Genomic DNA, 428,138 nt, shown 5'->3' with positions numbered 1-428,138 from the left:
TTTTTGCGCGCGAAAATCGGTCAGCGCGAGTTGAGCGAAAACTTCAATCGATCATAAACCGGAACCGTTTGGTTCTCCAGCTTATTGGACACTCGTTGGATGCGGAAAAAGACGAACCATTTAAAAAACCGCACTCAAAAAAAAAGGAAATGTCGAAGTAGCATTAACCGCCATGTTGAAATGACATCACAGAAATTATGTTGATATAGGCTGCACTCCCCGTAACCCAACATGGTTTGACTTAATTCTACATTTGCCGTCATGTTGAATCAACATGACCGAGAATGCTTCTACCTGTCATGTTGAATCAACATGACGGTATATTCGAGTAACATTACGCATGTTAATTCAACCAAATTCATGTAAATTTAGCATTATGTCAGACTGAAACTGCATTGCACATGTTGTTTTACCATTCCTTTGGTTGAAAGAACATTAACATTTTGTTGAATTAGCATATGCAGTGTTATGTTACCATTTGCTTTCATATTGTTTCAGGAGTACCGTGGTGCTCTTGAAACATCATCTACGTACTGAAAAGGGGGATGGCGTGTTTCTCCTCCTCTCCCTCCTCCTCATCTCCCTCCTCCTCCTCATCCCCCTCCTCCTCCTCATCTCCCTCCCCCTCCCTCCCCCTCCCTCCATTCATGATTTCGTTTCATAAGCTAGACATCTAAGCCACCTGACTCGATAGTCTTGACACTTAGACAAGATTGTCTACTCACTGCGAGTAACGTTCAAATTAAAAAATAGCGTACTACTTTTTTATTCAGAGAACTGGTACTATTACTCTTTTCAAACCATTCGTTGGTACATTCTGAAAAAGTCTCTTAAGAAATACGTCCCAAAGTATTTACTTAAAAAAATTTCTGGATACCCAATTGATAAGGTAAAAACACAATTGAGACACTTTCGGAAACAAAATAAATCGACTCGAATAACGCTATTAACGCTCACCATGACAAATAAATGGTAATACGGTAATAATACTTACACATGAAACAAAAAGAATTAATTTTAAGTTGATGATAGTTTATAATTCTTCGTTCAAAAACATTTTCGCTCGTGTGGTTAAAGCTCTTAGAATCATACGTTTCTAATTATTTGATTATATTTTTTATTTTCAATGTTTGATTTATTTATATTATTAATTATTAATTATTATCATGATATAAAATAAGAATAAAAATGACGATCGTAAACACTGAAGAAAGTAAACATCGTTGTTGGAGGAGAGAAAAAAATAGTTCGTGATAAATTGTTAATTTTTATATGGTGCATAATGTAAATTCCTTTTCGTAAATAGTGAATGGAAAAAAAGAAAAACCTAACAATCTGATGCGGTATGCATTTCACACAACTTAGACGGCAAAAAAATGAAAAAGTAATTCAGTGGGATATGGAAACACTTAAAATTCGTCTTTTAGAACCGTAAGCCGGATGGCTCGGTTGGTAGAACACTCCGCTTGTAATAGGTAGGTCCCGCGTTCAAATCCGGAGAAGTCGGAAAAATTTGATAGGTCGGATGGGATGATTCTGGGTTGAGAGTAGTATTGGAAGTATAACTACATTAAAATACGATTCAATTTTCATAAAAATAACGTAATTTATTTTAATTTGTAGCATTTGACGTACTCGTATATCAACATGATTGTCATGTTAAATCAACATGATTGTCATGTTAAATCAACATGATTGTCATGTTAAATCAACACAACAGCATATTAAGTCAACGTGACGACAGTCATGTTGATTTAACATGACGGCTATCATGTTTCTTCAACATTTTTGATTATGTTCCCGTAACATGCTGTAAGCTTGTACCCGTTTTTAAGACGCCCGTCATGCTGAATCAAGCTTGCTCAAGCTTAAAGTAACATTTTTTTTTTTTGAGTGCGGTTTTGGTTCAAATATAAAATTGAGATCTTTGTAAATTTTTTGCTTAAAAGAAATTTTCTATACCTAAAAACTGGAAAAAAGCATATATGTTGACTTTAAATCTGACATCGGGATTTTGACCTATAGAATCTTAAAGTATGCAATTTTAGACGATTTTTCGTCCAAACCGGACCTCGATATCTTTCTTTGTTCGAGAGATACCGAGGTTCACGCAGGTTTTGACTTCCACCCCCCCCCCCTAACTCCTCCCCAAAATATTTTGGAGGTCTGAAAATTCGGGAAAAGAAGCACTCAAGTATGAGTAATCAATAGACAAAGTCTGACAAAATTCCAGAGGGGGGGCGAAAAAAGCCCGTTTTTGCATCAAGCTCTTTAACAGGGGAATTTGATTTTTTACGAGAGAACGTTTGTGCGGATTCCTTTAAAATTTTGAGGAATTTGCTTTGTATTTTGGAGAAAATTCATAGAATTTTGCACAAACATCCGCACAACCGTTTCGATGTAAAAAAATTAAATTGCTCAATTAAATTTGGCAATAGCTAATGTGGCTTGGTTCCTTTCTGTTTAACGCATTCCAATTGTCGGAGCGTCTCATTCTGAGGGTGGAGATTCTAAAATATTTCGTCACTTTCCAGCCAAAGTATCAGAAACTCCATGCGACATTTAAAAATTTCCACCTCCATTTTATTTTTTTACAGAGATATCGTTGGTTGAATCTGTTTGAAAATTTCACTGGATTTTAACAGCAGCAAAAGGGAAATTCGGTAAAATTCTCTGACAGCTTCTTTGAAAAAATTCTCTGTGAGATAATACAATGGCGGCGGAATTTGTTTAACGTCGCATGGCGCTTGTAATACTTTGGCTGGAAGGTGACGACTTCAGCCCACTCTGAAGATCTATTTTTTGAGGATATTTCGTTGAATTCACGTAGGTAAAGGCTCTTTCCAGTCATCTTTTTTCTACTGGTGTAAAAGACTCCCACAGCTCCCGCGATCAAAATGTAGGCAACACAGCGGGCTGATTCTTTAAATGGCCCACTAAAGAAGAATAAAAGCAAACGGAGCCATCCTATTGGTGCAAGTGGGAGGTTGCGATGAACAAACGACTCTAGACTTATTCCATATCATTTTTCCCCGTAGTCTATAAGAACAAGCCGTTTCAACAGCGAAAAAACACTCCGGCGTGGAAGCCGTACTTACGGGCTATATAGGCATACCGTCCGTGTTCCGGGCTAAGAGGCCGAAAGTTCCGAGCGTAGCACCCGGAGCAGTCGAAGTGCTCCGGGTGTTACGCCCGGAACTTTCGGCCTCTGAATCCGGAACACGGACGGTATCTATACTATAAGCTCCGAGACCTCCTATTTTTGCGAAACTGGTGACGCTTAGTTCCAGCGTTCTACCAAGCCGATTTTTATGATTTTTGCGGCTATCGACGGGCAATTGTCTTTAGATAAGCCAACTCTTTTCAGATTTTCAAAATATGGTCTAGGTTTTTTTATATTAAGTGGTAAAGTTGCGAATTCTCCCATTTAAACAATGTAAATTTATATTTTTTGTCATAGTTCGTTTGAGCGTTCTACCGGGCCGATTTCCAAGTTTTTTGCGGTAATCGACGGGTAATTGGCCCTATATGAGCCCGCTCTATTCAGATTTTGGAAATAGGACCCAGGTTTTTTTACAATCACGTTATAAAAATGAGTGAATTTTCAGAATGCTCCGAGACTGCCACCGCTATGCGCGGGAGGATGCGCAGTGGTCGAGGAGGTTGCGCAGTAGGTGTGTAGCCTGCGCATCAGCTCTATACTTATCTACACAAGATTCGCTCGGGTTTTCTCATGACGAGCGGTGGCCGAATCGTCAAAGACGTCGGAAGCGTCCACATAGATCATGGTGTGTGGGTTCGATCCCCGTCTCCCGATATTCTTAATTATTACCTGATTATCAATGTTCGTTGTTTTACTGCAATATTTCATCAAGCAGTCATTCCATAACGCGTCCTTTAGACTTCAAAATAAATTTTTTTGTTTCTTTATTCATCAAAATCAAAAATTATTTCTTTCTAAAAGTAAAGTATACCTCATATCGTAATTTTTTAGGGGAAAAATAAAACTAACACCGATAGGAGGGTAAAAATAGGGCCGCGAAGCGGCCCATTGATGGCGCGGAGCGCCTTCAGGGGTTTGGGCCGCGTAACGGCCAGGGGGCGTAGCCCCCTAGTGTCTATATAGCCCGTAAGTACGGCTTCCACGGCCGGAGTGTTTTTTTCAGTGAACTAATAGAATCGTTGCATTTCCCGTCGTCTTCTTTCCTATATCGCTTTGTCGATCAATTTCAAAAATATGCCCGCAGAGACTGATACAATTTCTTATATTAATGAGCAATGTCAGACCAATAGATGTTCAACTGGCTCCGATCTACAAGGAGAGCGTGCAGGCGCCAAGAAACAACTATTTCAACTCCCGCGTAATGTGGTGAAGTAGCACAGTATTTGAAGGCGTTTTAAATTGTATGTTTCTCGGGACGTCGTGCGTTGCAAATCGCAGACTGGCTCCGATCTGCGCAACATGCGTGCAGGCACTTATAAGAAAACTATGTTAACTCTTTAGTGATGAGGTAAAGTACCACAGTATTTGAACGCATTTTAGATCGTGAAACTCCTTTATCAAGTCGCAGATGTTTGAACTTGTAGTTTTCAGATGTAGCTGACTGATTGTGAGACCAATTTGCGCAAAACGTGTGCAGGCGCCAAGGAGACAACTATTTCAACTCACGCGCAATGTTGTGAAGTATCACAGTATTCGAAGGCGTTTTGAATCCTTTAATTCATCAATGGAGAATTTGCACGGAAGAAATTATTTCTGAATCTAAGCGTGTTTAATGAGCTGCACTCGCAATATTTGTTTTGATTTTTTCCTGATGCGAAATTTTCTTTTGCGAAAAAAAAAAAAAAAAAAGATTTAAAAGTGAGAAAATTCCAGATCAGTGACGGCACTGGGTGGCATTTTCCATTCAAACACATGTTTTTTAGTAGATTAGGTCATTTGGTCATACCTCCACTAATATAATTGTTCATTTTAGAAACTGAGAATATTCTCATGCTCAAGTTACTCAGTAGTTTCTTCTTGAACATGAATGTCACAAAATGTCAGACATCTGCAAATTCTACTTCCAGAAGTTCGGTTTCGTGATTTTCAAGCAAGAAGATCTCCAACTGGCTCCGATCTGCACGGATCTTTTAATTAGTCCATCATTTTCCCCTTTAGTCTGTGATCACCATCCGCTTTAACCGAAAGGATCACTATATGTTTCCGTCGTCTCCTTTATCGATAGCTATGCCTATAAATTTCAATAAAGTGCCCGTTGCACTGGAAAAAAAACACATTGGATCTAGAGTTCAGACTCTTGAAAACATTGACAAGAAAACATACTCTTGATTCAATCGGATTTTTGCTTGAATCAAAACGAAATCCGCTTAAATTAAGAGGCTTGGTTCTTGATTTAAGCTGCATTCTGATTGAATCAAGAGTACTTCTTCTTGTCGATGTTTTAAGAGTCTGGACCCTAGATCCAATGTCTTTTTTTTCCAGTGTGGGAGACGATGTAATATCACCGGTGCTCCTCTAAGCGCCTTTCTTTAATTTTGAGCTGCTTGTTAAATCGTCACTATCCTGGTGTTAGCGTATACTTTTATTTCCACACGAGACCCAGAGAGCATGGATTCATATGTAAAACAGGGGTCACGTAGAAATGGAGATACGCCTTCACGCCTAAGGGACGACAAATTTCGCGAGGGTCCTCCCCACCTTGTCCCGGGACCGGTCACAGTGTCTGAATGGAACTTGGCGAGACCGATAATTCCGCAGCGCCGCGGTCATGACTTCATGAGGCAACTTCGAGGAGAACTTTCCGACCGGAGGCCCAAGTTGGGCGCGGAAGTCGAATTCGGTCGTCGGAGCACGTGTTGCCGCCCACACGCGGTTCCACCGGAGAAAGTGCGAAATCCGAGTTGTCCGCGCCCGGTAATGAGTGGCCGCACCGTTGCCTAATCTTCGGAAAATTTTCAGATTTGGATTACATTTTGCAATAAGGAGCCACTATTTCTGCCTCTCCCATAAAAGCACATATCTGCATAGGGACATCGATGGCATGTATGTTTTTTCTAAAGTGGGCCAGAAATAGTAATTCCTTATTGCAAAATGAAATCCATTTGAGGAGTTTTCCAGAAGAAGGGCCCATATTGAAAATTGCGTCGTGAAGAAAACGCACTTGAAGTTTACATTATTATTCCCTAGTTACTGGTGTTGACTTACATGCACAAAGAGACAGTTCAACATTTTTTTCCCGGGAACGACCTCTTACCCCTGACTTACTCAAACAAAACTTCGTCTCTTGGCTCCAAAAGTAATTGAGCTGAAATCCGGGCACTTATATATTAGGATACGAATTATCCATTTCTGCACACTGGAAAAAAAAACACATTGGATCTAGAGTCCAGACTCTTAAAAACATCGACAAGAAAAAATACTCTTGATTCAATCAGATTTAAGCTTAACTGAAGAACCAAGCCTCTTAATTTGAGCGGATTTCCTTTTGATTTAGGCTTAAATCTGATTGAATCAAGAGTCCTTTTTCTTATCAATGTTTTCAAGAGTCTGGACTCTAGATCCAATGTGTTTTTTTTCCCAGTGCAATTTCCGGAAAAAAGGCTCATAGGCCCATGGGCTTGTTTTCCGGAATGCTCCTCATTTACACATCGCTGATTTCTCCTCATGCAATAATTGTGACCATCCACACGGAGTGAAAAATCATCGGTTACGATATGTGTGCTTACATGGAGCACTACAGTTATATCGACGGCAAAACCGGGTATTTTAATGTTCTTTGAACATCCCTGCACCGAAAATATCTCGTTTTGAGTCCATTGTCAGACAAAATTCCTGAGAAGAAAAGTTTTAGAACATATAATTTTACACCCGAATAGCATCGACTGATTATTCCGAACTAATTATGAACCGAGGAAAAAAGCCTCAAAATCCGACAAAAATTCACTGGAGCCGCTACTGCGCATGCGAAGATGTGCGCAACTGGGACACACGAACTCATCGATGCGGGTCGGTGCCGACACTCATCGGCATGCGAATTTTCCAAAATTGTCTCGCCTTCCTTATCACAGGATGCAAGGTCTACGTGATTTAATGTTTTTGTTGAACATGTAATCTTCATTCCCGTTTCTGACACTGTGAAGGCCTAAAATACGGGAATCAATCAGAAATGAATTCACGTTGTCTTTACTCTCAGTATAAAGGGACCTCAGTGTTCCGTTTGGCGCAACGCCGCACAAAATGTGACGAAATTCCTGAGAGTTACGGCTACCTCTTGTAAATTCGCGAGAGGGCAGTCGGTTGAGGAAGAGCAGGGGGTGGTGGCTGGGGGGGGGGGGCGGTCACACCTCGGTCGCGCCACGTCGCATCGCGGGGACGACGCTGCATCACGCACTCGACGTCGACGCCGCGCGCCGCGACGCGGAGCCCAGAAGGACGCCGCCGCCGCTTGTTCAATTACAAAGGGATGCCCCGTGCGCCCTGCTCCCTCGAAATACTAATTTCACGGGATTCGAGTTCGGTGGCAGCGGCTCCAGCTCAAGGCACTCGCCCTTTTTCGGTCGCGTCCCTCTCCCTAGTTCTGCCGTGCTAAGGAAGAACACCGTATGAACATTCAAGAGTTGCTAAATTGCCCTTTGAGAGCGATTATGCGTATTTTTCCTTGAAAATTTCTGAAATTTTAGACGAAATTGCTATTAAAATGGAGATGTTGCATGTGTGAGGAATTTGCGATTTGACTATTGATTCTTGTGTAAAAATTCGCGAGAAACACGATGGTGCTACTGGTTTTCCCTGAAATCAACTCCCAAGCTCAAAAAAGCTCTAAAGTTGAGGTCAAAATGGAGGGGATACCCCGCGCTATCCTGAAAGTCCACCTCTACATCAAGACGAACTCCATGCAAAGATAGGGAGCAAATACATTAGTAGTGATGCCGTGCTTTTTAGTTTTAGAGCCCTCACATGAGGCGGCAGCCCTGTCAATGTATTTGCTCCCTATCTATAAAATTAAATTTCCCCATTAAATTTGGCAGTATAGCTGATGTGGCTTAGTTCCTTTCTACTTGACGCGGTCCAAATTTCCCCTCGAAAATGGCATTATTACCGAAAAGATCATGGGCATTCTAATGTGAAAATGTCTCTGATTTTCCCTCTAGTCGCATGCAACAATCAGAGAAATTTTAGACGAAGAATGTCACGGGTGCATTTTGGTTAAAATACCGTATTTGAGTCAATTTTGCAATCTTTCAATGGAGTTACGTTCATACATCTGCGAAAGGACGATTTGACAAAAAGCCTGATTTCACTATTTTCCTGTGAAATATCCACTGAGTTCTCCTGGGTAAACCGGCCGGACTGCAGAAGTATGTTCTATGAGTCAAAGAAAGGCTTCTCTTTAACAGAGATTTTTTACCCAACAGAGCACCTTATCGGAACTACAGCTGCAGGAAAATCACCTTGTATCATTAATTCTGGAGACGCGACGGTTTTACTTCTAAAATTCATCAAAAATGACTGAGAATTCTGATTTTTAAATTCTGATATCAAACCTGTTCAGCTAAGCGATTGTTTCACGCATTTGCAGGCTGATTAATGCAATTGATAGACAAAGCTTTAAACAAAGGGGAAATGGAGCGAGCCTTTAGGTGGAAACGGATGATTGCAATGGACACGGGAGGTAAGTAATAGACTAAGTAGCAACAACCGACGAGTGACCGTATAGTTAACCCCATCATGATCCCTTTCGTGTATGACAACCACCGGTCTCAACCAATAGGATCGCTCTATTTTTCCGTTTATCCTCTTTTTCAATCGCTCTGTCTATCAATGTAAAAAACCAGACCGATGAACATACGATCTTGAGGTCAATTTGGAAAATCAAATAAGTACTTTGGATGACACTGAACACAGAAATTTCGATCTACATCACCAAATGATTCCGTGCAAACAAGGGTTTCTTTATTTTTTTCATAGAACCCTTTTATTTTCCGTTTATCTTCTTTTTCAATTGCTCTGCCTATCAATGGAAAAAACCAAACCGATCAAAATCCGATCTTGAGGATAAGGTCGATTTGGAAAACCAAATAAGTAATTTGGATGACACTGAACATAGTAATTTCGATCTGCATCACCAAATGATTCCGTGCAAACAAGGGTTTTTTTCTTCTTTTTTTTTCTTTTTTTAAATGGTGCCCTTTGTACAAAAAACCTTCCGTTTCCCTGATGATCTTTCGCAAAGTGTTGTCACAGAAGCCCTCACCTCGACTGAAGCAAACTTCCATTATTTCAGAAATTGGATTGTCTCGAGTTCCGTGCTCGGGGGCTGCGCCGAACGACTGAATCCGAGGAGACGAAGGGGATGAAAAAATGAAAATGCTCAGGGGTTGAGTCAATATTTGCGGAGCCGGTTGAAAGGAGATATTCGCCAACTACTCCGCTTCCGTGATGAATTGTAAATGTTGAGAGCTAATTGAGGGCGACGAGATATTAACACTTCCAGCTAATTTCATCCGTATCACGAGCAGGGTGTTCAGAGGGTCGGAAAAAGCGGCCTCTCGTTCCAGATTCGTCATCCGTGCACCGCGCTTTATCGTACGAGAGCTCTTCTCTCAGCGATTTTTCCGACTCTTCTTTCATTTGGAAACAATTTAGACGTACCCCAATCGATTCTACAAAGGGTATCCGTATCCCCGCTACAAATTCGTCGTTTCTCCGACAAAAGAACGTGGCTCCATTCCCAAGATTGCAAAACCGACTCAAACATTTTAATTTCTTACAAGAATATGTCGGTAAGGGATTGTTGTCAAAAACATTACTGATTTTAAGATGTAGCAAAAAGAAAAGTTAGTGAAATTTTAGGTTTTTTTTGTCTCAGAAAAAACATAGTTTTTCAAGTTTTTTATTTGCAATCAGATCCGATTTATCTAAAAATTTCAAGGAAAAATATCCACAACTCTCCTCAAAATTATGCATTTTATCGGAGGAAGTTTAGCAACATTCGGCTGTACTGGACTGTACATACGGCATTCCTAAGCCTAAGCACAGCTATACTGCTGCGCTAAGTGAGAACGCCGTATGAACCACCAGGCGTTGCCAAATTTCTTTCGACAAATCACGAATTTTCTTGAAAGTTCATAAAATGTATGTTCTTCGATTTATTTAGGGTTGAGAAATCCTAATTTGATCTAAAAAGTCTGAAAATTTCAAGGAAAAATATTCATAACTCTCTTCAGAAATACAAATTTTCCAAGAGGAACATTGGCAACAATCGAATGCTCATACGGCATTCTACCAGCAGTATGGGTGTGTGCGTGTGTGCAAGTAAAAATAAAAGTACTCCAATTTTGGCATACAACAACTCCATTCAAGCGCGGAAAAAAGGGGGGTTTCAAACGCAGCGTTAATTTTACAAAGAGTAAACTTTCCACTCCACGGAACTTACAACTGCGTTCAGGTGACGCGCGAGAAGTTATTACGTCCTTTGAGCCGTGCCCTAACGAGTGTGTAACTCGGTAACAGAATTGTTATCAAAGCACGGGTGTAGGAGTAAATGTTGGTACGCATCGGAGTGGCGTTGAAAAGTTCGACTTGTTTGCCGCCGCCGTTTCGCTTTTTCTTCCCGGAAAAGTTGTCAGATAGTGCTGAAAAATCAGCATTTTCCCTCAATTAAACCCATCTAAAATATCTACATTTAATTGCACGATTTGGTAACTTTGTCCGGGAACGAGCGATTTCACAGAAAAGGACTCGGGGAAAAAAGTAACTGGACTGGTATTAACGCCTCTCCGTACTTGCTTACAAGATTGTTTGCCCCAGTTTCCCGGTGAGTCACGCTTGGTGCACGCGCTTTTGTGAGGGCTCTCTTGAACTTGCACCGAGCGTGTGACTAACTCGGATGATAGGAGGGAGCATCCCTGCAGGTAACTGAACAACGAATTAAACTTTGGAGGTTAAGCAGGGAACCACGCACGGTTCGGGTCGTCGTTCCCAGACGAAGGAACGTAACTACATTCCAAGGTTGCAAAATTGAATCGAAAAGTTCAGTTTTTTGTTGGAATGTACCTGTGCAATTTTTGTCCAAAATTTGTCCGATTTTTGTGCTTGGGATCAGTTGAAAAATCATTGAAGTTTTTTAAACAGGAGCTTCGAAAATACTCCTGGGCAAAATTCGATTTGCGAGGGAAATTTTGGCAACATTGAAATGTAGTTACGTTCTTTCGTGGGGGAGATGACGAGATTTTTGCTTGATTTTTGCTTGGGATCAGTAGACAAATCGGTGAAGTTTTTAATCAGGAACTTCGAAGATTCTCCTGGGAAAAATGCGATTTGCGCGGGGAAAGTTGGCAATATTGAAATGTGGTTACGTTCTTTCGCGGGGTAGACGACGAGATGAGACTAGGGACAATTTTTGCTTGAGATCAGTACAAAAATCAGTAATCCAAGTTCGTTCCTGGTGGCTCGTGGGTGATTTTTTAGGGATTTTTAAAAAAAAATGCAACGTTACGTACGGAGATTATCCACCGATAATATATGTAAAACCATGCTCGTAAACACTGTGCATAATCATCATTCGCCCTAGGAGAAGTAAAAGGAACAGACCTTACATTGCTTTGTGAAGTGGAGTTATAAAAAGAACTATTCTTACCTGCAACAAAGGAAATAGAAAGGAAAGAAAATTAGTTAGTATGAAATTTGAAAATGGGTACACTAAGGAGGGAATAAATATACGTAAGTCACAAAAAAACGTCCAATCCATTAACTGAGTTCTACAGAGTACGGAAGGCTTAACGACGAGAAAATAAATCTGGGAACCAGGAATTCGTGTATTAACGTTTACAAGTTAGGAACCCTCCTTGCAAATACACTTTTTTTCAAGCTGGAAAACGAACTCCATTAATGAGATTCTAGAAAATTGTTTTTGGTTTGCGATATTCTCTGGAGATGTGGCACACAGAAATATTCTTTCTTGATGTGTAAGAATAATTTAAGGGGGAAGACCTTTGAATGATGTTACATTTCGGTGGTTTTTTCAAACATGGACCGATTCTTTTGCTGAAAGAAGAAGTCTGTTCGTTAAAAATGGTTGGCAGCATTCTACATGCATTATTTTCTAAAATGATTGGTTTCCTATTTCACATCGAACTATCATCAGGTTTATTTTCTTTTTCTTCAGAGCAACCGAATTAATTGAGTTTCATCAGAAAATAATTAATGAAGCAAAATATATGCGTTTTTAATCGGTTGCCGCCTGCTTATTCAAATCATTTCTTACAATTAGAAAGCAGATGATTTATTTGGTTCCACTGTGATGGCTTATACTGTTGAAACTTACTTAATAAAAATAAACTAAATTGATTTCTCTGAGCACATTCTCTCTTGTAGATAATTTTGCATATAACACATACCAAGAAGACCCTTTTTTAGCAAATATGCGAGATATTTTCTCAAGGCTACACAATGCCAATTTCTTTCCCAAAAATACGTAATCGAAACATTAACTTAAACTGAGGGAACAAACTCCCTCACACTGAAAAAAGATTCTCGGCGTTTTTACCACGGTCCGTCGGTACCTTTACCATCTCACTTTTTTTACCAATTACTGGTATTTTTACCAAGACAGACTGGTAAGCTCACCTAAAAACCGGTATTTTTACTGTTTTTTTCAGGTAAGAATACCACTTTTATTGGTAATCAATTCCCGGTAACTTTGCCAATTTATCTCGGTAATTCTACCACAGTCGATAAAAAATATTGGCGTTTCTACAAAGGTCCGGCAAAATTACCGAGAAAGTTCAATTATTTTACCGAGATTTTTCGGTAAAATTACCAATTCCATAAATGGTAATTTTACCAAGAAAAAACTGGGATCAAATAGAACCCTGAATTCTTGGTAATTTTACGCTTTTCTTAGTAAATACACAGAGATTTTTTTTCAGTGCACTGTCCAGATATCGTTGATTTCGAGCGAGCACCACATGCTCATTTAATAAAAAGCTTGAGGGCACGAAAAATGTCCCCTCCTCTTTGGAATAATGAAAATTAATATTCTCTGGCATCGTTTCAGATATGGCTCATTCGCCCTATTAAGAATGCTGGCTCGTTGGAGCAAGGAAAATCCTCGCTCTGCCCAAGGGTCTCTCTTCAAAGCGTTCGTATCGTCTCATTTAAGCAACTATCTCGTGCGCTTGAAAGTTTGCAGATGTGCTCGATAAAACTACACTGAATCTCTTCCGCGTAAAACTCGCGTAACTACGCACTGAAATCTTCACGCAGATGAGAGTTTATTACCCATCATCGCAGGATTGTCGGTCTTGTTCTATTTCAGCGGAGAGAAGGGCGTTGTCTTGTGATCAAAAGTTCTTGATTGTGGAGAAGAGGGCTTCGTATCAACTTATCTCATCATTCTTTCAAATATCCATTCACGACTCTTTTGACTAGCGAGGATGGGCGATTTTGTGGCCGGAAGTTGAACTTAATGAAAAAGACTCCAGCGTCTCTCTAACTATTGAAATAGCTGGAAATAACTGTTTGCAGAGCTGTAGACGTGCCCATGCAGCTACGCGAAGTTGATATCAACGCAAGGAGCATGCATACAACTATTCCTACTCGGTGGATGTCCGTATTGCATAGTAAAAAATTGAAGGCGCTAGCGACTTGACTTTAACTTGACTCGACTTTACGGCAGCGCAAGCAAACAGCTATACCTTTAATATTCGATATTTCCACTATCGCGTGTTCTGATAAAATGAGAGATCATCACAACGACAGAGTAAGATTTCCTTGTCAGTATCTCGTTGTGATGAAAGAAATTGGGTCAAGAAAGCTATGTGTTTTACAATGAGTTAAGTATAATACTTTCTTAAAGTATGGTATAAATCGCGATATTCTTCCTTAGATCGAACAGGTGAACCATAGATCTTTGGAGTAGTGAATTGATCGGAAAATACAATCACGTTTTTGTAAAAATCGCTTGAAACAGAGCTTATTAATCACCATCTTATTGAATGCCCTCGTAGAAAAAATATTAAAGAAAAAATCAAAGCATGCTTGAATTTTCCATTCGATTGATATGCTGGTCTCAATGACATCTTATTCCATTCGAAATGATCTCTCCAACAATATCACAAACTAAATGAACGTAGACAGGAGAGGCGTTTGAAGCTGTAAAAGCTTCATTCCACAAAGGCGGCTGAGAATTTGATCAAATTCATATCTTTGTCAATTATTAAAATTAAATTTTCGTCGAGATAGGAGCAATCGTGCTAAATTTTTCCACCTCACAAAGGAAAATAAGCCAAGCCTTGGTGTCAAAATAATTCAGAGAAAAGGACGTTAGCATCTTTTCACTTGGCCTCTAGAAAGCGTCGGTAAAAATGCAAAATAGAATCCGTTGAAAAGAGCTTCTGTCCTTCCGCTTTAAAGTTAACAAACGTAGATCTAATTAGTGCATCCAATTTCAATACTCCATTCTTTGTCTTTGATAATTCGCACTCTACAACGGCTGTTCCTTTTAATTTGAAATTAAGCCCACTCTACTGTCTTGAAATTTCGTTACGGCTGCCGGAAAGATTGGACAATTTTTACACAAAAGTTGAGGTTGAGGGGAAGGATCTTTCATACAGTGCATCTTACAAAGTGCAGGTATGTATTTACTGCAGCTCCGAGGAAGAGCATTGCATCATTGCCGGAATATTGCCAGATTCGTACCGATAAAAAATTTAACTTAAAAACAAATTATTAACATCCTCCTTCCAAAGAGGGGCTCTGTCAAGAGCAAGACCCGTCTTCACTCTACGGCCGAAATCGGTCTTAACCTGAATTGCGAACAAAATTATCTGAAAAATAGCGGGGAAAAATATTTATAAATGTTCTTTAAAATTCGTAATTTACCAAAGGAAATTTGGCAACGCCTGAGGGTACATACGGTGTTATTCCTAAGCACGGCAGGATAGGTCATCACATCCTCTTACTAAAATATGTTGTTAAGTAAGATATGTTTATGTTCAAATACGTCGTATACCTCATGAGATATTTCTTCACGTGGAGAAACATCCATTTTTACTTTTCATGCAATTCAACAGCCCTGATCCAAGAGCGCCACGATTGTCATCTCTTTCAAACTCCGATACAAAAGTTATAGCGGAGTAACCCACTGCGAAATTTTGAAACCCAACAAGACGTAGCGGACACGATGACATAAATCCATTGTATCCCTGGCTTCGAAAAGTTTCTTGAAATCTACCCTCGTTCTTCAGGCAGTTTGATTTGTTCGCCCGTTCCTCAAAAGGAGAGTTCTTAATCAACGAAGCCGGGGGGGTGGGGGGGGGGGGGTAAGGGGGGTGCAACAAGGTGACTTCCGAAAGACAGACTTTTTTGTTTGAGTTATTGTTTGCTGAATTTTGAGAGACTGATTTATCCTCGGGGCACTGTCGGTTCTCGAAAAAAAATGAAAGGGTGGTGTGTTCGGAATAGAAGGAGGGCGCTCGGATGAGTATCTGAAGAACAGTGGCGTGGCGTGAATTGCAATACATCGATTGATATGTAATTTAAACCTATGGTAAAGAATCGATTATTAAGGTGTTCGCTGCGAACACCCTGTTTATCGATCCTTTTCCATAGATTCAAATGGCAGATCATTCGATATATCGCAAAGCACGCCACGCCATTGCTGAAGAATAATTATCGCGGACGACAAAGGCGTGGTTAGGGGAAGGAGGGCTGCAAACGAATGAATTTGAGCTCTGAGGGAGTTTATGCATAATGTCGCTGAAATTCATCCGAATGGACCAAAGAATGAGAGTTTTAATTCTCTGCCCGGTTGTTTCAATGAGACTATTGTGAGCTTTCACTACACCAAAACGCGAATATTCGGGCGCATTTGTGCAAAATAAGTCCATTTAAATTGAAATATTTAAGAGTCAGATATCAGACACTGGATGTTCGATTTCTTCCTCTTCCAATAGGAGGTATCTTTAATTTTATCAGGAAAATTTGAAACACGGTGAAATTCTTCCAATTTTTAAAGCATGTCTACTTAAATTTAATTTTGGATTTTTCCGATTTTTTCTACTATTTCGGACAAGATTTCCTGAATTTTCACGCGAATGTTTTGACACTCGTTTGAGTAAAAAAATCAACATATTTGTTTATTTGAATCAATGTTTGGAAAATGCTCGAGGCACTCAGAATTTTTTGATCCATTATCGATCTTCCTAACATTTCCCTGATTTTTCCTGATACCATCAAATTTCTGATATTTTTCGGGTTTCCTAGTTTTAATGATGGTAGACACCCAGTTAAAGTAACCCGACATTACTTTAGTGCTCAGTTTTACTCGAGTAGACTACGGTTTTTCCAAAAGCAGGATATATGAATAAACGAAGGTATTGACCGTTATTTTCTGTCTTATGCATATCCGGAAATGTTCGATATGTTCATTCTTTTCTACATAAGATTTCAACGAGAAATCAAGTCGAGGTTCTAAATTTCGTGCCCTGCCTCGGTGGCCTGTTCTATTAAATTGAGAAATGTGGCGGATACTGCCGTGCTAAGGAAGAACGCCGTATGAACATTCGAGGGTTGCCAAATTTCCCGTAATAAAACATGCATTTTTGACGAAATTGATGTGTATTTTTCCTTAAAGTTTTCAGATATTTTAGATTAAATTACGAACAAAATGGTCTGTAAAATTGGATCAAAAATATTTACAATTTCCCCAATAAATTCGTATTATATCACAGAAAATTTGGCAACGCCTGAGGGTTCATACGGCGTTTCTCCTTAGCACGGCAGAACAGTGTACTCTCCTGTCTCCTCCACCTCTCAAGACCAGAAGTTTCCGCAAATGCACCAATGATTCAAAAAAAAAACAAAAAAAAAAAACCGGCGAGTCTGGAAGTCTGTTCCTAATCAGAGCGACGGGTTCCCTGGCTTGTTATCTAATCAGTGCGAAGTTTCGAGAGCTCTGCGCGGGTGCGGGGTGCGCGCGCCTTTTTTCTTTGATGAGTTCTAGTTCTCCGCCCGCAATTTCCCACGAGGGCCGTCCCGGCGTCCCTGCCCGACGACCGGTTAAAAACTTTGCGGGCTCACCCGACCGCGTGATACCGGATTCGGAACATATTGGATCGGCCCTTGATTTAATACACCGCCGCGGGTTATGATGTAACGCCGCCGAGGGGCCGTTGCCAGGTCGAACCGGGTTTCCGGGGTCCCCGGGTGGAACTTTTCCGGGATTAACATTGCTGTGCTCAGGAAAAACGCCGTACAAACCTTTGGGCGTTGCCGAATTTCCTCTGATAAAATATGAATTTATTGGTGAAGTTGTAAATATTTTCCTCCAAATTTTTCAGATAATTACGTTTGAAATTTTACCTAAAACTCCTGAAAATTTCAAGGAAAAATATGTCTAACCTTTCGCAAAAAGAAACATTTTATCGAGGGAAATTTGGCAACTCTCGAATGTTCATACGGCGTTCTTCCTTAGCACGGCAGAATGATTCTGATCGATCACAAAGCTTGGAAACCGGTTACAACTGAGTCAGGTTGGTTTAAGTTAGGTCACGCAACTAAACTAACCTAGCGGCAAAGCAAGAAGTATCACTCGAATTGAAGGCGCTTCAATGGACGATTTGGTTCACAGTTAAATTTAAAACATCTGAAAATTTCAAGAGAAAATATGTATAAATTTTGTCAAAAATACATGTTTTATTCTGAAAAATTTGGCAAGTATCGAATGTACATACGACGTTCTTCCTCAGGGCGGCAGTCTATTTCCAGCTTTCCAGGATGTGGATATTCTCGAATTCTTTCTTACCGGTTGGGTACCCTGAAAATTGCTTCCCATTTACTACTCACACTGCCTACAAGATATTATTCAAGGCAAAAAAAGAAAAAAAAAAAAAACGACAAACAAGAACGGATAAAAACCACCAAAAACCCTTAAAAATATTTTCCGAGTGAAAAATTCGGTCAAGAAAATGGATTAGATACAATTCAACCAGAGACTTTCCCTTAAAATTCTCCAAGAAGGTTGCTTAAACTAACAATAAGATAGGCAAACAAACTCTGTTGAATTCTCAGGATTCAGTTAGACTCCTACCAAGAATGTCAAAACTTACTCTAAAGTAAGAAAAAATGTAATAAAATCCCTTTACGAAAACAAAATACAGATACCAAAAAAGAAATTTCGGTGACTTTCAAGCTTGGAGTCTTCCGTATAGCTAACAAACTCAATCCATGTGTTCATTGTTTTCCGTACGCAGCTCAATTATTCATTGAGAATATTCCCAAGGTTGAATTAAAACGAAATCATGGAGAAAAATTGCATGATTTATTGATATGCTCACTGCTTTCTTTTTCTTGATTTGTAGAGCCCACTGGAAAAAAACACAGCATTAGATCTATAGTCCAGACTCTTGAAAACATGGACAAGAAAAAATACTCTCGATTCAATCGGATTTTTGCTCGAATCAAAACGAAATCCGCTTAAATTGAGAGGCTTGGTTCTTGATTTAAGCTAAATTCTGATTGAATCAAGAGTACTTTTTCTTGTCGATGTTTTTAAGAGTCTGGACTCTAGATCCAATTTGTTTTTTTCCCCTAGTGCCCTTGAATGAACTTGAGATCAAAAATTCAATCGAGATATAATAAAGAAGCCTCGCTTTGTTATCGAATCAAAATTCTCCTTAAATCATGAGTTCCGTAACAAGCGCAACTCGCAAAAAAAAAAAAAAAAAAAAAACGATGAACAATAGTGAATAATACAAACTTGGCAAGGTAGGAGGCGTTCATGAGCGAGTAAACGCGCTATTAATTATCGAGTTTGGATGGGAAGGAATCGTGTCGGAGCGTTGGAGGTGGAGCTCGTCTCGGCGGGAAATTAAAAATACAGAGTCGACTCCCAACGCGCAACGCTTGCCGAATGAATTAAAATTTTAAAAGAATCTCGCCTCCCGCACGAGCCTCCTTTCATCCAATCACACGATTTTTCTCCTGATTTCGCTCGCTGCGCCACTGGTCACTTTCAAATCGAATCGAATCAAAAGCAGAGACAAGAGACCCTCCACTCGCATCTCGGCTAGAGTGCTTTTCTAGGGAGAGTATGGACAACTCGATAAATTGGAGGTTAGGTTTGATCAGGTCATGTGGCTCTTGGAGCCCAAAAGGGTTACCAACCTTTGAACTTGAATTATCCAGTTGTACTAATTTAAACTGCGAGAGTAGGTACACTGATCAAAAATTATAAAAGCACGTATACAACTTTGATATCGCATGGATGTTCTCAGTTTCAAAGTCTTAATCCTTAAAAACGCTTGTTTTTTATGCGCTGTCGGCCCTATTGATTAATAATTAAAATGTATAGGTTGGCAGCGGCACTTTTCTAGTGATTTTCGTTTTTCACGTTGTCACCCTTTTGGGCCCTAAGAGCTACATCAATCGAGTTGTCCGATGTATCATAATAGCGGGTCATTTTAGGTCTCTTTTCAGGTCTCATACTAGCTTATACACATGGATCTGAAGGCCAATTTACGTGAAAGACGAAATTAACGCCGAAACATCCCATCTCAACCCCATGCACGTTTAGGCCAGTAAAAGACCTGAGGAAAGACCACAAATGACCAAATCATGATGCATTCCGCAAATTATAGTCCTCAAATGAGCACAAAAAAAAACAGGAGAAACCAAAAATGCCAAGTAAATTTCAGAAAAACTACCATAATTCAGGTATAAAATAGTAGGTTTGGAGACATTGACGATTTCTCTCGCAAAAATGTATCTCTTCCTAGGACAAAATTCAAATTTCGCCATTTCCACAGGGATTTTAAACAGCTTGTGAGTGATGAAGAGCGTTTTTAACTTCAAATTTCGCGGATTTCTTGATAACTAGTATACTCCATGAAACCGATTGAGACTAATTCACATTCCAGAAAATATGTCGAGCTTAAATAGACACATTTTCTCCTGCTATATAAAGAATCAAAGTCCAGCAAAAATATCTGGAATATGAGAAGAGGCGTTGAACTTTATCCCTAGCATGCAGTCTTATTCGCGAAGTAAAACTTCAAACCTATTATTCTCGGCTCAATCTTGATGCGAGTTGATTCCAGTGGCGTGGCGTGCTTTGCGACGTATCGATTGATCTGTCATTTGAACCTGTGGAAAAGAATCGATAATCAGGGTGTTCGCAGCAAACGCCTTAATAATCGATTCTTTACCATATGTTTAAATGACGGAACAATCGATACATCGCAAAGTACGCCACGCCACTGGTTGATTCTCACCTGTGAAAGTCTTTCTGAATCACTTTATCGAGAAAAAAAAATCACCAACAATTCTGCTCTATCGCATACATTTTCAACAGGTTTCTCGAAACACATTTTAATAATGAATTCATCGAAATTGTCACGAGAAGGAATGCTTATCCCGAATTTTAATCACTTAGTTTTGTGTGCGGATCCCACGGGTAGTTCTGATGAAAAATCGCGAGGAGCTGCGAGCTCCGTTGAGTGGGGCACAATTGTGGCATTTAAGTTACGACACGAAAATCTTTTAGATCAAAATTGTGAGTTCACTCGCTTTCATTCGGACGTATTTCTACCGAATGAAACTATGCGCATTGAGACATGAGCCCTGAAACCCATGAGAATATATGCAGAACAGGGCTCACGTCATAATGCACATAGTTCCGTTTGGCAGAAATACGTCCATTCTGCAGTCGTCTCACGAGGCCTGGAAAATCGTATCAGAGAGGTTTTTCAGGTCGCCTCCACGAACTTATTCATTTATTTTTTAGACTGGAAGACAGAGGCGTGGTTGCCAAATCGGCTTTGAAATTCGGATTTTTGTGGGGAATGTTGCGAGGATACAATGCCGATTTGGTGACAACTCGTAGAGGATGTCGTCTCAATGTCCCGGGCCAAACCCAGATCTGCGCTGCACTTCACCCAGGTGGAATAATAGGCCTGCCGCGGGTTTGAACAGTGGGCGAATATACAAATGTTTCGGCTAGAGATGGTGTGCTTAATCTTGAACCTGTTAAAAATTGCATGATGTTCTCTGTATTCTCTTTGTTCTGCATTATCCCGTCGGTCCGACATTACATCCTGATTTTCCTAGGCAAGTGAGTCTTTGTATGATGAGCCAGTGGACGTGGTAGGACGATCAGCGAAAAAAGCAGGAATACATACAGCATTCCATACTTACAGAGAGAGGAAAAAACGAAAACTTCGAAATTTACTTAAAAGTATGCGAATCAAAGGGGGGGGGGGGCGTGAATTGCGATACATCGAGTAGCAAGGCATTTAAACCCATGGGAAATGATCGATAAAAAGGATGTTCGCAGCGAACACCTTAATAATCGATTCTTCACCTTAGGTTTAAATGGCGTGACAATCGATGTATCGCAAACAAGCCACGCCACTGATGCGAATTGGAGAAATATACACATTAAATGTGAAGAAATGTCTGAACGTCCGAAAGGGCGCCAAATTTAAGAAAATGTATTTCACTGTGTACTCAGAGTTAAGGTTCGACAGGGTACAGGGGAGAATTTTATGAGCCGCCCTGCGCCGTCCGCAGCGCGCATGGCGCACGACCCGCCTTATTTCATTATTACACTTCATTTAGAGTTAAGAGTTCACTAGTTACTTCACACGACCAGTGTGTCATTTTAAAAGTCGAAAATTTTAAAAAGTATGTAATTACACAATACACTAGTTTCTCCGCCAGGGAGCTCACCTATTAAAAAATCGGTAACCACCCGCCCGCCGAGAGAGCCGCGCCGCGGCGTGCTGCCAGCGCAAGACGCGCATTGTCACCTACAAACCTAAGGGGATACTACAAGCATTGCGCAATGCTTGTAGTATCCCCTTAGGTTTGTAGGCGTTAGTGCGCGGCGTACTGCCAGTGCAAGACGCGCACTATGTCCCCCACAAACCTAATATAATAGGCTACTTCTCGCATTGCGCAATGCTTGTAGTATTCCCTTAGGTTTGTAGGCGTCAGTACGCGTTTCGAGCTGGCAGCGCGCCGCAGAGTGCCATTAACTTGTCCACAATTTATAGGTCAGGGTGTTCAAATGTGGGCTATTTGACATCAAATAGGAAATTAGCGACTTTAAAAAAAACTGTTACGAAACTTTTGTGATCTTTCAGTTATTATCCGACTTATTTCTTCCCATTTTCGAGTTTTGGACCATAGTGTGCTGCGGGCAGCGGCGCTCATGAAATTCTTTCCTGTGCTCAACCGGTTAAGGTTATCCAAATTTAGAAATTCAAATTTTGAGGATATCATCATTAATGCGGAATTCCATTCGATTTAAGCAAAATTACAGTTGCATCGGCATCTTAAAACGCACTAAAATTACCTAAATTTGCTCCTAAAAGGTGCACCACTTAAAAATAAAAACGGCAATCGATCGATGGGAGCCGATCCACACGAATTAGATCGATTCATAGGTTTGTGACCAATTCACGGGTATTGTCGATCGATTCGTAGATTTGTCGATCGATTCACGGACTTGTCGATCAATTCACGGATTTTTCGGTCGATTAATGGCCGTTTTATTTTATCATATCACGGTTGTCGATCGAATCGGTGTTGATTGAATCACGCCGATTTCTTGTTCACCGAATTGGCACCCTTTTTTTTAATAATTTGTCGATCGGTACCGGGTTTTTTTTTCAATAATTTGTCGATCAGTTTCCTTCAATCGAGTCACGTCCTTATTTTTTCTCATGTCAATCGTATCTATACCTTCCGAAAACATGTCAGTGCTGAATGGAGATGTTGTATGTGTCGGGAATTTGCAATTTGACTATTGATTCCTACGTAAAAGTTCGTGAGAAACATGATGGTGCCACTGGTTTTCTCTTAAATCAACTCCCAAGCTAAAAAAAGCTCTCAAGTTGAGGCCAAAATGGGGGGGATATCCACGCTATCCTGCTATCCTGAGAGTCCACCTCTACACCAAGACAAACTCTCCATGCAAAGATAGGGAGCATATACATTAGCAGTGATGCCGTGTTTTCAGTTTTAGAGTCCCAAATAAAGTGGCAGCCCTGTCAATGTATTTGGTCCCTATCTTTGCATGGACAGTTTGTCTTGATGTAGAGGTGGACTCTCAAGATAGCGTGGGATATCCCCTCCATTTTGGCCTTAACTTGAGAGCTTTTTTTGAGCTTGGGAGTTAATTTTCGAGAAAACCAGTGTAGTGGGACCATCGTGTTTCTCGCGAACTTTTAAATGAGAATCAATGGTCAAATCGCAAATTCCTCACACATGCAGCATCTCCATTAAATAAAAAAAAAAAAGAAAGAGAGGAGAAAAAGAAGGGAATACTTTTTGATATCTAATTTGTAATAAACGCAATAGATCTGGTGGCGTAGGGAGTGGTTTTTCCAGGACGCGAATGGAGACATGGGCGATGCAACGGGCGGCGGGAGCGGCCGAGGACGACCCTGTTTGAAGGCCTGACAAACCGAATAATTACAGGAGCTTGGTTATAACTGCTGTGATGTGTAAACTCCGAGTTCATTAGAATAATCAAATTCCACCCCACGCCCCTTTTCTTCGCTGCCCCGCAACCCCCTTGCCCTATTCCGTGTTGCCAGATTGGGACTTTTAAAGGAACTGCAGAAGTGTCCTCTTCTTCTTCTGCCATGGAACTGAAGTAGTATAGCCGGAAAATTTAGAAAGCGAGAGTGATTCGATGTCTGTGTTGTAGACAAATCCCGAAATCTGGGCAAATTGCGAATAGTCTAGACAAATCGCGATGTGTCTAGATATATCACGAAGTGTCTAGACTAATCGCGATGTGTCCAGACATTTAGCTATATGGACTGAATTTTGCAATTTGGAACTATAAATTCTGGCTCTTCTGGAAAAACACTTAAGTGTATGGGGAAACTAATGGCACATACGTTGTTTTTAAACCGGGTTAGAATTTATAGTTCCAAATTGCAAAATGTAGTCCATATGTCCGACGCCTATTCCGCCGTGCAACGCAAAAACGCATTGAACACCATTTTAAATTTTTGGAAACAATTTATCATAGCAAAAAAAAACTTGTGTACTTGGGGCCAATGTTTTTACAGAATTTTTTTTCGAATGCTATCAAGAACTTAACCTGAACATTTGAGGTGCGTAGGTAAAATAGTTTATATTTTATAAAGTGTTAAGTTTCAAAAACGTGGGAAAATCTTGATGGGTTTACAGCGTTCTTGCTTAGCACGGCAGTATTTGACAAATCCCAAAATTGAAAAAATTGAAATTTTAATGGACTCCACCAAGACTAGTCCTTAAATATGTTATGTGAAAAATTCACCACCAAAATCCAACTTTTAAGCGTCAAAATCTGAGCTCGAACTGTCTTTCCGCTGTAAAGCTCCATATAATTTTGAAACTTTGAGCACGTATTTCTTGAAATAGCAAAAACCGCACTTATTCCACTTGTCCATCAAGCCCATCATTTGAGGGGCTTGGAAGACAAGGCACATAAGGGCAGTTTTCGCTATTCCGAGAAAACGTGTTTAAAATTTCGGAATTACATGGATCCTTATGGCAAAAAGACAGTTCAAACTGACTTTTTGATGCTTACAAATTGGAATTTGAGAGCGAAATTTTCGCAAAATTTGCATTCCGACCGGTTTTACCTAAAATCATTGACGCCTTGATTGTTTCAAAAATTGCACTTATGCGTCTTGTCTTCCGAGCCCATCATTCATAAACTTCGAGGATTTTCTGCCCATTTGACAGAGGCGCCACCGACACTCCTCGCTTTACACTCCAGCCTCGCTCGCCAAACGTCATCATTGCGAGCCCTCCGTCGTTGTCTCAGCTTTCAACCCCTTCTCTCGGTTGCCAAATCGTTCGAAAAATAACACAGAGTCTCACAAAAAACACAGCAAAATCTGTTCGTCTCGGCATCCGCGGTGCGTATCTGTCTTTAACGCGCTAATAAGTCAGCGCTAACGGTGGCGAAGGATATTTAAACTCGCTTACCATCTTTTAGTGATGTCTTTTACAGTTTCTCTGCGACTCAGTACCTATTAATTAAATCTTACCCCTGCCGGCGCTCCTGCGGGCTCTCTAGTTTCAGTCAACCCTGTCTTTTAAGGGTAGTTTAGGGTTACGAATATAAAGGCAGAGCCCCAGATTTATCGTCCCAACCTCGAGATACTGTCTGTTAAGGACAGTATTTAAATTTTTCGGATTACCCTGAATTACAAATATTTAAAATATTGAATTGAAATGAAAATAATGAATCAAAATCAATAAAGGACAAATTGTAAAGGATTATATACACAATAGCAAGCAACAGAATGAGCTCGTCTCTAATGAACCACCAAAATGACTTGAAGCCTCTGGTGCATCGAGGAGTGGATTTTGATGATTTTGATAAGAACTTATTTAAAATAAGGAAATTATACTGGATAAAATACTGAAAAACGATGCATCGTATATGCATACAGATCTAACTGGTCATATATTTATGCTGAACAGAACCAAGTGCTTTGATTTACTTCGCTTGTGAGTTGTACTACATTTTGTGATCAGGAACTACTACTTCTGACTTATCCATGACAACACCTACTGGTATAGGAAAGCTTACAGCGTATACGTCGCTACAATGAGTCAAAAATAGGAGTTTCCATTGCAAAATAGAGTACGAATGAGAAGCTTGGAGGACAAGGCGCATAAGTGCAGTTTTTGAAAAAATTGGAATATTAATGATTTCAAGTAAAACTATTCCTGATGCATGTTCTGTGAAAAATTTCTCAAAATAGCAAATACTGCACTTATGCGCCTTGTCCTCTAAGCCCCTCAATTGGACTCCATTTTGCATTTTGGAACTATATCAATTCTGGCTCTTCTGAAAAAACACTTATGTGCTTAGGAAAACTAAAGGCAAATACGTTGTTTTAAAACCGGGCTAGAATTTATAGTTCCAAATTGCAAAATGCAGTCCAATTGTTCCTTGTAGCAAAATACGTCATATTGACATATGTTACTTGTCCCGATCTATGCACATGGGTCTTTTTTTCAAAATTACCAACGCTCGTATAATAGAGTTACTTAACGCTATATCCTTTTTGCCCCTTTTCTTCTTTTTTTTTCTGACGCTGAATACTTCCATGCGAAAACTACACGTAAACTTACTTGGAAATCACTCTCATATCATGAACGGGCCATAAAACGCCATAACTAGCCGAATACTTTCATCGTATCATAACTTGGGATAATAACAACCTCCTCCCCCTCCCCGGTATAATCACTGATAGACATGTGATGGTGAGAGGGGGGGGGGACCGCCTAAATCACCTTTGCACGCGGCATAACTTACCCGCCGGCCGGATCAACTAAAGCGGCGGGGTAAGCGGTGCGGTTAGGCGACTTAAATGAGACAAATCACCGTTATCAAAGCGTTTACTGTCCGCTTAAACGGCTGAAATTACCGTCGTAAGCGCTGAAATTGCGAACTTGGACGCCGGGAACACTCCTTCGGGCGCGTAACTGTCACTATATTTACTTCCATGTCGGCGAAGTTTCGAAAACACTAAATTTCGAATTATTAAAATTATTGTCCGGCGGCGTTGCCACGTCTCGCTCGATGTTAGTGTACATCTTGCGTTGAAGTTGTGTTACAGCCGATATTTCTCCGCAGAATTTTGGTATCCGACTCCTTTTTGTGCAATTTTTGCAATTTCGAGAATCACGTGCTTAAATTTTCCAAATTAGAAAGGAGCCTCTTGGCAGTAAGAAAATTCGGGGTATCAGTTTGATGCCTAAACGTTGGATTTTAAAAGTGAATTTGTCACAGAATATATAAGCTAGTTTCACGTAATCAATTGTTTCCTTGTTGCAAAAAACTTGCTTATTTAAGACATAAATGCGCATGCATGAATCCAGCATCACGTGTAAAACAAATTGCCAGAGGAAACTCCAGTGTCCCAACTAACACCCTCGTCAAAGTACGCAGAACACGATATGTTTTATCATATTGTCGCCCAGGCCCCGGAAAAACGCCCTATGAGCCTTCAGGCATTGCCAAATTTCCTTTGATAAAACACAAATTTCCTGGTAAACTCGTGAATATTTACCTTCCAATTTTTCAGATAATGATTTTTGCAATTTTACGTTAAGTTCCTGAACATTTCAAGGAAAAATTTTTTTAACCTTTCTCAAAAAGAAACATTTTATCGAGGGAAATTTGGCAACTCTCGAATGTTCGTACGACGTTTTTCCTTAGCACAGCATAATGATTCTGATCGATCACAAAGCTCGGAAACCGGTCACAACAGAGTGAGGTTGGTTTAAGTTAGGTCACGCAACTAAACTAGCCTAACGGCAAAGCAAGAAGTATCACTCGAATTGAAGGCGCCTTAATTTTTACCGCGTTAAGTGATTCATGTGAATCAAATCCACTCCCTTCAAAGCTGACGGATACGAGTATGTGAAAAAACAGAAACGATACAAAAGCACACGATCTATTTATTTTACTTCTATATCATTTGATGAAATATAAGTTTTCAGAAAAATCTGTGAATATTCTCCCTTTAATTTGTAAGGGAACTTGTTGAACGTCGCGTCGCATAGTGCTTGTGAAACTTTGGCCAAAAGGTGACGATATTCTCTCGGTCTCTCTGCATTGTAATTTATATTTATTTCTTTAGAAATTAATTTTACTGCATCTGCGATAGGTTATGAGTAATTCCTATAATTAGAATTTTATTTGGGCCTTTACGTGACTGGGAATAACCAATTATTTTTCGCTCTTATAGTGTAAAAAAAGCGGCTGAAAGAATAATAACCATAATTAATAAAAATAAAAATTAATTAAGGTAGAAATTACTAAATGTACAAATAATAAACCCCTTACTTAAGTTCTAAGCTTAAAGCATTGTACATGCTAATATAGTTGTATCATTTTATAAAAAATGTACCTCTCTAGATCCTTTCGTACCATGGTGCAGAATTATATAATCAAAGTTATGAACTGACCTGGCTCACGCCAGTCTGAACTCAGATCATGTAAGAATTACTTGGGCGAACAGACCAATTCTTATGAACTTTTCTTTATAAGCTATTCCAGGGTATCTACTAAAAGAGGCTGGCCAAAAATCAGCACTTTAACAGTAACTTTTCAGCACATTCCCAATATATTCGGTACCTCCTCAACAGAAAAATTCAGTACTTTTTCAGTGCCTCCATTTGACGAAATCCGAAAAATTTCAAAAATTTTAATTTCTCGCCCAAATTACGACAAAAATTAGACAAATTCCGGACCTTCTTGCGGAATTTCCGCACTTTTTCAGTATTTTTGGACCGCCCTTAAAAAATCAGCACTATTTTCGGACTTTCCGGAAATTCCGGACTTGTAGACACCCTGGTTATTCTTAATCCGACATCGACATCGTAATTTATCTAGTCAGAATCAGAATCACACTCGATCAGAACAGCTTTCTAACACTGGAACAAAAACACTTTGGATCTAGAGTCCAGACTCTTAAAAACATCGACAAGAAAAAATGCTCTTGATTCAATCAGATTTAAGCTTCAATCAAGAACCAAGCCTATTAATTTGAGCGGATTTCCTTTTGATTTAAGCTTAAATCTGATTGAATCAAAAGTATTCCTTCTTGTCAATGTTTTCAAGAGTCTGGACTCTAGATCCAATGTGTTTTTTTTTTTTTTTTTTTTTTTTTTTTTTTTTTTTTTTTTTTTTTTTTTTTTTTCCCCAGTGCATCAGAAACATTCACAATACACGGTCTCGTCAAGGTGCGTCGTTGACCTCGCAGTGTTGGATCGTGAATTCTCTTGTTGTGCTGTTTGCCTATTTTGAAATCTCTGTAAATGAAAACTAAAGGGGTTGATATGTGCGAGTTAATGACGCGCCTTATCAACACATTGTGTTGGAGTTCACTGCTTGTTTTTTTTTTTTTTTTTTTTTTTTTTTTTTCCAGTGAATCAGAATCAGTCTCTCCTTGTCGGAAGCCGTGGAGTTTATATTCCTAGTTTGGCGGCATCGGCCGGGTGATTCGCGGCGTCTCGTGATGAGGGGAAATAAATCGCTGGGAGCCTCCGCGGCCGCGGACGGGAGGATTGCGTCGGGCCGGTAACTTTGAAGTTAGGTCTGTAATGGGTTTGACATGAGTCCCCGTGTAAAGCGCTGCGTCGCACGAATCGAAGGCGCTTCGCAACGGATTCGACGGGTTTTACGATCAATCATTGCGGGCCCCGAATATTTATTGCTCCCTTTTATTGTCCGTTACTGCTCCCGTGGAGGGAGCCACTGAGCACCGGAGAGAACGTCACTTATCTCGTAAACATAGCTCCGTTTTTGAATAAGCCCTGGAAAGTCCGTTAATTGGGTAAATTTGAACGTAATTTCACTGAAATAAACTATAGTCCGTTGAACAATTAGATGGAAAGAAAAAATACTATGTGAATAGTATGAATCTTCAGGCTTTGCCGAATTTCCTTTGATATTAAGCACAAATTTCCTTGTAAACTCATGAATATTTTCCTTACAATGTTTCAGATAATTTTGTTCGCAATTTCACCCGAAGTTCCTGAAAATTTCTAGGAAAAATGTTCATAACGTTCCGCAAAAATAAACATTTTTATATAAAATATACAAAAAAACATAGCTCCGTTTTTGAATATGCCCTAGAAAGTATCAAGTCCGTTAATGGGGTTAATTTAAACGTAATTTCACTCAAATAAACTATACTCCGTTGAATAATTATTTGAAAAGAAAAAACACTTTGTGCATAGTATGAACCTTCGGGTTTTGCTGAATTTCCGGTGATAAAACACAAATTTTCTGGTGAACTCATGAATATTTTCCTTCCAATGTTTCAGATAATTTTGTTCGCAATTTCACCCGAAGTTCCTGAAAATTTCTAGGAAAAATGTTCATAACGTTCCGCAAAAATAAACATTTTTATATAACATATACAAATAAACATATTCAATACATAGCTCCGTTTTTGAATAACCCCTGGAAAGTACCAAGTCCGTTAATGGGGTTAATTTGAACATAATTTCACTGAAATAAACTATGCTTCGTTGAATAATTAGATGGAAAGAAAAAACACTTTGTGCATAGGATTCCCGAGCTTTGTACTGCCGTGCTAAGGAAAAACGCCGTATGAACCTTCAGGCGTTGCCAAACTGTACGTGTGTACATGTGTTTAATCAACACGGAGAGAAAAAATTCGTGCGTAGGACCCGAAGTTTAGGTCATATGGATCTCTGAAGTTTTCGGATTGAGCATCTGAACACTTTAGGTCTAGATGTCGAGGCTCGGATCACACATCTGAAACTTCAGTTCTTACATCTGAAGTACTTCAGTTGTGAGAACCGAAGTTTTACGGGTGTGAGAACCGAAGTTTTACGGATGTGAAAACCGAAGTACTTCAGATGTAAGAAATGAAGTTTCAGATGTGTGATCCAAAACCTCAGCAGCTGGACCTAAAGTGTTCAGGTGCTCAATCCGAAAACTTCAGAGATTCATATGACCTAAACTTCGGGTCCCACGCACGAATTTTTTTTCTCCGTGAGCCAAACTCAAATATTCATCGGTAGGGCCCACACGCTTTGCCTACAATGGGGGAGGGCATGCAGCGTTGTGAAGTAGTAATATTTATTTAGAAGATTTGCACAAAAGCGTGCGGAAATGTCTTCCTGCCTTATTTAGGGCATTTTTGAAAAATTAACTTTGTTTCATACAAAACAACCGTAAGGAGTATTATCCCACCTGAGAGCACGATCTAATGCCTATAATAAAACATCTTCCCAGGCGATTCCTCAAGCATGAATAATAGAACCATTCAATCCTCAGAACAAATCCACTCCTCTTCGAAAGGTAAACCCAGCTCGCGCAAATAAAACTGAAAACCGCCCAATTGAGGTTGACAACGTAAGTCACTATCAATTAGACCCCGCTTTCTTCGAAACGTCTGATCGCAATAAAATTTTCAAGTCGTGAAGATAGCGCTCGCTCGCTCATTCAAATCCTAACAATGAGCACTCGTCGCGAAATCGTCACCCCCTCGACAAAAGAACGCACCCCCACGCTCATTTGACCCCCGTTCACCGTATTGTTAAGTGAAGAACGGGGCTCATGAGAACGTGCGCTTACGCGCTTTTGTAACGGCGACGAGAGGTTGAAAGCGCTGACAGGCGCGGGCCCGGGCCCGAAACCGCTGTTTCAGCTAATGCATCGGGGCTGAATTAAACATTAGCGCGGTAACCCCCCGACAATGGGGCGATGCGGCGGTAAATTTTATTTTGTTTGCTCTCGCATTTCCTCATTACGGGCGACTCATAAACAATTTACCCGGGGCCTATCGCACCGGCGCGGGATTATTCCCCGCTAACAATACGACGGAGTGCTCGCTGCGAGTGTGTGTGTGGGGGAGCTCAAGTGCGTGGAGCAATTAAAACACGAAATAAGACAACGCAAACAATGAGGGGGAGGGGGCGGGGCGTGAATGATCTCTTCAGATGGAGGGTGCTCAGGCTCCCGCTTGGGCGGGATGCCAGGTCTCGTACGGTTTGATCAACTAATTGAACTCCGACCGGGGGAAGTCGAATACATTTTGAAATTACGAATTATTATTTGGACCGCGTTAAGCAGAAAGGAACCAACCCACATCAGCTATTGCCGAATTTAATTGGGCAATTTAATTTTCTATGTGAGAACGTTTGTGCGGATTCCTTTGAAAATTTTAAGGAATTTGCTTTGCGCCATGGAGAAAATTCACTGAAATTTGCACAATAATCCGCACAACCCTTTTCATGTATAAAATTAAATTGCCCAATTGAATTTGACAGTAGCTGATGTGGCTTGGTTCCTTTCTGTTAAACGCGGTCCATTTCTGGCTCGTCCGTTAAGCACCTATCTGAATGGAGAACCTACTGGCACACACGTTTATAAAATCCTCACCTTCCGGCTGAAGTATTATAAAAGCTATTCTGCTGTGCTAAGGAAAAACGTCGTATGAACCTGCAGGCGCTGCGAAATTTCCTTTGATAAAACACGAATTTGCTGGTAAACTTATGAATATTTTCTTCCCAATTTTTCAGATCCTTTTGCTCTCAATTTCACCAGAAGTTCCTGAAAATTTCAAGGACAAATATTCATAACGCTCCTCAAAAATGACCATTTTATCGGAGGAAATTTGGCGACTATCAAATGTTCGCCGTCATTTTATTTTTTTACAACAATTCCTCTGTAAAAAATAGAATAGGTACATTTTCTCACCTTTCAATATGTTTTCAACAATTCCCCACAGTAATTAAAATTATGAAAAATATCACGGATTTAGCTCATTTAATACTCTCAAATGGAACAATAAAACTTTTTCGTGCTAATCCTCCATTTTTCCCATCGAGAAATCACAAACGATGGCCACGCTTTTAAATTATTCGCCATCGGCGTTATCACTATCCACCCTGAAGCCAAATTGACGGCTAGTCTGAGATATTCCTTCGGGCCACTCGAAAAATTTAATTGCGCTCGCTCGCTCGGCCACTGGCACTGCGTTTCGCCGGGCAGTTAATTATTTCCGGTGGTTGATAAAACTCACCGCCTAGCGCCCACGGGACACCGTTCCACTTCCCTCTCACTCCCTCCCGAGGGTACAGGATGACCGTCGGTCCTTTTTTAATCCGCGCTTATCGCGAGGGAGGAGGAAGAGATGGAGTCTGGATAGGCCGAGTTTAACCGTGCGTGAATTGCACAGCCAATGATGCTGAATACCCCGAGTTTGGTTAACAGTGGTCGCTTGGTGTGGATTTAGGGGAAAATGGAGAGGAAGTTTGAGTGATTGTTCCCGAATTTGTTTCGATGCTCGGAGACATTTTTTTGTCCGGAATATCCGCACCCCGAAAAGCTTGAAAGCTCAAGTCAAATTCGTTGGTCTAGGGTGTCAAAATTCAATAAGGTTGTCGATAACTCGGATCTTGTGGTGCGTATATTGCCGAGGTATTGGCGTCCGTGTAAGATGCAGTAATTTCAACCGTAGATCACGAGGTGAAGTTGGGAAGGGAACAACATGATCCAAACATAATTTCTTAAAAGGAATAATTAAGTAACACCAGCCAGTATAGAACTTCATTCGACGAATTATATTTTTACGAGAGAATAATTGTACTGAGTCTTATGGAAATGTTATTGAATTTATTTTACACCACAGGTGAAATCCCTTGTCACTTGGTTCTCTTTTCAAGGAGCACCTCACATTTTGCCATTAAGCCTCAAGAGATCATCTTAAATAGCTCGAAATAGTGACGGTAGGATAAACGCCTTCATTTTAAAATGATACCACCTAACGTTACACTCATGCTCGAATAGTTGCTTCCAAGATCTTCAATTTTGACGTCGTAGACCTACAATGAGACGCATCATGTTTTGCGTCATTGACGAGGGTATTTCCATATTTTAAAATAAATTCTGCAAAAACAAGTGCCCACAATTCCGTTGTTTCGAATTTCCAATGCAGAATTGTCAATAAATAAATTGGTTACAAAAACCATTTTTGAAAGGTTTTCAACATATTATTCTCAGAACTTTTAAGTGTTAAAAAATACCCTAAAAAATAACCTAAATTTAAAAAAATATGAGTGGGTAAGTGAATTTGGGTAAAAATCAACCTAGAATAATTTGTTTACGCAATTTTATTCAGTTCCCGCGCTACATTTGAATTTCAAACTTGTCCCGATTTCGCTGCCAATTCTCTAGCCAATAGTAGAGGTGGTTGAAAAGTAGCTTCATTTTTTGCTTTTAGCGCTCCGTCTTTATGTCTTTGGCTCTGTACCGTATACACACCGACATGGATCCTGGCTCGGCGCTTGAACTTTGCTTCCGAATCCGATTTCCCGCCCACTGTGGCGGAGGAATCCGGCCGGAAAAAAGCGCCGGGTAATCCGCGTCCGGAATTTATCATCTTCGCCGGGAAAAAGCAAAAGCGCTTTGTTTGCACTCGACTCGCGTTTAGGCCGGGCACCGGGGATTTTTAGCGGCGGCGGTGGCGATAGCGGGCATTTCTAATGGCATTCATTACCCTGGCGGCCGCCTTATTAATCTCGCGCATCAAAGGGAGTTAAATGAATTACGGAAACGCGCACTCAATCACGGGCCGCCCGCATAAAACAGCAATATTCCGGAACCTGAATGGATTCGGCCATGCATCATCGCACCGTCCTTCGGTTTCCCCGTGTTTTATTGCCGCGCTAAGCGGGAACCGCGCAACTGCAATGCTAGTTCAATTGAAAAATGCGAATTATGCCGAATCGCGCCGTAATGTGGTCAATCGGGGGCGAGCTTTTGAAAGCAGTGGCGTGGCGTGAATTGCGATATATCGATTGTTATGCCATTTAAACCTATGGAAAAAGATCGATAAATAGGGTGTGCGCAGCGAGCACCTTAATAATCGATTCTTTACCATAGGTTTAAATGGCATAACAATCGATAAATCGCAATTCACGCCACGCCACTGTTTGAAAGACGAAAATGCACGCGGACCCCGGCCGTTTGAGATTCGATTTTGAAGAGTAAAAGATTAAAATTTTAATAAAGCACTCACTCACCGGGCGCAGTTTTAAATTGAAAGCTTTTCGGAGAGTATTCTCCATTATGTGGTGCGTTCTCCGAAACGCGTGCTGCATGTTTTTCACCCTCTTCGGACCACATTGTGCACGGAAATTATTTGATTGGATCGGCAAGAATCGTCGTGAAAATAAAGATTAATTCAGGCAACCGTGATTGTTCTCGAGAAGAGGAACGTTCGTAGATGGAGGAAATTTTTCAGGATACTGATTTTAGGTAATGAATTGAGGCATAAAATCGGTATTTTTGCAATGAAAAACGACTATTTAGCGAACCTCCGGTCAACGCATCACGATCGCACCAATCCCCATACTTCCGTTCTAAGGAAGAACGCCGTATAAACCTTCAGGCGTTGCCAAATTTCCTTCGATAAAACATGAATTTCCAGGGAAATCTGTGAATATTTTCCCTCCGATTTTCAGAGCATTTTATTCACCACCAGATCTAAATTATCTGAAAATTTTAAGAGGAAACTTTCATAACTTTCCTCAAAATTAAACATTTTTCCGTAGGAAATTTGGCAACTCTCGAATGCTCATACGCGCGTTCTTCCTTAGCACGGCAGCATACGAGCAAGACTTACGTAAAAGGGATTAGGATAATCGCAGCTGTTCCAAACACAACGCGGAGTTAAAATTTTGAATTCTGAGATCGTTCACGATGAAAACGCTCGAGTTTTCCAAGCACTGGTCAGCGCTGCCGTGCTAAGGAAGAACGCAGTATGAACATTCGAGAGTTGCCAAATTTCCCTTGATAAAACATGAATTTTTGACGAAATTCGTGCACATTTTTCCTTGAAATTTTCAGATATTTTAGATTAAAGTGCGTACAACATAGTCTGAAAGTTTTGGAAAAAAATATTTACGATTTTTCCAGTAAATTCGATTTTTAACGGAGGAAATTTGGCAACGCTTATAGGCTCATACGGCGTTTTTCCTTAGAACGGCAGAGCGGTCGCTAGCGCCAGGGATGGAGAGAAGGAGGGTCGAAGAAGTGATGTCGAGAGTGCGGACAATACGTCGCTTTTCTGACGTAACGACACACCTCCATTCCCACGTGAGCCCCATTCTACATATAAACTCATGCTTTTTGGGGCTCATACGGAAATCGAGATACGCCTTTTTCCAGAGGAGCGACGAATAGCCGCGGGCGCTGGGCGCGAGCCGGTCTGGAGATGACGCGGGCCGTGGCTTTAACGCTTGCCAATACTGCCAGGCTGAAGGAAAACCACCCTATAAACACTCGAAGGTTGCCAAATTTCCTCAGATAAAATGATTATTTCAGAGGACAATCGTTGATATTTTCTCTTGGAATTCTCAGATAATTTAGATCTGATTGCGAATACAATTCTCTATTGAATTGGAGGATAAATATTCGCAGGTTCCTCCGAAAATTTTTACTTTATCAGAAGAGATTTGGCAACGTCTGAAGGTTGTTATGGCGTTTTTTCTTAGCACGGTAGAATAGACCGGGTGTCTCCCGGCCCGACCACCTGTTCCCGTGCCGGTGCCCTCCGGCGCTCAGCTTTCGGCGCCCATTGTTCCCCGCCGCACAGTGGCTCGAGTCAATAGGAGAAGTCGGACAAAATTTGGAAACTTTGAACGCTTATGACTCCGTTTATACAAACTTTAGGGTTCTAAAGTTGATTTAATTGATTTTCTCGTGAAATTTACTCCAAGAAGCACCCCTTAAAGATTAAAATGTGGTGAAATAAACATAAAAATGTGCAGTTTAAGTCAAAAATTGCATGTTCGACCTCTCTAATTGACTCGATCCACAGTGCGCCAATGACACCCCTTTTCGCTCTTTGTTTCACGTTGCGTTGTCAAGTTTAAGCCTGAAAGTCGAGTATTCTGTACAAGAGTGCAATCTAATCATTAGAATTTATGGACAAAGCTATAGACAAAGAGGACTAACGGAAAATGGACCGACACTATGGGTTTATATGAATGGTTCTTACAGACTAAGGGAGAAAACTATGGATCACATGACGAACAGTTTAAATGTTAACTAGAAAATGTCTGCGTGGCAAATTTTGCTTGGTGTTACCATTTCTTTGATACTTTGACGTAGTTCTAAGTTGTATTATCAAGATGAGTGAATTATTCGGCGTCCGAGGTCAGGCCTTCTAGTTTGTGTAAATTTTATGCAGGCACGGCCTTAGTTAGGCTCGAAATTTTTGGGTATCTTTTTCTCGTTGAAGGTCACATTTTAACTTAATCCACGCATTATAGCAGACGAATGTCTAGTATTTATGGTGGTGAGACTACATGAAGTTTTACATTTTTAAAGTTTTTACAGTAACTTACATTATTTTATTTATTTATTTATTTTTTTTAAGTCAAGAGCTGGAGACCTCTCTACGTTGGGTTGGCCTTAGTCGCCAGAGAACAGCCACCGCACATGGCTAGTACACATCCATGCTACAGGATTTTCAAAATTCAGGGATTAAGGCTGAGTAAGATCTGTTTTTAGCAGTTCAACTCGTCATTTTTCGAGAAAATTTGACACCACTACCGGGATTCAAACCCGGGACCCTGTTGACCTATAGAGTCAGACGCGCTAACCACTGGGCAAACATGCCCAGCAACTAAAACTCATGATTTTCTTTTAGGAATACCACCAGTTTTTAAACAAAAACATAAAAAATCAGAAAAATTTATTTTAAGGTAGATTTGCTAGAAAATATGTGAATGCTGAATATGACACCGAGAGGTGTGGTATAATAACAACAAACAAAGTTTGAACTTACCGAACTTGTCTGTGTGGATGAAAGGCAGCTGGATTGTCTTGGCTCACAAATCGGGGTAGTGAACCCTGAAGTAGAGCAAGCCGAAACACCAATAGCACACTCAGCTGAAAACAGAGAAGACAAATACAGTTAGTTTATCTATCTCAATGCGGCATTGAGTTGGTATTACGACGAGAAAAAAAAAACTAAAAATGTGACCCGAATTGCAACGCCCGTTCTACAACAGCCGAACTGGAAATTTTCCTTCGTTTCATTTTTTTCAAGTAGAACCTAGGAAATCTTCTGCCTTAAAATCGTAAGAGTATGTTCTTTAAAATCTATAGAAAATTAACCGGCACTTTTAAGATGTTTGATAAAAACAATGAAATTAGGTACAAATTATATATATTTTTGCCAAACGGAACTATGTGCATAATGATGTGAGCTTTGTTAAGCATATATTCTTATGGGTCTCAAGGCTCATGTCTTTGTGCACATAGTTCCGTTTAACAGAAACACGTCCCATTATAACACAGTCAGCCTAACTACAAGGGGCATTATCATGTTTCCTTTCATACTATTTTTAGAACGAAAAACAAAATAACGGTCTGATTTGACATTTTCAGAGTTCATTCTTTATAATCTAGAAATTTAAAGAATATAACTGTGGTGTAGTTTTTTTTTCTCTTTTAGGGGTATTACATATTATAGCTAAGTTGGGAACTAGAAATGCAGTTAAACTAAAATCCGGTAAATCCGTAAAAATACAAGAGAGAAGTAGGAGTCATGGAATTCTTTTAGCTTGATTCTGGTATAAGCATGCGTGTACTCACGGAAAAAAAGCTGACGGAGGGTATGGATTTAATATAAGTGAACGTTTCGAAACGTGGAATGTAAATCGATCGACATGAATCGATTGGCGAACGCTTCAATCGATCGACAAATCCACAAATCTATCAAGAAAGCCGTGAATCTATCGAGAGACTCGACTGAGAAGAACAATTTAAAGAGTTTACTGATAAAAAATGATACATAAATAGTAATTCTGGAATGTTAGAACAAAGTTGACTAGTAATAAGTCTGATCGGCTATACAGCTCGGGAACCGATCGCAACAGTGTCAGTTTGTGATAAGTTAGGTCACGCAACTAAACTAACCTAACGGCAAAGCTAGAAGTATCACTCGAATTGAAGGCGCCTCAATTCTCACTTCGTAAAGCGATCCATGTGAATCAAATCCATTTCCGCCAAATCTGACAGGTGTGGGTACGTGAAAAAGCGGAAACGATACAAAAATACACCAACCTTATATTTTTCCTCTGCCGTACTAAGGATTAACGCCGTATGAGCCTTCATACGTTGCCCTATTTCATTTCCTAACATGAAAATTTTCGGAAAAATCCGAGAAAGTTTCCCTCTAATTTTTATGAGGATTGTATTCGCCTTCAAATCTAAATTTAACCGAGTTAAACGGAGATAAACCAAGCCACATCAGTGATTGCCTCATTTGATCGGGCAACTTATTATTTTCGTGAAAACTGTCTTGCGTAATTTTGTGAAAATTTCAGTGAAATATCTACATTATACGAATCAAATTCCTTAAAATTTCTAAAGGAATCCACAAAAACGTTCTCTTGTAAAAAAAATGAAACTGCCCAATTACATTTGGAAGTACCTGAATGACGTGGCTTAGTTCCTTTCTGCTTAAAGCGGTCCAATTTAGATTTGAATGCGAATCAAGTTCCCTTACAAATTAAAGGAAGAATATTCACAGATTTTTCTGAAAACTTGTATTTTATCAAATGACATAGCAGTAGAATAAATAGTTGGTGTGATTTTGTATTGTTTCCGCTTTTTCACGTACTCATATCCGTCAGCTTTGAAGGGAACGGATTTGATTAACTTGAATCACTTAAAACGCAGTGAAAAATTGAGGCGCCTTCAATTCGAGTGATACTTCTTGCTTTGTCGTTAGGTTAGTTTAGTTGCGTGACCTAACCTAAACCAACTTGACTCTGTTGCGACCGGTTTTCGAGCTTTGTGATCGATCAGAATCATTCTGCCGTGCTAAGGAAGAACGTCGTATGAACATTCGCAAGTTGCCAAATTTCTCTTGATAAAATGTTTCTTTTTGAGAAAGGTTAAAAATATTTTTCCTTGAAATTTTCAGGAACTTTAGGTGAAATTGCAAACATAATTATCTGAAAAATTGGAAGGAAGATATTCATAAGTTTACCAGGAAATTTGTGTTTTATTCAAAGGTAATTTGGCAACGTCTGAAGGTTCATACGGCGTTATTCCGTAGCACAGCGGCATAAAACTCGGGCCATAAACTCAATTACCGCTGAACAAGGTCCAATTATCTGAAACTTTTAGAGGGAAATGGATTGCATTTTGCAAAAAGGAACCACTAGCATTGCAATGTTGCTAAGATTGTGCAACTTCTTCTGTCTTGGAGGAAAAACCCGATTATCCCTCAATAGTTTCTATTTTACTCGCTAAAAACTGTAAATTTAAGACAAAAATGACCATCTAAATTTCATAGTTTTTCACAATTTCCGCAATTTTATATTGCAAAGGATAATGAAGTTGCACAATCTTAGCATCATTGCAATGCTGGTGGTTCCTTTTTGCAAAATGCAATCCAAATAATCACAATTCTCCTTTGAAATAAACATTTTTTAAGAAGAAATTTGGCAATTCTCAAGTTTCAATACAGCATTTTTCCACAACTTGGTAGTATTGGGTTCTTTTCTGAGAACATAGTACTCGAGGAAGGTGATCCTTTGTCCCCTGAGGACAACCAATTCAATTTTCTTTTCCGCGGATCAAAATTCGCAGTTTATGGCGGCGGTAAATCAGGGGACTGTTCCGCGTTGAAAAATTGGGAATTTTGCGGGCTGCGGTGCTTGAGCGAAGTGTCGCGAGGAAGATGAATGGTGCTCGGCGGGTGTCGGCGCTGGCTCGGGGAGGGAAACAATTCTCATGGAAATGCCGCTGGAGGTGCCTCGCTGCCCCCGGTGGTAAGACGATGTTCGGAATCTTGGTCGCACGGCTGTTGCCACCGTGCGTCAAATTGTTTGCTCGCGTGGAGCACGGAAAAAAATGGAGTGCTGATTCAAATTGTTAAAAAAGTATGTCCAACATGTTTCAAATGTACATTTTACAAAAGTGAAAAGGTAATTTCCATAGAACGGGAGTAGCCAAATTAACAATTTTTTATTGTATACTCTGCATTGAAACACGCCGGACCCTTTTTTAACTGCAAAATTGTTAAATCAGCAATACAATATCACCATGTACGCCGTTAGCTGGTTTTTATTTTAATTTCTTTTTTTTATATTTTTAATTCTATTTTAGCAGTTGATAATGGTGCCGTAAGGTACCGAAACGTCCTGCCTTTGTATTTTGTATTTTAGCCTTGTTTCCGCATTTTCCTGTGTTTTCAATTGGCTTCAATATACTGCCGTGCTAAAGAGAAACGTCGTATGAACATTTAAACATTGCCACATTTCCTCCCAGAAAATTTTTAATTTTAAAGGAAGCTGTGCATATTTCTCCTTGAAATTTTCCGATATTTTACATTATATTTTTTGCAAAATTCTTTTGTAAATCAGAGGAAAAATATGTAAAAATTGTTCAGAAAATTCGTATTTTGTCAAAGGGAATTTGGCAACATCTGAAGGCTTATACGGCGTTCTTCCTAAGCATGTCAGTGCAGCTCCTTCTAATCAAATACATCCGTCCATTTGTTGTGCGAAATTTCATAAAGTCGGCAACCTCGCGCACCACAACAAGAAAGAGGCAGGTGATGCAGGACTTATTCCATCCTCCGGATTCGTGAAATCAGAGTCGCGTTGCCTTGCCCCCCCCCCCCCCCCCCCCCGGAGAAAAAGTGACACGTTTAAGCGCGACTGTATGCACGATGAGTAATGCAAACTGCTCCGTTTGTTAACCTCAACGGCCTGCCGCCGAGACTGACAACCTGGCTCCCCGTTCATCCATCACGCGGAGAAAGTCACGTTGTCAAATCGTGCTTGGATACGTCGTGCGTAAATATTCGCGCGTATTTCAGGGGAAAGCCTCCTTTCGTTTATGTTGTGAGTACAGTAGGATTGCATTTTGCAGAAAGGAACCAGGAGCATTTCAATGTTGCTAAGATTGTGCAACACGGAAAAAAAGAGGTAGGGGTTAAGTCCTCACTCCTCACTGTTGGATGATATGGACATTCCCAATTGACTGTGGTAATACCCCGATTAATTGTGATAGTATCCCGATATATTAGGTTACTAACCCAAATGTTGCGTTACTACCACAAATTGATTTGCGGTGCTACCAACATTAATTGGAAATGTTCATATCATTCAACAAATTTGGGTAGTAGGAACAATTTTAAGGCCCAATACATTTTTTTCCGTAATACGTTTTTTTAGCCCTAATACATTTTTTTCCGAGAACTTTGTCCATTGCAATTTAACTATATCGAAATCCTGAAAAAATATGAAATTTACATCGTAACTTCCGTCTTAAATTTACAATTTTTAGCGAGTGAAATAGAAGCTCTTTTAGATAATCAGGTTTTCCTTCCAAGACAAAAATGAAGTTGCACAAATCTTAGCAACATTGCAATGCTGCTGCTTCCTTTTTGCAAAATGTAATCCGGTGGGTTTAAGAGACATATAATATGGAATCATATAGACTAGACATCTTCGAAGGATCATGAGTTTTTTCGCGACACGTAAGTTTCCGATTGATGTGTAGAAAAAAATAAGTACGACAGGAAGTTCGTAACATCGAAAATGGAGATACGTGGTTTCGCATTTTGGCCATCAGTATGCCTTAAGATGGGTTGAAATATTAAAATTTTTCCGTTTGCATTTCATCTTTTCCAACGGTGGCCAGTTATTGCAACCCGTGTGAAGAATTATTTTGAGTTCATGTTGGTAAATTTTTCTCGAGGTTCGCGAGACAATTTTCCTTTATTACGCCATGTTACTGGCTCCCTGGATCTCCATCAATCATATGCACAAAATAAATCAAACTATCCTTTCTGGGGGGAAAATCTGGCTATCATTGATAAACAAGTATGGAAACGACCCTATGACGATAAAACAGGGGTTTTGATGGAGATTGGCAACGGTGTAAGAACCTCCCTGTCGCGGCCACGAGCGAACACTTGACTAAATCTTTCCCCTTCCCTCCGTCCGCTTGGACCATTTGCCCTCTTGAGACGCTCCTTGGCGGTGCACGCCACGCTTGATATGCGCAGCTTTAGAAAATGAGCCCGGAAATAAAGTTGAAGAAGAAGAAGGAAGAGAAGAAGAAGAAGAGGGAGAAGAAGAAGAAGAGGGAGAAGAAGAAGAGGGAGAAGAAGGAGAAGAAGGATGAGGAGAAGAGGGAGGAGAAGAAGAAGAAGAAGATGGAGAAGAATAAGGAGTAGAAGGAGAAGAAGAAGGGGAAGAGGGAGTAGAAGGAGGAGAAGAAGCAGAAGAGGGAGAAGAAGAAGGAGAAGGAGGAGAAGAAGAAGGAGAAGAAGTAGGAGAAGAGGAAGAAGGAGAAGAAGTAGGAGAAGGAGAAGTAGGAGGAGAAGAAGAAGAAGCAGGAGAGGGAGGAGAAGAAGAAGAAGAAGAAGGAGAAGGAGAAGAAGAAGACGAAGACGGAAAAGACGTGCGGTTCAACAGATACTATTTTATTCTGACGATGGATTACTAGTTTTCATATTTGTGAAAGTTTTAAAAAATAGGGGCTTCAAGGACAAGGTGCTAAAGTGCAATTTTTTTGAAATATTGAGGTATTCATGATTTTTAACTAAAACTAGACTTGAACTTTATTCTAAGAAAAATTTCTTGACAGAAGTCGAATTTTTTAGGCATCAAAAAGTGAGTTTCAACTCTTCTAGTCTGTCTTTTAGTCGAAAGGCTCCGTGTAGTTTTGAGACTTTTCACACGTATTTCTCGAAATTACAAAAACTGCCCTCATTTCACTTGTCCTACAAGCCCCTCAATCATGGTGTCCAGAACTCTTAATTTTTGTCATTTTTCTGACAATTCTATGATTCCTGAAAGTGTATTTTCCGAGAGAAACTCGGCGTTTACTCAGATTTTGGAGATTCGATGAAAGCTCGTTTTCTTATTCTTCCGGAAGGTTATCCCGGCCGTAGACACCCATACATTAAAACCTTTTTTTTTGAATCACAATAACGTTTTGCCGATTATTTTCACACTCCTGAACCTGTCCCAAAAACTCTCTTCTCACTCGCAAGACTACACTGCCGTGCTAAAAAAAGAAGCCGTATGAACATTCAAGAGTCACCAAATTTGCCTTGATAAAATATGTATATTGACGACATCCATGCGCATTTTCCCTTCAAGTTTTCAGATATCTTAGATTCATTTGCGTACAAAATGGAGATGTTGCATGTGTGTGAAATTAGCATTTTGACTCTTGATTCTTACGTAAAAGTTCGCGAGAAACACGATGGTGCCACTGGTTTTCTCTGAAATCAACTTCCAAGCTCAAAAAAGCTCTCAAGTTGAGGCCAAAATGGAGGGGATATCCCACGCTATCCTGAGAGTCCACCTTTACATCGAGACAGACTCTCCATGCAAAGATAGGGAGCAAATACATTGACAGGGTTGCCGTGTTTTCAGTTTTTGAGTCTCCAAAGAAAGTGGCAGCCCCCTGTCAATGTATTTGCTCCCTATCTTTACAGGGAGAGTTTGTCTCGATGTAGAGGTGGACTCTCAGGATAGCGTGGGATATCCCCTCCATTTTGGCCTCAACTTGAGAGCTTTTTTTGAGCTTGGGAGATGATTTCAGAGAAAACCCAGTGGCACCATCGTGTTTCTCGCAAACTTTAACATAAGAATCAACGGTCAAATCGCAAATTCCTCACCCATGCAACATCTCCATAATCTGAAAATTTTGAAAAAAATATTAGCAAATTTCCGAGTAATTTCGGTTTTTATCGAGGGAAACTTGACAACCTCTGAAGGCTCATAGCGCGTTTTTCCTTAGGACGGCAGTACGGAAATTCTTGTCAGACGTGTAGGCGGCGGTCTTTCTCGCCAAGACCACCCGCAGATTCCTAGCTCGGCGGCCGTAGCAGACACTCGATTCCCGAAGAGTCCGCCTCGGGTCCGCAACTATTTCCCGCCGGGTCGACAGGAGCGTGGTTAGCGGTGACCCGGCGGTCTGGCGTCGCAGTTGGAGATTTCGCGAAAACTTGAGACCGCCGCGGCCGCTATGAATGGACGAATTAGAAACTTTCGGGAATGCGGATCCGCCGATCCAAGATGCTTTCCGGCGCCCGGCTAAGTTGCCCGGTCCAGGAAGTCCCGGCCGGGACAGCGTGTTTGTCCGCTTCCGGACTTGCGGCAAACCGCCGTTGGCACCGGCAGATAATTCTGCCCGCAATTCACGTTTCGGGGACGTTCCTCGAAATCATATCTCGGTCGGGACAAAAATATTTAGGCAGTATTAGGTAAAGTTTCGCGTGCAATTCATGAATTCATTTTTTCGTAATCGTGTCGATCACTGGAAAAAAAACACATTGGATCTAGAGTCCAGACTCTTGAAAACATTGACGAGAAAAAATAATCTTGATTCAATCGGATTTTTTGCTTGAATCAAAACGAAATCCGCTTAAATTAGGATGCGTGGTTCTTGATTTAGTCTAGATTCTGATTGAATCAAGAGTACTTTTTCTTGTCGATGTTTTTAAGAGTCTGGACTCTAGATCCAATGTGCTTTTTTTTTCTTTCAGTGAATCGTGTGGGTGTTGATCTAGCACCGGAAGGATGACGAAGAATCATTGTGATCGTTTTTAACCAATATTGGGCCAATCCTGGACCTTGTATTATTTAAACTTCCAAAATGCCTGTGTTTTCCTTGATCAATGGGGGAAAAAACCTCTCTACAACTCATTTGTCACATAGAAGTAACGCTTGCACTCTTTCGACGTTGGGATACCTTACGAATTTAAAAGGTTACCTCTGCCTTTGAATCTTGTCCAGCTTCACTGCCACACAAAAAAAGTGGCTTGATAATGTTCAGGAAGCTAAACTTTCCACTTTAAAAATAAAAAAATTCCAGAATTAACGTCGAATATCCTGTGGTGTTTCCAGTTTTTCCAGGTAGTAAAAATCCTGCGATGTCTGGATCAGAAAAAAAAAATGCAATCTTCAAAATCCCCAATCGTGATCGTTTGGCGAAACTTCTTATTCCCGTCTGTAATAATTAATACTGTCATAGAGACTTCGATTGATCTAATGTCGAGGCGGTTCGTGCGAGCTATCCTACATCAGACAATTTTTCCGCACAGTAAGGCGCCTCAGTCCGCCTTCAAATGCGTTGGTACGCAACACAGCATCCTCTACGTTCGAGTAGTTGCTGCTCATGGTTTTTCAAGTTTCATTTCAATTCATATGGTGTTGATGTTCATTGAAAAGAAACACCGTGTGAACTTTTCAACTTCGCCAAATTTCCTTGAACGCAATGTGAGTTTTCAGGAAAATATATGGACTTACTCCTTTTAGCGGCTCTGGTGCTTGCACTAGAGCTGCTATTCCGGACGGTCCCAGCTGGGGAGTATCATTGGACCATGTTACATTGGAGAGACCGCGCGTTGGTTAATGGGAATCGGCGCCATTTTCGGCTATGTTCCTTGTCATGACTTTATTTTATTGCATATTGTTTTATTGTTAGCCAATGCTATGTTGTGTAGTGTATTTTTGGAATCATGGTGATACAGTCAATAATTCAAAACTTGTCTGTGCTTTAATCTCGTGATGGAAAAAATGTACTTTACGTTCAAAATTTGAAAATTTGAATTTTAAAGTTTTCGCGGCTAAGGAAGCTCCAACCACTGGGTTGGAGCTTCCTAGTCATATTACTCGATATCAGCTGATAGCAAACAAAGGTTACCAAGGAACCGTAAACGTCTAATGCCGTCTGCCCACGTAGCAAATGGGAGGCGAAAATGGAAGTCATCAGTGCATCGTTGAGTGTTGACGCCCGATCCCATTTTCAGACATGTTCACACGTTTTGCTTGCAAAGAAAAAAGGCGGCAAATCAATTTTTATTATTGGACCAATGAGTGTTCTCCAATAGATCGTATTCGATACATCAAACGGCTGAGATTGTATCGATATCGATTGGTTCAAAATATAAACATAGCCTCAAAAGTAAATTCAGAAATCTGAGAGAACGGGTCTTTTGTAACAGATTTTTTATTCTTTTGCGTACCTAATGCCAATTTAAAGTGAAATTGTTAGGAATTTTCTCATTCTCAACTTTTCCAACTTAAATCCTTACAGTTTGGTTTGAGGTTATGTGCTATTGTTTTGAACCAAACGATACATCGAACCATTATCGAATACGGTCTATTTGAGTTTGTAAACATCGTGGTTTCTAGGTTAGGTTTTTGGCTGTGTGATAAATGATATTATGCCGTCTTTGATTTTGTTAAAATGACTCGATATATGTTATTTGATAAACGATTGGAGTTTTGATAAAGTAAGTTGATTTGAATTAAAAATTGTGTCCTTAAAAAATGGATGATGAGGTGATTTGGTTAACATGGGCATTTGTGGTACTTGCGGCGTATTGGGAGTTTGTATGGAAACGACGTGGAAGTAGTCCACACTTTTTACAAGAAACTATTTTGTACAAAGTTCTGTACAAATTTTACACTATTTATACAGTAATATAATACAAAAAAATTATGTACTTTATCACAACTCACATAGCTTCAAAACAAGATAGAAAATGATGGATGCTCAGCCCCGACACATCGATGATCGCGAAATTTGCGCGGCCCGCGCAATTTTCACGTTCAACACTCACCGATGCACTGATGACTTCCATTTTCGCCTCCCATTTAATACGTGGGCAGACGGCACACATAACTACCGTGGCCATCGGGGCGACTATTGAAATGACATCGACTCTATGTCGCCGCTTACGACAAGACATATAGCCCTATCTTAACCGTGTAATATATCGCAATTCGATATTCAAAACCATTACCTACAATTTCAGATATAAAAATGCAAATTTTTTGCAGCCTCGCTAAACGACTTATCAACCATGCATTCCAAAGTTTCTTATCACAGGGCTGTGAAAATATCCAATCTAATAAATACAAAATAACCAAATATCTAAAAAGACAAAATTTCAGTTACAGTCAGTTTCAGTCTTATTGTTGCACAAACTAGTTATTTGACAAAAAAAGAAGATGATCACTCAATTGAAAGAAATTGGCGCCCAATCACAACGACAAGTTAAAAAAAATACTGTGGGAGAAATTTTTTAGGATGCGGACCTCCAAAGAGCCTTCAAAATTAAAAGTATACAACAAGTGATAGTGCCATGCATTCTGCATACCAAGGGCCAATACACATTTATACACCGGCTACGTAAATCTGCTAAGTTACAAAACATGAATCGACAGTTGTCGGATTGTACATCAGTGACAAAATGTGTCTAGGCCCTCATTCTTGACTACAACTACTGTCGCCAGAGCCGCTCTCCGACGCGAATGCGTTGGAGCTTCCTGCTTGTTTAATTTTTGCAGACTTTGATTAACCATTCATTCCATCCTGTGTCTCGGAATTTAGAAGAAACATAGTATTACATTTTCTCAATGATTATGTATTCCGCCGAAAATTATTTAACAACCTCTAGAGTTCATGTGGTTTTTTTCCTCAGCGCGACGGACCGAGTGTCACCTTAATAATTTTATGATGTAAATAAAAATTTCATTTTGAATTTTGTATACGTTTACTTTCCTTTGAAGGAAACTTTAACTGTGATGGAAAGAAGTAGGTGCACAGCTCTACTGCTGTACTAAGGAAAAACGACGTACACTGGAAAAAAAGTTGCTTGAATCTAGAGTCCAGACTCTTGAAAACAATGACAAGAAATAATACTCTTGATTCGATCGGATTTTTGCTTGAATCAAAATGAAATCCACTTAAATTAAGAGGCTTGGTTCTTGATTTAAGCTAAAATCCGATTGAATCAAGAGTACTTTTTCTTGTCAATGTTTTTAAGAGTCTGGGCCCAAATCCAAGCTACTTTTTTTCCAGTGTATAATCCTCCGGACGTTGACAAATCTCCTGTGATACGAGAAACATTTTAAGAAAAAAGTTGGTCCACCAAATTTTCCCGAATTTCTTAGATTTTTTTTTTTTGGGGGGGGGGAGGGGGAGGGCGTAGAAAAATCTGAATATCTAAAAAACTTCAAGCGAGGATAATACATAATTCCTCTCAAAAATAAATCTTTTATCAGAAAAAATATTGCAACATCCGAGTATTCATACGGTGTTCTTCCTTACCACGGTAGTGTTATCATTTGTCTCGTTAGTGGCCATAAAAATTAGTAATACTGCCTATTTGAATTTATAAACCCTCTTGGAGTCCCATAAGCGCTGCAAATAAAATCTCTGAAAATCCTACACCGTCTTCTACGGGTAATGGATTTGAATGAGTCCTCTCGTGTTACAATCAAGGGATATGAGCGCTGACAGGACAAAATTCGAGAGAATGAACGCATTGACCCTTCAAAGTCTATTTTGCAGAGTTTATTTGTTTTCGAAACAATCGCCAATCGTGAAGTGGACCAAATATAGCCTTTCTGCATCGCATCAATTTTTCACTAATCCCTGCAAAAATACCGGCTGCCCGGAGTGTCCCGTCCAATTTATCAGTTCCCAGGCGACTCTCAAAAGCACACTATCCAACATGCCAGGTTTTGTCACGGCTAACGAAAACAAGAGACCCCACGATGTACGGGGTTGCCAAATCTCGGTATCCAACGGAAAATGTCCATAATTTAGCTACATTAGAACTCGAGTACCTATATAGGGAGAGTATGGACGACTCGAACATTTGGAGGTTAGGTTAGATCAGGTCATATAGCTCTTCGGGTCCAAAAAGGCAGCCAACCTATGAACTCTAATTATCTAGTGGTACTTATTTAAACTCCGAGAGTAGGCTGCAAGTTTCTTCAACCGACTGCGTTTCTGCAATAAAATGGAATGTTCATTTTTGCCAAGTTGGACAGTTTTCGGACAAAGACATTCCTTTCCTTCCAGCTGTGGCGAAACCTTACGAAAGCCTCTGGTCCTTCGGGTTCATTTCTGCCGTGATAGCGAGGACAGCCGTAAGTGCAAAATTTTCGAAATCGAGTTTTCTTCAAAATTCGTCTAAACTCTTTTGGATGAAATTACTGAGACAGCTAAAACAGCAAAATTCATCCTAATTTAATGAAAACGAAACGTATGAGAAAGCCGTGAGCGCACAAAAAATGACATAGTTTTTTTGAAGACAGTCGCAGGTATGCATGAGAGCCAATGAAAACAGTGCTTTCCAGTAAAGTGCCGCCCTCTTCTGCCAATTTCTAAGCTGAAAATGTGTTTGTCGTGCGTCCAAAACGCAACCGCGAAAGCATGCAGGAGATAGCACTTACGGCTGTCTTGCCTAACAATAACCTAGCATGAAAATGAAAAATACCCTTTTTATGTATCGGTCGATTTTCAATCATCCATACGATTTCTAGGAGTCTTCCGGACGATTAGTGGCAATTTGACAAAGAACGGAGGCTTCTTTTAATAAAATGTTCCGGTCAGAAGCTTCTGAACCCGTTTTCTCAGAACTTCACTTTTGCACTTACGGCTCTCTTCGCTATAACGGCAGATTTTAGGGCGAATTGAAAAATCGATTCAGAGAAGCGATTTTGCAACTGCGTATACGATTCAGTAACGTTAATCCGTCGCCGCACCGAAATACAATGGCTGTCGATGCGGTTGTTTATTTCCAAATTTTTAATCTCCTTACCGCGGGCGTAACTCCAACAGCGCTGCCCCCTCCCCCGCGTCCCCGACCAAACAACGTAACTCAAATAAAAATCAAATGAAGAGCTGCGATTTTTGCCTAACACGGCAGGGCGAGAGTCCTACCTCAATCCCTTCCGTACTAGTTGTAAATGGAGACCATGGTTGTAGTGGGCCATGCATGTCAAATTTAAGGGTAATTTCCGATTTTTACCTCTAGGTCGCAGGAAAATTCACTGAAAAAAAAAAAACACCTTGGATCTAGAGTCCAGACTCTTGAAAACATTGACAAGAAAACATACTCTTAATTCAATCGGCTTTTTGCATGAATCAAAACGAAATCCGCTTTTTAGAGGTTTGGTTCTTGATTTAAGCTAGAATCTGATTGAATCAAGAGTACTTTTTCTTGTCGATGTTTTTAAGAGTCTGGACTCTAGATCCAATGTGTTTTTTTTCCCCCAGTGTTGGGTAAAAAATAAATAATTGACATTTTTAAAGATATGTTTCCCTCAGTTAAAAGAGGATAGAAAGAACTATAATCGCCTTCGATTTTCAATGTCAATTCGAGAAAAGTTCCAGAATGTGAATTTTTGAAATATTAGTTACGAGCAGATGCGTCTCTTGACCGCTTCACGGTCCAACCCCTAAGAAGCGCTTCGCGCCTGAGGCGTTATGAACTGGCGAGACGTGCTTTGCGATACATCGATAGATCTGCCATTTAAATATATGGAAAAGGATCGATAAACGAGGTGTTCGCAACGAACACCTTAATGATCGATTCTTTACCGTAGCTTCAAATGGGGAAATATCGATAATCGATGATTTGAGGTATATCATAGGGTAACATAATGCCCCACGCGATGCCAATCGTAAGAGTTTGCTTTTTCCGAAGAAAAAATTTTGTTTTTCTGACTTTCCAATCATTTTGCTTCTCTTTTCTTTTCTCTATATAAGTTTTTTAGTTAAATCCTCAACAATTTGAATGAAATTCCTCGACTTTTGAGACAAAAAGGAATGATAAATAGTAATCCGGAAATTATTCGATCCAGCTAAGAGACAGGCCTCTATTAGCCCGATTACAGGCCTATTTTAGTAGCCTCAAAATGTTGCGCTCGTCAACGCAAGAGCACGGAAGGCACGTCAAGGCAAATCATTAGAGAAATAAGTCAATTACCAAACCTTTAAATTACAAAAGTCATACTTTTGGGGGAAAAATCATGATAAATGCATGTAATGCAATATAGGTATGTGCTTTTGTCGATTTTATTGGTTCTCTTAGACCAATTTCCCCTGAATTGTCTCTGTTCTCCGGGTTGCTCTGACTGTGACTACCCTGTAAGTAATCAAATTTTAAGTATGCTAATTTATCCCTGATTTTCGGGTCATTCACTTTGTCGACCTGAACTTTTCCCGATTTTCTCCGGCACATTTCTCCATGAATTATCACTGTTTTAGAGTTTTTTCCTCACAAGCGCCACCCAGGGTGGCAAAATTTCATGAAAATTCAAATCTTGAAATTTCACGTGAAATATTTCTTAATATTCCAGGAATTTGTGAAAGATATTGAAAGATACTGGTTCCTTTTCATGTTCGCAAAATGTAGAAATTGTGACTCTCTTCTAGTTTTATGTGCTTGAGTGCGGGTTTTACACTCTAGGCCCTGAAAAATATGAAACATTTCACAGCATCATGAAATTTCATGAAACATTTCACTGAACTTTCCAATCTTTCATTTCTTCCTTACATTTCATGCCACCCTTCAAGGGCTCAAATTTCAAAACCAAATCCGGCAACATCGCCTCGCCGGCCGACGCGATTATACCAACCACCCGTTTCAATTGTTCCGGCGACTCGGAATTTAAAAACGGCGCCCGGATCAGCGGCCAGCGTCCGCGACGGGCCGCGGCGACCGTCCGCGCGGTTGCCACATAGTGCGAAAAACCCCCGAAATCCCACCGTTGCAGCGCGCACGATCCCGGCACCGTCCGACACCGCCGCTATTTATTTATTCGGCGCTTGTGCGCTGCGCTTTTATGAAAACAAAAACATGGTGCGTTGGAGGCGCGCCAGCACATAGCACATAGCTCCGCGCGCCCCAACAATGGACGCGATAATTATGCGACACGTATAATATCGCCGTTATGAGTATGATTACTACCCATCCGCCCCGCGTTCTCTTTATCTCCCCCCCCCCCCCCGGGCCAGGGTCCCATTCTCCGTTGAAGAGGAATCAAGTGAATTTTCGTCACGCCCAAATTATAAATTACCGCCCGCTCGTGTTGGGCCGCGTTGCCTCTTTTTCTTTAGGGTGAAAATTTTGGTGGGGTGAATTTTATCAACTGTTGACTAAAAAACACAAAAGAGACGCATTCGGGCGATAGGAAATATTTAAAGTTCTTATACAGGGTGATCCGGGGTTAAACGGCTAAACAGCAGGAGCATATTCTATGGGTAAAAATGAGACTTTTTTACTGTATAAAGTTTTTTTCTTCCAAAAGTGCCTCCAGTCGGAGCTCCGATCCCCGGAAAATTCGAAAAGTAAATCGTTTTTCCTGAATTTTGGCAACGGTTGTGAACCAAATATCATGAATATTTGTACTTCCCTGAACTATTATGCCTTGAATTCATAAATTCTCCACAAAAAATGGAGACCTCGATTTAAAGAGGGGATTTGGGGGTGTTTCGGCTCCTGCGGTCTGGCTGTTTAAACTTGGATCACCCTGTATAGACATAGTCATTTGTGTGCCAGTTTTCAATTGGTCGCGAAAAAATGCTGATATGGTGCACTTACGGCTATGCAAGTAAACAAGCAAGATGGCAACTCCCCGGAGCCATTGAATCCCCTCCAGAGGAAATTAATAAAATATTCATAAAATATCTGATAAAAATTCAATTATGTACTAAAACATGACTCAAAACTAATTCTAAGTCATATTAACAAGATAATTCGAAGAATACTATGATGAGGTTTATCCAAAAAGTCTTGGTAAATTTTTTTTGTAGTGGTGCTTCAAGGGCTACGTGAGCAGTACAGCCGAAGATAGAAGAGACGATCTCTCTTTTAACTTTTCTCCTGAATCCGAGTGACATTTTTTAGCAGCCTAGAGCGGAGCGCTGTGAGTTCACGTCGCGCGCTTTCGCGCCTTCAATTTTGTAGACGCAACATGGACATCCATCAAGTACGAATAGTTGTATCTCTGCCCCGTCATGATCGCGCGTCCTTTCCCGAGCGTGCTCTAGTTCCCTGTTGTGTTTGGCTGTGCTTGTTTCCGCTTATCCTATATGTGTACCTTTCTCGTTTGACCGTGATTATTACAGATGCTATGAGGGACATTGGTTGACTTTTTCTAACAGGAATATGGAAAATTGTCGTTTCGAAGAAATCATGTTTCCTCACATTTTCTCGGAACATGACTATTGGCGGTTCGCGATCCTTTAATTCAATTCAGCTTCCTAATTCTTCGGAGTCAAGAAACACACATGATTTGCATGCTTCATAGTCAGTGGCGTGGTGTGCTCTGCGATGTATCGATTGATCTGCCATTTAAATCTATGGATGAGGATCGATTATCACGGTGTTCGCAGCGAACACCTCGATAATCGATTCTTTACTAAAGCTTCACATGGAGAAATATCGATAGTCGATCCTTCACGCCACGCCACTGTTCATAGTTCCATCTAGCATAAACAGGCACAAGTGGACTTTTGCAGTTCGTAACCATACAATTTCTATTGAGAACATGCTGGGCTGAATAGCCTTATATATTGAAAATATTAGGCTGAGAGCCAATACGCTGTGATAATACATAATTTATAAATTTAAAAAGTATGTATCATCACAGCGTATTAGCTCTCATCCTAATATTTTTGATACGATTTCTTGCTCATTTCATAAACAACACATGCGTCATAAGTTGCCCTACGGGTGTAGGTGATTTTATTGATGAAATTGTAATTATAGTTCCTGATTTCAGGATTCAGTCCAAATGGAGAGTATGTACTATTCCGCCGCGCTAAAAAAAGAACGCCGTATTAAAATTCAAGAGTTGCCATATTTCCATTGATAAAATGTTATTTTTTTTAGAGGAAAGTTACGAATATTTTTCTTTGCGATTTTCAGGAGCTTTAGATGAAACTGCAAACAAATTTATCTAAAAATCATGTTTTCAAGTTTACCAGGAAATTTGTGCTTTATCAAAGGAAAGTTAGCAACGCCTGAAGGTTCATGCGGCGTTTTTCCTTAGCACGGCAGTATTAGACGACGAGTTCCATCGTGTGAATTCTGCCGTGCTAAGGAAGAACGCCGTATGAACATTCGAGGGTTGCCAAATTTCCTTCGATAAAACATGTATTTTTGACGAAATTTATGCACATTTTTCTTTGAAATTTTCAGATATTTGAGAGTAAATTGCGTACAAAATTGTCTGAAAATGTTGGGGGGAAAAAATTCAAAATGTTCCCAGTAAATTCGGTTTTTATCGAATGAAACTTGGCAACGTCTGATGGCTCATACGGCGTTCTTCCTTAGCACGGCAGAATTGGGCTTCATTTCCACATCTCCGACGTATCATCTCACAGCGTGTCTTAATTCCCGCCCGGCGTAAAATTTACACGAGTCTAATCCGACTTATTCCCCGCTATGGGTGCGGTCTCGCGGAGAGAGGGACGCCGCAGCGAGACGAGATGAAACGAGATCGGACTGCCGAGAGCGGGGTCGCCGGGTGCGGCCCTGAAAACTCCTCGTAAAAATTCGAAGGGATCCGCCGGGAACGTCCGAGGATGTGGCAGCCCTGATGATGCGGTAGCGGCGGGGTTTTTTACATCTTTTGCCCGTCAGCACTGGCCATGCGTGAAACCAGACGAGTGGACCTTCGCGGAAGCGTGAATAAATCAACATTTGGAGCCTGCGTTGCTAGGTTTATCGGGTTTCTTCGTGATGATTTCTTCGCGTGGAGTTGAAGTACCTTTATAGGAGCTTATGAACACTTCGAAAATTTGGAGGTTTGGTTTGATCAGGTCACGTAGCTTTTGGGGCCCAAAAAGGCTGCCAACCTATGGACTCGAATTATCCAGTGGTACTAAGTTTCATAATTCTTACTAACCGTCGTTTCAAAACCGATCAACAATTATTGAAGCACGTATAAAACTTTGATTTCGCATGAATTTTCTCAGTTTCGAAGTCCTAATCCTTAAAAAGGCTTGTTTACAATGCGCTGTCGGCAGTATTGATTAATATTTCAAATGCATAGGTTGGCAGCGGCACTTTTCTAGTGATTTTTGTTTTACACGTTGTCACCCTTTTGCGCCCTAACAGCTACATAAATCGAGCTGTCCATACTCTCTCTGTAAAGGTACTCTACGCGGAATAGATAAGGATATCGTCACCCTCCGGCCACACTATCACAAGCGCCATATGACATTTCAAAATTCCGCAGCAATTTTTTTTTTTACAAAGACATTCTTGGTTGAATCGGTTTGAATATTTTACTGAATTTTATTGCAACACGAAGAAAATTCAGTGAAATTACCGGACAGCGTCGTTGAAAAATTTCTCTGGGAAAAAATCAGATGTCGGCGGAAATTTGTAAACGTCGTATGGCGCTTGTGATACTTTGGCCGGAAAGTGACGTTATTGTCGAGATCCCAGCCTTCACTGATGTTAGTCATTGAAAGCGTGTTACCAACAAGCTGATTATTAAAATTGATAGATGCAGCTATTGACAAAGAATACAAAGGAAAAATGGAGCGATCGTCGACTAACTATTTGGAGAATAAGGAGTCTGTGAGCTGATTAATGAAATTAATAGACAAAACTAGCAGCATAGAGCAGAGCATTGAGAGTTGACGCCTCACGCTATCTCGCCTTCAATTTTGCAGACGCAACATGGACATCCATCAAGTGCGAATAGTTGTATCTCTGCGCCGTCATTAACGCGCGACCTTTCCCGTGCTCTCGATGTTGTGTTGGTTCCATTTATCTTATTTATAGTTGTCCTTCAAAGGCTCCGTTACTCATGTAAAAATATCACTAATAAAAGTCATGACATTTATTTATTACACGGAAAAAATGATATTGCTGATTTAACAATTTCATAGTTAAAAAAAGTGTCCGACACGACATGGTTCAATGTGGATTTTACAATAAAAACATGAACATGTAACCTCGAGTTCAATTAGTTTTTCACTATTGTAAAATGTAAATTTGAAACATGACGGACATATATTTTAACACTTTAATTGTGAAACAAGCACGCCATTTTTTTCGCTGTGCAAAGAGTTGAACTCTTTCGTAATAAAGTATGAACCGTTTTCACCTATAATGGACCATTTGACAAGGTACGAATTTAAGCAATAATCTGACACATGTTTCCTGGTTAGAATTTCACGTAGAGCACGATTTGCAAAACGAAAATTACTTAAACCAACTCCTTACGAAGATATTAACGTTTTCATTTCACATTGGTTACGAGGAATTTGAACTGCCCGCTGACAAGAAACTCAAAGCTCTACGCGAGTCAAATCTCGCACTACAACGGTTTCAGCAAGCCTTTCAGCCAAGCAATGTTCATTTCCCACCATGTGTTGTTCAAACTATTAGCAATCTGCTATAGCTGAGCCAAAGCGTCAAGATTGAGGTTGCCAGATTTTTTTATCGCAGAGACGTTCATGACAACGTTTAGCGCGCGATGTGAATCACGTTGATCATAGAGTTTTCATAAGCTGGTGGTTTCAATTCACGCACCAAGAATCATGAAATAACTTCGGAAGGAGTTGATTTCGGTGATTTTCGTTATGCGTATCGTGTTTTAAGTAAATTTTGGGTGAAGAACCATGTATCAGAATGCTGAAATTCGTACCTTGTCTATTGGTCCATTCAGTTCGAGAGCTCGGTTCAAACGACCGCACTTCCTTTTCAGCGAGGGCAGCTCTCGATGTTGCAACCGAGTGAGCAACGCTCTCAGACGTATGCCAATTACGACAATTTATTCTCATTTGTTCTCCGTCATGCAACTCCCTCCGCATCCCTCCGCACCCCTCCATCCCTCCAACCCTTCTTCATCCCTCTACGGTGGTGATGAAGCTCAGTATGCACCGCAGATCCTCGCTTCATCCCTGTCATCACTACTTAGAGCGCGAAGGAAAGAAGAGAATGAAAAGGACGGCTACCCCGCATTTCCTCCCTCTTTTCCAAGAATGAGGGGGAGGAGAGAAGGACAGAGAAGACAGCGCACAGTGGACCGAGTCAATAAAAAAGGTCGGACATTGAATTTTTGACAAAAACTGCACATTTTGATGTTTTATTCCGTCACATTTTAAATTTTAAGAGGTGCTACTAGGAGAAAATTTTACGAGGAAAGCAATAGAACAAATGGACAATTTGCATGCATATGCTTTAATGCTTCATCTGAAAGTGCTTAAAGAGTTGACTTCACAGTATTTTTTTATAATTTTTTCTGATATGGGAAATAGTAGAAATATAGATTTAAAAGCGAGAAAATGCACCGCCTAGTGACTTCATCTGGCGGCATTCCCCCTTTAAACACAAGTATTTTAGCAAAATTAGATCATTTTGTCATATCTTCTCCAATAATTGTTCAATTCATGAACCAAGGGTGTCCTCGTGTTCAGTTCACACAGTAGTTTCCACTTGAACACGAAATCCGTCAAATTTCAGACACCTGCAAATTCTCTATCATAGAACCTCCACGTTTTGTATAAACGGAGTTATAAGCGTGTAAAGTTTCCAGATTTTGTCCGACCTCTCCTATTGACTTGATCCACTGTGAAGCGGGAAGAGGGGAAGGGGGTTGGGAGAAATGAGGAAAGGGGTAGAAATAGAGAAAGACGCATGACTCGGTGTTTTCTCCTTGTGCACGATGCAGGTGCGTATGTCGTCGCTCCTCAGACGTAAGGACGTATCTGGATTTCCACGTGAACCCTGTTCTCCGTATAACTCTATGTTTTTCGCGGCCCATCTGCAGATAGAGATACGTCGTTACGTTTAGGGTGCGTATGTATGAGTGAGAGTAAAAAGGTCGAGCGGCGACCACGGAGAGTCAGTTACTCTGCAGTTTCGCCTAAGAAGCTTCGTGGATGAAACAACCTCCCTCCCCCACCCTCACACCCAACCCCTTGAGTAACTTTTGACTTTGGCCTCTCGTTTTACATTGCTGCGTTATAACAGTTGAGCCCAGTGGAACAGAAAAAAATACCTCTAAAATATTTTAACGTTACATTCTAATATTTTAAACATATGTTGAAAGTTTTTTTGGATGGGATTTATAGGTAGAAAGTGCACAGTGGCCCACTTTCTCCTTATCTAATTCGCAATGTTTCAGGTTCTGCATGCATTTAAATCTGATGAAGAGTATCACATTACCATGTTTTTTTTTATAAAGTGTATTAAATCTCATGGAAATTGAGAATGAAAGAGCCTAAATTTTTCGAAAATGTTACACAAGATTATTTGTTTTTTCCACTCAAATAAAAATGGTAAACAGGAATCTAGAATATTCTGAGCATTGTTTATATTTTACTTACATTTTGAAAGTTTGCTGCAATGCAAAACTCAACTATAAGGCAGGAGAATGATAATAATGTAGTCGATATACCTTCATTTTTGATTATTACAACTTCATGCCACGAAGTACTTAAACTTGTAAAATTATGAAATTGTAATGAACAAAACTTAAGATACCTTGGCTGCAGTATTATCATTCTTCTGCTTCTAAATAATATAGATGTTGAATAAAGAGTGACTCAATTTTTCGAAAGCGTTACTTGAGCTTAACCTCCACTTCCGTGTACAAAACTGCGTATTCAAATTCAGTGGAGAGAAATAATCCAAAAGAGCAGCTACAAGTCTCTCCGCGAGCTCCATCCGTCATCTGCGCGGAGCGACGCAGAGGATAAACTTCATGCAAATAAATTTCAGCATATTTTTTATTTTATTTATTTCAGCTGGAGCTGTAGGTGTATCAAAGGGAAATTACAAACAGTGTGACATTGTCGCCTCGAGTTCAGAACGGAAGAGACAAAAACAGCGAGGACCGGTGAGAGAGGGGGGGAGGAGGAGATCGGGGGTGAAGGCGGGGGAGGGTGATATGGGGAGGGAGTGCCGTACCAGAGCTTCGGTGACAGTTGCTTATTCATTTTTAAAAATATCTTTGTCAGCGTTTTCATTACAAATTAGAGCTTGCGCTTCAAATGCCCTTTTTCATTACGGCTCCGGGTTTCAGTGCAGACGTGCGTCCGAGTGGGGTGGGGGTGGGGGGGGGGGGGATCGACTGCGTTTCGGAGGCTCGTTCTGGGAATTTTTCGCAATTCGGACGGAATGGGAATTTAGAGGTGTCTGGAATTTTGTGAATTTCACTTATAGAGGAACTTTAAGAGGAAACTACTGAGTGAACCGAGCGTGAGAGTATCCTCGCCTTCTAAAATGAACAGTAGTGTACGAATTGTACAGTATTGTACGAATTGTACAGTATTGTACGAGTTGCACAGTATTGTACAAGTTTGCGGACAAAATGTGTACAATTTTTTTGTTTCGCGGAAGCTCGGTTCGCAGGAATTTTTCGCAATTCGGAAACGGAATTGAGAATTTAGAGGTGTCTGGAATTTTGTGAGTTTCACTTATAGAGGAACTTTAAGCGGAAACTACTGAGTGAACCGAGCGTGAGAGTATCTTCGTCTTCTAAAATGAACAGAATTGTACGAATTGTACAGTATTGTACGAGTTGTACAGTATTGTACAAATTTGCGGACAAAATTTGTACAAATTTTTGTCCCGCAGAGACTCAGTACACGGGAATTTTTCGCAATTCGCCTTTACCTTCACGAATGCTGCGCAGATCGAAGCCAGTCTGCGATTCGCAACGCACGACGACCCCGAGACCAAACATCTGCGGTTGCAGAGTTGCACGATTAAAAACGCCTTCAAATACTGTGATACTTCACCACATTAGGCGGGATTTTAAATAGTTGTTTCTCGGCGCCTGCACGCTCACCTAGTAGATCGGAGCCAGTTGGGCATCTATTGGTGTCGCATTGCTCGTTTAATGAGGGTTTCTTTTTGTTTCTGCGGGCGTATTTTGGAAATGGATAAACAAAGCTACAGTAAAGAAGAGAGCGGGTATAATGGAGCGGTCCCGTTAGTTAAAACGGCTTGTTCTTATAGACTACGGGGAAAAATGATGGAATCAGTCTGGAATCCTTCGTGGGTTGCCGTCATTTAGTGTTTTGCAAGTCGAACATCTATTCTGCCGTGCTAAGGAAGAACGCCGTATGAAGATTAGAGTTACCTTCTACCACTAAAATGTAAAATTTTGAGGAAAGATATGAATAACTTCCCTTACAATTTTCAGATATTTTAGATTGAATTGCGAGCAAAAACATTCACCATTTTCAGAGCAAAATTTGTTATTGAAGTAGATATGGCAACATCTGGAGGCTCATACGGCGTTTTTCTTTGGCACGGCAGTATTGGTCCGGTGTTGCTCGTTAATATAAGAGACTCTATACCTCTTGCAAACTTTTAAAATTAGACTATCTGCCTGGCCATTTGATAAAATGTCTGGTTCGATGATTTGTCTGCTACTCACGTAGAGCTGTTCACCGTTGAATCATCCATAAGCGATGATTCGTCGAATGAGGTAGGCAGAAAATCAACCTAAAATACATAAAACAATATGTATCCTACCCATTAGAGGGACGAGAAAGTAAAAATCCCATGAAAGCTACTCACCGCCATTAGTAATTTGGCCGTCCGCTGCGAAAAATGCAGCGCTTCTTCGTTCCACTTCCGCTCGAGCAAGGCCCTGGAAAAAAGAGGAGAAAACCCGATCAGGATTTGGAAAAACGCAAAGCCCCGTGAATTATAATCCAACTTTTATGAGGTGGGGTCGCAGCAGAGCTAGTGGGCTCCCCCGAACACCTGCTACGGAACCGCAAAATAACGGTACCTAGCCACGCGTTGCCAAATCGCCCCTCAAAAATATCAACTTTGCTGTCCATGATGTCGAAAATTGCACAAACGCATTCAAAAGCGATGCGGTTACGTGGTTTTGAGCTTTGCGATATGAATCTTTGGTGGGGGGGGGGGGGGGGGGTGTCGCATCGACACAAGTTGATGACCACGCGATCAGAGCCAAGCTACGGGCCGAATATTCAAAATTTGTGTTTGTCGGTCGGACGTGGAATACATGGACTACATTTTGCAATTTGGAATTATAGATTCCGGCCTAGTTTAAAGACAACGTATGTGCCAGTAGTTTCCCTATGTACATAGATGTTTTTTCAGATGAGCCAGAATTTTTAGGTCCAAATTGCAAAATGCGTAGTCCAAATGGCGAAGCGTAATTGGTCAGCTATGTCTCATCGCTACGTTGATATACGTTATGATACTTATGTATACGTTATACTACGTTATGATAGTTACTACACTAAACGCCATACAGCTTAGTATTATTAGTACTGCTATTTTCATAAAATTAAATGAATATCTAAGTGGGAAAACAATCCATGTTACTAATGAGCAGACAATATTAAGTATTGGGGCTAATATATATATACTAAGATTTGAATTATAATTCATGTTTATCTCTTTAGAAATTAACTTCATTTCATCCGCCTTTGGCGGATGGAATTGACGACATACTGTCGGAAACTCAAGAGGTGCCTTTACCTTATTGTAAATTCCACCTGACAAAGGCAAGACAAAGCAGCGATAAGACACAGCCGACCAATCACGCTTCGCCATTTAAGCTATGTCCGCCCGACAAAAATTAAATTTCAATGATCGGCTCGCTGACCTCGTAGATGTCTCTCTGATTGAAATTAATTATATGTATAAAGTTGCGCCAAACATCACAACGCCAAGACAAATATCATGCTCTACACGAGATTTTTCCCTTTCAAGTGAGAAAACTCTGCGTAATGCAGAGTCATGACGTCACCGCGGATCTGATTTTATGGATTACATTGTGCAATTAAGAAAAATGTACAATAAATACAAATGTTCCACTGAAAAAAGAAAGAAAAAAAACACATTGCATCGAAAGTCCAGACTCTTGAAAACATCGACAAGAAAAGTTACTCTTGATTCAATCGGTTTTTGGCTTGAATCAAAACGAAATCCGCTTAAATTAAGAGGCTTGATTCTTGATTTAAGCTAGATTCTGATTGAATCAAGAGTACTTTTTCTTGTCGATGTTTTTAAGAGTCTGGACTCTATAGATCCGATGTTTTTTTTTCCCCCAGTGTTGGCTTGGTTTAATACGCGCTTGTGTACAATTATGTTCCCTATGCACACATGAATTCTTACGAATGAGCCAGAATGTATTTCTCAATCGAAAAATGTAGTCCAATTTCGGTTAAATCAGCCTAAATGCTTTCCTCAAGAGCAATTATTTGATCGAGGAAACTTTGGCAACATTTGAATGTTCAAACGGATGTTTCCCTCAACGCGGCGGAGAGAAGCAAGGTTCCTGGTAAATCTGGCAACGTCAGGGAAGGATATTGCGAGGAATCATTGAATATTTATGTGCGGGAGCTTTTGATAGAGTGCGAAATTTTCAGGAACCTCAAGTCTCGGAGCTATAAAACTCGCTATCTGCATTTTACAAAGTTAACGGAGGGCGATACAAATTTGCACCTATACTGACTGCTCCGCGTCTCGCCGAGTTTTATTCGAGACGGGTCGAGGAAGCGAACCTCGGGGTGCGATCACCGCTGGATGCCGGGTGGCAACTGAAATCCCCCTATTTCATGGATGACGTCACATGGAAGATCGGTTACACGCGTGTTTTATCGGCTGGATTTCTATTAGAGGTGAAATTTCAGGGACCCCGCACGTACTTTTTTCTCTAACGCGTAAGATTTAAACATAAATCGTTGGAAACAGAAATAACTGTGAATCGATCAACGTGAACCGACCGATGTGATTCGATTGACACCGATTTGATCAACGTGAACCCACCAAGGTGATTCGATTGACACCGATCCGATCAACGTGAACCGACAAATGTGATTCGATTGACACCAATTCGATCAACGTGAACCGATCAATGTGATTCGATTGACACCGATCTGATCAACGTGAACCGACCAATGTGATTCGATTGACACCGATCCGATCAACGTGAACCGACAAATGTGATTCGATCGACACCGATCCGATCAACGTGAACCGACCGATGTGATTCGATTGACACCGATCCGATCAACGTGAACCGACCAATGTGATTCGATCAACACCGATCCGATCAACGTGAACCGACCGATGTGATTCGATTGACACCTATCCGATCAACGTGAACCGACATATCGACGGTGAAACTACCAAACCACGTATCTCGGTTTGCGACGTCGCAGACTTCCTGTACGTCATACTTTATTTTTTAAATGAAAAACTACTCAACGTCCAGTCTTGAAAATTTCTGTGATTTTTCCTCTTCGTGCGGAGAAAATTCTGTAAAAATTTCAAGGAATGATATTGATTTGGTCTACTTCAAAAAAATAAAATGCGAGCGTAGATTTTTAAACACCGGAAACGAGATACGTGGTTTGGTAGTTTCACCGTCGATATGTGATTCGATTAACACCTATTCGATGAACGAAATTTGATTGATTCACGGCTTTGTCGATCAAATCACGGTTTTAGGGATCGATTCACGGTTTTGTCGATCCATTCACCAGTTTGTCCATGGACTCACGGGGTTTGTTGATAAACTCAAAGAGTTTCGTGATCGATTCACGGAAATTGCATCTGTATCACAGGTTGTTGATAGATTCATAATGACTTGTCGATCAAATCACGGGTTGTCACCTCCATACGGTTGTAGATCGAATTGCGTCAATCGGCTCACGTCGATTGGGTCATATTTTGATTTTTCAATCGACATGGGTTTTTAAATCATTTCTCGATCGGTTAACGTCGATCGATTCATGTCGATCAAATCCATACCCTCCAAGACCGAATAGAAGAGCGATCGGTTCAGCAATCCTGACCTAATTTGCAAAAACTCGCTTGTTGAAGTGCTTTGCCCGACATTCATCGGCCATCGTTTGGCGAATTGTATTGAATTTTTCTCTCAACAAGTTGTTAATCACTTATAATAAGGCGAGAAGTTGCAAGCATCGTTGACTCCGAATTCAACTAATGCCTCACCCATTGACATTACTTAGATTGTTGGTGCAGGGTCTCTAGAAAGTATTATCTTGAGTTACGCGCTTGCCTTCACTTCAAGCGCCTTCAATGATTCCTGTATGCAATCTGGACATCTCTCGAGCAGAAATAGTCGCATCTAAACGCCGTTGCATCGTGCTTATAGTCTTCCGAGTCTGAGCTCTCTTGAACCCTTCATTATTTGGCACATTTTTTCTCCGATAAGTTCCTTACCAATTATTACCAAGCAAAAATTAGCGTTAACCTATGAGGTTCATTTTACAAGTATCAATTATATATTCTCATTAAAGTTTTCTCACTATTCGATCGTCGGTGGTGGCAGACAAAGAAGCCATTTGCCTTTCCTATCGGTGACGTAAATTTGACCTTTTGTGAGCGTCATAAACGTGTTAAGATAATTCGACAGACTTTATCAAATAGTCTTTTATCAAAATTTTCCTTAGATCATGATGAGATTGACTTACAGATCAAACTCAAAAGCCAAAAAAACTCTTAAATCCTGTTCTTTTGTATTGTTTCTATTAAAGACTTCAAGATTGGAGCTCCTGCAAGTGCAAATGATTTTCGACCATCAATGTAAAATTTTATCAAAATACACCTTGATACTACCCCATTCGTTTTCTACAAAACCTTATATAAAAACTTTCAAGCTCATAAAAAGTTCTGAAAGTCGCCGACCAGGAATAAAGGGGCCGACTGAACGTTCCGGTGATAAGTATATTTTTTGTTTAAAGAAACACAACATCAAAAGAGTTTGAATCCATATTTTGTTTAATAATATAATCAGGATGACGTGTGCATGATATTCGTGCTTTTATCATCGCTAAAAGCTGGCAACGGAGGAACATATCTAGGATCATAAAAATTCCGTTGCTCATAAAATTAAGAAGACTTGCGGGTTTCACTACCGTTCGGAAGATGTAGAATCCGTTCTTAAGACCGCTGGGACTTCAAGAGCTCTTTGGCTTACCTTTGTGCTTTTATTCTGCTGTCTACGGGAAAAAACACATATTTACGACGGATTTATACTTGAAATCGCGTGATTCTTTTTTAGAGAGCCAACTCTTACAATTTGCCCGAGAATCTTGTAGACGGGGGAAAGATAAATGCAGAAAAAACGAGCATGAAAATGTCTTGTTTGGGAACCAAGAAGCAGAAGCCAGCCTCAATCCATTTCAAATTTCCCGAATCCACCTCTGAGGAGAGCAATGATTTAAAAAAAAAAAATTAAAGCCAAAGAATATGATGAACTGCAAGCATGAGAACTTTTTGGCACGCACATTTTCGATTTCCGCAAATTAGAGAAATAGAGGAAATAAAATTAAAAATTCATAGAAAAATGAGAAATGACAGTGAATCTAGGGTTCAAGTTGGTGAAGTATAGAACTATCTATGGTTTTAATAATTCCACGAAAATTTGAGGTAAGACTCGTGATTTCTACCGATGCATCCAACAGAAATCGGCATTTCTCTCAAGTAAATCAAAAAAACTAAATTTTTGAAGTACTACAATAATTGACCTCTGAATAAGGTATGAATTAGGGCAATTGGACGTATTTTTGTCAAACGGAACTAAGCGCCAAATCGGGTTCCTTTTGAGGATTTTAGAATCCCGGATAGCGCGTTCTGTCAAACGGAACTAAGCGCCATGGAAAAGCATTGCGAGTATAGGACGGAACGAGCGTTTAAACTGTTCGTCTCGCCTTTGATGTGTTGTTATTCTCTCTCATTAATAGTGAGGATTAAAAATCACACAACAAATCGGAAAGGGCTGGTAAAAAGATTAAAAAATCTAACAATGATCCGCGACCATGTCAAGGACACTGAAATTCCCGAACAAAATTCATTTCAATCGTTTATGACAAACTCTTAAGGCAGCTTAAACCAGTGAAACGTTTCAACTTATTACGACAAAATTTGGCAAAGACGAAGAAGCGCCGCGTCTCCCGCGCCAAGACGGTCGGTAATAAAATCCCCCGAGATAATTTTTCTTCTTCTTTTTTCATATCAAATCACCAGATGATCATCACTCCTTCGGTCGCATTAAACGGTTCATAAAAGCGCGCGGTACAACCTCTTTAGGGGCGCTTCAAATTTAAAGATCTTTTTAAACGGTCTGCGGGGTTTTATTACGTATTCAAATTCAGAGGGGAGTTTCGGCGGGTTATTCTGCGTTGGGCTCCGCTCTCATACCGCTTTTACATCGGTGCGTATTGATAATCTTGAGACTGCTTGAATAAACATTCGCGCGGTAACAATAAAATGTCTGATCTCCGATTCCAAGCATCTCGATCCAAAGTTCCAAAATCTCTGAGCGGAATTTTTCTTTCCTAAGGAAAAAGCAACACTGAAACAAAAAGGTGCTGTAGTAACATCTTGGATGTTAAATAAATGTGCGACAACTCTTGGATGTTGTCATTACCACTCTGGCTGTTTAAGTAACATCCTAGGATGTTACTTTTACATCCTATCATGCTACATTAACTGCCAGAGTGTTAATAGCAACACCCAAGAGTTGTCCCACATGTATTTAACAACCGTAACATCCGGGATGTTACGACAGCATCTTTTTTTTCGGTGAACATTATGTCAGGAACTTATTCCTTTACCGCATGCTCATCTTGCACAAATGCGCAGCATAACAAAACAATTTTTCTCTTCTATGAATTACAAACACGTTTTTGAATCATTGCAGAGGTGGTTGTTGTATGAGCAGGGATTTTTTATTTAACCATTCAATCCTGAATTGTAAACATTTGGAAGGAATTTGATTGTTTGGAGTTCTCTTGTTCTTCAAAACTCCTGTCTGAGGCAGAACAGTTCTTTAAGTTGAGACTTTAATAGAGGATAAAGCTTAAGCTTGAGTTAACCTCTGCTTATGACCGCTCACTGAGGGCAAATTTCTATTAGAGTAAATTCAGTAATTTGCGTGTTAAGTTTAATGTTCTAATGAAAAATTCACGAATAGCCTGAAGAATAAGTTGATAACGGTTCGATTTATTAGTGCCAATGGTGAGACTAAACTGGCGAAATAAAATGGTGAATTGAACTTTATCTAAATAATCGACTAATTTGACTCATTTCTGTGAATGAAGATCCCATCCCCTTAGTTAGAGGGTAAATGGTGATATCTTGACCATATAGTTTTTTCTCTGCCTTCTATTTTTTGCAAAATACTTAGAATCAAAGATGAAAGCCCATTAGTCAGTGACACATGCAACTGACTTAGAAGTGTTTCCAGTGAGAGCGAGTCCAGCACTTGAGGTCTGAGTATGAAAATAAAGTAAATGTGTGCGTTGATTTACCTTTTGAGCGGGTGCCAAGAGCGGTAAAGGTCCAAGAAAAGGTTGACGAACAGAACTGTGAGACCGGTCTCTTTGGCCAGCATAGCCATGCACGCTAAAATCGAGCTCCAGAGAACTCTTTTATTATCACTCGCTCCCGCACAAATCCGGCTGAAACAGAAAAATAACAGAAACGTTACGGATTTTTAAACGTAAAAAACAGGTACAGGTAATTGTACTTAACACTTGCGGGGTTTTCCTTTAACTTACAACCACAAAATTAAACCTATCATTGTAACATATACGGTATTACTTTATAGATTGACGTTGTTAGACACCACGGGACACGGTATGAATTTAAAATGTATCGAATTTTGTGTTTTCTCTTCAAAATTTTACGTACGGTAGACTCTGAATTATACGGCAGGTTTTTTTCACGGCTGAAACGTGGCATTACCGGACACTGATCGTTTAAATTCAGACCAGTGTCCGGAACTCACAGGCGCCAACACGCCTAAGAAATTGACCAATTTCCTGAATTTCTAAATTCTTGGCGCCTAAAAAATGAGGCTCCTCAGCAACGTGGCCCCTAAATTTTGCCCCCCCCCCCTCTCCCTCCTAAAAAAATCCTAAATTTCTGTTTGGTGATTTTTCGAAATTTCGACGCACGGCGCCAGATTCTAGCTATTCACTTAATGATTCTAACTTTTCACTTAGCTTCACACTAATCACTTTATTAAACTTGGCCCCTTAAACATCTTTAATGGCTCCTAAAAATTGAGCTTGGACCGCATGGCTCCTTACACTCAAAGGCATAGAGAAACAAAAGAAGGCGTTTGCATTTCGGGCATCTTGGAATTTTTTTGATGACGTAGGTCGGCACAGCGACTTTTATCATCAATTTTCTCGGAAATTGTGTAATTTATAGAAAAAAGTCATTGTATAAAAAGTGCTTGAAATTATATGATGAGTTGATTTAAGCAAAAAAATGGGACCTTATGGTCCGTTTTTCATACTTCAAATTCCGGATTTTGCTGGCCACGTTGTATCGACCTATGTCACAGGGTAAACAAACCTCAAGATGCACACACCTCCTTTTTTTCCCTATGACTCAATACTGGAAAAAAAAAAACACATTGGATCTATAGTCAAGACTCTTGAAAGCATTTACAAGAAAAAGGACTCTTGATTCAATCAGATTTAAGCTTAGATCAAAAGGAAATCCGCTCAAATTAAGAGGCTTGGTTCTTTATTTAACCTTAAATCTGATTAAATCAAGAGTATTTTTTCTTGTCGATGTTAAGAGTTTGGACTCTAGATCCAATGTGTGTGTGTGTTTTTTTTTTTTTTTTTTTTTTTTTTTTTCCCAGTGAAATTTGAGTTTTGAACACTGATTCAGACCCAGTCGATCGGTCCATTATCGAGCGATAAAAACTCTGAAAAGCCACGCGACAACGCCGGCGGCATAATTAGGTGCGACCGCGAAGTCGGGACTTCATCCGGGATAATGGATGAAGTTGGGTGAATACAATTTCCCGATTTCTTTTCACGGAGGAGCAGAGCCGGGGCCCGAGCTCGCGAATTAATGGCTCGGGGTCGCTACATTGGAGCGAGCCAGACAGACAATGGCTGAATTTTTTACGCCATTAGGTATTTTTAATTGGCAAAGTTATCGTGCGGGAGAAATAAGCGACGCGGGGCCGCCCAAGAAAGCGGATCGGGACACAATAAAATATCGCCCCGCGCGGACCAAACCGCGTAAGCTCCGCCGGGATGTGCGTGTGGATGCGGGGTTTTGCGCTGCGAGGTGGGATGGCGTATATCATTAACTTCGTCAACTTCCGGCCGCAGCGCCACCGCGACTCCCTACCGTTCCGAGTGAAATTAATTCCTGCCAATAGAACTTCATAACTGCGGGACCGCGGATACGTCGTTGCAGTTCTCGGGATAATTCCACGGACTAGCGTGGAAACAAAAAACAAGCAGTAAGCTCCAACGCATTCGCGTCGGAAAGCGGCTCTGGCGACGGTAGTTGTAGTCAAGAATGCGAAGAATATCGAATTGCGATATATTACACGGATAAGATAGGGCTATGTCCTGTCGTAAGCGGCGACATTGAGTCGATGTCATTTCAATAATCGCCCCGATGGCCACGATAGTTGTTAAACGTTTACGGTTTCCTTGCTAACCTTTGTTTGCTATCAGCTGCTATCGAGTAATATGCCTAGGAAGCTCCAACCACTGCATTCTTCCAAAAAACCGCGAAAACTTTAAAATTCAAAATTTCAAATTTTGAACGTAAAGTACATTTTTTCCATCACGAGATTAAAGCACAGACAAGTTTTGAATTATTGACTGTATCACCATGATTCCAAAAATACACTACACAACATAGCATTGGCTAACAATAAAACAATATGCAATAAAATAAAGTCATGACAAGGTACATAGTCGAAAATGGCGCCGATTCCCATCAACCAACGCGCGGTCTCTCCAATGTAACATGGTCCATTGATACTCCCCAGCTGGGACCGTCCGGAATAGCAGCTCTAGTGCAAGCGCACCAGAGCCGCTAAAACCCAGGATCGAACGGAATAGCGTAAGACTCCTCTCGTGTATCAGATAGAAACACAGTGGAAATTGGATGATAAAAAAGAAACAACCATCATCCCAATTGGACCGCGTTAAGCAGACTTGTAAACGGGAAATTTTGAAAATTCATTCGTGCAATACTGCCGTGCGAGGGTAAAACGCTGTATGAACTCGCGGACGTTGCCAAATTTTCTATGTTAAAATACGAATTTTCAAGGAAATCTTTGAATATTTTTTCTCCAATTTTACAGAGAATTTGATTCGCAATAGATCTAAATACAGATATTTCAAGAGAAAATATGCATGGCTCTTCTTAAAAATGAAAATTTTATTGGAGGAAGTTTGGCAACTTCCGAATGCTCACGTGGCGTTCTTCCTCAGCACAACAGAATAGCGCAGGACTCCACTCATGCATCAGATAGAAACACACTGGAAATTAGATGATAAAAAAGAAACAACCATCATCCCAATTGGACCGCGTAAGCAGAAAGGAACCAAGCCACATCAGCTAATGCCAAATTTAATTGGACAGTTTAATTTTCCACAAGAGAACATGTGTGCGGATTCCTTTGAAAATTTTAAGAAATTTGCTTCATACCGTGCAGCAAATTCACTAGAATTGATGTCTTTGTGTCTACATAGTCCGCAAGTACGGCCTCCACGGCCTGAGTTTATTTTAGCAAGAGAGCCCATGTACGACAGGCTTTTGTCTCTCAGACCCTTGTAAACGGGAAATTTTAAAAACTCATTTGTGCAATACTGCCGTGCAAGGGTAAAACGCTGTATGAACTCGCAGACGGTGCCAAATTTTCTATGTTAAAATACGATTTTTCAAGGAAATCTATGAATATCTGTATTCAGATCTATCGTGAATCAAATTCTCTGTAAAATTGGAGAGAAAACATTCATAGATTTCCATGAAAAATCGTATTTTAACATAGAAAATTTGGTACTGTAGCATCACCTCCGAGAGATTGGACTCCATGCTCACTTACTTCATAATTTTCTGCTCATCTGGTCCGAGGTATCGGACTCCATGCTCAGTTTGAAATGACGCATTTTGTTTCAGTATTTTGTTTGAGCATAGCATCCGAGGTATCGGACTCCATGCTCGGTTCAAAATATTTAGTTAATTAGAAGGATCACAGCATCCGAAACATCACTTATCATGCTCAAAGTACAATGAAATAGCAATCCATGCTCTCGGACTCCATGCTCACTCAATAAAATAGTATATTTAGGTTGAGCATGGAGTCCGATAGATAGAAGCATCATTTCTTATTGATTTTGTTGTACTATTCTTGCTCTCGGAGTCCATGCTCAAGAATATTTTTATTATACTTTTAATTTTTAAAATTATTTCTGTCTGAAAATAACCTCCAAGTTATCGGACTCCATGCTCACTCAAAAAAATTATAAATTAGGCCATGATCATGGAGTCCGATACCTCGGATGCGATGAGCAAGGAAACTTGATGCTGGTGAGCATGGAGTCCAATCTCTCGGAGGCGATGCTACATAATCGAAAATTTGGCAACGTCTGCGAGTTCATGCAGCGTTTTACCCTTGCACGGCAGTATTGCACAAATGAGTTTTCAAAATTTCCCGTTTACAAGGGTCTGAGAAACAAAAGCCTGTCGTTCATGGGCTCTCTCGCTATAAACTCCGGCCGTGGAGACCGTACTTGCGGACTACATAGACATCCGCGTTCCGGGTTCAGAGGCTGAAACTTCCGGGCATGGCACCCGGAGCAATGGAAGTCACGGCTCCTGCGCCTGGAATTTGCGGTCTCTGAGCCCGGACCGAACGGTATGTCTTTATAGCTCGTAACTTTTTTCAGTACGTTTAATCGTACCATTTGAAAGGCTTATCTACCAGCGGATTCAGATAGGTAGCCTCTTTTGCTCGCAAAGCTGCTAATAACGAGCAAAGGCGTTCAAATGAGAGGAAATAAGTCTGAGCTTCCGAAAGATCCCCGGGCAGGAGAAATCCGGAAAGTTTGGAATGCTACCAATTTGGCGGGGCGCGGGAAAACGGAGCGGCGATGGAATTTTCCGATGGCTCGGCACAGCGCGAAGGGCGCAGGACGCAGGGCTAGCTCTCGGCAAGTTTTATTATCTTAAAAGTTGCTTAATGCAGTCTTTTTCCCACCTTTTCCTTTCGCCAATAACACGGCCGCGCCCCAAAGTGAATTTTTTACGAGCCAACTTTCGGATTAAGTTGAGCGCCCAACTTTTGTGACTCCACCGCGCCCCTCGCGACGACTACCACTAGCGCCCTCTCCGGCGAGTTCCACTATCCCTGCTGCCGAATTTTATCGAATTTGATTTCGGACGAGGTGATGTATGTATGTATAAAGCCGCTTTTATAGCGCGCTCCGGCGCTCTGCGACCCCTAGCCGCCAAATTTTCCTATCCTCCCAAAGCCCCACTGGTAAAAAAAAAAACCTCTTGGACCAATGCCGCATTGCATTGACTTAAGAGTGTAGTTTCTTGTCGCCGGATTTAAGAGTCTTGAACTCTTGTTTCAAGCGGATTTTGCATTGAAACAAGAGTCCAGACTCTTAAATCCGGCGATAAGAAACTGCACTCTTGAACCAAGAGGTTTTTTTTACCAGTGCGCCCTCAGGGAGTTGGCAAAACCCCATTTCTTCTAAAACCCCCTGTCACCACCCTTTCACTGAACGTCCACTTCGTCTCCTCCCAGGAGGAACCTAATCAAGCAACTTCTTTGGGAGCCTTTCGTCCGTCATTCTATTGACATGACCATACCAGACAAGCTGTCTGGTCATAACGTCGAATATGATGTCATTTTCGACCCCCATGATTTGACGAGGTAATATATTTATGAAAAAGTCCGCATCCACGGTTACTTTTAGTTTCATTGAGTTTAATTTTTTTTCCAGTCAGATCAACCAGTGCCAGAAGGACTTGGTTGACCGACCAAATTTTTGGTCAAATCATCGCTCTCCTTAAGAGAGAATGTAAATATATTTCAATATTGCTGAATTTCACCTCACAAATTGCATTTTTCTACCGTTTTTCCCTCTGATCTCGAGCTAAGATCAAAAAAATTTGGACAAAGACTGCACGTGTACATTTTTGTGAAAAATGAAATTGTTTGAAATAATTTTCCAGCCTTGGAATGGTACTACGTTCCTTCGTTGGGGAGACGACGAAACCGTGGGTTACTCTGAGACATTTGGACGTATTTCTATCAAACGGAGCTGTGTGCATTATGACGTGAGCTTTATTATGCACATATTCTTATGGGTCTCAGGGCTCATGTCTTAATGCTTATAGTTCCGTTTGATAAAAATACGTCCATTTTGCGGTGAAGCAATGACCCTGCTTAACTAATTTCCCTATTCCTTGAGAATCTCGTTGGCTATCTTGCGCGACAGTCTCATCTTAACCCCGGTGTCTAAGATTCTTGACCATTCTCATTCCCTGATTCTTCCAAAATTTTCAAAAATCTTCGTATGAGACACCGACGTTTTCTCCCACTTTCTCAAAATTTTCTTCGGAAAAGCTATCAAGTTTTCTTAATCCTTCATCCGATCTTTTAGTACACATTCAAATTTTAATTACAAAAGTGTTTCCGATGTTCATGTTTTCTGGTCAGTAAAGTCTTCTCTGTTATTATGAAGATTTAAAGATTCAAATGTGTTTTTCGAGAGGTCATTACTGGTGGCTCAAATACATTGACATGGATCGCATTCAGCAAAAGGGAACCAATGCGATTACAGTGTTTTCAAAACGGCGCAACTTCTCCGTTTCTTTTAAAAATACTTAATATACGCACAGTATTAAAATTTACACAATTATTTTCCTTTAAAATTAGCAATTTTTGGTGGGAAGCCAAAAGTATTTGCTATTCTGGGCCAATTTTTAGGTAATTATGAAAAAGCAACATTTTCACAACACTGTAATCCCGCCGGTTCCTTTTTGCTAAATGAAATCCACATAAGCCACAGATCTTAATAATTTCCACAAATTTTGAAAAAATGAAATGGTATTTAGACCATTAGAGATAGTAGAAGTTTCTCGGTCTTCGGAACAGATTCCCGAATTGAATCAGTGAGTTCGAAAATACACCAACTCGGTAGCTCGAAATTGCTCAGTTTTCATAAAAGACGATCAATTTTTATAAAAGTCATAGAAGTTAGCGCATCTGTTCCAACTTGGACCTTTAAAATGCCCTTCAGTGCTTGTATTTCGGCATCAAAATTCTCTTTCTTCGACTAACTTCTTCATTTACTCTTCGATTTCGTGTGTGTCTTGATTCTTTTCATTTTTCCGAGCTAGTGTGTTTTCGTTCTCACTGATTCAATTTTCCCTGATTTTTCCTAAAATTTCCCCAGAAATCTCGTTGGCCTCCTTGAGCAACAGTCCCATCCAAACAAAAGAAGATCCTCCATGCGATATCTGCACGCTTTCCTCCGCCAGACCAGAGTCAGGACTCGCTTCATTTCCAACGGATTTCCCTCGGACGGGAGGACTGATCCGACTTGTTTCCGACAACCAGAGGCGGATCCAACAATTTGGCAACATCGGATTTCTTCCATTTAAACCTATGCTAAATAATCGATTCTTGTCGGAGCACCTGGCCCCTCCAAGAATCGATACATTTCCATAGGTTTAATTGGAGTAAATCCGGTGTTGCCAAATTGCTGGATCCGCCAATGCCGACAACCCCCCCTCCTTCGCGGGAAATTCCGCCTGGCAACGCTGTTATCTATGGTTTCTACTTTTCCTCAGACATGCGTGAGTGATTGCGTGCCCCGAACCGCAGCGTGGCCTCGGGGCCGACCGGGGCACCGCAGGGGTGGAGGGAGGTGGAGAAGGGGGGGGGGGGGCTGTATCGACTCAAGTTAACTGAAACCAAGTCGGGGAGAAACGCGAAAGCGTGAAAAGTTTCGCCCGCTGACACGAGCGAAATTATACTCGACCCGCGAGTACTCCATTGTCAAATTTCGCCTTGATTCCGTGTCAACCGGACCACGTTTTGGTATAGGTAACCAGTATTATAGGCTCATTTTAGGATCAACGGGAGAAGTAGGAAGAGGGAAAATCGGGAAACAAGGCTAAAATGCAACACTGAAAATCCGACACGTTTTCGATACTAAAGACGTACTTTAAGATCAACGTGAAAACTCTCGAAGTCCCTATTGATACAGGTGCTTATTCTTCTAATTATTATTCTTCTTCTGCATTACCTTTTCTACTCTTCTACCTCCTCCTCCTAGTTTTTGCTCTCCCTCCGCTTATATTTGCTAATTTTATCAAATTTAAGTCTCTCCTTTTTCTTTGTCATTTCCCCCCCTCTTTAATTCTCTTTATGTTCTCTCTTCTTCTCTCTTTTCTTCGTCCTCTCTTCGTCCTTTTCTTCTGTCTCTATTTTTCCTTCTCGGTCCTTCTTTCTCCTCTTTTTCTTCTTCTTTTCCTTACTTTTCCCCCTCTACATCATCTTTTCCATTCTCGTCTTCTTCCCATTCCTCTTTCTCTCACTCCCACTTTTATATGTCCTCCTCTTTTTCCGACTATGTTTTATATTTTTCCGCCAATTTTTCTTCCTCCTTTCCTTCTACATCCTCTCCTTCTTCTTGATCCTGCGTTTTTCTCCTCCTCAGCCACTTTAACTTCCTCCCATGCACGTAAATACTTTCATGGATGCTCCATAAATAGAGGCTCCTCGGGAGTAGAATACCTATATAGGGAGAGTATGGACATGTCGAAAATTTTGAGGTGAGGTGATAAAGCTCTTAGACCCCAAAAGGGTAAGCAATCTATGAATTCAATTTATCCAGAGTGATTTATAATCACGATTGTTGGGAACTTTCGTTGGTAAAGCACGTATTTGACTTGGTTTTTGCATAAACTTACTCATTTTTGCGGAGGAATGCTTACTTATGAATTTTCTAGTCCATTTTTGTTTGACATTGGAGTCTAAAGATTGACAGTGACAGTGACAAGGTTACCTACCCTTTTGCGCCCTAAGAGCTACATATTTCGAGTTGTCCATACTCTCCCTATATAAGTACTCTACTCGGGAGCTGTTCCTCTCTGCAAAATGCACTCCAACTAATACCCGACATAAATGGGTCTTTTTTATGAGATTCGGCAACGCTGGTATAGTTGGAGCGTACACGCTCGTCTCCACCCCCGACTTGGCGGTTCTTTCCCGCGCCCGAGCGCCGCGAAGTTGCTCCTCGCAGCTTTTCCTGCCGAAAAATCCCTCGCAAAATGCAGTTCTTGCACAATCAAAAGCGCAAATTTTCATTTCGTCGGTCGGGGCTCGGAGCGCGTTGAGTGCGGGAAGGAAGCCGGTATCCTGGGAATGCCTTTTCAGAGTGCACTCTCCGAGAAATTGGACGTATTCGAATCAAACGGAACCATGTCCATTGTGACCTGGGCTCTGAGGCTCATAAGAGCACAAGCAATTGAGGGTCCACGTCACGATGAAGATAGCTCGTTTTGATTTGAATACGTCTAATCGTTAACGACTGATGGCACTGTCGAAAATGTAGGAGTGAAATCTGGAGGGTACAGAATGTTCCAAAAGTCTCGCACCACGCCTAGGGTTTTTGACCGTGTTCGAGGTGGTTCCTTTTAAAAAGTTGGGGGTTCTCAAGAGTAGTTTCTATAATCTAGGAGCAGATAACAAATTTCAAGTGTGTGTATCAATTTCTTTAACAGTTAGGGGCTAATAAACCTCTCATCATTAGTCAATTACTCATTTAAAATTTAAAATTTAATTAGTCAATTAAAGTCCATATCTCATAAATATCGAACCCGAAAGCAAGTAAATCATACAACATTTTATTGACGTCATAGTGCGGGACTCAAGGATCATCTGGTATACCACTCTGGAGCTGGATATGTTTGTCACAAAATCTGAGCGATATGAAATTCGCCTTGTAACGCAAAAATTCACCTGAAGAAAAGGTATTATGCCCGAAAAAGGCGCAGATTCTGAGCCAAATTCATTTCAATCAAGTTGATTAACAAATACAAATGCACTCTAAAGAGTAATAAACTCCCGGCCCCATATTGAGATCTTAGACGAAAAGCCTACGTATCATTCGATGACAGTACCAAAAAACAAGCAGGAAGCTCCAACGCATTCGCGTCGGAAAGCGGCTCTGGCGACGGTAGTTGTTACGCGTTTACGGTTTCCTTGGTAACCTTTGTTTGCTATCAGCTGATGTCGAGTAGTATGACTAGGAAGCTCCAACCACGGCATTCTTCGAAAAAAGCGCGAAAACTTATAGGTTTGAATTTTCAAATTTTAAACGTAAAGTACATTTTTTCCAGTGCGAGATTAAAGCACAGACCCGTTTTGAATTATTGACAGTATCACCATGATTCCAAAAATACACTACACAACATAGCATTCGCTCACAGGAAAAAGATATCAATTAAAATAAAATCAGTCCCCCCTAAACAGCAGAAAATGGCGCCGATTCCCATCAACCAACGCGCGGTCTCTCCAATGTAACATGGTCCAATGATACTCCCCAGCTGGGACCGTCCGGAATAGCAGCTCTAGTGCAAGCACCAGAGCCGCTAAAATCGTCTTGGACGTAGATGGCTGATTAATCAAGCAATCTTAATTCATAATTTGAAAAAAAAAAAAAAAAAAAAAAAAAAAAAAAAAAAAAAAAAGTTAAAAACTGCGTATCTTTTATTGCAATTTTTCGAATCTCCGCTTACAATTCATATTAAGAAATGGAAATCACCAATCGATTGTCCTTGAAATGTTCCGGGAGTTTCCTACGCTCATTCAAAAATGGACCGAGTTCATCAGAAAGGAGCCAACCCACATTAAGTTGAAATAACTGAGAAAAAGAGTTTCAAAGTTTTATTCCTGCATAAGGCTCAATGTAAAAAATAAACTTTAATCCTTCTTTTCACAACAAAATTTTTGTTTTTAAGACTTTCAATTTTTGGCAAAAAAAATTTACGGTTAGTGAAACTGGAAAACATTCTTAGCTCAATTTTTTGGAAATGTGGGTTGGCTCCTTTCTGATAAACTCGATACAAATATTTTTCGAAAATTTCAAGAATATTTTCCGCACATATCCCTCAAAAAACAGAACAGGATCGGAGATTTTGAAACGTAGTAATGGAGGAACACATTTTCGAACTCACACGGAAAAAAATTATATGTTGATATTACATTTATATTGTTGAAAAAATGTCCGAAAAGTTTCAAATGCTGATTTTACATCTGGAGAAACGCTAACTTAACTACACCCGCTGTAAAACGAACAAATTCAAATGTTTTTATAGCATTTTTGTATTGTGAAATCGGCATTTGAAACTTGACGGGCTTTTTTTTAACAATTTAAATGCAGAATCAGCATTTAATTTTTTTTCGTGCAGTCATCAAAGCTCTATTACGGTTGTATTGCGTTCCACCAACTGCAAAGCTGGGGCTACTAAGAGACTAACAAAAAAAATTTAAGGACCTTTCATTGTTTTCGGCGTGAGCTTTTATACGCGTGCCGCGCGTTTCCATGGCAACACGCCGCTAGCATCAGCATTTCGGCAGCAGAGAGTTATCCTAGCTCGGGAGTTTAACCCATTCAAATGACAATTAAACACACTGCACTTAAGGAGGGCACTTCTGGCTCCACGCTTCCTTTAGCGCTTCCGCTAAGATGTGTGCTTCACGGGTGTCAAATAATACCGATAATTCACCCCTTTAAAGTTGAAATAACGGATATTAGCTTTTTTGGAAGCGATTGTACAACGATGAGGCGGGACGCCACCCGTGAAAAGTATTTTAGCGCAAGGAAGCAATTGCAGCTCCTTGTGTGAATTTCTCCGCGGTTCAGTGTTGCCATGTTGCGAGAATTTCTTTGATTTGTCTCATTCCTTCAGCAAACTTTCAGCTTACATTCTTCAGCTGATCCTTCACGGGCTGATTATCGAAATTGATAGACGAAATGATAGACAAAGAAGACGAGGGGAAAATGAAGCGGTTGAAATGAGTGGTTGTCGTAGACTAAGGGAAATACCATGGTCTAACTATAAGATCTCTCGTGGGTTGTCGCTACTTAGTCTAGTACTTAGGTACCTACTTTGTTCATTGCAAAAACTCGCTTTTACACCAATAGGATTGGCCCAAATTTGTTTTGTCTTCTTAGTCTATCGCTATGTCTATCAATTTTAATAATCAGCTGGCTGCACTTCGGAGAACGAATCAAGATTCGATGCATCGGTTGATATTTTTTGGAAAATTCGATATTCTTCCAGAATTTCTGGACATCACTTCACGCTGTCGCATTTCGGGTATTTGTACACCAAAGGCCGAGAAACGCATTGAAATAACTCTGAAAGTATGTACCGAGCAAATATCGCAATTTTTTTTGTCTTCCGATTTGTGATATTAACTCAGGCTGACTTTTAAAGCTATAAAAAAAATGTCTACTGGTTAAATTAGGTGTGCAACTACCTGCCGTTCTATAAAGTGATGAGATGTTCCGAAATGTTTAGGTACGTGCAATCCAGAGGTTATCTAATGATCGATCGGCTATCAAGTCATTCTCCGAAGTACTGAAGATTCATCTAAGTAAGGGAATATTCTAAACATATTAAAATCCTCATTTTTAATGCTAATATTTATTCCCATTTAAATATAATTCGTATTACTAAAAATATTTTTTTTTTCTTGCAATTTTTGCTCACTTATCTATGGAGGATTTTTACGCGCTTACTTATTTCATTAGCTTTTTGAATTTGCCGTATATTCCGTTTGAACATCCGTGCAGCACAAAAATAAAAACTTAGGCATTATGCTTAAATGACATTTGCGGTAGATGTACACAAATTGTACGGACCCAGTAGAATTCGGTACAGACTCCATCTTACAGTGGCTGAAAATAACATTTAGTATGGTGTTTAACTCATTGCGTAAATTAAATCGAGATACTTACTCATGGTAAACCAGAAGAGACAGAAAGAACAACGCGCACGCCAACACATCGGCACGACCCACGATTCCACTGACCTGAAAAAAAAGTAAGAAGAAACTGTAGACGTTTATTCATGAATATTGTTCTTTACAATGCCTCTATGGTGCTTACCAAATTATATCACAAGGTAAAATGCCCTCCCGCTTTCTTTAAAACTATCATTTAAAAATGACCATCCAAATGTATTCCTTAAAGTTCTTAAAAAATTCTGCCAGGAAGAAGCGTTCTACCACATAAATGAGTTTCTAGGTGATAGCTAAAAATAGAGATGTCAGATTGTTTCTGAGGAATTTCTGAATATAGCTGTTAAATACTCAGCAATTGAAAAGTAACAAATTGTTATTTAAATTTGTTTGGCATGTGTTGAAATTAAGTTTTTTGAGGTACAAACCACATTTAACACGTACTATAAGCTAAAACTTAGCTTTTGTATGTACTTAATTGGAAAATAAAATAAAAAATAAAATAAAATGGGTCGGTTACGCTGGTCACAGAATCGTGTTTTGATGCCTCATTCTCGTAGATTAGCTAAAAACAATAGCATCTGTTCAAACCGCAGCTTTCTACGTTCAATATTTACCAAGATATCTCTCTTCGAAAAGTTGGATTTTTGTCGTCATCCACCGCGATAGTGACATCCTTGGTTCCTTCCACCTCGGTTTTATCGGTCAGGGAGACACAAATTAGCACTAGTTACTCATCGTGAAACTATAATGAAAGCAAGGTGGAAGGAACCAAGGGTGTCACCATCGCGATGAATGACGTCAAAAACCCGACTTTTTAAAGAGCGATATCTCGGTTAAAATTGAACGCAGAAAATTGCGGTTTGGACAGATATTATTGTTTTTAACTAATCCACAAGAACCAAGCATCAAAACACGACTCTCTGACCAGCGCACCTAACCCACTGGATGAACATGTTGTAACATGTTGCGGGTCGGATGGTTTTACGATCATTAGAAATTATTTCGAAACATGTTTTTAGACCAGTGCATCCATTACTAATGAGATCAAATCTCGAGGGTAGTTCCCTCTTCTCAAATTATTCGTGCGAGAGGTGGATCCTGTATTCCCAGCCTCCTCGACACTATTATTCAGCGAGAGAGCTCTCTCACCAAATTTTGCGCTGTAAATGTAGAAAGCAACTGTAGTATGTAAGTTGCCTTTGGTATCACTGCTTACTTCGCAACTGTGTGTTGACAGCACTGAATTCAAAATTCAATCAGAATTCCATCAAACTGAGGCTAGTCCTGCTAGTCCTTCTAACTTTCTCGAAGTCGTCCAAATTTATGTAATAAACTTTGAAGTTTCCCATCTCGCATCTATGATAGGTTTGTGGCTTTCTAAACGAAGGAACTTAACTGCATTCGAAAGTTGCAGACTTCACGAGAAATAGTAATTTTTTTCAAGATAACTTAACAAAACCACGAAAATCCGTTGTTTTTTTTTTTTTTTTAAATTCTGTATCACTTTAAAACGACAATAATCCAAGCAAATAATAAAAAAACTTCAAAATCCAAAGTTGGTAATCGCTGACGCTACAAGTTTGAAGAATTGTGTCACAGCGTCGAAGACAGTGCGGCCTGCGCAGCGCAAAACGCCTAGTAGCGCCTTACAAGACTATAGGATACTTCATGCATCGCGCGGAAAACATAGTAGCGCCTTACAAGACTGCAGGATACTTCAAGCATTGCGCGTGCGGACACCACTTCCGAGCAGTGCAAACCGCGAGCTGGACATCAGCAAAGTTGGAACGTAGACACGGCTATTTGACTGGAAAATGATGACATCAATACAGTAAGCAGCACATAGAAAATGCGAATAATTCGAGTTTTCCTAAAAAAAATTGGTAACTAATACTTGAGTATGGAGTGCCACCAAATCGTGCTGCGATAGAAACTGTGCAAAATTAAGACGATACAAAACTGTAGAGTATGAGGAAAAGAATATTTTTTCTGAGTTTTCGTTCAAAGTTCTAAATTCCGGAATTTTTGACGGTCATGGAATAGGAGCACTGCTATATCAGGGTGTCTACTAAAACAGACTGGCCAAAAATCAGCACTTTCATTGTGCTTCTTCATTACATTCCCAAAAAATTCAGTACCTCTTCCATAGAAAAATTCAGTACTTTTTCAGTACCTAAAATTGACGAATTCATAAAATTTTCAAGAATTTGAATTTCTCGCTCAAATTGCGATACAAATAACGAAAAACGAAAAAAATACCGGATCTTCCTACGGAATTTCCTTACTTTTTCAGTCCTTCCGGACCGACCTTGAGGAATCAGTTCTATTTCCGGACTTTCCAGAAATTCCGGACTTGTAGAAGCCCTGAAGGTTCCAGGTTTTGCTGCAAGGAGCCACGCGCAACCCCTTTTCAACCACGGCACCGCGAGCTCATACGAACTCCGCAACCCCTTCCTCACACTCTCACGTCCTCGGTATTCTTTCGAAATTAGTTCGACATTCATGCTGCGGGTTCGCGACGCACTCGAGATAAGCTTCATTACGAGGGCGCGCCATATTAATATCCGGAGTAATTAATGACCCGCCTTAATCACTCGCGCAGATCGAAATTCGGGGCAACTTTCGGATCTTTGACGAGGGATGATTGATTCGCCCCCGGATCCGCGGGACAATGCGTCGCTCCTTTTACATAAAAACGTACCTCCATTTGTATTTGAACCCTAGCACACATAATGTTTTACGGAGAACGGGGCTCACGTGGAAATCGAGATATGTTGTTACGTCAGAGGAGCGACAATGGGAGCCGGCGACGCGTACCGGCGAGCGCACTTAATCATCGCGCCGTTTCTTCGCCGCACGGTGGATCGAGTCGATAGAAGGAGTCGGACAAAATTTGGAAACTTTAAATTCTTATAACTCCGTTCGTAATAAACTTGGAGGTTCCAAAAGTAATTCCATTGGTTTTTTCGTGAAATTTTCTTTTAGAAGCACCCCTTATAATTGAAAATGTGACGAAATAGACATCAACATTTGCAGTTTTGGCTAAAAGTTTCATGTTCGACCTCTCCCATTGACTCGATCCACTGTGCGCCGCCCGCGTATGCCCCCACGCTGAGGAAAAACGCCTTATAAGCCTTCAGGCGTTGCTATATTTCCTTCAATAATACATGAATTAACTCGAAAAATTTTGTATATTTTTCTTCAAATTTTCGGAAAATTTTCTTCCCAATTATACCTAAACTATCTGAAAATTTCAAGGAAAATAGGACATATTTTTTCTGGGGAATACAAGTTTTAACCAGGTGAATTTGGCAGCATTCGAATGTTCATAAGGTGTTTTTTTCTTAGCGCGGCAGTGTGGGATGAGGATCTTCGGGGGTTGCAAATTTCGGGGTTGATGAATGTGGAGACGTCGAAGGGGGTCTCGCATGTCGAATCAGGGTTTCTTACCGGGTTAAATGACGAGAGGTCGTGGATTATTGAAATTCGTGCTCGTAAAACACACACACCCTTCCCCTCCTTTCTTCACCTGGAATGTTGTGAATACATTTGCTGACGACGCGATATTACCGCAAACTAATGAAATAAGAGCGTCATATTAGGCAAATCTTAGAGAAAGGCAAGCGTTGTAGTGAGGAAGGGAAATTGGACTTCATTTTGTGCTTATATAGGAAGTACAATTTCTGGTTCATCCGTAAAAACATTCATGTGCGTGGGGAAACTAAAGGTCCATACGCTGTTTCTAAACGAAGCTACAGTGGAAATCGAATAATAAGACATCGCTTATAACGATAGATCGGTTATAACGACCTGCGATCTGGTCAGTCCCGTGGCTGAAATCCCATTTATTCAGTGTACTTGGGCAACAGCGTGATTGGTATAGCGACAATCGGATAAAACGACCAAATTTAGCCGGTCCCTAGAACGTCGTTGTATCCGATTTCCATTGTAGTGATTGTAGGTTCGAACTGCGAAATGCAATCCAATTTGCTTCGCAGGAGTGGAGGTAAAACTTTAAATAACTCTAAAAGTACTTACATACAAATGGATTACGTTTTGCCATAAGGAACTGATATTTCTAGGTCATCCATTAAAACACACATCGGTATAGAGAACAATTTTCAGACACTTCAGATTCAATTGAAAATAAAATTCTCTAACAATTTTGAAGTAAAATACTGGAAGATTTTCCCAAAAAATCATGTTTTCTCGAAGAAAAGGTGGCAACTTTCAAAGATTTATGAAAGGTTCTTCCTTAGCGCAGCAGTACTACTTCCTACTAGATGTTACCAGAAAGGTCTGCATCTGGAATGAGGACTCCCAACAGTTTTTTTTCTCCTTCCAGTTCAGCGGGCAATAAACGTTCAATTCCGTGTTTAATCGGTTCGAGACGCTCGAGGCACTGATTGAACAACTGAAAAATCCTCATCTCCTACTTACTCCACCGTTGTTTTCCACTTTTGTTTCGTGATTTCTTGGTTTAATTCAAGGGACACCAGGCGCAACTCAATTCCAATTTTAAAGGCCCTGAGAGCACAGGAAGGAATCAACCTTCTACCCCTCCCCCTTGCCGCGATAGGGGCAGGGGGGAGAGAGAAAGGGGAGAAGAAGGGGGCTTGTAAATAGGATTGGGAAAAAACTCGAAGAACAACACGAGAATGACGATTCGGAACGAAACGATGAGAGATGGCATGGGCATCGCTTTGACAGAACCCATGTTGGCAAGTCGGGCAAATTTTACAGCACTGTCGGGCGTGGCGTTTTGGTTTACTTTCGTGGATTTGGCAACAACGGGTGGAGGCGCAAAGGGAATTGACAGAAGTAGGCCCGACGCTGATTGCTGTGTTGCCATGGATCAAGTTCCTGCAAGAGCGGAGAATTTGCGAATCGACGAACTTCCTTTCGTTAAATCGTCGCCCCTCTAACGTAAAGCCACGTCTTTATTTCCACGTGAGCCTCGAAAAGCATAGAGTTTTACGGACCGTAGGGTTCAAAGGGATATCAAGATACCCCTTACGTTAGGGAAGGCACTACTGAACAGTAACGTGGCATCGTAAGAGATCGAAAGAGGTGAATCGGTTGAGCCATATCAATCTCTCGTCATAGACTCCATTCATTCTATCTCAACACACGTCCCCGCAGCGCTATAATAGTGATACAACTATTCGAACTCTCGAGTAGCCGTTTTGCCTATTCTGTCAGATGAAGGCGATCCGTAGCCGCATCTGCTACTTTCACGCATCGCCTCACCACGTCAAATCGACCGCCGGATTTTGACGGATCGGATTTTGATTAGCTTTGTCTCTCCCTCGAAATGATTTTTGGAACTTTCCGGTTTTTTTAGGGAAGTTTGCGTTTGAGAAACTATACCAAACAACAAGAAAAAACAACCATAATCCTCTGTTCATATGGGAGGTGAATCGCGAAGTAACGCTAGCTGCCGTTGATTTCCTTCTTTTTTGGTGTGTGTGAATTAGCATTTTCTGTGTAAACTGCCTAAACCTTTGGATTGAGGTGATCGAAACTTTGTGTTGAAAATCTCCATCCTCGTTAAAAATTAGTCGCCAGCCGCCAAGATGTACCCTGAATCACTTCGGTGATAATCCAATGCGCTGGTCATTCGCAAGTCGCGAACTCTGAGTATCGGAAGGAGAGTACATAAATTCGGTAGGACACTTTCTTCAAGATCCAATGTCTCAGAGCGACAGTTTTGGTCGATTTGACACATAAGTGTGTTGAGCAACGAAGTTCTTTGGGTCCCTGGTAAAAGTGAGTCGGTCTGACGTCAGGCTATGTTTCATAAACTACCCTGAGTCAGACTGATTCAGGCTGACATCAGCAAGAATCAGTCTGACTCAGGGTAGTATGTGAAACATAGTCTTACGTCAGGCTGACTCACTTGACCAGATCGATTAATTTATCTCACTGGAAAAAAAAGTATCACTATCCCAAATATATTTCTAGCTGATTTTGGCGCCAGATATTAGAATTGGTGCTCAAGCCAGACATATGGTTGAGTCAGCTGAAAAAGAGTGGTTGGATCAACCATACCTCTAGCTGGTGTCCTTACAGTCAGCATAAGTGTGGTTGGATTGACTATACCGCTGGCTGGTGCCTTTACACTTCTAGATAGTGCAACTTCTCTTATGGCTGGCGCCAAAATCAGCTAGGAGATGGCGTGATCTACTTGAGATTGTGTGATTTACTTGAGATTGTGATACTATTTTTTTAGTGTGGCACAGAACAGTAACACCAAGTAACATAGAGTAACACCAAACTTAGACATTTTAAACTGTGTTCAACCCCGAAATATTCCATTCCCCATTCCATTGATCGAAACACTTTCTTGTCATGACGAAATCGGTTCGGCAACATTGATGGAGCCACTGCCACGGATGTTTGTGTGCTTCGGGAGCGTTGGCGGGCCGTTCAAACGCGAAGACGGAGCCAGCCAAGGGTTTTCCCGAATAGTGCCTTTCCGCACGCGATCGTTATCGAAATGAAACTATAAAACGAACGCGGCGCATTCCTATTTCATTTTTTCTTCCTCCACCTATTTATTCTTTTTCTCTAAAATGCATTCTCGGTTCGTTTGAGAACGCGGCGATTCCCAATCCGAGCGACTCGCGGGTTGCGAGTCGACTTCACGTAGCGGCCCGCACTGCGGAGTTTACTCGGCTCAACGTCGCGACGTCAATTTTTGACGTTCTGACGACCAATCAGCGTTCGCAGATCCAACACTCACAGGGAAATAAAACACACCGGAACTAGAGTTTAGACTCTTAAAAACATCGACAAGAAAAAATACTCTTGATTCAATCGGATTTTTGTTTAAATCAAGAACCAAGCCTCTGAATTTGAGCAGATTTCCTTTTGATTTAAGCAAAAATCTGATTGAATCAAGAGTATTTTTTCTTGTCAATGTTTTCAAGAGTCTGGACTCTCGATCCAATGTGTTTTTTTTTTCCAGTGCGTGATTCGTGGTTGCCCGAACGAAGGAAAGTAACTCCATTCCAAAGCTGCAAAATTGAGTCGAACATTTCAAATTTTTTACAAAAATTCGCCTGCGCAATTTTGGTCCGAAATGAGTCCGATTTTTGGACTTCATTCGGATGAACGTAACAGATCATACAATCGCAGATTGTGAGGTAAGGAGTGCGTTTCAAACTTTGCCAATGCGCTCTTCGTGATTTTCGAGACAAATGCGGATAAAAACAACTCTTATTTTGGCTTTAGCAAAAGTTTGCAACAGGCCCATTTAATATGCGTCTATATCGACCATATTTCAGCAGTCCTAAACTGTTACAAGTATCTTTTTTTCCAAATTCCAGTGTAGATAGGGAGGGTATGGATTCGATCGACATGAATTGATCGAAAAATGAAAAAAAGTGAATTGATCGAAAAATGAAAAAAAGTGAATTGATCGAAAAATGAAAAAGTGAATCGATCGACATGAATTGATCGACACCGATTCGATCGACAGTTAATTTAAAAACACCCGCGTCGATTCGATCGACATGAATGCATCGAAAAGTGAAAATGTGAGTCGATCGACGTGAATGAATCGACACCGATTCCGTCGACAAAATTCGATCAATTTACGGGCTTGTCGGTCGATACACGGATTTGTCGATCGATTCGAGAGTTTTTCGATCCACTCACGGGTTTGTCGATCCATTCTCGGGCTTGCAGATCCATTCATGGCTTTGGTCGATGGAGTCACGCATTTGTCGATCGATTCACGCCTTTGGTCAATCCATCCACGGGTTTGTCGATCGAGTCATTTCGATCGAATCCATACCCTCCTGTAGATAGACTTACTCCACTTGACTGCGTCTTATGTTTGTTTCGTTTCATGCAAGTCTAAATCCAAACGAAGTGTGTTCGGATGTGACCTATTTTCCGAAAGTTCCTCAACAGAATTCCATTCCAAAGCGGAGCTTTTTTCCAATTCTGCTCTCCGAATTCCCGTGTAAACAAACACGAGCACAGGGGAGCGTGCTAAGGAAGAACGCCGTATGAGCATTCGAGAGTTGCCAAATTGCCCCGGATAAAACATGTATCCTTGACAACAATTATGCGTATTCTTTCTTGAAATTTTCAGACATTTTAGGCGAAATTGTGAAAAAAAATTGTTTGGAAAATTGAAGAAAAAAAAATCCACGATTTTCCAAATAAATTGAGGTTTTATTGAATGAGATTTGGCAGCGTCTGAAGGTTCTTACGGCGTTTTTCCTTAGTACGGGAGCGTTCGCGTGCAGTCGTTTTGATCCCGGCTGGCACGACCGCGGCCGCATTCAGGACTCGAAGAGCTCCAGCTCTTGTTCTGCTTCCGATAAGATTGAAAGGAGATAAAATTCTTCTCTTGCGCTCGCCGGGAAGAACAAAGAATAGTTTTCCATTTCTTTCCCGGGGAAAAAAAGATTAATGTTGGATCAAAGGAGGCTCGGCGAAGTGCCGGGGAAAAGCTGCTAGAAAACAAATATAGCTACGACATTTTCATGTAGCGCTTTTGCGGCCTGTGACTCCGGCCCGGCGCGGTGTTGCCGAATCGAACGAGGAAAGGATAACGTTCGAGAATGCTGCAGAGGAGTCTTCTGCCGTGCTAAAGAAGAACGCCGTATGAACCCTCAGACGTTGCCACATTACCTTCAATAAGACCTTACTTTACTGGGAAAATCTTGATTTTGTTTCTTCAATTTTTCCAGACAATTTTTTTCGCAAATTTGTCTTAAATGTCTGAAAATTTCGACAAAAATGCGCATAATCGTTCTCAAAAATACATGTTTTATCCGGAGAAATTTGGCAACTCTCGAATGTTTATACGGCGTTCTTCCTTGGCACGGCAGTCTTGCAGTGGCGTGGCGTGCTTTGCGATTATCGATATTTCCCCATTTGAAGCTGTAATAAATAATCGATTATTCAGGTGTTCGCAGTGAACACCCTATTTATCGATAGGTACTTTTCCATAGGTTTAAATGGCCGATCAATCGATACATCACAAAGCACGTCACGCCACTGCGATCTTGGAAGAAGAGCGACGAGATTTCGGTAAGCTGTATGAAGTAAGCATGTATCGTAATGATTTTTGCACCTTGTCTTATGATCAATTCAGTATGATCATTCTTATCACTAATTAATATGTGCTTCGACGGAATGAGTGATATGAATACTTAATGTTTTTAAAAAACACTGTAAGTCTATTCGCGCTAATAGGTGGAACAGCTGGTCAGACCAATTACATTAAGACGCGCTGACAAGCCGGTGCCGATCGTCGTGTGAGAGCAGAAAAAGCAAAAACGCCTTCGATTTCTCGCTATGCAACCCGCATATCCAAAGAGCACGAATAGTTGCATCAAGAAGATACATACAAACACTGTCCTTTTCAATGAACCACTACACAAGGTGCATTTAAGCATTCTTATACATGGTTCTTAAACAAATTTTAACGTAGAACATGATCTTTTCATCGGAAAAAACTGGGATCAACTCCTAACGAAGATATTTACGTTTTTATTGTACATTGGTTACGGGAAATTGGAATTGCCCGGTCGCAAGAAACGAAACACTCTAAGAGTAAAATTGCACCTTACAAAGGTTTTGACAGGCTTCTAAATCGAGCAGTGTTCCTTTCCCACCATTTACGATTCTAAGTATCAATAATTTGCTATAGTTGAACCAATGCGTCAAGATTGTGGTTGCCACATTTTCACATTGCAGACCGTGTCAGGGTAACGTTTAGGGTGCAATTTGACTCACGTAGACCCGTTGCTCTTCATGAACGAGAGATTTGAATTCACACGTTTAGAAACATTAAATGTCTTAATTAGGAGTTAATTCAAGTTAGTTTTTGTTGTGCGAATCGTGTTCTACGTGAAATTTTGATCGAGAAACATATTGCCGAATGCTTAACTTCTTACTTTGTCCAGTGGTCCATTGTGGCACACTATTAAAATTTGCACATTCTTTAGTGGTCTGTTGCAATCATAAAGCGCTTACAATCAGCCAGAGAAAGTAAAAACACCTTCAGCATCACGTTATACAATCCGAATATCCAAAGAGTACGAATTGTAACATCAAGGCGCTAAATTCTGACACTATCGCAATGTCGCATTGCATTGTGGCGCAATACTGTGATTCGCACATTGTTCAATGGTCGATTGTAATTATAAAGCGCTTACAATCAGCCAAAGAAAGTGAAAACGCCTTCAACATCACAGTATGCAACCCGGATATTCAAAGAGCATGAATAGTTGTATCAAGGCGCTTTATCCTAACATTCTTGCGTTCAATGGACATGTTGCATGTGTGAGGAATTTGCGGTTTGACTCTTGATTCTTATGTAAAAGTTCACAAGAAACACAATGGTGCCACTGGTTTTCTCTGAAATAAACTCCCAAGCTCAAAAAAAGCTCTCACGTTGAGGCCAAACTGGAGGGGATATCCCTCGCTATCCCACGAGTTCACGTCTACATCGAGACAAACTCTCCATGCAAAGATAGGGAGCAAATACATTGACAGGGCTGCCACTTTATTTGGAGACTTCGAAACTGAAAATACGACATCTCAACTTGAGAGTTTTTTTTAAGTTTGGGAGTTGATTTCAGAGGAAACCAGTGGCACCATCGTATTTTTCGCGAACTTTTACTTAAGAAGCAACAGTCAAATCGCAAATCCCTCACACATGCAACATCTCCGTTGTGGCACAATACATTGTGAGGCCAATTGTTCAGTGGACCGTTCTGCCGTACTACGGAAGAACGCTGTATACAAATTTGTGACGACTTTCTCCGAGTAAAATAAGTATTTTGAGGAAAGTTAATTGTATTTATCCTTGAAATTTTCAGATATATTAGATAAAATTGTGAATTAAACTGTTGGAACAATTTAACGAAAAACATTCAAAATTTTCACAGTAAATTCGGACTTTATCGAAGTAGATCCGGCAACATCTAAAAGCTCATACCGCGTTTTCCCTTAGCACAGCAGCATTGTAACCAAAAAGCGCTGACTATGAACCGCGCGCTAAAAATCGTCCAGTTGACAACGGCGCGACTGTCCAAACAGCTTTTTAAAACATTCACGGTGGCGGAGCGGAAAACGGTTATATTTCACGGGGCCGTGAGAGACAGTCTGGAAAGAGTGGCGAGCGATCGAAAGAGCATAAGAAATGAGGGGGCGCCGGGAGGGGGATCTGATAAGGAGCTCGAGCGGAGGTGTTAAATATTTTGACGGCGGAATCAAAGGGGTTGAATGGCGATGCAGATCCGGCGAGGGGTGAGGGGGGCGGGTAATTTAAGGGAAGAAAAAGATGGTCATTAATTCCGAGGCGGCCGGCGAGTAAATCAAGGTCTTACGACGCCGACGAAAGGGACCGCTCAATGAACGAGACGTATGGACGGGATCGCGAGGCCTCCCCGTCGCACGGAGGGCCGATTCGCGGTTGTTGTTGAACGGCCGAGACTAAGGGATGATAGGATTTAGAGTAATAGACCAGTACTGCTGTCCTGAAGAAGAATGCCCTATGAGCATTCAAGAGTTGTCAATTTTTTCTTGATCAGGGTGTGGAGTATTTTTTAATTTTGAAAAATCCTGATATTTTCCTGATTTTTCCTGATATTTTATAAAAAATTCCTGATTTTTACATTTTGAAAATTCTCGATATTTTCCTGATTTTTCGACGACTCCTAGCACGGTAAGCAAAAAGCAGAACGTCTGATTTGTCCGATTTTCCTGATTTTTCCTGATCGGTCAAGATTCCTGATATTTTCTGGTTTACCAGTTTTTCCTGATGCTGGACACCCTGTTGATTAAACATGTATTTTTGACGAAATTTATGCATATTTTTCCTTTAAATTTTCAGATATTTTAGATGAAATTGCATACACAATTGTCTGAAAAATTTGAAGGAGGAAATATTCATAATTTTCCCAATATTTTCGGTATTTATCGAAGGAAATTGGCAATATCTGAAGGGTCATACGACCTTTTTTTCTTAGCACGACTGAGTAGGCATAGTACAAACTTAAGCATTCAGATAAATTTTTTAGACCAAAATTTTACGTGGATTACGATTCGCGGAACAAAAATTACTGAGATCAACTCCTGATTGAAATATCAGCGTTTATTGTTTCCACAACGGTAACGTGAAATTCGGATTCCCCGTTCACAAGATAAAGGCCTAGATACACACGACGATTAATCGCCGCGAGTGAAAGACGAAAGTCAATAGAGAGCCTTGATTTTCATACATCGACGTTAATGGATCAAAATTTAGGCTTCCCATTGGCTATCGTCTTTCACTCGCGGCGATTAATCGCCGTGTATATCTATGCCTTTACATAGTCTCTTTAAATTTTTTTGGACAAAAAAAAAATTAATAAGTTGAATTCGAAACAACATATCTCATTTTTCTCCCAGATGTGGGACTTGATGCATTTTTGCGTCCATCTTCTACCGCTTTCGTATCGACCAGTGTACGGGACTCGAACTCCGTCAAGCGAGAAAAAAACCGCGGAAAAATGTCAATAGGATGAATGAGGTGAGGCTTATTATAATATCGGGGTGTCTAGGGGTGGGAGGGGGGGGCGAATGACGAGCTCCCGAAGAGCGGGCGGGATCCTAAAAGTCAGCGGTAAGCCCATTGTCGGCGAGCGGAAAAATCCCCGGAATTCCATTGACGAGCGCCCCCGACTCGGACGCCCCACGCCCCCCCCCCCCCCCCCGAGCCCACGACCTTGCGACAGCGCCTAAGCCCTTGATTTATGACGTTGACGTAACGTGACGTAATAGCTGGCCGAGCGACGCTGCCGCAATGCGGACCCACCAAGTGTCTCGTAAGTAAATCAGCGTCGTTAAGATTGTCCGGATATTCTTGTTAGTGATTTTTTTTTTTTTTTTTGGCGCGTATACGTAGTATACCGCCTTTGCGATCGTTTCGACCCCCCCCCCCCCTCGATACAATAACCGAGTCCCCTAGTTCCTTACCGAAAAGTGACTACCGCGAACTTCTGAGATTTTCCAAAGCGTGTAAAAAGTTTACTAATCCGTCAATAATAATGATTAAAATTTGTTTCTCATTCTGGGGCTCGCTAGTTTATGTGTAATGAATACCAAGAGTCTACGTTTCTTGGTTTTTTTTAAAAAAACCTTAGAATGGGGCGCGCTGATTTAAAATATGCATATATAAGCGGAAGCAAGCGAACTGATTCGAGGATGGCTGACCAGTTCGGCACTCCTTGAATGAGAATTTCACTCACTCCGTTTTGTTCACAACGTTGCTTTGACATATCTCCACAACACTGTTATCCTTTTCAAAAGTTGGTACTCCTTGCTCTGATAGCCGGGGCCACCAGGATAGTGGTAAGTGCAATCTGTGATGAGCCTCGAGACTCATTAGACCATTTGCTAAACGTGGCTCATACAGGAGTCCACTAAGCCCTCTCGTCCCCACGCTCCTGATCACTGCGTCGGCGTCACGAAGAACAATGGGCCTTGGGTCCCAACGCGGCCGATACCCGTACCCCAATTACTCACGCTTCATTAACCATTTCACCGTCACGCTAGGATTCATCCAATTTTCAAAAAAAATTGTTTCGCATGTATTTAGCAATTTTTTCCTTACTCTCCGTTAAAACACAAATAAAAAGAGACCTCATTCATAAAAATCGGCCGAATAGAAGAGAAGTTACAGTAATCGAAATCCGAAGAAATCAACAAAACCTCGACTCCTCGATACGAAAAATAAAATGAAGGGGAAAAAAAGAAAGTATAAATTACAATTAAATATAATTGACCTCAAAATTTGACAAACAATTCATTTATATACCTAACGCTGAAAAAACTGGGAGAAATTACAAAAAATTTGCCTCTTGCAAGGGGCTTCTTTGTAAGAATTTTGACCTGAAGACAACGGTCGAATAACAGCAGTACTCCATACAATACACGGTGTGCCTGAACGAGTTAAACATTTTTCATACGTCCAAATCGAAAAATCTTTATATTTTTAACTACAATGTTTCTTGAATCGTTTAAGCAAAAAAAAAAAAAAAAAAAAAATTCCGTCGAGATTCTGGAACGCAAAGGCGCTTTAAAAGTATTCTGGGGCTATAATAGCTAAATCACCGGTAGTAAATTCGTTATATTATTAAAAAGAAATTGACTCCATAGTTTAATTCCTTAGTTTCTTGAATACGATTATTTTAAGCACTTAAACATTTATACCACCAATTTTAGTCATGGGGTGATTTCCTGAGAGCCGATAATATCACGAATTTCTCATAGAACCCCTCAACAGTGGCTTGCTTTTTTGGCAGCCGATTCGGCCATCGAACCGGAGTTTAAATGGAAGCTGATAATAACCCAAAGCTCTGAGAAAAATTTTGAGATGAGTATAAGAACGGTTTGTTGTAAGTAGCGAGGAGAGGCGGGCAAAGCGGCTAAAATCCTATCTAATTTTTACAGTTTTTTCTGTTGAATTAATGTTGCCGCGGGCTTCTGACTGTCCACACATAGTTCTGTTCAGCATATCGATACATAAGTATTTACATTTTACATACGTAGAATCTAATTTTCACGTCGGGGAGTTGACATATTTTGATTTTTTCGATTTTATACGGAAAATTGATGGTTTTTCGGGATTGAAATTATTATTGTTTCATGAAAAATAAATGCACCCAAAATGACTATAGCATATTGATTCTTACACATTTGCACTCACAAAATTGGTTGGTAAATTCAACGAGTGGGTGCATCGACCTGGTATATCAAGTTTCTGCAATTTTTTACGGCAAATCAGTAGATTTTCGGGATGTAGATTGCTTACTTTCAATTCATGAATGAATAAAGCAACGACATGGTTGAACTTCTTTGCATGGAAAGACGTTTAAAATAACAAAATCAAGACGTATTTAATGCAATTGCATTTATATCGAGTCAATTTCTTTTCAATAATATAACGGGATTTTTACTACCGGTGATTTGGGTATTTTAGCCCCAAAATACCTTTAAATCGACTTTATCTTCTAGGAGTTCGACAGAATTTTTCCTTTCTTCGCTTAAATTATTCCGTAGCACTTTTCTTCAAGAATCTGATAAGATTTTGCTTGAGGCAGATCAAAAAACTTAAATTCGATCGAATAGCTTTCTACTTTCACAATACACGGTCTCGTCAAGGTGCGTCTTTGACCTCGCAGTGTTGGATCGTGAATTCTCTTTTTATGCTGTTTGCCTATTTTGAAATCTCTGTAAATGAAAACTAAAGGGGTTGATATGTGCGAGTTAATGACGCGCCTTATCAACACATTGTGTTGGAGTTCACTGCTTGTTTTTTTTTTTTTTTTTTAAATAAAAAATTCGAATTATCCTGACTTTTCAAGAGCTTCGAACATGGAATCCCCAAAGTTTTCCTCGAATTTTTTGGACATGATATCTCGTAAAAAGAATTCTCGTTCCATTCTCGTTAATCAGCAATGTCTAAATTGTCAGTATGCTCTTCGTGGAAAACATGTTTTTTTTTCTAATTTCAAATTTTTCTGACTTTTCAAGAATTTTGAACATGTAATTCTCTAAATTTTCCTCAAATTCAGTGGATTTTCTTTTGGCATGATTTCTCGTATAGAAGGTATTCTTGTTCAATTCTCGTAAATCAGCAATAGTTAGATTGTCAGGATGTTTTTGATGGGTGACACGTTTTTTTTCGAATTTCAAAATTTCCAGCAAATTCATAAAAGTTCTTCTTCTTTCATATTCGTAAATCGGTAATATTAAGACTTTTACCTTGACTGCAAAAAGCGCCGGACTCTTTTTGATGGCAACATATTGGGGTGACAAGTTTTTATGAAATTCAAAATTCAAAACTTTGCAAAAATCAAAACTGATTTTGGGCGCTTCTGGGTACCAGATGCGCCCTTTCCAGCCGTTCGACTCCCCCGATGTAACATGTACTATACTACATACCGTTTTGCCTTATGGGTAATGACGCCATTCTGGTGCACCCGGGAAAATTTTGATTTTTTTCTGCATCTGGTATTCGTAAAAGTTTTCGTGAAATGTTTTGCTTTTAAGCATAACAATCTCGCACGGACGTATTACCTGGTTAAACTATTTTGGGGCTTCGTTATGCTTAAATGCCTCATATTCGAGGTTGTAGTTTCAGATTGATTCGAAAAAATCACGAACAGTCACGTGATCTCTTCATTTTAGTGACGTATTACTGTGCTACTTTGTGATTGGTTCATTTTCTCGGCGCAGCATCGTCAAGCGTCAGCTGTTTGCGGCTCTGGGTTGAAGGTTTAAGGTTATGTCAGAGAGAATAGAAAGTTAGAGGCCCGACTCGATGCTAGGTAATTGAAACAGATGCGCTCGCAGCGCGCTCGCTGGCAACGTACGCAACTACTATTTTCTATTGTTTTCCAGAGACTAGCGGCGGGTATGTTGCTGCCGGACCACCTTCACGTAGGCAATTTGTTATACATCGTCCGTCCGCAATACTCTCGCTTGGCCGTATGAAACCGTTCCTCGCATGCGCAGTGTTAAAGAAGCGCCCTCCAACGCTTTGGCGTTGGAACTGCTTGTTTCCTTTATTTGGATTTTGTGGAATTGTCACTATTGTGGACCAATTTATTACACGCCAATAACTATCGTTGCACCGAACAATACGAATCCTCTTTCTGAAACTGGTAGACCTGTTGCTGATATTAATCTTAAATAGGCATGTCTCTCTTGAAAACTTAGCGATTCTGTCCAAAAGATTCTGCCTGCGGCTATGCGGAGTGCCCCAGACAGTTTTTGTTTGACTCGTGCCTCAAAATAATGAAATTAATTTCGCCTCGATGAATATAATATTCACTAATGATACGCGGAAGGAAAGGGTCTTTTTTGTTCCTACTTCTTCCGTCCCCGTCAAATTCAAAACCGTTGTCAAGTTGGACAAAAAATTCATGGACTCGATTGTAAATTGGACGTATTTATGCATGCTGTGAGGACCCATATTCTACGCAAATTGTATGCATTTGATTCATTTTAGCATAAGTACATCCAACTTTAAAAAAATCATTGAGAGGAGTGAATCTCCATACTATAAGGTTGCAAAATTAACACCAAAAATTTAACCCTCCGAGAGAATATGGTAGAAAAATATCTGTAAAAAATGTTGCTGATTCTAGAGTGTGCCGAGTAGAAAAATCAGTAAAAGCAAACCAAAGGTGTAGATTAAAATAAACTAAAAACCGATTGTAAATTAAAGAATATATAACCACAATAAGTAACCTAATTTACTGACTAAGTATATTGCTTTGAAAATTATTCAAATTGATAAAATTCAACTAAAATGATAAAAATCTAGTAAGGGAATCACCCAACAATCTAAATAATCATGACCTGCCCGAAATGATACAAGATGTCATTTTTAGAGTGCTGCAGTATATACATGCACTTATAGGTCTATAAATAAATCTATAACGTGTTCTTCCCTGGAACGGGAGCATTAACAGCAAATTGTACAGCGATTAATTGATCCTGCATTTTGCAACAAGGAACTGAAATTTCTGCCTCATACATAAAAACACTTATCTGCACGAGGAAACTAGTGGCGCGCATGCCTTTTCAAAATTTGACCAGATACTGTAGAACCTAATTGCCAAATGCAATATGCCGTTTCAAAATTGGACAAGAAATTGTAGTTCCTAATTGCAAAATGTAGCCAAATTGACAAATCTTGCATAATCGCAATTTTTTCTTCACCACGTGGCAACGCTGGTTTCGTCGCGAACTTTGCTGTCACCTGCAGACGTAATAACCCCAGCATTTGACTTGAGCCCCCGAAGCCGGGGCCATTTTCTATTCCTTTAGTCGTTCAATTCTTTTATGTTCTTCGCGATTACGGAGCCTCATAAATGCGGGAGCAGCGACTTTTAATTTAAATCGTAGGCACTCGGGAGTTATTAATAGAATCTTCCCTTATCAAATGAAATTACGTTCCCCCCATTCAAAAGGAGAATGCTCAATTGAATTTCAACCCCCACAGGCTTCCGAGAAATGGAGGGAAAATGACTTGATGAATCGGGAGACAGTGCTCAGCCATGCACTCGAGACTTTTATACACACTTGGGATTTGTCAAAAATCGTCACGTTGAAGAATTGGAAGAGGAAAAGTGAAGGACTCAAGAGGAGTCGTTTCATTGGTTTGGAAAGTGCGTGGTTTTTCAAAATTTGTTTTTTGAAAAAAGCAATTCAATCATTTAAGGAATATACGGTGCAATTGTTGTCTAAAATTGTCGCCTTTTTTCAAGAGAGCAGAGGAAATATTGGTGAGATTATCGGTTAAAAATGCACAAGATTCACATGGTAATAATGCGATTCCCAGGAGGTTTGGCGACACGCAAACGTATGTACGTTATTTTGTGTGGAAAATGACGATGTCATTGATAAATTTATGAAACCACTTAACGAAACCACAATTTATGCGTTGCAATTTTGTTTTTTCGTTCATACATTTTGCAAATAACGGCTGCAATGATACTTGCAAAGAGTTTTAAAATTATATTGTTCTGCTTTTATAAATTCAATTAAAACATCCATAATAAGCACATTTGGTTTTAAGAGAATAAAATAAAAGTTTAGAACAACACATTCAAGGTGTGAGTTTTTGTAGTTCAACTACGGATCCTAAATCGCTTGGTTTGAGTATTTAATTGTTTCGCCTATAGGTGTGAGAGTCGAGAAGAATGCATTGGACTGCATTTTTCAATGAAAAACTACAATTTCTCACTCATACAAAAAAACACCTATGTGCATAGGAAAACTAATGACAAGCGTGTTATTGCTATAATGAACCAGAAATTGTAGTTCCTACTTGCAAAATGTAGTTCAATTCAAGATTTTTACCCGTCACATTCGAACAAAACTTCGAACGTCACTTCATTTGAAATTCACGCATCCAAAGCCCTTCGATATTGTCGGAAACTAGAAGAATGCCACCAATCCTCAAATATAATTTTTAAACCCCGCACTGAGCTCCCAGATCGGGATTCAAAACGAGTTTATCTACGACGACAAGCCATTGATTTTGGAGCTTCAGGAAACGTCTCTCACTATGTCGGAACCCTCGTGTTTAAAAATCCAAAAGCAAAAAACGGGCCACAGAAATGCTCTCCCGACATTGTCTCTCTGCAACAGCTGGATCAATCGATGCTAAAAAGTAACAATTCCATTTTCGGCTGAGCTTTGCGCTCCAGAAGCATCCCTATATTCTAGGATGCACTAGATAATGAGTATAATTCGTTTAGATATCGACCGTTTGTACTGGACTGGCCCTGACTTTTTCATCGACCCTGCATTGGAGCTTGCGGTCACGGCGCACAGTGGGCACAGTCAATCAGCGAGGTCGGATACGAACTTCGTGACTAAAACTGCAAATTTTAATGTTTAATTCGTCACATTTTAAATTGTAAGGGGTGCTTCCAAGAAAACATTTCACGAGGAGACCAATGGAACCACTTTCAGAACCTCAAAGGTTTGTATAAACGAAGTTATGAGCTTTTAGAGTTTCCGCATTTTGTCCGACCGTTCCCATCGACTCAATCCACTGTGCAGCGCTGGACTTCGAACAATTTTTGATGTGAAAGGATAGCATTTGATCGCCGAGTTGAACTCATTCGAGTGCAATCACGCTTAAAATGGGTCAAACAAATCGGTGATTAATTTTTTCAAAACTTCCGGAGCGAATTTGAGGCTCGTAACTGCGGGCGAATAGTTGTGCGACGAACCACGCAGAAAACGCGCGCGTTGTGTCAGAACGAACCACGTGAAAATGAACAAAATCAAAAAGAGATATGTTTATAGTGTGCGCGTGCAACATGGGTCCTTTTGATTTTATTCATTTTGACATAGATCTATTTAGCATGAACACGTCCACAAAGAGGCACATTTTCCCACCAGACCTTCATTCCAGAAATAGCGAGATCACACGGATTCGATGGTCAATGGGTAAAAATAACGCGTGAGCTGGCAATATTTTAGTATAATATATACGATACTTTCAATAATATTGACATCCTTTCAATGTCAGGGCCGGATTTAGCTACTTGCCGCTCATGGGCCGCCTGTATTTTGCCGCCCCCCTTTTCATTCGTTTTGAAACATCAATAAAAACCGTGTCGGAGGGGGAGGGGTACATAAGACGCATTTATTCGTGTTGCGAAAGCTATATCAACACTACTAACAAAATTTATCGGAACTTTGCACGAAATTAAAGTTCCTTAAACCTATCTCTGTGTGGACAAAGGCTTCCATTTATGAGAAATTAACAAAAAAAAAATGATGAAATAACAAACATAAACGTAGTTTAATAATTTTAAATTTCGCCGTCGCGCGGAGCTGACCGCACTGCGTTTGGCGCAATGCGAGAAGAATTCATCCAGTCTTGTAGGCGCTATGCGTTTCACACACTGCGTTTGACGCAAAACGTAGAATCCTTGTGATACATAGTGTCTATGTTTACCCTCCTTTTTATTAGTGCATTTAACGTGACATCAATTAGAAGGTTTTATACGAGAGGTTCAATATGGCTTACCCACTTACATTTTCTGGTACTGAACCTCCCCCCCCCCCCCCCCCCCCGCCACAGTTACTTGCTATAATCAAAAATGTAATATTAGTTTCTCGAAAAAATATGATTTAATTTGGGGTTTGAACCCCACTCTTTATAACCGTGGGCAATGCCCTTGACCACTCGGCTACTGGGGAAGATTTGAGTAATTGAGGCTAATGTGTCATTTAGCCCCCTGGGTGAGGCCAGGCAATCAACATCAGCTGTAAGTTGGCGAAGCCACATTGAACCGATTGAATAAAACTTTCTAATTGATGCCGCGTCAAATACACCAATGAAAAGGAGGGTAAACAAAGTCTTATTGATGTATCAAACCTTCAGTGATTTCATATGAAATGAAAAAACTGATTTTCTTCCGTTTGGCGGGACTCATAAGCGAGCGTGAATTTTTCCTGTCGAGAAACTCTCTCCTGGGCGCGAGCTTTCTTCTTGTCTGCTCTCCTCACCTCTGCTGCAAGGATAGTATCCTTCACTGTGGATATTATGCATTCTCATTCAGATTTTCGCTGAAGAATTAAAAATGCTTTATCCTCTTCATTTTCCATGATACCTAGAGCATTACATAAAGCAATGTCGAATAACACGTCGATTTTTGCCGTAAAATCAGTCTCCAAATTCTCTTGAACCAGCGATCGACGACTAGCATTTTTTGATACGCGCCTCCACTCCTCATAAAAATGTAAACATTTTTAAAAACATGGACAATATGTATCACAGGGATTTTACATTTTTCATTCCATATTGGAATTACCAGATCAGAGGTTTTCCACGCACTGCCATTGACATTCATGTGCGAACACTTCACATGATAGAAAAACACTTTAAGCACTTCCCGAATTTGGGGCAATTTTCTTTCATCAAATTTTTCTTAAACTTTTCCAATTAAATTTACACTAATCGCTTTTGATCGCGTAAAGGGCTTACGATTCGACAACATCGCACCTATCTTTTTAATTAGTCCTTAATTAAACCTCTCATGCAAACCTCTCATCAATAGCAGCTTTTATTTCCCGGAGATTTTCAGGGCTGTAGTTACGGCAAATTTTCCCCACTTACACTCCTAACCGTACAAACTATATATGTATTTGTCACTCTTTTCATCACTTCCTTGTATGGCTCATATTTCCTCATCTATATTGAAAAAGTATAATGCATTTTCATTATGGATAGAAAATGTGGATGCTTTTCCACCGGATATCCCCCTCCCACCCCACCGTTCGTTCCTCTACGCCGGTGTAAAGCGGCGATGCGCAACCTTGCCGCGCGCGCACGCTCAGCGGCGGGCCGGCCGCGGCGCGCCCCGCCAGCCCATAGCCTCACGTCGTCATTGGGCCGTTTGTGACCTTACGCTTCAAGATACGGCAAAACGGACGAAATTTCTGCCCTAAAAGAACCGTAACTTGCCATTTTCCTTCAGAATTGATGTGTCGCTTGCCAAAATTTTTGAATTTTGGGTTTAGGCCCTTTAGGCCCTTTGAGGCACGGGTTAAAATTTTTTTAAAATTTTTTCCTTTTAGGGGGTTCATTTAGAGACTACATAGAAACTTTTTAGGGGTTGACCAACTTGATTTTCGCAAAACTCAAAAATAAGATACACCCTAAGCCACCCCCTAAATTCGGCCCTGCATGTAATTGCAAAAATGCGTTCCCTTAATTCAGTATAGTTCTAATTTACAGAAACAAGCACCAATGGATGTGCGATGTCAACATCTTTGTCTTTAATTTAAATTTTAACTACGGTATTTTTATAAAAACTTTGAAAACACGATGGGCCTCAACTACTCCCTATTTTCAGCTCCCCTCTCACCACCGGAGATGGCATTAGCCTGTTGCGGTGCTGCGATTGTTGCATCTTGATTCCATTCGGCTCATTCCGGCCATTTTCGCGTGTTCTCGGATATGTTCACGGTCAATCCGGCCATATTGACGACTGATCTGCCATGCTAAAGGAAAACGCAGTCTGATCATTGAAGCTTTGCCAAATTTTCTTCAACTAATCACAAAATTTCGGAAATATTAATGAATATTTCTCTCCTGCTTTTTCGGAAAATTTCGTTCGAAGTTTGATCTTAAAAGTCTGAAAATGTCACGGAAAAATATTCTTATCTTTCCTCAAGAATATACATTTTCTGATAGGAAATTTGGCGACATTTGAATGCTCATACGGTGTTTTTACTTAACACGGCAGTGATAACCTTCTTGTAGAACCCATTGATGACGTCATGGCTTACCCCTTCATGATATCATTAAACATCCTTTAAGGTCGTTATCGGGATGGGGGGGGGGGGGGGGGTATGCATTTTCCTTGCCATCAAAAGATAAAAAAAAACTTACGTTTCCATGTGGTATCTTTCACAAGAAATGTTGCGATCCTCGATGAACAATATAACAGGTTAGTAAAAGGTTTCCCTCTAATTCATTTATACTTTTTGCAATGAGAAACATGATTGAAATATTTGCGAAGTGTTGCCAAATCGTACCAAAAATAAAATTTTGCCGAGTGATTTGCGCGGAAATGTCAATCCAGGTTTTTGTGTGGAAATGTTAAGGTGATTCGATGGACGCCATATTTTGTGTCAGAACGGCATGCGATATATCGCATCAATTGGTTCCATTGTTTCAGCTACTCGTCATTTGTCTCCAATTTTGAGATCGCAATTCGGTTGTCAGGAGACTAAAGCACTCACTTACCAATTTTTACAAAGAAATTCAACGTAATAAAGGTGTGGTTTTTTTCAGAGAGAGACATCGCATTCGATACTGATATCGAAACTGCACTCGAATGCGATATTTTCTCTCTAAAAAAACCACGCCTTTATTACGGTGAATTTCTTTGTAAAAATTGGTAAGTGAGTGATTTAGTCTCCTGAAAACAGAATTGCGACCTCAAAATTGGAATGACGAGTAGCTGAAAATGGAGCCAATTGATGCGATATATCGCATGCCGTTCTGACGCAAAATATGGCGCCCATCGAATCACCTTAAGATTGGTTTTGTGCGGAAACGTCATCCTGCCATCAAGGCGCATAATTTCGGCTGCTTCCATACTTTCTCCGTCATTTTTCATTCTATTTAAAGTTTGAAATCGCACTTACCGCTTCGGTGTGAACGGGATGCGTGGCGAAGAGTAATCCAGCGAAAGTGGCGAAAATCGTCTGGAGCCCGGCGATGGCATAACAGACGCGCGTGAAGAGCAAACTCGCGGCCCCGTGGAGTAACACATTGCACACGTGGTACCAGAACGGCTGCAGGCCCACCACGCTGTGCGTCGCTCTGAAACACAATCATCCGGCAGATTAGTAATTCGGCATATGTTGCGCAAAATACATCTTCAAAAGTAAATTTTAGAATATTAAAGATTTTGGAGTAAAATTCATAATGATATGCAAGGTAAAGCTGAGCCGTTTCCGAATAAAAAAGGTAAACATGCATCATGACGTCGTGACGTCATGTCCAGGCAGTTATGCCGGTATGGACATGTGCAAAGAATGTCGGAGGAGAGGTTGCCCAAACAAGTTTTGGATTGGGTACCACCTGGAAGAGGCGACAGGGACGTCCCCCCCCCCCCCCCCAAGGGTTGGCGGCAGGGCGTTGACGAAGAGATGTTGCGGTGCTAGTTGCCCGATAACCTCCGGGAGGACAGGCGTATATGGCGTTTGGGGGTCGCAGAACGCCAGAGTGCGTTGTAGGAGCGACTTTATACGTATAAACATGCATTTTTTTCTCTTGGAAATCCAAGGAAAAATATCGATCGGAACTTTTGAAATTCGCGGGTTTTATCAAACTGGACCTATAATGCTACTTAATCCGTTGACTACCAGTGCTGTTGCTACTCAGCTTTATAGCTGAGAATAGTCCATCACACTGTAATAGCTACATTTTTTTTTTACAATTCTCTGAGAGGTGGACTGATTCTGATGTAAATGACAGTTTTCGACAGGAATACTGTATCAAGCGTGAAATTTTTATGAGGAAACCCGTCTCGATGGTTTCATTGTCTCTGTCTGCTTCACACAAGACATATTTTCCTAACACGACTTGATTTCCAGATCTCTAAGAATACAACTTGTAATGTACCCACTCCTACCGGCTATTCCAAAACACCTGGAGAGCTGTCACAATCGCAAACAGCGACTGTCAGTCTCATCACATACATAAATGAAGAGTGCTTCGTACAAATCTTACAACCGATGCCAAGAGTAAATCGTTTATTCATTCGGACGAGGATTTATTGCAACTCCCGGGCGGACGAACTCCCGTGATTCTTTTATGAGAGAACTCAGTTCGAGTGTAACCTTTAACTCAGATTTGACGCTTAAATTGTTGACCTCTCATGTTCACCGTGTAGAAAACTTGACTTGGAAGTAATGGAAGTTCGAAATCGAATTTGTACAAAAATAACTACAAACCTAACAGGGATACTTCACGCATTGCGCAACGCGTGAAGTATCCCGTCAGGTTTGTAGGCGCCAGTGCGCATGTCGCTTTGTGTTAGGCTCTAATGCTTAAACTCGCGGAGTCAGCGTTTTTCAACTAATGATTTTGAAATGTTTCCACACTCTGCACGGATTATTCTCATTTAAATTAATGAAAAAAAGAGAAAAAATATGTATTGAAGGAAATTATAACGTGTGTTTTGAAAATATTAAGGTAGTCCCGTGTCTAATTTAATGATTTCCAAAGCTTTTTAATTTGACTTTTATATTTTGTGCTTTTACTGTGCTGCAGCGTGGTGTATTCGCAACCAAACTCTCAAAATTGGACGTGTTTGACTGTAAAAGATCGATGTTAAAGTGAGTTAAAACCAAGGATTGCGTCCTCCTTGGTTTTTTCTCTCTTTTTCATTTTTGTATAGTTCCTTTCAATTAAAGTACGGCTCACTGAGATTGATATCGATGCCATCGCTTGGAAAAGATTTTGCAAATATTTGCCACGCTTTGAAAATATAATGTTTTTAAAATAAAGTAATATTATCATTTAAAAAAGGTATATTTATATACGGTATATTTTAAATCGACAATTTTATAGATAGAAATAAAACCAAATATTCACCAATGAAAATTTGAAAGATCAATCAAAAGAAGAAAGTAACATTTCATTTAAAAAATGAGTTACCATAACAAAACCTTCTTCTCTCTCGATTTTCTAATTATATATTGTCAATATAATTTTATATACGGACTGAAATATAATATTTGGACCAAGTCACTGTTTCTTATTTTACGCGTGGACGTAAATTACTAGACTAAAAAGGACGTTGACGGAATGTACTGAAACCGTAGAAGCAACCTAGATCACTAAAGGCATGAATGGAAGTTAACGGTAATAATGATCGCGTTAAGGGCAACAGTGGTTGAAGACATTAACGATGGTCGTTAAAGGTAACATTGGTCGTTCAGGGCAAAAATGGTCGTCATGGACCACAATTGTCCTTTAGGACAACAGTAGTCACTGACGGTAACAGTGACCGTTCAATGCAAAAAATAGTCGATAAGGGCAACAGTTGTGAAAATAGCCAACGAGAATGGTAGGTTTCTCCGGAGGCAAAATGGAGACCTATCACAAATATAGGGTGCGTCTCAGGGTGATTCTTATTTTGACCTGTAAAACTAACATTCAAAGTCATCTTATTTACCCGATGGATACCCTGTATACAGCCAACGGTGAAAACGCATACCTTTCTGGATTCAATATTATTTTAGGGGGTGGCAACATTTACGCGCAACCCTCTTGAGAGTCGTTGAGTTACTTGTTGAGTGATAACGCTGAAGTGCAACACAAAACGGCCGGCCTATCCTTCAAACGAATCCTTTTAAGCTTTGCTTAAGAATCGATAGTATCGATTATATTTGTCTTTGCGCCTGGTGCGAGTTTTTAATTTCGTAATAGTAGCCATAATATTTTCATAGAATCGCCGAGGCATTATTGAGCCTAGAGTCGCTTCACGGACGACCCCCTAAACTGCCGTGATAGCGAATAGAGCAGTAAGTGCGTGTTGGGATGAGCCTCGAGACACATAAAAGCATGTGCTAACCACGGCCCATACAGTAATGCCCTTACTGCTCTCTTCCAGTGGCGTGGCGTGAATCGCGATATATCGATTGTTATGCCGTTTGAAGCTATGGTAAAGAATCGATAATAAGGTGTTCGCTGCGAACACCCTATTTATCGATACTTTTCCATAGGTTTAAATGGCCGATCAATCGATATATCGCAAAGCACGCCACGCCAATGCTCTCTTCGCTATCACGGCAGTAAAGTGCACTCCATCGAGTAGGTTGCACCTAACACTACAGACAGCACTCAACTGAAATTGGTCTAAATAGAGAACAATCTGCATCTCGTTATCATCCCTCTTCCTCACACATACTCTATACCTATCACCCCCCACCCATTACTAAGCGCAGTTTTGCCAGATTGTTTTGAAAATTAACTGTTTCCCTGTTTCAACCGAATGGGAAATATACTACGGATCGGTGTCGTCAAAAGCCGGAGGACGCACTGTGGGATTGAAATTGGCTTCAACCTTGAATTTTATACGTCTAGTGTTTGTTTTTCTTTTTATTTGTTATCTAAATGACCTGAATGTAACAAAAATAATTAGTTTTATTATACCCGGTTATGGAATCTCTTAAGTGAGATATATCGCCGCAACCAAAGGTTTGTAAAAAAGAGTGCTAACATTGGGCATTTTTCATGGTATTTTTCGATTCGAACGTCAATTTTTGGCTGCAGAGCAAAGCTCGAATAAGCGATTTTTTATGGTTTTTTTCCGATTTAAATGCCGTTTTAGGACCACAACCCAAGGCTAAGATGTCCACTATCTCATGGTCTTTTTCGATTTGAATATTATTTTTTCACCACAGAACAAAGTGTAAAATGATTGTTTTTCAAGGTTTTTTCATGATTTGAATATCGTTTATTGACCACTGTACAAGCTTATATCAAGCAGCAATTTAAAATTCTTTTCTACTAGAGTAAAATAGGTCAAATATTACACAAAATCCTTTGTTTATCCTCTGCGCTTTGGTTAAAAAATGACATAAAACTCGAAAAACCCATGAAAAAAGGGTTTTTTTTTGGTTTTCAGACCCATATTGATGCCAACAACATACCTATTTGATGGATTTTGATGACTGTCTGAAACGATTTATTTTGGTAAAATGAGACCTATTCCAGTCAATAACGCTGAATTGCAAGTTACAGAACTCCAAGATAGGGTCATTCTTGGTCCTTACGACAGCTTTAGCCAGGGTTGCACGCGTGAAATGAAAAATATGAAAGATTGGAAACTTCCGTGAAATATTTCATGACATTTCACGAGCCTGTGAATTATTTCATATTTTTCAGGGGCTAGAGTATGCAACTCACACATAAACATACGAAAATATAAGAAAGTCACAATTTTTAAATATTGCGAAACATGATAAGGAACTAGTATTTTTCAATATCTTTCATAAATTTCTGAAATTTTATGAAATATTTCACGCGAAATTTCAAGATTTTATTTTTCATGAAAAATTGCAACCATTTGCAACGCCATTTACAACCATTTAGCCCGCATTTACAACGAAATCTGGCAATTTTGGGACACGACCTGGGGCAATGACAATTTACAAGGCGTAATGTGCACAATTACTCGAGTTGTGACGGCCTAATCGACTTAGCGCGACCCTCCGAACTACAATCGAATCGCGATGTATCGAAATTCGATATTTCGCATGCGTCCGATGGCGAGTATGTCGATCGGGTTATCGATGAACTGCGGGGTCGGATGGGTGTGGTTGCGGGGCCGAGAAGGGGCGTGGAGCGCATGACACTGAAAGTGAATTAAGCCCCTCTACAAGGATCGAATCAAGGAGCTGTTAATTGTAAAAATTTGCATTCAGTGCCGGTGCAGGCGATGATAGCGCGCTTGTCGGATAGGGCGCTTGCCAAGGTGACGTCAGCCGCAGTGACGTCAGCACAGCCGTAATGAGGGCAGTTTATCACTTTCGCACACTTTTGATTCTGTAATGTTAGTATTGATATATTTTAGTGCACTATGTTGCAACATTGCAGAACCTCTACTTTTCACGGTCAAATCATTCGAAAAATATTACGATTCTACACAAAATAAATGAGAGTGGAATACTGGAATTTTGAGGGTGAAATTTGTATACTTAAAGCCTTGATATGAGATGCTGTCTTTGCCGCGGTTATTTTTAACTATCGTAAAATTATTACTCATTTTAAAACACTTAAAACAACTTAGAAACTAGGAACACTTTCGGTTAAAATCCCAGTACTGAAAACCACTGTTAAAAATAATTGGACTAAAAACATACAGACGTCATCGAAGATGTTGCGGCAGAAGATTTTAAATCTGATCTGCGTTGGACGTTGCAAGATTGTGCACTGACAAAATTTGTGCGAAACCAAACCTGTGTGAAAATGCACCTGTGCGAAAGTGCACCTGTGCAAAACTGTAGCTCAGCCGTAATAAGAAAGAGAGCCGTGACTTTCAAATAATTTTCAATTACAGAATTCGTCGAATTTCGTCTAATGTTTTTCAAACGAAACCACTGTTGCAGCTAAAACAACAAAATTCGTCTTCTGCGTGTGTAAATGAGACATGATGCGAGAAAGCCGTGAGGGGACGAGAATTGACGTTATTCCAGACAAAACAGCAGTGAGTAGCATTATTTCGTCAGAGAGCCAACGAGAGCAATACTTTTAAACCAAATTACGACCGTCCCTGCCAATTTCTAACCTTTTACTTGCTGTGTGTACAAAACGCAACCATGGAACACCGTCTAAACGTAAAGTTTATTTTAGTTTAGAGCTTGTCTAGAAGCCTTTTTCGTATACCCTTTAAAAGCTTTTTTTGGACCTCGTCCTGAAAATACCATATTCCCTTACCTATCACAGAAGATCGTAAGTTTTCCATGGTGTGTACCGACTTATTAAAATTCGTGTCCTTCAGTTTGTCGATCCTTCTTTGTTCTTTTTTTTGGCCCGGTTGCCCAGAAATACCAATTTTTTGTCAAACTTGACGAAAAATATTCTCCTTACTTCATGGCCACGGCAAAAACTAATGAACCAGGCAACGTCTCACTAACGCTTAATATACGACAGCGCTTAAGCACAGGATTCCTGAGCTAAAAAAGACTCCAGCTATAAACATCGATCGGTTGTCGTGATGAAAACATAAAATACTCTAACAGTAAAGGGCTGTGTTCCCGTAAAAGACGACATTATACGACCAGGAGGTCGATTATTGATCTTGTTCGATAAATAACATTGCTAAGATAGGATATATCGATAAAGTCGTTCGATAACGTTCAACGATCGACTCTAGTCTCGTTACCGCTCATATCGTCACTACCCTAATTCATCGACAAACCTGCTCTAATAATGAGCCCTATGTTCTGTATACTTCCATGCTCACCGTGGCTTACGTGAAAATGCACATACATCTTTTCAAGGAAGACGACGTTACGAAACCGTCCGAGCGTAACCTGAACTAAGGAGTACTCTATCCTTAAATACCGATCCGTTTTCTTGACGAAAACATAAAATACTGTAATAGAGAATAAGCCCATAAAGACCGTCATTCACTCATCTCGAACCACCGTTTCCCATGTAGATACAAGAGCGTAACTAATTTTCAACGTTGCTAAATTTCAATTCGTGAATTGTACTATTAGTAGGAAACTGTTGGGCGTTTTTGACGGAGGTACCACTGAATTATCTTCGGATTACATGCAAAAGTCAGCAAAATTAATTGTAGATGGATGTTGCAAAATCCTCAAAGTTCCTTTTCTCGAGAGGTTCCGTGTGGTTTACACTGCAATTATTAAGAGAGGTTTGAGAAATTCTCAAAATAGCATTTATAAAAACGACGGTTTTTTCCAAGATGGAGTAAAATTTAGCAAGATGACTTCAGAAACGGATCCTTACAAGAGATGATGATTTGCAACTGAATAGAATGCAAAATACTGATATGAATTATTTACGACTTTCACAAACATTAAGTTCGTTGTGAACCCACTATTAAATTCACAAAACTCGTGATTTATTTTATTCCGTATTTTTGTAGTGATAAATCTTGTAAACTTTTTCAAATGACTATTGCTGAAAACTGGAGGTTTACAAAAATTGCCCTTTTAGCTATGTTGAGGATCTTCTTGAACCTTCCACATAGCAAACCGAATAGGCGGATTTCGTGACGAAAAGAAGGTGTTTGAACACACGTATATCAGCAATTTGGGTAATTTGGTCATGACTCCTCTAATATGTATTTATTTTAGTAACCAAGGCTATTCTCATGTTCTTATCACTAAGTAACTCTCTTCTCGAACACGAACTCCACAAAATTCCAGACACCTGGAAATTCGCCATTGAGTTGTTTGAGTCAATTTTGCAACTTGAACATGGAGTTGAATTCCTTCGTCTGGGAAACGTCGATGCGAGTAAATTAAGAGCAAGAGGGGTCTAGACGTCCGAATCGCCGATAAAAAATTAAAACGGACGGTAAAAAATAGGATAAAACGGTTAACGGTTTCCAAGCGGATCGCGCGGGTCACGTTCTACTTCGCTGCTTGGCTAACAAAAGGGCGTAACTACACTTACAGATGAGCCTCGGAAAGTATTGCATTATTCGGACGACAGGGTTCACCGCAAAGTGGCGATACGTCCTTATACAAGGAAGGCGACGAATTTACTATTGCCGGGTTTAAAATCCCCGGTATTTTACGAGAGCTCACGCTACCGAGGAAAAAACCGCGTATCTTGATGGGTTTTCCGTAAGGAGTTACGCTCTTTTCACTTACGATGTAGCGATACGTCATTCGGGTGATACGTCAGCGACGGCCGGGAAAAAGTTGCGAGCGACGAAAGTATATGCAGGAGCTTAAAATTCAATGCGCCGTTTAATATTTTATGAGCCGGGGCACTTCCGGACCAACCCCCGACAGATGGACATAGACGATGCCAAAATATCCCGAATTTCGATGGACAACGAAAGGGCAGGAATGAGAAACGAAAGAACCGAGACTATGTTTATGCAGCGATGCAAAACCGAGTTCGCCTTCAACTTGATGGATACAATTTGAGCGACTTAGGAGTTGATATATTTGTAGTTGTATCAGGCGTTTTATTTCGGAGTGTTGTTCGAACACACAGGATTATAACAAGATCGTTGTGATTTTCTCGATAGTGTAGTTTTTTGGCGTGAACTTGTCATTTTGTAACTCTTTCAACAATGCATTTAGTGTTTTGTCTTTGAATTGTACAGGTTCGACTGAAATCAGCCGAACGACACTAGACGTTGACTAATTTTCCCTTTTAATTTATTTTCCAAACAGAAAACCAGGTGACGCTGAAATTCAAAATTGTATGAGTGCATTCTCCATAATTTAGAATAGATGCGTAGACATTTGGAAGGCGTTGAGTAATTTGGTTCTCGGTTGAAAAAGATAAAACATGTGAAAAAAGTAGGCGATGTGAAATTCAGTTCGACAGAGTTCGGTCAAATTTTAGTCCAGCTGATATTATTGGCACATAAACTCTGATGATGGTTTACAATCTGAATGTACTTAGAAAGATAGTCACTGTAACTATGCATCGCTTTAGTTTTTAAATGTTCTATTTCTCTCATAAAATACATAGTGTTTGGCCTGGAACCTCAAAACAAGAAAACGGAGGCTTTGATTGGTATCGATGTGATCAGAAAGACATGCTGTGTCTTCATTAGCAGGATCTCTAGAGTATATTATCTCGACTTAATGACACTTATCAACGAGATTATTTGTAGATTTCGGTCAGGTATTATTCTTGCATTTCTGTCTGTGCAAACTTGTGCCAATTATGAAGAAAGTAGCAGAGGCGGATCCAGCGAATTGGCAACACCGGATTCCCTGAATTTAAACCTATGCTAAATAATCGATTCTTGTCGGAGCACCTGGCCCCTTCAAGAATCGATACACCTCCGTAGGTTTAAATGGTGAAAAGAAAATGTTGCCAATTTGCTGGGTCCATCGATGGAAAGTGTGCTCACAGACGTGACAGATTTGAAACCTCATGGTACCGGGAAAATTATGCGATAAGGAGTTGGTTTCTGACTTTTGAACGTGCTCATTGCAATGTTTGGGCAATTTACCCTCTGGAATATCAAATCATTTCAAATTCACTCATTTTCCTCTAACGTAAATGCGTGTTTCCATTTCCACTTGATCCATTTTCACGAAGAAAAATTAATTGTTGCTTTAGCATTTATAATGTTAAAAAAATGTGCGACAAGTATAAATGCTGATTTTACAATTTAAAAAATGCTACGTTAACTACGTCCACGGTTATATGAACAAATGTACTGTTGAGTTAGAATTTATTTAACTGTAAAATCAGCATTTGATACTTGTTGCACATTTTTTTAACAGTATAAATGCTAAATCTACTTTCAATTTTTTTCCGTGTTCTCCGCATAACTTTATATGCTTTCCAGAGCTCATGTAAAAACGGATATACGCTCTTACGTGAGAGAAGCGTATGTTTTATCTCTTGTGTGCAAGGGACACATTCAGTGTATAAAAATACTCCACAGAATTCAAAGGAAAAGCTTGAGGGCACGCATCCTCGAAGACTTTTAAAAGCATTTTCGAGTGAAGTGATACGGGTATCCTACGACTTGAGAAAATCTAGAAATTTCAAGATTTTGAGGGAGTTTAGAAAAAAGTATGGGGCACCTTGAAGACACTATAGTAAGACTAAGGGAAAAATGACAAACTTCGAAACTTCCTAAAAAGACCTCTCATTTAGACCGCGTTTAGCAGAAAGGAACCAAGCCACATCAGCTGTTGCCAAATTTAACTGAGTAATTTGATTTTTTACAAGAAAGCGTTTGTGCGGATTTTTTTTTGGAAAGAGGGACGCCAAGAATGGCACAATTTGGGCCAGCGGGGACTTTTCTGAAACCGGGCCCAAACGATACCTTACGATACCCTAAAGCTCTGGTAAAAATTTTAGCTTGAGTATAAGCACGGTTTTTGAGAAATGAGGGGGCAAAGTTGCCAAATCGCCATCATTCTGGACAGCATTTCTACAGCAAAAAGACGGGAAAATGGACGAAAAAGTTACACCTTTGATAGGTTTCGGCTGTAAATGTTCTCATTGGGCCCCCAAACATTTAACTGTGTTCAATTCCAAAAATTTTGGTCGCTTAGTGGTCCAAAATGGGGAGAAATCGTCGACAAATCAGGATTCTTTGTCAAATTTTTAGAAATGGAAGTAAAATTGTCGGTGTGCTGCAGTTTTCATGGCTAACAATGTTCTTTTCGGTCATCAATGCATGAAATTGTGTTCAGCTTCACAAATTTACATCGCACAGTGGTCAAAAATGGGGGAATTAGTGGACAAATTAAGGTCCTCTGTCAAACTTTTTAAAAATGAAGTGAAACTGTTGGTCCCCAGTAGACTTCAGATCCCGAAAAAATTCTTTAAATTCTTTTTTTGACTATTTAAATCTTTCTTTAATTTTTTCTCTCTATTTTTCCTTCTTTTTTTTTAAATTTCTGAAAATTTCGCATATTTTATTGAGATAATGCTACAAAGTCTATTTTATAACAACGTTCTATAAACAATACGGTCTGACATGTAGTAATAATTAAAAAAATTAAAAACATGAGTTTTTCCGGGATATGAAGTCTACTGGGGATCAACAGTTTGACAGAGGACCTTAATTTGTCCACTAATTCCCCCATTTTTGACCACTGTGCGATGTAAATTTGTGAAGCTGAACACAATTTCATGCATTGATGACCGAAAAGAACATTGTTAGCCATGAAAACTGCAGCACACCGACAATTTTACTTCCATTTCTAAAAATTTGACAAAGAATCCTGATTTGTCGACGATTTCTCCCCATTTTGGACCACTAAGCGACCAAAATTTTTGGAATTGAACACAGTTAAATGTTTGGGGGCCCAATGAGAACATTTACAGCCGAAACCTATCAAAGGTGTAACTTTTTCGTCCATTTTCCCGTCTTTTTGCTGTAGAAATGCTGTCCAGAATGATGGCGATTTGGCAACTTTGCCCCCTCATTTCTCAAAAACCGTGCTTATACTCAAGCTAAAATTTTTACCAGAGCTTTAGGGTATCGTAAGGTATCGTTTGGGCCCGGTTTCAGAAAAGTCCCCGCTGGCCCAAATTGTGCCAAAAAACGGTCGTTTTTGGCGTCGCTCTTTCAAGGAATTAGCCTCGTACAATGCAATAATTTGGCTGAAATTTGCAGGGGGGAAAATCGGCACATCCAAAATTGATCTGTCCTTTAATTTGGACCGCGTTTGGAAAAAAGGAACAAAGCCATATTGCCAAAACTTAACTGGGAAATTTTTTTTTTTGCAATTGAACGTTGGTTCGGATTTGTTTTTAAAGTTTTGGGAATTTGCTTCGTATTATGCAGACAACTCATCAAAAAGTGTAAAACAAATCCGCACAACATCCATTTCGATGAAAAAAGTCAAAATGCCCAATAAAATTTGGCAATAACTGATATGACTTGGTTCTTTTCTGCTTACTGCGGTCCAGTTGACAATACCTGATGTAGCTTGTTTCCTTTCTGCTTAACGTGCAGTGGCGTGGCGTGAATTGCGATGTATCAATTGTTATGCCATTTAAACCTATGGTAAAGAATCGATTATTAAGGCGTTCGCTGCGAACATCCTGTTTATCGATCCTTTTCCATTGGTTTAAATGGCAGATCATTCGATATATCGCAAAGCACGCCACGCCACTGCTAACGTGGTCCATTTATTCGTCTCGTTTATGTGCAACGACGGATCCGTTTAACAGGCAACGCCGGGCCGTGTGGTCGCGCGCGGAAGAAGGGTTTTAGCGCCGGGATGCACTAACACACCACCAGCCGGGGCGGGGGCGGGGGTAGATTTCAAGGGTGAGTCGGAAAAACCGCGTCTTTAGCACGCAACGATGAATTTCAAGCTAATAAATCAACATTCACCGGTTAGATCGTTTCCGTGCGGACTAACGCGACAATCGACCCTCGTTTTATGGCCCGCGGCCGGCCGACCGCTTATTAATGAGCTTACCCCCACTATCCCACGAAAAACCGCGTAAGTCCCATTGAGAGCTTACGCAGCTCCGTTGTTTCCGCTACGTACGACAGGGGACGTATCTTGCGATCAATCGCCTCAAATAAAACGTTTAGAACAACACATTTTATCGAATTACGATCGATTGATCGAATGATTGCGTGGTTCCGTCGACTTTTATTGGTTTTACGAGGGCCGAGGGTATGTTTAAACGCACCGGTTAACCAGACACGAATTTCGGGTCAATAAAGCGGGATTAGGGTTTGTTAAAGCAACCAAGTCTACAATTTAAGGAAATGAGTGTCAAAGGGCCGGATTTTCCTCGGAAAGAAAATAATGCTCGATGGAAAATTAATTGGATACTAAGGAATCCCCTTCGCTGTTTTGCGGTCTAGCTATCGAAGGGTGCTTTGCTTTGCAACACGGTATAGGAGACTTTGGTAATAATTTGAAAATGACGGGATACCGGGCTCATCAATAGATTATTACTTTCCGATGGCCGAAAAATATGGCACTCGGCTCGGTAGATCTCTGAATATAATAATTGGACTATAATTCGTAATAAGGCACTACCATGCCTGCCTTATCCACTAAAGCGCTTTAATGCACGATAAAACTGATGGCTCATGTGTTGTTTCTAAACTGAGCTAGAAATTCTATTTATTTCAACGCAATGCATGTCCAACCATGGAAGTAATACTAACTTGCAGAGCCAGATAACTTAAAATAAAGATTATTTGAACTGAATTACACAAAAAAGATGCTGTTACCAAATAGACGTGTTTCTATCAAACAGAACTATGTGCAGGTGAGACATATGAGGTGTGCTCTAGAAACCTGGATAAGAAACAATGTGATCCTTGTGATCCAGGAGTTGGATGCGAAAAAAGACGTACAATTTAAAAAATCTGGTTTTGGTTCAAATAAAAAATTGAGATCTTTGAGTATCTTTTGTTTAAAAGAAATTTTCTGGGCCCAAAAACTGAAAAAAAACAAACGTGTTAACTTAAAAGTGTGATTTCGGGATTTTGATCTAGATATCGAGGTTTACAGGTTTTGACTTTCAATCAAATTTTCTCCTTGGCACAACTACAAACTGCCAAAGAAACGTTCTATTTTTCTTAGTGAACCTAAGGAATATAGCGTGGAATAGGTGGAAATTTTCAAATAGAAAAGCGTGCGGTGGCAAAGTGTGAACCAAGACCGATATGATGCAAAAACCAAGGACACTTCGCGGCGCTGACACAAGATTACAATACTGTGTTATCTTTCCTCTTCAATGCTTATTCGAGAGGTCGTTTTTACAGATATTACTGTGACCTCCGCAATTGTTTCAACAACAAACAGGAAAAACTCAAAACTAGGCCTCCTAAAATGGATTCTTTATTTTTGTTCAATTTTACGATTTTCCTTGTATTTGACCTTGCTCAAAAATTAGCGAGAAACGGCTGCTCAGTCAATGATTTGTCGCTTTTCTGCCAAATTTGCCGTATTGTCTCACTTTGGAAAAGTGAAAAAAACCAAGGACGCTTCGCGGCGCTGACACAAGATTACAATACTGTGTTATCTTTCCTATTCAATGCTTATTCGAGAGGTCGTTTTTACAGATATTACTGTGACCTCCGCAATTGTTTCAACAACAAACAGGAAAAACTCAAAACTAGGCCTCCGATAACGGATTCTTCAAGTCTCTTCAATTTTACGATTTTCCTTGTATTTGAGCTTCCTTATAAATGAGCGAGAAACGGCTGCTTAGCCACTTATTTGTTGCTATTCTACCAAAGTTGCTGTATTGTTTCACTTTAGAATAGAGCAGTGTTGGTCCAATTTGCGAGTTGAAGCGATCTAGTTTAGCATCATGAAATTTAGTGCACTTTTCTTCCTGCTATCTATTGTAATCTTGAGCGTCTCTCGCGTGTGCCGATGTGCCGATGGATGTATAGCCTCGGGGGATCCCTGCGGAGATGACGGAGTATGCACAAATAAGAACGGAGAACTTTTTTGCGATGACGAAGAATAGACTACCCACTACCTACACTCAGTGTAACTTTATGACAGGTCAGAGTAATACATTTTAAATGCTACCGAGAAGAACTAGGTCAAAATCTTTTAAACCTTCCCAGAGTCATTACATCATGCGGCGGCATTCTGATCTATACGTACTTGACAGCATCCTCTTATTGTAACAGTTTGGTTCATTTTGACGTTTAAAGAAATTTAGTGTATTTTTTTTGTTTCAAGAAAAAATAAATAAATATCCAATAAAATATATTTCTTTTTTTAATGTGCGAGTCAACTCTATCCTCACGACTCCCTCCTTCAACGATTTAGATAATAATGAACGCCGTCTTAAGATGCATAATTATTGGCTGGTCGAATGATCAATTTTATAGATATACAAATCTAGAAAAAAAGATTTTTTCCTTGTTACGACAAAATGGACTCTGGTATTAGAATGGTGATCATTGATCGGTCGAATGGTCGAATTTTAAAATTTAAAACCTGGGGGTCCTGGGGGTATAAAAAATTGTTTTAAGGATATAACATTTTTATTATAATTCTTCTTTTTTATTTTATTTTGTTTAAAGAACAAATCACGGAATACCTAGAAGTACGTTGCCAGCTAAATTTTGAGATTTTTTTCTATGTTTTTTTAACGCACTGAAAGAAACACTCCGGCCGTGGAAGCCGTACATACGGGCTATATAGAGATACCGTCCGTGTTCCGGCCTCTGAGCCCGGAACACGGACGGTATCTCTATATAGCCCGTAAGTACGGCTTCCACGGCCGGAGTGTTTTTTTCAGTGCGATCTTTGTGCGGAAAAACTTGTTTATTATATTTTTACATTTTACATCTATTTTATATTGGCTATTGATAATGATGGAGCCTACATGCATGCCTCAAAAATACTTCTATTACATAAAGTTAATCAGTTTATGTTAACATATCGATGCATTTCGGCTGAGAGTCATATTCTGGGCGTAGTTGAACAATTATAAATTACAAGACAAAATAATACTGCCAGGAACACAAGAGTAAAAAATACACATGGCGTGGTTACAGAATTTAGACAAGTGACATTAGACTAGGAAGCAAACAAACTAATCAACACTGATGAAACTGATTGACTTTATGTAACAAAAGTACTTCTAAATAATCTAGGCTCAATCATTATTAATAGCCAAAAAAGAATACTTTAATTACAGAGTTATTTGGGTGAGTTTAGGTGGGAGAGCTGCGCTGTAAGTAATGAAACTGTGCTATTCATGAGAAACAAGTTTGTCTACGAAAGTAGCTATTTATTTCAGGAATAAACTAATAGACAGGATTATAGAGATTTTCGGCTGAATTTTGAAGCAACAAGTTAAAGAGACAAGGCTCGGTTTTATTGTTTGGAGTTGTATTATCTCTCCGGCGTAGATACAGGTCACTTGCGGTTCATGCAGCATTCAAAAGTATAAGCGCATCCGCAGGACTGTTTGAATAAAATCTTGAAAATCACGGTATGCTCATCATTATTAAGTAACATCTTGCATTTATTTCATGATGATGTCTTGAATATTAACCGCACTTGATAAAGAAAATATGAGAAACATATTCAAAGTCGCTGAATGTGACGCTACTAATTAATAGGCTGTCTATATACTTAATCTCGAGAAATTTAGCGAAGTACAAAAACATGAAAGCTATTCCGCCATAAATATTTACACGCAATACACACACTTGTGGAATCTTGTTATTTCAAGTATGCGTGATCCAGTGGCGTGGCGTGAATTGCGATACGTCGATTGTTATGCCATTTAAACCTATGGAAAAGGATCGATAAACAGGGTGTTCGCAGCGAACAACTTAATAATCGATTCTTTACCATAGGTTTAAATGGCATAACAATCGATACATCGCAACTCACGCCACGCCACTGGCGTGATCCATCTCCTTCGATTCAAGATACAGATGCAAGAGCGCAATTTTTACGAATACTAAGGTTGAAGAGCGTTGTGCCAAATAAATATGCATGAGACTTGAAACAATACGTTCGGACGAAATCGAAGGCTCGATTAGTACGCTTCCCATTTGACCGAAGAGATAGTGCTTAGTTTAGTCAGTGACTAGTTACTTCAATTCGCTAAGTGCATTGGAGCTCCCTGCTCCCTCTTGGTAAGGTAACGCACCGCTAGATGGAAAGGAAGTCTGGTAGTAACAATTGGATTGCATTTGGAAAAAGGAACCGGGAGCATTTCGATGTTGCTAAGATTGTGCAACTTCTTTTGCCTCAGGGGAAATTATTGATTATCTGTAAACAATTTATATTTTACTCGCTGAAAACTATAAATTCAAGACAAAAATTACCATGTAAACATATTTCTCCTGGATTTAAATAGTTATATTTCATTAGATTGGATTTGCACAGTCTCAGTAACATTGCGATGATCTTGGTTCCTTCTTGCAGAATGCAATCAAATTGTGCCAAGTTTAGTAAGGGCAGCTAATTTCATTTTTATCATGCGGAAAACGTTCGATGAGGCACCAACACTTTGGTTGGTCAAGAAAGTATCAAATGTCAAATCAAGTGTACGTTCAAGCGCATTCTTAAAACAGGTGTATCTGCTCCAAAATTGCGTAAAATCGAATACAACACCACTAGGAGAAACCACCCGACCAGAACCACGCCGATGAGATCGTTCTTCGGCCGTTGATCACTGCGTAGAAGAAAATACTTGTTGCGTCATAGCAGCGAGATTAGATTGTTAACGAAAACTAAAATACGAAAATGCAATAAAATATACACTTCGAGTGGCCAATTTCATGACAAGTATGACCCCGATTTCCTGCTTCAAAGGAGGTAGGATTTTCAGCGACTTTGAAAGTTCATTTTAATCGCTAACATTTTAGTTTATTAGCTAAAATGTTATTGAATACTTTAATTTTATTCAGGAGAAATAACCCTGTGCTAAGAGGTACATTTCCTTTACCAGGAGAACAGTTTCTGTTAGGGTGGGTTGAAAGGTCGGATTTTGAAAAATTGACGGAAATATCTTCTTAAAAAATAAAATTTGCGATAAATTAAGCCGTTGTAGTGTGGATACAAGGCGCAGGATTGCACGCATCAAAAGATCTGGTAGTTTCGGAACACAAGTATGGTAGGTTAGAATTCAAATTCATTTTGAGACTATGAACTACAGTATCTAGCTCATTCTAGAAACAACACCTAAGCCATGATTTTCCCTATGCAGCAAGGTGATTCTGTGGATGAATTAGAAGTTGTAGTACGTTATTGCAAAATGATGTCCAATTTGAGGTAAGTTTTTCTTAAAACTGCATTTTTTTAAAATACAAAAATGCATAAAATCCGTAACGACCAAGTTTTAACCCATGGACATTTTTCGCCTCAAACTCTTAGAAAATGAATATGCTATCCTCTTGTATTGCTAGAATCCGCGCAATTTCAGTTTGCACACTTTTAGACTGCACTGGAAAAAAAACCACATTGGATCTAGAGTCTAGACTCTTGAAATCATTGACAAGAAAAAATACTGTTGATTCAATCAGATTTAAGCTTAAATCAAAAAGTAAATCCGCTCAAATTAAGAGGCTTGGTCTTGATTTAAGCTTAAATCTGATTGAATCAAGAGTATTTTTTCTTGTCGATGTTTTTGAGAGTCTGGACTCTAGATCCAATGTGTGTTTTTTATCCAGTGTGAGACAATAACCGCCGTCTTGCTTCTGGCATTTTCTTTAAATGCAAAAATGACGTCTTCCGTCGCAGTTTAGAAGTATGTGTTAGCTTAATCGGCGTGTATTCTACCTCAATTTTAAATTTTTCCTAGACCACGGTCTCTTGTCACGAATGCGGGCATAAATTTAAACGGAAAAACACTCATCCACTCTAATTTTTCACAACGTTTCAAAAACGAGCGAGAACAAAAGTTCAACAACGGCCTCGCTCAGACACATCGCAGTCGTCGCCCTTTCAGCTCGGCGGCGAAACGCGCGCCCGGCGCGCGGAAGTCCCAGTGTCAGACGGCTAAACACGGCCGGAGAAAGGATTAAAAGTAAATGAAATAAAAGCTGAAATAAAAAGCCGAGCGCACGGCCTTTTCGAAAACATCCGAACGGCTCCGACCCGGGCGCTGAATAAAAATACACGGCTCTCATGGAAATACACGACTCACATTAATTAAAACTTTGACGTTAATTCATCAACACGGCACGGTGCGAGAGCGGTCGGGGGCTCCCCGCCTCGCCCCCCACCCCTGGGGGATTTGCATAGCCAAGAAACCGAACCCTCCCCGGGGGTGAGAACTTGCAAGATGATAGCACTGATTAGAGGGTTTTTTCAGCGTTCCGGTCTAAGTGCCGGAGCCTCTATCAATCTGTCATGTGATATTGATTGCGCAGGGGCCGAGAGGGAGCTTCCGCCCCCCTCCCTTCCGCTGCCCGGCCCTGTAAATTACTTCCATTTAATTATTGTGCGATTGTTTTCCCGTCTGGCTCAGGAGGTTCCCGCTTGTAAATCCCGCCAGGTGAGAGGTTGCCTTCGGGAGCGCGATTCGCCGTTCCCCTTTCGCCGCACGGTGGGTCTTGGTGGTTTACTTTCAGTTTATTGAGCGTTCACCACGTTAGTGGTGGACGCTCTTTCTCGTCATTTTCCATCGGATATGTTACTAATGTATCCATAGACCGTATTCGATAGTGGTTCGATATATCGTTTGGTTCAAAACAATAGAACATAACCTCAAACAAAACCATTAGGATTTAAGTTAAACAAGCTGAAAATGAGAAAATCCCTCGCAATTTCACTTTACATTGGCATTTGGTACTCAAAAAAAATAAAAATTATATTTCAAGAGACCCGTTCCCTTAGATTTCGGAATTGACTTTTGAGGCTATGTTTATGTTTTGAACCAATCGATATCGATACAATCTCACCCGGTTGATGTATCGAATACGATCTATTGGTAAAGGCCCGCACTGCTCCATGGGAATCGGCGCCATTTTGCGTGGCGGGAAGCAATACCTATTGTCATGGGAACGGAGTTCCCCATGATATTAGAATCGTTCCGTTGCTTTCGCTATGGGATTCCCTATACCTCTGCGACCTTGAGCGTTTCGCCCAGTCTCCGATTTTTGGTTGATTTTCCGATGTATCAAAAACCGTTGTATTTTTTAGCCAATCATATCTCTACGTCAAGTTGTGTTTATTGCTAAAATTCGCTTTCAGCGAGTTTTTTTCCAACTTGAGATGTCGTGTCTGACTGGTAAATCTGCGCAGATCCACGAAGTTCCGTTTTTAGGCAAATTCTTTTTTTTGGGAGGTTCTGATTGGTTATTTTTCGCCATCAGTTTTCTGTTCGTTGGTGCAAAAGATCGCCTACCTCGGTGTTCTTGAGAAGCCGCCATTATCCCACCTCAAATTTGAAAAATAGAAGTAAAGAAATAATAACCATCGTACAAGGTGGAAAATTGTTCTGGAGGACTCGTTACGGATAAAGAAGTCAAAATCAGAGCTCGATTGATTGATTTAATTCATGGATACGCAAATATTGCCTTAGCTCAACTGCCGCGATCGGAATGCGTGCTGGCATGAACCTCGAGACGCATTAAAACAGTGCGAACCATGGCTCCTACAGCAAAACAGCAATGCGCTTCATATCATCCCAAAAGCAGTCAAGGTCTCTTGTGATAAGTCCCGCCCATTGCCCGAGTCTTTTGTATGCTATTTTTACTCTCACCCACGTGGATCCATTATAGCCTAGTTGACTAAACCGCCTCGTGATTTTGATTCGGTGCGGGCACCCGGCGATCGGGAGTTCGATACCCGACGATGGGAACTACTTTTTAATGGTTGTATTGAATGTTTTAGACTAATCATCAAAAAATAATTAATAGTAGATGATAAATGTACGAACATTTTCTCGTGAGTTAATATATTAAACAAAAATACTGGAATATACCTCCTTCATATAATCAGCCACATGTTCCCCCAAATTAATGACGTTATTTTCTTTTTTCAATAAAGTTAATTTGCATTCAACGTTCGTAAGTTAAGCAAAAAGTACCTATTGATACAAATAGAAAGACATGAAAATAGTATGTTTAACATTTCAGTTGTTTTTTTTTTTTATTATTTATTTTTTGTTTTTTTGTTTTTTCAATAAAACAAATTGACTGGGACTAGAATCATCGTATCTCTGAAGACAAAAGCTAAGTTTTTTGATACAGAAATACTAATATATTCATCCTTTATATAATCAGGGAGATGTTGACCCAAATATTGATGTATATTATCTCTGTTCGCCCAAATTAATGATGGTATTTTCTTTTTTCAATAAAATTAATTTACATTCCACGTTCTTAAAGCAATATTTTCTCCAAAATTCAGCAAAAAATAACAATTTATACCTACGCAAAAAGTAAATAAATAAATAAAGCAATGACATGAAAGTAGTATAGGTAGTACACATCTAACATTTCGGTTACATTTATTTGAATGAAAAAAATGGCAACTTTGGAAGCACATAGGTCACTTATCGACGGTGAAACTACCAAACCACGTATCTCGGTTTGCGACGTCGCAGACTTCCTGTCATACTTTATTTTTTAAATGAAAAGCTACTTAACGTCCAGTCTTGAAAATTTCCGTGATTTTTCCTCTTCGTGCGGAGAAAATTCTGTGAAAATTTCAAGGAATGATATTGATTTGGTCTACTTCAAAAAAACAAAATGTGAGCGGAGATTTTTAAACACCGCAAACGAGATACGTGGTTTGGTAGTTTCACCGTCGTTATGATGCGTATTCGGGCATATGCGTAGAGTAAAAATATCATACTTTACGCCGAAAAAACGAAACTGAAAGTTAAATGCGTTAACTTCCAAAAACCATACATAATCCAACGAAAATAAATAATTGGTAAATAACAGCTTTCTTGTATGCAAAGAAAAAAAATTAAAAATGTTAAAAAAGAGATGTCGACACAAAATTACATAGCCCCTTCAATTCTGAAGATACTACAAACGAAATGTACCTTAAAATTTTCATATCCCAGAAGCAAAAGTTCCCATGACGAATATTGCTATCGCTAGCGATTGCAAAAACCAACTTGTTTTCTCCATTTTTTTAGTTACCATTTCTAAACCTTTCTTCTCCTATTTTGTCCACTTTATGTAATGTCTGTAGGCTTATCTTTGAGAAATTAATATTCGTAACGCCTTACAACTCTGCAACGTACTTTTATTCAATGACAGTTTCAAGGATCATTTAAATTTTATGTCGTCGGAGTTCTAAAAAAATCTTTGGGTTCAAAGTACCCATTCACTAATGACCCCTATATTTTACTCTATGATGACATGCATATCTGTATGTTTCGTAGGTTACGCTCAACGTCTAGTTCAATAGCGTCTTGCAGCGCTCTCTTCCGTCCGCGCAAAACAACTTTTACATAATGACGAGGCGCTACGGTGAACGCTCTCCAACGTCTTAACGTTGGAACCGTCGTCTTGTTTTTATTTACAGATATTCTTCTTTGTCATGGTAATCTTTCGCGGGTGATTAAAACGATACAACAATACATTTATCAAGTTTAATGTGGTAAAATTTATATTTTTACAGCTTACTGATCTTCATTTTTATTTCATAAAAATTTCAAGTTATGCGAAAGTAATAATTTTCAAAGTCATACTTAAAACCAATTAAAATGACTGAATGGTTTACTGAAAGACTGCGATACAGACGTTGTCCTTTTAAACGCTTTTATTTAAGATTGTTAGTAGAGTTTTATATAATGTTTCATCATTTGAAACGACAATAATTCCAACAACCTTTAAAAAACTTCAAAATTATAAGTTGAAAACCGCTGACGCCGCAAGTTTGAATAATCGCATCGAACACAGTGCGGGCGACGCGGGGCTGGCGCGCACAGCGCAATACGCATAGTAGCGCCTTACAATACTGCAGGATACTTCATGCATTGCGCGTGCAGCATGGTGCGCGCATCGCATAGTATAGCCTATACATAGTATAGGCTAAATAAAAAAGACAAAAGAAGAAAAGAAGACCAACAAAGAAAAAAAAACAGCTCGAGTAAGTCAAACCTATCATATTTGTCTGAAAAAGCAAGCAGAAAAATACTTTCCAACATTTGGATTTTTCTAAAATGTTCTATTTAATATTTCCTCTCGCAGAGAAATTAATATTTTACATATGCTAATCTATAAGTCGCAGGCCATTGATCAAATCAAGCATTAGGTAAATCAAATGCCCAGAGAGATAATCAGATTTTGACAGTTTATGAATTTTTGTAAATTAATGAAAAGTTTGGGCAATTGCTTGACATATAACTAGGGACTACGCCCCCTGGCCGCTACTCCCGCTTTTTGAGCCCCCGTGAGTTGATAAATAAATAGAGCGGACTCATCTAGGAAATATCTTCCATCGATAGCCGCAAAAATCATGAAAATCGGCCCGGCCAAACGAGCTGTGACAAAAACATGGAAACTTCCAGGATTCCAACGGGAAAGCATTCACAATTTTATCACATAAAATACATCAAAATCTGGGTCATATTTCAAAAATCAGAATAGAGCAGGCTCATCTAAGCCTGTCAGCAAAATTAATGGAAATCGGCCCTGTAGAATGGTAGAACAAACTGTGACAAAATTAAAATGTAGACGGTCAGAGATCCTACGGTAAAAGTGAGTTCTGAATAGTATGTGGACGCAGGCCCGCCACATTCCATCTCGGGCCCTGGTACCAATTTTCTGGTCCGGGCCCCTAGCACAGGGGGGGGGGAGGGTCTGGGCCCCCCCCCCCCCCCCCGGGATATTTTTGAAATTTTAAATCTATTTGGACGCATTATGAAGCTCTTATGATGGAGATTTTCCATCAATTTCTGTAGAACAATTACGACTTTTTGTTTACTTTCAGCACCAAAAACTTTAAAATTGTTGCATTCAAAACATCTATAAATTTTTTTTTGAGGGGGCAGATGATAATTTTCAATTCTATGGGGAGCCGGGCCCCCCTGGACTCCCCTTTCGTTAGTCTATGGCAAGGGAGTTAAGCCATTGAAGTCGAGGATGCCCAGAAAGGAGCCTCTTAGCATCCGACAACGGAAGAAAATGAAACACAGTCACTAAAAATATCATTCTACATATACTCAAAATCTTGAAAATCTCTAAAAAAGTAAGAAAAAATTTATAGTCCCCTAGCGTGTTTTTGAAACTTTATTCACCTTTTGCGGAATTTTTAGGGTAATTTTTTCACTTTTCCCTACGAGACAAGGGTTACACATGAATTCGTAGTGGTTTGTCACCTGCGTCACGGGCCCCGGTACCAAGAACCCAGTATCCTCCCCCCCCTTGTGGCGGGCCTGTGTGGATGTAAGAGTCACCGTGCTAGGCGCATACGTGATGATAAAGGTCACTGTGCTGTGCGTGTATGGTAACCCAAAGGAAAATAATCCGAGTCACAAAATTACCCAGAAAAAGGAGATTTAGACGGTGTTTTTATTAGAAAAAAGTTTTACTTCGCAAAATCGTGTCGAAATTATCGAAACGAGGAAAAGTTGATCTCTGAATAAAAAATTTCATCATGCGGTATTTCAGTTTTTTTTCTAGACATTCGAATTTGCAATATCAGCCCTAGGCTGTTGGTTTTTTCTCGTTTTTTTTTTGTTTTTTTTTTGTTTTATCTTTTCTCTCTTGCTCTGTTGAAAATGAGATAATAACACTTCGAACACCCCGGTTTTCCGAAATTATTTTTTGCATCCTTTTCCCCGAAATTAAGTTTAATCTCATACACTACCACGGCGATGCACCTTCTGGTCACGGATACACAACTCTGAGCCACTGTCGGTCGGGAAAGGTTCTGAACCTTGTAAGTTGGTTATTCTGTGCTCTTCTCTTCCTAGAAATCGAGTCTCTGACTAGAAAGCGTTGCAAGGGAGCTTTACGTAAGGCAGCTTATTTAGAAGGGTTCATCATAGCTTGAGCAGTGTTCCAAGAACTGACAAAAAGAACGCTGACTTTGTTGGCTTCTTACATTCAACCTCTCAGCGAAAGTTATTCTTTAGTTGTGAGATCTTAGTGAGTAGTTAAGAGGAAATTTCAAACTTCCTGGGAGGGTGAAATTAAAATAATAAAATTTAAACAATTCAATGGATTGTGGAATTATTTTCTTTTTCTTATATTTTCTTATTACATTGCACTAGTTTTAACCTGGTTCTTTCAATTTCATCGGGTTACAAACAGCTCTTTGAGAACTCGTTTTGTGTATACATTTTATTCCAGCACAGTATCAGGTGAATAAAAATGTCGAATTTTGGCGGGAAATAAAAGTTCTCACCAACATGGCATGTCCGAACTACAAAATGAAGAAACCAATAGAACAATCATTCCTTCCATCTCTCTTTTCCCGCTTTCTCTCGTGCTTCACTGTGGGGTGGGTTTCAGACTCCGATGGATTGTGGTATAAAGGGACTCATTTTTGACACTAGTAAGGGTGAGACACCCCCTCCCCCCTCAAAAAAAAAAAAAATGAAACAGAGGCTTCATTTAAAATTAAGAGTCATTACTAGTTACGACGATACATCGTTACTGGTTTTGAAATAGTTGTTACCGTAGAAAGTGCATCATAAGTACAGCCCTGGATAGACGATCAAATTCCCGAACCAATTTCGATCAAAGTAGCATCAAAGTGTCGGGAGTCATCAGTCTTAAACTCATTAATTTGCTTAATTTTAAAATGAAAACTTGGCAAAAATGTTTCCTGTGGCAGGAAATGATGAATGGTGGCACTCCATTTTGATCTTACTTTGAACAAAATAGTGCGGCCCGTCAAAATTTGATGGTAGATGGTAACCATCAGTCATCAACATGTCTACTTTGATCGGAATTGGTTCGGAATATGATCGTCTATCCAGGGCTTACGACTAGGGGAGTAAGTTGGGCCTGGTATCCATTGTGAGTATTGAGAGAACAACGATTATTGTCATGGGAACGGAGTTCCCCATGATATTACAATCGTTCCGTTGCTTTCGCTATGGGATTCCCTATACCTCTGCGACCTTGAGCGTTTCGCCCAGTCTCCGATTTTTGGTTGATTTTCCGATGTATCAAAAACCGTTGTATTTTTTAGCCAATCATGCCTCTACGTCAAGTTGTGTTGATTGCTAAAATTCGCTTTCAGCGAGTTTTTTTCCACCTCGAGATGTCGTGTCTGACTGGTAAATCTGCGCAGAACCACGAAGTTCCGTTTTTAGGCAAATTCTTTTTTTTGGGAGATTCTGATTGGTTATTTTTCGCCATCAGTTTTCTGTTCGTTGGTGCAAAAGATCGCCTACCTCGGTGTTCTTGAGAAGCCGCCATTATCCCACCTCAAATTTGAAAAATAGAAGTAAAGAAATAATAACCATCGTACAAGGTGGAAAATTGTTCTGGAGGACTCGTTACGGATAAAGAAGTCAAAATCAGAGCTCGATTGATTGATTTAATTCATGGATACGCAAATATTGCCTTAGCTCAACTGCCGCGATCGGAATGCGTGCTGGCATGAACCTCGAGACGCATTAAAACAGTGCGAACCATGGCTCCTACAGCAAAACAGCAATGCGCTTCATATCATCCCAAAAGCAGTCAAGGTCTCTTGTGATAAGTCCCGCCCATTGCCCGAGTCTTTTGTATGCTATTTTTACTCTCACCCACGTGGATCCATTATAGCCTAGTTGACTAAACCGCCTCGTGATTTTGATTCGGTGCGGGCACCCGGCGATCGGGAGTTCGATACCCGACGATGGGAACTACTTTTTAATGGTTGTATTGAATGTTTTAGACTAATCATCAAAAAATAATTAATAGTAGATGATAAATGTACGAACATTTTCTCGTGAGTTAATATATTAAACAAAAATACTGGAATATACCTCCTTCATATAATCAGCCACATGTTCCCCCAAATTAATGACGTTATTTTCTTTTTTCAATAAAGTTAATTTGCATTCAACGTTCGTAAGTTAAGCAAAAAGTACCTATTGATACAAATAGAAAGACATGAAAATAGTATGTTTAACATTTCAGTTGTTTTTTTTTTTATTATTTATTTTTTGTTTTTTTGTTTTTTCAATAAAACAAATTGACTGGGACTAGAATCATCGTATCTCTGAAGACAAAAGCTAAGTTTTTTGATACAGAAATACTAATATATTCATCCTTTATATAATCAGGGAGATGTTGACCCAAATATTGATGTATATTATCTCTGTTCGCCCAAATTAATGATGGTATTTTCTTTTTTCAATAAAATTAATTTACATTCCACGTTCTTAAAGCAATATTTTCTCCAAAATTCAGCAAAAAATAACAATTTATACCTACGCAAAAAGTAAATAAATAAATAAAGCAATGACATGAAAGTAGTATAGGTAGTACACATCTAACATTTCGGTTACATTTATTTGAATGAAAAAAATGGCAACTTTGGAAGCACATAGGTCACTTATCGACGGTGAAACTACCAAACCACGTATCTCGGTTTGCGACGTCGCAGACTTCCTGTCATACTTTATTTTTTAAATGAAAAGCTACTTAACGTCCAGTCTTGAAAATTTCCGTGATTTTTCCTCTTCGTGCGGAGAAAATTCTGTGAAAATTTCAAGGAATGATATTGATTTGGTCTACTTCAAAAAAACAAAATGTGAGCGGAGATTTTTAAACACCGCAAACGAGATACGTGGTTTGGTAGTTTCACCGTCGTTATGATGCGTATTCGGGCATATGCGTAGAGTAAAAATATCATACTTTACGCCGAAAAAACGAAACTGAAAGTTAAATGCGTTAACTTCCAAAAACCATACATAATCCAACGAAAATAAATAATTGGTAAATAACAGCTTTCTTGTATGCAAAGAAAAAAAATAAAAATGTTAAAAAAGAGATGTCGACACAAAATTACATAGCCCCTTCAATTCTGAAGATACTACAAACGAACTGTACCTTAAAATTTTCATATCCCAGAAGCAACAGTTCCCATGACGAATATTGCTATCGCTAGCGATTGCAAAAACCAACTTGTTTTCTTATTCCTTTTACATTTCCACTAGAAACCAGAATCAACATACGTTGCTACTGACCGTCACTGAAAAAACAAGATTGAAGCAAGTACGAAAATTCTTAGATTTAATCAGCCGCTGTAATAATTGGACCGCATTAAGCAGAAAGAAACCAAGTCACATCAGCTATTGCCAAATTTAATTGGGCACTTTAATTTTTTACATGAAAACGGTTGTTCGGATTTTTGGGCAAATTTTAGAGAACTTTCTGCATAGTAATAAGCAAATTCTCCAAAATGTTCAAAGAAATCCGCACACACATTCTCCTAAAAAAATTACATTGCCCAGTCAAATTTGGCAAAAGCTGATGTGGCTGGGTTCCTTTCTGCTAAACGTGGTCCAAGTAGAAGACATCCAAACAATCTAATTCTGTATTTTGAGTTATTCAGCTCTTTTTCCTGTCCTGGTTCGGTTTCCTGTGACATATTTCACCCTCACGGAAAAAAATATGTTCAATTTTACCATACTCTCATACAGTGATACGAATCTGGCAAAAAACACCAGAGTTTATGGTAGCATTTATCATACTATGGTAATACTCACCAGAGCACAGGTGAATACTACTATAATTCTGGTTTTTTTCACCAAATAGTATCATTGTACAAAAAATCAAGTGGACTAATAGAACTAATAGACTAATGAATCAAGGTCATCCTTACGATTATTCAAAAGGCATTTTCAACTGAATTTATTTACCAACCACCCTTCGTGTTGCCATCTCGAGTAACCACCAATGAGCACGGTCTAATTTCGCGCTTCGCCAGCACGTCGACGTATTTATCAGCATCAACAATTGGACGTGCTTAAGCCAAAAGGAGCTATACCCATTCCGACGTGAGCCCTGAGATCCATAAGAATACACCCACGACAGGGTTCACGGCACGAAAGTTGTAGTTCCTTTCGATTTAAATACGTCCAATTGATTATGCCGCGTCGCGTAGTTCGGTGGAAATAATTGAAACGGAACCCGCGAAACAGCAGGAATCGACAAAGCTGTTGCTACTAACCCCCACCCCTTCCTCTCCCGGTGAAAGCCGAGAAAATAATACGAGGTAAACTGACTCTTTATTTACCATTATTCGCGCTCTTTTGTGTGCTCAAGTGTTTTTTCGTCCCCCAATCTGCTCCCGACGGAGCGAATAAATAAATGAATAAATAAAGAAACAAATGAACAGCGACAATGGTCGCGTAAACACCCGGCCCCGAAACAACGTTTCTATTAAAAGCGACTGTATTTCCGGGCGGGCCGGAAGCTCAGCCGTTATCGCCGCGGGACCAGCGACGATTTCCGGTAACGCTCTTCTCGCGACTTAAAAATCCAGCTCGGATTAGGGAAAAACAATGGATCGAATCGCTGTGACGTCAGTGCTGGTCCTGAAATTGTCACCTTTCGGCCGAGGTATCACAAGCGCCATGCAGCGTTTCAAAATTTCCGCCGCCATTTTATTTTTTAATAGAGAAATTGTTGGCTGAACCTGTTTGAACATTTCACTGAATCTTATCGGCAGCACACAAAAAATTCAGTGATATTTTCGGACAGCCTCAGTGGAAAAAAAAAAAAAAAACACATTGGATCTAGAGTCCAGACTCTTAAAAACATCGACAAGAAAACGTACTCTTGCTTCAATCGGATTTTTGTTAAAAATCAAGAATCAAGCCTCTTTATTTGAGCGGATTTCCTTTTGATTGAAGCAAAAATCTGATTGAATCAAGAGTATTTTTTCTTGTCAATGTTTTCAAGAGTCTGGACTCTATATACAATCCAATGTGTTTTTTTTTCCAGTGCTCGTTTAATAATATTTCAGTAAAAATACAGTAGCGATGGAAATTTTGAAATGTCGCATGACGCTTATAATAGTTTGGCTGGAAGGTGACGAAATCATGATCGACCCGTGGTAGTCTGTAACACAGTTGGACTATATATTCGACTGTATAGAAGCCACCACTTTTAGTTCGGGCATAAAAACACCTACCTAAATTGGGAATATAATGGCATATGAATAGTTGTTCTGAAACTGAGCCAAGATTGGACTACGTTTTTCAATTAGGAAGTACAATATTTGGCTTAGTTTAGAAAAAACGTATGTATCTCTTGTTTTTCTATGATTATTAAGCGTTTCTTTAAGTACTTGGGAGTGCGGTTGACCCAGGATGGAAGGACGGATCAAGCTATCAGGGAAAGGAACACCTTAGCAAGGAAGGCTATAGCGATGTTAAATGGAATCCTCTGGGATCAGCGGATTTCCAAAGATAACAAGAGGAGGATATACAACGCTGTAGTCAAAAGTATATTAACATACGGATGTGAAGTTTGGCAGCTGAAGAAACGGACACAGGATATGCTAAGAGCAACGGAGATGGATTTCTGGAGAAGGTCAGCAGGAATTTCTAGGAGAGATCGGGTCCGTAATGATAGAGTGCGTCAGATAATGGAAGTCGAAAATGACATCGTGTTCGACGTCATGACCAAACAACTTGTTTGGTATGGTCATGTCAATAGGATGACGGAAGAGAGGCTGCCAAAAAAGATGCTTGATTGGGTTCCTCCTGGGAGGAGACGTAGGGGACGCCCAGTGAGAGGTTGGCGACAGGGGGTGTTAAATGAGATAAGAGATTGTCAACTCCCTGATGACCTGTGGGAAGACCGAGCTTTGTGGCGATTAGGCGTCGCACAGCGCCAAAGAACGCTATAAAAGCGACTCATATATATATATATATATATTAAGCGTTTCTACGGATGAGCCAGAAATTGTAGCTCTGTATGAAAATGAGGCCCAAATTGTGTTTCTTTACAGTGTAGTTCAATTAATAATGTAAATTGGATGGAGAAAGACATCGCAGTCACAAGTTTATTCTTAGCCAATATTTTACTGAGGTAATTTTGGACGTTTCTAACTGAAAATTTAACGAAGTTTACTTTGATTATACGAAGAAATTAACAACGCAGTCATTGCTGTCATATTTTTGTAAATAATTAAATTAATCGGTTACATTTTGAAACCGTGAAATAGAGTTTCGTATGCTGTATAATTGTGTAGCTCGAATAGCGCGTTTAACGAACAAACGGAAAAGAGAAAAACCCGTACAACCATCGCGTATCTGGCAACGAGTTCTCATGAAAACTTGCCGGCCAATCCCAAAAATAGTTGCTTTCAAGCAGAGACCGAACATTCCTTGAACAACTTCCTTCTGCACTGGACATTAGTGCCATTTGTGGTGCAGAGGCAGAATGAAATGACACTCATTGTATCACCACGCGATGCGTAAATGCATGAACACTGCTCGTTTTTGCATCCTGCAACGGCAAGAAAACTTGAAACGCCTTCAATTATGTGGACGCAACCAGGACATCACTGAAACACGAATAGTTGCATCAAGGCGTTCATATCGACTTCCAAGATCAGCATCGCATTGCATCTCGGCTGTTAGCTAAAATACGAATTGAAGTACGATTTGCAATAAGAAACCACAATTCGTCGTTCTCCTCACGAAAGAACGTAACTACATTTCAATGTTGCCGAATTTCCTTGCGCAAATTGCGTCTTTCCCAAGAGAATTTTAGGCATTTCTAACTGAAAATTTTACTGATTCTTCCTTTAACTTCATGTAAAAATCAGAAAAATTTTCGTCCAAAACCGCACAGATATATTCTCGGTAAAAATTGAATTTTCGGAGTCAACTTTGCAACCTTGGAATGGAGCTACGATCCTTCGTCCGGAAGACGACGAACTCCTCACTCATTTGGACGTATTTCCATCAAACGGAACTATGTACATTAAGACATGAGCCCTGAGACCCATAAGAATACATGCATAACAGGGCTCACGTCATAATGCACATAGTTTCGTTTGATAGAAATACGTCCATTTCCGGGACAAAGAATGTGCCATGTTTGTCTCCACGTGAATGGGTGGTTTCGTGTTTAAACCAGGAATAATATGAAAAAAGTGGTTGAATTGGAGCTACGGAATCGGTTAAATATTAAATCCGCCCTTAAGCAAGAGCTCCAGCATATTCGGCTACAAAATCATCTCCCTCACATAAGCGAAGAGTCTGCACGTCAGAAAAAAAGTTGAGTTAGATCCCGTGACGAACATAAACATAAAGGCGGAGAACACATCCTTGGGAGTTTCGGAGAACAGCGAAAAACACTTAGCCCGCTTCCTGGCTGCGCCGATTTCACGTTTCATCACTTACAGAACGGGACATCCCGGCTGCTTAGGCTCACAATGCTCCCTCGCTAGGGAAAAACGTCGTAAGAGCCTTCAATCGTTGCCAAATTTCCCTCGATAAAAGACGAATTCACTCAAAAACTCTCTAAAAATTTGTCTTCCGATTTATCAGATAATTTTAGTTGGAATTCAATCTAAAGTATCTACTAATTTCGAGGGGAAAAAATTGAAACTTTCCTTTTAAAAAGAAAGTTTTATTGATGGAAAACTGGCAACGTTCGAGTTTGCATACGGCGTTATCTCTTAGCACAGTGGAACGACCGATTGCGGCGCAACCGCCCGTCACCCACCTTTTTCGAGCCGTGTTTTACCGGGCTGTCGCCTGTCCCCCTGCCGTTACGTGCATTAGCCCCGCCGCACTACGGGAGACAACAGTATGTGCACTTCAGCGTGAACTGCCGTTAGCGCGGAACTATATGTGTTTCGAGGTTTACGCCTTGGTGTATTTACTGTCTCGCCGCCGAGCATGGAATCGTTTTCCCGGCTGTTAGGAGCTAACTTGTTGCTGGTAGAATTTGTCTCCGCGGGCAAAAGACACTGTATGATAGATGCTTTTACAGGTTCGGTGTAATGCAGTGGTACCATTCCAAGCGCTGTGAAAATTGGGAATGAGAAAGGTTTTAGGGTCAATGAGCTTCCCTAGAGTCCTTACTATGCAGATTTAGAAGGAAAAAGAGGGTTGCTTTGTCGTGTAAACCGTTAGATTCCCACGCCGCGGGTCAAATTTGACCCGAGCCTTGCTAAAAGCTCGTGTCTTCCACGGGTTTTATGGGGCCGATACATAGGAGTTGTAGATGTAACTCTTCAAAGACTTAGAATCTAAGAATCATAATAGCTTTCTGGCTTTTTCCCAAAATCTGAACGACGGCCCTTTACGCGCTATACTGCGGGTTCACGCCTCGCGCCATAGAGCCTTCAATTTTGCAGATGCAACACGGACATCCATCAAGCACGAATAGTTGTATCCCTGCACCTTCATTAGCGCGTGCTGAGAAAAAACACGCGGCATGAACATTTGAATATTACCGAACTTCAGCCACAAGAAAAATTATTATGGAGAGAAGTTATGACTGTTATTATGTGAGCTTTTTGTGTGAGGTGGATCAAATTTAAAGTAAAATTTTTAAGAATATGAAAAAACATATAAACATAAATTGTGAGGAAATTTTTTAATTTATCGGCAAATTTCTGGTGACTTCTTCTTATGGTTTTTTCTTAGGCCGTCAGATTTGCTGAGTGTCTTACTAGGTTTATCGCCGGAGACTGCCCAGAACGGCATGCAATATGTCGCACTAATTGGTTCCATTTTTTCAGCTACTCGTCATTTTTCTCCAATTTTGAGATCGCAATTCTGTTTTCAGGAGACTGAAGCACTCACTTACCAATTTTAACAAAGAAATTCAACGTAATAAAGGCGTGGTTTTTTCAGAGAGAAAACATCGCATTCGATACTGATATCGAGACTGCACTCGAATGCAATATTTTCTCTCTGAAAAAACCACGCCTTTATTACGTTGAATTTCTTTGTTAAAATTGGTAAGTGAGTGCTTCAGTCTCCTGACAACAGAATTGCGATCGGAAAATTGGAGAAAAATGACGAGTAGCTGAAAAAATGGAGCCAATGGATGCGATATATCGCATGCCGTTCTGACACAAAATATGGCGTCCATCGAATCACATTCAAAATGACCTCCTTCAAATAATATCGATTGTTTTTTGATTTAACGAAAAAGTAAATGGAAATGTTCAACTGTCTGGGGACTTCCTTGCTATATTTATTGGAGATTTAGGGCCCACAGTTTTATCTCCATTCCGAAAGCTCTCGCATTTCACGGAAATTTTCAATATTTCATTTTTTTCATTCGACTCGTGCAACCCTGCTCGAGGACGACAGAATGCGCCGCGGGATCGTAAGGGTTCGATCAACCCTCAGGAGGAGATTGAGGATCGGGGCCCGGCGGTGGGAGAAATCAGAGCTGGGAGCCGGCAAAATGAAGCGGGTGAGCCGGGAATCTTCTTCATTTCGGGCAACCGGACTGGAGGCCCTGGAATTCGAAACATGGGGGTAATCGCGGAGCGCGAGGGGGGCGGGGGCTGGGGGTCACATCTCGGGGGGGACCTGACCCGCTTCATTCCGTCTTCCGCATAGCGCCTGCTGCTCCGCCGTTGCCGCCTCCAGGTTTTAATCTGAGCTCTGTGCGCAAATTGGACCGCGTTAAACAGAAAGGAACCAAGCCACATCAGCTATTGCCTAATTTAATTAGGCAATTTAATTTTTTACATGAAAGCGGTCGTGCGGATTTTCTTGCAAATTTCAGTGAAAATTCTCCACACTGGAAAAAAAAAACACATTGGATCTAGAGTCCAGACTCTTAAAAACATCGACAAGAAAAAGTACTCTTGATTCAGTCAGAATCTAGCTTAAATCAAGAACCAAGCCTCTTAATTTAAGCGGATTTCCTTTTGATTCAAGCAAAAATCCGATTGAATCAAGAGTTCCCTTTCTTGTCAATGTTTTTAACTCTTGATTCAATCGGATTTATACTTAAATCGAGAGCCAAGTGTCTTAATTTAAGCGGATTTCTCTTTGATTCAAGCAAAAACCCGATTGAATCAAGAATATTTTTTCTTTCATTGTTTTCAAGAGTCTGGACTATAGCTCCAAGCGACTTTTTTTCCAGTGACTTTGGCTGTTCCATTGAAAGCGATGGAAAGGTCCGTTCCTCAGGGAGGGTGAAGCGGGTTGGAGCGGAGTTCCATTCCATCAATATCAACAGATATAAAAGTCTGTGGTCGGGCTGCGGATGAGAAATAAGTGACATTTTCAGTTGGAAATGTCCACGGATCTACAGTTAAAATTGCAGAATGTGAGGGGAAATTCGGCAACATTGAAAACGACTTAAGTCACCAGGATGACAAGTTTTCTAGGATTCTAAAAATCTACGAGAAAGTGAACATTTTTAAGCAAATCCAAATTCATAATAATGCAAGATCTTTTGAAGCTGCATTAAGCTGTTGAGGTAAGTCGGATAATCATACGAAAAATTTGACGGAGACACATGTGAAAAATTCCCAAATAAAACGGAAAATTTATAAATATATTTTTTATATTTTTTATTTTTCAAAAATATATTGTTAATTGTTATTTTTCTCACCCGATCAAATTCATCATTCATTCTGGTATCGCCACTCATTGAAAACCCGACAATATGGAAAAAACGTGGATTACCGACCCCCCCCCCCTCACACAAAAAATCCGGCACCGCCCCCTCTCGACCATACGGCGCGAGGGGCCCACTACAATGTATCATGATTGCCGAATAGAGCTGAAAATTCAGTACTTTTCCCCGTTTAAACTCCTAATAAAATATTAGCATTTTATGACTAAATCCGGCAAACTTGCGATGTACGTACACCCACCTCAGCCCATGATTTATCTTGTGTGTTTTGCCCCCCGACGCCGCCAAACCGTGCCGGGAAACCCTCCCTTCCTCGTTCTCACCCTTGGAGAAAGGGGTTATTTTTCCGCGCGGCAATCGATTCTTTTGATTAAACCCACGGCTCGGCGAGTACTATATCATCCTTGAGCCGCTCCCAAATTAGTTTAATGCGTTTCACACTGTCTGCGCTGTCCCGGGTTTAAAGTGGAGAAAATTCGTCGGGGGTAGAATTTAAAGCGGGTCGGCGACGTAACGCCGGCGTAACGGCGGAACTCCGTCATCGCGTGAGCCGCGGAGAGCACGGGGTTATACGGGCGGTGGGGCTCACGTGGAGTCGGAGTTAGGTGCTTTTGAAGCGGGAGTGCGATAATTGAATAGTGGGCCCCGCGACAGAGATTGAGTGCCCCCCGCGCAAGCTCCTCTCCCATGTAATAGCCGACGGTGTGGAAAAAACACCGTGTCAACTCATGGTAAAATGGTGTATGTAGGAGCCGTAAAGATTGCTTCGGGTAAGGAATGAGGTCACTGCAAGTCTGGATAGTTTGAGATTCCACGGAGAGGTGAGCATTGAAATTAAAAAAAAAAAAAAAAAAAAAAAAAAAAAAAAAAAAAAAAAAAAAAATCTGAATTTTCAAAAGTAAAAAAAGAACAAAAAAAAGATTTAATCTTCGATCATTCCTTGACTTTTGGAACGTTCCTGCAAGATGGGGGATTGGTGACTGAATGGATGATAGAGATACGACTCAAAATTTTTTATCTAAGTGAGGAAGGCTGAGTTTTCGGCCGAAACGTTTTGGTGGTATTTAGTCATATGAAAATTAGACTTGTTGCCCGCTGTTTAATGTGTAATTATTGTAAAACCACTATCTTCATTCCGATATCCCTACATTTCCGACCCTATTGTATTTGTCCCAAGGAAGACAAACAAACTTTTGGCTGGGAATTGATGCAAATGATTGGGTGAAAAAAAGGAAACATCAAGGAAGATAGCAGAAATACGTCGACTGGCTTTGTTAGGAAAAGATGATGTTAGACGAAAAGTCTGCAACGTTGCATTCGGAGATTTGTGGTTTTGCAGTTCGGCCAGCGACACTTTTATGACTTTATTGGGAACAAAATTGATTGAGTTTACGAATATTAACGGCTGATCAAGAAAATTCAAGGTTTTTTCATTTAATTTCTTAATCACCGAGAGAGAATTTCACTACACAAAAAATACAACTTAGTGTTGGGCCCTAACTGTTTAGCTCAAATGGAGCCAGCTTGTAGGCAGACCCAGCTGGGGCAGTAGTGCTGAACCCTACAGCTTAGGGTCCAGCCCTGCAGACTGTAGGTCTCAGGACTACTGCCTTATAAGCTGGCTCCATTTGATCCAAACAGTTAGGGCTCAGCACTAAGTTGTTCTGATACCAGACTTTTCTGAATTTTAATAGCACTGGAAAAAAAAACACATTGGATTGAGAGTCCAGACTCTTAAGAACATCGACAAGAAAAGGTACTCTTGATTCAATCAAAATCTACCTTAAATCAAGAACCAAGCCTCTTAATTTAAGCGGATTTCGTTTTGATTCACGCAAAAATCCGATTGAATCAAGAGTACTTTTTCTTGTCAATGTTTTCAAGAGTCTGGACTCTAGATCCAATGTGTTTTTTTTTTCCAGTGAGTAAAAGAAATCAACTGATTTAATAGTTTGATTTCACCGCAGCTCATGAAGACAAAAAAACATATTCACAAAAATCGAGGGGGTAAAATTCGTAACTGTAACTAAAATCTAAAGCCAAAAATCGTCAAAGAGAAAAGGAAACAATAACATAAGTCACGACTGGAGAGACGGAGGTCACCTCTCTGTTCCTCCCACAACGGACGAAGAAAAGAAAGAGACGAGAACGATTCCTCTCCGGAGCGGGATAAAGGCGAGGAGGAAGAAAGTAGGAGCTCTTTATTTTTTAAGACCCCCTTTTGTCAAGTTCAAAATTGATCCGGGAGCGGTCGTAGCATCTATTATTCGCGGGGGTGGTGGGCGGGGGGCGGGGGGGGGCGGGGGGGTGGATGTGAAAGTAGTCGACTCACGCGATAACCTTTTATTCCGCGGATAATAACCCACCTTCAGCGGTCCGCAACGAGAACTTTTGCTTATTTTTTAATAGGCACCGTTTATGGAAGCACTCCTGTGTCTGTCGTGCTGTCGAAGAACGCCGTAAGAGCCTCCAGAAGAAGCCAAATCTCCCTCGATAAAATGTTTATCTTCGTGGAAAGTTGTGCTAGTTTTTCCTTGACATTTACGGATATTTTGAATTGAATTGCGAGCAAAATCGCCGGAAAATTTGAAAACATTTTTTTAGAATTTTCCCTATGAACACTGGAAAAAAAACTCATTGGATATGGAGTCCAGACTCTTGAAAACATTGACAAGAAAAAGGACTCTTGATTCAATCAGATTTAAGCTTAAATGAATCTGATTGAATCAAAAGTATGTTTTCTTGTCGATGTTTTTAAGAGTCTGGACTCTACTCTAGATCCAATGTGGGTCATTCCACGTCAACGCAACCAAGGTCGGAACCCGACCCCCTCCGATTTGGCTGAAAATGGTATACGGGGTCTTTACATCATTCTAAGAAACTAATTTGAAGGGTTTTCCCATCCGACGCCCCGTTCGCGAGATATCGACCCCCAAAGATCGGGTGAATTTTAGCGATATTCAAAAAAGCCGTTTTAGCGATTCTCATTTTCTCGACTTCCCTCTCTTTGACTCTCTGTAGCGAGACTCTGTATCAATCGATCATACTTTGAAAGAGTGTTTCTAGACCAATTTTTCATGTAGATTCTGAATATGCCATCAAAATTGAGCTAAAAATTATTTAAATGGCCGTAATTTAGAGTTTTTTAAAATTTACGATTTTTTCGCCATTCAATGTTCAAACTGCATTATCTAAAAAACAGTCTCTCCGATTTTCGATTTTTTTTTTTATACTTCAAGCTTAGGATATATACTTTTGGTTCATATACTTTTTTCAATTGCCATCGGACGGTTAAGGGCCTAAAAAAATTCAAATAGGCCAAAAAAGGCCAAAAATTGGTAAAAAAGGACTATTTTTTCACACGTTAATCCAAATATTTAGATAATGAACTCTTCAATTATCGATATTTTTTCCCACTTTACCCTCTGACATGTATAAAAACGGACTACCAACGCTTTCCATACATGCACCGATCGATTAACGGCCTGATGGAAACTGGGAACCGACCGAAAATCCTCAAAATTGACGCAAAAAGACGATTTTTCACACCGTAACCGATGCATTCCATGGATTGTAACTGCAAATTCCAATTTTCTCTCTCCATTTTAACCTTAAGGTGTATACTTTCGAGTAATGAACCCTTACTAACGCGCATCGATGGGGCACGGGTCCAAACGGGAATGAAAACCGGCCGGAAATGCTCAAAAATGACGGGAAAAGGCGATTTGTTGCATAGTCAGGGGAGCATGTGTTCGAAAATTACGTCCCGTTTGCACGTTTGAGATGCAAGTTTACTCTCTTCATTTTGGTCCCTAGGATGAGAAAATCTTTGGTGGACTCTCCAATTTTGATGCCAAGGCCCCAAAAACAAGATGGCGGCCAAAGTGGAGGCTGAAATTGAAATTTTGGTAAAACGGCACAAAACGTCAAGAGAGGTGTCGATTCTCATGTTTTTTGGATCGTAGATTCCAGAAAAATTATCATACAGACCCATCGACCCACGGAAATGCCCAAAATCCAAGATGGCGGCCGATTTTGGCTCTTTAGTGGCTAAAACGTCAAATGCGGAGCAAAGAGAGGAGTAAACACTCTAGATATCTGTTTTCGAAGTCACAGATTCCAAAATAATAGGAGGAAAAAACATTTCATGCCATATGGTGCTGATTTGGACCAAGCAAAGGCCGAACTCGGCAGTCATTTTGATTAGAGTGTTCAGGAACACGAACACTCTAATCGAAATCATTTTCCGGGTCAATTTCTGTAATTAGCATTATTGGTTTTTTTAGGACCGGTACCCCTGCAGAATATGGGTAAAGTTCTCAAATACGCAATAAAACTATTGGTGATCAGCAAAGCATTGGGTTGGAGGATGGGCAGCAGATCAAAGGCGCACTATAGGTCCTTGGGGGTTCCGTTGACCCAGGATGGAAGAACGGATAAAGGGATCAAGGAAAGAAACATCCTAGCAAGGAAGGCTACAGCTATATTCAATGGAATCCTTTGGGATCCGCAGATTTCCAAAGAGAACAAGAGGAAAATTTAGAACGTTGAAGACAAAAGTATTCTTACATATGACAGTGAAGTTTGGCAGCTGAAGGAACGGACACAGGGGCTAAGAGCAACGGAAATGGATTTCTGGAGGAGGTCGCTGTAGGAATTTTTAGAAGCGATCGGGTCCGCAATGAAAGAGTGCGTCAGATCATAGGAGTCGGAAATGACATCGTACTCGACAGCATGATCAGACAGCTTGACTGGTATGGCCATGTTAATAGAATGACGGACGAAGGACTGCCGTAAAAGATGCTTGATTGGGTTTCTCCTGGGAGGAGACATAGGGGATACCCAGTGAAAGGGTGGCGACATAGGGTTTTAGAAAAAATGAGGGTATGTGAACTCCCTGAAAGGCCTTAGGAGGATCGGGAACTTTGGCGGCTAGGTGTCGCAGAGCGCCAGAGAGCGCTATAAAAGCGGCTTCATACGTATGTGTAATACGTATATTAATTATTATCGAAATTGGGAGTATCAGGTACTCCCCGGCAATATATAGCATTGTTTAACAAGCAAAAAAATTACAACCATGTCTCCCGGATGAGATAAGGTGATTCCTACGTATTTTCAGGGGCTGAATCCGGAGACCTCCGTTCTTTTCCATCACCCTACAATTCTCTGGAAAAGCCGATTCCGCCCGAAAAAATTATCATTATCCTGGTTAGTTTTTCGGAAAACCGAGGGGTGATCGGGAAGAATAAACGCAATTTTCAGATTAAGTGGCTCAGAACACATCGGAATAGTTTTATTGCGTATTTGAGAACAAATTTACCCATATTCTGCAGGGGTACCGGTCCTAAAAAAAACCAATAATGCTGATTATAGAAATTGACCCGGAAAATGATTTCGATTTGAGTGTTCAGGAACAAAAATCAAAATGACTGCCGAGTTCGGCCTTTACATAAATCAGCACCATTTGGCATGAAATGTTTTTTTCTCCTATTTTTTTTGGGAATATATGACCTTGAAAACAAATAAATAGAGTGTTCACTCCTCTCTTCGCTCCGCATTTGACGTTTTAGCTAATAAACCCAAGTACCAGTAATCGCGATGAATAGCGATTTTATCGGTTGATTATCGCGATTATATTTGTGGCAATTTACCGCAATATTATCGAATAAAAAATTGCGATTTATGGCGGTTAAATCGCTATGCATCGCAATTTTTGGTTCAATAAAATTCCGATCAATTTTCGACGATAAAATCGAGATTGAATCGCCATATACCGCGATATTTGCTGCGATAATATCGCGATAAATTGCCGGGCGATAAAATCGCGATTTTATCGCCGACAAAATCTCAACAAATCGCGATCGATCCGTTGAAAAATGCTTCTTGGGAAGAGCCAAAATCGGCCGCCATCTTGGATTTTGGGCATTTCCGTGGGTCGATGGGTCTGTATGATAATTTTTCTGGAATCTACGATCCAAAAAACATGAGAATCGACACCTCTCTTGACGTTTTGTGCCGTTTTACCAAAATTTCAATTTCAGCCTCCACTTTGGCCGCCATCTTGTTTTTGGGGCCTTGGCATCAAAATTGGAGAGTCCACCAAAGATTTTCTCATCCTAGGGACCAAAATGAAGAGAGTAAACTTGCATCTCAAACGTGCAAACGGGACGTAATTTTCGAACACATGCTCCCCTGACTATGCAACAAATCGCCTTTTCCCGTCATTTTTGAGCATTTCCGGCCGGTTTTCATTCCCGTTTGGACCCGTGCCCCATCGATGCGCGTTAGTAAGGGTTCATTACTCGAAAGTATACACCTTAAGGTTAAAATGGAGAGAGAAAATTGGAATTTGCAGTTACAATCCATGGAATGCATCGGTTACGGTGTGAAAAAATCGTCTTTTTGCGTCAATTTTGAGGATTTTCGGTCGGTTCCCAGTTTCCATCAGGCCGTTAATCGATCGGTGCATGTATGGAAAGCGTTGGTAGTCCGTTTTTATACATGTCAGAGGGTAAAGTGGGAAAAAATATCGATAATTGAAGAGTTCATTATCTAAATATTTGGATTAACGTGTGAAAAAATCGTCCTTTTTTACCAATTTTTGGCCTTTTTTGGCCTATTTGAATTTTTTTAGGCCCTTAACCGTCCGATGGCAATTGAAAAAAGTATATGAACCAAAAGTATATATCCTAAGCTTGAAGTATAAAAAAAAAATCGAAAATCGGAGAGACTGTTTTTTAGATAATGCAGTTTGAACATTGAATGGCGAAAAAATCGTAAATTTTAAAAAACTCTAAATTACGGCCATTTAAATAATTTTTAGCTCAATTTTGATGGCATATTCAGAATCTACATGAAAAATTGGTCTAGAAACACTCTTTCAAAGTATGATCGATTGATACAGAGTCTCGCTACAGAGAGTCAAAGAGAGGGAAGTCGAGAAAATGAGAATCGCTAAAACGGGCTTTTTTGAATATCGCTAAAATTCACCCGATCTTTGGGGTCGATATCTCGCGAACGGGGCGTCGGATGGGAAAAACCCTTCAAATTAGTTTCTTAGAATGATGTAAAGACCCCGTATACCAATTTTCAGCCAAATCGGAGGGGGTCGGGTTCCGACCTTGGTTGCGTTGACGTGGAATGACCCATGTGTTTTTTTCCAGCGAATACGCTCTTAATGGGAGGAATACGGTGCGGACTGAAGGCTTAGACAGTGTTTCCTCTTAGCACGACAACGTTCTACTCGCAGTTAGGATGGACTCCGTATTAACCTTTGGACGTTGCAGAATTATTATTGAGAAATCCCCGATTCTCTGAAAAAGTTGTGAAAATTTATCATCTAATTATTCAAACAATTTTCTTCACAATTTAATCTACAATAACTGAAAATTTAAAGAAAAAATCTTCATAATTGTTCAAATAATTTTTAGTTTTAATGCGGGATTTGTGCAATATTCGAAAGTTCAAATTGTGGTTTTCTCTCAAACGGTAGATCCGGAATCAAGAAAGTCTTGATTCGGCGGAGCTCAAAATCTCGGCAGATATTGACAAACAATACTGTTGTAGATGGTGCCACGGAATAACGACGTATGAACATACAAGGGTTGCCAAATTTCCTCCAATAAAATATTAATTTTTGAGGATAGTTGTGAATACCTTCTCTTGAAAATTTCATATAATTTAAATATGATAAAAGGTGTTAAATATGTATTACATAGATGTGCTCAATAAATAATTTAAAAAAAAAAAAAAATTATTGCAAACAAAACTCTCTGAAAAATTAGGGAAACAATATTGAACGAATCCCCTGCAAATGTGTATTAAATCAAAGAAAATTTGACAAAATCTAAAGGTTTATACGGCGTTTTTTCTTACCACGGCAGAGTATTACTGGTAATGTTTTCGGTGTGCATCATCGTACGAATCACGGTGTTCTCTCCGCCTCATTCGATTCGTCCATTGGAGAGGGATGAAAACAGGGGATGAGATTTCGCTCCTTTCCTTATCTGATATTTGAGTTCCGGCTTAGAGGGAGGGGGCGGAGGGGTAGATGGGGGTTGGGAAGGGCGGAGGGGGGTTCTTGTTGTGTCGTCGAGGGGACATCGAGGTGCTTATTTTGAAAATGGATTTTTGACAGAGAGAGGACAGATGGGAGAGGGTAAGTGCTTCCGGGACGGCTTTTTTACGGCCACACCGCGATTTCTCTTCATTTGCGGGAGGTGGAGGTCGGAAGCACTCATAACTCATCAAGGGTGCGGGGAAATGACTTTTATTTCATTCTCGGATCATCTTTTGTGCTTTTGATTTTCTGCTCTCGCGCGGATAAGAGGTGTGAACGTGTGGACAGCTCTAACTGGTGTCAGCTCGGCTACTTTACGTTGCGAAATTTCCGCCCTTCTTCCCTTTATTCTTTGGGATTTAATCTATGTCCTATGGGTATTCGCAATCCCTATGGGTTTCTAAAGGGGATTTTGCCATGGGTCTCTGTAGGAACTCATGAAGAAATAATTCCGGGAAATTATTTGGGAAAGAATTTCGTTTGGGAAAATGATTCCGGTAGACTCCAATTGATTCCGATCGAGATTTGGACCTAGTACGTCAGAAAGGAACCAACCAATATCAAATTGAAACTGAGAAAAAGAGGTTTGAAGTTTTATTCCTGCATAAGGCTCAATTTAGAAAATAAACTTTAACTCCTCTTCTCACAAACTAATTTCTGTTTTTCGACTTTCTGTTTTTGGCAGGAGAAGATATACGGCTAGTGGAACTGGAAAACATTCTTAACTCAATTTTTTCGAAAATTTGGGTTGGCTCCGTTCTGATTAGATCGATCAATTTTGCCCTAGATATAATACAGTTAGCAAGGGAGCTTAGACTTCATCTCCTCAACCCTCAAAAAAAACCTAATAAGTGGAGAAAGGCTAGGAAATATCTGCGAGGAAACCTGACGTAAAAGTGGATGCCCTCTTTCTGAGGGTAATTGAATGAAAATCCTTGAAATTTACTTATCAGTAAAAGTCTTCACATATATAGCCAAGGCATTAAGAGAGCTGAAGACTGTGCTTCGTAACCAAAATCTGCGAAAGAAACTCAACTGGAGATAGGGAAGCCTCAGTTTTGAAGAAAAATCGACTTACTGTGACGGCAACCCCCATCAAACGCTGAGAGGAATCATTTGATGATCAGTGTTTACCTGCAACAAAACGCAATAAAATAAATTAACACATTGAAATATGTTCTTGAATAGAGTCTTGGATGAAAATTACATAAAACTGTACGTCAGAGAAGAGCTTTGAGCAAAAATGGAGCACGTACTGTATGAATTCATGTATCGCGCGGTGATATCCATGTGAGAGAAAAAAGAAAATATGACAACGTATTCACCTGCGATTTTTCCACGCGGAAAAAGAAAGAAGGAGAGCGACCGTCGTTTCCTAGATCTCGGAAAGAGCGCGAATCTCGCGTAATTACAAATTGTGACAATGGTTTTATAGATTGCGCCCTATTGTTGAATTGCCTGCTTATCAGGGTTGCCGCGTTGAACGGAAAAAAGGCTGAATTCACGGACAGTCCAACGAGAGAATAAAGCTGAAAGCAAATCTCGCTGGAAGGACGTATGAAAAGTTGGTGCCGATTCACGTAGAACATGCGTATTCTGAGTGCTTTGTGAATGTGACTACCTATATAAAATCAACAACTTTATTCACTGGAGAAAAAAGTGTATTTGAAGCTGACGAAAAGATTCCCGGAGATATCGGGATTTTAGATTAATGAGAATAAGTTTTGAAAAATTTCCGCTGATACTAATCAGAAACCCTTGACAGTTTGTTTTACGTGAAAACCCTTACATTTTCTTTGAATTTCCAGAATGATTCACTTAAAAATTATGAGTGAATGCACAACATTTCCTTTATATTGTTTAGTCTCCAAAATTGTATTTTGGAAACCAATTACGTGATGGGAAGTTTGAAAACTGGCTCTCGATTCTTGAGTGGTTTTTGCTAGAGTTTCTTCCTATCGTCTTTATGAAGCTCTTGATTTGCTCTCCAATCTCGTATGCGTTTTCATCTGACATAGTAGTTCCTAATTTGAAAAACAGTCCGATTGTTCATTATCGTTCATTTATTAATTTATCTATTTTCATTTTTTATTCGTAGAAATAACAAAAACCTTTTCATCGACGGCACCCTGGCAATACCGTCATCTGGACCGCTCATGATTCTAATTTTCTCCGTAAAACACAGGTGATGTCAATAATGGCATATTTTATATCATCTTATCATCATATCAATTTTGGATTATCAGTCAGTATTCGTGATCTACAGATGTCCTTGTTGCAAATCTCCAAAAATGCAGGCGCGTTAAGCTTTCTTAATGACACATCACACGGTTCAGCATGAATTTCGATCGTCAAGTGAGTCTTCACAGATAGTGATGTTTTCAAGGCAAAACGTACTGGAAAATACAGTTCATTTGTTCACGGATAAAAAAATGTCAGGGGTTATCCTCTAAAATTGTGGTACTACCCCAATTTGTTGGATTATATGGACATTTCCAATTAATTTTGGTAGTATCGCATCTTAAGTTGGAGTAGTACCGCAACATTTAGGTTAGTAACCCAATTTATTAGGATAGTATCACAATAAATTGGGGCAATACCACAATTAATTGGAAATGTCCATATCATCCAACAGTTCGGACATAACCCCTACCTCTTTTTTTTCGTGTTCATTACACTGGAAAAAAAAAAAAAAAAAAAAAAAAAAAAAAAAAAAACACATTTGATCTGAGTCCAGACTCTTAAAAACATCGACAAGAAAAAGTACTCTTGATTCAATCAGAATCTAGCTTAAATCAAGAACCAAGCCTCTTAATTTAAGCGGATTTCGTTTTGAATCAAGCAAAAATCCGATTGAATCAAGAGTATTTTTTTTTTTTATCAATGTTTTCAAGAGTCTAGACTCTAGATACAATGTGTTTTTTTTTTTTTTCCAGTGTACCGTTTATATATTAATTTATATCAAATTTTTATTCGTGAACCGAAAAAAATCCCGTTTATCGTCTGGAACCCGGCAATAGCGTCACCCGGACGGCGGTGAAGTACTACCTGCGTGGCGTGCGCCGTATCTTAAGATAACCTGTCATTGCAAGATTTACACCCGTGCGCTCCGACCCTTATTTCAGGCGCACGTGGCGCCCTCTCTCGGCGGCGGCGCGCATCTGTCACCGCGGAAATTGTGTTTCAATGATTCATACGCTCCCGGCGCAGTATATCTCCCGATGATAAGATAGGAAAAGTGTTAACACGAGTGCTCACTCATATTTTATCGGGCGTGGATAATGGATGCGGACGGGGTTGAAACAAGGAATACGGATTTTCACCCCTTCCGCGCTCCGGAGTCTGCCGAGTGTTCTTATGAGGGGTAGGTTTTTCGGAGGAGTTGATATTTGGGCGGATTTACAATTGATCTTCAGCTTTTTGGAGAAAGATTCGATAATCGACCGATCAATTCATGATTTTTGGACTTCAGTCATGTATCGTCACCTTCCGGCCAAAGTCTCACGAACGCTATGCGACGTTTTAAAATTTTTGCCACCATTTCACTTCTTTTACAAAGAAATTGTGGGTTGAATCTGTTTGGAAATTGCACTGAGTTTTATCGGCAGCACGAAGAAAATTCAGTGAAACTTTTGGACAGCTTCGTTAAAAAATTTCTTGGTAAGAAAATAAAATGAAGGCGGGTACTTTTAAACGTCCCATGGCGCATGTGATACTTTGGGCGGAAGGTGACAATATGCGGTTTAGAATTATTGATTTTTTTCATTCCTTGATATTTCCCTGACTTTTCCTTAATTTCAAGAGCTCATTTCCAGTTGAAAAACCGAAGTTTCTCCTATTTTGCCTGGATTTTCTCGGTAAAAACAATACAACTCTCTGAAGTTCCAGATGTGATCATTGAATTTTGTTCATCCTCCAGCCGATTCTTTGGGTCATATTCAAACTTTTAATTCCAAAAGCGTCCCTGATGTTTATATTAACTGGCCAATGAAAGCTACCCTGTAATGATGATGATTTGAGGATTTAAAAGAAGACATTCTCAATAATGGCAGCTCAGGTGCAATAACATAAACAGTATACACATAACAGTAGGTACTTGAAATTTTCGCAAAATTTGAATACAAAACGCCTCTTAAGCGGTTGAAGAAAAAAATACCAAGTTTCTGGAACAGATTCCCCTGAAATGTATCATTCTCTGATAAATCCTGGGTTTTCCCGGTTGTTTTTGGTCCAACAAACCATCTTTTTGGAGATTAATTCGATAGTCGACCAATGAATCAATAATTTCTGAAAAACGATTCGAAACGTCTCTAAATTTGGAATTATTAGAGAAAACTATACGGGAAAACGGTATTATTTTGATCCAAAAATCGAGTCCAAAAATATTCGTGTTTGTCTTGAGGACATCCTGTATAGTCGGCCAGTATTGGCGATATTTTACCGGCAATCACTGGGAAAAAAATACATTGGATCTAGAGTCCAGACTCTTAAAAACATCGACAAGAAAAAATACTCTTGATTCAATCAGATTTCAGCTTCAATCAAGAACCAAGCCTCTTAATTTGAGCGGAATTCCTTTTGATTCAAGCTTAAATCTGATTGAATCAAGAGTCCTTTTTCTTGTCAATGTTTTCAAGAGTCTGGACTCTAGATCCAATGTGTTTTTTTTTTTCAGTGTTCTGAAAAACGACTCGAAACGTCTCTAAATTCGGGATTATTAAAGAAAACTATACGGAAAAAAAGGATTTATTTTGATCCAAAAATCGAGTCTGAAATTATTCGCGTTTAACTCGAGAACACCCTGTATAGTCGGCCAGTATTGGCGATATTTTACCAGCAATGGGCGCGGGCTAAGAATCCAGACGGACCGAGTTCACCGCGCCAGACCGAAAGAATCAATCTGAAGGCGCATCGGGAATGTTCCGACATTTGCGCCGTGGAGAAAGCAAGGCGGGAGGGCAGGCGGTCTGGCGGGGTGGGAGGGGGGTGGATATAAAATTGGCGGGGCGTGGAGGAAAATTGGCGCTGCAGAAGGCAGGATTAACCCGGGTCGTGTTCACGAGGGACCATAACGTCGCCTCCCATACAAAAGGACGTAACCACACCTCGCGATGAACCTTGTCATCCGTATAACGCAATGCTTTCTCGGGCTCATCTCAAAAAGGGCTTACGCCCTTTTGTCAGCCGGGCGACGATAAGACGTGTGCTTCGAAGCTGACACATTCTGCTCTCTCCGTGGCCGGCTAACTTGGAGCCGCACCACGTGTTTCTGTTCCTGCGTTGAGAGTTCCTAAACTCCTCCTCTCTGTCATATTATGAAATTTATGTTTCGAAAAAGGTAAACAATTCGTTTATCTGCTCAAAAACTTTTGCGCTAAAACATACATGATGGCAATGATGACATATTTTATATCACGTGGTTTTGAATGCAACTATTCGTGTTCTTGGGATGTCCGTGTTGCATACCTTTAAAAAATGCAGGCGCGCTAGGTCTCCTCAATGACGCGTCACATGGCTCTACGTAACTCTCGCTTTTTCAGTCCAATGTGTCTCCTCAGACAGAGGAAGTGCTGCTGTATTACGACTGGGGGTGATAATGGTGATATTCTACTCTGTTAAGGAAGAACGCCGTAAGCATTCGAATGTTGCCAAATTTGCTCTCAGAAACTATTCTTTTTCGAAGGACGTTATGAATATTTTTCCTTGAAATGCTCAGACAATTAAGATCAAATTATGAACACAATGGAGATGTTGCATGTGTGAGGGATTTGCGATTTGACTGTCGACCCTGATGTAAAAGTTCGCGAGAAACACGATGGTGCCACTGATTTTCTCTGAAATCATCTCCCAAGCTCAAAAAAAGCTCTCAAGTTGAGGCAAAAATGGAGGGAATACCCTACACTATCCTTAAAGTACACCTCTACATCAAGACAACTTCTTTATGCAAAGTTAGGAAGCAAATACATTAGCAGGGTTAACGTATTTCCAGTTTTAGAGTCCCCAAATAAAGTGGCAGTCCTGTCAATGTATTAGCTCCCTATCTTTGTATGGAGAGTTCGTCTTGATGTAGAGGTGGACTCTCAGGATAGCGTTGGATATTCCCCTCCATTTTGGCCTCAAGTTGAGAGCTGTTTTTGAGCTTGGGAGTTGATTTCAGAGAAAACCAGTGGCACCATCGTGTTTCTCGCGAACTTTTACAAAAGAATCAATAGTCAAATCGTAAATTCCTCACACATGCAACATCTCCATTTTCTGAAAAAAACCGGAAGAGAAATGTTTACAAAGTTTCTCTATCATTCGGGATTGGTAGAAGGGGATTTTGCAACGCTTGATAGCCTATACGATGTTCTTCCTTCGCACGGCAGTATTCAACTATGAGTTGGTCGTACTTATTAAAGGATCTTTTTCTGATGATCGCAAATTATAAAGAGCGACGAAACATCAAACAATCTTACCAAAGTTTTTCCACTTAGTGATGTTAACTTACATAGTGCTTTCTGAACTTGCACACAATACTAAACATCATAAATTGTGTAATAGTGTTCAACATGGTTTCATTTTTCACCTTGATTTGATTATTGTCTTTTCCTTAAAATTATCGAAAAAGAGAGGTGTTCATCATGGTTTCATTTTTCACCTTGATTTGATTATTGTCTTTTCCTCAAAATTATCGAAAAAGAGAGGTGGACGAGAAAAACCAAGATTTCAAACAGGAAACAAAAAATACGAAAAGACTATTCGTCCTTCCACTCCTCTTCCCTTTCTCTCTTAAAAGAGAGAAGAAGAAAACTGGTGCAGTTTTATGGAATGACTTGACCTAAGCGTGTGGCAGCTATGCTTGGTGATTCGTATCGATTCGTTGGGCTGGAGTGCTTTACTGAGCTAACGAGAATTCGCATCACGTACCATCCTTGACCCCCAGTCGTAGGGTTATCCAGTACCCTCACCTAGATGTTTCATTTTGCACTTCTTTGGGGCTCTATACTGCTTGTCCAAAAACCGAGAGCTTTCGGAATGGAGATAAAACTGTTGGTCCTAAATCTCCAATAAATATAGCAAGAAAGTCCTCAAACTGCGAAGTTAAAAATTTATTTTATTGCCTTTTTTGTAAAAACAAAAAACCATTGATATTATTTGGACCGCGTTAAACACAGAGGAACCAAGCCACATCAGCTATTGCCAAATTTAATTGGCTGATTTAATTTTTTACATGGAAACAGTTGTGCGGATTTTTGTGCAAATTTCAGTAAATTTCCTGCATAGTACGAAGCAAATTCCTTAACATTTTCAAAAGGATCCGCACAAACGTTTTCTTGTGAAAAATTGAATTGCCCGGTTAAAATTGACAATAGCTGATGTGGTTTGTTTCTTTTCTGTTGAACGCGGTCCATTTGAAGGAGGTCATTTTGAATTTCTTCTGATAGTAATATAATTTAATATGCGATATCAGTGAAAATATTAATCAACAAATATAGTTGAGATTTTGTGGGAACATGATCAAAAAACTATTTATAGTCCACGCCACGAAAAGTGGCGGGTGAGGGGCGGAGACAGTCGGCCGGTCTAGTCTATCGTTGAAGGGTTGAAGCGCAGGTATTGGCCCGTAGTTGAAACGGGGTAGCGACTGGGCCAATACCTGCGCTTCAACCCTTCAACGCTAGACTAGACCGGCCGACTGTTTCCGCCCCTCGCCCGCCACTTTTCGTGGCGTGGACTATAGGCAAAGTCCGCATTCGAAAGAACATGCGAGTATCGGGAGGACTAGTTTGTTACATTTTAATTTGAATCTCATTCATATCACGCAAAATGCGCTATGCCAATTAGATTCTACATCCTTACGCAATACGCATGGCTACACAGAAAAAAAAAGATGCTGATTCAACAATCTGCCGGATGTAAAAAAGTGTGCTAGAACTCACAAAAGGCCGATTTAACCACCACATCAGTTATATAGTTTCACATCTTGGCATTCCTAAAGAGATGCTGAAGCGGTTAATTCAGCGTTTTGTGACTTCTCGCATACTTTTTTACATTCAGAATGTTTAATCAGCATCAATTTTTTTTCGGTGTATTATTTTCCTCATCATAAAAATCTCGTTTATCCTACCTTTCCACAAAAACCCATCACTGAAAAAAAAAGAATCTTAAATTTGCCGCCAAGAAGTATTTCTTCTTAAATCAAGAATTTTCCTGGTTAATATAAGCTACTTTTTTGCTTAACCCGAGCTTTATTTGAGTCTTGTATCAAGAAAAAGTAAAAAAAAAAAAAAATGTAAAGCAAGATAAAAAAAAAATTCATGGCGGCAAATTCAAGAATCATCATGCTTGATCCAAGCTACTTTTTTTCAGTGCATGCGTTCCCAAAACTATCAAATCAATCTTTTAAGATTCCTTGTTTTTCAAAGTATCCTACTTTTTCCGTGCGACAGACGTCGAGACATAAGTACTTACATTAATGCACGAATACGCTCCGTTCCTCCTGACGAACTCGCGGTCCAATTACAAACCAGAACGGAGCAGCGCGCCAAAGTTTTCCACGTCTGACTGTCAGATCGGCTCAGCGGAGCGCTCGCCTTTTTCGCGAGAAGTTGGGCTGAATAAGAACAATAATTGATCACTCCCGCCGAGTTACCCGTGAGAAAATGACGCCGGTTCATCTAGAGAGCGCGTACATGGAGTCAAACGAAGCCCCCCGACTTGGAGGTATTAAAATTTAATTATTCAGCTGCCTGTCTCTAAATCGCGGGCGTGTCGGCTCCCTGCTCCTTCGTCTGATATTCCTCCTAAGATCACCCTATTTTTTATCTTAAATATTAAAACCCGGAGTCGCGCGAAAATTGAGCTCACTTTACACGGAGCGCAAGTTGCAAGATCCCTCGGAAAATCCTAAATTTTCGAAGGATTTTTACATACACGTCACGTCGCTCTAATAGCCAATGGGAGAAAACCTATACCTCATAATGTTCAAATTCGCAGATTGTCAAGTAGTTCATTGCGTAATGAGTTGGCGCGGTAAAATCGCCTTCAATTTCGATTGATACTGTGCCACGCACGGGTGGCCGAATAGTTGCTTCGCATTCATGTACGCTGGGTAAAGGGAGCCTTGTCTGATGGCGGTTCATTGCATAGTGAGTTGTCGCGGTAAAATCGCCTTCAATTTCGATTGATACTGTGCCACGCACGGGTGGCCGAATAGTTGCTTCGCATTCATGTACGCTGGGTAAAGGGAGCCTTGTCTGGCCGGTCAATGGATTACTAAACCTTGTTTCCTTTATTTGATATTCTAAAAGTATCAGATGAGTACACAGCGGTGATTTATTGCGTATTTTTAGAGTTATAATAATTGGAGTGATAATAGTAAAAGCTCGCTTTTAAAAAGACCAAAGACTCGAAGGAATTTCAAACACACCGAAATAGCAAGAAAACCATAGAAGTCATGTACTATGGCTGTCAAATTGCCACTTCCTCTAATTTGCTAATGATTTTCTTTAATGCCGCAATCACACGCTGAATGTGAAAAATCAGTATCTGAAAGTCGGTGAGAACGAAAACACACAGACTCGGAAATTTTTATACGCTTAATTCTCTGTCATCAAACATGGTGTATCGATTTCAACTCAGTGCTTTACAAAGTCTCTAAGTATGTGTCCTCTGGCACCAAAAAGGTTTTTCTCAAACTAACTTCTTCGCCCGCTGCGCAGTTTTAGGTGTTTTCCGAACAATTTTTTTTCCCGAGTTGGTGTGTTTTCGAACTCACTGATTCAAATACGTCCACATGTATGAGGTGCTCCTCCTGGTCGCGCGACGTCTATACACGGAGAAAAAAACCTCGTGCGTGGGACCCGAAGTTTAGGTCATATGGATCTCTGAAGTTTTCGGATTGAGTATCTGAACACTTTAGGTCTAGCTGCCGAGGTTCGGATCACACATCTGAAACTTCAGTTCTTACATCTGAAGTACTTCAGATGTGAGAACCGAAGTTTTACGGGTGTGAGAACCGAAGTTTTTCGGGTGTGAAAACCGAAGCCCTTCAGATGTAAGAACTGAAGTTTCAGATGTGTGATCCAAACCTCAGCAGCTGGACCTAATGTGTTCAGATGCTGAATCCGAAAACTTCGGAGATCCATATGACCTAAACTTCGGGTCCCACGCACGAAGTTTTTTTCTCCGTGTATCCTCCTCCTTTTCGCGCCTCGTCTATTGTGCCTCATTCGACAACCCTGAGAGACTGAGTTTACGCGGTTCGCAAAATATTGTTCAGGGAATAATTACTCGCGAAGAGTCCCTTCTCGTGCGAGTTTTTCACATAATGAGTTATTCTCGTGCTTCAGCGACGTAGCTCGGATCGCGCGAACTCGGCCTCGCGCTTTTTGTTTCGAGGAAACTTCCCGGGCGCAATCAAAAGGCCCGAGATCCGGCACTTGAACTATCTCGCCCTAATTACTCCCCGGGTGTCTCTTGTTAAGCATTTTCTGTCTAATCAAGAAATAAGCCGTCCCGTCGACAGGGAGCTGGGCCCTCCAGTTTAATTTCGGGCCACGAAAATTAATAATCGAGCAGTTCGGCGGAAAAACGCCACGGCGTCGTCGCTCGTCGTAATGACGTTCCGAGAACGGATGTTGAATACTTTGGAACTGATTTTCGATAATTAGGAGCCGCGTCTATAGATCGCATTCGATACATCAAACGGGTGAGATTCTATCGATATCGATTGGTTCAAAACATAAACATAGGTAGCCTCAAAAATCAATTCAGAAATTTGAAGGATCTTTTCTAACAGATTTTTTATTTCTTTGAGTACCAAATGCAAATGCAAAGTGAAATTGTTAGGAATTTTCTAGTTTTCAGCTTTTCCAACTTAAATCCTAACAGTTTTTTTTGAGGTTATGTTCTATTGTTTTGAACCAAACGATACATCGAACCATTATCGAATACGGTCTATGAGCCGGCGTGATTACAGCGTTTTCAAAATTGTGCAAATTCTTCTTTTCCTTAAAAAATATTAACGTACACATTCGTAGGGGCTATACTTCGGAATATGGCTTGAAGAAAATGAGAATGTAAACAACTCAACTTCATCTTTTGCGAGTTTTGTAGCGCTATTCTTCATCAATTGACCGATAAAAGGCGAGAGTACAAAAAACTGTGGAGCGTTAAATTGCGAACGATAATAGCTCTTTTAAAAACGACATACGAATTCTACGAGAAGAACGAAAAATGATGAATGATCTGGAGAAATATTTGAGCCGTCACCTATCTGGATGAATGAAACAATTCCTCCCTCTTCTATCTTGAGGCATCAAACATTTTCCGATTATGAAGAATCGTGCTACAAAACTCACAAGAGATGAAGTTGAGTTGTTTAAATTCTCATTTTCTTCAAGCCATATTCCGAAATATAGCCCATATGAATGTGTTTATTTTAACTATTTCCTTTTTTTATTACACAACAGTTCGAGTTAGTAAGAAGGGTGGAAAATAATTTTTTAAGCATTAATTGGACTACATTTTGTAAGTGGGAACTACGTTGTCTGCCTCATCAGTAAAAACTAATCAGGGAAACTAATGTTACATTTTTTGTTTTTAAACCAAGCCAAAAATTGCGGTTCCTAATTGTAAATGCATGTAGTTTAATTCCACTCAAGGACATGGCAATTACTACTAATTCCACACCACATTCGGCCTTGGTGAAACATGCAATTTTGAAAAAAAAAATTATACATGATACTTTTTTGCTGGTATTTTCAAGGACGTAAACATAAATCACTAACATTTCACTGACAAACTATAAAACTCCAATGAGAAAAGTCCACGAGTTTCATGAAATTTCACGTTTTATTGCCAGGATTTAGGCGACATTATTTAAACGCTCACTGACGTACAAAAAAACGCTGCACGAACATTTGGTCACGGCCTAATTTCCTTTCATACAATGAGAGTGCTTTGAAAGAAATACTTATGAAAAACGGTTTGAGTATTTTTTTTCTTCCATTTATTGCAGAATTTATTTTATCGTTGATAGAATTTCAAAACCCTTCCAAGAATTTGTACTATGTGGAAAGAGGTGAAGTTGGAAAAAAACTGAATTTTCAGATGTCGTCCATTCTTAGCACAGCAACGCACGATGCTCCACTCAAGTGCGTTAGAAAAACAGGCGACTCCGTAATCGAACGTTTTTTAATCAAAACGCAAAACCCTCATTATGAAATGAACCCTGACACGCATGTATCCTTCCGGGTCTCAGAGCCCATGACACAACGGCGATACTTCCTTTCGATTTAAATACGTTCGATTCTCACAGGAGCCGCTCATTTGGAATGCGCCGGGTGGAAATTCGGGAGATACAAATCATGCCGAGCTCGATTTCAAAATGGCGGCCCGGCGGGGGTGGAGGTGCGTCGAAGATTTATGGGGTCGGCCGGGGCTTTCTTTTGCGCGGGGAGAACAATGGGGGTCGGTGACAGGGAAATAGGGAATCGCCTATTAATCGGTACCTGAGCGGCGCACGGTTCAGAGGCGGGGAGGGAGATGGGGGGATGGGGGGCTCAGATTATACGCATAATGGAGACCCGAATTCCGCAGGAATTAACCCCAGCACACGCACTCGTCGCGGGGGGGGGGGGTGCGGAGATTGGCGCATGATGAGGGCGCCCCGAACTACTACGTTGCCGAGATTAAGGGTTGTAATGACAATTTTGTGGATGAGATGGATCAAGTATACTGCCGTGCCAGAGAGGCAAAATTTCATGAAAAATAAAATCTTGGAATTTCATGAGAAATATTTCACGAAATTTCAGAAATTTATGAAAGATATTGACAAGTACAAGTTCCTTTTCATGTTTCGCAAAATGTAAAAATTGTGATTTTCTTTTATTTTTGGGTGTTTAGGTGTGGGTTGCATACTCTAGGCCCCTGAAAAATATGGAATTTTTTATAATGCCTCGTGAAATTTCATGAAATATTTCACTAAAATTTCCAATCTTTCATTTCTCTCTTACGTTTCATGCCACCCTGTGCCGCGCTAATAGTCCGGGGGCATACGTGATCCCGTGTGCAGATTTGTGAAGGCATATTGTGTGATACGTCAATCTCTTCGTTTTGATGTCTAGAAAAAGAAAATCGATGATGGCCATCTCAAATTTCATACAAACCCCCCCAAAATCAAGATGGCGGCCAAAATGGCGGTTTTGGGGTAAAAAAATTTAAAGTTTGCAAATACGTCGTGTCGGGTATCGATTCTTATGTATTTTTGATCGTAGAGTCCGAATTTTCAGTCAAAAGTTAGCTCAAAGGTCATTTTCAGGCCAAAATCCAAGATGGCGTCCAAAAATACCTCTTACGGGTGATAATTTGCCTATTCGGGTCTACATGCATTGTGAGGTATCAATTATTAGGTTTTCAGGGTCGTAGAGTCCGAAAATGAGGTCCATTTTCCGCTGCGACTCTCAAGAAGCCCTAAATCAAAAATGGCGCCCAAAATGGCCACCGGTCTTACGGATGAAACTGCCATTTAGGGCAGCTGTAACAAACAATACGTTCCAAATTAAGTTTCTTGGGTCAAGAAGTTCGAATAGGAGATCAGATGTTTACTCCTACAAAAAATTAAGTCTCCGAATCGAAAATGGCTGCCGACATTGTTGCCAGTTAGAGGCGCAGACCGGTAAATGACTGATATTAAGGGATTTGCCAAAGGAGGGGTTTCGATAAGGGTCGTTGTTGGGCCCATACCCTGAAATTCTTCAATTCTACGATTGTTTGCTCATTTAAAGTCTAAATTTTGCGGGATGGATCATGATTTGGTCATTTTTGGTCTATTTAGGGGTCTAATACTGGCCAAAACAAGAGACCACAGGCCGATTTTGGCCAAAAATGCGGGTTTTTTGGCTTTCGACGCGCAGTTTCATAACGATCCCATCATTGGAAGAGCAAACTTTCCTTCAAGTACGTTCACTAAGGATGTAAGATAGTCACTTTTGCCAATTCTCGTTGACGGCAAACCTTGCGCTCACAGTCAAAACGATATTCTTAGAATTTTCTTGTTTTACATCATTATTTAAAATGGCATAAAAAGGGCGACTCATCTTAAACCAGAAATAGATTACTTGGCCGAAAATGTACGCAGCTGCTCAAAACCTTCCTCCAAAAAGTTTATGGATTGAAGCCTCCCCCCCCCCCCCCAAAAAAAAAGAAAAACCTGTGTTGCCACATTTTATTGCTTAACATCACAGAAAACCGCGTAATTATTTCAGTATTTGGAGGCTGTTCTTCGTCGAGCACATTCAGCAAAGTTCAAAACCCTCGATTTTTCATACGTTACGATCACATGATTAGTGATTATATAAATGCAATTGTCCAACATTATTTTGTTTATTACATGTATGTATCTATAGAGACTCCCATCGTGGCGCGGCATTCCCACATATCATCGATAAAAATCGAGAAAAATGCAACATTGAACGAAAATGAGACTTCTACTATCATCGCGCAGAGAATGTTGAGCTTATGCAAAACTAAAAATTCATTGCAAGAAAAAGTGTAATATTGGTTAAAAGGCAAAACGACATAGAACATGGTCATATCCGAGAGGTATTACCTGTGCAAAGTGGGCGATAGAGTCGTCGACTGCTGAGCTCATATTGCATCTCTCATTTGGTGCCTCACTCTGCCGTGATAGCGAAGAGAGCAGTAAGTGCAAAAATGAAGTTTTGAGAAAACAGGCTCAGAAGCTTCTTACCGGAAAATTTTATTGAAGGAATCCTCCGTTCGTTTTCATACTGCCACTAAAAATGTCCGAAAGACTCCTAGAAATCGGGTTGGATGATTAAAAATCGACTGATTTTATTTCAATTTCATAAGAGAGGCATTTTTCATTTTCATGCTAGGTTATTGTTAAGCAATACAGCGGTAAGTGCTGTCTTCTGCAGGCTTTCATGGTTGCGTTTTGGATACACAACAAACTCATTTTCAAGTTAGAAATTGTCAGAAGAGGGCGGCGCTTTACTTGAAAGTACTGTTTTCAATGGCTCTCTGGAGAAACAGTGTCACTTACTGCTGTCTTGCCTAAAACTACGTCATTTTTTGCGCACTTACGGCTTTTTCATATGTCTCGTTTTGATATAATTAAGATGAATTTCGCTGTTTTAGCAATTTCAGTGATTTCATATAAAAGAATTTGGACGAAATTTGAAGGAAACTCGATTTCGAAAATTTGACACTTACTGCTCTCGTCACTATCACGGCAGCACTCATTGCAGACATAAGTCTGAGCCAGAAAAACCAAGCGTTTGCTAGATTAGGTAATATGCGTCATTTCTCCAAAATTATGAAATGGCAGCTCCAAACAAGAGATCTGATGCAGGAGACAGGGAACCTGACGAAGAGGCAACTGATGAGGAAGCGGTGAGGAGGCTGGGCAGGAGTGAGGGAAACCAATGGTTTCAAATTATTTTTAGGAAGCAGAATTCTGATCAATCGCAGGCAATGAGAATGGTGGGGGCAGGGATTGTCAGGGTGGTGAAAAATCAGCATTAAGAACTCGTGATTCTGACACATGGCTTACTTTTTTTCGGATCTCAGATCACGGTCAATGACTCAAAGTTGCATCTTCGTTCGCAAATATCGTGTACAGAATTCGTAAGATAATGGGTCACCTACAAGCCCAAAATTTTAAAACAATTATTACTAACACAGAATATAATCTACTGGCATCTCTGAATACTGTAATTCGAGTCCTGCATCTTTATTTCAAAATGCGCATATTCTGAGAAAGTGGCTGAAATCCTTGGCCAACTCGGATTTTTCGGGAATGCCGCGCCACGATGGGAGTCTCTATAGATACATACATGTAATAAACAAAATAATGTTGGACAATTGCATTTATATAATCACTAATCATGTGATCGTAACGTATGAAAAATCGAGGGTTTTGAACTTTGCTGAATGTGCTCGACGAAGAACAGCCTCCAAATACTGAAATAATTACGCGGTTTTCTGTGATGTTAAGCAATAAAATGTGGCAACACAGGTTTTTCTTTTTTTTTGGGGGGGGGGGGGAGGCTTCAATCCATAAACTTTTTGGAGGAAGGTTTTGAGCAGCTGCGTACATTTTCGGCCAAGTAATCTATTTCTGGTTTAAGATGAGTCGCCCTTTTTATGCCATTTTAAATAATGATGTAAAACAAGAAAATTCTAAGAATATCGTTTTGACTGTGAGCGCAAGGTTTGCCGTCAACGAGAATTGGCAAAAGTGACTATCTTACATCCTTAGTGAACGTACTTGAAGGAAAGTTTGCTCTTCCAATGATGGGATCGTTATGAAACTGCGCGTCGAAAGCCAAAAAACCCGCATTTTTGGCCAAAATCGGCCTGTGGTCTCTTGTTTTGGCCAGTATTAGACCCCTAAATAGACCAAAAATGACCAAATCATGATCCATCCCGCAAAATTTAGACTTTAAATGAGCAAACAATCGTAGAATTGAAGAATTTCAGGGTATGGGCCCAACAACGACCCTTATCGAAACCCCTCCTTTGGCAAATCCCTTAATATCAGTCATTTACCGGTCTGCGCCTCTAACTGGCAACAATGTCGGCAGCCATTTTCGATTCGGAGACTTAATTTTTTGTAGGAGTAAACATCTGATCTCCTATTCGAACTTCTTGACCCAAGAAACTTAATTTGGAACGTATTGTTTGTTACAGCTGCCCTAAATGGCAGTTTCATCCGTAAGACCGGTGGCCATTTTGGGCGCCATTTTTGATTTAGGGCTTCTTGAGAGTCGCAGCGGAAAATGGACCTCATTTTCGGACTCTACGACCCTGAAAACCTAATAATTGATACCTCACAATGCATGTAGACCCGAATAGGCAAATTATCACCCGTAAGAGGTATTTTTGGACGCCATCTTGGATTTTGGCCTGAAAATGACCTTTGAGCTAACTTTTGACTGAAAATTCGGACTCTACGATCAAAAATACATAAGAATCGATACCCGACACGACGTATTTGCAAACTTTAAATTTTTTTACCCCAAAACCGCCATTTTGGCCGCCATCTTGATTTTGGGGGGGTTTGTATGAAATTTGAGATGGCCATCATCGATTTTCTTTTTCTAGACATCAAAACGAAGAGATTGACGAATCACACAATATGCCTTCACAAACCTGCACACGGGACATATGTTTTGTTACGTATGCCCCCGGACTATAAGGAAAAACGCCGTGCGGACAATCGGAAGTTGTCCATTTTTCCCCGGTAAAATGTTTAATTTTGAAGGATGTTATGAGAATTTTCCCTTGAAAATTGCAGGTAATTTAGATCTGGTGGTGAATAAATCTCTCTGAAAAATCAGGGGGAAAATCTTCACAGATTCTCCTGAAAATTCACGTTTTATCAAAGGAAATTTTGCAACTCCTGAGGGCTCATACGACGTTCTTCTTTAGCACGGCAGTATACTGCTGTGCCGAGGGAAAACGTCGAATGAACATTCGAAAGTTGCCGAATTTCTTGAAACGTGTATTTTTGACGAAATTTATGCATATTTTTCCTTGAAATTTTTAGGTATTATGGATAAAATTGCAAACAATACATGGATTGCATTTTGCAAAAAGGAACCACTAGCATTGCAATGATGCTAAGATTGTGCAACTTCATCTTTTGCAATAAAATTTGCGGAATCGTGAAAAACTATGAAATTTAGATGATAATTTTTGTCTTAAATTTACAGTTTTTAGCGAGTAAAATAGAAACTATGAATGGATAATCGGGTTTTTCCTCCAAGAAAAAAGGAGTTGCACAATCTTAGCAACATTGCAATGCTAGTGGTTCCTTTTTGCAAAATGCAATCCACATATACCTAGTCTTACAAATTTGAGGAAAAATTTTTACAACATTTCCAATAAATTCGCATTTTATCAGAGGATATAAGGCAACGACTGAAGGTGAATGTCCATATGGTGACCACAGGGACAGTATGGACATGTTGGTGATGGGTCAGTTGAGCTGGTCTCAGAATCGTATTTAGATACTTGATTCTTAAAGATCAGCTTAAAATAATAAGATATGCCCGAGCAGCAATTCTCTGCGTTCAAAATTAACCGAGATATCTTGTTTGGAAAAATTCGCTTTATGACGTCATCCACCGTGATTGTGACACCATTAGGTTTTCCACCTTCCTTTCATCAGTCAACGAGGCACACAGTTGCACTGGTCACTCAGCGTAAAACTCGGATAAAAGCAAGGTGGTAGAAACCAAGGGTGTCACTCCCGCGGCGGATGACATCATAAACCGAATGTTTCAAAGCGCAAAATCTCAGTTATTATTGAACTTAAAAAGTTGCTGTCGGGCCGGATTTGATTACTCCCAGCTAACTCACAAGAATCAAGCTTCAAAACCCGATTCTGTGACCAGCACAGTTGACCCATTTGATTCAACCTAGAGACATTACAAAATTCGAGTCTAGTGGTGACATCGAAATCCCATAAGGCTAGATACGAAATTGAGATGCGTAAAACGAACGATTTGAAGTAGAGATTCAGGTGAGTCGAGAGGCAAAAATTTAGATCAATGCACCTAAGGCACTTAGTGAGCCCTGGTGCGTATGTGAGTGACGGTGGTTTAGAGCTACGTGAAAATGAGAATGCCAAAAAACGTATATTGAAAGAACTGTCAAGCAAAAAAAATAATTGAAATTTCAGACTATGCTTGCAGTGGCGTGGCGTGAATTGCGATATATCGATTGTTATGCCATTTAAACCTATGGTAAAGAATCGATTATTAAGGTGTTCGCTGCGAACACCCTGTTTATCAATCCTTTTCCATAGGTTTAAATGGCATAACGATCGATATATCGCAATTCACGCCACGCCACTGTATGCTTGAAAAATGCAAATGGACCACTTGACAAGGTCAAAACCAGAAAAAAAAATCCTGTATTTTCTTCAAAACAATAAGTAAAAAACGCTTCACACGACGGGACACTAAAAAATCACCTTCCGAACGAGATAGTGAAAATGTGGTAAAGTATATTAATTTTTCACAACAATCAAATGCATGTTAGTTAATATGACTGACGTCATTTTAATGTTAAACTTTTTACCAATGTTGGTCGTGAATATAAATTATTACAGCTTGCTTGGGAGTTGATTTGCGGACCGCTCGTTATATTGTTCGATTTTTTGTGACATTTTGAAGGGAAAATATGTGCATGTTATACTTCGTATTTTGTCTGGTGGCGCATCAGAAATAAAAAAACATGTGTGATACGTTTAGAGTTTGAACAGCACACATACTGCAATTGAACGTATTTATGCTGAAACAAACTATGTTGTACCAAAATCCTTTGCACGTAGTTTCTTTTAGCACAAATACGCCCAACTTTTAGAGACGAACAGAATAAAATCATTTCGGCAACACATCGAGTGCAAAAAAGGACGAATCTTACGATATATCCAAAATAGAAAACACGAAAATTACATGCGCAATTTTGTGTGATTGACATAGTGTGATTACAAACAAAATTTGGATCGACGCGTGAGTTTTTTAGACAGGAGAGATGGTGATTTTGTCGTGATTGGTGATTGTTGACGTGTTGTACCAAGGAGCATTTGTATGTATGAGCCGCTTTTACGGCGCGCTAGGGCGCTCTGCTTTGTTCTTGGGGAAAATTTTGAGCTTCTTCCCTCAGCAATAAGAATTTCAGTTTTATACTGATTCCTTACGTACATTGGAAAAAGCACCCAGTCTCCTGTCTTATTGTGTGATTTTTTAGAATGAGAGAGAAAGATTCATAGAAAATTAAAATAGAAACTGTCGTTCGTTATTCCTTAAAAAGAGATAAAATATGAGTAAAAACTTACAATCTGGCAATATGAGATACTCATTTTTTAACATGATCATCGTTTAAGTATTAGTTCGAGGAACGCAGCAAAGACAGCGCGCCTTCATATTTGTGTTTATGCAACGTGGACATCCATAATGCTCGAATAGTTGCATCAAAGCGTTGACTAAACTTAATGACATGCATTAAACTGTAAAAACATGCTCATAATAATGGAATTTGTTCCACACAACAAGTACAGCCAACTACAAGTCATGTGACATTCTCTACTTAAAAGCACGCGAAAGTCACGTTGAGCATGTCAGGAACTTCTATAATAGAACCTAAAACGCAAGATTCGAGTGGTCCGCATCATGTATATTTACGTTTTTACTGACAACATGACGTTTTTACTTAGCACTGCAGCACTGCGCCATAAAGTCCCTCGACTGCACTCATGAGTGAAATCATTATTTTCCTTAAAATGGGGCAACACCTATTACTTCTCCCGCGTAAACTCACGAAAAGTTTCGCTTAATCACACATGGAAAATACGAGGAGCTCGGAATACTTCGCTTCCCTGTTTCCCGAGCTCCTCCGACGGGAAGACTTTTTACGATAGGTAAACACACCCTGTCTTCCCGCTCCTACGCTCTGAATAATTCAGTTTTATAAGTTTACCAAAAAATACATCTATCACGAATTTGAAATTTTAAAACGGTGCCAGCCCGAAACTTCCTGAGCGTCGCGAGTTGGCGGAGTGTATAACGTCACCACTCTAATGAAACCGCGCGAATGGATTATGAGATGAGCCTTATCGTGCGTAAACCGATACGCTATGCGGAGCTCATGTGAATGTGAAGATACGCCCTTATGGCGAGGGTAGCGACGATAAATCCTCCCGGCGCTCAAAATGCCACTGCAGCGCTGTTCTCAGACATGTTCGCGTCTCTTTGTGCCTGCAGTATACGCTTAAGGAAGAAAAGAAGTTCGTATTCTCTCTCTAGCACCCTCATTTTTGGAGAGTTTAGCGAAAAAGGACCGAGTGTTCAGGAAACAACGGATCCGCTTGTTAGCTCACCGAGACAAAAGTATAGCTTCGGCTACGAGGAACAAATTATATCAGAACACCAAAATTTTACAAAAAAAAAAAAAAAAAAAAAAAAAAAAGTGATGGACCGCTAAACAAAGTGTAAAAAAATGTTCTTTCATCAAAATTTTAGATTAGACATGATTTGCAATACGTAAATCATTGGAATTAACTCCGAGCCAAGACTTTAAAGTTTTTCGATGCATACATTCAAACTTACCGCTAAAAAAAAAAAAAAAAAAAAAAAAAAAAAAAAAAAAAAAAAACCACACACAATCTCCTTGTGTTTAATCTTACACTCTGAAAGAAAATGCCACCTATAGTTTGCATTTATTAGTAGTATTTAATTAGTTTTGCAACTAAGTGACATTACTAACTACAAGCATGTACTATATATTTAGTTTGCATTATAGTTTCCAGTTCTTTGAGTGCATTTAATAAAAAACGAGTGATGAACACCAACGTCACAATCGAAAGAATGCATTTTCTCGGTTTCTACATTGTTTTCTGCGCTAAAGTCACTGCAAACTGTACCAAAACCAACACAAAATTTGTGCTGGTTTGCGTTTCACTTCCCACATTAACCAAAAGTAACACAAGATATCAAATATTTTTATCAGTGCAGATGGATCAAAAATTCCTTGACTTTTCGCAGACGACACAAATTCCCTGACTTTTCCCCGACGTCACAAATTCCCTGACATTCCCTTATTTTTCCGGTTTTCAAGATCAAGAGATGTAACAAAAAACGAGTGGTTAACCTTCGTCGCAATCTGAGGAATGCATGTTCCCAGTCTCTTCATTTTTTTGGCGCTAAATTCACCGCAAACTGTGCCAAAATCAACACAAGATTTGTGTATACATACGAAAACAAATGTTTTTATAAGAGTAGCCGGTCGTCATCCACACTTTCGGTCGAAGCTTTTCTCAATAATCCCTTTAAGCTCTCTTTCGTTTTCATGAGGGAGGAAATTGGCTGAGTTTTGGGATAGCTCTGGAAATTCGGACAGCCGGGATGAGGAAAAAACCGCGAACATTGTCTCAATTTGCGGTGGGTGACGCGTGATCTCGACGCTTCACTGAGATTGGGTCAAAATGCGTGACTCAGCAAAACGCCAGACGGTCCCCCGTTTTCCCCCAGAAAACGTTGTCAGTTCGAAAAAAAATGCTCGATGCTGATGACCGTATATGGACAGTTTGACGTATTAAAGAAACTATGCTACACGCAAGCTTATGCTCATACATTCACGTATATTACTTGAACCGCGTTTAACATAAAGGAACGAAGCCACATCAGCTATTACCAAATTTGCCGGGGCAATATAATTTTTTTATGAGAGAACGTTTGTGTGGATTCCTTTGATAATTATAAGAAATTTGCCTCGCACTATGGAAAAAATCCACTGGAATTTGCACGAAAATCCTCACAACCGTTTGTATGTAAGACATTAAATTGCCCAATTTTTGGCATTGGCTGACGTGGCTTGGTTCCTTTCTGTTTAACGCGGTCCACTTAAACGACTGCATCAAATCCGAAAAAATATACTACGTCATCAAACTGATGCTACATTTGAAGTTTCTTTCGCAGGAAAAGGGACCTCAGCCGTTAAAAGGTCAAAAAATGAGGCATTGACACGGGAGGATATTGGCGTATTTTACGAATATTCTGAGACAAAATAATCGAAAAATGTCTATAGTAAACTAGCGATACAGCAATATGACGTTGGCAATATTCAGGAGAGGTAATTATGAGGAAAATCTACTTTTATTTCGAATCTGACATGTGCAAGGCACGTGATCGGCAGATGACAATGCATCTGAGAGCATTTTTTATTTTTATTTTGCAAAACAAAGCATAAAACACTCGCGGTTGTGTCTACGACAGTGCGCACAGAGGTTCGTTGAAATATTAAAATCCGATTTTTCGATGATCTGCAGCCTGATTGTTTAAATTTTGTGTTTGTCGGGGAAAATATTCGGCTTATTCAATCAAAATATTTCGTCAGGTTTGCTGAAACAAGAACTAACGAAAATAAATTAACCAAAATTATGCATTAATTTGTATTTTACCTTTTAAATTAACACAGATTTCTGGTTAATTTTCCTTACCGTGTGGTGCTATGTTGATAAAACGCGTAAATGGATCGCGATTAGCCGAAAGGAACCAAACAACACCAGGTACTGCCAAAATTAACCGGGCAGTTTAATTTTTTACAAGAGCATGTTCGTGCAGGTTCTTTTGAAAAGCTTAAGAAACACTCTTCGCACTACACAGAAAATTCGCTGAACTTTGTAGAAAAATCCACACAACCGGTTTCGTGTAAAAAATTAAATTGCCCGATTAAATGGCAATAGCTGACAGGGCCGGATTTACCTACTTGCCGCCCCCTTTCACTCGTTTTGAAACATTAATAAAAACCATCAAGTGAACGTGCAGCAGGGAGGGGTGCATAAGACGCGTTTACTCGTGTTGGACACATTTTTTGCCAAGTCCTGTCAACGTTACCAGCAAAAGTTCATGGAACGTTGCGCGAAAGTTAACCCTTTATTGCGTAGCGTTGCATGAAAGCAACAAATGGTTTTCAGCCTCATTTCTATGCTGGAGTGTTAAATTGAATCAAAGCAAGAAATAATTTTGGGTAAAAACATTATATGTCTGATCTCCTTGCTTAGAAAAAACCATAAAAATCGATTCCAACCGACTCTAGTGTCAAAAAAATACTGTACAACGTAGATTTTCTCTCCAAAATCAACGATTAGCTCATGCAACGCAGGGTTAAGTACCGTAAACCTATCTCTGATTGAACAAGGCCTTCCATTTATAAGAAATGAACGACAATATTATGAAAGAACAAAGTGACCACACTGTGTTTGGCGCAATGCGTGAAGTATTCATTCAGTCTTGTAGGCGATATGCGTTTCACACCGACCGCTGCTGACCGCTGCACTATGTTTGACGCAATGCGTGAAGTATTCCTGCAGTCTTGTAGGCGTTAATGTTTATTACATGCCGACCGCCGCGCCGAGGGCTTCTCCTTTTCATCTCAAGTCCTCGGCATCGTTGCTCTCTGCGCCGCGCCGTTCCAGGTAAAATTGCGTGTTTGGTTCCTCTCTTAACTCGACTAATTAAAGGTGCTGTCTCTTTTATCACCGGAAGTCGACAAGATTAGAAATTACTATACTCTCAGGAGATGAGAGATTTTGTCGCCTTTTCTCGTTTGTAATTCTTTTGTCTGAATCCGATTTTTTTTTATGCCCTCATTAAAAAAATGCAAAATTTGCCGCCATGGGCCGTGGCCCATGTAGCCATCCCCTAAATCCGGCCCTGATAGCTGACGTGGCTTGGTTCCTTTCTGCAAAACGCGGTCCGAATGGTATCAAAGTTAAATGCATCTCACGATGACATATGTCACTTATTCACATCTAAGACTTGCAATAAAAAGAAGTATGCCGAGCATTGGCTCGAACTCCGAGCTATAACTCAACTCACATCTCAAAAACTTTAATCACGCGTAAATATAATCACTATCCCGTTTGGAGAAACCAGCATTCAGGACAATGGCAGAGAGCCGGGGGTCTCAAAATATTCTTTTCAAATTTATCACGGTTCCCGAAAGTTTCCACCATCCTCGAAGTTCTCCTCGTAAATAATGGCTCCGTTGTGAGCGTATAAAAATAACCACCTCGATTGATTTGTTTTCTTCCGGCGCCTGGATGGAAGTGACAAATGCGCTTTAGTCGAAAATATGAACTCCGAGTCATGAACACAAGGAGTAAAATAAAAATTCTGGGTCCTGAGTATGGACAGATCTCTTCATGGAGGTCTTCAGGGCCCAAAAGTGCTGCCATCCCTCTAACCAACTTCTACCACACAAAATTTCACTGTCAATCTGCAGAGTCTGCAAATTCCAATTCTAACCAAGATGGCCAAGAATGTACAGAAATGAGCGTTCTTCAGCAAAAATGAGTAAAATGCAAAAACTGAGTCAAGTACATGCTTTATAAACGACGGCTCGTAACAATAGTATTAGTAAATCGTTCTGGATAATTGAAATTCATAGGTTGGCTGCATTTATGGGCCCTAGCTTTATTCGCAGAAGCATCGGTGAAGGCCTGATGGATTTCCGGAGTTTCACATCTGTCCATACTCTCGCTATACAGGTGCTTTAGGATAAATGAATCGTATTCGATACATCAAACAGGTGGGACTATATACAGGTGGCTATATACAGGTGGGCTATACTACAGGTGGCTCGATATGTAAACATAGCCTCCAAAGTCGAATGAGTAATCCGAAGCATCGTGGTTTTTGTGATGGATTTTTGATACAGGTACAAGATGGAAATGAAGAGTGAAATTGTTAGATATTTTCTCATTTTCAATTTTTCCAACTTGAGTCTTAAAAAGTTTTTAATTGGGATTATGTTCCACTGTTTTGAACCAAACGATACATGGAACCACTATCGAATACGAACTGTAGGTACTTTAACCACTCTCGAGTCGATTTCCTGTGTGACTCCTTAATTCATACCGGGTCAAGAGGCCCATTGAGATCACTTTTTTTCAGAGTGAAACTGCCAAGATCTACGTCCCTTGAGAAATTTTGAAGGAGACACTTCCGAAAAAATAGAGTTATCTAATCAAAGCTTCATAAGTCGGTATACCAACATACAATCGACCAATCCAGCGTCCTGCATAAGCTACATGCTGGTAAGGGACGCTTAAAAACACAATCACACGCTCACACTGGCATGCTAAGTAAAAACGCCGTATGAGTGTTGCCAAACTTCCTCTCAGAAAATATTTCTCTCCGCAGGAAGTTATGAATATTGTTCCTTGAAATATTCAAACTTTATGGATCAAATTACGAACGAAAATCTCTGAAAAATTGGAAGATAAATCCTTACAAATTTTCTTGAAAATGTGTGATGTGTCGAAGGAACTTTGGCAAGACCTCATGGCTCGTACGGCATTCTTACTTGCTCACTCACTCACACACCCGACCACACCCTCACACACCCGACCACTCACTCACACACCCGAGCGGGGGCGCCGCAGCCACAAAACCCCGCCGAAACGGAATTCCGTTCAGAAAGTCGTTACCCGCGCTGCTACCCGATCGGCCTCGGCTTACCAGTTACCACAATGGACCCCCCCCCCCCCCCCCGGTTACCGTTCGATTCCAACTCGTATGTCCAAATGGTGAAAAAATTGACCCCAAGCACGCTTTTTGCTCTTTTTCGCGGTTTCAGCCCCCCCCCCCTCCCCACTGCAACCTAACACCACCACCCTTCGTGCTGTGCTGTTCTCGGCCCATTGATTTACACCAGCCGACAAAATCGTAATTACTCTCATTTGGCAACTTATTGGAAACACGGGACTACACACTGTTGCGGGAAAATAGAAAGCCAACGCTCCTTCAAGTTTTCGGGTATGCAATCCAGACATCCACAGAGCACGAATAGTGGTATTCAGGCGTTGTCACCAAAATTGCTTTATGCACGTTTGCCGTCGGCGGAGTGGTGATTTGGCCATCGTGCGCTATAATTGAGCGTAAAATCTTTATGAGATGATTATCTACATGTCGATGACTGAAGCCAACCCATGTAGCAAACTTATCTAGCGATCTACGGCACACATTTGCTGTTGGTGCAAATATTCGCATTTCGCCATGAATATGCAAGTTTCTTCATTATCTACGTTCAGCAAACACTTTCATGCAACTATTCGTGCTTTAAGGATGCCCAGATTGCATACTTGAAAAAATGAAGGCCTTTTTTCGCATGTAGCCATCGATGACAGAGCCGTTTACTTTAGGGGATTCAACACATACTTCCGAACGGAAAATTATGAGCCATCCTAGCCATTAGGTAGATAACGAGTTTCGGAAGACGAAATGGACGTATTTCTGTCAAACGAAACTATGTGCATTATGTCGTAAGCCCTCTTATGCATGTATTCTTATGGGTCTCTGGGCTCATGTCTTAATGCACATAGTTCCGTTTGATAGAAATACGTCCAAATGAGCCACACAAGTCTATCACGTTGTTAAACATCCATCCGCGGGCTGATAGTTGACATTTATAGAGGGTTCGATAGACAAAGAGGACATAGTGCGAGTATGGAGCGATCCATTGGTTAATTTGGATGATTCTCATAGACTATGGGAGACAATGATGGACTAACTAAAGGGTCTCTCATGTAATGTCGTTAGTTAGTCCCTACCTCCTTTGTCCATTACAACCACTCGCTTCCACCAATAGGATCCCTCCACATCGTTTTCGTCTTCTTTATCTATAACTCTGTCTATCAATTTCAAAAATTGGACCACTGGTGGGTAGGTCAACAGTTGAATGTTGTAGTCCCGAAAGGAAAAGCTTCAACCCTTGCCGAAATATCAACGGAGGGTCTCAGGTTCCACTTCGTCTCTACGCATTTCTCTTAAATTCAAGGCCACCCTTAACTCATTCCTCGAAAACAGAGCCTTTCTCTGTAATTCATTCCAAGTATGATCCCACCTCTGAGACCACGACAGCGTGGTTTCCACGAAGTGGTTACGCCGAGCCCACCCGAGCGCGCCCGCCGGACGATAGCTCTGGCTCTGGATGCTAATCTAGCGGGTATGAGATCGACCCGATACACGTGCTATTAACCCCACTTGTCTGAGCTCTCTATCCCGGCTCTCCCGACGCGCCTCACCCGAGGGAAGACCTACAAATACTCGGGCCCGACGCAGGATAATGAGATGTTCGCCGTCCTTAATCCACAGATCGCCGATTACTCTTATCCTCGTTGCCGAGTCGGATCGTCCTGTTCCTGACGTTTCGTCTGCGCTCAGAATTCTACAGGGTGTCTCGGAAGTTCCAACCCATCTCCGGGCTGATTACCGCACGGAAAACAAGTGTCAGGGGTTATCCCCTAAAATTGTGGTACTACCAACCAACCAACTAACCAACTTGTTGGCTGATGTGGACATTTCCAATTAATTATGGTAGCACCGCAACTCAAGTTGGGGTAATACCGCAACATTTGGGTTAGTAACCTAACTTATCGGGATACTACCACAATTAATCGGGGTATTACCACAATTGGACGTATTTCTGTCAAACGGAACTAAGTGCATTAAGACATGAGCCCTAAGACCCACAAGAATGTATGCATAACAGGGCTCACGTCATAATGCACATAGTTCCGTTTGATAGAAATGCGTCCAATTAATTGGGAATGTCCATATCATCCAACATTTGGAACTTAATCCCTACCTCTTTCTTTTCCGTGCGGTATTGATAGAGAAAGCTGTAGACACAGGATACGAAGGGAAGATGTAGCAAGACTACTGGTGAGGGCAAATAGTTGCAATAAGGACGTGTTGAGGAAAAACGCCGTATAAACATTCGACAGTTGCCAAATTGCATAGTGGGGCAATACTGTGATTCGCACATTGTTCAATGGTCGATTGTGATCATAAAGCGCTTACGATCAGCCACAAAAAGCGAAAACGCCTTCAACATCACAGTATGCAACCCGGATATTCAAAGAACACGAATAGTTGCATCAAGGCGCTACATGGTAACATTCTCGCGTTCGATGGATCACTAGACAAGGTACGAATTTTAGCATTCTGACACATGGTTCTTAACCAAAATTTTACGTAGAATACGATGCGCACGATCGAAATTACCGAAATTAACTCCTTACGAAGATATTTAATGATTTCTGATGCGTGAATTCAAACCACCCGCTCATGAAAACTCAATGCTCTGCGTGATTCACATCGCGCACTAAACGTTATCATGACAATCTCTCAGATATACAAACCTGGCAACCTCAATCCTGACGCTTTGGCTCAGCTGTGGCAAATTGCTTACAGTTTGAACAACACATGGTGGGAAATGAACATTACTCGATTGAGAAGCTTGTTGAAACCGTTATAGTGCGCGATTTGACTCGCGTAGAGCTTTGAGTTTCTTGTCAAATTCGTCGTAACCAATGTGAAATAAAAACGTTAATATCTTCGTTTGGAGTTTTTCTCATTAGTTTTCGTTGCGCGAATCGTGCTCTACGTGAAATTCTGGTTAAGAAACATGCACCAGAATGTTCACATTCGTACCTTGTCTAGTGGTCTATTCACAAGCATTCTTACCGCCCGAGAACTAACGAGCACACCGAATCTTTCCCAACCGCACATATAGTTCTGTTCGGTAGCAATCCGTCCATTTGATCTTCATCAGATACCAATATAGAGCCGGCTGAGCGCTCTTCTGGAAACGCAAACTACCCTTACGTCACTACCCTTAAAAATAAGAGGTAGATGGCGAGGGGTCTGCTCTGGGTTCTCTTTTAAGTCGAGCAGATAATGAGGTATGTGCGGGAGCCGCCACACCGCCAAGGGAAGCCAATCTGCATCCGCCGATGAGACTGGCCCGCCGCCAAAAAGTCCCGCGCCACCGCTGAATTCGCAGACTGTAACGTCTTCCCCGAAAGCGCGCGAGTGGGGAATTTGCGGTGGGGCAAGGTGGAGGGTTCCACGAGGGGGCGTGGGCGGGGGAGCGGGAGTCTATGAACCCACCCGGAAAGCCAGGGGAGGCGCGTTGCCGCTTCGAAGCGAGCTTATCGCTTCCGATGGGCATAAAAACATAGCTTGGAAGTACGAATACTATGGTATCACCTTCCGGCCAAAGTATCATAAGCGTCATACGACGCACTGAAAAAAAAAATCTCGGTGTATTTACTAAGAAAAGGGTAAAATTACCAAGAATTCAGGGTTCTATTTGATCCCAGTTTTTTCTTGGTAAAATTACCATTTATGGAATTGGTAATCTTACCGAGGAATCTCGGTAAAATTATTGAACTTTCTCGGTAATTTTACTGGACCTTCGTAAAAACGCCAATATTTTTTATCGACTGTGGTAGAATTACCGAGACAAAATGGCAAAGTTACCGGGAATTGATTACCAATAAAAGTGGTATTCTTACCTAAAAAAAAAAGTAAAAATACCGGTTTTTAGGTAAGCTTACCAGTCTGTCTTGGTAAAATTATCAATAATTGGTAAAAAAATGAGATGGTACAGGTACCAACGGACCTTGGTAAAAACGCCGAGAATTTTTTTTCAGTGCGTTTAAGAATTTCCGCCTCCATTTTACTTTTTTACAGAGAAAATTTTCAACGAAGCTGTCCGAAAATTTCACTCAATATTCTTTGTGCTGCCGATAAAATTCAGTGAAAGGTCTAAACAGATTCAACCAACAATTTCTTTGTAAAAAAAATACAATGAAGGCTGAAATTTTTAAACGCCCCGTGGCATTTGTGATACTTTGGCCAGGGGGTGACGAAATAACAAAAAAGTAAGAAATGGGTAGAACAAGGTTAAAATTTAACGCAAATATTTATTTCTGTTATGCTATGGACGTACACTGTATGAGTCTTCAGACGTTGCAAAATTCCGTTTGATACGATACGAATTTCGAAGAAAATCTGTAATTTTTCAGAGAAGTTTAATCGCAATCTTATCTAATTATATTAAAATGTACGAGGAAATATTTATAATCCTTTAAAATGAATATTTTATTGGAGGCAATTTGGCAACTTTCGAATGTTCATACGGCGTTTTTCCTCAGCATGCAGATTTTCACCCACATTTTACTTAATTCCATTGTTTTTTGCAGCTAAAAATGAGGCTGGGGTGGCTTAAAACTTCCTGCTTTTTTCATGTATGAATTTTTGTGTTAATTTGCCCTTTTTTCGTGACCAATTCCGGTTTTCCTCGAATCATTAGATGGCATATGGCACAGGGGAACCAACGAGATTACATTGATGCAAATAGCGTGTATCTCTGGTAAGTGCTTTTGGAATGAATCTTTCCTAATTATACTCTCAGCATAGCCGAAAAAATTCAAGTGTTCAATTTTTTAAATTTTTGTGTGTGCTTCGCGCCAAATGCTACGAAATTTCGTCTAAAATCTACTTTCCCGGAAGTGTTGCAGAATTGTAACACACTCATCGAAAGCCAATGCGTGAGACCACGAATCTCAATTTGCAACGCTGCAGACTTCCCATAAACTTCATTTTTTCTTTGAAAGATTAGTCAACATAATTACTTGACAACACCCTTGCTTTTTCTTCTCGGTAAGCAGAATAATCTGTATAAACTCCATTTTACACAGTTGGCTTGTTTTTCTTATAAAAAATAAAATGGAAGCAGAAATTTTGAAGCACCGCAATGGAGACACGTCAGGTTTTGTGTTTGTTGACACCATGATCGTTCGTGGTGCCACACATTGGCCATCTATATACTCTTATTTACTTCATAATCATTCACTCTTTGAAGAGCCACTGAGAACGTTCTTCATATGAGCTTTTCCGTTCTCGTTTTGCGGCACATTTTACTTCAATTTATTATATTTATACATGCATTGATACTTTAAAATGGACTACATTTTGCAATTAGGAACTATAAATTCCAGCCCGGTTCAAAAACAACGTATGTGCCATTAGTTTCCCTATGCATATGAGTGTTTTTTCAGATGAGCCAGAATTTATAGTTCCAAATTGCAAAATGCAGTCCAAATGAATTTAACGAAAAAAGCAGAGTTGCCAATTTGCGAGAATCATGAATAATACTCCAAATTTGGCAACGTGCGCGGGAGCCGAGTGCGTTCTGATTTGGATAACGAACCGTGAAAAATGCGTTTAGCCTTTGTTTGCCGACGCCGAGCCGGCCTAAACAGGAGCAAGCTCTGCCTTCCCAACATAAACCACGTATCTACACGGAGTTCTCGTTGATCTTACGCGGTTTTCCGTTCGACGGGCAGCTCTGCGTGGTGGCATGCGACAGCGGATCCGCGGCTCATCCGGTGCGTGCGCCGAACTTCGACGCTTTTCCGACGTAAGTGCATTCCCGCGTGAGCTCTGGAAAGCATAGAGGTTAACGGACGGCGGAGCTCTTGACGGGAGGCGGTTACGCGCTTTTGTCGGGCCGGCGACGCGATGTATTGAATCGCCCTAATGAAGTTGCTGTTTGCTCTCGTGAGCACATATTTGCCCCCCCCCCCCTCACCCCACGATTCACAAACTTCTGTCCCCGCCACCGACTTTCACCGCGGCCGGCCGTCCTTTCATTCGTGCGTTTTCGAAAATCGCGCTCTAATGAAAATAAAAAATAACGCAAACAAACAAACAAGTCGGACACTCAGCTGTGCTAAGAAAGAACGGCGTATGAACATCCGAGGGTTGCCAAATTTCCTTCGATAAAATGTTTATTTTTGAGGAAAGTTATGAATATTTTCCCTTTAACTTTTCAGAATCTTTAGGTGAAATTGCGAACAAAATTATCTGAAAGATTGGAAGGAAAATATTCATAAGTTTACCAGGAAATTCGTGTTTTATCAAAGGAAATTTGGCAACGCCTGGAGGTTCATACGGCGTTCTTCCTTAGCACGGCAGGACTATGTATACGTGTATGTCGAAAGAACGCTCAGCGATCTTTCGGATTTTAAAGTCAAAATGCGTTAATTCTCGTGCCAATAATTTGACCGCCTTTAACAAAAAAGGAACCAAACCACTATCAGCTATATTGCCAAATTAAACTGGGCAGTTAAATTGTTTACAAGAGAACGTGTGTTAATAGCTACGAGGTAATCTCGATTTGGAGCTTATACTCCTAACTTAAAGTGACCTAGGTCACTATATTAGAATAGTGTTAGACTACTCGGTACTCGGTCGTCTAGCTTAATCTACTTAATATAATTATAGAAACAATGTATATAATATCCTAGTGATAGATTACAATAAATTATTAGAAAAAAAAGAACATGTGTGCGGGAAAGGGTGGAGAAACGGGGTTTTAAATAAAATGAGGGAGTGCTAACAATCTGAAGGGCAATGGGAGAACAAGGTGTTATACTGTCGTGCTAAGGAAGAACGCCGTGTGAGCTTTCACCCGTTGTCATTTTTCTTTAAAAAAACGAATTTACCCGAGAGACTGTGAATATTTTTCCTCAAACTTTTCCAATAAGTTTTTCCCGCAATTTATATTTATTTATTTAGTTTGGACTTTTCGCCATGTGATGGGCTTTTAGCCTTCGTGCATCGGCACAAACAACCAAACAAGATGAGAATCGCTCAACTCCGTCCGTTTGAATAATAGTTCCTAACACAGTGCGGTTGGCGTAAAACGCAATTTAGCGCCTACAAGACTGTGAGAATACTTCAAGCATTGCTCGAAACATAGTGCGATTGGCTCTGTTGGCTTGAAACGCATATTCGCGCCTACAAGACTGTGTGAATACTTCAAGCATTGCGCCGAACACGATGCTCAACGCCTATCGATGGTTAACGAACAATACCGCCTATCTGCAAACGATCTTGTTTGATCTAAATTATCTAAAGATTTCAATGAAAAATGTTCATAACTTCAATTAAAAATTCATGTTTCACGCGGCGAAATTTAGCAACCCTCGAATGTCCACATGGCGTTCTACCTTAGCACGGCAGTGTGACGGTTAGGCGTCGCAATTCAGCGCCTACAAGACTGTGAGAATACTTCAAGCATTGCTCGAAACACAGTGCGATTGGCTCTGTCGGCTTGAAACGCATCTTCGCGCCTACAAGACCGTGCGAATACTTCACGCATTGCGCCGAACACAAAGCTCAACGCATATCGATGGCTAACGAACAATACCGCCTATCTGCAAACGATCTTGTTTAATCTAAATTATCTAGAGATTTCAATGAAAAATGTCCACAACTCCCCTCAAAAATTCATGTTTTACCCGGGGAAATTTAGCAACACTCAAATGGATTGCATTTTGCAAAAAGGAACCACTAGCATTCCAGTGTTGCTAAGATTGTGCAACTTTGTTTACCTTGCGAATATAAACTGATAATCTAAACAAGTTTCATCTTCGCTCCCAATTTACTATGAATTAAGACGAAAATTAATTTTTTTAATGTGAATGTTTGCATTATTTCAGTATTTATTTGCAGAGAATGTAAGCTGCACAATCCTAGCAACACTGGAATGATTGTGGTTCCTTTTTGCAAAACGCAATCCAAATGTTCATACGGCGTTCTTCCTTAGCACGGCAGAATGGCGGTTAAGCGTCGCAGAGCGCCATAGAGCGCTGCCAGAGCGGCTCTCATGTATGTTTCATCCATCTCTCACACCAAAGATCGTCTCGGTTGGCAAAGAAGTTATGTTCGCTAGCGTTTCCTCTCCTTTTCAGAAGAATCCACAGTAAACTTAAAGGTCACGACTGAACTTTTTCACCGGCTTGTGTGACCCCTCCTCCTATACGACTATAACTTAAGGACCTAACTCCACTTCGAGGTGAGCCCTGAGCATCACAGAGTCCAAAGAACAACAGAGCTCATCTTAATACCCGGTTACGCGCTTTCACCATGAAACCGCGGGATTGTCTCCGGCACTATCGTAAAAATGCAGCGGGAAATCATAGCCGGCGTTTTGAATAGAACTTAAAGTTCAAACGACTTTCACGAACTCGGCCTCGGAGAAAACCGAGCTCCGGGTCGATTATCGAGTCTTTATCGAACGACCACAATCGATTAGATAGCGTTGCTAAGATACGGCTATACCGATGAAATTATCTCGATAGCGATTCGACAATCGCGGTTCCTTTGAGTGGAGCGCCCGCTTTTATTAGGTCAACAGTTGCGGGCCGCGGGCGGAGCACTTTAATTTCGAGATGAAATGTTGTTCCAAAAATAAACAGGCCGGAACTATTAATGGAGGAGCCCTTTCGGCAGCGGGTGATAAATGCTCGTAGTTCCAGACAGGCCCCCCATTTAAAATTTAAGCGACGGCACCATCCTTGTCTTCGCTGGAGTGGTGCGTCGCTCAAATGAGGGGGGGGGGGGGAGATGATACGAATCATGCTTGCCTCGACAAGAGGAGAATGCTTCCAGAATGCAGGCACTAAAACTTGCTGTGTTATATTCTAGAATTCTTCAAATTTTCATTCTTAAATAATGATAATTTATTCTCCCTCTGAAATCAATCCTACAGGGTGTCCTGGGCTTGTACAGCTACACAACAGGAACGGGTTTCATACGGATCAAAAAAAGTTTTCTTTAATTGGCTGAGTTTATTCCCAAAAATGGTCCAAAACCACGAGGAGGATTATGCTCTCCTCAACAAAAATATGATGAATTCGGAATGCAGGCACTGCAACTAGCTGTGTCATAATCTTGAATTCTTCAAATGTTCACTCTTAAATGAGAGTAATAATTTATTTTCTCTCTGAAAGCAATCCTACAAGGTGTTCTAAGGTTATACAGCTACACAACAGGTACCACAGGGACGGGTTTCATGGATCAAAATGAGTTTTCTTTGGCTGAGCTTATTCCCAAAATGTATCCAAAAAACGAGAAAGATTATGCTTTCCCCAACGAAAAGATAGTGCATTCGGAATGCAGGCCATGGCACTAGCAATGTTATAATCTAGAATAGTCTTCAACTTTACATCTCTAAACAATGTCTTTTTACCCATAGAGCAAGCATACAGGGTATAAAAGGGTTTTCGTACTGTGAGGGCGAGATCTGAGAATCAAAATAAGTTTTTTCTCCCCAAAAGCGCCCCCTAGTCACAGTTATGGCCTCACCGAATTTTTTTTTAGAAATTTGTCATTTCTCAGATTTTCTTCTTTTTGAAGATCTGAATGATGAAATTCTGAACGTTGGTGCTGGCAGGGAAGTCATACTTATGGGTGATTTGAACAGCAGAACGGGACGACGAGTAAACTGTAAAGTTGTTGGACCGTTTGGGGAGGATGCTGTTAATGATAACGGTGATCGGCTCATCTCAATTTGTTCTCAAACTGAGATGAGAATTTTGAATGGCTTTTTTCAACACAAAGACATCCATAAGTATACCTGGGTCCAGCCAACGCGAGGATTGAAATCCATCATCGATTATGTGATTGTTAAGCACTCTACTAAGCTGAAATTGCAGCAAGTTAGAGTGTGCAGGGGACTCTCCTGCGGCAGTGACCATCATTTCCTCCGAGCAGATATAGCGTTTCCCATTAAAGGAACTAAGGATGTAGAGCCAGTGCCTGAACAACAGCAGGGACAGGGGATGCAAGAGCGTGAGGTAAGATACAACATCGAAAGTTTGCAGCACCCTAGTGTCAAGGCTCTGTATCGGAAACGCTTGGATGAGAAGTTGGGGGATGGGCTTTCGGGCACCACTGAAGAGCAATATCATTTCATTAAAGATTGCATCCACTCTGCAGCTAAAGAAGCCCTAGGTATTTGCAAAACCAGTAATAAAAAGCAGCATCCTTACTGGTGGGATGAAGAAATTGAAGACGAGATAAATCTCAAGAGGCAAAAACATCTTATATTTCTGTCGTCTAAAAAGGCTGAAGATAAAGTTGCTTACAGGAAAGCTCAGTCTAAAGTTAGGAGCCTCATAACACGGAAGAAGAATGAAGCTTGGGAAAGCAACTGTTCTAGAATTAACACCTACCTAGGGGGGAGAAAAAGTGCTGAGAGCTGGAAGTTAATTAAAGGTTTACGTAGAGACATGAAGCGCGACATCGTTTCTCCGATATCACTTAAAAAACTGGAGGATCATTTTAAAGATCTTTTGACGGAAAGGCGCCCAGAGTTTCGAGACAGCAGCACGGACAACGGAAGAATGAACAACTTGGAAGATTCACACTTGTGACATAATTAAAGCGGTTAAAGAGCTAATTAATGATAAAGCGCCGGGTCCTGGCGGGATTCCTGTTGAGTTGGTCAAGTACGGGACTGCCAAGCTCTTTGAGTGCCTCAGGAAACTGATGCAGCAATGCATCAGGGGTGACGAGGTACCAAGGGAGTGGAAGGAGTCCTGGATCAAGGCCATCTACAAAAAGAAGGGAAGGAAGGACGACTGTAACAACTACCGGGGGCTCTCAGTGACCGGGACAATAAGCAAAGTGTACGGGAAGATACTGAAAGCGAAGATCGAGGACGAATGGCAGGATCACGAAGCAGAGGAGCAGGCTGGTTTTAGAGCTGGCAGGTCTACGATAGATCACCTCTTTGTTATTGTCCAGGTCATTGAGAAGAAAATGGCCGTAGCTCAGGAGCTGCATTTAATTTTCGTGGATCTCCAGAAAGCGTATGACAGTGTGCCGTTGGTGAAACTTTGGGAGGCCTTGGAAAAATCGAATTTTAACGGGGGGTTGATTGATGCTGTCAAGCGATTTTATAAAGGGAGTTTTACCAAAATTAAGTATCATAGGGGGTTGTCAGCGGGATTTTATGTGACTAAGGGTTTAAAACAGGGATGTTGTTTGTCGCCAACATTATTTAAAATTTATCTCGAGTGCGTACTGAAAGAATGGAAAAAGAAATGCTCTGGTATGGGTGTCCCCTTGGGTGATCTCGAAACTCTGTTTACTCTGTGCTTTGCTGATGACCAGGTGGTGGTTGCTCAAGATCAAGATGACGCGGAATACATGATGCGCAAGCTAGTAGAAGAGTATCGGAAGTGGGGTCTGGAAGTCAGCATATCCAAATCTGAGAAGATGACTTTTGGCGGTGATCAGCAAAGCATTGAGTTGGATGATGGGCAGCAGATCAAAGGCTGCGAGCACTTTAAGTACTTGGGAGTGCGGTTGACCCAGGATGGAAGGACGGATCAAGCTATCAGGGAAAGGAACACCTTAGCAAGGAAGGCTATAGCGATGTTAAATGGAATCCTCTGGGATCAGCGGATTTCCAAAGATAACAAGAGGAGGATATACAACGCTGTAGTCAAAAGTATATTAACATACGGATGTGAAGTTTGGCAGCTGAAGAAACGGACACAGGATATGCTAAGAGCAACGGAGATGGATTTCTGGAGAAGGTCAGCAGGAATTTCTAGGAGAGATCGGGTCCGTAATGATAGAGTGCGTCAGATAATGGAAGTCGAAAATGACATCGTGTTCGACGTCATGACCAAACAACTTGTTTGGTATGGTCATGTCAATAGGATGACGGAAGAGAGGCTGCCAAAAAAGATGCTTGATTGGGTTCCTCCTGGGAGGAGGCGTAGGGGACGCCCAGTGAGAGGTTGGCGACAGGGGGTGTTAAGTGAGATGAGGGAGTGTCAACTCCCTGATAACCTGTGGGAAGACCGAGCTTTGTGGCGATTAGGTGTCGCAAAGCGCCAAAGAGCGCTATAACAGCGACTCGTATGTATGTATGTCATTTCTCATGAGTTTTCGTGACTGTCCTGGTTTCACCATACAGCATGCAGAGTTCTCGCTCACACTTTTTTTCAGGAGAGAAAATCCTCCAGCTTGGAATGAAAGGCTCAATAATTGAATGCTTACGGAAGGCAGCCAAAATATCAGGAGCAATTTCCATTGGTTTTTTCACGTGTGGAAAAAATTTCAACACGAGTTGGGACTAGCTACGTCGATGATTACAATACTATAGTTGAGAATTAATACTTAACCAAGTAGTTATCAATTTTTTTTAAGTACAGTAGACTCTGGATTATCCGGATTAATTGGTGCCGGGCCCGATCCGGATAAAAAAAAATCCGGATAATAATAGTAAACACAAACACCACCAACCAACACCATAGTATTCTTATTATGTATACATCATGTACATACCAACACGAATTTAAAAGGTTAACGCCAAATTGAACGACTCAATGGTGATTGTGAATGGTAGCCGACAACGATAAATTACAATACAACGATTAAAGCGCGCAATGCGTGAAGTATTCATACAGTCTTGTAGCCGCTAATGTGCGTTTTAGGCTAACTAACCGACTGCACTGCGTTTGGCGTAATGCGAGGAGTATTTATGCAATCTAGTAGGCGCTAATGTGTTCCACGCCGACCTCGCTGTTTGGCGCAATGCATGAAGTATTCCTTCAGCCTTGCAGGCGCCAATATGCCTTGCGACCGCTTCTCCGCGGATCCGCTCACTTATCGGAATGCGTACGTAGTTACATGGTAGCAAAATCGATCCGGAAAATCCAGAGTCTACTGTATTAGGCAAAATCTCAAAATATTGATAACATTTTTGGCAGAATAAAATTGTTGAAATCAATGAATATGACTCACGGATCCATTCGTTTACATTCATGTTGTAGTTATCATACCTGAAACATAAATTAAAATCAAACTGTCAGACGATACAAGAAAATAAAAAAAAATATTTATAGAGTCTAGAATAAGAAACAAATCTACAAATATATATATTAATGTATCCAATCCGGCATAATCTTCAAAAGTTACACTAAACTTAGGGAGAAGAGTCGTGGAGCTATCTCCCGGTTCGGCAGCCATGCGAGTCTCGAAAGCAACCATGATTCGTTCGACGATTCGCCGAAAATCTCTGCGTACAACATGCGAGTTGGTAGAAATAAAACACTTTTTTCCCCCAGATCTGAGACACGGGGAAAAAAAATGAATCTTTTTTAATGGAAGGACGAGCACTCGGCACGCAGAATCAACCAGATGCACGGAACGCATGCATGATGAACTCCGAGAGGAGAAAACAAAAACAAAAAAATCGCGGAATTTTTTCCTCTCTTATTCCCCTTCCCATCTATTTTGGTACTTTTAAAATACAACTCACTATCAGTCGGGAAAAAATTTCGACGGCAAAAAGATCAAAGCTCTAATCGTGCGTAACTAGCGGGAATGCGACTGAAATTATTTTCCGCGCGCATCGGCTTTACTTAACGCACCTGAGAGCAACGTTCGTCGTGTTGTTGAACTTGTTTCTCACGGTTTCCGTACATTTAACTGTAAAAATTAGTATTGCTCCAAAGTGCCATATCTCATAAATGAAACATACTCATATTGCTTATTTTTGTGTTTTGTATATACTTATTTTTATTTTGCGCTGTGATGGTGTGGATATGAGCTTAAATACTACTAGTTTAATTGTGCTCACCCGAAGGATACCTGTTCGACGTCTCAAGATATGGAACTAATGCCGCGTAAGTCAAACCAGTACTGGTTCTTAGGATTCGCTGTTTTTGAGCAACACGGCAAAAAGTATTGAGTAAGGGTTCTCCCCTAAAATTGTGGCACTGCCCCAATTTTTTGGATGATACGGACATTTCCAATTAATTTTGGCAGTACTGCAACATTTGGGGTGGTAACCTATTTTATTAGAGTACTAGTTGCCACAATTAATTTGAAAAGTCCAAGTTGAGCTTTAAACCCTTTTCTACCTTTCTTTTCTGTGAACTTAAAATAACTTTGCTCCATAGTGTTTCCTTCTTTTATTAGGTTTTTTTAGTATATATGTGAAGTTTGAAGCCCCTAAAATCATCCTATGGTTCCTTGTTAGTGCCATATTTTTTATTGAAAATTGGCTAAACATTTGGGATTGAATTGGCTAAAATAATCTTTTTCCAGACGAAGAAACATTGCTTTATTTCAAGGTTCTGCAAAATAACCATTCAATAGTTTTAATTTTACTCGAAAACTATTTGGTATGTCCAACTAAGAGTTTCGCTGAAGTTTTTTTAACTATACGTAAAAATTATGTAAAGTTTGAACAGAAATTGCAAAGTCAAACTCTCATAAAAACTTGGTTAGTTTGAGTCAATTCTACAACATTGGAATGAAGTTGAATTCTTTCGTCTGGGAAACGACGAGATGTCACGAAAAGGGATAAAAACAAGTCATGCAACAAAAATGCACTTTTTGTGTGTGAAATACTACGCAAAGGAAGAGCTCTTATGTTACACATAGAAATAGTATTTAGGTAACTTGAGAACCGAAAAATTGTATGCTGAAACCAGAGATTAATGTGAATTGGTCTTAACCCGCAACTTCGAGGCATTAAGTGCTGTAAAATGATCGTGTTTTCATTATTGTGACTATTGATTCGAAACAGGTCTATAAAACTAATGAAAACAGGAATTTTATGAATTGCTTCTAAAATAATGGATAAAATTTCTTCATTGAACAATGGATTTACATTCGGCTTTTTGCATCTCTGTCTAAATTCCTGAAGCACAGAATAAAATATGGTGTAATTTATTTTATTTTTGAGTAACTTGACAACGAGTTAAATGGCCAAACATAGTTCATATAGGTCAAAAACATTATACATTACCACAAACCAAGCAAAAAAAGAGGAAAAAATAAGTTCATCCTCTCCTCGCCCACTTTTAGTTTTTTCATCAAAGAATTTTCCGGAGAGGATCGCATAATCATCGTCCATGCTGCCTTAAACCAATGACGTCAATCCTCTTTGACGTCACTAAGCAGAATGAATCTATCCACAAAGGTAGCCTTGAAAAAACGCATATGTGCCAAAGCATAGTTACGTCCTTAAGGCTGTCTTTTTTCTAAGTCCACACTTGAGGAAAAACCCGTTCTTTTTTGATGGCGTCCATTACATTCCATTTGAAGTTCAATCCATATCTGCATGCAGACACAAAAAAAGTCACTCGGGAACAAATACCATCACTCTTGTCATTAAGGCTCTATTCGAGGCTAGTATGCTGCTGTACTAAGGAAAAACGCCGTATGAGCCTTCAGTCGTTGCCATACCTCCGATAAAATATTTTTTTCGAAGAAATATATGCAGATTTTCCTTCATAATTTTCGGATATTTTACATTGAATTGGGAACAAATCACAGTAACAAATTTCAAGAAAAACATTCACAATCTTCCCAGTAAATTTGTTTCTTATTGGAGGGAATCGGGCTACGTCTGAAAGTTCATACAGCATTTTCCATGGTACGGCACACACTGAATCGAGTCAATTAGGAAGATCACACATGATATTATTGACTGAAACTGCAAATTTTGATGTTCATTTCGTCCTGCTTTTAATTATGCGGGTTGCTTCTAGAAGGAACTCTCGCGAAAAAAACCAATAGAACCACTTTTAGGACCTCAAATTTTTGTATAAACGGAGTTATAAGCCTTTAAAGTTTCCAAATTTTGTCCGACCTCTCCTGTTGACTTGATCTACCGTGCGGCAGTATTGGTCTATTGCACGCAAGAGATACAGCCGAGCGAATCAGTGACATGGCATGAATTGCAATATATCGATTGTTATGCCATTTAAACCTATGGAAAAGGATCGATAAACAGGGTGTTTGCAGCGGACGCCTTAATAATCGATTCTTTACCATAGGTTTAAATGGCATAGTAATCGATACATCGCAATTCACGCCACAACACTGGAGCGAATTTATATTTCAGGGGTAAAATGACTCGAGAACCACGAATATACTTTTTAAAAAAGTCTGGAATGTACTTCTTAAGAAATGACGTAGGTTGGAACACGCTTGTACAAGTTCACCGCGTCTGGGGGCAATTTCAAGTCGCTGTAACTGCAAACAAGCAACGACAAATTTCGACAACTTGCAGTTAACTTTAACCTGACAATTCTAAACATAATATTTATCAACATAACCCGCGAATCAATGAAATAAAGGGATGAAATTCGTTAGCATGGACCACTATCAAAGATCACGATTCGATTGTTAACTAAACCAATGAACAGCAACAACGAACCGGCAACTACCGGCAACTACCGGCACTCACCGAGCCGGCCTAAAGTTGCCGTCTACTCGTTTTTGACGTTTTGATTAGACAACTGCTTCTGGGCGCGGTAAATTTGGAAAAAAAATCATCATCTACACTACACTCGTTGCACTTTATGTAGTGGCTTTCAGATATTTTGAATCTAACTATCGTGATATTTGAGCCGTATTAACCAACGGCATTTATATACAGAGCTGTATTTCTTGCGTGCAACAGATGAAATCCATTCTTCACACTGACGAATGAAACTCGAAAATCAACTCAGAGCTGCCAGATTTATGTTACATGTTTAACTTTAAATTGTTGGGCGTTTTTCTTCACAGGAAATCAATTTGAGAGATTTTTACGTATGGCACGTACACAATATCTGCAAGTATTTTCAAAGCGTATCTATGCGTACAACATAACATTCCATCAATATTTTGGTTTTCTTATCTCGTATTTTTTAGGTCAATTTTTTTAAAAATTGGGATTATTCATAGTATGAAAATTATGTTATACTTTCTAGGTGCACTATCAGCTCAACAAAGGCGGCAGTTTCTCCAGAGGAATAAGCTTAAGGCCAAGCCAAACGCATATCCGGTCACGGGTGGTAGGTTAATTTACCACTTTCTATTTTAAGAGAGATAACAACGTAAAAAAGAAAGTAAATAAATAAATCAGTGTTCGAAACTCACAGGCGCCAACGCGCCAAATGCGCCTAAAAAATCGGTCATGGCGCCTAAAAAATGAAGGCTCTCCGTCAACGTGGCCCCTAAAAATTGCCCCCTAAAAATCTAGATTTTCACAGGAAGTCACACGAAGAAAGAAAAACAATTGAATTGAAAAAACTCAGAATTTTCAGCACTACAAGTGAAAGCTTGCTCTTTCTATTCTTCACGATTTCATTCTCAGTGCTTTTGTCTTCCCCAAGTTACAGCTACTTACTAGTTCTGTTACGAAAACATCTTACGTCTAACTTTTCACTAAATGCGCCGTAATGTATGGGCAAAAAGTCAATTTGGCCCCCTAAAAAATCTTCAATGGCGCCTAAAAATCGGGCTTGATGCGCCACATGGCTCCTATAACTCAAAGGTGAATTTCAAACACTGTTCTGCTTTCCTATAACCCGCACAAGGTTGGAGCATTCAGACATGATTGAAAACCCAGCGGAAAGTTTCATAAAAGAAAAGAGAATATTCATTAAAATTTTAGTAAGAACATCTGTCAGTGCTGGCTGCTGGCATAGTATGAGAGGATTTCAACTTTTTTTCAGGTTGACTCCAACAGTCCAATTCCAGGAAAATTGCGTGTCTCTAATCGTGAAAAAAAGATTCTGCTAAAAAGTTTCTAAGAACGTTTGCATATGATACTAGATTTTGCCCCCTCCTTTTCAAGGAGAACTTACCGATGCTATGGGTAAAAACTTGCAGACGTGTATAATGGTTATTTTATTTTTCTTCCTTTTTATGTAGGAGAATTATATGAAACGAATCATCGAGGTTTTGAAACCAGCTTAGCCGATCAACTGCGGGCAAAAAATATGATGATCGATTAGAATTTGACAGACTGATCCTAGAGAAATCATACTTTATGAAAATAATTTAATATTTTAAACCAGTGTGCCTTACTTATGTGGATGCTATTTTGTTTCCAGCTCTACGCAACGTTCAACGGACAACTGTCTATAGAGGAAATCAGATGCACTACAGGCCTGAATTACGAAAATATCCTAAAGGTAGCTATAAAAGTTGGATTTTGAATTATTATCCTACAGAAAATTGGCAGTATAATGCAATGTACTTAAAAATCCTGCAAATACTCCTCAAGTTCGCTGGATTTCGCAGGGTTTTTTGTCTTATTTCTTGAAAATATTTTAAGCATACTTTCAAGTGGGGACATTTCGGACACTTTTAGGGTATATTCAATATTATATTACCCCAAAATGCCAATTCTATGCTGTACACATAAATTCAAATCATAAACAGAGTTCCTCCAGACAGAGAGATGAATTATAATAATATTCAAGAGCACTAGCAATACCATCTCTACGTGTGACTTCTGTGTGACACGTACGAAAAAATTACTGCATGTTGTTTGAAATAACGACGGGCAGAAAAAGTTTACTTTTTAATGACGTTTATAAAGGAAAATTTGGCAAAATTCCGATTAGACACGATTGCTAGTTTTCTATTTAAAAAACAAATGAACTAGTAAGGAAAATACCTACGAAATATTTTGCGTTTCATCAGGTCTTGAAACATAAAAATTTCATCTGGAGAATCATAATTGTTAGATTTCGTCAAAAAACAACACGTAATGTCGGAGAAACCATCACGATTACAAAAAACACTTTTTGCTCCCTTTTAATCTATTTTACGCCTAGAATATTACCTGCACCAAATTTTGTGTCAATCTAGTCAGACCTCGAGCACTTAAAAATTCTGGCTGAAATTATACTGGAGGGTACTCTCACGCATGTAATGGAAAACTAATATTAATGTTTGAAAACCGACCTCATTTCGACAATTATTAGCCGTTTTTTGCTCATTCCGACTTCCACCATCAGTTCATAAATTTTTCTCTCTCCCTCGTCATGTCTGCCTTAATTTTGATGATTCTATCCGGCGAAATTTTAATTTTCACCTTAATTAGTATCACTTCACAAGTTTTAACATCGGAAATCTCCTCGGTTCTCCTAAAATCAATCAGAAACCCAAAACTTCAAACTTAATTTAATAATTCGTAACCTCAGCAAAAAAAAAAAAAAGTGAAGTTGATTTAACATTCTGGGTGTAGAAAACTGTGCGAGAACTTATGAAAAGCTGAATTACCCACTACAGCAGTTACTTTAGCAATGCCGAGATGTAAAACTAACTGCTGTGGCGAGTAATCCATCATTTTATAAGCTCTCGCACAGTTTTTCTACACCCAGAATGTTAAATCAACTTCACTTTTTTTTCGGTGCTGATTTCATTTTTCCTATCCTCTAGGTGCGGTGTATACCAGGTACAGGCTGCCACCAATGTATGTTACCTTTAAATGTCCGCCCAAAGTTGGTCTGCTGCTCTGCAGGGCAAGTTGCGAAAGACGGAGCAAATTCACGATAGGATCCTGCGATAACGGGTATTGCACGTGCCTACTCCTCAAGCCGGGATTCCGTGGTAAAAGTATGAAGAACAGTGGAATCACTTCTAAATGGACTACATTTTGCAATTTGGAACTATGAATTCTTGCCTGGTTTAAAAACAACGTATGTGCCATTAGTTTCCCTACGCACACAAGTGTCTTTCCAGAAGAGTCAGAATTTATAGTTCCAAATTGCAAAATGCAGTCCAAATGTCGATAGGAACCCGTCACCTTCCGGCAAACGTATCACAAGCGCCGTGCGACGTTTAAGAATTTCCGCAGCCATTTTATTACTTTACAGAGAGATTGTTCAACGAAGTTGTACGAAAATTTCACTGAAATTTCTTTATGCTGTCAATAAAATTTAGTAACATTTTCAAGCAGATTCAACCAAAAATTTCTCTATGTAAAAAAATTAAATGGCGGCAGAAATTTCGAGATGTCCAATGGCGCTTGTGATACTTTGGCCGGAAGGTGACGAACTAATGTCTTAGAGATTATCATGTCGTCTTGGCTATCCACCAGCCACGATAATTATAGACTGGTGCGTCGAACAGCTTCGGTTTTTTTAAGTTAAGCATATATTTAAATCTTATATATAAGCATATATTTAAAGGGAGCAATGGCGATTGGGCGTCGCAGAGCGCAAAGTTGCGATCTAAAAGCGGCTATATGTATGTGTATATATTTAAAGCTGAAAAGCTGTCATCAACGCCACTGGTTTCCTCTGAAATCAACTCCCAAGCTCAAGAAAAAGCTCTCAAGTTGAGGCCAAAATAAAGGGGATATCCCACGCTATCCTGAGAGTCCACCTCTACATCAAGACAAACTCTCCATGCAAAGATAGGGAGCAAATACAACAGCAGGGCTGCCACTTTATTTGGAGACTCCAAAACTGAAAACACGGCATCACTGATAATGTATTTGCTCCCATCTTTGCATGGAAAGTTTGTCTTGATGTAGAGGTGGACTCCCAGGATAGCGTGGGATATCCCCTCCATTTTGGCCTCGTCTTGAGAGCTTTTATTGAGCTTGGGAGTTGATTTCAGAGAAAACCAGTGGCACCATCGTGTTTCTCGCGAACTTTAACGTAAGAATCAACAGTCAAATCGCAAATTCCTCACACACGCAACATCTCCATTGGAGACAGTTTATTCGCTTCCCTTTTTTGCACCCTAGTGTTGTAGGAGTCGTATTTGTAGTCGCTTTCTCCCTTACAAAGGTCATATTTAGTTTACATTGTGAATATGTACATTTTATGGACAAATTTGGCAAGATTGTGAATATAGGAGGATTAGAGAAGCTATGAATATGGTGTCATAAAAAGAACCGTTTTGGTAAATTTACTGTAAAACCCAAAAGCATAACTTTGGAAATGGCTTTACGAAGGACGACAATGATATTTCAATGGAAAAATTACAGAATAAAGGAAAAATCCATACGATTTTGGTGAATTTTGAGGTAGATGCGCACCTACGGCACCTACTTTAAATTTACCAAACTCGCAATATTCTACTTTGTATATTGTATTCCTAACAGCAAAAAATAGATACATCAAGAGAAGATACTTTTTGCTTGTTCAAATTTGCGTAGAGTTGGTACAGACAATGAAGGGGCGATTATCATAGAGAGGATTTTGAGAGGATTACGAGTACTTGCGGACCTAACTACGTAAACTTGCTCAAAAATTCTATAATAAAGAGGGTACTGCAGTATGTTACGAGACTCACTTTAACCATTTTTCAGTAAACAAGCTCACCGCTTCTACTAAGGGAAGTCAAATCGATATATCGGATAAAACGGATAAATGGAATGAAATTTTTATGATTTCAACTATATTTGTGGCTGTGTTTGTGTTAATGTAGTTGCACCAGCCAGATGTACGGTTGAATCAACCGGAATTCTGGCTGGTGCAACCACACTAACACGAATACAGCCACGAATATAGTTAATAGAAATCATAATATTCTTTTTCTGTGTGGCAGTCAAAAAACCAGATTGAATCTTCTACCAAGTGAATCTGCCACAAAATCTTGGAAGACAATTTGTTAATAACTCCAATGTCAAAATCGTCCGAACAAAACATTCAATTTAATTTATACTGTTTCAGGTGTATTCGTCAGGAGAGCCAATTGTTATTTGAAAGCAGACAGAGTAAAATGCACCAAGTTCTGCGTTTACCACTTCGGAAGAAGTGCTCAAGGATTGTGTAACGCAGACAGGTGTAGATGTTTCACGAACCCAAAGATCTCTCCGAAGAACCAACTCACCGCTTGCGAACAAGCAAGAAGAAGACTGGCGTTTTTGGAGGCACGCTTGCGAGCTATCATGCGCAAAGATCCATCCTCCCGGACGCTGGAGGAGAGACGGTTCCTCCAAGAGGTATCTAAAAATCCGCGGGTTATCAAACGCATCAACTCGTCACGCAGGCCACGTAAGACTAGAGCAACCCCACCTAGACGCGCGTCAACCCCCAGGTATACAAACTTTCAATCAATCCAAAGAAAAGCTCCAAACGCAAGGAACTCACCCAGAAAGTCTCCAGCGCCGGCTATCAAGTTTGTATCGGACCCTAAGGGTCCCCAATTCCCAGTCAACCGGAACAAGGCTCGATCAGCATCGAAAAGGGTTGCTGTGAACCAGAGGAGGAGGGGACAAAGCCCTGGAAAGGGTATAACTGGTGCAAGGCAATCTCCAAAGACAGGCCGAAATCCTCCCATGAATACACGCCCAAATCCCGGTAAGGGAGGCCCTAAAGCTTCCTCGCCAAAATTTCGACAGCAAACGCCAGGAAAACGTCAGGATGGTAACGCTTATGGAAATAATCGCAATGCCCAGCCGAACCCCCCGCGGAGAAACGGCGTTGCACAGAGTCCGAAGAAGGGTGCACCAACCCCGAAGTTGGACCCCAAGAGAGGTGGCAGTCCGAAAAATAAACAGAAAAGCCCCAAAGGAGGAGGCCCTTACGGTCCTACGTCAAAAGATACGCTGCCTCCGCCAAGAGAACGTCCTGGAAATGATCACAAAGCGAGAGGTGAGGACAAGTTTCAGGAGAGTCCTCCAAGCGGGTACGGCGGGCAAAAAGAAAAAGCTCGACCACAAAACGCTGGTGGAGGAGGAGGAGTAGGAGGGGGAGGCAGAGTACCTACTCCAGGCAAAGGAATGAATGGAGGAGGGAAATCACCTGGCAGACGCAATCCCGCGGCAGGAAACAAACCACCTGGCGGAGGTAGAGGAGGAAATTACCCTGGCGCAGGAAAGGGAGCAGGATATGGAGACCCGCCCGAAGAGTCCGATGAAGATGATGACTCGAAAGAGGAAGGCAACAATGGAGGCAACAACGGAGGGGGCAGAATACCTGGCAACAATGGCCAGAATGGAAACCGCAATGGGGGAGGAAAAACACCTGGCTACAATGGAGGCCGCAACGGAGGGGGCAGAACACCTGGCAACGGTGGCTACAATGGAGGCCGCAACGGAGGGGGCAGAACACCTGGCAACGGTGGCTACAATGGAGGCCACAATGGAGGCGGAAAATCACCTGGCGGACCTAATTCCGCGGCAGGAAACAAACCGCCTGGGGGAGGCGGAGGAGGAAATTACCCCGGCGCAAGAAAAGGGGCCCAATATGGAGACTCGGACCTGACGTCCAGTGAAGAAATCAACTCCAAAGAAGATTACAGCAGCGAATCAGGCGGCTATAGAGGAAATAAAAATCACCCTCATCAAACAGGTCAGTATTTCCATCCATTCACCCGACTGTTTTTACTTTTCTACCTGCTTTTTTCCAAGTTTAAAAATTGTGCACTATAACACTTGTGAACACTGTCCGGGTTGCCAGAAAATTAGAAATTGTTTTACGTAGATATTTAATGCTACTAAATGACCTCCGATGATGCCTCCTGGTAAAACCGAAATTTTCCCCCCAAAAATCTTCAGTCGAGCATTAAATTTGGCGATTTTTAAAATTTTTGATTCATAAATGGATCCCTGAAGTTTCCGGATCACGTATCTAAAAACTTGAGGTTCAGCTGCTGAAGTTCGGGTGAGACATCTGAAGTACTTCGATATATATCGAAGGGTTCGGGTCACCCATCTGAGAGTACTCCGGCACATACCGAAGTGCCTCCATGTCTGACCGGAACTTCAGCAGCTCGACCTCAAATTTTCGGATGCGTGATCAGAAAACTTCGGAGATCCATATGACCTCAACTTCGGGTTCCATGCACGAAGTTTTTTTCTCCGTGCATACTGATGTCGGAAATTGATGACTATCTCATAAGAATAACTAACACCTGATAGAAATTGTAAGCAGAAATTTGTGCACTGAAAAAAAACTCCGGCCGTGGGAGCCGCAATTACGGGCTGTGTAGACATACCGTCCGTTCCGGGCTCAAAGGCCGAAAATTCCGGCTGCTGGAGGCGCAGCTTTGATTGCTCCGGGTTCAGAGGCCGAAGCTACGGCTTCAGCAGCCGGAATTTTCGGCCTTTGAGCCCGAAACGGACGGTATGTCTACATAGCCCGTAATTGCGGCTCCCACGGCCCGAGTTTTTTTTTCAGTGTGATACTATCTGATTGTTAGCCTAAGGTGGTGCCTCATTTTAATTTCAGGCCCCGCAAAAACAAATCCGCGAGCGCCTCCAACTACGCCAAATAGTGGCAATCAGAATGGCAAGGGAAAAGATGGGACGGGACAAAATCCGTATCGAACTCCTAGCCGCCCGAATTCTCAATCAGGAAAGGTGCCTGTAGATTCCAACACAGGACAAACGGTCCCTCCAAACAGGGTACTTGAAGATCCTATAACCGGGAAGCAGGAGGTCGTGCCGCCAGGCAAAGAAGTGGTCACAGATCCGAAAACCGGGGAGCAAATAGTTGTACCGGCGGGCTCTCAAGTGACCCACGATGCTAAAACTGGGGACCCGGTGGTTGTGCCTCCGGGTCACCAAATCGACCCCTTGACGGGCCATACGTTCCTGCCGAACCACACCGCGCCGAAACCCGTAATCACTGACGATGGCGCTTGCCCGGTAGCTCCAGGAAACCATCAGGATCCACCGGTACCGCCGCACAACAAGTACGAAAACCCTGATTTACCACCGCCAGTACCAGAACCGCCGCAAGCACCGGGGCACCATAACCAGAATGTACCACCGCCAGTACCGGAATACCAAAACCAGAATCGACCACAGTTGGACGAATACGGAAGACCGATCCCACCACCGCGGGACGACTATCCTTCACAGTTGGACGAATACGGAAGACCGATCCCACCACCGCGGGACGACTATCCACCAAAGTTGGACGAATACGGAAGACCGATTCCACCACCGCGGGACGACTATCCACCACAGTTGGACGAATACGGAAGACCGATTCCACCACCGCGGGACGACTATCCACCACAGTTGGACGAATACGGAAGACCGATCCCACCACCGCGGGACGACTATCCACCACAGTTGGACAAATACGGAAGACCGATCCCATCACCGCGGGACAACTATCCGAAGGGACCACAGTTGGACGAATACGGTAGACCGATACCGCCGCCATATGAGGACCCGAGGCAGCGAAGGAACAGGCGGTATGAGGAAGATGATCAATATGGTGATGAATTCAGCGGGGAAGACGATGAGCCGAATAACGATGAATATGTTGATCCTGATACGATCGATCCAAACACCTTGAGTCGAGAGGATCGCGAAATTTGGAGGCAGATGAAACGGGATAAAGAAGAAAGGCTGCGGGCCGAAGCCGCGGAGTACGAACGTACCCAAAGGTATCAGAACAATAATCCAGGGCACCAGAACAATAATCAACGGCATCAGAACAATAATCAAGATTATGACGGTGGAAATAATAGAGTCGCGAATAATCAAGGAGGGTATCAGCGCAATAACAGAGATTACTAACGCAATGAAAGAGAGGAAACCTTCTTTGTTTTGATGCGAAGTATAAGTAATAGGAATAGAAATAGGAATGAAAGGTATCAGAACAATAATCCAGGCCAACAGAACAATAATCAACAGAATCAGAACAATAATCAAGATTATGAGCGGGACGAAGGGTACGCGGGAAACGGGTACGGTGGCAATAATAAAAATAGTAATAATCAAGGAGGGTATCAGCGCAATAACAGAGATTATTAACACGATGAAAGAGTTTTGGTTGATCAAGATTACTACCGCGATCAGGATAATCTGGAGAAAGAGTGACAATGTGACATCAATGTTAATCCCGTCAATTGAGACAAAAAACGAAGATTAAGCATTAAGTAAAGCTTAAGGTTCAGAGAAGCAAGTTTTCCACATTCTGTCATGGACTGTCCCAGAGGAGCCAAATAGAATCCCTCCCTTTTTTTGGACCTTTAATTTGACATGATCCATCTCTAGAGGATAAGGGATCTTTAAAGTATTTGGGAAGAAGCCTCGAGAACTACAATGAGTATTTTAATAGTTGCGGTGGAGATGAATACACCGCTAGAGAGTTGGTGCGGGGGGGGGGGGGGGGGGGCCACGATTAGTTGGGACTGCCGAGGGCAGCGTTCCCAAATGTGGGAGCTCGGCCACGGGCAAACTTCATTGAGAAAAAGCCCGGAAAAAAAAATGAATCCGGCGACTGTAAAAAATGTAAATTAGTAAATAATGATAAATTTTTGTATAAAAATAATGTACATACGAAACGAGGGAGCGACAGCAATGAAGTTACTTCTTTACTGCTTAATTTAATTTATTGATTCAGGAAGAAACACATTGCTTGAGTTTTTTTGTTGTTGTTGTAATAATCCACTGATAAACGTGAATAAACAATTTATGTATAGTATCCTCTGATAGTATGAAGAAAATAAAATTCTTCCAACTTGTACTATTAGCAAACATTGCTTTGAATTTTTTAGGCTCCTTTTTTTTAACGATTTTGAGATTAAAGTAAGTCGATTCATTGCGTGTGTAAAGCTCAAATTTCTAGAAAAATTATGGCGTTTTTGTCGTATCTCATCAAGATTCTGCGACGATGGATCGAAGATGTAATTGAAATTAGCCTCCTCTCTTGCTGTATTGCACTGTAGAGAAAATTTTCAACACGATGGAAAAATTAATAATTCAACCCTTTTTTTCCCCTGTTCACAGACTGAAAGACATTGACCTCGATAGAATCTCGGTTGTATCTGTGACGATTTTTCCACATTTTTCATTTTTTCCCTCGTGTGTGACATCAAAAGCGAAAAAGTGGTGTATCTGTAAACAAAATTATCCATCATACATGCACTCTGCATGCTACTCCAGAATCTAGGGAGTTTTTGTATTTTTTTGTTAGCAGTGAATCATCCAGTAAGCCTTGCGTGACCAATGTTGAAAAATCTCATTACCATGTCTACGACACAAAAGTCTGCTGGGGACGAGACAGAATAAAACCTTGGAAAGATTTTTCTCAGAACCACGATTCTTGCGCTGCCAACTTCAAATTGACAGAGCGCGGTTTCGTTTTAAATGTTCGGTATTTTTAATGATTGATTGTTGTAAAACTTTTCTCTAGGCAAGTGTGCTAATGTAATTCAATTCAAAAGCTTTTCGACACATGGGCTATTTACACCGTAAACGGTCACATGTACAGGAATAAGACAAGTGCAAATTAAAAATCCCTATATACAACAGCTCTCAATTTACGAATTAAATCTTTAAAATACATGTTTTTAAGCCATTAAATAGCCCACAGTTCATCTTAAATCCTCCAGAGCTATCTTGTGTGTCTGTCGATGTTGGTAGATTCTTTGAGATTCCACAAAGTACACTAGAGCTTTCTAGTTACCTTTTTCACTAATATTTCCCCAGTCCTCACTCACTCCACATGGAAATTCGGGGATTTCTTCCATTTCTCTCTGGGCTATTCATGATTAAAAACTAGATTTTTCTCAACCACAACACGTCCGGTGAAATGTCGATTTGCCAAACAAGTTTTGGACGTATAGAAAATTGAATTTAAACATCGACTTTTGCCCCAGCCAAAATCACCCCGGGTATACTGCAGTTCGCCTGAAGGAACCAGGGGCAGATGCAGAATAATAAAAGAAAGGAAATGTAACCATGCCTCGTTTCCATTACTGCGAATCGTTGGGAAGTGGCAACAGGTCGGACTGATAGGCCGAGAGGGATTTCTCTCGCGAAAAAAAATTGCTTGCGGTTTATGCATGATGATTCTTGAATTTGGTGCCAAGGATGTCTCCAATATTGTATTGACGAGTAACATCCTTGAGTTAAACAAAAAAGTAATTGAAATTAAGGAGCGTCACTTCTGACTGAAGAAAAAAAATTCTTGGTTGGCTTAGATTTTTTTTTTTAAGATTTAAAATCGCACACGCAATTGTACTCAACACTTTTAATTTAAAGCGTGAGTCAGAAAAAATTGATTAAGAAAATTGCACACTCAATGCAAATCACGCGCTTGATGTGTTGTATTACTCATGTTAGTTTGTGAGGCGTGATCCATCGGCGTTTGATATCCCCATTTAAAACTACGGGAAATAATCGATTATGGAGGTGTTCGTTGCCAACACCCTGAAAATCGACCCTTTTCCATACTTTTAAATGGCAGATCAGTAGATTCATGGCAAATCACGCCACGCCACTGCATATCAACGGTGTAAGTCGGCAATCACATAACTCGGTTTGCGACGTCGCAGATTTCCTGTCATACTTTAGTTTTTAAACGGAAAACAACTCAACGGAAATTCTTTAAAACTGCCGTAATTTTTCTTCTCTGTGCGAAGAAAATTCTGCAAAAACTTCAAAGAATGATGTCAATTTGTTCTTCTTTAAAAAAATAACGCAGAGGTGGAGATTTTTAGACACCGCAAACGAGTTATGTGATTGCCGACTTACACCGTCGATATGATATCCACTAGCGTGAACTCGAAAAACGAAAACATATACTGAGAAATAGACAACGCTGAAAAATATGGAGCTCAAAAGAATCATTGAGCTTGGGATGACGAGCAAACCTATGAGAGCTTTCAATGATGGAAAATGTTTACCCGGTGTTGACGGAATGAATGTAAAATTCCTGTTTGAGGAGTGAATCGTGGTAAAAAGGACGCTGATAATGTAAAAGAGGTTGTCTAGAGTAACACGGATGGGGGATTTCAGTAACGTGGCGTGATTTGTGATACGTAGATTGATCTGCCATTCAAACCTATGGAAAAATATCGATAGACAAGGTGTTCGCAACCAACACCTTAATAATCGATTCTTCACTGCAGCTTCAAATGAGAAAATATCGATAGTCAATCATTAACACCACTGCTGGTGGATTATTTATAAAGTTGGAACCAAAGAGAGTAAAATACAGCATGGGCGAAATCGGACAGCGTTCATCAGAAAGGAACCAAGCCACATCAGCTAAACCTAAATTTAATCGGGCAATTTAATTTTTTAACCAGAGAGCGTTTACGCGGATTCCTTCGACAATTTAAGGAATTCGCTTTGCATTATGCAGAAAATTCACTGAAAGGACAAAAATCCACACGATCATTTTCGAGGAAACAGTTGAATTGCCGCAATAAATTTGGCAATGGCTAATGTGACTCGGTTCCTTTCTGCCTAACGCGGTCCAATTTCGGCAACAGGAAAATTGAGTTATGTTGTTTCGGGTTCAGTTTACCAATTTCTGGGAACATTCGTCCAATTTTCCGGATCATGCGAGTTCTCTCATTGAAATTTACGATTTTTTTCCTTTCTGACTTTCTTTCTTTTTTTGTCAGTCATTGGCTACTAGCAGTAACCGGTTATCACGCAAAACTATGATGCTGCAACCTCGGCGACGCACGGCTCCGACAAAAAAAAACCCGGGGAAACCGTCCTGGGAGCCGGTTAATTTGCGCGGAAAATTCCGAGCGGAGGAGTGGCACTTTCCCGGGTCGTATCGTAATACCTGGGCACCCGCTCCGCGCTCCGTGCGCGGCGCAGCGGCGGGGCTTAAGGAGAGTTGATTATTCTCGCGACTTTATAGATTTTATTTAACGCGAATATTGAATATCCACGGCGGGGCGAGCGCGCTGTAAAAAGATACACCTCGCGCGCAGCACGCGGCGCGGCGCGCATATGCGGCCGAAGGGTTGTAAATATTCCACGTGAACCACTTACTCCGAATGCACTGCTTAACATGCACGCGGAGTTTCCTCACGCTCCGGGTCCCTTCCATTGTTGCCGGATAAGTTGGAAAATCCGGTTTTTAATATGTTTATTGGGTCCCTAAGCCTTATGCTTTGTATTTGGATTGCACTTTGCAGAAAGAAACCAAGTGCATTCCAATGTTGCTAGGATTGTGCAACTTACATACCTTGTAATAAGATGACTAAAATCATACAAATAATTTTTACAAAGGTAATTTTCTTTTTGAATTTTGAAGTTCATAAAATTTGTCCAAGGATGAAAAGGATTACATTGTGCAAAAAGGAACCGAGAGCATTCCAATGTTGCTAGGATTGTCTAACTTACATTCTGTGCAATAAAATTACTGAAATCATGCAACAAATTATAATTAAGAAGATAATTTTCGTATTGAATTTATGGTTTATTGGGAGTAAAGATAAAACTTGTTCAGATGATTAGTTTATAATTGCAAGGTGCAAAAACGTTGCACAATCTTACCGGCATTGGAATGCGCTTGGTTCCTTTTCGTAAAACGGAATCAATTTAATATTCTGAGAGTAACAGGTGGTGCCTACATTACGGCTATTAATTGCGTATATTAAATGATAAAACATACATCGAGAAGCTTCAATTCGTCTAGTGGTCCATTGCGAAGTGAGTTGGCGCGATAATGTTGCCTTCAATTTCGATTGATACTGTGCCACGTACGGGTGGTCGAATAGTTGCCGCGTATTCATGTACGCTGGGTAAAGGGAGCCATGTCTGGTGGTTGAAAGGTCACTAAACCTGGTGCTTTTTATTTAATATCCTGAAAGTAACAGGTGAGTACATAACGTAGATTTATTGCGTATTTTTCGAGTCAAGATACCGGACAGCTCGTTTGCCTTCCGCTAAATGTATGTCAAAATTCGTTCATGGATTTAACCATGGAATCAAGGAATATATGGAAACCATAATCAGGGTCGTATTCTGCCTCTGCCGTGCTAAGGAAAAACGCCGTATGAGCCTTCAGGCGTTGCCAAAATTTCTTTTGATGAAACATTAATTTCATGGTAACCTTATGAATATTTTTCTTCAACTTTTTCAGGTAATTTTTTTCGCGATTTTACCTCAAGTTTCTGGTAATATCAAGGAAAAATAATCATGACTTGACTGAAAGGAAATCTGAAATCTCGCGAAAGCTCATACGGCATCTTTCTTTTTCACGGCAGTATTCACAGCCAATCCTTTAACAGCTCGTTTTCTTAGGAAAGCTCATTTGAGAGAATACAAATTAAAAAATTAGACTTACGTTCAGTAAATGGTAAACCAATGAACCAATCCGTTCAGAAAGTAAATAAAAAGGTATCGAACATTACCTGAAACAAAAAACCGAAACAAAATGAGGCACACGTCTCGGGAAGAGAAAATAGGAATGAATTAGAGAAACATTCAAAAGAACGATGGGTTTCGCTTTCTGCAAAAGCGTTGGGAATCTGAGAGGAAAATAACCTCGGATTTCGCTTACAAAGTAAATAAACTTTATTCGGAATTATCATATGCTACGCTTCCTCGTGTTTAATACTATTTGATAGCCATCATGTGCGTTTCTAGCGTCGTTGGGCTGTTGAGATAGATACTCGCTACATTATAATATAAATTCATGCTTCGGAAGTGACACAACCATGTCGTGCGAAATCTGCCACTTCCGGGGAACCAGCTTAAAAAGCTCTCTACTACCTCTAACGTCGCACAGTAGATCGAGTAAATTAGAGAGGTCGGACGAGAAATTTTTGAATAAAACTGCAAATTTTAATGTTTGTTTCGTCATATTTTTAATTTAAGAGGAGCTTCTAAAAGAAAATTTCACTAGGGAACCAATAGAAAATTTTTTAAACCTCGAAGTTCTGTCTGAACGGAGTTATGAACTTTTTAAGTTTCCAAATTTTGCCCGACCTCTTCGATGACTTGATCCACTGTGCGTTGCTTAAGACGCAGGTGATACGATCAACGCGTGTCTCGCGATATTGTAAAGTACTCCTCATCTTCAAGATTTTTTCTCATCATTTTTGGTAATGTCAGTCTCTCGAGACAAAAACCGGAAGCTTTCGCGAGTCCCGTATTCTCATGAAAGTTACGTTAAAAAAATCGGACGCGTTAGAAATAAGGAACTTCTCTTTGAGATTTCAGACCAAGCTGAAATGAGCTAATTTATTTTTCCAAGCGTATAAAGTTAGAATATCAAGAGCTTAATTGTATTACTTCACTCCTGCCCCTGGTATCTAGGGCTGTTCTATCGGTTGTCGGTAAGCTACCGAAACTGTTCCGTTAAGAAAAAGTTACGATAAGAGCGCTCTTGCCGATAGCGATCAGAGTTTTCGGAGCTGGCGAAAATAAGCTGTTGCCATGTGTACATCTATTTCATGCGCCGCCGCGCCAGGCAATCTGATAAACCGACACAAGGGACAACAATGCGTTGAGTGCGAGCTCTCAAAAATCCAATAAGGCCGGCTGTTGTCGATATCATCGCCACTGTCGGTACTGCCGCCAGTTTCAATAAGAGACGATATCGAAAGAGTTACGGCAAGAATTCGTTTGAACACCCCTACTGGTATCCCACGCTATCCTGAGAGTCCACCTCTACATCAAGACAAACTCTCCATGCAAAGATAGGGAGCAAATACATTGACAGGGCTGCCACTTTATTTGGGGACTCTAAAACTGAAAACACGACAACCCTGCTAATGTATTTGCTTCCTATCTTTGCATTGAGAGTTTGTCTTGATGTAGATGTGGACTCTCAGGATAGCGTGGGATATCCCCTCCATTTTGGCCTCAACTTGAAAAGTTGTTTTGGGCTTGGGAGATGATTTCAGAGAAAACCAGTGGCACCATCATGTTTCTCGCGAACTTTTACATAAGAATCAATAGTCAAATCGCAAATTCCTTACACATGCAACATCTTCATTCAATACAACGTTGAAGAAAAGAGGAGGAAAGGGCGCCACGTAAAGGGTCGACCCGGCTCCTCAATCGTGGCGAGGTTAGTCGTGAATGCTTCTCGTGGCCGAGGGCTTTGAATCTTAAAATATGGAGCTCTCGGCTGGCGTTTGTTCTCCGGGATATGAGAACGGTCGTCTGGAATACGGCGATGTGAATAATAATACACTTGGAGGGATGCGCGGGGCGGGGCACGCTCGGACAGGGATGATGGGGGTGAGTTTTGCGTGATGCTTACAGATCGTACGATCCTGTAAATCGATAGTCAAGTTGGGAAAACACCTATCTTGATTCGTGACGCTGCAAACCTCCTGTTTTTTCCTTGCTTCTTTTGACTTTTATTCCGTTTGGAACCTTCACTACCGTGCTAAGAATAACGCCGTATGAGCCTTCACGCGTTGCCAAATTTTCTTTGATAAAACACGAATTTCCTGGTATATAATGGATATTTTCCTTGTAATTTTTCAGTGTATTTTGTTCGCACTTTCACCTGAAGTTCCTGAAAATTTCGAAGATAAATATTCATTAATTTCCTTAAAAATGAGCGTTTTATCGAAGGGAATTTGGCAACTCTCGAATGTTCATACGGCGTTCCTCCTTAGCACGGCAGTATACTATACAGGCATTCAAAACCCACGATTTGAATATCAATTTCTGCTGTTAATTGTGTTTCCGGGTTTGGTGCGTTTGTAAGATCCCGTATGTTTGATGGGGTTGGTGTGTCTGCTCAGTTTTGAATGTCTCCTCTGTGTTTGTTGCTTTTGCATTGTTAGTTAATTAAAAAAATTAAAAGTAATGAACTGAAAAAAAAAAAAAAAAAAAAAAAAAAAAAAAAAAAAAAAACATTTAGAACAAATGAACCACATTCCGCAGTAAGGAACCACTCGTTCTGGCTCATTTTGAGACAACATATATGACTTTGGTTTCCCTCTGCAGAAAGGTGCTTTTATAGAAGAACCAGAGATAGTGTTTCCTTATTGCAAAATGTTATCCAAATAGTCCCTCGTCAAAAATGATATCGACGCAGCCACAGTTGAACCAAATCCGACTTTTTTATTTTTATTTTTTTTTGAGCGGTTTTTGATGACGAAATAATTTTAAAAGGGATCTAGGACCGTGATTTCAATCATGAGCTTACGGCTAGTTTCATAATACTTTACAATAAAGTGGACGTATTTCTGTCAAACGGAACTAAAAGTCATAGGGGGAGGAAGCTAGAGGGGGGCTTGGATTGGCGGCAGAACTGGGCGTCGGGCTCATTCCGTCCTTTTCCACGGCGCTTAGTTCCGTTTGACAGAACGCGCTATCCGGCATTCTGAATTCCTCAAAAGGAACTCAAACTGGTGCTTAGTTTCTTTTGACAGAAATACGTCCAAGTTTCTGGTGCGTTTTCATACAAACCTCAAATTATGTGAAATATGATTAATTTGTATTTTTTTGGTTCCACTTTACTGCGATGATAGAAACCCATAAAAGTTCCTCAAATTCATTAAAATATACGATAATTATTCACAAAAATAACTTTTCTGAATGCTAGCCGGAGCTTTTTTAGTGCTCGAGGCTTTCATTTGTTGGTCAAAAGCCTCAGATGAAAAAATAATAACAGCGCTCACATAATATACACTCCAATTGCATACAATTATCGTTGATCAAACAACAAATAAAACCGGTATCTGATTCATCATGGGCGTATAAATTTCGCTCATTCAATTACGCCTAGGCTGGGGAAAAAACTACACGTGTTCGAATAAATTTCAAAAGTTTCCAACATCAACTACACGGGAACGCTGCTAGCGAATCAAGCTGTAACTTTGTGCGAAAAAATAGAAAAAAAGAGGGAAAAATGAACGACGAATAAATATGAACGAAATTGTTTTCTCCCCAATAACTATCGCATCCTACAGGTTTGAATTATGACGTCCGGATCAGAGAAATTACTCATCCACGGAGTTGTTGCCAAAAATTGCTGCAAATGTTAGTTAATCCTTGCAACTGAGTGTAAAATGGTGCAAATTTAATCACATAATTTGGCAAAATCGCGCAAGAGGAAAGGCTAGGATTGCTAAGTTGCAGGATAGGCTCATTTAGCAAGGAATTCTATTCAATACATGTACTGTACATTCGGAGACATCTCTTCAATTTGATATTAGAATCCATCGGAAATTGCGACATTACTAATTACCGGGGTGATCACACTTTTGTGACTTCGAAGAGAAAAAATATCATAAAAATCATCATTGGAAAGTTAAAGTGAGGTATATGGCACTAATGGAATTTAAACTCCGGTACTAGGATAAAAAATTGCGTCCATTTTTGAAGTTATCTGAGAAAAAAAAACCCTCTTTAATATGTACCTACTTTACTGCTAATGACTTATTATTATTCCTCAACTTTTTCTTCAAAAATTTTGCTTGATTACTTCATCCAGATACCTTTCCCAAAGTTCGATTTCTTTTTCTAAAGTATGTTTTTGCCTACCTTGTGTTCCTTTGTAATCAAAAGAATGAGTGATTTAAGTATAATTACACCTAGGAAAATACCAACAGGATAACTTAAAGTTCTCGGCCACGGCTACAATTATTTGACCGCATTATGCATTCATGTACTAGTATTCCTGGCTCGTTTTAGAAACAACGTAAATTTTCTTAGTCTCTTATGCTTATAGCTAAGCTAGGAGTATTAGTTCCTTTTGAAGAATGTAATCCAATTTTCTTAAATTTCTATTTTTATTAGTTTAATAAATTTTATTTTATACTTTATTTTTCATTTTTTTTTGCTTGACGCAAAGGACGTATTCGTCGCACGCAATGAGAGAGTGCGAAGAACACGGTTGTCTTGTATTAAGCCGATAATTCCGATCGCTAGATGTTGGAATAAATTTCCCACCAGCCTCTCTAACCGCAAAGGTAAAAATTCAAAGGCTGGTATTCAAAACACACCGCCTTAGCGCTGCATCACTTGGATTCTAATGAAAACGCTTGACTCAGTAAACTTTTACCAAGTTCCTCCTCTATCCTTCGATAGACGTCTTCCATTGATCTCCCCTCACCCTCCCCTCACCCTCCCCTCACCCTCCCTCACCCTCCCCTCACTCCCCCTCCTCCTGAGACCCCCACTCGATGCGTCATCTCGAAACTACTATTTTCATTATGCTGCGCAGAGACTCTTACACGGAGAGTTTTTGCGCCAGAGGCGATGTTGCCGAAGCTCGCGAACTTTCAATGGGCCTGTTGCATGCAAGAGATACAGCCGCGCGAATAGACTTTTTAGAGGTTAAATGACACAAAAATTACGGTGGTCACATCAAAAAAGTCTGAAATACACTCCTTACGCGCAATTTGCGTTGTTAGGAACGCGTTTTTCAAATTTCCCGCGTCTGGGGCAGTTTTCTAATCACCGGAAACGAGCAAATGGCGGGCTCGGTGATTTCCGAAGATGTCGAGTCGTTGTTGTTGTTGTTGTTATTTTTTCCTTCAGTTTGTTTACAAACCCAACGTGATCTCTTATAGTGGTCCATATACGCTTTATGCAGTAACCAAATCGATCAACTTTTAAATATCCAACGCAATCCTTCTACATTTCATTTCACGATATCACGGCTCCGATTTTTAGGTTATTTGTCAGTTTTAGTTGACCGGAAATAGCCGCGAGTTGCGTTAATTGTTTCCGTTAGAAAACTGCCCCAGACGCGGGAAATTTGAAAAAGCGCGTTCCTGACAACGCAAATTGCGCAGTGAGGAGTGTATTTCAGACTTTTTAATGTGAGCATCGTAATTTTCGTGTCATTTAACCACTAAAAAGTCTATTCGCACGGCTGTATCTCTTGCATGCAACGGCCCATTAAGGCTGATCGAAAAAATCCGCGAATCCACCTCCATCGGCAACCTCCTCTCATTCTACATGCAAATAACTGGAACAAAAGGCTCTGTGAAGAGGGCTCTCCGGTGCCCTGCTCTTGTCATGAAAGCAATAACTCATTTTAATCACATTTTGTTTCGTTTCGGGGCAAAAAAGGTGATGATGCCCCCGCTGCCCCGTTCTGCCGATTCCGCCTCTCGCAGGGTATGGATTCCGTCGATTTCTTAGGCGACTTTGCAACGTTGCGCTCCGTGCATGGGAGTTCCAAGCATATATTATCCTTTGACATCTTTCATTCAGCCCGACCTTCCCCTCTCTTGCCGTCCCCCATTTTTTTTCTTTTTTTTTTTTCAATCTCCCTCCACGCCGGTGTAACTCACCGGCCCCATCCATCTTCCGGCTGCGCTGGACGAGGACCTAATCAAATTTGGCGCTGGAGCTACATATTTCTGAAAGATAGAAACGACGCGGTGCGGGTGGAAATAACTCAGGAGTCGGATCTAGTGAAAAACGTCGTATGAGCAATAGGACGTTGCCAAATTTCTCCGGGTGAAAACTTTATGGAACGATTCGTCGTTCCACGGGTGAGGGAACGTAACTCCACTTCAAGGTTGCAACATTGACTGAAAAAATTCAATAGGTCAGGTGCGCTAGCTACAGAATCGGGTTTTGATGTTTTATTCTTGCAGATCAACTGAGAACAAGATCTGCACAAACAGCAACTTTCTACGTTCAATATTGACCGAGATATCGCGCCTTGAAAAACTCGATTTATGACATGATCTATCGCGGTAGTACATGCCATGTTATGGTACTATGTAAGTTACTTGAATTGTTCCGTTTTCTATGTGCTGCATACTGTACTGATATCGTCATTTTCCGGTCATAAAGCCGTGTCTACATTCCTACATTGCTAATCTCAAGCTCGCGGTTTGCACTGCTCGGTAGTGGTGTCCCTACGCGCAATGCATGAAGTATCCTGCAGTCGTGTAAGGCGCTACTATTTTTGCGCGCGATGCATGAAGTATCCTACAGTCTTGTAAGGCGCTACTAGGCGTTTTGCGGCGCGCCGCCCGCATTGTCTTTGACGCAGTGGCACAATTCTTCAACGTTGCAGCGTCACCGGTTATCAACTTTGGATTTTGAAGTTTTTTTTATTATTTGCTTAGATTATTGTCATTTAAAATAGTACAGAGTTACAAAAAATCCAACCAATTTTTGCGGCTTTGTTTAGTTATCTTGAAAAAAATGTAATATTTCTAGTAAACTTTGCAACTTTCGAATGCAGTTAAGTTCCTTCGTTTAGAAAGTCACAAACCTATCCATAGATGCGAGAGGGGGAACTTCAAAGTTTATTACATAAATTTGGACGACTTCGATGAAGTTTGAAGGACTAGCAGAACTAGCCTCAGTTTGATGGAAGTCTGATTGAATTTTGAATTCAGTGCTGTCGACACACAGTTGCGAAATAAGCAGTGATACCAAGGGCAACTTACATAATACAGTTGCTTTCTGCATTTACAGCGCCAAATTTGGTGAGAGAGCTCTCTCGCTGAATAATAGTGTCGAGGAGGCTGGGAATACAGGATCCACCTCTCGCACGAATAATTTGAGAAGAGGGAACTACCCTCGGGATGTAATATCATTAGTAATGGATGCACTGGTCTAAAAACATATTTCGAAATAATTTCTAATGATTGTAAAACCATCCGACTCGTAACATGTTACAACATGCTCATCGAATGGGTTATTTGCGCTGGTCACAGAGTTGTGTTTTGATGCTTGGTTCTTGTGAATTAGTTAAAAATATGTCTAGACCGCAAATTTCTACGTTCAATATTAACCGAGATATCGCCCATTGAAAAGTCGGATTTTTGACGTCATACACCGCAGCAGTGACACCCTTGGTTTCTTCCACCTCGCTTTCATCCTGGATTCACGGTAAGTAACTAGTGCTAATGTGTGTCTCTCTCTGACCGATAAAACCAAGGTGGAAGGAACCAAGGGTGACAATATTGCGGTGGATGACGACATAAACCCAACTTTTCAAAGGAAGACATCTCGGTTAATATTCAACGTAGAAAGTAGCTGTTTGGACTGATATTGTTATTTTTAGCTGATCTACAAGAATCAAGCATCAATACACGATTTTGTGGCTAGCGCAATTGGCCCATTTTAACAAGAATGTACCCGTGCAATATTTGTCAAAAATTGGCTAAGTTTTGCATGAAATTGGAGGAAAAATCAGTAAGATTTTAAGTTAGAAAGGCCCGAGAATTCTCTGGTAAAAATGCAGTTTACGAGGGGACATGTGGTGACATGAAATGTAGTTACGTTCCTTCGCAAGAAAGTGCAAGTTGTGTTGCATACCCTAAGAATTGTAGGCGTGAATTTCTGCACAAACTGCTCCCTCGTTGCAGAAACGGTGTTTAAGCAACGTTCAATCCGAACGCCTCCTACAACTATTCATACTCGATGACCGCGCGTGTTGCATACCCTAAGAATTGTAGGCGCCAATTTCTACGCAATCTGCTCCCTCCGTTGAAGAAACGGGGTTAAAGCCCCGCTTTTCCGGGATTTCGACAACGTTGCTCACAGCTCGGCTGGAACGGACGATGCAGCGAGGGCCGCGTTGCAAAGAACGGCGGTGGCGTCGGCGGGGCGGGGACGGGGGTGGGGGGTAGTTGTCGGTTTGTAAAAGCCGGGGCGGTGAAGTCGGTGCTGCCCGTGACAGGCGGACCTTGAAAGTGATAGGTAATGTCTCGGCTCCTCGGCTCTCGTATTATTGTATCAACCTCGCCACTATTTCCATGACAGCTCCGCCGACGCATCCGCGCCGTCGGGGGAGGGGTTTTTTATTTTCGTTTTTACACTTCTGACCCCCCCCCCCTCCGCCCCGTTTTTTGCATGGGTCTCCGTAACTTTCTTTTATTCTCGGTGATATTTCTTTTTGTTTCCACTCCTGGGTTCGTATTTTTAACGTCTCCTCGCCGGCCAGGTTGGCCTAGTGGTCAGCGCGTCTGACTCTAGGTCAATAGGTCCCGGGTTCGAATCCCGGTGGTGGCGTCTAATTTTCACGGAATTGACGAGTAGATCTGCTGAAACAGATTCTCCTCGGCCCTAATCCCTGAAAATTAGAAAAGCCTGGAGCATGGAGCCTGATGTCTACGGACACTAAAACAATGTCTAAAGTTGGCTGAAGGTGCAATAGACACGAAGCCATTAAACCAGCAGAAAAAAAAAAAAAAAAAAAAAAAACGTCTCCTCTCCGAAGGCTGGACACGCTTGTGGACGAGTCATGTTTTCCGTTAACGCAAGCCCCGATTCGTCACCTTCCGGCCGAAGTGTCACAAGCGCCATGCGACGTTTCAAAATTTCCGCCGAAATTTTATTTTATTATAGGGGAATTGTTCATCGAGGCTGTCCAAAAATTCCACTGAATTTTCATGGTGCTGCAGATAAAATTCAGTGCAATTTTTGGTCAGCTTCGTCTAACAATTTCTCTGTAAAAAAATAAAATGGCGACGGAAATTTTGAAACGTCGCATGGCGCTGGTGGTACCTTGGCCGGAAGATGGCGTATTCTGTTATGTTAAGGGCGGAAAACGCCGTAATGACGTCCGTAACTCAATTTCTGCTGATTCGATCCGAATTTTTAAGAGAAATGATGCGTAATTTCCTTTCGAGTTATCAAACAATTTCACCATCAACGTGCCTCTGTAGATAGTGTAAATTTAAGCACAACGCAGCGTGTTTTTTTTCCTTTCAGAGATAAAACAAATCATACAAGACAATATCTGAAAACAGAAACTCGTAAACAAGGTATAAAGGTTTACAACTAATATTCGTTAAGCGTTAGCATTAAAAATTACGCTATTTTCATAACCTAACTTCTATTTGATCTGTATTAAAAACACCTGTCAACATCTTGTTCGATTAGAAATTAATTTCAGAACTTCTTGTTTAGTGACTCGTTTTAACGTAGGATTTTAAAGAAAGAACAAGACTGGTTTTATTATTGCTTAGACCATGGCTAGTAGCTCATTCGATCTATTGGATCTGAACGTTTCAAACCCTGTTTTAGGGAATTGCTACATTAGAGAGAACATGCAAATGAACGGAATACCATTTGGCTAGAAAAAAAAAGAAAAAAAAAGAAGAAGAAAAAAAAAAAAAAAAAACTGAAAAAGCTTGATGTTTAATGCCGTTAAAAATTCATTTTTGGCTGAAAAAGTAAAATGAAATGGGATAGCAGTGACTCTTGGACTTACAAAAACTACGACCTTTCGATTAGAGTTGCTCCTGTGATATCAAATATCACGCAACCACTGTCTGTTTTGTCCTTGTTGATAGCTTGCCATTTTAATTATCGAATTATTTCACACATCGTGACTAACACCCTGCTGTATTTCCACTATTAGCAACGTCATTTGGACGGATTTCAGTTTCGATTAGTTTCCAGAGCAGCTCGGGTAAAATGTGATTTCGAGGCAGTAGACGATGTTCATATTTCACTGACTTTCATCGCCTTGCTGCGAAACTGTAAAAATACGTATTTCAGTTGCGGTGTTTCAAAATCTCCGCTACTATTTTACTTTTTAAAAGGACACCCAACTAACATCATGGCTTGAGGTATTTATAGAATATTTTAGAAAAAGTGAAGAAGAATCATTGAAACTTTCAAAAATTCAAACTATTTCGTCAATGCCTGAAACGTTCTGCCTTTTAGTTTTTTTTAATGTTTTAGCCTTGTTTACATATGTTTCAATATGTTTCTATTGTATCCGTATATTAGCGCAATATTTTCTGTGCTTTATCAATGCCTAAATTCATGTAATTAATTTAATCTTTGTGCGTCATAAACATTTCAGAGAAGTTGAGATTTGGAGCCAGGAAGCGTTTTTACACGCAGCCATTTTTCAATATTACATATTCCTTCTTGATAAGTGCATTGCTGTATTACACACTTGAGCACATTTATGCTGAAAGGAACTATCTGCATACGGATTGCGTGTAACATAGGTCCTTTTAGCATAAATGCGTCCACTTGATACTCGTTCCTTCTGGAATATGAAAAGAAGGTCCGTCGTTGGATAAACAGAGAGAATTCGTTAAATACAGGAAGTGTTCAAACATAATCCCTCACTGTTAGAAAAATAATGGGCGAAAAAGAGGAGCCTGGGATGACTGTCGTATTCATGTAAGAGAAGAGCATTTGGAAAGTTTCCAGGCCGTTTCTAAGTATGAAATATGAAAATATGAATTTAGTGTCCGTAAAAAAAGGCAAAACCGAACGATGGCATTTTTGCGAAAACCTCTTTATTTTTCTTTCTCGGAAAATATACTTACTGTTGGACGTTACTTTTTCAGAGAAAATGTTTTAATTATAATCAGTTCATAACGAGCAGGATTGTGGAAATAATGAGCAGTGTCTAACAAGCCTTAGTCATGCGGAAAAGGCTCGGTCATAAGGACAAAAATCATATGAGCTTTCGAATAATGTTAACTTTGCACCGATAAAATATTAATTACATCTCGAGACCACGTTTTTGGAGCTAAAAACTTTGGAAATAAGGTTCGTTTTGAAGTTTTTTGGCGTATCTTCGTCTCTAAATGCCCGGAAAAAACTTCTACAAGCTCTGGCATGAAGACTTCTGATTTGACTTTCAGTAAAATGAGGGTCAATCATGCCCGTGAGCATTGACGACTCTTGAAACTTGGCAACACTGGTTATCCTCCCTTTAAATGTATGTAAAACAATCGCTTCTTGGCGAGGCAGCCAGCCTCACCTATAATCGATATTTTTAAAGGACTTCAACGGAGTAAAAACAATGTTGCCAACGTGAAAAATCGCCACTCTTCGTGAGCAGTCACATACGTAAATTCGGTAACGTACTGGCGTGATAAGGAAAAACGCCGTATAAACCTTGAGACTTTTTTTTTCCTGCTTCAAAATTTCTGATAATACGATAACAATTTTCATGGAAATCTCTGAAAATGTTTACTCCAATTTTTCAGAACATTTCAATTGCAATCAGATTTAAAGTGTGGACTTAAAGTATCTGCCGATTTTAAGAGAAAATATTCACAGCCCTCCTTAAAAATTAATATTTTATGTAAGGAAATTTTACAACTCTCGAATGTTCAGACTGCGTTTTTCTTTAGCATGGTAGTATTCCTCACGTATATAAGAGGAAGCTAACAATATTCTAAAAATGCCATCAAGTTTTTTTTTTAAAGTTAAGAAAATTATTTGAGGGAGTTTGTGACGTCGCAAATCGAGGCACGCGTTTTCTCAGTTTCGCCGTGGATATAGTATTTTTAATGATCAGACTCGGCGTTGACTTCGTTAATTGGACAAAGCCGGGCAAATCCGATCGAGGCAGCTTTTCGATGGCAGCTTTTTTGCAACTTTAATGTTTCCGGAAGAAGCACTTTAGAGCCCGGACGGCCACACAGTGGAGCGATGGATCGGGAAGTTCGGGCATGACGCCGAAGTTTCAAAAGCCTCGCTCGTACGTGAACATAGCGGGAAACATGGCTTTTGAACGGAGAGTATGAATTTGATCGACATGATTCGATCAAAAAATGAAACTTGAATCGATCAATCGAAAAATGTAACTTGAATCGATCTACGTGATCCGATTGGCATGAATCGATCAACATTTGGACTGCATTTTGCAATTTGGAACTATAAATTCTAGGTGATCTGAAAAAAACACTTATGTGCAAACGGAAACTAATGGCACATATGTTGTTTTCAAACCGGGCCAGATTTTATGGTTCCAAATTGCAAAATGTAGTCCAATTGATCGAGAGATAAAAACTTGAACCGATCGATGTGATTCATTCGACACCTGTTCGATCGATACTCGGGTCTGTCGGTCGATTCACGGATTTGTCGACTGATTCACGGATTTTGTCGATCGACTCAGGGTTTTATTGATGGATTAAACTTCATTTCGCAATTAGGAACTACAATTCCTGACTAGTCCGTAAAAACACGTATAAAAGGCTAAGGAACGATACCGCCTGACTGGCAATTTCGACGAAAATGAGTTAGTGACTTTGCCACATTTCTAAATAATAAATGGACGTATTTCTGTCAAACAGAACTACGTACATGAAGAAATGAGCCCTAAGACCCATAAGTATAGATGCACAACAGAGCTCACGTCATAATGCACACAGTTCTGTTTGGCAGAAATACGTCCAAATACGCAAGCTGATGTTATTAGTTTTTTTCAGATTCCGCATGCGAGCGCTGTGAGGAAGCTGCATTGTATAAAAAAGTTGCAAATGTAGCCACAAGTTTACAGACATGGCGAAGTTTCTTTGTCCTGTGCATCGTCAGTTTGCAGATGGGCAGTATCGTTAGTTAGTCAACAGTATGCGTCTAGGAAAACAAATGAAACATATACGATGTTTCTAAACCGAGTCAAAGATTGTAGTTCTGAATTACAAAATGAAGTCCAATTCACGGTAGATGATATAAATTGGTCTCGATCGAATCACGTCGATCGGTTTCCGTTTTTATTTTTCGATCGATTCATGTCGATCGAATCCATACCCTCCGGTTGATTCGCGGTTGTGGATGGATTCACGTTTTGATTTTTCGATCGATTCATGTCGATCGAATCCGTACCCTCTGATTGATTCGCCGTTATAGATCGATTCACGTGTTTAATTTTCGTTCGTAAAAAATCATCGATTGCTTCACGTTTTTATTTTTTTTATCGATTCATGTTGATCGAATAAATACTTTTCCTCCTTCCTTAATGAAAAAACCGTAAAAAAATCGCAGTTGTAGTCGTAAATTTCATGTCCTACTTTTTCCATAGATCCCCTCCCTTGTGTGGCGGCATTTAAGCTTCAAAGATAGCAAAGTTCGAGACCGAAGCGGCATGCCCGGAATTCCAGCCGGAGCCTCTCGAGCTCGACCGAACGGTTCGTCGAGCAATTCGCCACGTTTACCCGAAACCTCGTAAAACACCATTAGAAACCGTACAGACATACGCGGTTTTCGATCAACTCTAACGCAATTCGCTTTGCTCACGAACCTCGTAACTCCGAGAGGAATCTTGTGGACATGCGTGGTTTTTGGGGTGGGGTAGCGTGCCCGGGCGCATACTTGAAGAGGAGTGAAATGCGAGGATGAACGAATCAAAAGTGGTGGAAAGGAACGCGCGCTTTCGGATTTCCGAGGTGTGTTTTCGAGGGAAACGCTCTCTAGGAGCCAGAAATCTCAGTGGCGATCGCGGGGGATTTATTTGATTTTCAATTCATCATTTCCTAGATGAAAAAACGTAAGTGCGGTCCAACGCTGCGATATTTCCACTCAAAAATTGTGTATAATGGTTTTATTGCCCAATGTTACTTTGTATATTTGGATTCCATTTTGCAAAAAGGAACCAAGAGGATTCCAATCTTGCTAAGATTCTGCAACTTCTTTTATCTTGAAAGAAAAACTCTGATCATCTATAAACATTTTCTATTCTACTCGCTAAAATCTGTAAATTTAAAACAAAATTACCGTATAAATTTCATGTTTTTGCATGATTTCAGTAGTTTTATTGCAAAGGGTGAAGTTGCACAATCTTAGCAACATGGAATTGCTCCTGGTTCCTTTTTGCAAAATGCAATCAATTTAATGAAATCAATTTAGTTTATTTAAATCATTAAGAAAGCAGATAGCCGGATTTACCTACTTGCCGCCCATTGGCCGCCTGTATTTTGCCGCCCCCTTCTCATTCGTTTTGAATCATCAATAACAACCATCAAGTGAACGTGCCAGAGGGAGAGGGGTGCAAAAGACGCGTTTACTCGTGTTGGACACATTTTTTGTGAAAGCCCTGCCAACACTACTAGCAAAAATTCACGGAACTTGGGCGCAAAATTTACGTTCTGTAAACCCATCTCTGTGTGGACAAGGCCTTCGATTGATAAGAAATGAACGAAAAAATTATGAAAGAACAAACATAAATGTGGTTTAATAATATGAAGTTCCACAGCCGCGCCGTGCTGATCTCACTATGTTTGGCGCAATGCGTGAAGTATTCCTACAGTCTTGTAGGCGCTATGCGTTTCACGCCGACCGCTGCTGATCGCACCAAGTTTGACGCAATGCGTGAAGTATTTATGCAATCTTGTAGGCGCTAATATATGTTTCATCCCGACCGCCGCGCCGAGGGCTTCTCCTTTTCATTTCAGTCCTCGTCATCATTGCCCTCTGCGCCGCGTCGCTCCAGGCCAAATTGCGTGCATGTTTGGTACCTCTCATAACTCGACTAAATAAAGATGTTGTCTCTTGTATCAGCGCAAAACAACAAAATTAGAAAATACTCTCAGGAAACGTAAGATTTTGTCGCCTTTTCTTGTTTGTGATATTTTTTATACCTACATTCAAAAAGATTGCAAAATTTGCCATCCCCTAAATTTGCCGCCATGGGCCGCGGCCCATGTGGCCACCCCCTAAATCCGGCCCTGGTAGATAAATACAAGATATATTCTTGTAGTAGTTACGTTTTATTTGGAAAAAAAAAGTATTCAATTTGTTTTCTTATTTCGGTTTTCCTGAGCGGTAAAATGTTGATTCCACGCCTAACCGCCCGTGCATTTTGTTTTACATTTCACCTCAGCTTCCTTTCACAAGCTCTTACAGGACACGGCGCCTTTAACAACTATCTCCATCGTATGAAAATTTCACCCTCTCCCTTCTGCCCATATTGTCCCTCCGGCACTTGATACTCCGGAACATTCACTCTTCAAATGTGCAAAATTTACACCGGAAGAGGCACACATAGGAAAGACATTCGCCATCGCGAATTTCCACACCTGTTTACAAGACTCGAAAGACAGTTGGACTAAAGTGTGCACATATATCAAGACCGTCCTTGTAAATAAAAGAACAGCAAAAGACACTCTAATTTTTTTACCGATGTATGCCAAAAGGCGGATTCCGGAGTCGCGCACCACCACCCGAGTTGATTTAATTAATTCTTATACTTGTAAATTTCATCTCATCATGGCTAATCTCTGTTACTTATAGTCCTATTAATTCTTGTTCCTTAAATTCAATTTATCACTTTCATTGTAAGTTAAAACGTATCTGTTCTGTAACAAGCGATAAAAAAAAAAAAAAAAAAAAAAAAAAAAAAAAAAAAAAACCATTTCACCTTGGTATGCCAGGTTTTCTCCGCTTACTTCTTCTGTTGTGAAAAGACGTCAATCACTAAAAATGCACAAATATGTCTTCTCTTTTCTCTTTCTTGAAATTTCCCAAAAAAGAAAAAGAGCTCAAAAAATCATTCCAGAGACTTCGAGAGCCGCAAAGGATTTTTCCCTCCTTATTAACCTGACTCTAACCTTGCCTACCGGGCGCCACCCCGAGGCGTTCAAACCATTGTCGCGGGCCGCCTCGCAGATACCGCCCGAAACGACACGGTTTAATGACCTGGAAATTGAGAGAAGTGATAACATATCTTTATGCGTTTTTCGCGGCAGCCCTAAGTGCGGTTCCGACCGCACTGCCGCGAGATCGTGCTGAAAACCGGCACTTTCCTCCGTATAAAATACCCTCGTTTCTCCGCCAAAACTGGCAACCGCGTTCAACCCCTCCGCTCCCGATGCGATACATTGTCACTCCGAAGCAGATATTTTAATGATGACTCCGATGTCAATGTGACGGAAATATTGTGCGCGATTTCGTCCCGGGGACCCATAACCTTCCCTATATCGTCTAGTCCGCTCCATAAATCTCTTTCGCTCTTTTTATTCCGTATTCCCTCGGGGGGCTTCACTCGTCTTATGTTTTGATCGAGTCCTAATAGCTTCAAGATGCAGTTTCTTAGTTCGTCCAAGCGGTGTGGTTATCGCTCCGTGTGCGGATTCCAGGAGCTCAAAACCATAATCTGACAGACTCGGTTCTTTCAGGACCGCGATCATAGTCGTTCCCTAATCTCTTCTGAGAAGGTTCCGCATGGTTTACATCGTAATAGCAGGGTTCGCAGGTATCTTTCTGATAAATTTCATATTTAAGTGGAAAATACCAGGTGAACTGAACACGGAAATGCCCTTGTTTTTTTAATAGAGAAATTATTGGAGGAGATATGTCAAAATAATCAAATCTGCTAAAATATATGTGTATAAAAGGGAAATTCCGCTGGATGACGTACATAGGAGCAGATTTTCTCACGCCAGAATCTATTTGCCTACAATTTCACATATCAAAAAAGAATCACAAATAATACTGCAAACACGGTTCACATATTATATGGTTATATACAGGGTTATCCAGAAGTCCGGGACCCCCCTTATAACTTTTGAACAAAAAATGCTGGAGATTTGAAATTTGGGGACTGTTCCTAGGTCAAAGGGAACTACTTTTTGGCGTACCCAAAATTTTGGGGGGCGCCCCCCCCTCAGGGGGGGCGGACCCTAACTTTTTTTTTTCAAATGGGAACCCCTATCTTGTGATACATCATTCGAAAGAGCTTGAAAAAAGAAAACTTTTGGCGCAAACTGATTGTCGATACCTCAATTTTTAACAAAATGGCGGCCAAAAAATGGCGGCTCATTAAAAAGTCTGGGCCTCCGCTCATAACTCATGAACAAAAAATGCTAGGGATTCGAAATTTGGGGAATATTCCTAGGTGAAAGGGAACTACTTTTTGGCGTACCCAAAATTTCGGGGGGCGGCCCCCCTGAGGGGGGCCGGACCCTAACCCTTTTTTTTTAAACAGGAACCCCTATCTTGTGATACATCATTCGAAAGGGCTTGAAAAAAGAAAACTTTTGGCGCAAACCGATTGTCGATACCTCAATTTTTAACAAAATGGCGGCCAAAAAATGGCGGAAATGCGTTTTTTGGTTAATTACCGTCGTATTCGCTTGAAACTTGGTTTCCACAGGTTTTCAGGCACGAAAAAAACAAATACTGGGTAGTTGAAATGACAAATCAGGAAACACAATTTTCAACTGGCTGAGAGCAACGCACAGGAAATCTGACACATTCCGATTTAAACTTATTTTCCCGCCATTTTTCGGCCGCCATCTTGGAAAAGCTCGGGTGTTTTGCAAATCCAAAATCGTATTTGTTTTTTTCGTGCCCGAAAACCTGTGGAAACCAAGTATCAAGCGAATACGACGGTAAATAACCAAAAAACGCATTTCCGCCATTTTTTGGCCGCCATTTTGTTAAAAATTGAGGTATCGACAATCGATTTGCGCCAAAAGTTTTCTTTTTTCAAGCCCTTTCGAATGATGTATCACAAGATAGGGGTTCCTATTTGAAAAAAAAGGGTTAGGGTCCGGCCCCCCTCAGGGGGGCCGCCCCCCGAAATTTTGGGTACGCCAAAAAGTAGTTCCCTTTCACCTAGGAATATTCCCCAAATTTCGAATCCCTAGCATTTTTTGTTCATGAGTTATGAGCGGAGGCCCAGACTTTTGAATGAGCCGCCATTTCTTGGCCGCCATTTTGTTAAAAATTGAGGTATCGACAATCGGTTTGCGCCAAAAGTTTTTTTTTTTCAAGCCCTTTCGAATGATGTATCACAAGATAGGGGTTCCCATTTGAAAAAAAAAAAATTAGGGTCCGCCCCCCCCTTAGGGGGGGCGCCCTCCAAAATTTTGGGTACGCCAAAAAGTAGTTCCCTTTGACCTAGGAACAGTCCCCAAATTTCAAATCTCCAGCATTTTTTGTTCAAAAGTTATAAGGGGGGTCCCGGACTTCTGGATAACCCTGTATGGGCGGTTTCACGATAACTGAAATAGTTTTGTCGCCGTAACAGACAACACATTTTTTGGTCATATTTTTAGTAGAAATGATAATCACTCGAATTTTTTTGCATACATCTTCAAAGGAGTACGCCTTATAACGCTTTCTAATAATTTATGGCTCTACTTCTCAATTAATATTATGTAAATTTCGAAAATGTGCTGTCTGTTACGCGGTAAAAAGTCAGCGTAACAGACAGCACATTTTCGGCCATTTATACATTAAAATGGAAAAAAAGAGCGATAAATCTTTGAAAAGCGTTATAACACGTAACCCTGTGTAGATTAATGTAAAAAAATTCGAGTGGTTATCATTACTACTAAAAATATAATCGAAAAATATGTTGTCTGTTACGGCGACAAAACTATTTCAGTTATCGTGAAACCCCCCATGATATCATGATATTATGATTATTATGATTTACGGTTGAAAGTTGAAAAAGCACAGTAACAGTTTTATCAAAGGAATATTAAGATTCTTATTTTTGATGTCTTGATGATTTTTATTTCATTGAAAATCATAGTTAAATCAAATGAATAATTGTCAAAATTATAATTAAAAGCAAGTAGCAAGCCCTCTCGGATACAGCAATAAAAAAGAAGAGTTCCTGCTGAGCTGCCATGTAACAGGTTATCCCCGGGAGAAAATATGAGTTTGAGTAGACGTGGACACTGAGAACAATAATCCATGAGTAAAGAATCAGAATTAAAACTTTAAACTTACAGTCAGTCAGATAAACTTTCCGTTCAAAAAAGTAGAGAAAAAGGTATCGAGCATTACCTGAAACAAAAAAATCCCATACACAATGAGGCACACACATTTCACAATACATAATACACAATAAACAACGAATAAGGCTGAGAAAAGATAAATGCATCAAAGAAACATTCAGAGGAAAGATGCGTTTCACCTCTTGCAAAAGAATTGAGAATCTGAATGGAAAATAGCCTCAGATTTGGCTTAAAAGTAAATAAACCTCATTCGGAGGTATTTAATATATCCTACAAATCCTCGTGTTTAATATTTTTCATTAGCCATCATGTGCAAACATTAATTAATGAGTACCCCCAATCTGCCGTGCTAAGGAAGAAGGCCGTATGAACATTCGAAAGTTACCAAATTTCCGTGGGTGAAACATGCATTTTTGACAACATTCATACATACTTTTCCTAGAAATTTTCAGTTATTTCAGATTAAATTGCGTACAAAATTGTCGGAAAATTTTGGAAAATAATATTCGCAATTTGCCGAGTAAATTCGGTTTTTATCGAAGGAAACTTGGCAACGATTAAATAAAAGGCTCATACGGCGTTCATACTTAGCACGGCAGCAATGAAGATTAACGCGTAACGGGCGTTAGGCGTTACGTATAACACCTGAGGCGCGAAGCCTTCCGGGGGGTTGAACCGCGAAGCGCTCAGAGGGTAGTGCAACATTGAGGTGGATGATACAAATAAGTCTGCAAACAGAGGATAACTTGTTTTTCTTTTTTAAATTTCATGATATTTCACGAGAGGTTCGTGGGCCTTGAGAGATGTTCAGACGGATGATATTCTTCCCACTTCATTGCCGATCATTAAACATCAGTTGCGTTCACGCTTCACGCAATCAACACATTATAACTCAAGCGTCATTAAACGTTAGTAATCCGCAATTCATTTTCAAACGTTGCTGCATTGGAGGTCGGTATAATTAAACAAGCAGGAAGCTCCAACGCATTGACGTCGGAGAGCGGCTCTGGGGGCAGTAGTTGTAGTCAAGAATGAGGGCCTAGACACATTTTGTCATTGATGTACAATCCGACAACTGTCGATTCATGTTTTGTAACTTAGCAGATTTACGTAGCCGGTGTATAAATGTGTATTGGGCTTTGATATGGCGAATACATGGCATTATCACTTGTTGTATACTTTTAATTTTGAAAGCTCTTTGGAGGTCCGCTTCCTAAAAAATCTCTGGTTGATAAGTCGTTTAGCGAGGCTGCAAAAAATTTGCATTTTTATATCTGAAAGTGTAGGTATTGGTTTTTTGTATAATTGTTTTTTTGGATTGCTGGAAAAGTAACGCATACTTCTATAATTTAGGACTGAGTCAGGGAAATATAAGGTTCGTTAAATAGTAAATATTCCTAGTACCGTGTGACACTATTGTTAACGAAAAGTTTTTGCAACTTGTCAAAGAGGTTGTTGAATGATCTTCGAATAACTTTTGATGAGCTAGAGGTAATGGTTCTATCTGCAGCTCGTGGACTTCTGTACGATATTGTCCAGAATCATCTAAATTTTCAAAAAGTGTCCGCTTGTTCGATACCCAATTTGCTCATTCATGCATACAAGGAGAAGCGCATGAAAGCTTTAGCAGACATTTTGGAGATGAATCAAGAATTAGATGAAGAATTTATGACTTAAATCACGGCACCTTAATCACGGGATGACCTTAATTACGGCAACTATTTATTGTCCATGAGATGCAGATGGTTCCATTTCCCTAGCTCATCAAAAGGTATTCGAAGATCAATTTCATCAGCCACCCGTACGAACCACGTTTCTAGTGACCCGTACTTGCTTCGCACGTATGAAACATACAATCAGAGAAAACAGAATTCATCTTACAATAATCAATAATCAGTAGGACATGAATCGTTGCGATGTATAATACGACATTATAATGCGGCATTACTATTGTAATTCATTTTAATGTTTTTAATGTTTAGGGGCATTATAAATCATTATTGCCACGTCGGAATGAAATGTTGTAGACTGAATTGAAAAGCATGTTGGCAAAATTTATTATAAAAATAGTATAACATGTAGGTACATAACATAAAGGTAATACAAATTAAATGATTAGAGCGTGTATATTTCATTACATTATAGGTATATTACAATCATTTTTGTCATTGTTGGAAATTTTGATAGTTTGAATTTTGATAGTTGATAGTTGATAGTTTGAGAGTTGAAATTTGGTTATTTTATTTAGTTAAGGTGATTCGATAGACGCCATATTTTGTGTCAGAATGGCATGCGACATATCCCATCAATTGGTTCCATTTTTTCATTTACTCATCATTTTTCTCCAATTTTAAGTTTCGCAATTCTGTTTTCAGGAGACTAAAGCACTCACTTATCAATTTGTATATTTATATTGAGTTAAGGGTAGAGACGTATTCCTCACCGGAATTGAGGAATGGAGGTGTTACAGTAAGTCCGGCATTAGGTTCCATTTCGACATCAGCGACGATCAACGCTACGATACTGGAAGCCAGTCTTCCGATATTAAATCCCTAGCGGGGAAGAAAAAAAATGCCTAGATTTCGCTAAAAATCCCTAAATCCCCAGATTTGCTCAAATATACTTAAAAAATCCCTAGATTTTGCAAAAAGCGCCATTTTTTTATGAAGAATCATGATGTCATTCGATGTAGCGATTTGCAATATTTAAATGTGATTGGCTCGTTTGAATTTTGGCGCTCTCTGAAAGCAGTGCTAATCCAGACCAATAAAATGAAAGAATATTAGTTGATTTCTTATTATTAACAGGTTGAATGCAGTTGAATGTCAAGTACATCGAAGGACGCAATCGTTTTAATTTCCGGCTTATTTGCGGGAAAATAGTGTTGCCAAAAAGGCCTACAAAATATAGATGAAAAAATGTTTTCGATTGTCGAAGCTAGAATTGAGGTTAAAAAGTTGATTTTTGGTAACTTTACCTCATCAAAAAAAAATCCCTAGATTTCCTGAAAAATCCCTAAATCCCTGGAAATTCCGGAAAATCCCTAAATCTAGGAATAAACTCTTAGACATCGGATGGCTGTTGGAAGCATTAGAGTCAACATTTGAAACGCTGCTGCAGAATTTGCCGGGAGTATAATCGAGTGTTGAAAGTCAGTAGAATTGAACAATGTAATAATTGCTTTCCGAAATAAGCGTTATAATAAAAAAACAACGAATCTGAACTGTTAATACTGGAACACACCTTCTGTAAATGTACCTTGCGAGAGATAAGTAAAAAAATAGATGTACTGGAGGAGAAGTGCTTCTCCACAGAGTTTGAAGAAGGAAAAAAATACTTCCTCTCTACCCTATGGGAGCGAGAAAGTAAAAATGCCCAAATTTACTTACTTCAGCATTTTCGGCAAAATCACTGCAATTTCCGAACCTTTTTCTGGCCAGGGGCCAAAATTAAATGATTATGAAGGGCCACTTAGATGTTGTAGATAAAAATAGGACTGTTGAAAAAGTCGCCGTTTTCAATAAATATGTACCCGGAATGGAAGACATCTAGGGGAAAATTGTTACGATTTTCCGATGCAAATATTTTCCTACAATCTATTTTCCTGCGTTTTGGGATTATACGTACTAAGCAGGCTAAGGGCCCGTTCGCCAAAACTAATCGGAACTGTATGAATGAATTGCTCCTTTTAAAAATCAAAACAATATCGAATTGCGATATATTACACAGTTAAGATAGGGCTATGTCCTGTCGTAAGCGGCGACATAAAGTCGATATCATTTCAATAATCGCCCCAATGGCCACGATAGTTGTTAGACGTTTACGGTTTCCCTGGTAACCTTTGTTTGCTATCAGCTGATATCGAGTAAATGACTAGGAAGCTCCAACCCAGTGGTTAAAGCTTCCTTAACCGCGAAAACTTTAAAATTCAAATTTTCAAATTTTGAACGTAAAGTACATTTTTTCCATCACGAGATAAAAGCACAAACAAGTTTGAATTGTTGACTGTATCACCATGATTCCAAAAATACAATACACAACATAGCATTGACTAACAATAAAACAGTATGCAATAAAATAAAGTCATGACAGGAACATAGCCGAAAATGGCGCCGATTCCCATCAACCAACGCGCGGTCTCTACAATGTAACATGCTGCATTGATACTCCCCAGCTGGGACCGTCCGGAATAGCAGCTCTAGTGCAAGCACCAGAGCCGCTAAAATGAACGATGCGAAACCTTTGGGTTTTTAGCCGTATTCGTAGCAGGTTCACCCGTTCACTGCCAAATTTCTCGGGGGTCCCCACTAATTTTCCAAGTGCTGATTCTAACTAGGCTAATTTTTTAAAAAAATGTTTCGTCCTCTTCGATCAAATTCGGACCAGTAGAACCCAAGATATGAAATGTCCATGGTAATAGACACAGGCAGGCAATAAGCTTTTATGACCATGTGAAACGAAGGGGGGTCGAGATTCTAGAAATTTTAAAAAAAAAAATTTAATTGCTAAAATTTCATAAACATTTCCGATTTTAAGACGAATCTTTTGAAGGACAGGGGAGCGGGGAAAGGTTTCAGGGATGAAGACCTCCACCCTCTTTATGTCTTCCTTGGCTATTATTATTCATTGACTAGCTTTGTCCATTAAAATGGACATTGATTTTCAAAAAATTCTCAAGGGCACACAAAATTTCTGACTGACTTTGTCCAAGCGAGAAATTTATCATGGAGACTTAAACTAACAATAGGGACCCTAAAATTGGAGAAGAGGGTACCTAGCGCTTTAGGGCACAAATATAAACAGAGGCATTTCAGCTAATCTGGAAAAACGAAAAAATGACAATTTTGTAGGGATCCTAGTAAATTCCCAAGTGGTAAGAATGAAAGCGCTGCTCATGACAAATGCCGTTAAAGGTATGTTACGTTGAATAATAAAAGTAATCATGACAATTCCTTTGATTTTACTTTTCAAGTACCCAAAATAAATGTCCATTGAAATGGATCAAGCCAGTTCATACTTCGGGGGAATGAAAATTCCATTAAACATAAAAACATATCACCTTAAATCAAAAGAGATCTGATACATAGTGGAACATAGTAAACTATGAACTTTTATTTTCAGTCGAAAGGCTGATTTGAAAAAGTCCCAATTTACTTTTTTTCTGTCTCAATTTCAAATCAGCAAAAAAGCTCAACATCAGGCTCGTTTCCTACACTGGTATCTTATTTTATGAATAAATGTTTCGGTGAGGATAATTTTAAACTATAAGTGCACATTCACAGCAGAGTAGAACAATATTGTACACTTATCGCAATCCTGGGCGAGCAATAATTGGACATTTGCCCTCTTTATCAGTTAACGTAACGTGAATTAACGCATTGTATAATGACGACCGCTTGATACAACTATTCGTGCTCTATGGATATGCGTGTTGCAGATCCGAAAATATGCAGGCGTTTTAATGATCCGCATGCCACTGATGATACGTTCGTCTGCGCGTGAGGCGTGACTGACAGTTGCCTTCGGGCGGGGCACCCTAAATCAAAAAGGGAGGATCGCATGTCACAGACGAACAGTTCCACCGTCGCAGCGACGGATAATGCTTCAGATTTTCTGAGCTTCTAAACTTAATCCTTGAATTGCTTTCTTGTTGATTGTTGCGTGATGTGTTGAGAAATTCGTTTCGCGAAGAAGTCTATTTTTTCTAACATCACACGCTCCTTAAGACAGCTGGACATGACATTTTATGGTTGTTGCAAAATATTTGTAATTTACACGTTAACTAATGACAAACTTTGTTACCCACTCGCGCGGCCGAAAATAGATAAGCGGGAGGAAGAAAATTTTATTGAACGAATCCAAAAGGGGTTATCCTAAGAATCCGTCGACTCCTAGAAATTATTTGGATGATTTAAAATCGAACGAGTTTATTTCAATTACATAAAAAGGGTATCATTCATTTTCATGCTAGGCTATTGTTAGGCCAAACAGCCGTGAGTGCTATCCTCTGAATGCTTTCGTGGTTTCGTTTTGGGCAGGCAAGAAACACATTCTTAGGTTAGAACTTGGGAGAAGAGGGCGGCACTTTACTTGAAAGCACTGTTCTCATTGGCTCTCTAGAGGAATAATGTCACTTACTGCTGTTTTGCCTGAAATTACGTGATTTTTTGCGCGCACTCGCGGCTCATTCATATGTCTCGCTTTCATACAATTAAGATGAAGTTTGCTGTTTCAGCTACTTCAGTGATCTCATCTGAAAGAGATTAGACAAATTTTGAAGGAAACTCGATTCCGCAAAATTTGACACTTGCTGCTCTCTTTGCTACCACGGCAGAATAATTCTCATCGCAAAATGAGGTTGAAACATCTAAAATACACTCCAAAACTCCATTCCGAAGATTCGAGCGCGGCCGATCTCCTCGGTAACACGACAGGACAGGCCCTACCCCGCTTCGACCCTAAGCTACCCTCACCACCCCGTTACAGGGGTGGCGGAAAGAATCCACGGGCGGAGCATTTATCGCAACACTCTCGCTTTCGGCTCTCATCCGCGCGGGATCCCCGCAAATTACCGTCGTCGGGCCAGGTGTAAACAGGCCCTGTTTACGCGCCGAGCCCCCGTATTCCTCCGCGCGCGTCGCGGCAAACAAAGGCTAATCGAATATTAATTACCTGCCGCCAGTCCCCCCCCCGCTCTGCCCGGATCCCCGCGCGCCCTCTCCCGGCGCTTTTGTAGCACTAATCAAGACCCTTTCGAATTTATAGAATCCTACCTCTTTAATTAAACTACCTTATTTGGCCGCCCCGTTGAAAAACACGCGTAAATCCACCCCCTCCCCCCCCGGGGGGTTTCGCCGCCTTTTTTTCAGTTATTAATTACGGCCGCGCGGCTATTGACCAGCAGTCGGGGCGAGCTGCTCGAGTGGGAGTCGATTTAGCGCGCCCAAGGGGTGGGGGGTGGGGTGGGGTGGGAGGGTGGTTGAGGAGGAGTAGGTGAGCTTCGGACAAAAGGGCCGTGGAAAGCCCGAGCTCGCGCTTTCGTGGCTGGGCAAGAACGTCGTATAGACCCCGGGGCCTTGCAAAATATCTGCGGATAATCGTTTGTTTTGAGGAGGGTTGAGATACCTCATTCCGGCTAAGTTGAGCGGAGTTTAGCGGGGAGGAACCGAGTTTTTTCGGAAGGCAAGGGGGCTGTTTGTTGTGAAATTCCTTTCCAATTGTAAATGATGATGATAGTTACAAATTTTTACACCGAAAAAAAAGTGAAGTTGATTTAACATTCTGGACGTGAAAAAAGTGTGCGAGAACTTATAAAATGCTGAATTGCGCCACAGCAGTTAGTTTTACATCTTGGCACTGGTAAAGTAACTGCTGTAGCTAGTAATTCAGCGTTTTATAGTTGTCGCACATTTTTTTTTACATCCAGAATGTCGAATCAACTTCACTTTTTTTCGGTGTAATTTTGAAAAACCATGGGAGCCTTTCGTTCCTTTCCAACCTAGAGGAACCCTATGGATCGAATTCGATAGTGGTTCGATGCGTCGTTTGGTTCAAAACAATAGAACTTAACCTCAAACCAAAATTTTAGGATATAATAGTCAAAAAAGCTGAAAATGAGGAATTTCGTAGCAATTTCACCACTCTTGGACAATTATTACTCATACAAATCAAAAACCTATCACAAAAAACCCGTTCCGTCAGATTACTCTATTGATTTTTGAGGCTAAGTTTATGTTTTGAACCAATCGATATCGATACAATCTCTTTCGTTTGATGTATCGAATACGATCACGATCTATTTGCTTCAAAAGTTATTTTTTTAAGAGAGCCTGTCAAAAAAACCCAATAATACCCTTCCTTCGGGGAAGTCAAGGATTTCTTTCAAGTGTGGTCTAAGCAATACTTCATGGAGGAACAACCCGCCGGTGAATGTTTTAGCTTGAGTTCCAAGCTCGATTTGGCAATACGGCGTTGTACAGTTTACATTTCGTGCCCTATATTTTATTTGGTGCGAGCATGCGCTCCTTGACGTATTAAACATTATCCTTGTAAGACAGTAACTGAGACAAACTGTTATGGAAACGGTTTGTTTAAAGAGACGGATACGTCTATAGTCATATCTTTTGTATGAATCCAAGTATGTTTGAAGGAGCCATGTTCGTGGCTACATATTTCGCTATTCTAAAATATTCTGTACTAGGCCAGAGTGGCTGAAACGTAAGAAAGATATGAAGGATTGGGCATTTCAGTGAAATATTTTATGAAATTTCACGAGGCTGTGAAATATTTCATATTTTTCAGGGGCTATAGTACGCAGCCCGTACTGAAACACACACAAAAAGAGGAAACTCACAATTTTTAAACTTTTCCAAACATCAAAAGGAACCGGTATTTTTTTAACATTTTTCATAAATTTCTAAAATTTCATGAAATATTTCACGTGAAATTTCGAGGTTTTATTTTTCATGAAATTTTGGCACCCTGTGCTAGGCACAACCCTCGTGACCATACGCGAATACATTTCGTGAAAAATTTAAAAAGTATCATTTATTGATTATCAAAATACTTAATATGAAAAAAACCATGCATTATCTGAAGAAATTAGACAACAGGAGCATTTTAATACGTCGTTTTTCCTTGGCACAGTGGCGCGCTCGCAAGGGGTGCGTATGTTGGCGCATTCCATTCAAGTTTACTTGTTTGGAATCGCCAGCGAAGTAGCGTAAGTTCCACGGATATTTTTCTCATGAAAGAGGGAATTCTCCTTGTTTTTCATCTCGTACTCCACCCGCTTCACCAGAATTCTCTCGCCTGCCGGGGCTCAAGAGGAGATTGTTTTATTAAACGTGAAAAAGTTAATTAACGGCCATGACGCTAAATTCAGGCGCCGCACATGCAGGATTAGAGCGCAGGAGGTAATTTTTTCAGAGAATGTGTTAATCGAGGAAATGAGGTAATCAAAAGAATGTTGAGGAGAATTTTCCGTTTAGATCAATAAGAACGGGGATTGAATACTTCCTGTCCTGAAGCTTACGTGTTTATATGCTTCAAAAAGTATGCACACATGTATTAGATCAAAAGAAACTATGCATGTGGAATTTACCTGCTATCAAATTCCTCTTAGTTTTAATCTTTTACAGTTTCTTCTTGCATTAATTTACCCATCAAATTGGTATAAATGACCGTAATTCTTTTCATTTCTTCGGATTTGTAATTTCAGGAAGTCGGATGTCTCCGATGAAATTCTTGTGATTCATGAATATTATGCGTTCTGAATTCCTAGGAATCGCAGATGTGGCGATCTTTATGGAACTAAACGATTAAATTACAAAAGCGCCCAAAATTATAGGGTCCAATTTTGTAATTTTTTAAAGGTTAGATCCACTTCATTAAATGAGCTTATTTCCCGGTATTATCGAATTCTTCGACTGCTTGAAAACCCCGCATCCGGAATATGTATGTAAATCAATCTAAATTAACAGTTCTCATTAGTAAATGATCAGAAACGCAAAGAAATGTGAATATTTTCTTGCGATAAGCATCGCCACCCGGCAATGCGCGTTCAGACTTGCGCGCTTCACTATTTCTTAGCGTAGAAAAGCGCGGCGAACTATTTTCTTCGCATGAGAGGGCGCGTTACAAAGTTCCTTCGCAAAATGTTATGCGCTGAGCAGGTTTACGCCTTCTGCCTTCACATTTCTCTCCCCCTTTCTGGGTGAATTCACTCTGACGAAACATGCTGTCTACTAAAATTTAATTTTGGATTTTCCTGATTTTTCCGAATATTTAAAGAAGATCTCCTGATTTTTCGCGCGAGTAAATTGACACTAGTTTGATTTACAAGATCAACATACTTGATGAATTGAATCGAATGCTTGATAAGGCACTCAACATTTTCTGATCCAAGACCAATTAATTTTCCTCAAATATTCCTGATTTTTTCTGATTGTATCGCATTTCTTAGTACTTTCCGTTTTTTCGGTTTTCACTGATACTAAGCACCCTGCGGAATAGCTTCTGGCAAATTCTCGAGGAATAGCAAGAAAGGAATCCTTAATTCAGGCCTTACTACCCGGCCTCCTCCAGAACGAAACGGTTTCCCTCCGCGCTTTGTTCGACGCGGATTATAAAATACGGGGAGCGGTAGCGGGGGGGGGGGGGGGGGGTTTGGTCATGCCGGTTTAAATAGCGTCGCAGCTAGGGCGGCCGTGTCCTGTCCGACGCGACGGCCGCGCTGGAAAGTTGTCGGGCGGCGGTAATTGTCTTAGGAAGTTTGTTTAGAGCGTAACAACTGTCCTGTCCGAGGGGTAATATCGGGGGACGGAACGGCCCGTGGACGGTGGGGGGAGGTGGAATGGGGGGGGGGGGGTCAAGTGCAATGTGACGTGAAGCGGTGGCAGTGGCGAAGCCGTAGGATGCTCCGCGGGTTTGGGGGATGTTGCGGTCGACCCTTCGCACGCTGTTGTCTCATCGAGCATTGAGGACCCTTTTTCCGAAATTTTACCACGCTACATTTGGATTGCATATTGCAAAAAGGAACCACTAGCATTGCGATGTTGCTAAGATTGTGCAACTTCTTTTGTCTTGGAGGGAAACCCCGATTATCCCTTAACAGTTCCTATTTTACTCGCTAAAAACTGTAAATTTAAAACAAAAATTACCATATTTTCCTAGTTTTTCACAATTTCTGCAATTTTATTGCAAAGGATGAAGTTGCACAATCTTAGCATCATTGCAATGCTAGTGGTTCCTTTTTGCAAAATGCAATCCATTTGATAGAGTATAAAATTGTCACCTTCTGGTCAAAGTATCACAAGCTCCATGGCGCGACGTTTAGAAATTTCCGTCTCCAATTTTATTTTTCAAAGAGAAATCGTAGAACGAAGCTGTCGGAAAATTTAGCTGAATTTACTTTGTGCTGCCGATAAAATTCAGTGAAATTTTCAAACAGATTCATTGAAAAATTTATCTGTAAAAAAATAAAATTGTATCAGGAATTTTGAAACGTCGCATGACGTTTGTGACACTTTGGCCGGAAGGTGACAAAATATTGCCATGTTTGTGCCGCTGGCTCTCCATGGGGTTCTTGTGGAGCAGTCTCCACAAACCTGAACGAAAGGAATTCATATTGTCGGTTCAAAAATGAATGATTATCACACAAAAAGTGTAATTTTTGGCGAAAATATCCGCCAACGTTTGTTCAGAACACAGTAAAAAGGTTGGAAGTGAGAAAATTTCAATCGCGTCTGAAATTCTGTCATCATGTTCATTTACCTCGATCCGCGACTAGCCGCGGAGGGACTACGGAGGGAGTCTATAAAACGCGCCAACCAACCGACGAGCGACACACTTTTTTAGTGAAAGGATTGAGGTGGCATACTATCCCCATATCGGTGCGCTATCATTAGTAACTTTTAGTGAGCTAAGTTGTGTGGCAGGAGGGAACTAGGTACGTAGATACATTTAAAAGAGGGGAGAGAGGGAGAGAGAGAGAGAGAGAGAGTGAGGGAAAATAATTCATGTGGTCCCTGTGACTGAAGTTCAAAACATTCCGTGATATTCGACAATCTGTGGGGAGAAAATCATCATGTTTCCAAGCATGATTTTAAGCATTCAGACGTAAAAATAAAAAAATCTTGAAAAACACTTTTTTCTGAGCGTTACAAGCTCTGACAGCTCTATTAATTTTCGATGCAGAAAATGGAGTCAATTTAAACACCGGTCTGTTTAAAGCAGCGTGATTTTTCAGGCGTCAAAAACGAAAGAGAAAACTGGGTGGTTCCACAAAAAATTCCATGATCAGCAGATGTTTTGCAGATTCCATGACGCTTTTTCAGAATGTATCTAGTGGCTAAAAAATTCCCCGGTTTCCTAAAATATTCAATAGGGGCACGGAGCTCTGTATTTCGACATGTCCATACTTTCCCTGTACAAGTAATCTAACTCTGTACATAATTTGGATCGCATTTAGCAAAAAGGAACCAGCGCAATTACAGTGTTGTTAAAATGTTGCTTCTTAAAAGTATCTAGAAAATCACCCAGAATAGCAAATAGGTTTTGCACCTCACCAAAAAATTGTTAATTTTAAAGAAAAACAAGCGGGAAAATTCTAATACGTAGGTATTAGGAAAGCGCTCAGCAGTTAAATTTTTTTTTTCTTTTTTCGGTGAAGAAGTATCAAATTTTATGAGGAATATTTTATTCATTCGAGGACAGAATTGAAAAAAAAGACGCCGCTCAAAAGCTGCATTTCTATGGTAACGGTAACGCAACAGCTGTGTCATATGGAGGCGAATTTTAACAGGTTCAGAAAAAGTCATCACCAATGGCAAAAAGTTCGGATGGAAAGAACTCAATACCTGGACTTACAGACATAAAAATGAAATATCTGTAAATTTTTAAAAAAATTTAAGTTTGAAGGGAAATAACTGAAAATCTTAATACTGTACATATATTCAGTATTTTTAAAAGGCAAAAAATAATTTCCACGACTTTGAAAACACTGTAATCACGTTGGTTTCTTTTCGCTAATGTTGCTAAACACGATCCGTTCATTCACATTACTCGTAAATATAATCGTCGAAGCGGCAACGGTGCTCGACGACGCCGGCCGCGACAAGAGGTGGCACGCGGGAGAGGCCCGGCGGATTAGGGTGACCGATTCACTTCCAATTAAACTCTAAGACTGGTGTGTCGCCCTTGCGCCGGGTCTCGAGTCGACTCGCTTAGCGCCGGATTATAATACCTACTCATTTTCCTACCAATTAGTGGCTCACAGCATGCATTAATTCGTTTCATTAATCCGTCCCCCTTCCCCCCGCCACCACCCCCGGATCCGCCGCGGGGTAGCATCGCGCCCCTGTCACGCTCCACGCCTGGAGGCTTTTCCGCTGATCCTGACCTCTGCCGCCCTTCGTATGCTCCCGTGCTAAGGAAGAACGCATTATGAACCTTCAAACGTTGCCATATTTCCTCCAGTAAAATGTTCAATTTTGAGGAAAGTTATGAAAATTTTCCTTGAAATTCTCAGATAAATTAGATCTGGTGGTGAGTAAAATTCTATAAAAAATCGGAGGAAGAATGTTCACGGATTTCCCTGGAAATTCATGTTTTATCGAAGGAAATTTGGCAACGCCTCAAGGCTCGTACGGCGTTTTCCCTCAGCACGGCGGTGTGGATCCCTGCGTGACCCCCATAACCCGACGCAGGGATGCGGTTTCCTAGGGTCGGGATCAGCAACGATGTCGCACTAGACTGCCGTGCTAGAGAAAAACGCCGTATGAACCCTCAGACCTTCCCAAGTTTCCTTCGAATAAAAACCGAATTTACTGGGAAAATTGTGAGTGTATTTCCCCAAAATTTTCTGACTATTTTGTACGCAATTTAACCTAAAATATCTGAAAATGTAAAAGAAAAACATGCAAGAATGTCGTCAAAAATACATGTTTTACCTACGGATATTTGACAACTCTGGAATGTTCATACGGCTTTCTTCCTTATAACACAGCAGTACGGATCCCAATGAGACCCCACAACGCGACGCAGGGATGCGGTTTCGCAGGGTCTGGGACGCCCGTCTAGGATCAGAAACGGAGTCGTGCTAGGCTGCCGTGCGGAGGAAAAACGCCGTGTAAACATTCGAGAGTTGCCAAATTTCCCATTAAATTTTATTCTTTATGGAGAGTTAGGTATTAATATATTCTCCTGTTCGCATCATTAATATAAACTTCGAAGGATTCTGCCTTTTTCTATTTCACTCGAGGGGAAGTGTCCCCCGGACTCTCTTCCCACCCGTGACTGACGCTGCGCTGTGCTGAACGGTTCAGCCTGAACCTTTCCCCTACGTCTGACCGTTCCCCACTCCTCTGTCAATCGAACCAATGCCACCGCTTACGTATTGTCGCTCGCCCACCCAGGTACCTAGCGGCCAGCGGTCAGTTGATGATAAATCTCGCTCATGCTCCTATGCAGCTACGCATTGATTACGCCAGCTAATTACTTTCTAATAATTAGAATTTCTTCGATAATAGTTTTCTTTTATTATTCGACTGTATTTTTTTCTCTGTTCTACTGTGATTTCCTTGGTTCTCTACTGTGTTTTTCCTAAATCTCTGAGTCAGAAATCTGAAGCACTTCGGTATGCACGAGTAGTTCAGATGTGTGACCTGAAATCTTCGGTATATACCGAACTACTTCAATTGTCTGACCCGAACTTCGGCAGATGGACCTTAACTTTTCGGATGCGTGATCCGAAAACTTCAGAGATCCATATGATCTCAGCATCGGGTTCCATGCACAAATTTTTTTCTCCGTGTTTCCTTTTAGGGGACGCAACTAAAATTTCAGTAAATTTTATTAGAAAAGTAAAGAAAAAAAAGAAACAAAAAGTGGCTAACGATGGTTCCTCACCTTCACGTGGTGTTGGCTGTTTTTACTAAGTGGGAACGTCCATTTTAAGATATAGTCTATTTCTTGCCCTGCCATTATTATTCTACAAGTTAATTGTGGAGTGAGAATTTCGTAATGTTTTCTATGAAATCTTCAAAATATAGTGATAAAAAATTTGCAACTACTACAAAATCGGCTCGCGAAGCGAGCCGAATGTCACTCGCGTAGCGAGTGAGCGGGGGTCCAGGGGGCGTAGCCCCCGGCTAGGCGTGACGGGCGCGCGAAGCGCGCCCAGAACGGCTAGTAAAATTTAAACCTGATCGTGGATGAAATCTGCACTGGAAAAAAAACACATTGGATCTGGAGACCAGACTCTTAAAAACGTCGACAAGAAAAAGTACTCTTGATTCAATCAGAATCTAGCTTAAATCGAGATCTAAGCCTCTTAATTTACGCGGATTCCGTTTTGATTCAAGCAAAAATCCGATTGAATCAAGAGTCCTTTTTCTTGTCAGTGTTTTCAAGAGTCTGGACTCTAGATCCAATGTGTTTTTTTTCCCCAGTGTGAAAAATTTGAAGAGAAATATTCACAGATTCCCCCAATTATGTGTATATCTTAGCAAAGGAAAAACATTTGAAAGCTCATACGAGGTTTTTCCTTATCATGGCAGTAAGTAAGAACGCCGACAAACATTGCTACTTATTTTGACGAAAAACAAATTTTCCGGAGAAATTTTGGATGATTTTCCTCCAATTTTTCTGATTATTTTACTACGGGCTTTAGACAACTAGAAATAAACTTGTTTTCTCTTCACAACTCGTCGTAGAAAACGATCCACACTGTGAGAAGTTTGAAATTCAACTTCTGAACAAGATATTAACAAGTATTTTGCACACAGATCAAATGGAAGTTAAATTATACAAATAAAGTCATTTGTATTAATGTCATTTCAGCGATGTTGATTGTAGGCACTTATATCTTGTTCAAGAATTGATTCCAGATTTCCGTAATACGACTTGTTTTCCCCGTGCGATTTTGAAGAGAAAACTTGTAGCGTAGTGTTTCGATGCAGACCTCGACTAGAGGCCCATTCCGGGGAAACATTCGAAGACGAAAATTCACAAGCTTGCCGTCGAAAAATCCTACTGTTGTCAGAAAGAATTTCGAAACTTCCGAAAGTTCCCGCTGCGTTCTGTCGTAACACAGCGCTGCATAACGTGGAATACAAACACGGGATGTTTCAGCCCCACTCTTAACGATGCAAAACATTCATCTTCCTTACACAAAACGAGGAACCCTTACACTCGACGAACCCCCTCCCCCCTTCCTACCACGAAAAAAAGAGGAAAAAACAACGTCTCCCCAACGTACTTCATTTCATCTCGGAATCCTCACAAACGCGACCTCCCCGGATAAAAAATTCGCGAGTCAAAGTGAAAAAGCTTTCACTTAATCTGGCCCGGCTACCCGAGAACCGCGCAACCCCAACGGGTGTTCGCTGTCACTTGCGCGGTTTTGGATCGGGGTGCGGCGATGCGTGGGTCCCCGAAGAAAGGGACCGGGTCTCGATTCCGGGGTTTTTCATCTAATTTATTTCGGATTGACTCACTCGCCGACTTGGAATGCCCCGCACGCCCGGGTGCCGCACAGTGGGGTGAAACAGTAAGGGCGGTTGGAATGTTGAGATCGCCTTGGAAGTTTTACGTTAAAGTTAGATGAAATTTCAGAAGATTTCATCAATTTATGGAAAATAGCCTTGAACTTCAATTGTTTAAAAATTAAACACAAAATTTCTTGAAACTTCACAGTGAAAGTTTCCATTCTTATCAGTATCATTACATCTGTACCTAAGGGTTAAAACCTTGTAATCCTGAATTCTGAGGAATTTCCGTGACAATTTTCTTGATTTTTGTTGCAAACGAAAGCTGTTGATGACAAAAAAATCCGAAACTTTCAATATCCGCTCTTGAAAGTTTTCTGCGCCCTCTCGAAGCGAGCTAAATCAGCTAATTCTTCATCAAAAATTCCATCTTAGAGTTGGATATACAATAAAAATACTTTAAAAAAAACCTATGTACATCACCAGGTATACAATTTAGAAGTGTGAATGAACTTTCAATGAAAACTTCCCCTCATAAGACTACCCTAAAAATTGAAAATATGACTAATTAAACCGGACGAATTTGCGATTTGAGTCGCAAATTTCCCGTCTGACCTCTTTCAATGTCTGCAGGCTGTTACTGAACTTGACAGACAAAGCAATAGACAAGGAAAGGCAGGGAAAATGAAACGATCCTATTGGTTAGTGGTAGTTGTAGTAGAAATGGTGGTAGTAGTAGTTGTAGTAGTAGTAGTAGTAGTAGTAGTAGTAGTAGTAGTAGTAGTAGTAGTAGTAGTAGTGGTGGTGGTGGCGGTGGTGGTGGTAGTAGTCGTAATAGTAGTAGTAGTAGTAGTAGTAGTAGTAGTAGTAGTAGTAGTAGTAGTAGTAGTGGTAGAAGTTAAATTTGGCAATAGCTGATGTGGCTTGGTTCTTTTCTGCTAAACACGGTCCTTTTACCAACTTTGTCCATTTCAACCACCCGCTTCTACCAATAGGATCGCTCCATTTCCTCTTGCCTATCGCTTTGTCTATCGATCTCTATAATCAGCCCGGTAGTGAGACTGTGCGCCGGGTACCCGCGCTCTCCCGTTGGCACCGCCGCGGAGTCGAGGAGCCGAATTGATATACCGACCCGAGACACGGCTCCAGCTTTGGACAGCCCTGAAAAACGGAGCTCGGATGGGTCTTGACAGTGGGTGTCAGACGGGAGACAGCCCTCCCCCGCGCCCTCCACCCCCACCCCCCGCCCGGCGCCCCGTCAGGGTGGAACTCTGCAGTGACTTACCATCACGCTCTGTCGCGGTTTTGCCGCGCTTCGAAAAAATGAAGGTATTAAAGAGATCTTCGTTCCTCTGACGAACCCTGGTTAAAGCGACCTCGTAACATGTTCAGCGGACTGATTATTGCAATTGATAGACAAAGCGATAGACAAAGAAGACATAGAGAGTAAGAAGTGATTCTATAGGTGGAAACGGGTGGCTCTTATAGACTAAGGGAGAAAATGATGGACTAAGTATCGGGTCTCTCGTAGGTTGCCGTTAGTTAGTCTACCACCTTTGTCCATTGCAACCACCCGCTTCCACCAATAGGGTCCCTCCATATCCCTTTTGTCTTCTTTCTCTATAGCTTTGTCTATCCATTTCAATAATCGACCCGCAGGTTCGGGAGGGTACGGATTCAATCGACATGCATCGATCGAAAAACAAAAACGAAGTATTTGATAGTGGTTCGATGTATCGTTTGGTTCAAAACAATTGAACACAACCTCAAACAAAAATTTTAGGATTTCAGTTGGAAAAGCTGAAAATGAGAAAATGTTTAGCAACTACACTTTTCATGGGCATTTGTTACGTAAAAGAATAAAAAAATCCATCACAAAAGATCCGTTCCCTCAGATTGCTAAATTGACTTTTGAGGCTATGTTTACAGTTTGAACCAATCGATATCGATACAATCTCACCTGTTTGATGTATCGAATACGATCAATCGACAGCCGGTAATCGATCAACACACCCGTGAATCGGTCGAGTTTTTCCTTTCGATTCGTGTCAATCGGTTCACGTTGATCGATTTTTGTCCATCAATTTTATAGCCTTCCAAAACGCCCGCATATTTTCGGGTATGCCACACGCATATCCATTGAACACGAATAGTTGCATCAAGAGTTCGTTATTACATGGATCGCATTCCAAAACGCCCGCATATTTTCGGGTATGCAACACGCGTATCCATAGAACACGAATAGTTGCATCGAGAGTTCGTTATTATATGGATCGTATTCCAAAATGCCCGTATATTTTCGGGTATACAACACGCATATCCATAGAACACGAATAGTTGCTACCACGTTGATAACACCATATTGACATTAAGATAGCCCGACATTGCGTCGTAGAGCGCCAGGGACCGCAAAATATTGACCATTGACGATGGGTCAAACAAGAGACTCGGCAACACTGCGCGACGACCGAGACGAAGAAACTCGTTCACCGCTTCCCACCCCCGGCACCCCATGCAACCCGCAATGCTACTCGGCGCGGCCCGGGCATCCCCGCTCAACTCAACACAGACAGTAGTCAAAACGAGTTAACCCCTTCGGGCGCGCAATTATCAGCTTGTCATACGGGAGGAATCGCGGAAACGCGGATTAACTGGTACCGGATCGATCAACCCGGAGGGCTGCCGACCGGCACGGCGCGGGAGTGAGAGGGGAGGGGGCGAACAAGGGATCAGCATAAAAAACAACGAACGTGTAGCGGCCGCGGAAGAAACTCGATCCGTCTTGAAGACCCTCCAGTGACCGGGACCTGCCAACCGTCTTCAACGACTAAGTCGGCGTTTGACCCGGCTAATTCGTCTCCTTCCTGACGTAAAGGACGTAACTGCACTTTGGGATGAACCCTGTCGTCCGTAAAAGGCAATGCTTTCCCGGGCTCATCTCAAACTGTGGTTACGCCCTTTTAGCAGTTGAGCGAAGAATGCGGTTTGCAGTTCGTATATTCTACCGTGCTGAGGACAACCGCCGTATGAGCCTCCAGACGTTGCAAAATATGCTCCCCCAAAATAATTATTTTGGAGGAAAATGGAGATGTTGCATGTGTGAGGAATTTGCGATTTGACTGTTGATTCTTATGTAAAAGTTCGCGAGAAACACGATGGTGCTACTGGATTTCTCTGAAATTAACTCCCAAGCTCAAACAAAGCTCTCAAAGTGAGGCAAAAATGGAGGGGATATCCCACGCTACCCGGAGAGTCCATCTCTACATCAAGACAAACTTTCCATGCAAAAATAGGGAGCAATTACATTGACAGGGCTGCCACTTTATTTGGGGACTCCAAATCTGAAAACACGGCAACCCTGCTAATGTATTTGCTCCCTATCTTTGCATGGAGAGTCTGTCTTGATGTAGAGGTGGACTCTCAGGGTAGGGTGGAATATCCCCTCCATTTTGGCCTCAACTTGAGAGCTTTTTTTGAGCTTGGGAGTTGATTTCAGAGTAAACCAGTGGGACCACCGTGTTTCTCGCGAACTTTTACATAAGAATCAACAGTCAAATCGCAAATTCCTCACACATGCAACATCTCCATTATGTAAATTTTCTGTTGAAATTCTGAAGAATGATAGATTTAAATGCAAACAAAATCGCCTGGAAAATTTGTAGAAAAAAATTAATAAATTTGTCAGATATTTTGGAGGAAATATGGCAACTTCTGAAAGCTCACACGGTGTTTTTCCTTAAAAAAGGCAACATTCTCGTTGGGAGAGGGGGGAGGTAGGAGGAAAAAAGTAGGAAGATTTGGAACGTATACATTTAGGTTAGGGATTTTCGAGGAAAAGTTGCCATTTATGTTCAGTTAAGCTTTGGACATGCAAGGATTAAAGCAAATCGCGAATTCGTGTCTTCTTGTGAGGGCTTCGAGCGTCATTCTTCTCAAAAACAAGGATGGGGAAGGATACGGAAACTAGAGGAGCGAGAAAGTAAAAAGATTAAACAGGAATCCCTCACATGTATGTATTGAGAGGTTGTTTGTGGAAAAACATGTTGATGTTGATTCCGGTATCAGCAGGCTTAAGTATGGGCTTTTAACACCGGTAATTTGGGTCTACCCCTGCGGATTTTGACTCGTATTCTCGTCAGAAAAAAGGATACGGGGGAAGAAAATGAGAAAACCGGGGGGAAGGACAAGCAAAAATGTCTAATAGCGCTGTCTAAACGCCAAGTAGGATCTCCGAAGTTGAAGAGAGCCCTGGTTGAAACATTTCATGCCCCGAGTTCCGTATCAACCGTTCAAAATTATCAAACGTGATTGCATGGGCGTAGCTAGGGGGGTCCTGGGGGGGCCTGGCTCCCCCCAGAAAACGGGATCCTTCATTCCTCACCCTCCCCCTGCTCTCTTCACCACGAGAGGTGGTCCCGTGCCCCCCCCCCCCCCAGAGAAATTTCCTAGCTACGCCCCTGCGTGATTGTGCAATCTTAACTAGGAAATGTTTTTCTTCGGTGCGGGGTTTACACAAGCCCCTAACCCCGAGTTACGCAGAAAGTTCCGTTTTATAAAACTGTATAGAAAGCAAAGCTGGCACTCGCAGAGATAATCCTGTCACTTTGATGAAATTTCGATTTTATACGAGGGTCCGTCCCTACGAGCCAAAAAAACAAATGACGGAGAAGGGGTAACTTTTGACACGACTATTGAAAGGACATCGCGAACTGCGTCTTTGGGCTGATGCATTTTCGAGAACAACGGACCGTGTCAGGCTCCCTGAAATCCCCCCCCCCCCCCCCCGGTCGACGGTTGTTGTGATCCTAAAAGTTTCACCCGGGGCCACCGGAAACGGACAGACTCGGGAAAGAAACCCAGAGAGATGAGGAAAAGATGTGACGAAAGAAGTGTTGCCAATTTGGTGGATTTTACATAATTTTACCTCAGATTAGCCACGGAAAAATAGAACCAGGACTTCCGAACTTTTCCGGATTTTGATGGAATATATGAGGACTTATATGTAACAATGGCGGATGTGAAAAATTACCTTTTTGAGACACGCTCAAAAAACTGTTTTGGCACCGAGAAAATCTTGAGAAAATTAGAATGTTATAAGTATGTCTACAAAATTATTTAATCTTAAGTTCGAGTCCAAAGTTTTATTTCATGGTTAGAAAAGAGTTTTTCAAATAGTTTGATCTGTCTAGGGGCATCAGCTGTGCAGTTTTCTTGAGTACAAATCAAAATCTGAAAACAAAAGTGTTTTCTTTGGACTCCTTCGATTTGTGAGGTATTTCCTGACTAAAACTACTCTGATACGACGGGCGGGAAAATAAAATTAATCATTTTTACTCGAAAAGCGACATCACCGGATTCCTCACCGCGTAGCGAAAAGTTTCGCCATTGGAAAACTCGTTGGTTCGGTGCCCTCCATCCGCCAACCCTACCCCTTCCTCTGCAGCGTAAGGGATGGAAAATAGGTAGGTGAGGGGTGGGGGCGGGGGTGCCCGAGTTTAAAGATCGAATGACCGGCAACGAATACTCCCGATATGAGCTCAAAATGAAAAGCACGTTTCCTTGGGCTCGCTCCAGATTGGAGCGCGGATTTGCGCGGTGATCCGGTAGGGGGCGCTGGAGTCGACCTTTTTTTTCGGGGCACCCCGCGAAGTGAAACATCGAGCCGTGATGTACTGTTGTTCGATGACGCGCGGTCGGGGAGGAGGGGGTGGAGGCGAAACAAAAGGGTTTCCCTTGCGCGATGGATTTTGCGTGAAGTGATAAAATTGCAGGGAGATTACATCGGCACAGCATCGCGCAGTGTTGCCCGACTGGGCACCAGGTCCGAGAGCAGGAATGCAAGACAAGGCATACAAATTCAACGCTACCGTGCTAGGGAAAAACGCCGTATGAGCCTTTAGACGTTGCCAGATTTCCTTTACTAAACACCGAAATTACAGGAAAAATGTTGAAGTTTTTCCGAATTTTTCAGATATTTTTGTTCGCGATTTGAACGATCAGGAAGTAATGCTAGACAAGGCATACAAATGCAACGCTGCCATGCTAAGGAAAAACGCCGTATGAGCCTTTAGACGTTGCCAGATTTCCTTTCCTAAACACCGAAATTACAGGAAAAATTTTGAATTTTTTTCGAATTTTTCAGATATTTTTTTTTTCGCAATTTGAACAAACATACCTAACAATTTCTAGGTTTTATGCATAACCTTCCTCAAAAATATATGTTTTATCCGGAGAAGTTTGGCAACTCTCGAATGTTCATACGGCATTTTTTCTCAGCACGTCAGATCGGTACAAGCCTTTGTGCAGGAAACGCGGGATGTACTTCAAATAATATTACTTCGACACACTAGAAGGTACGATAATTTCGCCTATACTGCCGTGCTCTCACGGCGGTGTGAACCATTGGACGTTGCCATATTTCCTTCGATAAAAAGCAAATTTACTGGAACAATTTCGATTGTTTTTCTTCAAATTTTTAGGATAATTTTCTTCGCAATTGAATTGAAAATATCTGAGAAGTTCATGGGAAAATATACACGACTTGCCTCAAAAATACATGTTTTATTCGGGGATATTTGGCAACTCTCGGGTGTTCATAGGGCGTTTTTCCTTAGTACGGCAGTATAATCAAGGGTTACCTCGTTCACATTACGGTTGCGCTATGTAACGGTCCATGACAACGCCTTGATGCAACTATTCGAACTTTTCGGATATCCGTGTTGCATACCCAAAAAATTGCGGGCGCTTGAATTTTCCGCATCAGCACTGACGGAACACTCAGTTGCGTTGCCGACTGTCTTTCTTTAAGAGTAACGTAGGATCAAAAGCGGGCGACAGCATGCCTTCTTTGTGCTACTGACCGCATGACGCAATGCGTGAAGTATTCATGCAGTCTTGTAGGCGCTATGCGTTTCAAGCCGACTGCGCAGTGCGTTTGACGCAATGCGTGAAGTATTCATGCAGTCTTGTAGGCGCTATGCGTTTCATACCAACCGCTACTCGACAGAATGACAGACGGATTGGAAAATGGACTGATGCGCGGTATAAAATGGGATCGTTACGTATGAAGCACGTTAGCTCCGTCGTTCTCTAAAACTGACGAGGATACGTCCGTCAGAAATGCATTGACATTTTGTCTTAGGGATGTTTCTGGAAAGTACAAAGTTACGCAAACGTCCGGAAGAAAAGAGATATTCGTGCTGCAATATTTGTACTTGAGATATTGGTACAAGTGCTATATGAATGTTTCACGAACATTATTGCGCAAAAATAAAGTCAAATCAATCCGGGATTATGATGGTTTGAAAATACGTCAGAAATTTGTTCTACTTGTTTTATAAAAGAAGTTGTTCAAAGTTCTGACGTATCATGCTCGAAGTTAAATATTGTTCGAATTGAATTTAGTATCACATCCTCTTCTTGTGAAAGAAGAACATGCACTGAAAAATTGAGCCACTTACGAATTTTTCTTTGTAATAGAGGAGAGAATCATCCATTGCATATTCTGAATCTGAATTTTTGACTCAATTGACCCAAGGTTGCTCAGTTCTCGCTAGGTCCGTCTTTGGAGGGAACGCTGTATTATTTGAAAAATTCCTTTGAAAAAAGATTCATTTTTGAGAAAATATTTTAATTCTTTCCTTAAACCATTAAGATAATCTGCATCAAATTGCGAACGAAATTTCCACGAAAAAAATTACGATAGATGAAATTACACTCATAAAATGGTTAAATTAATTATCTTTTTCTCTAAAATTAAAATTTTAGAGTGAAAAAATGTATTAACTGAAAAAAAATTAAAAATTAATGCCAGAACTCCCTCTCTCTCTCTCTGTGTTCCCGAATGGCGGCTAATGCAAAATACCCGCTATAATCTTATTTTGATCACAAATTTGGCAACTGCGCTCGTGAGTGGAGCCCCCGAGCGTATAGCGTGGCCGTAGTGTCCGTATCGATCGACGCGCCGTTTTTCTCCCGGCGGTCCCGGCTTTGCCAAAAAATGCTACATTCGCGCATCACACGTGTGTGACTTGCAGATCCGCGCAGCGTTGCCAAACCCTGTCGGAAATTTTATTTACGGCTGCTCAAGTATGCAATACTGTTCACGAGGATCTGCCATGAAACGTCTGCTTGGTAGGAAAAATTGATTAAATTTTGCAATAGGGAACCACTATTTCTAGCTCATTTTAGGAACAACATTTATGCCATTGGTTTCTCTATGCATAAAGGTGCTTTCATAGAGGAGTCAGATATAGTGGTTCGTTATTGCAAAATGTAATCCAAAAAAAGCGCTGCAACAAATAGTGCTTTGATACGATCAATGACAAGGGAATAATGATTTCTGGAGGAGGTTAAAATTTGCTCCGGAGGGGGACAATTTGATGTTTCCTGTGCGAGGGGACGTGGCTCTATCCCGAGGTTGCAACCTCGGGACTCGAACAATTCAATTGTTTACAAGAGTGTACGTGAGCAATTTTTGCCAAAAAATGTTCTGATTTTTGCATAGACTAGAGGAAACATCATTGAAATTTTCGTAGTAAAATATTCCCCAGATTTTCCTTGCAAATGTGCAATGAGCGAGGGGAAATTCCGCAACATTTGAATGAAGTTATGTTTTATCCACTGTAATTAATTTTGACCATTATTTGGATTATTTTCAGAAAATTGAAATTTCCGTTTCTAAAAAAATCGTTCAGAGATGCGACCATGCTTAATATCATCTTCCAAAATTGTAAAACAAAGTCAGCACCAATGTTTCCAACAAAAAATCAGTATCGATACGCTGAAATCAGCTGCAATTTGGAAGTAGTACTTTTTACTTTATCACAGAATTGTAGAGGATAATTTTCTGTTCGATTATTTCTTAATAGTTGATCTACAGACTAAAATTTGGATTTTCCCGAAAGAATCCACCAAAATAGTTAAAATTTCTCACAATCGACTGTACTCAGATTTTACTGCGCAAAGGCTGAAAATCCACCTTAAAACACCGGTTCGTCTTAATTAGAGGGCAACAGACTGAATTATCAAGTTTCTAAAAAGCCTTCAACGTGGCAACATCGGGACGAAGATCAGGATTGCGAGAATAAACAACGGAGTGACTGCGACAAAAATTGCGACCCTCCAGGAGTGGCCGTATCTACATGAATGGAAGACAACAAGGTGATTATTAGAGCAGGGACGGGGGTGGGGTGGGGGTTGATGGTGGGGGCGGGGGACTAATCGCCGGGTTTAATTTTAATTATTCATAAATGTCGCACGCCAAGCAACGTTGATGCGAATTTGTAAATGAGATTTTTACTCCCAGACGGAAGTCTAACGACCCCGCCACTTTTTCTCCTCGGTGTTGCCAATGAATCATTGTGATTTTTTCGTAATCAGGACGTGGACGATTCCGTTGGAGCTAGAGTGGAGGGTTGAGGTGGGGGTATAGGGAGAGTATGGATACGTCAGTAATTTTGAAGGTTAGGCCTGATTAGGTCACGAAACCCTTAGAGCCCAAAAAGGCAGCCGACCAAGGATTTCATGTCAACCAGAATTATATCAAACTAAATTTCGATTGCATTTTGCACTTCGGAACTACATAATATGGCTCGGATCTGTAACGACGTATGTGCCATTAGTTTTCCTACACCCATGGGTGTTTTTACGGATGGGCTATACATTTTGTAGTTCCTTGATGCAAAGTGTAGTCCATTTGATACTCCCCGTCGTTTCACCGGATACATTTTCTTAGGTTTACGGAATGATGCTCATTTATCGATTTCTTTCTCATTTTCTTCCATTGTGAAGATTTGCAGCGGCAATTTTCTGGTGTTTTTTTGCGTGGTAAGTATGACCGCCTTTTTGGGCTTTGAGAACTTCATGTTTTGGCAGGTCCATACTCTCCGTATATATGTATAATTATGGAAAAAATTTGATGGATTTAGAAAATATAACCTTCAAGGGAAACTCAAATTATTTAGAGTCACACAGTTCGAAATCCTGGAGTAAAATCTGCAGTGCTACCGAAGGCCAATTATGGAAATTGATGGTTGAAGTGGAAGACGAAGAGAGAATGGTTGGGCCCTACATTGGTAGGAGCGGGTGGTTGCAATGAACAAAGGTGGAAGTAATAGACTAACTAACGGCAACCGACTAGGGTATAGTTGGTTCATCATTTTCCCTTTCAGTATATATCAACCACCCGTTTCAACCCAAAGCATAGCTCCATTTTCTCTAGTCATCCTTGTCTATCAATTTTTTATAATCGACCCGCTGACTCCGAGGCCTATTTTGCTCTTAATTCGAGCGATATGAGTGAGAAGTGACCTCATTCGCTCCACACCAAAGCTCTCTTCTCTTGTGTGGAGCGAATAGCGGATTCCTTAAAAATAATTCAAAATCAACAGGAGCAGAAAACATGAAGATCAAAATTTAAACCATCATCTTCAATAAAAAGTTCAACGACACAGAATGACAAAAGCGAGAAACAAATTGTCCTAAATCAACATCCCCCAAAACGGATTCTTTGATATTGAAACTCGCATTGTGAAAAGCTAAGCTAACACGGACGATTAAATAGACGAACGAAACCTATGATATCATCCTCGCCCCCTGCCTCATCCATTATCTCTTTCTTCCCTTGTCCGCGTAAATCATTCCATTTGGCACAACATCGCATACAGCACGAATTTATGAATCCCATATGAAGCTCGCCCGCAAAAACAACGCGCACGCCGCTTGATTTAAATGTGACATGCGTTGTTTTTACAAACAAGGCTTCATACGCGAGGGGGGTCGGAGGGAGGCACAAATATTATCCTGTTCAATTTATTTTTTCCCCATTCATGCACGATTGCACGCACAGCTAGAACCGACTGCAACAGAGTCGAACTGCGCCATGAAGGGGGGTTGGGGTACGACCCCCCCCCCCCTCGTTCGCTAGACAGGGGGCGGGAATTAGCGTTTATGTCGGTGTGGTACTTGCGCTGAAGATCGTCTAAGAAAGGAAGGGAGGCGCTGAAAAGATCGGCCCGGCTTACAGTGATACGTTACCAGGAACACTTGCAAAGGCTGTCGCAAACGTTTATTTTTGTTTCTTTGGAAAATGTTCTTTGATACTGAGTTGTTTTAAATATTTGACCTTACCTAATTCATTGATAAGTTTTATATGTTCAGCTGAAAATTAAATAACACGATAGCTTCAAACTTGTTGAGAATTTCTGCTAGATCATAAAGGCCCCGTTTACTAAATTTTGGGTCAAGAGTCACTACGTTTTTTGTTTAAAAATAAAGAAAGAGTAAATCATCCATTTCATATGACCAGTTTTGCAATCTGGAATATTCGAATTTTGAAAACTTCACAGAAAAATCGAATTTAACGTAAAAAAAAAAAAAAAAAAAAAAAAAAAAATTACCCTGATTCACCAAATTTCAAAAAATCGATCGATCAGAAGTTGAGAAAACATTGTAGGCCAAGGCCACCTCCATCATCTTGGATTTTCGGATTTAGAAGATTTGAGTTTGAATTCAAGTTTCCTGTCGATGAATATAACTTAGTCCCGAGTTTTATAAAATCAATCGAACAAGAGCCGCAAATTGTAGGATCAGTAGAACTCCACACAGTCACAGTGGCAAACGATGCCAGTCAAATTACGAACGTTAGTGCGCCTTCAATTTCGTCTGATACTGTGCAATACTTCCGAGGTGGAATAGTTGCTCAGAGCGCCTTCGTCAGTAGCCCTTTGACTTGATGGCAAGAGATCACGATCACCGATGAAGTTGCTCTCTAGCGCGTGCGCAGTGCACGTTTTCTCATCACCGAGGTGAGGTAAAGGACATTCGTTCCTAAATTTGCGACGTTGCAAGTTTTTCGCTGCGTATTTTATGTTTGTAAACCAAACGGAAAAACTCTAAATCTGCCATGATTTTTCCGAGATATGATGAGAAATATTAGTTCACATGTTGAACCAATTGATATCGATACAATCTCACACTGAAAACAAAAACACATTGGATCTAGAGCCCAGACTCTTAGATACATCGACAAAAAAAAATACTCTAGATTCAATCGGATTTTTGCTTAAATCAAGAACCAAGCCTCTTAATTTGAGCGGATTTCCTTTTGATATAAGCAAACATCTTATTGAATCAAGAGTATTTTTTCTCGTCAATGTTTTCAAGCGTCTGGACTCTAGATCCAATGAGTTCTTTTTCCAGTGTATAAATTTGCGACGTTGCAAGTTTTTTGCTGCGTATTTTATGTTCGTAAACCAAAGGGAAAAACTCTAAATCTGCCGTGATTTTTCCGAGATATGAGAAATATTATAGTTCAAATGTTTAACCAATTGAAATCGATACAATCTCATCTGTTCGATGTATCGGATACAATCCATCGGATTTTCACCCCGTGTGCGGCCGCCACAAGGAGGGGCGAGTGGCGGAGGGTAGTATTTGCTTTGGATGAAACCCGTTTGCTCAGGAATTTATTTCTGGTTTGCGTGACGTCACTCTGCATTCGCGACCGGGGAATTGTGTGCACCTCGCGCCTCCACTTGCACAAAAGTAATCTCCCCCCGCCCTCACCCGCAGGGGAGGGAGGGGGAGACGGAACGGCGGAGGGGACGAGGAACCAGATGTTAATTACTCCACGTAAACGGCTGTTCCGGCTAATAGCCGTTGTATACCTCGGCGCCGTCGAACGGGAGCCAACTTTTTGTTGTTCCGAATCATAACTCCTCGTAATAATGATATCAAATCAAAGCTACGTTCGACCGCGTGCGAGTCCGTGCCAACCGGGGTTGCCCGATCCGATCCCGTACTCCAATTCCTTCGTTCCGCTCCTGGAAGGTCCGAGAGGGTTGACACCAGGGTGGCAAAATTCCATGAAACATAAAATCTTGAAATTTCACGTGAGATTTTTCATGAAATTCTAGAAATTTCTTAACGATGTTGAAAAATACCGTTTCCTTTTCGTGTTTTACACGGTTTAAAAATTGCAAATTTCTCGTATTTTTGTGTGCTTGAGTGCGGGTTGCATACACTGGAAAAAAAAAACACATTGAATCTAGAGTCCAGACTCTTAAAAACATCGACAAGAAAGAATACTCTTGATTCAATCGGATTTTTGCTTAAATCAAGAAGCAAGCCTCTTAATTTGAGCGGATTTCCTTTTGATTTAAGCAAAAATCTGATTGAATCAAGAGTATTTTTTCTTGTCAATGTTTTCAAGAGTCTGGACTCAAGACTCTAGATCCAATGTGTTTTTTTCCAGTGTATTCTGGCCCCTGAAAAATATGAAATATTTCACAGCCTCGTGAAATTTCATGAAATATTTCACTGAAATTTCCAATCTCTCATTTATTTCTTACGTTTCATGCACCCTGGTTTACATGATACGGTCTCGATACACGGTCGAATTCCTGAATCAATAGTAACCAACTGAGTGTCCGTGCGGCAAGAAATTGACTGGATTTTGAAATTAGAAAGTACAATTTCTGACTCGTGTTAGAAACAGCATACGTCACTTTCGGTCAAAGTATCACAAGCGCCATGCGACGTTTCAAAATTTTCGCCGCCATTTTATTTTTTTACAGAGATATCCTTACGAAGATATTTAATGATTCCTAATGCGTGAATTCAAACCATCCGCTCATGAAAACTCAATGCTCTTCGTGATTCACATCGAGCGCTAAACGTTATAATAACAGTCTCTGCGATATAAAAATCTGGCAACCTCGATCTTGACGCTTTGGCTCAGCCACAGCAAATTGCTTATAGTTTAACAACACATGGTGGGAAATGAACATCGCTCTATTGAAGAGCTTGCTGAGACCGTTGTATTGCGCGATTTGACTCACGTAGAGCTTTGAGTTTCTTGTGAGCGAGCAGTCCCAATTCCTCGTAACCAATTTGTAATAAAACCGTTAATATCTTCGTTAAAAGTTAATTTCAGTAATTTTCGGTGTAAGAATCGTGTTTTACGAAAATTCTGGTTAAGAAACATGTATCAGGTTTCTTAAATTTGTACCTCGTCTTTAGTGGTCTATTGTAAAACGTGGCCCTATTACTGAAAGTAAGTATCTCGCGTTTCCCGCACAGTGTATTATTAAATTTTCTCTCACAAGTGGAGTTCCTCTTAAAAATTTGAGAACACGAATGACTTAAAAAATATTTGTTATAACCATTTTGCATTGAGTCACTGATATATTCCCAGTCATAGTTCGTATTCGCTAATGCTGAAACGGCGATTTCCTTAATATCTCGGCAAGCGCGCGCACTTTGACATGCAAACGAGCCGCAAATGTTGCGCGCCTGATTTTGCATTTTTCAGCCTTTATCATTCGATTCGGTCGAACGGCATTAGGGGCGGATTTACCCCGGCCGAACCTCCAATCCAATGCGCTTCGGGCCGGGCTCAAGATACGAACCTCGCTCATAAAAAAATCCACATTTTACGACCGCGTTATGGTTCCAACACATGTGAAACGTGCTTCACAGGGTGATCGAAATTTAAACCGCCAGACTGCAGTACTGCCGTGCTAAGGAAGACAGCCGTATGAACATTCGAGAGTTGCCAAATTTGCCTCGATAAAACATGCATTTTCGATACCATTCATGCACATTTTTCCTTGAAATTTTTAGATATTTTAAATTCAATTGAGTATAAAATTTTCTGAAAATTTTGGAAAAAAATTATTCACAAATTTCCCAGTAATTTTGATTTTTATCGAAGGAAACTTGGCAACGTCTGAAGGCTCATACGGCGGTTTTCATTAGCACGGCAGAGTAGCGTCTTCTATCGGTCAAAATAAGGCTTTTTTCTTGGCTGTGAAATTCTTTTCGAGTGTGATTTTTATGGCGACTTCCAGCCTTCCCCTCAAATTTTGAGAAATAAATAGGTTTTCCTGCATTATGGCAACGATATTGCACCGCATTTGGATCGCGTTGGGCTGAAAGGAACACTGGAAAAATAAATATGGTAGATTATACTATACTCTGACACAGTGATCCGAGTATGACAATAAAAACCACGCTCTATGGTAGCATTTACCAAATTAGGGTAAGTGTCACCATAGTTCTAGTAAAAACTACTATAATTCTAATTATTTTCACTACATAGTATAACTGTGTAAGGAATCAAGTAGACTTATAGAAGATGTTACCATACTCTTTTTCCAGTGAACCAAGTCACATTAGATTTTGCCAAATTTAATCGGGCAATTTAATGTCCTACACGAAAACGGTTTTTCAGATTTTTGTACAAATTTCAGTGAATTTCTTGCATAGTACGAAGCAAATTCTTCAAAATTATCAAAGAGATCCGTACAAACGTTCTCTTGTATAAAATTAAACTGCCCAGTGAAAGGCAATATGTGATGTGATTCGGATCCTTCCTGCTAAACGCGGTCCATTTCATGAAAACGGTATGCACTCATGATTTGATACGCTCAATTACTTGGTGGCAATAGAAAAATCGAAATCTCGATAGGGGCGCTAGGGGGAGGGGGGGATCAGTTTGAACTGATCAGTTCAAGCTAGGGTTGCAAAAGGTCTGAAAAACACTATTTTATACTCCAAAGTACCGAGTTTTTGAAATTTTAAGGACTATGACCTCCTCTCCCAAAATCCCACTTTCAACCGAGATTTCGATATTTCTGATGTCACTGTTGAATTCAGCGTATCCGATAATGGGTGGTCATGATGAGGTTTGGTGCATTACCGCTGTCAAATGCAAAGAAGAATAATTATTTTCCAGAAATATTGGAGGAGATGCGTAGCCCCCTTAGAAAGCACCTTTGGAGAAAAATTGTGCAAGAAAAAATCCTTATTTTGATGAGCCCTCAATCGTTGCCTAATTCCCTTCGATTAAATGCTTATTTCCGAAAAAAATCATCGATGGCTGGAGTGCAAAACTATGTATCGTTGTTTGCGACGTTGCAGACTTCCTACTTCCTGTCACTGGTTATTTTTACTTCGGAAAACCACTTGACGTAATTTCTTTAAAACTGCGTTGATTTTCCTTCTCTGCCAACAGAAAATCCTGTATAAAGCTCAAGCAATAAAGTCGGCTTACCTATCTTGGAAAAAATAAAAAAGTAGCGGAAGTTTTGAAACACTGTAATGAATATACGTGGTTTTGCAGATTTACTGTCGATAGGTGTATTCACTTTTAAAATTTTCAGATAATTTAAGTGTGATCAAAAATAAAATTTGTTGAAAAATGAAAGAAAAATAATCGCGGATTTCTCTTGAAATTCGTGTTTTATCAAAAAAAAATTCGGCAACACCTGGAGGCTCACACGGAAAAAAATTGAGTGTTGATTTAGCATTAAAATTGTTAAAAAAAAGGCCCGTCAAGTTTCCAATTCTGATTTTACAATACAAAAATGCTAACACGACATTGGCATTTGTTCGTTTTACAGTGGGCGTAGTTAAGTTAGCATTTCTTAAAATGTAAAATCAGCATTTGAAACTTGCCGAACATGTTTTTAACAATATAAATGCTAAATCAACATTTAATTTTTTCCCGTGCATACGACGTTTTTCCTCGGCACGATAGTATCGAACACACTCCTATACAGCCTGCGGGGTGATTATTGAAATTGATAGACAAAGCTATAGACAAATAAGACAAAAGAGATTTGGAGCGATCCTATTGGTGGAAACGGGTGGTTGCAATGGACAAAGGAGGTAGGCAATAGACTAACTAACGGCAACCCACGAGAGACCCGATAGTTAGTCCATCATTTTCTCCCTTAGTCTATGGGACTCACCCATTTTAACCAATAGGATAGCTCCAAACTCCCTATGTCTTCTTTGTCTATCGCTTTGTCTATCAATCTCAATAATCAACCTGCTGGTGGTTTAACCTGGGATCACCCTGTATTCCGACTTGGACCCCGGGCAAGAACCCCCTATCTCCCGCTGAAAGCGGATTGGGATCGGATGGTTTATGCATGTTGGCCGGAGTTTAGTGGGGATTTGCATGTGGGAGCACATACACTCGGCGAGCGACTGTTTCGCCTTTAATGTTGTCGTGATTGCGAGCACTTATGCCCTGAATTAGCCCACCGGGATGAACACTCGGCATTAAGTGATCTATCAGCCGACATTGCGATAAAACTCCGTTTTAATATTCATTAACCGGGAGTGTTATTATCCCGCATAATTTTGACAAATCTCCCTTTTCCTTGTTTGTTCGTGAGTCGCTCGCCTCCGACCCGATATTGCGCGTTCGACAGCAGGAACACGAGTCACGTGACCCGGCTCAAGCCAACAAGGTTATTAGAGAGGGGACGTGCTGATTGGAACCTTGTTCCACACGTGGAGGGTCCGTTCATGCCTCCCAAAGAGCTGACCTTTAAAATATTAATTGGACCGCGTTAAACAGAGAGGAACCAAGCCACATCAGCCATTGCCAAATTTAATAGGGGCAAATTAATTTTTTACAAGAAAACGGTTGGGCGGATTTTCGTGCAAATTTCAGTGAATTTTCTCCATAGTACGAAGTAAACTCCTTAAAATTTTCAAAGGAATCCGCACAAATGTTCCCTCGCAAAAAATTGACTTGCCCAGTTAAATTTAGCAATAGCTGATTTGGCTTGGTTCCTTTCTGTTAAACGCGATCTAATTGACGTATGGACAATTAAAGTACATCCATACTGCCGTGCTGAGGAAAAACGCCCAATGAATTTTCAGGCGTTGCCAGATCTCTTTAGGTTAAAAAAGAATTTTCAAGAAGATATGTGGATTTTTTGCTCCAAATTTTCGGACAATTTTGTACGCGATTGAATCTGAATTATCTGAAAATATCAAGAAGAAATATGCATAACTTTCCTCTAAAATGGAGGATTCGAGGATTCGGCGCGTTTTCGCTTTTTCACGCACTCATGTCCGTCAGCTTTGAATGGAATAGATTTGATTCACATGAATCACTTAACGCAGTAAAAATTGAGGCGCCTTCAATTCGAGTGATACTTTTTGCTTTGCCGTCAGGTTAGTTTAGTTGCGTGACCTAACTTAAACCAACCTGACTCTATTGCGACCGGTTTCCGAGCTTTGTGATCGAGCATAATCATTCCGCTGTGCTAAGGAAGAACGCCGTATGAACATTCAAGAGTTGCCAAATTTCCTTCAATAAAATGTTTATTTTTGAGGAAAGTTATGAATATTTTTCCTTGAAATTTTCAGAAACTTTAGATGAAATTGCAGACAACATTATCTGAAAAATTGGAAAAAAATAATCATAAGTTTAACAGGAAATTCGTGTTTTATAAATTAAAATTCGGCTCGCCGTTTGTAAGTGGCTGTTTATCTGCAACGCGGAATTAGGCCAATCAACCGACAACAACAACAACAACAACAACAAAATTTGGCAACTCTCGAATGCTCATACAGCGTTTTTCCTTAGCACGGCAGAATACGGCCCTCATCCGCCTCGCTGTGATGTTTGAGCGGGGTTTTGATCTATAAGCGTTCAATATTCGATCTATTAGGTCGATCAGAAGCACGAATCGTAACCTCCAACAGTCAGTGCTCCGAATGAGAGATCCCATCACAACAATGATGACAAAGCTATGGCTCGGGGAGCGACCCTGTGGACTACACAGGAGGAAGAACGGGAGAGGGGGGAGGGGTCGGTGCTCGTAGCCTTCATTCCTGGAGAAAACGAGGCAGGCAGTTCATTAGCATCCCAGCGGCTCTCATAATTGAGTGAGAGAATCAATTCATCCGCCCGAATCCTTGATTAGACTTCTATTAGGCAGAGAAACCGATCCTCGCACTGCTCCGCGCTTGCCACGTGGGTTCTGCGTTCCTCGCGGTTTACATTACGGCCGTGATACTTAAGAACGTCGTACGAGCCTTCAGATGTTGCCAAGTTTCCTCCGATAAAAAGCGAATTTACTAGGGAAATTGTGAATATTATTTTCCAAAATGAAAGAATAGAAGAATAGGTTCCGGAATGAAAGAGTGCGTTAGATCATGGGAGTCGAAAATGACATTATATTCGACGTCATGACCAGACAGCTTGTCTGGTATGGTCATATCAATAGAATGACGGACGAAAGGCTGCCAAAGAAGTTGTTTGATTGGCTTATCTCCTGGGAGGAGACGAAGGGGACGCCCAGTGAAAGGGTGGCGACAGAGGGTTTTAGAAGAAATGAGGATTTGCCAATTCCTTGAAGGGCTATGGGAGGATAGGGAACTTTGGCGGCTACGGGTCGCTGAGCGCCGGAGAGCGCTATAACAGCGGCATTATACATACATACATTTTCCAAATTTGTCAGCCAATTTTTTGCGCAATTTAATTTGAAATGCCTGAAATTTCAAGGGAAAATGTGCTGCATGAATGTTGTAAAAAATACACGTTTCATCGAGGAAAATTTGGCAACCCTCGAATGTTCATACGGCGTTTTTCCTTAGCACGGCGGTACGGCCGTGATAGTGAAGGTAGCCGCGAATGCAAGAATGAAGTTTTGAGAAATATGCTCAGCAGTTCACGTCTAAGCTAGAGATTTTAACATAGCGATTTAAAATAGCGATTGCCCTCCTACTATACCCTGCATATTCCTGTTCTTGGTGGCCTGGTCCAATCTTCCATCCTGGGTTAGAAAAACTCCTAAATATTTGTAAATATCGCAGCTTCCAATTTGCCGCCCATCCTCTAATTCTATACTTTGCTGATTCCCGCCGACGGTCAACTTCTCGGTTTTGCTGACATTCACCTCGAGGCCCCATTTCCGATACTCAGCCACCAACTTTCGAGTCATCTACTCAGCATCATCCTGATCTTGGGCGACAATTACTTGGTCATCAGCAAAGCATAACGTATAAAGAGTTTCCTCATATTCAGACCCTGGTAAAAATTGGCAATGGGATCTGTATTCCAAAATACCATCGACCGACAGCCGACTGTGAGATTTTCTATAGCCGGATATACAATTTCTTATGGCCTTTTATAGCCGATGGCGACAAAGCTACAGCCAGGCGATAAACTGTATAGCCCGGCGATAAGAACTATATCCCGGCTGTATAATTTTTTATCACTTCGTGTAGCCCGGCTGTATGATTTTCTTCGTTTTCTACAGCCAGCTATATGATTTTCTATCGCCCTCTATAACCGGCTGTAAGAATTCCTATGGTATTTTGAAAACGCAGCTCCTATCGCCAATTTTTACCACGGGAGACCCGTTCCAGATCATTTTTTCTTTCCTAAAGAAAATTCCTCCTCCCAAAATTTGCTACCATGACGTCCTGAAATGAATTCCAGTGATCCTTGCGGGTTTAGGAACTTCTAGAAACCATGAATTTTGAAAACGCAGCTCCTATCGCCAATTTTTACCAGGGGAAGGACACCCATTCGGGGTCATTTTTTCTTTCCTAAAAACAATTCCTCCTCCCAAAATTTGCTACCATGACGTCCTTAAATGAATACCAGTGATACTTGCGGGTTTAGGAACTTCTAGAAACCATGAATAAACCCAGTTTTTTCTGCACTAATCTGCAGGGATCCGGCGCGCGGGAGCTTCCCCAGGATTTTGCGAGACTGGTGGACAACTCTTTCGGGCCGCCGCGCCGGGCAGAAACCGCCGACGTGCGATGACGGTCCCCGGCTCATACGCGCTTTTGACCTAACTTTGAGCGGGTCGTTATCTCGAGCCGGGAAGTTTCGGACGCCTGCGGCGGACGATGCGCCAAACGTCCCTGCTCCAACCTCAAGTCGCACGATGGAACGAAGTTGGACGTGGAACGGACTTCATTTTGCAATTGGACCGAGTTAAACAGAAAGGAACCAAGCCACATCAGCTATTGCCAAATTTAATTGGGCAATTTGATTTTTTACATGAAAACGGTATTGCAGATTTTCGTGCAAATTTCAGTGAATTTTCTCCATAGTACGAAGCAAATTCCTCATCATTTTCACAAAAATCCGCACAAACATTCTTTCATAAAAAATTGAATTGCCCAGTTAATTTTGGCAACAGCTGATGTGGCTTGGTTCCTTTCTGTTAAACTCGGTCCAATTAGGAGCTGCAATTTCCGGCTCGTCTGTGAAAACACTTATGTGCACTGGGCTACTAACGGCACATACGACGTTTCTAAACTGCACGGAAAAAATTGAATTGCTGATTTAACAATTAAATTGCTAAAAAAAAAGTGACTGCAATTTTTCAATGAAATGAATGGTGAAAAATTCAATGAATGTTCAATAAAATGCTACTTTAACCACCCCCGTGGTTAAATTAGCTTACAATAGAGGTTGAAGTAACATTTTTTTGTTGTGAAAGCTACACTGAAACATTGCAGTCACTTTTTTTAGCAATTGAATCGTTAAATCAGCAATTTAATTTTTTCCGCGTGAGCAAAAAATTGTAATTCCTAATTGCAAAATGCGTGACTGCATTTTGCACTTTGGTTCAATTAAGAAGTTAGAAAATAACGATTTTTGTCTCCAAAAGTTAACACCTCCCGCTGATAGAAAAATCGAAGTCTAGATTTGGCGAGAGCAGAATATTTTAAAGCCATGTCCGGATTCTGCCACTGTGCGTCGCGTCCGAGCGGTGACGTCAACTTTCGGACCGGCTGCAATGCACCCCCCCCCCCCTTCCCGCAACGACGGTCGGCGGACATTTCTGCACTCGGTAAACAGTCGCAAACTTCGAGTTTTCAGCCTGGACAGAGGAGCTGAAATATCAAAAGCGGTTTTTCTGCGTGGAACCACTCGAGGAGAGCACGAGTTCTGGGTATTTCTGTGGCCTGGTATCGTGAAATTTGAAACTTGAACGTTTCAAATTTGGATTGCATTTTGCAAAAAGGAACCACTAGCATTGCAATGTTGCTAAGATAACTTCTTTTGTCTTGGAGGAAAAACCCGATTATTCATTAATAGTTTCTATTTTACTCGCTAAAAACTGTAAATTTAAGACAAAAATTACCATCTAAATTTCATAGTTTTTCACGATTTCCGCAATTTGATTGCAAAAGATGAAGTTGCACAATCTTAGCATCATTGCAATGCTGGTGGTTCCTTTTTGCAAAATGCAATCCATTTTTGAATTGACGCTTGAAATCATAGAGCTATTAGGCCCGTTGCGCTAGTCTAGTGGTCGTTTTCGAATATTTTAAGCTTGCAGATTAGTAAAAAATAGAGAAATCCGTTTAAACGGCAAGTTTCTACGTACAATACTAACGGAGATACCGCTAGTCGAAAAAGACGGTAAGCAACATCATACACCATCAAAGTACATACCATGGATTGGTTCATCCTCCCAGAGCACAGTGCACGCAGGAATAACTATGAGGTTATCATGTTTACCTGAAACAAAAAACAGGAATAAAAACTTAGTGACTTGATTGAAGCCATACGCATATTAAATATTATCGATTGGTAAATTTGACCTTTGAATGTTTGAAATTTTATCGCCAATCAATTTATCGATTAATCAAATATCGCCCAACCCAGCGGCGAGTCTTGAAAATTGCCAACACTGCACACTTAAATGCATGTAAAACAATCGATCTTTGTGCTTGTATCATCTAAAGTTGATATGTTTAATGGAAGAAAAGCAGAATTGCAAGCTTGCAAAATTGCCACTGGCCCAAACTGGCAATTTTAGTCCCTACATTGACGTAAGGGTGTATTTCAATGTCCACGTGAGCCCTGTTCTACATATAACCCTATGCTTTACGGGGCTCATGTGGCAATAGAGAATTTTCAGGTGTCTTAAATTATGTGAATTTCATCTTTAAAATGATACTAGTAGGATAACTGAGTACGGGGATATCTTTGGTTTCTAAATTGGACAATTATCGGGGGAAAGATGACAAAATAACCAAATCTGCTAACATGTGTTTGAATGGAAAATGCCGCCAGACGACGTCTGCGCAAGGCGGCAAATTTTCTCACTTTTAAAAATATTTTTCTCCAATTTCCCGTATCAGAAAAAAATTATGAAAAATACTGCTAACTCAGCTCACTAGGCACTCTCAGATGAAGCAATAAAATTTTTGTGTGCAAATTCTCCCTGACGTCAGTAAAACGACCTTTTGATGTTCGAACGCAAACGGAAGAGAAACGATATTAGAGGCAGTAGCAAGGCTGATCGATTATCGATATTTCTCCGTTTTAAGCTATGGTAAAAAATCGATTATTAAGATTTTGTTCCGAACACCCTGTTTATCGATCTTTTTACACAGGTTCAAATTACAGATCGATCGATAACTCGCAAAGCACGCGACGCCATTGATCAGAGGCCGGATCCACATTGTTGAACAGGGCTCAATTAAATAAAAGCCGCGCATTCAACCGGTGGGAGTCGGGAAGTGGGGACGGGGGTGCGGTGGTGTGAGGGGCGCGGGAGTGGGGAGAGGCAGGTGCGGGGGTGGCGAAAGGGCGGCCGACCGTCCATCGAGTGCGGTCACCTTTGTTCCTGGTTTTTGCCGGATGCAAACATGAACACAGTAGTGGAGTTTTATTATCCGCGATGAAGTCACTTCGAATGGAACACGAATGGTGAGCATCGATTCGCGATACTAGTGCAGGCTTGGAATAGCCGACTCGAACAATGCCTCGCTACGGGAAAACGGCGTATGAACCTCCGGGCGTTGCCGAAATTCCTTTGGTAAAATGAGAATTTATCGCGGAATTTGTAAATATTTATACTTCAATGTTTCGACAATTCTGTAAAATATCAAAAAATGTCAATGAAAAGTATACTCGATTCTAGGTGAGACAGGCTGCCTCCAGTGTCGTGGCATGAATTGCGATATATTGATTGTTATGTCATTGAAACCTATGGAGAAAGATCAATAAACAGGGTGTTCGCAGCGAACACCTTAATAATCGATTCTTTGTCATCTGTTCAATGGCATGACAATCGATACATCGCAATTCACGCCACGCAACTGGCTACCTCACCCAAGATCGATTGTTTGACATATATTTAAATGGAGGAAAAACAATATTGAAAGAATCGCCACAGACTACATGGCTAGAAATTACTATATATTCTATTCTGTATATTTTATTAATGAAGAAGGAAAATTGAGAAACTTGAGAGCTTTTTTGAGCTTGGGAGTTAATTTCAGAGAAAACCAGTCGCACCATCGTGTTTCTCGCGAACTTTTACGTATGAACCAGTAGTCAAATCGCAAATTCCTCACACATGCAACATCTCAATTTAGCATTTTTAAGTCCTCACACATTTTTTACATCCAGAATGTTAAATCAACATCACTTTTTTCCGGTGTCATTGCAAAAATGTAGTTTCCGCTTCTCCGTTTGGGGCTGACGAATCTTTCACTTAATACTGGACAGTGCATTGTATCACGCTCATTCATCCACCCTCAAAAAACGCACCCCTCTTTTTCAGCCCTGGAACTGTATGTTAGGGTTGGAGGCGTGAACGAGAACCCCTCACGGTAGGATTTGGTAATCATGAAGTATCTCTTGAAACGTATTTTCATTCCGAGGGTGAACGAATACATTCCCGCAGAGGGTGGGGTGTGTTCCTGCGGTTAATATTTTTAAATTTGCCGCTTTTTTTTTATTAATTTATCACATTAGGGATTTACACCGGCTTCGCGCGCCAGCTTTCCTTATTCATGAGGGACTGCAGGGTCCAGGGTGAGAGGGCAATCGGCGACAATGTTGTCAAATTCCGGAAGTGTTTTTGTGTATCTGTTCTGCTCTGCTGTGCCAAGGAAGAACGCCGTATGAATATTCGAGAGTTGCCAAATTTCCTTTGATAAAATGTTTATTTTTGAGGAAAGATATGAATATTTTTCCTTGAAATTTTCAGGGACTTTAGGTAAAATTGCTAACAAAATTATCTGAAAAAATGGAGGACAAAATATTCATACGTTTACCAGGAAATTCGTGTTTTATCAAAGGAAATTTGGCAATGTCTAAGGGCTCATGCGGCGTTCTTCATTTAGCATGATAGAGTTGCAAACAAAGTCGCTTCCCAGAAAAAAAGGCGTAATTCCATTTCTAGGTCGCAAGATTGACTCGAAGAATTTAATTTTGTGCCTGTATAGTAAGTATAAAAGTATGAGAATTCGTTTGAAAATTTTTCTGGTTTTTGTGTATAATCAGAGGTAAATCACCGAAAATTACAATTATCATTGGAAATTGTGAGGCGTTAAAATTCGGTTGGGTTTTTTTTTTTTTCGTGTGGAAAACGACGACAAGACATCTTGTGTGAATTGGATACCAAGAATATCTCCCTAGAAATGTTGCCGCATTTGTGATAAAGAAAATGTCCACCTTCCCTCCCCGGAAGTTAGCTGAGTTCGGCGTTCCCGGGCTATAGAGTACGTATCAGCATTCCAATTTGAAAAAATTCCACTTGGAAATTATATTTCCACAGGGAAATATACGGAATTGCAAAATCTCTACAATTCCGTGATATTCCAAGCTCGCGGTGTGCACAATAGTGCACACCATTACCGAAGTGCCATACCATTATTACCAGTACCATTATTAGTGTACCATTACCAGAAAGACAATGGTACACACTGGGGTAGGTTCGACACCAAGAACGTGCGTTTTTTCATCAACTTGAGCGCGCACCGTGCTAATGCGCAATGCTTGAAGTATCCTGCAGACTTGTAAGGCGCGCACCGTGCTGTACGCGTAATGCATGAAGTATCCTGCGGTCTTGTAAGGCGCTACCATGCGTACCGCCGGCCGCACCGTGTTTGACGAGATTATTCAAACTTGTGCTGTCAGCGGTTTTCAACTTCCAATTTTAAAGTTTTTTGTACAATTTGTTGGACTTATTGCCATCCCAAATGATAAATCATTGCATAAAAACCCACCTAAGTTTTTCCTCTTCACTTAAATATTTTTATAAATAATTTTAAATAGAAGAATGCAAGTGAAACGAATTTTACGCGTAGGCTCTCTCGTTGCCCATCGATGTAATAACGTGATCATTTGGACTACATTTTGCTAATCGGAACTCCAATGTCTGGCTAATCCGTAAAAACACCAAGGGAAACTAATGACACACGCGTTGTTTCTAGACTGAGCCAGGAACTGTAGTTCCAAATCGCAAAATGTGGTACGATTTGCGTCGCCTGCATCACGCAAGTTTCTGTTTTATGTAATTGATGTCAACCTTGCCATAGTTACACCCTCTTTGCTCTTAATGTCAGCGATGGATTTTACAGCGGGGCTAAAAATTCTAAAAAGTCTAAACTACGATGCAACAACAACTAAAACCACATTTTTAATCATCTCAACTGAAATCTCTCTGCAATTTCCGTCACTTTCATCGGTATCTTAAGATGGCTAGGCCAATCAGAAATGGATCCATTCTCTCTCCGTAAAAGTACTCAAGGGGGGAGAGGACGAGTCAGAAGATTCACCATAAATACGTCACTGCGCCATCATCCTTGACATTTAAATCGAGCCGGCTTATTTCGAAAAAGCGCTTAAACGCTTCGAAAATCCCTTTCGCTGACGCCTTTTCACCAGAATCCCAGCAGTCGACGTAAATAGACCGGATCGAGTAGCTTCGAACGGCTGAGATTTAAAAGCACATTTGCTTGAACCGGCGATTGACTGACACGTTGCCACGCAACTCCGAGAACCCCGCCCTCACGCCAATTAATCAGGTCATTTTCCTTGAAATTTGACAAGTATGTCTCGCGAGGTTGCCGAGTGCGCGTGAAAAATTGAATTTCCGGTAAGGGAAATCATGGTTATTTTTGACAATCCGGCAACGGCAAGCGGTTAAGATGCGCCGCGAACGTGAGCGTGAGCCACTCTGCTGACTTATTCACGTCGTGCCGTTGTTACTTAGATAGCTCCTTTCCTTACGGAAGTCTCGTAAGTGAACATTAGGGATCATTTGGACCAGATTTAACAGAAAGGAACCAAGCCACATCAGCTATTGCCTAATTTAAATGGGCAATTTAATTTTTTACATGAAAACGGTTGTGCGGATTTGTGTGCAAATTTCAGTCAATTTTCTCCATAGCAAACTCTTGAAAACAATGACGAGAAAAAATACTCTTGATTCCATCGGATTTTTGCTTGAATCAAAACGAAATCCGCTTAAATTAAGAGGCTTGGTTCTTAATTTAAGCTAGATTCTGATTGAATCAAGAGTACTTTTTCTTGTCAATGTTTTTAAGAGTCTGGACTCTAGATACAATGTGTTTTTTTTCCAGTGTTGGCCAGCAAAATCCGGAATTCGAAGCATGAAAAACGAGCCATAATGTCCGATTTTTTGCTTAAATCAACTCATGATGAATTTCAAGCACTTTTTATGGAATGAATTTTTTCCATAAACTACACCGCTCCCAAGAAAATCGATGATAAAAGTCGCCGTACCGACCTACGTCATCAAAAAAATTCCAAGATGCCCGAAATGCAAACACCTCATTTTTTTTCTCTATGAAATTAGGCAATATTAGCTCTGATGTGGCTTGAATCCTTCCATGCTAAGCTCGGTCCAAATTACCTCCAGCAAAATATTCAACTTACCGAAGCCAATTTTTCCAGCGTTCCCGCGAAAATCCTCTCAGGAGCCTCACGTTTTATTCCCCTCATTATCAGCGAGGAAAAGTCAGGTGGGTGCGGGACGGTTGGCGCCGACAATAAGTTACGTTTCGCGCGGGCCCTTCAAGAGCTTATCCGGGCGCGAGAGCCGTCAGCTCCAAAGCCACCCTCCAGCTCGCAGCACGTACGTAAGCCGCCGGGAATAATGCAAAAATTAACGCACGCCAGCTTAGAAGTTGCTGACGCTCGGTTCGAAGGCGCAATTTCACAGCCGAGAGCCGCTGATTCCGACAGTAACTCTCTCGAATGGCTTTTGTTCCATTTGACACCGTCCGATGTAAAATGACAGTAAGTCCATTTTAGCTTGAGCCGCGGTAGAACGTAGCTATATGCGCTTCGAGGCTCACAATGATATGTATCTATTGCTGTTTTTCAATCGTAAACAGTGGTAAGGGCACTGTAGCATGAACCGCGGTTGTAACGCTAACCGAAAGCGCTTGGAAGCTCACAGCGGAATGTGACTGGTATTTTCCGTAAGGTTCTCGGTGACGTAGCATGCTTTACGATAAGATAAATCGATTGATCCGCGTTGAAGAGTTTTAAAACGTAAAGATATTAATTTCTCAAAGATAAACCTACAGGCATTACATGAAGTGGACAAAATAGGAGAAAAAAGGTAGAAATGATACATAAAAAAAATTGAGAAACTAGGCATTGCTTCCCGCCACGAAAAATGGCGCCGATTCCCATGGAGCAGTGCGGGCCTTTACCAATGGATACATTAGTAACATACCCGATGCAAAACGACGGGAAAGAGCGTACACTACTAACGTGGTGAACGCTCAATAGATCCGGAGCAATTCGGAAATTTCAATGGTTCCGGGAAAAACTAGAGTCCCTTTATACTGAGAGTCAAGACAATGTGAATCCATTTCTGGTTGGTTCCCGTATTTTAGGCCTTCGCAGTGTCACAAACGGGAATAAAGATTACATTTTCACCGATTGCGAAGATTATAATCTGGAATGGACCAGGGAATTACGGGTTCGGCAAAGAACAAACGGAATGAGAGAAGGAACGGAGAAAGGAGTTTGAGAATGGGCGGATCAAAGATTTCGAAAAACGTTCAATTTCTGTAATCTTTATTCCCGTTTGTGACTCCATGAGGGGTGTTGTCTTGACTCTCAGCATAAATGGGCTCAAGGAAAAACTCAGGAAAATCTCCAAAATTCCGAAATTTGGAACTAGTTCCGGGAAATGAGAGCACTATAAGAGCTCACTGAACATCGACCATTTACAATTTGGAAGACGGAACCTCGACTCTTGATACCTCAAAAAATTGCCATCGTTATCACCCACCGTTCCGACTTCCGCGGATATCCGTCATCATTTCGCAACTTCGGCGTCGCGCCCGCGAAATTCCCGGAATTCCGCTCGGCGTTAGTTCACGCACAATTGCGGTGGGGGGGGGGACGAGGGGTGACAAAAAAACACGATTCAGCCCCAACCCCTCGCCCTGTCATACCTCCAATTCCACCCCCTCCCCCCGGGGAAGCACGGATTGAGTGGAGGCGCACAGTAGAGAGAGCCTTTGGGAGAAGTCGGACTTACAATTTTTTGGCGACATTGCGAATTTGTATGTTTACTTTGTCATACTACCGATATATCGTCACCTCCTGGCCAAAGTATCACAAGCGCCAAGCGACGATTAAATATTTTCGCCGCCATTTTACTCTTATCTTTTACTCTTTTCTCTAATCTGAAAAATGCAGAGATCCATATGACCTCAACTTCGGGTCCCACGCACGAAGTTTTTTTCTCCGTGTGCAAGAGAACGTTTGCGTGGACTCCGTTAAACATTTCAAAGAATTTGTTTCGTACCATGCAAAAAATTCACTGAAATTTGCACAAAAATACACACTGTTTTTTTGTAAAAAATTTAAATTGCCCATTTACATTTGGAAACAGCTGTTGTGGCTGTGTTTTTTTCTGCTTATAACGCGATCCATGAACACGTCCGAGTACCATGGAACACGCCTTTGCAGTTCGGCTGTTTGCCTTTGGAACGTCCTGTGATTTGACGGGTGCTCCTTACTGCGAACATCACGAGACATACAATGGAGCCACTTTTAAACGTCTGTTTTTTTGTAAAAAATCTGAATTGCCCATTTACATTTGGAAACAGCTATTGTGGCTGAGTTTTTCTGCTTATAACGCGATCCATGTACACGCATCCAGTACCATGGAACACGCCTTTGCAGTTCGGCAGTCTGCCTTCAGAACGTCCTGTAATTTGACAGGTGCTCCTTACTGCGAACATTACGAGACGTACGATGGAGCCACTTTTAAACGTCTACTTTTCGCATTAACCATGATAGAAGCTTTTAAAGGATGCAAATCATGATCGGGATCCGTGGACAACTGGCTCCAATGTGCGGCGGAGGTGTTGGCGCGGGCTTTGATGCTCGTTTCGATTCCGTCGAATCGCGTTTCGTTTCCGTTCGCCGCGACGTAAATTGGCGCCCCTTTGATCTCGTCGCGCGTCGCGGGCTTCGTTTGAGCTTCGGGAAACTTTGACGGGCTGCTCCTCTTCCGAGAGCAAAAATCGAAAATCCGGACGAGGGCTGCGAAAATAAATTCGCCGCCGAAGCACCAACGACTGGGTCCGGTGTTTTTCCCGAGTTTTGGGGATGCCGGAGAAATTGCACGAAAGAAACTGGCAGAATTGTCAGAAATTTGTGTTTGTTCCCATGTGCTGATTATTGAGATTGACAGACGAAGCGATAGACAAAGGAGATAAAAGGAAAAACCAGCGATCCTATGGGTGGAAGCCGGGATAGCATGAAACGTAAGATAGAAATGGAAGCTTGGATATTTCCCCCGGTATTTTTCAATTTCTTTCATAAATTTCCGAAATTTCATGAAAAATTTCACGTGAAACTTCAAGAGTTCATTTTCATGAACTTTTGCCGCCCTGGTGGAAGCGAGTGGTTGCGATGAAGAATGGTAGTAGAGTTTTCGGGGGTGGCGGAGAAATTGCAAGAAAGAAACTGGCACAATTGTCAGAAATTCACGTTTGTTCCGGTGGACTGATTATTGTGATTGACAGACGAAGCGATAGGCAAAGGAGATAAAAGGAAAATCCAGCGATCCTGTGGGTGGAAGCCAGGGCGGTATGGAACTTAATAAAGAAATAAAAGCTTGGAAATATCCCCCTGTATTTTTCAATTTCTTTCATAAATTTCTGAAATTTCATGAAATTTTTCACGTGAAACTTCAAGAGTTCATTCTCATGGACTTTTGCCACCCTGGTGGAAGCGGGTGGTTGCGATGGAGAATGGCAATAGACTACGAGTCCGGTCTTTTCCTCGAGTTTTTGGGGGTGCCCGAGAAATTACAAGAAAGAAGCTGGCAAAATATTGGCAGAAATTTGTGTTTTTTTCCGGTGAGCTGATTATTGAAATTGACAGATGAAGCGATGGACAAAGGAGATAAAAGAAAAATAGATCGATGCTGTGGATGGAAGCCAGATGGCATGAAGCGTAAGAGAGAAATGAAAGCTTGGAAATTTCGGTGAAATATTTCATGAAATTTCACGAGGCTGTAAAATATTTCATGTTTTTCAGGGACTAGAGTAAGCAACCCACAAAAACACACAAAAATAAAAAAAATTACAATTTTTAAAGTTTGCGAAACATGGAAAGGAGCCAGTATTTTTCAATTTCTTTCATAAATTTCTGAAATTTCATGGAACGTTAAAAAACGGCAGTACAGTTCCGTTTGGCAGAGATACGTCCATTTTAGCTCTTGCACTTCTAGCTTGGCCTGATCAAATCACACTATTACGCCATACTTTTCCTAGCTGCTCATATTTCGTACTTCTGCGATTATTCGGGATGGACAGTCATAATGAGTTGTCTTGGAACGGAATGGAGGAAAGAGCAAGGATGAAACGAGGCATACATCCGCAATCATGCTCAAGACGAAATCACCGGATGAACATTCATTGCATAATAAATCCGTTCTCCTTATGCGAATGGAACGGCGCCGAATGCAACGTACTCCGCATTAACGGCATCCGCCCTGAGGAGGCTGAAACACATGCTAAAGCAGTAAAAGGGGAAAATTGTCGAAGCATTCCACACGCGGCCATCAAATTTCGCCTTTTGGATGTTGTAAATGTTTCGAATGCTCATGTCTTCTCATTAGATTTGCGGTAAACGTCCTGAATTAATTCCTCGTGCAATTTCAGCGCGCGGTACGTCGTGAGTGCAGTTCGAGAAGACTTTCCTTCCTGCTCATCCTTACGAGTTGAAAAAGCGGACTATATTTTGCAATTAGGAACTAATATTTCAGACTTGACAAGATTAGCCTAGATGCTTTGATGATGACAATCGCCGAAATGAATTCGTAAGTTAGATTAAATCAATAAGATTTTGTAACTTCATGCATTTAGACTCATCTTGTCAAGTCATAACTAATAATGCAAAAATGCAGAATTGCAAGAAATTAATATTTCAGGCTGATTTTAGAAACGACTTAAGTGCTCATGAAGCCCATATACAGACTGGTGCTTCTTCTTCCTCTTTTCCCGCTTCTTTTCTCTCTTCCTTCTATTAGCTTTGCTATCTTGACTTTGCGACATACGATAGTCCCTAGATGAGCTTATACTCTATTCAAATTTTGGAGATATGACCCGGGTTTTTATATTTTACGAGATAAAGTTTTAAACGGGCTAATCCTAAGGTAGCGTATAGGCGCACGCAGCCCCCCCCCCCTAAAAAAAGGAAGAAAAAGGGAAGAAAGGAAGAAGGAAAAGAGGGGATGAAAAGACGAAAGAAGTGGGAAAGACGCTTACATTTGGTAGTTATTCATGACGAAAATGACTTAAACTGCAAATAAGATTCTTTCGAATTTCGAAAATTTTCCGGATGCAGCCCCTTGACCCCTTCTAGATCCCCCTCTGGTAGTAAATTCTCTCGTTGAACAATTTAAAAGTTCATTTCTTGTGGCAGCTCGTTCTGCAGATTTATTGGGCCGATTTTAAGGCTTTGAGCGGCTATCGACGGAAGATAGTCCTTCGATGAACACTCTCTTTAGATAAACACACGGGGGCCCGCGAAATTCCCTACGGAAGTTGGGCCACGTAGTGGCCAGGGGGTGCACCCCTCGTATTCAATACCGTGATAACAATTGAAATTGATTTTTGCTACTGTGCTGCTTCCTTTTTTGCTAGTCGAGGACACTTATTATTTAGGCCATAAACAATTCAGTGGCAGGTACTTTCGACAGAAAACAACTTCCTTCGTCAGCTCGAGAGGCGGAGAATGTGTATCACGATAAGGAGAAATAGATAAAGCAAGCGAACATATTTCTCTTTCTTAGCATCCTCGGCGCTCTTAAATCTACGGGTGTGAACTAGTACCCTTGCAAGACAGATGTTCCTGAGATTGCTTAACAACTACTCACGTCGCCGCATTGACAATTCGCTCCGGAAATCGTCGCTTATTCTGGTTTATTACTTACTAAATCTTACATAGAGACCCTGGGATGTAGTAATATATCGGATTCTTAGATTTTAAAAAAAGGTAAATAAATAAAAGATAATTTTCTCTAGTGTCCTAAAAGATAATAAATTCTGAGCAGTATAATTATTTTTAGATCATCGAAAGGCTTGAAATGAGTAAAAAAATAAAAAACCCAGCGATTTCTTACTCTGCAGGACATTCACTGAAATTTGCAAAAAAAATTCGCACAACCGTTTTCATGTTAAATTTCCCAATTGAACTTGGAACTAGCTGATGTGGCTTGGTTCCTTTCTGCTAAACGCGGGACAATTTAGATGTTGCATGTGTGAGGGATTTGCGATTTGACGATTGATTTTTATGTAAAAGTTCGCGAGAAACACGATGGTGCCAATGGTTTCCTCTAAAGTCAATTCTCAAGCTCAAAAAAAGCTCTCAAGTTGAGGCCAAAATGGAGGGGATATCCCACGCTATCCTGAAAGTCCAACTCTACATCAACACAAACTCTCCATGCAAAGATAGGGAGCAAATACATTGACAGGGCTACCACTTTATTTGGGGACTCTCAAATTGAAAACCCGGCATCACTGCTAATGTATTTGCTCCCTATCTTTGCATGGAGAGTTTGCTTTGATGTAGAAGTGGACTCTCAGGATAGCGTGGGATATCCCCTCTATTTTGGCCTCAACTTGAGAGCTGTTTTTGAGCTTGGGAGTTGATCTCAGAGAAAACCAGTGGCACCATCGTGTTTCTCCCAAACTTTTACATAAGAATCAACAGTCAAATTGCAAATTCCTCACATGCAACATCTCCATTGGTTCAACATTTGAACTAATATTTCTCATCAGATCTCGGAAAAATCACGGCAGATTTAGAGTTTTTCTCTTTGGTTTAAAAACATAAAATACGCAGCGAAAAACTTGCAACGTCGCAAATTTAGGAACGAATGTTCTTTACCTCACCTCGGTGATGAGAAAATATGCACTGCGCACGCGCTAGAGTGCGACGTCATCGGTAATCGTGATCTCCTGCCGTCAAGTCGAAACGCTACTGACGAAGGCGCTCTGAGCAACTATTCCACCTCGGAAGTATTGCACAGTATCAGACGAAATTGAAGGCGCACTAACGTTCGTAATTTGACCGGCATCGTTTGCCACTGTGATTGTGTGGAGTTCTACTGATCCTACAATTTGCGGCTCTTGTTCGATTGATTTTATTAAACTCGGGATTAAGTTATATTTATCGACAGGAAACTCAACTTCAAACTCAAATTTTTTAAATTCGAAAATCCAAGATGATGAATGTGGCCTTGGCCTATTATGCTTCCTCAGCCTCTTGCTCTCTAGCTTTGCATGGAGAGTTTGTCTTGATGTAGAAATGGACTCTCAGGGTAGTGTGGGATATCCCCTTCATTTTGGCCTCAACTTGAGAGCTTTTTTTGAGCTTGGGAGTTGATTTCAGAGAAAACCAGTGGCATCATAGTGTTTCTTGCAAACTTTTACATAAGAATTAGTAGTCAAATCGCAAATTCCTCACACATGCAACATCTCCATTCTTCCTACCTCTTTGACTATCGCTTTGTCTATCAGTTTAAATAATCAGCTCGCATGAGCTTTTTTTCCCACGCCTATCACTCCACGAATCCGGAATTTTCGAAGACAACCGACACCCCGAAGGCGGCGTCGTTTATCGTCCCCTCCCCCCTCCCTCGGCCGGGCCGTCCGTCGGGCAATAACATTTCAGGGCGACTGCCAGTTGTATTTCACGAGTGACGGGACTGTCCCTTTCTTACACCGAGTTTTTTATAACGCCATTCCGCCCCGGCTCCGGGCCCGGGCGCCGGCCAATCAGAAAACAGTGAAATTATCCACGGTTCTTGCATTACGACGGGCAATAAAATAACTTTTGATGGTTCCAGCCAGCGACTCGCTCTGCTTCTCCGCAATCCGAGGAATCCCCACCCCCTCTACACTACCCTGTCTTACCCCCTACCCCGCCCCCTCACTATCTTCCCCCGTCCCACCACCTCACTATCCCACCCCCTCGTGGCGGGGGGTGGGGGAATACTTTTTGCTTCTCGGAAACATAAATTTCCGAGCGTGTTAACATATTTCATTTTCCGCCGCTTTTTATCTGCTCTGAAAAATTTAGCCTCTCTCGTAATGGGCCCGTCTGATTTTTTTTTTCTTCGCCCCTCCCCCGCGTTCCGTCCGGCTTTCTTTGTCCCCAGGGCTTTCGGACTCCGCTGCCTTGTTCGGGAGAAACGCCGTACGACCATTCGAATGTTGCCGAATTCCCCCTCCAAAAATATTCAGTTTTGAAGAAAGTTATGAATTTTTTCTCTTGGATTTTCAGACGCGTTAGATCTTATCACGAATAGAGTACCAGCATGGGGACAGTGCGAACATTTCGATGATCTAATTATGAATAGAGTACCGGCATGGGGACAGTGCGAACGTGTCGGTAATTTTGGAGGTTAGGTCATGGGGCTCTTGGTGCCGAAAAATCAGCCGTCTATGATCTCAAATTGTCCAGATTGATTCATTCTTATGATTGTTACGACCCGTTGTTTGTAAAGCACGCATTTGACTAAATTTTCGAGGTAATCTGCTTATTTGTGCGGAGGGTCGCTCTTTATAAACATCCCTGGCCATATTACTTTGTTATTGGCATCTAAAGATTGGCAGCAGCAATTTTTGAGAGTTTTTCTTATGGAAACGTTGATTGCCCTTATTTTGGGCCTTAAGAGCATCATTCGACTTGTTCGCCTTGTCCATATATAGCTACTTCATTTATGACCGAGATGAAGAATTTTCTGATGTCTGAAGATCTGTAAATTTCATGTTAAAGAAGGAACTACTGAGTGAACTGAGCATGAGAATATCCTTGGTCTCTAAAATGAGCAATTATTAAAAAATATCTGACCAAATTACCTAATCTCCTAAAATACATGTTTTTAAATGGGAAATGTCGCCTGATGATGTCACAAGGCGGCAGATTTTCTACAGGATGGATTTTCATGGACTTGTTTCAATTCATTTCTCTACAGTTCATCCCATAAGGAAAAAATTCATGAAAAACACTGAAAACTCAACTCACTAAGCGTTCTGTTTTAAGCAATATATTCTTCCGTATAAATTTTTCACTCTCTGGAAAATCGGAGGAAAAAAACTCACAGATTTCCCCTTTAACGTGTTATTTTTTAAAGAAATTCGGCAACATCTGTGCGTTCGTACGGCGTTCTTCCTCAATGCGGATCTCGGGCGGAAACAGTTTTCGCGTAAGGAAGCTTTCTCATTCAATAATCTTGGTCGGCGGCCAGGATTCTTTCGCGGTAACATTTCGGGCCGACGTTGGCCGGGCTGTTAGATCATGGGCTCTTGGCCGCGGGACGACTGCAATGAGCACTAAGAGCTCGGACGGACGCGGCGTTGGCAGAAATTCCGGGGTCATCGCGGTGGGCAGTACTGTCATCCTAAGGAAAAACGCCGTATCGACCTTCAGGCGTTGCCAAATTTCCATCTATAAAACACGAATTTCGTGGTAAACTTATGTATATTTTTCTTCCAATTTGTCAGAAAATGTTATTTGCAATTTTTCCCGCAGGATTCCTCAAAATTTCAAGGAAAAATATTCATAACTTTTCTCATGAATATACATTTTATAGAAAGAAATTTGGCAACTCTCGAATGTTCATACGGCGTTCTTCCTTATCACGGCAGAGTGGTGCCGTTGACGAGCTGGGTCCGAACTGAGGGACTGGATTTATGGCTTGAAAACAGAATTAGGAGGAAACTTCGAATGCCGCATTTAGTGGCCTGGCTTTGGCCAACGGAAGCTCCGGGAGCTCTTGGAAGCCTTTCGGGAAGATGATGAGGGAGGCACTTATTAGTTGGCTCGCAAAATTTGCCGCAGAGGTCGTTCTGGAACACTATGCTGGAAAGATACGTCTCTTGAATGCAGAGTCCAGACTTTGAAAAATTTGACAAAGAAGCCTGCGCTTGATTCAATCGGATTTTGCTTAAATCGAGAGCCAAGCCTCTTAATTAATGCGGCTTTCTTTTGGATTCAAGCGAAAATCCGATTGAATCTAGAGTATTTTTTATCGTTAAATTTTTTAAGAGTCTGTACTCTGGATCCGAGAGCCACAGGTAAAAAAAACCTCTTGGTTCAAGAGTGCAGTTTCTTGTCGCCGGATTTAAGAGTCTGGACTCTTCTTTCAAGCGGATTTTGAATTGAATCAATGCAAAATCCGCTTGAAACAAGAGTTCAAGACTCTTAAATCCGGCAACAAGAAACTGCACTCTTAAGTCAATGCACCGCGGCATTGGTCCAAGAGGTTTTTTTTACCAGTGAGACTTTCTTTCCAATGTATGTGAATAATTCTTTTTTTTTTATGGATTAAAGTATCTGAATCGAGAGGGTACGTCTAAAAGTACTAATTCTATCTATCCTTCCATTCTACGAATAAGTACCATGAGATTAGTTCTTTGTACCTCCAATTAATCTCACTCCACAAAATTCGAATCATTTCTTCTCTGGAGGTGAATCAACCAAAGCACAATTAAGATAAGCGATACAACTCTTCAAACTCTCAAGTAGTCATTTTGCCTATCCAGTCATTTGAAGGCGAAAATCGAATCATGCAAACTCGATTCATTTCTTCTCTGCAATAGAAACCACAAAGGCACAATCTTACTGATACAACTATTCGAACTCCTGGGTAGCTAATTTGCCTATTCGGTCAGATGAAGGCGAATGCATCTGCAATCGTATCTCGTCATTTCACACGGCTCACTTAGAAGAGAACAGCGGTGATACGAAACTAACAAGTTCAGCAGACATTTTAAAAAAACAAAAAAAACCCTAATGCGTGACTTCACTATTCCGGGGACAGGATGGTGGTGGGGAGTGACGTTTTAAGCATACGATGCGGCATTACTTACAATGTGTTTTTCAGAAAAGACCGAGAGGCCCTCCTTTTTTTTCGCGGAAATCATTCCTACGGTGAAACGAGTAGTTTCGTGACTAAATTTTTTTCTTACCTGCAACAAAGAGAAAACAATATGCAATTAATGCCGAATCAAAAATCAAGGGTAAAATACATTATCGTTATCATAACACTGCCATAAAAAATTAGTTCCCTTTTTCCGAAAAGTGCCATTTTCATATTTGAATAGCAAAGAGAGTAAAATTTTCGACCTGCAAACTGGAGAAGGTGTTTAAGACCGCCGTGCTGAAGAGGAACGCTGTATGCGCCTTCAAACGTTGCCATGTTTCCTTCGATAAAAAACGAATCGACCAGGAAACTTGTGAGCATTTTTCAACAAACTTTCCGGACAATTTTATTCGCATTCACTCTAAAATATCTGAAATTTTTAGGGAAATATATGCATAGATTTCCTCAAAAACCTGCCTTGAAAAATTAGTTCCCTTTTTCCGAAATGTGCCATTTCAATTTTTGAATACCAGGAAGAGTAAAAGTTTCGATCTCCAAACTGAAGGAGTGTTTAAGACTGCAGTGCTAAAGAGGAACGCTGTACGAGCCGTCAAACGTTGTCATGTTTCCTTCGATAAAAAACGAATCGACTGGGAAACTTGTGAACATTTTTCCACAAACTTTCCAGACAATTTTGTTCGCAATTTTTAATCTAAAATGTCTGAAAATTTCAAGGGAAAACATGCATGGATCTCCTCAAAAACGATTTTATAACCGGGAAAATTTGACAAATGTCGATTGTTCCTACGGCGTTATTCCTCAGCAGGGCAGTGTTCAAGAGCCCTCGAGTTAAGACGCAGGGGTCAAATCGAGAGAGCTTTCTCGGGCTTCCGCGCGGTTTCGGGTTTCACCTTTTCGGGGGCTCCACCGCCATGTTACGCAACAGAGCCGAAGGTGCATTCTAGGATGAGCCTAGAAATCCGTAAGAGCATGCGTTAACCGTGGCTCATGCGGAAATGCGTTTGCTCCTCCCTTCCGTAACGCGGCACCCTCCCGTGTTTACGGCGCTCCTTAACGTCCTCTAATGACCGCCGCCACCGCGAAGTTACCCCACGAGCTGAGGGTGAAACGAAAGAGATTCTTTTTTGACAAGTTCCAAGAGGCGTGTCGGACACGATCGCTGCCAAGTGGGCTAACATTCTAATTTTGACGAGCAAAATTAAGTCAGGCTTACGAGCTATCATCGTATCCTTACCGAACACCGTATTCACATGTCAATGTTGCTAAATCTCCCTTTAAAATTTCATTTTTATCGGGAGAATGTTATCTCTAGAGTCCCTTTATACTGAGAGTCAAGACAATGTGAATCCATTTTTGATTGGTTCCCGTATTTTAGACCTCCACAGTGTCACAAACGGGAATAAAGATTACGTTTTCACCGATTGCAAAGATTATAATCTAGGATGGACCAGGGAATAACGGGTTCGACAAGGAACAAACGGAATGAGAGAAGGAACGGAGAAAGGCATTTGAGAATGAGCCGATCAAAGATTACGAAAAACTGTCAATTTGTATAATCTTTATTCCCGTTTGTGACTCCATGAAGGGGTTGGTCTTGACTCTTAGTATAAAGGGACTCTAAATATCTCTGGCCGAAAATATCACTGAGTTTTCTTATGATCTTATGGAAAAATAAAAACAATTTTGGACAAAAATTTCACGAGTATATTCTTATGATAATTGAATTATTTGAGTCAACTTTGAAACATTGAGATTACACCTCGAAACGTACCGTCGTCCGGAGAACGACGATATCAGTCTAGATAGAGAGCCCGATATTTCAAAACAAAACTGGGCACCTCTTTAATTTGAAATCTCATTTACATTGCCTCAGATGCAGATATTTCAATGCAAGTTGTACGCCAAGTCGGTATTATCGAGCTAGTAGAGTAATACAATTATTAATTTTGTTCAACGTGAACAGACGAATTAATCGGTCTCCTTCACCCGACTTTTCGTTCAGTCAAATTATATGAATTCCTGAAATTGACACGCAGAAAAAAACTTGGTGCGAGGGACGGGACCCCAAGTTGAGGTTATATTGGCCTCTCAATTTTTCGGAACGCGCATTCGAAAACTTCAGAAATCCGTAAACCACAACTTTGGGTTCCACGCACAAATTGTTTTCTCCCTCTGATTTAGAAAGCCATAATTCGGTCTAAAATAAAAATAAGAAGAGGAAAATCAGGATGAATTGAAAGAGGCAAAGGATACGGAGAAGAAAAACCAAGAAGAGAAAGGAACGAAAGCTCATTCGGGTCTACACGTTTCGGTCCCTCCTCTTTCCCACTCCCATATTGCATCTTGATTGAATTCGACCCAGTAAGACTAACTCAACACGGGGACTGCCTTGCTAGGGCAGAACGCCGTATGAACATTCGAGAGTTGCCAAATTTGCGTCAATAAAACATGCATTTTTGATACCATTCATGCACATTTTCCCTTGAAATTTTCAGTTATTTTAAATTAAATCTAGTACAAAATTTTCTGCAAATTTTGGAAAAAAATAATTCACAAATTTCCCAGTAGTTTTGGTTTTTATAGAGGGAAACTTGGCAATATCTGAAGGCTCATACGGCGTTCTTCCTTAGCACGGCAGTCCAAGTCCTCCTACGGCGAATGGATTCAATTGGTTCCCGACCCGACGCAGGCCAGTGGCGTGGCGTGCTTTGCGATACATCGATTGATCCGCCATATAAACCTGTGGAGAAGGATCGATAAAAATGTGTTCGTGCCGAACACCTTCACAGTCGATTCTTTACCATGGCTTTAAATGAGGAATCGATAATCGATAATCGATCATTTCCGCCTCGCGGACCCCAAGACGGCGGCCCAGACAATGAGACCGTTCCTCCTCTCCAACGTCCGAGGGACGAATCGCTCCCACTCAACTCGATCCCGAGCCGTTTTTTTCACAACAATCCGCAGTGATTTCCGACTCAGGAATGTTCCGAATCGCTGAGCTTTTTGTACGATGCGGTTATGAATAAATGCAGGCGCGCACTGCCGGGCGACGAGGAGGGAGGCGGGGGGTCGCGAGAACGCACCGTTGCCAAATCGATGCCACACTCCGGAAAATCAAAACGATTAAACCGGGTTTCGAACCGCGGTTCGACACCCCGGCCTCGGCGGATGAATAAGGATGATTAAAAGCTGGGCGAAGCGACGATCTAGCGAAGCGTCTATCGCACAATAAATCACGAGCCCGGATGCGATGTTGCCGCTTCGCCGTTACAAATCCTTCGATACTGCCGTGCTGAGGAATAACGCCGTTTAAGCCTTCAAATGTTGTCTAATTCCTTTGATGAACAATTATTTTTGAGGCAAGTTACGCGTATTTTTTTCTTGGAAATTTAGAGATTTTGGATTATTTCTGGATGAAATCGTCTGAAAAATTTGTTGAGAAATATTCACAATTCACCGATAAATTCGTTTGATTTCGAGGGAAATATGGCAACGCCTGAAGGCTCGTACGGCGTTTTTCCTCAACTTGGAAGAATAGGTGGTGGTAATCGTTATTTTCGCCGACGATGCGGCACCGAGGTAAAGTTCGTGAATGGTGGCTCGGTAAATATTTCGAATTCCGTGTAGGGGAAGCTTTTCATGTTTAAGAATGCCATTGATTTGTCTCTTCGTCTTCAGTGTTCCTCCGACGCGGAGAAGAGGTGGGGGTGGGGGGGGGGGGGGGCTCCCGCCCTTCGATGAACTCAAGACGCGAACCGGGATAATAACTCCCCGAGGTTGACGGTTCGTGGGAAAAAATATCGATTTCCGAGTGTCGCGCGCGGGGTTTTTTCGGAGGTTTGGCAAGGGCGGGCTCCACCGAATAATAACCGAAATCCGTGAAATAATGAACCGAGTGGATGAACCGAGTGGATCGGTTTCGAGGTCGGGTGCGCTGCATCCTGTGGAGTGCATCGGATGGAATGAATTTTCTTCCGCGTCGCGATGAGGAAGTCGTAAGGATGTACTTTGCCGTCACTGGAAAAAATAAGAATCTTAAATTTACCGCCAAGAAGTATTTTTCCTTGAAATAAGAATTTTGCTGCTTAATATAGACTACTGTTTTGCTTAACCCGAGCAGTTTTTTTCTTGTATCAAGAAAAATTCAGCTTAAATCAAGATAAAACAAACTCTTGGCGGCAAATTCAAGAATCATCGTGCTTGCGAGCCAAGCACATTTTTGGCGCGTATACGTAGTATACCGCCTTTGCGATCGTTTCGAACCCTGCTCGATACAATAACCGAGTCCCTTAGTTCCTTACCGAAAAGTGACTACCGCGAACTTCTGAGATTTTCCAAAGCGTGTAAAAAGTTTATTTATCCATCAATAATTATGATTTAAAGTTGTTTCTCATTCTGGGGCTCATTAGTTTATGTGCAGTGAATACCAAGAGTCTACGTTACTTGGTTTTTTCAAAAAAAGCCTAAGAATGCGACGCGCTGATTTAAAATATGCATATATAAGCAGAATCAATCGAATTGATTCGAGGATGGCTGAGCAGGTCGGCACTCTCGAAATGAGAATTTAACTCCTCCGTTTTGTTCAAAACGTTGCTTTGACAGATCTGTAACCTCGGTTATAATTTCCAAAAGTTGGTACCCGTGCTCTGATAGTGCAATCTGTGTAAGTGCAATCTGTGATGAGCCTCGAGACTCATTAGACCATTAGCTAAACGTGGCTCATACAGGAATCCACTTACCCCTCTCTTTCCCACGCTCCTGCTCACTGCGTCGGCGTCTCGACGAACAATAGCTAATGACGGTTGCCAAGCGATGCCGGGATCCTCAGCCCCTCGCACAATTACTTACGCTTCATTAACCATTTCACCGTCACGCTAGGATTCGTCCAATTTTCAAAAAAAATTGTTTCGCGAGTTTTTAGCAATTTTTTCCTTACTCTCCGTTAAAACACGAATTAAAAGAGGTCTCATTCATAAAAATCGGCCAAATAGAAGAGAAGTTACAGTATTCGAAGTCCGAAGAAATCAACAAAACTTCTCCAAACAAAAAATAAAATGAAGGGGGGGGGGGGGAATGTATAAATTACAATTTAATATGATTGACCTCAGAATGTGACAAGCAATTCAATTATAAAAAGGAGAAAAAATTGAGTGAAATTACCAAAAATTAGCCTCTTGCAAGGGGCTTCCTTGTATGAGTTTTGACCTGAAGACAAGTAAATCCCGTTATATTATTAAAACGAAATTGACTCCATAGTTTAATGCCTTAGTTTCTTGAATACGATTATTTTAAGCACTCGATTTATATCAGCAATTTTACCCATGAGGTGATTTCCTGAGAGCTGATAATATCATGAATTTCTCATAGAGCTCTTCAAAAATGGCTTGCTTTTTGGGCAGCCGATTCGGCCATCAAACCGGGGTTTAAATGGAAGCTGATAATAACACAAAGCTCTGAGAACAATTTTAAGATGAGTATAGGAACGGTTTGTACATTACGAGGAGAGGCGGGTATTCTGTTCAGCATATCGATACAGAAGTATTTTCGCACGTAGAATGCAATTTTCACGTCAGAGAGTCGACATATTTTGATTTTTTCGATTTTATACGGGAAATTTATGGTTTTTCGGGATTGAAATTACTCACAATTGTTTCATGAAAAATGAATGCACCCAAAATGACTATAGCATTTTGACTTTCACATACCTACGTGCACTCACTAAATTGATTGGTAAATTCAAAAAGTGGGTACATCGACCTGGTATATCAAGTTTCTGCGATTTTTTACGGCAAATCGGTAGATTTTCGGGATGTGGATTGGTTACTTTCAATTCATGAATGAATAAAGCATGGACATGGTTGAGCTTCTTTGCATGAAAAGACGTTTAAAATAACAAAATCAAGACATATTTAATACAATTGCATTTATATCGAGTCAATTTCTTTTCAATAATATAACGGGATTTATAATACCGGTGATTTGGGTATTTTAGCCCCAAAATACCTTTAAATCGACTTTATCTTCTAGGAATTCGACAGAATTTTTCCTTTCTTCGCTTAAATTTTTCCGTAGCACTTTTCTTCAAGAATCTGATAAGATTTTGCTTGAGGCGGATCAAAAAACTTAAATTTGTTTGAATAGCTTTCTAGATTCACAATACACGGTCTCGTCAAGGTGCGTCGTTGACCTTGCAGTGTTGGATCGTGAATTCTCTTATTGTGCTGCTTGCCTTTTTTGAAATCTCTGTAAATGAAAACTACAGGGGTTGATATGTGTGAGTTAATGACGCGCCTTATCAACACATTGTGTTGGAGTTCACTGCTTGTTTTTCAGTGTGATGGGGGAAAATCGTCGTATGAGCCTTCAGTTGTCGTCCAATTTTCCCCGGTAAAGAGTTCATTTTCGCGAGATATTAAAATTTTTCTTTGAAACCGTGAATTCGATCGAACTGTGAGTGAAATTCTCTAAAAATTCCGTAAAAAAAATAATTTTACGTGCGACCTCTCTATAAAATCCATATTTTATCGAAAAAAAATTGCCATTGTCCGAAATCTCGTATGGCATTTCTCCTTGGCACAATACAGAACGTCGCTTCCTGGACGAAGGAACGTAGCTCCACTCTAAGCTTGCAAAATTGACTTAGAATATACCAATTTCGTACGAAAACAATCCTGAGCAATTTTTGTACGAATTAGGATGATTTTTGCATGAGACCAGGAAAAAATCAGAGAAATTTTCAGTTGGAAATTTCCAAAACTCTAACGGTAAAAATTCAATTTCCGAGGGGAAATTTGGCAATATTGAAATGTACGTACGCACTTTTGTGAAGGGAACGAATGAACGATGAGAAGCTCGTAAAAAATCCCTTATTGTTTTTTGTGATGGAAAAATTACAAGCGGATTAAAAGAGTGCTCTATAATCAGAAAATAACTTTGGGTTATGCGAACTAATTGATTCAGTACATTCTACTATACTTAGTCTCTCTATGCTGAACTCGTTTCATTTCGTTTCTGCACGCGAAGTCTGCTTCAAAAGGTTTAATACTAGTGATACCACTATTCCAACTCCGGAGTAGCCTTTTTGCCTATTCTGTCAGATGAAGGCGAATCAATCGCTAATTATAGCAAAAGCTTCTTCACGGCGAGCTGCGGAAAAAACGTCAATTTCGCAGAGCCGCACGGTGGGCCGGCCGAGTCAATAGGAGAAGTCGGACAAAATTTGGAAAATTTAAAAGCATATCACTCCGTTTAAACAGAACTTTGAGGTTCTAAAAGTGGTTCCATTGGTTTCCTCGTGAAATTTTCTTCCAGCGGCACCCCTTAAAACTTCAAATGTGACGAAATGAACATCAAAATTTGCAGTTTTTGTCAAAAATTTTATGTCCGACCTCTCTGAGTAACTCGATCCACTGTGAGCCGGTGAGTTTAATTGGCGCTGTCTGGCAAAAAGGACTTCTGAAAAGAAGTCTACGTAATTTCTAGGAAAAATTAAACATCTTCCAAATTTCTGAATTCCTGCAATTTAGATCAAAAGCTTACTGGCTCCTCGAAGCGGCCGGAAAGAACGATATGTGTATTTTCACCGGAAAACATTCAGGATTGCAAAATTTCTACCATCCTGTGATCCTAGGATTGCAGGCACGCGGTGTGCACTGTTCGGACATTGTGTATACCGGGGTATGTTCGACACCAAGAACTTGTCAACGGCTTGAGCGCGCACCGTGCTAAACGCGCAATGCATGAAGTATCCTGCAGACTTGTAAGTTACTATACTGTCCGCCGCGCGCGCCGTGCTGTACGCGCAATGCATGAAGTATCCTGCAGACTTGAAAGGCGCTACACTATGCGCTGCACGCACTGTGCTGTATGCGCAATGCATAAAGTATCCTGCGGTCTTGTAAGGCGCTACTGTGTGTTTCGTGCCGTACGCGCCTGCCCCGCGCCGCACAGTAGATCGAGTCAATAGGAGAGGTCGGACAAAATTTGGAAAATTTAAAAGCTTATTTTCCGTTCATACAGAATTTTGAGGTTCTGAAAGTGGTTACATTGGTTTCCTCGTGAAATTTTTTTCTAGTGGCACCCATTAAAATTTAAAATGTGACGAAATAAACATCAAAATTTGCAGTTTTGGTCAAAAATGTCATGTCCGACCTCTCTGAGTGACTCGATCCATTGTGAGCCGGTGAGTTTAATTGGCGCTGTCAGGCAAAAAGGACTTCTGAAAAGAAGTCTACGTAATTTCTAGGAAATTCGTTTTTAATTTCCATCTCTATTAGAAGAATATTCTGCACAAATATAAGCTCTGAAGTTGGCTTGTTTCTCTTCAGAAAAAAAAGGAGAGCAGAAATTTTAAAACATTGCAATAAAGGTACGTGATGTGGGACTTTGGTCATCGATATTTCACTGTGATACTTCTTGGCACAAGAAAAGGGACTGATTCAACCGAGCAAGAGTATAAATTTTCTTATTTATATTAAAACAAGGCAGAGTGTTCCCAGTGTGTTCCACTTGTCGTAGATCAAGTGTAACTTTTTTATGTAAGACACAAATCGATTAGACACGCCAGTCAAAAAGACACAAGTTGGTCGATTGTGTGATTGAAAATTTCCGTGTTTGGTGTCACTATGTGTTGCTTTGTGTTACTTTTTTTCGTATCAGGTCAACCTAAAGGACTTGGCCGATCAACACATTTCTGTGTTAAATTGACTTAAACCGTAGGCTACTCTGAAACATCGGATCATTAAAGAAGTGTTCTGCTAAACTTATGTACTCCTACTTTCAACCCCCGACTCAGAGGACGCGATTTGAGAGTGGCTAGTGCGTGGGACTCCCATCGATGGTACCTAGGTTCGATTCTGGAGGCTGGCGACTGATTTTTAACGAGGTCGCAGATTTTCGACCCTAAGATTTGGTTGATATGACACAAGGAATACTAATTTTTTTGAAAAAAAAAACAACCAAAAGCTTGTGTTACTTCCTAATTTGGTTAATTTTTCTTACTATGTGAGGATGCCTTTTCTCTCACTTTAGAGGGAAAAGGTCGCACGGAGTAACATTTCCCTCACTTAACCCAAGAGTTAAGCTGTTTAGCGAAACAAAAGTTTCATTCCAGCTGCGCTGCGGTCATGCTGGGTCCAATCGAACCGCGTTAAACAGAAAAGAACCAAGCCACATCAGCCATTGCCAAATTCAATTGGGCAATTTAATTTTAACATGAAAACGATTGCGCGGATTTCCGTGCAAATTTCAGTGAAAAATCTCCACAGTTTGAAGAAAATTCCTCAAAAATTTCAAAGGAATCCGCGCAAACGTTCTCTCGTAAAAAATTCAATTGCCCGGTTAAATTTGGCGATAGCTGATGTGGCTTGGTTCCTTTCTGTTAAACTCGGTCCAATTAGACCCCAAACGATTCTACAGTCGCTTCCTGATTGAGCTTTCCCTCTATTGTGAGAACAATGACGTCACCTTGGTCACCTTGTCGATCATACAAATGAACCAACTTCTATCCATTTCGAAACAAGGTCGGGCATTTTCATAAGAACCCGTCGAACAGCATCAATCCGCCCCGGCAGTCACCAGTCACCAGTCACAACCCCGAAATCACCGAAACGTCCGTCGTGCGAATCGGAATCATGACGAGCGCGTCGACGCGACTTAATTTACCGCCGACGGGGACGGGGAGTCGCGACCGAGAAATTTAATTAGCGGGACCCGAATCGGACGAATGAATAAATGATCCGCCGGCCCGGCCCGAATTTTTGAGTGCATTGTCCGAGAGCAATGTTTATTAATAAGCGCCGCTGAAATAATACAAATTGCGGGGGCATATCAGTGGCGCATTCATCACCGACATCATCCGCGGGGCGCCCCCCTCCCCGCCCCCGCCCCCCGCACTTTCCGGGGTCCAGATGGGGACAGAGGACCGTCCGGCCCGGTCCAAAGGGTAATTGCTGGACATTTGAATAATAGACGACTCCCCCGCGCAGGGTGACACATATAACGGATGGGTTTCGCTTCCACCCCCCCCCGCCACACGGGCCTAGTGTCATATTTCACCGCGCGGAGCGCTCCCGTCGTCCGCGCGAATCTTACCGCTCGTTTTCGTCGGCCCCTATCAATCTTTGAGTTATTCCGCAGCCCCGCCGCCGCTCTTTTTACCTCGCTTTTTTCCGCCGCCAAGTGGGAATAGTAGCAGGATAGCGAGACACGTAAGAAATGTATGAAACATTGAAAATTTCCGCGAGGTTTTTCCGGAAAAATTTCACGGGACTGTGTAACCAGACACAAGAGACCCTGAAAATTTCCGTGAGGTTTTTCCGGAAAAATTTCGCGGGACTGTGTAACCAGACACGATAGACCCTCCACTGGCCTCCTAGCGACAGGTGGAAGCTTTTACTTTCGGGGTTTCAATAATTCCTTATGAAATTACTAGGGAGCAACAGTCATCACCCTAGTTTCGGCTGTTGACCTACCTGCATGGTCGATGATGAGCTTCGGGTGACGCCATGAGCCAAACAAGTTTCACAAACTTCGGCCATTTTCGACTTGTTTGCAAAACGAAACTGCCAACACGTTGTTAAACATCAACCATGTAGGTAAGTCAACAGTAGAATGCTGAAGTCCCGAAAGTAAAAGCTTCCGCAATGGCCAAGATACTAGTGGAGGGTATCTTGTCTCTATGTGTAACTTGTGAAATTTTAGGAACGTATTTTTTTGCAGGTTAAAGATCGGAATGTACAAGGCAGGAAAACTACCGCGATACTAAATGGGGTTCTCTGGGATCAGAGTATCTCTAAGGAGACTAAAAGAAAAATTTACAACGTCATCGTGAAGAGTTTCGTAACTTACGGGAGTGAGATCTGACAACTGAAGAAAAGGACGGAAGGCATGCTTAGGGCAACTGAGATGTACTTTTGGCGGAGGTCTGCTGTCATCTCAAGAAGAGAGCGTATCCGCAATGTATAAGTGCGCGAGATAATGGGTGTGAAGAAGGACATCGTGCACGATATCCGGTCCAAGCAGTTGGTCTGGTATGGACATGTGCGAGGGATGACAGACGATCGGTTGCCCAAGCAGGTTTCCGATTGGGTTCCTCCCGGAAGGCGACGGCGTGGACGTCCTGTGAATGGTTGGCGGCAAGGGGTGGAGGAGGAGATCAGAAGGTGTCAAGTATTGCCTGATGGTCTCTGGGAGGATAGGGGGCAAGGGCGATTGGGCGTCACAGGGCGTGAGGCTGCGCCATAAAAGCGGTTCAATGTATGTATTTTTTGCGGGTATGCAACCCGCACTTATTAACTGTTTGAAACCTTGACCTTTGGCGCATGATTCTCAATCATAAATGACTTATCTTTCGTGCATAATTTAAATTTCCGAAAAATTCCAAGAATAATTTCAGGAAATTTTGCCAGCCTGGATCAGAGATCTTTGCAATAGACGATCACACGAAAAAAGGGGGAAAACTAAAACAGGATAAACTGCCACCATCTTGACAACACCTTACGATTTAAGAAAATAACTGAAACAACTATAGTGGCCCACTAATGCGGGAACACGGAAAAAATGGATTGCTGATTTAACAATAAGTTGTTAAAAAAATATCTCCGACACGTGTCAAGTGTACATCCACAATAGTGGAAAGCTAATTTAACCACGGGGGTGGTAAAATTACCATTTTGTAATTGTAAAATCTACATTGAAACATTGACACTTTTTGAAACCACAAAAGTGTAAATCAGTAATATCATTTTTTCTCCGTGTTCCGGCATTTGTTAACCACTGTAGTTGTTTCAATTATTCTCTTGAACTTAGGATGCTGTTTAGAGGGTGGAAGTTTATCCTGTTGTAGTGTTTGGTGTTTAGACATAGTGTTACAAAACTGGAAATGAAAGAGAGAGTTATATTGGGATGGTCACAGCATGTTCTATCTCCCAATATTTAAAATTTGCTCGTGTAATTTTTCCTTAAACTCCGCAACGTCTACAACACGCATAGGTTTGCCTCTCAATGCACGCGAATGCGAGGTTCCAACCGGAGCCTCCCTTTTTTCCACCGAGCGGCGTCATTTAGCCCTAAATACCCGATTTATCAGCCGCTTACCTTGGTCGCTGCGCGGGGCCGAGGGAGGGGAGGGGGCGGGTCGCGGAAAGAAATAAATGAGTGATGTGGAGACGCATGAATCGTGTAATATCTCAAATAAGCGTTTTAAATTAATACCGCGCATTAGGGGCGCCTCCGAGAAATCCATCATCACCGCCCCCGGCCGCCCCCTGCACCCCCTCGGCCGCCCGCAACAATTCACAACTCCGCAAAGACAATATGATAATATTTTTTCCGGCCGAGCTATTGCTCTCGGCAGTGCTTCTCCCAACACACTGTTGCAAAATAGAGCTAGGAATTCAGCACGATGGAAAATTTGCAGGTGTTTGAAATTTTGTGAGTTTCAATTTCATGTAATTTCGAGACCATATTTTTGTTTTAGGAAATCAACAAATAGTCAACATACCTTCGGTAATAAGATCACGATGATCTAGAATCGCACTAGGATGATTGGATGAAGAGGATAAGAATAGACTTTAAGATTAAACTACTGTACGAACCAACTGAGAGTGAGAATATCCTTGGTTTCTAAAATGTATGATTATCAGAGGCGTGATCATGTACGTTATCTGAATGAACAATGACGTCACAAGGCAGCAGATTTTCTCACTCTAAATTCTATTATTTTACAATTTCACATGCCAGAAAGAAAATTATGAAAAATACTGTGGAGGCTGCTCGTCAAGACGCATCGATAAATTTTATTCGTGCAGATTTTCTGTTGAACGGCTTATTACTAGGTGTAACCACCAAAAGTGCGAACTTTCGAGATAACATATGAAATTCTTGATTACTTCGGCAAATTCTTCATATTTATGTTTAAGGAATCATCAAATAATCAACATACCATCGGTACTAAGACATTAATGATCTATAATCACACTAGGAGGAACGGAGATACACGAGTAGAAAAAGAATAGACTTGTTTTACATTTTGGTGTTTACGCCCTTATCGCACAAAACCGCCCAGTGCGTCGTAACTTGGAGGAAGAAACGTAACTCTATTCTCCGGTTGCAATTAACTCCAAGAATTTAATTTTCTACAAGAATGTACCTGTGCAAGTTTCATTTGAGATTATTCTCTGCATGAGGTCGGAAGAAACATCAGAGGAATTTTCGATTAGAAATGCCAAAAATCTCCCTAGAAAATTTTCAATTTGCGAGGAAAAATTTGGCATTATTTAAATGTAGATACGTTCTTTCGTGAGAGAAACGACGAGCATTGCCATTTTTTGCATAGAATTGTGACTATCAAAGTGCCTCCTAGTTCGACGACAATATTAAAAAACCATAATTTGTGCCTTTACTTATGATTTTTATCATGAGGAAGCACTCTGCACCGGCAGAGATGGATGAGAGAGCACGTTGATTTACCACTAGAAAAAATATTGAAATGTTAAAAAAATACGTTTGATGAGCAATTTCGGTGAAATTGCCTTGTAGAAGGATGCATTCGACCGCAGAGGACAATATTCCCTTAAAAGCTCGATTTCTAAAATATTGGTGGTTAAGCCCTTCTTCGAAGGCCCCGTTCAATACCCCATTTAAGACCATGTAAAATATCCAAATTGTATCACATGACCTGGCAACATTGTTGTAGAACTTTTTACTCGCCGGCTGCCCGATTTACAACCTCTCCGATTCGAGGAAAAGAGCCAGAGGCGGTGCTTCCGTTTTTCCGAATTGGTCCCAAGTTCTGGAGCTTGGGACGTTTTTCCAGGTTGGAAGATGACTGAAATCAAACCTCGGGATTCCCTTGCTTTTTTTAGAAGCAAAAAACTCCGATTAATTTTGGCGGAATTCGTAAACAAATAGGATCGCGTGGACTTTTTTCAGAAGGTGAACCTTGTGCTCAGTAATATCTGCTCTTTCAATGAAAATTCCACACCTGTCACTTGAATTTCCGGAGTTTTTTATTCGAATCTCCTGAATTTTTGGAGAAAATGTAAGGATTAATTTTAGCGAAATTACTTGACTTCATGAACAAAAATCTGATGAATCCCAACGCTGACTTTTTACCGGCACGCTATTGCAACACTACTCGTGTTGCACCTGTCAACTTGTTTCTCACACCCGAAGTCAACCCAAAGAATTCTATGCTAGTGATACCACTATTCGAACTCCGGAGTAGCCGTTTTGCCTATCCTGCTAGTAGAAGGCGAAACAATCCTCAGTCATATCCGCAGTCATTTGCAGCGTACCGCATGAAAGTATAGACTTTCCTGCGGTACGCTGCAGAAACAATTTCTGTTTTACGGAGCCGGTAAGATTGATTTTCGCTTTCTGGTCAAAGGAACAAATTAGAAATTAAGTAACTTTCAAGGGAATAATACAGGGGGTTCAAAGTGATACAAACATAATGAACATAAAAACAAACAAATTAGGCTTCAGAATTTAAAATGTAAAACAGGCCCTCCGGCTGCATTCTGTTAAATGCAGTTCGAACTTGTATGTACTTACACCAATAAACCATCTGTTCTTAAAAAAAAATAAAATAAAATAAATAAATAAAAAAAATCCCGGGAAACCCGGCCATTTCCAGCTCTTCTCATCAGCAAAACATCGCGAAAACCAAAAAGACGGGGCAACCCCGCGCCCTCAAAATCCCCTTTTATTTTGCTCCAGCACACCCGCGCTCCGTATCTCCGCCGCGCCGCGAAAAAAATGCACTCCGCTCAATTTTTCTCCCTTTCAAAAATGCTTAATTAAATTAATCTGATCCCCCGCCCGGCTCTCGCGCACCGGCCCTATCACACCTTTCGAAAAGGCTGCACCCGGGGTTGAGCCTCCGTCTCCCTCCAACCCCAACCTTAAAAACCTCCGGACACGAGGAACGCAATCAAGGCTCACTCCAAAGGTTGATACCCGTCTTTCAGCCTGCGAGGTTGTAATCGAGAGGTTATTTCTAAAACGACGTTCATCCCGTGGGGTTCGCGCGACACTTGGGTGGTTCTTCGCGCGGGCCGCTCAATTAGAGCCTCCCGCGTCTTCCTTTGGCGGAGTGGTGTGGTGGTGGAGTCCTCGTGTAATCTTATCAAGGGCTTTCGGTTTTTTGTTGTGCCGCGAGAGGGCGTATTAGTGTCCTTGTTATTCTCTCGCGAGCTGTAAGGCACGAGAGCGCCTCACAATAGGCTTGTAAACAGATAAGTGTTGAGGGTTGCAGTCGAGTTGCGCCTTTTTCAGCCTCCTCCGCTCATGCCGCACAGTGGACCGAGTCTCCGGAGCAAGTCGGACACGATGTTTTTGACGACAATGGAGATGTTGCATGTGTGAGGAATTTGCGATTTGACTGTTGATTCTTATGTAACAGTTTGCGAGAAACACGATGATGCCACTGGTTTTCTCTGAAATCAACTCCCAAGCTCAAAAAAAGCTCTCAAGTTGAGGCCAAAATGGAGGGGATATCCCACGCTATCCGGAGAGTCCACCTCTACATCAAGACAAACTCTCCATGCAAATAGGGATAGGGAGCAAATACATTGACACGGCTGCCACTTTATTTGGGGACTCCAAAACAGAAAACACGGCAACCCTGCTAATGTATTTGTTCCCTATCTTTGCATGGAAAGTTTGTTTTGATGTAGACGTGGACTCTCAGGATAGCGTGGGATATCCCCTCCATTTTGGCCTCAACTTGAGAGCTTTTTTTGAGCTTGGGAGTTAATTTTAGAGAAAATCAGAGGCACCATCGTGTTTCTCGCGAGCTGTTACATAAGAATCAACAGTCAAATCGCAAATTCCTCACACATGCAACATCTCCATTGCAAGATTTTACGTTTATCTCGTCACATTTTTAATTTTAAGGGGTTATTTTTTATAGAAGATTTTTCGAGAAAGCAATAAAACTACTTTAAACATCAAAACATTTCATATTAATTATACGATTTTAAAGTTTTTAAATCATGTTTGACCTCTCCCATTGACGCGATCCACTGTGCGCCGCGTGCCTTGGGTTCCCGCCGTGGAAATTGTGCCAATTTCCATACAGCGATTCTGCATTTGATTCCTTGAGAAATGCTGAGAATGGGTTTTTCGCAAAGTTTCGCTAAAAGTTGTTTCGTATGGAAAATGGCTTAAATCTCACGATACACACGAAAGAAGTCTGAAATGGAGAATTTTCAGAGCAGATTTTTTATTGTTTCATCTAAGAGTGCTTAAAGCGCTAAATTCGCAGAAATGTAGAAAACTTTGCTCTAAAATGGGCGTATTTATGCTGAAAGGAACTGTGTGCATAGGGTTTTCGTGGAACATAGTTCATTTTAGCATAAATACGTCCATATGAGAAAGAGCTTTAGAATACCTAGATTTAAGAGGGAGAAAATGTACCGCCTAGTGTCATCATCTGGTGGAATTTCCCATATGACACAGGAATTTTAGAAGATTAGATAATTTTGCCAAATCTCCTCCAATAATTCGATAGCATTTTGCAAAAAGAAACCAAGAGCTTTCCAATGTCGCATATATTGTGCAACTTACATTCCTTGCAATAAGATTACTAAAATCATGCAAATAATTTTTACAAAAGTAATTTTTTTTTTAATGATAGTTTACTGGGAGTGAAGATAAAACTTGTTCAGAAGGTCAGTTTATAGTTGCAATGTGCAAAAACCTTGCACAATCCTGGCGGCATTGGAATGCGCTTGGTTCCTTGGCGCAAAATGCAATCCAATTGTTCAGTGTATGAACTAAGGGTAGAATCGTGTTCAATTCACTCGGTCTTGAAAAGTATGTGTTTTCAACCTTTGGAAAAACTAATATTCTGGTATGTCTCCGTTACAAAAAAAAAAAAATCCAGTTGTTCCCTTTTTATTTTCTCTTTTATAATGCCATCAGTTGATGATACTGTGCTTCAGAAAAATACAAAGGGATCAAATGAAGTTACTTTTTCAACCGAGAATCATTCATATTGTCATGGGAACGGAGTTCCCCATGATATTAGAATCGTTCCGTTGCTTTCGCTATGGGATTCCCTATACCTCTGCGACCTTGAGCGTTTCGCCCAGTCTCCGATTTTTGGTTGATTTTCCGATGTATCAAAAACCGTTGTATTTTTTAGCCAATCATGTCTCTACATCAAGTTGTGTTGATTGCTAAAATTCGCTTTCAGCGAGTTTTTTTCCACTTTGAGATGTCGTGTCTGACTGGTAAATCTGCGCAGAACCACGAAGCTCCGTTTTTAGGCAAATTCTTTTTTTTGGGAGGTTCTGATTGGTTATTTTTCGCCATCAGTTTTCTGTTCGTTGGTGCAAAAGATCGCCTACCTCGTTGCTCTTGAGAAGCCGCCATTATCCCACCTCAAATTTTACAAATAGAAATAAAGAAATTATAACTATTGTGCAAGGTGGAAAACTGCTCTGGAGGACCCGTTACGGATATATGAGCCAAAATCGGAACTCGATTGATGGATTTAATCCATGAATACAGAAATATTGCCTCAATTTACTGCCGCGATAGCAAATGCATGTTGAGATGAACCTTGTGACACATGAAAGCATGGGCAAACAATGTCTCACAGAGAAAGGCGCTTAGCTCATTTCTTTCATATCTCAGAGGCTACGAAGACGCGAATCGCCGAATCGCTCAAGGACAACTCTTGTGATAAGTCCCGCCCATCGTCCGAGTCTTTTAAATGCTATTTTTTCTCGAAATGCCGTGGACCCGTGATAGCCTAGTTGACTGAGGCGCCCCATTTTTTTAATAAGGTGCGGGCAATAGGTGATCGGGAGTTCGATACCCGGCGATGGGAGTTAATTTTTAATGGTTGTATTGAATGTTTTAGACCAATCATCAAAAAATAATTAATACTAGATGATAAATGTACGAACATTTTCTCGTGAGTTAATATGTTAAACAAAAATACTGGAATATACCTCCTTCATATAATCAGCCACATGTTCACCCAAATTAATGACGTTATTTTCTTTTTTCAATAAAGTTAATTTGCATTCAACGTTCGTAAGTTAAGCGAAAAGTACCTATTGATACAAATAGAAAGACATGAAAATAGTATGTCTAACATTTCAGTTGTTTTTTTTTTTTATTTATTTTTTGTTTTTTTGTTTTTTCAATAAAACAAATTGACTGGGACTAGAATCATTGTATCTCTGAAGACAAAAGCTAAGTTTTTTGATACAGAAATACTAATATATTCATCCTTTATATAATCAGGGAGATGTTGACCCAAATATTGATGTATATTTTCTCTGTTCGCCCAAATTAATGATGGTATTTTCTTTTTTCAATAAAATTAATTTACATTCCACGTTCTTTAAGTAATATTTTCTCCAAAATTCAGCAAAAAATAACAATTTATACCTACGCAAAAAGTAAATAGATAAATAAATAAATAGATAAATAGATAAATAAAGCAATGAAATGAAAGTAGTATAGGTTGTTACACATCTAACATTTCAGTTACATCTATTTGAATGAAAAAAATGGCAACTTAGGAAGCACATAGGTCACTTATGATGCGTATTCGGGCATATGCGTAGAGTAAAAATATCATACTTTACGCCAAAAAAACGAAACTGAAAGTTAAATGCGTTAACTTCCGAAAACCATACATAATCCAACGAAAATAAATAATTGGTAAATAACAGCTTTCTTGTATGCAAAGAAAAAAAATTAAACAAGCAGTTCCAACGCCCAAGCGTTGAAGGGCGCTTCTTTGACAATGCATATTACTACCAAATTATGAACCCGAAGGCTGACGAAGATGGAATTTGAAGTGGGATTCTTTAACCGCAAAACCCTTCAAAACTACAGATCGACCGCGAAGATCTGAAACTTTCCACAAGCACTTTGTGACGAATGTACGTTGGTGGTGAATAGAAACATAAAGGATCCACTGTAAATCAGACGACGGGAAAGAGCGGCGGCACCTCTAAAGCTGGTGCGTCAACGCGATCTAGCGGACAGCGGCGTCGCGACGAGGTAGCGCGCGTGAAGAGGAGTTCAGCCAGGGGGAGGGGAAGCGCGGGTCGCGGGGAAGAGAGGGACCGGTGACATCGGCCATGGATGAAAATATAGGCAGCGCTAATGTCTCCGCTAACTGGAGTTGGGGGTCCTTATTCATTCTCATGGTCCATGACATAACCTTAAACCTTCCGCTCAATGCCGCAAACAGCTGACGTGTCGATGCTGCGCCAATAAAATGAACCAATCACAAAGTAGCACAGTAATACGTCACTAAAATGAAGAGATCACGTGACTGTTCGTAATATTTTCAAATCGATCTGAAAGTACTGCCTCGGATATAAGTATTTAAAGCATAAGGAGGCCCTAAAATACTTTAACCAGGTAATACGTTCGTGCGAGATTGTTATGCTTAAAAGCAAAACATTTCACGAAAACTTTTACGAATACCAGATGCAGAAAAAAATCAAATTTCCCGGGTGTACCAGAATGGCGTCATTACCCATAAGGCAAAAGGGCATGTAGTATAGTACATGTTACATCGGGGGAGTCGAACGGTTGGAAAGGGCGCATCTGGTACCCAGAAGCGCCCAAAATGTTAAAAAAGAGATGTCGACACAAAATTACATAGCCCCTTCAATTCTGAAGATACTACAAACGAACTGTACCTTAACATTTTCATATCCCAGAAGCAAAAGTTCCCATGACGAATATTGCTATCGCTAGCGATTGCAAAAACCAACTTGTTTGAGCTTTTTCAACGGTTAAAAATGAGACATATTTGACGCTGCATTGTCAAATTGAGCTTTGAACTCAAACTAAACTATTATTTGTGGATTTGTCATATCACCGAAAAATTCGTTTAGGCCACATGCGAATGAAATCTCTGAGTTCGGGGGAAAAAAGAGAACAGAAAGATGATCCTTATTTTGAAAGGCCCTTTGCTCACTTTTGAGCTTCCTACTTCTAAAAGTACTTAGACTTCCTCAGACATAATTTAATAAAGACATGTCGTTCCGATTCCTGAACTTGACGCAAAACTTAAAATTCAATTAGACTACCGCATTCAACGTAAAATTGTAGAGGAAAAAACGACTAAAATGCTGTGTTAAAATAATCTCCGCTTTCAGTGGTCGATAGGTTGTCTACTATTTCAGCCCCTAAATTACCTCATAAAGTGCATGATGCGAAACTCGCAATCGCTCGCGCGTTTGACCCATGCAGCTCGCATTTTAATCAAAATTTGAACAAATCTGTCCGAGTAAAGTGGACAGGTAGGGAATCTCGATCCCATGAGCTGCTTCATGTTTATTCAACGCCAATTTCATGTTTCAATCATACTTTTGCAGTTTGATTCGCTCCAGATTGAATGAGTTGCGCGCTCAGAAAAACTTTTTCGCTGACAGCATTCATTAGGAAAAGAGAGATATGCTGCTGAAAGTAAAGACAGGCTACTAAACGAAGTTTCAACTAAATCATTACATTCGTTTGTTGGAGGAAATTTTTTGTTCGCGGAAATATCTTTTACGTCGAAAAGTTTTGAAAGCAGGTGTATCAGGCTGAATACGAGTCGAACATTTTCATTCGCCTAATTGAATGTTAGTTCAAGCGTCCTGGTTCTCTAGCGTTTATTTTCTAACATTTAATGTGTTCATAAACTCTATTTGTGATGACGATTAAATCTGTATGAAGAGGTATTCTAACTTTGGCCTGCAGGCTAGTGTGGGGTATTCATTTCAAATATACTAAATTGTTATGCTCAGTGTAAAGTTGAATTTCGAGTCGGTGGTCCAGAAGAACGCTTACATTCACTTCTATATTTCACATGGAGCTAATTTTGCATTGGACGCACTGCAAAGCTCGGTAAATTCTGTCATCCTACCTCTCGCAATGAAAGTTCGTCATATCTAGTCTGCCGTGCAAAGGAATAAGAGCGCCGTATGAATCTTCGGACGTTGCCGGATTTTCTTCAATTAAAACGAATTCTTTTGGGAAATGGCTGACTATCTTTTCCGCACAAAGTACATTAGTGGTAATTTTTCCGATTTTCGTTGCCGCACAAAATCTTCCATTTTCATCTGCGTGCTTGTACTTCAACTCCTTCTTAATTCTTGCTATTTCTTCCATAAATTGTAGGCGAGTGGTGTTTTTGTAAGTATAAAACGTATGAGTGGTAGTCAATATTTCCTGTTCTAAATTAGTCTGATCCGATTTCTTCTTTTGAACTTCATTCTACTGGACCGATTTAATTGCCAGATGTTTGAGATCTAATTTGTGCGAAAATGATTTTGTGCGAAAACGATAACCGAAAAACTTACCACAAATGTACTTGGTGCGGAAAAGATATTCTGCCGGGGAAATCATGAATATCGACGGTGTAAGTCGGCAATCGCATAACTCGGTTTGGGATGTCGCAGACTTCCTATCATACTTTATTTTTTAAACGGAAAATTACTCAACGGCAATTCTTTAAAATTGCCGTGATTTCTCTTCTCTGTGCGAAGAAAATTCTGCAAAAATTTCAAGGAATGATGTCCATTTGGTCTCCTTTAAAAAAATAACAAAGAGGCGGAGATTTTCAGACACCGCAAACGAGTTATGTGATTGCCGACTTTCACCGTCGATATTTTTCTTCAAATTGGTCAGACACAACGCAGAAATCGCTCATTGAAAACGCGCGTAGTAGGTAATCCACCGCGGTGGTGCATACCATGGTTTCTTCCGACCCGATTTCGATTGTGCATATGATATGTGATGAGCGATTTCTTTGTTAATATTCAAAGAAGAAACCTGGCAATTGAACAGAATTTATTATTTTTTTCTAACCTATGACCTTTAATCATCAAAATCCAATTCCGGGAAATCTAGGATTGGCGCAATAATTGACCCATTCCATTTCTCCGTCAACACCGCTCACCAGCCAAATTCGGCTACCCCCGCGGCCAATTGCCAACGCCGCGGATCAATCGAATCACTCGGCATTAAAACGAAACAAAATCATTCACTAATGAACCTCGTGCTCCATAAGAACACGTACATTCCAAGGCTCATTCGATAATGGCCGTGCTCTGTTTTAACACGGACCGGTTCAATTATTCACGAAGTCCCGGCCGAGATCGTAATGAGCGCGTCGGCCACGAACCGAACGGCCTCTCCGCGGGCCTTGATGCGTATTAAACACTCAAATCCTTATTCATCATTCAAGACCCGGGCCCTGCACTTCGGCCGGACAACCCCCCCACCCCCCTTTCCATTGGTCGGGTGCTTGGGAAACAAGTTGCGACACGATCGGTTTTTAAAAATCTCATCTTCGGATCCGCATCCCCGAACCCATGGGTTCAGCACTGCAGTGCTGCCGTTCACCGGAATTAATTCCGAATACGGAACTTTTCCCGGAATCTTCTAAATCTCCAGAATTTTCAGTTATGTGCAAAATTTTCTCGAAATTTGCAGTTTTTCGGCAGTTTGACCAGTGATTTGATCAAACTTAGGGAATTTTTTTTATCAAATTTGATGATTTTCGGAACTAAATCCGAGCGTATTTGGGAATTTCTCCTCGGAATTTTTCTCGGAGCTATGGTAAATCGGAATATGTTTCCGAGAATCGGAATCTTTTGATAAAATAAAACGGCAGCACTGAAACCCAGTATTGTCGGAGTGGGTGGAAAGTTCGTGCTTTTACGATGGATGCAGTTGTGTTGGAGTACACGGCCATTTGCAAATTTAAACAAAACCAAATTGGACTGCATTAATGGTGACTGATGACCGAGTTATGAAGAGATCGGTTCAGCAATCAGACCCAAAACTAAAACTCGTCTGGCAAAGTACTCACCCCCAACATTCATTACTCATCATGAGACTAGAGCACCTTCATAAGGAGAGTATGGACAGCTCGAAAATTTGGAGATTAGGTTTGATCAGGTCATGTAGCTCTTAGGGCCCAAAAAGGCAGCCAACCTATGATTTGAATATAATCTAGTGGTACTAATGCAAACTCCGAGAGTAGGTACACACTGATCTAAAATTATAAAAGCGAATTCTTCGTTCCTGCTCTCATTCCGTTTGTTCCTTGACAAACCCGGTATTCCCCCGTCCATTCTAGATTATAATCTTTGCAATCGGTGAAAATGTAATCTTAATTCCCGTTTGTAACACTGTGGAGGTCTAAAATACGGGAACCAATCAGATTTGGATTCACATTGTCTTAACTCTCAGTATAAAGGGACTCTAGTAAGTTCTGAAAGAACGTGTAGTTTATAAATAGAAATTTGGCAATGTCTGACAGCTCTTTCGGTGTCCTCTCTTGGAATAGCAATATGGGTGAGGGATCAGCGATGATTTTTGTAAGGGTATCGGGTGGCTCAGCAGGGCCGCGGAGGGGACAACGACATCGGTCGGTCAGTCGGGCGGTGAATGATGGAGTTTTGATGGGGCTAACATGTGAATACCCGCGTGGTTTTTGTCGTTATAGCGCTGCTGTCAAATTGACACGAGAATGGAATATCCATGAGGGTAAAAATTCATCAAATTCAAAATTTTGAAATTTTTCGGGAGGTATTCCCGAGCCAGAAATTTCCCAGGCTGCCAAAAATGACCAGCAGCTGTTGGATTAATGTAAGTCATGATTTGGGGATGGCATAAGGGGACCTTTTGGTTTAGGCCTTTTTCACAGTAAAATTCTTTATTGAAGGAGATATGGCAACGTCTGGAGGCTTATACGGAGTTTTTCCTTAGCACGGCAGAATAGGATCGCTCCATACTCCTTATATGTTCTTTGTCTATAATAGACCACTAGACAAGGTGCGAATTTCAGCATTCTGATACTGGTTACCTAACGGAAATTTCACGTAGAACACGATACGCACAACAAAAATTACCGAAATCAACTTCTTACGAAGAAATTAAATGTGATTCAATGATGTTGCAATGAAGAAACGACATGAATAACAGTGGCCCACGAAGGACTCTAGACTTATTCCATCATTTTCTCCCGTGGACTCTAGGAACAAGCCGTTTCAACTTAAAGAATCGTTGCATTTTCCTGTCGTCTTCTTTCCTGTATAGCTCTGTCGATCAATTCCAAAAATATGCCCGCAGAGACTGACAAAAATTCTCATATTAATGAGCAATGTCAGACCAATTAGATGTGCAACTGGCTCCGATCTACAAGGAGAGCGTGCAGGCGCCAAGAAACAACTATTTCAACTCCCGCGTAATGTGGTGAAGTATCACAGTATTTGAAGGCGTTTTGAATGGACCACTAGACAAGGTACTTTCAGCATTCTGATGCAAGCCTCTTAACCAAAATTTCACGTAGAACGCGACGCGCACAACGAAAATTATCGAAATCAACTCCTTACGAAGATATTTAATGCGATTCTTGATGCGTGAATTCAAACCACCCGCTCATGAAAACTCAATGCTCTGCGTAATTTTTATCGCGCGTTAAACGTTATCATGAAAGTCTCCGCGATATAAAAATCTGGCAACCTTTATCTTGACGCTTTGGCTCAGCTATAGCAAATTGCTTATAGTTTGAATAAGACATGGTGGGAAATGAACATTGCTCCATTGAGAGGCTTCCTGAAACCGTTGTGGTGCGCGATTTGACTCACGTAGAGCTTTGAGTTTCTTGTGAGCGGGTAGTTCAAATTCCTCGTAACCAACGTGAAATAAAAACGTCAATATCTTCGTTAGGAGTTGGTTTCAGTCATTTTCGTTGCGTGACTCGTGTTCTACGTGAAATTCTGGTTAAGAAACATGTATCAGATTACTTAAATTCGTACCTTGTCTAGTGGTCCATTTCAATAATTATCCCGCTGGTCAGTTTGAATTTTTGTTACAGTGCATTTTGGCAATCGGACGCTTGACCACCCCCCCCCCTCCCTTCTATCGACGACCAGTGACGTCCATCCGCCCTCGGTGACGCGAGCGCGGTGGCGGCCCGGGGCTGTTGAGCCCGTAAGTCGTTAATCACCGGATCTCCGATGAAACGCCGGTCGGGCCAGGCGACCGCAGCCACTTCCCTCTCATTACGACTGCATCCCCGAATTCGGCCCACCCCACCGGGGCGCAGAAACCGCGCAACCGGGGCGGCGACCCCTCGCGAATCGCGCGGTTCTACGACGAACTCGTCTCCCCTCTGACTTAGCTCGAGCTCCACATGAGCCTTGTTTCGGATATAAAGCCATGCTGTCTAAGGCTCATGTGGGGATTGGAATACGTTGGCGAGTTTGCAGGGATGACGCATTCGACCCTCCCCCGCGCGATGCAAAACGTGCGGTGAGGATTTTTGGGGACCGATAGGCGTTGGATTGTGGTCGGGCCGGGTTAATGTGACGTGGGGGTCGGCCGGAGGGGTTGAATCTGATTAACGATGGTATGAGTAGCTCGAAGCACGCTAGGGGTAGGTGAGCGAGGAGCACATGGTGCGGTCACGGGTATAGGGTAAATGGTTCAGTTCGGTTCAACCATTTTGGCGATGATAATGGCACAATTAGGCTCCATACAATGAATTCAGGGCAGAGGCCGAGTTTTTCGATTGGTTGATTGTCGATTAATCGAATTTTAGGATGATCGAAAATTCAATGATCGATTAATAATAAAATCTAACTGAATTAATCGTTTAGAAAAAAAACACTGAGAAGAGGGCCGAATACTGTATGTAACAAGGTGGAGAAATGGTGCTGGGTCCACACCATTCCGCGGAGAAAAATCATTTTGGAACCTCTCGACTTCGTTTTCCCCGCGAAATGGTGTGGACTCAGCACCATTTCTCCACCTTGTTAATCATTTAGTATGCATAAACTGATTGCGGTGGACGCACAAGTCGTGAGACAGTGAGTTGGAATTTTTTAACCAACGTGCTTTAATTATTAGGTTAATAATTAGATTATTTAACCGATTAATGTGCGTATTTTGAAACGATAGCTTCTCGCCAAAAACGAGCTGAACCCTGGAATGCTCGTCAGGTGTAATTCAGTATTTGAGCTGAATTTAAGAGTAAAATATCATGTGTGCCGAACATTTTAATGCAAATTTGGCAACTTTTGGCACAACTCTTTCCGTATTCTCTCCTAAAATCCTGTTTTTTTTTTTGTTTTTTTTTTTAAATTTTAGCACTTCCGTGCTTCAATAAGCTAGAGCTTATGCGGTTTTGTGCTGATTTTCAGAATTTTGATCGAGGATATGTGGCAGTTTTAATAATTAATCAGTATAAAGTAATCGATAAACCTTTAAATATAATCTTCCGAAACGACACATTATTAATCTTGACAACTTCGCACTAACCTTCTGAAGTGCGTTTTAGAGGGACCACAACAATGCGAACAATGAATAAACGACCACACTTTTTCGAGCTCAAACTAGGATCTTCAGAATTATTACCTGAAACAGATGAAAAAGAGTTTGCATCAACACGACTGTTACGTACGATAAATTATACCATGCAATTGAATTAGTCTAAGTAGAGTGCATTTTATTGATAAGTAATGTCGAAAAATGCGTAGGTATCATCATTCAATCGTTCCATGCTTTTTACTGACATATATCTCTAGTTATTGATGTGAAGTTATGTAGTTATTCTGTTGTAATTTTTTTATTAATCTCTACGCAAGGACTGACCTCATCTACTTTCATTGTCACTTCTTTTAATTGTTTTAGCAGATGACGTCTGAGTTTCCTGACTCAAATGTCCACTACAAACACTCAGATTGTCCAGAGACCCATTGACAATATTTCGACGCATTTTGAATGTTTCAAAATGAGGAAACTCCTTAGCAGTGTAGCAGTGTTGTGGCATGTTTTGCATTTTATCGAATGGTCTGCCATTTTAAGCTTTTAGAAAAGGATCGATAAACAGGGTATTCCTTCATAATCGATACTTTACATAGCTTCAAATAAGGGAACATCGAAAATCGATCATTCAGACTTCCCCACCGATTCCTAACCTGCCTAGTAGGACGTGATCTATCCAAACCCGGTGCCTTTCGGTGTATTACAACCCGTCAAAACCCACGAAGTGTCATTTTGATAGAGGTCTGGTGCGGAATCCGTCATTACATCGCCCGGTGGGAGTGGAAAAGGGCGGGAAAATGAAGGGATTGTCAACAGAGGGGCGCGTCCGCAGATGACAGTTCCGTCGCGTTTAGCATAAACGACTTATCGATAAACTAAAGAGCCCAAACCTGTTCTTATTCAATTCAAATTTACTTTGAAGAAAAATATGATAGATTTTACAATGCGTAGACACAGTAATACCAGTATGGTAGTAAACACCATACTCGATGGTGGTATTTATCATATTATGATAAGTATCACTAGAGTTAAGGTGAAAACTACCGTAATTCTGGTTATTTCCACTAAATAGTATCAGAAATGACAGAATGTTGGGAGTTTTTGCCAACGAGCGTTAAAAAATTCAGAATAAAGCTGAGAATCTCAATACAGAGGGAAAAAACTCATATGAGCACAATTTTCCCTCAAAGAGATATGCCATTTGGTGCAACGCTAGTTACGTCCACTCAGGAGGGCAACTGCGATCACGTACCTAAAAACTTAAGGTCAAGCTGCCGCAGTTCGGGTCAGACATCTGAAGTACTTCGAATACTTCGATATATACCGAAGTGCCTCGATGTCTGACCCGATATCCTCTGGGATATCCCCTCCGTTTCGGCCTCAACTTGAGAGCTTTTTTTGAGCTTGGGAGTTAATTTCAGAGAAAACTAGTGGCACCATCGTGTTTCTCGCGAACTTTTACATGAATCAGTGGTCAGATCTTAAATCCCTCACACATGCAAAATCTTCATTACGGTAGTTTACGACGCGTGCGTCCACCGCGATCAGTTTGGCAATCAGAAATGGTACTCTCGGTAAAGAGGGACTGGAGACGTGCGGAAACCGAGCAACGTGGATGCGCTCATAAGCGGTTCCTGCTGAAGGCGGCGGTATTGGATTTTATCGGCGGAAACCCCGATCGAGTGGGGCTCGTAATCGCGGTCTGAGTATGCAATTTGCGTCAAAGAAAGTGATCGGCCCGGGCCCGATAAAATCCTCGTTACCCGAATCGATACCCGCTCCCGGCACCGCCACGCAACGGCCCCTCGCGCCTGGACACTTCGCAACCCGCAACCACCGCCCGGCATCACGCCTTTTTCACCGCCGAATCTCCGCTCCAGTCAGTCATCCGTCACGGTATTCTAGTGTGAGGGAATAGCTCAGTTTTCAGATGAGCTCTACTATGCATCAGAAGTCTTACTCTTCAAGGCTTTTGCAGAAACCAAGGGATGTCCTCTCTGGCCGCTGTGCGTCCAGGCACGTAGCCAGAGGGGGGGCTTGGGGGGCTCAGGCCCCCTCCGAAGGCAAAAATAGGATGGAAAAAATGAAGAAAAGGGGAGACAGGAAATACAGAAAGGCGAGAAAAGAGGAAGTTTGAACTTTCATAATGCGTCGAAATAGATTTAAAATTTCAAAAATTTTCCAAATGTGCTGAATGCAACAATTTGAAGGCATCGTAGGCTGAAAGTAAAAATAGATGCGAATCAGGAAATCAGGTAAGTCCTTGGAAATTCGTGAATTTTGAGAAATTTGTCAAAGGTAGAATTGGGAAAAGAACATAATGAACATATATCGACATTGAAACTACCAGACCACGTATTTCGTTTGTGTTGTTTAGAAATCTCCGCTCCTATTCTATATTTCTAGATAAAAAATTAATATAGTTTCTTCAAATTTTCACAAGAGTTTTTTTCGCACAGAAAAGAAAAAAAAAACAGGGAAGTGTTCAAGTGTTAACTTTGAGTAGTTTTCCATTTTATAAATAAGGTATGACAGGAAGTCTACAGCATCGCAAACCGAGATACGTGGTTTGGTACTTTCACCGTCGATATGTCACCATTCAACAGAAATTTATGTTCTAACCAATGGGCCAACTGATGATTGATACAAATAGGTTGATGGGACTTTCGTCCATTCTTTCCTTCTTCCATTCTTTTTCAATGAGTTTCTTAAAATTAATTGAATTTTGTAGAGTTCAGTGAGTTTTTTTAAACGATCTTGTTTTTTTTCTATTTCTGACTGATCTATTGGCTTATATTCCGTCAGGAACCTACAGCCATTTATTCTATTTTAAAAATTTAAATTTATTGTCCGTAGACAAAAAGAGAAAGGCTCATCCATGCTCTATGACTTTTACATTTTCAGGGATTAAGGCCAAATAAATTCTGTTCCTGCAGATCCACGTGTCAGTTCTGTGGAAATGTGCCACCACTTCCGAGATATGAACTCGGGACCTATTCGCGTAGAGTCAGACATGCTGACCACCAGGCCAACACAACATGTCCCTTAACGGCCGTTCAGAGGATCGTTAAAATCATTCTGGAAATTGTAAATGTACTAAGTAGCAATTACAAGATCCAATAACGTGAATAATTGAAACGGAAAATCGCCGTTAAAATGACTATGTGCACTCACTAGACCAATTGGACTACATTTTGAAATTGGGGACTGCTACTCCTGGGTCATCCATAAAAGCATTTATCTGCATAGGGAAACTAATGGATTATACGTTGTTTCCAGAAATACTAGTTCTCGTAAAAAATAACTCGTAAAATACTAGTAAGCGTCTTGCAGCGCTCTCTTCCGTCCGCGCAAAACCACTTTTACATATTGACGAGGTGCTACGGTGAACGCTCTCCAACGTCTTAACGTTGGAACCGTCGTCTTGTTTCTTACTCTGCAGTTCCGGAATCGCCGTAAGATTAAAAAAAAACTAGAGAAGAATAAGAATTGTTACCCTTCAAATTCTCAAATTTCGATCCAAATTGCTTATTTCCACGAAGTGAGAATCTAAAGCGCGCGCGGGAGGTTGGGCCGCGGAGAGGCCGGTGGTGGAGCCCCAGTCCCCTGAGTAGGGCGATGGCATGGCAAGTTCTGAGTGACACGTCCAATCTAAGATCCTCCCTCACTCCATTCCGAAATGAGAATTCCGAAAGTTGCGCGAGATCTCGCTTCGCGAGAGATCCCTTAAAAATTTCATAAAAAGACCTATTGCCGTCGAGAGATTAGAACCCTGCACGCGTCACTCCTGTCACTCCGCCCGGCTGCCACGGGCGCCCGCCCCGGCGCCCCGGGCCGCGAATAAATATTCAGCTGACTCTTAATTGGAAAACTTTCGGTTAGTCCCCGGTAGTTTTTAAATAATCGCGTCGAATAATTCCCCGACAGCCGCACAGTAGGCAAAAGTCAAAAATTTACGACTCGACTTCAGCACTGAAATAAAAGTATAGTAACGTCTATTATACTGCCGTGCTAAGCAAGAACGCCGTAAATCCATCAGGATTTTTACTCGTTCTTTGGAACTGAGCACTTTAAAAAATATCAACCGTTCTACCCATGCACCTCAAATTTTCAGGCTAAGTTTTTGATAGTATTTGCAAAATAATTATGTGAAAAACATTGTCCCAAGCTATATGTACAAAAGTTTTCTTGCTATGATACATTGTTTCCAAAAAATGCAAAGTGGCGTTTACGGCGTTTTTGCGTTGCACGGCAGTTTAAGTCTCCTTAGTTTTTACAGTGTTATGTTTTAGTGGAGATAACCAGAATTTTAGTAGTATTTACTAAAACTTTGGTGATACTTACCATAATGGTAAATGCTAACATAGGGTCTGGAGTTTATTACCATACTCGGATCACTGAGTCAGAGAATGGTAAAATCTACCATTTTTTTCAGTGCGAACATTTTCATTTTTGTTTGTTTGTGATCTTTAGAATAGTTCTGAATGGTGAAGATGGTTCATTTCCAGATCTTTTGCTTAAAACTAGTTCAGGAAAGGGTGGAAAGCGAGCGAAAAATTAGTCGGAAATGACCATCGCATGAGGAATACACGAGAAAAAAACGTCAACTTTGAATGAGCATGTATCACTTGAATTGCAAAGTACTCTAGGTGGTTTTTATAACATTGCCCTAATCCTCAGAAATCTGATTTCAATCTTTCCAGAAATATGCGACGGCCTTTTGCGACTATCACTGATATTGAAAGTTATGTATTCGGTCATTTTGTGTTAAATCAGATGTAACGGCCGTACTTACACAGGAATCATACCTCAAGACTATTTATCGTTAAATTTCTTCGTTTTTAATAAGGTTTTCTTGGATTTTTTTCTTCATATTCGAGACTCACGTTTCCTTCCTGGAGAATTTTTAATTTCAATAGAAGATTCTCCGGCAAAACTTACACGGGAATAGATATACCGATAACGCTCATAGCCTTCAAATTTGAAATTTTATTTTCATTTTTGAGGCCATTTCATTCGAGGGGCAGTTCGAATTTCAAAATCAGATTTTTGAACAAAAATAACAAAGAAATAGATATTGCAAAAGCTCATGTCACTTAAATTTGAATAATTTGCTGTTAATAATGAAATAATATTGAGGTCTATTAGACCGCTATCTTGGTTCAGTGGCTCAAAAGTCATTCCTGGAGTATTTGGAGATTCCAAATCGGATTTTCCGTTAAGAACTACGCACACTTCAGTAACTTGTTGGTTTAAAAATATTATGTTCATCATAGTAAATTCCTCAGTCATTTAATGTAAGCCCTCTCCGCCCATTTGTTTATATGTAACCATGTGTTACTTTCATATTTGTACTTTATTGATGATCCTTTCTCGTAAGGCTTTTACATGAAAAATACTACTCCTTTGTTATTAACGTGAAACTAGATGAAAATAAACAAACATTGATCAATCCATATATGGATTGCATTTTGCAAAAAGGAACCAGGAGCATTACAATAGTGCTACGATCGTGCAGCTCCTTTTGTCTTGGAAGGAAAACCTGATTATCTTTGAAAAGTTTCTCTTTTACTCTCTAAAACTGTAAATTTAGGACAAAAATTACCATGTAAATTTAATATTTTTTCAGGTTATTAATAGTTATATTGAAATGGGTGAAGTAGCCCAATCTTAGCGACACTGCAATGATCCTGGTTCCTTTTTGCAAAATGCGATCCATATTAAGGTGATTCGATGGACGCCATATTTTGTGTCAGAACGGCGTGCGATATATCGCATCAACTGGTTCCATTTTTTCAGATACTCGTCAATTTTCTCGAATTTTGAGATCGCAACTCTGTTGTCGGGAGACTAAAGCACTCACTTCCCAATTTTTACAAAGAAATTCAACATAATAAAGGCGTGGTTTTTTGAGAGGAAAAATATCGCATTCGATACTGATATCGAAACTGCACTCGAATGCGATATTTTCTCTCTAAAAAAAACACGCTTTTATTATACGTTGAATTTCTTTGTAAAAATTGGTAAGTCAGTGCTTTAGTCTCCCGACAACAGAATTGCGATCTCAAAATTCGAGAAAAATGACGAGTATCTGAAAAAATGGAACCAGTTGATGCGATATATCGCATGCCTTGACACAATATATGGCGTCCATCGAATCACCTTAAGATTTTGTCCGCATCGACCATAAGAGGGCCGCACTGTGAGCCGGGCCCGTTTTTCGCGAGGCGAGACGAATGTTTGAATAATGACTGAAACACTCTTTCCGACGTCAAAACCGCGTACCTCGATCCCGGCCCCCGGCCACGCACAAACGATCCCGAACGGCAGTTACGCGTTTCCGTAAGCGCGGTGACGGATTCCGTGACGTCTTCCCAATTATCGCCGCCGAAACTTCGCAGCCCGAGTCGAACTTAATTATTGCAGTTGTGTTTCTCTTCCCGAAACAGAGCAGCGACACGGGGAGGACCGGGGCGCGAAGGTGGGGGGGGGGAGAGAAAATCAAATTAATCGTCACAACGGTCGGGACGCATACATTATGAATGGGAACTCGAAGGCGAAATTTACGTTCCACGGTTTTGCCCGTTGCGAACCGCGCTGCGTTTCCGCGTCGCGGTCCCGCGTCAAAGAGGCGACGAATATGACGTGCGTCGAGTTACAAAGGAGGATTTTCTGGTGTTTTGGAAGTTTATGCAACTCGTTCGTGCGGGGGAATTGGAGGACCTTTGCAGGAAGATTATTGTCGCGTAATTCGTGTGTGTACGGGGTGTGCTAAAGTAAAACGAAAATATTTTTAGACGCAATGTTTGGGGTCGAGATGGACCGAGTTTGTCAGAAAGGTACAAACCCACATAAATTTTAATAAAACGATTAAAATTTTAATTTTAGGAACAGTAAAAGCTGTTGTATCAAAACTTTTGAAAAGTTCAAAAAACTCACGCTTTCACTTAATGATTTTGACCTGACTTTTTCTGACTGTTTTTGATGTTTAGACTCGAAAATTGTCTAAGTCCCTAAATGTTCCTGACCTTCAAACAAAATTTCAACCACTACGCCAACTTTTGCTGAACTTTTGAACATAATTTCCTTGTTTGGACATCAAATTCTGGAAAAAGCATTCAGTATAGCTGGTTACAAAATGATAAACTTGAAAAATCACCAAAAAAGGTAAAAAGTCGGAAGATCAATGATAAGTTTTAGTGGTCAGTAGATGTTTCAGAAATTCCCTATTTTTACCACGGATTCCCTGACTTTCCCTAATTTTTCCGATTTTCCAGACCGCCGGCAACACTGATTACATACTTTAACTGAAATCGCGTTTCAAATTATCCCGAAAATTAGAGGCAAAATATTCAGATGTTTTTTTCACAGACGATTTGTGTTTTGTCCAACGAAATTTCGTCACTTTCCGACCAAAGCATCACAAGCACCAAGACGTTTCAAAATTTCCGCCGCCGCATTTTATTTTTTTACAGGGAAATGGTTCGTTGAATCTGTTTGAAAATTTCACTAAATTTAATCAGCAGCGCAAAGAAAATTCAGTGACATTTTTGGACAACTTCGTCGAACAATTTCTCTGTAAAAAAATAAAATGGCGGCGGAAATGTTTAAACGTTGCATGGCGCTTGGGATACGCACTGAAAAAAAATTCTCGGCGTTTTTACCAAGATCCGTTGGTACCTTTACCATCTCACTTTTTTTATCAATTACTCGTAATTTTACCAAGACAGACTGGTAAGCTTACCTAAAAACCGGTATTTTTACTGTTTTTTTCACGTAAGAATACCACTTTTATTGGTAATCAATTCCCGGTAACTTTGCCATTTTATCTCGGGAATTCTACCACAGTCGATAAGAAATATTGGCGTTTTTACCAAGGTCCAGTAAAATTACCGAGAAAGTTCAATAATTTTACCGAGATTCTCGGTAAAATTACCAATTCCATAAATGGTGATTTTACCAAGAAAAAACTAAGATCAAATAGAACCCTGAATTCTGGGTAACTTTACCCTTTTCTTGGTAAATACACCGATATTTCTTTTTCAGTGCGTTGGCCGGAAGGTGACGATTTGGCGACATCCGGAGTTTCATACGGCGTTCTTCCTTGACATGGCAGCACAAACACCCGATGGAGCTCGGGACTGAATTCCGCGGAGCAAACATTTGCTATGCGGGCGGAGTTTGAAGAGCATTTGGTGTGACGAACGAACGCATCCCTTTGATGGGATTTCCCTTTGCCGTTGACGTCCACGTTCATAACGACCTAAATCTGGCAGAGCCTCCAAGGACGTTTGTATCTCAGTCACAGGCCGCCTGTGCACTAATTTCTGTCAATAATGGATAGTGCTAAGGTTGTCATTGCATTGAGAAAATTCTTGTCTGCATTGAAGGGAACTTTCAACGGACATCTACCGCAAAAAAATTGGTCAGGAAAGAAATGATAGTAAAAAGGAAGAAAAAAGAAAGGAAGGAAAGAAGAAGAGGAAAGGGAGCAGAAGGTGAGGAAGCTATAAAGAAAAAGGAAAAATAGAAACAAGATGTTAATTGAAGCACATCAGTGTTGCAATAGCGTGTCCAGGAGATTTTTTTCCCTACGGGGAGATCCCTACGCTTCGAAAAGGCTCATTGATCAAGTGAACTTTATTTGCAATTAGATTTTTGATTTCTTTTAGGAACAAAGTATGTACCGTTAGGTACATTCCTCATGCACACAAGAGTTTTTTACAGATGAGCCAGAATTGTATTTCCAAATAGCGGAATGTAGTCCAACTCCAAATGATAACGCCATTACACTGCTGAGCAACGAGGGAGCCTACACGTAAAAGTCGCTTCACTTGCATACTTTTATTTAAAATTACTTTTAATAATATTTAAATGAAAAAAAGAAAATTAATTGGGTTTCATGAAATTGAAATTGAATTTGAAATGACAATAATTCCAACAGAAATTACAAAAACTTCAAAATCATTAGTTGAAAACTGCTGACGCCGCAAGTTTAAATAATCACATCAAACACAGTGCAAGCGGAGCAGGGCAGGCGCGCACGGCACGCAACGCATAGTAGCGCCTCACAAGATCGCAGGATACTTCATGCATTGCGCGCACAGCACGGTGCGCGCGGCGGACAGTATAGCGCCTTACAAGATCGCAGGATACTTCATGCATTGCGCGTACAGCACGGTGCGCGCGGCGGACAGTATAGCGCCTTTCAAGTCTGCAGGATACTTCATGCATTGCGCGTATACCACGGTGCGCGCTCAAGTCATTGAAAAGTTCTTGGTGTCGAACATACCCCGGTATGCACAATTTCCGAAGCTTGCAATCCTAGAATCACAGGAATACTGTAAATTTAAGACAAAATTACCATCTAAATTTCATAGTTTTTCACAATTTCCGCAATTTTATTGCAAAAGATAAAGTTGCACAATCTTAGCATCATTGCAATGCTAGTGGTTCCTTTTTGCAAAATGCAATCCATTTGATGGTTCGACTTCGCAACAACCCCATCCCGAAATTCGGCAACGGGGTCGGAAAGTAATTTCGATGATGGGACGGCCAAGACGGCAAAGGTCCCGGGACGGAGCAAAGAAAAGAGAGAGTCAACCCGCGTATTCAAATCAGCGGCGTCTGCGGGGGGGGGCGGAAGTGGAGGGGGGCGGAAGGGTTGTAGCCGAGACGGCGACGGGAGCCCGCTAGCTCGGGCAAAAACCTATGGGGAGAAGGAGCATTTATTAAATACAAATCTGAAACTGCTGTCAGCTAACAAGAGATTATTTTATCTTGGCAATACAATGCAAATGGCTTCATTCATTTCGAGCTGTCGCTCCGACGGGAAGCGTTTAACGGAAAACAACACATTAGCGACGCACTCCGAGGCCCGCTACCGTTTTATTGGTCTCCTTGTCCTCGCGTTTTGAAACTGCCGAGCTCTCGCCCCGACTCTCTGCTGCTCTTAGCTTTGCCAGAAGTATGAGTATGATGTTACATACCAGGCTTTTTTTGCGGGCTGTTTATTGAAATTGGACCGAGTTTAACAGAAAGGAATCAGCTATCCACATCAGCTATTGCCACTTTTATCTGGGCAATTTAATTGTTACGAGAGAAAGTTTGTGCGGATCCCTTTGAAAATGATAAGGCATTCACTTCGTACTATGGAGAAAGTTCACTGAAATTTGCAAGAAAATCCGCACAGGTTTTCATGAAAAAAATTAAATTAGCCAATTTAATTTGGCAATAGCTGATGTGGCTTGGTTCCTATCTGTTTAACGCGGTCCACTTGACCGACGAAGCGAAAGACACTAGAGACAAGGACAAAATGGAGCGATCCTATTCTGACGGGCTAAGGAAGAACGTCGTATAGGCCTTCGGACGTTGCTATAATTTTTTCAATAAAAAGTAAAGTTATTGGAAAAAATGTGAATATTCAAAGGCGGATCCGGCAATGCGGTAACACTGTCTTTTCTCCATTTAAACTTATGAAAATGTATCGATTCTTGAAGGGGCCAGGTGCTCTCACAAGAATCGATTATTCAGCATGGATTTCAATGAAGGAAATTTGGTGTTGCCGAATTGATGGATCCACCTCTGTAGAATATTTTTCTTCAACTTTTTCTCACAATATGTCCGCAATTCAACCTAAAATATCTAAAAATTTCAACGAAAACTATGCATAAATTTTCGCGAAAATACATGTTTCATTATGGGACTTTTTGCAACACTCGAATGTTTATAGTAATCTTCCTCAGCACGGTAGTCTACCTCTCAGCCTGTACAGTGGTCCGTCGGCGCGGTCTAATCGGTCCTAACAGTTTGGCAACCGGTTCGAGCACCGAAAGTGGAAGTGGCTGAAGGGCCGTATTTAAATTGGACTTCAATCCTCTCAATCCAGTCGCGTCGTCTCAAATCTGAATAGGAATGCAAGTCTACGAGGCGCTATGACGCGACCGTGTCGCAGTGAAAGGCGCCCAAGGGCTGCGTCTTAATCCCCCCCCCCCCCCCACGACTTCCTCCATCCCCCGGAGCAACCAAGCAGAACTTAAAACCACGTCAGAATCGTCTCGTGCTTTTCGATGAATCGATTGATCCGCCATTCAAACCTACGGAGAAGGATCGATCATCAGTATGTACCTTAATAATCGATTCTTTCCCATAGCTTCAAATGGGGTATAGTATCGATAGTGAACTACGTATCTTCATGGATTTTTTATTCGAGATAAGTGGTTCTTGGTCCGCGGAGTGGAGAATTGTTCGGCATCTAGAGAACTAGGCTCCGCACTTGCTTATTGGTGGGGAGGTTGGGTGGAATTGAATGGGGATTCGGACATCGCTAAGCTAAAACAGCGTATGCGTCGCGTTATAAGTCTCCTTCAGCGTGCTTCCGATTTGATCGGATTGAATTATGACGAGACGATTTTGTGATTCCGAATTTTCTGTTAAGCCGGAGAGCCTGTTTAGGAAGGTGCACGACCTAATACGCGGACGATTTTTAAGAGCTTCTTTTCTTATGGTTGTCGATTCACTCCAAATTTGTTGTTCAAACTTAATAAGGGGAAACGACATTTGAATGAAATTGATTTTTCTGTTAAAATTAAAATGGTTATGTTCAGTAGATATCTCTATTCTCAATCCTTTTTTATCACGAATATTGGAAGAAAATACGGGGAAAACATTTTCCGGTTCTGTTAAAAAAAAAACAAACTTATAGGTAACTTCAGATCTGCGTGAAGATCTCGTGATACCATGATACACTATAACAATCTCCGAAATCATTTATATGCAAAGGGCTACTTCCATACCTTACAAGGATTTAATTAAGAAGTAATACACTTTCATTTGACTGGATGTTCGTTGAAAGTGACTTTTTCTAATTCGGTATCATAAGGGCCTCCTTACAGGGCGGCAAAATTCCATGAAAAATAAAATTTTGAAATTTCATGAGAAACATTTCACGAAATTTCAGATATTTATGAAATATCTAGAAAAATACCGATTCCTTTTCATGTTCCGCTAAATGTAAAAATGTTGACTTTCTTCTATTTTTGTGTGTTTGAGTGCGGGTTGCATACTCTAGCCCCTGAAAAGGATGACATATTTCACAGCCTCGTGAAATTTCATGAAATATTTCACTGAAATTTCCATTCCTTCATTACTTTCTTTCGTTTCATGTCACCCTATCCTTTGAACTCCGTTTAGAATTGCCGGTTAAGCACTTGTGCAAAAGTATATCCGAATCTTGAGACAAAACACATTTGAAATCCCTTTTTTTCGTCAGACTTGTCAGCAAAAACAATTAAAGAGAATAACGTAGACCTTTGCCTGTGCGCGGACGAACATTTTATTTTCTTAAATAAAAACAGGACTCTAAAGGGTAAGATTAATGACTCTTAGCTCCTTGATGAACGCTGATTGAGTGCTTTCTTTCGACCGACAGAAACTTGATTTATAATTTGAAAAAAGCGATTCGTCCTGTTACGCATCTGACAAACGCACTCCCCGAAGCGGTGGTGCCTTAATGCCATTTCAAAAAGTTGGTTTGGAAGGGGTTCAAATTCTCTATCGGAGTAATGTAAACAATTTAGAGATTTTTGCAAAATGTTTTAACTCGGTAGTTCTAATGGAATGACGAGAAACGATTAATTAACAGCGAGACACTTGACATATTATATACTTAGTGTTGTCAATTAAATGGCCAAAAGCTCTTGATTTAAAATACACTAACGCTCACAAAGAAAAAGAGAGGAAATCTCACCCTGTGTGTCACTGTCCTAGAGAGTATCCCGCCGAATTTCGCCAAATTTCCACTGATTACATATTCATCTTTAAGTCTAAGTTATTTTTCCTTATAATTTTCTGATATACGGGGTAAATTATGAATAAAATCTTGCGAGCACTACCACGGTGAAAATATAACTATTTCCCTAAATGTCCATTTGTAACGAGAGTATTCAACAACGTCTGACTGGCGCTAAAATGCGATTTTTTATTGATACACCGCAATGGAGTTACGTCGTTTTGGTCTGGTTACACGCTCAAATTTCCGTCAAATTCCGATCAAAATGATGACCAAGATGGCGGTCGAGAGTTGTCTGGATTAATGAGTAAAATTGATTAAAACAGCATGTTGATTGAAATAAGCATGAAATAAGCACGGTTGTTTGGAAATCAGATGACGGATGAGGCCCACAGTTCCATCATCTACCATCAAATTTTTGCAGGCCGCAGAAATTTGATGGTAGATGGTGCGCACCAGTCACCATTTGATCGGAAATTGATGGGAATTTGAGCGTGTAACCAGTACATTTACCACTCGATGAGTTTTTCCGACGAACGCTCAAATTCCTATTTTTTGACCGACGTGAAGAAAGAGGCCTTGGTGTAAGGAGGGCCAATTTTTCAGTAGACAATCACATTGACTAAATTAGATTTAACTTCTTTTCAAACGCATCTGCATGATTTAATCATTAGAGGATTAATTCGATCCACTTATATGCGGATCGAGAGATCCGAACACGAACGTGCCTGCCAGACTGAATTAAAGCGAACCGAACCTGAAATTATCGTGTTAGTGGGGAAGATTGGAATTCTCTAGAAGTTAAAACGTTGAAGAATTTCGATTGAGGTAAAAAGTTGGGCTTCTCCTTCTCTCTTCACTTGGCGCACAGAGGATCGAATCACTGGGAAATATTTCCCTACTGAAACTGCACATTTTTATTTCCATTTCGTCACATTTTAAACTTTAAAGGGTGTTTCTTGTAAGAAATTTCATGGAAAGGCGAATGGAACTACTTTTAAAACCTCAGCGCTTTATATTAATGGAGTTATAAGCTTTTAAAGTTTCCACATTTTGTACGACTCGTCCCGGCGTTTTGGTCCACTGTGCGGCGCTGGGGTTCAATCAAGAAAATTGATTGAGGGAAGCTCCTCTTTTTTAATCACTCTTCCCCTCCGCGCTGGAACTATTCAAGGCATTTTCACTCATCTATCTCTGATCGGGAGCTGGTATGGTCCGCTTTAACCTCCGCCCTTTTTAAACTGCCGCCCCGCCGCCCTCTTTAAATTCATTGCAATTTTCTGAGTCATTCGTTTGACCCGCACATAAAGAGCCCGATTCAATTGATTTCCGTTTGATTTCTCTCAGGCATTTTCAAGCATGTAAAGACTGAAAGTTTTGATTCTTGCGTGATGTCTTTATGCCTCGCCTAAAGTAACAAAAATAGCTTCCAGTTATACATCCTCGTTACGCTGCTTCTCAAGATTGATTCGATTTTATTTCTCATTTGTTTGACTAATACACTGATGATACCACTTGATTTATTAAATTTTTCTTTCTTCTGCACAACAACAATTCTGCCTTCTCCTTTCATATACAATTTACAACATTTTACAATCAGGAGCTACAACTTCTTAATCAGTCTAGAAACAACATATGTACCATTAGATTCCCTACGCGCATGAGTACTTTTACTGGTGAATATTTTTACTGATAAGCTAGAAACTTTACAGTTCTTACATGCAACATACAGTCCAATGACTTTACATGAAAACATGTATACAATGCCTCTTGAAAAACATTTAACTTTGAATAGTTGGGAATGCTAATACAATTCGGACTAGATATTCTGTTGTAACTGGTCAAATCAAATTTGGACCGCGTTTAGCAGAAAGGAACTAAGCCACATGTGGCCGAGTACTGCGAAATTTAACTGGGCAACTTAATTTGTTTCAAGAAAACTTTTATGCGGATTCCTTTAAGAATATTTTAAGGAATTTGCTTCGTATTAGGCAGAAAATTCACTAAAATGTTCATTAAAGTCCGCACGACAGTTTTCATGTAAAAAATTAAAATGCTCGATTAAGTCTGACAATAGCTGATGTGGCTTGGTTCCTTCCTGCTTAGCACGGTCCATTTTAGCCTCTCACATTTCTAAAAATTCATCGTATACGTTGAGTCTCAACGGCCCTCGTTCCACGCAACGCATCACACACCAACTCGATAAAACGGACTTGAAGCTCGCGTTCTCCGGACCGGGCAAATAAATCTGATAAACGGAACGCAAAATGAAAGCGAGACCCGAGATCCGCGCTCTGCCGTACTAAGGAAGAACGCCGTATGAAAATTCGAGAGTTGCCAAATTTCCCCGGATAAAACATGTATTTTTGACGAAATTTATGCATATTTTTCCTTGAAATTTTCAGATATTTTAGATTAAATTGCGAACAAAATAGCCTGAAAAATTGGAAGAAAAATATTTACAATTTCCCCGTTAAATTCGTATTTCATCGGAGGAAATTTGGCAACGCTTGAGGGTTCATACGCCGTTTCTATTTAGCACGGCAGCGCTGGCGCTGGGAGGATCAAGAAGCGTCTCGGAAGCGTTTTGAAATGCGCGGAAAAGCGTTTAGCCGCGTTTGATAAGGCTGTTTGATGAGCCGGGCGGAGGAAAATGTCAATGCGAGCGGACTCGGACCGCAACGGGATGACAGAATCAACATATCGAGCGTCCCCAACGCACAGTGGACCCAGTCAACAGGAGAGATCGGACAAAATTTGGAATCTTTAAAAGCTCATAACTTTGTTTATAAAAAATTTTGAGGTTCTAAAAGTGGTTCCATTGGTTTCCTCGTGAAATTTTCTTCTCGTAACACCCCTCGAAATTTCAAATAAGACGAAATAAACTTCAAAATTTGCAGTTTTAGTTAAATATTTCATTTCCGATCTCTCTAATTGACTTGATCCACGGTGAGCCGGAAGTTTCCTTGTAAAATTTTCCGCTGGAGGCACCCCTTAAAATGTAATATGTGACGGAGTGAACATTAAAATTTGCAGTTTTTGTCAAAAATTTCATGTCCGACTTCTCTGATGGACTCGATCCACTGTACGACTTGCGCGCCAATTTTCCGCCCACTTCGTCAACCGGCACGGATTTCCCTCCGCGTCTCGGGTCCCTACTCATCAGTTCTGCTGTGCTACGGAAAAGCGACGTATGAACATCCTAGAGTTGCAAAATTTCCCATCTTAAAATATTAATTTTTGAGACAAATAATGAATATCTCTACTTGAAATGATTAGATACTGTAGAACACATCGCGAAGAAAATTCTCTGGAAAATTGGACGGAAAATGCTCACTAGTTTTTCTTACATTCATATTTTGCGAAAAAAAATTTGACAACGCACGAAGGTTTTTACGTCGTTCTTCCTACAGCGTCGGAGTTCTTCTCTCCGTCTGTATCCTCGAGTATGCAATAACATAGCTGCGAAGATATTATATCACAATGTGCTGATTGCTGAAATTGATACACAAAGCTATAGACAAAGAAGACAAAAAGGATATGGAGGGATCCTGTTGGTGGAAGCGGGTGGTTGTAATGGACAAAGGGGGTAAGTAGCAGATTAACTAATGGCCACCCACGAGATATGAATGTCAATGAGAATGTCCCGAATCCAATGATTTAAGAAAACTCGAAATCTCAATTTAAAGAGGGGATTTGGGTGTGTTTCGGCTCCTGCAGTCGGGCCGTTACACCTAGATCACCCTGTATACATCGAATTTGTAAATGGAAATTTAGCGCAACATGGGAATAAAATTGATTAAATTACATTCTTTTGGCTCAGAAACGAGGATTTGCGTGCAGTAGCGAGGCGTGAATGATCGATTATCGATATTTCCCCATTTGAAGCTATGGTAAAGAATCGATTATTCAGGTGTTCGTTGCGGACACCGTGTTTAACGACCCTTTTTCATTTTTACAAGACAGATCAGTCGATATATCGCAAAGCACGCCGTGCTACTGGTGCGATTTTGGTGGAGCAATGTACTTAAGTTAGGTTCCAGGCTAAGAATACGGCTATTTAAACTTCGCTGTGTTGCACAGTATCACTCGCAATTGAAGGCGTTTTATATTCGTACGACCACGACCAGCGGAGAGACGAGGAGTGAAGTTCGTTGCGAACGCCCTGTTAATCGATCCTTTTCCATGGGTTTAAATGGCAAATCAATCGATCTATCGCAAAGAACGCCGCGCCGCTGTTCGTGTGCCTGCGTGATGTCACCGCGGGTGCAAATCCTTGACGACCCGTCAGCTCCTGTTTTTCTCCTTCATAATACAGATATTTCTTTGAGGATGTATTGTCGCGCAGATAAAATACGAACAAAAAACAAAGAAGAAGAAGAAGAAGAAGAAGAAGAAGAAGAAGAAAAGAATTACGTCAAAAGGGAGCTTTCGTGCGATGGAAGTTCTCGGAACTTACGATGTCTGCGTTCTTGTGAAGATGCTCTCGAAACTTCCGCCGAGATGAGTAAATTAAAACGTCAAAGAACGCTCGAGGAGTTTCCAGTGGCGTGGCGTGGTTTGCGATATATCGGCTGTCATGCCATTTAAACCTATGGAAAAGGATCGATAGACGGGTGTTCGCAGCGAACACCTGAATAATCGATTTTTTACCATAGGTTTAAATGGCCGAACAATCGATACATCGCAATTCACGCCACGCCACTGGGAGTTTCCCGCGAATACGAAAGTTCCGTCCGAGCGGAGACTCAAAAAGTCAAGTGAGTAAGTCATCGTCGCGCGAAATGAGCTGTCCGGCGGAATGAACCAACTTTTTCATCTTAATTGCTCTTATTTTTGTTTTCGGAATAATATTTACTTCAATATAATGCTGAGTTAAGGAGGAATTCAACGAATTTTCCGACGCGAATACACAGAGCCCGGCTTTCTGTCGACTCGCGGTGTGAGAGAGAATGTCGCGTGAATGAACGAGAAGGTCTGCGTTCAGTATTTGTGAAACTGTTCAATTTTTCAAGACGGATTTTGAAGCTTCTACGCGTGGAGTCCGGGGCCTAGATAACCGAAAGTTATTAGAGAAAATTTTGAGAAGATTTGTTTTAAAGGTAAAATAATAAACTCAGAAATTATTAAAAATGTAGAAATCAGGGATCAGCGATTTTACGGAAAATCAGGGAATATGTCTTTGAAGCCGAGAGTCTTCACTTCATCTCAATTGCTCTAATTTTTTATTTTGGAATAATACTAACCTCAGTATAATACTAAAATTCGGGTTTCAACGAATTTTTCGATGTGAATACACAGAGCTTTGCTTTCTGTCGACTTGCAGTTTGAAAGAAAATGTTTCATGTCAGAAGTATGCGCTCAGGATTTGTAAAACTGTTCAATTTTTCGAGACACATTTCGAAGCTCTCTAGGACAGGGTTCATGAGTTGAGGACTCCCGACGTCAATCTCTTTGTCCCCGTCGTCGCCACTGACGTCGTCGGAGCTTTGTAATTCCTAGCTCTAGCACGTATTAAAATCACAGCAGGATAAACGCCTTCAATTGAAAACGATACCATCCAACGTTACACTCATGCTCGATTAGTTGCTTCCAAAATCCAAACGACGTTGGAATGCTGCGGGTACCTTTGCAAAATGTGATCCGAATCAACACTGGAAATGAAGTTTGCAACCTCGCAAAAGCAACAAGACCAGTCAGTTATTTCGGTTAAGTGACAACAAAACCTCGCTCGACGTGATAAAATCCCTTGATTTAATATCGCATTTCCTTTGCACCCAAGAAATTTCCCCTCGTCTCCGCAGTTTGTTCCTCCGAATGTGCAATACGAGTGACAGACTGCTGTTTGCTGCTCGCAAAGGTGAGAATCCCTCCACCCGAGGAAGATAAATAACAAGGTACCCGTCCCTTCAGCTCGCGAAACATCCCGTCAATATCTGCATGAAAACAATCCCGCGCCAGATTACCGGTGGATGGATGGATGCAGCCGCAAATTGATGCCCTTGTTTTCTCCGGGTGAAAACCGATGGGCGCCGTTGCCAGCTCGCACGGAAAATCCCCGCGTTTCACGAGATAATCCGGTTTTAAACAGCGCCGGGTGGCAACGGGGAGGAAGGACAGTTGGCAGGAGAGGGTTTCGGAATGAGGTAATCATGGTGCCCATAAATCTATGCAAATTAACATCCCGACTTGTTACGAAGAGGGTTAGTCCGGACGCCATGCCAGCCGCGGCGAGATGGGCCCAGCCCGATGAAAAATTTTCCTCGACCCGTCATGCGGAAAATTTTGCATTTTCCCGTTGCCCCCTGCGAAACAGGTCGATTGCAATCGGGCTTTAGGTTCTTGTGGCTGTCGCAACAAACAAGTTTGTCCGAGGACTAAGTTGGGGTAATTCCAGTTGCGAGAAGAAAAATAGATAATGTCCGTATCGACGGCCGATAGTCAAATTAGACAACTTGTCAAATGAATAGTAGACGGTCAAATTTGGGAGAGTAACCCGTCAGTGGGTTGGTTGTTGAAATTGATAGACAAACCTAAGACAAAGAAGACAAAAGGGGTATGGAGGGATCATATTGATGGAAGCGAGTGGTTGCAATGGAGATGTTGCATGTGTGAGGAATTTGCGATTTGGCTGTTGATTCTTAGGTAAAAGTTCGCGAGAAACACGATGATGCCACTGATTTTCTCTGAAATTAACTCAAAGCTCGAAAAAAGCTCTCAAGATGAGGCCAAAATGGAGGGGATATCCCACGTTATCCTGAGAGTCCACCTCTGCACCTAGCATTTGATGAAATGCTTGATATGATGATCGGCCGAAGTTGAGTTTGAATCTTAGTGGAGTAACTTCCATTTACCCAATCATCACACGATGTCATTTACGGACTAAGCAGTTTTAGGAATTGAAATATCACCTTCTTTTGAGAATGTTCCCATGCATGATTGCATTAGATCAACCTCTGAGAAGATATCGGCACGAAAGGAACACGCGTCATGTGTTTTGTTTGCTTCTTTTATGCATTTGTTTTTCTCCCATAAGAACATTCGGTAGACCGCAGGCGAGTTTCATCTACTAGCGTGACGTTACAGAAACGTAGTTACGGCCTATCCATTCTCGTAGGCAACGTGTAAAGATATATATAAGTTAAAAGTAAGATTTTGTTTAAGTTATAATATTAAGGCAATTAAAATTTTAACGATTCGTCCGAATGTATGTTACTTTGGATGTCACAACTTTGAAATTGTTTTTCAGAGATAAATTAGATGACAATACACTCCCACGTATTTCGCGTATTCGAAATCGGTTGTAAACTGATTTTCAATTATCGTTCTCTATAATAGTAAGAATACAGTAATAAATCCAGAGATAACGTTAAAAACGCGACAAAACGGAGGGTGAAATTTTGTTGAATCTGATTAGAGCTTTAATGAGATTTAATGCAAGCAAAGAATGTTTCATTTTAACTTTGCCGAGTAATTGTTATCATTCTAAAGAAAATCGCCCCTCTCTGTTTCCTTTGTATACACCCGAATTTCCTTTTCTTGACACTTATCGTTTACTTCATAAAGCATTGCTCATTTTACAATTCAATTGATTATTTACAAAAGGGAACATCTCCAAACTTTAGATAAATGGAGTTTTTTGCGAAGTTCTGCTCCTGATAGACGATTTGGCCCTTAAAAGCTCACAACTGATTTCTATGTGGAATAGGAATATCCCTTTCTATAAGGGGTTTCATTCGCCGATGATTTAGAAAAGAGGCCATCTCCATTTCCAAATATTAATTGTTTTCTCAGCTCCAGTATGCATTACAATATCCGGTTTTGCTGTATGTTTATTTATTTTAACTATACGATACGAGAAATTGTGAGTGGAGTTATACAAATCCGAGACGATAAACTATTGAAAATGACCAAACTTCTGCAAGCAACCGTTACTGCTCCTAAGCCAGATACATTGCCTACTTAGGCCGTTGAAGGCGAACCAATTAGAATGATTACCAGAAAAGGTAATACTATTGCGTAAAACTGGCCGTCTTGAATTTTCTTAGTCTCTGGGAATGGTTTTTTGCCCTCCTGATACATTTAAAAGTGAAGATGGCTCCTTTTCAAAATTGAATCGGTGAGTTCGAAAACACACCAACTCGGGGGAAAAAAATTGTTCGGGAAATACCTAAAACTGCGCAGCGGGCGAAGAAGTTAGTTTAAGAAAAACATTTTTGGTGCCAGAGGACAAGTATTTAGAGACTTTGTAAAGAACCAAGTTGAAATCGATACACCATGTTTGATGACAGAGAATTAAGCGTTTAAAAATTTCCGAGTTGGTGTGTTTTCGTTCTCACCGACTTTAAGATACCTACTGATTTTTATAGTGTGCCCTGAAAATGTTTATTTTTCGACCTGAATAACACTTGAATATTTATATAATTTGTTGGTAAAAGGTATACTAAACCGAAATAGAAAACCGCAAAATCGGATGATCACCCGTTTCCCTTGAAATGGCCAAAAATTGGTATTTCCAATGATATACTTCGATTTTTCCCTTTTCCCGTCGCTGTTTCGAGCACTTCCGATTACAATTTTGAAATTTCCTTTTGCGTGCGGATACTTCTATCCACAAGTGTTGCTAAACCGTAAAAAAATGAAAATCGAAAAAAACCCGAGTTGGTGACTTGGTGTGTTTTCGAACTCACTGATTCAATTATCGATTCAAGTGCCAGAAATATTAACTTATGCTTTCGAAGCGTCTGGATCATATTGGACACAAAGGGCAGTATTTACCTGAAACAAACGAAAAAAAAAATGCAACATTAAACAAGGCAATAAGGCGCAAATAGATAGGGACGGAGGGTGGGGTGGGGGGTCGGGAGTGTAATATAAAAGTGAGGTTGAGGATCGGGCACATAAACAAAGTTTGTCTTGGGGCATTCGTGGACCGGTGCTGGGGGAACGGGGTTATCACGCAAGCGGAAAGTTCAAACTAGCTCAAACTTTATCTGGGTGATCGGGAGCCCGTTTCCTGGGATTTTCATCAGCTGATCAGTTATTGCGCTCTGTTCCGGCGAATCCCCGGCGAGGTGGAATCGCTATTATCTCGATTTTTTCCCCCCGTTCGGGTGGCACTTGGTCATGAAGAAGCCTCGTGGGGCGGAAATTTTCCCGTAATCAACGATATGGCAATGGCAGGAGTCCCTTTACTGAGTTAAATACAATTTGAGTGAGAGGATAAGGGTCGTATTTATAGTCGTTTCCTTGAACGGTTCCTTTCTTTGCGGAGCACACAAGAGCTAGTCAATAGGAAAATTCGAACAAGATCTGGAAACTTGGAAAGCTAATATTTTCAGGAATATGAAACTTAACGTTTAGGGGTGGGGTTTTTTCGTGGAATTTCTTTTCAGAAACACCCTTAGAAATTGAATATGCGGGGAGATATGTAAACATGAAAATTTGAAATTTTAGCCAAAAATTTCATTGGCAGAATATCTTTTCCGCACAAAGTACATGTGTGGTAATTTTTCCGATTCTCGTTGCCGCACAGAATTATTTTCGCACAAATCAGATCTCAAACATCTGGCAACATCGCACAGCAACTGGACCCCGACGTCCCGACGATCCCTGTTGGACTGCTGAGTAAGTTAAAAAATAATTTTTTCAACGTATGTCCACTCATTTTTCTTAAATAAGCCTCATATTTTTCTCGACGTTGCCACATAATACAGAAAATTGTTTGTGTTGCAACGATAATCTGAAAAGTTATCGCAAATGTACTTTGTGCGGAAAACATAGTAAGCAATTTCATATCCGACCTCTTTAAGGCTGCGGTAATGAGCGTGACCAAGTAGCCAATGGGCAGTTTGCGACTTGGTACAAAACAAAACTTGGTAAAGGTGGCAACCTTGCCGTAGGATGAATTAAATAAGTTCCAAAAGAGCTTCCCGGAAGCCTGGCGGCAATAACGTAAGTGTATGCAGTCCCGGACTGTCGCACAGGGCTCACACACGCCAACTCCGTGCGTCGAGGAGAAAATGAGAATTTCAATAAAATCCGGTCGACGAGCTAAGAGCAATCCGGTTTCCGTTCCGCCTCACTCTTGCCAAATTCCACGCCTCCAGTCGGAAACGTCAGAATGGAGATGTTGCATGTGTGCGGAATTTGCGATTTGACTGTTGATTCTTATGTAGAAGTTCGCGAGAAACACGATGGTACTACTAGTTTGCTCTGAAATCAATTCCCAAAGCTCAAAAAAGCTCTCAAGTTGAGGCCAAAATGGATGGGATATCCCACGCTATCATGGGAGTCTACCTCTACATCAAGACATACTCTCCATGCAAATATAGGGAGAAAATTGCAAATCATTATTATGGTTGAATCTCTATGAATTTATTTTCAAATTTTTAAGTTCTTCAGTCACTCAAAAAAAATCCATAAAACCTCAAGGACAAAAACCGAATACGAATATGGTGAATCGCTCACGTGAACGAGCCAGAATATACCGATAGACGTGCATCGAATGCGATCTGCTCTAAACGTCAGGCGTGGAGGATACAACTATTTTAACTCTCGTGTGATGCGGTGAAGTATCTCCACATTTGAAGGCGTTTTGAAATTACAATCTGAGCAAAAATAAGCGCGCGCGGCATCATCGGTGTCCACTTGACGCTATTAAGCCTGGAAATTTCACATGATTATAAATTTAAACGTATCTCTTCGCCGATAAAATATTCCTTTTCGACGTCGGATCTATTTCACGCGACAATAGAGATGTTGCATGTGTGAGGAATTTGCGATTTGACTGTTGATTCTTACGTGAAAGTTTGCGAGAAACACGATGGTGCGCCACTGGTTTCTCTGACATAAACTCTCAAGCTCAAAAAAAGCTCTCAAAGTGAGGCCAAAATGGAGGGATATCCCACGCTATCCTGAAAGTCACCTCTACATCAAGACGACCTCTTCATGCAAAGATAGGGAGCAAATACATTAGCAGCGATGCCGTGTTTTTAGTTTTTAGAGTCCCGAAATAAAGTGGCAGCCCTGTCAATGTATTTTCTCCCTATCTTTGCATGGAGAGTTTGTCTTGATTGTAGACGTGGACTCTCAGGATAGGTGGGATATCCCCTCCATTTTGGCCTCAACTTGAGAGCTTTTTTTGAGCTTGGGAGTTGATTTCAGAGAAAACCAGTGGCACCATCGTGTTTCTCGTGAGCTTTTACAAAAGAATTAATAGTCAAATCGCAAATTCCTCACACATGCAACATCTCCATTACTTCATGAGCACTCAGCATCAGCTCTGAACAAAGCATGTGTAGTCGTTGTCTGAGTTCAAAGTCTCATCTGGTGGCGAAAATATATCAATTTCAACCACCCACTTCGAAAACATGATTATTTTGGCATTGGCCAAAATAGCATTTCTGCAAACGCCATCATTAGGGTACAACTTACAAAAAACACATAAAATTAGCAAAACACAGCGAAAAAATAACCTGGCAAAAAACAAAATTATATAGATTGGTTAAGAAAAAAGCAAGATGCGATTTTGTTTTTTACTATGTTATTTTATATTACGAGGTTTTAATAATTTCATGTGTTTTTTGTAAGTTGTATATTACTCTGATGATGGCGCGGCGTTTGCCGAAATGCATCGGCATGTTAGGTTAATTTATAAAATGTCGTAATCTCATGCATCTACGCTAATTTTTTGTCGAATCATATTAATAAATGCAATAATGCAGAAATTCAAGGAATTTCTTTTCTTTAATAAGGTAGATATAGCAGTTCCCTCCTGCGAAACTTGGTCAAATTTGGCATCGCGCCCGTCTCTCGATATTTCTGCATCGGTGATGAGCGCGGCGCGGCGCGGCGGGGCTCCGCAAATCTGCTCGACAGACTCTTTACAAGGGGGCATAAACGCATCAAGTTTATTCGAGAAAACAAGGCCATTGCGTGGAAATTAGATTCCTCCCTTCAAGTCGGCTGACACTAATGTATTATTAACTCGAGGGCTTTCCAAGCGCCGGGGCTGGAGTGAGTGGGCGCTGGGCGCGCCACCGCACGGATCCGCGGGACCCCCCCCCCCCCCCCCATGTTGACACGTAGGGGCTCTTGCGAAATCCCCCCCCCCCCCGCAGGATGCCGTCTATTCGCTATCTCGTCGAATCAATTGGGCCTCGATCTATCGAACTGTCGCACGGTGGATCGAGTCAATAAGAGAGGTCGGACAAAATTTGGAAACTTTAAACGCTCATAACTCCGTTTAAACACAATTTTGAGGCTCTAAAGAGGTTCCATTGGCTTCCTCGAGAAATTTTCTCTCCAGGGCACCCCTTGAGATGTAAAATGTGACGAAATAAACACCAAAATTTGCAGATTTAGTCAAAATGTCATGTCCAACCTCTCTCATTGACTCGATCCACTGTGTGTCGGAGAGGAATTCAGATGAATCCTCAGTAGTTTGGAGAACGATTTGATAGTCGATCGATCAACAGATAATAATTATTGAATCGTCGGTTACGAAAGGGCTCAAGCACCACACTGAAAAAAAATTATCGGCGTTTTACCAAGGTCCATTGATACCTTTACCATCTCACATTTTTTACCAATTATTCTACCACAGTTGATAAAAAATATGGGCGTTTTTACCAAGGTTCAGTAAAATTACCGAGAAAGTTCAATAATTTACCGAGATTTCTCGGTAAAATTACCAATTCCATAAATGGTAATTTTACCAAGAAAAAACTGGGATCGAATAGAACCCTGAATTCTTGGTATTTTTACCCTTTTCTTAGTAAATACACTGAGATTTTTTTTTCAGTGCAGTAGTTTGGAGAACGATTTGATAGTCGATCGATCAACGGATAATGATTATTGAATCGGTCAGTTGCGAAAGGGCTCAATCACCAAAAATGAGAATTCGAGAAGAATGGTAGTAACCGTTTTATTTGACCCCTCCCAAATCTCAGAGCTCTAAACTATTAAAGCGATAAATTAATTAATCACATTATTAATCATCATATAATTAATCTGCAATTTAAAACGGGTTGGTTCATACAGTTTCTACTATTTTTCTCATACTTATATATCTGGCGCTTGAGCCCTTTGTAACTGACCGATTCAGCTGCAGACCATTCCATTTTATAATCTTTGCAAACGATGAAAAAGTGGATTAGTGTGAGAAGCAAAGTTTCATAAAAAATATAAAAAATACGAAAAATTGGAAATATTTCATGAAATTATACAAAGTTGTGAAAATATGAAAAATACAAAATATATTTTTAGGGGCTGGGTATGCAACACGCACTGAAAACACCAAAAAGCAAAAAACAGTCGCCTTTTGTTCAATGTTTGCATTTAATTTCAAATAATATTTTACGTATTTTTCATGAAATATTTCACATGGACTTTCAATATTTTATTTTTCATGAAAAGTTGGAAACCTGGTGGGGAGTTTATGTATCGAATTAATGCGTCAAAAAAAGTCAATATCTTGCTTTGGAGTTACTTTCAACAATTTTCGTCGTACAAATAATGTTTCATGTAAAATGTTGATGAAACACAAGTATCATAATCATATCATCAAATTCGCACCTTATCTAGCGGTTCATTTCACGGGAATGTAATGGGGGCAGCACAGAGAAAACTTAAGAAGTTAAACTGCCTTTGTGTTGAATAGCAGCTAACGACTCTGAGAACGGACGTAAAAAAATAATGGGGGAAGTGAGATGGAGTAGACACTATCAAGAGGTGAAAACATGATGAAGACTCATAAAAATAAGCGGAAAGCTATGAAACCTAAGTATTACAGGAGTTCCTAGGGTCAGGCGTTTTTCTTTAGAAGTTAAAGGGGTGGATTTTCTTAACAGGACGTCTTTTTGAATTTGTGTTTAAAATGTTCCTTAGACATGGCGAACAAAGAAAGGGGCTCGAAATTATTCAATAGGATCCCATGCGGTTCCAACAAGTGGAGGAAACACGAGCATAGAATCAGCATAAACCATTTCCCGTAACAATGACAGGTTTTCGTACCGGGTGTCTCAAAAGTAAAGAGATTAATGCAAAACGGCCAAAAAATGATCCTGCAGGGATTGTACCAAACTTTAAAGAATAGGCCTAAATCCTGGCCTAAGTCAGGCCTTAAAAACTACAAAACTTTCACAAAAAAGCAGTTACAACGCTCCTATTTATACTAAGAATCCATCGATCTGAACGGGAGCAATATCAATATGGTTTAATTGTTGCCTCATCTCGGCAATTTTTAGCAATTTTCATAGCAGCAAAAAGGAACCAAGCCACATTAGCCATTGCTAAATTTAAGTGGGCGATTCAATTTGTTACTTGGAAACGGTTTTGCAGATTTTCGTGCAAATTTCAGAGAATTTTCTGCGTAGTACGAAGCAAATCCCCTAACATTTTCAAAGAAATCCGCACAAGAGCTCTCTTATGAAAAAATTAATTGCACAGTTAAATTTGGCGATAGCTGATGTGGCTTGCTTCCTTTCTGCTACACGCGGTCCAAACTGTAGTTCCCTGTTTCAAATGGTGATCAAATATCTGACACACGCTCAAATGGACCACTAGACAAGGCACGAATTTCAGCTTCCTGATGCATGATTCTCAATTAAAATTTCATGTAAAACACGATGCGCACAACGGAAATTACCAAAATCTAATCTTTACGAAGATATTTGATGATTCTTGATGCGTGAATTCAAACCACCCGCTCATGAAAACTCAATGCTCTACGTGATTCACATCGCGTGCTAAACGTCATCATGACAGTCTCCGCGATTTAAAAATCTGGCAACCTCAATCTTGACGCTTTGGCTCAGCTATAGCAAATTGCTTATAGTTTGAACAACACGTGGTGGGAAATTAACATTGCTCGATTGAGAAGCTTGCTGAAACCGTTGTAGTGCGCGATTTGACTCACGTAGAGCTTTGAGTTTCTTGTGAGCGAGCAGTTCATATTTCCCGTAGCCAATGTGAAATAAAAACGTTAATATCTTCGTTAGGAGTTGATTTCAGTAATTTTTGTTGCGAGAATCATGTTTTACGTGAAATTCTCATTATGAGTCATGTATCAGAATACTGAAATTCGTATCTTGTCTAGTGGTCCATTGAACCTGTGTTCGTCAATAGTGATGAACACTGAGACGCGTTGGGGACAGCGCCCTGATGCAACTATTCAACCTCGACGGATGTCCGTATTGCGTTCAAAATATTGAAGGCGTTTTGAATTCCTGCGCACTAGGACCTACCTCCGTTAGGGGTTGGTTTCAGTAATTTTCGTTGCGTGAACCGTATTTTACGTGAAATTCTGGTTAAGAAACATGTATCAGAATGCTTAAATTCGTACCTTCTAGTGGCCCATTGCCAAATATTACCATAAGTTACTTTTCAAACACCGTGTAATTCCGAACGCGTCTTAATACGACCGAAGTCTGCGTTACCGAACAGCCTAACGACCGATCGTATTATTTTGACCAGGCTCCTCCCCCCCCCCCCCTCCCCCACTCTCCAAGGCCCGGAGGGCACTCGCACCGGGGAGATTATACAAATTTGAGTGCGCGGGGGAACATTTTTATTACGTTAAGAGTATGAGCCGTTGCGGAGTGCGCTGAAAGGAAATATGTAACTTTCTTCTCTGCGTTTCCCTGCGTCCGTATTCCGTCGGACTCGGCTCCCTCTGGAAATGGATTTCTTATGGAAATTAGGGCATTATTCCTTTGAAGTCGGACCCGCTACGTGTGCGCCGTCTGACTACCACCGAACGATCGATTATCGATACTTCTCAATTGGAAGCTGTGGTGAAGAATCGATTACAGTGGCGTGGCGCGCTTTGCGATCTATCGATATTTCCCCATTTGAAGCTGTGGTAAATTATCGATTATTAAGGTGTTCGCTGCGAACACCCTGTTTATCGATACTTTTCCATAGGTTTAAATGACCGATCGATCGATACATCGTAAACCACGCCACGCCACTGATCGATTATCGGGGTACACCCTGTTTATCGATTCTTTTCCGTAGGTTGGAATGACGGGTCGATCGAGGTTTCGCAGGAAACGCTGCGCCGCTGACTACATTATCGGAAAAATTGGGAGGAGGGTCTTCGGGGACGATCTCGACATGAAACGTAGCTTTTTAAGTAGCTGACTGCGCTCTTGGAAAAATCGAACGCGTCGAATTGTTTGATAACTCCTCTCCGTTATTTGAATCCGACTCGAGAGGAAGGAACTTTCACGAGTCGGGCAATTCTTAGGTGTTTGAGGTCAAAGTTGAATAAGTTCTCGAGAGTAGGAATTCCGTGCTGTCTGCCCGGTGCCTCATTATCTGAGCCCCTTGCATTTCCATTAGAATTTTCTGACTTTTCACTTACTTCCTCAAAGATTCCTATTTTTCAGTGTTTTCTAAAAGCGAAGCTTTTGTTTCTCTCTCGTAAATAAGACGAATCCCGTACCGAGAAACCTCGGTAAAATTACCAATTCCATAAATGGTAATTTGACCAAGAAAAAAACTGGGATCAAATAGAACCCTGAATTCTTGGTAATTTTACCCTTTTCTTAGTAAATACACCGAGATTTTTTTTTCAGTGTATGATCTCAACTTCGGGTCCCATACACGAAGTTTTTTACTCCGTGTGAATAGAAGAAAAATTCAGACACATCCGTTGCATGTGTTCTCGCGCTTGTATTCAAAACCTCGCAAGGCGTATCTTGAGTCAGTATCAGAGCGCCCAAAACCAATTATCCTTGAGACTGACAGCGAAATGGGAATGAGCATGATTTTCAAAGGGTAATCGAAAAGCCTTCTGCAATTGTATGAATGATTGCCCCGAAGAGAAACAGTGTGGGTAATGAAGTGGTTAGTTCGGATCATGCGGAAGGGATTGCGGAGAGGGCCGCCCACCGCCCGCCACAAAGTGTTCCATGTTTTGACAACTTAAAACCCATGCCCTTGTTGCAGGTTTTCGCCCCGAATATGAACTCAACGTTCAACATTAGAGTCCCCATTCAGCCGTGATAGCGAAGGGAGCAGTAAGTGCGAAAGTGAAGTTTTGAGAAAACGGGCTCAGAAGCGTCTGACTGGAAAATTTCATTGAAAGGAGGACGCAACAATTGCGAGCGCGCAACCGTGGCAAGGAAAAACGCCGAATTAAAGTTCTGATGCTGTCTACACTGGAAAAAAAAACACATTGGATCTAGAGTCCGGACTTTTAAAAAGATCGACAAGAAAAAGTACTCTTGATTCAATCAAAATGTAGCTTAAATCAAGAATCAAGCCTCTTAATTTAAGCGGATTTCGTTTTGATTCGAGCAAAAATCCGATTGAATCAAGAGTATTTGTTCTTGTCAATGTTTACAAGAGTCTAGACTCTAGATCCAATGTGTTTTTTTTTCCAGTATAGTGTCTTTTGATAATATGTATGGTTTTTTTCTTTTAATTATTTTAATAATCAACAAATGATTATATTTAAATTGATCACGAAATGTAATCTCGTCTAGTGGCGATGCTGCCGTTTTGGCGAAGAGAGCAGTTAAAGAGCAATAATAAAGTTTTGAGAAAACGGGCTCAGAAGCGCCTGACCGAAAAATTTTATTGAGAGGAGAACGCAACCATTGCGAGCGCGCGCCAACGGGCCAAGGAAAAACGCCGAATTAAAATTCTGATGCTGTCTAGTTTGTTTTTATTATATGTCTGGTTTTTTTTTTCTTTTAATTATTTTAATAATCAGCAAATGATTATTTTTAAATTGATCACGAAATGTAATCTCGTCTAGTGGCGATGCTGCCGATTTAGCGAAGAGAGCAGTTAAAGTGCAATAATGCATTTATGAGAAAACGGGCTCAGAAGCGTCTGACCGAAAAATTTTATTGAGAGAAGAACGCAACCATTGCGAGTGTGCCACCGTGCCAAGGAAAAACGACGAATTAAAATTCTGATGATGTCTAGTGTCTTTCGATTATGAATGGTTTTTTTTTTTTTAATTATTTTAAAAATCAACAAATGATTCTTTTTAAATTTATCACGAAATGTATTCTAGTCTAATGGCGATGCTGCCGTGATAGCGAAGAGAGCCATACTGCCGTGCTAAAGAAGGATGCCGTATGAACATTCGAAAGTTGCCAGATTTTCCTTCGATGAAATGTTTATTTTTGACGAGAGTTATAAATATTTTCCCTTACAATTTTCAGGAACTATGGGTGAAATTGCGAATAATATTATCTAAAAAATTGGAACAAAATTATTCATAAGTTTACCAGTAAATTCGTGTTTTATAAGAGGAAATTTGGCAACGCCTGAAGGTTCATACGGCGTTCTCCCTTGGCCTAGCAGAGTAAGTGCAATGATAAAGTTTTGGGAGAACGGGCTCAGCAGCGTCCGACCGAAAAGCAGGAAAAGTCGCCCTTTTTAACACCATCCCCTCGATGCGTTCCCTGAAATTTTCGGTTCCCGGAAAAATCCCGCCATTTCAAGGTCCTAGTCACCTCTATCACGTCACAGCATCCCGACCTGGCAACACCGCTCCGTATCTGCATCCGCGTGGCAGGCGGATATCCGGCCGCAGACTGGCATTCGACGACTGTCACAGGGAGCCGCCCTCCCCAAATCACCCCCCAAAACCCGTCGATTCCCCTTCAAATCGCGCCGGATCCCGTTGAACCGGCAACGCCGGCGGAAGGATTGAGTCGACGGCGGCCGGGGGGAGTTATCGTGTTAACAATATTATCGAGGGTAATTAAATACGTGAGAGGCCGCAGAGGGGGGACGCCGCCCCCCGCGACCCCCTGGGGGGGCGCGGGGGCGGCGAAGACTCCGTTGACACGGGAATCGAGCGATGGCCCGGACCCTGCGACGATGACGGCTCGACCGATTTCGGGGATTTACAGCATGCGGGAAAATGGGGGTTTTAGGGGTGAATCTGGCAACGTAGCGCGACCCCGATTGCACCTAGTCAATAACGAGCATCAATGCCGCAATCACGGCGACAAGACCCGGGATACCAGCAGCCACTCGCCGCGGTCGAGGAGCGCAATTAAAGGCGGCGCCGGAAGTGAATTGGTTCGTTATGAGCTTTGCTTACGTCACGTCGGTGCGGGATCCGAGTGACGTCACAGTTGAATCGTCGGTTGCAAAAACTCATAGGTTAAGGTTGAGAGCGGAAAATTATGAGGAGGCTGCGCTGTGTTGATAGTAGGACCAACTGGTCGTTTAACAGACGAAAGAACGCAACTATGAGTACTTGGCAATGTTGCAAATTTTACACGTAAAAATTGAATTTTCAGTAGGAAATGTTTGGATGGTTCTGACTTATTCCACCGACTTTTGTCTTGATTACGTGGAATATCTACCAAAATTATGGACGAAATTGCAATTCTGCATCGACAAATTTTGCTATAAGGACGTATTTATCGTAAAAGAAATCATGTGGTAATGTATCAAATCAAGAGGAACCGTCAAAATAAGATTTTCGTGCACGGTTCATTTTCATTTTAACCACATTTTGCGATAAGGAACCACTAATTCGGGTTCATTTTAGAGACAACTTATATGCCATTGGATTCCATATAACCTCAACTTTGACCCGAACTTCGGCAGCTGGACCTCAAGTTTTTAGATACGTGATCAAAAAACTTCAGAGATCCATATCGTCGCCCTCCTGACATAAGGGCGTAACTACACTGAGCGATGAACCCTGTCGTCCATATAAATCGATGATTTCCCGGGCTCATCTCTAGGTGTAGTTACGCCCTTTTGTCAGCCAAGCGACGATATGACCTTAACTTTGGGTCCCACGCACGAAGTTTTTTTCTCCGCGTAGGATCCCTCCACATCCTTTTTGTCCTCTTTGTCTATATCTTTGTCTACCGATTGCAAGAATCAGCCCGCAGCAGTGTTACGCACGACGTGCTTTCGACAAATGCGGCTGGAGCCGGGCCGGGGCGACACTCTGGGGCGTCCTGTTTGATCCATAAATCAAGCACTTAATTAATCCGGTTACAATCACTGATGCAGCGGCTTTGTCCCCGATCGAGTAATGACGGTTCCGCGTTATGCAGGTTGCCCGCTTTTATTTCGCCAGGGGCCGCGTCCGCTGATTCGATTAAAGACGAGCAGAGCGACATCAAAGATAAACAACGCTGCGCGTTCGTTGTCCTCGTTTGCCCCGAGAGCTAATTCGACCGGCCGCCCGCCACCGCGCCGCCGACAACTTGTGAATTTATGATTGTCACATTCCAAGCCTCCCTTGCCGAGCCCCAGAACTGCCGCCCTAAGGAAGAACGCCGTATCACCCCTCAGACGTTGCCATATTTCCCTCGATAAAAACCCAGTGGCGTGGCGTACTTTGCGATAAATCGATTGTTGTGACATTTAAACCTATGGCAAAGAATCGATAAAAAGCTGTTCGCTGCGAACACCCTGTTCATCGATCCTTTTCCATGGGTTTAAATGGCAAATCAATCGATGTATCGCAAAGCACGCCACGCCACTGTAAAAACCGAGTTTACTGGGAAATTTTTCATGTTTTGTTTCAAATTGTTCAGACGACTTTGTTCGCAATGGAGAATTTGCACGCAAATTTTGTGTTGCTTCATCTGAAAGTGCCGAATGAGCTAATTTTGCAGTATTTTTTATACTTTTTTCCGCAATGGGGAATAGCATAAAAATAGATTTAAAAGTGAGAAAATGCATCGCCTAGTGACGTCATCTAGCGGCATTTCCCATTTAAACGCATGCATTTTAGCAAATTAGATAATTTTGTCATATCTCCTCCAATAATTGTTCCATTTATGAACCAAGGGTATTCTCGTGATCAGCTCCTTTGGTAGCATCCGCTTAGAGATAGAATGCATCAAATTTCAGACAACTGCAAATTCTCCATTTGATCTATACCTGAAAATTTCAAGAGAAAATAATCATGACTTTTCTCAAAACTACGTGATTAATTTGAGGGAATTTGGCAACTCTCAAATGTTCATACGGCGTTATTTCATAGCACGGCAGTAAAGAACTGTGGTGCTGAGAAACAATGCCGTATGACACTTCAAACGTCGCCAGATTTCCTTCGATATTAACCGAATTTACTGGGGAAATTGGAGATATTTTGCTTTAAATTTTCCGGACAATTTTGTTCACAATTAACTCTTAAATATCTGAAGATTTTAAGGAAAACTATGCATACCGTTTTGCAAAAATATACGTTTAATGCTGGGCAATTCGGCAACTCTCTGGTGCTCATACGACGTTTTTTATGACAAGGCAGAGAGGAGAATACGGTCACAGCAACATAGATATTTTTAAGGAAGGATGCAGTTTGGGCCCTCAGACTTACTACATTTGCTTAGCTAAATACGATTTTCCGAAGTTTATATTTGACATTTTTATGGATACTGAGTAATAATTCATCAGTATCAATGAGAGAAAAAAGTGAGAATAAAAAACTAAGAATCAGTATTGATCAGTATCTATAGAACCAAAAAGTTCAGAGAGCAAACATGCGTGACTTCCGTCAGAAAAAAAAAGTTTTCGGGGAAAATGTTGCAACGTTAAAGTGTACATGAGACGTTTTTCTTAGCACGGCAGAATGATCCATCATATAGAGTAGCTCGTGAAACATGGTAAGTCGAATTTGTGAAAATTCTCTTAAATTTCTAGGAGAGGATGGAATCAATCCGTCGTGTCATCGAGTGTCAAAACACAGATGAATCACGAAAGCTACGCAGATGGATTCGCCTTTATCGAACAGGGTAGGCAAAACGGCCGCTCCTGAGATTGAATAGTGGTATCTCTCCGTCGTGTCAGCCAGTGTGGAAAAGCAGTCGAATGAAGTTTAACCTTTCATCACCAATTCCAATGTCTTTGACCACTTCACATCAAGATAAAAAAGACGTTTGAATTTTCATTCACCCGTGCGGCTAAATGTTGATTTTAACTGGAGACACATATTCGGAATATATTTATCTCGACTTCTAACTTTTTACTGGAGAGAAGGAGCAGGTAGTTCTGCTCATGACCACTGTTACCTCAGTTTAATTCAACAGTCTAATCAGTAATTTTCTGTTTAATTTAGTTTACCATAATAACACTGTACAAATATTTGGACGTGGCGAAAATTGTTTTGATGAAGCGTAAATTTTTTTGATAACTAGCGAAATTTTGTCGTAATATTTTTCAGTTTCTTTCATTTGCCTTCCTGATACACCGAAAAAAGAAAGTTGCTGAAGTAACATCCGGGATGTTACTTCAGCAACTTTTTTTTTCTCTCTTTTTTTTTGTAAATTTAAGAGTGAAGATAGCCTCTTATCAAAATTATCGATTCAAGTGTCAGAAATATTAACTTACTACTTTCAAAGCGTCTGGATTCATATTGGACCAAGAAATTGGTATTTACCTGAAACATATGAAAAAAAAATGCTACATTAAACAACAGGCACAAAGCGAAGTTTTTTCATAAAAATGTTCAGGGTATTTTTTTCTTTCTTTTTTAAATTATACAGATTTCACCTCGGAACATCCTCCCATATACTGCTATCCTAAAGAAAAACGCCGTATGAGCCTTCAGACATTGCCAAATTTCCTTCAAAAATGTGTAGAAATTTGTAAGTATTTTCCTCCAATTTTTCGGAGAATTTTACTCACGACAAAATCCAAACTATCAGAAAATTTCAAGAAGAAATATCCACAACACCTCTCAGAAAGAAACATTTTAGCGAGGAAAATTTAGCCACTCTCGATTGTTTATACGGCGTTTTTCCTTAGCACGGCTATATAGGTTCTCCATCCTATACTTCGTAAAACGCCGTGTAAAGCTTTCAGGCGTTCCCAGATTCCCCTCAATAAAAACCGAATTAAAGAGAATTTTTTTATATTCTGCTTTAAATTTTTCGGACGATTTTGTTCGCAATTTGATCTAAAATACCAGAAAATTTCAAGGAAAAATATGAGTAACTTTCCTGAAAAATACATAATTAATCCGGGAAAATTTTGCAACACTTGAATGTCCATACGGCGTTTTTCATTAGCACGGCAATACAGGTTCTCGTCCCATACTCCCGTGCTAAGGAAGAATACCGTATGAGCATTCGAGAGTTGCTCTTGATAAAACATGTATTTTTGACGGCATTCATGCACATTTTCCTTTGAAATTTTCAGATATTTTAGATTAAATTGCGTAAAAACTTGTCTGAAAATTTTGGAAAAAACATCCACAGTTTTCCCAATTAATTCAGTTTGTATCGAAAGAAATTTGGCAACGTCAAAAGGCTCATACGGCGTTCTTCCTTAACACGGCAGTATACACTGGAAAAAAAACACATTGGATCTAGAGTCCAGACTCTTAATAACATCGACAAGAAAAAATACTCTTGATTCAATCTGATTTAAGCTTAAATCAAGAACCAAGCATCTTAATTTGAGCGGATTTCCTTTTGATTTAAGCTTAAATCTGATTGAATCAAGTGTCCTTTTTCTTGTCAATGTTTTCAAGCGTCTGGACTCTAGATCCAATGTGTTTTTTCCCCAGTGTACACCAACGATTCCGATCGAGTCAATCATGCGCCTAAATCTGACACCACTGTCCCGGCATCAATCATACGCACTGTCCTCTCCCGCCAGGGCCTGTCGTGTACCGCGATGATGGAGAGGGGGCGCGCGATGGTTGGGGAGAGCGCCACCCCCGCACCCCCTCCTCCCGGACATCCCTTCACTAGGATGATTTGATTATCACTGCCCGCGCATCGGGATGAGCTTTGAGTTGACCCTTAATGAGAGAGGGAATTCAGCTAAGCACAATCCTCTCGCATCCCTCGTTGTGCCAAACTTTGTAGATAATGCACGACCGTAGGAGTATTAAAGTTGCACAGCCGTCGCCACGCGGGGGGCGAGGGTAGGCCCGAATTTCCCGCGCGGAAATGATAACGGTCGAAAAGTTTACGTGGTCCGAGTTTATTGCCTGCTTCTTGCTACAAGCACTGTTCTCGGTGGCGTATACTGGAGTCCCTTTATACTGAGAGTCAAGACAACACTCCTCATGGAGTCACAAACGGGAATAAAGATTGGGGAAATTGAACGTTTTTTGTAATCTTTTGCAAAGCTATAGACAAAGAAGACAAAAAGGCTTTGAGGGATCCTATTGGTGGAAGCGGTTGATTGAATGGACAAAAATGGTAGCCAATGGTCTGAGTAACGGCATCCCACGATACATCCTGTGGTTACTCCATCATTTACCCCCTTAGTCTATGAATACCAAGAATTTCAACCAATAGGATCGCTCAATTCTGCCTCCGTCTTCTTTATCGATCAATTTCAACAATCATCCGGCAGGTTTTTTGGATGAAGCGGGTGGTAACGATGGAGAAAGGATGTAGGTATGATAGACCCACTGACGACATTTCACTTTAGTCCACTGTTTTCCTCCTTAATGTATGGGAACCTGTACCGTTTCAACCAAAAGGGTCGCTGCATTTGCCATTCGTCTGCTTGTCTACCGCGTTGTCCATTAGCTTCAATGATCAGCCCAAGATTTGACTGTTTGCTTAAGACTTCATGATGTAGGTCACAGGTATTATTGGTACAATCAGGCAATTTTTTGAATGCTCCTTGGCAAAAAGTCAAATGTTCCCACTCAAATTGGAAATTTGATTTTCTTACAAATTTTGGACGAAATGATTATTTGTCTTCATAGATATGAACGAGTTCGTAAAATATGCATCAAACTATAATAATATGATGGATTCTGGCCCCTGCACTGAAAAAAAATTTCGGTGTATATACTAAGAAAAGGGTAAAATTACCACAAATTCAGGGTTCTATTTGATCCCAGTTTTTTCTTGGTACCAATTCATGGAATTGGTAATTTTACCGAGAAATCTCGATAAAAATATTGAACTTTCTTGCTAATTTTACTGGATCTTGGTAAAACCGTCAATATTTTTTATCGACTGTGGTAGAATGTCAAAGTTATCGGGAGTTGATTACGAATAAAAGTGGTATTCTTACCTGAAAAAAAAAAACAGTAAAAATACCGGTTTTTAGGTAAGCTTACCAGTCTGTCTTGGTAAAATTACCAATAATTGGTAAAAAAAAAGTGAGATGGTAAAGGTACCAACGGACCTTGGTAAGAACGTCGAGAATTTTTTTTCAGTGTGACGTCCGTGACGAAACATATACCTCAAAATATGCAGTATTTTTTGTTGTACAGAGTTTCCCCAATTTTAACGGTTAAAAAATGTTCCGCTCGAATAAAACGATTCCCTCCATCACGAGAACTGCAATCTTCACGAGCAAAATCACCATCTCTCTACTGAAGAAGACTCATGAGGTCGAAGTTAAACATTGACCCTATTTTCCACTGGTGACTTCGCATAAGTTCCACTTACTTCAGGTCCAATGAGATGGGTGTATTTATTGGTCTACCGCAACATTATTACGAGTTTGTTGCAATCTCGACAGTGGTGTACGTCAGCGAAGTATTTTCCGAGCAAGTTCGAGTAATTTTACGATTGGGACAGGCCCAGGGACTCGGGAATTTTAGAGCAAATCGGCAACGTCGGTCCTTCGAGAAATCCAAGTTCAACAAGAGACCCCGTCGAACCCCAATACAACTACCGTCGACGACGCACGATGTAAAATGAAAAACTTACGAGTTATCTGCCCCACTACAGGGTAGCAGCAAGGCCATTTTTCATCCGATAAAGCACCGTACCGTAAAATACACTTCGAGATAGATGCATAAAGCAACAAAAGTAGCTTCACAACCACAGTGGTGTGCTTTGTTGCCTCGGCTGGTCTGGAATACTGCCGTGCTCAGGAAGAACATCGTAAGAGCTCTCAGACGTTGTAAAATTGCATTTGTGAAATCCCAAATTTCCGCAAATATTTGTAAACAGATAAGGAGAGAATGGAGATGTTGCAATTGTGAGGAATTTGCGATTTGACTGATGATTCTTGTGTAAAAGTTTGCGAGAAACAAGATAGTGCAACTGGTTTTCTCTGAAATCAACTGCCAAGCTCAAAAAAAGCTCTCAAGTTAAGGCCAAAATGGAGGGGATATCCCACGCTATTCTGAGAGTCCACGTCTACGATTCGATTTATGCAGGTTCTACTGTTTTTCTCGTAATTCACGGAAAAAAAGTGTGAGGGGTTATACCCTAAAATTGTGGTACTACCCCAATTTGTTGGATGATATGAACATTTCTAATTAATTTTGGCAGTATCGCAACTCAAGTTGGGGTAGTATCGCAACATTTGGGTTAGTAACCTAATATATCGGGATACTACCACGATCAATCGGAGTATTACCACAATTAATCGGGGGTATTACCACAATTTATTGGAAATGTCCATATCATCCGACAGTTGGGACTTAGCCCCTACCTCTTTTTTTTCCCGTGTTGGCGCTTGAATCTGTTCGAGAATGACCGATTCAGTTGCCTTGTAACCGGTTTGTCCGAGAAAAAAATGATGTGAATTTCAAGGTTTCGTTCGACTAAAAAATCTGGGAAAAAAAGCTTTTCCAGGAAAGGTGTTTTCGGAAAAACCTTACACCAGAACTAAATCTTGTTTTGACCTAATGAATCGAACCATTAATTACTTGTCCGTCAACCCTACGAGTCCCTAAAGAGTATCCAATTCCGTTGTGCTGCTTAGCGAATGTTGGATGAACTCTAAAAGCTTTAATACTCGCATTTACCATTGACTTCATGAATTTTTTCCCAGTAAAATAAATTTAACCACGCGGAATTGATTAGCTTCCTCCTTCAGCGGCACGAGAAAAGTTTAGCATCGGTTCTTATCGGTTCTGCCGAGGCTGGGAATGACGACACTTCGCTACCGGGTGCCCGGAAAAAACCGCGTATATCCAAAGGAACTTCCCGACAGTTGCGTTGTTTTTACTCAGGTGGATAGCAAGCCTAACCAGGCCTCATCGCGGGGCCGCATTTTCAAATTATATTACGGCATCGGCCGCTTTTATATTCAATCTTGGAATATTTTACACTGGCGTCCGTTGGAGATTGCGAATTAAAAAGCGTGGCGCAAAATGATGACCCATAAAACGCGGTCTAAGAGCCCGATCGAACGGAATTTATGGGTCCCTTTGAAAAGTTTTTAGCGCCGAGAGCCCTCCTTGAAATGGATATAAAATGTAAATAAACCCGCCAGACGAGCTATGGTCGATCCCAGTCAGATTCCAGGATCGAGCTCTAACGCTCTCTAGTCGTGAAATTTCTTGAAATTTACGGTCAGGAGGAACCCAGAAAATCGGTATGAACCAAAAAAACCGGGAAACGTCTGAAAAAAAGGGCAAAATAGCTCAAAAGTCAGAAGAAATCCATAGGATACGTCTAGGGTGGACCGTTTTTGAACTTTTTTCGGAATTCCAAGATGGCTAGTGCTAAAATGTTGCGTTTCGGCATAAAAATAACGCTCAATTTTTTTCAGAATTTTTGGATGATGTCCTAAGCCCACTCCGACGCCATCTTTGGTGCTAAATTTTCGATTTTTTCGAGAAATTGTCAGGATTCTGTTTAAGGCCCGGCAAACGCATGGAATTAATCGAAAATTTGGCAACAAAGATGGCGTTGGGGCGGGCTCAGGACATCATCCAAAAATTCTGAAAAAATTGAGCGTTATTTTTATGCCGAAACGCAACTTTTTAACACTAGCCATCTGAGAGTTTCGAAAAAAGTTCGAAAACGGTCCACCCTAAGTACGCCCCCTGGTCGCTACTCGTTCCATCCCCAGAGGGTGTTTCGCGTCATCTAAAGCTCGCCTTGAACTGGCCCTCTGAGTTAATCTAAAAAGGGTGAGCTCATTTAGGGACTTCTTCTTCTATCATACACGCAAAAGTCATGTAAATCGGTCCCGTAGATTCTTCGAATGGGCTGTGACAAAAAATGATAAATTACAATGTGCCGATGGGACGCAACTGCATCACGTAATATAAAACAACCTGCACCATATTTCGAAAATCGTAATAGAATAGGCTATTTAGACTGCATTTTGGAGTTTGGAACTGAAACACCTGGCTCAGTTTAGCAACGACGTTTGCATCATTAATTTCTCAATGCACATGAGTGTTTTCACAAATGGGCTATAAATTGCAGTTCCTGATAATTACAACATTTAGTCCATTCATAGAGACTGTCCCCTGTCGGATGACCGAGAAAAGCTCGATTAATTCCGAGGATCAAGAAATGGTTCACCATGCAAGGGGCACGGTTTCAACCACCATGTCTCTGTCCTAATGATATCCCTCGACGATATCCCTCATGAAAAATTCTACCGAGACTTCACGTGACGTCCGAAACCCTTTTTTCCCCACCGCGGCAATTAATACGCCGCAATATTAAAACCCATAATCGAGCATCGGTCCTGCAACGGACATTTCTCGGGCGAAACAAAGAATACGCAATTAGTCTCCGGAGACAATCCGAGCGGAATGAAAAATCCGCAGTCCCAGAAATTCCGGAAAACCGGAAACCGAGTGAAACTCCGTCCAACTCCTCCCACCCTTCCTGAGGGGCGCTGCGGTTCAGGAGCGAAGGGGAGGGGGGCGACAAAAATTGAATCAAAGTAAAATAATGAAGGAATGAGACGGGCGGGGCCGAGATGACAAATCGCGCGTCAAAGTTTCGCGGATTCCGGAAAACTTTGAAGAAGGAAAAAAAAACGGGCATGAATACAAATCGTTTAATAAAGCGGCGGAAAAATCCCGACGACGGGCAGGGATGAAGCTGGAAATAAATATCAATTTCCAGAAAGTCCCCCCCCCCTCCGGGGTGTCCGAAACGCGGGGAGGAAGTAGCGGGACGCGGATTAATGGGACAGGAAATTGTCTTCGATCATTGTTTAGATATTAAGATGGATTATTATTTTTGATGTTGTTATTAAGACGAGGCGTTTGATGGGATGCCATTATTTTAATGTCGGCGGTAGCCTCTCCGCTCCGGGACGAATTCCGGACCGCCGTAATCCCTGCTAATACAATCAATATGCCTTCTTTCTTCCGTCCCTGCGGCGCACGGTGGATCGAGTTAATGGGAGAGCTCGGACAAAATTTGGAACTTTTAAAAGCTCATAACTCCGTTTATACGAAACTTTGAGGTTTTATAAGTGGCTCCATAGATTTTCTCCTGAAAATTTCCTTTAGAATAAGCCTTCAATCAGCGTGTCTACAAGTCCGGAATTTCTGGAAAGTCCGGAGATAGTACTGATTTTTTAAGGGCGGTCCGGAAGTACCGAAAAATGTGGAAATTCCGGAAGTACCAAAAAATGTGGAAATTCCGGAAGTTCCTCATTTTGTGCGCGACTTAATGGACACTCGTCGTGATTTAAAAACCAACATATCTCAGGAAACGAATCAAAAGTTGGAAAAATGCTCGAAAACTGCTCCAAGCACTCAAAAGTTTCTAATTCATGACCGATTTTTTTTTTATATTTTCTGGTTTCTACCGAGGCGGACATCCTGCGGAAAAACGTGGCTCAGTGGCTGTAAAAAGTTACAGAAAATTTTCCCCGGAAGCTTTTTTTACGGATCCGGTCACATATCAGTTTATCCTCTAACATAATGTGTTTTCTCTTAGTTTCGTTGTTATTCTAAGAATAAAGAGAATTTGCGAGTGTCTGAAATGTTGTAAATTTCATCTTTAAAATTATACTTCCAGGGAAACTGAGTACGAGGATATCCTTAATTGGTTTCTAAATTGGACAATGATTAAAAGGAAATATGACAAAATAACCTGGTCTGCCAAAATGCATGTGTTCAAATGGAAAATACCGCTGGATAACGTCATGGGGCGGCACATTTTCTCACTTTTAAAATCTACTTTTTCCCACTTTCCCATGTCAGAAAAAAAAGTATGAAAAATACTGCGAACTCAGCTCATTAAGCACTCTCAGATGAAGCAATACAATATTTGTCTGCAAATTCTCCATTAAATTTTAAGAATTTTTTTTTTTTTTTTCTTTTCGGATCGCTAGGATCTTTACCTCCCCAGTTAGTGGACCACTTTACATTCACCACGGATGTCCATCCCCAAAAAAACTTCTTCATCCCCACGACAAAACAACACGAAGGGAGCGATACCGCACCCCCAGGCCGCATGAAGCAATACAATTTTTGTGTGCAAATGCTCCATTAAGCTTTGAAGATTTTTTTTTTTTTTTTTTTTTTTTTTTTTGTCGCTAGGATCCTTGCCTCCCCAGTTAGTGGACCACTTTCCATTCATCACGGTTGTCCACCCCCAAAAAAACCTCTTCATCCCCACGACAAAACAAGACGAGGGGAGCGACGCCGCACCCTAGGCCGCGAAACTCCCTCGCCAACAGTAAGTTATTTAGTCGGCACGTCGCTAGCGATGTTTTCTTACCAGCTCAAACTCGCGTTGCCAGCGCGCACCGAAATCCTCGTATTCTCCCACGCTCGCGCGGGAGCGAAGACGCAACTCCGGCAAGAGCGGCCAAAACGCGGTATTTACAAAACTCTCAGGAGCACCTGTTTGCTCATTTGAGAGCCCCGAGGCGGGCCACCTCCGCGGCGCGTGTTTGATCAGAGCAAATTCGTAAACACCGGGCGAGTGCGACTATGAGTTAATGGATAAACACAGATCAGCATATTAAAATTGGGCGAAACAAGGAGCCGGATAAATTAAGGGAAGATCCCGCCCGGCCAGGGTTGCCGAGGGTCATTCCTCAAATTCGACGCTTGATTCGGGTTTCGGTCTGTTGGTGCTCAATGGAGCACTGCAAATAAAAAAAACCACTTTTCGAAAAGTATCAGACTAGGTCAAAGGTTAAAATATCAAATTTGAGAAACTCACTAGTCAGAGAATTTTAAGAATATTGTTATTGTTAAAATTCTCTGACTACAGTGAGTTTCTTAAATTTTATATATTAACTGAAAGTAAAGTATAGTAATATCTACTACTATAAGTGAGAAGAAAACTTTAAGAAGTGGCCCGAATACTGTATAACCAAGGTGGAGAAATGGTGTTGGATCCACACCATTTCGCGGAAAAATCAAAGCCAAGAAGTTCCGAAAATTATAATTAGAGTCAAAAATAATTTTTTTCAACTCTAATGAGTACTAGTACAAAACTGGAGGGCGGGTGTTCAGCTCAGGCAGTTTGCATTGGAATATTAACATCTACTATATCGACGGTGTAAGTCGGCCATCACATAACTCGTTTGCGGTGTCTGAAAATCTCCGCCTCTATGTTATTCTTTTAAAGGAGAACAAATTGACATCATTCCATGAAGTTTTTGCAGAATTTTCTTTCACACAGATATGAAAAATCACTGCAGTTTTAAAGAATTACCGTTGAGTAGTTTTCCGTTTGAAAAATAAAGTATGACAGGAAGTCTGCGACGTCGCAAATACACCCTCTACGAAACCGCAGGACAGATATTTTCGAAAGCCCCCTTGTCTTTCTTGGCGATTCATGTTTAAATTGGAGCTTAATACATGCAATTTTGAACTGTATTTTTACGGCTTCATATCGTTCAGAATAATTTGGGCATATTCTTATGAACTAAAAGCACTTTTACCTTCTCAAAAATCTGATTATTAAAAATTTTACATATGTAATAAAAAGTATTTTGTCTGAAATAGTGACCATTTTTTTATGTAGATACGGCGTTCCTGGCCACGCAATGCATTTTCGTAGGTAGGTATGGAAAATAACGTAGATTGGTCATTAGAAAAAGGGTCATTGCATCCGTCGCCGGCCCGATGTGGCAGAGGCGGGCAATTCGGGCGGTATTTGCGGACCTGGCGCCTGGTGTAAGCCTCACAGCATATACTGATGATTATTTCGTTTGTACAGCCAACGTTGAGTAAACAGCGCGGTGCATCTCACGGCCGGAGTGTTGACGCAGGAATCCGGAAGCTCACAGGTGGGAAGTCACCGCGAGGAGATCTCCTACCGCGGTAGAAAATAGTAAGTGCAAAATATGCAGCATGTGTCCTCCACCGGAAAAGTATGAAAAGTTCCATTTTTTTAAACTAAAATTGAGTTACGAAAGGACTGATTCATCCGATACTTTTACACAAGGGAACTTTTACACTTTCGGGAAGTTGCACGTGGGTCTACTCTACCGTCCTAAGGACAAACGACTTATGAGCCTTCAGGCGTTGCCCAATTTCCTTTGATAAAATGCAAATTTGCTCGAGAACTTGCGGATATTTTTGTCCCAACTTTTCACAAAAGTTCAGTCGCAATTAAATCTGCAATATCTGAAAATTTCAAGGAAAAATATTCATAATTCTCTTCAAAAATGCACATTTTATGGGAGAAAATGTGGCAACTTTCAAATTTGCGTACAGCGTTGATCCTTTTCACAGCTTCATTGAACACGAGAGACACGGTCAGTTGAGAAGACAAAGTTAAGAGGACGAAACTGGCAAAATTGCATGAACATTGAACATCACGTAGAGCGCACTAAAAAGTCTAGGAATAAATAATAATAGTAAAAAAAAAAACGATTAGAGATGCGCAATATTCGTAGTCGTATCAATCATTTTCAATCTTTCAAACGTATGATTTTAATCGGACCTCAGCATTCATTTATTTGAGGTAGTTCCGAATACATGTTAAATGATTTGACGACGGTCAAAGAATAAAATTCACTAATTCCCTTGAATATTTGTATTTCATCGGAAGAGTTGATCAGTTTCCAAATATCCGTGCGGTGTTCTCCGTCAACACGCAGGCAGTAGTTACTTTACACGCAGACACGCACGCACGCGATGAAATAACTTGAGTTGGAATTCCAACTCCTGGATACAACTATACGTACTCGACGGATGCCCGTGTTGCCTACCCGAAAAATTGCAGGCGTTTTAGTATTCGTTAACCGTACGTCTCACTGCGCGCAGAGAGAACGACGCGACGCGACGGACTCTTGACGCAAGGCCGCTGATCGCATGCATGACGGCAATGGCTGCTGCTTCAACGCAGGAACAATATGTTTAAAGATACTGTTCATAATCAACGAAAAATGTTCCAAGCAATTTCGAAAATAAGGACTTTTTCATTCTCAGCTAGCTAATTGAGAAGAAACGCTTTAAACGGTAGAAACTATAGAAGCGAGAGCCTGATATCAATTTGCGAAATTATAATTGTTGATAAGATTATAATTTTTTAAAAGCTCCGTAGCAAACTAAGAGCCAGTAATGAAGGAAAAAGCGCCATCCAAAAATGCGTGTTACCAACTAAACTACGCACATTAGTAATAGGAGGTTTATTTTGGACATTTGGACCGCTTTAAGCAGAATGGAACCAAGCCACATCGGCCATTGTCAGATTTAACTGGGCAATTTATTTTTTAAATTCTTTAAAAAGGTTGTGCGGATTTTAGTTATAGTACGAAGCAAATTCTTCAAGAATTTCTGTAGAATCCGCACAAACGTTCTCTTGATGAAAATTAAAATGCCAAGTTAAATTCGGCAACAGTGATGTGGCTTGGTTCTTTTCTGCTAAGAGCGGTCCATTTAGGATAAGTTTGGCGTAATTTTAATGAGCTTCCATTGACATAAAAGCCTATAAAGTTACTTATTCGTGTGCGCGACAGTTCTTTTAAGATTATATTAATACTTGGAGACAAAAAACAAAAAAAAACCGTTAAGGTGATTCGTCAAGCTCAAGTGACGTACTCCAACTGCCGTGCGATATATCGCAATAATTAGGTAAAAAATCTCGGCAGATTTTGAAGTTTTAGCCAAACAAAGGACGAATGCCCCTGCGCAAGAGCCTAAAAAATCATTCTAAGCCCAGAAATCGGCAAAATTCACAGAAATTAAAGCAGAATAGTGTTTGGAAAAATCTCGCATTCGATACAAAAATTGATAGCTGAATCTAATGCGAGGTTTTATCTCAAACACTATTCTGCTTTCATTTCTCTGAATTTTGCAAATTTTTGGGTTTAGAATGAATCTTTATGCTCATGCATCATATGCTGAAGGACTATCGTCCTTTTTTTTTTTACTAAAATTTCAAAATCTGCCGAGAATTTTACCTAATCGATGCGATATATTACATGCCAGCTCGACCACGTCAATTGAGCTTGACGAATCACCTTAACGTCGAGAACAGCACGTTTCATTCAAACATCAAGGCTGAGGAAGAGTTTCTCCGATGACAAGTTTGGCATCTACGCGAGAAGTACGTATCCTGCTCATTTCGCTTTTTCGGTTATGTTTAACTTCAAAAATTAAGAGCAAACTCACGCATTACAAGCATCATGAAACATACATAAAACCGATTACGTACACCACTATGCTCAAAGACTTTTCTCAGAACGAGGTACCCTAAGCGCCAATTTTCATAGGAAAATATATGTATTTTTCTCACAAAGTATCATTAAATTATAATTGGTGAATGCATTCTGCGCCATGGTAGCCGAGTTCAAGTCGGAGTGACGACTCTTGCAAACACAAATTAAATTTGGCGTAGCCTGAAAAATTGTCATTCTGCTGCTTGTCACAGACTTCGCGGAAAGACCTTGATTACAGTGCGAAGATATCCGAGTTTTCCTTTCTCAAAATGTGTCGCTAATGATCAACATCAAGGAATTGGAAGCCGCGGTATAAACTGGCGCGGTGTATAACATCAATGATTTCCTTTTCTCAGGAGGGAATCAGTTATAACTTGAAACTGAGCGTATAGAAATTACGGGTTCAATCGTGTGGATCTCATTATTTTCTGCTAATAAGAATCATTTTAATTATTGAACCTTGTGGGTTCAATTATTATTAAAATGATTCTTAAACCAGCACAACTGACCATTAATATCACCGTTAGAAGTCACTGTTATAGCGCTGAAACAGCTGTCACGCGACCGCACACCTCGCCTCAGCACACGGGGAGCCATATATGAACGCAAGGAATACTAAAACGCCTGCAATTTGTTGTTTAGGCAAAACGGTCATCCGTCAAGCACGTATAGTTGTATCCAGGCGTTGGAATGTTACTGCGTGTTATTACGATGCGTCGGCTATGCGGTGACGAATTATGCCTGTAGACGAAGATCACCGTGCAGACAATCGGATGCTAATACCTTTTTCTGATAAAATACGAATAATCGGGGAAATTGGTGAATTTTAATCTTAAAACTTTTCTGATAATTGGCAGATCTGTTGAACGTATAAGAAAATTTAAAGGAAATACGAGTAAAACTAGGGAGTGTTTGACTTATTTTGAATAACAGGAGAAAATGACGTAGCAAAGATGCACAAGTTGAGGGTGATATCGATGGTGGAAGTAAAGAAATATGCATGTATTGCCACTTGCAAAGTTGCAAACCTCCGCTGTTATTTGTTCATTGAAGGAAATTAACCCCCATTTTCCTTTGATTTTCTCAGTGAATCTTATGTACCAAATTAAAGCACCACGTTTCATGTGCCCCTTTTAAAATTCCACATGCAAAGCGATAAACGGAACAGGAAGTTTTGAAACTGACTCCTGACTAAGATATCTACATCTACCCATATAACTGATGAAAAGAAACAGGAATTATATACAAATGACATAATCTTTGTTTTTGAAATGTATCCAATCATGATATTTCTCCATTACAATACTTAAATCGACTCAATTTTCGTCGATAGAATCATATTTCACAAACGATTTTGAAGAGAGAACATGAAACGGCGGATTTGGTTCGTATCTTATCTAGTGCCCCGTTCAACCGGTTTTTCTGTCGGCGGTTGGAGAATTCTTGGACTACGACTATCCCGATTGTTAGCTCTGCAGACATCTCGACTTCCACTGGGGCTCACCCTTCAAAACCAACTTCCACCGAACAAAAGTTCGGGTTAATCCATAAAATAGAGCCGTCCCACGTACCCACCGTCTTTGTAAGCTCACTGCGCGGCATAATAGTAAAAGGCTCCTTCGGAAAACGATCTGAATATTGAAAGCGTCGATTTCCATGCGGACGTGCGCGTCGTGGAGGTCGCTCTGAACCAAGTTGCCAGTTTTCGCAATAAATATGGATATTTTACATTGATCTTAATACCACCGTGCTAAGCAAGAACGCCGTATGAGAATTTGAATGTTGCTGAATTTCCACTCAGAAATCGTGTATTTTTGAAGAAAATCATGACTATTTATCTTTCGAATTTTTGGACTTCTTAGGCCATACTAGGAACGATATGAGGTCGCTCTGAACCAAGTTGCCAGATTTTGCAATAAATATGGATATTTTACATTAATCTCAATACTACCGTGCTAAGCAAGAACGCCCTATGAAAATTTGAGTGTTGCAAAATTTCCCCTTAGAAAAAGTGTATTTTTGAAGAAAATCATGACCATCTTTCTTTGGAATTTTCGGACTTCTTAGGTCATATTAGGAACGATATCCTCTGGAAAATTGAAAGAAAAATATTCACAAATTTCTCCTGAAAACGTGTGGTTAGTCGGAGGAAATTTGGCAACTCCTAATGGCTCATACGGCGGTCTTCCTTAGCACGGCAGGTTTACGGAGAAACTACTTTTCCAGCACCATGGACCACTAGACAAGGTACGAATTTCAGCATTCTGATACGCACGTGTTTCTTCACCAAAATTTCACGTAAAACACGATGCGCACAGCAAAAATTAGCAAAATCAACTCCTTCCGAAGATATTTAATGATTCTTGGTGCGTGAATTGAAACCACCGGCTCATGAAAACTCAATGCTCTACGTGATTCACATTGCGCGCTAAACGTTATCATGAACTCTCTGCGATAAAAAAATCTAGCAGCCTCAATCTTGACACTTTGGCTCAGCTACAGCAAATTACTTATAGTTTGAAAAACACATGGTGGGAAATGAACATTGCTCGATTGAGAAGCTTGCTGAAACCGTTGTAGTGCGCGATTTAACTCTTTGCGTGAACCGTGTTCTCCGTGAAATTCTGGTTAAGAAACATGTATCAGAATGCTTAAATTCGTACCTTGCCTTGCTTAGTGGTCCATTTGGCAACAATGCCCTAAACGCAGCCTGAAAAGCGGCTCCGCGCTCCGCCGGCGCCATAACCGCGGGCCAAACGGCGCGATCCCGAAGCGTAAAAAAACGAACGTCTCACAAAAATGTCATCGCACTTACGCTGTTTTGTATCCTGGGAAGCGTAAGTGACGAGCTCGGGCGGCTGGGTGCGTCTGGGGATGCATTTTCCGCCCGGACCGGCCTAATTGCCACATGAGAGTGGAGAACACCTTCCAGCTATGAATTCCACCCCTAGGCCCTCGTATGAGCCGTGTGGGGGATGGTGGATTGGATTACAATGCGGCAACACTGCGGACCAGTTGAATGCGCGCCTGGAGATGCGGAATTAAAATTCAAAGGATTCATAACGAACAAGTCCGGGCACATGCTTGCGCAATGAGAGAGCCCCGACTGGAAACGTGGTTCTGACTTGCGGCGTTGCCAGTTTTATTACTCGAATACCTGTGCTCCCGTTCTGATCTGCCGTGATAGCAAAAAGAGCAGTAAGGGCAAAAATGAAGTTTTGAGAAAATGGGCCTAAGAAGCTTCGGAGTTGAACGTTTTATCGAAAGAAGCCTCGGTTCTTGGTCAAATCGCAACCAATCATTCGATAGACTCATAGAAATCATTTGGGGGATTAAAACTCGACCGATTTTATATTAAAGTACATGAAAAAGGTAAAATTCAGTTTCATATTAGGTTAGTATCTCGCAAGACAGCAGTACGTGCTACCTTCTGCGTGCTTTTGTGGTAGCGTGTTGGACACACAACAAACACATTTTCAGGTTAGAAATCGGCAGATGAGGGCGGCATTCCTCTTGAAAGCACTGTTTTTATTGGCTCTTATGCACCTATGGCTGTCTTGGAAAAAACTATGTCATTTTTGGCACTACGCTTTTTCATACGTCTCGCTTTCATTAAATTGGGATGAATTTTGCTGTTTTAGCTGTCTCAGTAATTTCATCTAAAAGAGTTTAGACGAATTTTGAAGAAAACTCGATTTCGAAACTTTTGCACTTACGGCTCTCTTCGCTATCACGGCAGACCTGTGCTGCCGTTCTAATGGAAAACGCAGTATGAGTGTCTAAGAGTTACCAAGTATCCTCCGATCAAGGGCCGTGTTTGCATTCGGACTTTAAAAAGCTCCCTTTCCGTAGGTTCGGTTGGTTCCGTCAGGGTTGACATTGTGGCTAAAGGAAATTTAAGGCATGACGTCTAAAATTCTTGACTATGCTCATTCCCTGATTTTTCCCTGACTTAAAAAAGTTCTTCCCTGATAAGAAACCAAAGTTGTCTTCCACTTCCTCAGGATTTTCTTGGGAAAAATTATGACATTTTCTCCTCTTTCAGCCGATTTTTGGCGCACATTCAAAATTTTAATTCCAAAAAAGTTCCTGATGTTTACATTATCTGGCCAATGAAAGCTTCTCTATTATTATGCTAATTTGAAGGTTCAAAATGCCATTCAATGAGGACAATGATGGCGGCTTCAGGTGTAATAACATAAACCTTACTAATAGCAGGTACTTTAAATTCCACAAATTTTGAAAACGAAATGGTCTCTAGGCAGTAAGAGAAGGGATTCCCGATTTTTAGAGCACTGATTCCTTGAATTTTTCCCTGAAAGTTTTCATTCCCTGGTGACTCCCGGTTCTTCCGGAGTTTCCTGGTCCTAGACCCCATGATTTAAGAAATTCTTAACATAACATCATGAAGAGTTCAAATTGAACAACTTTCAAAAAAATTTAGTAGCATAACTTTGGAGATGAACCCTTGAAAGGGATCACAATGATTTCGTCCAAAATCAACCTGAAAATGAATATGTTAAATTTGAAAACGAATCCTAGGCTTCCATCTTAATGAGAAGATATTTTTGCAACCCCCCTAAGCTGTATGGTTTTCCGGCCGCCCCATTTATATTTATAATCAGTTCGTTGGGGGCAAAATCAGGTAGGAGCCAAACAAGGAAAGGTAAACCTCAAATTCTTCGAATTATGAGCTGCGGTAAGTACAGAATCAATTCTGATCCCTATCTCACGAGAGATGAAAATAATAACTTACGAAAGTATCGGTCGTTCCGAATGCATTCGAGGCTTCCGCTAAATTCCAGTTCATGGAACTCATATTTCGATGATATGGATAATGCATTAAAAGAAGTACGCTGAAAGCTCTCGTAAGCGATCGACTTCGTTCCGCTGGAAATTAACGGTTGCATCAGTTGATGTCAAATCCGAACACGTCAATCATCTGTTGAGCTCCTGAATATAAGCATTCTAATGGAGCTTGGGACTCATCGACGAATATATTCGTAAGATTTTAACATCAAAGGATTGATTATTTGATGGAATTAAAATCGGTGCGACCGTGCTACGCAACAGCACGCGAGAGAAAGGAAATTTGAAAATTCTGCGGGGAGCTTTTACAAAAAATAATAATAATCGTGATTGGAAGCCTTTGGAAAAAGTGGAAAGGTAGGGAAAACAGGCGGAAAATTAATCGAGTCACTCGTGAATGGATTTCGTCGTAAATGATAGATATGGAATAATGCATACTACAGAGTTTCTTCACAAACTGGAATGGAACGCCGTCAATGAAACTGAACCGAAAGAAGTGAATAAATAAATTCTGCGAACGAAAATTGCGTTTTATGGTAAATTTTTCTAGATGCGACAGATTAGGTATACACTGTTAAACATTGAGGAGTGAAATTCAGTGCCGGAGTTTATATGGCGCCCAAAAACCCCGAGAGATGAGAATGTGAAGTGAAATTAGAACACCATAGAGCGCATGGAACTCCGCAAAAAGAGTAGATTTTGCTCTATAGTAATATAAGTCACTCCGTGAGGAGCATCGATTCTGCTCCGCATTCATATCAATCGGGAGTTTGGGTCCTCAAGGACAAAAACCAGAGACGAATATGGCGAATCCCTCATGTGAACGAGCCAGAATAATACCGATAGATGTGCATCGACTGCGATCTGCTCTGAACGTCAGGCGCGGAGGAAACAACTATTTTAACTCTCGTATGATGCGGTGAAGTATCCCCACATTTGAAGGCGTTTTGAAATTACACGGTCCGAGCACTGGTAAGCGCGCGCGGCATTATCGGTGTCCACTTGACGCTATTCAGCCTAGAAATTTCACATGATTATAAATTTAAACGTTTCTCTTTGCCGACAAAATATTCCTTTACGACGTTGGATCTATTTCACACGACAATTTATGCGAATGGCTTAGCTCGAAACTAATCTTCGACCTATTCTTTCCCAAATTTTATTCGGTACGAATTTATACTTTTGTCCACCGGTTCCACGTCGCGTTATTTTATCACAGAAAAAGATGGCAATGCTGTCCATTCATTACATTAATAATATTTCCTTTCAGAGGAAACCCGTTGAGAAGTAAAGGGACTTACGTAACTAGATAATTACGCAACACTTCATTCAAGTCCTTTCAATTTCTGTGTCGCTGCTCAACACCCGACTGTTATACCCCCCTTCTTCTCCCTTTCCTTTCTCCCTTTGGTTTACGTAAGGAGAGAATGGCTTCTTACAGAATAAGCTCTTACAGAAATCTACTCAGTGCCGCATGCCGTAATTATTGCTGTTCATGAGACTTTGACGAAATTAGAAGATTACCATCGACAAGTTATCACTTCCACAAAACTTTAATTTCCTAGATTTTAACCTTTGCTTAAACTTTATTCGAACTTTTTTGTTTACAGACCGTCCACAAATTGTGTCACGCTCAAATCCAAAATTTTAACCTCTCCTCCCCCTTAGGTTTTGACACGCAGAGCTACCTCCCTAAAAATTAAGTCGAATAAAGTTTGAACTGGTGAACACACACTGACTTCTTACTTAGACCGCGTTAAGCATTAATGAACACAACATCAAATGAACACCACATCAGCTACTGCCAAATGTAATTGGGTAATTTATTTATTTATTTTTGTTTTTACATAGAAACGGTTGTGCGGATTTGTTTGCTAATTTTAGTACGTTTTCTGCATAGAAAGAAAATTCCTTAACCTTTTCAAGAAAAATTCGCACAAACTTTCGCTTGTAAAAAAGTAATTGCGCAGTTAAAGTAGGCAATAGCTGGTGTGTCTTGATTCCTCTCTGTTAAACGCGGTCCATTTAAGGTTGGACATTAAGGACAATTTTAAACGTTTCGGCCGAGCGTTTTGCGCGTTATTTTGATGAAATTTTTAAAATTTTTATTTTTAAATTTTTAACCCTACAGCCTGTCTTTTGATCCATTCATGGACGGCCCTTAATTTCAGTCCATTAGATTTCAACGGAATTAGGAGGTTACGTTAGACAACCGGGAGCTCGCCGAGACATGGACTTTCTTTTATTTTTATCATCGCTTCCCACTTCATCCCGTTGCCTTTTTTTGGTCGCCCCCCCCCCCCCCCCCCGAGCACCACTCGCATTTTTTTGTCCGCGGAATCCACGTCTCAAGTTTTCAACTGTCTCTTTTTTGCGCGCACACACACACTGGCTCCCTCTCGCACACGCTCACAAAAACGGGAGACTTGTTGGAATCTATGAAATGTCAAACCAGCGCCGAGTCCCTTTTTTCGCTCGGATTGTTCGCAAAAAGTAGGCGCATCTCCACCGACCGCTCTAAAACCGCGTAAGTCTCGAAGACCGGCCGCGGGGGTGCGCGGTTTTCGGAGGTTCGAAGTTTCGTCGCTCATTCAGCTAGAATTGGAGTCATTTAATTAAAAGTCCCGTAAAATATTCTTTAAGAATCACAGCTCAGTCGGACTCGGCGTCCTCCCGGCATCTATTATTCCCTTTATCAGAGGGAAATTTTAAGTGTCTCGCTCCGAGTCAGGCTTTCTCGATCTCGGGACGGGATTTCCCTGTCTCGCGAGGACATTAACGCCGCACACTGTGGCGTTTGACCGTGAAACCTGGCTCAAGTCGTGATTTCAAAATTAAAGCTCGCAACAACTCCTCGAGTGACACACGTGACCGTGAAACCTGGCTCAAGTCGTGATTTCAAAATTAAGGGTCGCAACAACTCCACGAGTGACACAAGTTGCGGTAAATCGCAGCTGAATCAGTGATTTCGAAAACACACCAACTCGGTATAACTCGAAATTGCTCAATTTTCATCAGAGATCTATTCCCTCAAGCCGTATTCGTTACAATCTTTGGCATCAGTGAGCAGTTCCGTACCGCTGACCCATTAGCGGGCGGGGTGCGTTCGAAATCATGATCGGTAACCCTTACTATTGTCTTCCGGTTCCAGATTCAGGTAGCAAACGGAATCCGTCCCTTACGCGGTCGCGTTAATGATCGAGACCGGACACTGCATGCTTTGCTATTGAAATCTGTACCGAAAACGCGACACCCCGCTTCCTCGTTCAAATACTCGAACTCGAACGAAAAGGCGTGCCTTTTCGTTCAAGTTCAGAAACCATAACTCAAAAGAGTCCGGCGCGTTATAAGTTCAGCTTTCCCGAGCCCGGACGACTGGCTGGCTCCCCCTGCGCACATTGCTTTTCGGCAGGCGGCGGTCGCGGTCAGTCCCCGCAAGTTTGCGTAACAACAGTAACCACTGAGAAAATTCGTTCCGCAATTTGTGTCTTATGCTATCCTTCGTTCATTTTTTGAGGCATGAACTGTATACTAGGGAAAGGTATTTTAAAATATTAATTGTAAATGGACACGGATACTACAAAAAAGGAAAAAATGAAAGGGGAAGGAAATTAAATGAGGATATAATTACTTATTCATTCAGATAGAATGAAACGAAAACAGGAGAGAAATTTACGTATAATGAAGCTGCAGAAAAAAAAAAAAAAAAAAAAACACAAGTGGGCTCATAGCGATTCGGAACTTGAACTATACTATCGTTGAGCAGTTTTTAGACCCCTGCGCCACCGATATTCTTAAGCAGAATTTTCTTTGCGCAGAGAAGAAAAATCACGGCAGTTTTAAAGAATTTCCGTTGCATAGTTTTCTGTTTAAACAATTAAGTATGACAGGAAGTCTACGACGTCGCAAACCGAGTTATATGATTGTCGACTTACACCGTCGATTTATCGTCACCTTCCAGGCAAAGTATCACAAGCGCCATGCGACGTTTAAAAGAGACGGTCAATTTTTATAGAAGTCATTGAAGTTAGCGCATCTGTTCCAACTTGGACCTTTAAAATGCTCTTAAGTGCTTGTATTTCGGCACCAAAAATCTCTCTCTTCGACTAATTTTTTCATTTACTGTTCGGCTTCGTGTCTGTCTTGATTCTTTTCATTTTTCCGAGTTGGTGTGTTTTCGTTCTCACTGATTCGATTGACTAGTAGACAATAAGGTACGAATTTATGCGTTCTGATACTCGTTTCAGGGTTGCCATAATTTCTTCATCTTTCAAGCCCCTGACTTTTCCCTGACTATTTTTCCTTTTCCCTGACTCCAAAATGTTAGAATTCCCGGACATTCCGTGGCATTCGAACAAAATTTCCAGATATGCTGATATTAGCTAAACTTTGGACGAAATTTACTTGTTTAGAGATCAAACTATGGGAAAGGACATTTAGTGGGTGGTTGAAGGATTACAAGCCTTAAAAATGAATGGAAAAGGCAAACATTCGGAAGATGGGTGAAACGTGTGTCACACGATAAACTCATTTAATTTATCTTTAAAATCGACAGTTATTGAACAAAGTATGGGAAAAAAATTGCGATTTCGTGATAAAATATTACAATTTTATGACGTTAAATTGCAAAATTAATTCAATATTTTTGCAACAAAGTGCGTGCAAAGATACCAATATTTACAACCACTCCCAGCCTGGTAATATAGTCCAGAGTGGAACACTAGACAAGGTACAAACAGCATTCTGATACATGATTCTTGATCAAAATTTCATGTAAAACACGATGCGCACAACGAAAATTACCGAAATCAACTTCTTACGAGGATATTCAATTATTCTTTAGGTGTGAATTCAAACCACCCGCTCATGAAAACTCAATGCTCTGCGTGATTCACATCGCGCGCTAAATATTATCACGACAGTCTCTCCGATATAAAAATCTGGCAACCTCAATCATGACGCTTTGGCTCAGATATAGCAAATTGCTTATAGTTTGAACAACACATGGTGGGAAATGAACATTGCTTAATTGAGAAGCTTGCTGAAACCGTTGTGGTGCGCGATTTGATTCACGTAGAGCTCTGAGTTACTTGTGAGTGGGCAGTTCAAATTCCTCGTAACCAATGTGAAATAAAAATGTGAATATCTCCGTTAGGAGTTGGTTTCAGTAATTTTCGTTGCGCGAATCATGTCTTACGTGAAAGTCGTGTTAAGAAACATGTATCAGAATTCTTAAATTCGTACCTTGTCTAGTGGCCCTTTCAGTAATTTATGAAATATTTCTGACCAAGTTCAAAGGTCAAACACGACAGTGTGCGCCGCGATCCGGAATTTGGCAACCCCGCTCCCGCCGTCGGGGTTTGAAGAGGCATCCTCTCGAGTGTCTACGACGGGGCAGCGTTTGTTACAGTTTCCTCCGGTTTTGTCCCGTGTAAACCTGAATTAATTATTTTTTTTCCCTTTTTTCTTCTGAAGCGCGTCAATTCTTCGGATCATTGTTACTCGCACCGGCTCCAGTTGAAAAGGGATGAATCCAATCCGACTCGAACAGTGTTTTTATCTGATGCTTCAAGGAGGTCGCCAAGAAATGTTTCAAAGCGAGCCTTCTTGTCTCGATCTGAGCTCCGGTCTTAATTTTCTTGCACGTTTGATAACTATCCTAATTGGGTCCGGGAAAAAACGACCTTGTTGCGCTGATGCAAAGGGGACGTTTTTATTAAGTTGGATTAATTGGATCGCATTTAGCAAAAAGGAACCAACGCGGCTACAGTGTAGTAAAAATGTTGCTTCCTCTATGTTTCATTCTATTCTGCCGCACTTAGTAAGAACGACGTAAATCCATCACGATTTTTTCTCGTTTTATGGAACTTAACACTTTGTAAAATAAAAACTGTTTTACCTATGCACCTCAAATTTTCAGGTTAAGTTCTCGATAGTATATGCAAAAGAATTTTGTAATAACATTGTCCCAGGGTACATAAGTTTTTCTGCTATGATGCGTTGTTTTCAAAAAATATAAAACGGCGTTTTTGCGTCGCACGACAGTATTTTACCGTGAAGATTTTTAATTAAAAAAAGTAAGTGGGACCTTATAAACGTATTTCAAAATAAATCTAATGTGACGATGATAGAAGGTGATTCTACCAATATTAGCTCTGATTTAAACGCTAAATTAGGAGAAGGTCCTGTTATAAAGAGACTCAGAAATTTAAGGCATTACTTTAAATTCCGATGCATTCCACCGATACAAATTTGAGAGGGCCTGATTCGAAGCAACCTAACCGTGTTGGATCGACAAAATATCCTCTTGGTTTGACTCAAAATCCAACACATAACGCGTTTTGTTAAATCAGGCAAAAATACGTGCGAGGTCAATACAAATTGTGCCTGAATAGCACGATATTGGGACACACAACTGAGATATTCTGTTGAATCATCACACCATATAATTCTTCAGCGCATTAAAACCAAACTTACGCATGCTTTACTTAAAATATAATCTAATGTCTCATGCACGTGCAGCTCAGCGTTTTGAAGAATCATTAAAAGTATAATTTCATAAAAATTAATATTTAGTTTAAAGGCAGTCGTATTTAATTGCTTGAACCTTAATAACTGTTTACTTTGCAATCTAGCGTCCAGTATTTTTACGTCCTATGAATTCCTCTGAATTCCAAGATTTTGAATGTTTCTAGTTGAGAACGATATAACACTTCACTAGTGCATCAAAATGTATCAGATTTATACCTTAACGTTTGCTTACCTATTATTATGTGTATTACGTACTATGTAATGTGTTTAGTGGTAAATATAAATTTTGATGCTTAAAAATTAAAAGGGACGATTTTGTAGATTCTTCATGAATCAATTTTAAATGCCTAATTATTAGCACAATTATATTAATCAAAGTTTTTCCACTAGAAGGAGTCGATTAATTTATTATTAAAAATAGACAAATTCAACCAGAATTTCCCTGGTCATGTCAGACTTGGACCAATTTTTTCTCGAGATTTTTTTTTTAACAGGAAGCTAAGCAATTTTCTAGCATTAAATTAGATGGTAATACTCTTCGTAATAGAAGGAGAACGAACAGAAAAATTTGAACATACGTGAGTTGTTCTAACTCATTTTAAAGACATTAAACATGAAAGGAGATTAAGCAACGTTAAATGTAGTTCAAGCGGATTCTAATTGAATTCGTCCCAATAATGTTTATTTCTCTTTAATTATTTTATATTTCTTAATTCCTTCTTCTGTGTGCCACTGCCGTGTCAAATTTTACAGATTGATTAGAATAACGAATTTTCTGGTACGTGACATTTTGATTAATTTTATGATTATAAGTGGAAACTACCAACTAGAATCAACTCTGTGCGCAGGTATTTCCCGGGTTTCTAAATTGAACAATAATTATTGAAGGAAATGTGACAAAATGACCTCATCTGCTATTATACTTGTGTCTTTATGAGATACGCCGCCTGATAACGTCACAATTTTAAAATACATTTTCTTTAAAATACAGGTTTGTTTCTACAATGGAGAATTAGCATGTGTCTGAAACTCGATTTTGTATCCACGTGGAAACTACTGAGCTAACTGAACATGAGGAAAGCCTTGGTTCATAAATTGAAGACTCATTTGAGAAGATACGAACAATGATCTAGTCTGCTAAAGCACATCTGTGGAAATGGGAAGTGCCGCCAAATGACGTCTTTGAGCGATTAATTCTCGTATTAATTAAACGTATTTTTATACTATTTCCCATATCAGAAAAAATAATAAAAAGTACTGGAAACTCGGCTCATTATGTGCTCTCAGATGAGGCAATAACAATTGTGTGCAAACTCGCCATTCTTTTACTTAGAAAAAGTTATGGTAAAAACACTGCGAACTCAACTTATTTAGCACCCTCACAGAAAGTAAACGAAAAATTTGGCCCACATTTCCCACTAAGGATTGCTACAAAACTAAGAAAATGATATTCCCCGACATTTCCCCGATTTCTCTGGCACATTTGAGTAAATGAAAATTGAAGATATGCCATAAGGCGAAAATGACATAGTTTGAAATATTTGTCAGATAAAATTTGTTGTTCTATACGTCAAACGCATTCTAGAAAGCTGCTAAGGGTGAATTTACAATTTTTCTCTGACACTCCCGTCATTTTTCCTGTCATTTCCAGGTTTTCCCGGCATTCCCTGACTTAGGCAACCCGGTCCACTCGACCGGGACGATTTTATAGAAAGCTAATATAGGTGAATTAACAATTTTTCTCCGACACATTCGTCATTTTTCCTGACATTTTCGTCATTTTCCCCGGCATTTCCAGGTGATCCCGGTGTTTCCCGACCGAGGCAACCCGGTCCACTCGACCGAGATGATGCGATTCTTCCTCGTATTACGATTAAAATCCGGCGCCTACCTGAAAGTGAGCGTGGTGAGGGGTCGGTAGGACTTGTGGCTGTTTACATCCCGGAGCGGCGTGCCCCAAAAATCGTTGGAGGCGAGCTCGAGGAGCCCGGTGCCCCCGAGGACATCCTGGTTCCGGAGGATGGCCGGGTAGTCGTCGTGCACGAACTCCCCGCGGAGGGAGTTGGAGTAACACCCGAGCGAAGCGAGAAACACCACCCCGAAGAGCGCGCAGAGGTCGCGCGCCCCGTCTTTCGCACGCACCATCGTAGACTGAACGCCCGCGCCGCCGGCTCCCGCGCTTATAGCCCGCCCGCAACCCGCCGAGCTGACGCGCAGGACGGGTCGTCGCACCGCGGTGCATCTCCCGACACCCCCCCCCCCCGCCCCCGCCCGGCGCACCGGGGTCCGTGACTCGGGTCCGCCTTGACCAAGGTCGCTGCATCCAAAGCGGGGTGAATACTCTGCCGTGATAGCGAAGAGAGCCGTAAGTGCAAAATTTTCGAAATCGAGTTTTCTTCAAAAACTCTTTTATATGAAATTACTGAGACAGCTAAAATAGCAAAATTCATCCTACTTTAATGAAAACGAGACGTAGGAGAAAGCCGTAAATGCTCAAAAAATGACATAGTTTTTTTCAAGACAGCCGCAGGTGCATGAGAGCCAATGAAAACAGTGCTTTCCGGTAAAGTGCCGCCCTCTTTTGCCAATTTCTAACCTGAAAATGTGTTTGCTGTGCGTCCAAAACGCAACCACGAAAGCATGCAGAATATAGGACTTACGGCTGTTTTGCCTGACAATAACCTAGCATGAAAATGAAAAATACCCTTTTTATGTATTGGAAACAAAATCGGTCGATTTTTAATCATCCATACGATTTCTAGGAGTCTTTCGGACGATTAGTGGCAATTTGACAAAGAACGGAGGCTTCTTTCAATAAAATGTTCTTGTCAGAGACTTCTGAGCCCATTTTCTCAAAACTTCATTTTTGCACTTAAGGCTCTCTTCGCTATCACGGCAGTACTACTGTCCGCTAAAAAAGGATATCTGCGATCTGCGGGCCGCGGGGTGATTGTTAAAAATGACGGACAATGCTATAGATACAATTTTTTTATAGAGCAGCCCGGGACAATGGTAACAGTAGAAAAACAAGGAGGAAAAACGGGAAACAAGGCTAAAATACACCTCTAGAAAAATGGTGACGTTTCGACTCAAACCTGAGTCATTTTCAGTCGGAAAAGTTAAATTAAAAATTTAAAAAACGATGTAACGCCCGAGCCCTACTACTGAAAATGAATCAGCTTTGTGTCGAAACGTCTCGGTTTTTTTAAATTGTGTATTTTAGCCTTGTTTCCCGTTTTTTGCACCTTGTTTTTCAGACCTATAGACGAAACAGACAAAATAAATATGGAGGGGTGAATAACGTCTGAAGGCTCATAAGGCGCTTTTCCTTAGCACGGCAGAACGGTTCAACGAACTGTGATAAAGAATGAAAACTCGGAGGACGAGAGAACGTAAAGTAACGACGATTGGATGTACGTAAAACAAAAAGAAACCATATCCATTCTGATGTGAGCCCCGAGATCCTTTAGAATACATGCATGGCAAGGCTCAAGTCACATTAGATTTACCTATATGCTGTTCTTTGGAATTTGAATGCGTCCGAGTTTGAAGACATTATGAACGCTTATTTCGACAAAAAAAAAATTTCTTAGTTGTGACGAAATCTCTGAAATGTTCATCAAAAACTGTTGAATCATATAAAATCAAATATAAACTATCATTCGTCAAATAACTGTAGCTTATGTTCAACAGTTTTACACAAGAAAAGGCTAGGCCTGTCACTGGATATTGACACGGTTCATAAACGCTGACGCCAGGAGTTCGGATCATCGCAGACTGTGGTCGACTCTGTACAAAGTGCCTTCAAAAGCGTGGGTATGCTTCAAACGCAACACCTACTCTGCCCATCCTATAACGCACGCCGTTTTTGGAAATATTCATCGTTTACCCACGAAAGAATTTTCGCTTAATCAGACACGTTCTGTAAGCCCCCTACCGAGGAGGGACCCCTACCGTGAGAGGGTCCGTTCAAATCAGAAAAATATATTCTTTAGACCTCGAACTTAGAATATGAGTTTTGTAATCTGGGGAGGCAAATGTTAACTTTGGAGCAGGTCAACGCTACTTTTTGCCTAAGGATGAATGAAAAGCAGTTTTTTGAGGAGATGATCGAATTGAATTCACGTAACTATGAATGACTAACTCTCGAATAGGTGACCACTTTGCTGGGCGAGTTTTTGCAAAAAAAGGTTAAGATTGCCAAAGTAGTTGCTCGACTCTTTAGTAATGAGTCATCATTGGGTGAAGCCGAGGGTGGACTTTTAAAAGTAACATTAACACTATTCCGAAGATAGCAGTGTAAATATCGTCTCTAAAATATGCTGTCTCTGGTCGGGGTGCCCTAAGGTTTCTTTTGAAGGCAACCAGTTTTGGTAATTGAAATTTTACTTCACTGACCTGAGCTGAAAATAGCAGTAAGAGTGCCGGTGCAGACCTGTAACATAATGAAAAAGTACACCAAATGAGTTCGATAGTGATTAAACAAATACTAAGGCAGAACATAAAATAACTATCAGGATATAATGAAATCTGCAACGTCGCAAACGGAGATACGTGGTTTCACACTTCGGTCATCGAAATACTTTACCTCTGCTCAGAAGTGAAGTGCTGCTGAAGTTGAAATTCTCCATCACCGAAAAAAAAGTGAAGTTGATTTAAGATTCTGGATGTAAAATAAAGTGTGCGAGAACTTATAAAATGCTAAATTACTCATCACAGCAGTTAGTTTTACATCTTGGTATTGCTAAAGTAACCTCTGTAGCGGGTAATTCAACCTTTTTTAAGTTCTCGCACACCTTTTTTACACCCAGAATGTTAAATTAACTTCACTTTTTTTTCGGTGATCCCTAAAGGTATGATATTCTAGGAGTCCGAAATGCATTCAGAAAACCACGATCTCACAGAAGATACAATCACTGAAAAAAAAGTTTCGTAGACTTTACCATTCCTTCACGCTGTATTTCACACAGCGTCAATTCAGAGTCAATTCTGCCAGAAAAAAGGTAAACGTTACTATATAGTAAAATGGTTGAAAAAATAATCGATGAGCTGCAGCCAAAAAATAAATTAAAACAAATAATATTTCAAACTGCACAGAGATGAGAAATAATAAAGAACGTGCAGAAAGCTACTTACCTTTCCTGTAAGTTTTTCATTATTTCTCATCTCTATGTAGTTTGAAATAGTATTTGTTTTAGTTTATTTTTTGGCTTGTTGCTCGATTATGTTTTCAATCATTTTACCATGTTCAATGAAAGCCAGCCAAATTGGAACGAAAATATGTTACTACACTGAAAAACAATTCTCTGCGTTTTTACCAAGGTCCGTTGGTACCTTTACCATCTCACTTTTTTATACCAATTATTGGTAATTTTACCAAGACAGACGGGTAAGCTTACCTAAAAACCGGTATTTTTACTGTTTTTTTTCAGGTAAGAATACCACTTTTATTGGTAATCAATTCCCAGTAACTTTGCCATTTCATCTCGGTCATTCTACCATAGCCGATAAAAAATATTGGCGTTTTTACCAAGGTCCAGTAAAATTACCGAGAAAGTTCAATAATTTTACCGAAATTTCACGGTGAAATTACCAATTCCATAAATGGTGAATTTACCAAGAAAAAACTGGGATCAAATAGAACCCCGAATTCTTGGTAATTTTACCCTTTTCTTAGTAAATACAAAGAGATTTTTTTTTTCAGTGTACATACTGATCGAAATCGATTGTGAATTCACGCTATGTAAAATACAGCGTGAAGAAATGGTAAATTCTACCAATCTTTTTTCAGCGAAGCTGGAGTATCGGAAAGGGGACGACTTCAACACACCGGTGGTAAAATTCAGTGCCGTGGCGTGCTTTGCGATGTATCGATTGTTATGTCATTTAAACCTATGGAAAAGGATCGATGAACAGGGTGTTCGCAGCGAACGCCTTTATTATCGATTCTTTACCATAGGCTTAAATGGCATAACAATCGATATATCGCAATTCACGCCACGCTACTGGTAAAATTTCATTTGTGAATGACGGCCACGTCAAAATAAATCCGGATTAGGGACTAAAGTGCGACGCCGCGACCTACCACACCCCCGCCCCGCCACCCCTTCCCACCACGCGCCGTGCATTTCACCAAATTTGCACTTGAAGAGATACCACTTTTTCCCGCGCTCCAGGGTTCCCACCCCCTGGATGTTGTAAACAGTAACAGGGTATTCCCACTCGATTCGAATCAACCTACTTTCGCCTCGTCCTCGCTCCCTCGCGCGTGCATTTTTTCGACCCTGTTGAACAACACTCCTACGCTAGAGCAAAACGTCGTGAGGATATCCAGGCGCTGTCAAACGTCTCCCGGAAACAACGAATTTTTTATAAAAAAAAAAAAAAACCGCGTGTCAATTATTTTTAGATTTTTGCAGTATACAGGGTGGCCCAGACCTACCGTACCAAGCACTTTTTTCGGTTGATTTGGGTCGTACGAAGTCCAGGATCGCGGGGATGAATAGGGAATCGACCCCAAGAAATCCGAATTTCATGGTCCCAGAGCCCCCCTGGCTTCCCTTGAGGGGCATAAGGAGGGTCCGTACTTCAAAAATCAGGTTTTTGTCTGAATTTTGAAATTATTTCATCGGAATCACAACGTACGGAAATGTTAAACTTAAATCGACACCAAGAAATCAAAAATCGGCCCATCCGTGACCAAAATACCGACCCTGAAGGTGGGGGACAGAGCCCCCTTTTAAAAAAATTCAAGTTCGTTAAATTGACGCGGAGACTCGGAAAAAATGGGTATTCAGGGGTAATCGACCCCAAGGAATCCAAATTGAGGGTCCCGTTGTCCTCAGAGACTTTTCTGATGGGGCACAGCGGGACTCTGAACTTTCAAATTTAACCGGTGTGGAGATTACCCCTGTGCCCCATCAGAAAAGTCTCTGAGGACAACGAGACCCTCAAATTTGGATTCCTTGGGGTCGATTACCCTTGAATATCCATTTTTTCCGAGTCTCCATGTCAATTTAACGAACTTGAATTTTTTTGAAAGGGGGCTCTGTCCCCCACCTTCAGGGGTCGGTGTTTTGGACACGGATGGGCCGACTTTGGACTTCCTAGTGTCGATTTAAGTTAAACATTTCCGTACGTTCTGATTTCGATGAAATAATTTCAAAATTTAGACAAAAACCCTGACTTTTGAAGTACGGACCGGACCCTCTTTTAACCCCCAATGGCCGCTAGGGGGGCTCTGGGACCATGAAATTCGGATTTCTTGGGGTCGATTCCCTATTCATCCCCACGATCCTGGACTTCGTGCGACCCAAATTAACCGAAAAAAGGCCTGGTACGGTAGGTCTGGGCCACACTGAAAGCTTACCTAAGAACCTGTATTTTTACTGTTTTTTTCAGGTAAGAATACCACTTTTATTGGTAATCAATTCCCGGTAACTTTGCCATTTATTCTCTGTAACTCTACCACAGTCGATAAAAAATATTGGCGTTTTTACCAAGGTCCAGTAAAATTACCGAGAAAGTTCAATAATTTATCGAGATTTCTTGGTAAAATTACCAATTCCATAAATGGTAATTTTACCAAGAAAAAACTGGGATCAAATAGAACCCTGAATTCTTGGTAATTTTACCCTTTTCTTAGTAAATACACCGAGATTTTTTTTTCAGTGCATCCTGTATATCGGGGGAGATTCGGCAACATTCAAAAGTTCATACGGTGTTTCTGGATTGCGCGAACTCTTGAAACGCGGCACCTTCGAATAAACAAGCGAGAAAAAATGAAAAGATGAGCATTCCTGTTGATTGAAGTTACGTCTCGTATTCGTTCTCTGCGATCTCCGGGATTTTGCATTACGATTTCCTGGAATAACAGGAGCTCCCTATCCCCATTATCCAACCCCTCTACCAGTGGAGACTCTCATCCAGCTAGTCGATGCAATTTTTGTTACTCTGCTGACGTAATAGGTGTACATGAACTTTAAGGTTAGTCTTGCAGTTCCTGTGATTCTATAATTCGCAGGACTCCCTCAAGAGCAGAGTTTACGTCGTTTTGCTGGAAAACCGGGGTTTGATTGTCGCCCGAGCAAAGATTGATCCGATTCCCATCAAATCAGTAGTTGAAACAGTATTGGATTGCTTCTTTGAATTGTGCAAACTATGTTTACAGCGTTGGGTCGTGTTTTAAATCCTTACCCGCGGGGTTTTCTTGCAGGTTATTTCCGTAGTGGACGTAAAAATGAATAATTATTCTCTATGATATTCAAATCTGCCGTTCAAAGGAAGAATGTTGCACGGATATTTGGTAGTTGTCAATTTTCCTCTTGTATGATTTTTATTCTATTTACAATTTTGGATACTCGATTTTGTGACTGAACAAATGAAGAATTGATATCTCGATGTGAGGTTGAAAAATTACCTCGGAGGCGCCGGGAGAGCATTCTAGGTTTCCTCCACCATCTTAAATATTTGAATTTAGAAAATTTAACTGGAAATTCTACTTTTACGTCAAAAATTCCCCCTCGTTCCAAGTGTTACAAAAATCGATCAAAAAGGAGTCGAGATATCATTTTGTGCCACATTTACCATGGTGAATTGAAGAATTTTGAAAATTTAACCGAAAGTTTGACTTTTACAACCAAGAATAATCCCTGTCACCAATTTTCACAAAAATCGATTGAATAGGAGCCGCACATCGTTGCATCAGTAGGACTTTCTATACACAATGCCAAACGGTGCCAGTCAATTTAAGAACGTTAATGCGCCTTCAATTTTGTCTGATACTGTGCAATGCTTCCGAGGTGGAATAGTTGCTCAGAGTGCCTTCAACAGAAACGCTTTGACGCGCTGGCCCTGGCAGAGATCACGATTTACGCTGAAATCCTCTAGCTCGTAAGCGGTACACATTTTCTTAACACCGTCGGTGAAGTAAAAAACACTCGTTTTCCACTGCCTTTTATCGGTGTGTAAACCAATTTGAACACTTTAAAATCAACGGTAATTTTTCCGAGATATGATGAGAAATATTTTTTTAATATTATTAAAAACAAATTTTTGTGCAATTATTTGACGTTGAAGTCGAATTTTCAGTCAACTTTTCAAAATTAAAACATCCAAGATGGCGGAGGTGGCCTAACATGCTATATCTTGGCGCCTCTGAAATAAAAAAAAATGTTGCAATCGAAATATCTATTCTTTATCTGTTCAGTTTTAAAATCGATTACCTCTCAGCTAATGGAAACCTCGATATCAGCGCAATTTTTAATCTTCTTGAGTTAAAACTGCTTGTTTATTAATTCACGTATTCATCATTTGATTATTTTACTTTTTATTTTCTCATTTTTCTTCATATTTCGAGACGGGACCGTGTCCGAAATGAGAGAATTCGCCAGGTGATGAAGGTTGAGAAAGATATCGTGCACGACGTCATGTCCAGGCAGTTATGCTGGTATGGACATGTGCAAAGAATGTCGGAGGAGAGGTTGCCCAAACAAGTTTTGGATTGGGTACCACCTGGGAAGAGGCGACGGGGACGTCCCGTAAAGGGTTGGCGGCAGGGCGTTGACGAAGAGATGTTGCGGTATCAGTTGCCCGATAACCTCTGGGAAGACAGGCATATGTGGCGTTTGAGTGTCGTAGAACGCCAGAGTGCGTTGTAAGGCGACTTTATATATATATACTTTCGCATTTGATCATTTAGAGGAATATATAATCAAAGCTTATAATCATGTCCTCACACAGATTGCCAGTTCGTTTGCTAACGCACTTCTTTAACTCCTTTTCGGATCAATTCATATCGAGGGCTATAAATTTCGGGTTCGCTTTTGCTTGTTCAAAAGTTTCTACTCATACTTCGCTTTCTCTTTTTAACGAAAGCATACCAGTACACTCGAATGAAATATTAAAAGAATATTCCTCATCCTATGTCGAAAAAATTACCAAAAATTTTAAAATGTTCATATTATGTTACCTTTATACCAATCGAAAAACAGGCAGTAAAAAACTTGCAACGTCGCAAGGGGAGGTACGAATGCAATTTTACTTTACCGTCACTCCGTCAATGAGAAAAAGAGCAACTACACACGCGGTAGAGTATTGTTTCAGCGGTAATCGTGATTTTTTGCCATCAAGACGAAGTGATACCCTTAAAGGCGTCCTAAGCAACCATTCCGCCACTGAAGTATTGCACAGTATCACACACAATTGAAGGCGCACTAACGTTCGTAAATTGACTGGTATCGTTAGCCACTGTGGAGAGTTCTACTGATCCTACAATGTGCGGCACCTTTTTGGTCCATTCTTGTGAAATTTGATATCAGAAGGTATTTTCATGGGAAAACTTGAATTTCAACTCAAATTTCCAAAATTCAAAAATCCACGATGGTGGATGTGGCCTAAAATGCTACATTGGCTCCTGTTGGATCGATTTTGTAAAATATGGTTCCAGAAGGTATTTTTTGACGTACAAGTCGAGTTTATGGTAAAATGTTCGAGTCTTACAAATAATATAATGATGGCATGTCATCAAGTCGAAATGATGCTCTTGAAGGCGCTCTTCGCAACTTTTCCGCCACAGAAATATTCGGCAGTGTCGAGGAAGAATGCCGTATGAACGTTCAATAGTTGCCAAATTTTTCTTGATAAAACATGTATTTTTGACAACATTCATGCATATTTGGACGTGTTTCTGCCAAACGAAACTAAGCGCCAATTTGAGTTCCTTTTGAGGAATTTAGAATGCCGGATAGCGCGTTTTGTCAAAAGGAACTAAGCGCCATGGAAAAGCATCGCGAGTATAGGACGGAATGAGCCGGTTCCGCCGCCAATCCAAGCTCCCCTCTACCTTCCTCCCCATATGGCGCTGAGTTCCGTTTGACAGAAATACGCCCATTTTTCCTTGAAATTTTCAGATATTTCAGATTAAATTGCGTAAAAAATTGTCTGAAATTTTTAGAAAATAATATTCAAAATTTTTCCCTTGAATTCAGTCTTTACCGGAGGAAACTTAGCAACGTCTGAAGGCTCATACGGCGTTCTTTCTTAGCGCGGCAGTATTGTACAGTGCACTGAAAAAAAAATTCGGTAAATCCGAACTGGTTACGATCATATGTAACCAGGTTTTGTTCAGTACACACAACCGAATTGTTCGGTTTGTGCAACCAAACCATAATAAATTCCTCCAGTTCGGTTCAGTGGACCGAACAGTTCGGCTGAGCAGACCGAATAATTCGGTCGTGTGTACCGAACAAAATCGTGGTTCCATGTGATCCTAACTAGTTCGGATTTACCGAACTTTTTTTTCAGTGTGCGCAACGATTTTAGACGATGAGATCGTCCACGTCGAAAGCCGCAAAAAACCCGCCGAAAAAGGGTATAATTAGGCGGGAGACGTTTGCTCGAGGGTTGGAACGGGAGGAAATACGCTCCGGCGGAGAAAGGACCCGTGATTGTGCCCTGATTGGATCTGGCCTCTAATTACGGCCGTGGCCTCTCGCTCGACTGATTCCTTCCGATTGAGTTTCCGCCGGGGCCGGGGATTTTATTATTCGCGACAGCCCCGACCACACACGCGCCCCGCCACCGAACTTCACCGCCAGACTCGTTTCTCCCGTTGTAACAATGGGAAGTAGGCGAATTTCGGCGGCGAATCGGCGACCGTTGAGGTCGCCGTTGTCATCGCTGATTAAGATAAAATACGTTTCTCCGATGAAGGCGATGTAAACCAGGCGAGTTCTTGTTTGCGACTTGGCGGCGCGCGCGGATATTTTTTTAGCATTCCGGGCCCGCTGCACCGCCCGACGGACTCCGAAGAATTCAAATTGGAATATCTGCACCGCACGTTTTGTCGTGTTGAGGAAGAACGGCGTAAAAGCCTTCAGACGTTGCCTTGTTTCCTTCAATGAACAACTAATTAACTGAGGAAATCGTGCGTATTATTCTTCACATTTCCAACAAAATTTTGTTCGCAATGGAGAATTTGCATGTAATTTTTTTATCGCTTCATCTGAAAAAGTGCCTCAAGAGCTAATATCACATTATTTTTTATAATTTTTTTCTGACAGGGGAAATAGTATAAAAATATATTTCAAAGTGAGAAAATGCACCGCCTAGTGACGTCATCTGGCGGCATTTCCTATTCAAACACACGAATTTTAGCAGATCCGATTATTTTGTCATATCTTCTCCAATAACTATCCAATTCATGAATCAAGGGTACCCGTGTGTTCAGCTCACTCAGTAGTTTCCACATAAACATGAAATTCATCAAATTTCAGACACCTGCAAATTCTCTATTTAGTCTAAAATATCTGAAAATCTCGAGGAAATATATGCAGAACTTTCCTCAAAAATATTGTTTTACCGGGGGAAATCTGGCAACTCTCAAATGTTTATACGGTGTTCTTTCTTGGCACGACAGACGGTTTCGGACCCGCCTTTGGACGAGGAGCGCGAGGGCTGAACGTGTTAGGGGTTCATGAGGCGAGTTGAGACATCCGGAACTCATCTCTGATTGGTTACCGTATTTTAGACTTCCATGATGTCACAAACGGGCCATCTATGATATAAGAACCTACAGTAGACTTTAACCAACCTAGAGCTATTCTTCAGAGAGATTGTAAGAAATCTTCAGTTCGTTGGGATTTATGATAGCCTAAAAGTCGCCGACCAATGGAGATGTTACATGTGAGAGGAATTTGCGATTTGACTGTTGATTCTTACGTAAAAGTTCGCGAGAAACACGATGGTGCCACTGGTTTTCTCTGAAATCATCTCCCAAGCTCAAAAAAAGCTCTCGAGTTGAGCCAAAATGGAGGGGATATCCCACCCTCTACATATACACAAACTCTCCATGCAAAGAGAGGGAGCAAAAACATTGACAGGGCTGCCACTTTAATTGGGGACTCCAAAACTGAAAACACGGCAACCCTGCTAATGTATTTGCTCCCTATCTTTGCATGGAGAGTTCGTCTTGATGTAGAGGTGGACTCTCAGGGTAGGGTGGGATATCCCCTCCATTTTGGCCTCAACTTGAGAGCTTTTTTCGAGCTTGGGAGTTGATTTCAGAGAAAACCAGTAGCACCATCGTGTTTCTCACGAACTTTTACATACGAATCAACAGTCAAATCGCAAATTCCTGACACATGCAACATCTCCATTGGAGAGCGACACAATTTTTCTTAAGTAAAAGGATTGAGACGGCAATACTATGTATATACGTACTCAATTTTGCCGATCTGGCAATGGTAAAAAAACGTATTTACGATTTTCCTGCCACTAGACACTGCTTCTTCGCCAGGTGAAACTTGAAAACACCTGCGATGCGATCGAGTCCCCTCTGGCTCCCACCACTTGATTCCTGATTGAGCCATTCAGTTACCCCAGGAGCCCCCTCAAAAGTCTGACAATGCTGCGTGGGAGCGGTGCGGCGCCAAATCGAATTATAGCCTCTCCCCCCCCCCCCCCCCCCGTTCTCTTTAATAGGAAGCTCTCCTTCTGGCAGAAACTCGAAATTCAAGAAGCCCGGGCTCGGGACGGTCGACTGTCACTAAATCGAATCTGTTCTTTTTAGAAGAGGAGTTAATAAGCCAGTCGAGTGCCGGTGTTTGCGCCGTTGATTGGGCCGCGTGGGCAACGTTGCCAGTTCAGCGAACAAAACGCAGCGACTTTTTCATGGTCGTTCCTTTCGAGTTTGGTTCATAGTATCGAACTGTCTTATTTATTTATTTATTAGTTAAACTCTTATACGAAGATATACATGGCCACAAGGGCCTCAAAACAGACCTTAATGACAAGGCAGCAAGAAATCACTATCTGTGGCTCTCCCATAAAAGCACATACCTGTGCAGGGAAACCAAGGTGTATGCTGTTTCTAAAATGGGCCAGAAATAGTGGCTCTCCCATAAAAGCACATACCTGTGCAGGGAAACCAAGGTGTACGTTGTTTCTAAAATGGGCCAGAAATAGTGGTTCCTTATTGCAAAATGTAATCCATTTCAAGATCAACATATCGTCACCCAGCTGACAGAGGGGAGTAAACATTGAGATGGGCCCGGAAAAGCAAAAAATTATATGGGCGACAGGGTTTACTGCAGAACCTATTTACGTCCTTCAGTCAGGAGGGCGACAATAAGTGCCATTCATTTTCCTCTGGAGATAGGCGTTTCTATGGATAAGTCAAAAATGGATCGCGTTAAGCAGAAAGGAACCAAGCTGTTGAACAGCTATTGCCAAATTTAACTAGGCAATTTAAAATTTTACATCAAAACGGTAGTGCGGATTTCTGTGCAAATTTCAGTGAATGTCCTGCATAGTACGCAGCAGATTCCCTCAAATTTTCACAGGCATCCGCACAAACAAACTCTTGTATAAAATTAAATTTTCCAGTTAAATTTGGCAATAATTTGTGGCTTGATTCCTTTCTGCTTAACGCGGTCCAATTATCAGCCCACAGATCAGTATCGAACTCGTTTTTTTAGGTATAAAGCGATTTTCCCCGATGAGGAATAAATTTCAGTGAATGCCCTGCATAGTACAATGCAAATTCCTTCAAATTTTCACAGGTATCCGCACAAACGAACTCCTGTATAAAATTAAATTTTCCAGTTAAATTTGGCAATAACTGATGCGAATTGGTCCCTTTCTGCTTAACGCGGTACAATTATCAGCCCACAGATTAGTAACCGAACTCGTTTCTCTAAGTGTAAAGCGATTTTCCCCGATGAGGAAAAAACTATGGGTTTCCGATGAGATCTGGCGACGTCGAGCGTGGGCCCTGGTGCGTGATATCGACTCCCGTCGAGGCGGGGGACTCCTGCCGCCGGCCCTAGTCCCCGATCCCTGCGATTGAATTTTGTCGGCCGACAAAATGAAACATTTTTCGCCGCCTCCTCATTCCCGACAAAGAATCGGGAACGTCTGCCGATATTGAGTTACTCCCGGCGAGGCGTGATTCCCGACTCGTCACATTTTCACGGAGTCCGCAGCGCCGAGCAAGGGAATACGAGATCGCACCCCCTCCTACCCCTCCCCGCACACCCCGGTAACCCGAAAAGCTCGCGGGGCTAATCCTTATCATTTCCTTATCACTTGAATCTTCACAGCCGTCGAAAGCACAGGATCGCGCTCATAGTCTCTTGTTCCGTCAACAACTCCTGCTCTTGGAGGCTCCATTTGGTACGAAGTGTGACTATTGTGACACTGTTAGAGATGGAAGAGTGAAATCCGGCGTATGACTTACACTGAGTCTATATTCTATACATACGGGGTCGCCATGATTTAATTAAATCTTCAAATTCCCTGACTCTTGACCCTCCCTCAATATCGCGAAAACGGTTCGTATATTCAATCTTAGATCTCAGTGCACGTATAGGCAGTATGGGGTCATCCAACGGATGAAAACAACCTCAAAGGGACCCCAATTTGAAGGGCCGAAAATCAGGCAATTTTGTGCATGGCTCTTCGTGTTCTTTCTCAAGCATATTTTCGCGCGTAAGAAAATTTTTGAAAAATCGCTCCAAGAATGCTAAATACGGGCAATAAATAATGTAGTCGATGCAAGTAGTCGGAAAATCATGAAAAACATGGAAAAGCATGTCGTGATCTCTAGAGTACCTGTATAGCGAGAGAATGGACAGATGTGAAACTCCGAAAATCCATCAGGCCTTCACCGATGCTTCTGCGAATAAAGTTAGGGCCCAGAAATGCAGCCAACTTATGAATTTCAATGATCCAGAACGATTTACTAATACTATTGTTACGAACCGTCGTTTATAAAGCACGTATTTGACTTAGTTTTTGCATAAATTTACTCAATTTTGCGGAAGACCGCACATATCCGTACATTCTTGGCCATCTTCGTTAGAATTGGAATCTGCAGACTGGCAGTGAAATGTTGTGCGTTAGAAGTTGGTTAGAAGGGTGGCTGCACTTCTGGGCCCTAAGCCCTCCATAAAGCGATCTGTCCATACTCTCGCTATACAGGTACTCTAGTGATCTCTAGCAACTTGTCTCCGATGACCAGTCACAGGGTGGAATTTTTGAGTTATTTTTCTAAACATATTTTCGCACAGATGGAAATCGCACAGCGATTTAGTAAAAAAATTTCGCACCGATGGAAATCGCAAAATACGTTGGATCGTGTGCATCACCATAATTTTGCGGCAAATACGTGTTTAGTTCAGCGGTTTTTTAAGAGAAGCGAGAAGTTACGCGCTTTTTACTTGAATATCGCGGCATTCACGAACGTCAGTAATTTGAGACAAAAGAGAAACTATGGTTTTCCTTCATTTCCGAGCGATAAATCCTACTCCGTATTTTGAATATTGGCGATTTTGAATATTGTCTATTATGATCAGTGTTGTTCATAAAAAATTGCAACTCAAGTTATCCTAAACAGTAAAAAAAGTGCGCGATTTTTTAAAACGGTGAGAGGTTACGCGTTTTTCATCTCAATATCGCGAAAAATAAGAGATTTTTCCAGCAATTTTGGATTACGTGAGAAATTGCGCGTCCTTCCTGTAGGTAGCGGCAAATGCGCGATTTAACCAACGGTATTTTATACAGGAGTGAAGAGTTACGCGTTTTTCATCTGAATATCGCGCAAAGACACGCTTGTTCCAGCGGTTTTGTAAAATCATAAAAGCTATTCTCATCTGATTATCGCGGCAAATACGCAGTTTTGCCTAGCGGTTTGATAAAAACACAAAAGAGTACGTGTTCATAATCCGAAGCATGACGGCATTCATAAGCGTCAGTGATCTGAGACAGGCAAAAGCCAAGATATGCCTTCATTTTCGCGTGATACCACATACCTACTCCAGAGTTCGAATAGTTGCAAGCGTAGTTTCCACATCTAACTATAGGGCCACAATTTTTCTTATAAATGAACAGACAGCTGTTAGAGATTCACTCATCATTTTGGAAATGCAAGAATGAATATTATGGATACATACCGATTAACAGCTGGCGACATGCACTCCTGGAACAGAGAAAATAACAGTCAAGGATAAAATAGGGCAGAAAAGATGAGATCAATGACAAAATGAGGGTGGGGTTGCAGCGAAATAACGAGTCAAAAACCGTAGCCTGTAAATCTCTACCCTTTAGATCCGTTCAATCTTTTTTAAATCAAGGGCGAGTCTTCAGGGAGTCTCCCTCTTTATCAGTCAGCAAGATAGCTATTTTCGTGTCTCGTCAATTAATTTCGATACTGGCTTCGGTTCAAACGGTACGTTTTCCTGTGTTACACCACCTAACGTTGATCGAAAATCTGGAATTTATAAGTAAAAGGAAATCTGGCCTAAATATGTTGTTTTTACTGACATTTTTGCGATTTTTCCACAGATTTTCTTAAGAAAATGAGAAATTACACATTAATCTTCGCAATTATTTGGCGGCAACCACGCGATTTTCCAGCAGTTGTGTAAGAACATCAAACATTACGCTAATTCTCCTAATTTTCGCGGCATACACGCGAGTCCTCAGCGGTTGATGAAAAATATATGGGATCGCACAGTTTTCACCCAGTAGTGCTTGAAACTCGGCATGAAGTCTTAGCAGCCATCTGGCCTGCAACTTTTTTTCTTAGGGACCAAAATGAGAAATGGACCACTAGACAAGGTACGAATTTCAGCATTCTGATACATGTTTCTTTATCAAAATTGCACGTAGAACACGATACGCACAACGAAAATTACCAAAATCAACCCCTGACGAAGATATTTAATGATTTTTGATGCGTGAATTCAAACCACCCGCTCATGAAAACTCAATGCTCTACGTGATTCACATCGCGCGCTAAATGTTTAACATGACAGTCTCTGCGATGTAAAAATCCTCAACTTCAATCTTGACTATTTGGCTCAGCTATAGCAAATTACTAATAGTTTGAACAACACATGGTGGAAAATGAACATTGCTCGATTGAGAAGCTTGCTGAAACCGTTGTAGTGCGCGAATTTGACTAACGTAGAGCTTTGAGTTTCTTGTGAGCGGGCAGTTCAAATTCCTCGTGACCAATGTGAAATAAAAACGTTAATATCTTCGTTAGGAGTTGGTTTTAGTAATTTTCGTTGTGTAAATCGTGTTCTACGTGAAATTCTGATTAAGAAACATGTATCAGATTGCTTAAATTCGTACCTTGTCTAGTGGTCCATTGTCCTTTCGAAATGCATCAAGTCAGGAATACCCTATTGAATAGTGATGTTAGGACAAGACCCGATGCGTCACGATACTTGACGAAGACGGAGGGGAAGAATTGATAACACGACAGATAACACCTTGCAGAATGCGCCGAAAAATCCCAAAAAACGGAGTTTAACAACGATTTTCTTAGCGGTTACATTTTTTAGCGGCCAAAGGCGATTTCTTACCGTAAATTGCTGTTTGGCCAGCGTGTGTTTCAAACACTGTTCTCACCTCAATATTGCGAAAGATACACGATTTTTAGATACGCGAGCCTAATGTTAGAATGTCAGGAATATGAGATACGCAAAAACATAAGTTTCTCCTACAATAGCGCGTGATACTATGTACACTCCGGCGTCCGAATAGTTACTCAACACTGGGGAAAAAAACCACATTGGATCTAGAGTCCAGACTCTTAAAAACATCGACAGGAAAAAATACTCTTCATTCAATCGGATTTTTGCTTAAATCAAGAACCAAGCCTCTTAATTTGAGCGGATTTCCTTTTGATTTAAGCAAAAATCTGATTGAATCAAGATAATTTTTTCTTGTCAATGTTCTCAAGAGTCTGGACTCTAGATCCAATGTATTTTTTTTCCCCAGTGAATTCATTTCCGCCTTTTAAAAAGTGAGGAGTTACGCAAATTCAATCTCAACATCCCGAAAAGTCAATTTTCCCGGCGGATTCCTTAAATCCTGGACAATTACGCGCTTTCATCTCGGTATAGTGGGAAATGCACGACTTTTCCAGACTTTGTTTAGAGGGAAAAGAGAAATTACGCGTTAATCACCGCATTATTGCGGCAACTACGCACTGTCAATATCACGGAAAATAAAATCAATTCAAGATAATTTCTTGATAACTTTTAATTTAAATTTTGCACTCTCCGATATTTAATTAAGTTTATTTTAATTTTGCCTTTGTAGCGCTTACCTAACATTGAGCTCTATTCTAAAAGTAATATGAATTTTGGAATAAATCTCAGCATTAGGTAAGTACTCAAAAGACGAAATTAAAATACATTTATCCAAACAGATTCCTTGATACTTATGCAACGCTAACTTGCTGAATTCGAATTAAATTTCAGCCAAAGACTGTGAAATTCGATTGAGGAAAGTGAATATTGATCGAATCAAAAAACAACAAATTGAAAATATAATTTTAAGTACGTACCAGGAGAGGGTTATCCAATTGCCCGACGCCACGCTGAAAGCACTCATAACACGAACTAAAAAACTTGGCCATGAGAGGATTTGAGATATTAAAGATATGGGAATGTGCACAGGTTCACTGTGAGGTGCAAAAAATGTACGAATTTACTGTTCTGATTTAAATTCTGCCCATGTTAGGTGTGTACAATTTATGTAGTTATACAAAGCAAACAAATAAAATAAAATAAAAGAGAAAATGATCGATGATTTTGTATAAACGACCAATTTACTCAAAGGATACACGCTGACACTTCATTGAGTCTTATTTCAAATTCTTGCTGATGTCAGTGGACACAAACGCAGCGATAGTGATATTGAGTACTTCCCGAAAAATGTTTCGTGAGACTATTATTCGTCACGTGGTTCAACAGTCTTAACGAAGATGCATTGTTGTCAACTTAATGCTACATATTTCTAGACGCTTGACGTCAAAAAATTTAAATGAATGTTTCCATTATCAAATTTAAGCGCTGTCATTTTAACGAATTCATCTACATTTGGATAAAATATTTTTAAATACGTATAATTTTGTCACTGGTCCGATTTTTATTTGAATAATGAGACATTTCTCCAATTTCTCTCGCCACTAAAATAATATTTCAAAAATGTTTTCGGCTCAATTATTTATATATCTAAATGCTTAGGTATTTCCATGAGGAGCAGCGGAGCAATTAAATTACTACATGTTAAGCACAGCTTTTAACTTCGGATTATTATTCTTCTCCAATGTCTCTCTTCATAAAAAGACAAAAAAAAAAAAACAACAGGTACTCTCAACTCAACTTATAGATCTCCGAAGTTATCTTGTCTCAGCTCAAGGTGTAAGTGCTGTCGTTTCAACTAATTTATCTACATTCGGATAAAAGCGGGTCTAGATTTTGAAACGCATGACAAATTATTCGTCTCCAATTTCTCTCATCACAAACAAAACAAAAGTTACTCTCGGCTTGACTCATAGATCTCCGCAGTACTCATGTCTCAACTCAAAAAAGTACTAGAATTGTAAGTGCTGTCGGCTGAACTTATTTAATTACATGCTGATAATATCGGGTAAAGATTCGGGTCTAGATTTTGAAACGCATTAACAATTTTTCATCTCCAATGTCTCTCATCACAAAAAAAAAATAAAAACAAAAGGTGCTCTCGGCTCAATTCATAGATCTCCGAAGTTATCTTGTCTCAACTCAAGGTGTAAGTGCTGTCCTTCTAACTAATTCATCTTCATTCGGATAAAAGCGGGTCTAGATTTTGAAACGCGTGACAAATTATTCGTCTCCAATTTCTCTCATCACAAAAAAAGCAAAAGATACTCTCAGCTTGGCTCATAGATCTCCGCAGTACTCATGTCTCAACTCAAAAAAGTACTAGAATTGTAAGTGCTGTCGGCTCAACTTATTTATTTACATGCTTTTTGTTATCGAGTAAAGACCATAAATAGCGTGAAATTTCATCACTGAACGGAGCTACTTTCATTTGAAAAACTTGGACTATTCTCTAATTTCTATCACCATCAGTGAAGTAAATCTGAACATATTTTCCACTCAATTTATATATTTGAATGCTAGTGTGTTTCTATTAAGAGTCGCAAGAAATTCAATCACTATATGCACGGCATGGAGGAAATGTATTGGACGAAAAAAATTGGACGAAGATTCTTGAAACCCACGGCATAGCTCCTCTTTCGGATTAAAATAAATTCCTCCACTTGTTCTCAACACAAAAAAACTAAAAATACTCTCCGTTCCACTCATAAAATTAAGTTCTCTTGACTCAACTCAATAATCTACTGATTGTAAGTGCTATCGGCTCAACTCATTCATCTGCACACTGATAAAATCGGGTTTAGATAGTGTATAGCGTATTCTTTAGTCATTGAACGTTAAAATTTCCCATTTTTTAAGGAACATCTGACCTTCTCAAATTGTTCTTACAAGCAAAATAAAATTTAAAGAAGTATTTCAGACTCAACTCATAAACCTGAATGCTAGTATCTTTCGATAAGGAGTAGCGAGAAATTTACTCACTGTGCGTATTTTCGCCTCCGATTCCTCTCGTCAAAGAAAAATTAAAAAACGAAAGGTCCTCACTATTGGCTTAATTCATGGATCAACTAATAATTGATTTCGTCTCATTACCAAGTGCAGTCGTCTCAACTCATGAAACTACATGCTCAGAATCGGGTTCAGAATGTAAATAGAGTAAAGGCCCGTTACTGAACGGTCCAGTTTTTACTTCAGAAGCCTTGTGAATTCTTTTCTCATTTTGCTCATTTGCAAAATGAAATTTAGGAACTACTTTCGACTTAACTAATTAATCTGAATTTTAAAGTGTTCTAATTATGAATATTACACAATTTTGTCACTAGTTGCTGCAGTTTCCGTCGAATGCGTTTACATTCTCCTCTCGTGTCTCTTGAAAAAAACAAAAAATTAATAAATGATAACAAACGAAAAAACGCATTATGTTTACTTCCGTCTTCCTCATATGTTTACTTTCGACTGGACTCATGAATCGGCACGCTTATCATAAACAGCATGTACATTGTACAAGCATACATCTGAACTCATTTTCTGACTCATCTAAACGTTGAAGTAGCTACCAAGTCTTCTAAAATTTCTGTCTCATTTTTAAGTGGGTTTGACTGAACTTGTTTCGCAAAAAACAAATTAGCTCCATGCTCTCAACTAAACTCAAAGAACTACTCTGATGACGATGCGCAGAAACAGTTATCAAAATTGTTTTCGAAGAACAAAATTCGATGCAGTTGTCAGACCTGACGGAATATCTTAGTGGGATCCTCTTCTGAAGTAAAAAGGAACAATTCCAGGTAAATTATCTTCCGTGAGAAGTAAAAATGAGGAATCAACCTGTGCCAAAATTGGAAACGCCTTAACGTTATAAACGAAAATCTACATAATTTTTCGACGTTCCCTCCTGATAGTTTGTCCATTTGACAATTTGGCGGCGGAACCACTACTATTCACTCAAGATTTCCTCAGTAAAAGAGGTGCTTGAAATGATAAAAAAAAAATGATTGCAGGTGAGGAGGGTAAACTAAGGAACGAACAGAACACAAATGGTCACGACAAGATAGAGAAGAAGAGGTTAAATGAAGGATGCATGCTTCTACTTAAGACAAGGACACAATCACATGCACCCTCTCACCCACTCACACCCACCCTCACTCCCTCACTCACACCCACTCACGCACCCTCAACCTCACTCGCACTCGCACTCCCACGCACGCACCCTCACCCTCACCCTCACTCACATGCACGCACCTCACCTCACCTACACGCACGCACGCCACACTCACTCTCACAACGTACAACTAAATCTAAGAGAACCCGAACATCAAAGAGAAAATATGGGTTTGATTCAAAATCTAAAAGAACCCAAACATCAAAGAGAAAATATGGGTTTGATTCAAACAATCACACGCTCACGAACTCACCCTCACACAATCACACGCACAACTCACAACTAAATCTAAGAGAACCCTAACCCCAAAGAGAAAATAAGAGCTTGCGTTGTATGGGGAAAGTTCGTGATCGCCTGGTCTTCCCGCGTTTGTTTTTTAGCCAATCAGACTCCCGAGGACCAATTTTGGATTCCTTAAGGATAATAACATGAGGAATCGAAACAAACATTTTCCCCCGAATTCAGCCGATTTTTCGAGAAAAAGATGTCTATGACTGACATCTCGAGGATTCGGCGTTTCTATTGATGTATGATACATTCAACTTTTTCCTAATAACAGCAAAAATCAAGATCTTTGGTGTTTTCAGGAGAAAGTGGAATGTATCATAATGCATCAATAGAAACGCCGAATCCCCGAGAAGTCAGTCATGGACATATTTCTCTCGAAAAATCGGCTGAATTCGGGGGGAAATGTATGGTTTTGATTCCCCATCTTATTTTCCATAAGGAATCCAAAATTGGTCGTCGGGAGTCAGATTGCCTGAAAAACAAACGCGGGAAGACCAGGCGATCACGAACTTTCCCTCTTTAAAGCGGGCTCTTATTTTCTCTTTGCCTAACCCTAAGCTTAACCTAAACCTAAGCCCAACCTAAACTAAACCCACCCGCCCAATCCCATTCTATTTCCCATGACCTCAAGCCCGGCCCGAAATAATGGAGCTCTTGCGTGTGTCAAGAATTTGCGATTGAAGAACTGATTCCTATGTAAAATTTTGCGAGAAGCACGATGATGCTACTGGTTTCCTCTAAAACAAACTCTAAAACTCAATAAAAGCTCTTAAAGTTGAGGTCGTAAAGAAGGGGATATCCCACGCTACGCTGAGAGTCTACCTCTATTTCTAGTGAAACTCTCCATAAAAAGATGAGAGCAAATACATTAACAGGGTCGCTGTGTTCTCAGTTTTGGAGTACCCACACAAAGTGGCGACCCTGCTAATGTATTTGCTCCCTATCTTTGATAAAGAGGTTGATTGGGTATAGAGGTGGACTCTCAGCGTAGCGTGGGTTGTTATCCCCCTCTTTACGGCCTGAACTCTAAGAGCTTTTACTGAGTTTTGGAGTTTGTTTTGGAGAAAACCAGTGGCATCATCGTATTTCTCGCAAAATTTTAGGTAGGATAATGTTCTTAAATCGCAAATCCCCTACATAAGCAAAGGCTCCATTACAGCCCGCCCTCCTGTGGGCAAATAAGTTGGACATAGTGATAATTCGGACATTCCGGGCGAACCGAGCATTGCAACTTCGGATCCCAAAAGCTCATCGGGATATTGTTCCCATTGTGTCTACAAAGAGCCTTTACCTATCGGCCGGACCTTTGCCATCGTGGCCTACTGGTAGACAAAAATTGCCAACCAATTTTCTTTATCGTTTGTGAATTTTTCCTTCATTTCAACGGATTAGGATTCAGCTTGCAATCCTGATGAAAAATGTAAATAATTGTAGGCAAGTATAATAGCAAGTTATCATATCACAAAACGCGCTGAAGGAATTCGCAAATTTTGTGATACAATAACTTACCATTAAACCTACCTACAACTATTTACATGTTTCATCAGAATTGCAAGCTGAATCCTAATCCTTTTAAATAAGGGAAAAAATTACAAAGGATAAAATAATTGGTTGGCATTTTACGTCTACCAGTAGGCCACGATGACAAAGGTCCGGCCGCTAGGTAAAGACTCAGTGTGGACACAATGGGAACAGAATCCCGATGAGCTATTGGAATCCGTAGTTGCAATTATCGGTTCCCCCGAGAATGTCCGAATTTTTTTTTATGTCCAACTTATTTGCCCAGACTCTTCCCTACCCAGAGTTAACTAAAACTAAATCCTGTAAAAGAAAAATCTGAGCCCACCCGCGCCCACCCCTTATCCCTCCTACAACCTCCCCCCTAATTCCACCCTACGCCCCACACCCACCAAACCCCTCAGCCCCCTACGTTGCCCACTCTAACCTACCCTAAGCTAACCATCCCCGTCAAGTCAGTCGGCCACGGGGGAAAAAATTCGGATCCGAAACACAAGGTGGGGGTAAGATAGCATTACGTTACCTCTCTTGCGCTCCGTAATTGCCTTAACGGCAGTTACGAGACGCAGAAGTGCTAACGTAACGCCTCTACCTACCCTCTTATGTCGCGAACCCGAACTTGTTTTTCCCGTGGCGGATAACTCTCCGTGGCACAGTAAAAATGATGGCACGGCTTTTACAAGCATTGAAAGCTAACCCAAGGTCATCGACCGAGGGTTGCTGCAGGACCGCCGTCCACGGCAGGGTTGTTGGCGGTCGGGCGGGTCCGCAGACGTCTCCTTCTAGCGCGTGCCACGCGGTCCGACCGGGGTTGGGGAGACGACCCGCATGACGTTCCCTCGAGCACTCCATCCTAGCTAGATCCGTAGAATGCAGTGGCGTGGCGTGCTTTGCGATATATCGATTGTTATGCCATTTAAACCTATGGTAAAGGATCGATAAACAGGGTGTTCGTAGCGAACACCCTAATAATCGATTCTTCACCATAGGTTTCAATGGCAGAACAATCGATACATCGCAATTCACGCCCACTGAAAAAAAAGTTCGGTAAATATGGAACCACGATTTTGTTCGGTACACACAACCGAATTATTCGGTCTGTGCAACCGAATTGCTCGGTTTGTGCGACCGAACTGTAATAAATGTTACATTCGGTTCCAGGACCGAACAGTTCGGCTGAGCAGACCGAATAATTCGGTCGTGTGTACCGAACAAAATCATGGTTCCATATTTACCGAACTTTTTATTTCAGTGGTACGCCACTGCTAGAATGCCGTCTGACAGAGTGGTCGAAGGACGTCCGTCCTCCCAACCGGCGAACGAACCGCATGGCCCGCACTTTAACCGGAACAGACGGTGACTGGTCGTAGTTGCACCCCCACGGCACAGAGATGCAAGTAGCTGTTGCAGCGGAACTTCCGGGGCCCCCATAAAGGTACGGCACTTGAGACGCGCAATTTGGCGACCTTTCGATCATCAAAGGAATCTTTTGATAGATGGTTACACCATCTTTGGTCGCCAACTTACGCAGACACTGGTAAAAAAACCTCTTGGTTCAAGAGTGCAATTTCTTGTCGCCGGATTTAAGAGTCTGGACTCTTGTTTCAAGCAGATTTTGAATTGAATCAATGCAAAATCCGCTTGAAACAAGAGTTCAAGACTCTTAAATCCGGCGACAAGAAACTGCACTCTTGAACCAAGAGTTTTTTTTAACAGTGTCTGCGTAAGTTGGCGACCAAAGATGGTGTAACCATCTATCAAATGATTCCTTTGATGATCGAAAGGTCGCCAAATTGCGCAGACACTGGTAAAAAAAACCTCTTGGTTCAAGAGTGCGATTTCTTGTCGCCGGATTTAAGAGTCTGGACTCTTGTTTCAAGCGGATTTTGGATTGAATCAATGCAAAATCCGCTTGAAACAAGAGTTCAAGACTCTTGAATCCGGCGACAAGAAACTGCACTCTTGAACCAAGAGGTTTTTTTTACCAGTGTAAGACTTGCGCGCCCCAAGTGCCGTACCCAAAGGTGGTTCTGAGTGATCTTTGGACGAGATTTGCCACAAGGTTGCGCTGCTGATCTCGTCCCCAGATCACTTAGAATCACCTTGTTCATCTGACAATTTTAATGTCAGCTGATGAATTTATAAATTTTGTCACGAAAAAGGTTAATACAATTCAATTTGAGACAATGACTTGCATTGACTAGTTGATATTGATTTATGGTATATTTTAACTTTATATATTCAAGGAAAACAACCTTGAACTTCACCTCCGCCCTTAATATTGGCACCCACCAATTAAAATCAACGGGAGTCTATGACACGATTGGAAAATAAAAGGGAAAACGAAAGATAGGGGAGAAAGGTCTACCGAGAAGGAAATGGTAGTAACGCATGAAGTAAGTACACGGGTAAAATGGGAGAGTTTGGTCAGAGTAAGTTGTTACATTCGTTCGTTGATTTAATTGTTCTATCCTGGTATAAACCGAGTCTTATCGGAGCGTTCATTTCTATTTAATCCTAAGGCTGTGTATGTCACTCGGTGACCTCACGACTGTTAAGCGAAACTCACGCATTAAAGAAAAACAACACATCCAGTAAGTGTCGATAAATTCCCTTTGGAAAACTCTTACAGCATTTGAGCAATCGATTTGATTTTAATGTAAAACCTGCACGATTATTTAAAAATCTTCGACTAATTCCCTTGGGAGACCCTTACAGCTTTTGAGCATTCGATTTGATTTTAATGTAAAAACTGCTTAATTATTTAAAAATCTGCAAGTGCGATACAACACAGAGTGTGGATTTAACTTCAACTTTTACACGTAATTTATTACGCAAGGGCTTGAAATCGTTTGACGAGAGAGAGAAAAGAAAAGAAATTATTCAACTTCATTCAGGCAAAATGCTTTATGCACAGAGAGAACAGTTGCCAACGTAGACTTCGAATTTTGGCAAGTAGGGCATACGGAAAAATTTAACTACTTTCTCAGTGTAATAATTCATTGCGAAACAAGATGAAAAACTTTAAATTAATAAAATGAATAGTCCTAAAATACTGAAAATTTACTTAATACCAGAAGATTTGGCAATAAATATTATGAAAATCTGAAATTGTCGCCAAACCCTCCCCCCCCCTCCCCAGAAAGGATACTGCTAAACCTGATTAATGAATTTTTGAAGCATTTAGAACTCTGTATGAATTGATTGGTGATATCTCTGCTTGACCGTTTCATTAGTAATTGTCATGCTTTCGCAAATCTTATTTCAGAACACAAATAATGTGTTGAGTAAATTTTTAATCTGAAAACTGCTTTGTCTTCAAAGTAAAATTGTCAAAAGGAGACTATGAACTTGATTACTTTTAATTCACGAGAGGGACAAATAGTTGATGAAATCTTTGACTGAAAAGTTAGGTACCATTTCTTTTTTTCTGCCGACAATAGTTACGATACGTCACTTAATTCAAATCCATTTCGATCACCAGTAAGTAAAGAAACTTATTGGACGACTTGATATAGTGTCTTTAATACACACGACGTACCGTTGTTAACTAATTTTATTGTACCTACAGGGGAAACAACATGGGAGGAAAAAAATTTTTGAGTGTTGAAGTTTTGTACACTAAAGTCTCTTTATCCTCCTAGAATAGAATATGACACTGTAAGTGCGATTCAACAAAACTGCTGAATTCAGTGATGTTCGTAAAGATTCAAACTTCGTTGAGAACGCAAAGTCCAACTTCAATATCCAATATAGCAGAGTTATTATTTCTTTCTCATCTATAAAAACGCGTATCTGAATAAGGAAACTAATGGCACGCAAGTTGTTTGAAACGGAAATAGTGAATTTCTTTAGCACAATGTGGTCCAACTGACTTCTAAAGTGACAAAGATTCTTTAAAAAATTGTTTAGAACAGAAAAAAATGCTTAATCTTCCTTTGCAGGTGTAAATAAGGTAAAAATTAAAAGCGATAAACAGATGGATGGGTAAATATGACTGAAAATTAATGAAAGATAGAACTCATTCTTTCTTTTTCTTTTCACGCAAGTGCGGTTGTTGAAAATTCTGCAGTATTGCTTGTGGGGCAAGGAGGAACAACGATCAATTTCATCAGTGACATAAAATGATGAAAAATCTTTAAATAATAATCATTGATAGAAATGATCCATGGACTGTAAGCTAGGCACTTAATTTTACAAATGCTGAAATCACACGCTGAATACAGGGAAGCTGAATGTGGGTGTCATCGGTCCGTTGTTGAGTGGTGACCTGAATTTTTGCGCGTAACGCGAAAAATTAAAAATTCAGCAACCGATGAGGATCGGTTATCAATCGGTTATCAGTTTGTCTGCACTATTCGAATCAAGTTGATGCAATTTTGGGAAAAAAAGCACTCTTTACGACAATGCAGCTGTTGAGCAATGACTGTCGACCCCAATGATCAGCTCCCAAATTCAGAGTGGGATTCCGGCTTAACATAAATGAACACGATGTGTCCTGTTTGTTTTTCTATTTTTCTGTTTTTTCTGTTTTTTTCTGTTTTTTCTGTTTTTTCTGTTTCTGTTTTTTCTGTTTTTTTGTTTTTTTTGTTTTTTTTGTTTTTTTTGTTTTTTTTTGTTTTTTTTGTTTTTTTTTGTTTTTTTTTTGTTTTTTTTGTTTTTTTTGTTTTTTTTGTTTTTTTTGTTTTTTTTGTTTTTTTTTGTTTTTTTTTGTTTTTTTTTTTTTTTTTTTTTTTTTTTTCTGTTTTTTCCGTTTTTTCCGTTTTTTCTTTTTTTCTGTTTCGTCTGTTTTTTCTTTTTTTTCTGTTTTTTCTTTTTTATTTCAACTACAGTACAATTTTACAAAATAAAGCTTGCGTATCGTAAGTTGGCTCGGCAAGCTATTTGATAGATAAGCAATTGCCGCCGCGGCTTTAGAAAATGACTTCCGTGCAAATATACGGTGCGCAAGCTTTTTACAAATTTGTTTATTTCATTAAGCCCTAAAACCTTATATTGGGGAAAAATACTCTGCCATTACATGCCGAAGTCTTCGCCGTTGGAAGTTTTGATTTATGAGTCGTAACAATGTTTCCTGTCCGAATTTTGATCAAAATGTACATTCCTTCGTATCGTTGGTCTTCTTATTCTCCTTCCTAGTTGGTAATAAACATTTCTGACAAATTCTGAAATAAACTTGTTCGATGATTTTTTCCTTGTCTTGACCAAGAAAAGCCACAGTCTCGGCTCCGTATCACAATATCTGTATCGCAGTGAATTTGTCCGGTTTGACGGTATCATCGTTCAGCAATTATTACTCATTGCTTCGCAAGAATTTGAGTACTAACAGAAATGAGACTTCTGACCAAGCAAACGTTCTTCACTCCAGCTTTCGGAACGGATTTCAAGATATGTCGATTGTAGAAACAGAACCGAGTGCGATCAACGGGTTGGTGGCTCTGAGAGAGACGGATGTACATGTGGATGTATTGGGCCGATGGCGCTGGACTCTCTTGCACGATAAAGCAAGGCATGAAGGCAGGCGAATGCTGGTAAAATATCTGGATGATGTGAAAAATTCAAATTCTCAAACGGCAACCGAGTTAACTGTGCAACAAGGAGCTTGCATACAGGCAATGAACATTTTTTCATTATATTGATTTGATTGCGTAGAGTATTGACGCATTAGAGCAGAGTAAAGTTTCTTGAGATTTCGCGTCGACTGCCTGAGAATTTTGCTTCGCTACGCAACAGATTGACCGAATAATTTTTCCTCGTGGTATGCGGGCCTTCATCTTCGACCCCCAGCGCATTTCCTTTTCTTTTCTTGAGACGCCTCACAATTATGGCATATCAAATCACGGGTGGGTCGGAACTTAGCGTTCTAAATTCTCCAGCAGAAGACATACTTGTACTATGTCCGTAGACATCATGGGGATTTCAGCACATCCATTCTTCAAGCTTTTGAACTTTTCAGGGATTAAGGCCGAGTAGAATCTGTTTCTGCAGATTTACTCGTCAGTTCCGTGAAAGTTTGACACCACTGGGCAAAAAAAAAAAATAAAAAAAATAATTCACGGATTAAGGCCGAGTAGAATCTGTTTCTGCAGATTTACTCGTCAGTTCCGTGAAAATTTGACACCACTGGGCAAAAAAAAAAAATAAAAAAAATAATTCAGGGATTAAGGCCGAGTAGAATCTGTTTCTGCAGATTTACTCGTCAGTTCCGTGAAAATTTGACACCACTGGGCAAAAAAAAAAAATAAAAAATTAAATAATTCAGGATTAAGGCCGAGTAGAATCTGTTTCTGCAGATTTACACGTCAGTTCCGTGAAAATTTGACACCACTGGGCAAAAAAAAAAAAAAAATAAAAAATAATTCACGGATTAAGGCCGAGTAGAATCTGTTTCTGCAGATTTACTCGTCAGTTCCGTGAAAATTTGACGCCACTTGACGGTCAGACACGCTGACCACTTGGCAAAAAACGATAAAAAAAGTAAAAAAAGAAAGGATGTCGTTAAATTGTGCATGTCTTCGCTGGAGAACCCCACATAGTGAATTTGACGTCCATGGTTTGCGGCGCCTGCAATATTGCAGATATACTTCACGCGTATCTACTCCGGGAGATAACTTGCGCGCTCATGCGTGTAAAGTGCAGCGCCCGAGACAGGATGCGCATTTGCGTGGACTTTAATCAACTGCAGGCGTTTATGTTCTTGCATGTGGACATTCTGCGATACCTTGGATTGATTCATCATAAATCTGCAAAATGACGTTGACTAAGCTGCATATTACTTGGCCGTAATTCGACACAACTCCGTCTGAAGATCTGTACTTTTTGTGGCGGCTTGAAAACAATGAGCGATATACGTCTTCCTGGAGTTACAATACCAGCTTGCCGCAAAAGGTTTTGGAGTTGGTTCCTCCAGGTAGGCATCGGAGAGGGCGCTCAGCTAAGAGGTACATAGATGGCATCTAAAGAAAGATGGATAAATGGCAGCTTCGGAAGATCTCTTCCATGATGCAAATATTAGTCGAGAAATACCAATGATGTGGTTCACTTTCAGCTTTAGGTTGAGACTGTTAGCACTGTGAAACCAAAAGGAATTGTTTTCATCTGATGATAAGATAGTGTGAAGCACTCTGCCGAAACTGTTGCAGCATTGAGAGAACCATTCTGCTGGAAAATATTGATGATACGGACGATGTTGTAAATTCAATCGATACTGTTAGCAAAAAGGAGAAAAAGGTTGATCTGAAATGCTGACGATGTGGTGTATCTTGATTACCGGATTCAATCTTGATTAGTTCCAAATAATTCATCAAAAATTACAAGGACATGAAAAGAAAAAAGGCTTCTGCTGTTAAAATCTGAAGAGTTGAACGGATAAGCTGAAGTAGCCAAAACACGATCATCTTCGTGAGTCAGTAGGGATGAACGAAAACAAAACTGCATTCCGCATAAATTATATGGTGGATAATGCATTTTGCTGGAGGAAACTGGTTGAAACGAACCACCCGTTTCAGGGTTCGTAGACGAGAGGTTCGGTTTCAGCCGATGATGTATGATGATTCAAATGTGTCACTGAAGTAGGAATTTGACTGTTTCATTAAGTAAAATCTGCGTCAGGTCAAAACAATGCTTGATATATGCTGGACATAAACTGGTTCGGCTCACGTCGGCAGGGTTTGTTGACATCGAATCCAGCAACACAATACAAAAGTCGAGTCCAAAGCGGTAAAAAATGGGATTCGCAATGGCAGAGCAATAAAGAGGCCCACAAACAGCTTACAGGGCAACAGGCGGTTACATAAAAATGACGCTGATCAGTACAGAGATCAACGAGGTTATTCAGTTTGAAATCGAACTACATTGAGGATAAAAACCCCACTTCTACCTAGCGGTAAAATCAGCGATCAAGTTTAGTGGTTTTTTTTTTTGGGGGGGGGGGGGGGGTCATGCTTGTGACGTTACCAAACTACGTGTAACGCAGAGAGAGCTTCCCTAGTTCGGAGCTGTTTTGAAAAACTTTAAATTAAAGAATACGAGTCATGCCGTCAAGCAAGTTGATCCAAAATTGAGATGGCTGCTCTAGTAACCTCGTTGATAGAAATATAGGATAAAAATATCGCAATCAGATACTATCATTAATGATGATCAAAGAGAAGGCCAGAAAAGGCAGCGAGAAAATTCTCATTTGTGGCACATTAAAAACAAACTAGTGAGGCTTGGAGTGAATACTTTCAAAAGAAGTAAATTGTGCACTTCCTCGGTAAAAAGGCGTAGGAGGCTTCTAATGCTGCTAAGAATGGCAACGTGGGTATTTAATTACAAGCAACCAATCTGAAAGCTTTCGTATGAATTCCCGCGAATTGTTGTTCACTATTGTGTGGAAGCAAGTCGGCAGTGAAAGGATTGCATTTTCGGTGAATGCAATGGAAAATTGCCCAATCTTAGCAGCACTGCGCTAACCGTAAACGTCCTTTTACCGAAGAAGTCCTCGATGTGATAATGAGTGCTGCGGGGTTCGTTTTTACGGTTTAAAAGAAATATATTCTCATGTTAATAAAATTGAAATTTCTTTCAATTTCCTTTGAAAGAGACTGAGATTCAAAATAATCATGGATAATTAAAAAGATAAAGTGAATTAATACGTTTTCTATTATAAGTGTTATATGGCTATTAATTTGCAGCATAGCGGCCAGGGTGCATGCCGGCCCCCTGAAAATGAATATTTTCCGACTAGGAGGCAAAATATTGGATACGGAAATTAGAATTTATCTACCTACTTCAAATTTTTGTTGTTCTTAGTTATTGATTTCAAAACGACCAGATCTATGAAAAAGGAACTTATCGTTGGAGGGGAAACTTGTCCTTTACTTCTTGCAAAAATTTAAACCACGTGCTCATATGTCACGTGTCACGCGCATCAATATTTGAGCTTTACTGTTAAACTTGCGCAAAAAATCAGTGTTACCATTTAAGTAAAATTTGAATACTTGGAGAATAAGGTTCTTCTTCGCAGATCCGGCATGAATTAAAAGAATTTACACTTTAATACGTTTCACGCGTATTGATTTTCTTTAAAAATTAAAAAATAAATAAATAATAAGTAATAATACAGTATGAGATCAATAATTCGTTCTCTTTACAGTCCATGGGAATTGTGATCGTTAGAATGAAACGAAACATCATTAATCGTAAAATACACCGCGGGGCCCAACAACCAGTCTAGGTTTCTTCAATTAAAAACTATTGGGATATTTGGTATTACTTTTTTTTTTTGCGACTTAAAAACTTTGGATACTTTTTGCAATTTGGAACTACTTAAAAGCAAATGCAATTTTGCTTCGATTCGCAACTTCTAAGTTCACAATAACTTATAAGAGGCAGGTCAAAACGTGACATTAAAAGTGCAAGTATCTCATTTAATTCATTAGTTTAAATGTAATAATAGAAACTATTAGAAACTCCCAGGTCACACACTACCATTGCAGTATGAAAGAAGTTGTGTAATCTCGCAATAGCAATGCAATGCAAGCAATTTTTAATTGCAAATCGCGATTAGTTCATTTAATGACCTTCATCCTTATGACATTTACCTACTAATTGCTCTCACCGCCGGTTTCGTCTCTGCCCGCACACAGTGCGGCGATTTCGGCCCGGCAATGAGAACAATACTGCCGTGTTAAGGAAAAAAGTCGTACGAGCCTTTAGATGTGGCCACATTTCCTTCAATAAAAGTAAAATTTTAATCGGGAAAATTCTGAATTTTTTTTTCAAATTTTTCAAAGAAATGTGTCCGCGATTTAATCTAAAATATCTGAAAATTTCAAGGAAAACTGTGCAGACTTTCCTCACAATTACATGTTCTATTCGATGAAATTAGTTAACTCTCAAATGTTGATACGGCGTTTTTTCTTGGCACGGCAGAATCACTTCGACGCGTATCTGGAATTCAATCTATGATCTCTATTCTATGGGTCGTTCATAAATTACGTGAAGTTCTAGGGGGGAAGGGGGAGGTCGAGGAATGCGTTACGCGATTTTTTTAAACATATTAAAGAATAGGGACTTACGTCACAAAAGCTTTACAAAAGGGGATGGGAAGGGAGGGGGGGTCCAAAATTCCGAAAAAAATTTGGAAGAAAAGCGTCACGTAATTTATGGACTAATTAATGGATCCCTAATTGCTCTCACAGCCTGTTTCGTCTCTGCCCGCACACAGTGCAGCGATTTCGGCCCAGCAATGAGAGCAATATAAACCTTATTATACAGTGTTTGAATCTTTTAAAAAGCGACATATTGTTGATGACTTTTATGATCGTTCGCAGCCAAAATCTATGGGAGATGGAGCTCTTAAGAATGCATGGATTCAACTGCGTCGAAAGCAGTGCACGATAATGACCCACAATAAGACCTTAAAGAAAGTTCCGCCGACAACCCCTGGCGGTTAGGCAACCTAATAAGCACCAGTGGCTGCACAATGTGCGATGTGCGGAGGGTTGACAACGTATTGTCTAATTCTAATGATTAATGGTGTTTCATTTTTAATTTGGTCCTCCTACCATTCGAAATATTTCAACAACCGTAAATGCGTGGACAGACATATCCTCATACTAAACTGAGGGGAAAAACTGGCGAGGAAAACGAAGAATCTTGATAATGAGTCAATGTTGGTCCTTATAGACTCGCATAACATTCTGAACATATTGTAAATTAATATGCACATTTGAGTCCGTTCCTGATAGAATAATGAATATTTAAATTGTGATCTTGCAAAATGAGTTTTCAAAATAGTAAGTCAATTATGAGAGTAATTTAATTTGAAAGCGAAGCTACTCACGAGTGAATCTAAACGAACATCTGTATGAGCTTTTCATTGAATGACTGTGGAAGGCCAGGATTGTAAAATGCTCTTCGGAACTATATTTAGGCTTGAAACCTACCTAGTAAATTTTGTTCAGACTTGAGGTGGATGATTTCACGAGGACCGCGAATAATGATCGTATCAAGCGAAGTCTTAAAACTTCGGCATAATAAGACTCAAATTCATCTTGGTTGGTACCCAAATTGTATGTGTGACGATTTTTTTGAAGACAGTCAGCAGGATAGCAGGATTATTCAAATACAGATTTAAAGCTCCAAAAATTGCTTATTCTCAACCCTAAACATTGAAATGTAACGCGCGCACGATGCACAGAAGCAACCGCATAGAAATTTACATGTCAACGTTCGTATGTATGACCTTAAAACTTCCTAACCTAATTGCTATCGAGAAAAAATGGCTCTAGCAATAATTTTTATGGTCGGACCCAATCCTGGGACTTAGACAATGATTACGATCCATCCAATGGCACACCTTTCTAGAAAAATGCAAGGGCTTACAATGTGAAAAAATTGTGCCCCTGTCGGCGCACGATCGAAGAACATGGGCCTTTTTAGATATTGAGAAGTAATCGACTTGGATGGAGAAATAGACTTATTTGTGATAAAGTGTAGACTATGCTTAATAAATCGTTCTAAAACACATTATCAGACTTGTAGGTAGCCAGGGCAATCTACTAATGGTTTAATTCGTTAATTTATTACGACGATGAGCAAGTATGGCTATTCACGCCGGGGTCTAGGAGACCACATTCAATTTTGAGATTTAGATGCTTCAAAAGTTTTAAAATGTTAGTAGTGACTTTTGGGTATGGGCATCTAATAGATATCATAGCTCAAGTTGTTTCTTCTCTTTTCCTTTCTTTTCTTTTCTCTCTTCTGTTCTTCCACAATCGACAGGGAAATACAGTCTCCCTCGACAGACCCAGAATTGTATAGCACTTCAAAATTTTCTTAAAAAAATCATGTTTCCAAACAACATGAATGACTTCTGTTGCTGTTAGTGAAGCTACATATATGAAACTTTTTGATATGTTCATTAAAAGTTAATATTGAAAAAGCTCGATTATTTGAAAATTACATGAAGATTTAAGAGGAAGAAAACAATAAGATTCATAGTCTTTATTTCGCGATCATTATTAATTACTTTTAAGACACTAATGGTAAATTTGAACAAGTGTATGAACGAATGTAGCCGGTGAAAAATAATCGCCATGATGTAGAGTTTCCCAAGGGTTAGAAATTGAGGAGAAAAAGCATTCGGCTAAATACTGGCAAAAAGGTCATACTCAGAGTCGTTCTTTTAGGGAGGCCCCTATAGTTTACAATGTGATTAAACATTTTAATTGCATAGCGTTGCATGACAGTAACCAATGTTTTTTTGGCTTTCGTCTTCTCTGACATTAAATCGCTTTTAGCAAAAATGGTTTTTAGGGAGGATAAAAAGTCTAATCTCCACAAAAAAGGGGGGGGGGATGAATACCTAAATTGGGACTCCACCTATTCCTATAATCCTACAAGTACTGAAAAAGTAGTTTTTATCTCTAAAATCGGTGCCTGATTCACGCAATGAAGGGTTAAAGGGAGATTCGCAAGGAGGTCGTTAGCGTAGAATCATAAAAATGACAATTTTTAAGAAACTTAAGTAAAATTTATGAGCTTAAATTGGGATAGATTAATAATAGATGGATTCGACTATACCGGTATACCGGAATGACTCAACGTTTTGGGTGTACGACTCGATCACGCTGCAGCGAAAATTACGTCACGAATAAGTTTAACCACACTCGGCTTGTAAAGCAAAATTATGTAACTCTGACCAAACGTGAGTTATCCTTAAGCCATACTCTGAGTCAAAAATATGAATTAATATGACTGGATCGATGGGACGGAAAGGAGTACTTTTTACTGGACCAGTAAACACTCTGACTTATACCCCCTGTGCTACGTGCCTGCTGGTCAAGAAACAACTATGAATCCTGGAGTGTGTCAAAGGTCATCATCAGGGGCGGCCTGGCCATGGGGGCGGGGAGGCGATCGCGGAGGTCCCGAATGGGCCCCGCGTCGAATTTTTTTCGAGTCATCGTTTTTTTTAATGTTGTAATTTTCCTATCCGTTTTCTGTCACTAAAAGGCCCCAAAATCCTTGAAAATTTGTCTCTAAGAGACATGAAAGGTCGCCTGGAGCTATGTGATGAAGGGGCCCCCGAAGAATCCTGAGAATGGGTTATTTTGAAGTTCAGGAACTGTGGAATTTTAACTCCAATAATGCTTAAAATTGCGTTTAAAAAGTGTGAAATTTTCAAAATTTTTCGGGGAGGGCCCCGGACCTTCTTAGAGGGGCCCCCGAACGACAGGAGGGGCCCCCACATTTAGGTCGCCTCCTAACTTTTCGACTACCAGTCCGCCCCTGGTCATAATAATGGGTGCCTTGCAAAGACATTGAATCACGTAGACCGTGCATCTTGTGTTACGGAAGGCGAAGCAACTTTTAAAAATTCGCATGTGATGAGTGGTGGCACCGACCCGCATCGATGAGTTCGTGTGTCCCAGTTGCGCACATCTGCGCATGCGCAGTAGCGGCTCCAGTGAATTTTTGTCGGATTGTGAGGCTTTTTTCCTCGGTTAATAATTAGTTCGGAAAATGAAACAATGCTATTCGGGTGTAAAATTATGTGCTCTAAGACTTTTCTTCTTAGGAATATTGTCTGAAAATGGACTCTAAACGAGATATTCGTGAAAAACCGAGCGCGGGCAAGAATTCTCCATTGCCTCTCTCAAGTCTCTTCGAGTGCTTGGGACACACGCTCTCTCCCCTTCCCCGCCCGTCCATCATGGGGCTCCGAGAGACTTGCTTCGCTCCACCTGTACTAAACCGAGCCGGACGCACGGTCTACGTGATTCAATGTCTTTGGTGCCTTAGTTCAGGGGCTAGAGGTGAAGTTCATATAATAAATAATCAGTGGCGTGGCGTGCTTTGCGATATATCGCTATTCTGCCATTTAAACCTAGGGTAAAGAATAGATTACCGAGGTGTTCGCTGCGAACACCCTGATTATCGATCCTCCTTTTCCATAGGTTTAGATGACATAACAATCGATAATCGCAAAGCACGCCACGCCACTGATAGTAAATCAGTGGCGTGGCGTGCTTTGCGATATATCGTTCTTCTGCCATTTAAACCTATGGTAAAGAATCGATTACCAAGGTGCTCGTTGCGAACACCCTGATTATCGATCCTCCTTTTCCATAGGTTTAGATGACATAACAATCGATACATCACAAAGCACGCCACGCCACTGATATTAATAATCAGTGACGTGGCGTGCTTTGCGATATATCGCTGTTCTGCCATTTAAACCTATGGTAAAGAATCGATTACCAAGGTGTTCGCTGCGAACACCCTGATTATCGACCCTTTTCCATAGGTTAAAATGACATAACAATCGATATATCGCAAAGTACGCCACGCCACTGATAATAACTTAGGCCCCAGAATATAGTTCCGCTGATCCCGGATCCGATTGGGATCCGGGTATTTTCGCCGCTACTTGCATCTCACGGCCAGGGAGTGCAACGCAACCCGCCACTCGTCAGGCCCGGCGAGGAGATCATCCGCAGACCCTCCCAGACCGGCTCAACCACCCTTATGTGGATCTGGACCTGACCAGAAAAAACATGCCACAATGGGTTACCCAAGGCTCCCGTGACACGAACATATGACGGTCTTTCCGCTCAGATGGAGGTCATCAAAGTCCGTCAACGAGCATTGATGGCCCCCACCTGAATGAAAATTCGACCGTGATGTGTACGCGTCACGAGAGCCTTTGCGTCAAAGGAGCGTCCACAAGGTTCATCCGATCGTCGAATGGACGGTGCGTCGAACAGCCCCCCGATCGCTCCAAGATCAGAGCAACTGGCGGATTGCGCGACGGACCGGCTATCCAACAGTCAGATAAACCGTGTGGACGCACCTTCGTCAGTTCCTACGCTCCCTCTACACACAAACGCACCACAAATCGACCATTCACACAATCACACGCACACAAACCATTCACAAAATCACATGCACCCTCCATACACATACACACCCTCACCCTTCCTCACAAATGCACGCGAACACAACACAACATGAGAACATGGTCGTCGCCCGATTCCCTCCGAAGGTTCTCTCTCGGATCCGATCCTCTCCTAGTGGATTAATTGCAAGTGTAAAAGAGAAATGGCAACGTCGCAGCAATGAAAACAGTCAAAACCTAAGAAAAATATAAACGCACCAAGGTGTTGAGTTGTGCAGCAGTATTTCGTAATTATTGTTGATGGATGGGACTTAAATCTGATTTTTCTTAAAAAAAGTTGATTCGGCGGGCGTGAAGGGCCTAACCACAGTCTGTCATTGATTCAAAACGGGGGTAAAAGAACTGCATCATTGTGACACGCTGTGGGCTACTTTGATTATCGAGAACCCCGTTCAGTGCATTTTTCCGCTGTTTCAAATCAATGTCAGGCTGGTCAGATCCTTTACGCCCGCCAAATCAACCTTTTTTCCTTTCTCTCTCTTTTACTCTCTTTTTACACTCTCGGTTTCTCTCTGTATCTCTCTATAAATCTCTGTATCTCTCTGTATCTCACTGCATCTCACTGCATCTCACTGCATCTCACTACATCTCACTACATCTCACTGCATCTCTCTGTTTCTCTCCGTTTTTCTCTATTTTTAAAGGAAAAATAAGAGTTAAGTATCATCTATCAACAATAATTTTGAAAAACTATTGAACAAGTCAACATCTTGAGGACTTCATTTTTTTCTTGTATTTTAACTGTTTTCATCGCTGCAATGTTGCCATTTGTCTGATACACTTACAATTAATCCACTGGGAGGGAGTCAGATCCGAGAGGGAATCTTCGGCTGGGAGAAAACAAGAGCGGCAATATGAATGGCGGTCTGAGCAGCGCCCCCTACTTCTGCGAGTCGTCTCTGATTGGCTGATCCGTCTAGTGCCCTCTTTCTGGGATCCTAATGAAAAATAACACGGGATATATTTATCATCAAAAATATCTCGAAAACGTGGAAAAATTAATGCGTCGGAGATTTCAGAAACTGATTCTTCAGATTTTTTTGAAGAGATTGATGGGTTATGCATGAGACTTTTCTCTCAAGCACACCGAACACTTGGACCTGGAATTTGGTTTCTTCACGACACAAAATTTCAAGTTGAAAAAACGAAATTCCAGGTCAAATTGTTCGGTGTGACTGAGAAAAAAGTGTCACGTATTACCCACCCATCAATCCCTTCAGAAAAATCTTGAGAATTGATTTTTAAAATCTCCGTCGCAAAAATATTACCTTTTTTCCGAGATATCTACGATGAAAAATGAACCCCGGGTTACTTTCCACAAGAGCCGTAGGAAGTGAGCACCAGGCGGTCGGCCAATCAGAGGAGACTCTCAAAAGTAGGGGGTGCCACTCAGCCCGAAATTCATATTGCGGCTCTTGTATTCTCTTTAAAATTGGGAGAACATCCACTTACAAGTTTAAGTCAACAAAAGAGACATGAATAAAACATAAAAAACTTTGGCATTTTGAACACAACTAAATAATGAACATTTTTGTAATATCAAATGGGGTATGCAGCAAACTACAAAAAATGACAAATTTAAGATAACCAGGCACGGATGCTTGAGGGAATCCAGTACCATTCGAATCAATGCCCGTAATATGGTCGAAAGATTCGAATGGTACTGGATTCCCCTAAGCCAAGTGACTGGTCCTCTCTTGATAGTTTAAGGTGATTCGTCAAACTCAAGTGACGTGGTCGAACTAGCATGCGATAAATCGCATCGATTGGGTCAAAAATCTCAGCAGATTTTGCATTTTCAGCAAAAAAAGGACGATGGCCCCTGCGCATGAGCCTAAAGAATCATTTTAAACCCCAAAATTGGCACAATTCAGAGAAAAAAAATCAGAATAGTGTCAGGAAAAAAACCTCGCATTTATAATTCAGCTATCGATTTCTGTATCAAATGTGAGATTTTTTCCCGTGCACAATTCTGCTTTCATTTCTCTGAATTTTGCCAAATTTTGGGTTTAGAATGATACTTTAGGCTAATGCGCTGGGGCTATCGTCCCTTTATAGCTAAAAATTCAAAATCTGCAGAGCTTTTTGACCGAATCAATGCGATATATCGCAGACCAGTTCGACCACGTGACTTGAGCTCGACGAATCACCTTGCGAAAATGAGGGAGGGAAAAAAGAGGAAGACAGGAAGGAATAGCGTGGATAAATGACACTGAACTGTGAGGAGCTTGAGAGTTAAAGGTCATGCAAAAGAATAGAATCGGAAAAGGATAAGATTAAACGGTGAATGCAATGAGAGAAAAAGTTAATTGATAAGAGAAGGGCTACAGGGAGGAATCGGTGCTGATTAGAGGAAGGTGAAAATAATGAGGCAAACGCTTGACATGCATTAGAGGAAAAGTTGAGGCCGCAAATTACAAGTGCGGGACAGAAGATCGGCCAACAGTGCCTTGAGGAATTTGGATTTTTTACACCTCTTTCACGTCTGAGACCCGAGTGAGGGAAGTGGTTCCAGTGAAATGCTAATTTTTTTTTCTTCGTTTCGGCCTTATTTTTTCGGCTTCAATAGGTAATTATTTTAAAATTCTGGCTGAAGTACAGTCTAGGGACTACTGACCATATTTTAGACTTCAGTACTGGATACCTACGAATTTTTGAACGTCACTAAAGGCCTACTACCTACTCGTTGAAAATAATTGGGACGAACCAGATCGGCACCGACAGTCTGGTCTGGTGAACGAAAATGTTCAAAATAGAGTAACGTACAAAAATTTTGGAGAACATTTGTTTTTAAAAGAATGTACGTAACTGTAGGTACATCGGGAACTACAAGAAGGAAGAAACGACTGAGCCAAAATGTTCGCAAATGTTCAAAGAAGAAAGAGGCATCATTTGAAAAATCAGCTATTTGACATCCTTCCTTCTATCAGGGCATTCACCATGGCGAGTACTAACAAAACGAAAATCCTCATTAAACAGTTCTTCTTTTTCTAACGGATGGACTTGAAGCAACCTACCATCATTGGGGGGGGGGGGGGGGGGTGTCGATCGTCAGAATAGCGCGCCGGTCATGACAATCCATCAGAAGGGGAGGGGGATGGGGGAACGCTCCTTGCGTTCTTCTCCAAGTTTCCGAGATAGTCACAGGAGACGGGAGGAAGAGAGAGAGAGAAAGCGAGAGTTTGACTGAAGAAGCCGCAATCGAACAGAACACCTGCGATGAAGAAAACTCAAGTGATAATGCCGAAAATCAGAATCCACGGACTGAAATCGTTCCGTCCGAGTTCAGAATTCAGAGAAAAAGGGTTCTCTGCCCGAAAACCCAGACAGGAGACACAAGCTGTGAGGGCCCGCATCCGGTCCAAAGGCGTCAGTTTTCGTCGCCGATTTCTTATCTTGCCCGTTTTACTTCACTCGTTCACTTCAGGCAAGCTACAGGGAGATGGGGGGAGGGGAGGCCCTGCGTGTTGGAGTCGAGCGGGAGAAAATCGCCCGGCAAGCACAAGATAAGCTAGAGGAAAAAAAGGCGGGAGAGCTCGCCGCTCCTCTGGCGCAAGGCGTAAGGACGATCCGAGATTTCTGCGTGAACCCCGGAGAGTATGGATTTTCATGTAAGATAGGGCTCACGTGGAAATCCATATACACTTTTTGGTCAGAAGACCGACGAATTGGACTTCATTTTGCAATTAGGAAATACAATTTCTGGCTCATCTGTAAAAACACGTATGTGCATAGGGAAACTAATGGCACATACGTTGTTATAAGACGGAGCCAGAAATGATAGTTCCGAGTTGCAAAATGTACTTCAATTGAAAGAAAGAAAAACAATGCTCGGCCTTACAAACACCTGAAATACTTAGCGCCCCTGGTGCAATAGGACGGAAAAATCGAATTAACACTGATGCTGGCTTTTTAACTTGGCAAGAGAGGTTGAAAGGTCTTCCAACTTTCAAAAATACTATTTGTTTCAATTTTCAGCTAACGACATGGAATCATTTCACAGAACTATTCACACACTGAGCAGCATTCTTCAATTATTAAAAGTGTAGGGAGACTTTTCGGTTTCAATAAAATTGCTCAAATTTAACACGATATGTTTTTATCTTGGTTAAGTAATCCTTTACAACTGCGAAAAGGAAAGTAGGGGGGGGGGGGGGGGGGGAAGCAAAGGCTTGTACGATTGGGTTGAAATGATAAGTTCCAGTTAGACACTTCAAAATGCAAAAAAGAAATAAGTATGAGGAATAAAAGGAAAGCTCGAGATGACGGAAACAAAAAATTCCAATTCAACGACTCAACCTTCCACGATAGATATTTAGCTCACATTGATCATACGTGGAGCCCTCCAGTAATTTTGACACTTCAAAATGCAAAAAAAGAAATATGAGGAATAAAAGAAAAGCTCGAGACGACGGAAACAAAATATTAGAATTCAACGACTCAACCTTCCATGATAGATTTTTAGCTCACATTGATCATACGAGGAGCCCTCTAGTAATCCAGACACTTCAAAATGCAAAAAGGAAATCTGAGTAATAAAGGGAAAGCTCGAGATGAGGGAAAAAAATTCCAACTCAACGACTCAATCTTCCACGATAGATTTTTAGCTCACATTGACCATACGTGGAGCCCTCCAATAATTTAGACACTTCAAAATGCAAAAAAGGAATATGAGGAATAAAAGGAGAGGCTGCAATAACATAAAAAAACCGGGACGTTTCGAAATAATAACAATTTCATTTCCTACTGGGAAAAAAACAAAAACAAAAAGGAGTCGTCTATTTCTCTCCAATCAACATATTTCCTACACTTTGCAAAGCAGACAAAACTTGCCCGAAATTATCATCTGAAGGTATAAATGTAAGACACAATGTAAATGAAAAATTCATATTATTTTCATCGAACAACCTAGGAATTCTCAGATGAGGGAAAGGTAGCGTGGTGAATCTATATTGGTAACCTGAAATGAGAGGGTACAAAAATATTCATGGAAGGGCTTGGAGGACAAGGCTCATTCAGTGCAGTTTTTGAACAAATTTAGATATTCATAAACTCATCTAAATGTAATTTGAGAGTAAGTAGGTAGATTCTTAGAAAATTCACATCTAAAATCCAACTTTGAAGCATCAAAAGTGAGTTTGAACTTCCTTTCCGCCATTAGGCCCCACGAAATTTTGAAACTATGAACACACATATCTTGGAATAGAAAAGATTCAAAAAATTTCTGTGCGCCTTGTCCTCCAAGCCTCTCCATTTGCTCTCCATTTAAAAACTTGGAAACATTTCCTTTCAGTGGGTTGTGAGTATGAAAGAAGAGGAATGGCTGAGGAGAGAAAGAAACAGGAAATTCACAATGGTAGAGCACATGATTAATAAGTAATACATATTTACACCTTAGTTGGGCAGAATTTAAATCAGAAGTAAGTAAATTATCTCAAACCTCGATCACAGACCAAACCGTGATAAAAAGAAGCAGCAGTAGATAGCCGAAATTCCCCATCGAGAGAGCCCATCACAAGATTCAGTTCTGCGTGAAGTTGAAAAGCCGAGGAAACCGACGCGAAATGTCCACATCTCAAGACGAAATCACACCACGACTAACCGAATTTCCGCACTATTTAATTGCACGACGAAACACGAAACGATGCGATCAAAATGAAATACCTACATGATGAGACGAAAGGCGAATCACGCGACACAGTTCCGAACTTCCGAACGCGTGAACCTACGAAACCTCGAGAACTCATGATGAATGAATTCAAGATAAACAGAAGCTTTAAACACGGCACAGATTATCCACACACTTCATAAAAAGACACACGAGACTTAATAAATACCGACAAGTAAGATGAGAACTCAAAATCAAAGGAAACTCTAATAATTTCAAAGGAATGTCGGAGAGCCAAGGCGGCTGACACGCACGCGACGCGAGTCGATCAACGAATGCGCCGTCTCACGAGACGAAGCGACTCGGGTGGAATCGGTGAATCCTGTCAAGGACAGACTCGCTCTCGGCCTCCAGCGTCCGTGATTGGTCCGTAACAGTGATCACTTTTGCAAGGGGTAGCTTTTCCCGCCGCTAGAGGGCTCGCGAGCCAGCCACCGGCCGGCAACCGAATTTTGACGATTTGCTCGCACCTTCGCTTCCGTTCAGTGATCACACGTTACACTGGTGCCAGATTTTTCGAATAATCTTAAGTGGTCTCTCTCGAAGTAAACGACTTATGTACTTTATACAAACACAAATCCTCAATTATATTATATGTAATATCTTCCTTGCCGTTCAAGTCTTTCTTTTAAGTTACTCCTGTTAACTAATTCTTATCAAAATGTACCTACCTCTCTTCTCTCGCTCATTAAATGTCACACTGTTTTGCCACACTCACATTTCATTCAAAATAAGATCGAAGATGTGTACACCAATTGTTATCGTTGTTGGGGGTTTCGTCACAATAAGTAACTCTACTTGTGGCTGTAAGTCGTTTCCTTGACGCAACGATTTTTTTTCCTCAGCTCAACGAATAGAAGAACCGCCAGTCAAATAGTTTTCCTTGTTGGGAGGAATCAAAATCTCCTCGGTACATAATTAGTAGGGTGCATCATGAGAATTTTTTGATTATTTTGTTTGAAATTTTTAGATAATTTAAATCTGATTGCGAAGAAAATTCTCTGAAAAACGAGAGGAGAAATATTTACAGATTTCCCCTAAAATTCGTATTTAATCAAGGGTTTAATAACGTCTAAAGCCTGATTCGGCTTTCCTCTATTTCACATGGCAGCATTCTGGTAAATCCTGATTCCAATCTTGAATCGGTATACGGTCAAATTCAGCCTCCTTATAAAATTTCAACGAGTCCAAATGATAATAATATTCGACTGCAGGCTGACTTTAATTAAAGGAGCATCTCAAAACTCTGAAAGTAAGGCACACATATTCCGAGTTGTTCGGGGGAGTGTCGGCCTAGCTCGAAGTTCTAGGGATGATAATTATTTTTCTGAGCCCCTCCCCCGGAAAATTTTGGAAAGCCATATTATGTAACAGGCTCGCCACATCCCATCTAGCCAGTTTTAAGGCCCGGGCCCCATGCCCCCCATGGGAGGGGGGTGGGATCCGAGGGCCATCCCCCGAGGAATTTTTGAATTTATAAATCTATTTGGACGTATTTTGAAGCTTCCATGACGAAGTTTTCCATCAATTTCTGCGGAATATTTACGCTTTTTTTTACTTTCAGCACAAAATACTTGCGAATTGTTGCATTCAAAACATCTGGAAATTTTTCATTTTTTTTTTGGGGGGGGGCATATGATACCATTTTCAATTCTCAGGGGGCCAGGCCCCCCTGGAATCCCCCTTCGTTTTTCTATGACAAGGGAGTTAAGCCATGAACCATTGAAGTCGAGGATGCCCGGACTGGAGACTCTTAGCATCTGACGACGGAAGAAAATGAAACGCAGTTACTAAAAATATCCCTCTGTACTGAAAATCTTGAAAATAGATAGAAATTTTCCAATGGAAATTTAAGAAGAACTTTACAGCGCCCCAGCTTGTTTTTGAAAATTTATTCACCTTTTGCGAAATTTTTAGGGTAAATTTTTCAGTTTCCCTTACGAAAGAAGGGTTGCAGGTGAATTCGTAGTGGTTTATCACGGGCAGAACGGGCCCCCTCCGGGACCCGGGCCCCGGTACCAGGGACCCAGTATCCCCCCCCCCCCTCGTGGCGGGCCTGCTGAATGTATGGTGTAATTTTAAGCTAATTTCCTCAACTATAAACACTGAATTGGACGTAGTTCTACCAAAGAGACCTATGTGGAAGTGAGAAATATGGGGTGTGCTCGTTAGTTCTCTTGCGTAAGAGTGAATGTGAATAATAAAGCGCCAGTGACGTCAGCGGTGACAGATTCGGGATCGGGATAGACGTGTGCGGCTCGTGCGGAGTCTTTAACTCATGAGCCCTGTCCACAACGCTCTCTTGCCGTGCCCGCGGCTCATGAGTTCCGCATTCAGCTGCACATAGGTCTGTTTGATAGAATGCAATATCCCGCTTTGCCAATTCTTCAAAAGGAACCACGCCCACTTTTACATTGCTTCTTATGCAGATTTCTAGAGCACACCCCACATTTCTCATCGCCACATAGGTCTGTTTGGTAGAAATACGTCCAATTCATTGTAACGATAATAGAGCATTCTTCCAATTTTAATGTAATCAATATTAAAACACTAAGAATGTGAGGATTTGCAGGAGTCACGTGAATGAAGGAAAAAGTATAGTTATATATTAATGTTAATATACCTAAGTGTTACAATTCTGGTAAAAAAGGGAAGGAGCACTCCCCCTCGACGCAAATATTGCATGAAACACTATCTTCTTTTCAGATTCAAAAAATGTCTTTAAAGCGTGGAAACTTGCACTAGCGTCGTCGGCTGAGCCGAAGCGTTGAAATTACTCTTAAAAAGCACATAGAAGCGCTCCCGCCCCGATGAGGCCCTGGGTTTTCTCGGCGATCAATCGGCGTGCTTTCTCGGTAAGTCTCTTATCTCTGCATTAGAAATAAATAAGAAAGTCTGCTCCAGGACAATACTACTCCAAATAGCACAATGCACGAAAAATTTGCGCTTTAGTTCATTTAGATTTCAACGAATCAACATTTCCCCCCATTTTGCTAGGTGCAGTTTTTCACAATCAGCAAAATCCACACCACTTCAAGAAAAGAGTGCATTTTTTGTCTTCGCGGAATAATAATCATTTAACATCTGCTCTGAAAATTTGCAACCTGAAATACATCTTAAATTGTAATTGAATTTATACAAATTAAACTTTGGTGTTCGTAATGTTGCAACAATTTCCAACTCTGTGAAATAGGAATTTTTTGCGACCCTGAAATTTGCTCCAACCTGGTACATTGGCTAGTGAAGGAATAGAGCAAATATTAATTATTATTGCCGTTAATTATTAGGAAAATAAGATTGTTTCTTAGTTTTCAATTCGTTTCAAATCATACAAGAAACTTGCTACGTTCTTACTTGTTTTGTGGAAAAGCCTCATGATAAAGTTCACCGGGAACCGAGCGCGCGTGGTGAGATGCTGCCTCCGTCTCAATTGGACTGCATTTTGTAATTTGGAACTATAAATTGTAGCCCGGTTTAAAAACAACGTATGTGCCATTAGTTTCCCTATGCACATAAGTGTTTTTCCAGAGGAGCCAGAATTTATAGTTCCAAATTGCAAAATGCAGTCCAATTGACCTGTGACAGCCTGTAGGGGGAGATCGCATAACGCCGCCCGCACTCTTTTACACCAGAAATCGCCGAACAGAATGTGTTCTCATATTCAAGGTTGCGTAAGGTTGCAGTAAAACTAAAGATATATCACATCTAGATAGTTTTCTGAACACTCTCCTTTAAGTTTCATGCCGTTCCGTGTGGTGTGTGGTCCGTCACTTTTGCGGCTCTACTAAAGCCAGGAAAAGTAAACGGTCTTGTGCACTACTTTCAATGAGCAATTATAATACTTAAATAATGATTTTGGAGAAATCAACGGTCACATTTCCTTTCTCTGGCCTTTGACATCTTGTTTCATCCAGAAATGACACTTTTTCGCCACGAAGTACTCTAAAAAAAAGCAATACAGTAGCACTAATCCTGATGGCGAGATTGAGGCGGGACGTTCACCGGCTGCACTCCCTATCATTTGGACGTATTTCTGTCAAACGGAACTAAGCGCCTTAGGGGGAGGAAGGTAGAGGGGGGCTTGGATTTGCGGCGGAACCGGGCGTCGCACTATGGTCCACAGACTGGATTTAACGGAACTTTATTCGAAAATGCACTGCACCGTTATAAAAGGTGTTGGATCTTATGTTTTTTGGGTCGCTGATTTCATTTTACATCTTAGTTTAACAAAATATTAACATCCTGACCGAGAAACTTAACCTTAAATGTGATTTCTGGCGCTTTTAAGACTGAAGATTTTTTCCACCCTATTTAGACATGTATAAAAATAATAACAAAAGTGTCTCTCTGTCGAGATCAGACTATTCTCATTTATTTTTAGGCGGTAAATCCGAATATGACCTCCGTTTTGGTCCATCACCCTTAAAATTTCCGGTAAAGCCGATTTTACCCGGAAAAATGGACATTTTTGGTGTTTTTGCGACTGTTGACCTCTGCAACATGTAGGTAAAATTTTTTTCAGGTACTAAATAGTACTAGTTCGATGTATTTTGATCTACTGAGTCCGAAAATGACCTTTGTTTTTTCTTATCACCTCTCTTTTTTCCGAAAAAGCGACTTTTTCCCGGGAAAATGAGCAATTTTGACGTATTTTTGTCATAATTGCAATTCATGTTGATAAATTATACTGGACCCGTGGTAAAGCGATTCTGTCATGTATATTAAGCTGCTAAATCCGAATATGACATAGGTTTTGGTTTATCACCCTCCAGTTCTCCGATGATGCCGATTTTTCCGCGCCTTTTGAGTAAAACCTTTCCCGGACTCTTGTGCTAAAAATACGGTTTAAATTGATTTCGATGTTTGATATATCGATTCTTATGTATTTTGACTTGCTAAACCCAAATATGACCTTAGATTTTTCCTATCACCCCTCATTATCCCGGAAAATTCAATTTTCCTCGGAGAACGAGCTTTTTCGGTATTTTTGCGCCAATTTTCCTATTCTATGGAGCTGTAGCGATTTTCCAAGTTCCTCTTTAGGTCTTCTATGACGTCTTAAGAAACATTTAACCGGAGTTCGACCTCAAATTGCCTCTTACAGACCCCCGTTTTCCTCAGAATACGGAAAATCGTCGCAAAAATACCAAAAAAGCTCGTTTTCCGAGGAAAATTAAATTTTCCGGGATAATGAGGGGTGATAGGAAAAATCTAAGGTCATATTCGGGTTTAGCAAGTCAAAATACATAAGAATCGATATATCAAACATCGAAATCAATTTAAACCGTATTTTTAAGCACACTTAGAGTCCGGGAAAGGTTTTACCCAAAAGGCGCGGAAAAATCGGCATTATCGGAGAACTGGAGGGTGATTAACCAAAACCTATGTCATATTCGGATTTAGCAGCTTAATATACATGACAGAATCTCTTTATCACGGGTCCAGTATAATTTATCAACATGAATTGCAATTATGACAAAAATACGTCAAAATTGCTCATTTTCCCGGGAAAAAGTTGCTTTTTCGGAAAAGTGAGAGGTGATAAGAAAATACAAAGGTCATTTTCGGACTCAGTAGTTCAAAATACATCGGAATACTTTTATTTTGTACCTAGAAAAAATTTAACAGTCGCAAAAACGCCAAAAATGCATGGAATATTCCACATTTTGATGTACGGAGGTGCACTCCGAAAAAAATTAATTTCGACCGTTAGGCGCAAAAAGGCGCAATTTAAATTGGCATCATTTTAAAGTCAAGGATATGTTGAACAAGATTTTTCAATCCGCAAAGCATTAACTAGAATTAAAAAAAAGTTAGAGCTTCCTAAAAATTACGAATTTCACTGATTTCTAGCATTTTTTGGCGTATGTTTGGAGCGTTCAAAAGCATACAAATTTCGGTTCAAAATTAATGAAACGGGGTGAAAAGGAAGTCACTTGCTATCAGGTGGATCCACGTTGCCCAAAAATTTACATAGATGAGGCGTAACTCGGTAAAATAAACACCCTGTAACGCACCACCGAATGCAGCTCACAATCAGCTAATGAAGACCTACCGCGCGCTCTGTTGTTAGGGTCCGTCACAATCTTATAAATCATTATTAGTCGATGAAAACTTAGGTGACGATCCATGAGAGTATGTATGATAAAACTGTAGTGCCAAACTTTAATTTTTTCCACCCTCAAAATTTGACTAAAGTTCCGTTAAATAGGGTCTGTGGACCATAGTGCGTCGGGCTCATTCCGTCCTATACTCGCAATGCTTTTCCATGGCGTTTAGTTCCGTTTGACAGAACGCGCTATCCGGCATTCTAAATTTCTCAAAAGGAACTCAAATTGGCGCTTTAGTTCCATTTAACAGAAATACGTCCATTTTAGAGACCAACATATTTATTTTGGTGAAAACCATGATAGATACGTAACCAGTGGGTGCCTGTGGACCCACGCTGACCATAAATAACACCATTTGTCGACTTGATAAAAGGGGGGTTTTGAGCAGCTAGATTGGGGTTTTGACACACTGTGCGCCGTGCGCGCCGTATCCGCCTAAATATTCGGCTTTGGCAGCTAAATAATTCAAGCCGAGGCCAAAGTTGGCGCGTAATTAAACATGCGCGGGTATCAGAAGTATTCAGTAAATGTGCGATTTCGGTTGGAGGAAATTCGATCCTTCTGAGTCGCGATAAATCTGCGATGAATATGTGAACAAATGTAAAGTTGTTAAAGTAGGTATGTAATTAGTTTGAAAAAAAAAGAAAACGAAACCATTTCTAACATTTCGAGCGATACCGTAAAAGTGTTCTTAATTTCCAAGACAAAACGGAAAATCTATTTCGGCTCCTCAGTAGTCCCTGATGGCTCCCAAATTTTTAACATGCTGGCCAGGATGGTTCCATATTATTTCGATGAGATTCAAACAATGCTTTCATCTCGTTGTATCGCGAAATGCGCTTTTTTTTTAGAATTTTGCAAAAAAAATTAGAAATTACGCAATTATCACCGCAATATCGAGGCAAGCACAGGCGAACTCCAGGGCTGATGTAAATCCATTAAAAATCACGCGTTATTTGCCTCGAAATCGCGCCAGGTAAGCAAATAGTCCCCGATAGCCCCTTAATTTTTAGCATTCTGGCCAGATGCTCCTAAAGATTTTGACGAGATTCAAAGAATGCCCTCATCTCCTTCTAGCATGAAATGCGCTTCTTTCTGGGAATTTTATTGAAAAAATATGAGAAATGAGAAATTACACAAATATTGCCGTAATGTCGAGGCAAAGACGCGTGTACTCCAGGACCGTTATACATCGACAAAAATCATGCGTTATTCACCTCAAAATCGCGCTGAGAACAAAAATGTTTCATAGGTTGAATACGAACATTAAATATCACACAATTTTCACCTCAATGCACGAAAATTCGCAAAATTAATTCCGATAATTCCATAATTTTTTTGAGCGTAATTTTTTGAGATAAGAGAAACTCTGTGATCCTCCCTCAATTTCGGGTGATACCAGACACCTTCTCAAGAATTCGAATAGTTGCTCGCTCCGTTTCTGCCGGTTCAAAAGTGAGAGATTGCGCGGATTTCATCTCAATATCACGAAAAGCACGCGATATTCCCAGCACAGTCGTTGAGTCAAATCCTAATGTCGGATTTGCGGCGGGGTGAACCCCAGCCAGCCAGCCCCTTTCTGCTGCACTTTCTATATTAACCGTAAGTAACACAAAAACACAAGTCTTTTTCTCAGTGTAAGTAATGAGTTCGATTTGAATTGAAATAAATTGACGAAGATCCATTAGTTTAAGCTATGTTTTATTTATGTATATAGCTAGTCAATTACTTGTACACATTTTTGTCATACAATCAAACATGCAGCATTAAATATTAAATAAAGTAGAGTCAAAATTTAACTCATCGTGTTCAAAGCAGGCACGGTGAGGCTAGTTTCGGGGCGAAAAGACAGGGTGCTTTGGCCTTGGCGACAAATGGTGCCACTTTGGCAGCTGCTACGCAAGGTGCAGCGGCCGCTACGCAAGGTGCAGCAGCCACTTTGGCCGCCGTAACGTAAGGTGCCACCTTCGCGGCAGCGACGCAGGGTGCGACTTTGGCGGCGCCGAGACAGGGTGCTTTGGCCGCAATTATCGGGGCTGCAATCGCGGATGCCACGCAGGGTGCAGCCACGACAGCTTTTTCAACGCAGGGTTTAGCAAATTTGGCAGCCTTTTTCAAGGCCAGTTTTGCCTTCAAGCCATGGGCGAGACCGGCGGTGGACATGTTGATGCAGGCGAAAGCGGAAACTAAGATCAGAGCGAATTTCATGGTGCTGGACTGTTAGTACTGCTACGGAGTCGAAAGAAGAGAAACTTATGCTTCGATGTTCGAAAATTTCCGTATTTATAGGAACCGTAAGTTTTTGTCTAAAATATGCATAATAATGCCATTATTACAGGAATAAAGACAATTTTTTGAGAATAAAAGAAAGGGAAGAAAGAAAAAAGAAAGGACAAGGAAGGAAGGAAGTGACATGGCGCAAAAATGCACGTGCTGTTTGATACGAGGCTGGCAAGTAGAGCGACGGTCCGTCGGTCGGCGTGCGATAGCCGATACGAAAACCAAGTCTTGCGTTCTCTTTCTTCCAATCTAAATCGTCTGATGACACACACGCTGTGAAAGCACATTTCATTTGCCGAAAGTAAGAATACAACCAAACTTTTGAGAAGAAACTTTCCCAAAAATTGATAATACTCTGCATGAAAGCACATCCACCAGTATAAAAGCTCTCTCGGCGGCTTTCCAGATCATCAGTTTTCAACTGGAACCAAAAGTAGTGAGAACAAGAGACTCCCAACATCACCATGAAATTCGCTATTGCTTTGGTCGCCGTCGTGGCTTGCGTGAACCTTACGTTCGGTCATTTCCACAAGGCGAAGTTGGGGCATAAGTACAAGGCGCCCAAGTGTGAGATTTCATCGGTGGTGGCAGAGGCGCCCTGCATCGTGGAGAAACCGGTTGCTGTTCCTGTGCCGATAAAGGTCAAATCGAAACCCATCATCGTTGAAAAGCCAATCAAAGTGCCTGTCCCTGTTCCGGTCCCTGTGTCCTGCTCTACGCCGAAATGTGCTGAGCCTTGTGCCACGCCGAAATGTGCTGAGCCCTGTGCCACGCCCAAATATGTTGAGCCTTGCGCCTCCTCTTACAAAGTTAAGACCCCAGGTTGCTTTGCAGGAGTGATCTCTGGTTTGTAATTGAATGAAAAAATGAAAAAAAAATTATTTACCAAATTTTGTGAAAGAAAAAAAATAATTCGCCTCATTTGGAGATTGCGTGCACTGAGTTCTAATAAATATTTTACTATTTTAATTGAAATTTTGCTTCTGCTTTATCACTCCCGCGTTTCCCTTCCACCAGATGTAAACAGTCAGAAATATTTGCAGAAACTGCTCAAAAGTTGTTCATTGTGTTTGTTGGGCGCCGCTTCTTTCCAGAGGGAAGTATTGTCTCAGTGTGAGATAGCCTCCGAATAACTATTAGGAAGTTCTTTTCGAAAAGTACGAAAAATAAGAACAAAAAAAGGGGGAGAGGGAGGGGTGGATTTTTCAAAACATATTATGGATCGCAAAATGTATAGAATCATTTTTCCTAAGTACGGAAAATGTTGAAATCTACATTGAATGAGGACAGTTGGGCAAGGGTTAAATAGATTATCCTCAGGCTTCTTGAATTTTTTTTTAAAAAAGAAAAGAAACTAACCTCAAAAATTCATCCAGTATAAAATTATGCAAGGCAATTACAGGCATTCAAAACGTATGATTCAATACCACTTACAATAGTTTTATCTCTTCAATTCGGTGTGATTTGAAAATAATTTTTTGAGGATGAAAAACCAACTCTTAACTACTGTGCTCACTTAGAAATTAGGCAAGTGCACTTCAAGATATTAAGGAAATTGCAATTCCAAAAATGGAAAAGAAACCCGTGGTTTTTGGCAATTCCTTAATTTGTTCGTTGGATCTTTGAAAGAAGTGATTCGCTGGGATGCATAATTTAAGTCTGAGACGAGCACTTTGTACGTTTTACCCATCAAGTCCTCAAATTCATAATTTGAAAAGTCATAACCTACGTATGCAGGTCATAGTATAAGCCCCGTTATAGAGGAAAAAGAGCCTCAAAGAGAACATTGGGAAGTACGTTCCTCAGCAGATTTAGTTGGCAGCAAAAACGCCTTCAAAATTCAGCAAAGCAACATTTATTACAGAATTTCTCAATAGCTCTTACTGTGCCACGACGGGCACAGGGTACCATCGGTCTATTGCATACCGTGACTATTTATGAAACAATATTTGCTACGATCGTATGACTTAGATTCGTTCATCAAACAACATGCATACATTATTTATTGCGTAATATATGTAATCATTTGTTAGTGGCAAGAGACCGATTTAAACAAATATATTCTCATTCATTTTACTTATACATTCACAATCATTAAAACAAAAAACAGAAAAAGAGGAAAAAGAAAAAAAAAAAAACAATTTCATCATAAATATGAAGGGAAGATAATTTCTGCGTAAACTTTAAGTCATTTACTGAAATTGTGCTAAAAATGTTCAATTCCTTTTTTCTGAATACATTTTCATCGCTTTTATTTTAAATTTGCAACATATTCAACTCACATCGATGGCTAAAGTGCGAGGACAGAACACATATCTCCGTTTACGACGTTTCCACTTTATTTTTCCTTGAAAAGCTAGTCAACGTAATTTCTTGAAAACTCCCTTGATTTTTCTTCCTGTCAGTAGGTTATTCTGTATAAATTTCAAACTATAAAGTTGATTTTTTTCCTTTTCCAAAAATTAAACTAGGAGCGGGGATTTTGGAACACAGGATAAAGATACTTAGCGTCACACTTTCGCCACCAACATGTAAATTCTACTTAAAAAAATTATTTTTCCTGAAGAATTAAAAGTTTTAATTTTTCAAATTTTTTTGAGGTAAATAAATGAACCTGGATTTATACGAAGATTAGTGTTCCTAAGCTTGAAAACACACGTAATGAAAAGAATATTAGGACAACAACAAATGTAAAAAGTCGTTGTAATGTTCATGTTTGTAAAACAAGTATTTTACTTACAATATTTTACATCATATTTCGGAAAAATATCGGCAGATTTAAAGTGTCCTCATTGGTTTAACCCTTGCAACGTCGGAAATGGAGGTATGGATGTTTTTAACCTCACCGTTTGTGCTAGGTGATGAGAAAATGTGTCACTATGAATGTCACATGCTAGAGGGTGATCGTCATCCTCTTCCATCAAGTCGAAGCGATACCTTCGAAGGCGCTTCGAGCAACTATTCCGCCACTGAGATATTGCATGGTATCAGACGAAAATGAAGGCGCACTTTAGCGTATGAAAATTCAACGGCATCATGATGATTAATATAGATATCACATGTAGAGTTTGAGTCTGAGTAAATGTAGAGGCACTGTGTGATAGGTGATTAAAAAGTACACTTTTAAAGTCTAGTTGTTCGCTGAATTATGTATTTTTCTTTTTAAATAAGCAACATATGAAAAGATTTAAGTCGCAGATGGAACAGATTGAGTAGCACGGCGAGGAAGAGCACAAAGAAACGTTAAAAATGTTCGAAATGTATCTTTTCCCATGAAAGCCGCATTTCATTTTTGAACTTTCATCAATGTCACCAATTTTCCTCAGCAGTTACATAACTGCGAACTACGGTATTACACCGCAATGTCATATCATTTGTGTATGAAGCATAGCAAAATTCTCAGTGAATCATAGGATTGGATACGCAACTGGATGTTGCAATCACCGTAAAAGCCGCTGAGGAAATGTAAGCAATCCATCGGAAACCTCTTTACATGAGCTCGGGTGACTTCTCATCGTGCCATTAATGAGGATTTAAAATCAGACGATTATGAGTATCTGACATATTCATCTATTCACCTTTTGTAAGCAGTGAATGTTGATAGGCGTCAAAGGATCACCAACATAATTTACTTTTGGTTTCCCATGGTTTCCCTTGGTTTCCCTTTGGTCCTTTATTTTTATTAGTTTTAATTTTTCTGAAAATCACTAATCATTCTTGGCAATAGTAGGTTTATGAACACGAAGACTCGACCGATGAAGGACACGAAGAGCTATAGGTAGACTAGCGATGAGTACAATCAGGGAGAGCTGTAAATCACGGGAGATGGAGAGGAGTGAACACAACCGACCAACAAAAACAAAGATATTTGCAATGTGAAGAAAGACGTTTATTTTTATTCAGATTCAATTTTTTCTTTGTGATGTAATGGTTTTTTCAGTTGGAAATATTTAATAATAAATCACCGGTGATGAGTACGAGCAGGGAGAGCCGTAAGTTACGGGTGTTGAGTAGGAGTAGGAGCAACTGGGCTCAACTGGAGTTGAGCAACAAGACTCAACTGGGGTGGAGCAACAGGGTGTTTCGCAGGGTTTTTCACAGGGTACAGGCACTGGCACGGCCACAGGGACTTTGACAGGTTTCTCGATGATTTTCGGTGGTGATTTCACCAGAACAGGGACTGGAACAGGCTTCTCGACTACGCAAGGGGCAGGCTGAGCACATATGATCGGCTCCTTGCATCCGAATTTCTCCTTGTGAAGAAAATGACCGGCAGCCATGTTGGCACAAGCCAAAGCGGCGACAAAAGCTAGGACGAATTTCATCATGTTTTTTCGGTCAGTTAGGCTACTGCTTTGAATCTGAGCGAGTGAGAATTGATGATTGTTGCCGGTCTGCAATTGCCATTTATATCACCCACGGATCGGACCGCGCTCCACACCTGCAAAGCTCCACATTTTTCTGTCAGCTTTTCCTCAATGCATTCAATTGAATTGAAACAAGGTGCATTAGGTTTTTATGTCTTGATTGTTATACCTATAGATTTTGACAGCCACCTGTTTATTAACAATACTTGGGTGCAAGAGTAGATTCAATGAAACTTTTCATTGAAAACTAAACGTATTTTTGGCAGGTGTGGGAAACCACTGAAGGAATTTTCTCTCATAAATAGTCCAGTGCTTTTGCAAAAATCATCAATTGCTGCCAACTTCTGTTCACTATTAGCTCAAAGGAAGCAGAGTAGAGAATTAACGCATAATGAAATTCATTGTAGCTTTCGTCGCCGCTTTGGCTTGCGCTAACATGGCCGCCGGACATTTTCTGCACAAGGAAAAATTCGGATGCAAAGAGCCGATCATATGTGTTCAGCCTGCCCCTTGTGTCGTCGAGAAGCCTGTTCCAGTCCCTGTTTTGGTGAAAACACCACCGAAAATCATCGAGAAACCTGTCAAAGTCCCTGTGGCCGTGCCAGTCCCTGTACCCTGTGAAAAACCCTGCGATGAACCCTGTTGTTCCACCCCAGTTGAGTCTTGTTGCTCAACTCCAGTTGAGCCCAGTTGCTCCTACTCCTACTCAACACCCGTGACTTACAGCTCTCCCTGCTCGTACTCATCACCGGTGATTTACTATTAAATATTTCCAACTGAAAAAACCATTACATCATTTATAAAAAAAATTGAATCTGATTAAAAGTAAATGTCTCTCTTTACACTGCAAATATCTTGATGTTTTTTTCTGTTTTTACCTTTATGTATTTCTAGTGATCCTAAGCATGTCGTGAGAGACTTCTTGATAGGGGCCTGTTTTCTCTCACATTTTTTCCATATTTCTTTTTTTTGAGCATCAAATATATCCGGCTAAGATTGGTGATCCGATTGCTATTTTTCGCCTATAAGTGCCTGTATCTTGTGAGAAACCCAATGAAACAATATGTTGCTTGACCCCAGTTGAGTACGGCGGCTCGACTCCAGTTGTGTCCGGTTGCTCATACTGTATACCGGTGAGCTACGGCTCTTTCTGTTCTCATACACCAGTTTTATCGCCATTTTCTCCAATATGCTATTATTAAAAATTATGGAACATTTGAAAAACATTGAAACCGATACAAATAAAATTCTGTACTAAAATACAAATATTTTATTGCTTTTTTGACGCCATAATTTAACTTACATCGCTTACGGCAGCTCTTAAGTCTCAAAATTTAATATTTCTTAAATTACGGCGGAAATAGTGTAAATAGCTGATCGCATATATGCCGATAAACTAACCGACCAGAGACCATCCTAGTACAATTGATGGGGGTAACCTACAGTCACTATAGAATTTTTGCACACCTAAAGGGGCCATTACGATTAATGCCTGAGCTGTAGCACGTGTCTTCCATGGAAAAACAATTTGCTACAGTTTGACGCAGTTTGAAACGCTTTTAACAACAATTCTCAAATATTATCGTTTCTAAACGTCTCTTTACCTCAATAAGTGGGAGTGTCAGTTTGCCGATGTTGCGTGTATTCATTTTTGAATCGTCAAGAAATTGTCACTTTTTAAATTACTTTTCATATTTGAAATTACCTGTCATTTTTTACGTTGAATACGAATTTTGACTTTTGTGTCAAAAAAATAATATGAAGGTGTTGTCAAACGTGGTAGAATGGCTTGAAATTATGGAAATGGGGGCTCTTTACAATTCTATCTCGGTTTTCGGAATTTAACTTACCATCGATGACAAAAGAATTTAATATTTTAGAATTGAAATTTACAAAATTTTGAAATGACTTGCTTTCTAAATTCTGAAACGTACTTGTGCCCCCCCCCCCCTCGTTTCTTCTCTTGCTTTTTTTTAAAATTAAAGCGTAATTACTTGACAAATAATCCCAGAATTTAACATACATACTTTCAAACTACATCCTAATCTTAGTTTGAAATCTAAAAGGCCTGGTTACACTGCTAGAAAATTTTACCAGAAGCTTCTAAATTTTGAGCATTCAACAGTCTTCGGTATTCTGCGCCATTTGCTGTAAGATAATCAACGAAATTAACTTTATTAAAGTAGATAAAATGCAAAATCTCATTCATTCAAGTTTTCCATTGACTAAAATAAACCATAAAATAAAATGGAAATATTCCTAGTATTTCCAGTATTTGTCGATTCAAAAGGAGAATATTTGAATTTTCATAAAGAAAGTGAAAAATATCATTTCAAAGCAAGATGAAATGTTTTAACGCATGGCTCAGTGACACATGTTTTGGCCGTTGAACATTCCGCAGTATGGAACAAAATGATACACAAGAATCATATTGAAACATGAAGTAGAAAAATACTAAATTTTTTTGAAGGTAGAGACAATATGAGCACCAACCATGCATTCAAACATATCGGGACCATATTGGATGGATCCTTATTGCGTCAAAGCTAGCAGCACATTTCCATTTGTCCTTGAGCATGAACATGCATGCACAGCGTGGAAGTCCACATGTTACGCTCTCCCATCCTTCACACCGGTGCATTTTTTTTCACCTCGTCTGCTTCTGTGTTTTTATTTTTCGTTTTGTTCCCGTTCTTCAACATCTTTTAAAGATTTCCAGCTTAAAATCCAAAAATCAAAAGGAGTATGAAATTTTTCTCTCATAATTGTGTACTGTTTTAGTACGAGTATATTCCTCCTATTCTTTTCCTTAATCCTCCCTTTTTTCCAAAACGTATTTAAAATCTCCATTGGTCGCAACTTTCCTTTGCATCGGCTTCAAATGTATCTGATTCCCTGTACGTAATATGTCAATTTTCGTCACAGGTGTAAGAATGACCTCGGATGTTATGTACTTCTTAAAAGTAAGTGTATACTTTACTAGCATGACAAAAAGCTCTCTGTCCCTCTAAATTTTCAATTTTCGTCGCAGTTTGTTCTATCGTTCTTCGGGGTTCCATGATGTTTGCGGCTATCGGAGGTAGTCTCTAGGTGAGCCCTATTCAGGGCCGGATTTAGGGGGTGGCCACATGGACCGCGGCCCATGGCAGCAAATTTTGCATTTTTTTAAAATTTAGGTAGAATTAGAATCGGATTCAGAAAAAAATTACAAACGAGAGAGGGCGACAAAATCTATCATTTCCTGAGAGTATAGTAATTTCTAATTTTGTCGTCTTTCGGTGATACAAAAGACAGCTTCTTTAATTAGTCGAGTTAAGAGAGAAACCAAACACGCAATTCGGCCTGTAGCGGCGCGGTGCAGAGAGCATTGATGACGAGGACTTGAGACGAAAAGGAGAAACCCTCGGAGCAGTGGTAGGTATGTAACACATACTAGCGCCTACAAGACCGCATGAATACTTCACGCCTTGTGTCAAAAACAGTGCGCCCAGCGCAGCGGTCGGCGTGAAACGCATAGCGCCTACAAGACTGTAGGAATACTTCACGCATTGCGCCAAACACAGTGCGGTCAGCGCGGAGCGGCGGCGGAAGTTAGAAGTGTTATACCATATTTATGTTTGTTCCTCAATAATTTTTTCGTTCATTTCTTGTAAATGGAAGGTCTTGTCCTTTCAGAAATAGGTTTACGGAATTTAACTTTCGCGAAGAGCTCCGTGAACCTTTGCCAGTAGTGTTGACAGGGCTTTCGCAAAAAATGTGTCCAACACGAGTAAACGCGTCTTATGCACCCCTCTCCCTCCGGCCGTTCACTTGATGGTTTTAATTGATGTTTCGAAACAAACGAGAAAGGAGTAGCAAAATACAGGTGGCCCATGGGCGGAAAGTAGGTAAATCTGGCCCTGGCCCGATTTATTCAGATGTTTTTTTATATTACGTAATAAGTTGTGAAAACTCTCCTGAAACATTTTAAATGTTCATTTTTTGCCACACTCCGTTCTCAAGATCCACCCACCTAATTTTCCTGATTTCTGCGGATATTAACAGTGGATACTCCTTATAAGTCTTCTCTACTTAAATGAATTTTAGAGGAGAAAAAAGAATAAGAAAAAAACAGAAATGAGGAGGCAGAAGAAGAAGATCAGTAAACAGGAAGAATACAAGAGACCGAAGAAAAGAGAATGACACAGTATCGTTCTGAAAATGCACACTTACTCGGAAAACATACAAAAATTAGCTTTCTACCAAACGAGGATAGATCACACTGACGCTATGTCAGTTCGCCTTCAATTTTAGTAAGGGCAACACGAGTTCCCTCGTGTTCGAATAGTGGTATCATTTCTATTGTAATAGTCAGGCAGTTTCCGTAGATGAATTCAGCGCAGAAACGACACCACGAGAAGACGATGAAAAGAGGAAGGAGACCCTGAGAGAGTGTAACCTTTTCTTCTCTTCCCATCGTCCCTCTTTGAACTTCAATACCTGTGAATCGGAGTCGTTGCCATCAAAGTAGATATTTCTGGAGACTTCAACGAACGGCGACAAAAGCAAACTAACAAGTTTGTAACTGGTTAGAACTTTTACTCTCTATCTTTTTCCTTCTCTCTTCTTTTTTCCTTCTCTTTCCTCGCTCTGTTTTTGGCAGAAAGGGAGGGGAAGTATACCACCTCCTTCTCCTTCGAAACATAAGATGTCCGGAATAGGGCTCGCTTTTTGTCTGACTTAAAAAAATCTAAAAATTTAAAAAAGACTCACTTGCATGTCAAATTAATTTAGTTGTAGACGCGCTTCGCTCCCGCCCGTAGAGCAACATCAGCGCGGTGTCGCGCTTTTTAAAATTTTGATCATTTTCTTGTGCGGCTTCAAGGCGAAAAAGTTTTTCGATTTTTCCTTTTATTTTCGTTAAAAAAAAACTCTCTTGTTTCGAAGGAAATGGATGAAACTAATAGCGCTCTGTGCATGTTCGTGTTGCATTTGCATAAGACTGAGTGCCTTACTACGCTCTTTGCACTGAATGTATAGACCATATTCGATAACGGTTCGATGTATCGTTTGGTTCAAAACAATAGAACATAACCTCAAAACAAACAGTAGGGATTTAAGTTGGAAAAGCTGAAAATGAGAAATTTCCTGACAATTTCACTTTGAATTGGCATTTGGTACTCCAAAGAATGAAAAATCTGTTACAAAAGACCCGTTCTCTTACATTTCTGAATTTACTTTTGAGGCTATGTTTATGTTTTGAACCAATCGATATCGATACAATCTCAGCCGTTTGATGTATCGAATACGATCTATATACTCATCTTTAGCGGCAATACTGCATTACCTCCAACGGCATTACCTCCACAAGACTCCCCTGCGATATTTCGAATCGATTGTGGCAATGTGACCCAAGAGGGGTTGCGGCCAGAAGCCGACAGAGAGCGCTGAAACTCATACAATGTTTCCAGTCTATGGTGTATGATGTGTTGCTTGTTAAACGAAATGAAGGCGGGAGACCTATCGGCAAATGCCCGTTCATCTCAACAAGCCAGTTGGACGGTGGATTGATCGCAATGAAAATTGATGGCGATACATACTGTTCAAAACAAATAGCTTTCTCGACTGACCCCTTTAGTCCACATAACTCTGCCGAAACGACCCCGAACTGTGTTGCTTTTCTTATGTGCGTCGCTTCGTTGATCTTAGTTTGATTTTCTCGGACCGATAATGGCCCAGCCCATATATGAAGGATATCAATGAAATTAAGTATCTCTTAAGCGACATTTGGACTCTCTTAATAAATGTTCAATGATACTACAGAACATGGATGATCGGATGGTAATGCCGAGATTGTGGCAGTTGGTCGATCAGTCCGTCGACAGCAAAATATATTCCCCTGCTCTCTGCTCTCATCAGCCGGTAAAAAAACGATGGCGTTACATCCCCCTGCGGTTTTGGGCGTTGGGCGCAGAGATGTTAAAATTCATGAGGTCTTTTTTTTTTTTTTACCACTTCAAATAGTGCACAAGGGCCAATCCTTGCCCTTTATTCCCGTCCCCCTCCAACCCCTCAACCAGTCCCAGGCAACAATTATTGTTTGAGACCATCAAACTCGGATCGTCTGGCCGGGAATCGTACCCGGGACCTCCCGATCATAGAGCTGGCGCTACAACCATTACACCATACTGCCGTGCAAAGGAAAAAACGCCGTATGAACCTTCAGGCGTTGCCACATTTCCTTTGAAAAACACGAATTTCCTGGTAAACTCATGAATATTTTCCCTCCACTTTTTCAGATAATTTCGCTCGTAATTCCACCGAAAAGTCCTGAAAATTTCAAGGGAAAATATTCATAAATTTCCTCAAAAATTAACATTGTGTCGAAGGAAATTTGGCAACCCTTGAATGTTCATACGGCGTTTTTCCTTAGCACGGCAGCTTAGGAGGCCGACTATTTCAAAATTTCATTCAAAATTCATTACTTAGAGAATACTAATTCGAGGAAGGGGATCATACAAAACGTTAGGTTTTTTTTCGTCTTCTTTTTTGAGTAGTGCAGTATGTTACACAGGTGGGTTATGAAGATGAGGGAGAAAGAAAAAAATCTGAATTTCAGAATTACGTATTTTATAGCTCTTCTAAGCACCCACCCACCCACACACACTTTTTTTGAGGCGAACGTGCGGCGTTCGTCTTAGAAATTCACATGAAGTATCAAATTTGCAATGCGGCACGGAAGAAAATGAAATTGCTGATTCAACAATTTTGTGGTTAAAAGAAGTGTTCGACGTGTTTCATTGTAAATTTTACAATTAAAAAATGCTAATGCAACCACCCCCGTAGCTCAATTAGCTTTCCATTATTGAAAAAGGATATTATTGGGGGGCATAAGTGCAGTTTTTGCTATTCCGAGAAATGCGTGTTTTAAAGTTTCGAAATTACATGGATCCATATGGCGGAGAGAAAGCTCAAACTGACTCTTTCATGCTTTAAAATTGGAAATTTGGAACGAGTTTTCCACAGAATATGCATTAAGACTAGTTTTACTTAATATCATTAATATCTTAAATTTTTCAAAAACTGCATTTATGCGCCTTGTCCTCCAAACCCTCATTTGGAACAAGTCGGACAGTTTGTAGGTAAGTACAAAACTGTTAAATCAGCAATTTAATTTTTTCGGTGGATATTCACATGCATTTTAACTCACTTTTTACGGGTTGGTTCCGCAGCCTGTAACAAATCACGCCGACGATTTGCAAGTTCAACTAACAATGTTTTTTTTCCAACGAAGTTCATCTCATAAAAAATTCAAAATTTAATTTAAATTTTTTTTGGTTGGATCAGAAGCAGCCTCATTCATTCGCATAAGTTAGCATAAGTTTCATAAGTTTTACGTGAAATTGCCACAATATCTCCCTTGAAATTTTCCGTCACTCTGCGGAGCTCATGTATATGATACCTAATTTATTAACCAACTATTCCTATTTTTTTTTTTCAAATTTTTCGCGAATCGCTGATTTTTTTCCGTAAGGAAGAAATCAACTTTCAAAAAAAGCTCTAATCAGGCTGCAATGATGGTATAGTTCTTAGGGCTTCTATAGGGGAGAGTTTACCTCTAACTACTCTTACTCTATGCTGCTATCTATACATATTCTATTATCTCCTTGTAAAAGAAGAAAGTGAGGTTATGTTTATATTGACTGATGAGAACTCACCGTAAGTAAATATATGTACTTGGTGAATTACGTCTTTTACTAATCCCTTGTCGACTATCCTCTGGGTTACGTGTGACTTTTCCACCTCTGTTACCCTGCGCGGGTCTTGAGGACTCTTGAAGACCCACTCTTCTTGAAGACTTTACTTTACAACTCTTAAATCAAGATCTATGCGGGGTATATATTTCAGAGTCAAATACTGATTAACTGCCACATCATACAATTTCACGGTTAACAATCTTTTTTAGTTTTGAAATTTTCAAGTAAGTCACTGGAACATCTGAAAGGATTCTAAAAAATGTTGATCATTGGCTGAAAATGCAGAATTGGTTCTCTTTGACAGAAAACTTGCGCTCTAAGATGTGCTGATAGGTGGAAGGCTGGTACATGACTTACTTTAAGCCAGAATTGACAAACCTTCATGCAAATGTACTTCTCCTTCGATGCTTGGACGGACTATCGACGTGCTTTTCCACAACATTGTCGAACATTAATTAATGGAGCCCATTAATTTTTTAAACACTAAGAGTTGTGGAAGAGCATGGTGACATCCTGGATGAACTAACTCGGAGAGAATAAACTGGATTGTTTCAATTGTTTCATAGCCGCAAGAGAGATGCTGTGTTCTTCAGCTGCAAAATATTATTTTGCGTACACTGAAGTAGAGAAATTCCAACTGGAGAGAACTTAGGTATGATTAGACTTTCCACAGGGGGCAGACTTAGCAAGCGATCTGCATAGCTAGGGAACACGGCAGCCTTGTGATTTCGGAGCGGAGACGCCAAAACATAAAATTTAGAAAAAGAGTAACAACTGAAGTAACCATTTTTATTCTTCATCTGCCTTCATAAGGGTGCGGTTGTGTAGTAGAGGAAACAAACTGATGACAATTATTGCATCAATACGATAAGCGCTAGTTAAAAGCAAGCAATGCGGTTACACTTTTTCACGAATCTAATCACATCACCAATACTAAATTACAAGTCTCCCGATCCACGAGTACTAGGGGAAAAGTCTATGAGATACTAATTGATAATTTCACTTAATGGATTCTAACCTCCTCTAACTCTTAATTCACGCTCATGATCATGTTTCGAGAGTTATCAGCGATTATCAGATTGTCTCACAATTTCACACTGACTATCGACAGTCAAGGATCGACAGTGGTAGAAAGTCAGAAACACCTATAAAGAAATCTCATGCTTACTTTTTGGTTTGGCAACATCGTAAAATTCGAGACAGCCTTACATCTCGAAACATCGACCGATCGATTTGGGCACATTGCCAAAGTTTCGATCTCTCGCTCGACCATGTTGGATTTTTGGAGGTAATGCCGTTGTAGGTAATGTCCTGCCCCCGTCTTTAGCGATCGATTGACAGGAGGACGCGTTGATGACAGCGCCTTGATGCAACTATTCAACCTCGACGGATGTCCGTGTTGCATTCAAAAAATTGAAGGCGATTTAAATTCCCGCATACTACCTGC

The 428,138-nt window shown here is 40.6% G+C and overlaps 2 protein-coding genes across 2 annotated transcripts; both read right to left on the bottom strand.

Moving 5' to 3' along the window:
- Positions 1-37,334: 37,334 nt before the first annotated feature.
- LOC140224972 (protein O-mannosyl-transferase TMTC1-like) lies at positions 37,335-363,334 on the bottom strand. The gene is made up of 6 exons (XM_072302151.1): positions 363,070-363,334; positions 103,892-104,069; positions 80,184-80,257; positions 67,671-67,820; positions 60,925-60,997; positions 37,335-37,469 (listed from the first exon to the last, which is right to left on the bottom strand). The coding sequence occupies exons 1-6, from the start codon at positions 363,321-363,323 to the stop codon at positions 37,362-37,364; spliced, it is 837 nt and encodes a 278-aa protein (XP_072158252.1). The 5' UTR covers positions 363,324-363,334; the 3' UTR covers positions 37,335-37,361.
- A 2,065-nt stretch (positions 363,335-365,399) lies between these two features.
- LOC140225053 (uncharacterized) lies at positions 365,400-382,963 on the bottom strand. The gene is made up of 3 exons (XM_072302517.1): positions 380,539-382,963; positions 378,131-378,156; positions 365,400-365,613 (listed from the first exon to the last, which is right to left on the bottom strand). Exons 1-3 carry the CDS (start codon positions 380,608-380,610, stop codon positions 365,400-365,402), a joined length of 312 nt encoding a protein of 103 aa, XP_072158618.1. The 5' UTR covers positions 380,611-382,963.
- Positions 382,964-428,138: the final 45,175 nt, after the last annotated feature.

Source organism: Bemisia tabaci, chromosome 7 (genome assembly GCF_918797505.1).
Source record: "Bemisia tabaci chromosome 7, PGI_BMITA_v3".
Lineage (NCBI taxonomy): Eukaryota > Metazoa > Arthropoda > Insecta > Hemiptera > Aleyrodidae > Bemisia > Bemisia tabaci.
This window is presented reverse-complemented; position numbering and strand designations above follow the sequence as displayed.

Excerpts from the sequence above, each read along its gene's own strand:
- LOC140225053 (XM_072302517.1), bottom strand. The coding sequence starts at position 380,610 with ATGGCCAAGTTTTTTAGTTCGTGTTATGAGTGCTTTCAGCGTGGCGTC. Across the intron at positions 378,157-380,538 it reads AATTGGATAACCCTCTCCTG|GAGTGCATGTCGCCAGCTGT; the intron begins GTACGTACTTAA and ends TCTCTGTTCCAG. Across the intron at positions 365,614-378,130 it reads ATGTCGCCAGCTGTTAATCG|GTCTGCACCGGCACTCTTAC; the intron begins GTATGTATCCAT and ends ATTATGTTACAG.
- LOC140224972 (XM_072302151.1), bottom strand. The coding sequence starts at position 363,323 with ATGGTGCGTGCGAAAGACGGGGCGCGCGACCTCTGCGCGCTCTTCGGG. Across the intron at positions 104,070-363,069 it reads CTCACCACGCTCACTTTCAG|AGCGACGCACAGCGTGGTGG; the intron begins GTAGGCGCCGGA and ends ATTGTGTTTCAG. Across the intron at positions 60,998-67,670 it reads TCTTGGCACCCGCTCAAAAG|GGCCTTGCTCGAGCGGAAGT; the intron begins GTAAATCAACGC and ends TCTTTTTTCCAG.